Below are 576,716 nucleotides of genomic sequence, written 5' to 3'. Positions count from 1 at the left end.
AGAAGCAGGAAAGAGAAGACTGCTCCCCCCCAAAAAAAGAAAAAGGAAGACCTATCATGCTTGAGGAGAAGGCAAATATCTGAAAAAAAGACAAAACCAATTTCCAATCATTGCACATCACAGCCACAGTGACACACTCAGGAGCCCAGGTTGCTCTTCTACGTCTTCCTCCTCAGGTTCTCCAAACTGTTCTGCCTTCACTCCACAGACAGTGCTAGCGGGAGGTGACAGCCCCCAGTATATTTGTTCAGATTTAACGTGACCTCCAAGCCATTCTTGCTGTGATATTGTTGGTAATAGGAAGTGTAGTGTAGCTGGATATTCTCAAATAAGTGATAGCACTGGAGAGTGGGACATAGCCACATTGGTGAGCTGAGGGAGGCATAAAAGCCAATGTTGCACCATTTCCAAGAAACAGCCTCTAGGCAAAAATCACTGGAAATGGATATATGCCAGTCAAGGTTTATTTCTCCAGGTTAAGGAGGAGGTTATCTTTTTCCTGGAACAATTTCAGGGAATACACAGGAAAAAGAACTGACCTACAACTGCCACAGGTTAAAGAAGAGGTTAAAAATCCAAGGAGAGATACCATCTCAAAAGGACAGATACCATCTCCTTTGCTGCCTCTCTCTATTCAGCCTCAGGACTCTTGTCTCATTTATGGAGGTTGACTGTAACTACATTAGTCCTGAACACATTCTCTATCCACCCTGAAATTCAAAATCTGTCTCTCCTTATGTCTGAAAGACATCATTTCTTGCATATTTCCAAGTCTGTGAGGCAAGCAAAGTAAGCTAGATCCTTTCCTGGGCCACTATCTCTCCCTGGCTCATCGGTTATAACTGAGAGTTGTGATCCTATGGCTCAGCTCTTCTCTGAGCCTCATTTATCCACTTCTTTGCCTTCTCCTACTTCAAATTCCTTCTGTGAGTCCCTCTCAACCACCAACGACGACAGAGCAGTACTTCAACAGGTGTACTTCAACAGGGCACCAGAACAGATTTTTTTTAAAGAAAGAAACAGGGGGATTTCAAAACCTTCTTCCATTTGGTTCACAGCTCCTTCTGAAATGACACAATGTTATTTCCTGTTGTTCCCCTCCTAATTTTTTCTTTATTTGCCCCTATCATAAATTAAACTGGAAACTCATTTCTTCCTCAGAAAGTAATGGAGAAACAAGCAACAGAAGGAGGAGTTGTAGCTCCATTTCTTTAAGCCTTCACGTGCTTCAAAGGAACAAAAGCCAGCCTCTCCCCAGCTCTGCATTACTGGGAGGAACAACTGCCAGAAGCACAACAGGCTCCTCTAAGGCTTTGCAAACACCACTAGAAACAAGAAATCAAATGTGAGTCTTTCCTCAGGTCAGACTGAGTCCTCTAGAGTTACTGTAGGTCTTCTCTTCTTAAATCATTTCCTTCTTTTTCGTCTCAGCTGTCTGGTTAGACAGTCTCCAAAACTAAGGCCGAGGGGCAACTGCGGTGTGGGGGAAGGTTCTGCTGTCCTTTCTGCAAGGCGAGTTATTTCCTCTGATGGAGGAGGAGTGTATTTGCCAGCTCACAAAATTCTTCAGTGTGGTCCGTTTTACTGAGTGTTAGTGTAATACTCAGTATTTTACTATTAACGCCTTTCAGAAGCCTTCAGCAATGTATAGGATTCAATGCTGCCAACCCTCATGAGTTTATCACATTATTTGTGAGTTTGGTTTCTGAGAAAAAATGATAGACCATGGTTTTGTTACGCTTTCTCCTTTAGAAAGCACAAGTCTTAGACCCCTCCAGGTGCATATATAAACTCATTTAAAGTCAGTCAGGGATACTAAGACTGATGAGAAGCTGAGGTCTGAAGCCCAGCCAGGGCTGGGAGGAGGGTCTGGGGCAGAGAAGGCCAACGGCCCAGAGCAGGAGATGAGATGTCTCAGGGTGAGGAGGTGGGAAGAGGGATGGGGGGCTCACAGAAATGGAGACCGATTCAGAGATCTGGTTGCTGAATGGACTGTGGCTGCTGTAGGGATGGGGAAGAGGAGGTAGGGATGAAGAGGTCAATGAGCAGAGAGCAGGCTTGAGGTAAAAACATGTTGATAGTTTCAGGCTTGGGGCTGACATATGGAAGGACATGGAGAATTATATCCCCAAACTGAGTGTTGGTCTTCTCCAGCTGTCAACATAGGGCTGTGAAATGCACCAACAGAGTGCGTGCCTTACTGGGTCTGGTGGGGGTCCCTGCAGGTGGGGACACAGCACCCTTGCTGTTGTGGGGGCCTCCGCCAGCCCCAGGCAAAACAACTAAAAGTGTCAATCCTGTGTATTGCCGAAACCCGTGTCAACAGGATGGTACTTAAAGGAGCCTTGGATTTCTCTTCTATTTGTTTTTTTTAAAAAGCTATGAAGATTTTACGCAAAACTACTGTAAAAAAATATTGAAAGAATGCTGTTTTCAGACTTAATGATCTCAAAGATAAGCAGTGTCAGAAGCAGGTGCAAAGCAGTCTTTGATGACATATATACTAAATGTTGCCAGTGTCATATGGAAAAGTAGTGTCTGAACATGTAAAGACTCTCTCATAAGGCATACACAGTAGAGGAGAGGTGTTACATTCAAATTACACAAGCAAATTTTGAGTTTTCCCAGCTCATGAGTGCTTTTTTTTTCAATGATAGTAGTGTTATTTTAGCTTCATGAGTTCCGTGTAAGCCAGTGCTGAAGTTAATGAGAGGCAGTATACACTGAGCTGCATAATGACATCTATTTTTACTGTAAGAGTTTGGAGCATTAATGCCCTTTAAACAGTTTATAGATTTTGCTTTAACTAGGTGTTTATTGCTCAGTCTTTCATATGTTTGAATTTAACCTCTGCTAAGTCTATGTACACAGTTTGTTTGTGTATGTATGTAAGCTTATGTAGATAGGTACAATGAAACATTGTTCCATCAGCTTCCTCGAATGACAAATGGAACCCTACTTACTGGTTTGTATAGGGTATATGTGAATGGCATATGTGTACCTATGCTAAAAACATGCATATGCAGAGAGAGGGCATAGAAGGTTTTCTCAAAAAATAGCATTCTGCTGTTTGTGTTGCTCTATACCAGGAATGCATGAATGTGGTAATGTTTTTTTTGTAGCTAGGTAACTCATTTATCTGTTTCCACAGCATTTTGACTTCTAGGAACCCTAATTGGTGTTCCATTAGGCACAGTGCTAGCTTCCCTTCAAACAAATATACCTAACTCTTCCAGTATGCATCATTACTGACTGCATAGCACACAAAATCATTCTCCATGAAGAAAAGACAGATGGTTTCTTTACGTTTTTAATATTGCACACACTCAAATCTTGCAATTGCTTTTATTGAATAAAATCTTTTTGTCTCCTCTGCAGTAAGATGTATTCTAGCCTTTATGGCCTTGCAACTTATTAGATAAATAATTACAGAATTTCCATCTATCACTGAAGGCACAGATATGCTATAGATACAGATGGGACTGGAGTGTGTTTATGAAACTGATAGATCATCTTTAATCAGTGGGTTCCTGAAGTGACCTTCAGAGATATAAATAACTACCATCAAGTATCTGAGTCTGAAGAAAGGTAGGTAAGGCATGTCCGGAGGGCAAATAAGAATAGGAGAGTCACTAAGGTACTCTAAATTGTTCTTTGAGAGGAAGCCTAACTCTGCAGATTAGGTACAGTGTCTAGTAAACCGGTGTGAGCACCTAAATAAAGTTAGAGTTCCAACAAATACTGATTGAACCCTGCCCTCTTCTCTCCTCTGCTCCAAGGAGAGTAGGAAGTATCAGAGGAGAGATTATCTTGGCAAGTACTTTGGTTATAAAAAGTCTTCAGCCCCAAGGGGATCCTGGGCATCTCCTGCCAGCCGTGGTAGCTCAGGATCACCCAACCACACACTCAGCCTCTGTCTTGATCTCAAAAACCTGCTGATTCTGTGATATAACTGGAAATCCATTTTTTAAAGGACTGTTGGAAATGTATTTACAGAAAGCTTCTTATGCCTGAAGATGAGGCTGAGCTGGGTTGTTTTCTGGCCATTTTCCCACCCTGTGCCAAGCACTGGGATGACGTGAGGAAGGTGAGGTGGTCACCTCTCCAGCTAGAAGTCAGTGATCTGCTGTAAGACATTTACCTAAGCTCCTCTGTGAGTCAATGAAGGCAAAGAAGTGATTCCCTCCCCCCACCTCCGACACTGAGACACTTTGGTGAGAGACAGCACATGTGAACTGAAACTGAGGGGCACGTTATACTTTTTAAATCTTGGGTGACCTGTTGCAGTCGTTCTCCAGACTGTTGAAGGGCAAAACAAAAAATAAATAAATCACCTTCCCTCCTGTCAATAACAGCAAAAGCAAGAAAATAAAGGATGACAATCATTGGTACCCTAAATGAGAAAGGAGAAATTGAAGCAAATCAGTGCCACGCTCCACGGAGAGCAGAAGACCCTCATTAGGGAAGTCTCATGCAGCCTCTTTTTTGGGCACTGGCTTTGCTGTAGAACAAAGTTATTTATTCCAGAGGGACAAATGCACAAGTGTTCTGCATTGATACTTGCACCACAGATGGCCCAACTTCAGGCCTAACCAGTGTCGTTGGATGTCACTGAGAATGAGGGCATCAAATGCTCGTCTGACTGCTCTGATCCCAAATCAGAATCATTGCTTTCTTTTGCAGCAGTATAACATAGGTGTAACACAGTTGGGAAATTTTTAAAATGTTGGAAAAGGGCACAAGGAATTGACACTGCTATTTTTGCAGTGGATTCATTTTTTTCTGTAATTTTTTTGCATCCAGAAGAAGAGGAAGCTCAGGCCATCTGTACTTTAAGGGCAGCGTGGACAACAGTTGTTTCTCTTACATCAGTGATGAACATTTTGTTCTCCTCTGTGATTTGTCACCTGTTTTTTGTTTGCTGTTTTTATTTTTTGCTGCTATATTCTTGCCCTACTATGTCTAATTTTTCTCTGAGTTTCAGGGGTAGAAATCAACAGCGAGTCTAATGAGGTCAGTGGTACTGTGCTGACATGCAGACAGCATTTGCTGAGTGGAGGGCTTTGGGCATTGCTTCCTAATGTTGTCACGCACTCTTCTGTAACCGTGCATGAGCTGTGGAAGCTAGTAATTTTCTGAACCAGCAATTTTAATATCTAGTTAGAAAATGTAGCCATATGGTCATTTGTCTCTTGATCCTAACGGTCCATACGTATATCTTTGCATGCTTCCTCCACAGGGCCACCACAGATGAAGAGCACTTTGGGGACAGAAAACAACAATAGCAACAGCAACGCTCACTTCAACTGGGTGGGAACAGATTCATACCATTCCCATGGTATTGCTGAGATCTTTCACTCATTGGGAGGTTTATAATTTTCACATTATGTAAGAAAAGCATGTGTGTGAAAGGGAAAGAGACACACACAGAGGGAAAATTCAATGCCTTTGTAAAAAAATGCATTAACTGGAAATGTCAAAAAATGCTATTTTGCCTCAATGGTATAAAATGTCTTCTCCATCTTCCCCTTGATCTACAAGGAGGCATTTAGGAGTCCAAAGTTTATCTGAATGTGGAGCGGTGACCGCCATTTTAGAAACATTTATCTCTTTCTGTAAAAAAACCTGTTATCCATTGTCTATTCAATCACCCTGCTACTGGCTTTTTTTCATTAGCACAACCTGTACTTAGGATGGAAGCCCACTGCAAAACCATTCTCCAGGTCAGTACAGCCAGGCAGTGTCTCCTGACACAGTGTGGATAGGCATGATGACTGCCTGTGACCAAGAGGACTACCTCTATCCACCTTTCTCTTTACGGCACATCCCATCTTCCTCCTTTTCCTCTTTCAGATTTGATTCCTCTCTAATTACAGGTTGGAGTACCTCTGAATGCCAACAGGTAAAGGCAGGAGATTTGTGACCCTCCTGCTTAAATTCAAACAGTTTGGGCTGTCCATCAAATTGAAGATGAATGTGCCTAAAGAACTTAAAATTCAGGAAGGGAGATTAACAGTAGGTGGCTTTTTGTATCACGCTTCTCAAGTAGTGCTGTGTGTACCTATGATCTTTATTTACCTTTCAATCACAAACAAAATTGCTGTTCCTATTCCTCACATCTGCTTACAAAAAATCGCTCTGGGCGATGCCTGATGGCTCTTCTCAGATACATAATTGAAGAAAGGGAACCTCTGAGGGAAAAAAGAACTTAATCATGTTTAACTTCTTGAATTAGATGCACAGGAGTCTTTGACCCTAAGGATGATCTCAGATATATCCCAAACAAGATAAATATTCAGGAAGGCTCTTGAAAGTGGTGTTTGTCTATTCTCTAGCCTTCTTGAATTTCCCTCCTAGCTCAAACTAGTCTGTGTCACATTTCATGCAACTCGTAATCTCTAAGGGAAAAAACCCACTTAACCATGCTGTCAGGCTCTTACTTCAGGCTCTCAACAATTTTCTGCTTCCTCTGAACACTAGTATATATGTATGAGACTTATAGATATTGTCTGACTAAACAAATCAAACCACCAGCTATCTCATGGGAACTCCTGAGGTAGCTTTACTCCCCTACTCTTCAAAATGTCAGGATGTCTTTTAAATATGATTGAAAGTCTGCTAGAAATGCCATCCAAGGTGTAGCAGCTTGAAAACAATCAAATGAATGTAGGTAAACAAGTTTGATAACTTTGCCCTAATTAGATAGATTTTAGTAATAAGATGTTAGAAAGGTATATATACACATTTGTGAAATAACACATATAAAATACATTTTTATATTGTGTATATAGCAAGTATGTACATATATTGCATAGCAATGTAACTCAATAGCATGCATATTGTTTTCCTATTGCTATGTAAGTCTAATTTCTAGAGACCCTGAGAAGTCTGGGGACTCTAAAGGAAGGATGTTTGTGTGACCAAGAATATATTAAATCTTCCTGAATCGCACATGGAAAAAAAAAAAGGAAGTTATTATGTCTTAAAATATTGTTAATCCGCACCTGAAGTAAAACATTATTTGATGGATGTTCCACAGAGAAGCAGATTATCTGGGAAAATGATCCACAGAAGAATAGGCTGTCTGAAAAAGTATACATTGATGAATGGTCCACAGAATTGATGGGTTATCAAATTAACAAAAACAGGAACCATAACTGGGAAAAACAATTAACCTTTTATATGGATCACATAAGTAATGACATGAAGAATCATCAAAGTTGACCACAACTAATGTCTTAGGTTGTGTGTATCAGACTCCATCACACACAGCTGAGTTGTGCAGACACTGCTTTTCTTCAGACTTGGGTGTGCAGAATTGTTGCCTCTCATATCCCCTATTGTAACACCAGGTATGGCAGTATTAGTTTAGTAATATTAAAGGGAAACAAGTTTCTGTTGCTGGTGTTTGGTCTGGTACCCCACCCTTGAGATGTGTCGTAATTTGGATGCCACAGAGGGATTCCTTGTGCATTATATTCACAGTTCTTGCAGAGTCTATGGAACCACACACAGCCCTAGAGAAATATAAAGGTGTCTGGACTTATTTTTCTTCCTTTCTTTTTTCACTTTCTTTTCTTCCGCGCTCAGTTTTCTAGCCATCACTGAGACGCAGCTCACAGTTCATGAAGAAGTCTCAAACAGCCTAACAAATGGCACGAGAACAAGCTCTTGATGTGGTACTCTTGTACTCGACATCTCTGCACTGGCAAGCGCTTGCAATTCCCCTTGGGTGTCTCTAATTATAATGTATGGTTCATTAAAAATGACAACAGAGTTCATCGAGCCTGCATTCTTGTGATTAATTGCAATGTTCTCCTAATCAGTTGTTGTTATTTATACCTCCGCCTTTATGCAACTGATTATACTGTACATTTGCACCATTCAGAGAGTAACAGAAGGGACATGAAGGGCATGTTTACATGATGCAATGGAGCATGGTGTAGATATGCCTGAACTAGCGGTGACCTAAGCTGTGTGCTGGCACAGCACAGAGCTGTACAGTGCTAGAGATACTAGCCTGGGTCTCCGTCTCAGAGGCACAAGGAAGCTACGCCAAGCTCATAAGCTCTGCCTCTCAGAAGGATTTGTTAGACTCTGTGAAAAGCTGTGGAGTCATGGTTTTTCTGGTCTCAGTTTCAGAGCTCATGCTGTCTCCAGTTGGTGAAAAATCACAGGCAGCTCAGTGCAGGTGTTTCTCAGGAACTCCCTTTGAGTGTTCCTGCCTGTATGTGTGTGTATATATCAGATTTCAGCAACCAGAAGAAATCGTTCTTTAAGCCTCCTAAAAATATCTTTAAAATATCCTAGATCCACTGACTAAGCACTGCTGTGTATTAAAGAACCCACTGAACAAAATCTTAAAAAATATCTCTGAAAATCGGCTCCTGTCCATCAGGAGGAACAGAAAATTTGAGGATACAAAACTCCATGTTAAGTTGCTAATAACAAGGCTATAGTTTGATTCACCTTGAGTTTATATTTGTGTGCAAATGATTTCTGGTTGTTCTTTTATGACCTCAGCTAAGGTAGTAAGCAATTTTGGGGGCCTGTTATTGGATATCCCAACCCGAGACAGACACCAGTAATTTGATTTTTTGAGAAACTGCAGAGCAGCTATCTCTGAAGACAAGTTAGTCCCTCTTGGGTACACTGGATGCACATACAAAAATGCGATGTGCTAGCTCGTTTTTCAGAGTATTTTTGCAGGGAAGCTGCAAACTTCCTGTGTTGTAACAGATCTTTCTTACGTCCTCCTCTTCCTTTCGTTTGCTGCTTGCTACACATCTGCTCTGAAATTCTCCTGTTCCTCAGTTTCAGGCTTTTAGTTGCAATCTAATGCTAGTTGCACAGCGTTATCGCCTGGAGGCCTAAGTCAACTTTGGCAAGCCTCCTACTGGCATGTTATGTTAATAACTGATTGGTTTTGTTCTCAGTGAGAGCAATTTGTTCCAACAACTGGGATTCATCCCACTTCTTTAGCGAGCACACAGCTACACTTTAGCACAAACATTAAAGGCCAAGATCTTTAAAAATAGAAAGGGAGGGACGACCAGCCTCATTGCATCCAATCCAACAGCTTGCAGGCAACCATGGAGTAGCTGCCTACTCCAAACTGCACACCCACCACACCTGACCCCACCGTCACAGAGCCTTTCCCAGCTCCTGAGGGCAAATTTACATTTTTAGATTTCTGACTGAAGTTTTTGAGCATCCAGGCATCCCCACCAACTTCAAATATTTAGACTTTTTAGCCAGACAGTTGTTAAATCTTTGGCCCACGCTGGTATGTTGATGCTGCAGGAAAAATCACGCGGATGAGGACCTGCAACTTACTGCATTAATTCATATACAGTAATGGGAATAAAGGTTGCAGAGACCATGCTTATCTGTAATGTATTTGCTCTTCAGTATGCGTGAAGTATGTCCCTAATATTACAAGCATTTGTATTTGTCAATAGGAGGATGTATCTCCATAGTTTAAGCTATGCATTTTAACTGCCTAGGAAGTTTCAAAAACAAAATCCCCAGACAAGCAGAAAATGCTACTCATGAGCAACAAAAAATAGTTCATGAAAATTACTTTGTCATCACATGCAATTTGCATTTTTAAAATGTGTCTGTGAAATTTTGCAGTCATTTGCATTTCAAGTCAGCAATTAGATTAAAAAAGCCCACAACTGCAGCTGTGACAAGTACTCTGTTAAGTGAAAAAACATAAACAATCCTCTTGTCCTCCAGTAACAGCTCTGATGAGAATGAATTTTAGCGTAGCACTCAACTTTTGCCTCTTCAAGGTTGCTCTCATCCTTGATACAGTATAACTGGAAAACCTAAAAGAATTGGAGTCCAAACAAGATATGTATTTCATAATACAAATTGCTCTTGGTATTGCACTTGACCCTTTACAGAGCATCTTTTCAGATGCTGTTAGGATCAGCTCCCTTCTCACCAACTCCCTGCCCCATGCTCAGCATCCTCCTTGGAGGGAGACGAAGAGGAGATGAAGGTCTCTGGGGATGGACATCCATCAGCTTCCCTGGAGCTCAGAGCACATTGTCCTGCAGGAAGGGGAGCCATGGCCAGACAATTTCTTCCCCGCCTTCCCCACCTGCCTTGTTGACAAAGACAGAAACTTTGAGGCTTTGTTTAGCAAAAAGATACAAAAGAGTGGGACTGCAAATATATATCACCTCTTTTCCCCAGCTTCCTTAGCCCTCAGTACCAAAACTGGTACCTTCCTTACAGAGGTGCCTCCGGCTCGTCCTGAGCATTGGTGCACCCAAACCCAGGCATAGTAGTCAGTCCATGACACCTTTGGGGAGTAACAGATATTCAGTGTAGAGAGGACTGACCCTGACAATTTTCTTATTCAACAGCTGCTCACCGATCAGGTCTCTATATTAAATGACCTTTGTCCTTAGCTTTGTCTTCGGCTTCTTTCTGTCCCATCAAGCAAAGCATCTCCCCGTTTCGCGCAAGAACCAGCAGGTCACGACCGGCTGCGGGATCACAGCTTCTCTTAGGGCTTAAATAAGATCTGATTTTCGGCAGGGACATTTTGGAAATCAGGTCTCCATGCAGCCCTGCAAGTGGAGTACCAAAGAAAGAAAAGGAAAGGGCAGGCAGTTTTAGTCATTTTAGAAAATGTCAGCTAGTATTCAGTGGTGGGTTTTAAGACACATTTCTGCATCAGTGGGAAAGGTCCTTTGGCTTTCTGAAACACCCCTGCTCCAGCCGGCTGCCGGCTGTGCCCACAGGGCGCGACCCACGCCAGGCATGCAGAGACACAAGCAGTTTGTTATAAGCGCAGTGCACCGCTCTGCTCCATGCTTGGTTGTTGCCGTTGCTGCCTTTTTTCCCTGGGTGGTTATCGAGAACAACAATTATGACCAGTTTTTATGGTCAGATGAGCTGGTGGGAGTAGGTGCTGTGGTCCACCACAGCCCTGTCCCAAGCACCTTTCTTCACGTGTGGACGGTGGCTTCAGTTTCAAACCCTGAGATAATTCAGTGTTTAAAGTCTTTTCTCGCCAGCATTGGTGTTCATGCCATAACAGGGGTGTGTTAGGTCTGACCTTGAGGATGAAATGTGGCACCTTGGAAAATACCCATCAGCTGTCGACGTCTGGATTTCTCTGCACTTCAAAACCTGTTCTTGCCTTATTTGTCAGTGGAACTGGGTGAAAGATACAGAAAACTTGAGTGCTATTATTCATCAGTGAGATGGAATGCAAGCTTTCCCTTCAGCTTTAATTCAGGGCTTCTCCTTCCCTGTAATACATGTTAACACGAATTCCCTTCCTTAGATCAGAAGGCAAGTGGGTAGCACAGGGAGAAGAGAATTAGAGACACGGAAGACGACTGAAAATAAATGATGAACTAAGGGCTGGGCAGGGAAAGAGACTGACAATGGTTATGAGGAGAGTGTGTCCAAACAACACAAGGGAGGACGTGATCCAGAGGAATAAAGACACTAGGAACATTATATTATATTTTGGTCATTTATGATCCAGAAAGAGGATTTTTTTTTTTCCTGCAACGGGTGAGAGAAAGACTAAGATGGTGGTCAGGGGACAGAAGAGCATGATGTGACTAAAAGTAGCTGAACTTGTTTTAGCTCAGCAAAGTGAAGTTTGAGAAAGATGTGATTTCTCTCTAGAAATATATCAAAAGAGTAAATGCCAGATGGAGAAAGTCTATTTGAGCTAAAGGGCAATTTTGGCAAAAGAACAAAAGGGAGAGAAAAATCAGCCATAAATACATTCAGCCCAGAGAGCTTTCTAACCACCTGAGCGGTGGGAGACTGCAGCCTCTGCTCAGCTGGAGCCACTGGGGCAATCTCTGGGTCTTAAAGGTAGAGCCTGATCACTGCATGAAAAGGAGTGAGTGACAGGGCTGCCTGGCTTTGACAAGGCGCGATGCTCCTAATGTTCAGGTCTTGCTCTCAAAAAAGCCAACAAAAATGGAAATGAGTGCAGGACTTGCTGGCAGCCTTTTTGTTAGCTAGCAGATATCAGTAGGACCGAGTGCACTGAAAATTTCCACAGCTAGCTATCAGACCCTCACCCAGTCTGTCCCCTGAAGCTCTTACCTTCATGTTTCACAATCACTTTACAATGGAAAAAGGTGTGTATCTGTGAAGACAGTGCTTCAGCAGTTATCAACAGGTTTTTCTTATTACAGCTGAAGCTATTAAATATGCCTCTCAAGGTCATTTGACATGCCAGTCAGCATTGAACTCTAAATGGGCCACCTAAATTTTAAACAGAAATTCCTCCAAAATTGCTACATTATCAGCAGCATGACAGTAGCCTCCCTTGCCTCCCCGCATTTGAGGTTCTCATCCTTTGCAGCTGTCATGATTTCTCTGTCCTCATTTAAACCTGTAGTAACTCACCCTCAGACTGCTGGGCTGGTGTCAGAGGGCAGGAAGCAGCACAAGAATCAGGCTCCCTTTTTACTTTTGTACATCTGAAAGCAGTTTCTGGCCAAAAATTTTTCACTTCCTAAGTGAGAGTTGTCTCATAGCCTTGGCTACAGTAACCTGGTTCAACACGGTCAGCTCTTAGATAAGGTTTCCTTTTCAATGAAGCATGTAATATGTCTATATTATTATTAAATAACAATAATACTATTAATATTATATCAGTGTTTGTAGTAATAAAAAATAATGAGAATACCTATCTGTTGCAGTAGGATGTCAGCCTTCCTCTGGAGGTGGGGAGAGCCATCTGACCTGCCAGAAGTGATTTGCTTCCATTTTTTTGGGGCGGTTTGGAGGTTTTTTATTTGGTTTGGCATTTTGCTGCCAAGGGGCACTTCTGGGTTTTGTGAACACCCATGGACAAATGAAAATGCAATCCGGCTATTTGTCACCTTACCAGTCACAATGTACTCGATTAAACTAAAATCGCACAAATTTCTATCCCCTGCGGCTATTGCAATTTCAGGTTTCAGACCTCTACTGTATTTTGATCTTTCCCATAGATGCCTTAAGTTCTGGAATTTTTTTATGTCTTGAATTTTATGTAATCAATTAAGATGTAAATTTTCCATCAGTCTGGCTAGTATTAACTTCAGGTGGTATGCAAAGCCTGTCGAAACCTCTGAGATCTTTTCATTTGAGTATAATGGGCTTTGGATCAGGACTCTTAATAGCAGTCATTTGTTTGAATCTATTCTAGTTTAATGAGTGATTAGCAGATGTTTTTTCTACTCTTTACCTAACAGTTGATAAACCAGAATCTGTGAGGAGCTGTGTACTAAATAATGGTATGATTTTACAACCCTTAAATTGCTTTAGCAAATAGATTTATAAATCATGCACATAAAAGTAAAGGATATTGACAAATTCTCTGCTATAAAAGAGGAGGCTTGCTGTGCTTTATGTGAGTATCTCAACAATAAAGTGTTACCTACCATGGGACACTGGGAAAAACTATCAGATCTTTATATGTCTTGGTGTCTTGGGTACCTCTCCTTTCTGTTCTCTTTTATTTGAGGTAATTTACATGTCTTTGGTACTCCAGCTTAAATTCGCACATCTTTTAGGACAAGATTGTTGTTTAAACAATGTTTAAACTACTCTTCGTGCAGGAAGAGAGTTGTGCAAAGAAAAAAGCCCTTGATTTTCCAATTACTTGTTATTATTTTTTAAGTCACCTTCCAATCCAAGCAACATTTCTAACACTGAAAGATACCAACTATCAGGATTTGTTCTACTCGACCTTTCATGATATTTAGGCATCTGGCTTTCCAGCTCAAGTAATCAAGATGATAATTAAACCTACATCTTTGTGAATGTCAAAACTGTCATCTGCATTCAGAATGTAACAACAGGTCTACAAGAAATGATGATCAAGAGAAATTTAACAGCAGTGAGGTCATTAGGAAATTGTTCCAGCATTGGCTTCACCAAAAACTGCCTTGTCAAAGCAAGTGAGTTACATGGAAGTATGTTATATGAACTGCCCATAGAGAATACCTAATCAGTGTCATTGTAAACTAAGCATACTTTGCAAATGTAATTGTTGACAGTATTTTAGATAATGCCCAAGCAGTAATAGCAGGTTATGGGTACCCTTTAGATTGTTTCACTATTAATAACTTGCACTATGTGCGGTTGTATACGTTTCCAGCTTAGAACAAGGCAAAGTCAGGAGTGTTAAGGTCACAGGAAAATGTGTCTTGAAACTGTTCCTGTTTGCAAATGAAGTCATGTCATAGTTTTCCAATCCCAATAAGCAATAATAAGTTATTTCCCAACAGCCAACATGATCCTGAGTTTCCAGCCAAAGTTGTAAGCCCACACTTTGCTCTCATCGATACCAAAGGGGAGATGCGTGGGACAAAGTTCCCCACAAAGTTTCTCACAGCATTCTCCTGGAGAAGCTGGCTGCTCACAGCTTGGATAAGTGCACTCCATGCTGGGTTAAAAACTGGCTGGACGGCCGAGCCCAGAGAATGGTGGTGAAGGGAGTTAAATCCAGTTGGCAGCTGGTCACAAGTGGTGTTCCCCAGGGCTCAGTATTGGGGCCAGTCCCGTTTAACATCTTTATCGATGATCTGGATGAGGAATCAAGTGCACCCTCAGTAAGTTTGCAGATGACACCAAGTTGGGTGGCAGTGTCGATCTGCTGGAGGGTAGGAACGCCCTACAGAGGGACCTGGACAGGCTGGATCGATGGGCCAAGGCCAACTGTATGAGATGATTGAACAAGGCTCAGTGCCGGGTCCTGCACTTGGGTGACAACAACCCCATGCAATGCTACAGGCTGGGGGAGGAGTGGCTGGAGAGATGCCTAGCGGAAAAGGACTTGGGGATGTTGGTTAACAGCCACCTGAACATGGTGCAGCTGTGTGCTCATGTGGCCAAGAGGGCAAATGGCATCTTGGCTTGTATCAGGAATAGTGTGGCCAGCAGGACCAGGGAGGTGATAGTGCCCCTGTACTCGGCACTGCTGAGGCCGTGCCTCAAATACTGTATTCAGTTTTGGGCCCCTCGCTACAAGGACATGGAGGTGCTGGAGCGTGTCCAGAGAAGGGCAACGAAGTTGGTGAAGGGTCTAGAGCACAAGTCTTATGAGGAGTGGCTGAGGGAGCTGGGGTTGTTTAGCCTGGAGAAGAGGAGACTGAGGGGAGACCTTAGTGCTCTCTACAACTACCTGAAAGGAGGTACTTCTCCCAAGTAACAAGCAACAGGACAAGAGGAAATGGCCTCAAGCTGCACCAGGGGAGGTTTAGGTTGGATATTAGGAAAAAACTTCTTCACCGAAAGGGTAGTCAGGCACTGGAACAGGCTGCCCAGGGAAGTGGTTGAGTCTCCATCCCTGGAGGTATTTAAAAGACAGGTAGACATGGTGCTTGAGGACATTGTTTAGTGGTGGACCTCGCAGTGCTAGGCTAACGGTTGGACTCGATGATCTTAAGGGTCTTTTCCAACCTTAACGATTCTATGATTCTGTGATTCTGTGTTGACTGTGATATGGGATCACTTGCATTGCAGGATGTCTTTTGTCATCTGCAACTGAAAGAGTTTAGTCCAAAACATTATAAATCTAGGCAAGCGTAGGAATTACTTGCATTTGTCTGGCCTCATTTCTCTCTTGTGCTCCCTGCCACATGCAAACTTCATGCACTGCAACTCCAGCCGCAGAGCACCATGCAGCAGCACTGTTGCGCACGCAGTTCCCTCTGTCGTCGCTCACAGGTTTCTCTGGAGACTGCTTTTGCAGCTAGTCAAAGAATTAAAACTAAAAATGTTGGCTGGGAACCCCAGATGTGGGCTATAAATAGCTCTTGAGATTATAGTATGTATTTCTGTTGGTTATAAATACGGTCTACAACGACTGAGGCACTAACTGGGTGCCTCAGATAAATGTGCCATGTGAGATGGAACGAATTAAGCCCATGTTTAGACAGCTCTGAAGGGCAAAACAGCACATCCAGTGGGCAATTGTGCAGGAGCAGCAGCAGGAAACACAGAGCTTAGGGAGAATCTATGCCTTGAAGGCACTCACACGTATCTGCTTGCACCCAAAGCCTTTTCATGATAGGAGGCTCCCCTCCGTCTAAGATGTAGCTGGATGCAGTGCTTTTGTCAGCTCTTTACATCAGAGGCAGATGCCTAGAGCACTTGCCCAAAGGGTGCTCTGGGTCATGTCCTGGGACCGTTCTCAGCTGAGCTGGGAATTTCCATCAAAACTCCCCAGCTGCTCAGCCAAGAAGGAAGACCTCTCAAAACAAGAGGAGCACAAGCTCCTGACTCCAGCCTAGCTCTCAGGCTGCCTGCACTGGGAGATTTACTGCGTGCCGATTCCTGCTCCCACAATTGTTTGTGCCTTTCACGTTAAATATCCCCAGAAGAAAAAAGACAGAAAGGCTTCATTGCTAGCAATTTTAAATACTTTTACATCTACCTACATTACTGGTGTTTTGGACTGCAAACTCTTAAGAGTAGCCCTAGGCAGGAAGAGTTTTGTACCAAATTACTTCTGTCCCTGTGGATTAAATGTATAACCTGAAGCAAAATTTGAGCCTGGGTGTACAGAGAGAGGTTCTTAATTGCCTGACAGCCTGAAAATTCCCCTTTTTCTAGTAATTTTCAAAGGACGGGAAAATGGGGTCTCTAGTGGCAGTGCTGGCATTTTAGATGGAGCAAGTGTGAAGCAGCAGTTAGTTGTTAGACTAATATAGCATCTGATCTGCGAGACACTTTCTAACAAGCAGGAGAGCTAACGGTACAGCTGAGCAAGTCGTCACTTGGCAGCACACGTCTGCAGGCTTCAGCTCTCCGTAACCTGTAGACGGCTGGTTAGCCTAGTGCAGGGGTAATGTAAACTCTGGCCTGTGATATGGATGAAGGACGGAGGAAATGCCCAGGGGAGTACTGCTGAACAGACTTAAAATCTTTAGAAAACTCCCCACACTCTCTCCCAGGCTCCCAAGTACATTCATATAAAAAGCATCAGCACCTGGAGACAAGTGTGCTAACTCTTGAAGGCTAGAGCATAAACTGAAATATATTTAAATAAAATATTAGAATGAATAACCTAAAGATTACTATGATGTATCATAGCCCCGAGTACACATGCTGTTTGCCAGTGTGCCTTCTGCCAGCTAGGATAATAGCTACTTTATCTCCAGGTTTTTGCAGCAGGAGCAATAACATCTGAAAGAAGCCAACCACTGGTGGTAAGCTGAGGGATAATTCAGAGTTTAGCCTAAGGCTCCCTCTGGAGTCAAAGGAGAGAGATCGGTGTCGCCAAGGAGGGATTCAGAACAGGGACCTGAGTGGCTTTGGGGAGCTTGGCCTAGGGAAAATCCAGGGAGGTGCTCTCCCTGCGCCTCGCTGGAGGTATGCCAGTGCAGGGGCAAACTTGGCCTGAGCAGCCACTTTCTGGGTTTTCCCTTGTTTCCAGGGGAGAACAAAGCCTGCTAATCTAAATTAGGCTGCAATGCTGGGACAAAGGCATACTGCATAGCACATTGCAAACGTAAGGGACATCAAACAAATATTGTGCTTGCTTAAGCATTACCTAAAGTTCAGTTAATTAGGCAATAATTTAAGCTCTGGCTGATTTTAAGGGCAGTAGTTTTTCTTTTTGTACTATTACATATCCCATCCACATGGCTTTAGTTTTCAAGTATGAGAAGTGATGCTGTATGTTGGATAAGCTGCCAGAGGGTTTGATTTTCAGAAGGTATACATCTAAGTCCACAAGTCAGGCCCTCACAAGCTATAAGAACCACATAAATTAAACACCCAAAATCTGAAATAATTTTAGAAAAGCTTAGTCCCTGCATTTGGAGGAGTTTCAAGGCACTTATGAGAGATTCTTTGTTCAAAAGCAGTTCAGAGAAACCTTGGGATTCCCACTGCTTTTAGTTTAGTTTTCAGCTGTCTGCCATACTTCTTCTATCAGCAGGTAGCATTTGCTCTTTTGACAGTCGTGACTATAAAACCAACATCTGTGGAAATAGTCTTGATACTAATAGGACTGTATTTATTTGGGGAAAACAGCCAATCATTTCTACTAGAACCTGAACTCCTTTAGTATAATGAGTAGCACTTAATCCATTAATTGATAATGTTTATCCACACATCAGCCCCAAAATACACAAAGAAATACATCTCTTACCAGATATTCCCAATCACAAAACTAAGCTTGGTACATCATTAATTTTTCCTACTCACAATACGGGCTGGACTGGAATAAATAGATCATAGCTGTTATGATCGGGGAAGCGTTGGTAAAAGTGAGCAGAAACATGCTGAAATCAGGAGGAGCCTTTCTGTTGACTTCAAAGGTCTTGCAATCACATCTATGGTGCTGAATATTTTATCTACTCCTAAAAGTTGTGTCATGTATCATTAGCTACTATGAGATTCAAGCAAGTGTGTGACAGCTTGCTCCAATGCAAAGCATGGCAATTGGGTTTCAGGACAGTCTGCTTTCCAAATCATCAGGGTATTTTTTGGTTTTGGCGGAAGGGGTTGGTGAATTACTGTCAAGATGACTTTAAAAACCCTTCTTGGAATCTGTCTGTATCCTGACTCCTCTAAAATAACTTACTAATACTTTGCAATAAAAAGTGTAATGAACACAATTAGCATTCCTGATACAATTAGCATAGCTGGAGAAAGTTTTTTTGGTTTGGTTTTGAAATATTTATGACTTGATTAATGAAACAAATAAACAGGACACCACTGTCTTGTTTTGATATCAAAAGCTCTTTTGCCTGCTGGGTGGGTACAGCTTTCATATAAAGCAGAGGACAAACTTTCTGCTCTTAACAGGCAATGCCCCAACTTGAAGAGAGGTTGGTTTGCCATTAAGAATCTCGTTAAGTCAATGGATGTAGTTTTTCCCTCTTCCTTAATCTACAATAGAAAACACAAGGAAATATAATAGTTTAATGCTTAAGAATCCCTTTTGCTACTTGTGTGTTGGTAAGAAAATGCTTTCATGTTGTTTTTTTCTTTAAAATTGTGTAAGACTAAACATTACCTGATATTTAACACGTAATTAAACATTAAAATTTAGCCAAACACACAGTCGTCATACTCCCTCCATCCCCAGAAAAAAAGTAAGCAATTAATCTTTAAATCCTTTTTAATAAATGAATATTCATTCATCAATATTTTCATAAAGCATCTCTTCATCATTCCATTTTACTATTCTTTTTTTTTCACTGCTGAAGAATACCAAAAATACATAGATGCGCCTTAAGCAAAAAAGACTGGGTTTTAGTTTATCTTTACAATGGGATGAAATCAACTTAGAGTTAAACCACCATAATATTTCTACTATTTATTGACTCTTTGGGCTATAACACAAGATAGTTTCAGTTTTCTTTTTTTTAATGCCTTTTACAAACAAATGATGTGTAAATGTTATTTATAGTAGTGTTGAGTTAGAAAGGAGTTAATTAGCTACGAAATACATTACTCTGGTGCAATTTGGTTGAAATTACCATTTTTAGTCTTAAAGCCATCTATGGTTAAAATCATACACTACAGCTAGCATAAAGGGACAAGAGCCAGAAAATGGGAGGTCAAGGCAAACACTGTTCTTAACACATGGCTATGTGTGTGTGTGTCTGTGTGTAAGAAGTGGTGCTGGGACTGGAAGAAGGGAATTGGCAAAAAAAGGCACAAAAATGCGTGTTAAAGATGAAGTGTTAACCTTAAGTGAGAATTTCCTGGCTTTTTTCAAGTCAAACCAAGACCTGGATTTGTTCAAGGTTCAAGCTGCTTGTGCCCCATGGAACTCAATTAGACTGATGAATATGAAATCTCATGAAAAAGCTGAAACATGCAACTGCCCACTTTTTGTGATGAGAGGCAAGGTGGGGAGTACGGTTTCATGGAAGGGGCTGCAGTAACACACTGCCCTCTGGTTGTGTAAAGGGTAAGAGAGGGAGAGTACTCAGAGACTCTGTTCTCTTGCCCATGCAGGGTCCCAAAAATGCACATTGCCTCTTTGCTCTGGCCAGACAGCAATTTTCCACCTGCTTGAAAATCCTGGCTGAAGCCACTGCAGACCTGATTTTAGTGGGGTTTGGAGTACGCATTTCTATCACAACTAAAAAGTCTCATCTTCTTATTGAAGATCCCTGCCTGACCACACAATTTCTAGGAGCTCGGGCTAGAAGAAAAAGAGAGAATGGTGATTAAATCCTGAGGGTCAGATCACTCTCTTCTTGAATCCCATTTTTCAGGGTAATTCTTTAGGGCACTTACTGAAAGACTTGCTCGAAGATAATTTTATTAGGGTAATTTTTCTAAAGCAAAGCCTACCATTTTTAATTTTATCAAAAACTTTTTTTTATTTAATTATATTTTGTTATTAGGATAAAACCTTGGGAGGGCTTTTCAACAATTCTACCAAATATGTACTTTGGGAGGGTGTTAATTGTTTAGTTACTTTGATTATAATGATGACAATGTGCTCTGTAATCCCTTCACAGTTTGAAGAGATGTTAGAGAGCTCATAATACATTGTGGCTTACCAATGGGAGCTAATACTGAGGAGCTTTTAAAACCCAAGTTTTCCTGCTCCAGCTATACGGGTTCCTTTGAGGCTCTTCATACCGTAGAGTTGTCTGCAGATACAGTGCTTAAAAACTGCAGTTACAGCCACTTCGCACCACTGCCAAGGATGCAGCAGGACTGCGGTGCTGATCCTGCACACGCCGGCAGCCAGGGTTATGGTGAACGCTACCAGCTGGGGATCGCACTGCAGCTTTGCTGCAAGGCAACTGTGCGGAGCCCATTCCTGTTCAAGGAGCAGCCCCGAGGATGGGATTACAACACAGACCTTGTCACCCAGACTCCTCTATGCTGAATTTCAGCCCAGAGCAAAGTTTCACAGTTCAGCTGCAAATAGCCAGGGGTGGGAACAGTAACGGACCGTACATGGCTGTGCTGGTTTTGGCTGGGGTAGAATTAATTTGAGGGGTTAAACCACAACAATGGCAGCAACACAAGTATCATTGCTCTACTCACAGATAAATCAAGTACTAGTGAGAACATGGGTCATTACAGAGCCAAGGCAGCCTTTTCAGTTTCTTCCCTTTTTGGTGTTTTTGACAGATGCATATCCACACATTTTTCTCCCATAGATGTCTCTAACTAGCATCCAAAGCTCTCTATCTGCCAAAAATTCCCATTGATGTCCAGGGGAATTCTACATGCAGAGAACTGGCGGGGCCTTGCCTGAATATTTTTTGTTTTAGGTCTATTTATGCTACTGTATCTGTTGTTATTTGTGAATGTACATGATAGAAACACTGCTTACAAAAAATATATCTTCTTTTCTTTAGAAAGGTTTAGTTCTGATAAATAACAAATTAAGTTTACAGATCTGAAATTGGCATACCTTGACGACTACAATCTACTAGACTGAAAAAAGTTGGAATCCCGGTGAGGGAATGAATTGGGATGAAAACCAAAGTGGTCACATTTGCACGAAGGATATGTTTGAACATATGAAACAAGTGCTGAAAAAAACCATACTGTTTGCTATCTCTTGTGATCTGTGACTGCAGCACACTAGCTTGATAAGTGTACGTGTATGTACTTTCAGTATATAAATAAAATATGAAAATGCTCCATTACTGAGTCAAAGTATCGGAAGTGCTCTATTTGCTCAGTTCTAGAGAATAAAAATTTGTAACATCACAGAAACAAAAATATGACATAGCATGCGGTCACGATAGCAAGCACAGGGGAGAAAAATATTGAGAAAATATACTTATATGCATATTATGCAAATATATTTTACATTAACATACAATGTTATAAGAATGTTAAATAATGTGAATGCGTGTTTAAAAAAGGCTACAGCTAGGTGGTTTCATGTCGAAGTAGCAAATAACCTGAGACATCCTCTATGCTTTCACTGGAATAACAATCTTTAAATCTACAGCAGATGTAGAACACATTGACAGTAGTTGAGTTCTCAGCTAAATTATACTAAAAATGTGCTGTTATCTTTCAAAATGACATGGCAGCTGGAACCAGTCCAAGGGAAGGAAAACGTGTTGTACATTTACAGTACTTACAAAAGATTCGTTTCACTGTTGATGGACACTTAAAATGCTTGTTTGAAATATTATGAACATGTATATGTCTCCAAAGACCTAGAGCAACACTCCCATGATCAGCTTGCTTACTGCAGAAGAGAAAGCAAGAGATCGTTAAAAACGATGCCCATTCAAGACTGGGAAAAAACATATTATGACATATATATGACATATAGAAAACCTAGAAATTATAGCAAAGAAAAATAAATTTGGCTTGATGGATCTGCAATATAAATGACTTATTTTAAACTTACCAGTGTAACTCTACCACTTTATGATTAGTGTGTATGGCAGCATTTACAAACAATGTTACTAAATACTGACTTTATATACGATTACAGCTGTTTGAAAATTTCTATGACAATCAAAGTTTTGTAGTGATAATATACAACACTTACTTTCTCAAGGCTTGTTGTTTTGATGACACCTGCCTTTCGATTTAAAAAGTTCCTCTGAAGTGCATTCTATGTTAAAGTGTCCATAACCTCAGAACGAATGTGTACATGTGTGTGTGCATACATATACTTCTGCTTTGCAGCGTGTGCTTTTATATACACACAATTCTTTGCTATATGTATTCACACATACATGAGTATGGTCTACATAGTAAAAGTTCATATATATATGTATTTTTATATATAAATATATATATAAACTCTGCAGGCAAGCAGTACTTCACTTGTTGTAATTGAAGTCCTTTAAAAAAGTTCAGTCACTCAGTTAACATAGTATAGCCAGTAAATTAAGTTGAAAAGAGAAAATGTGAATGGGAACACCATTCTTGACCATCTGTCGATGGCATTCACATCTGTTAGATCAGGAATTTTTATTTTCAATTGCGAAGACCTTCTTCGTAAATGGCCCCTCTTGCTGTGGGAGCCTGTTCTTTCTGATGAACGCCTTCCAAGGCTTTCGCGATGTGAGCTTTGTTTTCTGTACTGGATTCCTGAGTTGTCAAAGGATATCGTTGAATTTCTGGCTTCTGTAACGCTGGTGGTGACCTCGTTGCTTGCCACCTCGTTATGAATTTCAAGCGATGTTAGCAGAATGTTTCCATGGGTGTCCACCTAGGGTGCAAAAATAGAAATATAAATTGTTTCAAAAGACTTGACATCTATCAGCAGAATGTGGGTGTATTTAAATCTCCAAACCCATACATATTTTAAGAAAGCATGTATTCATTTTAAGCATGTGATAATCTTAGAAAAACATGGCAAAATTCAGATGCTTAAAATTAGACAAGTACTTAAATACTTTTACAAACAGGGTTATCATCATACTACCAACATCCAGTACAAAACCGTATTTGGCAAAACCAATCATTTTCCTCTCCCTCTAAACCAGCTGCGTTTTAAAGGATGGCGTAGTTCAGTGAAATCTCTACGTTGCTGGCAGTGGGGGGAGAGGGTAAGGGAGGGATTCTTTTTCTGCTACCTACATGTGAAATTTGCTAAAATCACAAGAATAGTTCTGACCTGCTGAACTCTTTGCATTTTGGAATCACAGAACTTATTTACAACTTCTCTCTTAAACTTTTCCTTCCAAAGTCATTTGCACAGTTTTGCAATCATGGCGCTGCTTAACTGTGGGGCTCCTCCACTTGGATAAGCGATCTGAAAAAGCAATGACCTTAGACAAGGAAGAAAGCTGCTGAACTGAGGAAAGAGGTGGCACTCTTCCCTTCCACCTCCATGTCCAAGAGCCAGTGAGCACAGTGTTGAGCACAGGTGAGCAATGTGATGCCATTTCCAGTAAATAAGTGGAAGGTTATGATCATGTAGAGTCCTTAAATTCTGGTCCAGACTCTCTAGTCCCCCTGAGTACCGACAGAGGAGGAGCAGCACAGAGTTGGGTACGGCTCCTTCAATGCAGAAAAACTTCCAGTTCCCACGAGTGGCAGTGACGGGCAGTCCCAAACGATGCTGTCTTAGTCAGTATTTGGTAGTTTCAGTGGGGGGGCACCACATCCCCTTGTGCCCCATGCCCTGCATGCTGGAGGACAGGCAGAGAAGACAGCTGATGCAGGGATCAGCTCCAATTTTCCTGTCTGCTTTTGGGAAAGGAAAATAATGTCTGCATGTAAAATAAATGCTCTGTCCTGGGTATTTTCAGCCAGTTAACGCATGTGTGATTCTGTTCATGTGAACTCGGTTCCCCATGTCAGAAATAGATAGTGAATCATGGCATACAGGATAATTTCCAGTTTTATGTATACAATTTATTCATCCACAGTTCATCCTACAATTAATACATTTTTCTAACCTGCCACATGATCTAGCTGTGTTAACTGTGCAACAGTTGAACATCTCATCCTAAAAGCATCTGTTTAAAAGCGGTTGAGAAAACAAACTATTGTCATGGCCTTTTGAAGTTTGTACAGTCATCCGATACCACATCCTTTGCAAGCTTTGTGCAATGCATTAAAAGTACGCGTAGCTATGTGTCTGTCCATATGCATTTAGCTTTTTTCAATCTTGTTACAGTTCTGTAAAATGGATATTTCTTCCATCAATTATTGATGCTACAGTTTATCTTTTCTCAGTGAAAACAATTATGATAGTATATCAGTAATGCTTTGCCCAGCTTCTTGCAAATGGAAAAAGAATATAAAATGCTATGAATGACATACAGGCAAGTAGAAAAAAAATCCGAAGGTATCCAACAAATTCTGCTGTTGTAGGCAACAGTACATTATGCTGATGAGGGCCTATAAATAAAAATAAACAACGTGAACCAAAATAATGGGGTGGAGAAGCCTCAGTGGTGATTAAGAAGAATTTATTTTCCCCATGGCAGAAACCCATTGGGTACAAAAGTACGAGCTTGAGGTTTGTAGAAACGAGTTCATGCTGTTGAACAGTATCTGTAACCAGGGAATACACACAGCTGTAAAATACAGCCATGGATATCATCACTACTTATGGTGGTCTCTGAAAAAAAAAGATTCATTTTTCTATGTTTTTTTTTTCACAGAGAGTACAAATTATGATCAGGATTTGTAACAGCATTGTGTAAAATATCTCCACAATCCGCATTTTCCTTATGAAGCTTAAAACTAAATCTCTCATCCAGGCCCCCACAGCGTCACATGTCATCTCCTTTCCCATCTCCTCTCAGGCTTTGAGAAATGTCCTTCAGCTTACTAAAAATGCCCCAGCAGAGACCATTTTGCTGGGCTCCACCCTGGTAGCACTGCCTTCCCCTTGCAGATCTCTACTCCCTTTCCATCCACCACCACAGATGTCAGCTGCTCTTTCCCTCAGGGCTTCCTGATCTCTCCCGATTCTGTCTGTCACCTACATGTATACAGACATTCGCCTGTCCACGGGTACTTGGTCCTTCTACACCAAGCCCTGGAATTTTGTAAGTGAGGTGTCTGCTGAAACCTTGTATTCTGGAGGGTACATCTGTGTGTTCAGGCTTCTCCTGCCCAAGGAAAGTATTAATTTGATTCCACTTCTTTCATCACACTGCATAGCCTGCTTCACCTTATCTGCCAACCTGACATGCCACCCTAACGTAGCTTCTGCCTCTGATCCGCCAATGATGCTGCCACTTTTCACTGCTCGTCACTGCATCTATATATCAAATCAGAAAGGTGGTCAAGAAAGTTGCGACATCTGTGTAAATGCTTTGCCTGAACATACCATTATGTCCTATGAGGTTGTATGACAGCATATATTTTCTCAAAATATCAAATGAGACATATTTGGAAACATTTGAAATGCATCTCTTTCTTTATTAATAGAGCAAGAGACTTGCATGTCAACTACCAGGAAGGAGCAAATGGAGAGAAGAAGAGGTCTTGCAGAGACTGAAATCAAGCTTCTGGTCTGCAGATATTCTTGAGACCTATTCCTGCAAATTGTATTGATTCCTTCAGAGTTTTTGGATAAACCACCTAAGCTCTCAACAAAGTTAAAGCAATATATGCTAATGCTTTGTGGCAATCTTAAGGTGATGTTGTGAAGTATGAATACTTAATGTAGGCAACATGTTAAAAAGTATTTACACATAAGCATGACTTCTGAATGATTTAAGCAATGATTTAAATGACTTTGACAAATGTACACAAGCTCTTTCAATGAATAAAGCAGCAAACCAATTATGGCAGGGTATCCTGTGCAAGTCGACTCATGTTTGCCTGAATATACAGGTAAGGCAAAATCCTCCATGAGTCAACATGTGTGACAGGGATTTGGACTCGATGATCCTTATGAGTTCCTTCCAACTTGAGATATTCTATGATTCTATGAGTGCAGATCGGTGGCTCCAGGGAAATTGTTACTCCAGGTACAGGTACAGATTAAGAAAAGCAGCTGAACTGATTATAGTCATGACTACACATGACAAACAAGGCCAATGTCTTTGATAAAACTTTAGTTTTACTCCTTAGAATACAATTTTATCACCTGGCTCAGAAATGTCACTGTCTGTACACTGGAAATTCTCCCCAAAGTGTTAACGCCAGGCTTTGCTCTCGAACCTTGTTATAAATCAGAGATACGACATTGTGTATTCGGCCAATTTCCCCTCACTTCTTACTGCTTTAACCTAAAGATTTTCCTTTTCTCCCTGGGCCTCCATGCTTCTTGTAGTCTTCTTTCTGCCTGACCGTGGCTCCACCTGAAGCCATTCATTCCTGTTTCCCCACTGTGGTCTCCACTGCCGGTGCTCCCATCTCCTCCCTGACACAAGCCAGGGCTGGTTGTTTCCATGGAGTGTTTCCCAGTGAGCTCATCAAAGCATATGGAAACAGCTGAGTACTAAATCATTAATTAAGTCCCTGCTGAATCAGCATGGATCCAAATATGCAAAACTGATGCTCTTAATCAATTTTAATCAAACCCCATCCCTCCCACCTCTGAACAACTACAGCTCCTGCACCAAAGTGAAGTGATTGAATCTCACATAGCTCTGTGTGGAGGCTGAGAAGCATGAAATGATGTGAGATGTTTTATACATGGAAAAAGAGATTCACTTTTGAAGGTTCACCATTTCTAAACCATACATGTTACAGTACAAAGAAAAAATCCAAAGACTCTAGCAGCCTAATGTCATCACACAAAAATGACCATAACTTACCTAACTGAATCCAGAAAGAGGAGGGTTAAGATAAGGCTCACAAAGAACCTCTGGTCCTTGCTGTTGGAGGAACACCACGTCTCCAATAGGCTCAACTTGGATTGTACCTTGTAGATATGAAACTTCAACACCCTTTTTACACCTGGAAAGTCCTGAATCTACTGCTTAATTCTAGACAAGATACTGGCTCGTTTAGATGTTAAGTAGTATATTTTTAAAGAAATGCAAGCCAAGAGCTGCTATTGAATACCTTTCTCCAATCAAGATTCTTGGAAAACTTCAGCTTTAATGCCAGTTTGGAAACACTTTACTAGGGTCGGGAAACTACCATAAAGTTTGATTTACTATTAGGTAGTGTCTGAATTATTTCAGGTTCATTTAGTGCTCTGTTTAATATTCCATAAATTTTAAGGAGTACTTTACAATGAAATCTCTTTTTCCTCATAAGTCTTTCGCTCTGCTACACGAAAAGAAAGAGAGGAAGCGTTTTGCTCAAACCCCATAGGTATGTTTAGTTCATCAATCCCAAATTTTTAAATACCATGTAAACACTTTCCATCATATGAAGCAATATAAATGCAAATAGCGTGTTTAAATAACAGCATGAAAAGCTGTCTCTGTAGTTAGTCTTGCATTATTTTACATCAAAATTACTATTCAAGTACATTATCCCACAAAATACATCTCCCTTTAAAATTATAATAAAATGGAAATTATTTTTGGTAGAGATTGTAATCTAGACTCCAGCTACCCGATTCTCACCTGATCTGCCCTGGTGCAAGCATCTATGGTGATGCAAGGGGAAAACTACCTGGTAGCAGTTTTCATCTTCTTTACTTATGTATAAATGGCTTTCCAACATGTAGAACAGTACGTGATCAGGCCCTAAGTGTCATCTGTGCTTAAAGCAAAATTCATTGACCACATTATGCCTCTGATATTTTTACAATAATTTAAAAATGCAAGCACAACAAAAATGATAGTGTCAAGTGTTCTCCCTGAGTCTAAAAGTTGATACTTCTCTCACTACCATTTTTACATATTTATATTAATTAATAATCCCCCAAAAATGAAAGAGAGAATTATGTTATAGCAGCCCAGTAGATCAACCTAGGGTAGCCAGCAGAACTGGGAAGATGGAAAGATCTTGAAAAACAAGGAAAGTATGAAGAAGAAAAATAATTAGGAACTTTCATGTTAATATCACTGTCCACCAAGTAAGAATGGAGTCTGACAATTAACCTTGATGTATTTGAACAGAGGAAGAAAAGGAAATTAAATATATGGTCCTCCCTTGCCCTGTATTTCCCTTTGTCTAGATTCTTACAATCTCTGGGCTGTACTATGGACTGCAAGTACAATCCCTCTTACTGTCTCTGGATTTGCACCATTCATACTTGTGCAAAGTGGCTGTAGAACAAAATTAGCACACGCATGGGTCTCCCAGTGTACAATGAATGTCCTCGTCCTAAGCACTACAGGACTACAGTTCTTCCCACACGAACTGTGCTCGTCACCCGTGACAGAGATTTTTCAAAACTTGGCACCTACTCATCACACTCATGTTTCAGAAATATCCCACTGTTCAAAACAGCACCGAAAAAAGTATCCAGGAAAGATGAAGATGCACAGGAGAATACTGCCAGCTTTGCTATTCTCATATTTCCCAATTTAAACTGAGTGATAATTCTGCCACAGCAGGCAAGATATTCATTCTCAGAATAAAATCCCACTTGTGAGAAGCCTTGCTACAATTAACAATTCTTTAAAGGTGCTAAGTAGATGTAAGTGGCCTGAGCCTCTATTCTCAGCAATGCCTGGTGGGAAGCTGCTGCCTTGGCCGACAGCGGGGGTTTGAGCCAGGAATCTCTGGTGCTAAAAAAACATGCAGGAACTGCCTGACAAGAAGGGCCTTTTTATAAAGGGTTATGCATTATTTTTGTTCAAAGGAAGCTCTGCCCACATGTCTGACAGCCACGGGGGGTTGAAGCTTGAATGAGCTTGTGTGATAGTTACCCTCCTGATTGATACCCTGGGGCTCAACTTCTGGTCCTACCAAACTGAAAACGTAAATTGCCACAGCTTGAACTAAGAAGCAATATTTTTAGCAGGGGACTGTAACAAATCATAACCTCTGTGGATTGGCCCAGAAGGAGCAATGTCCAAAACACATGCTCACCAGCTGATTATGCCAGTAGCCTTTATCACAAGAGTGAACAACAAGTGAGAACAGGATTGCCTTAGAGCTCACTCATGCTGATTTAGTTGTAAATTAGGCTGTATCTGAGCCTTATTTAAAATAAACAATTTATGTAGCAAAACTGAAAGTGCACGAAGAGCTACAAATGCAGCCCGAATCTGCCAATGCAAACAGGAGAAACAGAACTGATCCGTAACAATGGTGATCAGTTTTCAAGGGAAAATATTTTTACCGGCCACCTATTCTTTTCTGACAGTTTTTCCACAGAGGACTTTAATTTAGGCACCGATACCATGGGCAGAATAAATACTTTATGAAAAATCAAGATTCAGTTCTTCCTTTATCCTAGAGCTTGTCCATACACATGAACCAGTGTATCAAGGTTTTCAAGAAAGAGCTTTCAATCCGAAACGTACATGTACGAAAATTGGCTTACACAAAAAAAGGTGCATCCTATGGTCGTCTCCAGTAACTGTCTTTTACTGGGAAAAGGCTGGAAAAGTTTAGCAAGGAATACTATTTACAGTGCATTATCTGAAATAAAATGTGATGCAAAAGCAGTCAAAAGAAGAGATGGTTATGTGTGAAATTTTCTTTGTAGTCAGCTGCTGATACACAGATGAGTCATTTGTAAAGGCTTTCTCAGGTTTCATCTCATCACCAGCTCTGAATCTTCTGAAACCATTTCCACAGATTCAGTTTAGTCAGACATGCCTCAGTCATCATCCCACCTTCAGCAGTGCTACGCGGGAGAATACAGGGCAGAGCTTTCCTCTCCCCACTGCTTTGCTTTGTCACCTCTGCAATGTGAGGACACTGGCTGTGCTGTTTGCATGCTATGAGGGCTCTTCTTTCCCTAACGCCTGGAGCTATTGGGCTCGTTGGCTTTAACACATGGGTAGAGCTGGACAGAAAGCCAAAACGGGAGCAGTGAAGCCAACAGGCAGCTCAGCGGCAGCAGCTGGTGGAGCCCTCCTCAACACAGCAAGCCTCAGTGGCAGCGTATCAGGAACAACTCAGAGAGAAGTGCCTAAAAGCTTGGCGTTGGAGAGACACGTCCATAGCAGCAGCAGCAACATGGAGATGGCTGTGCCAGTTTCAGCTTTTCAAACCCGTAACCTCCGACGCAGGACAATGCAAATGCATGCATCAGGAAGCAGAGTTACTGAGCATGAACAGCGGCTGCTTTGCAAAGCAATTATCAAATAAAACACAAACATACCCACATCTGTGGATTTTGTGGCCTAGAACTTTTTTGTTATTAAAACTCTCCTCTAGAATCAAATAAGACTAGGAAAGCATGACAAGCCCTTTTGCTGCTATAAGAGGAGTGTTTATAACCAAGCCTGCCAGCTTGCATGCCAGACATCAGTTCTCTGACGTGTAAAAAATGAACTACAATACCAATGGCCACACTGGTTCTACTGCTTTCCATGGGCTAAAACGCTCCTGAGTGAAAATAACATGGCATTTTCCCTCATACTCCTCTTGTTCCCTTTGCCTGAGAGACAGACTGCACTCCCAGTCTTGGGTACCATAAGAGCAATGCTCGAACTCAGGGCCTGAAAGCCAGGCAATATGTTGTGCTGCCTCTGCTCTGCTAGTGCTGCCTCCCAACACAAACAAGCCATTTCCACAGTGCCGCAGCCCCTCCTGCCTGAGCACTGACTCAGGCTGGACCTGATACAGCACAGAGCTGTTCTGTCACTACACCCACAAGTTACAGCATCTGATGTGGACGATAAATGGACTAATGTTTATTTATTTATTTGGTTTGGTTTGTTTTTTGGTTGTTTTTTTTTTCTAGTGCCCTCAGCTAGCACTCTAAATCAATGACAGGGAGCTCATATACACACGGTTGGTATACAAGCAAATTCAATTACTAAAACAAAACAGCAACACAAATCACCTCAAAATGGTAGTCTTAGAGACAAACTAAAAATAATGCCTTCTTGCAGTTTTATATCTGAATCCTTTTCGATCTTCTTTCCAGCACAGTGTACATTTTGACAGTCATCAAATAGTGGCAATAGCTGCAAAGGGGGCTGCCTGTTTTTAGGTACTCTCCCATTCTTTAAAAATGTTGTTCAGTCCCAGGATTAGAAACCTTCCCTTTCTGAATGGAAATACACTCCATGGAAGCCTGAAGCCTCACCAAAATGAAAAAAACCACATTAATTTCATTGAACTCACACAAGGTAGTCCCCATCTGTGGCTCTGAGCCTCCCTTACTGTGCAGTATGCCCTCCAGTTTGTGAGCCTCTCCCAGGACATACAGCCCCTGAGTACCAACTCTAAAGCAAGAAGCAAGCAAATGCCAAGCAGCTGCTATTTCCATCAGATTCAATGATCTTCAAGGGCCACCAAAAAACTGGTTGGAAATCAATGCCTCTTCATTGCTCCTGAAGAGATCAGGGCCACGGTTGAAGAGCTTTCAGGTACTGTCTTCCACGGCAAGTATGTTAAAAAAGTCTGGCATGACCACCTGTCCTGCTACATCCATGGATGCCTGTACAGCATGGCACACTGTGGGCATGATCCAGAACCATGGAAACCATTTTTCTGCTTCAGGGCTATGGTGTCTGGAAGCCCTGGTAAACTTTGTCCAAAGTAGATCTGCTAGATGGTTTTTCCCTGAGCTGCTCATCCTGAAAGCAATGGGACCTCCTACCTGCTCTGAGTAATTCCCTCTGCTTTGCATCTGCCAGTGTTTTTCAAATCAGAAATTCAGATTTGACATCCTACATCCACTGAATCTGCATTTTCTGTCTATGCTTTGTTTCAAAGGAAGATTTCTGGTCAGCTCTACCGAATGTCCCTGTCTTTTCCTGTTGTACGCTGGCACTGCTTCTCTGAAGGCACTGAATCCAGTGATTGCAACGAAACTCTGTTGGCTTCACCAGCTGAGGCCTGGAGACAAAATGTTTTCCACAGAGAATGGGACCATACCTCATTATTTATCCTAGATCATCTGAACAGCAAATATTCACAGTTGGTATGAGTATATGTGTTTCTATAAAGCATACAGAGTTCCCCTTCACAGCTGGGACTACAAGGGACAAAGAAACACACTCTCTTTCAGCTCTGGTGTGCTGAATTTGTATCCTAATTTCATTTATGCCTGGTTGATATTAAACCAGCACAAAAGTCAGAAAAGTCCATGATATTTTCCTAGGATGGTCCAGAAAGAAAAGGTTGTAAGTGAAAAGTGAGAAAAAACAGGGTTGATATATGGGATATAAGAATCGGGGATATAAGGTCTGGGATATAAGAATGACATGATCGGGGTATGAAAACCCTTCATTTTCATTAGTTAAGGTTCATATGCTTCTTTTGACAGTAGAGACCAACTGATCTCAAGATAGAACAGTCAGGCATGGGGTGCTATTGGGCCCACTAACAAGAATTGTACTGAATTATGTAAATCATTTAAATGGATGAGATTCACCAGATGGTTTCCATTGGGGGAACTGAACCTTGGCACATACATCTGCATTACCTGCTTGCAGCTAAAATCTTCTCCATTGCTTTCAATTCTGATATTCTTTTTTCTTCTCATCTGCATTTTTATTATTATAACTATTTATTTTTCCAGGAAAGGGAATTCATTCTTCCTGCTAGCTTAGTCCTAAACAGTGCTGCCAACTGTGATGAGAATTTAGTTTCATAATACAGTGGACAAAAATGAGTTTATTAGTTCAAAAATTATTTCACAGATATGAATGTCAATAATTAGGTGTAGTTCTGCATTACATTTACTATAGCAGACAGAATCATTAGGATCAAAAAATACAGCTTGAAATTACTTTTATGATACTGGTATTTAATAGGTAGTAGTTTTGTCACTGTGAACTCCTCTAATTTATAGCTGATAGAAAAAGCAGTCTTACTCAACAGAACTGAATGAAAAAGCCTCACTGGGAGCATTTTAGCAAAAAAACCCCATGTTCTATTCAAACTGACATGGCTTGCTAACATCATACAGTGTTGAATGCCTTGAATTTTTCTTCCAAAGTGAAAAAAAAAAAGGGTGTTCATTGGATGTAATACTCCAGGCAAGGAAATAGGCTGGAGCGTAATCAGCACAGACCATGCCAATACTGTGCTTCAGAAATCAATCTGAAAGTTTCTCTAGGAATCATAATTTTCTGCTGGTCTTAAACAGCAGCAGATGACAATGCCACACACAGCAAGCAGTTCAGCTATGCTGGCCAATTAATTAGCATAGCAGAACCAATCCCTTATCTGTTCTCTCCCATTCTAAATATGTCTGCTCTAAGTGAAGTGAGAAAAGGTATGCTCAGATCCTGGATTCCCTTACGTAGGTACTAAAACAAAATCACAATTAAATTATATTTGATTTAAACAAATAAATGCCTTTGTAGATCTGAGCCTTTATTTTCAAGACAGCTGCACTTCCATTGTTATCTTCTTGTTACAGTTACTTGTTATACAGATCATGCTCACTTCAATTTCTGCATGCCTAAATATATTCTTCTATGTAGGTTCTTGAATATAAAAACGCCAAAGTTTGCCCACAAAAAGGAGATGTTGTGGGTGATGTTTTTACACATGTTTTTTTTTTGTTTATTTCATACAGTTAGTTTTTGTAATAAAAGAAAAGAGACGCTATATATAGATTAAAGAATCCTACCCGGTTGGCTTCAAACTTTGAGCGATCGTTGTTTGCCTTTGCTGATTTTTCTGCAAGTTTCTTCTGCCTTTGAGGGCCTTTTCCGAAGAAAATGTAGTTGACAAAGGCGTATTCAAGTAAGGCCAAGAAGACAAATACAAAGCAGCCCATAAGATACATGTCAATGGCTTTAACATACGGAATTTTAGGCAAAGTCTCTCGCAGATGAGTGTTGATTGTTGTCATAGTCAGCACAGTTGTAATTCCTACACGAAGGAAAAAAAGAGCACATATCTTACAACTCTAAGCAGATCATGCTTCAGTTTTATTTTCCTTTTTGGCAAATTTGTCTTGTCAGTGTGAAGAAGCTTAAAAATTTGAGAAAGATGTCTCGCAGGTGACCTCACTGCAAATGACAGCAAAATTAAAGCTTGATGCATTATTATTCTGTTACAATATTTCCTTCATACGATCAGGGGAACAGCTAACAAGGGGGCCCGGCACCGCTGCTGTGAGTTACCATAGCTTCATGGAAGCCAGCGTAGCTGTACTGAGGGTCTCTTCCATGAAGACCAAACTGATCTGCGACAGGAAGGCAAATAGTCTGCCAAGCATTAAATGGTGTGCTCTTACAGCACTGTGCTGCTCAACACAAGGGAGAGAAGTTTTTAAAAAGTAACAAAACTAATTAGAGGTCTGGATAGATAAAACCATGGGCACATATTAAGGCAGAGTGTTCGTACAGATGGTGAAAAACTCCTTTCATGCAGTTTTAAATTTCTAAGAGTTAAGCAGTAGGTTGAAATTAGTCCTGTAAAGCCCCTCTGTAGTAGATGGAGAGAGACAGGCACCTTTCTAGAGCAGTTCATCCCACCTAATTTAGACACCTGTTTCAGGAAATGACAATATAGAAGAGGGATTTGAGATGACTAGTTTAGAGCAGTAGTCTAATTTTTACATGGGAAGAAGTGAGATGAGCAGTGAGAGGCAGACAGGTATGTGCATTTGTGGAAAGAAAAAGCGAAGGAGGGAGAGCAGCATTTTTATGGTGATTGACTGGACACTAATAAAGTACCTAGAAAATCTATAAGGTATGTCAAACCCTCATTTATTTACCTAAGGATGGACATAGCACCTGAAAATATATTCCAGAGCACTGTTTTGAAAAGCTAGTAAGAAAAGCAAATTTATTGTCAGTCTGCTTGAATTCACAATAAACCGCAGGGTTTGTATCTCTGCTGGAAATTTTATGGGAATTGCAAATCACAGGTGGCTGAAAACACTGATTTGTGCAATAAGTCTACATCGGTAAAAGAGGCAAGCCATTCCAATAAGTCCCCTCCATTACTATTTTCTCTGATTCCATAATTATACCATCAGTTTGTAAGTAGTCACTAAAATGTAGGCAGAACAAAAATAAAGAACAAAAGAAAATTGCTGCCATATTAGAAAGCACAGCTTCTTTTACCTGAAGAGACAGAAACAGAGACAATATAACTCAAAATCAAGCTGTTGGTGTAAACAGTGTCACTCCAGGGAACTGTAGTAGTAGCCTATGAGGTTCTGTAACAGATATTTTGTGTATTTAGTAGGTCAGCATCACGCGGTTTTCAGTGTTTTTCCTCTAAACTATGAAACAAGTGTGTGTTGATGTCAGATGTTTCACGGCTTGAAATACAGCAGAGACACACACAGCACAAGCTTATTTAAAAATTATATTGGGTATAACTCACCCAGCTCTGCAGTAGAATGAGGAATACAGCTGACACATTACTTTTACCTAAAGAAACTTTGACAAAGTCCCTAGAAAACCTCCATGCCAGCACAAGGAACAGGGGTGAGAAGGGTGGAGGACTGCAGCAAACACTATCATACGTTTGCAGCCCAAGGGATTTCTCTAGCCTGAATTAGCTTCTTTCCTTGTAGGATCATCTGCTGCTGCTTCCCATAAGGGATTCAAAGAATTACCTAAGATCCAATTGATTCCTGCATCAGAAATCCCACAGATTCCTTTTAACACACCCTTGGCATCTCACTGTCATCCCACAGATGCTTACCAAAGCCTAGGTCAACAAGGCACATAGAAGCCTGCCCAGCGGGGGTTATAATGCCCACATTTTTGGTGCCTGTTCCCAGGCTGCAACCTAGATTCCAGAGATAAGTCCTTAAACACCACACAGGGAGAGTTTGGTGGCTCTCTCAGTGATCCAGAAGATTAAGCACACTGAAAAGAAAGGTGGCTATCACTAACCAAAAGGAAATACATCCCCTGGGAGATCCTGACACCCTGCAGGCAACTGCCCTTCTGAAGATCAACAATTTATTTTAAAGCACAGCTGGAGGAGAAGCAGCTGACACTCACCTATCATATAAAAATAGGGTAATCTTGTGATTACAGCCCTTCCCAAGAGTGAGAAATTTTGAGATTACTTTTCTCCTCACTCAAAGGACTGAATTTAGGAACTTCTAGGGCTAACTAGCAAAAACTCAGTTTTAAACAGAATTAATGGTTTTGAATATTTCTCTTGAGATCAGCCCTATATCAGCCTCTTATCTGCAGCGTCTACAGCACATAGTCTCTAGAATGAGCTGGCTTTTGCTCCCTGCCAGGGTTTCTCTGCTGAGGGAATTACTTGCTTCAGTGCAGGCTGGAGCACAGACAGCATGTGCAGCGAGGGACCAGCGACAGGAGCAAAACATGGAAGTGAATGAACTAGAATCAGGCTCTTTCAGAGAACACAGGCTTCTTCCAGGGGCAGAGTAAAAGCTTGTCTCCACGTCTCTAAGGACTGCACAGGGAATTCTTCCTCTAACAAATACCTAAGCCAGCAGGCTTTATCCTCCTCTGAACTGAGCCTTTCAGAGCCAGTTACATATGTCCAAAGGTGCTATATTGCCTTTAAACTTTGATACCATTTCATATCAGCTTTAGATTCATGAGTGGCTATACAAAGGAACACAGGATTAGACCCATGGTACTGAACTTTATTATACAAACATCACAGACATAATCACCAAGGCACTAGTTGTTTTCTCAGAAGAACCTATTAGATGGGTTTTCGTCCTCTCAAAAGGACTTTCTAGCAATCGGAAATAGAACATCTGGGCTCCTGAGCTTGCCTTGAATGTACTGACTTTTGTTCTAATATTTGTGTTATCACAGTACGGTACTTGATGAACTTGTGCTACACAGAAATAGGCCACATGAGATGGTCCTGTTCCTTAAATAAGGAAAAACTGTGTGAACTCATTATAGAAGGGTGTGGAATGTCACTGGGTTTGGTAACTTCTGTCTGACCATCTGTTCTCTGCAGTCCTGGCCGGCATGTAAAATCTAGTTGCTGTCTGATGTGTTCAAAGTGCTCCCCTCACTTGGTCATAATGTCTTCAGGGTGGATCTTCGGTATCCAGTAGTCCATTTATGAATACATCAGAGCTGTTTGGACTCGATGTCCCACCTCCCATTAAGCTACTATTTAGCTGCAACTTGCTGAACATGCACTAGCTGTTGCGTGGTAATGCCAGATTGTGTCATGCCCATATGCACCAGCTAATCCACAGTATCTCTAGAATTACTGTACAGTAACTGCAGTTAATCTACAATATCTTCAGTTATCCAAGTTCAGATGCTAGGATGTAATATTATATTGCACAAAAAGGTATAGGTGTAGCTGCCCAGCCTGCTTTGGTATGGGGATCTTGGGAGGTACATGGTTCAGAGATGGGGAATCTCATGGGCATGGATTGGAGTCATGGTTTGCTGTGGTACATATCAGAAAAATAAGGGAACTAGGGAATATGTTCCTGTTTTAAAAAGAGAAGACAGCATAGCAGGAAGTTACGCAGCATAGGCTTAATGTCAAGTTTTGGGAAGGAAGGTATGTGCTATTGCGAAGCACAGGGTTGAAGACAGGATTTGGGATGAGATGAGAGGCAGCAGTAGTCATAAGGATTATTTATGGATCCATTTAATATTCCTTGTCTCTAGCTATCCCTGAGTATGCTTCTGTAATAGATGAAATATTTCCTCTGAGATATTTTGAAGTCGCCATCCCTTATCTAAAGGATACTTTGATCTGAAAAGGTCTTGGACTGGGATCACCAATCTATGCCAAATCCATGTTTTTCTGCCATGAGGTAAATGGCACTTTAAGCTGTCATAAAAATGCACTTAGCATACTGTGCATTTTGAGGGTGAGCCGTGATGTCATGGTCCGTAGCTGACGTGCCCCTGCGCTCTGAACGAGCACATGGTTCTTGAGGTCTGTTCCTGCCACTGTCAGCTAAAGCACCCAGGACCTCAGGAGGAGGCTTGGAGCCACACTTCTCTTCCCACGCTGAACTGGACTAAAAGCCCACGCTCAAGCCCTTGGAGGATGATTCTGGAGCTGGTCCCCTCACTGAAGCTACTGACAACAACATTAACTTTGATGAGAACAAGGCGGGGACCCATATGAGCAGCTCATGTCAGAGGTCTAGTGGTAGCTACGTTCTTGCATGCAGGGGAAAACTTACCACTTTCGAGGCAATACTGAATGACATTATTTTGATGTAAATGATTTTGGAATATCAAAACACTGACATTGCGTTGCAGTCTTTAACAACCTCTGAAGGCTACATTCAGTCTGACATTTTAATGTCCCACTCATTCTTAGCACATACCAAGGGCAACTCTTGCTGCTGATGCATCATAATTGATCCAGAATGACACCCATGATAAAATGGTAATCAGTATGGAGGGCATGTAGGTTTGAAGAATAAAGTATCCAATATTTCTCTTCAACCTGAAGCTCAGTGAGAGTCTTGGATAGGCACCTGAGGAAAGGGAGAGAAAAACAGTGTTATTTATACCGAAGAAAAAACACTTGCAGATAGTTGTCTTCAGTTTCCGTAGAAAGCATGCACATTTTATGGGGTACTATGACATCTGCAGAACAGTAGGGAAAACGCCTTCACTGTATTACTGGTTGGTATTAAAAGAAACCTTGCAGTGAATATAGTGATAACCAAGCAATTTGTATTTGGGAAGAAAAGAGAGAGTAAATTACTCTAGATTATTGAACAGATGGGTGAGCACCGGTTAGTTCTTAAAAACAGATGCTTAGGTCTCCAAGTAAAATGCCTATCCGAATACACAGTTTTATGTATAGCATTTATATTGAGAGGATTAGTAATGTGCAAAGTTTTGTATTTACATGGAAGAGTTGTTCATGGGATAGAACTTCTTAATTACATCTGAACTATGCGAAACATGCTACCTGTGGTGTCAAAAATAAATTGTAATGACTCCCAGTGAGGAAAAGCCTTCAGACCAGATCCAAAGGCCTCTAACATCAATTAGAGCCAGACAGAATTTTTCTTCCAAAAATATTTTAAGCAAAAAAACCTGATTATTTTATATGTGCGTGTGTATATATATACAGTATACATATAGGATTCATGAATTGTTACAATTGGAGCAAATAAATAATGAAAAAAATTAATAACCTCAATGTCAATGTTTCAAACGACATTTTATTATTTAACTTCAAATTGGTGTATTTCAAAATTGGTGTTAATATTACTGAATATATTTTATATATTTAGAAATCTCAAACAGTTAAAAAAATTGTGACTGCTTTCACCAAATGCAAAGAGGATAAAATCTTAGTATATCTGTACAAGAAAAAGGTAGTCATTCACACAACATTAGCTCCATGATTTCAGTGTTTTCATTACTAGTCTTAGATATGATACTTCTAATAGCTCATCTAAAAGCTCTAGTTACAGTCAACATCCTGAACATTTCTGAACATACCAAGGGCCCAACTAGATATCAGATCACATCCCACCCATTCTAATGCAAATATATGTGCAAGATATGAAAGACCACATCTAGAAACAAATAAAAAATTACAAACTTCCCTTTAAATTATGTTCATATGTTTGCATATGAGCATAAGAAATTACATTTGCCCATATACACAAGAATGATGGATTTCCTGAGAGAGAAAGCAAAAGAAGGAATAGAAAACTGCAGATTTCTTTTCATCACAGTCCTGATAGTTAGGTATACTTTGAGTCATATGGCAGAAAAAATGCTACACTGTTTCCAGGCAGCAGAAGCATCCAGGGAGTATCAAACTTTATGCAACTATCCTTAACTGTTTTATCAAACAATCTCAGAAGAACTATCACTGGAAAAAGACGTATCTGGTAGATTAATTTGGTTGCTGAGATTACTTCAATCAGTAGTAATTTTTTCCAGGATGAAATGCCTTCTAGTTTCACCAATAGAAGAATATTGGTAGAGTCAGAAGAATTTATTTCATCATGAAAATCAGACCAAGGTTTTCTGCAGTCTAAAGCAGTCAACATAATTTTCAGCAAAGAACCATTTAGACTTTAGCTTGCTTAACATCTTCATTTTCCAATGAACAATGTTTCATTTCAAAAGACATATTCTCTCTTTGAAACCATGCCTGCTTTTTTTGCTAATAAAGCTTAACTTTTTCATTGAGCTACTTATGAAATGGTTTCCATGGCCTTGTGTCTGCTGACTATGTAAATAAAACAGGAGCATACCCTGCCATCATGAAATACATTAAAAATGTAGCAGACCTGATCACCTTTCTGCAATAAGAGTAGTGCATCAGACAGAAATCTTTATAAAGCTATAAGTTAAGGAAAATTATTTCATATTTCACACCACCCACGTAAAGGATTCTCTATAAATCTCTTCCTTTCCAAAAGTCCTGTCCAGGTCTGTGTGTCTGTGGAATACCATTGATAGAGGTGATGACTGGAAAATCTCCCATAAAATACTGATTCTTTGATAAATAGGCTGAAGGATTCATTCAAGAAGGTTCAGTGAAACTGAATCACTGAATCAAAGCCTCTTCTTGGGCTGCTCCAGTGCCAAGGACCCTGGATGCATTGGGGAACCTCAGAGAAAGAAGAAAGAGAGCACTTTGCTGTTGATAAAGCAGGGAAAATGGTGTGGATGGAGGAGGCGTGCGTCAACAGTGGAGAGAAGTAATGTGTCACGTATGTCAGTAATGTTCAGTAATGAAATCCTGAACTGAGAAACAGTATAACAGATCAAACTTCAGACATTTATCTTGAATGCTTTGCCCATGACCATTATCCATTACCTCATCATCATCTCCATCTAATGAGATAAGGTAATTACTGAAACTAGTGGGACCTGGCCTTAGAGGTGGACTCTCCAGACAAGCTGTCTCAAGGCCAGAGACATCAACATGAAGTTGTTTCAAGCACCAGGCTCTTTGTCCTGAAGCTAGAAGACAGAACCCTAAGAACCATGCCTAGGGCCAGGGCTGTCAGTGCTGTCTGTCTTCCTGCTCTAGAGTTGGAGCTGGACTGGAACAGAGAGATTCAGTTCCGAATCTGAAGGTGCACTGTTCATTTTGAGATGCCCTATGACATGTCAGACACCAGGCTGCAGCTGGTGGATATGACATAGTCCCTATATCTTTTTGATCAGCAGCTGGAGACTAAGACGGCTGCCCTATGCCATCTCAAATAGCAATTGATAAAGCAACTCACTTGAACTGCATACACATGAGCTAGGTGTCTAAGCTCCAATTATATTTACAGGACAGTCAGTTCATCTAGTCAATCTAGTAAATGAAACCTAGAATTATCCGTTTCCTCCTCAAATAGACTCCTACTGGTGGACTGAATTTGTCTGCAGACTCCGCAGACTGTATTGAGTACATTCCCATCAACTAACACACCTAGTTCATATGTAGACACTGAAATTATATTCACCTCAAATCACAGCAAGATGAATCTCAAGTCTCAGGGTAGGTTTTGAAGGTCTGTGGCTCCTGGGCAATTTAACCAAAAGTCTTGCTGGCATCATGGCTACTTGCTGGAGTTGACACATTGCTCAGTTTCATAGAGGTAAATAGAATGTCATCTTGTTTTGTGGCGATTTTCCAAGGTCAAATTTTATTGGGAGGTCTGGATCTCAGGAAATTTCAGAATAATTTTGTCTTTGTATAGTTCAGGTTGAATTTGAAACATGAACTGGTAGCTTTGTTTTTTCATATCATGCAGCCAGAGTTCTCCTTTAGGTAGCTCTCCCTGAGACTACAAAAGTTTGCATTACTTTCACCTGTATTGCTTTTATGCTTTCACAGGTGATCTATTGGCCCTGCCTCCAGCCTGCCACCTCTGCTATAATATCTCACCTCCAGCAAACAGACCACAGGAATCTGTGGAAAAAAAGAATTAAAAGAAGGAACATTCCTTATTTCCCCTGCTTATTTCCCCCTCTTTGTCTGGATGGCTAAAGCTCAGTGAAAAGGATGGATCCTAACCTGCATGGAACAAAGATTGTAAGCCCACATCTTCATTTATCTAAGAAGAAACCATCTTTTGTAATTTATTTAATAAAAATGGATTTCTTGGTGAGCTCAACAATTACACTGTTACTTGCCTGATTATGCTTGGATAATGATTTGTCAATTAAGGCTCAGTACATTTAGAGATTAATTACCAGGAAATTCTAGTTGTTAACATACCATCAAAATTTTTTTTTTGCCTAAAGAACAGTGTTGCTGTTCAGGGACCGGATTTGTTACCCTTCCTCCCATCTCACATAACATGTTGATGTCGATGGGCTAATTTAAATAGTACAGGAATAACAGAATTTGGCCTGAAGTATTTAAATCTAACAACAGTATTGGGAATGCAGGCATGAAAACAAATACTTAATCAATAACTGAGCTCAAAATATTCCTCTTTCATATATTTGGGCACTTGGTAAAAAAGTAATTACTTGTTTCTGTTTCAATTTCATTAAAAGCTAGCAAGCTGAAATATCTAGCTCCAAGGCTAAATTAGTCTCTTGCTGTTTTATCCAATATGAACGAAGATAACAGAGTTGGTCAATTACAGAATTCTTATTTTAATCTGTTCTTCTGGGAAGGTTCTTTGGCTAATTGGAAATGTACTTTACAGATTGATCTTTCAGAATACAGCAAATAATTAATTTTCAAATGTTTTAAGACTACCCTCCTCTTACCAACAGGTTGCTAATCTGGCTCTGACTGCTATGCATCCTGAAGCTTTTAGGTGTTGTTTTACATATCCCCGTTCCTGTTCAGTTTCTTAGCATTTCTGGATAACAAACATTTAGGAGGCGGATGCAGGTCACAGGTCTAGGCACTTAATTTCAGGTGTTTGCATGCAGATATTTACACATGGATGGTGCATAAGCTCTCAGTGTAAACCATGGAGACCTAGACTTACAGCCAGCTGATTCTAAGAGTGTGATTTAATTGCCTATACAGAGGTGTCTAATGCCATTTGAGATGCCTTAGGCTACTGAAGAGTAGAACTTAATACTAGTTAAGTAACTAATACTGAAGCACTAGATTGGCATATAGGACATAGGACTGTAAGACTCCGGAACAACAGCCTAACTGCTAAGCAGGATGCTCTACAGCATCTCAAGAGGCACCAGATACCTATGTTTAGGCAACTGAATAGTGTCCTAAGAGCTATTCACTTGACAGAATAGAGGTGTTCAAGAGCTGAATAGCTCTTTAGGCTCCATTGACAGCACTGATTTGATACCATTTGACTATGGGCTTAATTCAGTTACTGACACGTAGGCATCCAGTGCCATTTTACATGTCTTATGGCAGCCTGTATGGCCTTCAGCTGGTGTTAGAAGGATAGTCAAACCAGATTTTTCTTCTTCACAGCAATTTAAATACTCCTTTCTCTTCTTTCCATCATGCATAAAGAGAAGAGGCTATTTCCCGTGATTTGCAGATGCCTGCTAGACACTTGAAGACTTTATTTCTCACCAAGTGTTCTCTTTTTTTAAACTACACGATCATACCTGGCTCTCTGGCAATCTCATGTGTTCCATTTTATAGACTTCATACTTGCTAATTTTCCCTAGACCCTCTTCTGTTGCTCCACAACTGTCTTGAAGAATGCTACCCATGACCACAAATATGCAGCTCAGGCCTTACCAATGCAAGTCAGACTCCTTGTAGGATGTGGGGTTTTTTTTGGGTTTGTTTTTTTTTTCCCCAAAAGATGTTATTGGCTCATGTTCAGTCTGAGAACAATAGTAACCCCTAGATTTCAACACACAGAACTCTGGCCTAACCTGGTATTCCTTGTCCTGAATTTGGATAGGAATAATTAGTTGTATAAATGTTGTATTTTGCACTTGTCCATACTGACTTTTATACTTTTTTTCAGACCCATTTTGCTAATTTGGCAAGATCATTTTTAACTCCAATGCTATACTTCAACATGCATGCAGTTCTTCCAGTATTCTTGCAGCCCCGCACAGCTTTATGTCATTATCTATGGGGTTTTTCTCATGCTTACTGTTGCTTCTCTGTAGTAACTATGGGAACAGATTTTTCCATTTGCATAAGTTACACAAGATTATACAGCACTGTTCCTCATGGAAGATAGGAGAAATAACTACTCCAAAAGCTGTTTATGGCATGACTCTGAAGTCTTCTTTTAGTTTTATACAATCAAAGCACACTAATACTGAAATCTCTGAAATGTTCACTGAGATACTGAGCTCAAAGAACTAATATCTCCCCTTGAGACTTCAGTAACCTCAAAGCAAAAAAAAAGAAAAAGGCATGCCTGACTTATTTCCCACAAAAATGTAGGAACTGGCCCTAATTACTAGGACTATAAAAAAGTAGAGTCTTGAGAAGAAATTTGAAAAGAGTGTGCTGACTTTATCCATCAGATTCACTAGCATGCTTCAGACTTACAGTTAAATATGTGGTTTTGAGAAACAAATGTGATGTTTCCCCTGCATGGAAATACTTGTCACAAAATTCCATAATTAATCAAGTGTTTTCATAATGTCCTGTACCAAAATAATAGTAAATGCAGTATCATGTCTTCATCAGTGACATAAATTATATGCTTCAGAAAATGGTACAAGAAACATGGAGTAATCTGTTCTCTGTGACCATCTCATCCTACTCCCTAATGTCAAGCTGTCTTAAACCCTGAAGTACGAGACTTTTTTACTCCTTCCACAAGTTTTTTTGGAACTGTTATGATTCTGAATATTTGGTCAGTCACATAAATGTCTGCCTCTAGTTTTCATTCTCTCTCATATTTGCCTCACAGCTCTTTGGATTTCTCTTTTTCCTGAATTTAACAAATCTCTCTCATCTCTAAATTACTAAATCATGTCTTTACTGAAATATTTCATACTGAACTAAAAGGTAGCTTTGGACTGTCATAAAAACTTCCCGAATAAGTTCTCTGTATTCTCACTGTTGTCCAAAGAGCCATTCCACAAAAGTATATCCAGTCTTGTGGAGGGGCAGGTAAGCCCTGGCTGCCAAAGGTAACACCGGCTGCAGAACGGAGGGATATAGGATTAGAGTATTGATTTCTCTTTAAAAAAACCCCACCCTTCCATTCACAATGATAAACAAGAACAGCAGCAGTTGGCAAACCCCCTCATATTAATTTCAATCTCAGCAATATTTACATTTTGTTCTGAAATACAACTTGTGTTTCTGTGTACTTTGAAACAGATGCTGTGTCCAAAGAGTGGGTGAAGTGATGCTTACAAACATAATAGAGCTGTGCTTCATTTGTTCTAGTGCGCTGGGACAGACGGAACAGCACACTCCCGCGGTCTGAAGAGTACTGAAAATCTGGAGGTCCCCAATAGTGGCCCCACACTTGCTGATGGCTTTCTGTGTTGCTTTGGTCTTGTCACACATAACATTTTGCTATGTTGGTGTCTAACACTAAACAGGTACATCAACATTGTGCTTTGTCACCTGAAGACATCCAATGCTGTGAGTTACCAGTAACTTTTATTATGTCTTCAAGGAAACAAGGAGGAAACCCAGGGATTTAATTTTAGCATCTTAACAATGATGACAAAAGCCCTGGCTATGTATACAGTACTATATACCCATCGGTGCAAATCAAGGTATTAAAGACATTACATTCACTATACAACAACCAAACAGACATGCACTGAAAAGTTGCAGGGAGGTGTTCATAAAAATGGTGGGGTTTTTGACCTAGTATGCCAAAACATACTTGTGTATGACCAGTAACCCTGTAGGCTACATTTAAACTGATGATTCAGAGGTGAATGACTTCATATTTATTTAGACCATAGATATTTAGGTGTCTGGTTAAGTATATCTGACACACACACACACACAAGAAAAAGAAAGATAAACAAGAAATGCTACTTCATGGACTCCTACCTCCAGGCTTTATCAAGTAAGTAATTTCCTTAGCCAAACACACAACACAGACTATATATAGTTATGATTAATAATGATTAATTATGATTAATAAAACAGTAATTGTCATACATAAGGAAATCAAACACTAAATGGGCAAATGACAATACTTGCCTGTGGCAAAGACAACATTCTTTGACACCAGTCTATATTCCACGATGGAGAACTGAGGAAGCTCAATCCTCTCCACCCCAGTGACCGCGTTATCTCCACCTCTCCAGTAGAACTCTATGTCATCAGTTGTGTAGCCATCTGCAGGCAAAACAGGAGAATAAGTCAGAAATAACAGCAGACTCAAATGTAGCTTCAAACACAGTACATGCGGTTTGTCATTTGAGACAATGAAAAGAATCAGAACATCTGGAGTGGTGTACAGTATTTTGTTCTGTATGCCTGTGGGAAGGTCTCCCGAAGAGCTGTGCCATTACAGTTTGCACAGGAATTTGAGGCAATATACTCTGTTTTCTTTTTTTATTTTTGGTATCACTCTCATAAAATTCATGTAAGGATTAATGGCCCCAACGAGACAGAAAATGCTATCCAATAATCTGCAAAATTGCAGATTAGCATGATTTAAGACATCATACGCATTCAGCACTGAAACCAAGTGTATATTTATGCTGATAAGCACCAGAAGAAGGTGGATTATTCAATGAATACAGACAAACATAATTGGGGCAGATCTTTTCCACTCACACTAAAGAGTGTGAGTCGTACCATTTCCATTAGCTGCGGTAGTGGAGGACTACAGTTGAATACAGAATATATACTAGTATTTTCTGTATATGGCCCACACTCTCCAGCCAATAGCAGAAATGGAGCAGGAACTATTGAAGTGCAAATATATATCTGAATATTGCAATCCTAGGACATGACTAGGTGGAAGAGAGAATCTGGTTCTGTTTGGAACACAATTGCAAATCATAAATGGGGCTGATCTGAAAGCCCAGGGCAGCTCCTGTGGCAAGACCATCCATGCATAATAAAGCATACTGAAAGAAAATGATATCACAGTGTTTGCTCTCTTGAAAATGAATCTGATTAAAATATGAACATTTGTTCCTTTGTGCTGAAGATAAGCATCCAGTCACTGCCTCTGCCAAGTCAGGCTGGAGCAACAAATGACTTAATTCTGTCCTAAACCCATTTTTCTAGGATGTATCCATCCATCTAGAAATGGATGACCCCTTATATTTTTTAAAAAAGTCAAATAAACAAACAAACAAAAAATCCAAAGGGTGATAATTACATGATTCACATAGTGTTTATAGACACCAGTGTAAATATTACACGGTTCTATAAAAGGAAAACTGCCCTGCATCTGAACTAGGTTTTACATGCATTTTCTTATGTACGTACAGCTTTCTATTTCCAGAGTACAGTTTTGTTCATCTAATGGGTATCTTCTCAAGTCCATCATACAGGCTGCAGTGGTTGTGATTCTGAAATGCAAACATCAAATAGAATTACTGCACAGCCAGTAATCCAGGTTTTGTTATTGTTGTTGTTTACTTTTCAAAGTGAGGACTCTCTGAAGAATAGCTTATGAGAATTGAGAATCTGGTCCACAGTTTTACATGGAGCAGTAGCTGAACACAACAGCAGTTGCACTGACTGCAATGGAACAACTCACTGTGACTTACCCTTATGCAACCAGTCCCTTTGGGGTCCAATGGACCTATCTGCATATGCAAATATTACACAAACATTTGCTGAGATTAAAAAATATGACTTTATATCAGAAAATGTGAAGCGAAAAAAGTCTGCCACAAATGTCAAAATGATTAGAGCTGTGTGAATAACTGATTCCTTGGTTTTGTGGCAGCTCTAGAAAAAAAATGAAATGTTGAAACAATGTCCTACATTCAGCAAAACACTTAATTTCAAAGTTGACTATATTTCTCTAGTTTTCAAAAGTAAATTATGGAGGAGTTTTGTAATGAAGCGCCATATTAAATTTTAAATTTTCTCCCCAAATAACAATATATTTTTGCTTCTCCGTTTCCAATGCAGGCAATTTAGCACAGTAAGAATTAATTTGCAAAACGTTTCACTATTGATGAATCTGCATTTTTCATCAACCTTTTGCATATCAGGAGTGTCAACAACACATATGCACAACCAAAACAATTGTATTAACAGCTTCACACAGCATTGGCACTTTATTTTTAAATGAACGGATTTATATATTTGTACTAACTTTTAGACAGATATAACCATATGCTCACAATTAATCTTCAGCATATTTCAGTGTTTTGCTGAATCACAGCCTTCATCAAGAGTATGTACATTATTATGCATCATTTTCTTTATAATGGCTTCATATAAATTTCACATTTAAATTATCTTCTGGGCCTGACTAGGTTCATTCCTTACTGATCCTTTTCTGATACAAAGAAGAGATGGACCTTGTACACAGTTAGTTCCTAAACAAATAATATTCTGGTGATAATTTATGTTAATAATACAAGAGGGGAAATGCCTTAAATGTACCTCTAAAAACTGGAACCCTCAATGCTAAGGTTTTGTCCATGTGTTTTTTCCATTTTGAAGCTTTCTCTTTAATCCTTTAACCTTCTGAAATTACAGTCTTCTAATATAATAAACTACTTTAAAATTCAGGGGCAACATTTCAAGAGGAGAAAAGCAGTTAGTTAGATGCTTTTCTTCAACTCTTTCACACTAAAAAACCCTTGCTGCTGTTATTATGAATGCCCTGTCCAATCTTCCAGAACAAAAGAATGCTTATTCTTAGCATATAGGTTATTTCAGATGGATAACGACATAATATCCAAAGGAAGGGATTAAGACCATTACAACTATCTCATAGGACAGCAGAGGCCACCCTTCTCTGACTAAGAAGGTGCTTTTGCAAGAAAATATTATAATTTCTTTGCACAGAGAGAGACAGTTGTATGAGCACGAAGGCAATGGATGAGCAAGGAGAGGAAAAAGCTCAAGGATCTGTTACTCAGCATATCTTCTCGCTTGTGTTCCTACCAGTAGCCAGTAAGAAAGGCACACAGCTGATCTTTGTCCTTCCCAGCCTTATCTATGGCATGATCATGTCTCTGCCACTGTTGTTCACTCTGGGTGTCCTCTGAATACCCTTATGTTGGTCCCACAGGCTTTCAGGTACCAAGTATTCTGTCACTGAAGGATACTTAGGTCAACCTTCCTCCAGATGCCTGCTAGGAGATGCTTTGGTTCCTCTGTTAACACATGTCCCAGTGGCCAGGAATACCTTACAAACAGCAATTCCTCAGCAGTTCAGAGGGATGTCTTCTCTGCAGTCAACATTTGCATGTGCCCTTCTGGACGCTCAAGCAAGGTGCTAGACACAGGGTTATTAATTATGGAGATGAATGTCTCCTCAATATGACAACTGCCAGCAGCTCTAGCTAAGCATATAAAACTAGGACTAGCCTAGAGTCTTAGAGGAGAAAACTTAGTCCTAAATCTGTGATCACTGACGAACATTTTAAATGACAAGGTCTTAGCAGTGATCAGCTTTACAAAGCCCTACTGATTGTGCAGTCAAATGATCTTGCTCCTGAGTCAACCGGTAACTGTAATCAAAGTAAAACAAGCAGGCACTCTTGGGCATTGCTACTATGAGGTTTCTATCCCATGTTTCAGTACATTCACCTACACTAATCTAGGGCTCATCTAAGATCCTGCAGCAGAATCCACATGAGCTAAGCTGATACAACAGAGAGCGTGGTGCCAGGATCTTAACTATTATGTTGTATAACTAGCTTTAAATGCCAGCCATACAGAAAACATGCACTTAAACATGATTAATTTGACAGAATTATTAAAAATTACACAGCTGGCAAACTTTCATTCAACTTACTAATTGCCGTATGACTTTTTAAGGAACGTATTTTTATTTTGGCCTGTTCACATACAGTAATGGTTCTGTGTCACAAGTTCCAGTATGAGAAACTGCACATTCTTGCTCAAGTAACTTTTTCAACTACAGCAAAACATGTTTTTAGTTTCATAAATATCTCCTAGAAAAGAAGATACAGCTAGATATAGATAGAAACAGATTTTCCCCATTTACTCAAAGTAAGTTGAGTGCTCAGAGGTCCCTCCTGAATGAACATTCAAGCAACCAAATTTAACTTGCACAAATGCTCACCAAAAGCAAATGTTAATTGCTCAGGCTTATGCATGCTCCCAAGAAGAGCAGGTTTATTTTTTATGGGATGGGATGCTGCGTGACACAGCAGGACAACAAGGTTTCAAGAACTCATCATCACAGCAGTGACAGAGAAACAATTACGAGCCAGACAAAGATAAAGTGGTACACAGACACACATACATTTTGGGTGAAAGCAATACCCAAAGGGAATATTTTTAATTGTTTAAAATTCCCTACTCCTGTTATCTGTCCTCTGGATATAGCTTCTCTTACCCTTCTCCACTACTTTATTACCGAGCTGATTGCCTTTGATTATATTGCTATATTGTATTGTATAGACTATTTTTGATCCCCAGTCTACAATGTCATATTTCTTTTTCAGTGTACTATGAAAAAAAGCTGTTGTACCATCATATGTCTTGTATATTGTTCTGAACAAGGTGGAACAATGTCAGTATCTTGCCCAAAGAAAAAAAATTTCCCCAGAAATGGGCTGAACTTCAAAAAGCTACTGTCCCATTCCCCCACTCTCATAGGCTTTTGCTGCAGTAGCAAACTCTGAAGTAGAGAGAAACCTTGGATAACTGAAGTTCAAGTCTTTCGAAAAGTATGATAAATTCTACATTGTTCAGCAGAGAACACAGAGCCAGTGTGGCCTCGGGATCACTTTCGTTATATATTTTTTGAGAAACTGCTTTACTCTGTGGATATTCTATAATCGGTTGCAACCCTCCAATATTTCCCCTATTATTCTTAGTGACCCTGTGTTTTGTGGCACATAAAACTCCAGGTTCTGGTCTCAGCCCACAGGATGAATCATTGTCTCCAGACTGCGGCTTGAGGCCAATGCCGTCTGGATACTCTGAAGCCACAACACAAGAAGATAGGCTAGTGGTAGAGCAACACAAAGCTCAAGTCTTTAAATCAATGGAGCTAAGGCTCAGATATTTTCTTCCTTCTGATCACAATGTCCTGTATTTTTCCAATATTTAATTTCAGACAGTTATCCTTCATTAAGTAACTCAGCTGCTTCACCCCATGGATATCTGACTCTGGATATTGCGTGCTTTCAGAGTAAAGGGAATGGAAAGAAGTGTAAGAAGTGTGCCACACATGAGCCACTGGTGAAATCTCTGCTCAGCAAATACGATCAAGTGAAATGCAGTCTGCTTGTGGACATTTACATTTTGCAGAAGAGGAACCTAACTTATTCAAATACACTATTTTATGACAGATAATCCTCACTTGAAGCCAGTCAATGTAATCTTTCTGGATTTCAGGAAAGCTTTCGATACTGTCTCTCACAGTGTCCTCCTGGACAAAATATCCAGCATACAGCTGGATAAACACATAATGCAAAGGGTGAGCAATTGGCTGATGGGTCGGGCTCAAAGGGTTATAGCAAATGGGGTTACATCAGGCTGGGCACCAGTCACTAGTGGGGTTCCGCAGGGATCCATCTTGGGGACAGTGCTCTTTAACGTCTTCATAAATGACTTGGATGCAGGACTTGAAGGACTGCTATCTAAGTTTGACTATGACACAAAACTGGGAGGAGCTTTTGGCACTCTCGAGGGCAGAGAAGCCCTGCAGAGAGATCTGGACAAATTAGAGAGCTGGGCAATCACCAGCCGTATGAAGTTTAACAAGGACAAGTGCTGGATTTTGCACCTGGGACATGGCAACCCTGGATGTACATACAGACTGGGGAACGAGAGGCTGGAGAGCAGCCCTGCAGAGAGGGATCTGAGGGTTCTGGTCGACAGCAAGTTGAACATGAGCCAACAGTGTGCCCTGGCAGCCAAGAGGGCCAACCCTGTCCTGGGGTGCATCAAGTACTGTATTGCTAGCCAGTCAAGGCAGGTGATTGTCCTGCTTTACTCTGCAATGGTGCGGCCTCATCTTGAGTACCGTGTGCAGTTTTGGTGCCACAGTACAAAAAGGATACAAAGCTACTAGAGAGTGTCCAGAGGAGAGCCACGAAGATGGTGAAGGGTTTAGAGGGGAAGCCATATGAGGAGTGGCTGAAGTCACTTGGTCTGTTCAGCCTGGAGAAGAGGAGACTGAGGGGAGACCTCATCATGGTCTACAGCTTCCTCACAAGGGGAAGAGGAGGGGCAGACGCTGATCTCTTCTTCCTGGCGACCAATGATAGAACCTGAGGGAACGGCAGGAAGGTATGCCAGGGGAGGTTTAGGTTGGATATCAGGAAAAGGTTCTTCACCCAGAGGGTGGTGGAGCACTGGAACAGGCTCCCCAGGGAGATAGTCATGGTGCCAAGCCTGACGACATTCAAGAAGCATTTAGACAACGCCCTCAGACACATGGTGTGAATCTTGGGGTTGTCCTATGGAGGGACAGGAGTTGGACTCGATGATCCTTGTGGGTCCCTTCCAACTCAGGACGTTCTACGATTCTATGAATGACTCCAAGTGTTTTTAGAGTGTGGCAGAAAGACTTCTATACTTTATTACGATCACAAGAGCTCTAATCTCCATCACTGTTTTATTACATTGCTTCTGTGGATGGTTCTTCAGATAAAGGAAACAAAAACATCTTGCATCATTATTTGACATTTAACTACTTGTGGAAAGAATCCTAAACCTGCAGTGTTCCATATTGGGTCAATAGCATGCGAGACGAAAGCCTACTTTTGCTGAAAACAGTTAATTATAGAGACAACATTTCCTGAATATCTTAAACTTCTTTCAAGTTTCATAATAGGCTGAGTCTGTTTTTATTTTGTCTAGAAAGATTCATCCAATTACAGTCCATACATGATATGTAATAGGAGCTAAAGAGGTGAGAGACCAAGACCCAAGTCAGGTAAAAAGTTCAACTGTTGATAAAAACAAAAGCAGGTAAACTCGTTATATAATCCATCTGCTCCACTTTTCAGATCTCATTCATTTTTATACTAGTGACTCTTTATCTTGCACTATGTATGTGCAGCAGTCTTGAGTTTTATCTATGCTCTAAAAATACAAGAAAATTTTGATGACGGAAATGGAGCTTTCACTGGCAAAGACTTATTTTGCTGGTACAGTTTAAACCACTGAAGCAAATGGAGTAACCTGTCCCAAGAAAGCAACTTTTTGATACTACTGAGTCTTCCATTAAGATTTTTGCTAGTGTAATTATGTTTATTAAGGGAAGGATTTTTCAGCATTCCTAACCATAAAACCTATGACATAAAACAAAGAAAACACAGGTCCAGCCTAAAATATGTAGAAAGTAGGATAATGTAAGGTCACTTTATACCTCTGGTTTGAAATATAACACATTGCAGTGTTGATCCCTGTTTGAAGAAGTCACTGAAGGTACCCATAGTCATGATCTTGACTGTGGCTGACTCCATTCAACCAGGGCTGCTTGTGGCTTTTTCCTTATAGACTACAGACACATCAAGCGACAACATAAGCACCCACGTTCAATCTTACTGCCTGTATTTTGGACAAAATTTTCAGGTTTACAATAATGCTTTTCTGCTTCCTATAGCCACCGGGCTTTCCAGATATGGTGACTCTACAGAAACAGATAAAACCTGACTGAAGATGCTTCTGGCAAAATTAAGAAACATCGAGTGTGTCATTTGTTTTCTACAGGCATCTTTCGGAGTTACAGGGAAGGTTACATAATACACTACCCAATAACCTTGTACCAGGAAGCAAATATCAACAATACATAACGACAGTGATTAAATCTTCATCACGGAAGTACAGACCTGAGGCCGTAAAGCACTGTTCCATCCGGGTGAAGGCGAATCATTCGATTCTTCACAGTAACACCATGCACAAATGATTTCTTGTCATTTAAGAAGTAAGTGTCAGGCACCCAGAGTTGGTCTGCCACTCGGTTATCAAGTGTGAGGTTGAGAGGTATGCCAGCGTAAGCCAGCCTCTTATCTCTCCAGTACTGTTGAAAATACATAGTCAAAGTGTAATCCTGGTGAGGAAAAAGAGAGAAGCACAACAGTCAATCATACTTGGCATAACTAGAAAATTTTTTTTTTCCTGTCACTACCTTATTTTGCTGTTGGTTAATTTAATTTTAAATATTTTTTGGAAAAAAATGCTTAATAAAAACATCAAATATTCCTATCACTTATTAAATAATTCTAATAATTCAAGTATCACTCTAAGGAAGCATTTCAAATCTTAAGAAATTCAGCTATTATTGGTATGTTTTGTCCTGCTCCTCCATTTCTTTCATTTAGTCCCCCTGGCAACTACCCAAAATTATGATGTTTGTGGAATGATAAAGCGGTAATAGGTAAATACTGCCATCTTCCTTGTTTTTAAAACTGATAGACTAACGGGAAAACATTCACAGTATTTTGAAGTAGTATGCAAAATTGTATCTGAAAAATAAGCTGCAAAGGTATTGTCTATACATGTGCCTTTGTGTGAGACTGCATCTTGTAGTGACATAAAGATTTTCTCATCAACAGGCTACATAGGTACTTAGAAGAACAGTAAATTGCAGTAAAATCCTACTAATGCCAATGTTTGGTTTTCATAACTTTGTCAGCTAAGCTTCATGGTGTCTGCTAAGCGCTGTGATCACTAACATAAGAGCCATAACATGGATACAGAAGCCTAAACCATCCATTTTAAAATTCTTTATTTCATTTCAGAATTTGCTAACTTGACTTGTTCACATCATAATAACGCTATATTGAAATACTTTGAAAGTCCTATACAATAGGTCTCATTCATTAGCTTCATGGTATTATTAAAAAAAAAATTGGGAACCTTTTAAAGTTAAGTGACAACAAAATTGAAAAAAAAAAATCACACGAAATAGCAAAATTTCCTATTAGGAAAGAAAAGACAAAGGTTTTTCTTTCCTCATAACTTTCAAAATGTGGAAGGACATTTTCATTTTTAGAAAACCTATTTTTATGCATGAAATAAAAAAGGTGAACAGACTTTCTCATTATATGGAAATAAATGTTTACAATTAAAGAAAACACTGGTTTTAGGTCTGATAATATTGCTGTATTTAACAATGAAAAAAATGAGACGGTAAGTACAGGCCATTAAAACTCTGTTTTTCAAATTACAGAAGTGCTCTAAATGATAAAACTCTTCATGAAACTCTTCACAAAACACTGAGATATTTATGTGATCTCCAAACACATTTAAATATTTAGCAGCAGGTGTGCAAGCCACAGGATACCTGCATTTGCATCTGGTTCTACAAGCTGGTGCTGCAAAACCCCTCAGGCTTACCGCTTGTTTGGGAAAAGGATGCTCAGGCTTTCTAAGTACGGCTGTTGGGAACAGTGCATTCTTGTAATGGGCTTCGTGTGGAGACAACCCAATTTCAGGCACTGATCCTGCCCCGCTTCCCTCAAGCCCTACAGCCTTTCCCTGAAAGCAAATGAAACTTGAGCATGACTTTCATGCTCAGAGCCTTTGCATTTTTTATTCAGTGATTCATTCTCTTTAATGGGGGAGCTGCTATAGCTTTAAGAAATCAATTTTAATTGCTTAGAAAAATAAATCATTATAGATATCAAGGACAAGCTGTTGCCATTTTAGGAAACTAATAGGTGACTTTTGGAAAACAAAAGGGCCCGGTGATGGGAGAAAGGAGCCCGTGTGGACCTGCCTGGAAGGAAGTTCATTCTTCAAAACTCAAATTGAACATGACTACTCAGGAGAACATGCTCCGACCTTTTGGTCGGAAGCTTTCTTCGGTGGGACTAATCGTCCCTGCTCATCACTGAACGAGGTACATGCTACACTGGGCGCACTTGCCTCGCTCCCATTAGCATGTCAGGAAGACCACATCCCTCCTCATGTTCTCTGCAACCAGTTTTCTGACACTGATGCATTAGAATGAATATCCTCTATCAGCTCCGTTTTGCCTTAATTAAAGCTTGTTTCTATTAACATTCAAAATTTGCTGTGTGCTTGACTTCTGCAACAGCTTGCACATCAGTGTCAAGGAATCGGGGATTATAAAAGCTGTGGACACATGAGAGGTACACCAAAAGCTCACTATGTATAAATGCACACTATGTGCGCAAAATAATGCAAAACAGAAATAAAGAGATGGCATGGCACTGCACAGCATTGAAAGGAGTGAACCAGCTAGCCTTAAAATATAAGAGAAGCAGTACATCTGAGCAGAAGAGAGCTTTAGGCTAGGCTCCTTTTTCCTTTGGCTTGAGATTAAATACATGCTAACAGCTATTGAATGGAGTAATTAACTAGCTAAGTGAAACATATGTAACAACACAAGCAGTAACAGTCTGTCATTTTATTTGTTTATTTAACTAAAATTTACTGTGGCAGGGAACAAGGGAGAAAAAAGTTTACAAATTGCACACAGAAACAGCAACATCCAACAAACATGAAGAACTTTCAGTGTCTTGACTGAAAGACAAACTTCCAAAATACATCCTTTAAGGTACAAATTTCATTAGTGCTTTCTCAATTAACCTTCACTTCTTATTTCATCTTAACTTAAATAAAAAAACCTCTTATCTATACACCTGCTAATGCATATGACTGTATTTGCATGTATTGAAAGCAATGATACCCTGAGAAGTTATTTTTTTAAAAAAAAGCACATTATTGCGTGCAAAATTATCAGCTCATTCCCAGTTCTTCACTTGGTATCTACTAAGGAAAATGCTCATGCAGCATCTTGTGCAATGGCAATATACTATCCAGATGCACCGACACGTCTGCCTAATCCCACTCTCTGCACTGAACAACAGACATAGCAGAAATAGGGTGCCCAAAAAAGCATGTGTGCTACCACACACCTCGAAGGATCACTGTACATTTGTGCTCTGTCAGCCTGACCTGCTCTGAAGATGACGAGACAGAAAGGATGAATATGAACCATGTTTGTTCATTATCACACTTTTTATGATAAGCTCAAAGCAAAAAGCAGCAGCAAACTCGTATTAGAACTGCACTGAAACTGCTCGGCTGTGCAAGGAGCGATAAAATGAGCAGGAAAGGCCAGTTCTTTAGGGCGGCTCTACCAAAGTCACCACCAGCAGAAACTAAGCTTATTAAAACCCATGAGGATGTCAGCTCTCATTCTTTGATTAGCTAATTTGCTAGGCTTTGTACCCATAAAAGAAGTTTTCCCCTTTTCTGTACTCCAGAGGAAAATGGTTTGAGTGTGGACTGGAAAAAATGTACTATGTATTAGTCAGGTAAAATGAGAAAATTGACTTCTACCCCCAGGTAAGTAGCCTGCAAAGTTTATTAAGGGCCACCTTCCTCCAGGGGAGCTCATGATGACTAGCTCTGATATAGAGGTCAAGAGGGTAGACATCTAAAGCTAGAAGAGATTAATCCCACTACAGCTACTGTATTAGGGTGCTATTTTATGTCAAAGATGACACAGAGCTGCCAGCTTAAGAAATTCTAACTACCGCACAGAGCAGCGGACAATTTCCTCAGCAGCAAATGCCTCCATAAATCATATTTTTTTCCCATACAATACCATGCCACATCCAAGGTCCCCCTTTCCCCTCTCCAGTTCCTCACAGTAATAGACGCTTCAGGTCAAGAATGGTGACAAAATCACTCAAAGCCCTGACAGAAAGACAAACATGGGGCTTCTGAAGTACGGGAGAAATGTCCTCAAAATGGGAGAAGCTGGAGTGCACAGGCAACATGAGCTTTCTTTTGTGTATTCAAAGACCATGGAACATCCTACAAGGATAAAGAACAATGATGAGCATCCTTGCCTTTCTAGCACTGCTACGACACCACTAATGTAAAGAAAGGCACACATAAAGGTGTGACGGTGTTTTTTCAACATATTTTTCCCTGGGGAAAAAAAATAAAAGAAAAAACTCAAATAGTAGATAATACTTGGGAAGGAATTTAGATACAATAGTAAAGAGGCCTATATCACAACTTAAATAGAGCATAATATGCCTGTATTCTTCATGTGTATTATCTGTGATTTCAAAACATCTTAAGCAAGAATTACAGAGACTCACAAATATTATATGGTGCTAACCACGTACAAAGAAATTTTTAAGCGTTTTCTACGTGATATTTGTCTCTCCACAGACTGAACATACCATGTGGGAAACACAACTATGATTTAACTAGAAAGCCGCTTCAGACAGGCAGAAAGTACTATAGTATGCTACTGTACAGTACCTAAAGCACTGACTATAGGACTAATGAACAATAAATACTAATATGCTGTAATCTTAAAAGCAAATAATAATTTGTTTTCTACTACAGGATTTGTTATCTTTAGCTTTTCTCTCCTGCACTCAATAAAAAGGAAAGAATTTTTTAAAATATGGTTTGTTCATCAAAATAAAATTAACAGCCTTATAGCAGCAATAATGCTCTAAAATTGACTATCACTGTTTACAGTCTTAGTGTGTTATGTATCGAGGATGTTAAAGTTTTCCATTAGCTGTAAAAATGTTGTGTTTCTTCAAAATGACGGCTAGATAGAGCACTATAATTAATAATTATGATGGAATACTGTTAATATGGCAATTAATAAAAAGAAATTATTTGTGCAAAATAAAGAAATATATTGAAAATTACTGGAAATATTGGGAAAAGTTATGCAAAAAAGAACTATTCTGCTGCTTGGGAGGACAGCCTTGTATCTACCTGATATGCAGATTTCTGTCTTAGATTTGCATTTGGATGTAAATTCACATCCTGGTTTTCTTGACCACAGACAAATGTGATAATTACCATCGGCTTTTGGATTTTTTTTTTTTTTGTGAGTTAATAAAGTAATACTCATTCAGTGGATAAACAGATGTGTTGAAAATCCATGCCTTAGTCTCCGTATAACTTTAAGATCCCTTCCCTTACCTTCCACATAATTCCAAAAATTAGATATGGCTGCTATAGTATAAGGAGCTATTTCTGAAGCATTGATGATTGAGTTACATTCTTCCCAATAAGCCCAAAGCGAGTTGCAAAGCCAAACTCATTAATCCTATGCTTTGACAACATAGCTGTAAATCTGTCCCCCTACTATACACAGAAGAGACCTGAGAAGTGGATTCATGCACACATTAATTCACATAGTTAAATATGAATATAATAAAGACATATCCAAAAAGGCTGACCTTAGGAAGTTAGAATTTACCAGCAATACTAGTCAGTTGTGTGAGATGATCACTTAAACATTTTTCTCAGCATTCAAAATTTTCTAAAAGCTTCAGTAACTTTCATATTAAAAAAAAGGTTTTATTACAGATTTATTACAGAAACTTTTATATTACATTTTACCTGTTGGCATTTTGATTTGCTCAATGCCTAAACTGTACATTACTTATTTAATTGTTAGTGAATGGAGAAAATCACCAAAGTCCACTCTTCTGCAAAGTCTTTTACAAGAAAACTGCCTGATTAGAACCTCTCTGGTGGTAGAGGTAGTTCATGAGCAGCCTGAGTGAAGGAGATTTGTGCACACACACAGACACACACATATCCACCCTACCCCACCAAAGCACCTTCCTCTAACGTTTCTTGGTCTACCTGCTGTTATACTCAAGATTCATTTCACCCATAAGATCCTGATCCAGGCTTCTCTCTGGCATCACTCAAAAACCCTATAACAATGAACGGCTGAAAACATGGCACATATTTTCCCAAGCATGTGGCTAAAATACTCTTCTGTTAAGAAAACGCAATGCTAAAGCAGCTCAGTTACACTGGTTTCACTGTGACCCTCCATATATCCATGTTGTCTTGGTATCCTTTGTACTAAATTACCATGATTGTTTTCCTCTTCTACTGAAACACACAAGGATGGTGTTATAAATAGATAGAAGGAAATATTTAGCCTCCAAGAAACCATTTGATGCTACAAAATAAAATTTTCCAAATACATGTATGATTGCATGGGTCTTTCCTGCCCTCTCATACCCTTTGGCACAAGAGTTTCCGTCTCCACCGCAACCCCAGTGCCTTCTCCAAAGAGCCTGTCCCCCACCGAGCATCTCTGGGTGCTCCGAGGAGGGTTGCCATACCAACCAGCGCTCCGCTTTCTGCAGGCAAAGGGAGCATGGTTGACATAGCAACCGGCCAAAGCAGCTTCTCCCCAGCTTTTTGGGGACAGGTGGTGGTCACTGCAACAGAAGAGAAGCTTCTCAACAGGAATGAAGGGAGTAGCCGGGCACCCTTGGTGGGTACTGCCCCATGGCACCTTCCTGCCATGGCCATGGGAGCTTACTTTTCAAAAGCTGCATATTGGCTTTTCTCTTTATGTGCTCCTCTGCCCACAACAAGCTGATGGGGATGCCTTCCCGCTCTTTGGGTGTTCTCTCATCTGAACATCAGAGGACACCAGCTGACAAGGAAGCAAATGCTCGGGCTGAGCTTTGGTACACAAATAGGGAGAGAGACAGAAAAAAGTTCCTGCAAATATTTCAGTTCAGGGACATAAGTCAGGACAATAAGAAATCAGTCTGTGCTATCTAATCCCTGACAGATGTGGGTCGGGGGAGAATACTTAAATATTCCTTCTCTGATTCAGAATATCACAGGTATTACAACAGTAATCAGGAGTTTCTATTCCCAAAGGACTGATCAAAGAAAAACTAACATGCACCTTTACACATCAAGGGTATCATACTCCCTGATCTGATGGCAGAAAGATAGCTAAAGGAATTATAGTCTTTCACTACACCCCTGAAGATCTGTCCAAAGATTATGTGGCAAATTGCAATCAAAATCCACTTGATGATGGACAGATACAACATAAAATCCAACACCTGATGGAGCCCTCCTAAAAAAGAGGAACAGACATGTCAAATGTTTAGCTGCTATACTTGAAAACTCTAAAAGAGATCAAGTCAGAAAAAACCCCACCAAATATTCTTTTAAAAAAAAAATAAAGACTTATAAGAAAGAAAAATAATGCTAGGCTCAGTGAGGCACTGAACTTGCTTCACAAAGCACAAATTTATTTACTTTAGAGCTGACAGGACCTCAACAAAACAGGTACATTTAATTGCACTAATTGAAATCCTGCTAACAACCTACAGGGAAGAAAAAAATCAACCTTTATCAGCTGTCAGCTGGTTCCTACGATTGAGGCAGCTGACCTTAGAGAGATGGGAGCTGACAACTAATGGATTGTGCCTCCTACACAGTAGCGGGATGTGCCACCAGTGAATTGGAGAAACAAACTAGTGCCCTAAAATCTTAAAGCTATTGGATTTTTTTTTTTTTCAGTTATGAGATATGAACAGAGGCTAAAAATTTGGGATCTACCAGGTACCCATTTTAGACAATGAAGGACTTCTCGTACTTCTACTTTGGTCTTTCCACAAATATATCAACTTATATCTCTCTTTGGTATTACTTGAATTATCAATAAAAATCTGGAAGGAAAAACAAAACTCAAAGAAAGCCCTATAAGTTGATATTATTTGTCATATTTGTTCAGGTCTTCCTATTTCTTAGACTATTGCATGCATAATTCTTTTAGTGTCTGCAAGGTGTTCGAGGACAGCAGTAATGGAGGTAGTTAAGAGCCTCCAGAGTTGGGTACACACAGATGTGTTTTAAATACTGTGACCATACACATATAGCTCCATGCCTCTCTTATTTGCTATGCTTGAACATGAAAACCATCCAAAACAATTTTCAGTAAACCTGTATTTCAGATTGAAAAGACTACAGTCTTTTTGTCACCATAGAATTGTAAAAAGACCTTTCTAAAGGCACTCCAGAACTTGTATGATATTTTTTTAATCACTCCAGAGGTAACAAATAAAACAAACCTATATTTAGGAACAGAAAACTAAGGGAAACATGCCCTTGAATGAAAACTGAAATACATGTCTGTTCCCATCCACACTTTTTGGTTGAAAAAAGGAATATTTACTCCACTGTGGGAAGAACTTTTAAAATTTTCTCACCTCCAAACCTATTCATTTGCTGACTCTGGGAGCCAGCCAATCACACTGGCAGTAGAGCCAAATTTCTACTTGCTGTCTGTGATTATCTGAACCACCAGATATTCTTACAGGAAATTCCATTCCAGACAGACACCATGAACCAAAAGCCCTTTGAGAAAGATAGTGAGAACACATTGGCCATCAAATGCTTTTAAAATACATAACTTGAAACATGACCTGTGTATTTTTCAACATCGTGGCACATGCCATTTGGGTGTACCGGGCCTGGAGGGCACCCCCAGACCTCGCTGGCCCTGCCAGACCCTGGGGCTCCCCCCACCCTGCCCAGGGCCCAGGACCCCATGTCAGGGCTGTCAGCCCCTGCCCCAGTGATGCCACAGCAGGGCTGGTCTCCAGATCCCCACAGCCCTGCCCTGCCCGGCCATGGGCCCCACCGAGCCAAGCCCCCTCTCAGGCCCGTGTTCTGGCCCAGCCTCAGCCTGTCCTCATCCCCAGGCAGGTGCCCGATGCCCAGGGCTGGGACTGCCCCAGTGCCCCCCAGCTGCCCTGCTCCTGGCTGGGGCTGGGACAGGCCCTGGCTGCCAGGCCCCGCCCTGCTGCCCTCCATGGGGAGCCTCTGCCACTACGGACACCTTGACAAGGTGTCCACAAGAACTGTGGCTCTTTATATGTAAATGGGCAGATCATTGGGACCAGGATATTATGTGTTCATTTTTGAGTAATGAAATAAATTAGAAGGGATTTCCCTGCAATGGCAGAGAGTTGGAAAGGTGATCAGTGAACTGCTCTGCGCAGGCTATTCCCTTCCCTCCAGATACGTTACTTACGCTGCCAGCTTCCTTCACTTTGCCCTTTCACTCTATCAGTAACGCTAAATCCAACTTACATTTTGCAGTAACAAAACTGGGATGCATGCTAAGTCAAAAGGAAAACAGCGCATTTGCTAAAAACTCATTACTGCGGGTAGGATAAACTCATCACGTGCCATAGCTATGCTCATAAAACTTGGTAAAGTGCACAATAAATAAATGGGTAAAAAAAGCCAAACGCTGAATCCAAGAGGAAATATTACAAGCATACGTGATATTCAACCCCCACACATTCCTGTTGCTGTACAGAACTTACGAAAGAAGAGGAAAAGAGCATGTTCCCTGCCAGTGCCACTTAAAAAATTAGTCTGTGAGTGATTTTAAAGGGAAATGTCTTGCTGAGGGAACGTCTCCCCTCCTGCATGTGATCTGCTAATAGCTTTTGGAATCAAAATGTCTTGCAAAGAGCTGCTAATAGCTTTTGGAATCAGAGAATCAAAACGTGTCACTGCATAAAGAAAGATGAGGAGGGTTTCAAACTGCAACGCTGTCCGACTCCTGAAGCCGCAAACAGGACGGTCTAAACAACCAATATGAAACACGTATTTAGCCACAAATCTTCAAAACTTCCAGTTTCGGTAGCCAGATTTTTTAAAGTGCAGTTCTCTGATGACAGCGGGCACTCCCAGGGGTTTGTATCTACTTAGGATACATAGAGCAAAACTGATCCTGTGGTGGATAATGTGTTGGCTACTTTCCCCTTCGTGCAAACCTCATGAAGTTCAACAAGGCCAAGTGCGAGGTCCTGCACCTGTGTCAGGGCAAGCCCAAACATGGATACAGGCTGGGCGATGAGTGGATTGAGAGTAGCCCTGCGGAGAAGAACTTGGGGGTACTGGTGGATGAAAAACCAGACATGAGCCGGCAATGTGCACTCGCAGCCCAGAAAGCCTATCGCATCTGGGCTGCACCAAAAGGAGTGTGGCCAGCAGGTCGAGGGAGGTGATTCTGCCCCTCTGCTCTGCTCCAGTGAGACCCCACCTGGAGTACTGCATCCAGCTCTGTGGAGTCCTCAGCACAGGAAAGACATGGACCTGTTGGAGAGGGTCCAGACAACGGCCACGAAGATGATCAGAGGGATGGAACACCTCTCCTATGAGGAAAGGATGAGAGAGCTGGGGTTGTTCAGCCTGGAGGAGGGAAGGCTCCAGGGAGACCTTATAGCAGCCTTCCAGTACTTAAAGGGGGCCTACAGGAAAGATGGGGAGGGACCCTTTATCAGGGAGTGTAGTGATAGGATGAGGGTAGATTTAGGTTAGATATTAGGAAGAAATTCTTTACTGTGAGGGTGGCGAGAAACTGGAACAGGTTGCCCAGAGAAGCTGTGGGTGCCCCATCCCTGGAAGTGTTCAAGGCCAGGCTGGATGGGGCTTTGAGCAACCTGGTCTTGTGGAAGGTGTCCCTGCCCACGGCAGAGGAGTTGGAACCAGATGATCTTTAAGATCCCTTCCAACCCAAACCATTCTGTGATTCTGTGATCTATGATCTACATATAGTAACAATACTTTCCTCAAGGCTATTGTAGGCTATTTTCTGACATCAACACGTATGTGCAATACAAGATACCTGCAAAGATGAAAAACTGTGAATGTATTTTGCCGTCTGTTCGCTTCAAGTAACTGAATGTAGAAGGGGTTACTTGTGTATTGCAACATTCCTCCTAATGTGGTACCAACTAGAAGGACAGAAGGCAAATATTTTTATTTCCTTGGAAATTTGGTGAAAACATTGAGAACTTAAAACTTGGTTTATATACTTCCCTCACACAAAGTGTTTTTCTCTCACTAGACAGTTACTCTGATGTATGTAATGCTTCTCCTGCAGCAAAATTACTTGTATAAATCTGTGCTAGGTGGACACGCTGATTTCAAAGGTGCTCCTCGAAAACAGAATTAAAGACATAGACCAGTTATTTAAAGAACTGGAGTCTTCTCTACCACAGGTACAGGCTATAACCACTGCTCAATTACTTACCTAATTCATCTGCTATTGTCAAATATCTCAGAAGCAGCAAAGTGCATTTAAAAGACAAGAAATCATTTTCCCCACGAGGCCTTTGGGTGAACAAAATGTGGCTGAGTAAAGGAGCATGAGCAAGTTACATTATATACCATTGCTTTCAGCCAGAGATTAGTATTCTGCAGAGCACATCAGTTATGATAAACAGATGGCTTCCTCAAATACAAAAATTATATCCTTGATCATCTACTTCTGCTCTTGCTCTGGCAGTGCTTTTTCATGATGGCTGGAGAATCAGTCCTTCAGACAATGGCATAGGAATGAAGGGTTTAGATTCATCAGGAACTGGACAAACTTTGTACAAAGTCTGTACAGCAAAAATAGGATTCAGGTAAAGCTGCTGGAACTAGAAACCAAGACCATTATCAGAGAAGGAGACTGAATTAAAGACTATAGGAAAGCCAACAGGTGCAGAAGAAAATCTGGCTTGGGGGATAAATCATGGAGGGGTGAAATTAAAAAAGCTTTATATCCTTGAGAAAAAAGTAAGACAGAAGCTGGTAAAACTCATTTAGGACACAAGTTAAGCTCATTCTGCACCCAAATGTAAATGTCTGCACCCATTTAAAGATAGCATAGAAAAATAAGTAACCAGATCAAATGCATACATGCTACTATTGAAATGCTAGAAGTTTTTAAATAAGATGAAGGAACTAGGATACCTTGTTTTAAGTGAGAATATTGACCTAATAGGAGCATCAGAGACTCGATGGAAGGAAAGCAGATGTTGGAAACCTATAACATAAGACAAACTACATAGGCAAGAAAAAGAAGGATGTAGTGCATGTTAAAGAAAGCTTTGCATCAGATAGTTAACTGTACTGAATGTTACACATTATCTCTGTGGATTAAGATGCCAGGCCTACATAAGTATTAGAGATAAGTTGTCACTGCCTAATCAGGATGACAATGGTGTCAGTGAGGTGCCAAGAGAGATTTAAGAGACAGCAAAAAAACAAATTAGTAATCAGAAACTTCAATCACCCCCACATAGACTGGGTAAATGTCAGGTTGGGGTGTGATGCGGAGACTAAATGACACCACAAATGACTGATTCATGGAGGAGCTATTGGTGAAAGCTGAAACAAGGCAAGACACTCTTGACTTGGTTCTGAGCAGTGTGCAAGTCATGGGTCAAAATGCTGTGACAGAACAACTGCTCCATAACCCTGATGGAATTGGGAAATCATCTTTTAAAACTGAGAAAAGTCTAAAATTACATACAAATAGTATTTAATTTCAAAAAGTACATTGTATAAAAATGAGGCAGCTCATTTCCAAGTTGGAGAAAAGATTGCTTATAGTCATCATAATATGAACTTCTATATATCAAAAATAACTGTTGAGTAGCAAACAAACAAAACCCAGAATGCTTAAAATTTCGGGTAAACAATTTTATCAAAGGTAAAAAGATGCACTTCAAAAACAGGAAGTTACATCCAAAGGCGAAAAAAATAGAGAAGATAACCATAGAAAAGCAAGCCAAAAATACACAAGCAATAATTTGGTAAAGGCATAAACACTTATTATAAATCATCAAATGGTCTTAAAGAAAGCCTTGTAGAACAAGAAAGTAGTTCCTGCCAAGGATTAATGACCAGGTAAAAGACAAGAAACAAACAACAGAGCCTAGCAGTCAGTTTTCACAACAGCAGAGGTCACTTACAGACCTGAACGGGGATCCCGTTGTGGCCTGGAACACTTACACAATTCATTTTTTATTCAACTGCATATGAAGACAATTTTGCTCATGAGATTTTTGCAAATAGCATAAATATGCCAATGTAGAATATTTAACTGCCTGTCAAAGTTCAGAAATTATCATAGAGTCGCTTCTTTAATGATGTTGAGTGATAGTTATGTTCACTTTAATTTGTCTAACATCTGCTCCTGGCAAATGTAAGCAGATGCGTCTAATTATTACCTTCTGATACTTGTATATGCATAGCATGAATAAGAACATAAAAAAATCAGATTTTTGTGAAGTAGAGGTAAAATGCCGCTGAAGCAAATGACATGGCAATGAATCAGATAGCTAAAATATCTATTTTATAGTTGGGAAGTTAGCAAATAAACACAAGAGATACATTATTCCAAGCGAAAATATTGTTTGAAGATGATACATACATTTAGTCTATGTGATATTTAAATTAGTTTGGAGCTCGAAGTCAGAACTGTGTTCTTTCCAATTTGTGTTGATTGATAGGACTAATACTCTTGACCTTATTTTCCAACTGCAACACCATTCACATTTTATTTGTGGTTTTTACATGTTGAAAGGTTTTTAAATCAGTTAAAACCCCAATTGAAGTGGTGCATTTACCCTTTTCAACACAACACAACAATTACATAGGTTTCTGGTCTATGTCAGGACACAGAAGTTTAACTATAAATCCCCTGCAGAGCTATTCTCCACTAAGTTATGTCTGTCTCCTCAAATTGAGACCTCCAATCCCATAGACCCTTGTTCAGCCTCTCCACCACTCTCATCTACGTTTGTAGCCCTGGATTTTGGGTCAGTTGTCGACAGCGCAGCTCTTGGGGTTGCTGGCTGGGCCGAGGGACAAATTGCTGCCACCCAGCTGGCTGCCACTACCACGCAACTGCCGTGCAAGCCTCCAGGCAGCCAACGTCGCTTGCCTGATGTGCAGGGTCTTGCTGCGGTGCAAGGAAGTAGCTGCTGACTTTATATTTGTAATTCTGACAGATTGCTGTCTGCCCTGACCCTGGCGAGGCTTCTGCTCCGCATGGCAGCACGCTGGAGAGTCTCTGGACTCTCTGGGGTTATAAAATGTATTGCAGAAAGAGGGCGCGATGGGTTTCTAGGGTGATTTGATCAGGAAAAGCTGAACTCCGACAACTGTTGCATGAGCAACAGAATCTCAGACAAATCAAGAAGTCGCACTATTCACACCATCTGCAAAGTTGGTTAGGTTATCACCTCTCACACACAGAGCACAGGTCGTGCCAGTAAAGAAGGAAATATTTGACTTTAAAATATCTATTCATTCCACAGATAAATTCTTTTAGCAGTTTAAATTTTAAGAATGTTTGTTTCACTATTAAATTATCTGATTTTATTCACAGTATGTAGACAAAATGGCTCTGCTCATAACCAAATATCAAATTTTCTACATGGTACAAAACCTGTAAATAGTTCAAATTCTGCTAGATGAGAAAGACGTACCTAAAACCATATTGCATGCCAATATAGATCAGTGGACAAGCTAAAAATAATTATTCATCCACCTCAGTGTGCTATAGTGAATTTTGATTCTGTTCCTATTTATGCAAACAGATACTTTTTCTACACAATTAACTGGTTTCTGTGATGACTATAATAAGTTTGTATTTTTTTCTAATTAGAATTGCAATTATCAGCTATTTGCGGAAACAGAATTACCAAATCATTAATTACATAAAACAACAACAAAAAGTAGACTGTATCTCAAACTCAGAAATGAAATGTTTGTGCGATTTGTACTTCAGGATATAACCTAGTTTTACATTATCTCTTTCACGTTTGTCCAGGTTCATCTCACAAAGAATTCATTCCTATATGGCCAGCTTTTCCACATGGACCCAATTCCAGCAGCTCACCTTCAGACTAGAAGCTGCTGGACGCTGAGCACATTAAAACATCTGATGCTATACTGGGAAAAAAGCTCTTAGAATGCGGTCGTAATGATGGAAATGGATGCATTTGAAAAACATGGTTGATTGGTTATCTTTTACAACTAACCGTAACAAATGCGTTTACACTAATAAAAAAATTGACTTTTTTTGAATTCAGACCCTGTTCCCCAGTGGAGTGATTTATTTTATGCTTAGAAAAAGCCCTCGCTAGAATTATTGATGTACGTCTTATTATCAGAATAACATGACATGGTAGAAATATTCCAAATGGATTCATAAAATGGGTCCCTGATAATATAATAACTAAATACAAATATAAAGGATTGATTTTTCCTACCAGATACACAGATTATACATGCATTTGTATGTGCAGGCATGCAGGCTTTAAATCCTGGTTCCATGCTAGTGTACATGAGAGAAACATCCAGTGTCTTCATGTCACACTAACTCATATTTTCAGTAACACAGCTCCCCTACCTAGGCTTTAAAAAGCTAGTGGTTTATGGTTAACGTTACCATTTCAAAAAAGTCATTTCCTGATCATTCGCAAGCCATCTGAAATATATGAAGAGTCACTGCTTGGAGCTACTGTTTCAAAACCTTTACCTGAGGCCATGAATTCTAGAAGGCTAATTTAATTAAAATTGATTTTAAAAATATCAGTAGGTAATATTGCTTTTTTGGAGTACAAGAATTTATTTTCCACACTTTGTGTTTTCAGAATTGGTTGACCTTCCTTTGTGGGAATATTCTTCAAATGACTACAAAATGTAATATCAGTTAGGTGTTTCCAGAAGTGACAAATACAAATTATATTGAAAAATGTAGGAAATTACCCCCTGCCCTTCATAAAGGTAGAAATTCTTTGACTGTCATATGCTCAGGACACTCTCCAGTTACTCCTACTTTGTTAAGTCTCCTTTCAGTCCAAGGGGATGAAGCGGTTTGAAATTGGGGAACACAGAAGTGGAAAGTCACGCGCTTAGGGACTAAGAACAACAACAACAACGTTAGCTGATCAGTTGGTAGGAAGCATGGAAGATGAAGCTGGGTATTTTGGGTGGTTGCAGGAGTACTATGAGTTGCTAGTGAAGCACATATGTGAAAGATACTATTGTAATCCTAGCACGCAGCAGGTGATGGAAGTAGCAGTGCCACTGCACAAGATATCAGTTATAATTTCACCTAAAATAATCTGTGAAGTTCCGGACACCTTTCCTCAAAAATTTAAACTGGAAAAGATGTAGAGAAGGGCTAATAAAAGCGCAAGGGAAGAGAGACCCTGTCTCATGAATAAAACACTGCCTTGTTTAGCTCAGTGACATGAAAAATGGAGTATATTATGACTCTCTCCCTGCACCACATACACCAATTTCTTTCAAACTGAGTAGCAGAAGATGAAGGGAACGTATGCACCTACGTCTTAGCACAACACGCAGTCAGGATGTATCTGCATTGTCTATCTTGATCCTAGGGAAGGAAATACTCCACGTTCAGATGTAATCTAGGACAGTTTACGACTGATTGCCTCGAGAACCACCCAGCCACACTCCTTCATCATTTAATATTAACCTTTCACAGAAAGTCCTAAAATAAACTCCAACTTATATAATAATATAGGCAACAGGCCTTTTTTTTAAAGGTGCCTAGGTGCGGTTAGGATGTAGGCTCCTAAATTACTTACGATCTTAAACTCCTTACCAAAGCTCTCATCAAATAAATTGCTCAAATTTTATTGGTAACTAATCAGAATAAATTAATCAGAATTTTTCTAATTTATTAGAAAAATGTATTAATTATATTTCAAAGCATCAGTTGCCTACTTAATGTTGATCTGATTCATTGGTCGCTGTCATTGATTGTCACTAATGTAAGATTCAAAGTGTTTCTTTTAATGATTTACAGTGTTAAAAGCAGAAAATCTTAACTAAACCTGAAGCTGTGGGACTTGTCGAAGTACACTTAGGGCTAAAGCCACAAAGCTATTTACATATCTTAATCCTATTCAAGTGCGTACTTCACACTACACACACACATCAGTGTGCATTTGGAAACAGAAACACGGACCTCAAGAGCATGTGAAACCATATGCATGGGGTCTTGGAGGGGTGACAGTGACAAGCTGCACCTCTGCAGCGTGTGGAGATGCCTGATGCCACCCGCTGATGGGCTGCCTCGTCAAAAAGAGATGTAAAGGCCCAGGAGTATAGGAAAGGGAGACAAGAGCCCGCTTTGAGGGTGTAGTTTGAGTGACATGACAGGTCAGTAAATAGGAGCTGGCGACCTCGGTGCTTTTGTGATCTGGGCTTTGGAGTTTCCCAGGAGTGGACTGATGCCCCTGTATCAGGATCCAAGCGTGCCTGATGCACAGGGAAGACCTCATGAGACAGGCTGATGAAGAAAGAAGAGACAAAGCAGAGGTAAAGCTCTGCTTTGGCACCCTGACACTTGGCAAAACCAGTGTGTAAGTTACAGCCCAGGTATAAGCAGTTGCTGCTTTCAGACTGTTTCCACATCGTCATGTTAGCACTATCACAGATTTATTTTAAATACACTTATTCTTGCATTCAAGGATTATGTTCAATTTTGACTGCAAGGAAGCATTAAAAGGAGAAGATATTTATGAAAACCTCCAACAACAGTGACAGTGTGCAGTTTACATGTAACTACAGTTACTATTGTACTTAGACAGGAGAGCATATTCATAGCTTTAATGCACCAGACCTATGGCACGTCCATGCCCGGATAAGCATTCTCTAGAACAGAGTCATAGCAGAAGAGCTGCACATCTCAAAATACTTCTGTTGTGTGATTCAGATTCTGGACTGAGCCCAGACGGACAACTTACAAATAATGGGCCAGATGCAGCTAATGTGTTGCTATTAGAACTCTACAGGTTCTGATGGGGTTGTACTCCTGTAAAGCAGATGTACGTTTCTCCCAGTAAACAATAAAATAATGATTCGTGTAGAATGCTATGATGCAAGACTAAATACAACCCAGAATTAAACAGGTATGCTTCCCTCCTTTCATGGCAAACACTGGCTTTTTCTGTTGGTTTCTGCCTCCTAGATATTTCTTTCTCCTTCTATAAACTGAGCTTGTGCCCTGGCAAATTCTTAATTTATTGATTTTTTTTTTTTAGTATTCCACCTACAGTCATCCATTATACGGTCTATGCCACTGGAGCTTTATCCTCTTTGCCATATTTTTGTTTCTGAGCATATATGATTTGGTCTGTGCTTTTAAATGCATTCCTCCTTCCATGGAAATCGTATTTCTTCCTCTAAATATATTTCCCCCAAACTTCTTTCTGCCACTATGCGCTTCTTCGATTACACTTGTTGTTACAATATTATCAGACCAGAGCAATAGATTCCTCATTATTTCTCTGCTGTGGGTTTAGTCTGAATTCACACAGATGTAACAGTGCAGAAACTGAAATAGAACTTTTTAAGATGTTGGAATCAGTCTTTTTAAACAAGCCAGCACTTGTATTAATGTGAATGTGTTTTAATAAGTATTTCTCTTCCTTATAAATGTGCTGTGAATAACAGTCATGCAATTCTGCAGGGCTGGTCTTGCGAACTTTGCCAGTTGCTGTGTGTTGGCTCTTGCCATACTTCTGTGCATCAGCTGTGTTTATTCACTGTTAGATGCAATCAGTTTAAACCTCACTAATCTAAACCTCTCCAAACCCAACAGGTAGTAAATATAACTCCTTGCCTTGGAAAGAATACAGATCATTGAAGCCACCTAAAAACTAACAATTTTATCAACATGCTCACGTTTTTACATATGATCTGAGTCAGCCGGGCTCAAATTTACCAGGCCCACAAATTCAACAGACAGAAGGAAGAGGAAAACCGAAAGACTTGCAAAGTTCAGCCAAAAGCATTCTGCATTTCATTCTAAGATTCACATGCAGGTAAAAAAAAGGTAACTTCGGCTACTGATCCCTCTTTTTCTGGCAGCTTCCACAGGCTGATATTGCTGTGTGTTTTAATGTTGCGTTACAGAATGAAAGGCATTCACAGGAGGGACAGTTCATTCAGGTCTAACTACCTGTATAGTTATATATACGGCATTAAGGAAATGGCACTTAGTGATCAGGAGACTTTTCTTTTTGTTACATAGATTTCAAATCAGTTCCTCAAAAGGACCTCAGGATAACCATTGAGAGTAATTAAAATAGTCATTAGCAAAGAGTGAATCACAATAGATTGCAACCAAACTCATCTGATGCAGTCATTGTATTTCCTTATTTGTTTCCCTCGGAAACAATACATATCACAACTTTCCCAGGATGCTCAAACTTCCTTCAGATGGATTAGCCAAACTATTTCTAAGCACATTTTAAAACTCCCTTCTAAAAATAATTTTTAGAAATTTCTATTCTGAATATTGCATCCTTACTGAACATTTTATTTTTTTACTCTTCATATGCAGAGAAAAAAGCTCATACCTTTTACTCAAAACATACTCCTTAAACACAATTTAAAAAAATATTCTGGGGTGTAGACACTTTCCCTTCACTGATCACTTTAACTGTGAAGTTGTTACCAGAAAATTTTAATCAGAAAATCCTCAGCAATGTTGTTCTTTAAGTTTTTAAACTACTAAGTAACTTCCAAAGTTCTTTGCTGTTTTCTGTGTCAGAAACAAACTGGAAGAATCATTAAACCATACAACTTCAGCCCTAATGTTTGTTTAAATATGCAGTGCAGTTGTTAGTAGGGTCTCCAACCATAATGACAAATCCCATTCATTTTGTGTAGCTATCACTCCACGAGAAGAAACAGCTTTGCAGAAAACGCTACAACTGAGTTTTACCCTTTTGTACGTGTACGATTTATTTACAGCGTAGAAATAATCCATGCAACAGAGACGGAAACGATTTGGAAATACAAATGCTCTGTTGCAATGAAGTCGGACAGACTGGCTTGAGGGGTAGTGCTCTCCCTCGTTTGGTAAGAAAAGAAGTAAATATTTTGATTTTCTATTACCATCACATGATACAGTATCACTAGCTGATACATTTTAAACCAGTATAAATAAAAGGAACACAGAATGACACATATGCAGCAGAGATTGACATTAAAAACATTTATCTGTCATATGCCTCTACTGAAGCCAAAGGAAAAAAAGACCAAACTCTAATGCACCATCCTTAAGAAGCCTGGCAAGTACTTCAGTTCAAAGGAGACACAACATTTGCACAGCTATGCTTTTACCAGAGAACCCAGAGTTCCAATGAAGGAGCAGAAATAACCAAAATACTAGGAGGACAGCACCTTCCACATGATTCAGCTCAGCAAGAAAAGGTACGTATCATACCAGTGGCCAAGGGCAGTTTGAAAATGCAGATGCTGGAGATTTAGTTTCATTATAAAGATACGTATGAAAGGAAGAAAGGACCATAGTAAAAATTGCGCCATCCATGAGCAGAATGCTGTGTGTGCAGCCCTGGGAGAAAGCCAAGACCTGCAGGGGTGTTTTTTGGGGGTAGAGTGCTTCTGGCAATGACCAACTTATTTCTGAACACAAGGGAGATTTCTCTTGTGTATGCACAGTGTGACCAGGAAAACAGGACTTCGCAAATATTCTTGCCTTTGTGTGTTTCCTTTGCAAATAAACACCACCACTGGATGAAATAACACCAAACTCATTCATTTCCCTTTCTCACCAAAAAGGTAACAAGACCCTGTATGTTATCAAACTGTGGGAACCTCAGCACAGTAATATCCACGTGCTGTTACAGTTTTAATGATTAATTAATTAATATTCACAAAAAGAATTCCATTATTTAGTATTTACAAAATTAATTCTGTCTGGAATACACATTATGAAGCACCAGATGAATGGAAAAGATGAAAGGAAACGTGCTCAAAGTCTGATTATATATTGATGTATTTTAATATGCCTGAAATATTTTTTAGTAAAACCTTTATTTTTCACTTCAACTTTTGAGATTTAAACCACTGTTGAAGTAAAAGTAATTGACACCCTGTGGATGCAGAACAAAGAAAGGCATTGTTACTTTATACTTACGATATTAAAAAAAGGGTAAACAAATGAGTTCCCAATTGCCTGTGTATTGAACTCAAGGCTGAATCAGCTCATTTCTAGAGCTGCTCTACCTTTCAGTGTTTCCAATTCAGGAAGACACTAGCCCATAATGAACTAGACTGTGCGGTTAAAATCCAAGATTTGCTCATTTCTTGCTCCTACAAGATGTTATTATTATTATCTTTAGAAATGAAATTAATTTTAAAAAGAAGTTGTCTACTTAGAAATAGCAGGCCTCTTCAGCTTAATGCATTTGCTGGGGGTAGCAGGTGAAAACACCTCTTTCAGAATCAGTGACTGCCATTTCAGGCTGCAAAAAATAGAAAGCACTAAAATGTCAGCTGACACAATGAATATCTGTATAAAAGCAATGATAGAACTCGGCTAACGCTAGGGAGATGTATGTGATAGCTGAGGACAGTAGAGCTGTCAGCCTGCTATGCAGATTTTATTGCATTTCTTGTAAAAAAAACCAGTAACGCAGTTTATGTTGTGCACTACAGATACAATATTTTTGCATTTGTTAGTGCTCACCTTCCTATCAGCACTTTTACTTTGTCACCGACATAAATCTGCAGTATTAGCAGGCACAGAATAAAGGTTTGCAACAGGATGTAATGACTTTGTTAACTGGTATCTGTTTGTCCACTTGTTCAGTTACATCAACTCAATGAAAATATTAAAGCAAACTTGATTAAAAAGTAACCTTATTTAGAAAAACAAAATAATTACATTAATCAAACTAGAGCATCTGCCAAATTTCCATGATGTCAGTTTTAGTGAAGAAGTAGCCCCAAACTCCACAGGCAGCCACTCCGATGCTTCTGAGGATATTTGACGTACACAAGTGGACATCATTTGCATCCTCATAAACATGAGATAAACACATTTCTTTCTTGCATCTGTCCTCTTCTGGTAGCTTTGGACTATTATGTGATCTCTGTCTACCAATATAATCTGGCTGGCACTAATTCAAAGAGTGTGTTCCTGCCAAATAGTTTTTCCTACGACAAAAATGCTTCATATTTTTCCCTTCTGTACTCCCACACTTTTGCATCCATCTTTGATTGCCTGTGGACTGCTGGGCCTTAGAAAATGCTCAGAAAGTTTGCAGAAAAGAAACTATTTTAGCTGCAGAAAACCTATTACAGAACATTTTTATTGTCTTAGAAAACATTTTAATATTCACACTGTCCTCAGCAGTTGGTTTGCTGATGTTGCTCTCATTGGCAGTACATAAAGCCCGAGTGCTCACCAAAAAGATGACGAGGATAAAGAGAGTACCCAAATGTCAAATAACTTTGGTAAAGTGGGGTCACCAATAAACACCATGGTGAAACCAGGATATATTTCGCCAGTACGCAATGCTGATCGGCCAACAGGTACGAACAGTGAGACTGCTAGTAAATTATGTAAATCACTTACTACATCACAATCGCGTACTGCCAGTACAAGCTCTCCCTTTGTCTTTCATAAAACAAATGACAACGTATATAAACAGGATAGAAAACCAGTGGCAATGATTAGTAGAACACTTTATTTCCTTTTTGACTCTTAATGAAGAGACAGGACAACAAATTACAAATGAAAACAAAAAGAAAATTCTATTCAACAGACACTGTTTACTTATAGTCTGTAAAAAATTAATTTCAGCTAGATCTATAATCCTTGCATTGTTGCTTTGATGTTTGTGTGTACACATCACTGGAAAGAATATGTACATAAAACCAAAATTGTTTTTTTCCTGAAATCTATAGAGTAGTCATGGAAGCACATTTGTTCTGAAATACAAATATTACAAATATGAGAAAGCTTATTCAAATCGAGGAATGTAAATATTGATTATGAGATAAATTAACTTAGAAAGTGGGTAAGTATTTCTTTTTCCTTGTATGAACAAAATAAACAGTACTTATTTTACAAAGGATTTCTTAAGAGTTTTTTCAGTGGCTCTTTACAAATTCTAGTCCACAATATAGTGTCTTTCAGTGTGTTACTTATAGCTCATTTAGTGCTCAAGGTTTTGTTTTTTCAGAGCTCTCAGAATCTGGCACCCAAACACCAGCTTGTGACCTTGCAGTACGGTAACCCATCTCATATCTTACAAGAAAAAGAACATTTTCACTCTACTGGATACTTGACTCAAGATGACTCGTGAACTGAACGCTTGGAAACTTTAAGCAACCAGATTAAAACACCATTTTCTGAACCTTCTAGTAGCTTGCTGACTACTTAATAATAATTCAAATTTTCCCACTCCAAACCATTGCTTCTTTTTCCTTTACACTTGCCTTTTTCCTCTCCCCGATCCCTCCCCTCCCTTTCTGTAACCCCCTCTTCTCCTTACTCCACCTCTCCCCTTCCCTCTTTTTTCTTTTTTTATCAAAAATAACAAAGTTCATCATTTGAGCCATTGTGCAGTGAAGGCAATGAAAAGAAACTCAAGTGGATGTTGGATGACAACATGAATGGTACCCCATGAGAAACTCACTCAGTATCCTCTTGCTGTATTTTAGTGCTAGTGTATCGCATTCTTAATTCTCCAGCCCTGGACCCCTCGCGAGCACAGACACGTGATCATTTCTCAGCAGGAAGATATGATTGCATATTTCAGTTACAGCTTCCATATTCTGAACACTTGTGATCATCGAAAAATTTCTTCACAGCCAATAATACCAAATATGGCTGGATATTCAAGAGGCAAAAGCTTCCAAGGAAAGAAATACTACACGTTATAATAAACATCTGAAACGAAGCAGACTGTTTCTATATACAGGCTATATGACGACCACATTTTCTTTTTCATGAATGACACGAAAAAAGAAAAAGAAAACATCTATTACTTCTTCAGAGAGCATAAGTCCTTAGGCCCAGGCTCAATCCATTGAATTTTAGGCACTTACATGAGTGAGATACATAATGGCTCCAGGCCAGTGGAGAAAGACAAGCTACTCTAGAGGGTCATTTAGATCTTAGGCAAGGTAAAGCCTCTAGAGGTGCACTTTTTCTTTCCATTGACTGCATATTCAACTTAGGACAAATGCACTCATAATTTAGGCACGTCATGTGAACCCCAATTCAGTTTTCACAGGCAAGCTACTCAACTTGGACTAATTAGGGCTGAAACAAAGCCGCCTCTGAACTAACTACCTTAGAATCTGAATCAAATGTCTATTGCAAATGCAGTTTTAGCCTTGCTATTCCAATTTTCACCACATAATTGCAAGCAACTCTTGTCCATTTCAGCCCCTCATTATATTTCTAGAGCTGAGGAGCTGATATTTTTTTATAATAGGTTTAGAAAAAGCTTTATATTTCACTTTCCTGCTGCCTCCAAATGTTCTGTAAATAGGAGGGATCATCCATTGTCTACTCACTACTCAAGACAGTAAACAGATAACTAACCTCTTCTAGTACATAATAGGCCTCTATAAAAAATTCACATTTGCTTGTGGAAATAAAGCAAGAAATAACACACCTACATCAGCTAGAATTGGTTCTGGCAGTTACACTTGCCAGACAGACTCACAGACTACTGGACAAGCATTGGTGTGTTGCTGTCATCTTACAAAGACGCTCTAAATTTTCATCCCAAGGTGGTAAATAAATTGTTTGTACACACAACCATTAGCTTAATTTTGTTAGACTATCATCTAAAGCTGTAATTTCACATTTATTAGAAACCCTTTTTTATTTACTGCAGGGAAAAAGAGGGTAAGTGAACAAACAATAATAAAATAATTAACATTATAAAACAAATTTTGACCCACAGTCAGACCCTAAGCCCAACCTAGGTTTCTTTTTATTTCCAGAGAGAAATTAACTCTCAGTCTGGAGGATTTATTAATCACAAGGCCAAGCAAGTATTTCCATATTAGAGGCACAACGTGGGGAAAAAACCTGTCTGTCAAGCAATTCACTACAATAGATGTAAATATATAGAGGTGTATGGATCTCTGACACTAAAATTCATTCTCCTGGAGCCCAGTGCATTTTTGCGCTCTGGTGGCTTTGGCAGATCTTGGTGTTATTTAGTCCTGTGCTTCACAACACCTCGTAGTAATGCCTTTGGCTGGCTTGGAAGCTGATTCACATGTCCCTTTGGTACCTGTGGGCAGGGTTCAGTTACCAAGACAACAAACCTACTCCTCTTGGATATCTAAGATTTCTGCACAAGACTGCAGATAGGACACATGACATCTGACGACACACGCCCTTCCTGGGACTGTACCTGGAGCCCAGATGGAATAACTGCAACAGCCAAAGGGACACTAGATTCCTGTAATTGAGCAAAGGACTCCAACCCTCTCTACTGCAAAATTAATACAGATTTAAAACAAAATAAAGAAAGAAAAGAGATGAGCAAAAGTTGCATAGACGTTAGACTGAAATAGCTAACCGAGTCACAAGTAGCAGGCAAAAGCATGGGCCACGAATTCTGAGGTCAAACAAATTTCATGCCTCCTGTGTAACTTCTCCCACTTTCTGTTCTATTTTGCTAACTTAGTCATAGAAGAAGCCCCTGCTGTTTCTCTATCAGGGTTTCAATTTTTCTTTATAAATTAGTCAAAAGAGAAATGAGATAAAAGATGACAAGAAATACTTAACTGATTCAACTCCTTTTCAGCCCATGTCTGTGATGTTCTTTTCCAACTTTTTCACCCAGACATCCTCAGAATAAGTTACCAGAATGGGAATTTCAACTCCCAAAGCTGTGAACACCTCCAGACAAACAATGCTTGACAATATATTCACTGACAGGGTAAATACTCACTTTCCTGAATGGCTCATTGCTAAAGTCTTCAAAGAGGGCAGGATTTTACCTTGAATAGGTAGACATATCAGTTCCTAATATCTCTATACATACAGCAAATGACCAGCTAGAAATAGTATCTTCAAGAAGAATTAATCTTGCTGGTGTAGAATTTGTCTTTTAGAATTACATGCCTGGCATCTCTGCTTGTGCAACCGTAGTCTTCTGGTTCAAGCACTCCAGCTTTTTCCAAGTACAAAAAGGAATCAAAATATAAATTAATCATACTGATATTACAGCTGCTACCTATTTTATGACCTAAACCAGATAAAAGTTATATGCTTAATTATTCAAGCATATGTATATCTGGAGAATACAGAAGCATTTATATCCTATTCGTCTCTTGTGTACAGAAGTAATCTTTGAAAACTCACAAAGCAAAGCCAACAAGAACAGCAGGAAAAGATTCACTCATTCTCATTAATTCTACATCTAATTAATTAAGGAAGTTAATAGCAGAAATGTATCTGTCAGACATCACTCATTCTACAGTGTCATTAAAACTTGATGTAAGAAATATTGGATGGATAGCAGAAGAGCTGTATGATACAAGCTTTTAAACAGAAAGGCAAAATCATACTCTATGGAAATTGTTGTCCAACTGAGGCAATTTTATATATTATTAATTTTTCGACAATAATTATTGAAGAGCTGTTGAATAAACTTCTGGGATTTGAAAAAGGCAATATGAATTAGTTCTGGGACAAAGTATGACCCATACTATACCAACTCCGTGCATCCTCATGAAGAAATCTAGTGAGGGGAAATAAAAAGAAGCCCATCCTATGGCAGTGACCTTTAGAAACTGGGAAAAGACATTCCAGACATTCCTGATGGATTCCATACATTAGCTAGGGGCATTTGCTCAGGATAAATGTACTGGAAGGATATGTCTGTATTACAGAAGACAAGCATGAAAGAAACCCTCTATAGGCAAAGCTGCAGTACAGATTTTGCAAAAGATTCCGGCTTGCAACAGGTTCAGCACTGAGTTGACTTCTGCTGGTGGCTGCCAAGAGATTGAGAGAGAGAGAGGGGGAAGGAGGGAAGGAACTTCAGTAAGATTCAGGCCATTGTAGCCAAGGAAATCAGAAGCTCCACGGAGTATTCCAGTGCCAGAGCTTAAAAGACTGTTAGTAATTCATCTCCTGTGGATGTAGGCTGATTTGGGTGACAAGCTGAAAATAATGGTGCCTGGTTTGGTGCTGTCTCACACTACAGCCACAGTATAACTGCTGCTGTACAACACTAGATATGCTTGACACAGGTAAGGGGAGCTTTCACTGGTTCTCTGGAGAAAAGAAGGGCTTAAAGCAAGTTGTTCCACCTGAAAACAAACCTAATGAGTATGCACAGAATCTATACATCAGAGTACAAGGCAGTTCTGGAAGAGCCCCTAAGGATAAGTCATACATCCCCCTGACGTATGCTCCTGCCCCCTTGCACAGGGTTCCCAGGCTGTCTGCAGTGCACAGAGCGGGCTGGCAGACAGCTGCCAATCTGGAACATTACTGTAAAACATGCAGATGCATGGGTTGCATCAGAGCACCTATGGACAGGAACAGCAACTGGCAGGACTGAATCTGAATTGTACTGTTGTTTTCAAACACACAAGGAAAATCAAGACCAGCCTAAATACCAGCAGATGACTTTAGAACCTAGGATGCAATTTTACCTCCCCAGGAAAACAGGTTAACATCAGAAGGCTCGCTATACTGACGCCAGATGGGCTTTTTCAAGCATCTGTAGATCAAACTGAAGGCTTCAGGCAAACCAGAGACAAATACATGGCAGTGTTCATCACCCACTCATAAACAGTACCAGGGAAAACCAAACCAACCAAACAAGCAGATGCAAACAAACCTGGAGGCAGGATTCCTATGTTTTAGGCATTAACTGAGAAGTGTATTGCTGTGATTTCTTTGTGGACAGCTACCCCAGCAGGGACATAAGGCAAAATTAATATAGCTAAGCAGGACTTAGAACAATTTTGATAGAAGTGTGCAAAGTATATGATCAGAAACAACCTGCTTTTAAGTAAAAACATAAATTTGTTTACACAGGCATGATTTCTAGATACGACCAGAAAACCATTTGTAAAATTATAAATGAACATTTTTCTGCTCAGATTAGCCATGCTAAAGGGGTGATAGTTTTGCCCTTTTTCCCTACTTCTTCTTTCTTCAAAACTCGGAAGTTAACACAGTACCTCTTAATTCAGAAAAACATGTGAGAAAACGTAGGTCACTTGTGCTGAGGGACAAAAAAAAAAGACAACAATGGAATTAACCATTTTTATTAACAATTCAGCAAGAGAACCAAGAAATACAAACACTCTGGAAATGCCAAGACGGTACTTCAGAGCCTCACTTTGCCTTTTTCCATGGTCTACGTATAAGGTAGTTATTTCAGGCTCAGGAAACATCCCTACCTATCACCTCCAAGTGAGGAGACCAGCGATTCCCAGCAGCAGGTGCTCTGCTGCAGACAGCTGCTTCTTGCTGGTCCTCCTGTGCTCCGTCAGCCAGATGCCTAGGAAGGCTGGAACCAAACTTCCATCCACATCCTCCTCCCCACCCAAACTTGGGTGGGAGAGCGAGAGCCACACAGGTCTTGCTCTGCCTCTTTCTCTGTTCCAGTACCAAAATGTATGGGAGACTGCCATGCCAGCATATAGGCCAGCGAGTTACATCTCTTGAACCTCCAACGGGGATTAATCAAACCAACTATAAAGTGATGATAAGAAAGGATGCTAATGAGACAATAGTTAATATCACCAGCCATTTCAAGCATTTTCAATACAAAGTAACAGAAGCAGATAGCTAGACTTTTTAACTACTCTCAGTACAAGAAAGAAGGAAAGCAAAAAATGGAGGTGCTTTTTTATCCAGTAGGACATCTAACAGGGATGATAGCTGGCTTTAGCTGTAGATTTGAATTCAGATCTCTCAGACAAGTGTCCCTGCCAGGGGTATTCTGAAGGGTACTGTGAAATGTCTTTAAGCCACTCCTATCTTTAAGGCTTCTTGCTATTCCACTAGGTTTTAAATACTCAAATACTCAGGGAGCCATTAGGAAGAAAACGTAAAGTTAACTCTGCCACCAGACGGCTAGGGCATTCACCTATACAATGAGCTCCTCTTCCTGCTCCAGTGAACACCGAAGTGTTACACACCAAGTACAACATTATCAAACAGGAGAGACTTGAAGGACCCCACACGTGAGTAAGCTACGCTCATGGTTATGTCTTCCAAACATTAAATGAGTCAAATCCCACTTCAACAAAGAAAGGAATTGATCCTCAGATGTCCACACATAAGAGTGCCACTGAAGGCCTATAAAGTAAAATGAAACCTCTTCTATTTAATTATTCTGACTTAAATAGTCTTTTTTTTTTTCCTTTGGAAACTAATGAGTGCCTTCTGAATCAATCTCACTTCTTCCACACACACACACACAAAAAGATGAGTCTAATTTCAATATACCTAAAGAAGGAAAAAATCACCGCTCCAAAAGAAACCTATAGAGACCAAACCGAAAATTAGAAAGAAAACTAATCCAACTGGTTTACAAGTCAAAGGACATATTGGGAAAGACCATGATCCTCAATGGCCTTTCTTTCAAATCCCATAAAGAGCAATGTTCCACATCTGTTGGAAAACAAGGACTCTGACGAAAGGAAATGGCTGAAAAAGGCTCACTGTGGCATCTTCCTCTTTAACTGGAAGGTCCTCTGAGTTTGTCTATGTATTTACACATATCAGCTAGTACTAATTCATGGTCTGCATTTGTTTCTCCCTCGTGTTGGGGGAGGGAAGACAATTTCTGCCCAGCCAAACTGAGACCCTCTGTGGAAAGGAAAGTAACAACAGGCCAACTCTCTTACTTGGGGGCTGCTACATTATTTTCTGTAATTCCGAAAAGCTAAGTCCTCTCCATCTCTGAGTTGCTGCAGCAAAATATAGTACTTCTGGAATCTGAAATAGACTCTCCAAGGAAAAAGATGTACCAGTTTCATGCTAGCCATGGAAGCGCTACGTCACCGGTTGTTTTCCAATGACACAGTCATAGTAAATCCCAAGCATGAGTAAATCCCAAGCATAATCCTGCAGCTCATTCTCCCTTGTTTGTGGATTTAATTATAGCTGGATAAGCTATTGCCCAGATAACTTAAGATACAGTAGAAAAAAAAAACAATCTAATTTACACAATAATGTAATTAAATTTCACAGTGCAAATGTATGCTGTTTGTCGCATTTGTTTAAAATCATATGCCAAACACTAACCTTCTCTCTAATAACTATCAACTACCAACACGGAAAATCTGCGAAGGATGTGCAGTTATGCTGAGTGCTATCTGGTTGAAACTTTAATTTGTGTGGAGGCCCATGTGCACGTTATGCAAAACTGTTGTTGAAAGGATACACAGGGCACAATGAAAGGAGGTAAAATGAGGCTCCATGGTCTGGGTTAGCTGTTTGTGTTTGGTACTCTGATGATGCTACAAAGTTGTTATAGCAACAAGCCAGAAACCTCTTGGGGAGAAAAAAAAAAAAACCAAACAAACAACACAAAGAGTTTACATGGTATGTGGGTCACTGTGAATCTGTTTTGATTGACCAGGGATGGGGAACAGGCACTGTCCCACTCTCATAACTCTGTACAGGCTTCAATTTCTCCTTTTGTTTAGTTTGGGACTTTATTGCCCGTTAGACTCCACAATCAAATGTGTACATCCTCCTTTAACCTAAATAAAATCCTAGCTGGTCCAGTCAAGTAGAGGAAAACAGATAGGGATATTAACGTTTTCCTGACCGTTTCCCAACAGCTCTGAAATTCCTTAACTTTTCCTCTCCTGCCATTCATGCCCTCACCTTGCTTTCCTGCTTTTCTGACCAACAATAGCAGCAACCTGTAATGTAAGTGGTTTGAAAGGATTAGTGAGGTAAGGGAGTTGATCTGACTTACATTGAGCTTGGAAGCACGGAAACTATTGAACTGCAAACAAGAATGTCAGACTCTTCATCATTGTTTTCTGCTATTCTCGTCTGCCTCCTTCTGACTTACCTTTGCTGGATTCTGAAACACTCAGCAAAACCTGACCATTCGTAACAATTTTCTCTTTCCCAAGAATAATAATTAGTGTCTGGAAATTTCAAGCAAATGTTTTTCTTTTTATCACTTAGTATTAAACAGTGATAAGGGAGAATTCCTCATTATACACCTATTTTTAATATTAAAATGATCTACATTTGTTATCTTTACTCTTTTTTCTAATTTGGTAAGAAAATGGAAAAATAAAGTCATTTAGCAATGCATCACAGGAAAAAAAAGTCTGAATTTTAATAACTTCAGCATCTTGAAGATAATAAAGAGAGAGTTAAAAGGATTATTCAGAAATGCATCCATTCTAACCATTCATTGCAGCATTGGTAGGGGGAAAGTCACACATCACCTTGATGTAGTATAGAAGTCTGGCTTATAAAGAACCAAAGCAACCTGGACAAATGTTCATGTTTTGGTGCGTGGCATGTAACATATGGCAGTCTTTGGTTTATACTGTCAAATGTAGATACAGGAAGGGTAACATCAATTTATGACAACTACATTATTCAGATACAGCAAATCTAAGTTTCTAAAGCCTTCAGGGCTCTACAGTATGTCAAACATAGTTACATTCTCATGTTTAGTGGCCCTTAAATGTGTATCCTAATTATGTAAATACCTATATTTTACATAAAACTCCTCAAGGACTACTGGCAGGAAAGGGGACACACCTTTTGTATACACAAACATACACCAGAAAGTGGGGTCCCCAATCTTTCAGCTCTTTTTAACCCAGGACTAGCAAAAGCCTGAAGGAAGAGATGAAGTGCTTGAGCTGCCACGAGCAGAGCAATGACTTTCCACTGATGCTTTTCACACACTTACCAAATTCAAATAGGACATAAATGTAACTTCTTGCACTACCCAGGAAACTAAGATATTTTTGAAAACATATCCGGTTCAGCCCAGAAATAAATTAGCCGCTGTACATTCAGCTACATGGGAATGTGCCGAGGATGACTAGCCAGCTGAGGATTATTCATGGCTGTGAAACCTGCTCTCAGCATTCACAGCTGATAAGCATACAGTGCATGGCCTTTTGGCTGTCTATATTTGTACCATTCTGCTTAGAGGGCTTTCCATTCGCTTAGCATTGGTCAGGTCATTACATCAGCCATCAGCGCTCCCCTGTAAAACAGAACGATTGCCTGAAGCGGTTTTAATCAGTTTGTAACTGGAAATGTTCCATACAGGTCAATGGCTATCAGTTGTTGGAGTGTGCATAATGTAATTAGCATGGGCTACAATTGCTATTTTTTACTTCAATAAGGGCCTTTTTGCTTAAAGTCCACAGCTTTATCTGAAAAGATACTGAACTGGCTCTTTCTTGTAGTAGTGGCACAGTCCACAGAGGCTTCATTCTCCGAAGCATGAAATTTGGACTGTTAAAGAAAACCATTATGCATAAATACTACTGGAGGGGGAGGAGGAGGAGGGGGCTGTTTGGTTTTCTTTAAGTTGATACTCTGCTGCCCTTCCTCTGCAGAATTTAGGAGTTGCCTTTCTCTTACTAATCAATATAGAATTTGTATTGATTAATACATGTTGGAGGGCATGCAAGTTGTTACTGCTGTTAGCACATACCTTGTAAAGCCCTCCACAGACTGTTCCCGATTATGCCACGTGTTATTCACATGACAGCAATTTTGTCTTCTGAGTCTTTTGGACTCAGTTGTCTTCTTTCAGGAGAATCATGGAATAGTAGTTTCTGGGCTCCTAGGTGTCTACAGCCCTAAAAACATTTGGGAGCTAAAAGGACACTACCTTTCCTTCAAGCTCCCTCCAAGCTTCAAGAGTTCCTGCAGCTCCTCCTCAGCTGAACCACTGACTGGTTTCTGCAGCACTCTACTGTGTTTCTAGGTAGTTTGGTAATTAAACAGATCTGGCTTTGAGAGGCAGGTCACGCAATTACTCTGAGGCAAACAAGACAATTTCTCCAGGCTACTGATAGCGGCTGTTGCCCTCTCATTGCGTTTTACATATTTAAAGCCTAACTTCCATCACAAGGTAAAATTAGCACTGAAGCAGATAATTTTTTAAAGCATCAGTTCATAATGTTAAACAGAGCAAGTGACTTTCCCTTTGAATTTGCATGTTAACATCCATCCCCACAGTCTGTGTGTTCCTTGTTTTAAATGGCAATAGCGGGGGAAAAAAGCCAGGGAGGTAAAGCAGCAGCAAGCAGTAACGGTGAATTGAAATAGTATTTAGTGCTACAAAAAGTCTCCTTTTATTAAAAAGCAACATTAAAGCAGTGCCTGCATATACTGGTTTAGGCTGTGTTTGGTAGGTCCTGTACAGAATAGACATAACTACGGTCTTCAGCCTGTACAGTTTATGCTCTAAAAGACATACTGAGATGCAAAAGGATGTTTGGGAAGAAATACAAATACAACCAATTCTGCTGTTACACTAACCTCTTTGCATATTAAAATATTAGTCAATGATTCTTATGCTATCATCCTCTCAATGCACTTGAAAGCACTAAAACTTAGAGGTCTCTCATTGGCATTCCAGCAGAAATGGGTCATGAGCAGCCTGAAACCTTACCCATGATGGAGAATTGCATCAAAAAAGGTGTGGGCATTTTTGTTTGAGTAGCAGAAGGGTGAGGAAGATGAGGATAGCTCCTGTTCTGGAGGGGTAGAGAGCAATCAGATAAAATACAAAAATGAACCAGCCACGAAAGATACAGCTGTTTCCAGAAGATGAAACGCACAAAGTGAATGTGATAGAAGAGGAAGAAGGGGCAGTGGCGGGATTCCCAGTGCGAGAGTTCTGAATTCAAACTTACTGGCAGAAAAAAATCACTTGAGTGTCTGTACTTAAAAAAAGAAGAAGGAAAAATTAGAAAGATGTGAGGAAAAACAGAAAAGGAAAGGCAACGTCACTAAAGGACAGTGAAGTAAGCTTGGATCACACAAGGACGTGTTTTAGAAACTTACTGTAGAGATGTATTAGCAATTACAAGCAGAAAGAGAAGAAATAAAATGAGTTGCAACCTTAAACAAACACAGAATATGAATGGAAAGGCAAGCCTGGGGCTACGTATTTATCTAAGTATTGTTGAGTCTTGATCAAGGAAATCAAAACGTTTGCAATCTAAATGACACCAAAGATCAAATAAAAATATATTGACAATAGCTAGTGCTGGTTCAGACCTAGGCTAGAAAACTTATGAGAGGGTTTAACTTCCACATATGTACAAGGGGAATTCTTTGGTAATAATTATGGAAAGAAAGAAATTCAAGCATGGTAGCTTGTCTTAGTAAATGCTGAAGAAACATTTCCAATCAGCGCAATTAGAACTTCAGGGGGGACTTGCTTGTTTTTGTTTGTGGTTTGGCTTTTTTAACTGCTGTGTCTCTGACATAATTATTAATTATTCAGTGCAGGGCTCTGTTGGAGAGAAATGTCAGTCTGTTTCAGATGACCAACCGCTGGAATTACAGCCCATTGCTAATCATTTGTTCATCCTGCTTCTTTGCAGCCTCTATCTATTCCCGCTCTGTGATTTTTGCACACTCTTTTTGCTGTTCCCCTCTTCCCGTTCTTGGCAGAGAGGTGGACATTTTACGGCCAAGCATGAAAGGAAGCAAGAGGAGACTACTTTGAATTCCTTCTTTTTCCCCATGCTAAGCTCAGCACACAGTTTTAAGACTTCTAACGTGACTTCTCTACTTGCAACTTGGGGTATGCTCCCCTGTTTCTGGAAGGAAGAGGAGAGGGAAGGAGCCACTTGGACTGGTATCTCATGCCCATTCTCCTTATCTGTTTGTAGGCAAGGGTACCAGCGTGACAAACTTTAGAAATGTTTGCTGTTCACTGGCTCTAATGTCTGGGAGGGGAAAAAAAGGGATCTGAATAGCATTTCTACCCAAATATGTCTACAGATATTTTGTATTGGCTTAAATCTAATTGTAAACTTTAAAAAAAAAAATCTAAACAAACAAAACTTAACGCCCTCTTCACAGTAGGGAGGCTCCACAGGAGTAATGAGAGTACTCCCAGATATCCTTGTTTATAATCAAGACCAAAATACTAAGCTTCATAGGCAAGGTCTATTATATAAATTAACTTAAATAGTTCAAGCTGGCTTAATTTGTATTGAAAAGATCCCATTAGTATGTACATTCTTCAAGCAAAAAGAAATCTGTCTACAAGTGCAGGGTGTATTTATGTGTATAATTAGTGTAATTGTAATAGCTGCAAAATGAAAATCTGCAGAAACACTCTCGAAAACATGGAGTAACCAGTAACAATTACCATCCCTGTTGATATAATGTGCTAACTGGCTGAAGAGCTCCCTTCTAGAGACTTTTAAATGTCTTTAGTTTTAGGAAGAGCATGAAAAAACGGACAGCTAAGATCCTTTGCACTGCAGGTCATTTGTCTAAATCCAATGCAGGTTACAAAAGCTAGACAGTCAGTCCCGCATCAAGTGTGGTTCAGAGCTTATATGAAATATTTCATTCTCCTTAAAGAAGTCTTAAAGAGCACATCACAAACATGGTTAAGGCACCAACCCTGAGAGCTGATTAAGAACTTTTTTCTTAAGCTTGGCTAAATAAATTCATGCTGTCCAAAACATTTCAGTACATTCCTAACTTGGTGCTTGGGCAGAGGTCACACAGAAGCAAAGCGGACAACATACATGCTCCAGGTTGAAGACACACCTAAGTGAGCTGCTGAATAAGACCTAAATTATACCCTTGTGAGGAAGCTCAGCTGGGAGGCCAAAGTCATAGAGAACAAATTACCACTTTGCCCTCAGACATGCCTTCCTCCAGACACAAATAGAACTATATCAGCAGGGGCTGCAGAGAATTTTGCATTGGTGACAAGATAGGTGCGATTTTCTATCCAGCCTAGGGAGAGCGATAATACAGCAACCCCCTCCAATACGCCTGCTGGCACTCCAGGAGACCTGGGCTTCTGAAATGAGCTCCTGAGGAGATCTCAGCCTGGCCCTCCAGCTCCTGTGTAATTATGCTGCTTTTCAGGATGCTAACGTCATGGTCCTTGATCAAATTAAAACTTGAAAATCCACAGACAAAATGCTGAATGTGAATTTTATTCTGGATTTGAAGAATTGTTTGCTGGAATTGGAGTAATGTAGGAGGATAAAAACTCTCTCAGAAGAGCAGGATAACCTCTGCTAGTAAGACCTTTGGAAAGCACATACCATTCAGCCAAGTATCTAAGAGCTAAGGATAAAATTCTCAAGCAGAAATGACTGAATTGTACCTTGAGACGGGAGTGCCACCCGCTGACTACTATTTTCAGTGTAGCTGTTTCTTATGATGTGCTTACTCAAACAATATGGTGATCAATAAACTAATGGAGGTCTTCTTTAAATAAACTGGTTTTGGACATAAGGTCTTTTCAGCTAACAGTGTTCCATCACATCTGCAGCTGCAAAAGAATAAACCAAAAGTATTTCCTCAGACATGATTCTCGCTTCAGTTTGGCCCCCAGCTGAGAAGCTGCTGATTCCCAGGAGAGCACGGTCCACCAGCAGATGGGTGATGCAGAACTGCTCTTGTGCTACTGGGGCTGAGCTGGCACCAGCGGGTCATACCCTTCCCTGCCGCGGGGGTGGTGGGCTTGGCTTCCAGGAGGAGGATCTCGCTATGCCTAGGAATCGGGCCCCTTCGGCTGCCTCCCGTCCTGGCACAGGACTGATTGCTGGTACCTGTCCTGTGCAGCAACAGGAGACTGCAACCCCCAGGGCTACCAGTCTGGTTCTGCTCCCTTCACAAGCAGTGAAAATTGTTATTTTAAAACTATATAGATACATACTTATATATCCAAAGAAAATATGACTTTTTATGCTACTGATGAGTGGCCCATAGGTCACCCCCCATCTTTGATATCTAAGATGACAATATCAATATTTCTATTATCTTTGAGAACCAGGGTACAGAGCTACCCCGAGGAGTTTTACACATTATTTTCTACACATTGTATTACTGGGTTTATATTCTAGTAGAAAACAAAAGTCATTCTTTTTCTGGCATACTCCAGCTTGCAAGAGGAGATCAAGCACATCGTGTGAACAAGAATTCAGAGAAAAAAAAAAGTAGTCTATCTGTTTGACATGATAATTAATTTACCATAACAAATAGAAAGAAAAACATTTGGCAGGTGGCGATGGACTTAGTGTTGCTGCTAGCAAATTTTAGTTTACTTTCAGTAAGAGCACATTCACTGCATAGTAACCTTAAGTTCACTTTGCCAAAATCAATGGAGAAACAGCCTGTCAACTGCAATAGATGTAGGTGGTTATAGGTAGCTGGCCTAGAGTACTCACTTTGAAGTGCTGAGTTGGCAAGGCTTGTCTTCCATTTCGGGGCATGGGACAGGGCACCACTGTTCATATTTGTCTTTGCCTCTACTCTGTGGGTTGTCCTCTATTCTTTACACAGGGCATATAAAATGCTAAACAGTAATCATCTAATTTTATCTGAACATTTATGTTTAATGAGGTCCGCATTGTTCCTTCCTGTACTTCGAAATGTATCATTTGCCAAAAAAAAAAAAAAATTCTTAAATGAAAAAAAGAAACAGGAAATGAGGGCTGAAGAGGGGAAAGGCTACAGAGTAAATATTAAAAGAAAAAGCACACAAATATGGCTTGATCATCTAAAACAATTCCCCAGCTGAGAACTCTTAGCTTCCCTACAAATAGAGTTGCTCCCTTGTAAGTATTTAATAAATCACTATTCTGCCGGCAAACAGTATGTAACCCGTTAAGCTCCTAGAGATGTTATATCTACATCAGAAAAGAATAGCTCTATTTTTAGCCACAAACATGTTCTGGTTAGAGAAAAGCAAAGTAAAGCCATGGCAATTAAACCTAATAGCTGTGCACAGCAGTCCTGTCAGGCTGCCTCTCTATAGGTGAATGGAAAATGCAGGGGGACTAAAAGCTCTGTAGCTGAAGGAAATTGCACAATTAAGATGCTTTTCTGATTTGATATTTTTAACCTGTTTTTTTAGGGGAAGGAAGCTATGCATTTGAAATTTTCTTCTAATAAAGGGAAGACATTTCAGTGAGATTTATTCCTTCGATCCTATATCTTATTCCTTCCAAGAATTAGAAATACAGTGAGTTTCAATTTCTTAGAGCATGTTCTGCTATAGAAGAGAGGAATGAAAGGAAGATGTAATTATTCACCATTTAGCTCTTGCTTTCCTTCCAGGGTTCTCAACTCCACTGCTAGTCTTTAGATCCTCAAAAAAAACCCCAGGCAGACAAAAAACAACCCAAATCCAAAATACAAAAACAAAAGAAACCCCTAACATGACAAAATGCTCGTTTCTTTTTCAGATATTGCCAAGATTTCTCATTAGCAGACCTTTCTTTGGCCCAAATTTGAGAGTGCTTGGTAAAGCCACTTGTAAGATACGAGAATCAGGATAAATAGGTGTTAATTATGTTTTGAAGAGTCTCTTAGCACTTTTTGCCATGTTGCATCTCCAAAAATTGTCTGTTCTGGAAACTTCAAATAAACCTCATCTGAAGTGAGATGTAGCTGAAAAGGGCCATTAGAAGAAGCAGGAAGGCATTCTGGGATATTATTTCTTGGTAATTAGGAAAGTAAGAAGAATCTTACGAGCTTTGAAAGATTTTTAAAGGATGCAAAATGACTAAATAAGATTTGGAGTCCTAATCCTTATACTTAACCACAGGCAAACACAGCTTTGGAGGAAATAAGGGAGTAGCAAGATTGTTAAAACGGTGGAACTGAGCTCTCTTCCACCCTGTTGAGAGACATACATTTCTCAAGGCAACTGGCAAGGAAGTTTTACAGCCAGCAGTGCCTTAAGAGGACATTTTCAGGATGACACTAGTGCCTGAATCAGAGAAGCTTCCTTCAGGTTTGCAGTGGAAAAATGTAATCCCACTGAACTGGAAGAGATTTAGCATGTCGAGGCTTGCATCCTATGCTGCATGAGGTATAGTGCATCTGGCCCTTTGCGTCTTATATTTAAAGAGATGGACCAAAGAGCTCTTCCAGGTGATGCTACGAAGGCCAGAAAATCATCATGGCGCTTACCAGCTAGGTCCCTGAACAGGACGTTTGGGACCCGCGTTCAAGGCATGTCTTGGGAGTCTTTTCTCTGAGGATGAGCTATTGCAGTGCTTCTGCTCACAGACTCTGATAAGGGTAGGCTGTACATTGAAAAAAATGGCTGATAACTGGCACATCTAACCAAGCTTGCAGCACCTGTGCAGGTTTTTCCTTTTTGGATCAGCAGCAAAAAGCTTCTCAATGTATGTTTATAGGGATGCTGGAACTGGATATTTAAAAAGACGAGAAAAAAGGATTTCAAAACGCAGCTAACACAAACATATAATCCCAAGATTCGGATGTTAGAGTTTCCTCTTAAAATAAAGGGGTAGAACCCACTTATGATTTCTGAACAAACATAGGCTCTCTTTGAGAGTCTCCGTGCAGTCTTTTCTTTACACAACCACCTGTTCTTACATTCCAGCCAGGGTGAGCTTCATGGAGAGAAGCACCATTTCATATGACACTCTGTCTTAGTCAAAAGGTTCGCTTCTAAATCACTATCACAAAGATTTCATTTTTCTGCTCTTCAGAAGGCATATGCTCCTACTCAGTCAAACCCCGAGTCTGAAATATCTCTTCATCTATAATAAAGGCATATCACAGCAGTTACAGATACGGATGCTGTGTTAATGAACACCGAGGACCACAGCCTTATTTGTTACAGCTTTGTATCTCTGAAGGTCTGCAAGGAGGGAAAGCAGAAATCGATATATGCAGACGGCAGGAACACGGAGTAACTGCCAAGGTGGACATAAGCAGCTCTTCAAAGGCTGGGGGAGAGGCAGGGGAAATGGAAAATCATGAAGTAGTATACAGAACCCCTGGACCCATGAAAACTCCTCTTCAAATGTTTTGTCCCAGTGTCTTGCAGAGAAAATATACAGAAAAGAAGTTTCTAGAGGAAAAAGTCTTTATTAGGCTAAAATCATAGTTCAGGACATATTTCAATAACTGAAGGTAATATAAAAGTATTTCATTCGCAGTGAAATAATCATTAAAAGAGGAGGAAATTGAGTGTTAAATACAATCAAAACTCAAAGATTCAAGAGCACTGAAAGGTGTGTTATTCAAACAGTTCTGGGTCTGTCCAAAAGCTATTCATGTGGAACAACACCACAAAAACCAACAACAAAATAAAACCCAGTTCAGTAACTCCAAGATATCCTTTTTCACCAGAACAAAACGGGTTCATTTTCATCAGCAATACAGTAAAATAGAACTATTTAAATTCAACTTTTAAATTTTTATACTAATACCATCCTCTGGGATCCACAGAGACCTCACAACAGAAGCTGTAACTTACGTCAACTTGACTAAGGGCCGAAGATGGAAGTCAACCTTCCACAACGTTTTACTGTGAACCCTTCCATTATGTTACAGAAGCTCAGTATGCCACACAAAGGCACTGAGGTTACATGAAATAAGACTTGCACATATCTATAAAGCAGCAGAGGGAGAAAGAACCTGACCTTAAACTGTTAATTTAACAAAAATACAATTGTGCTTTTCAGCCTGAAGCCAGTGTTACATAAGTACAGTAATAGAGAAAAATGGTTTCCATGCAACATAGCTAGATAATCTATCTGAATAAGAAGCTATTTTTAGTTTTTAAGGAAAATTACTTCTTCAGATGAAAGCATCACTTTCACTATACTAAAAAATTACTTCTCGTAAAATAGTCGTAAGTATAATGTGTATCATTTATTTACATATTCTGCATAGATTTGATATTTTACCTGATACATTTCTTAAATGCTAAGTTCTATTAAAATACATATAATTTGTCCTTGATAGTAGAATTTTTATTAAAATGAATAAATACAAGGTTTTCCTTGAAGACAACTGCATTGTTATGTGCTGTGAATAGAAGTCAGTGATGTTTATGTGATACTAATTGTAATTTTTAGAGACACTGGTGTAATTTCCTTGTAAACCAATTTCTCACAACAGTACTGTACAATAGCATAATAAAGAATTTTTTTTTTTCAGCTTATCCTTTAAGGACCTCTCTTTGCACATTTAAAAATTCTTTTGCTGTGCTGAATGCATGGCACTTACACGCAATGCTCATCACAACAGAATTCAGAAGACGCTATTAATTATGTCAGTGATTTGTATTAAGGCTGCACTACAGGATTAATCTAAAACAGCTCCCCACACTAGAAGTCTGAGCCAGTCCCTAAACCAAAGTACTTACTACACCAAGAAAAGCTAAAGAAAAAACAAGCAGAGAGGAGAGCACAACAGTGAGAGAAGTCATATTAGTGTCACACAGAAAGAGTGTCATGCTTTCTATATATAGATACATAAGGCAGGATGACAAAAGAAGTGGGAAGGCAAAAATGGCAGAAGAGGGAGCACAACAGGAGAGGGAGTGGTAGAAAAGAATAACATATGAAAAGCAATTAGCAATTGGCTTAGGCAGACAGTTAGTGGATGGACAGATGATCACAGGTGACTAAAGTCCTGCGATTCCAGTTGTAACTCAGCAACTCAAGAGTGACTACTCCCAGCCCAATCCACTAGTGAAGTGAAACCATCTAGGACACCAGGCAAGTGGCTTTAACCAATAAAGTTTACTTCACGAACAGGAATGCAGGATTGTGAGTATGGTCACTTGATGCTGAGGTACCATCCAGCTTCTCATTTAGTGGAGCAGCTCCGTGTCCTCAGCAAGAGCAGCTGTTGGTTGGTTGAGCTAAGGACACAATCACCCCTGGTTTGTTCATGTATGCTTGTGTCTCGCCTTTACTAAGAGCTAGTGATGGCCACAGTGATTGTTCAGATTTATGTTTTTCCATGATGATCAGTTCTGTGTGTGTGTTAGGAAAATCATGGACTTAGTTGATATATATTCAGAGGCAATAATGCAATTCAGCACTACCAACTAATTCTCCCGGAAAAAGGAACAGTTAGTTAGTGTAGACACTTTGTTTACAGCCCAAACTGAAAAATAATGCTGGCTAGCCAGCCGACATATGCCCAAAACATCTTTATGTGACAAAGGAAAACTCCCTCAAATGAGGACAACAACACAGTAACAAATAAGCAAATGAGATCTATTGCCCTCATAACACCATAATTAGGATGGGATTTAAAAATGGAAATACCTTTAAGGGAAAAATTGAGGGAAAACTTAAACCCAAGCAGTGACTATTTCTAGAAGGCAAAGCCAAAAACCAGAACTAAAGATGGTGGATCCCAGTTCTGGGAAACTCTCAGAAGGTTTTGCAAAGTCAGCACGTTGTTCTCTCGTGCTAACTAAAACCCACCAAAAAATGAAAATTGAAATAATACTCCCATACACCTATAAAAGGTTGTTTCAACTTTCTGTATCCGTATTTCTCTGTCATTGCATGCCGTCCCTCGGCTGTGCCGATGCAATGGATATAGACCTGCTTTGTGAAGCACATTAGTTGAAAAAATAATCGACACAGCTGGACAATGCACTGCACTGCCATGACGATCAGCCTTGCACAGCTGTGGTGAAGGTGAGAGAAGTACTTGGGGCCACAAGGAGAAAGCAGCAAAGCCACCTTTGCCAATGGAGAAAATACTGACAATATAGCATCCTCAGTTCCCACAGCAGTGCGTTCACTTTTCCCTGAAACAAGATGTCAATGTGTTGTCCTTAATTTTTAAATCTTTTGTGAATTCTGGTATTGCTTCACTAACACTAAATTCAGAAGGGCAGTATATGTTAAGCAATCAGGCCTTGGCTTCTATTGAATAGATCACTAAGATAAATTATTATTTTCAATGGTTTTGATATCAAACACACAATGGAAGATTTTTTTATCTTGCTTTCTGTTGTTTCATGTGTGCTTCAGAATAAAAATTCCTACTGAAGAAAATATCATTGATGCACCAAAACATTATAACACTTATAATAGCAACATAATAAAATATCCAAGATAAATAAACCTTGAAGAAAAAGTAAGAAACAAAATGAACAAAAATACAAATCTATTCATGAACAAGTAGAGAAGAAAAGAATAAAGCCTAAGGCTTTGGGGGTTGGGGTTTTTCTTCATTTTACAAAATAGTATTTAGAAAAATATGTAAGAAACAGATTAAATATGTAGAACACATACATTATCTCATCTGAAGAGTATTGCCTCCAGAGCCTTATCTTTAAGCATCAGTCTGGGATGAAGGATGAGTTCGACAAAGGATACATAGCTCTGCAACACAGAGGAGTCTGACTGCCACCTGAGACAGCAAGAGCCAGAAAACGCTGAATAACCAATTTGTGCATGTATGGGGAAATCTTTTTTTATGAGTAATGGGGCATTCAGGCAAAACCTTTTAGTGCCCTAATACCCCTGAATGTGTAGTAGGGTAACTAGTAGATGGGTAATGTGCTGGTCGCTGGGGAACCTCAAAAAATATGATCCATCTTTGTGGATCTTTCCCTGCAAGTCTTTTGCAGAATTCATAGCAAGACACTCCATCAAGAAGCGTGTGTCCTTATGATACACACAAACAAAACTTCAGTTAGTAGCTGTAAATTCTTTTTTGATTGCTAATATTATTCACCAGGTCTTTATTTAAGGGCTTTCTGTTTGGTTTAATTCTATTTTTTAAAATTCAAACAGTACATCTTAGCTGTATTTCAGTTGGGGTCAGCCTGAATGCTGCTACAGCAATTGCTGGCACAGTTTTTGACCAAATGTGTTTGGACTGAAACAATGTGGTCATTTAATTTAATTAAATTTCTCTACTCTTCTTTCTTTTCAATCATGTATAATTTAAACCATGTGTAGAATCTTAGATTAATGCAGCAGTGAGAAAGCAAATCTTTCTACTGGCAATTTCTTCAAGCAAATCTTATAGTTAGCGTTAATAAAGCGAGTCAGGGACTGAATGAGAACAATCTTATGTTTAATAGTTTTTAAAACATTGTACATTTAGGGAATACTAAAAATTCTTTATGTTAGTATGTCAGTGGTGTTACTTTATACTATATACTCTTCAGCTGGCACAGTCCCCAAGCATATTGCTGATAAAGCACAATAGCTGAAATCATTATGCCACTAACACACTTAGGATGTTGGACTAAGCAAGCTGATTGCTATTATTAGCATTTGACTTTTGATGCAAAATAATAACTCAGAATATAATTCAGTGCTAGAGAAAAAAAAACCAGAACAAAACAATTTAATCTGTGGCACAATTCCAGTGAATATACACGAGGAAGACTTTGGACCAATTCATCGACTAAATCTGTTGTATTACATATGTTCACTTAAGTGACAATGACTTTATTTTGAAAAGTGCTGAAGCTGCACAAAATAAGCAAAGAATCTGTATGCCGCAGAAATTGCAATTACCTGGGGTGCTCCCTGAAGCTCCAAGTCAATCTTCTTTAACTGTCACACAGAGATTATCATGCAGGATTTTCTGATATTTTGGTCTTAGTAAACTACAAAGGCACACTGTGGGGTTTTGTGTTTGTCTGCCCCCCCCCCAGTTTTGAAGACTCCTATGTTCTAAAACACTATCATTCTGTTGTGATGTAAAAACCTTGCCTGTTGCTATTCTGCTATGTTTTGGGTTTCCTATTTCAGTCTTGGAGCAAATTAGTCTCCCTGCAACTACCCAGCTGGACTACACCTTTCTGATGAATAAAGAGAAAAGTTAGGGCACGCATACATGTGTAATCACAGTAATCATGACAGCAGCCATTTTTGCCCACAACAAATCTTCTAGGGTCAAAGTTGTTTCCTTGCCTCCCATTTTTAAGGGTGGGAGTAATCTGTAAGCAGTATTCTGCATTCTGGCACAACTTAATTGGAAACCTATTGACTTCCTCTGCAACCTACAATTCGGTAACAAGATAGGCAGGCAGCATAGCCAAGGCTGAAAGGCTGTTCTTACAGTCCACTTAATTCCCTTGTGCCAATCCCAATTTACCCTTTAGAACTAAAAAAGAAGAAAAGGATTAGTCAAATACACACACATGCTTGTATTAAGAAAATAAAGAATGAATGTTACAACCAGTAGAAACAAATTCCATGAATATCCCTGAATGTTTCTTAAAGTGTATAATATTTACTATTCTATGTGTTAAACAACCAAAAGGATGTTTAAAAAGAAAATGAAAATTAGGCACTGTGCGTTTATAGCATTAAACAGCATCAAATGCACTGAGGACATTCCAGCTCCGAAACAGGGGAAGAGCCCAAAACCAAAAAAGAAAAATCTGATCACCCATGATCTAACAGGCCCAGAAAATTTCATGGCAATATATGAAACTCTGTAGCTTTCAACACTGATTTAGAAGAACTTGTGTCTACCAGAATGAAAAGAACAATAATTAAACTTATTACTGTGTCAAAAGTTTTCTATTTTTTATGCTATTGATTAACTGCTGGCAAAAATTAGTTTACATGTCTCGCATTTTTAAGAGCCATCTATGTCTACCGCCCTCTGGACAGTCTGGGTCTCTTAAATTACATCTACTGACTAAGAATTTTAATAACTGTTTCAGTGATTGATACTTTCTGGATCATTAGGAGCTGAATACAAAGAAAGCAGCACTTCAGTGTTTACTATCAAACACTGGTTTTAAGTAAATATCCAAAAAGAGAAAGAAGGCTTCTTCAGCAGGAATTAAACTATCTGGGCAAAAATTATCTCACTTTTTTTTTTTTTTTTTAAACAAAACAGAAATTTCCTGATGGGATTTGGAAAAACTCTTCACAGAGAGCAACAGTCAGGACACTCTTTATATTCTGAACAGGAAAGCAAGCAAAGGTACACACCACAGCATAACAAAGTTTGAGAGAAGCAAAATCTGATACAACAGTTTTGCTACCTGACATATACATTAGAAGGTCTTACAGAACTTGAGCCACCATAAGTATCAAAATCACAAAGTGATAAAGCTGAGGTAACAGAAAGAGCAAAAAGATGGGTTAGAGCGATCTATCAACTGATCAGCAAAATACTCGACACCTATTCCAACACCTACAAAGGAACACAGCCTTGTCAAAACTCCACTCCAGCTGGAATGGGATGCCTGAATCGCAGAAGAGTATGATTTACAGATTTTACCTCTTTTCTGGGTAACCAGAGAAGTTCCCCAGCTACAAGCTTGTTCTTGAGCAGGAATGGTGTGCAAGGTGAAGGATGCAGCAGCACACATTGGCTCACGCACCATGAAATGTTCTGCAAAAACTGTTTATTACACATAAACCTGTACAGGTGTCTGTGCATCTCATCAGCTTGACTCATTTACTGCCACACGGGCACTCTCAACAGTGAGCAGTCATTAAACAAACATCATTCCTTACAGTTCACCCAGTGTTTTTCCATCTGTGGACTGGCTGAGAGCAACTACTGGAGGCATTTGCTACTGAAGATTCATTTCCCGAGTTGTACAGATCAGACTGATAAGCCAAACAAGCTTAGGAGAATTGTTTCTGGAATGGAAAACCATGATTTGTATCAGAAGAACGCTTTAAAAACCTTGGGGTTTCCCTATGTGGCACAATATAATGTGCGAGGATAAACAATACACAAACAATCTCTAAAGGAACCCTAGCCTGGTTATTTGAAGATTACTTCAAGGCTACAGCTGCAGTTATAGGACTGTCTGTCTAGGCTAATTTAGCCTGCTGACATTTTGCTATGAAGATATTTTCAGCGTTTTGGAGTTCTGAGTCTCATGGGGGAAGGAAACAGTTTTCACGAGACACAGCAATTAAGCAAGATTAGCAAATATTCAAATAATTTCAGCCTGAATGCTGTTCTGTGCAGCCCTAGCGCTGAAGGCTAAAACTATTATTTAACTCCTTACTGACCACATCCTCCTAACTTTAATCATGTTGCACACAAGGTATGGTGGAGTCCTTTACTCTGTAAACGGGTGAAATACTGGCTGTATTTAAATAAATTCACTGCAGATTTAGGAACGTAGGAACAGAGAATGGCAAAGTACCATCAAAGTTACTGAATGCCATCCCTTGCAATGGCAGAATTAGATGGAGTCACAATTCCATCCACTAAGACAACCAAGAGTAAGTTACTAACCACTGGCATTAGAAGGGCAGAAGCAGGCTCTTAAATTAAGGTTCATCAGCCAAAGACTAGTGGAGACATTGTTTTTCCTACTGTACTACTAATCATCATGTAAAAGGCATGACTTCCAGTTTGCAAGCTTGATGTTCTTATGCCCAGAGCATTTCTATCGGCAAAACTTAAATTGCTTCAGTGCTTGTAGAAGGCACACACAGCAGGAGTACAAATATAAGCAATGCCTGCTCAGGTAAACAGTGCATCGCAGTAAACAGTGCCTTCTCCATGAGCTCAGGAACCTCACTTCTGATTTTATTACCTTGGGATGGAACCATCAACCCTTGAGAAGTATTTTAGATACCAGTTAAACTGCATCTGATATGGGCATGAAAATAGACGAAAACCCACTGTCATAACCAGAATCAAAGGTCTCACATACAATGCAAACTGTTTGACATATTTTGGGCAGGCACCTCCTGACCAGCTTCAGGACCAAAATGATCCCAGATTCATCTCCTGATTGTGTGCCAGGGGTGTGTCTTTAACATCCCGGTAGACAGTGAATGAAAGCTGACAGATAAAATTTGGCAAATCAAAATCTGCTTGATTAGGTCATTTTAGTGTCTATAGGCAATGTACTGTATTCCTATGTATTCAAGTTATCAGCAACGTTTGAGTAGGTCTGTCTCCAAAAGTAATCTGATGGACTGCGAGAGAAATTGTTTAGACATGACAGGTTTTTCTGTGTGGTAAGTGACACACAGGAGGACTCAGTAAATCCAGCAAATACACCGTACAAATGAGAACAGAGTTAAAAGGTCCCGCAGACAGCTCTCGTGCCCATGGTACAGCAGTAGGGCTGCATCATGGCACAGCAGTACTAGCTGAGTCCTGAAAACACAACAGCTGTATCGGGACGGCGACACCATGACTCCAATAAGCTCAGGCACTGTGTGTTTTAATGTGCCCTTGGAAGCACCCGTCCCACTGAGATTAAACTTCACAGAGGAATACAGCCTGTTCCAAGCAGTTTTGGTTTGGATGACTTGAGTAAGTTCACCATATTGAAGTGGATGGCTGCAAACATAGCACAAGCTATTTGCCTCCCAGGTATGTTTTTGAATATGGGGTATTTGCAGGAAATGGACATTAATGCTCTATCATTGCCTTGTTCAGAACAGTGAAGTCTGAAAAATTCCAGTAGAAAAACACTCTGGCATTTTACCAATAGGGAGGAAACTGAAGAAACAAAAAGCAGAAAACTGCACTCCAGAAATGTCAGAGAAGTATTCTGGTGAAAGAAAGTGGATGATATGAGAAGGCGGAGGTGGCAAAGAAAATGAAGACAAAGATGAAGAAAAAGGGCAAGGGGCCCTAGGATCATTTTTTTAACCCAGTTTTTGTTCATTGCAGCAGAAATACAGGAGATTTCTCTTTAAACTTATCTTCTGCATCTATACTATTACTGCACCATTCATTTGGAGTGTCCTCTAAGCCAAAAGCTATTATTACAAGTACGAAAGAAGAAACTATATCCTATGGAGTTAGGTAGCTGTATTTCAGCTGTGGAGGAAATTACGGAACCTTTTTATAATTACATAAAGTTTAAAAAGGGTTTTGAGATGTCTAGTACTGTAGGATAGTGGCTTGCACATAGTATCTACAGCCAAGAACTTCCAGGTTTTACCACAATTTTTTCATCATTCACTCCATTTTAGCAAGCATGCCACTTCAGCCAACATCTTCCTAAACTGGACAGAGCTAGGCATTTAAATATATTTTTAAGAACATAGGTAAGTGGTTTGATGCCTCTCCCCTGCAGTACACAGCAAAGTAAATAAGACCTGTTAACTAAACATTGAAACATTACTAAACATTTCAGGAAGAAGCTCTTGTGGGGTGCGATGCAGCAGGAGAACTGAGTATGCTCCACGTCACGGTCCACTGCCAGACTTCTCAAAAGAAGGCAGCTCAGGCTGAATGTTTTTGAAGGCAAACATTTAATACCTAATTACATTTTATGAGGATACAAATGATGGCACCATATCCCAACATTACTAAAAGGAGTACAAAGATTATAGAATCATCTGTACAGCTCAAAGCACTCCATCCTTATTTTACACACTCTTTTGCAAAGGCAAAGTAGGCAAAGAAGACATTTTCATCTTAACTAATCGAAATTCCAGCCCGGCATAAGCAGGGTAAGTCAAAGCATTATTTCCATGCAGTCATTCAATAAAAGCCTACTATGCATCTCAGGAGGACTGAAAAAGGAGTTCTGTACTTAAAACCCAGGTGAAATATTTGCCACATTTAATCCAACTACAAAATTATTAAAATCATAAGTTGTGACAGGTATTATCATTATCATGAGTAATTCAGGTTGATGTTTACTAAAGTGGGTTTGTTCACCTCAGCATGTGAAAATCTGAAGTGGAATTTGTGATCCGTCCCTTGAAAGTGCACAGCAGCACTGACAGGATCAGTAAAAATAAAGGTGGTTCATTTTACTTTAAAACTGGAGCATCAGTAATTGAGGTCTATGTTCAAGTTCTCTTCCCTAAACTGCAAAAGCAGCCTTAGTCCTGTACTTGGATCACTGAGATAAACTTCCACAGTTTGATCAGCTTAATATGTAGAAACTCACAAAGTTTAAAATAGTTTTTTCTACATTCTCCAAATCAAAGAATTTGTCCCAAATACAATCAATTACCTTAATTAAATATGCTAGAATCTATCAGGCTGTGAAGTGGTTTGGCAGCAGCTTTCCATATAGACTGAAACCTCTGCAAATGCCAAGCACAATCTTTTCCAGCTTTCCAGCAGCTATCATCCCATCCCTTATTTTTCAAAGAAATGGGGACGGACATCAAATAAATGGCTTGAAGTAGTCCTGGTAAAATTACACTCAGGCTCAAAGTGGCAGACAACCCAGGTCACATTTGTGCTCCTTTCCCTTAAGCTTTTCATTAGACAGCCAAGTTTTCCTTAAACATGCCTTGCAACCCTGATTCAATTTAATTATGCTTTAGCTGTTATCCTAATAACTTAAAATGAGTAATTTTTGTGATCAACAAATATAGTAGGATTGCAACTTCCAACCCAGTTTCATTGCATATCATATAATTTCAAATCTGTTCAATACATACACAATTAGTTACATCACTAGCAGTTCACTGAGTGGACAAACACGGAAGAGTCCACTGAAGGGTAAACACTGACTCTAGATACGCATGACATAGGCATTTATTGGTTCTTAATCTGGTTTCATTGTCTGAAAAAAAGGGAGCCTATTGCACATATGCAAATAAAATTCTCAATTATATCAAAAGATGTCTTCAAACTCAAGTATGCCATGTTGTAGCCAGGTTTCAGGTAATAATGACACTAAACTACTCTGTCTATACTCTTCATAAACACCATGTAGACATTACAACTCCCTATAAAAATACTAAACAGTGGGAGAATTATTTAGTGTGTTTTCTCAACAATATATGGGTCAAGGGATTTCAGTGCAACCTGTCATGTTGCCATTCTCTATGAAGTGTCTGAAAATTTAAATGAAATGGGTGAGCTGTAGAGCTGTCTGGCCAGAGAGGACTCACTGGGGGAAGGAATAATGAATCATGGTATCTTTCAGTTAATTTGGACCCCTTCCTTCTCCAACGTTTTCAGATGTGCTTATTGTAGATACACAGCTGCAAATACCTCTGAGAGCTATGGGCACATAGCTGGTAAGTAAAACAGCTACAAAATTAAGGACTATCCACTTCTATAATCAAATCTTTCAACCCCCTACCAGAAGGAAAAAAAATGAACTTTGCATTATATACAAAGGCCTGGTGATAGACTGAAGAAACTTAGCTACTACTTATTTACAGAGCCTGTATAACGTGCTTCTTTCAGTCACTTACAACTTACTCACATTATTCCAAATTCACGTCAAGAAGGACTTTGTAGGGCCCTACATAAAGACTTTTTAAAGGACCAACCTCATGAGAGAAGAATCAAAAATAATGTTTGCTTCACTAAAAATGCAGGAAAAAATAAATCCTATCAAAATCCTGTGATTTTTAGAAAACGCATTTTTTTTCCTTTCCTTTTTTATGTATGCTGAACTGTTCCAAGTTCACCCCTGCAATTCTGCTTCTTAGTCCTGACTACCTCCCTCTGATTGCCTACTCCATCTATAGGCTTATGGGCATATAGTCTTCTGGACTAGAGAAGTTCTGTTCAGAGGTACGTACCTTTACAGGTAGGAGGAGTTCAGCATAAAAAGGAAAGGTACAGGAAACAAACTCTGGTTTTGGAGTTATATAAATTACAGAAGAACTCCAGATTTTTTAGAAGTTTCTAGCCCTTACAGTTGCAGGAAAAAAAAAATTGAAAAAAAAACATTAAAAAAGCGAATTCTCACTGCTCAAAACCCATGAAACAACAAAACGCCTTACGAATTGGTTTTATATCTGACAAGCACTAATACAATTCAGCTTTGTAATCAGTTTCAAGATGCAATAGCCATCATTAGACTTCACATACGGCATCTGGCCATAAAACAGAGCACTGCCACCCTCCTGCTCAGCACTGAGCCTTCTGCCAGATGATCCCTGCCCAGCCCAGCCCTCCGCTCCAGTGCTGGCTCTCTCATTTAGCAGTGAATATAGATTTCACATTGCCCCAGTTCCACACTCATTCTTGGAGGTTAAGATCATAGCACCAATATGATTTAGACCCTGATTCAAAAATCTATCAAAGACAGCAAGTGTTGGATCAATTCCTCAAAGGCAAATATTACAGGTCTAACACTTCTACATTCTCAGTCATTTGGCAGTGCTCAGGATCACAATGGTGTCGAAGAAATATGTTTTACTCAAATGAGGTATGTACACCCAAAATTATATCACTCAAACTTACAAGGTGAGCTTAGAAAACGAAAAGATCTGAATGCTATCCAGTTTCAGACACAGCCCTGAACTGACCACCCTAAAGCTTCAAATCACTCCTGAAGTTTTTTTTAAGGTGTCTGCTGCTGTTCATTTCATTTCACTCCCGATTTTAATAAATGGATGAAATTTACTGATGCCTCAACCTTGGAGCCAAAGCCAGCCAGAAGTGCAGACCACACTCTGTCTCACCTGCAACCTGCACACACAAACCAGTCGAAACCGAATGAAGGTGCATAGGAAAAAAGGATGAGGCAGACTATCTTGTAAGGGCTGAAAGAACAAAAAACAAATATGAAAAATCCTGTTGAATGAAGTGAGATTTTTTGTTTGTTTGTTTACATACATATCTTGGAGATGGCAAAAGATTCTGACTGATCCCGCTAATCATGATTTAAAATTGCTTCTTCCTAAGCATGTTGGTATGCAATTTACACATGGAGACTTCCACTAGTTAACTGTAAATATCCTCCACAGCCTAACATATCCCACTGACTGCCTCTCCCTCACATTTGTTCTAAACCACCACCATATAGATTATTTGTATGGTATGTGTGTACATTGTGTCTCCTCTAACAACTCCAAATTGCTCTTCATTTTTTTCAATATCTGTGCACTACAAGGAGAGATCGCAGGATTAGGACGTTAATTTAGAGTGTATCAGGTGGTCAGAGAAACTATTCTTGTGCTTGATCTGATGTCACCTAAACCTTAAGTCAATTTGCCATTCCTTCATTGAGAAGTAAACAACTTCTAATTATTAGCAATTATTTTGACTTTCTTTTCTGATCTTCCTACAGAATGTTCATTCTGGTTTTTAAATTTAAAATGTAAAAAATATTATGCAGCATAAAACAAAATGCCAGTTAATACTGTACACAAGAATGATGTTGCACTTGAACTAGCCAAGTATGAGAACAATGTAAAGCAAAAATAAGGCTTTACTCATAAAGTATGTTACTCTTTATCTTAAAGTATAAGGTCATTTATCAAATTGTATTTTTAAATGGACCATGAATCTTGAAACTGTATCTATTAAACTCTTCCACAAACAAATCATTTACAAAGCATTTCTTCCCCAATTACAACACCCAGTCAGAAAAGCACGTTTATCCACTTTTATTTAACAAATCATTTAACATCAGGAGCACCTTTAACTCTGCTGACCAGAGCGTGCCCCACAGCGATGCTGAACCTAGGCCTTAAAACATCATTGCCAGTTTGAAAAACCCTGGCAAGGCTCTCCCCTTGTTCTCCATCCTTTCTGCATTGCTCTGCCGTAATGCCACTGTAAACCAAGTAGAAAGGACTCCTGCGAAAGCATGACTGGAATAGCCAGGATGCTGTCATTTCCGAGGTGGTTTTCAGTAGACGAACCGAAAGGAAATTCCTGCAGCCAGATTACAAATTGCGGGCCTTCGGGCTGCACTCCTTCAGCGGCTAAGCATGTTTCGACAGAGCAGAGAATACTGACAACGCTGACCCAGAGCATTCACGATGTTTCTTTTATTTTTTCCTTCCCTTTGCAGCTGGCAAGCTCTCTTTGAAGTGGGTACACGGGTCAGTGCTGTCAGCAAGAGGGAAAAAGGGTTAAAAGACCACAGCTGCTGCAACATCCCATAGCCTGCAGTGAGTGGCACTGGTCCCCAACGGCGGAGTGACCAGCTCCTACTGCGATTTCTCAAATGCATTAACTGGGAGAGTTAAGTAGTCACAATTTGATTTAATCTAGTGGCTCTGGGGGGACAGTAAGTATTTCAAGCTCTATCTAATTTCTGGTGGAAGCAGTAGATTTAGGATTGAAGGAAGAATAATTTATTTTTTTTCCCTGACTTCATTTCTCTGCTTCTTCATGATATAGAAAATAATAAAAATAGCAAGACAACTTTATCTTTTAAAATAGCTTCTATTCCCAAAAGGTGAAGCTGCATTTGCTCATACTTCCACTCAAGAACACGATAAAAACATTTAAGCCAAAATGAAGAATTCTAGTCAGAAATCACCCACACTTCTAACAGATGACAACAAAGGGATTAGGAATTTATGACTATAATCAAGGTAGGTTCTCTACATTAAAGAAATCTGTTTTAATTAACAGAGCAGAAAACCTACCCAGAGCCTCCAGAGACTCTTTGGGTTGCTCTGGGAGTCTGAAAGTCACTCACAGCTTATTTAGAGGGTTTTTCCTCCAGTGGCCGCTCTGCTGCGTTACGATATACACTCCGTGTCACTGCAGTACAAGAACTTGTAACAAACTTCATTGACACAAGCATTAGAAATTTATGATGAGCTCTCCAAGTATAAAAGACCATTTAGAATAACTGACAGAAGGGAGAAGGTTAGATTTGCTACTACTTTTATCAGACTCTGCAGTAAAAACAGTGAAAAAGTATACCTTAGAGTTTTAACCGCAATATGTTAATAAGTAAAAGTCTACAGCTGGTTTAAAACTTTAAATATAAAAGTGAAATTGCATGAAAGAAAGGAAGAAACACTTTTTTTTTTCAGTGCTACTTCTCTACATTTGGCTTGCAGTCATCCAATTTATTATTAAAAAATACTTAGTAACTCTGGTATAAGGAAATACATATCAAAATTAACACATTTTTATCCTATAATCTTATCCAAGTAAGTACTTGGAAAAAAATGCTCACAGTGCGAATGGAAACAGGAGTTAGTTTTACTAGCACCAAAGGTCTGACAGAAGGATACCCTTTAAAACAGTATTATTTAATGCAGAGGAACATAAAACAGTGTTGAGTGAAACAATACAACATTTAGTGTTGGTTCATCTTACTTACTCCTCTTTGAGAAAACAGAGTTATCCATGATTTTACCTTTCTAAAATGCTAACTGGATTTGCAGAAGACTGAGTGCAACACAGGACTGTACCTTGAAGGCAAATGCCTACCTTACAAGGAGAAGCAATTCAGACACTACAAAAATGCATATGAACTGTTCAAGCAGAAACACAATCTGTACAAAAAGCAACATGTCATTTTGAAAAACTAAATGACAACAGGCCACGACACATTTAGGTTAAATGTTCAAAGTCTGTCTTTGTTTATTTCTGAAATTACAAGATATCTTAAAGGAAAACAAAATGAGAACTCAGATGACTAATGTTCTATTAAGCAATCAACAAGTTATAAGTAATTACGAGCTTGTCTATGCACTATTACATGAATAATTTTTACATTTATTTTTCTCCTAACATGCACACAGTACTGGAAGTCTAAAGCATCGGTTAAGACACAGTCAAAATTATATGAAATATTTTTTTATGTTAATGTATTTTTAGTAGCCACTACAGAGAGATTTTTGAAGTTAGGATTTTTGTCTGCGTATTTGACTGTATTCCACTGTGAAATGATTCAAAAATTGACATGTTTGTAAAATATTGATCCTAAGATGTGTTTTGTAATTGTCATTCCAGTCAACTTAAACAAATTATTTTCCCTATACATATCTCTAATAAAGATTAAGTGATGCCATCCTGACACTAAATTGTTTCACATGCAAAGGAAGAAAATGCAACGCTTGCCAAAAAGAATAACCTGAACAAAACCTGGGCGTTCCACAGCGGGTTCATTAATTAGATCCATAACTTTGTTCTACTGCATCGAATTTAAACTGAACTAGTGAAATGTAGCATAGTAAAATACTATTTTATTTTCATACAGATGATATACAGCATCTTAAAAAAAAACCCTAATTCCCAATTGATATAAAATGTCACAGTACTACTAACTTCAGAAGTGAGGTATTGTGGATAGAGGCATGCATGCTGGGTCATGGGGATGATTTCAGCAAAGAAACGAGTTTGCCACCTGTATCAGGTACATGACAGAGGAAGCAGGCAGCGTCTGAGACGCGTGTCATGTGTCAGCACCAAAAAAGAGGAAAAAAACTTTCTGCAGCAATTCAGGACGTTCCTGCAAGAAGGCAGCTCATTGCTTGCTACAAGCAGTCTCACTGGAAGACATCACTGAAAATGCTGCAACTTCCAGTTTCAACTGGAATATTTACTTTCCTCCTTACTATAATTTACTATTATATATAGCTACATATGTTACTGCGGATATAAAATATATACCTTCTGTGACAATTAAAATGTAAAAAAACTTATTAAATAAATCTATCACAAAAATAAATGGGCAAATTATGCATCAAACAGGAGATTCAGTCTCTATTTTAGAGTAATTTTGAAAGCTGATCTGCTGCTCCAGTAGCAATCACTCTAATGCAATGACATGGTCTTCACAAATGCCACATCACTGCATGCACCTGGAGTGACTTTCCTGAGCTTGGACTGTAAGCATGACAGCAGGATCTTGAGGAGTATGAAATTATCCCAGTATGGCCCCAGTAATAAGTCTATCCTGAGAATCTAGGGCTTTCTGTGATTTTTGTGATACCCATGGTCTTACCTAGGAATTAATAGCCCAATCTAAGCATGCATCAGCTAGTGACTTTTACAATCCCAGTGTAGAAAAACACTGAGTCAGACTCTGCTTCAGTTCAACCAGCTGACTGCGTGTTTGAGGATACGCTGTTATATCTGTACACACACCGCTGGCTGGTATAACCAGTCCTAATGCTACACCTCTCATCCTAGACTTCGTCAGGCCAGAGATATTAACATCCCTTCACATCTGCCCCTGTCCAGAGTGAGAAGGACCAAATACTGACCCGCACATTCTTCATATACTCATTCAGCTAACTTAATAGAGCAAATAATACTCTAAAATCAGTAGACCTTTGTTGAGCAGATGTAACTTTACACAGGATCATAAAGGTCTGCCTGATAGGGTATATTCATACCCTATCTTTTGAGATTAGTCGGTCAGAATTGATCGTAAATATAAATCCTCAGAGAAATATTTAGTAGGTATGTAATGTTTACTTCTCTGAAAGTATCTGATGCAACTGGATCCCACTGTGAAGGACTGAACTGTTTCACAGCAGCCTCTTTGGGAAAAGGTTAACAAAAAAATAAACGAATAAATAAATGATGACCAAACATATCTATGCAATAAATTGATTTCAAGCAGAGATTTGCTAGACCATGACATGGAATATAGTTACAAAGCAAAGGTGTGATCATCATGTGCTAAAACACTGGTGTTACCTGTGCTGTCTAAAATAACAGTGAAAATAAGAACTTGAAAACTCAGGCTTCAATGCACTTCTGCAGACCTGGAGTTAGCTCTGCCGTTGCTTCTACATGGTAGTAAGTAAATAAAGGATATTTTAAGTCTTTATTTTCCCACTTGTACTAAAGTGATGCGGCAGGCACACAGATGCCAGTTTTGTTACACATGTACTTTTACTTTGCTAGGAGCGCTTAGCACCATAATGAGTAGATTCCAATACCACTGTAGTTGTTTCCACATTGCTAAAAAGTACTACGGCATCAAAATTATACTTTGTCTGCCAGAATATACTGATTTTGACAAAATGTCAGTTAGAAAAAAAACTGTTTGAAGAAAATAAATGTTTTGTTGCGATATTTCAGTAAATATTTTAGTATAGCTTCATATTAAATTAGCACTACATTGAAAAAAAATCAGTGTTATGATAAAAAACATTTTGACTGCTCTAAGTTCTATTGAAAATATTTAAATATTACATTTTTATTGATTTTAAGCCAAAATAAATGTGTAAATAATAAAATTGCCATTAAGTGGATGTTCTGGTTCCCACACACCTCAATTAATGGCTGGCATCTGGAAGCGGCCTCAAGAGAAGAGTTCACATCACAGTAAGTCTACTACTTGGTGTCCTCCTCCCCTACACTCCAGACTTCTTTTGGAAGGCTTCTACAGGGATTCTTCATATGCTGCTAGAATAAGGGCTCCGATTCCTCGAGGGGCACCTTGAGTCTGTTGTCTGCCTATCTGATCATAGCAGGAATCCACATTGGAGTCTGACAGCTCACAGCTGTCGTTAAGAAGGGGTGGAAAATGTATACGCACTTGTGACTTCTCTTGCACCATCTAGTCCTTCTGCCAAAATAGTTTTGGAAGACCTTGAAATAACCCACTAGAGAAGAATTCAAGCAGTTTGCAGCACCACAATAGACTGAGAAAACTGTTGTGAGGATCAGCTTCTCCTTTTGCCCACTATCCATCCTCCTCTAGCTCGTCAGCATACCTGAGGCTACAATGATTGACTTATCTGGAAAACTTTATACCGGTTCCAGGGTCGATAACAGTGAAGAAGATGCTGAGGTGAAGAATGCGAGAAAGTACATACTGAGAAGTTAAGACTGTCTGTCAGTGAAAGGTCTGTGCGTGTAGTGGGAACCACAGGTTATGTCTAATCTGAGACACCTGGTAACTCATCACCAACTCCTGAATAAGGGTGTGTGTCTCCAGGCACCATACCTCAAGCATGCCCTGACCACCCTGGTTTCCACCTTTTTATGATGCAAATAAAAATTATATTGCCCATTTCAAGAGATGCAGTATTTAATCCTGATCTCTATTCGATTTTCTGTCCTAGATTTCACAACGACTTAGTTCTGAAGCTTTATCTTTTTGGAAAGGGAGAAGTCATGAGCTCTTGAAAGAACACTGCATCCGCTCTCAATTCCTATTCTGCATTAAAAAATACAGATTTTAACAGCTTTCAAAATGTATTACAATTTCTTTTTTCAAAGTTTATTGAAGTCATCAGAAACTCTCATCTCGGGGATTACACACTCCTATACCTTATACTGTAGAACTCAGTATTGTAGGCAAAAGGAGCTTGAGGAAAAGTAGTCTCAGACATAAATTAATCCATGACTGAATATCCAAAGACATTCATATTTTCTTCTTGAATTCCCAATAGCATAATTCAAACATTACTACAGAAAGATTTTTGAAGACTAGTGCAATTTAAAGCAAATGAACTGCTGTTTTGAGATTTCAGGACTGGAAAAGTCCAGGAATTTGGGGGAGAGTTTACAGTTTTTCCCCTTTACAGTCACAGACAGGCACACACTGCTTTATACTGTTTGGACATTGAAGTTTTCTGGCATTCAGAGGAAACCGTTGGTGAAAGCAAGCAACTTCCAGAAATCTGCATGAGTGCACGGAAGCAGAGTTCACTGCAATGTCAGTGGTTAACATTGGACAGCTTTGGAGATTTAACAAGCACAGCTAACAACGATGATGACACACGTTATAACAATATGTTGTAGAAAGTATGATCTACAAGGAAAAATGTCACCAAAAACTATATAGAGAGATATCCTTCATCTAGGTGCACATTAGCTAAATCAGCACAATCTTTTATTTTAATATCCCTTAGCTTAAGCATTAAGAAACCAACTGCAACCACAGATATTCCTGAACTGAAAATCACGGAGGATGGGACATTTTTCTGGGGAAGTATCACTTTTTTGTGCTATTCATTAAACATCTGATACTAGCCCCAGTCAGAGATATGATACTGGGCTAAGAGACATTTGCTATGAGCTGATACAGCAATTCTTACACCTGTTTACCACTGTTTCTCATGAACGGAAGAGAAATGAGAATAAAGATGAAGATATCACTTCACAACTAGTTGCTAATTAAGTGATGAATAAATAACACATCAGATGGGAATGTGCTTCAGTGTCCCAAAATGAAATGACAATTCATTCTAAAAATGGGTCAGTATGGCTTTGAGTTATCTATATTAGCACTGTCGTTCAAATTGGGAATGTGCTTTTGAAGTGAATCTGCCAACAGCTCTCCCTTACTATACCTTGGTTCACGCTGCAAAGCTGTTTGGGAGCATGCCAACTTTACTCCTTTTGGACAGACCTAAACCAGAGGTGCTCTGCATAAGCACACCTGAAGCTCCAACTGTAACTTGTTATGCAGCCCACTGAACCAAAACAGAACTATTTCCACAAAGCAAACTCCCAGCAGAAGCATTTAATGTAGACATCGGCCACCCAGCTGCATTCTGCAGATCTGCACCTACTGGGCTGCACGGTACCAGCCTTTGTCACCAAAAACCGGACCAGAACTCAGAAAAGCAGGGTCTGTCACTGGTCTGTTGAAGGATGTAGGACATGCTTCCTCTCTTGTCTGTGGCCCCACACCATAAGACTAACTCATTTAGACGGAACTTTGAGGCCTATCAATGAAAAGCAATTTCCACAGTTATTTCAAATGCATGGTTAACATGACATTCTGGTCATCAGTTCCCTTTTACAGACGTACGGTATTGTACCTTGGTTTTGTAAACCATCTGTCCCCGCCCACATCTCACTTGTCAGGCTCTTCACTGGAGAAGAGACGCATTTAGGCAGAATCAGACCCTCTGGACCCCATCAGCGGCTCGAAGGTCCGCCTGCAGAGCACGCAGGTAGGTCTGATCAGCTCAGTGCAGAGAAGGCATTTTTTAATGGAAATCTTACAGATTGCTGCTATAAATGGAGATGTCAGTCGGCTTCATTCTCCACTGATGTGTTTCCAAAATAGACAGTTTCACATTTTTGTTAACATAAAGCCTGCAAAATAATTCTACATAGCATTAAAAAAAAATTACCTGGTTTGATCATTTCGCATCAAACATATTTTCATCTGTGTTAACTTTATTGACATTTTCTCCCTCTTCTCTCACGCACACTGAACATCAAATATTTCTTTGGAGCACTACAAGGGAAAGTGGAAGGAAAAGTTTGCATCACAGAAAGGCTCTAATGGTGCCAAGGATGAAAAGCGTAGGGTGATGGCATCCACACAGCTGGCCATCACACCTAACAGGGACAACCTGCCAGTGCAGCATCAACTATAGGTCTGAGGCTTGTTGAGTCTGGAATCATGCATTTCCTTCAGGAAAAAATTCTTTGGGAAAAGCTGTACTGCAAACATCGCTGGAGCCTTCTGCCACAGAAAACTGTGGGGAATTTTCACTAGCTCTGAATTCCTGCTGAGAATTCACCTTCATTTAAAAGTTCAACAGGTATGGCTTACTGAGGATGTTTAATAAGGCTCAATGCAGTACAGCCAGTACATCTGGTACAGAAAAAAGCTGACTTTATTAGGCCTACAGGTCAGTATATAAATTTCTCAAAGAGACTCCATGGCTATGTCTCTACTAGTGAATTAAACGTGACTAGAATATTAAACATATACTCTGGCACTGAGGCCATCTGGCAAGAACATCTCGAGTCCTTACTCTCAGACTTCCTCACCCTCCAGAGAGGGGTGGCTGTAGGCTAGCTAGGTCTCAGAAGTGTCTCTGGCCCGTGCAGACTCCTGAGCAGCGCCTGGGAAGCGTCTGAGCGAGCACCAGCTGGCAGGGGCTAAAACCACCCCATGAAGCGCTCCAAGAATTTATTGGTAGAGTTGGTTGGACTTCCAGTACTCAGGTACATTTTCCAAAACTGTTGTGAAGTAGCCTATTGGCAGCAGTGTCTGTATGTGTGTTCCCCCTGCCTATTTTGCGTTAAGTCAAGAGAAGGAGCCAAGAGTCGTGGTGGGATGGCAGAAGAAACACAGACACACACACAGACGTATGCATGTCAGGGAAATTCAGTTCCTGGGGATATTTCTTCATGGTCCAACAGTAACTGTTGAACTGTAAAGTCTTTAATAATTTCTCTGGGATGTACACTAACTCTAAATGACACTGAGTCTCTGGAGATTATTGAATACTGAATAAAACATTTTTTCTCCCCTTTTATCAGTGTCTAATGTTCTAGTATGTTTCTTCCCATGAACAGAAACCAAGAAAAAAATGGTGTTGGACCTGCTGGTAGAAAAGAGACACTGAGTCAAACAAAACTTTTTATTCAGTTTCTGTATTTTTCACCAGGAGTTTCGCTTTAAAGGTATTAAGAAAACAATGTTTTGAAAAACCACTGATTGGATCTTCATCAGGTAGAGTTTAGAGTCAGAACAGCTGAAGGGAAAAATGGGAAAAGTTGTCTTAAATCAGCTTCTTGTTCCTCTGATCCCAAAGTGGTCAGACTGAGCCAGCTCCCAGCATGAACTGCAGCAGAGCAAGGACTACAGAAATACGATGCTGCCAAGTCATCTAAGTGTCAAATAGACCCCGTTGCACTCAAGTTCTGCCCTCTGCTCATCCTGACAAGCTTCTCTCCATATCCCACCTAGATGGAAAGGGGGCATTAGCTCCAGGAAGGTATTTCCAACAGCATTTTTCTTCCCTTCTGCCTGAAGAGAATCCTCAGCTTCTTATTTACTCTCTTCCACTGAGACAACAACCAACAGCTAGACTCTAGAAAAGGATTTGGCTACTTCCTAGACCTCTGGATTAAAAAGCCCCTTTTCATACATAAAACTTACAGTACAACACTAGACAACATATCAGCATGAATCATGACTCGCATTACAGTTGGTGGCCACTAAAGAGAACACTTGATTAACAACAACAAAGATAAGCCGGAGAGCGATTAAATCAAAAGGTCAAGTTTTAGAAACACATCAGCATTTGAGAACTCCAGTCAATATTCTTGCAAAGCTAAGGAGTAAGTAATACTGTTTCCATCTGTATGAAGATGTTGAACTGAATACCAGCTGCAGTTCTGCTACGTGTTTTGCTGCTTTTAGAAACAAGGAGAGGGCAGAATGAGACCTAAAATTTGTACAGATGATGGGATGATCAACAGAGGTAACTTTGAAAGAAGTTTCTTCAAAGAAATGAAGATCCAAAGTATTTTTGGAATTTAGTCTTGTAATTATATATAATTCTTCTGCTGCTTTTAACACACTCTCCAATATTCTCAATGCTGTAGTCCTAGTTTTTTCGGGAATATACACACGATGGAAGGTGTGGCCACTTCTCCCCCTTCGAAGCACCTAAAAATTCAGGTTATGATACCTAACTGCTTAAAAATTCTAGTCTTGGCATGAAGATCTGTGTGTCTGTAGCTTTTGTGCCATCCTACGAAGACAAAATGGGATAAGCTGATGGTCAGGATATTGGCATTAGCACTGGATTGCTTTGCTTCTGCCAGTCTGTGTGACAGCTGATGGAAAATGGGCCAAAACCCCTTCCCTTTGACACCACTGAAATTGCACCTCTGCATGTAATAGCCAAATCTGACACTGTATTTTCCCTAGAAAGGAAAGGAAAACATGTTGTTCGCAAGTCTGATATGACATAATATGCTAAAATAGCCTCCTCTGGAGTTTTTTCAGTCAATCAATGTGTCTTGGAGGAATATTGAATACATGGGTTTGATCACGTGGAGACTACAGCTCCTTCTGAATAACTGCCTATTTACCAACGGTTTTTGTGAAAAACAATAAACATACCCTGTCCCTGATGAGCAATGATAACCAAATAAAATCCAACTTGCTCTCCACTACAATCTTATAGTAATCTAAAAATTGAACAATTCCTCCCCGCCTTCCTTCCCTGTGTTCTCTAACTCCACTAGAAACAGTCACAGTTTATAGTATGGCTCACTGCAGCAAAAGCACAGGTAGAAGTAAACTGGAGGATTTTTTTGCAAAGGTCTGGTCTCTCAAGTCTTCTAAAGATTTAACCCTTCTTATATTTATTTATATGGCACAAATGTCTGCTATTCAAGTAAAAACAAACAAACAAATAAGACATAGCATAACAGTATCATTAAAAATAAACACTTTCTGTTTTCAAAGAAATTAACATGCCTGTACTGTCAGCCATGCCACACTAGTAGAAAAGGAGACACAGATTTGAAGCCGAGCATTGAGCGATGAGGCAGGGCAGCCAGCTGTAGGCAAGGGCGTCTTGAAGAATATGAAAATGCCTAAGTGGTAGTGGGTTGGTTTTGCAGCAAGAACTGATGAAAAAATATTGCACTTCTGACAAAAAGATGACCGGAGAGTAATAGACATGAAGATTCGGCAAGGGACAGCACGCAGAAAAAGATGGAAATATACTAGTAGTCTCAGTAGAAGCTAGGACAAAATCTGGTTGCGGTGATAGATGACCACAATTCAATGACAGATTGAAAAGTAACCCTGACACTTTCATCCTTCGATTGCCTTCACCAACATTACATCTAGTCAATTCTTCACACCCATTATTTCCATATATCTGAAGATTTATCACTCATCTTTGAAAGGTAGTATTTCATTTTGTGTCCTCTAGAAGCAATTAAATAAATCCATCTTCTGAATCTTCAGCATTGTTACTGCATTATTGCTGTGTTTTAATCAAATTCCTCCGAAGTGATCTGCCATTAAGTATAGATTCATCATAACATTTTATTTCAGGTTTGCTTTGATTTTATCATTGTGAAAGAGGTCACAATAACCTATCAATGTATAAAGAGGCATAGGGGATTCAACAGTGCCACACATAGTAGGGTGCAGGTAACATTCAATATTGCTCTGTAAGTGTTATAATCAAACAGCATATAGTGTTGCAAAGAATTTTAGAACTCATTTATTACCATGCTATGCAGTAGCAAGCATCAGCTACACTCAAGCTCAGAAGGACTAGCTTATTGTGTGCCAGAAAATAGCAAGCTACATTTGTATTTAGCTTAATTCAGCAGTGTTTTCAGGGAGAGGGAGGGCTCTGGTTTTCCCACAATAGATTTTTTTTTTGGTAGACTGCACACCTTACAAAAAGGACTAGAAAAATAACAATCAGAAAATGCAGCCTCCTGCTTCAAAGCACAATAGATGGGGATAATCAAGAGTCAAGAGGAAGGGAAAGAAAAATTGCAAAAGATTCATACAGGAGTCTCATGAGATTTGGTCACTTTCTTGAGCTATTTAAAAAAATCATTCAGGGACTTTTAGAGAAAAGTAGTAACAAATTACTAGGATTTCTTTCTTAATGACAGCTGTTCAGTGAGCACCAGCAGTCAAATTAACAGGTATACTTATCTGAGTGGAATAATTCTTTTTTCAGTCAAACCACTTTGCACATGTAGAAGCCTTTGTGCCAGCAGGTTACCAAATGTCATTATACATTTGTCTCTGTGGGCAAATTAGAGGAATATAAGGCAAGACTATAAATTAGATCCTTTTGGATGTGACTAATGAAGGAGAGGGATAACATCACAAGTGTTAGGGCTAGATTATTTCTTTAGGAAGACTAAGCAAAAGGGATCTTCTTCAGAGGTTGAATTTTTTTTTTTTTTAACGTAAAGATGAAGAAATACTTCACTAATGGATAACAAGATTACTTTATGCAAACTTCTGGCTTCCCTTTCCAAATTACAGCATCAGCATCTAATTCAAAAGGCACCTAATACCACATAAATGGGTATGCCGGGAAAGACGTACAGTATCAACCTTGATGCAGTACTTTACAATCAGGTTAATAATATATGAGCATGCGACTAAAGTGGGTCTACTGGAAAGATAAGCTGATCAACTATCTTAAATGCATTTTCTAATTCACTGCCCATTTTTTTCTTCCTCTTTTTTTTTCTGTCCATTTAAGGGGGAGAGTTTATAAAAAGAATTGTAGGCAGATAATCAACATTTTTAAAATAGCTAATCTATTTTGAAGTTAGCTCAACCATTTTTCTGGAAAAATGGAAGAAATGCCAAAGCAGACACCATTTTTTGATTAAAAGGAAATGAAATATTTCCTCCTTAAAACTGATTTCTCTTAATCACCTCTCGTTCATCACACAAACACACAGGTACTGCTAACTACTTCTCTTCACATTCCATAATCCCTTACTGCCCAAGGACAAGCTGCTTTCTCTGCCACAAGACGTAAAGGTGAAGTCCAGTCCACCTCCTCTACAAAATTAACTTGCATTTACATTCTAGGTGCCTAACAAAGGCTGCGTAGGGGACTCTGGTACTTTCTTTAGTTTGTTTTCATGAAGAGAGTTAAGTACTCTGGAAATCCTCCACAGAAAGACCATTATCTACCTAAACTGAGGTGAACAACATCTCCATCTGAATTTAAGTGCATGTTAACTGCCCAGTGTAGCTGGCTCAGATGCCACCTCAAGCACCTTCTTCTCTTCATCTGTAGTTGTCGCTTATCTACCAGAGCTTTCTGCTCTGTGATGCAGCTCAACACACACCTTTCAAACTGTGTGGGAAGTCACGGTCAACAGGTATGAAGCCACACAAGACCAAGAGCTCATCCATGAGAAACAAGTTTGCAACAGCAGTTACCCAACATGCAGAGAATATGTTTGTCCACCTATTTTCTCTAGAAAACACATTCTCAAAGAGAAACAAAGAGCTCTGACAGCAGGGCTGAGTCAAAAGGACATGCAGGTAGCATTCACTTCACCTACATCCAGAATTGTAACAGACGGGCATTTGGCCCAGGCCATGCTCCCTGTACAGAGAATGGAAAGAAACAAGCTCTTTACAATAAGTTGTATCTTCTAATATAGGCACTGCCAGTCAGATAGGATCTATCACCCTCTGGAGAGTCACAGCTCTCTCACTAGAAAGGGGGACTACATAACTTCACATGGATGCAATGAATTGCACTTTTTGGATATATCCAGCCTAGCAAATAAACTGAGTCAGGGAGTTTTCTGGTCTGAAGGACAAGTGGCATGGTGTGGCATGGAACACCTTGTTTCTATCTAGATTAACTTATTTCACAGCACAAGTAACTGCATCTGAGCTGCCTACTGGGCAATGGACCTGGCATGTGCTAACCTCCAGAGAGTACCCAAGCATCACCTGGGAAAATTTTGGGCCAAATCCATAGTAACGATTAACATATGATGGGTGCCTGCCTGAGCTCAGGTGCCGTGCTCAAGCACAGAAGTCTTGACATTCTACAGATTATCAGGAGCATCTAACTCTTAAATCTAGCAGATCCATAGCTTATGACGTCCTTTTGAAAACAAAATCAAGGGTCATACCTGTTCTGCAAGTCCTGCAAACATTTTCCTATGCAAAGTTCCAGTTTGTTTAGGAGATGTTTTTGTTATCCAAATAGAAAGCCTATTTTACATGATTGGAAAATGCTTAGAAAGGCCAAGTGTTGTTATCGGAATAGCCTAGGAGGTCAGAAGCTAAAGCAAATCACTGCTGGTGCAGAGAAACACAGACATGTCATTGTGTTACATTACAAAAAAAGGTCTAAGGTCATCTTTTGTGAAAATGAATAACAAGACTTACTGCATTACTCAGTACTCCCATCTTGAGTTGGTGTATTTTAAAATTCAGAATTTAAATGCATTTTTGTATTGTCTATTATTTTCAACTTCAAAATTTCAGTGCATTTTAAAAGACACAGCAGCATCACAAACCACCAAGAAAAATGGCTATCGGCTTACAAAATAACTTTTGGTTAAGTAGCAAAATGGTTTCCACTAGTTTACATCTTAGCATTCTAAGTCTGGCAGATTCGATTTCTTACTCTTCCAGACTTACTTCCCCACTGAAAAATGTGAGAGGGGCTCAGCTTCTCTGCATAGCCGAGCTCAGCTCCTGGAAGGGGAAGCCCTCAGCTCTTTGATTCTGCACTAGCCCAGTCCCAAAGAGTGGGGGACCCTGCCCAACCAAGCTCATGTGGCGTGTGAATTGGGTTACACCTCAACATTTGAAGTTATAACTAAGCAATGAGCTCATGTGCTAAGCCTATGATGGATAAGTAACCATCTGAATGGGAGATGTTAAAATATCCCTCATGGGATCAGAAGATAGCCATGTGTGACTCAAGGGAATGAAGCTCTTCCTTTCAAGTAACTTTAGGGTTAACAGACCTGCGGAGTATGATAGTGGGGCTATCTTACATCTCAATTAAAAGAGCAAGGGATGAGCTATTTTTAATCACATGGATTTGAGCTTGCTTGTAAAGGTTATCTTCTCTGTCCTACATCTATTTCAATTCAAGACTCACACAAAGTCTACCTGAAAAACCCTCCATAGTTCAAACTGCATACAGAATTTTACATGCATTAACCTGCTGGGTAATATTACTTAGTGCTGCTAACAATCAACCGTGTACCAGTTTAGCACAGTCTTCTACTTACCTTTGAAAAGGCAGGTTAAGGAGGAACAACACATGGAATTAATCCCAACATTAACTAAAACCAGCATCTATCCTAGGACAGTCAACTCCGCTCATTGTCTCTTCCATCCCATTACCCTGTTAGCACTTCTAGACAGGCATTCTGGAGGGCCAGACATCTGTACTGTCTTAAATACCTGTCTTGGAACAAAAAATATTGTCTTATGGAAGCACTTCTCTCTGTTAAAGGGAGCTCTGATGATCAGCTCTGGCTGGATGCTGGTCATACGCTGGATAACCTATTTAAAGCTTGTGAAACAAGCTGTATTCAAAGACCTAACTCCCACTGATACAACCATCCTGTACAGAGCTCTGTATTGACATAACTTCACAGGTTCCAGAAACTGTACTAGCTGCACCAGAGGTACCTCTGGCATCTCTGCAGAGTGCTGTATTGTGCCATGGAGACATACCCATGAACTAATGAAAATTCAACATTCATATTAGTATCAAGAAAAAAGTCATTAACTGCTATTGAACTGCCAATTATCCAGTGTAACTGCAGACCTCCCAGCACAGCTGTTTCACCTTCCCTCTCTGCTGTATGCAATATTACATTCATATTGCAGGTTACATTATCATAGCAACCTGTAACCAGTTCCTAACTGCTGAGAGAACAAATTATTTTGCCAAAATTATTGGTTCAAATCTGTAATGGTGAATAATGAATTAGACATGCCTAGACTTGGTGATTTTTTCCTTGCAATCTCTGTAGTTATAAGGAACTGTGAAATTCAATTACAAATATTAAATGAACTCTCCTTTTGAAATGGTTCTTCTTCCAGCTATTTTTTATGACTCTGGGGAGAAAAAAGAAAGAAAGTTTGTCCTGAATAACTAAAACCGCTAATGGTAACTAAATATTACTCAACCTTTTCCACTGAAAGTTTTTATTATCCTTCAGTATTGATGGATTGCACTTGATACTACCAGAGTTTAAATTCTTTATATAATCAAATCTTTATTAAAATGAAACTTGTGGGGAGAAGTGTATCATTACTAAATGATCCTAATGCTCTGGTGACACTTAAACAAAAAGCACTCAGAGTCTTCGACTCAGGAAGTCTCAAGTTACTAATCATGGGAGGCTGCAAGAGTAGACTAGAGAAGTATTAACGTGTTTATTTTATTCTTCCCTAAGCGTCCACTACCAGCCAGTATCAGAGTCAGGACACTTGGCTGGGTGGACCTTTAGTCAGATGTGTCATGGGTGTTCCTGCATTTGTATGTTGTCTTCTGCCAAGCATGAGATTGTCCGCCATGCCTTTATCAAATTGCTAATCTTTCTGTATGACTTACAGACATTAAATTACCTGAATAAGCACTCTGCATGAATAAAAATTGTCACATAAATAACACTCTTTCCTTTCTTCCTTTTCTTCTGTCTTCAAAGGAATGAGAAAAATTGCTAGACATAGAGTAGGTATAAATCCATAAAGTTTCTGTGAATTTTCCACTCCTGTATACCTTAAGCAAGTGCACTTCTTCATTATTTGGGCATGATGAAAGGCTGTCGACAGAAGTAAAAAATTACTCATGGTTACATGCATAGAAATCCTGACCTTGTACTTTACGACTCCTTTTTTTTATGACCACTGTATTTCAAAGGACATACATGTGATGCCTGTTGCAATCAATGCAAAGATACTGAGAACATGATGAAGATACATACACAATGTTGGTAACTAATGACATCTCAGATGGTGTGGCATATCCTTATGACGCTGGCATGTATTACTAACGACCTACAGGAGACTCCTGATCTTCTGCAGCATCAGCACAAGACCAGCAGGGGCATCTGAAACCACACCAAGACATGCTTGTGTGTACAACTCAGGGGAACACTGACAGAAATTATAATTAAATCAGAGCACAGATTCACAGAAATAGAGTACTTGAAAAGATCTCAAAGCACCAGCTAGCCCAGCCTCTCCAGAGGCAAGAACAACACCATTGGAAGAGCTATTTTTTTAGTCTCTTCTTGAAAACCTGCAACAAAGAAGATGCTACAACAAATGTAGTTAGCCGAAAACTAATCTGAAATCAATCAATTAATTTCTTCAGGTCTTACTTCAATTGATTCTAAAGAGCAGCTCATCCTCCTCCTCTCACCACCAGCTTCCTACATGTTGGGAAATTTATGTCCTCTCTCCATCCTATTTTTCAGTGCTAAACAAATCCATTTACTTCAATATTGCCGCATACACCCTGTTTTCTAATTATTTTAATTAGAAACATTTGTTTCCCTTCCTCACACCTCCTGTTCATTTCCATCTCCCTGCAAGCCAGTGCAAAAACACTGGACACAGCATTCTTGCTCAGGCTTCACTAATGGTGGACAGAGAAATGCGTGTGTCTCGTGAATTACACTTCTATTTATGTACCCGAGAGTAAGATGCATCTTTTTTCAATTGTATTGCACTTGTGACTTGGAATAACTTTTTCACTTGCTTTAGACTCTCATTCAGTAAAACCTCCACGTCCTTTCTTTCTGCACTGCTGCTTAGCCAATTCTTTCTCATTTTAAGTACTGGATTCTTCCTTCCTTACAAAATCTAGCACTTTGTGCTTGCCCCTTCTTTATTTAGGGCCATTCCTCTAATTTGTAAACATAATTTTGAATACCTTTTTGTCCCCTGAAACGTTTGCAATTGTTCCAGATTGATGTCATCACAGATTGTATCTATTTCATCATCCAAGTCAGGATGATTCAACATTGGCAGCTGGAGTTGGCTTTTAAAAAGCCTATTGCCACCTCCCAGCAACATCACCTCCTTGCCTCTGCATAAGCAGGTATTTCTTCCCCTTCACAGCAGCCGCTTTCCTCTGCAGATAAGCAGAAGCCTGTCATCAATTCCCTTGGCCAAACAGGAGTCATTCTCCTATCACGCCGTCTGCTACAAGCACTTCTCTCTCTGTCAACAGGAACTATGAAACATGACAAGAGTGGAGAGACAGAGTGAGACAGACTGGGGGAGTTCACGGGTACTGTCCTGGGGAAGAAAAACGGATGGGGCCAAGACAGAGGATTGGAAGGAAGGATGCTCTTCTTGCCAGCTGGCAACTGGAAGGCAGGTAACCTGCTAAGATAGACTGTCCTCCAGGAGCAGTACCCGTGCTGCCATCTCCTAGTGGATGGCTGCTGGCTCATCACCAGGACAGTGATACCACTCTTTGCAGGGCTATGCTGGCCTCAGGAGATGCTTCCCTGCTTGGGCAGTATTTAATTCTTCTTCTTTCTCCCCCCCCCCCCATTATCTGTCAAACACATACATACATACATATATATATACACAAAATTATTTATATGGTCTATCTGCCGTATCTATTTAGTATGATCTACTAGTCTCCCTACGTACATCAAATTATAAAATATATAAAAGCAAAAATCAGTATATAGTTATATACTCTATTTTATACTCATGTGATTTGTGATCAAGTTATAAGCACTGCACACATCAATCTTCTAGCTAGAAAACTTGTGTTTGCAATAAAAATGATTATGTAATCACTCTATTAGTACAACTCATTTAATTTCCCCGTCTCAATCTTCAAAGCAAAATATGTCACAACTCAAGTCATGCTTTCCTGCATCAGGTAACTTTGAGATGCTTTTTGCAAAGTATTTAGAAAGTAGCTGTTTATGGCAGGAAATATAAGCTACATTTATAATAGAAAACATAGGTTACATTTCACCACCCCTAGCTGCAGCCACCCAAAGACTAACCAAGTTGCCTTGGCTCTCTCCCTAGCCACTCAGGAAAGATGGACACCTCCCAGAAAGATTAATCCTTCCATCTTAAAAATAACCCCCCCACACACACACAGATGTCTAAGATAGCTCTTACAGGTTAGTGTCTATCTCCTGATTCCAGAGGGAGCCTGGAAGATGAGATTTGGCTGGACACCTAGGGAACAATTCATTTACTTAAGCAAAGGCGTCTGGTGCCGTTTTGGATGCCCTGGATTATGCAGGACGCCGGCACAGGGCTGGCAGGTACAGCACAGGATCTGTGGGAGTCCCCTACCCTTCTGGAGAGGCAGCTGGAGTCCAAACGGGATACTTTGAGGCAGCTAAAGTATCTAAGAAGCACTATTGAAGCATCTTCTTTATTTTAAGAGAAATAGCTCTCTGGACTCCATCACCTGTATTGACAAGGATAAGACTGAGTTGTTTAAACTTCAGGAGCTGGTGTCACGTCTAACACACGTACACAGAGCACACAGACATGGCAGAGGACTTGCAAGACATCTGCGCCAACCTGGACTGGAAATTGGAGGGCAAGTATGATACCTTGAAACCGAAATGACAGTAGACACCTTTGCTTAAGCAGCCACATTCTGTTCTAGACCCCCATTAACTACGGTTGTAGAGCTTAGCAATCCAACTCACATTTAGACATCTAATTGTATACATCTCAATTAACAAGAACTGAATCCCACCCCATTTTTTAGGCATCTAAAGCTAAGACGTAACAAATCTCATCAACGGAAGTATGAAGGTTCTGCACCTTCAGTACTTCAGGTGAAGTATGAATTAATTCACATAAAAATAATTATTTATGCATCACTATCTAAGGAAGGTAGACAATATTTGCCCTCGGTGAGTAAAAACTTTAGTTGACCTTAAAGCAGCAACTAAAATACAGTTTGTCAGAAAGTTGTCAAAATTGCTTTGAAAATCAGCAAGCACCCAGTGAAGTCCATATACATACCCGCAGTTTTATAATGGAACATATGTAAAAATAAAAAATTACAGTGTTAGCATAGAACAGATTACATCTTTTTCAAAAACAACAACTCGTAAGTTTTATGGTCTGACTTTACATCAAACTAATTTTCTGAGTACAGTATTCTCAAAACAGCAGGATGACTATACAGCCAACGATGCCTCCTGGGTTTTGCTAGTTTGAGTTTAATTTTACCGAAATGAGAGCCTTTGAAAAACCCTGGATGAACAGCTCTGCAGTCCCCTCTATACACAAAGAGAATGCAGACAGCACTTTAGAGAGCAGAAGCACAAGTTTTCTTTCTTACAGGAGATCATGCTATTCTCTGCAAAACATTACCTCTAAGGAGAAAGGTTCATTTTTGCACTGATCCCCTGGTTTTCTCTATCCACTTTATAGCTTTATACCTCCCATAAACGATAAAACGCATCCTAAAATAATGGGAAAATGAAAGCAGAGCACCTTAGTCTTCCAGCTATAATAATGAGTTTAAAGAGGGGGTTATTTGGAGACTCAATGCACTGATTATTTAACTTCCTAAGGATAAAAAGCTACGGGAGTATTTGGGTGCTTGAAAATTATATGCCTGGCACTAATGCATTTGATTCATAGACCAAACGTTGAACAAGAATCGGACTATACAAATTCACAAATTGTGGATACTGTCCGATCAGAAATAGGATGACAGACTAGTAAAAAGCATGACAACTATTTCTTTTTCAGTTCACATCATCTAAGCAAAACATACTCTAAAACACAGAAAGTACAGAACACAATCAACCTAAATCAAGTAAAATGATAAATTATAAACTATTGCAATCTGACAACAGTAATCTTCCATACTCTTTATTTGTAAAATGACTTACAGTATTTTCTCAGTATTACATCTGTTATTATTGATTAGTATTTTGTTTGGAGATGTACATTACTGTACATGGGAAAGCATGCACAGGTAAAGCAGGGAAATACAGCACATGCGGAGATATATGTATATATGCATATATAGAGAGACGTGCAGGTCATTAACAGACTGTAGCCCTTCCTTGAAAAATGCACTTCTTATGTTCAACTTCATTAATTCATTCTTGCTACCACATATATAACTCCAAGTATAAATATCAAAGCATATTATTTTTACTTCATAAATGTTTAGTATTTTCAGTATGATATAAACAGTATAGCAGAGTAACAATTTCAGTAATGCTACTCAATATTTTCAAGATGTTATGAGATCAGATAGAAACTGCTTATTTAAAACTTTTCAGTAAAACAAATTGATGCTATGCGGTCTTGATACTTGCATCAGTCCTCCTGATCCAGCTTAGCATTTGAGCCTCAAAAGTAAAGAAAAATGTTAACTGTTCCATGTAATCTGAGGAAGATGCACATTAATATTCAATAAGTCTATTCTCAGAAAAATAGCTACAGGTAGTCTGGATGTGCAGAGGGCAAAGGATTTTTAATAATTTTCAACAGAAAGACTAAAAATACACAAATAAATTTTTAAAATGCTGGGAAGCCAAATGAATAACTAGTAACTGAAGATTCATAGAGGAATATATATTATATAAGCCTACAGTTTGATTAAGAAAAAGAGTATGATACAAGCTGTAATTCTTGTTACAAAGAATTGTCATCATATCACTGAAAGCTACATTACAGGCTGCCTAGAAGGCAGTATAATAAAACGTGCTGTAATAACTTTTTATTTATATTCATAAAATTGAAGAATGTTAATTCTCTGGTTATTTTATTTTTAATATAGAGATGAATTTTAACAAGCTAATTTATAAAAGGTTACACCCATGTCTAGCTTTAAATCAAAGGAATTAATGTCCATACTACCACAGTTCATAACAGAGAAATTCTTATAAGACATTTCAATAGTTGATGAGGCTAAAGGTCAATGCTCACAATATCTGCTTGGAATTGAATGAAAGAATATGTCAAAGATTAAAAGTTTAGTTGGTAACTAACACGAAGTTCAACAGCCATGCCCCAGGTCTTCAAACTAACTGTGACTTTTTTTCCCCTCCAAATTACTATCTTAGAATGTATACTTCAGTAATCTTGAAGAGCTCCTTCAGTTCATCCTCATTCACCGTTTCTTGATATTTACTCAAGAATCTTTGCAGATCAGTATAAAGTCACCTAAAATAAGTGGAAGTAATCAACTCAGGCAGTACTTGAATATAGTTGTGCTTAGTCAAAGATGACTTCTTTCACAGGGAGCTCAGCTGAAACTCTGGTTCTACTAAGGTGTTCACCAACCAGAAGCCCTTTCTGCTCATTTTTCCTGAAGTAAATTCATACAGTTTTTGTAACAATTTTGTAACAACACTTTAGCATTTCCCTTCAGAAACATGTATTTGTTTTTGTTGCAACATCTGTATGGATATTTTTCAGACTTTGCATTGCCCCATGAGAGGGCACAGAAAAAACCTCTTCACTTCTTTAGAGCTCTGGCAACTAATGGGAAAACAGCGGGCACTGATTTGTGGGGCAGCTAGAAACTAAAGTAACTGTTAGGCTGGCTCGCTCTCTGGGAGAAACAGAGGGCACCCATCCTCTTGAGGAGCTCCTGTCTTATTCAAGATCTAATTACCCAGTCTAGCAGCACAACAAGCAGTGTAATTACTTACTTTTCCTTATACCCCTGCTACAGTGGGTTGGACAAGTTGTTATTTAAACCTAACAGGCTCTCCTGCAGCTGGGGAAAAAAAAAAAAAAGGCACAAAAAGCACCATACATACCCTCATTTTCTTCCCGATCTCAGTCTGCCTTTCACTGATATTTATTGCCTATGTGGCACTTCACACACACAAAGTGTTATATATTAATTTAATGCATAATGTAGTGCTTGCCTAAGTGTGGAGCATAGCCAAAGGTGGGGAAGGTGGCAGTGGGGACAGTGAAGTCAGACTTTTCAATGACTCTTCAAAGACTCAGCTTCCATTTTTGAGAAGCAATCCTACAGAATCCTACAGGACAGCCTGTGGAATATACAAGGTGTCTCTGCAGCTGCCTGAATTTACGGGAAGCCTAAAATAAATTCTTGTAAGAAAGAATTATCTCATTTGTCCCTCCTGAATTAGTAGAAAGGCAGATGTCGGGAGCACTTTTAACTGCAAACAGGTAACTGTACCTCTGTTAAAACCATTTTTTAAAAGATGGTGAGTAGAGCAAGAAGTTTCTATCTCAGAATTTTGGGTAGAGTGGGTGAAAGAAGGGGCAGGGTTAATGAAAACACAGAGATCATCTATAAAGCCAAGCTATGCCAGCTTCTAACACTGCAACGGTGCACTGAAGGAGGAGTAGTGCTGCCCTTAGTGCCATGTTTACTAAAAGAGAGCTCGGCTTCCAAACGTGCAGAATGATTTTTAATGCCATAAATGTAACTAACTACAGCATTGCAGAGTAAGCTGGTCTTTTACCTCAGGTTTGCAAAAGGAAGAATAGAAGGAAAAGATCCAAGATACAGGGGGAACGAGTAGTTTGCTCAGAAACATGAAAAATCCACCTCAGATTTAGGATTAGGACAAGAAACAGTGATTCCACCTTCCATCCCTAAACTACCAAACTGCACAGACCGGGGGACCGAACCGCAGAAACAGGCTGAACACCTCCCTTTTCCTCAGTGAACCTGACAGCTCCCGAACAGCACCACTTTGCGAAGCAAAATTACAATTCCTCCCAAGCCCATAGGCAATCGCGCCTGCTCCGAAGCCCAACGATAACTAACACGCTTGCACATGTCAGAGTTTACCCACCGACAAGCCGGGCTGGTTTGTTTTTCTTCTTTCCCCCCTGAACCGCGCAAGAAGCGGGGAGATGCCGCCAGCCGCGGCCCTCCGCCACCGGCCCCGGGGACCCCATCGACCGCCGCCAGCCCGCTCCGCTCCGCATCCCGCCGGCTGCGGGGCCGCGGCAGGTGCCGGTGGCCCGGCGGAGCCCCAGCGAGCCCCGGCCGGCGGCGCCCGGGGAGGGGAAGGGGAGGAAGAGGAGGGGGTCAGGCGGCCCGGCAGCCGCGGGCTCCGCCGGGCCACGCACGCCCGCGGAGGCGGCCGCCGGCAGCGAGCGGGGAAAGGGAGGGAAGGGGGAAAGGGCGTCCCCGGGGAAATAAAGTTTTCAGGCGGAGAGGGCAGCGCTCGGCGCAGCTCGGCCGCCGCTCGCCCAGGCAGCGGCGACTTCGTGCGAAGGGCGGGAGGGAGAGAGGGGGAACGGGCGGCTGTGACCCGCCGGGCGGCAGCCCCGGCCCCGGCGCCGGCCGGGCCCCCCCGCTACTCACCATGTTGACTTCGGAAACCATGTCGATGCTGGCGATGTCGATGTTCATCCCCACGCAGACGGGCGGACCTGCGGGCAGAGGAGACCGTTACCGGCCGCCGCTCCGCGACCTGGCGGCGAGAGGGGCCGCGGCAGCCGGCCCCGCCGTGAGGGAGCGGCAGCAGCCCCGGGGCGGGGCGGGGGAGAGCTCCGGGCGCCGAGCCCGGCCAGGGCGACTCACCTCCGAAATCCGGCCGGAGGCGGATGTCGTAGCCCTTCAACAATTTATCCACAGTTTCTTTCACGAAGGACATGTTGCCGGGATCGTTCACACTGTGGGGGCGAGAGACGGGGGGGGGGGGGGGGGGGTTGTGTCGGGGCGGGGGAGGCAGAAGACGGGGTGCGGGGAGCCGGGGGCGACGGCGGGAGAGGGGAGCAGGGGCGGGGGGGGGGGGACGCATCAGGTTGTTCCCCTGGCGAAACGGATCCCCCCCTGCCGCCACCGCCGCCGCCGGGGCACGCTGGCTCCTACCTCTGGGCGCAGCAGACCACGGCCACCAGGACGGGAGCGGAGAAGATCCCGAAGATCCTGCCTCCCCCAAAGCCCCACATCCCTCCGCTCCGCGCTCCCTCCGCGCAGCAGCAGCAGCAGCCGCCGCCGCCGCGATCCGGCTGCCCCGGCTGCCGCTGAGGAAGAGGCGGAGGCGACAGTCCCCCGCTCCCCTCCCGCCCCCCCCCCCCAAAACAATCCCCCACCCCCTGCCGCAACACCGCTGCCCGGCCCGCGGGAGCCGCCCGCGCAACCGGCTGCGCCCACCCCGCGGCCGGACGCCGCCGAGCCCCGGAGGAAGCCGCCCTCCGCCGGAGCCCGGCCGCCTGCCTCCCCTCCGCCCGCCGTCCCTGCACGCCGCCGCCCGCCCTGCCGCCTTCCCGCCAGGCGGGAGGGGAGGGGAGGGCGCCGCCGTCCCTCCCGGCGGGGAGCCCGAGGAGGGGCGCCGGGGGGAGCGGGGCTCGCCGGGGCCGGCAGCAGGGGGCGGTGGCTCCCCCGGCACCGCCTCGGGGCACGCCCGCCCCGCCGGCCCCGGCCCCGCGGCACCCGCCCTGAGGCGGGGGTGCCCCCTCGCAGCCCCCCGCGGGCGGCTCCCCGCAGTCGGCTCCTTCTCCTCGGGAGGGCGAGGGGATCCCCGGGGAGGGAGCGGGGCTGCGGGGCCTGGGGACCCCCCTGGAGCCGGGTGAGAGGGGGCTGCCCGGTGCTGGGCTGGGCTGAGGGGGCGCGGGCCCCGCCTCAGCCCTGGGGCAGGCCGCCCTCCCCTGCCCCTCAGCCTGCCCCAGGCGGGGCGACTGCGCCCACCTGCCCCTTGGCGTGTCCTGGGGGCGATGCCAGGTGGGAGGCCGCTGGGGCAGGAGAGGGAGCTGGGCTGCGAGCCCGGCCCTGAGCCGCACGGGGCCGGAGGGGGTCCCTGCCACAGCCAGGGGTGCGGTGTGCACGTACAGGTACTGGGCCCGAGGCTCCCTTCAGCCGTGCCTGTGAGGATGCCATCAGCACAGATCTAGACTGTCGTGTTTTGCCGGGCAAAACCTCTGCTGGCTTCAAAGCGTGTACAGCCGGGCTTGTTGTGCGGGACAGTAATGAAGGGAAACTGCACTGGTGCCAAAGGGACGCACAGTGAGAGCTGTCAGCTCTCTGCTGTGTTGCCTGCGAGCTTCTGGGTGCTCTTAACTGTATAAGACATTGGTTGGGGTGGAGACAGCACACTTGTTATTATTGTTAACCTCCTTCCAGGTTAATTAGTCCTTTCAGCAGGACTAATTGGCATGGAAACAGAAGCACGCAGACTTGGCTATATTGCTTTTGGTTCCAGAGCCAGCTCCTTAATGCCAGACCTCTTCACCATGCTCTACCAATGGTGTAAACATGCCCTTGGCCAGCTCCTGATTTCTGGTTACATTGCAATTGGTGGCCACTGCTCCAAGACAAAGCACAACATTTCACTAGTCAAGGGAGAAAAGCAATGTCTTTTTTCATACTTTTTCTTTTACCACCTGTTTTTCCTTCTATATATCCTCTTCCTTTAGAGAAACTGCTAGGAAAAGGATGGACACTTGAGGAATGCTGTGGTGTCATGTACAGGTGAGAAAGCATGGATGGCGCTTCGTCTCTCCTCAACAAATTCTTGAAAAGGCAGACAAGTGCAATCCATGGCGTACGTCGTGACCTTGTTGCTGTTGCAGTTAATAATAAAGCTCCAATAAAAGAAGGAGCAGGCTCAGTTTTAAAAACAATGTAAAACCCTATAGGCAATGAAGAAAAATAGAGAGAAACTGAGTGTTGCCAAATCTTGTGATTTCATTTTAAGTCTTGCAATATTTAGATTTTTTAATAGTGCCATAATTACTATGATTATAAAGTAAGTGAAAATCTTAGCTTTCATTTAAAAGCTAATAAGGCTTGTGATGAAAGCTTGAGAATTGTGACACAAAGCATACGTGACTCAAGGGCTCAAAAATGAAAAGTCAAATAATAAATACATATATATATATAAGTGATTTGAAGGCCCTGGATCCTGATTTTTTTTTTTAATGTTATGGATTATGATTTGATTTGAAATTATTTTCATCAGTTCTATGAAATTATTTCCATCATTTATCAGCAGTCCTGGTCAACTGGGGAGGTCCCAGATGACTGGAAGTTAGCAAATGTAACACCCCTCTACAAGAAGGGTCAGAAGGAGGATCCGGAGAACTACAGGCCTGCCAGCCTGACCTCGGTGCCGGGGAAGGTTATGGAGCAGATCATCCTGAGTGCCATCATGCAGCGTGTACGGGACAACCGGGGGATTGGGCTCAGCCAGCATGGGTTTATGAAAGGGAGGTCCTGCTTCACTAACCTGGCCTCCCTCTGTGGCAACGTGACCCGCTTAGTGGATGAGAGGAAGGCTGTGGATGTTGTCTGCTTGGACTTCAGTAAGGCCTTTGACACTGTCTCCCACAGCATTCTCCTGGAGAAGCTGGCTGCTCACAGCTTGGATGGGTGCACTCTGCGCTGGGTTAAAAACTGGCTGGACGGCTGAGCCCAGAGAATGGTGGTGAATGGAGCCAAATCCAGTTGGTGGCTAGTCACAAGTGGTGTTCCCCAGGGCTCAGTGTTGGGGCCAGTCCTGTTCAATATCTTTATCGATGATCTGGATGAGGGCATCAAGTGCACCCTCAGTAAGTTTGCAGATGACACCAAGCTGGGTGGAAATGTCTGCTGGAGGGTAGGAAAGCCCTACAGAGGGATCTAGACAGGCTGGATCGTTGGGCCAGGGCCAACTGTATGAGATTCAACAAGGCTCAGTGTTGGGTCCTGCACTTGGGTCACAACAACCCCATGCAACGCTACAGGCTGGGGGAGGAGTGGCTGGAGAGCTGCCTGGCAGAAAAGGACCTGGGGGTGTTGGTCAACAGCTGCCTGAACATGAGCCAGCAGTGTGCCCAGGTGGCCAAGGGGGCCAATGGCATCTTGGCTTGTATCAAGAATAGTGTGGCCAGCAGGACCAGGGAGGTGACAGTGCCCCTGTACTCGGCACTGGTGAGGCTGCACCTCGAGTCCTGTGTTCAGTTTTGGGCCCCTCACTACAAGAAGGACATCGAGGTGCTGGAGCGTGTCCAGAGAAGGGCAACGAAGCTGGTGAAGGGTCTAGAGCACAAGTCTTATGAGGAGCGGCTGAGGGAGCTGGGGTTGTTTAGCCTGGAGAAGAGGAGACTGAGGGGAGACCTTATTGCTCTCTACAACTACCTGAAAGGAGGCTGTAGCGAGGTGGGTGTCAGTCTCTTCTCCCTAGTAACAAGGGACAGGACGAGAGGAAACAGCCTCAAGCTGCGCCAAGGGAAGTTTAGGTTAGATATTAGAAAAAACTTCTTCACCGAAAGGGTAGTCAGGCACTGGACCAGGCTGCCCAGGGAAGTGGTTGAGTCCCCATCCCTGGAGGTATTTAAAAGAAGGGTAGACGTGGTGCTTGAGGACATGGTTTAGTGGTGGACCTGGCAGTGATAGGTTAACAGTTGGACTTGATGATCTTAAGGGTCTTTTCCAACCTTAACGATTCCATGATTCTGTGATTCTATGAGTCTATGATTCTATGATTCTAAGATGGGCAGTATTGAAGACTAGTTCTTCCAAGGACTTCAGAGAAAATGAATTTAGGGAAGGGTACCAACTCAGTTCTCTCCCCCGCAGTGCTGAAGGAAAATATTAACACTGAGGAAAATATTTCTTATGAAGAATTTAGCATGGTTTAAAAGCACATTTAATCACTAAAAACTTTTCTTAAATAGATTGTCATTTTTATAACAGAAATAAAATATTTTAGAGAACACCACTACTGATTAATGTGCTATCCTGGTACTTTGGAAACACATCTGAGGTAGGAAAGAATCAACAGTGCTGTAGAGTCTGTCCCATTTTATCACTTCATTTAAGTATTTGTCTTCTTGATCTTTCAAAGCAACCGTTTCCATTTACTTGTGGGTAGTTTAAAGATAATCCATGTTGGAGCTGATGGGACAAGGAAGTAGTTAGGGGGTTATGGAGCATTTGTTCCTTGGGATTTTGGATTCAATTATGCTTAGCAGTAACTGAAAGACATTAAAAATTATAAATGATCAATGAATTTCACGAAAGGTAAAATCATCTCAACTTCTCAGTGATACGACATTTACAGTGAAAATGGCACTTTGGGTTTTGTCTGCAGGAAAGACTTGGAACAAAGCTTCTGTGGCAACGGTCTGGAGGTAAGACCCAGCAAAGCTCTGCACAGTTCAGAGTCTTTAAGGAAATAATGGAAGCAAAGACTTTTGGGGAGCTATTTGTTGTGGCCAAGTCTATTTCAACTCCTTGTACTGCCCCAAAATTTGCCACCCCGACTTTTCTCCTGGAATTATGCTCCTAAACATCGCCTTTCAAAAAGCAAAGAGGTTATTTCAAGGCATGGCAGGAAGGAGTCTGGGCACTTTTGTTCACTGAAGCAAAGCACCCAGTCAGAACCTGCAGGTTCTCCATCCAAGAAAATCCCAAGGGTCTATCTCCTGAGATCAGCCCAGACTACAGGACCTCGGGGTAAGGTTTTCATCTCTGTTGTTTGAAATGTTCCACTTTTCAGCAAATAGTTAAGTAGAGGAAAGAGGGAAAGAGTTAACATGACTCTCTGGTCTAGTGGTTTGGCTCTTATCTATAAAGTACTGTTATTTAATAAATAATCCAGTAATTCATGAATTAATTACTGGATAAAATAAATCAACATTCAGTGGTGTAAGGAACAGAACCCAATTCTCTGCTCCCCTTAGGTGCCTTCATCATTGCTCATTCTCACTCTTGCTCTTTTTCCAACATACAGTCTTTCTGTCCCAGTAAAATTATCCCTGTAAAAGATGAGACTTCAAATGTTGTAGTTCAGGGACTAAAATTCATCACTGTTTCTACTACTTTGGTGAATGTGCCAGCCTCCAGGCCACTGGATGGTTACGATCTATGCTCCCGATCAAATTTTGTTCAATAAGGTAAGCACAGCAATATTCTTTTCTTCCTTAGCATTGCCAGTATTGGTAAAGGCCACTTCAAAAATGTATAAGTCTAAACCGCAAAGGCAAGCATTATGTACGAAGGAGCAAAAAGGACTGTCCTTGGGCCGATGTAAATACACGTGGAAGAATACCCCTGCCAAGTCTACACATGAAAGAAGTCCTTGAGGTGAGCGGAGTTACAATGGATTCATCGGCTATGTCTGGGTTAGCAAGCACTGAGGCTGGTCTGTAGAGCAAAACTGCTGTGCTGAGGACCTGATATCCACGCCGTACATATTTTGTTGTTTTGTTTTGTTTTTTTTTTCCCTTAGGAAAAGTTCTAGTCTGGTCCCATAGACTAGATGCTCATTAGTGGTTCGACCACATTCAGTGTGCTTCTGGGGTGCGTTTTCCACCTTAGTTTCGTATGAAAGGAGTCGAGTTCATGTACCTTAGTTTCGTATGAAAGGAATCGAGATGTGAACCAAAGCACAGTAAGTGGGAATGATCAAATCATTCACTTCACAAGCACAGTCCTGATCTGCACTAAAATGCTATGTAGATGCACCCATCATCTCCTTTCAGCAGGAGCTGGAACAGAGCACATGCAGCCTTTGTTAAAGGACAGAAATTGTTGAAGGCAGTGGGAGTGGAATGAGGAGCCACTCAAAATTTCAGAACAAATTCCAGTTTTCTTCATCATTGTCAGCACTAATGGAGATACAGAAGAAGAGGCAATGACAGGAAGGCTAGAGAAGAGGAGAGGTCTGCTCACAACTGATGCATTTGCAGTACTACCACTATCAGTCACCAGACTGTAGGAGAAAGACTGGCTGGAGAATCAGGGAAGAAGTATTTGATCACACCATGCAATACATCACTGAGCTCTTGCACTGGAAAGTGGTACTGAGGGTTGCCTGACAAAATGAACATAACCCAACTTACACGCTGAGGTCAGAATCACTTATCAGAACGTTTTCTTTTTCATTTTCCTCTCTGGATTGTCTGTCATTTAACTGATTTTGACAAAGATCCAGTCTTATCCTGAAGCAAACTGCAATCACAGAGGGCTCAGAGATACAAAAGAGAGAGAGAGACAGAAACTGAAAAAAAAAAAAAAGTGGGAAGAATTGCTACTCCAGCTGAAGTGGTATCTTCTGAGGAACACAGGACATTAATCTTACTAGGCTGAGATGCATGCTGCTGCTTACCTATTCTGCCTTGCAGCAATTTTAATAGCCTGCTGGTTTAACCTGCTGAGAAGGTGTAATTAATAAAACTGGCTGGGAAAAAATCCACAAGAAATTTTTCAACTCTTTTTTTTTTTCCCAAGCCTGACTTCTTTTTTTACTTTGTGAAATCCAAAGTTGAGGACCATTTTTGCCAAAATACCATTGAACAGAAACCTAATATTTCCTTCAGAAAGCTCAACTTTCTTACTTGCTGTCCTACAGTATCTCAGCAGAAGCAGAATTTTAGAGTGACAGGAGGATGCTGTAGAGAAGATCACGCGGCATCACGGCTTAGGGAATACTCTGCACTTTGACAGTTTCATACGCTGTGTTTTGCCTGTTCAGATAATGAGCAGTGGTTGCTGAACATACTACGTGAGGAAAACAATATTATATTTATCTACTATGTACGTTTATCAGGAGGCGTATGTAATATTTGCTAATGTTGAGTAATACTCAACAGTTTATGCTGAGCTTATAACTGACAATGAGTTTATACTCATTGTCCCCATGTCTGTCAGGCAGGCTGCAAAGAGTGTTACATGAATCCATTTGCTTCAGTTGCATAATTTGCTGGTTTTCATTTCATTATACAGAAATATTAATGTTGTTATGTCAACAGTTCTGATGTAGTGGAGATCTGAATGTTTCAGTGGGCCACATAAAGAATAAGGTATTAATATGAATAATGGGGACAAATTTGCCTTTAATAAGAGACTTGACCCAAATTGTTTTGAACTGTTGTTTAATTTTCAGATGGCTATTTTTCTTCATATTCAAGCAAATAGAACAAAAATTTGCATTATCTGAATGAATTTAAAAGAGTATTCCTGCAATATTCCATTCCTTATGCGGCAAAACCTCTGGATTATGCACCTAATGAGTCAGAGACATCAAAATAAAAATCCATTGACACTTTGTCAGAGGAAGAAATAATCAAGGCTCTTTATAACTCACATTTTTTCATTATAAAGATTAATGATTATGCACTGAAATAACACAAATACATTAAAGAAGCCTTTGGCGCTTTAGAAGTACTATTCTTTAAGTCTCTGTCCTGATGAAAAAATAGTCTGTGTTTAGAAAAACAGACAAGTAACTGAGTTATGATTTTTTTTTTTTTTTACTGTAACTGCAGTTGAGGAAGAGCTATTTTTCATAGGACTTCTTTGTTAAGAGTTTCTACTTGAGTGTTTTCATCTAAATCCCTTTGTCAGGAGCACATTATTCTTAACAAAACAGTATGCAGCAGTTAGTTACCTTTTTTCTTTAAGCTTAGATAAAAATAGAAGGATATAGCCCATTTCTTTGTATTTTCGTATTTATCAATAACTTTATGAATCTAATTTCTGATAATTATTGTTTATGCAATTTTTTACTACCGCAGCCAGAATTTCAAGTCAAGACCCAAGCCTCATTGCACAGGAGATTATACAGAGTGAAGAAGACAAGCATGAGTTGTTTGAATTGCTTATATTTAGTATTATGTATATTTAAAGGAAGTCCAAGTCAGGATCCTAACTGATGCGTCTGTATAAGGACTAGCTAAAACACCAAGAGATGTTGGTTCCTGACATTTTCATCCAAATGTCCCTTTGAATTTTAACAGTGGAAAAGTAGAAAGACAAAGAATAAACACTGGGGGGGGGAAAAGAAAGCCATTTATACATGCAAACATTCCCACATAAAACAGGATAAGCAATAAGAAGGAAGTGCAGTGAAATAGTTTGGCATCAATCCTCATTTGCTAAGATTAGGAAGAATTCTGGAAGCGATAATCCAGGGTAACAAAGAAAAAGCTATGGGTAGAATAAAGTGAAGGTCTGATGTACGTCTTAATCCTTTGAGTAGGTTTTTTACTTATGCTAAGGAGTGCCCTTAACAGGAAAGAGTCCATGAAGGATGAGGGGAAAGGAAACGCTTCAAAGTGTGGAGGTGTGTTTATATAGAGGCTATATCCACAGCCGTGCACTGCCAAGACACAGCGCTCTGCTGGTGGAAATGCCTCTTAGTCTTTTTAAATGCATCCTCTTTTCCCAGGGCTGTGCCAGCTAGCTCTTCACACTCATTCCCCAAACACTGGCATCAGAAGCAGCCACAGTTAAGCTCATCATACACAGATCAGGATCGTGGGCCATATTCCATCCGTGGAATAACATGTAAATTAAGCTGGCTGTGTAACTACATTTCTTTGTCATGTGCACTGTATACAAAGGGAAATCACTACATATAAAGGGGAATCATTATTAGCATTATTAGGTAGATACAGGATTTTGTGTACGATGATCTAATATATTTGTCATTGTCCCTTAATTTAAAGATTACTTTGTGGCTCAGGAAAAAAAATATTTTTAAATAGATGTTAATAATAATTTTTACCATTTTAAAGGGTTAACATTCCATTTACAGATAATAATCACGTTTTTAAAGTACTTCTTGTTACTCACCTTGTGTCATAAATTGCATACAGTTTTTTGTTTTCTTCAACTGCATTCCTAAAAAGAGAGAAAGAGAGAATATCATTTGCATGCCCTGTCTCCATTGCCAAACCAAAACATAGTTTAGGGCCTTGAACATTTTCAGACCATCATTGTAGAATCTAGGGATGGGAAAAAAAAATCTATAAATTGACTTGTTCAACCCCTGACATGACAAGATTGTAATAATCTTTTGGAAATTGTCTAAGTGGGTTTTTAATTATAGATCCATGACTCTGTTGCCAAGAAATGAGAAAGGAAAAAAATAGTCACTGCTTTTGTGAAAAACACAATGCAACAATATGGTTTCCATAGAGCTATGTGAATAATTTTCAGAAAAGGTTTCTAATTGGTCCAGATGAACCTTATCCAATTCAGTTATTTCATTATTTTTTTAGAAGCCAAACTAAAAAATACATTGACGTCTAATGCAGTGTATTAAATGTAAAATGAAATACTTTATCTCTGATGTTTTGAATACTTTTATGTGTCTTTAAAGATTGAGGTTCACATAAAAAAGGCCTATTGAAAATTTGAAGCTTAAGTCTATATTTCTGAGCTTTTTCAATTGAAATCCATGTGACTTTGCAGAATACATTTTGCATTTTTTAACTAGAAAAAAGAGATTTTTTCCTGAAAATTTTTGTCAGACTCTTTCAGAACATGTGGGAACAAAGGACTCTTCTGAAATAGTGCTACTGATTTAAAAGAGAGCAAGAGGAGCTGTTGTCTGAAATGTGTCGTCTTTGCTGGAATCAGCAATAAAATATAAGTTTTAGCTAAGTAGTTTCTGAGAAGGTGTGATGAATGTAAGGGGCACTCCATAATAAGTATTGATTTGTATCTTACAATCTGATTGATGTCTCTGTGCATTACTCTACCTGTCTGCTTAGAGAAGTTAAAGAGAAGCAACTAAAAGCATGGGGTAAATGATCGTGAGTTTGAATGCATTAAGCTCCACTTACATGGGAAAGGTAGATCCTCGGGTTTGGTTCCCGTTCCTGGAGTGGTTATGCATTTTACATTAAATATGCACTGGCTAAAGGATGTTAACAGCTGAGTATTGTGAATGTCCAACTCCCTTGTGCACTGGGTAGGGAGATGTGGGGCCTCTCTCATGTCTTGGATCCCCTTGAAATAGCCAGCCACCTAAAACAGAACTGGTGGGGCTGGGTAGGGCTCAGGTTAGATGCCACCATCTAGTCCATTTCAGATGCCCTGAGTTACTGGAGACACTGCACAGAGCTGTCAGTTACAACACAGGACCTATGTGATACCCACGCTCTGCTGGAGAGGTAACTGGAGTCCAAGGGGGATACCTTGGAGCACCCCAGTGGCTCAGGATGCTTGCGTATGGGAACTCGGCTGAGCCTCTCAGGTCAGATTCCACCCAAGAGAAGGATCCCCAGCTTTCTATACATCGGCTCCATTAACTGAGTTGACTAGATCTCTGTTGGCATAATGGGAGTACCCAGTTCTCATGTAGACACCGACATCTAATCTTCAGACGAATCCTACTCCAAACTTCACAATATCTTATGTTCTTTTGATAGTTCTAGGCATCAGGATTCACAAGCCACATTGCTCTGGATTTAAAGATGTTAGTATTGCATATCTGCAGCCATGCCTGAACATGCTATTTTGTGGTTTGATTGATATTCTCAAGTATAGTTTTGTCTAGTGTCCACACTTCTTAGTTTTTTGGTACACTGTGACTCAATAGAGGCTTGGGGTAATTTCTTGAGCTCAGCAAAGGAGAGAGGAGGGGAGGAAGAGCAGAGAAGGGGCATCTGAAGCCTCAACCCTGACCCAAATATATCCCCTGATTATAGTCATATATCTCACATTGGTAGAGTCACACAGTCAATATTGAGACGAGAAGATGGCTGGGCTCTTTTCTGAAGTGGGCATGGCCACTTGCTGCAAGGTATTGGACATCTGCAGAGGCTGGATATAGACAGTCAGGGAGCATGCTCAGCCTTCGTCTTCCTCTAAGACTGTGCTCCCAAACATAGACAATGATACCTGAGAGAGAGAGTCAGCTCACCCTGTAACCGTGACAACTGGCATGTGATTTATAGCAAATTAGCTATGGGTAGAAGAGGGTACCACTTCTAAATGAACATGTACAATATAGATGGAATAAGTGTCTGTCTTCAATCCCCTTACCTAAATATATCCATACCCATAAGATAAAAATAAACTTGCATATACTAACAGTTTCTGTTAATATATTTATTAAAAATTTTCAGAAGAGTGCAAAACATCTTGTATGGCCACCTTGTGTTTATAACTTTTGACATTCATCAGCAAAAATGCCAATGGCAGGATAGAATTAACTTAGCTTCTTTTTTGGTAGAGAGATGATAACAGTAAAGGGAGATCAGGAAAACAATTAGGCAAATGTAACAGGAAAGAATCAAATTTCATCTTTTGAATGTTGAAGTTTCACAATGGGCTTTTATTCAGACTGATAATACACTCATTTTTTTTCTTCTCTTACAAAAATGTAGACACATCTTGATGTTGAAATTCTCTTATTCAGCAGAGTCGTAAAATCCTTTGGTCTCTGCATTGAAAAATGCCTTCTTGTGAATGATGAGTAAATGGAGTTCATCTCTTACAGAAGTCTCCTACTGCTGCTGGCTGCCTGGCACCAACAGAAGACATGCTTCTGAAAGTATTACAAAAGTAATTCCCCCATCACAAAAGCACCACATTAAAAGTACTTATATTAAAAGCACTTTGTTGTATATGAATATCATTATATAATTGATTATTCCCATTAAAATGCTTTGCATCCTTATCACAACTTTAATAAAAGAACAAAACTGCTTTGAATATTATACATGCACTTGCCTAGAGCCACTATTAAGCAGAACGGCTTTGTGTGCAGCCAGGCAGTCGTTGATGGTAAATCACATGGAGGACATACGGTTTCAGTATTGCTGCTGGTGGAGTTTTTGTTGCTAGAAAGAGCTAATGTTTTGCATTTAGGACTATTAAAGTAACAAAAATAGTAACTCATCTTTTCCCCCTTTTTTTCTCCCTAGCTGTCTTGAAGGCTCACTCAATATAACACAGGATAACATACCATGAACAACCCATACTGGTATGTTAGGACTTTCCTGAACTGCAAAATAAGAACTTTGTGTGCTTTTCTAAAGCCTGCACAATTTCTGGATGATACCACGACTCAGAGTATCTCTGGTTGGGATTCCTCCTTGCTGATGTAAGCATCAGAAATTAAATGTGTAAGTCTGAATCAGTTACCACAGACTCCTTTAATAATCAGGGCGGGGTGGAGGGGAAGCAAGTCCAAAGACTAAAAGAAACTCCAAACACTGAAAAAGACTAAAATAACGTAGATGAATCACTCTCCAGAAGTACCTAATAACTATGAACATAGCCTATACCTAGCTAGATGTCTAACTTCCAGGTATGTAATATTGCGTAAGATAAATATCATCCATGGTGATTTAATGGGAAGGAAGGCTAAATCTGTTTCAGTACATTGAGCATATTGCCCTCCAAAAACTTATCAGACAAAGATGTCTTATATGTCTTTAGGTTGGAGCTCCATGAAGAATATCTCTGCTAATGGAAAGTGGACAGCAAAGAAACAGGAAAGCTGTTAAGCTAGTACTATATTTCTGGAATTGCTAGTCTTTTAACTAAATGTAAGTTAAATTTTAAACATTGATCATCACTTTTGTGTCACACATTTAAATCCTACAAGATCATGTAAAAGCAGAAATTAAGCTAAATACCGTATTCATTTGAAAATAATCTTTAGGAGAGTGAAATATAATAGCCCTTTCTGGATTAAGGCCAGGACACAAAGCAATGCTAGTGAATCACAGAATGCTTAGCAAGTACTCTTGATGTTAGGTATCTAACAAAATGATTCAGCATGAAAATATAGAAACAAAAGCTAATATTTATAGCTTGGAAGATAATGGTAACAATAAGAAAGTGAGATATTTCAGCTTCAGATTCTGAAAGCATCTGAACATGGAATGCCACTATTGAGAAAAAAATACCTTCTTTTTCCACTCTGGAAAGAACTCCGTACACCTCACACAAGCCATTTACAAACAGGAAGAAAAACAAATGTGATGCTAAACTCCTTCTCCACAGGCTTGGAGAATGCACAGCTTATTATATCTGAGCCTTTTTCATTTTGAAGTGAAGAAAATACCTTTGTTGGTTGTCCCAGCATACACAATAGAGACCAAATCAAGCCTGTACGACATGACTTTGGTGCAATAACTATTGGTCGTAACAGCTAGATGCAAAAGCTCAACGTAAATCTTCCTCTCTGGAACAGCTGCTGCTGGGCTTCTACCTCAAGGTCGCTCAGCCCACCTTGCAAACCCTCCCTCCAGAAACTTCAGAAGCAGTGAGGCACCAATGAGTCAATAAAAATTCACTTTCCCTTTTCCTAGGAGGTTCAGCCCATGCTAACCAGGTTAGGTATTCAAGGGCATCATTGTCACACAGCATGATAGGCACTAAGAAATTATTTTTAGTACCTAGAAGCCTATCAAGAAAAGTAAGAAAGTACAGACTGAAATGCCAAATGCAAAAATGGGAAACTGTGTTTAAAACTCCCAGGATATTATAGACACAGTTATTGAATTACCATTGTAGATCTGCTGAAACCTCAGTAAGCAGCAGACGATGGAGGTTTCTGCTATAAATATGATTCACATAGCTATCTCTTATTTTTTAAAGTATAAATTAAGTGGATGCAAGCCAAGTTTTCATAAATAATGCCAAAAATGTTTATGTATGAGAAGCTTAAACTACATGGCTCTAGCTGAAATAAATGTTTCAGTGAACATGATTTTAAACATGATTTATTCAAATGTTATGTTAAGTAAGCATTCAATATGCTTTTATGTAATGCTGATGCCCAAGTTACATGTAATTATGATGACATTATAGCATCCTTGATCTTTCATAACCTCTCCAGAAATTCATTTTTCCCAGCATCAAGCTCCACAAAGAGTATGGAAGTGACAATGTCACATAGTATAAACAGTTACCAGAACAATACTTTTCACGTCCAATTCTGTGAGGGCTAGCCAGTCTTGAATCCTTTTGACATCAGCCAGAGCTGGGAAGATTAGCATTGCTCAGAAACATGCCAATGAATTAGCAAGTCTACAAACCCGTTCGTTGGCATTTAAGAGCAAGGTAGGAAGGATGAAGTGAGAATATGTCAAGACATAGACACCTGTTTACCACATTTTAAATCACTGATATTCTTGAAGGTGTCTAGTTCTAGTTCAGATCCAATAGGTTCTATACCATTATTTTAGTCCATGGAATTTCTTTTCTTTTTCTTTTTAGTGCATTCTATTTCCAAATATAAACAATAATAGGCAGAAGGAAAGCTGTCAAAATACACACAACAGCAGTGCATAAATTTGCCATTATCCTTACAGTAAAGATCTCAGAGTCACTGCAGATAGATAGTTCAGTGAAGGTCCCAGCTCCAAGCTCAGCAGAGGTCAAACAGGTAAACAAGTGCTAAGAACAATCAGGGAACTAATAGAACATACAGGATTGGTACAGTATTGTAGAAATCTGTGGTCTACCCACATCCTGTAAACTTCATGCAGGTCTCTTCCATCTCAAAAAGCTTGAGAGCTAGATAAAGGTATAGGAAAGAGCTACAGGGATGGTTAGAAGTATGAAATGGCATTGGTAGGAAGAAAGAGACTTAGGCTGAGACTCTTAAGTCTGGAAAGCAGATGAGGGAGGAGAGAGATGATAGATGTATATGAAGCCATAGACTGCCTAAATGATTTTTTGTTATTGCTCATACTATAAAAAACAAAGAAGCACTCAGATGATCAGGCGGTTGGTTTAAAGCAAGCAATATGAAGTCCTTTTTCACACAATGTATAATTAAATTGTGGAGCTTCTTGCCAGAGGAAGCTGTGGAGGCCAAAGTTATAAAAGGGCTCAAAAATCCATTAGACAAATGCATGAAAAGGAGCTCCATCAACGGCTATTAAAATCAATGTTGTGAATGCACCCTCTGGCTGAGGAAGTCCATAAACCTCAGACTGCTTCAAACTGAAAGGTTATACCTGGGGAAGAATTACTTTCTATCTATCTCTCCTGTTTCTTATGCTCCTCCCAAATTATGTGCTACTGCCTGCTGTCAGAGGCAGGAGAGCAAACTAGATGCAACTTTGGCTTGACTCAGTATGGGAATTTTTATGTTCAATGTGATCAGAAATACATGTTTCTGGTTTACTGCGACCCAGCACTAAAACAATTTTCAGATCTTAAATTGTCCTGTTGTTTTTATTACTATCCTCTCCACAAATAAGCCACTGATTTTGCTTCTCTTCCTTCAGAGGAGGAAGCACTTGCATACATGCCAGGGTGACAAAAAGTTTGCCAGTGTCCCTTTTAACCCCCACAAGCAACTGGAGTGCTGTTGTAAAACACATGCTTTTTTTTTTCAGGAAGAAAAACTTTCAGATGCCGTTAGTGATCGTAAAATCCTGTAGAAGAAAACTCTTTACACTTTCACAGACCAGAATATATGTTTGACAAGTGTATCCATATTACAAAAGACATGAAATCTACCTCTTGGTCCCAGGACTGTGCACCTTTAATGTATATTGGAGTGCATTTCAATTTTGGTGGCAGGAGAAATTGTGACTTAGAGCGAAACTTACTCTCTCAGCCTCTTCAATTTTGTTTTATTCTTTTAAGTATTTTTTCATTTTCAGAATGAAAGTTAATAGTCTGGGTAAAATAAAAATTAATTCATGAAGAATAGTTGATGCCACTTCTGAAAGGCTCATGACTGAAAAGGCCAGCTCCTCACAGAGGGATTTAGGTTTCCATGCAAAGTTACACAGGAGGCAGGAGAGAGCGTTGAGTTCTCATCCTGGCATCCTAGTGGGCATTGTATATGTTATTCAATGACCTGTACTGCAAAACGCAGAGGTCACCTTGACCCAACATTATGACAGTTTTGAATGAAAGTAGGTGTCGCTAACATGCTCTGTGCTGAACTCAGTGCTGGGGTGTAATAGCCATTCCAATCAGCACATCTATTTGACAGGGCCCGTTAGATACCCCTCAGGTACTTTTACGGCAAAGATTTAAGGTGCCCTTGGTCTCCAAAGAAGTTAGGGTTTCTGTGGATCATTCCTTGGATTTTGTAGGCACCCACAGAAAACAAAAAGATACTTTCTTTTGTTTTGTTTAAAAGCTAATATTCTAAAAAAAAAAAAAAAATGGAGAGAAGGCATTTCCACAAAATACTCAAGTATTTCAGTTATTTGAAAAAATATCATGAGGAAGAATAATTTCTTGATCCATTCTAAATTGTATATATTATTATACACAAATACATAAAATAGGGTTAGGAATCCCCCTGACACACACACTCCCCAACTGCCTACTTGTACAGACAAAACTAGTCTCCAAATTGTGCATGGAAGAACAATTTTAAGATGATGAAAATATGTATGATCAGATGAAATAATCACCTCAATATGTACATGGTAATACTTTCTCATGGGTTGCTACTGCTTTGTAAGTACAGATCAAAATAATTATTCTAAGTGATCTTTAGCTCTTTTGGTTGTTTAGATAGGAAGTCTTTATAAATTCAAAGGCTGTCAGCCTGCAGTGTGTCAGGAAACTTGAATTTAAGAGCCCAGCCCTAACATTTACATTCCTAGGTTATGTTTCAGGGTTGGTTGTAGATGTTAAGAATATTGCCTTTGGGACCTTTAAGTGCATTATATCATAGCCTCAAGCTGTACTTTCTTTTATCCACAACTCTTCTTTAAACATCAGAAGTTTTGGTTTAAAAGAGAAACAAGCTGGTAGCAGAGCATATGCATCTCTGCATTTTCCCTACTTCACGTCAAGTCTGAGAGTGAGAGAACTGCAAAGTGTAGTTAAATAGTCATGGCAGTCTACGAAAAATTGGAAATGTTCTATGAGTTGGAAAACATGGAGATGTTCTTTGCTTTAAAAATGAATCAGGAGAACTAACACCATTTTTATTTTACAGGTTTTTGAGATGTGAATATGTACACTTAAACTGTCCTGAATATACTGGGACGTCCCACCGTCTGTTGCAGTAGTGCTTTATTCTAATTCAGTGTTTTTAATAGGGCTCGGTGGAACTTTGGCAGCTAAAACTTTTTTTTTAATGCAAAATGAACATCCAGTGACACTGGAATACTCTCAGCTCTCCTCTTGACTTTGCTAAAAAAGAAAACATTGAGTTTTTAAGACTGAAATGGTTTAGATATTTTTATTCAAGTGATGTTTCAAAATTCCTTCCACCTTTATTTTAAAACACTGTGAAGTACTTAAGTCTGAAAAAAGACTGCTGAAGTCCAAAGCACACGTTTCAACACCTCAGCTTATCAAGAATTTTATAAACAGTTTTGGATAAGCCTGAAATACTTTTCTATCACCAGTAAATAAAAAAAAAACAAACACAAAAAAAAAATCTTTTCATACCCCTTTATTTATTCATATTCATTCAATGTTCATTCATCCACTAGAATCTCCAAATTACCTGGCTTTGTTCGTCATCATCTTTATAAATTGTGCTATGCATGCAAACTGGCTAAAAGGCTCTAATATAATTTTTAACTATATTTTGTGTTTTTCTTTCAAAGTTCTCAAATGTTATGTATACATATATTATTAGACAATATAAAATTGAGGTATCTGAAACCTCAGAGAAGAGAGTAGTCATTCATCTCCATTTAAAAATCCCACTTGAGGAATATGGGGCAAACACCATGGAATTAAATCATTTATCAATGTCATGCCGTGAGTCCTGGTTATAAGGTTTCCCTGGCAGGTAGGGAAGAGAATGTTAGTCTCCTAATACCCAATGCTTTGTTGTAACTTCTAGGAAGCCTAAGTGCTATTTTCCCCTATTGAAAGCAGCTCTACATTCAATGATGCTTTAGAGAAAATAAATCAGTTAGACATCCATTTTACAGTATTTCAGACATCCTAATACCCTTCATTTTGGAATGCATAACTCTTATTTATAGATTTATTATATATGATTAAATATAGATTAACTTTTAACTCTAAACTGCAGATTGCTGGAACTTAGGAGTTACGGAGGAGGTGACTTCCCGCTGAACGTTGGGTGCCAGGAAATACAATTTTGGCCCTTGAGCAAACGAGATACCGAGTCCTCTACCACCAGGAAGTTTCTCATTACTCCCAAGCTACCTCCTTTTTTTTTTTTCTTTTCACCCTCCCCAGCCCCTTGAAATTTCGAAAAGTGGACCCCAGGCAGATTGGGAACTCTGACAGAGACCCAGAGCAGACTGGGACCATGGCGGCAGGGACTGTGAGGCTGGATCCTCTCGCAGCCTTCTCAGCCCTTCAATGCTGCTAAGCACAACGGAACTGCCATCTCTTTTGGTGGCTCTGTAAGTACTTGCCCTCTTCTTACTCAGTTTCTGTAAGTTTCTATGAGGAATCGCTGAACAGGATATTTTGGTCTGATCCAGTGTTCCCATTCTTATGTGCTTATAACTGTACAGGGATTTGCCATTTCCCTAGGTGTCTGTACATTTAGCAGCAGTTTTAAATCTTAACAGAATCTCTCAGCAGAAATGTCTATAACGAAAATAAGCTATAGTTCACTGAACTTTAGAACCCATTTCCTTTTTCCTTTAGAAATCAACATCATATTATGCTTTACACATTTTCTTGCTTTTCATTCAATGCATACAATCTAATAACTTTCAGAAAGTTTAAAACCTCATTCTTTGAAACAGTAGCAAATTGAACAAAACACATACTTTGTCAACCTTTATTCCCTACTTAATACGATCCCTTCAGTATGAAATGAAATTGCTACAAGTCCACTGTAATTGATGCTAGACTGAAAGAGGAACCGATGAAGCTGACAGCTTCTATGTTTCAATGTGGTATGTTCTGGTGTCTTTTCCAGTTTTCCTCCTGGAAAGGTTAATCTAGCTCTTGTAACATAAATCATTTTTTAAAATCATATTTCTTTCTATTCTGTTTTCATTGACACTGATGCATACAATCCACTTAGAACAATAATTAAAAAGCAATAATCCTTAGAAAAAGAACACATCGTTCTGAGTAAGAACTTACTCTTTCTTTTTCTGCTAAATTAAGGGGATTATATGAAACTATGGGCCAGATTGTGCCTCACACAAACATGCCTACTCTGGAGGTTATGGCAAGCTGCACAGCCCGCTGGGAGCTCTGGAGCTCCATCAGGCACAGCAGACATGTGCCAGATGCTGTACCTTCTCAGGCCTACCACGTGCCCTCTTCTGGGGCTTTGTCCAGGGTGGAAGACGGATAGCTTTTATTTTCCCATCTTCAAGGATGGTCGATCGATAGAATGGGAGTGCAATGCAGATGCAGCCCTCAGTAAAATGCACGACTGCCTTGGAAGAGCGCGGGAGCATATACACAGGTATGCGTGTGCCCCCACACACGTGCACACACCTCACATGTTGTAGTCACCTTCCTTGTGCCAAGGGCCGGCTAGCATTACGTCAACCTTTCCTTTAGGAAGTATCTCTTATGGATGCTTACGGATGAATAAAAGCGCTTGAGATTCCCATCAGCTTTAAACTGTGATAAAATCAGAGTGTTTAGGGCTTTATCCACATGAGGGTGGCACCATTTTTAAATCTGATGTGACTTCATCTGTTGCTAGTCAAAGAACATCCCAGATTAAACTGAGAAGTGTCCTTAATACTGTCTCCCTAAGCTCAGAAAGCTGTGAGCCTGCGTAATGCCATGGGGTGCGCTGTTGAATCTGGGGGCACACCAGGCCCCAAATCTTCTCTTCTTATTCTCTAAAAAGTATCAAATGCCAGGACATGACTTCTGTGCTGCATCCAGCCTCTGAGCTGCTGCTTAGCCCTGAACTGCTGCCTAACACTTCTGTGATTAGAAGGGTGCTTAGGTATGAAGATACAGAAAACTCAGGCAAGGAGGAAGGGAACTGCTTGAGCACTCTGGCCGTTCCTGCATAGGGAGCTGGGATGAGACAGGGTAGGGAGCTGGTGATATCCCAAGCGAAAGAGAATTTGGTGCAAGTCTCTATTTCATCTGTGCATCTCAGAGAGCTAAAAGGGGCCAAAAAAATCTGCGTAAGTCCAGACTTCAGGAGAGCCAACATGGAGGAGACTGCATGATGGCTTAGCATGGGTACAAGTGCCATTTTGCCAATGAATTCAATGGATGGACAAATTTACTTTGTTTCTCCTTTGGAAAGAACCCCACCATACTGTGGTACCGGATAGCAGCATCTACCAACTACTGTAAATAAGTAGGTTAACCTGAGCTGTGGGGAACCCCAGTGGTCTTTGAAGACTCTCGTGTACCATCTGATATGGAAGCTGGGTCATTTTTCTTACAATTAGATAACAGGAAAACTCTATAACATGGGCAGCATGAGATATTCTAGGGTTTTTATTTCATATATTCATTAGCAGAAGTCAGAAGATTTTACCAAGAACAGCGTTTATCTATCATGTAAGACAGACAATTTAAATTTTGTGCCCTATCAAACCACACAGCTATCCTTGTTAATATTTCCCTCCTGTCACTGAGAAAGACTTGACCACATCGCAGGGTGCTCTGAGGATTAATCCATTTGTTCTTCTAAGGTGCTTATCTATTTCCATGGGTAGATGTGCACAGTTTACACCTGAGTTTGCTTTTTTCCCTCTCCTACTAATCTGCTCTACTAGCTAGCTATGTACTGCTACTATTAAAGGACATTTAGTTCATTATAACTGACATTTTCATTAGAAGGTTCTTAAATAGGGAGTGGATAATTCAATTTTCAGCTAAGAAAAATAATAATAAATAAATAATGCTGAAGCCATCTTCTTGTTCCTTCCTAATGGAGGTTAATCGTTACTCTTTTAGCCACTGGGGAAACAGATGCAAGGAAAGATTGGGGTGAAAATAATAATAAAAAAGACTGAAATTAAATTACCCACATTAACAAAGTTACCAATATCATGCAGTGTCTATGTGCAATAGAGAGAATGGCAGGGAAGGCTTTAATTTTTTCTGTAGGCATCTGAAGGCCTAAGAGCCATGTAGTAGCAGCCATATCTATTAATTTTTTTAAAAGATAGGAAATCTTCTGAATGATTCAGGCCCTTTGTATAACATGGAGCATTGCTCAGGTTTCCATACTACCACCTGAGTCTGGCCTTGCAAACATGCTCAACTCTCTCCGTGCATCTCAACAAAAACACTTACATAGCAAAACATACAGCATGACCTCCTTTCCACATTAAATTCTTGTCTTTAAAACGTAAACCTGTGTGCCGTCATAGCTGGGTTAAATAGGCCACAAGAGCATAGTTGCTGCTTGCCGCCACAGATTTTGTTGAGTTTAGGCATCATTCTTATTGTAACCTCACTTGCGGTGCTGGCTCACAGCTCTACATTGCATACAACTGGTCCTGGCGTGGCGGTAGATGGTACCTTCTCCCTCCATTCGGGTTTTCCCCTGGTCTCACTCTGACCTTTTCAAAGTACATTCTGTGATATGAAAGATGACAGTGATCTCTCCTTCCCCTTAATCTCTTTCCCTGACACCAAGAAATAGACATCAGTGTTTCAAATTGGTTTTGATTACAAGCATCAGGGTGCTATTCGAGGAAGACGAGAGTTTTACGTTTAACTCCAAGTACAGCCAGGTTACAATCATTCCGATATATTCTAGCACTGAATTCTTTATATTTAGCATGGTCCCTGCTGAAATTCTGCTTGTTGCAATTATGTTCATCTCCTACCACTCAATAGTAGCGTTATTTCAGTGGCCACAGTTTTTGCGGGAGATCATAGTAGGAGACGTTTTCCAGTGAGCATTATCAGTGGTTAAAGAAAAAGGACATTTTCGACTGGCCTCTCTTTCATGGGGGAGCCTACATGAAAACTCACATTCAGATAACCACATTCTAGTTACTTGGCTATATTTTCTAATATCTGGGTGTCTCAAAGATGTAGACCTAGCCAATAGGAAAAACTAAGCAAAAGATAGTAAAAGAAATTTAGGCCATCAAATTCTGTCAGACAACAATGCAAAGGGTGACTTACTTCGGGCAAACTTTTACTGAGCAGCAAGGCTGCCGTGTTCACAACAAGCTAAAGATTTCTTCACTGAAATCTCTTTTACAGTCATTCTTTTCATATGCAAACTATTCTTAAAACGTTTTCAATGTGAGACAGCAGATGTTTAATTCATAAGTGACTAGAGGTAACAGCCATCCCTGACAAAAATTCTGTGCCTATTGTTTCTATCCTGCTCATAGCCGGTAGCACTGTTTGTAAAGTGAAAAGTAAAAACCTGAAGGACAGAGTGTTGCAAACATTTTTCTACTGAGTTAATCACTGCAATAACTTTGCATGTGGGTTCAGTTACGATGGATTCACATGCCCAGAGTGAATCATGTGTGTAGTTCCTAAGATCGGGGCCTAAAAAGAGACATTTGTGAAGTAATTTGCTCCAAAATATTTGCTTATGAAGGTTCTCAATATAAGTAGCAAGAAGAAGTACTTTTAAGATATATTTTTAAAATATCCCTTGAGGTCATATATTGCTTTCTTTTGTGCAGTATATTCTTTTTATCTCAAGTAGATCTCACATGTCACAGATAAGAATATCAAGTAAATGTCTAGAAATGTGTAGAGTTAGAATACAATAAAACATGCTCTTTTATTAGACACATTAAAAGGCTGTAAGTATTATGCAGTGGATGATTCCCTTTTATGGCAAGACTACTTCAAATATCACGATTCTAATTCAATGTATCCTAATTTTAAATCTAGCATCACCAAACTGGGTGGAGATTAGACCAACAAATCTGGCATATTCTGTCTTGGCAGAGTTTAGATCTCCTTACGTATAGAAAAGTAGCATGACTCCAACTCTACTCAAATGAGCCCCGCCAGGGGACTGCTTCACTGACACATTGTACACACAAATACAAAATTGGGAATGACAATACAGATCTCTGAACAACGTAATTGTAAAGGGACATTTGGCAGCTTGTTTTGTGGATTGCACATGCTTTTCACAGATGTGATTGCAATGGTCTAATAAGCAGTTAAATCGCAGGATAAACATGCTCAGATTACTCTAATAAAGTTTGAAGTGAAGTGTTAGCATAGACCACTGTGTACGGTGGGCTTCATTGTTTTCCTTGATATTTTCAATAGCAAAAATCTGTTTGTCAAAACAGGAGCCCTTTGGGGGGATTTTATTTGTATACAAAAGAGAAAGCCACTGTGTGAACAAATTGAACAGGTTGCCTACGCTGCAACTAATATGAGAAGCCAGAAAACTGCAATATAAGAATGGGAATGTGATGGTGTGATCAGAACAGACATTAAAAAAAAGAAAGCAGATTTGTTTTTCCTGGTTTTCTGACAGAAATAATTGCACATGAAGAATGAATACATGTGCACAGTGAAAATGCTATTTTTGAGTAAAGCTCTTATGGCAGGGTGCAAGTTACAGACCTAATCATGTGCCTGCGCAGAAGACAATTGCCTTAGAAGAACATCATGATGGTTGCCAAAATCAAGTGCTTTAAGGTTGGAGAACACTAAAGCCTAAATGGACAAAAAAATCCTAATTGTGCTTTCCTGTAAATCAGTATTAAGATTTTTCTTGAAATGTGTCTTTGCCTCCCTTTTTTTTCCCCTGAAGAACCCTTTATCATTCATTACACGGGATAAGTAGGTACTGATTACACAATACCTACTGAATAAGCGGCTACTTAGAAAAGTAATCTTCACCAGCCACTTAGCAGTGCCTTATTTACTGCATACCCAAAGCCTGCAGTAAATACAGAATTATTCATTTTTTCATGGTCTTTTCTGGGCCACTCATCACTGTAGTATTTGCATGCCTCAAGAACACAGATGAATTCATTGCTGCCGAAAGATAGAAGACCATTATTATTATTCCCATTTTACAGCTGAAGAGATAGGGACTGGCCTGGAGCTACACAGTGAATTAGTAGCAAAGCAAGGATTAAAATTCGTGGCTTGCAACCCTGTGCACTGGAGACTGCACTGCCTTGCAGGCAGGTGCTGAGAAACCTCACTGACTTCGTCTACCACTGCAAGTGCTCTATGGGCTGCCTTGGGCAGCCCATGTTGGTCATCCATAAAAGAAGACACACAGTTAATAGTCCACTGCCAGAATATTGGGTTTATCATCACATTCAGAGACTAATACTTGAGTCCGGTGTTTACAAAAGGGTCTTGAACCTGGTTCACCCACGCCTGGGTGAATGCCTGAGCTACTGGGATGCTGGTGGTTCCAGGGTGGGTAATGTACTTTTCTGTGGTGTAGGTGCTGGAACTCAAAAAGCGGTGATAAAAGCATTGTAATCTGATTTCAACAAAATGGTACTTTATGATGAAACACATTTAGAGTAGAAAACTAACTGACAGGCTTAAGGTCTCTTCTCTTGGATTATTCACCTGAAGCTCATTCCCTCCTGCTGTCTTGAGCATACCCAGGATTCTGCCCCAGTTGTCTCCACACAAAAAGCATCCGATTAACATTTGATGGCTCTTGTTTTGTTCTTTTTAGTAAACTGGAAAAACACCCGTAGATCAAACTGCAACCATTCCAGCAGTTATATTTTATTTAAGTCACTTCTTTGTCTTTGAAGCTATCCTTTTGATCATCTTCTGTGCACCTGAGATGCTATGCTCATTGACCGTTCCGACTCTTTGGCTGCTAAAATTAACATGGGTGTTAGCTCCCAGGATCCACAAGTGATACTGTTTAGACAAGCAGGTAAAATATAAATTTGAAACTAATCCACCAGTCTTCAGTAGCTGAAGGTGAAAGGCATGATGATAAATCCAGCTCATCTTACTTATGCAAGTAATCCTGTTTCTCCAAAATTTGCAGCCAATGGAGTTGATGTGGACTTTAAAGAAGCACCAAACACAAGGAGTGTGCAGCCTGGGGACCTGGACAGAGTGCACCGTGCTGTCCCTCCAGTCCATGTGCCTGTTTAGTTCCTTCAAAATCTACAGCACAGGTAGTCGAGGAAAACACTCTGCACCCAGGACTGAACTTGGATCTGCTACATCCTAAATATGCAGCTTGGAAGTAGGGTGCTTCCCTTCCCTCCAGGCAAAGGTTTCCTTGGCCAGGGCTGGTGCACAGGTATTCATCACCACTGATATCTGACCCACTCAATCACTTCTGTAAAACTGGAACAGTTTATGAGGAGAGAACAAGGAAAATCCATACAAGGTTCCCTATGTCCAAAAAGATAATGGCTGCCCATAGCAAAGAGTTAATCCGGGTTTCTCACAGCCAAAGGGAATATCCAAAGCATGGGCTGTATCATGACTCCTCACAGCTGTTCTTAACTCTTTCTGCAGCTATACCCTCCTCTTCCATCCTACTGACTTTTTTAGAAATATTAAAACCAAAATGCTCAATATCGCTAGTGTTTTACCCTACTTTTTTTTTCATTGACTAATACAAATTGCCAAATTTTAGCCTGCTCTGCAGTTGTTTTGTGAGTAAGCCACCTACATTTTTCATTGGATAAATTACTTACCAAAAGGAAAAAAAAAGCCCCTACTTAATAGTTGTGCCAAAACTCATTCTTCAGATTTAAACAAACTCTCATTGACTGAATCATAATTACTGGGTCACACTCGAGGCATAACCTCAGCTGATGTATGGGCATAGTTCTGCTGCCCTTCGCTTACCCAATTTATGCTACATGAAGATCTGACTTATTGACTGATATACATAATATATGTTATTATTTTTATCTTTCTGAATTCTACTGCACTGGGACTGACAAAATATTTTCACACAAAGCTGTAGGACTGACATCACCTGCATTGGTGTGGTATATTATAATGCTTGCTATAGTTCAATCATTAATATTTAATATCCCATAGTGTTATCTATAGATCATTGTGAAACCCCCATCAATATCTTTTCCAAAACAGGGCATTTTCAGGTTATTTCCTTTTTCTTTTTCTTTTTTTTTTTTTTTTAGCAGCTCTGTCCAATTTCTGTAAATGTTAATTCTAGATGGAACAATTTAAAAACTCATTTTTCTTGAAATTTTGTTAATTATAGCACTTGAATCTATATAACAGAAGTCCCATTTAATGGGATTTGGAACTGCCGAGAACATTTATTCCCACCTAACCCTTGCCAATAAATTCAGCCTGAAAAGCAGTATATTGCAAATCCTAAAATAAATGTAAGTTGTGTCTACAGCTTTCCAAATGGTATTTTTTGTAGCAGCAGCTGATTATTATAATGAATCATTACAGGGTGACTTGAAAGCATTTGTAAAATTTTACAAAAGTGGAAACAAATATTTGTTGGTATCTTTGACAGTTACCTGTGTTGATCAGAAACAGAAATAATGAGTTCTGTCAATATGCCCAGCGCACATGTAAACTACACAGAGAAAAGCAGTAAATATGGAAACTATAGCAGCCAAAAAAGACCTGAGTTCATTGCAACAACTTAAAATGTGCTAATCCAATCTTATCTTAGCATTTACATAGCCAAAACCCAGTTGACAGGTAGACTTGATATGTACATACATGTATCAATAGGCAAAAATATTTATAGCATATAACCTAAATATGAGAGAGAGATATACATACATATGTATGTATACTAAAATTAGGAGATGTACTGTCAAATAGATTTTGGTACCTCTTGTCTGTAACCAATTTCTAAACTTCAAATACTCTGTCCTTAGCATCATTAAGTACATTAGGTTACTGTAGTCCGATATTGTCTATGGGTACAGTCACCTTCCATCTATTATGAATATTTGAATGTATACTTAATGAAGAATTTATCAACATCAATTCTTCCATCTTAGTTCAATGAATTTCTGTGTTGTTCCTTCTGAGATTTGTTCTCTCCTTCCTGTTATGAAGGAATTACATATACAGTAGCAGATGCATAAAGCCTTGAATATTGATGCAGAACTTGTATGCTCTAGTTTAAGCCTGATTAATCTTTCTTTATGAATCATATGTATGAAACTGAATCATTGTGGTTATTCTCCACAAAGTGCTTTCTTACTTAGGTGCTTCAGAACACAGAGTAAGTTGTTTTTTTGCTCAGCTGTATCATTAAAGGTGTGCTCTGTCCTCACAAGGAACGCACCATGCAGTGTCGTACTTACTTATAGAGAAGATGCACCCAAATCACCAGACTAGAGGACTAAGGCCTTAAAGATCATATGACCCATTATTTTTCGAATATAGATATAACTGCTAATCTAGCTAGCTAAAATACTAACCAGTAAATGTAGCCTTTTTGAAGAAATTAACTAAAGGTATTGTATATATGATAGGATCATAAATTTCCAGTTCAGAGGTTTTCTGAGTTGGTGCTCACTTGTGTGCAATAAAAAGCCCCTAAGTTTACACAGAAAACTGTAACATTTTATATGTAAGCATGTATCATCAGTGTTTAACATAGAATAATCTACTTGAACACATTACTTAAAAGTATCGTATGTGTTTAGAGAACACATGCATCCTTTACATTATTATTTCTTTCTATGCAGAAGTATGCTTTATATATTTCATGTTGAAAAGTTAAATTCTGGAGAACTGGAAGATCCGCAGGCAATTGCCTGGGAATGTCAGGATACAATGACTGCCACCGCTGAGTAAACACACAGACTGAGAAGACAAAATGTGCTTCTGTTTGCTCCATATACATCTAACATTGGCTTTTGAATACGTCTGCTTCTCACTGGGCCTGCTAAGAAGCTTAAGTACATCTATTTGCATTGCTGTTCACATACTATTAGCACAATTTTTATGGTTGCAAAGCAGGGAACCTGTAATTGGTTCAGCTCAGAGGTGGGAAAAATGTGAACTTCACATCTGTATCCACTATGTCCATATAGGTACATTAAATCAATTTGTTAATTTGGCCCAGGACATCAAATCTAAGAGATCTTTGGGTTATAAACGTTGATTGGGTGACACCCGTATTTCAAATCTCCTTCCACTTGCAGTGCCAGTCTTACTAGTCCACACTCTGATTTCTGCTAAAAACACTGTGCCAACAAGAGAAGAAACCAGGGGCAGATCCAAGGTGAGATAACAGCAGGCACTTGTTTTTGAGATATAACACTCACGGAGGAGGTGACTTGCTGTGGAGTTCATGGAGTTCAGAAAAAACAGCCTGTATTTTCACAAAGCAAGAGGAAAGCAAAACAGAAAGTCACAGTTTATACTGCTATGGAAATTTGCGGACTGTGTGGTGGAGGAGGGACTGCTGCTAGGTAGCCCCTTCTGTCCCCCTGAGTCTAAGACCATGAACTAGCAGTTCAGGACGTGTTGCAAATCCCTTTGGCTTTCATAGTTTGTATCTCAAGGGCAGACTTTGGTATACTCTGCAGGAACAGGGAGAAGATTTCACACCTGAACCTGGCAAGAATGTGAATAAAACCTAAATTCTTCTATGGGAAAAACACCTGTGAGCAGGTTTGACCCCGTGCTCTGACTTTGCATTGCTATCCACTGGTGTAAAGGAAATTCTCTCTTTTCCGGGGCAGAGGGGAAAAGGGTTATCTCACTGGCAAGCTGAACTGATATGAGTGAACTATCAAAACCCACCTGTGCGCAATGTTTCCCTGCAAAACCACTGCAAGGGCAGTGCCAGGCCTGAACCCCAGCTGTTGGCCCTGGCCCCGTGCTCCTCCGTGGCCAGCTCCAGGCTTTCAACACTTACACTCACCTCAGCCACACAGGTGGAATTTAACTGTGCAAATCTGGACCAGCTGGGTTAGCCTGTGGGGAGGACAGGATCCATAAGGGCAAAGGGAATTTTAAGGAGCCAGACAACACAGTGGGTTTGGGGAAAAAGATGGAGTGCCTTTATGTGTCTTTACGCAGAAAGACAGGGACATTGTTGTAAGTAACAGACAATGTTTGCTTCAATGCTCTAATCCAAGGATTTGAAACCTTACACTAGACTGAAAAATGCTGAAAGTGTTCTCCACACCTTCGGGGGGATACTAGATGCCATTTCCCTGGTCTAATGGGGCAAAGTGTGTAATGCAGATCCAAACTCATTTAAATTTCCTGCCAGCCACTTTTGAGAAATAGGGCTGCCAGCACCCGAGGCTCTCATCTCAGAGTAGGGACCGCTGTAAGGTGCCTAGAGTGGTTTCTAGAAACACTGTGAAGCTTAGGGCATGCTATAAATCCATGACAGCAGTGTTCAGGCATACCCTCAATGTTCGCTCAGCTGTTAGTCCACTATGTGGAAATGAACTGAAGCATAGGTTGCCCATAACAGACAGGATAAACTGCCAAACAGAAAATGTAGCCTTTCATTCATTTCTAAACTGAATGGGTGCAGAAAGCAACCTGCTCAGGATTAGCTTTGGATGAAGTTTTTAGACCTTTGAACCTGCAGATTTGGGAATCGCAACAAATGGCACACAGAAGCATCAGTGTCGCTTGCTAAAGCCGTTGCTTTTCACAAGCAGCTGGAATTTTGCTGGGATGGGGAAGGCGGTCGCCTGCCTCTCTCTCCCAGTGGCACCACTGATGTATTCTGTGTCACGCAACAAGGGACCAGCTCTGTCTCTGAGCAATCCTTCCCAACGTTACTCTGCCCCCGGCCGCCTTTCACAAAGCTCCATTAAGTAGCTCTCTATTGCCGCTGGGCTGCACAAAAAACCCCACCAAAACACCAGGTCCTAAAAGCAGTTCTGTCTGCAGTGTGGCCTGTCAGACAAGTGAAATGCAGGTCACTGGTTGTGTTTTATGGGTGTCCACGACATTGTGGAGTGGGCATGCGTGAGGGAAAGAAAAGGCTTTTAATATCCCTCCTTATCATTCAGAAATACAGCAAATGCTTCAAAGTCTATCAGACTCTAATCCCTCTCACATCAGCAAAGTTATTTGCATCATTTCACTACCAGATACAGTTGAGAAACAGTTTGGGAAAAGTAATACAGTTTCACAGGATGACACTGTTTTCATAGCTTAGAGGATCACAGGATGGCTGAGGCTGGAAGGCACCTCTGGAGATCAGCCAGTCTCACCTCCTCCTCAGGCAGGGTCAGCTACGGCAGGTTTCCCAGGATCGCTCCCCTTCAGGTTTTGAGTATCTCCACAGATGGAGACTTCACAGCCCTTCTGGGCAACCTGTTCCTATGTTTGACCACCCTCAAAGTAAAAACCTGTTTTCTTGTGTTCATATGGGATGTCATGGTTTTTAATTTGTGCCCACTGTCCCTTGTCCTGTCAGTGGGTAGCAAGGAGCAGAGCCTGCCTCACTCTTCTTCATTCCCCCCCGCATCAGGTATTTATACAGATGGATTAGGTCCCCCTGAGCCTTCTCTTCTTCAGGCTGAACAGCCCCAGCACTCTCAGCATCTCCTCATAGGAGAGATGCTCCAGTTCCTTAATAATCCTCTTGTCCCTTTGCTGGACTCTCTCCAGTATGTCCATGTCTCATACTGGGGAGCCCAAAGCTGGACCCAGCACTCCAGGTGTGACTCACCAGGGCTGAGTATAAGCCTTTTCACTGTCATCTCTACAAATACTGAGAGAGAAGGGAGTGGAAATGAGACTTTCACCCTTTGTTCAGATCCAGTCTCTGTGTTGAGAGTGGTCAAGCTGGTGTTAGCTGGTGGTTAGGGATTCATGCAATGACTGATGAATTCAGACTGCTCTCTGTTGGAAAAGGATTTGTATCACCAAAATCACCGTCCCAAGCACTGCCTTTTGCAGAGTCTTAGCTAGGAGGCCAAAGGCAGAAGATTTCAAGAAAACAGTCAATCCTCTCCACCTAGATGCCAGAAATGAAATGTTTTGGCAGAAGAGAATGCCTCTGAAGAGCCACTGCTTGGGCCAACACCCACAGCACGTTGCACCTCCATGCAACCTCATGAGCTTTCTGTAGTTCTCTTGGGAGAAGAAGGAATGGCTTGATCAATGACAGAGATGCCTTTGGCTGTGGGAGAAACAGGCCATTTTCCAACACGGAGCGTCACAGTGTTAGGACTTGGTGAGCATTTCCCAGTGAGCTCCCGAGTCCGTAAGTACTCACGCGTGCCATGGTAAAAATCACAGCCCGATTTGCCTGTACTGTTGTTTCAGTCCCATGTAGAGGAGGGTCTAGCTCAAATGCACTTATCTCTGCAAATAAGCAACATAAATTAATGAAGCGGGGAGGAGAAATGTCAGAGAGGGACCATGCAAAACGTCCCAAATATGAAACGGCTTCTGGTAGGCTGTGTTGGCTTTTGACGAACACCAGCACAGAAAACAACCAACCACCCAAACCAAACATTTCTTTGACCACAATAAAAAGCAGTTGTTTGACACACTAAATTCAACACATCCTTTGCAACCGCACAAGGAGGCTAAGAATACAAATAGGGTAAGCGTGAATCACAAGGGAGCGCCTGAAAAAACGCACAGCAGAGGACACATGCACTGCAAAGATCTCTCTACTGCTTGTTGTAACTCTGCTATCACAGGTCGAAGCCACCATTCTACAGAATCATAGCATCATTTAGGTTGGAAAAGACATTTAAGATCATCAAGTCCAACCGTTAAGGTAGCGCTGCCAAGTCCGCCACGGAAACCCACGCAATTAATGTCTGACAAGCTCTCAAGAAAGCACCTTTGCCCGGGAGTTAACACCTTGCATTATAAACACCACGTTTCAGATCTATTGCGTCATTAGCTATAATTAGCTGGCAGACAGGACCGGATCTGTATTGCGCTGCTGCCACGCAGACGAGGCGACAGAAACCCCGGCCTCGGGTGCGCTTCCTCGCGGGCGCGGCCGCCACCAGCCGTCCCTCGGGCACCTTTTCCCCCCCGCCGCTTTATCGCCGCCAGCCAGCGGCCTGACCGGGCACCCCCCCTTCCCCAAATCACCCACCGGGACCTGCCCGCCCCCGCCACGACCCGGGGGCCGCCGCCCCCGCCCGCCGCCCGCCCGGCTTGCGTGGAGCGGCGCTGCCCTCTGGCGGCGGCGGCGCAAACTGCAGCCCCGGGCCGGGGTCGCCCACCCGGGGGACGGGAACACGGGAGGGGTGGGGATGTGTGGAACCAGGTGGGGCTCGGCGCGGCGTGGACGCAGAGCGGCGTTTTTCACGGCGAGCGCGGCTTTCTGCCTGCCACTGGTGTTTATCAGCTCGCCGCTTCGCCGAGTAAATGCGCTTTCTCCTTCATTTTTTTTCCTTTAGGTTTTCCTTTAACATTTTCTTGCTGTTTCGCTTCCCCGAGTCTTAAATGCTTTCTCCCTTTGGTTTTGTGAAGCGGCTCTGCAGCGAATGGCTTGGCGGGGAAGATGTAGCGAGTCGGGGGAATGGAGGGTGGGTTCTGCTCGCCGGAGCGAGCAGCCGGAGGGCGCGCAGCTCTCACCTGCTCGCACGGAAGGTCTAGGCCGAGAGAGCTACGGCTTTCTTTTGTGAAATTATTTAAAGATCACATATTTTTACAACATCACCTATGCAGAGATATAAATAGTTCATACTAGAAATCAAAGCGCTGTAAAAAATCTGATTTAAACACTCCTAGGCAAGAACGTTATCATGAGGAACTACCGGCGCTTCATACTACTTTACTCAGATATTTTTAAGCACCGGGAAAGCTATTCTGATAGCAACATTCATTCACAACTTCGTATTTATTGAAGTCACTAAGGAACAACGAGGAACAACGTATGTCATTGGCTCTGCATTTCAGATCATAAATCATTGCTGGAAAAGCTGAACGCAGCTAAAACACCACATATAACCAAAAACCTGAAAATTTAAATTCATAGGGACCAGGTTTCAGTTCAAACCGTGCAGACCGTGAACTAGGCACACGTATAGCAGCACCCTCTATGGCAATGAGCTGCAGAATCAATATCGATTTCAGTGGAGGGATAAATTTCATAGAGCTTTTTTATGGATATAGGAAAAAGACAAATGCTTCATCGATCCGTAATGTTGCCTGAAAGACAGGCATTACCTCGTTAGATCTGTTAATTTAATAACTGAGTTTGGAGTATTATTTCGAGGTATGGTCACAGCAGTATATATTGAAATCATATTTATGACATGTAACATGCCGGTGTTACAAAATGTTGGGTGCATCTCAAGGAATCCGTAGGAACTGGGACTGTGCGACACTCCTTTCGTCTTTTGGATAGTTCAAAATGCACCGATCCTTCCACGCCTGCAAGCAGTACATAATAGATGGGACCTGGCCATGTAGCAAGTGTAAGGCTCCCTACACTGAGGCTGGGAAGCAGTGCATCCATTTCTCTGGAATAACACTACATACAGTCACAAGGAAACCTCGAAGTTATCGCAGGTCTCCCGGAATTTTTAATACCGATAAAAGCCATGGGTGTGTAATAATAGGAACGTACGAAGAGTTAACGTTGCGGGTACAAATTCCCACTTCAGCATTTAAGAGTTTTAATGGCTTAGATCGGGTCCGTCGGCTGCAGAAGAGGAATATAGATGGGGATCTATGCGTGCATGGGTGTGTGCATACTTAGGCATGCTCACACGTGCGTGTGTAAGGGGTTCGCACACCGGGCAGCCTGGCCGCTCCTGGGGATGCCCCTGCCCCACGGCTACGCGGCAGCTGCGCGGCCGGGCTGGGGCCGGGGCTCTGCCCGCGGAGGGTCGCTGCCGGCCGGGCCGGCCCAGGCCCCCGCCCCGGGGGATCCCGGGGAGCCGCAGGACCCTCCCGGGGGGCTCCGCGCTGGGGTCCCCGAGGGGCGGGCGCGCCCCGCGCCCCCAGCCGCGCTCCCGGCCGCGGGGGCGGTGCGGGCGCGGGTGCGGGCGCGGGCGCGGCGCTGCGGCGGGGCCGCGCCTGCCAGCGGCGGGGAGGCAGCGCCGCCGCTCCCGCTCCGCTCCGCTCCCGCTGCCGCTCCGCAACTTTCGGGCAAACACCGCCCCCTCGCCCGCGTCCACCCCGCCGGCGGCTGGTAAGCGCCGGGCTCCCGCGCCCGGCCGGGGCCAGTGGAGGGCGGCGGGGAGCCCCGGCCCGCAGCCCCTCCGGGGCGGCCGCCGCTGCGCCCAGCGCCGCGCACATGGCCGCGGGAAACTTTGGCGGGCGGGCGGGGTGGGGGCGAGCCCGGGGCGCCGCGGGGACCCGAAGGGGAGAAGGGAAGGGGCGGCGGGGCGGGCAGGTGTCGCCCTCCGCGGAGCGGTGCGGGGCGGTGCGCGGTGCCCCGGTGCGCGGGCGGCGGCGGCCGGGCAGGTGCGGGCGAGCCGGGGCCGAGCGTGCGCGGGCGGGAGCGGCGGCCCCGCGGTGCCCGGTGCGGAGCGGTGCGGAGCGGAGCGAGCGGGACCGGCCGCGGGGCAGCGGGGCTCGGGCGGGGGCAGCCCCGGGGGGCGGCGTTTGGTTCGGGCTTTTCGCCTTGCTGCGCCGGCAGGGAGGGGAGAGTAAGTTGCTGAGCGGTGTAGCGCGGGGGGCAGAGGGTTCAGGTGGAAAATCCAGGCGGCTCACCTCTGGGTGTGTTTTTGGGGGTTGTTTTTGGTTTTTTTCTTGGTTTTGGGGTTTTAGGTTTTTTTTGTTTTGTTTTGTTTTGTTTTTGTTTTTTTACTAGGGCACAGAGGAAAACGTTAGTGCACAATGCTGAAATTGGTGATCTGGTCGCTGAGGCAGGTATCCGAAAAGCGGCAGTCGCTGGAGCAGCTACATTACTGTCATTCTCCGTGCTAGCATGAGGTTTAGGTGCCTTTGCGAGGAAGGTCACTTTTTACACCCCCCACCCCCCCCCATCCCACCCTCTTTTTGCTAAGCTGTGCATCAGCAGCGTGAATTCCAAGAAGCAGTAGGTGTTTCTTGGCATTTCAACTGGGATTTTGGAAAGGGAAGCCGGGTATTTAATGGGAAAAAATCGCGATGGAAGGAAAGGATGCGGAGGCTGCACACAGCCTTGGGTTTGCAGGCGTGTGGAAGTTGTTGAAATAGGTAAAGGGTCGAAATTGGCATTTGGAAAATGGTGATGATTTCTTTAGTTACTTACATGATGGACGAATGTAAGGGAAAACGGGACCACTAAGAATTTTTCCTGTGTTGCAGTTTGCTGTCAGCAGAAGGTAAAACATGTCCTTGAAGATATACAATTTTACATAAACAGCTGATGTTTACATAAGCCTAGATAAGTTTGTGAAAAACACAGATAGCAGAAGATGCAGTGTTAGCTGAACTCGGCTATCCTGCCGTTTGTCCCTGTAATAATTTATCTTTTTTTTTGTATTGTTGCAGCCTGAGAAGAAAGTGAGCAGCTGCACCTTTACCAAAGCAACCACCTGCATTCCTCCTCTCCTCTGGAATGGACAATGGGATGGCCTCTGGCTTTATCATGATCAAAAACTTCTTCCTCTTCTGCGTTTCCATGAGTTTAGCCAGCCACTTCGGGTGAGTTGCCAAACGCCTTTGAATTTTTGCTCTGGGTTTTTTAAGGAAATAGAAAACCTGGGCTCCGTGGGGTGCGGAGCAGCCGAACAAAACAAGCGGGCTTTGCATTTCATCTTAACGTGCTGGTGTCAGGGGGAAGGGAGCCATTCGCTTTCCTGCTCAAATTTACTGTCTCATATCGGTTCTTTACACCCGTAACGCTCTTGCGGGAAGGCCTGGGGGGCACGGGGAGCTCAGAGCAGGCCTACAGCTGCTGAGTGCTCCGACCTGGGCGCAGCGCAGCCGGGGGCTGCGGTGCTCCCTACCCCCGTGGCTGCGGTGAGGGGGGCTTGCACCTTCCCTCTCACCTGGCGGGTGCAGGCTATAGGCAGTAGTGCAAGACTGCAACAGCAGGGACTGGGTGCATGCTGCTAGCTGGTACAGGCTTTCCTAGTGAGTAAGCTGAGATCGTGACTGCTCAGAAGGATGGCCGGGTTTGAAACTTGCTAGAATATTTAGAAATTGTGTTTCCCTGAAGCATATAGCAAGGAATCATGTTTCCTTATTTTTGCTTTGGATGCTTTCCTGACGGTGATGTTCTGAAAACTGTATTGAAGAAATACTCCTACTATAGCTCTTAGAAAAAAAAAACCAACAAACAGAAAAACCCTATTTATATGTTTTTTTCCTAAACCCAGAGATCTTAAGAACTTTCCAAAATCGGGCTATGCAATGGAGTCTAGAAAAAGCAGTTTGCAAGTGCTCTGAAAACGTAGGTTGATTCTTCTTTGTGGAGGAGAACAATTATTTATGATTTCACCAGAAAAAAATGAATCCTCCCAACGTGCTGATTCACAAGCACACCCATCAATCCCTTGCTATAAGAAGATACAAAATGGAGATGCAAATCAGCTTCTGATTTCAAGCAAAGTGATTTTTTCCAGATTGGAACCAGGAGAAAGACCAAACTTTGAGTGATGACTGTCTCTGCTGTAAACAAAACTTAGCCCCGTCTCCAGCATGTGTTCTATGTAGGCAGGTGGAAGCCTGTGACCACAGTGGCGTATACGAACGGTTGTAGGACTGCACTCTACAAAGGATACAAATAGCTGCACACCGATTTATTCACCTTGGAACGGCTTGGTCCTGCTTTCACCGCGGTCTAAGGCAAAATTCTCCCTGGACTTTGTGATAGAAATGAAGAGGGCATGGATAGTGTGGGACTGGTTTTAAACTTGTCTTGAGATGGTTGTAATTTGACAAAGTATTGCCACGCTGAGAAAATCTTGAGGACCATAACCTTAAGTCCTTCCTGATTGTCCGTCAACCCTGCAGAAGGCAGCACATTGCAATAGTTGAGCATGACCTGTTTGGTGTGGGGTCTTTTAACTGTGTTACTCCCCTACCAGAAGAACAGATAGGCGAGGCTGCAAAAAAAGAGAGGGTTTAACTCTCCCTTTCAACTCTGAAGCAAATACTGAATCTAAGTCCCAGGTAGGAATTGGTGTGACCTGTAACCTGGCAGATAATCAGAACAGGACAGTTAGGGGAAACTAGGACACTTGTTTTCTGCGAGTTACTCAAAAAGCTTCTGTGCACTAAAATGAGATCGTCACGTAACCTGCCCCCCCCTCGCCCCCCATTTCTGATCTAGTAATTTTAGTCTGGGCCTGCAAAGATAAGCAGCTCCAATTCGCTGCACCATTCACACGCTGCCTTAGGGCAGAGTTTTGACCCTGCTCAAAAGACAGAGGATGCTCCAGCGCTTCTGTTTCAGAGGCAGAAGCGGTTTCAGAGTGTAATTTGCTAAGTGCTTTGGGACTGACTCTTCAGGACAGAACGGTACAATTTACATGTAGGCTGGTATATTAACTGAAAGAATCTAATACGGATAATACTTGCTGTTGCTACCATGTTCTTCTTTATTAGCTTCATCCGTGTTTGGACTGCGCTGTTACATTGCAGTGCATTTTGCAATGTGCTAGATAAAAGTGATTGGTCAAATGAGCACAAATTAAAAAGCAAGATACAGTAGGATATTACAGATGAAGGCAGAGATTTGTCTACGATTCTCCATAGTCATTCCATATTCATATTAAATCATAAATACAGTTTTTGCTGACATAGCCCAAGCCACCTTCAGGGATTTTGATGCCCGATGCCTGGTAAAATAAACAGGAATTATGTATCTCAGTCTCCTCGGCTACTTCAGAAATCTCAGCAAAAGTCTGTGATTAATGTTTAACATAAACGTGGAATGACTATTGAGAGTTATCCACATCAATAGGCAGTAGAGAAGGACTGTAGGCATAGTTGGTAGAAGTTATTTAAAGAAAAATCACTGAATTAAAATTCAAAGATACAGATGAAACGAGAAGAGGATGCGAAGGCCCCCACCGTTGTTGGTGTAACAGTTTTATGAGTCTACTTCTGCAGAAACAGTCCAGCACGAGTCAAGGCTTTTTCAAGCTTGCTTGAATTCAGCCTTGAGTGGTATAATGCTCTAACGAGTTACGGTATTTTACTGAAGCGTTTCAAGATCGTTCACAATAGTCTTGAAAGTAAACATTAATAATAGAGCTAGGGAATAATTAAAAGTCAAATATAACCATGAAGAGTATTTTCAGGTGAGACAAGAGGCTGATTCCTCCCATTTGTTCTACATGAAGGACTGTGCTGAATTCAGTCACGGTTTCATGCGTGCAAGGCCCCCAGGGTCAGGCTGACAAAACCCAGCAGAAGGTGGGTGCTCTCCTGGCAGGGGGTCTGTGGAGATGCAAAATAATTCAGACTCTACTCCCTTTGGACTTGTGCCCGCAAGAGCGATGCTGTGAGGCTGAGTGCATCAGTCGAGGAAGGAAACCAACGTACGCGGGGTCCTGTCCTGCCAGACTCCGCGGGTGCTGTGGCACTGCCCAGCATCTTGCCCTTTCTGGCCCTCGGGGAGCGCACGCAGTTGCAGCCCTGCGAGGGTCGGCGCAATGGGTGCCTGCCTGCACCGAGATCTCCCTGAGGTGAGGTAGCACGTGGTTGGCCCCATGCCGGCCGACCTTGCTGCATCCTGACTTTTTTGCAAGCCCCAGACTGTCCTCGGGGACATCTCTGGGGACATGCTGGTGACGCGCAGTCCCTGTGTGTTTGCATTTTAGACGTGCAATTTCAGAAATCTGTCTGAGAGCTGAAACCACCGCGAATGGATGTTGCTGGTGTGACCACAGTTTGGTTGCCATCTGCTAATAATACTTATAATAGTAGAAACATGGAAAACAGAAGATCCCAATTAAATGTAGCCAACGCAAGACTTCTCTGTACACTGTAAGAATTCAGTGCGTGGTGTGTCTGTAGTTTCACATACTTTTCCACTAGCTCACAGTCCTTATCACTAAGACCATAATCCTGCTATTTAGGCTAAACATACCTCTCCTTCAGGCTGTTATTTCAAGTTAGACTCTGCAGCCCTCAGCAGTTAGCTCTGCTGGGCTATCCCTTTCCACGTACTTGCAGATGCTAGGGAGTTCTTCCTCATGTTTTTAAGACTCACGTTGTAAGAATTATCATATGCTTATGCCGTCATGCTTATCCATTTTTTCTTTTATTCTGTTTTCCTTTCCTTCTCCATGTCTCCAGATAGCTTTTTGAACCCATGAGACAATTTTAATAATTGGAAAACTAAGTGAGTACCTAGAACTGCTTGGAGGAGGCAGACAGGCATCAGTCGATCCCTCTGCCGAACAGAAAGCTACGGCTTCAGCATCTCTGTTTCGCTTGGCCTGCCGGCTGGCCAAATGACAGGTGCGTTACCTGCAGGCCATCCAGCACGTGCTTGGTGCAGGATCAGCCCTGGCACACGTTGCCTTCTAGTGAAGCTGCAGGTCGGTGACTTGGGTAGCTAAGAGTACTGGGAGGTGTTTAATTACTGGGAGAAAGTCAGGATATTGAAAGGGGCGTTAAGGTGCAAGGGGGTGAGGACGATAAAGACGTCGCCCTATGAAAAACAGGCTTTCATTGCATTGCTCACAAATTTCTCGTTCCCAGAAGGCAGTAAAATACTGCTCTTGCTAAATGAAAGAATTAAAGTATTCTTTAAGGATCTGCCAAGACCATTAAAGTTTCATTATTTTCAGTCAGTCCTCTCCCCTCTCCTAATGATGTGGAAGAATTGAATCTTCATTGCACAAATTCACAAAATACCAGCATTTTCGTATCTCAAGAATCTGTAAGAAAGGGATGGTAAGAAGCTAACTTAGAAAAGTAAATCCTTTGGTGTCTGGCCAGCTGACAGTATCCAAAAGTGTGCAAGTGCATTCTCCATTGTCTTTTCCACAAACTGTTAATTTGTCTGAAGTTCTGGTATAATTCCAATCCTATTAAAGCAAGCTATTGGAAACTTCACTCTTAAGAGAGAGAGAAAAAAAATACAACTTTCAGTCGCAAAATACTCCTCAGTTATTTTTCCCATGTCTCTTACTTTTTTTTTTTTTTAACGTTTTGGGAAAATCATGAAATACCTACCATACGTTTTCCTCTTATTCCAACTAAGCTATGAATAGTATCTGTTATGATTTTGACTAGACGGCAAAAAAGACAGTGATGTTTAAAATGGTAAACGATGAACTCCTCGGAAGAGGTAGCTGTGAATCTTTAGAGAGTGATTACATTTTACACTGATCGGCCCCTTCTGTGGCTTCTGATTTTTTCAGTCACCCTGAAATTGCAATATTAAATAAATGCGATGAGAAGTATTCCTGGTTGGTTTAGTTTATGTTCAGTAATGAGCTTTAAATGTAATTATCTTTGAATTTTCTTAGCATTTTCCTAAGGTTCTTTTCTAGGTTTATTTTTATCCATAACTGAAAATGTCTGCCATAAAAATATTTTTGCTTGCAGAGAGGCAATAATGTGGTACCTACTAGTATGTTGATAAAACCTAATCTTTAGCTGTGCAGAAATAATTTAGGTTATCACCTGTTTTCTCACTACTCATAAAGCTATAGTATCTAATACATGCACGTAACATTGCAATTACAGTTTAAAGGTCTCATGTCATAAAAGACAACCTCAGCACTTAATCCAAAATGTGAATTGCTATTTCACCAGCAATCTCAAAAATATAAATTAAATGCTCACTTTTCTGTGAAAGAAAAAGTGTTGTTTGCATTAATGGCAAACAGTAATCCATCCACAAATGCAGCTTCACATGATGCTGACATTTCTCCAAAATTCGGCATCAGATGCCTTCTTTTTCGGGTGAAGCGATCTGCCAAATCTGAACTGGATTGCAGTTTTGCAGATGAAGTGCAGACTTTTTATAAGTCTTCACCCTAGTTGTTTCTCCATCTTTTTCATCTATTAATTAGATTTTCTTGTGGAGATATAAAAGTATTTCGGCATTCGAGGTGTGTATACTAGTCTTGTGAAAGCTGTACATAGCCGAGAGAGAAGGAAGCAGCATCAATTACTCTTGTTAGGTTCAGAGGAGCAGTTATGAGAACTAAGTATATTTTGTCCCATCCCCACAAAAATAGTTCAATGGAAATCTTCCCTCTGAGTTCAATTGGCTTTGAATTCAGCCATAAGCACTAAAAATAACAAGCTTTTTCAAGAGCAGAGAAACTAGTGAAGCTTTGTATCCTGTGCCCCCAGCACCGTACCTTTCTGGCTCCGCATTGGGCATCCCTTGTTCCCATCTCCCATTGCAACACCTACATTTTACCTCTGCGGTCCTTTACTCCCAGGATCTTTCCTAATCACCCTGCAACTCTCTTCTATATCTCTTAATTAGCAGAGAGGAGGTGGGCTGGTTTTGCTGAGGCTGTTTCTGAGCTCCATGCGTGCTGACTGGGCCAGTCAGTGAGCCAGAGGGAAGAGATGACTGCTGACCTCACATTTTTACTTAATGAGGCACTAATTTAGATCCCTCTCCCCTTGTCTAGTCACTGCTTCTCATGGAGCTTGTAGGAATGAAATGAGGTTTGATCTCTCTGCTTCTTTGTGAGATGCACTGGAAAATGAAAATGGGGTCCTACGTTGATACGGTGAAGGAGGCAGACAGCACGATGCATATCTCTTTCTCATGAAAGAAAGAAGCTAAAATAAATGAGAAAAGTTTAAAGTAGTATTCTAGGATTTTACCAAAGCGTTAATTATGGTTGCTGCGTATGAAGAACCTCTGTAACTTCTGTCTCCTCCTTGTATTCACTAGGCTGCCGCTTGTAAATATTTACCTTTACATGGTGAATCGCTTTGATGACGATTGACAAAAAAGTATACAGTCTTTTGTCTTGAATGGTGCGGCGTGCAAGGATGTCTAATGTTTCTGTAATCAGTTTGCATCTGCTGGATTAACTGTCTTTCATTACAGTCAAACATGTCTGCGATGTTTTTTCTGCCTCAGTTACTCACTAGAGGTTGTGGTCACAGCATAGAAAACAGAATTAATTTGGTCTTCTGACCATGGAGAGAGGGGATGGCCTGAAAAATGGTCAAGATTTGCAGCTATACCTCCACCTGCAGCAAAGGGGAGCTCCTTGGTGGCCTTGAGCTCTCCAGGTGTGAGCTTGTTGAGGGTCACAGCAGTGCTGATGGCACTTGGGCTGCGAGGAGCCTCCTCGGCCAGGTGTTTGCAAGTGCTTCAGCATTCCTGGGAATCGGACCCGTGCTCCCACCGCCCGGCCTTGCTCCCCTTTCCTGAGAGGCTTTGCAATCCTTTCCTTTTCCAGCAGAAGCACACAAGCTGTAAAGGGAACAGGCGCAGGACTGGGGGTCGCCATGTCTGTGAGGGGCTACGTGATCACCAGCAGCTCGTCCTGACCCAGGTCTCGCATCACTAAAACTTCCAAACCCATTACAGGGGTGTCAGCAAAGTCCCATTAGTGTAAACCTTGTGCAGGTAAAACCAGGTTGAGGTCCCTTGTCTTTGTATAAATCCTGTTCTGTTAGGTAAGCCTGACGCATATGTTACAAGCATTCTGCAAGGCAAGCTGTTCAGAGGGATGCTTTGAGGTTCTCTATTTATTTACTGATTTATTTCCCTGGGGACTGGTAGTAAATAAACATGGATTTTTAAATTTTTTTATCTCCGGGTGACTGGCTCTCGTCGAGTTCAGGTTGTTGGAGTGTAAGTGATTCCTGTCTGCTGGCAGGGTGCATGAGGCAGGGTATGGTTCCTAGTGGGGCGACGTGCCCTGTCGCAGCTGGAGCATTTGCTGGCGATTTTAGCAGAGACTGAAACTTGAATAAGCACTGAGTGTGAGCAAGCTTGCTGTCTTAAGAGATGCTCGTTGCTTGCTGCAGGTGAAGCATGCTTGTGGAAACTTATGTGTCTGTTCTTTAGGTAAGCAAAGGCATTAGTAGGCAGGGGATTCTCCTAAGCATCTTTAAATGAAAATCAAATGGACTTAAAAATGCAAGTTACAGTTATGCTGTGAGCATGGGTAAAATGATGAAATAACAAAGAGTTCAGAATAAAAACAAATCTGGCCCAAAAGATATGGAATGAGGCCCACTACACTTTGCTGTTATTTGCATACTACAAGGGAGGACTAATTTATGCAAAAGAGAGAGGAGGAATGAAGAACTGTGTTTTCTGTACCGCAGTATGTTTTTTCAGATACCCCAGTGATCTGGGGTGGGATTTTTGAATGCAATGGGAGTTCGTTATCCTCAAATAAGGTTAGAGTTCATCCTTTGTTCTGGCAATAAATTACATAAACTGTGGAAATTAGAAGCTGTTTGGCACGTAAGGATTAAAGAGTACCTTCAGGCAGACTTGAAGGAGTGTCCCCAGGCAAACCCGTGCTGCTCCTGCAGCTCCCCTGCCAGCTGATGCAGTTCCCAAAGACGGGAGAGCTAGCCTGGGGAAAAACCAGTAACAGCTTTTGCTGGCCCTATGAGGTGACCTGGCTCCCTTCAGGGGACGGAGACGTGCCAGCGATGGGGAAGTGGTGGCGCTGAGGTGGGGCAGGGCAGTGTGGGGGACTGGGATCTCCCTGTGCATTACGGCAAGAGGGTCAGTGGGCTTAGGTGTCCCCCGATCCAGTACCCCAGGGCTGTACCTCCATGGCATGGGCCCTTCCTTGGGTCCTCCTCCTCCAGGGAGAGCTATTTACGGTTGCTTATAGCAGTGATGAAATTGCCGTGGCTCCCCATGACACTCAGTGGGAGCCGCAGGAGAGGACAGAGGCTCGGAGGCTCCGTCGCAAAGTTCCCTTGGGACTGAAGCCCCTTGAGGCCGGCATGGCTTTTGACCTGTTTCTTTTCGTTTGCATAAAATAGCTTCTCGCAAACGCCAACAGCATCAGGAAAAGAGGACGCCAATGATAACATCACTATATTCACCAGGATCTTGGATGGTCTGCTGGATGGCTATGACAACCGACTGCGCCCGGGACTGGGAGGTAGGGTAACGCGTTCACTGTGGCTGGTCCCCTCTATGCAGAACCATCATCTACATGATGCCCTCCTGAATGGGTACCTGCTCTTGGCACGGGCCTCGATGAGGGAGTTGTGTTTCATTAGCTAAACGAAGCCCAGAAAGTAGATCTGTCTGCTGGCAAACAGGGCACAATATAAAAGTCACTGAAAATCGTCTTCTTTCAGTCATTGAGGTCGTCTGAGGTTGGGTTAGGAGAGCATGTGTGATGCATTTTTTCTGTAATTGAATACAGTTTGGGTTTCTTTTCTCTCTGGTACTCCCTAAGGTGAGTGAGACAGGGTGCTAGCAGGTTGCTGCAAGGTTCTCGCACTGGTCAGCATGTATAAAATTATGCCAGTGAAAAAAATCTCTGTTAAAAACAGATCTCCAAACCATCCATTTTTAGATAGCTACAGCAAATCTGTATTGATATGTCATTTTGATAACCTCTACAGCAGCTATTTTAAAACCATAACATGTGAATAGTTGCTTGCCATCCTAACCTTGTTGAGCCCTCCTTCAGCTTTCTATCCCCCAGATTTCTCTCATCTTCTACCCATGTGTAAACCATCTGTTATGTTTCTTCCTGGCCCTTTTTTAATCTGGCTACCCCCACCCCTTCCTCTTTTGAGACCAACACATTGCTTTCATCCCTTTCTCTCCTTCTCCTCTCACTTTACACAGAGATGCTTGAAAATAGGGCTCGATGCTATCTTATGTAACGAACTTCTGAAATTTCTGCCCTTAAATTAAATTAGTCCTGGATTTGAAAAGATGCCAGAAGGACTTAGAATCTTGAGGGCAGAATTAGTTTCACCTAACTTTGGACATCTATAATATAGATGCCTGAAATCAGGCAGGTCATCCAAGCCAGCAGAGGGGAATAGGTCCTTCCAAGATACATTTCATCTCATTCTATAGTAGGTATCAAATATGAGCCAGCAATGTGCGCTCGCAGCCCAGAACGCCAACCATATCCTAGGCTGCATAAAAAGGAGTGTGGCCAGCAGGTCAAGGGAGGTGATTCTTCCTCTCTACTCTGCTCTTGTGAGTATTGTGTTCAGCTCTGGGGCCTCCAGCATAAGAAAGACATGGACCTGGTCGAGCAGGTCCAGAGGAGAACCATGAAGATGATCAGGGGGCTGGAGCACCTCGCCTGTAAGGACAGGCTAAGAGAGCTGGAGTTGTTCAGCTTGGAAAAGGGAAGGCTCCAGGGAGACCTTATAGCAGCCTTCCAGTACTTACAGGGGGCCTACAGGAAAGATGGGGAGGGACCCTTTATCAGGGAGTGTAGTGATAGGATGAGGGGTAATGGTTTTAAATGGAAAGAGGGTAGATTTAGATTAGATATTAGGAAGAAATTCTTTACTGTGAGGGTGGTGAGAAATTGGAACAGGTTGCCCAGAGAAGCTGTGGGTGCCCCATCCCTGGAAGTGTTCAAGGCCAGGTTGGATGGGGCTTTGAGCAACCTGGTCTTGTGGAAGGTGTCCCTGCCCGTGGCAGTGGGGTTGGAACCAGATGATCTTTAAGGTCCCTTCCAACCCAAACCATTCTGTAATCCATGATCAAAACTTGTCAGTCAGAGGAATTGCACCCTTGAAGGGCCTGTTTCTTTCCACTGATTGTAAGAAGAGACCCTGGGCTGCTAAAGGTTGACAACTGCATTTGATCAGGGATGAAATTCTTCCTCAAACATATTCTTAATTTTAGGCTTTTGGGGATTTTTGAGTGATTCAGAAATTGTTAATAGAGAAATGCATCACAAGCACGTATTTGCCTCTTAAAGCGATTACTAACGCAGAGTCTATATTTATTACAGAGAGAATAACTCAGGTGAAAACAGACATCTATGTTACCAGTTTTGGTCCTGTGTCAGACACAGAAATGGTAAGTTCGAGCACATCGCTGCCAACTCCATTGTATTTACTTTGCTAAAGTCATTTTCGGAACCATCGCTTCTATTCAGATCCTGCAATACCTCGACTGTTTCTTTGTGCCAGGAATACACCATTGATGTTTTTTTCCGACAAAGCTGGAAAGACGAAAGGCTGCGATTCAAAGGACCTATGCAACGCCTCCCTCTTAACAACCTGCTTGCCAGCAAGATTTGGACCCCGGACACTTTTTTCCACAATGGCAAGAAGTCTATTGCTCACAACATGACAACCCCAAACAAACTTCTGCGCCTGGAGGATGATGGCACTCTGCTGTATACCATGAGGTAATAACAGGGATTGATTTCTTCTGATGCTGATTCCCAACCAGCTCTGCAAATACTTGTGGGGAGTGTTGCTTCCCCCACTCCTAGTAAAGCCAGGAAACCAATCTTTCACATATATTTACGTGAATATCAAGAAAAATGGAAAACATAATCGCTGCCTACAAGTACCAATTAATTTGTAGCTTCTGAATACCGCTAGTGCTTAAATATTTCCTTTGATTAAATGGAAGGCATATTCTCAACAGATTTGATGATTCAGTCCAGCTTTTTTATGAAGATCTGTTCTCTCTTACTGTTTGTATTTGTAGCTGCAGTGCTGATTGCAGGGGAACAGTCTCCAAGGCCAGAAACTGAGATCTTGTACTGGGGCAGTACATCTTGAACCCTTGGAGCTTTTGTTATTATTTTTTTCGATTTCACTAATAGTGCTAAAAGGCAAATCATCATAGGGATAAATGAAATAAGCTAGCAGCACTGTGAAGCTGTTTTAGCAAGTACTTTCTTGAAAACAAAGCTGGCACATTGTATTGGCAGAGAAGCAAATTGATGTCTCAGATCTTCAGGGTCGTGCTCCTCATCTGCTTAGAGGACACTGTCAAGCTTCATCATTGCATAACCTAGATATAATATCGGTGATGTTAGAGGATTGCCTGAAATTCTTCTCAGGCCAAATCCCACATCGATGTACGGCAATTTGCTCATTAAAGGTAATTAGCCTGTAGTAATTAAGACTGCCGTCTATCTTCAACAGGGTTTTCTCCAAGAGCGTAATCATACGGACAACACTTGAAAAAGAGATGAAAGGAAAAACCTACTGAGCAACAAAGTGTTATTCTGAGCTTTTCACATACGAGCGCAGAGTGGTGCCTGAGACCCAGCCAAGTGCTCGGGAGCCTGAAGTTTAGGTGCTGAGAAGCCCGAGTTTTCAGCAGGCAGCCGCCAACGAAGCGAGGAGGGAGCTGAGGTCCCACTGGTACCCGGTCCTGCTGCAGGGCCGGCTCTGCCCCACAGAGCTGACAGACGCCCGGTGTCACACGTTGGGAGGGCGAGCCCCAAGCTTGCTCCTGGGCCCGGTGGTTAAGACTTGTTGGGGCTCAAGGAGATTATGCTTTCATACACAGGCACCTGGAGCTTCCCAGATTTTATTTCAGGTGTTTTCAACCTGTTTTACTTATTTATTTATTTTGGCCCTAGCCTTAAATCCCTTCTTCTGAAAGGAAAAGAGATTTAGGAGAAGTAAGGTATCCTCATGTAAGTCCTCACAGCTTTAGACCATCACAGTTGTAACTGCACTAGTGCTAAAAAGACTTAGACATGACAGTCATGTTTAAAAGAAGGGGAAAAAACCCCTCATTTTCTCTTCTGCTATATGTATTGCTGTTCTTACTAGCCCCAAGTCAGTGATCTCCACAATAATAAACTGAAACAATGTGAGGATACACATACATGCTTAAATGAATAAAAGTCAGAATAACTATCAGAGAAACTGGTTTTCACAAAAATACTTGTAACGTTGGCCTTACAACCAGTCTCACTGCTGCTAGGACTGTGCTGGTACCACTCCATAGACTGCTGCAGAGGCGATTCCCGATTATCTGTGTGAATTACGTGTGTAGGTCCAGATCAGGCTCGCAGTCAGCCTGGAGCAAAACATTACATCGTGTGGCGGATTCATAGCTGGCATGCTATTTCTGTGCAAGTACTGGGTTTTGCAGTGTTTTAAAGAAATGCAGCAAAGTACCGATTCATGAGGCAATGAGCTGAGCCATCCGAGGTAGCGAAGTGAGACCTAGGTGAGCCCACCACTGAATCTGAATTACTCTGTCAAGTGCGTCTTCTGTGACCATGGCAGAGTATTGTCACATTACGTGCCACATAATATATTGAGGAAAAGACAGTGCCCTGCTCAGCATATGCAGCTGGAGAAAAAATTGGGTTTGACACAGACTTTCTCATCATCCCACTCAGTCCCTTTTCCTCTGGTTTTCACAGGGGAAAAGCTCTTTGGGGTTGATGTTTTTGTAGGCTACAGAAAGACACAGAAAGCTTTTGTAACCTAAAAAACCATGCAACATAACTTTTTTTTTTTTTGGTAGAGTATTGTGTGTGGGTGTGCATGTGTGTGGAAATAAATTCCCACGAACCATGGTGTATGTGATAAGAAATGGAGCGCAAAGCTTTTTAAATAGCTTGCCTTCCACTATTGCAAGTAATAACTTTAAAAATAAATGAGTGTCTATGCTATTCTGTTTAAACACAAGTCAGGAGACTGCTTTTGTAACGTGCATGGCACTGTGCTACTTTAGGGATAGCAGTTTTTCGTGATGGGCGTTTCAGCAGCATGAGTGATGCTCCGCCGCAAGGTGGCTTGAGGATCCCGTCCCAACCTGTGCAGAGGTGGCTGGGACATGGGGCCAGCCCCTTCAGCTGCCGCCCAGCCCTTGGCAACTCCCCACGAAGGTAACAGCTCATCAGTGCTACCTAGCATGGATTTCTGTGCGAAGATAGGCAGCACTGGACTTTTTGAGGGGAGAGATGGTTATCGGCGGTGGTGCACTGCTTGAAGGTACTGGGTCTTAGCCGAGGCTTGAGCCCCATCTCCTGTAGCTCCCATCAGACTCATTTGGTTCTCAGGATCTGGAGATGTGGAGACAACCCTCTGTTAGCTCTGCATTCCCCTCGTTTCCAAGGAGGAATTGCGAGCTTCCCAGACTGTACGTAGGAGTAATCCGTGTGGGGAGGATTGGACCCTCTGTCATTGACAGAGATGCCTGAATTGCTTTTGCAACCTCGCATCTGGCTGCCTGAATGAAGAGGAGGAAAGCAGCTGAGCCGACGCTGACCCTCCATCTTATTTGACTTCCAAATATACCAAGTATGATCAGCTGAGCAAACTTCCACTTAGCACTTGTCAGTACATACATTTTCATGATACATGTGTTTACTTACGAAGAAAAATGTATTCTTGGCATGTTTCATTTGATGATATGTTGTCTCGGTCAGAAGTTGAGGGGATATATGTTGCTAGGGAAATCTAATACATGGGCTTCTGTATATGTGTAGTATTAAAACCCTTCTTCATGCTTACAGGAACATAACATGCTCTTCAGACAAATCTCATAGGCAGCAGCGTTCTCTTCAGGGAACAACTTAATAATTCCGATTGTCTTTGATTTGGTAGGCCCTATTTGTTTTATTTTGCTAATGTGGTTTACAAATTATACACTGCTGAATTGAAAGTTGCAAATTCCGAATCGAAAGTTGCAAATTCTGTTTCTTCCCCTAGAGGGGAGTATTGTCCGCATCTCCACTTTGAAATGATTTTTTTTTTTTTTTCCAGTAAGAGCGCTGTGATAAAAAGCACTAGCAAATGTACTTCCTATTTCCCTAATCTGTATAGAAAATAGCTTTGTGAATGGAGGCAAAAAGTTGATTCTTTCCCTTTAAAGACTTAAAGATACTTAGTTTATCCTATCTGAGAAATAAATGTTATAAGAAGCATAAAACTTGTTTGTTCCATGAAACTATTCTGAAAAATGCGTTTAAGCAACCTTTTCAGGCTAAGAGAACCAAAATGTCTCGGTGAGCGGCATTTTTTCACTCAGTGGGAATTGGCTTTAAGGACAGAAGCTCTGATAAACTTTGCTGTAGGATGCCAGAAAAAAGCTGCGAGTCTGCCTTGGTTTTTTTCCCAGAACTTGTGTGAAGTAGAGTGTGCTCACTAGAGCTAAACCTTCGGACCATAACTGAACTTCTAGACAGCAGGTCATAGGGAGTTTTTGATGATTTTCTATCAGTTTGTAGATACTGAAAAATCTTCTTGTGTCAGCACAAGGGCTAGGCGTCTTGGAGGCCCACTCTCGCCATCATTTTGAAAGGACTCCAAGCCGCTTTTGCTACCACTAGGGCTGCCAGGCATCTGATATAATTTGGGATTTTAAATATGACATGGTCATACATCTGAAGAGCGTACAAACAGATTTTTCCCGTGTTATTACAGCGACTGAAAGTTGCCAGAGATCCTGAGAGTGTATACAGTTGAATTTGTGCCATTAATCTGCAAAAGCGTAATTTGTCAGCTGGAGACTGCAGACATTTGTTAGTAAAGTGTTTAAGAAACTCCAAAAATTTTAGTACAGCCCTGAAATACAGTTACCAATGAAGCATTTAAAATTCAGCAATGTGTAAGATGGCTATCCACTTGATGGCAGCATAGCCCCACTGCTTACTGTCGGTAGTGCATACACAGGCTTATCTAGGCTGAAAATACTGCTTCTTACATTAGCGCTGAGCATTAAAATTGTATCTGCAAGTGTACAGATGTCCTGGGTGCATGTTAGCCCAAAGTCTGCTCTTACATGAAGCGCTTCATGAGCAAGCTAACCATTTTATGCTGTAGAGCTATTGATTATAAAACCAGTTGACTGGAAGATACGGTGCTGTTTTCAAGATTTCCATTGGGAAAGCCAGGTTTTGTTTGCTTAGCTTTTTTTAAGGGAAAATTAATATATGAAAAATGTGTGGGTTCTCAAGTGCTGACTTTGCCAGAAGGCAGCCGTTCCCAGATGCAGGTTTGCTTGTGTGGCCCTGAGCAAGGAGTGACCGGCAAATCTACACTGCAAAATGAACCCTTAGTTTTCAATCAGCCAGCCGTCTAGATGGGAACATTTCTGTTCAGTTTGCATATGTTGTTCTTCTTTCAAAGGGAAGATTTCATTTATGCACCCATTTATATTTACAGAAAGGGATCTGGCAATGCTTTTGGGTATTGTATAAATATTGCAAAACTAATTAGCAGCTATCTAGCCATACAAATACGCATTTCCTTTCCCCATGTTAGTCTTGCTGCCTTTTCTTTCATATTCAAGCTTCAAATTGCCTGAAGCTGGAAGAAAAAAAAAATAATTTTTTCACATTGGGCTGAATCTTGCAGAGTGATGAAAAATTGCCGTGGTGGCAAGGACTCTCAGCTGCTTTTCATCAATTCAGATTTTGACAGAGTGAGAGAAAATAGGGATATATGAAATGAAGGGCCCTTCCCTGAGGATAGCAGCAGGATTCTTGTTTTAACACCAAGCCTAGCGGTTTCCGTCTCTCTCCTTTGATTGCACATTGCCCCATTTCGCAAAAGTTGTCCTTCAAGGAACCAAAATTTGTTGTTTTGAAAAATCCATGGCTGGAGTTACCCACAGAGAGAGAAAGGCATCAGAGGAGACTGTGGTGTAATACATTCAAAACGGGCAATTATGACCTGCTCAAATATAGTCCCTATGTAGAGTGCGTGACAATAGCCTATTCTGCTGGTAATAAAAGTGGGCAGAGCCCCGCAGAGATCTCCATCACAGAGACAGAAACTCGCACAGCAAGGGCAGAATTGATTAAAAGACAAAACCCAAACCAGAACCAGCCTGTCCTTGGATGAGGAGATGTTTGCCTGGACTTTGAGGGGTTACAAAAGGTCCAGCTTTAGTTCCAGGTCTGTGCTGAGCAGACCCATCTTTCCCTTGGGGTTAGCTGGTACAATTTCTGCCAGATTCCCTTGTGCTCCCCCCGCTTTATAACCACGAACTGCTCGAGGTATCATTCACTTCTGCAGATGGGCTGACCCGATGTCCCAGATGTGCACGGAGGGGATGGGGTGACCAAACAGAAACTGGAGGGAGGTGGTGCCCTGACAGGTACCCCCCAAGCACTCCCAGGAAAGCACAGCTGCATTGGTGACTCTGTCTTTGCCCAAATTTGCATATGGGTCGCTGGGGGCTTCGGAAGTACCTGGTAGATGCTGAAGATTTGTTATGGCTGTGCTATCTTTTTTTATTACCAGGGGAGGGTGACATTACAGTGAACTCCATAGTCATTTCACTTAAACTGAAATTAAAATCTTCATCTGCCTAATCAGAAATACCGTCCCCTGAACTACACTTACGTTTGTGCTGAAACATCAGACTGCCAAAGAGCAATCTAAAATACGCTGTGGCGGAGTGCATCAGGCAGGATGGGTGGGATTCACCTCAGCTAATTTTACTCATCTGTAACGTTGATGGCTGCAGCTGAGCCTCTTGGCTCAGAATTGCTCCCAGTGCAGGGGAGAGACTTTCTTAAGGAGTGAGTTGTCTGCATTATTTCAGTCTACTTTAGTATGAAAGATGCTTATTTCTCTCCACTCCCACTTTAGGAGGTTCCTGGTTTTTTCACAGTGGCAGAAAAAGGAGCACAGGGTAACTACTGTTACTATTGATGTCTGTGTTTAGTCACACAAGTCCCATCCTATTTACTTATTTCCATTGGTGTTTCCCACCCCCATACTCATATAGCCTGGAGATTGGTAGTGTGCAAGCTGCCTAAAGCTACGGGATGTCCTGGGCAGCAGCTGGTCCTGTAGCTGTGTTGTGGAGGACTTGCACAGTTTCTTCTCCATGCAACATAAAGCCCAAGGCTGTGCAAGAGCAGCACATGAGGGTGCACTGTAGTTGGGTTCAGTCCTCCACTTTTGTCTAGGGGGGCGTAAGAGGGAATATAATGCACCTTAGGAGGAGTCAGGAAACCCCAATAAATTGCAATCCTGCCTTTCTTGTTTAGATGAAGGGAAGAGCTTTTGCAGTGCATATAGCACAAGAATTCTGTTGGCGAGGAAAGGGCTATCTAGCGAGAGATGCCAAAGGCCAGCTAGCTGCTGGTGGGTGCCGGGTACCTGTGGCTGAGTCAAGAGCAGAGGATCATGAAGATGCATTTGAGGACTTAGGTGTGATAGGGTTTTGCAAGAAATGGGGGTGGAAGGGTTTTGGGGAGCAGGATACTTGGTACTGATGATGGTCACTCAGTAATAACTAGAAGGTACTGCAGGTTGGGATATAGATATCTGAAGTAGTCAGAAAGTAAAAGCATGTGTGTGAGGAATAAAGGGCTTAGGGAGGCTGGAGAGCGGCTCCAGGCTACTTCAGAAAAGAAGACAGGAAGGGCCTGGTCTAAGATGCTTCAGAAACGTCCGATCAGATGAACATATTACGGTGGGGGTCAGAAATTAATCCTGTATTGTGTTATACCACAGTTACCCTGTAGGAAATTCTTGGTAATTTGCCCTTCTCTGAAGGTTTCATCAAATCAAAATAGCAGTATAGCTGAGTAAAGTCGTGCAATGGGCATGGGTAAGAATAGTCTTCATTGACCCATCCCATTCCTTTCTACTTGGATTCTTCAGCCTTTCTACAGGAAAGTGTCTTGGTGTGGTGGTGCAGGTGAAAAAATGCACATGGCTTGTCATTTAATGAGTAGTCCACTGGCAGTGCCTGTTTCTAGTCTTTTGTCTACTCTGTTCTGTAGAAGTCTTAAGACATTGCCTTTGGAGACCTCAGTTACTTTCTAAGAGATCTTGTTATGTTAGCTTATCTTACATTGATGTTCAGCCTGACTTATTCCATTTTCTACTGTTAAATTAAAATTTCCTGAAACCACATACACAAATTTGTATCTTACAGTCACTTTTATATCACTGAAAAAATTCCAAACTGTTATTTGTATCTGGTTGCTCTAAATGATGAAGCAAGTCTTTTTCACCAGGCTCTAGCTAAAATGCTGAGGTTGTGTCCATTATATGCACTATATGCAGTATAAAAGCCTAGGAAGAATTTCTGCAAGCAAGGCTGGCCTTCCCTTTGCATACTCCTGTCAGGAATTTGGGCCAGGAAACTTTTGGACCAGAAGGGATGATAAAACCCTGGATTATTTTAATGGCTCAGTCAGACTTCATAAGGTAGTCTCATTGCTCCACAGTCATCTCTTCAGGGGCTAATGCATTCATGTGTCCTGTCCATGTAAAAAAAAATAGTGTGTTTTGACTTGGAGGTTCAGCTAAAAGATAAGGAAAATTAGCAAAACCTCCTTAGTCAAAATAATACATACCTACTATGTTTTTGCCATTAACTGTATATCTTAAAAACATCATTTACGCAAATTGATTTCAGCATCAAACTCAAACCACTATCTCTACGATTGCTCAGTCCAGTGGTAGAATATGTATCTCACCCATTCTACCTGCTTTTGCTTTTCTGTCTTTTCTGAAGGTGTCACTGAGGTGACATGTCGCTGAGGTATAGGCACAGCTCCATCATCCCCGTTTGCATGCAAGGGCACAGGGGTGCATGCCCTGGGGGGCACTGATCTTGATAGGAACAGGAAGCTCCCATCCAGCTTCATAACTGCGTCTTTGTCCTGGGGAAATCTGGGTGGAGAGAAGGAGCCAAGTACATTGCTGAACATGGTTTAGCATGGGGACAGTCAAATGTCACTAGGAGATTCGGCCCTTCCTTCTCTCAGGCTGCACTAGCAAACAGGTGCTTATGCTGTAGCAGATGCTAGTGCTGGTGTTGGCATAAATAGCAAACAGATGGTAAATTGAGGCTTGTTTAATGACTGTTTATGGTGTGAAACAGCTGAGGGATCAGAGGGTTCTTTCCCTGGAGCAGCGAGCACCCACAGCCTGCCGCTTTACCTGGTGCTTCACAGCTGTATTGATCAGGAGCATGTAGCATTTCAGAGGCAAGGCAAAAAAACCAGATAATAATATCCTGCTTGGATGGCTAAACAACCTCTTCTGTGTACCAACAGGGGTACATACAAATATGCATGTGCACATGTTTCCCTGTGAAAGAGCATATCATCAAATCACTTGATGCATGCCCCTTTCACACAGAGGTGTGGAGGAGCATTGAAGTTACACAAAAGGCAGGACATCTTGATGAGAGGCGGACATAGAAATGTGAGGTGAATAAGAAGAGGCTGCGGTTAAATGCGAGTTGCTGAAAGGAAACTGTGGTGAGATGTTTTGGAGCTCTAGATCGTTCATCTGAACTGTGGAAAATAACCAAGGATTTCAGCTCTGTATTTAGGGTTGCCAGATCATAATCCCTCCTACCTCTACCCTCCCATGTCTGCGCATCCCAGCCTAGATGTGAGAGAGCCCAAATGGGCTGCTGCTGCCCATCCAGTCCCCCCCGCCCCTTGTTACTTTCTAAATCCAGCTCATTTTTCTCTATAGAAAATACTGCATGCAGTTTTGTGCCTGTCTGTACAAATACAAAGGTTGTGTGAACTGGGAGGAAGGAATCGGATGGCTGTGCAGCCAGGTAACCCTCATCCAAGGGGAAACATGTGCCATACTGACAGGCAGAAATAGAGGAACAAAAGCCCCTTTTGGCCAGTCAGAAACCTGCACCGATCAGATCGTCTAACAGGTGGTAGCAAAATTGGAGGACGGGTGCACTGTGCCGTGTCCATCACAGTCTTAAGCCTCCATCACCAAGGGTGCCTGCGAGAGCTTTCTGTGCTCGCTTCTTCCTTGTGTACTTGGGTTTTATCCTGCTGAAAGTAAGGGTCGGATGACCCCCTGTGCAGTTGGGTGGCACCGGGCATTGCCTTCACTGGCTGATTCTGCCAGTAGCTGGGACTAGCCTCTCTTGAAAGCCAAAGAGAAGCCCATAGTTCAGTCTTACGCAGCACTGCAAGAACAATTGTATTTATTGCAGTTAGCACATAGTTGAACATGCCACCAAAAGGCCATGCTGGTGAGGAGGTCATAGTCAAAACATGTAGCATGTGCAGACTCGGGGAAATGAGTGGCATGGCATAATAAAGTGTGGGCTGGTTGAGATGTTTCCCATTTTACCTGCATGAACAACTGAATCAGCTTCTCAGCATTGCTTGTACTAGTTAGATTTTTGGGTTTTAATTCAAGAATTCAGTAAAAATAGAAGCTCCTGTGGAGGAGAGATTTGAAGGCCTTCCTCATGGGGTGTCAGGGAGGGTTCATCGTGTACAAGGGACCAGCAGGGAGAGAAAGCTTGGAGAGGTTTTTAAGTGAAACTGTCAAGTAGATGAGTGCAATATTGTGCTACAGCATTCATAGCTGCATAGCCATATTGGCCTAAAGTTTCTTTAGGAAAGTAAGGTTTGTAGGCAGAGAGCCTAATGAAGGAGTTGACTCCCAAAAAGCTTGGTTTTTTTTACTGCATAAAGCTTCTTCCAGCAAGTTTTACCGTGCTCATGGACTTCATTAGACACCTTGCATGGCAAGAATGGATAAGCATAAACTCAGTGCTCCATCCATTGCTTTCATCCATATTAAGGAAATACTGTAGAATGAAAGGTATTACCTCTACTATAAACTTCTACCAGGAGCTGGAAATGTGATTCTTCCTATAACCCCCCCAAATCCCTATCAAAGATCAGATAGTTTAAGTGTCCTCTTGGCTATGTCATTGCCTTTCTCAGTTCTTCCTGTATCTTGAGGCTGAACATCCCTCCTGCCCCCATCTAAGAGTGTGCTCTGGGTATGCCAAGGTACTCCACATGCAGGGAGGTCATTCCTATAGTGCTGCAGCTTTTGAGATCAATCCTGTCCACCTCAGATCATCTCAGGATAACCCACTCTTGAGCACCGTTAATCTAGGCAATTAAAGTCTTGTTTTCTCACTTCAACATAAGCTATGGTAAGGGTTTGGTTTGCTTAAAATGAGAGTTTTGCTGTCAAGTACACCATACATCTGAATTATGTATTCACAGCTCACAAAAACATCAGTAACAGGAGCTCTTAGTCTTCCATAGCCCCTTCCCTGTGGCATTTTCAAAGCACATTTCGGTGTCATATAAATGTAACACATCTCAGCATCACAGGAAAGTTGGGAAAGGGTAGTATTCTTTGGCAGAGTGATTATGAAGGAAAAATGGGCTAACAGAGAAATTTTTGCACACCACCTCACTCCAGCTCCTAGCTTTAATTTCTGTTCTGTGTTCACTTTGTATGGTGGATCCCAAGGAAACGAGCGTACAACCGGCATTATAAATAAGAAGCAGTGTACTGTCTCCACATCCCATGCGGAGGTGCAGAACAAGGCCTTGAGGCTGTATTTTGGCCTCTTATCCAACACAGTGATGGAGATTCTTGAGCAAGGCAGTGTTTGAGTTACCGAGAATAATCACTTCTCTCCCCTGAGCCAGGCTGCAGACGGTCACCCAGCCAGGGACGGGTTTCAGGGTGACACTTACAGCCATTGATACTGTGACTGAATGTGTATCCACATCCTAACACTTCTGTGCTGTGTTAGGTAACCCACTGTCACTGCCATCCACAGGGTTTGTTAGGACTGTATGGGAAGTGCTTCAGAACCAAGAAAGGTCTTTGCAGATATATATATACACACACGTATATATATATATTTATATATATGCTCATATACTTAAGGAACACAGGGAGACATCTGTTCCTTGGCCTACACACTTACTGTGCTGTGGTCTGAAGCAAGTCTTGCTTTAAAACCCTTTGAAAGGAATAACAGTTTGGTTTGGAGAACGGAGTAGTTGCGTCCTGAGTCAAGGCTAAATGAGTAATTTCACAAACCTAACAATGCGTTCACAGTTTGAAAAAAACCAACCCAAACCAACAACTCCCTGTTACTCTGTTATCCGCATAAGCGTGCGAAAGTGCGTACTGGAGATGCTGCAAGGGCTCAGATTGTTCCGCCGAGGTCTGTCGGAGCAGGTACCCAGGGAAGCTCCTCCTGGAGTCAGCTCCTGAGAAGGGTCTGACTGGACCCCGAAGTCTCCTTTTGCAGGGAGCCACCCTTTGGGTGGGACACAGCTTGGGTAAGGCTGGATCCACTTAACTCTTTTTTGGCATGTTGGGGAGATGTTGAGATAGATTTGAGATGAGTTTCAAGCAAACATTTTGCCTTTTTTTAAGGAAAATGGTGATGGCTGGCCTCATGCTGGGAAGGGCACTTTGGCTCTTCTGCACCCATTCTGGCTTGAGCCCCACAGCAGGTACTGGTTGCCAGCACAGGTAGGGCAGGGCATTGAAATGCTCCCTTTAATCAGGGGCAAGAGCAGTGCACAGAAATAAACAACTAAGAAGATGGAGCTGGTTTGAGGATTAGGGCAAACAGGCAGAAGAGCTTTGTATCTGGCCCCAATACCTCAGAGCCAACAAAACTTTCCTTGTGTCCCCTTCATCAGAAACTCTTGTTATTCAACACTTATCTTGAGTTAATTTCTCCCAAAAGCCACTGGTGACTCTGCCTTTCTGCTCCCCTCTCATTCTAAAGCTCTCTGTTTTAATTTGTTTGCATACTAAAGCTAGTAGCTGATAAGAAAAAACAAGTTTCTGCGTCTGTCTGTTGGCTCCCCGGGCAGGTGACTGCCCTCACCTCCTGCCTGGCAGCTGCGGATAATACTCCAGAACGTGTTTTCTGCACTTCCAGGGTAGCAGAGAGAGGATAGCTTTGCTGAGTCTCCCAGCTCTTTTCCCACGAGTAGGAGGAGATGCTCCTTGGATTGAGGGAAATCATGGGAACAGCAGGGAGGTCCCTGCAGCCCCCTAAAAGAGGCTTTGCCAGGACAGAGTGCCTTGTGCTCTCCTCGAACCACACTTGCTGTGGATGTCCGGCTCACAAACATCTGCATTTATTTCCTCACCACATCCGTGACTTTAACACCTCCTTCTCCCCCCGCCTGTTAAAAAGCAGCGGCCTCTTGAAAGCATTGTCTTACTTAATTCTGCAGTGGAAATGGTTGAAGGTGACTTTTCTGGAGTGAAGACAACTTGCTGCTTGCATTGTTGTGCTTCTCTTAGATAGCAGTTCGCTTATGTGTCTATATTCTGTTGAAACAGAACATCAGTAATCACTTTATGTGCTTAAAGTAAAGGCTATACATAATGAAGCTTTGATGAAACGGTCATGTACAATTATGGATGATAAGTGAAATAATTTGTAGACCTAACTTTTTTTCAGATAGTTAAGCTATGCTGTAGCATTTTGTTGGTTGATTAACATTTGGATAGCAGTGTATTTGGAGCATTATGAAAGTGAAATTTTGTCGTTAATAATAAATCAGCAGCTGTAACCAGGGTTTGTTACATATTTTGGGTGAATACCGGCCCCATTGAAGTCGGGGAGAATTTTACCATTAACTTCAATAAAATCAGAGTTTCGTCCTCCCATTGTAAAGGACCTTTAACAGCCACTTATAATCTTGTCAAAAACTCTGTTTGAGTGAAACTAATCCCATAGGGCTTTTGTTAAGACAGAATGATGGTGGAGGAGGGAAGCTTTTAAATGCTTCTGTTGGAAAGAACTGCAGTTTGAGCAGTGCTTCTTCTGTGACAGAAAAATCCTGGTTTGGAGACTGTCTATAGATCAGATAGCTGTGCTGCAATGAGCACAGCAAGATTGTTCTGGAGTGACCATACTAAAAGTATTAGGCAAAGACTGTTTCATATATGCATGCCAAAGCCTCCTTTCTCTTCTTTCAGTAAATGCAAACTGGGAGTCATTGTGTTATAATCAGTTGTGTAAACTAGGGTATGCAAAGGGTATCTAAGATTTAACACTGTGTTAAAAGCCAAAGTGTGCAAATATCATCCCAGGTGATATTTGAAGGAGCAGACCCAAATATCGATTTCTTTGTGACTCCTGGACCTATGATGTGAATATAGTTTGTACTGTGCACCTAGGAGCAAATCTGTATGCAGTGACCCATGCTTCCAGCCCCCAGAGTGTAAGAGATGACTTCTGTGATGCTTTTTTTTTCTGTATGCAGTAGAAAATCAGTCTCTTTGAACCAGGAGTCAATTTAGTGACTCTGTTTTTCAGGTCCTCACAAAGTAATGAAAAACAGCCATTCTTCGGCACAGAGTGCCCTGCAGAAATTCAGGGTGGTGGCATTGATGCGGTGTATCAGAACCCACAGTCAAGTTTTCTGTTGTGTTGCCCTTTACAAGGCGCTTCACAAGCTTCAGGTAATGCACACTAACTAAGAGGTAGCTAGGAGAGTGTTCACTGAGCATTTTAAATTTACGTAAGAGGCTCAGCAACATACTTTTTAAGAATAGCATGTAACAAATAGGTATAGCTAGTTCATTTGTTCAAGATGGCCAGACTAGGAGTGGCCCTAGGACGGAGGCATGGGAAAAGGAAAGAAGCATGCAGATAACATTGATAACAAGCAAAAGGAACTTCTTCAACCAAAGAATTCATGTTAATGAAATGAAAGGCTATACCCAAGCACATTTGCAGCTGCTAAACTCGGTTCTTCCTACCCCTGGCCTAGACCCAGAAGACTGCACCAGGTACCCTCCTTTTAAGGGATGTGCTGCCTTTTGCTGGATGAGGAATTCAGAGGGGACACAGGAGTGGCCCTGCCACCACCAGGGTCTTTGTGGCTTCTGAGACAGGTAGTGGCAGCCAGGTGCCCTCCAGCCTTATATGCTACTCTTTCATTTAAGACAGGCAGAAATAATTTCTGAAGGGACTGACTCTCGAGTTCCACTGGATCCCAGCCTCTGTGCACCTCATCTTCACTTCTCTTACACATTTATGGTTGAGGAATGTCTACAGCCTTCCTCATTGCACACAAGGGTTATTTCCAGAGATGCAGGAAGCAGGATACAATTCATAGGACAATCAGATGAAACAGAAGGTCTTATTCATAATTCTGCATTGAATCTTCCTTCACTTCCTGATTCCACAGCTGCTCTCTTGGTAAGATGGATATAGAGATCCCTTCCTCGGAGGTTTGCAGATGACAAGCATGCGTATTAAAATGTTGTCAAGCTGCAGCCTTTGAAACAACGTACTTTAACTTCTGGTAGACAGAAAGGAGATGGACTGCAGTAAAACACGTCAGCTTTCTTATGGCACTTGGAGCAAGGTTTTTGAATTTATCAAGAAAATTAAATTTGCAATACTTAGTACAGAAAATATAATGATGCACTGGAGGGATGGCAGCCTTGCTTTAAAGCACCCATTAGAGTGATTTTTATGAAAAGGATGCAAGTTCTGGACAGGATGCTACTAGAACCAGCTTGTTAAATTCATCCATGTAGCACTCTCAGTGACTGTGGCTTTGCTGGGTTTGATGTCCAAGGGCAGTTCTACTGCAGACAACTCCATATTTTAGTGATTTTAAAATGTCTTTTACAAAAATAAAGTCCAAGAACAGTTTTGCCTAAGGGCAGGTATCTCAGGCCTCAGTCATTTCTTTTCTATATTGTAGACTTCCCGTCTGTTCTTACCAAATGATACATTATCTCTGTTCTGAACTGAATTATTTTTTCTTTTGCTTTATATGTTGTATTATCTTTATATTTTCTATTACTGTTTGCAGTTTGCCTTTTTCCCTCCCTGTTTCCCAGCCCATTCTCATGATACAATCTCTAGCCAGCGATACTATTGCATTTCTCTGTGCTTATTTTGCCATTTCCAGCTATTGGTAAAGCTCCAGAATTTCTGTGCGTTGGCAGAGAGTGGAGCTGTTTCCCCCAATTTGTTGTCCATGTATCTGGAGTGCCCCGGCAAGGCATTATTGTGTTGTATTGAATTGGACTGGCTGAATGCTGTGCCATCTGTACACGGACAGATTGTTACCCTTTATGATCCCTTTGGATAGAAGTTCTTGTAGCAAGAATACTCACTTTGGTGTCCTAATATGAAACGGTGAGTATATATAGCTGAGGAGCATGGCTACGTGCGGCTGCTGTGATAGGAAGGGGTACTTTTGCATTCTGGTGGTAGGGTGTTGTGGATTTCTTTGCAGATTTTTGCCCCTCAGGCAGCAGTTTGGTGAGGAACCAGGCTGCCCTCCAGCAGAACCCTGCATCACCCCAGCACCGGACAGTCTGGGAGGCTTTGAGTGTCTCTGGTCTGTTGCCTCTGAGGCGGAATAGCAGCATAAAACGAGAAAGGCATAAGGGTACTCATAATGTAAAATGAGATTTGCATCCTCACTGTCCTGAGCGAACCATCTGTATTATGCAAATATCAAAACGGCCTAATCAAAACCAGGTTCTCATTGTGCTATGTGCTCCGTGCACCTAGAAAAGTAAGCTTTGGCTCTCTATATATTTGATATATTTGATGTCAATACAACTGATGTTGCACTGCTTCAGAAATTTACCTTAGATTTTTCTTTGTGTTCAGCTTGATCTGTCAGTCATACAGAACATCCACAGGGTATATCTATTTTTTTTAAGAGTTTTTCCTTCCCTACCCCTATGTTCACTATAGCTCAAGAATTTCCATATAGTGACAGTGTGGTCCAGGATAGAATTGTTTCCCCAGGCAATATGCTGGGGGAAATGACCCTGGTGTTTTTTCCTGACAAGGTGCCCAGGTAATTCACAATTGGACTGCCCCGATACCATGTGGTTTCCACAAAAACTAACTATAGTGTTACATAAAGTCATATGTAGATGTAGATATAGATAATGTAATTTACTTTGTATATGTTTTTTTAGATAGATATAAATATTAATTTGATATACTTTTATTTATTTAAATATATTTATTTTTATGTATTTAAATAGTTACATCTATACATAAAGTCAGTGCTTCTTTATGTCTGCAACTGTGCTATACTCAGAAGTCAAATTCCTAGTCTAGTTGCAATACCTACAGAAAGCAGATAAGAATAAGATGCATGGCAGAAGCTCCAGCACAGGAGTTCCTTCACGTACTAATATGAAAGAATGATCTTACTGAAGCAGCTTATATAAATAAAATCAGTTCATGTGTCTCAGTGTTACTAGATAAGGCCTGCAGCATGCACACACAGTGGTCCACCTGGCTTATCTCACACTCAGTTTAACAGGGGGTTGCTGTGATTTCAGCAGGAGCAAGGAGCCTTCAGAAAAAGCTCGCTTGTGTCAGCACTCATGTATTGCGGTGAAAGGCTTAAAGGGAAGGTGCCAAAAAAAAATGATGTGTTTTCTTTTTACTCCCCCACAGATTGACCATCTCTGCTGAATGTCCCATGCAGCTTGAAGATTTCCCCATGGATGCACATGCTTGCCCATTAAAATTTGGAAGTTGTAAGTTGTCTTCTGAAATAAGAACTGGAAAAATCTGTTGTTATCTGGCTTTTCATGTTCAGCCATGTCTTGTATGAACCGTTCACCCTTCACACACACACCCCCCCCCTTTTAACACGGCTCATTAGCACCCCCAGTCTGCCACCCTTCCTGCTACCCTGCTGCTCATTTTCCATGAGTGTGCTTTATCCGGCACTGCTGCTTTTCAGCTCATGCTTGCATGCTCCGTGATGAATGGTGAGCTGATGGGTGATATGTCTTATATATCCACATCAAGTGTAACAGCCACTGTTAGATGGAGTAGTAGATGCAGACAGCTAAGTTGATATCTTCGTTTTATATTTGAGGAAGAATGGAGCTTTCATTGGACAATATCAGATTGATGTGCTGTTGTGGTACTTAGGTGAATCAGGCTGCAGTGCAATATCTACATCGCATATATTAAAAGGGATCTAGAATATTAAAGGAGGACATATCTTTCCATTTGGCTTTAATAAATCCAGTCCTGTATCTTGTTACATCATGTGGAATACGCATGTATTTGTATATATGCACACATTATTCTAAAATGTATGCTGAACGATGATTTTTCCTCAATTCCAAGCCTCTAATCCACCACACTGCTGCCTTGCCAGAAGCTTACTTTAAAAATAACCTCAGAGGATCAGGTGGTTATATCTAACTACAAAGCTCTTAATTAAAGTACAGATGAGGCTACTACAGTAGACATTTTTTATTTTGGTAATCAAATCAGAGGTTCCAGGTGCAATCAGTGTCTCTAAAGACTTTTGAAAATTACCAGGCAAGGCATTTTGCTAGTCCCTGAAGCCACCTAACTTCAGCATTTTTCAAGGTTTTTTCAGTTGTATCAATTTAGAGTTGCTAATCCTAGCAAGATTAAGCTTTGCCTTTATCATCTGTATCTGCCCTGGTTTAATACTGGCTATGCATTGTCTTCTAGTGATCGTACTAAGAAGTAAAAACACTGTTTACAGTAATGATTACCAAATTACAAAATTTAAGATTAACTGATTTCCCTTCCCTCTTCCAATCCAGATAGACCCAGTTTCATCTGAATAGCCACCAGTATTTTACAAGGTCACTGCAGGTTCAAGTGTATCCATTTACTTCAGCAACATTAATTTACAGCAAAGCCAATATAAATCTGAAGGTCCATCCACCTTTACACTCAACTTAAAAAAATTATATGCAAACCATCCATTCCATTCCGAACTTTAAAATGCGAAAACGTCTCACAGGAAAGTGTCGTTATTTGTATATAAGGTTAAATAAAAGCTACTGGAAAGAATTAAGATGAAAAAGAAAAATAAGTTGTCCTTCCTGGTATTACATATATTACATATTCTTTGCTGTATTGATAGATAAAGTTGAAGTCACACCTATCGGTCTCTAGTGCAGACTGTAGAACTGGGATGTTGGGTAGTTTTATGAAATCTTGCAAAATATGCAATATAAAATGAAAAGATACATATTTAAACAAAGAGCCTGATGCAGCAGAGATCTGAAGCTCAACATTAAAGTTAGATGAACGCTTCAATGAATTAGTAGACTAGGTGCAGTAAGGTACAGGTTCTAACTCTCTATATAGTAAGACAAAAAAAAAATAACCCAAACGTGCAAGTGCAGAAGAGATAACATTACTAGTTAAGCTACAAATGCTTAGAAGGAGTACAGTCTTCAATAGCATTGAAGAACCACAACAATCTGTCTGAATGCAATTATATATTCTGCTTGTGCCAAATGTGTTACCTATTAATCACCTATTAGCACACAGGTAATTTTAACCCAGGGAAAAACCAACACTGAAAAGTCATATTTTAGGTATGTGAGGGCTGAATACGGTTTTAGTTCATGCTCCTTGCCTCGCTCAGCATACAATCCTAGAGTATATTTTATAAGCTACTACAAGTCACCTTTAAGTTCTTCCACAGTGTATAGACATGGAGCCATTTGTCCTGTGCTAGTCCACACTGGTAGCCTCTGCAGTAAATAAACATATAGGGCCAAGCTATAGAAAATCTTTCAGCCTTGGAATATCTGTATTACTGATCTGACAGCTCATTAGTAATTTATTGTAATTTAATATGTAGATATTTGCACAAGTAGCAGCCAGTAAGTCAGGGTTTATTGAATTAGCCCAGATGTATTTTAGGAGAATACAATATTTATTCCCTATTTACAGCAATACGGGTTTGCATTAAGTCATCTTCAGGCTTGCAGCAAGACAAAGCCTAAAAGGGTATATTTAACACAAGCACATGACCTTTCTGCTTTAGCTTTTCTCCCTGTGTTTCCCCAAAGGGTTTCTTTTTAATGGTCTTCTTTCCAAGAAGGATTTTGAAAAGCCTCAAGGAATACCATCAAAGTAAATGTTAAACACATTATCAATAGAGCTGGGAGGGTGGAGGAGGGACGAGTGCTAACTGGTCAGAGGGTGGAGAGAGCAGGGCAGTGAAACAAAGCAGCCAGTGCACGGGCGGATTGGCAGCAGAAAGGATGCCAAGAAGCGATCGGTGCCACATCAGTGGCAGGAGCAGGTTATTATTTTTCTGGATGCATGAGCGTTCACTGCACTTGCTATAATTCAGCAAGCAAAAGAGAAAAAGCCCTGACATTTCCTTCAGTATTAAAGAGAAGGAATGTTAATCTTGCTTACAGAAATGAAGGTAAATGCTGAATTCTTATGTCCCCTTTGACTGGTTTCTTGCTATATTAGAACTGTGGGAGATTTTATGGCCCTAGGCAGCATTATATGTAGCAACGGAATATTTTGTAGAAATAATTAAAAGCAAGGTCGAATATCGGAAAAGGGGTATTAAGAAGTTACGTGCGCACACCACCAGCCTAGGTACCTGCTGGGCAGTTCAAATGCCAACTACAGAAGTAGTACTTAATGCTCTATGGCATGTCATGAAAAGCTATGCTGGCTAGAGGCCAGAAGTTCAAGGACAGTTTCTAATGAATTAAACAGAGCAGGTTTTAGTTGTTCTTAAGTACAATGCCCCAGTGCTCAGAGATGGCAAGATCAGTTGGGTCTGCTCGAGGAGGTGCGTGTACATGGGTAGTGTCCATCCGAGCTTGCATCCTTGGTAGCGATAAGGCCACTTGTAGAAATCATCCCACAGAAATCTCATTTAGACATACAAGGGAACTAGGGATGGTGCATGAGCGCAGGCTCTCGGGTCTCTGCAACCAGGCTCCGCTCCCTTCGAATAAGGGGTGCTCAATGGGGATGGCCGTGGCAGTCTGTTCATTACCTCACGGTAGCATGGAAGGATGCTGGTTTCTTCCATGGCCAAGTTTAAAATAAACTTTCCATCACAATTCTAGGGCTGACCTGTACTCTAAATAAATTTGCTGGTCAAACAGGATCTGATGAAGTTTCCTGATGCCCGCCACAGTTTCGCTGGCAGTGTCTTAGCCTAAGAAATTCCTCCTTACCCCCAAGCTATTTCTGGTGCGTGGAGGAGGAATTAAATAAGACAGCAAGGACATTAAAGCTAGGAAGCTTTACTGTTTCACCTCGTCCACTGATAGGCCTTAAGAGTACATTAAAAGTATCGTTTAGTACAGTTTCCAAACACCCATGTGTCACCGGGTAGGTAAGCATCATTATCTCTAGGGCAGCTGAGGCAGAGAAGTTAATTGACTTTCCGTAAGGTCACACAGCAAATCAATGTCAGAAAAAGGATTAGACTCAACTTCTTTGGCTGGAGAGACAGATGTCTAATCCACTAGACCATGAAGGCCTTTGCCCAAGCAACTGACTGAACTCCTAAATCTCATTTTACTCATGCGTTAATTGTATCAGTTTTACCTAGCTCACAGGGTTGCCCTGAAGATGAATTAGTTAATTGCTCTTAGTGAACATTAACCAGTGCTTTGACAATGTCAAATACTGTAAGGTGGTCTATTTATGGCAACTGTCTCTTGAATGCACAGTGTCTGAGTACATGTAGTTATCAGATCTTGTATTGTGGAACAGATAAATGCATGAATCTGCTGCCCACTAGTCACTCAGCTGCAAAAAAAACCCTACTATTTTTAGAGTAAGTAGAGAGTCTAATGAATATTCTGAAAATAATGAGATCCCCTAGCTCATGAGCAGGGGAAAACCAGGCCTGGCATTTATTCCTGATTAATTTAATTCAGCCACGTAGATGGCAAAGGTCGATCACTGTAGATCAAAAAGGGAATTTCCTGACCGTTTGTGAGAAAACAGCACTAGGTAAAATTTGTAGCGTGTGAAGGAAGTAGTTAACATGGTTATGTACATCTTCCTTTTTAACAGCTCAGACTGAGTCATGGTGTCAGCTGTGGTCTTTGATAAAGGAAAGTGCACAGGCTATTTCTGTAGCAGGAGACGTGCCCAAATTATTTTCCTCTAAGACGACTGGTGAACTCAGAGTAATGAGGAGATAGTAACTTCACGAGTATCCCAGGATTTTATTGCAACACTTAACATTAAGTCACTTGCTGTTCACCAACTATCGATGCACGTACAGCTACTGAGAAATTTCTCAAAAAAAACGTGTTTTAAGAAAATTCCCCTCATGGTGAAGTTTCTCTATAAAGCTGAGAATTAGCTGAGAGAGCACTGAGGTGAAGGCACCTATAGGGCATTTCTTGATTTTGTGCTTCCCCCAATTAGCACCTGTGAAGCTGCAGGAGAACTGCAGGTGGGGAGGGAAGACTTGAAAACAGAGTCCCTCCAAACAGACTCTAATTCTGGTTTAGTAAAATGTGATAAAGAATGTATTCAGCCTCTCAAAACCTGTGGGTAAAAATCTTGTGTAAGAATATAACTAAATGGATAATAAATAAAGACAAATGTTAATTTTGGGACACTTTGAAAAGGGGAAATGGCTCTTTGGTAGGTGTTCTTGAGTTGCTCCCAGGGAGAGCTGGAACTGCAGTCTCACATGTAGAGGCAGAGCTTTTCTGTTACTCATCTCTATCAGCGGGCCAGAAGAGGCTTCTGAGTCCATTCCTTGAGAGCAGAGACAGGCAGCACAGCTTGTTGACTCTGCTGGTAAGTGTTAGTGCCTTCTTTATGAAAGGCCACATGGAGAGAGCCAGGGAGGTTCTCTGTGAAATGCTGTGTGGCCAAGTTCAAGAATAAGTTGTGATTTTGCAATTTAAGGCAAAAGCCAGTTAATATAGAAATGATAAGTTTGGCCTTTATGCAATGTGTAGAAGCTTTCCTTGAAGTCAAGGGAGGCATGCTGCTTGCTCATGTAACGTCTTCTCTTACATTTTCCTAAGGTTTATCACTGCTTACTTAGGCACTTCCGTTGCAATGAACATCTGAATGACTAAAATAAGGTGAAGCTAGGTGAATACTAAAATTCAATATTTCTAGGACGTTTCATATATTTCTCTGATCACTTCTCCTGCCCCATGTTACCACCAGTTACCAACCACCACTTTGGTTAGAATTTTTCTCCCCTAATTTTTAGCTGTTTAGAAGCTAGGTCTCCAGACATGCTGGAAGAGATGCTTGTGGCAGCATCAGACAGGCAGTCTAGACAACTAGCTTGGACCAGGGGTGTAATTTTACTTAAGTTTATCTAGTAAAGCATAGGCATCTAGCCTGAACTGATTTTCCATCCAATCCATAGAATAAGTGGAGGAGGTGGAGACCATCTAATGGTATTGCTGTTATTTGCCTCTAGTTTCCTTGAAATCATGAACACATGGCTAATCGTGGGGCTGCATTGTTTAAAAAATTAAGTCTTTTAGTTCAGAAGTCCTTAATACACAGACTCCTGACTGAAAACTCACTCACAAAACTATAGGGATTCACTAGAGCCACAAGGCTCCCCTAGACTCCCCCAGATCTGCTACGGCTCTTACCTGTTCTGGGATATGGAAATGCTCTGCTGCAGAATGAGCAGGGTGGTTTGGCCCATATCAAAAGCCTTGCATTGACAACAAAGACTTGGAAAATGGACAGGATGGATCTGTGACAATTTTAGATAAACAAATATGTCACAGTTAGTTATCTAGACTCCCTTTATGGCCACTGAAAGGAAATAAGTACTTCTGTAGTGTGGTTCATTAGAGCTATTTTTGATAACTGCCTAAAGATGAGATGAATAATATTTCAGAAGTTCCGATTTTTCTGCAATACTAGCTCAGATGTAGATAAGTATATTGTGCCCTGGTCAGAGTAACTTAGAAGTCTGTTTTTCTCTACATTGCTAGCTCAGAAATACGTACTTCTGTTGTACTTTGTTCAGAAGAAACAGTCACTGCTGTGGATGTCACTTATGTTGGTGGCGAGCTTTTGTATGATGTCTCCTAGGTACTATTTTAGCTATTTCTGCTGGAAGTCCCATTTTTCAAAGGATCTTAATAAAAGTCAGTAGGGCTCTTCAGTATAGAGACAACATTACCATTTCTGCAAGAATCTTGTATGAGCTGTGCTGTTCCTCCTGCATTGAGTGGAGTGGGTTATACCAAGAGATACTTAAGCCATCTCATAGGTGATGCAACAGAGCCTGTACTCATTTCAGATCTGCATCTATAGCAATATGGACACCTCCTTAGCCAGCATTTTGAGCAGTCAGTGCTGCCAGCAGCTTTATCCTTGCATTGAGTCCCCCAGTCAACACGAAGCAATGCAGCCTGGAGCTCCCAAAGGGCAGGAGATTCAGCAAGCATGGTGCATAAAAGAAAATACTATAATATTGAAGTATTTCAGAGATCTAAGATGCTTTCTTAACAGGAATCTACTTAGAAATTAAATCGTAGAATTCTGGGCCTGGACTGCGTGGTGCGAGTTTCTGCAGCAGCTATTGTTATGGGACCTGAGTCTGCATCAGAACTTGCAAATGAACAGGACCCTAACTTCTCACTCGTCTGGTAGGTTTCCCATAGAAGTGATACCTCTTAGTGTGACAAAAGGGAAAAGGGCCCTTTCTAAAAGCTCCCTAAAATTATCAGATCAGTCAGTTTTTCTTCAGCCATTACAATGACACATATTCAGGACTTTCCAGAAAAGGCTGGAGATATTGTGTTAGAATCCTCTTTAAGCGTTTGCAGTCACTGTCGTTAATTACCTTTTCAAAGACTTTGTCACGTATACATGGTTACTGTTTGCACTGAGATAATTTTAAAAATACATTAAAAATGCAGCATTTGCTACCATCCCGTCCTCTGGGTGCGTGATTGCTTCCCTGTGAAACACTGCCCAGCTCTGGGTCCATCGCTTCCTACTTCTGGTCACCCCCTCTTCAGAAGCCCGTGAGTTTTTCCCCCTTAGTTCATAACAGTACAAAAAAGGGAAGTCAGAAAGAACAATTGCTCGCACAGGATCGCCACATGATGCAAAAAAGCTGTCGTCTTGCAGCCAGCGCTAACCCCAGGCTGCAAACTCTGCCGACATGCAGCGGCAGAGGGCTTGGCTCCCTACCAGCCTGGAGCAGCCACCAAGCAGGCAGGATTGCCTTTAATGAAACCCTTTTTTGTATCAGTAAGGAGTGCTTCCTGGGGGCACTGGAGGTAGCTTTTGTAGCAGCTGCAGAGAGCCCCTTGAGCGGCCGTGGCTGCGCGCCGCCTGCCTGGGGAGCAGCCTCCTCGTTGGGAGGTGGTCCATGTGCGTCAGACTTTTCGGAGGGAAAAGCTTGACTAGTGGTGTTTTCAGGCTCAAGGAAAGAAAAGTTCAGGCAGGGGAAGGAGTTGGTGTGGAGATACTCAGCAGTGTTTTTTTTATCTCGCCTGAAAGAAGTCTAGACATGATTGTGGCGGAGCAGTGTGGGGATCCAGGTGCTTTGCTGATGGTACAAACATCAGCATGTTTCCCACTCTGGAGATTTCAGCCTAAATTTAAAGGCTGCGCAACTGCTTGATTACAGGAAAACGGTGATTCACTTTGAGTTGTCAGCAGTAGAAGACAAAATGGAGAGACTCTGTGCTTAATGTGCTTAAGCTTTCAAATGACCCTTGGGTGCAAACCTGCAAAGACATTGCCGGGCCTGTAATGCGCCAAAAGGCACAGCGAGGGCTTACGGTTGCCAGCCATGGATCACAGGTTTACGCCACTGGTAAATGGGATATTATTTGTAAATGGGTCAAATGGGTAAATACTGCTCCACTGCTTTACAAGCCAGGTTTTTAATGGGTGTTATTTTCTAAGGTGGCTGTTTCCATGGCTTGTAAGCATTTCATAAACGTTTCTAAAAACATTCTCGTGATGCTGGTGTGAGGTTGGTAGGTCTCTGCTGCCTGCATTTTGCAGGTGGGGATAAAGGAGGCAAAGAGCAATTACAGTCTCTTCTGAGCAAAGATAGAGTGGTTCATTACCTGCTTTTATTGCCTCTGTCATTATGGGTCCCTAGGTTCAATTAGAGCCTCCCAGTTCTACTGCAGTAGATTAATGACAAAATTACTTGCCTAGGTTTGTTTTTTTTTTTTGGGGGGGGGGAGGGAAAGCTGCAAGATGCTGCTGAAACTTGGATTTCAGTTTCCAGTGTGGCAGGTCTTTCATGACACCTCAGTCTCTGGTGGAGTCCTCCCTCTGCGTTGCTGGATCCCGCATTAGCCTCCTCCCCTACACAGAGAGCCAAGTTAGCCCCAGCTGTGATCTAGCCCTGCTGCAGTCCCAGCTCAGCAAGCTTCTTCAGAGGAAACAGTTGTTTCGTGTTGTCTTCCATGAAGAAACATGAGAGAAGGAGGAGTAGGGAAAAGGAAAGGCTGAAGGGCCTTCTGTTTTTTCCCCGTTCCCACATCGTATCCACTGAAAGTCTCCTCATGGCCAGCCTGTGCTAGCAGCTAGCCATTTTGCTGAAAGCATGCCAGCAGTAAATCTGTCAGCAAAGCTGGAATTCCTCCCTCCTAAATTTGTATCTCTGCAGAGTAAATATATACAGCTGAGCTGATCACTCTCACCCTCTTATAGTCAGGGGAGAGAAGCAGATATTTTTAGGCTCAGGTTAATCTCCTAAAGCAGACTGCTAAAATAGGTCAGCTGATGGCTGTAAATAAGGAGGTGTTTTTACTTGTGCTCAGGGAAGGTGAGAGTGTGCGCACCTTTGGGCCTGGGTCTCCGTGACTGGAAGGGGCTGGTTCCCAAAGACGAGACATGTGCCTGAGTGCTGGGACAGGCAGCAGGCGAAATGGCACTGCCTCTGGTAAGCAACAGATCACCTCAGAGAGGCTCCTTGTATCCATCACTGAGGTTGGGCAGTCTGAACCGATGGCCTCGGGAGGTTTTGTCCCCTTATCTTAAATACGGGGCTGTACTGCGACCCACGGCAGGAGTGTATAATCCCACTTCTGAGTTTTTAGATGACTGCACCTCTGGCGTAGGGAATAAGTTCTAGTAATTGCAATCTCTGAGCAGTATTAAAGTGTTTGAATAATAATATTTCAGCCAGCTATCTCTACATACCTATGGATTACAGATTCACACAGTGTTATTAATGTAGCAGTACTTCTGAGAGTTGTAAATGTCTTCATTAAGGGACCGGTTTCAGAAACAAAGGTATATATTAAGTTCTGCAAGTAGTCCCAATCACTCTTGGCTGGTTTCAGGTCATACTGATTTATAAGTAAGGATGCTTTGAATGGTAGCTCAGCAGACGGGCTAGCTATGATGGGTAAGTTCCTGGTGCCACTCAGGTGGGTGGGAAGAACGTCTGTCGATTACAATGAGGTCACAGTTTCATTCTGTGATGTTAGATGTGGCTGAAAATGCCATGTTAGTGAAGGCACCCTTCACAAAAAGACCAAATGGAGTATTTTCTAAAATTCGCTCTGCATTTCTCAAAAGAAACTCCAGTGATACTCCTGGAGAGCTGATCGCATTAGCTTTGCTGATATTAAGCAGCAGCTGGCAAAATGAGTGGACCACTGCAATCAAGATTGCTTAGAGAGTAAGATACTATGAAAAGTGAGCAATGGTGTCAGTCACACTTTAGAGGATACTTTTGTTTGCCTTGCAAAAAGTAAATTAAATCTCTAACATCTTCCTCATGACCATGCTGGTTTTTCTAATGAAGCAGTTAATATAGCTGCCTAATATTGTGATTGCAAATTCGAAGTTCATTAAATGTTAGTACAGCGCTCAAACTGGATGACTGATTTGGAATTACCCTATGCCTGGCCTACAAAGACCAACACAGGGTCAGGAAAGTCCCAGGATATTTCAAATTTTTAAATGTCATCCCAGCACATCCTACTGCTCTCTTGCTCTAGTCCTCTTGCAGCAGATATTTATACCGACCGTAACAGAAAAAAAAAGAAAGCATCAGAGGCTGGAATACCAGATTTTGACCTGTTTCACATGAAAAACAATTGTGTAGCCACCATTAAATGTGGTGTAAAATCAATTCTCAGATTAGTTCTAGATCGAGACAGCTACTGCTAAATCTGAAAATAAAGCAAGAAGCTGTGTTATAAATACTGACTGCAATGAGAGGAAGAAACGGGAAGAGGTGAAAGAAGGAAGGCATCACCTGCTCCCTAACGTCAGCTCTCAGATGAGAGCAGGGACTTTGGGAAGATGAGCTGGTGCTGCCTGGTACCTCAGAGCATCTGGATGTGCCCCGCAGCAAACCCTGTTTAGTCACCTCGTTCAGTCAGCCTGTGGCAGGCATCCCACAGTGATGGGTGGCACAGTTTAGTTGTCTACACCTGCGCATCTGTTGCCGTTTGAGGTGCTCCAGGCTGCCCAATGGGAAAACTTTTTTCTTTGCTGGTTTTTTTCTCTTCTTCTGAGTGGAGCCTGAGGACCTGCTATCCCAGGACACACAGCTCAGTTCAGTGTGCTGTGCCTCGTTTTTAATCCAGGTGCCTATATTGTCAGATTTCACAGCAAGGAGTCAGTCCTAGTCACGGCAGTCCCAGTGCTTGTGGAACAGATGCACCGCTCTGATTGCTCCCCTGTGGCCACTTGGGTGAGCAGGATGGGGCAGGGAAGAGCTGATGCTGTCACCGGTGATACTGTTTGCGTGGTGGCAAATATGCACAGCTCTTTAAGGGGCATTGCTCAAATTGCCGTGCTGTCTCCATAATCGTCCTTGAGAGACATTCTGTATTACTCTGCACAGCTCCTAGCTCAGGGCTCTTCTTAAACAGTGTAATAGCATCCTGTGAAGGTACTGTGTCTGAGTGAATTATCAGGACAACAGTTCGTTAGCATTCATGTTACGTTCATCATTGGTATGACTGTGATTTACTGTACCAGCTTGCAAATAGTCAATTTATTGTATTAAAGCACTCAGCAGTCTTGCCTGTGCTAATCATGAAATCACACCTCCAAAATCACAAAGTTACTTTCAGGCAAAATCATAAGGTTTTGGTTTTTTTTTTCCTTTGCTTTAGATTTTTGAGCTCTAAGTCAGGTCACATTTAGAGTTTTCCCCCATGAACTGGAACTTCTAAAATTAAGCAGGACCTTCCACCTGTCGCTTGCTTTGAAAAGCCGAAGAAAATGTCTTTTACAAAACTATGTGTCTCAAAATCAATTTCACAGGCATCCTCAGTTCTGTATGTCTCACTGCCTCATGGGTACAGCCTCTGCTTCCATTTCATTTCCAAGCCATAGACACTTCTATCACATTCCTATTCCCACCTTTTCCTGAGATGACTTATGCATTACATTCTGAAACAGAGTAATTTTGACCTAACTTAGGGCTTTATTTTTTTTAGTAATGATCAGTATAGTATATTAGTGTTGCTTAGTAATGAAGTCTCTTAAGACCCGTCTGGCACATTTTTCAGAACATCCTATTCTATTCTCTGTGGAATGTGACAACAAGATCAAATAAAACTGTGTTTCAGGAAAACATATAAAATACTGCCTATGTTATCAAATTATACTTTTATTTTAACTTCAGGAAGGACAGAAATGATCATTTTAGTAAGGCTGAACTTCCTACTGCCTGTTTCAGAGCCAATGGTGTCCTATTATCTTTTGTCATCAGTTTTCATACAAGAATTGTTTCAAGTCCATGAATAATTTCCTCCTTGGATGTCCTCCATTGTCCCATCTAGATGATAGTGCGCCATTCCAAAAACATTTCATTCTGAGCATTTAATTTCTACTCACATCTGGAGCACTGTGTCCCATTCTGAGCTCCCCAGTGCAAGAAAAATACAGACTTTGTGGAGCGAGTCCAGTGCAGGACCACGAAGATCATTTAAGGACTGGAGCATCTCTCCTATGAGCAGAGGCTGAGAGTGCTGGGGCTGTTCAGCCTGGAGAAGAGAAGGCTCAGGGGGACCTAATCCATCTGTATAAATAGCTGATGGGAGGGAATGAAGAGGAGGGAGCCAGGCTCTGCTCAGTGGTGCCCAGTGACAGGACAAAGGGCAGTGGGCACAAGTTAAAAACCATGACATTCCATATGAACACAAGAAAACAGGTTTTTACTGTGAGGGTGACCGAGCACTGGAACAGGTTGGTCTGAGAGGTTGTGAAGTCTCCATTGGTGGAGATATTCAAAACCTGACTGGACATGGTCCTGGAAAACCTGCTTTTGATGTCCCTGCTTGAGCAGAGGGTGGGACTGGCTGATCTCCAGAGGTGCCTTCCAGCCCCAACCACTCTGCGGTTCTGTGTGATACAAATTTGTAACCCCATGTATTTATACACGTTACTCTTCTTGTCCATGGCACACATGTAAAATCATGCACACTGTTTATCCATATGCTGTAAGCTCATGCCAGTTTAAATGATCAGTCTTAATTCTGATGATTTCAGGTCCCTAAAGTAATTTCCATGACCCTCAAATTCTCCCAAGAACAGCAGAATTCATCACACTATGGCGAAGTCTTCATTTTAGGCTCTTAATCATTGAATATATGAATACATTTCTCTTAGTATTTAAATTGCTATTTTACTTTAATAACTTACTGTTATAAAAAGCTATTTCCCCCTAGACCCAGCCCATGCATATTTAGAACCATGTCTTGTTATTTTTATATTTAAACTTACATTTTTACTAGATCTCTGTTCCACTAGTTCTTCCTATAGAGCGATCTCATTTGTACATCGATTCATTCTTATCAACTCAATTTAATGGGAAATTCCAATTACAGAGCTCAAATCTGGCCTCCGTTTCATAGGCGCAACCATTGACAGATGCTTGGGTTAAAAAGTATTTGTGCATAAACCAGAAGAAACCCAGCCTGACTCTTAGAATTCAAGCTGGTACACGATGGCTTAGTAGCAGCCCTGTTTTACTGCCTGCAGAAGTCTTTGGGGGTTGTAATCTGGATCTCTGCTGGGTTGTCTAACAGCCTCTAAGTGAGTCAAACACATTAATGGATAGATAAGATAGAAAGATAGATATTTGTATGCGCATTCAGATTGTAATTAGAGCTGCTAAAAAAGCTGACAAATTATGCACATCTTTCGCAATCAACAGGCTTTGATGGGGATTAGCAATGCTCCCAAGATTAGGCAGTCTGATGATCCTGTGGCATGTACTAAATATCATGATGATAAAGGCTAAGAATGTAACTGCACAATTGTAATGAATAAAACAGAAAACAAGCCAAAAGTCATCTTTCTACAGTATCTCTGTAAGTTAATTCAGCCTCTGCCCAGCATAATTCTGAAAGAAAAGTTCCAGCCATGGTTTGTGGATAAACGGTTTGTTTAATTGTGGAATGCAACTCATGCATGCCAGGTGGGCACCTGTACACGCAGATCCCATGTTTCACAGGTTGCCTTCACTTAATTATGCAGGTGCTTCTTTTATGGCTTTCTGTGAGGTCTGTCAAAGGGTTTGGGGGGTGTTTTGGAAGATTCTTTTTCCTAAATTATTTTATGCCATGCCTTGCAGATATGGAAACTTACTGGCAGACATCAGCGTTGATCTTTTTTCATTGGTTATAGCTTCAAAAAATCAGTTCTAGAAATACATCTGGGTCCCACAGACTCAAAGTTTGGACTCAGCCATCTACATTTGAGTTTATTTGACTTAAGGACCTAAGAAACACTTTTTTTTTACTTTTTTTTTTCCCCCTGGGGTTTATTCCAATGAGGAGGAGAAAGAAAGGCAGGAAGGGAGAGTGTCTGTCAGTAGCCACAGGCACCACCACTGCCCTGTAGTGGGGGCAGTGGCAGGAGAAGGCTCCCTGTTTGTGGGCTGCTTGTTGAATGTACAGGAGGATGCTGCACTGCTCAAACTGTTTCATTTGCAAATGAAAACAGGGAAAACAGGGCACCCCTCAATGCCAAGGCGAATGGCAGGGATCATCCAGGTCTTACCAACTGGATGCTCTGCTTTGTGGGATTTTGTCTTAATGTATTTTCTCCCTTTGGCTGCAGTCGCTCCCCTGCCCTCTGTTCACTGGTGTAAGAAAGACCATGTCATGCTTTCCTTGCCAGGCATACAAAAGCAGGAAGAAGGTGGGAGAAAACCAAGGGAGATCTTTACTGTTTTTATATTGTGTGGTGTGTGTTGGATGTTAGAATGTAGAAAAATGGATCTGCCCATCAATAAACAGATATGAGAAGAAATTACTTGTTTCATCATTCTGGCAGGTGATAAGCCTGCAGCCATTTATCAAATGTCCACTAGAAATAAATGTCTGTTGTCATTTTCTCACTTTTAATAATGTTATACCTCTCTGTAATTTTAGCTGTTCATCTCAACTGCTACCTTTTTTCTTTTTTTTTTTTTTTGCTTTTTGAAAGAGTGAGCTTAGAAGAGAAAGACTAATTTAATGAGGCTTCCCCCTTTCTTAGGCAAGCCAGCAAAATGATTGAAAGAACACCAAATTAATTATTTGGATTCATAAAAATAGAAGAAGCCCTCTTGCTTAAAGTAGAATAAACACCAAGCAGTCTCACTTGGATTTTCAGTGGCTTTGAATTTGAGTTTGCTTTTACAGCAATACCAGCAGTATTCTCCCAGCTTGCTAACCCAAAGCCTCTACTACATTTTTCTATCAATCACCCTTTGGGAGGCTCCTTGTCCCTCCTGTGTGTACCAGGTAGAGGAGGTGAGGACCTTATTCCCTTATCAGCAGTAAACCTTTCTTATAACTCTAGAAAGCATGAGCTGAAGTTTTTCAGTCCTTCAGCAAGCATGGCTGGTAGGCAACTTACTGGAAGCTTTACTTAAGTGGAGGAAGGTTTTTACACAATTTGGTATGACAGTGAATACTACCAACTCTTCATTAGCACCTGCTCTATCCCAATAGCAAAATAACATTATTCTAGACTACTCCCACACTTTCAGCTTTCAATATGACTGTGCCTAATTATACTGCATGGGTTATCAGCAGCAGAGCTGGAGCTTTCGGTAGTCAAGTTTGGGATTACTGGAGTTTGAGGTTTCTGGAAAGACATAGCAGAAGGTTTGAGGTAGGAAGACAGCTACCTGCTACAAGTACACAGGTTTATCTGCCTGGAGGTTTATCTAGATGACCAGAAAAGAGATGATAAGTGGTTCAGCTGCAACACCAAGGTGCATGGGGTGGCCTTTTCCTGACAGAGCTGTGAGATTCTCTCAAGGGTGCGTTTGGACTGAGGGGGTGGCTGTATCTTTTTACATTCACATTCATGTTTTGACATTTTCTCAATTCTTCTCTTTCTCCCAAGGAGGCTTAGACATTCAGAGCCTGGCCCATAGTGAGGAAAGGAGGCACTAAGCCAAAAATCTTACATTACAGCTTTTTAAAATACAGACCATGCTTTCTTACGTTTGCATGGAAGATAGATGAGAATCATACCATATATGTGATCCTGCATAACAGATTATCTCTAGACTGGGGTAAATTCATATTATTCCTAATGTGAGAGACTTCTTTGGAGGGAGGGAAATCACTGCAGGCTGCATTGGTTTGGGGTGGGCTCCACAGGGACACATCTGTCACCCTACTGTGTCTGAAAGCCCTGGCTGTAACCATCCTGCTCCTGCACAAGAGCCTCTTCTAGCTGGGCTGTTCTCCTTTCTCCCATAGATACTCTACTCCTGGCCAAGCAGTGGCACAGCTCTCTGTCTTGTAGCCTCGCAACAGATATTTTCCCATGAGAGAGGACCTGCAGGCTGGAAGTCCTCCTCCCAGGCAGGGACTGGCCTCAAGCTCTGCTCTTACCTGCCTGAGTGCTTTTTCTTCTCACCAGCTGGCCTGGGAAGGACAGCCTCCCTTCCCTGCCATGGTTTCAAAAGAAAGCAGCCTCATGAAGCATTGTTTGAGCATACCCGTGAGATCTGGGTGGAGTTTTGGCACCTTCTGGCCTCTGTCTGAATTACAGATTTTTTTTTTACAGGAGGAGATGCTGGGCTTCTCCAGTGAAGGAGCCTCCAACCCTGTACCAGTGCATGTGTTTAAGGACCCAGTAAAGGCTGCAATTCAAAGCAGAGGCACTGATTTATTTTAGGACCCCCAAGGCTAGGCAGAGCAGAGGACTAAAGCGTCTGACTACTTGTTAAGCCTTACAGGCCTATGTTCCCGTGTGGTCGCAATTTCAGTGGAATTTGGTTACAGTGCTCTCACCGGGAAGCATCTAGTCAGGCTGAATTATTGTATGTCACTGGCAGAAAACAGGACAAACCCAATTATCCTAGCGCCTGGGATCCTTGCAGTAACAAGGAACTGCTGAGGTGGGATGCATCTGGATCATCCCAGCAAGAAGTCAAATTTTTTTTTTTTTTTGCATAGGAAGTAACATGGGTAAAAATCAAATTCTCTGAATCCCAAGTCTGCCTATACAAATCCAACATTAACTGGGGATATCAGCACATGAACAACATAAGCATTTAAAAAGGAGGCCTTTCTGCAGCACCTTTTTAAGCGGACCCATCTCCTCCTACTTACCTTCTGATCTGGCTTCAGAATTATTTACAACATGCTGTGAACTTGTAATCATCTCTGAGGTGAGAAATTATCTCAACTCTAAAAGGAAGGTAAAATTCCATCACTTTTTGTGATGCAAATATTTTGAGCTAGGGAAGAAATTCCTTCTTAGCCTTTCAAAGCGGATCATGAGATGTAATTACAATAATTTTACTGCATAGATACAAATAAAAGGACATGGAAGGCGTGTGGGCAGTCCTGCATGGCTGCATGGCTAACAAGGGATGGAAGATTTGTAGATCCTCAACTTCCAAACCCTGGATCAGCTCCAGCCCTGAATACAGCAGCAACAACTGTCAGATATGTGACAAAAAAGATCGCATCCCATCATTATCTTTCTAGTGACAGTAGTCCATAATTTTTTTCTCAGAAGGTTATCCACTGTTTAATTACCTCCCCCCCCAGTTAGGAAATTGTGTCCTGTTCGTCATCTGAATCTGCCTGAAACCATCTTTCAGGCACTGAAGTTTTCTTTTCCTTTTGTCAGTAGTACAAGAAATTTAGATTTCTATATGCAAGTACCTATACTCAGCACTTGAGTCATGTCTCAGCTTCTTGTCAATAAGCTAAATAAGTTGAGCTCCTTAAGCTTCACATCATGACTTGTTTTCCAGTCCCTGGAGATACTTGTGACCCTCTTTTGAACTCTCTCCCCCTCCCTGTCCTCATTATTTCCATATCTTTTCTGAGGTGTGGACAACAATGTATGAATAGCCATAAACAGCCAGACCAAAGGTGTATCTAGCGTAGTGTCCTGCCTCTGGCAGCACTTCCCACAGATGCCATGGGAAGATTAACAACAGTGAAAACAAGGTGCTGCTTTCTTCCCTGACACCTGCTCCAGCATCCAAGTGATCTGCAGCTCATTGAGCCACACACATATGCTCTTAACCTGAACTGGGATCACTTCCCATTTTCTGCTTGATGTTCCTGGTTGTAGGGAGCCAGGGACCGCCTTAGCATATTTCTTGCCATTGCAGTGCCTCAGAAGCTCATGTTGACCTGCTGTTTGTGAAATTTTTTGAGTCCTCCATGGAGCTGCAGCTTTCCAAGACACCTTACTAGCTCTAGCAAACAAAACTTGCAGTCTGATGGATCCAGTACACACGATCCTCTTGCCCTTGACTCTCAAGTCCTTATCTGGAAAGCCACTGTGTATTGCCTCCTGCACAGATTGCATTGAACTAGGATGTGAGCTTTTCCAGAAGGAAATATTCTGCGCCCCCAACTTATAAGTTACAGAGTGCAGAATGTGAGATATTAGTATTTGACTTCAGACTGCTTCCAACTCTACATGCTTTTCACCTCCTATTTGGAGAGTAAGCCTTGCCTGCTTTCCAGAGATTTTAGAGCAATGGACTCCAGCCTACTGTAACACACCTGCAGTAATGTTACCTGAAAGCTTTCAATGATCGAGGTGTTCTAAAAAGTGAGAGCTACTTAAATAAAATATATTTAAATGTATAGTCGGCTCTTGGATTTTTTGAGACTACCTGCAGAGAAGGCTTAAAAAATAAAACCAGCATTGACTGTCTTTCTAAAAGAAAACTGAGATTCCCTCATAATAGCATAATTACTCCATGTGTTAGGGCATTAAAAATAACAGCAACATTATAGAGGAAGGAGTGAGTTGGCAGTACTGCCACCACCTTTATTTTCTACAACTTCCAAATGAATATGAGAGAAATCTTATCACATTCACATCTCGGCGTGTGCAGGTGTTTCCACACCACCACCCGCTGGCTCTGGTACGCACAACCCCCTCACTCCTGCACTCCTTTGTGCAGTCTCACCCTTGAATCCTGTCTCTGCTCCTCAGTGTCACAGGCACAGGCAGACACAGCCCAGCTTCCTTTATCTACAGCCATCGCCTGCATGCAAGACCTACCCCCTCATCCACGCGTACATATCCCAAAGTCAGCGCGCGCACACCAGACCCCTCACTTGCACACGGCATCACTTAGTATTTTGTCCGGGAGAAGGGACGAGACACAGAGGGTCCCTGTTGAGGGGGGATTTCAGCAAAATGCCTTTTGCAGCTTGCTGGGGTTTAGCAGCTTCCAGATAGGTGACTATGGGTTTGAGCTGCTCTTTCCCAAATTGAGTGGTTGTGGAGGATTATATTTATACCTCCACTGTTCCAGCCTTTGACAAACCATCCCACACATCTGTTATATTAGATGGCTTCAACCTAATATTTTTTGAGCCATGCATATGGGAACACGATTATGTCATCTTTATTTGTTTTTCTCTATTCAGTCTCACTCCTCCATTCTTCCCTCTCCCCACCATGTATCATTTAAGGATCCACTAAAATATTACACAGTGTTTTTTACTCATCACCGTCTTTTTCTTCCCCTTGTCAACAGATGCTTACCCCAATTCTGAAGTGATCTATGTGTGGACTAATAGCACCACAACGTCTGTGGTGGTGGCTGAAGACGGTTCACGACTTAACCAGTACCACCTGATGGGACAAACTGTAGGAACTGAAAACATCAGTACCAGTACAGGTAGGGAGAATATTTCCACCCTATGGTTGCTGATAGCAGGAGCAGGAGGGGAGATCCACCAGCTCCAGTTATTTTGCAAGGAGGCTAGGGAAGCATCTATGGGATGTGGGGTGTTGGGAGGATCCTGCGCAGGTTCCTGGCTACTTAGCAAAGGCACTGAAACACTGAGAGGGTTATATACTGGCTCTTCGGTACATCACAAGGCTGTTGCTGAAGATGCATCCAAGTCCCTGGTATTTAACGGGAGCATTGGAGAAGCTGCATGCAGCTTCTTGGCGACCGCCTTTGCTGAGGCTGCCAGCGCTACTGCTGGCTTATTTCCCTGTGGGAGGAACCACCCCGGGAGGCAAACACCACCCACGCATTTGATCCATTTCAATCATCGCTTTAAAATTATTTTCTTGATGAAACTGCACAGGGGGGAGGGAGTGGAGGGCAGGTGGGGGTTGTTGCTGTGGCTGTGGCATGGCTCTGCAGCGTGTCCGGGGAACCACGTGGCTGGAGAAGAGGTGCAAACCGTGAGGATTCCGATTTCCTCCTGGGCTGCAAGCGGAGGCGCCAGATGTGGCAGCATTAGGGAGGCAAAGAAGCTTTAATCCCAGGCCAGGCACCCACGTGAGCTGTGCCCCCCTGCTTCTTAAGGCTCCCATGCAAGGGCAGCCCTGGGCACGCATTGGCGGGGGGACTCCCGGGGGGGTCGAGGCGGGGACAGGGTTCACGTGGGCTCGGCAGGACGGGGGCTTAACCAGGTTACACAATGCACTCATCTGGAGAGCATTAGTGGCACCCAGCGTTGAGGCTCCTCAGCCTGGAAGCAAAATAGCCTGCCGTGAAGGGAAGGGTGATTTCCACCACCGCTGGTTGCATGGGGCTTGGGGAGGGGAAAGGGGGCAGCCTGCAGCAACATGGCTGGAAGCAATTCCTGCTGGCAAAGCACAACAGAGTCTTCTGGTGATGCACTGTGTCCTTGGTGAAAAAGGATGGGCTCTGAGCCGAAAGCAGGATTGTAGAGGTCAAGGTTTAGATTGAGTTAGGAACCTGTTGCTATCCGCAGGAAATTTAGGAGATGTGGAAACAGGTACACATACACTCACATACAAAGTTAGTTGGACTGAAACATGAAGATGCGTAAAGCTTTCTGCTCAAACTGTCCAAACACGGCAAATAAAGAGAGGGGCAGCTGAGCTTGCCACTTGACTCCAAACAGGAGACAAAGTGAGGGAAAGCTTGCCTCGGCCAGCACAGGGGAGCCACCAACCACAACCGCCATCTCCATCCTATAGAGCTTCACCCCCTCCCTTGCCCGTTTCAGGAGACACAAAGCTGTTGCTAAAGCAAAGATACCTAAAGTCAAGAGAAGCATATAGGCAGAGTCAGAGCAGCCATCACTGCAGAAAAAGAATGAGTATGCTATCTCCCATTAAAGAGCAAAGACACATTTTTCCTTACCAGTTTACCATCATAGCCGCGTTGTTTTCTGCAATGAATGGCAGCTCCCCTCTCGCCTTCATCATTGCCAAGAAAAAGATCCAGAGGATGTACCGGGGCATCTCCTACAAGCTCGTCCTCCTCCTCAGAGCAAGAAAACCATCCAGCCCAGGCACTGAGTGCTCCAGCGTGTCAGCTCTGGGTCACTTCCAGTTTGCAGCTTTGCCTATGAAAGCTCCTTGTATTCCTCAGCCCAAGGAAACGGGACTCTTCAGACAAATCCCAAAGTTTCTGCCCAGTAACAACCTCCCTCCTGTATCCTAAGATTTAGGCTAATAAATGCTTGTTTTCCAACGTCAAGATTTTATATTAATGTCCCGGGTTACATCTGGGCTGGCTGGATTCTGATTGCAGGGTGGATCACAAAGAGCAGGGCACAGATTGTAACCAGGGATTAGCAAAATACAAAAATCCGATTTTGCACAGGGAAAGCATCAGTCAGCGATGGATTTTCTGGACTTCATCAAGCTCATAGGAGGCCATTAATCAGGGTTACTTATGAACAGCCATCTAAGGCATTTCTTTCTTCTATTGAATTGTTGAACGTGAAAAAGAAAAAACAAATAGCTATCGCACAAATCCAAGTGCTTGGATCTTTTGTGGTTTTTTTGACACGCAAGTCAAACTACACAGCCCTTGCAGTTGCATAGGCAAAATGTTTGTGTATGTTATAGGACATTTAAGCTCTCCTTTCTAACAGATTTTTTTTTAAATGGAAATGCTGGACCTGCACCAATCCCTTGGGATTCTGCTGATTTTGTAGGCAAGCTGCTAAGTTTAGCTGTCTTCTCAGAAAAGATATCCTGGCACTCCCAATTCACTAACCAATCTTGAAATTGGGAATATTTTAGCCATGCCACAGAAAATAGCTCTGACATGTGCCACCTGTTTGTTTGTTTTTTGTGCTAACATCCCCAAATGTCATTCCCCCAAAAAAGAGGATATTTGACTACTCACACTGCTTCCAACAAGCCCAACATCTGTTATGTCCTGGTGGTGCAAGTGCTGAAAACAGTCAGATATGGGATTTGGGTCCAAGTGGATCTTGCTGCTTTCTGCAAATGGTTGCCCAGTTCTGTTTCCCATACCCAGAATCTCTCATCGCTAACTTAGGATCTGCAGTGCCACAAAACAAAACAAAAACCCACTCTTTTATCTTCTACCAGCTGGAGCCTGAGCTCTGAAATATCCAAAGCCTAAATAATAAAAGAAGCATTCAGCCCTTCATTTTGCACCAAATAATTGTGATTTTTCCTTGAGATGAATCTTTCCCATGCATCACTATGAAAAGGACACAAGCATTTCTCAGGGGCCAAAATATTCAGGGTGTCAGTGTGGTCAGGGACTGTGGTGTCACAGACCTAATGTCAGGATCTTGCCAGAACAGTTGTTGATACACCTGAGTCCAGGTATATCCAGTAAACAAACAAGCCTGGGAGCTGGCTCATCCTCATTAAAATACTCTGTTGAATCCCAGCATAATGGCAATGGATGAATGCATATAAGATCCTGGAGAATTTGTAAGCGTGATCTCCAGAACTCTGTCATCTAGATACCAGAAAAATACTGTAGCAGCTTTTAAAGCATAAAAAAAAACCCCAACCTTAAGACCAGCAGCAGCATAGTAGCATAGCTCTGTGAAAAAATGCAATCATTCCTGCTCTAGGGCTTTTCATTAGTGCTAAATTTGTTATTAAAACTGTTTTGTGCAGTAATGAGTGGACCCCATCAGGAACAGAATTGTCTTTTAAGTGCTACATAAACCTATAACAAAAATTAGCTGTTGCTCAAGAAAGCTTATGGTCTAAGGATAAACAGTGGCCTTACAGAAGCAAAAGGGAGCTTTGCCACTCCAATAGAGCCAGGATTTTGTTCTATATAAACAAAAGGCCAACTCAGGCAGCTTTTAGCTTTACTTTAAGCAGTGGTCTCAGGGCATTAAAAACCAAGCTGTGGGGTTTTCTTAAGCCCTAAGTCTGCTGGAGGAAGCATTCCTAGTGTAGGCATTTTTGAAAAGGACAGCATGGGAAATCAGAGAAAATATCGGTTGGAGGAAGAGCAAGTACAAAATCAAGGTGATATCATTATTTCAGTGGAGACAAGAGCTTTGATATGTTAAAGAAAATGATAAGGTAAAAATCAGCTGTGGAGGGCCATCAAAATGTAGGCATTCATTGTCTGCATTTACAAAAGGAAAAAAAAAAAAGGATCCTGTTGCTCTGCTGAAGCTGTGTAGATTTTTTTTATTCCAGCTCTGAAAGCATACTGTCAAAATCAATAATGCACATCGTCACTCGTTAGTGCGCAGGGAAACTGTGACTCAAACACATCCCATTGCAGCAGCAACTCAGAAACAGATTACAGGCACATAGACGCTGCTGCTCCTGGTATATTTTATGGGTAATCCACAAACCGAATGCTCCTAAAGAGCAAGTGGGGATCCTCCTGAGACCACAGCATGTTTAGCATCCCTGGTTCAAAATTACACTAAATGGAAGGGAATTAGATGTTGCTTCACAGGGATTTTCTCCCCAGTTTCACAGCATTGCCTGTCCATCTCCACATCCCTCTTCAGGGAACCGTTTCACCAGAAAATCAGACTCCAGAAGAAAGTCATAAAGATTGAGGCAGGCTGTCAGGTAAGGTATTTCTGTGCTATTCCAGTCTTTTTATCTAAAATCCTCAGCATGGACAAGGTCTGTAAACTTCATCCAGGATAATGGAGCTCCTCTAGCATAACGTATCAGTGCAGCTATACCTGCAAAAGCCCTTTCACTGTAGACCTGTTCTCCGCTAATTAGCCATATTGTCACTTAGAAATAATCTGCCAAATCTAACTGCTTAGCAATGCTGGCTGCAGCTCAACTCGGGCTATTCACTCAAGGCAGAATCAGTCTGTTATATATTTTCCTTTTGTGGCTGGTCTATAGAGACTAAGAGTCAAGTCTTGCAACAGAGATTATAGTTATATTTGTTTTCTTCTTGGAGGATATTATATATTTCAGAACAGGCATTACACTGATTCATCAGTGCCCAACTAAATGATACATGCTTTTAAAATAATTTGATATCAGTGTGAGTGGAGATCTGTTAGGGCTTGAAGGGGTTGGTTGTTTTTTATTTTTACATTTTGTTTTTACTCTTATTTCTCCTAGGCAGATAGTAGCCTGTTTTTAGCTAGCAAGATTTTGGCTTTGGGGAGCAGTTACCATCAATGAATAGCCTTCAGTAACAACTATGTGGTTTTACAGGAACAGTCTGAAAGAACCAGTTAAGTTTTAATTTTTTCTGAAACATTAGGGAAGGTGACAGCTGGTCTGTCGATTTTGGAGTGCATTTTTTTAGGCTTTTATTGAAATTCAGAGGACCTGACAAAAGCCAGATTAAGGCAATGCTGTGAATTTGGCATATGAAAAAGACATGGAATTTAGCACTGCTGTGGCAGCTTTCAGTGAATTCTCCATAGAGGCAGTACAATATTCATTGCACAAGTGAACAAGACATGGCACAATGTCTATCCAGAAACAAATTCCAAGGGCTAAGGTGATCCAAATTCTAGGAAAACTGCATGCACTAGGAGGATTCTTTTTTTTCTGGAGAAGCAATATCTGATGGTTTTGGGTACTCAGATCAACAAGACCTCCCAGCACTGACACTGGGACAGGCAGTCCCTAAAGTGTGGTGCAGAACCCATTCTCATTTTTGAAAACTGATGGCTTGGCAGTAACAGTTGCCCTAATGAGGTTAAGTCCTGCTGCTAAATCAGGTTTCTAAGAGTAGATGTCCTTAATCATTACTCTGATAAGACAGTTTGTAGAACTGAGTCAAAAACAGCAGGACTTGGGCAATGCCAGCAACCTGGATTTTTTTAAGCCTGTGAACATCAAGACATCCCAGGTGCATAAAAGGACCGCAGCTTTTCAGTGCAATAGGAGCAGTCAGTCATTGTCTTCTGCTTTTGGGGACTGAATGTGAAGACTAGCAGGATCTAGCAGCACCTCTGTCTCAAGTCCTGGTTTTCCACAGCACAGAAATCCAGACATTTTTCATGCAATTAAGAATGGCTGAATGGTATCCTCAAATGCGGGGGTGGAGCTGTCCTGCTTAAGTCCCTAAATCAGTAACCCTCCCTTATTTTACCCACATGCACATTTTTCTCCTTCTAGGCGAATATACTATTATGACAGCCCATTTTCATCTGAAAAGAAAAATTGGTTATTTTGTCATCCAGACGTACCTCCCTTGCATTATGACTGTGATCTTATCGCAAGTGTCGTTTTGGCTAAACAGAGAATCTGTCCCTGCTAGGACTGTCTTTGGTGAGTATCCCACTTTCTCCCAGCACACAGAAAGGAACGATCTAGCTTGTGGAAGTGATTTGCTGTAACAAAACCACAGTGCACTAATGCTTGTTTCTGCTTGAGATGTTCTAGACATTCCCTTGTTCTCTTCCAGTTTAAACTCAAAATCCTTTTAAAAGCACTGTCTGGGCTTTTTTGGTAAAGTTAAGACAAAAATTGCTCAAGAATCAATTATATGAAGGTTAAGGACAGAAGACAGAAGAATCAGATTGGTGTGCTTTGTGGTTTTTTTTTCCACTCGGGTAAAATACTGGATGGTTTAAAACAAAAAACCATACATATTATCATATTTAGTGTATACTCTAGCTAAGCATTTGAAACAGATTTCACTTCAAGACATTTTGTTTATTTCTGTTTTAAGTTGTTTATCTGGGGAAACCATGTAGAGGTTAATTAGTGACAATTATCTCTATTACCACCAAACAAATTAATATGATTTTGCATTTAGAAAACATATTTACTACAGAAGTTGTCATGGAAAAATCCTTTGGGGTTGCTTAAATTACTCGATTTATCACTAGAAGATTGCAGAAAATAAACACAGTCTTAAGTGAAGGTTGATGAAATACAAAATTTTCACTAGATGAAAAATGAGGCGAGCGGGAACGGTTTATTATGTAAAACTTTGTTCAGCTGTTCTTAAAAGAGTCATTCTTCTGTGCAAACCTACCGATATCAGTTGGCAGCTTCGATCAAAAATCAGTTCAGCAAGCTGTATGGGGAGAATACAGGTACCAGCATTGCTTTGCTGACCGGTGGCACCCATTCTAGGTTTACAAAGCTGTAACTGAGAGTTGAATTCTGTCCTATTGGGGGCATCCTTCCACAGATGAAAGTAGTGGCAGCTCTGTCATTTACTGACCTAGGTGAAAGGAGGAGCTGCAGTCAAGGAAATCAATAACAACCAACAATTTCATGCATAAAATCTCCATGTGAGAAAATAAAATCCATAACCCCACTTTTATTGTGCAAGTTAGTGCTAAACGGGTTGCTTACTGTTTTTATAATGTACCACTTAATGAGGGACACTCTATACATACTGTGCACCAGTGTACAGGGATAAAATACCAGTAAGGTTTTAGTTTATGTAACAGCTGGGTTTGTGTTACCCTGAAAAATACTTATTTAGATACACTATAACTAGAGATAACCAGAACACCACAGAAGTGAACACCTGAGGGCAGAGGCTTGTATTTTTTCTTAGTGAGCAAAGTATCTTACTCTTTTGGACTGTAATATGCAAACACTGGCTGACTTCAGGTGGCCTTCTTAGGTATCATGCTGAATTGGGGCCTGCTCATAACTCGTTAGGGATCTTGTAAGGGCTACCAAACTGATCTCTGCCTCTTTTGTTTTTTCCTCCTTTCCAGGAGTAACAACAGTCCTCACCATGACCACCTTAAGTATCAGTGCCCGTAACTCTTTGCCAAAAGTGGCCTACGCTACTGCAATGGACTGGTTTATAGCTGTCTGCTATGCCTTCGTATTTTCTGCATTGATTGAATTTGCAACAGTCAACTATTTCACCAAGAGGAGTTGGGCATGGGATGGCAAAAAAGCCCTGGAAGCTGCTAAAATCAAGGTGCTTATCTTACACTTTTTAAGTACCTAGAATAAAAAGCAGTTACTCAGCATAGCTCAAATAACTGAATGGACAATTTTCAGCTTCTTCATGAAAAAGGTATTTAATTACCTCATGACATACTTTCACCTTCCGATAGAGGAATATTTGCAAGGAAATATGCCGCCTTCTTTTCACGGAGATGATAGACTATCAGTCTCCACCATCTGTATGGAGTGGACTGTCTTCAGAGGGCTATAGGGCATTGAGTGCACGTGACGTGGGATTTCAGTGACGAGACTTCTGATAATAGCAGACAGATACTATGAAATATATCTCTGAAGAGCACTCCCTATGCGCTCTCCCAAATAAATGACAAAGCTCATGTTGAACTCTATGAATCAGGGTCCCACTGCAGTATCCCCAGTAAAAAAAGAGACAAAAGAGCAGTTCTGTGAAAACACAAACTTTTGAGTTTTGAGCTGAAATTAAAATTTTGGAATAGGACTGACTCTTAGCAAATGATCTCCTAGAGAGAGCTTGCAGGCATCCCAAAAGAGCAATACAAAGAGAGGAAGCTAGCAGGGGCAATGAGCCCTTCACCACACTCCTTGCTGCAGCCAGGAGGGTGAGGTTCATGTCTTGGCAGCTGCTCGTGGGGCAGCAACCTCTGCAGGTGCAGGACCGCGTCGCCCTGACAAAAGGAGCTGCTAATGCACACGCCAGGTGGGATCCGGGTCCAGCCAGCCGGTCTTAGCTTTCTCTGGTGTCAGGGAAAGTTTCACCTGAGTAAGGGCTATAAAATCAAAGCAGAAACAGCTGTTCAGGAGTCAAAGTTGGAATAGCCAACAGGCATTTATTAGCATGATTGATTACAGTACTTAGATTTTTGGGTTAATATCTTGAGAACGTGTTTCCACTTTCTGTTCCTGCGGTCTAACATTTTGTTTTTTACCCTGCAGAAAAAAGAGCGCCAATTGCTGGGAAATAAATCAACTAATACTTACAGCACTGGGAAGATGACCCCCGCACCAAACATGCCAAAGGACTCAGGCCCATCTGTCATCTCAAACACTGCACCTGCTCCAGTGAAGTCTGCAGAAGAAAAGCCTGCTGAAAGCAAAAAGACTTACAACAGCATCAGTAAGATTGACAAAATGTCCCGGATAATTTTTCCAGTGCTGTTTGGAACTTTTAACTTAGTTTACTGGGCCACATATTTGAATAGGGAGCCTGTTATTAAAGGTGCCAATTCTCCAAAATAAACTGAAGGACTCTAAAGCCACATGTGAGCCATACTTACAAAGCAGATGCTACCAAGGAAAATTTGAGATCCAGACGACTTTCTACATTTGGGCAATATTCTTCAGGAAGTTTTTTGCATGTTTAATAATATGTACAAATAATATTGCCTTGATTGTTTCTACATGTAACCTCAGATGTTTTGGAGACAATTCTATTACTTACAGCAACAGATCTTTATAAAAGATCAGAAGACATTGAACATGGCTTCTTTGCTGCTGAGTATCTTGTGTTGATAGTTTACAAATAAAATAAGTTATATTTTTTAACTGTTAAAGTGTACTACATATCGTGGTTTTTATACTTCAGATGTACAGTCATACAAATGTAGGCTTAACCTATATTTTACAGAAGAGCTCCACTATTGTCATCTGATAGGTTACTGAGTAACGCCAGTTGTAAATGTGCCAAATTACTAAGTGTAGGGCTATGTTTGAGCACCTTTACTGGTTATAGGTAGTGCATTACTCCACAGATAAAACTGCTCAGCCCAATTTTCATTAGAAGTTAATACAATGCAGTAAATCCTAATGGGGCAATGCTGATTTTCACTGCTTGAGCCTCTAGCTTGCAGTGAAGTAACATAGGGAGTAGGATGCTACTTGTGTAAATAAAGGTGGTGGAATTTTGCCCTTAAAAGAAAATATGAAGGTTTTTTTGATTTTGCATTCCAAGGAATTTTCTCGAATGATTCTCAGTATTTATTCCAAAAATTAGAGATATATTGCATGAAATTAACATAGATTAGGAACATACTTGTGCAAATAAAACTTTTAACTACAGCAGTAGACATTTTTGTTAGGGTAAAGTAAATGATGTTTGGACATTTTCCCAAGAAGATTGTGTTATATTACCAGAGATTAACAGTGAAGAATTACAGTAATTCTGAAAGAATTATTACTTGTTTCCCATAGTGAAAACCAATCAGCCAACACTAAGAAGTGTGATCAGAAAAAACGATGTGCTTCATGACAGCAAGGTGTTTCAGTGACAATATTGACAGAAAGGTCTTTGTACTGTCCATCTGAAACTTTTCTATCAAACGCCTTGCTGCTGCCAATGTGTTTTGCTTTCACAATGAATGAGAAAATGCAATCTGAGTTTTCAGCTCTTTCCTCCTTGGCATCTTTTCTTTGTTCCAGAAGCTTTTGTAATTTAATCTGAATGTTTAAATAAAAAATGCATTCAACATTTGATCGCAAAATGTCATTCTTTTACTGGTTATCCTTTTAGAGAGACCAAAAAATCACCACAAGAGCTGGAAGAATTAATTGGAAAGCACATATACAAGCACTCAATCACATCTGTGTGCATGACGCATCCTCACTGTTGCCCAGGAAGGTACATATTGAGTGAAGACAGTGAATCGGGGTGTTTCAGAATTAAGTGTTATCTTGCTATGGAGCATCAGACCCATGTTCTGTTTGGGACAGAGAGGAGAGTCCATGCTTCACTTTGAGGTGAGGGTCTGGTCCGGGACTGGGGAGCTGTCTGGGCTTCTTGTGTGTCTTCTCTTCATCCCCTTCATTCCTAAACATTGCCAAGAAAAAAATCTCACACAGCTATTCCTTTTTGCAGCTTTTCTTTTGGTGTTGTGGAATTAGAAATTTACAAGTTCTCAGTGGCCACGGAGAAGGCACAGGACTGAGCGGGTGACTGGAAGCTGATAAAGAGGAGCAAGGGAGGGGCATGCCTATCTATTAGTTACAGTGCTATCCTGAGCCAAGGTGAGGATTTGGATCTCTGTTTTCATGTGGGCTTCCCAGGTGGCTTTGAGCAGCCACACACCTCCTTGTTCGTCATTTCTTTGTTTTTAAAAGTGGGATAATGGTATCTGAATGCAATGAATCTGGCCCTTTGGGGATCGAAAATGGTGAAAAATTGCAGAGCCTATTGGGAGGCAAAGTCCCATGGCTATTTCTTTTCTTGCATGCAGGTTATTTCCACCAAAAGGTGGGAGCCAACAAGACCTCGTGTTTTCTTGGTCAAGAGCACATAGCTTTGCCAAGTCCAACAGGGATGAGGTGCAGTGAAGTGCACACGCATTGTACTGGGTGTCCCCAGTGATTCACTCACTGAGCACCTCTTAAACAGCTAAAAACACCTGGGGACTGGCAGAGGCGAGCAGATCTTTCTGCATATGCAAGACAGACCTTCTCAGTTGCAGCCTCTTCTACCTCTTCCTATGGCCATAGAGATGTACAATGAATGCAGTGCTAGGCTCCTGGAGGCTGAATATCCAGACAAGGGGAGGTGAGCCCAACACACTGTCAGGGCTAGCAAACATAACAGTTGCTCTTAGTCAGGATGTGCAGACCTGGGGAACTTTTCTAGTAACCATTCGATATAGGTGCTCATTCCTCCCATGGCCAGGCAAAGTGACCATGAAATGAGTGGCATGGTAGGGTCTTACTGTTAGTCACTGAGGGAGACTGCCTGCAGATGAGTGTTTGCTCTCTGTCCTCAAATCTTTTCCTGTGGTTGATGATGATAAGGCCTGCCATTGACGCTCATGGCAGATGGATGTGTGTTGGGTAACACATCTGGACATGGCTTCTTGCTAGGAATCAATTTACTAACAACTTGCGATTTCTACTCTCACCAGAATAACAGAAGAGATGTAACTCTTGCAACATCAGTGACATAGCATAATGCATCAAACTAATCTTGCTCAAGCAGGTGTCTGAAGATGATGGGTGGACTGATGAGGACCCATCAGGACATAGTCCACGTGATGACTTGCCTTTTTTTTGACCACATGATAGCATGCTGCCATGCTGTTGGCACATGCTACCACATTTTTGGCGGGTATGTGTCAGTACCTGTAAGCTCAATTCTCTTCCCAACCATTCTCGTGGCCTACAGATGGCACAGGCTCAAACTTCTTTATCACACATTTTTATTTATGATAATATTTGCAATTGGAAAAGGCACACTGGCTTCTGTTCAATAAGAATATTCCTTAACACTTCTTCCCCTCAGATACCAAACGTTCCGGTTACATGAAAACCATGCTGGTTTTGGTTTTTTCCCACAGAAAGATTAGGTAGTTACAGGGTTTTAAAATAAAAACAGTTATTGACCAATGATGTTCCAAACATTAAGGAACTAATGGGACAGTCACTGACCAAAGCCAGGTTCTGTGGGTTCAAGTTCAATTTGGAGCGTGGGACTTTGGCAAAAATCTCTAAATAGATTGAAAGTATATCAGGATCCTGAGACGCTGATTGCTAGAGGAGTACTTGGGAGAAATATCATATATACATGCCCTGCTCCTCTTCCCAAAAATCATCTGCTTCTGGTCACTTTCAGAGGAAGGATACTGTGCTGTCCAGACTTTTTTCCTGACCCCATACAGCTACTCAGCAAACGTTCTTCTGCAGGAGAAGGCTGGAGCGCAGGAATGCCTAGTCAGACCCTAGGCTACCGAGCATTTGTGAAAGTGGCACCAGAGTGCTTCTGGGACAATACGCAGGCTGTATTTACCACGCTGCTGAATACTATGAGCAACCTGTGAACCTCCAGAGCACACCATGCATGGTAAAAGGATGTCTGAATACACATGAATCTCAAAACAAGAAAGAGAAATAATCAATCACAAGAAGTTGCTTTACACTTCCCTCAAACTTCCACAAAAAGTCATCAGTGTGAGGCTTTTCCCTACATGAACAAGAAACTCAGAACCACTTTTACAGCATCATCTCCAGAGCTGTTCTGTCTGCCTCAGAGGGTTTTCTGTGCTTGTTTTATTTGCTTACACTCAAGTATGACTCTTACCCTGAATGGCTCAGCATCATTTTCTGGTCTCCATTGCAGGACTCAGTTCCAGGGCCTCTAAATCTGACCAATTTTACTTACATGGAGAGTCTCCTTGTCTTCACTGAGTATGGAACTACCTGCAAACAGTGGAGTCGCATGGTCACAGGATCAGGCCCTTTGCTTTATTTTGGTAAACAGTTTATTGGAGTTTATCTGATGTGTAGAAGACCTGATAATTACCTGCCAAAGGCATATGGCACCACAGACATGTTTTACATAAATCACTTCCAGTTATATTGACTGTTGCTTTGTCTTTGAAGGTAGAGGCAGAAACTAATGATTAGAGCTCATTCTGTTATCGTGGCTATGCTAAACCAGGTTGAAGTTTCCTGAAGAAACTGTCTATCTTTCTTATCTTTCTTGGAGAATCCCACGCACTCCTAATCCTTGCTGAGAACTGCAACGACAGAAGAAGAAGCAGCAGCCACCTCACAGCGTGTGCTCCTGCCTGAACAGTAGGTGTTGTCCTATAGTTTGGGAGATGCTTCAATAAGCCGATCGATTCCAGGCTAGAATACTTAAATGCCACTGCCTCGCACTACACAACACCTAACAATTTAAATCTCTCTGCAGTTAGTGGAACTGTTTGTGTGGGAGACCATTACTCATTGATGGCATCTGAACTGTGGGAGATGGGAGCATTTCCCAGATTCTGGCTCAAAGTAAACACCTTGGCTTTGTCCTGCTTGGCTGGGGCGGTGTCTGGATGTGCATCAACCTCCTCTGGTTTCCCCTGGAAGGAGCCTGGGCCTTCAGGAGTGGGGTGAGCTGGGTCGCTGTCCCCAGTATGGGTGAGATGGGACCCTGCGGGGCACATCTACTTCACAGCTTAGTCATGGCCAAAGAGAGTAATAAATAGGAATTGCTTCTCATTGTGTTTTTCCTGTATGCTTTCATGAAAAAAGAGTTGAAAAGTGAATTACAACAATTCAGCATGGAGAGTAAGTGTGTGCAGTTCTACTGCCAAATTTCCTCACTTGCGCCCATTAAGAATAAAAGAACAAGTCAAATACAATGGCAAAGGTTTTTATTTCTGATATTTGAGCTATGCCAGCTTACTCCAAGGATGAATTTAGGCAACGATGTATTTTCTACAGCTTAGCCCTCTTCTGTTATCTCGAATTGCGTTCTGCTTTTTTTTTTAAAATGGAATATGCCCTTTGTGGAATAACTAAATATATTTGTACAAAACTGAGAAAGAAATGATTTTATGAAATAATCTTGTCTTTCAAAAATTCTTGCTGAACGTATAAATTAAACTTTCAAGAAAACTGAATGAAACTGCTTTGCTATTCAGTTTATGCAGACAAGATGAATGTAGAACTTGCACAGCTATTTGTTTTTTAAATCTAGAGATAAAGTTCTTTGTAATAAGGATATATTTCCCCTAACACCCTTCCTCCTCAGATTGGAATTGACACTGAAATGTTCAGAGGAACCTAAATTATTCTAAAGGAGTGTTTGATCAAATGGCTTGAATTCTTATGTTGTTATGTCACTTCAGTATGGCCATCGCATAGTGACAGTCTCAGATGACACCCTTACCTTACCGATTTTGCATCTTCCACTGTTTTGTTATGGGCATTTGATTGATTTTGAGAAAGACAGAAAGAATGGAAGTCAGATTTTATGAAGCCTGAAGGACTTCTGAAGGATCTTCCTAGGATTACCACTAATTTAGACTCGAGCGTAAGTGTCCCATTCTGTGCTGCATTATTTGCCTTTTCATTGCTGTCCTCAAAAGCAATTACCACTTCTCACAGTCATCATGTCTTGAAAGTTGCTATTTAAATTGGCCCTGGTGAAAAACAAAGTGAAGAGGAAATTAAGAAGGTTGATTGAAGATACCAACTCATTTCAGTTAGAGGAATTTGAAGAGTTTTTGAGAAATACTGATAGATTGCAATGCACTGGACCGACAGTGAGAAGTTGCATATGTAGGTGGGAAAAACTGATGTACTAGACATAGGACAAAAAATACCGCTTAACTTTTCACCATATATAATAACAAACACTGGAATCAGCCACCCACAGCAGTCTTGGCCTCAGTGGATCTGGGCTCAGTTCTTCATTCACTGCAGGCTGGTGTTACTGACATCCTCAGAGCAACTGCTCAGGGGTCATCAGGCCCCAGAGGTCCAGGCCTGCCTGCCTGCGATGCCCGTGCTTCTGCAAGCAAGCGTACGCAAAGCTGCTGAAGAGCTGCGGCACGGCAGCATCGGGAGGGATTTTCCATATCCTGCCCATGGGCCAAAGAGAGTGGTGAGCCCCACGCTGAAGGACAGAGCTGAGGGCACACAGGAAGTGTCTCTGAGGTTCAACTTCCTACCTCAAGGCAGATTTAATTATTTGTACAAAGCAGAGTGCTCCCAGCGGGAGTGACAGAGACCTTCAGCCAGAATAAACTGGCTCTAGGCTCTAATAAATCTCTAATAAGCCTCCAGCTGCAGGACTCCAGGAGCTGTAGGAGACAGGTTTCGGGCCCTTCCCTGTTTGTTTCAGAGCAGCCCCAGTTCCCTCCTGTGCTGCTCGTGGTGTAGGTGTCAGCCTCAGTCACTGGGATGCCAGGAACGCCACCAGTGAGGACTTTCCTTGAACATTTAATCACAGGAAAGTTGAGGTACCCAATTTCAAGAACCTGTTCAGTGCTAGAAAGGGAGCACCCAGTTCTAGCAAGTGAGACACTTGATCTGTGAGCCCCATTCCCTCCCTCTGCATTTCCCCGTTAGGTATGGTAACTAGCTCCCCGCACAGCTGCTTTCGGAGGCTCTTACTTCCCGCCTGCACAAGAAATACCACAAACGTATCCCTTTGGTGTCCCTGAGGTTGAAATGATAGTTGTCCACTGTGAAAATGCAGTAAAAGGTAAGTTAAAATGTGGATCCATTTTATTGTGCTAGAGAATACAAACATTTTGGTATTATTACAGGGTGTGATAAAATGTTCTTTTGTTAAGACATGTGCCAGGTAATCATGATCCTTACCTGAATACACAATTTGAAAAGGCTCAGCAAAGGCAGAGAGTGTGCTTAAAAGTAAGAGAAAAGTATGCGAGTATGAAGAAAAGCACGTGAGTATGAGAAAAGAGGAAATGTAGGAATGACCGAGGGATGAGGTATAATAAAGGGTGGTGCTGAAGAATTCCTTTGGCATTAACACATAGCCCACCGAGGACAACAGAAAGAAAATCTTAAGCATTACGTTTTCTTTTTCTTTGCAGCCTGAGGAGAAGGAGGCAATAACTAGTGAACCATAAAGCTCCACTCGAGCCTTGGGGCTTGCTGTCCCGCTGCAAGGGCAGGGAGGAGCAGTCAGCCTAACGCTGTGAGGGTGTTCCCGGCGGGCTGGATGGCTCGATGACTACATACAGCACCGGTCACCGAAGGGAGTAACCGAGCGCTCTGCCGCTGGCCGGAGGCCGGGGCACACAACCCTGTCCCGCCCCGTCCCGTCCCGTCCCGTCCCGCCGCGCTTCCCGCAGCCGCCGCCAGAGGACCCCGCCGCCGCGGCAGGAGGCGAGGGCGGGACGCGGCTGGCGGGCGGGGGGAAGCGGCGGAGCGGCGCCGGGCGGAGCCGCCGCTGCGGGGAAGCCACCCACGGCGGGCAGCGGAGGGGGCCGGGGGTCCCCGCGGCGCAGGGCTGCCGAGCGCCCGGCTCCCCGGCCAGGGAGGCGGCGCTGGACCCGGGCTCGCCATCGCTCTTTGCAGATCGCCGCCGGTGTGTCTCTTCCCCGGGTGTTTTCCCCACGGTACCATCCGGCCTCCTTACGCCGCCCACCCGGGCGGTGGCAGGGGGGAAGGCGGCCCCTGCCCCGGCCCGGCCGCCCCAAGCCGCTGCCGATAGAGCTGCCCCGGCCGGGCGGCCGCAGCCCGCTCCGCCCGGGACCGCGGCAGCCGCCGCTGCAGCATCTCCCCGCCAGCTTGCTCTGCCGGGCTCCGCGGCAGAGGCGCCGCGGGCGGCTTAGGCTTTTATTTATTCGACTTGAGTGTGTGTGAATACACGCACTTTGATATATGTGGCCAGCGCGGGGGCAGCAGGCGATGGCGAAACCCCTCTTTCTTCGCAGGGCGCTTCCCGTCCTTGCTTTCCGAACGCGCGGGCACTGCGAGCCGGGACGCGGGTACCGCGACCCCGGAGCCCCGAGTGATGTTTCCGTAAGCACCAGCCTTCAGAAAAACCTTCGGGTGCCCGAAAACGCTCCCGGCCGCAGCGAGCAGCGGTGCCGGCGGCAGCGCGGAGCCCGGTGCCGCCGGGACTCCGGCACCGGCCCCGGCGGGAGCTTCTCCCGTAGCCGAGAGGCGGCGGCTCCCCCCGCTCGCCCCGTCCCGCCTCCCGCACGCCCCGCAGCGCCGGGGTTTCTGCAAACTTCCCACCGGCGGCCCGGCGTGCTGCTTAACCGGCCGGCGCCTGAAGAGTGGCGCGCCTTCACACAGCTATTTCTGGTGAAATCCAGGCAACCCCCGAGCTCCCGCCGTCCCTTCCCTTCCCTTCCCTTCCCTTCCCTTCCCTTCCCTTCCCTTCCCTTCCCTTCCCTTCCCTTCCCTTCCCTTCCCTTCCCTTCCCTTCCCTTCCCTTCCCTTCCCTTCCCTTCCCTTCCCTTCCCTTCCCTTCCCTTCCCTTCCCTTCCCTTCCCTTCCCTTCCCTTCCCTTCCCTTCCCTTCCCTTCCCTTCCCTTCCCTTCCCTTCCCTTCCCTTCCCTTCCCTTCCCTTCCCTTCCCTTCCCTTCCCTTCCCTTCCCTTCCCTTCCCTTCCCTTCCCTTCCCTTCCCTTCCCTTCCCTTCCCTTCCCTTCCCTTCCCTTCCCTTCCCTTCCCTTCCCTGTTCCGGCCCTTATTTTCCCAAGCCAGCAGGCGGTCTGGAGTCCACCTGCATTTCTCTGCTGGCGACGGAAAAGAGCGCGAGTCTTGTAGCAAGTGATTATTAGCAATTCACAGTAACTGCAATTAGCCAAAGTCAACAGGAAAGAACTGCTGTATAATCTAGTAAAGAGACGTTCAGGTTGAAAAAAACCGAAAGTGCATGACTGGGAATTAATTGCCTGGCTCACAGCGGATTTTCCCTGAGCTGCCTCATTCCTTCAATAAATAACTTCGGGAACAGAAGTGTCTCTAGCCAGCCCTTCTAGGCATCATGTAGGAGTTATTCTAAAAGCAAGACTGCATCTTCCAGCAGAACCTTTTTTTTTTTTTTTTATGTCATAATTAAAAACGACTCCCCCAGAACTTGGAAATTATGTCTAAGGGAGGAGGGAGCAAAGGTTTGTGCTTCCGAGATTTCTGATCACCCGTTGTACCTCTAGCAGAGTTTTTTGTTTCCAGATTACCGTCAGGTAAGTGAAATTTTGTCATTTCCGATTCTGAAAGCAAAGGGGAATATTCTCATTACCCTGACGCCTGGTGCAAAGCTCCACGCACCTGGAGAATTGAAGTCGATAAAAATCACACCTGTGCTGTTCTTAGTGGAGTAGAAAGACACACGATGTCCAGACCCAAACTGTTTTTGCCCTGAATACAGTTGACTGCCGTCACATTTCCGAGTTCTCACAGCAGAAAATCCTCATTTATTCTAAAGTTCCCAATATACACATAAATCCCTGTCGCCCGGTCTACTGCATCTCTCTCTCTCTTCTCTGTGTACACATTCTATAGGCGTACCTTATGCATATATATGCGTATCCATGCATTCGTACAGAGCACGCAAACTTCTACACACATACAGCCGGATACAGAGCCATATACACGCACGCTGCGCTGTGTATGTTTGCCTGCCTGTCTGTCTGTGGAAGACTGTACTGTAGGTCCCTCTCTGTAGCCGCACCGATTACATGCGTCCGCGTCTGTCTGTACATCGGGATGCCCGTGGCTCCGACCACCCCGAGACCAGACGCAGCGCCGACCCCTCTCCCTCCGTCTGAAGAGAGCACCTCCAGGGCCCCATTCGGCAAGTAAGCGCGGGGTTTGGGGCCGGGGGCGCCCCCCAAAACAGCGGAGCCGCCCCCTCGGGGGCATCGGGCTGGTGATGGAGGGAAGAAATCCCCGCTGCCGGCGAGTTTGCTGCTCCCCCTCTCCCGTGTGCGCGCCCGCCGGGGCGGGGGCAGCGTTCACTTCCCGGCTCTCCCTCCCGCGCCGGCGAGGCGGGTACCTGTTGGGCAGGGAGCGGGGACGAGCTGCTCCCCGATGCGGGGCGGCCGCCGGCAGCGCTCCGGGGCTGGCCGCCGGCCAGGCGCTCCGCGGGGCGGGGGCCGAGCTGCGCCCCTTCCCCCCCGCCCCAGGCCCAGCCCCAGCCCCAGCCCCTGCCCGCCCTCCGCCCGGCCCGGCCCGGCCCGGCCCGCCCCGCGGCGCGGCGGCCCGGCGGGGCCCGGGCTCCGCCGCGCTGTGCACAGCCCGGGGGGCACGGCCAGCGCCAGCCGGGGGAGCGGGAGGGGCCGCGCCGCGGCTGCCGGCAGCTGATTGCCGGGAAGCGGGAAGCGCCGCAGCTCGGTGCCCGCTGAACACCTGTCAGACCGCGGAGCCTGATTTATACCTGGCCCTGGCAGCCGCTCCGCTGAGGATTCCCCCTCGTCCCACTCCTTCTTCTTCTTTTTTTTTTTTCTTCTTTTCGCCTCCCCCCTCCCTTCCCGGAGCGGTGTGAAAGGGGGTATTTTCTTCAGGGTATAAAGCTGAGAGTACAGAGAAAGAGAGGCTGAGAGCTTCACCTCATTGCCTCACTCTCCCTTTGAAGATCCTGCAACGTAGCCTTCATCCTGCCGCACCCCTCACCTGGCCGGCGCTGCCCAGATCATGTCCGCTAAGCTCCTGCCGGTTTTCTTCCTCCTCTCGGTGTTTCACGCCTGGTAAGTCTGCGCTCCCCTCGCCTCCCCGCACCCCCTCTCCGCTCCCCTCGCACCGGGGCTTGCGGGCTGCGGTCCCGCTCGCCGGAGTTTGCAAAATACTCGGCGCCCGGCAAGGACAGCGGGCTCTTCCCCCGCCTCGTGCCGGGGCTTCATTCCCAAGCGCGGCGTCGCCCGCTCCCTCCCCGGGACCCGCCTGCCTCCCCGGCCGGCTGCAGCCCCGCTGCCGGAGCTGCCGGCGCGGCGGCCCCGCCGCTGTCCCTCCCGGCCGCGCCTGAGGCCGGAGGTCGCCCGCGAGGACTCTGTCCCGAGCCGGCCCGGCAGAAAGTTTTCCCGCTCCGGCGGCTGCCGGGGCCCGGCACCCGGCGGGACGGCGCCGGGCGCTGTCCGGGGTCCCCTCAGGGCGCGGGGCGGCGTGAGGAGGGAGAGGGCAGCCGCGGGAAGCGGGAGCCCTGCGGCCGGGACCAGCTGGGGGTGACGGCGGTGCCCTAGTGCCTGGGGGGCGCCGGCAGCGGCTACCGTAAACCGCCTCGGCCCGGCGGGCGTTAACCGCCGCGGAGGGGCCCGGGAGGGGCGCAGGTGGCGGGCCGGGCCGGGGACCCCCGGCACCCGCCTCAGGGGCGGGGAAGGGTCTCCCCGGCGGCGCTCCGGTAATGGCGGGCGGTGAGGGACCAGAGGGGGCCAGCCGGCAGCTGCAGCCGCCACCTTTTGGACCAGGCTCGCCTTCGGTCCCGGTGGCTGTCCAGGGTACTGGGAAGGGCCCCAGCCGCGTAACCCACCAAAGGTGTCACCTCAGCGTCCCCTGTAGGATCCGCCACAAACCGGGCTGCAGGTGTGCTCAAAGGCCCTTCCCTTCCCTTCCCTTCCCTTCCCTTCCCTTCCCTTCCCTTCCCTTCCCTTCCCTTCCCTTCCCTTCCCTTCCCTTCCCTTCCCTTCCCTTCCCTTCCCTTCCCTTCCCTTCCCTTCCCTTCCCTTCCCTTCCCTTCCCTTCCCTTCCCTTCCCTTCCCTTCCATTTATTAACCATGTTCTCCTTCTCGGTAGCCTGCCCCACACCCAAGTAGCATCTCTCTCCCAAATCCTCACAGGAACTAAAGGCTTCTTCAGGCCAGCCCCCAAGAGCAAGTCCTGGGCACACGTGTTGCAGGAAATAAATCCTTTCCCCACAACTTCTCAGGGTTTTCCAGCCTTCCTCCTTTGCAGTTTGTGCACTGCCTCCTCTCTCACAGGATCTAAACTAGGGGCCCCTGAGGAGGCTGGCAAAGGTGTGCAGCCCTTCTTCCTCCCCAGTTTGAGAAAGGCCTGCTATCATCTTGTGCTTGTTTCTGTGGGTAGCAGGAATATGCTGGGAATTTGGCAGTCATCAGTAAGGCTACAGGTGAAAATGCAACCTCAGGTGCCTTCAAGTTGCCTAATTGTGTAGAGGCAAGCAAGGGAAAGGAAATAACAAACTGTTAAGGAGGAAAACAAAACACCTTGCAAATATGTATCTAGTGTATTAATCTGGTTCACTGTGAAACCTCTTACACCCCCAGTCTTAATCTAGAAAGTAATTAGGAATTTACATTGCCTGGAGGTACTTTCTAGGAAACAAGCTGCTAGAGTGAGGGAATTTAAAAGGTCTATCAGAGCTTAGACTCTTACTAGTGACTGGTTTTAAAGAAGCAGCTCCTTGAAATGGGAATCTTGATCCTACCTGAACTCAGTTCTCACTTCCACGTGCAGTCTGAATGCCTCCAGTAAAGTTGTGGTGAGTGCAGCAGAAAAAGACCTATGATTTGTTCTCCTTTCCTATTGGCAATTCAGCACCACTGCAGCGTTTCAGCTGTGAAGTATCAACCATGTATGTTTGGAGACGGTGCCTCCTCTGAGAATGGTTCTGTAACTGCAGTATTAAAACACAGGGCTTGTCATGAATCTGAGGGAGGAAAAAAAACCCCAGAAAATCCTCTTGGGTTTTTTTAATGCTCATTAGACAAAAAAGATCAAGTTTTTAGAAAATACAGCTCACAGAGAAGGAATGCTCGTCTATTTGAAATTTCCCATAAGTTTTCTCTACTTTTTCAACTTGGTTATATGATCTCTCTCTGTAGAAAGTCCTCAAGGGCTAGGTTTCAAAATTATTTTTATATAGAAATTGTACCTAGAGCACTTGCAATTTGTGAGGCCATGTTAAGTGATTCATGGCTGATCCTTAGAGGCATATTGGCTGTAGAGCAGGTTCAATTAAAAGTTTCATTAAATGCTTGAATGGTGATCTACAAGTAATGTTGAGGGTTGATGATGCTCTGTGATTAATTTTTTATACTCTTGTTCAATTTTTTTTCTGTTACTGTAGAGTGTCTATCAAGTCTTCTGGACATCTGAGATATTTTAAAAGACACTAGTGTCATTATGGAGAGGAGAGGGAGAGAGAGAGAAAGAGAAAGGAGGTTGCTCTGATGCATGTAGCACATCCCATGAATAAGCAAGGCTTGTGCCTCTGATTCTCCGTTGCTTTGCACCTTGCATAATTATTGACATTTTTGTAAAAAGGTTGCGAAATGATATCGTATCACCAGGGCAATTGCAGGTCGAAGCAACACATGATTACTGCTGTAGGTTCCACCACTGAGGTTATCTTTTCTCCTGATAACTTCATCTCAGTTTAACTGTCATAGATTTTCTCCAGCGAGAGGCATCAAACAGATTTGGTTTCTAAGATACCAAAAGATACATCTTCAAATCAACATTTTAGTGTTCGTGCACAAAAAGCTGCACAAATGAAATTAGTCTTGTGTGAAAATAGCTCTAGCTGTGATTTCTGGGCAAACTGTAGTTTCCCACCTTTGTATTAACATGCTCTTAAAATAAAAATAATCCACCTGTGAGGGAAAGAAGTTGCAACTCTTGGTCCAGTACTGTGTTTTTAAAAAAATGTTATTAAAACTGCAGGGAAATTCAGATTAATTTATGAAATTTATTTGTGTGCTTGTGATAGTTCATCTTAAATTCAAGGAGCGAGCTCTTAATTCTAAGCCTTGTAATATATTAAACTGAAATTCAGGCACTGAGAATATAATAATTTATTAATAGGATAAAATGATCAGGAAGTATTAAAAGATCTGAATTTTTAATACTCTTATTAGCCTTTGTGCAAGAGATGAATCAGTTGTCTTGATGTATTAATAAAATAATACTGCAGATGTTCACTCTTCGTAAGAATGTGTTGTAAACTAACTGGTCAGGATAGGTTGGTTAAAATAGAGGATATAAAATACTACTCTGATAGCTGTATTAACTCCCAGAGTATATTTTTTTGAGAGACTGGCAGAAGACAATTTCTAAATTCTCAGTGATGACCTATCCACAGATACTCAACAACTGTTAATGGTAACATCCTGTTGCAAAAACAGCCTCAGGCTGGGTAGTTGCAAAGCCGAGGGAGATATTTAAAACTTGTTCCAATGAGTGTGGAGATTTACCCAGAATGTAAATTCAGATTTTAGTTATATAAAATAACATCTATTTGTTTGATTTGTTATTGCAGTTCTAGAAAGGTTGAAGAGGATGAATATGAAGATGGAACAACTAACCAAAAATGGGTTTTAGCTCCAAAAACACAAGACACAGATGTGACTCTCATACTAAACAAGCTGTTGAGAGAGTATGACAAAAAGCTACGCCCAGATATTGGAAGTAAGTATTCCTTTCTGCACAGGTGAGGAAAAGCATCTATGGGTGCAGAAAAGATGTCATATTATGTTTTGGTTAATGTGCACTAATGTCCGTGAAAGTGGACATTAAGTTTTTTAGGCTGAAGTTCATTTCCAAGTCAATATTTAAAAAATGCTGATTCTCACTAGAAGATGTGGTGGTAACTTAGCGTGCTGAACTCCGGTTTGATTGTACAGAGCTTGTGTAGAGATACAGAAGGGCTGGCTCTGAAGTATTCAGTAGGTCTTTGGCAGAGTTCGGAACATACTTCTCTCTTTTGTCATCCAATCCATGCATATGAAAAACTTATGCCCTGAGGAGCAATCAAAAACTCAGCATATTAAAAACAAAAAGTAGGACACGGCAAGAGAAGAATGTGCATCTACTCCTTTCAAAATGTGATCACGAAAGTTATGTTCCTTAATGCTGAGAAGAAGGCACTAGGATTTGCCTGTGTATAGGGCAACTCCAGAGATTTTCTTCCCTGAATGAGCAGATCTTATCTTCAAAAGAAATCTGATAGAATGGAAGTGTCTTGTGAGCAGTACTACTACATATAGGTATAAAATTTACATAAGAGCCAGTAGATACCTGCATATAACCATTTTGAGCTATTTTCTTTTCTTTTTTTTTTTTTTTAATTTGTATAATGAGGTTGTGTGTTTCAAACTGGTATTTTGTTTACCTTTTGTGGTTATGCCCTTTTTGCCTTGTTTGCATCCTTAGATCAGAATGGCTATAGCACAACTGCTGTTCAATTTCTTCACAGCAAGTTTGTATGACAGAAATCAGAGACAATTTGTCATTTACATTTACTGCACCTTGTATGTACTTCAGAATGAACCGGGAACAGGGAAAGCTCAAAACAACCACCTAATATAATTTGCTTTTCCTAAATTTTTGCAGAGTTTAGAGGGAGAATTCCTACCACTGATTATAAGTGAAAAGAAAGTGTTGGTTTTTTTTTTTCATAGCTATTACTTAGATTTTTCCATAGTATTTACAAAGATCATATTTGATAGATGTGTCTGTTTTTAACACAGAGTGACATTTATCTCTCTCTCTCTCTCTACTTAGTTTGTCATACTGGATTTAGCTGATCTTTAATATCTGACGGAGAAGTGCTTTAATGCAGTTCCCCATCCATATCAACAACTGGAAGACATTCTCAGACAAATTTTTTATTTTACTTTGTACACCGTTTCTTCAGATCACTGACTTCAGGCAGAGTAAATTATATTATGCCTATGTGGGGCAAAGTAATCATTCAAAGTCCCCACGTCAGTTGCCATAAAATCAGTAGAGGCCAGACATATCTTACAGCACTGGAAAATCATCGTTACCAAAATAATTCCTTTTGTCTCTCCACAAACTTTCATAAATCCTGTTTTAGAGAAAGGAGTTAAATTACACAGCTCCTCATATATTAGTACCAAACAGAGATTTTGCAGTTCTCAACTACATCTATCTGTTTCTATCAAGCATCTCAGTCCTAGGCCATTTTTCTCTTTGATAGGAATCTGGCTATTTCAGAACTTGAGCTGAGTGTTGTTCAGATGCTAGAGAAGTTAGTTCACCTCTGCTTCGTTCGCTGGTCCCTCTTCCCTCCTCCCTACCTTTGATGGAGATAAATAACATTGCCCTTTTGAAGCTGAGGAGCTGCTGCATTTGTCAAGGAGGACACGAGGGGAATGTTAGAGAATCAGGCATTATATCTAACTCCCCTGAATTGCTGGCTGCTTCCTCACACACAAGCACATCTTCCTTTCCGTCTGAGAGAAGGTTATCCTCCAAACTAGATGGTTGACTTGTCCTGGCAACTGAACTGTGTTCCTGCCCTGAATGTCCCAGCATTAATACAAATCAGTTAAAAGCATAATACACATCAGTTAAAGCACTAGGAAAAAAAAGCAGTGGACCATTTATAGAAAGCATAGAATAAATCAGTGGAGAAAGAGAGAAGTAATTCTCAGAATCAAGCAGAAGTGCGGTCAATAAAAAACCTTGAGGGTTAAATCCAGGAGTAACATGCAATCAGCTACTTATTAGGACCTTTACATTTGTGCAGTGCTGGCTGTAAGCAAATTGGCTGTCCCCCAGGACAGGGGACACTCACCGTTTCATGCCACTCAGGTTTCCAATCCTTTATTGCAAAGCCACTATTTCTAACAAAGGATAACTTTAGCATTGCTCCTGAAGAAACGATCTTCTCTCTCAATGCAGTCAGAAAAGCCTAGGAAAATACTAATTTCTTTGCACTTTCAAAGGTTAGGATTGCAATTTTTTGATCACTTGGGAACACACTTTTGCAAGCCAAAGGCCGCGGGGAGAAGATGACTGTGGCAAATAGAAGGTATTGAAGTGCATGCTGGCCCAGGCAGTGACTTTTCTGTGGTCTTTCATCCTTCCCAGTACAACCGATGTTTTGGCTAGCTCAGGTATGTCCAGGTGCTACCTGGCACTGTACAGGCATATTCTGAGTGCCCACTTGCCATACTATGGGCAAGGTGCATCAGTAATCATGTTACCTCCAGGCCAGGAGTATATCCATCAGTGAATGATACTCCAGTGAACAGACACTCAGCCACCCTCCTTCCTCCTCCCCCGCCCAGCCTCTCTAAACCACTGTAAAGAGCGTGTATGTCAATGCTAAGGTGCAAAGCAAGGACTTGCTCTTTCCTTTCTTTTTTTTCTTATGCGGGCCTTTACTTGGCCTAGGCTTTCATGTAAATGACTGTTGGTCAGATCACATGCTCAATCTACACTCAGCAGCACAGGCATTACCTGCAAGGTTCCAAGCCAGGATTTTGAAAGAGTAGATTGAACAACCTATGTATTAGGCAAAATCGTTACCCTGTGAAGGCTATCAGCAACCTGACACCTTAACAGGACCTGTCTAGCTAAAAGGGGCCTTTGGTCTTTGGAAACAAAACAGTGTTCTACCAGCAGGGGAATGTCTGACTGCATCCCCAGTGGCCACACACTTGGCAGAGTTCTTGTCTCATAAATATCACAGCTTGTGAAGGTTTTCATTTTAATGGTAGCATCTGGCAGTTTTCCATTATACCATAGAACATACACTCCTTTTGGAATTAAAAAAAAAAAAAAAAAAAAAAGCACCTCACACTGAACAGCTAATACCAGTGTACTGATTAGATGAAAAAGAAAAGTGTTTTATGGAGACAAAGCATCTTTTCCACTCACTTTTTACCAGATACAATTATAGGGCTGAGAATTGTGGGTCTGTTGTGTGGTATAAACAAGGTTTAACAAGGCTCAGGGCCGGGTCCTGCACTTCGGTCATAACAACCCCGTGCAACACTACAGGCTTGGAGAGGAGTGGCTGGAGAGCTGCCTGGCAGAAAAGGACCTGGGGGTGTTGGTTGACAGCCGCCTGAACATGAGCCAGCAGTGTGCCCAGGTGGCCAAGAGGGCCAATGGTATCCTGGCTTGTATCAGAAATAGTGTGGCCAGCAGGACCAGGGAGGTGATAGTGCCCCTGTGTTCGGCACTGGTGAGGCTGCACCTCGAGTCCTGTGTTCAGTTTTGGGCCCCTCACTACAAGAAGGACATGGAGGTGCTGGAGCGTGTCCAAAGAAGGGCAACAAAGCTGGTGAAGGGTCTGGAGAACAAGTCTTATGAGGAGCGGCTGAGGGAGCTGCGGTTGTTTAGTTTGGAGAAGAGGAGGCTGAGGGGAGACCTTAGTGCTCTCTACAACTACCTGAAAGGACGTTATAGTGAGGTGGGGGTCAGTCTCTTCTCCCAAGTAACAAGTGATAGGACAGGAGGAAATGGGCTCAAGTTGTGCCAGGGGAGGTATAGATTAGATACTAGGAAAAATTTCTTCACGGAGAGAGTGGTTAGGCATTGGAACAGGCTGCCCAGGGAAGTGGTACAATCACAGTCCCTGGAAGTATTCAAAAAACATGTGGATGTGGTTCTTAGGGACATGGTTTAGAGGTGGACCAGGCAGTTAGGTTAACAGGTTGGACTCGATGATCTTAAGGGTCTTTTCCAACCTTAACGATTCTATGATAAAAGGCACCAGTCCCAGATAACAAGTAAACCCATTCTGAAAGGTGAAGGTCTTAAAATCTCTTCCATAGGCAGTTACTCTGGAGTTTGTTTCAAAGTCCTTTGAAGTGAAGACCCATTCAATGGATATGCAGCATTTTCTAAGTGCAGTAAGGCGTACTACCGTGCAAGAGTGATTCCCTCCCCCCCCTCCCATCTCACACTGGCTTAAGTTCTGATATTTAGTAGGACTAAGTTCTGGCCCTGAAATTTTACTTCCTCTTTATTAATAAAATGAGAACAGAAATAATAGGCAAGCCAGCAGGCCACAGAGTAGAATGATGATAATTACAGCTAGAAAAATCTCAGTCTTACTTAGGTTCTATTAATAAACCAGGTTTTTGCCATTGCTCTATTTTTGATTAACTGGTTTAAAATGCAAGTTACATTAAAAAAAACTAAAACAATGAAGCAAACCACAAGTCAATTAAATAGCACATGACAAAACATATATCCTTCCAAGTCAGTTTACTTTAATGAAACCTTCCCTCTCACCTTCCTTAATGGATAGCTTAGCCCACAGTGGAGCCCTGGAAAATAAAAGCTACTTTTATTACCTTGTGTTGTGCTTATCTTCATATGGAATGTAGGTTGCCTTAAACAGACAGGAAGTTTGTCACAGTGTATTCTTCCAAAGTGAAAGTTTTGCCAATCACATTCCCTGAGTGAGCTTTACATGTGGAAGATAATATGCTATCTTTTTCTTTCATTGTTAAAGTCACCTTGCCCATCAAAAAAGTCAGTATGTGAGAGGTTTCTGAAATGTGACATTAGTAGTAGGGGGAAAAAAATCTCACCCTAGACCAGGCTCAGAGCTGCAGTACTCATATGGAGCATAAAGAGCATTAAGACTTAAGAGTTGCCTTTTGGTAGCTGGTTTGCTTACCTCAAAGAAAAGATCTTATAGAATCATAGAATGCTTTGGGATGGAAGGGACCTTTAAAGGTCATCTAGTCCATCCCCCCTGCAATTGGCAGGGACATCAACAGCTAAATCAGGTTGCTCAGAGCCCCATCCAGCCTGTCCTCAAATGTTTCCAAGGATGGGGCATCTACCACCTCCCTGGGCAACCTGTTCTAGTGTTTCGCTACCCTCATTGTAAAAAATTTCTTCCTTATATCCAGTCTGAATCTACCCTCTTTTAGTTTAAAACCATTACCCCTTGTCTTATCGCTACTGGCCCTGCTAAAAAGTCCCTCTCCATCTTTCTTATAAACCCCCTTTAAGTACTGAAAGGCTGCCATAACGTCACCCCGCAGCCTTCTGTTCTCTAGGCTGAACAACCCCAGCTCTTTCAGCCTTTCCTCATAAGAGAGGTGCTCCATCACTCTGATCATTTTTGTGGCCCTTCTCTGGACCCTCTCCAACAGGTCAACGTCCTTCTTGTACTGAGGACCCCAGAGCTGGATGCAGCACTCCAGGTGGGATCTCACCAGAGCAGAGTAGAGGGGTGGAATCACCTCCCTTGACCTGCTGGCCACGCTGCTTTTGATGTAGCCCAGGATACGGTTGGCCTTCTGGGTTCCGAGAGCACATTGCTGGCTCATGTCCAGCTTTTCGTCCATCAGTACCCCCAAGTCCTTCTAGGCGGGGCTGCACACAATCCCTTCATCCCCCAGCCTGTACTGATACCGGGGATTACCCCAACCCAAGTGCAGGACCCTGCACTTGTCCTTGTTGAACCTCATGAGGTTCACATCTTTTTGCCTCTTGTTCATTAAGAAGCAATAACTAATGTGGGCCAAAATTTCAGTGATGACAAGGCAATGGTAATGTTAAGATTAATTCATAAACTGAGCTAAACTCCAAGCTGCCCTCTTTATCTCAACCTGCTCATGTGAAAGAAAACATTTTATTTCACCAGTAATTTTTAGAGAAAAAAACTATTCCCTGAGCATCTCTAACAAGCAGTCAGTTACATCAGCACTCTAATTAAAGTGCAAAGGATATTCTAAAACATACATCCTGCAGTCTGACCAGATGCTCTCCAGCCTTCCTGTGATTACCTACCCTTTTCCCCAACTGCTGAAATACCTTCCCCAGAACACAACAGGACTAGAATAAGGAGTTACACACACTTGTTAGGTACAAACAGACAGAACTGCTGTCCACTACCTTTCCCCAGGATGTTCCTAATGTGAGAAAGTGGTGTTAGGAAAGTGATAAATTTCTGTTTTTGAAAAAATGCCTACAAAATCATAGAAAAAAACATAGAGATTATTTCCCCTACGTTTCAGGCTGTACCAATGATCTTTGCAGTTATTTATATTCTGCCAGGGAAAGTTTAATACTTTCAGTTAATTTCTATTTCAGAGGCTGGAGCAAAATAATGCTGGTAAGAGAAAAGTCAACTAGAAGGGATGACACTCTAGTGTACTCAGACTACCCAGGGAAATTGAAAGTAGGGTGTGATCATAAATATTAGAAATAAAGCTAAAATAAGATTAAAAACCCAAATGACGGAATAGAAAGTTACAAGACAGAAGTTCCTGTGCCTCAGAGATACTTAGCTACCAGCAAGTTTTTCAACTGATACTTCTTGTAATGGTCAGCCAGAACTGAAAAGGCCAAATTCCATATTTAATGCAACAGAAGTCTTGTATAAATGTGGTAGTTTATTGTAGTAATTTATTTTTCCTATATTTTCTAGCTGCCTGCCTTTTTACTTAAAAAGTCAAGCTGACATCAAATCAAACTTAAGGCAACAGCATTATGGGAGAGACAGAACAAGCGTGAATAATACTGATTTTACTGATATTATTCACTGAAAGGGTAGAAAAGAGTAGTAAGATAATTTGTATTGCATATTTGCATCTTCTGTTTCTCAAATGTATCATTATATTAGGGAAGGCTCTGAATTGCACATGTTGAAGAAAGCTTCATCAGGTTGTGTTCTGAGGTGCTTTCACCACTAATGCCTGCTTTTCCCTCCTTTTTTTGATTATCCTGCAGTAACTCTTGGATTCCTCTTGGATTTTCTAGATTTATTTGATCCCTACAGCCTCTAGTGGCCCCTTGTATTTACTGTGTATTTATAAGCCCAAATAAATTCACTGTGAAGTATTTAAGTGTATATGCGTATATGTATATATGTGTATATATATGTATATATACACATACGTACACCTACTAATTTAATGCCTATGTATCTTCTGGCTCCACCAGTTCTAGCTGTCTTGAGAGTCAAGCTGGTTTTCTTTGCTCCCCAAGTATCTTTATAACCATTAGCCAAATTTCTCAAGACCAGAGCAGTCTCACAAACAGCTGTGCAGCTCTCAGTACCTTGAGTAGGTTTGTACAAGTGTAGCTGCTAGAAATAGGTGGGCTTATTTGTATCGGCAAACCAGAAGACGAAGTTCTGTCTGATGTGCTTTCCTGTGCTGGTTTGGTAGCATTTAACAGCAGTTCTCTTTTTAAGCAGTTAAAAGTTCTCTCTGTAACTAATTTAAGCAGTTTCTCAGTGTATGCAAGGAACAGATCTGTTGGGTGAGTGGGCACAACTTTTACTCTGTTGCTTTTTAAAGGAGATGTGCATTTTCAAGCACAATCCTAATGAAAACCTTGAGTTCTGAAACAGCATCACAACCTTTCTTCTGTCTGACCTGCCTTCCTAGCAGACTACACAAAAATGAACCCTGAAGTGCACCACAGGCTATTACCACTGTGGCAGTCATGTTATTTTTGCTAGCTGCTGATTGCCACACCTGATACTCTTTAAATTAGCTCCAGCAAGGTTTCCCTATATGTGGTGAGAGAGGGTTGCTTATTGCCTCATAGATCAAAATATTTCCCAGATCATAGTGCGGAGAAAGCTGTAAACTGTCATGCAAGGTCAAATTACTACTTTCTGCTGTAAGTCTTTTTGTGCTAGCCTATGAGAGACAGTATCAGATGTAACAGGAAGCAGTGAGAGAGATAGTTGTCACTCAGGGATTGATTATAGACAGTTGTACCTGTAGAGCTAACCAGTGTGTAAAGGTAGTACAAGAATGGGGAGGAGAGATGGAGTGACTTCTGTTTGTATTATGGCAGCACTCAGGAGGGGAAAGCCATAGTCCTGGATCCAGCTTCTGTGGTATTGGATTGTGGAAGAATTGTGGAGGAAGAAACTCGAATAACCCATTGGTGAGGATGCAGAGTGCTGTGGCTAAGACTCAGCTAGGAAACACGGCTGAATATATTGAGAGCTCAGGAGCTGAAAAAGATCATAAGAAAAAAATCAGAAATATTTTAATTGTTCTTATTGATACTTCCCATTCTCTTTTTTGGGGGAAAGTGGATTGTCTTTATTTCAGAAAACTTTTGTTCTGATTCAGCCACCAAACTGGAAATCCATTAACTGTCCATTTCCATGAGTAAGAGAGTAAATATGAAGACTGTTTTAGTGCCAGTCATCTTCCATGCATTATATATAAGCACACCTATGCGAGGAGAGGAATATTCCTGAGGAAAGGGTTGCTATTCAATGCAAATGAGAACAATATCTGTTCTAGGTGGGAGGATAGAAGGCATTTCTTGATTGTCTGCAGGAGTTCTAATTCTCTAGCATCTGCAGTAATTGATGCTTTCTTTTCATAGAATCATAGAATCATTAAGGTTGGAAAAGACCCTTAAGATCATCGAGTCCAACCGTTAACCTATCACTGCCAAGTCCACCACTAAACCATGTACTCGAGCACCACGTCTACCCGTCTTTTAAATACCTCCAGGGATGGGGACTCAACCACTTCCCTGGGCAGCCTCTTCCAGTGCCTGACTGCCCTTTCAGTGAAGAAGTTTTTCCTAATATCCAACCTAAACTTCCCCTGGCACAGCTTCAGGCCGTTTCCTTTCGTCCTAGCACTTGTTACTTGGGAGAAGAGACCAACCCCCACCTCGCTACAACCTCCTTTCAGGTAGTTGTAGAGAGCGATAAGGTCTCCCCTCAGCCTCCTCTTCTCCAGGCTAAACAACCCCAGCTCCCTCAGCCGCTCCTCATAAGACTTGTGCTCTAGACCCTTCACCAGCTTCGTTGCCCTTCTTTGCAGACTTTGCCATGAAGATCTCTAGAATATTAATAGCAAGGCTAATAAGTGAGGGGTAAGCTACTCTATGGCCACTCCAAAGTCCCACTTTTAGATTTTGAAAACTGTGATCCATGTTTGAGTTTTAAAACATGACATAAATAAATAGATTGGTTGCACCTCATCCTCGTCTGGTGTGAGTATAGTGCATCAAACATAGGCTCTTTCAAAATCTAGCATGGGAACATTTCTGATTAGGATAGGCTGTGACAGCGAGTTTTTTTATGCCTACGTTCTGCTTTTCTAATTGCTTAACCATAGAGCTGAGTAAAGGGGAATTTCTGACTTTAGTTTCTGACCTGGTTTGGTTCACAGCTTCGCAACTGTCAGGGGAAACACCCTATTTTTTACTCATCCTTCTCTCAGGTAAAACTCTTAATGTGTCATACTAAAAGAATACGTAGAGAAATTTTATTCCAATGCAGTGACTCTGAAACCCTCCCATTTAATGTTTCTGCTTAAAAAAAAAAGCATGTGGTTTTATTGTTTCAATTATTTAATGGGTTTTTTTTTTATTTTTTGCTTTTTGTTTCATTTTTTTAGAACAGCAAATTTAAATCAAATGCTGAAAAGCAACACTTTAATTTGACGCTTACAGTACTTCAATATATAGAAATATTTCAGTATTCAAACACTTTGTTTTTCTGAAACTAATCTCATAATTTAAGCCAAGTAATACAGTTCTTTGCACATAAAAGTGCTCTTTTGTTTCATTTCTAATGAGCCGCTTGTGTCTTTGCAATACTTATGTCTTGCTTGTAGTCTGTTGGGTTGACAAAGATGTACTGGTTTTGTGTTGGAGAGAGAGGCCTTTTACCCGAGTGCTTAACAGCAAGGTCCCTTACAATACGACCTTCTCTTTGTGCATGTAAATAATTCATTTACACAGATAACTCTTATGTAGAGTTTTATTTCCTGACAGTGATTAGTTGCTGAAATGGCTTGATACAAACTCAGACTGAATATTTTTCTTGAGTGGCATCGTGGGAAGGAAAGTTTGGTTGACAGTTAATGTTTGCCAAACTCTTCATCTAAACTGTCAGACCCAAAACTGTATGTAGCAGCTGCTAGTTCTTATTTTCTCTTCTTTTCCATAACTTTACGTACGAAATCTGAGTTGGGAGTATAGCATACAGACTTTTGGGGTGCCATGGATTAAAATTTAGGTAACAGTCAGGAAAAGTCTGAGATATTAATTACATAATTAGTTAATTAAATTACCTTTCTTCTCTCTCCTTCCTTCTGCGATTACCTAGGCTATGCTGGCTCTTGCAAGTGTAGAAGTGTATTCAGAAGTCTCTTTTTTTAATAAAGAGGGTTCTGAGCAAGTATTTGTAAATTGGGCAGATGTACAGTGCTACAGTTGCCATTTTGAGGTTGTGGCACAAACTAATAAATTATTTTGTCATCTTTAAACAAGGAAAACTTATTGTTGCTTTTTTCTGTGATTGTATGGTTTTCTTATGACTGCTATTGTTCATCCAGACCTTGGTTGCTAGCTTGCTAGATTTTGCACGAACAAATTCTATTATTGTTCAGTCTTATGATATCACATAGGAACTCCCCCCTCCTATGAATATAAATAAAACAAAAATGGAAACTTTAGGGATTGATTGTAAAACCAGCCTAACCATTAAGATCTACAGTTTTCATTCCCAAACAACATAATACTGGGAAAATTACAGCTTGTGCATTAGGGAAAGGTAAATGAAAGATAGAAGTGCTGAAGGATGATTGATGTTGATGGTGGGATATGAAAAATAAAAGTGATTTGTAGTGAATTGAGGGAGCCTGTTTATGTGCATGCTGTCATTCACACTCCTGGACAGAATGGCTACAAAATCTAGTGTGTGAATAAAATACACTGTTCAGAGGACTGTGTTCTCATCCGGGTATTGCTGTTATCCAAACTTTCTTTCAAGTCTGCACCCAATTTTTGATTATCCTTTTGCTTTTCATTTGCAGTCCCGTTTTGATAGTTTGATCCTAAAAACATAGGGATGACAGTTCTGTGAGAGTTTCTCTGGCTGTAGCAAGTGGAGGGCTTTGACCTCTATCTGTTGTTCAAGCCCATTCTCTTCTATGCAGGAAGAATGAGTCTTTTTTATTTTACTCACTGATACGTTCATAAAATCATAGAATCAAATCATAGAATCATTTAGGTTGGAAAAGACCTTTAAGATCATTGAGTCCAACTGTTAACCTAACACTGCCAAGTCGACCACTAAACCAGGTCCCTAAGTGCCTCATCTACATGTCTTTTAAATACCTCCAGGGATGGGAACTCAATACTTCCTGCTACTATGTCTTTCTTCAAATATGGTAATTTGTCCTAAAATATAGAAGTTTTAGCTGACCACAGTTATCCCTGAGAAGTGACTTGTTAGCATAGCAGGTTTTTTTACAGGAACAAACAGGTAATTAGATGTCGCCTATAAGGTCATGTAGGAAAATATTAATAGTCATCATCACTAATGCAAAGTAAACATTAACACTATAATCACTACTACTATGGTTACCAATAACTGTGTAATGATTTATTACAGCTTTATCCCAATTTAAAAATAGCAATTTATGTGCTAATGAGATAACGTAAAATATCATTATAGAGTAATTTCAAAAAATATCTCATTACCGTAGAGCCAATCTTATTAGTCTTTTGCATTCAGAAGTCTTGTGGAACTTAGACAGAGTTTAAGTGGCTACGTATTTCTGGAATAGAGCTCATATTGTGTTTGTTATGGGGTTGCGTGCCTTCTAAAAATCTAGTGCTAATTGCTTTGCTTCTATAAATATGTGTATATTGATCTATAACATTTTTACCACTGCTGTTTGGAGTAAAACCAGAATAATTTAGACCTGTGAGTTGCTTGAACAATGTAAGAAATGTTAACTCTCAACAAAAATTAATTTTAATTTTATTTTAAAATTTATGAGAGCTCAGCTAGTTCTACTCATGTTTAAATTAGCTTCCAATAAAAATATTTCTAAACATTAAACTTTAAAAAATAATTCTAAATATTTATGATTTGTTCAGGAACATAAATGCTATTTGGACAGACTTCAAATGTGGAGGAAGCTTTCTGTAGGAAGCAAACAACGTGGTTTCATTCATGAAAGCATCAATTCTGAGTAGCAGAGATCTATCAAAAATTAAGAGCTATTTTAAAAGGACAGGATAATTTAAAGTACTAAATAAGCATAATAAAATGTCAGGAACTTATTGCAGATTTTTTCCCTACGTGACTTGTGAGATTATATAACAATCCCTTTGTTCATTTCCTCAGAAGTCTTTTAAAATTGTCCTGATTTATCTGCCAAGTTTTTTACACACATGATCAGCTTGCATATGTCCAAGAATAAAGTATTCACGGATTTTATTGGGATTAGAGCTCAGGTGCTGTTTATTTCACCAGTGTAAATCTATAAAGCAGGACTACACAAATCTTATAGGTGGCCTGCATAAGTATTTGTGATCAGGGCATTGCTCTAGCTGTTTCTGCGTTTTGTTGTTGTCCAGACGTACCTGACCTAGCTTTACACTGACTGTCTAAGTGTTCACCTGGCTTCTTAAGTGAACTTTGCAGGCAGCCTTGAACTCGAAACTCCTGTGGCTAGGCGTCTTTTGAACTGTCTAAAGTTTGTAGACAAATTTCACTCGAATGTGTCTTTGCAATGTGATAGTCACAAGGCTGACTGGAGTATAAACACTTCATCTGTCTCAAAGCCATGGCATTTGGATCAGATGGGGACTATTAGCTAAATATTGGCATGACCTTAGTTTTGTTTGCAGATATTTTGATTGGTTTGAAAAATTCCCTCCTCAGTTAAAACCAACATGTTTGAAGATGAAATGATTGTGATTGATAAGCAGTTAGCTAACCTTAGATAGCACCGTCTAGCAGCATAACACTGCAGTTACTTGGATGTGCTTACATTGTCTTTTAGGGAAAGTTAACTACTATATATTAAAGAATACTTCAAAGAACTTTGAGAAGGTTGGTACATTTGTTGACAACCTTTAATTGCTCTTCTGCATGTGATATATACATTGTTCTGCCAGTAATTTTTCTAAGTTTCTGACATATCTTTAGAACTATTTTGGGCTGATGCTAATATCAAAATGGTACTGGAGCTGAGTATCCATTTGTAATCTTATTGCCAACTTTTAGTGAGGTATTAACACTTACGTTGTTCAATCAACAAGGCTGTGAGGAGTGCAAGAAAAAAAAGCTCCATCTGCAGCTCAGCAACTCCATGCATGGCTTAAATCAGTCCATGAACTGGGTGTTCACAAATGCATCTAGTATACAGAAAAACTGAGCAGGCCTTGAAGTAATTGGTAAAGTAACTATTGATGTCTTACATGAAACTTAGTTTATTTTGAAGATTGGTAGAGGGTGAGTTCTTTCTAATAAGACACGATAACTTTAAGACTCAGTTATTTTCATTTTCATAATGCATTTTAGATGAAGTAACCTTAAAATCTTTGCCTCATTATGGTTGATATTTTAAAATAAAATCCCATGATAATTTATACCTGATGGTTCTCCCAATTTATACCTGTTTATACCCATGAGAGACCGTGTGCAACAAGAACTGTACTCTTCTGTCTTTTCTTTCAAAACCTGAACACATATTTACCATACAATCGTATTACAATTGTATTTTCTGCCTCTGCCTAGGAAAAAAAACCATCATTCAAAGGAACTTTCAGTCTTTTTTGTTGTTGTAGTGATATCATAGCTTACCTGTAATTTTTTTTTTTTTATTTTTAATTTGAATTTCACTGGGAATGTCTGAGGCTAGATGCTGATTTAATTTGACATAAGAAGTGGCTTCTGCTTAGTTTTCTTCTGTTTCAAGATTAGATCTTTACTGTGAGAAAGACCAAATTCTCTTCAGCACTACCAAGCAGTGCTTCATTTTTCACTGGAAAAGAGTTTGGCCCAGCTCATTCAGGAGAAATTATCATCTCAGAATCTATTTATATACTTAACTGCAATGATTAAACAAAAATGGATTCCAAGCACTGTGTTCCGGTTCTGAACTTTGTCCATGATCCTGCCAAGATTCAATTGCATGCCAATTTGCATCACTAAGTCTAGTTCCATTAATGTTCACCAGAACTCCTTAGTGTTGAACTTCCAGCTATGTATGTGCATAAGCCCTAAAAAGATCAGAGCCCTTTATTCCATGTATGCTGTCTTGGTAAAAGAGCAAGCTGTAGTTCCCCGCTATTACCAATTCCTATGTAATGACATTTATTACTGCATTTTCAGGCAAGTCTCATTACCAGAAGCTGCTAGACTCCTATTTAGTTATTAGCTGGGTACAATTACAGTTGCATTAATCAGTTGTGCTTTGTCAGCTGAGTTCAGATTTTCTTTTGCTGAAGGGAAGATTCAAGTTTATAAGACAGTACTTCAGACAATTTGAAACCATGACCTTAAATAACCCTGGATGTTCTGACCATATGCAGTCAAAGAAGTGTGTGGTACTTAATGAATTAGAGAGAATGGTTATCACCTTTAACCATTTGTACCCACTTTAATGTCTGTTTTTGCAACATTAGGTCTAGTCTTCCTAATGATATGTACACATCAAAGTCTTACATGACAGGCCAGCCTGCTTGTTTTTGCAGAACCATCTAACTTTTCAGGTACTTTAAAACTCCTCAGCATTCCATTATTAGTCTGAAATTTGGGGGATGCAGGCAAAAATTATTCATCTTTACATGTGAAGATTCCTGTCTATTTTCAGCTTTCTGCTGGATGGCTTCTTAAGCTTTAGACAAATTAACTGTTATCCACCTGAGATAAGCTTCACACAGAACTGTAGCATTTAAGTGTTCCTTACTTCTCTGCTCAGTAGCTTCCCTGAGGGAAGCTCTCTGAGTTTTGAGTGGCTGATGTACCTGCTTTTCCTCATTCTAGGGGGCTTGGGAGCTGGTGCAAAAAGTCCCAAGTTCAGCATAGTTCCCAAACTTCAGTGGTTTGAATTGCTCTCTGGAGATTTTTGAAGACCATGGAGAGGGGAAGGTGCCTCTATGGGAAAGGGAAATGTCTAACAGAAGCTGTTGGCCTACTAGGTCCAAGTTTGTGACAGTTCTGACTATGCAGGTTAGAACAGGATTTATACTTACTTAGTTTTGGGTTGGCTAACCCTGGAGAAAGTAAAACACCAATTCAGATCTCAATTTAGCGGTTAATGTATACCCTGTAGGGTCAGAAGGAGGGCATTATAAGTAAAAAAAACCAACATGTCTTTCAGTGTAAGAGTAGCATCATTTTAGAGTTAAGCTGTGTCACCAGTAAGAGCTATCTGAATAATGTTCAGCAGGTACACTGACACCAAAGATGCTAAAAGGAAGATAAATCCTGGTGGCCTCAGCTAAAGAAAGGAGTACAGAGCTTGTCCTGGCCTATTAAATCCTGGAAGTCTGAAAACATGATTTTGTGAGATCTTGTGAGAAACTTGCATTGACTAAACCAAATCAAATTCAAAAACTTTCGAATGAATGAGCGCCAAGGCAACATAGGATGAAGGGAATGAGTCTAAATTGAAAGGAGAAGAGTTGCTTAGGTTTAGTTAAATGGATTTCATAGTGATTTTACTCTAAGTTAGGATGATTTCAGGGCTGATGAGATGAGAAAATCTGGAAAGATTTTTTGGTGTGGAACAAGCATGCTAAAGGACCTGCTGTTGAGGCAATGGGAAAAAGTGATATGCTGCATTATTTCTAGTTTCATGTCAATCATCTTAGGTTTTGACTCTGAGCCACTGTGCTTAGCACTGAAAGTTACTTTAACAAATTGCTGCTGAGATAAATGGGGATCATGATGATAAAGTGGTACAGGCTGTAATTTACGGCAATTTTTGTTGGGTAGGAGGAAAAGAACCTTGTCTTCCTGAAAAATACATAATCCGTATTTCTCAGTAGTTCTACCTGAAGAGTAGACATTACAGGTATTGGGGAAGAAAATATTTGAAGTGATTACTTATGTTTTCTGCAAAATAATATTAATTTTTTTTTTTTCTCCACAGTAAAACCAACAGTTATTGATGTTGACATTTATGTCAACAGCATTGGTCCTGTATCATCAATAAATATGGTAAGTGACTTGCTGACAAAGATTTTTATCTGGACTGCTGGTCATGGCATCAATACTAGCTTTTGAAAAAGACAATAAATACCACTGGGATAGGTTATTTTGATTGCTGATTTAGTTCTGTTTTCAGCTATAGCTCTGTTTTTCGGATTGCTCTTTTGTGTCTCTTCAAGAGGAGAACAAACCTACAAGCAATATTATGCTCTGTGTTGTCTACCACAAAATGCTGGTAGATCTTGAATGGTAAAATACCCATCCTAGGAAAAAATAAGTATAAAGCAAAGCTATTTTCAAGAAAATTCTTGAATTAATGTTTCAAGGGTCAATTGAATATACAGAGCTTCATAATATGGAATTAATGAGAGTCATCACATACTATCAGTATATTTATTTGAAATTCATCATCTCTTCAGTGGTTACTTTTCTTTCACTGAGTTATCAACAATCTTTAGCCTTAAAGTATAATTTTGAAGAAGTTATACATAGCTGTACTGGATGTATAAAGGCAGCAGAAACTGAAAGAGTCTGTGTCATAGTGTGACGGTAGTGAACCTAGCAAAACATAACAGTTGGTCAGTTGTTGTGGTCTTCTTAACTCCAGGACATTCCTCAGTTCTGCCGCAATGCATTCAGATTTAGAAAGCAAGCTGGTTGTTTATGCAGCTATGGAGGTATGGGTTACTGTGGCTGCTTGTGCAACTTCAAGTTTGAATTCTGCACAGTATTCCTCTTTGTAAACTAGGCTGAATTTTTTTCTTAATACGACTTGGAAATGCAGAACCTGTTAGTATCGTAATTTACTTAAAGCTCTTATACAAACCTCTTCAAAGCAATGACTTTCTCTTGTTTGCAATGACTTTCTCGTGTTCACAATGATATTCAAAGGCTGCTGTGTACAATGGTCATATATGAATCTAATAAATGCACTGCACGTATGTTTTGTATTTTTGGAACAAAAGCTCCTGAATTTGGAAGGCGGTCATTCCGCCTGATTGTTTGGTTTTGCCTATGTATATGGGAGAAAGTAAATTATTGTAGCCTGTCAAATACTGGGTGGTCAGAGACTCCTATGCCCCCTGGCAATGGGAAATCTGGCAAGTGAAGACAGAACAAATTATGTTCTGGGAACAACTTGGTGACATATTCAAAGAGTGTGAAATGTATTGGTCATATTTCATGTGAAGCACTGAATGTCAAGCAATGGGAGTACCTGCTTCATTCTTGAACTAATAAATAGCTAATTATCTTGCCCTTCCCTGACTGCATACCAAAATGACTTGTCTAGGGAATGATTTATCAGAAGATCTATTCTGCTTACAGTCCTCTGGCTTGCATTTACGTATACTTTGGGAATGGATACTCTGTTCAAAAGCAATGGGGACAATGGTAAGGATGCTTACTTTTCAAAGTCTTTTTGCTCTTTGCCCCCCTGAATTAGCTTGTAAGTAGCATTTTAGGGTACTGGAAATGTATGTGGAATAATAATTAAGAAAGCATTTGATTGGAACTGCTTCAGGTAGGAAGAAGGAAAAAGTAATAATAGAAGGAACCAGTGATTCTTGGAAGATTGTTATGGCACAGTCAAAATGTGACTTGTTTACTTATCCCTTAACTTTGAGTTCAGGATATCTTATGGCACCAAGATGGAAAGATGCACCACAATATCAATTTAAAAAATGAATACCGTATCTCTTTGATAGTAGAGAGTCTTATTAGGATAGTTGATGAGTGTATGGCATAGAGATATTTCTCAGTTACAGATGAAAAAAGCAACTACGTATAATCTGTAAGGGCAGAATGATAAATAAAATGATGATGAAATATAAAATGTAAGTACTTGAAGTTTTTAGGACTGAAGTCTGCTTAAAGCTATATTTAAACTTTTGAATAGAAGTGGACCTTTTTTCAGATGTACTTGTGGACAGTATATCCCACTGAAACTGAATCTGAACTAGCTAAGCACTTTTGAGTTTTACTTCTGTTCTCAAACCTAGTTATCAATACAGGAGATTAACATTAGGCACTCAAATGCAGCAAACTTTTGTCCAAAAGCTTCATTTCTGCTCTGTTACTTTGGAGTTTGTCCAAACTTACATGAGAGAGCAGAAATGAGCTCACAGTCTCAAATTTACAATGAAGACGGGAAGTCCTCCTCACAAACCTACAAGCTATGGTGCTGTATGATAACTTGTCGCTCCAGTGGCAGAACTGATTGAGGAGCTACTTTTCACCTCATTTGTGTTATTTCAACTGTTTGGCTACAGTATGCAGTAGCTCTGTGATGCTCTGCTGGAAAACAAAATTAAACACTTTTTGGAATTAAAAATTATAATTAAAAACCATAATTTATTTATTTTTCAGTAAGCAGTTTTTCATGTAGCCTGTGAACTGCTGGAGCATGGGTACACAAACAGCTGAACAGAAACAGTAGCTGGAAATTACCTGTGGCAGAGGAAGGGGAAGGAAGGGACCATCTTCAGTCTGATCCCTGTCATATAGCTGAACTCTCAAAGGGAGAGGAATGTGTGTGAAAATCATGTACAGAATTTAGAATAGTATTCTGGGAGAAAAAAAAAAGAGTATTCTTGTGAGAATCTGCATGTGCTATGTTTCTTAGCAGGACAGGAACTTTTAGCTTTTCTCCCCTAATTTATTATTAAAAGTCGAGCTATTCTGTCAAGGCAACTTGGCAAGATGGTAGTTGATTGAACCAAAAGGAAGATGATTACATTGATTTCCATCTCTTCTGTTTCAAGAGTGAGATCATCAACATGTACAAGGAGGACTTCCCTGCTTTGTACTTCCAAACTTAGCCCTTAGCTCTCTTTTTTCTTAATCTGCAGCACTTCTGAGGGAAAATCATGTGGAGCTTCTCTAGAGGTCAAACTCTGCAGGTGTATTTTCTTATCAGTTTTTGTCAGCGTTTTTCATCCTGTGGGTGAGAACTAGGAAGTAAAATAATTTACTTTATCTATTCAATGGGTTTTCAGTTGAATGTTCAAGCCAATTTTGTAGAGCAAAGCTTTTCAGATGTCAATAACTTCGTTGTCATTTTGATTAGACTTGAGTATGAATATTAATATCTCATTGTTTCTTTAACAGTCAGGAAAAAGGCAGTTGCTACCAGACACCTACCTACAGCAAAGATAACCTCAGATGAATTGTATGTGAATACTTGTGGCCCTGAGGAAAAAGAAATCCTCTTAGACTCAGGCTGGAAGTGCCACAAGGGGAAGAAATGTTAGGGATCCCTTCAAAAAAGCTTGCGGTCAAGGGAAAAGTAACGTTCTCTGTGACAAAAATGGTGTAATCCACAGGAATATATGTCTGACCCTGCATTCCAGACTGTTTGCAGAGGGTTTATGCCACTTCCCCTAAAGGCCTTAGCAGTCATTCATTTCCTAGTTGCTTTCAAAAATACCTATTTAGAACCTCAAGTTTTCCAGAAAAAATAAGCGTGATTGTAAGAAGGTAATGTAGATGCTCTTCTATTAGGAACTCATCATTGTAACATCTTTATGATGACAACAGAAACTTGTTTTCTGGATAGACAGTGGTGACTCTTCCTTTGTCTGTGACATGGAAGATTTCTTTGCGACATGGTCTAAAAAAAGCTAATGTTAAGTAGCAAGAAATAGGAATTGTGTAAGAATAAAGAAGTTAAAGCAGGCTGAATAATGAACTGAGTGATATTAGGAGGTAGTCTCAAGTGGCAGTGGCTTTGAAGAAGGAAGTAATTTCAGCATTTTGAGCTATGGCATGGTGTTACGAAATGACAGAAATGGTTGATACTAGACGAGAGTATTTTGAAATTTAAAACTCTGAGATGTTTGAATGCCCATTCAAAAATTTTAGGGTGGCTTTTTAACAGATAAAAGACATCTATTGTATAAATATCTTGATGCCTGTCCTTTATCAAAAACATAATAGGATGTGAGCTTGGATTGATTTAAAAGAAACATAAACTGGTTGATTTAAAAGTGAAGGACACATGGACGTTCTGAACCAAATTAAATCTTCCTGTGTGCATATTATATCCCTTTGTCTTGATTTTCATCTCTTCATAAAGTAAGTTACAGAAATCTGAAACGTGCTGTTTCATGCTACAATGTCATTAGAGACACTGATTTGTAGGATGCAATATTCATATCTATCGCAAGATTTTATTTCAAACTTTTCTGTATTTAAAAACTTTGTTATATCTGTAATCATAATGAACATGCTTCCACTGCTGTTAGGGATATTCTAAGTGGGTTTTTTAAATTTGAAAATTCATCTTCAATCTTGTTTTTACTTTTTCCCCACACTTTCTATTGTCAAACAGGTTTATGAATTCCAGATAACTCAGTTTTCATATCTTAGTGTCTTTTTTTTTTTTAACACTTCCCATCCAAAATGGTGTCCAGGAACTATATGCTTTTGCATTAAAATCTATGCTCCAGTTTTTGTCAACAACCCAGTTCTTGTCAACAACAGCAAAGGTTTATAAGTTGCTTTATAAAACTTAGATCTTAACGTGGCTTACTGTAGCCTCGTTTTCTACAGATAAGCAGTACTGGCTTGTGTATAAAAGAACAGAAAAAGGAGAGAGACCATGTCGATATGCAAAGTGAGAATCAGATGTGACTGATGGGAAAAAAAAAATCCCCTAGAAGTAAGTAGTTTTGTGAGAAAGAAATGTAAACACACTGAGATTACATAGACTATTAAATCTCAATAGCATCAAAGCCTGTGTGTTTGTGTGTACACAGTCTTAACTGAGTAGCTACAGGAATCTGAGGCTGCAGCACAAGTTGCTGGTGAAGGAAGAATTTAACACCTATATGGTTTTAGCAACTGGAATCTCATTTTAATGCAGCTGTACAGAAAGTATGTTGAAGAGAGACCGTGTGAGAAACAACCTTATAAACTGTACTTACCTATTCATAAAACTATTAATTGGTTATCTGCTGGATATATGCTCATCTCTTTATTCTCAGGTAATCTGAAAAGGTAATTCATAGAGTGTTTCTTTTGTGTGTTTCATCACTTCATTCTTTTGGGTCCACTTTCTAGGCTATGTCATATATCCTTATGGATGCTGTATTTCCCTTCTGTTCAGTTAAGTGTTGTAGAATAAAAGAAATCTTTATTCTTTTTTGCTCCTTAATGTATTGATAGACTTCTTTGAACTTGTTTCAAAGTCCCCACATGCTCATTTTGCTTTTCCACTAGAGATGATAGGTATTTAAAAGAATAGTCTTGATGTGGAGACTTGTCTAAAATATTATTCAGAGCTTATAATTAAGTCTGAATTTCTTGCATATTTTACTCTATGTCCTTTTACTTGATAGTTAAAACTATTATTGGAGCATCTGCAATTATAGAAACGTAACCTGATGAATCTTTCCATGATAAGGCAAAGCTAATTTAAATCCAGATTTCATCTTTCACCCCACTGTGTAGCCCCAAATATTTCCTTTACAGGTTTCTTCTCAAAGATAATGCAAGACACTATTTGAGCACAAGCCTGATATCCTGTTGTTCATTGTTACCTTGCAGTGTTTTTTTTCTAACTGTATCTCACTGTGTTACCTAATCTATTTGTAAGGCTATTGTGTAGGGAGGTGGTTTCTGTTATTTTTGAGCGGTGAGTTTTCGAGTTGGTGAGTTCAGATCATCTCTAAAATAATAGATTGCCCTGGGATGTTTGTATTTTTCCCTACCAATTTTACAAGCTTCTTTTTTGCTCTGTGACCTAAGAGAACACTCAAAACCTGGATTAAATTTTAGTTTGAGTGGGTCTTGTTCATTTACGAGGACTAAGATACTAATCATACACTTAAACATTTTGCTAGATTATGATCAAGTTACGATTCTTGTTTCTAGAGCATATTTATATACTGTCATTAAGTTTGGATCACTGATGATAAAAAAGCTATGAATTATAGAAAACTTTTAAGCTGCATGGATTTTTGCTGAGAAATCAAATCACCGAACACAGATACTCATTCTTATTGCTTCAAGCTCTGGCAGTCAATGCCTTGCTATGAAAATGTTTCTGGGAGGTAGTAGTTAGTAGTAAGCTGAAACTTGAGTCCGTTTATGACTTCTGTTCCACCATTGAGCTTGTGAGAGGCTAATATAATCTCAAAGGCGAAACAGAGTGGAAAAGAGGAAGCTGGAAAGAAAAAATGAGCATGGACTGATTTTTTTCACATATCACCTTGGCAGCTTCTATTTTTGGTCTCCTCTAGAGCCCCACTTTGTGTAACTAAAATATGACCTAGCTAATAGACGCTTGGAGAAAGGCCTTAGGCTGCCGTTGTTTGAGGTGCAATGGAATGAACTAGCATAATGTTCATTTTTCTGCAGTGAAGCTTGTGTACTGTGATGCATAGCAGTAAAATACTTATTGCTATAATTTACTACATCAGCAAGAAATCCAGTTTGCTTCTTGGAGGAATGACTTTTTCTGTCACAAGTCTTTGGTAATGTATTGATCTTCCATCTGCTGGTCTGTCTTATCTGAGTTCAAGCAGGTTGTCAAATATGGATGACTTAGCCTTAGCATTGTCTCGAGAGGTGTACAAAAATGAGCAATTTACTTTCAGTAATATAGGAGAATGAAATGTCTCATCTGCTGAGTAATGGGTATTGCAAAAAGATTGGAAGAACAGCTGGACTGAATGGTTTTTCCATAGCTGAACTGTGCTACAGTATCTAACAGGTACCCCATCTTTGAGTGAATGAATTGGCCTTTGTACAAAGCATGGAAAGAAACTACTTTCCAGCCTGATGCCAGTTCTTATGCTTGATTTCTCCCACTTCAATAATCTATTTCTTGGGCCTGCAGATCCCAGGCTTTAGAGTAAGTGTACACACTGTTACAGTGCATTTAGAAAGTAACAGTTGCCTTTCTTGTCTATCTAGTGCTGCATAACTTCACTTTCTTTATTCCCAACATTCGGGAAAGTTAATTTAGAAAAGCTATCATTAAATTGCTGCAAAGGTTATTGAATTACTTTAGGGTAAATTGAGGGTCTCTTTACCCAGATCAGTTTAGTTTTTGAGTGGTCAAGCATTTATCAACTTTGTTTTAGAGCTTGAACTTTCCATGATTGCTCCATGAAAGAGTAATTACTTTTGTGTTGACCTGTTTATTGGATTCCTGCATGATATTGACATAATTTAAACCATGGTTTTGAGCGTCTGGTCTTCCTTAGTTCTTTCAGTGATGGATTTACCCAAGAAGCAAATGAATGTTGCTGATTGGTTCCATAAATAACAGAGAAATCCTAATGACAATTTTTTGTAAAATTTCATAGTATAAAGTTTTGGGAATGCAGACCCAGCAGACAGCATCCATAGAGTGATTCCAGTGGCATTATAAAAGTGCTTGTAGTTAGGAAGGAACATCTGCATACAATGTGACCCCGTATAATCCCTAATTGGCTCACAGGAGTCTTCATGTTTCTGTAAGGTTTTTTGGTTGGTAAAAAATGAATACTGTTCTTTAGTGTCATTTAAATATCAGAACAATGCCCTTCATTTTTCACACTGTTCTTACAATGAATAAAACCCAGAAGAACCCACGTACCTTAATTTTTTTTCCACATGAGAGCTTGTCATCAGTCTAATTGGACATAATTTCCTTTATTGTCTCATTGCTGAAAAATAAGGTTGAGGGAATTGTATTTCATTTCCCTTCAAGCTTTTTTAGTGAAAAAAAAAAAAAAGTGGTGTCCCTTGACTCTTAAGTACTCTCAGACATGTTTTTTCTGGTACAGACAAGGTATTTCTTCTGAGTCACTACACAGAACTGAAGAATAAACAAATGCTCGGTTTCTGCAATTAAAAAAGTCTACAGACTGCAGGGATGTATCTGTATCCTAACACCTCCATGCTTTTGTTAACATCATATACTTTTCCCCTTTTAAATCACTGTAGTCTTCATTTATTACTTTCTTGATCTGGAAAAGGGGCTTTTATGTGGTCAAAAATAGTGATATTCTAGGTTCTTTATATGTTTTTGTAGGTTTCTTCCTCAAAGCTCACTCCACCTTGGTCTTCTTGTGCATCTGCTTTTCATTAGACTTGTAAGATATGGGTGGTTCTGCTACATACTGTGTTGGACAAGCTGTTTTCTGCCCTTAAAACTGCTATCTCCTCCAGCAACTTGTGTCTCTTTTCCTGCTTCCACAAATGACATTTGCAGCCCTTGAATGCTGAATAAATTTGGTGAGAGGAAGATGTTTTTGTAACTGTTCTTAGCTTTTTGCATACCACACAGAAGTGGACAATTTTGACTGTAGAGTTTTGGATGTGTTTTAATTAAACATCTTAGGTATCACAGTGAAGTGGATTCACTCCATTAAAAATAGCAACAAACATTTTAATGTTAATATAATAATGTTACTAGGTGTTTTTTTAAGTTTTACATGGTACAGAAGGAAACTGTTCAGGGGTTGAAGAGATGAAATTCTCAAGGCTGTTGTGAGATTCTTAAACCAAAGAAACTGCTACCTTCCTTTCTGACAGTTTTCTGTGCTTACCCCAAAGCTAGCTGTGTATGCTTGGAGCTCATCTAGGAAACTGCATTCCTTGGAAGACTTGGGAGCAGGGATAACTGACTCTTGCTTTCTCTGATTTGCATTTGGCATATTTTGCAAGGAGAACAGAATTTTCAAAAGTGCTTAAGGAACTTAGTCATGGGAGGTATTAAATACCTAGCTACATTAACCTGTGGTAATTCTCATACATATGACTTGACAAATTGAGGGCCATGTTCACAAAGGTATGAAGGTGTCAAGCTGTTTATTACAGTGCCTAACTTACCATAAATTTCAATGATTGTGAAATACTTGTATCAGTCTGAGCTCCACTGATATTTTCATTGCATAGATAGTGAATACTTGATTTAGGTGGGATTAGAAATTTAGAAGAAATCTGTATAATTCTTGGCACTTTCTGTAAGTATTCTTCCACAGGAATTCTGGTCTTAAAAAAAAATGTTGTAATAAGAGGGTTGTTTTACCTGTTGTGATTTGAGATTTAAAAAAGCAAAGTTTGAAGGAAGGGAATTAGGCCAGCTGTTATAAAGAAGGTATATTTGGAAAAATGGAGAAAGCCTTGGTCATGCAGACACTTCATCATGTTTGACATAGACACAGTGATGATTACACTACCATGTAATCTGCTTGTGTATTAATATTTTTCTATGAAGCTAAAAGTTCCTGTGAAGACTGTATGGGAGAAATAGAACAAATATGATGCATCACAGTGAACTGTAACAGAGGACGAAAGACAAAAATTGTTGGCTACTATTTTGAAAACATTTCATAAGACAGCCATGCTATTTCAGACCTCCTTGTCCTTATCATCGAGAAGGATTACTAAAACCTTCAAAAGAAGAACCCTGGAAACCCAATTTCATAATTGTGTTGAATATGGAAAGGCACAAGCTCAATAGTGGCATTGGTTTTATGTCTCTGTACAACTTGTGCTCCTGATAAGCTCTGCAACTGGTAACTACTTGTCACCTTTCCTCTCTGTTGCACCTTTTCCTGATTCAGTTGTCCATACTAACCTTTATCTTGACTGTCCATTGATTAATGTAACTTATTTTTACCCAGGACATATTCATCTCTACAGGCTTGAAGTTTGTGATGTCTCTCTCAGATCAGAAAAAGGGCATGTGTGCCCAAGATTTTGTGAATTTTTCTGGCTGTATTGTTTACCCAATAAGAATAAATTACCTCTGTTTTCAGGCCTTGCATCTCAAAATCATTCTTGGAAACAGTAGCTAGTGGACTCAAGGGATGGTGAGGATAGTGAGCTTTGGCGGATAGTTCATGTTTGGTGAAGTGTGTCGGATAACTGAGACAAAGAAATAACTGCCATCTGCTTACACACGCTCCATATATCAGCCTCTGATAGTTCTGTGCTTTTAAATGGCTTTTCAGGTGGATATTTCCCCAAGGTATATTTACTGCAGTGTGCACGATATGTTTTTTTCATTACCTAGAAGGCCTATAGATTGAGGTTGAATTACAAGGCAATCAAAATTGTGAACTGTAGAAAGGTATGGCCTTATTCTTTCAATTTATAGAGATTATCATGTTGTAATAAAACATCTTTTTGTCTAATAATGTCTGTTAATTTTACTGCTTTTAGTAATTGAAGAATTGAGATCACCAAGGTGTTTGCTGGTCTTCCCCGCTGCAAATGGAAATGAAAATTTTCCTCCTCTGTTACTTATCTGCCTCAGTCTTGGTCTTCATTTCTCTGGGTGAAATTGTCACTTGATCACATGCTCACTAAACATCTGGCCATCTTTAAGGCAAAGCAGTTTCAATTTTCCTAAATTGGACTTCATGCATTATGCAAACGTTACTTCATTAGACACTGAGATGAGCTATCAAGCTATATTGTTTGGTCAGAATAATGTAGGCTTGCCTCTCCTCTCGATGCTGGTTTCAAATCAGACTAACAATTTTGGATAAATTCAGTTCGTGCAATCATTTTTGCTTGTGATTCAATTAGGGCATACATAGGGATCTAGGTAAATGCAGTCAATGATTTTGTCTCTGTTCCTGACTTATGCTGATACCTATGTGCAATGTGTGAAACAGCATAAACAATAAAAGAGCTAAATTAATCTCTCAGGAACTGAATGGAACTATGCCAAGCATAAATTTGAGCCACGTTCTCCTAAAATATTCCACATTGAGAGGCTAATAATAAGATCCAAAGTAACCCAAAGTTCATTTCGGTAGTAGAACATATTGGATCCTCACTGCCTTCTGTCTTTTGTTTTAATTTGCACTATTGTGGAGAGTGCAATGTGAAACACCAGTAAATTGGGGAATTTCTTCTGTGCTGGATGGGGCTGAATAAACAGGTGATATGTACAGCAGTGAAGGATCTGCCTTGTCCTTAATGTTGTGCTCTGAATTCCACAGGAGTCCCAGGTTCTCACCTGACATAAATGGCTGACTGCATCAACATAAATGGAAATGTGCTGACCTGTGCTAGTCCATAGGCTGCTGCTATCAGTTTTCTTTCTTCCTAAGTACTTTTCATTGTTTCCAGATTAAGAGGTTAGGTATTAGGAGGTTTTTTTTGCATAATACTATAATCTATTATATCATTCTTTTGTAGAGTGTATTAAAAAAAAGGAAAAAAAGACTGAAAGATTGTCTGATTGCACTCACCTGAAAGCTGCTAAGTTTATCTTCAATATTGTCCCTGCAATGTGTTCTCTAACTCTGGTGTCTGAAACTGTATTTATGTAAATATGGCTGAGCATTTCTTTGCCATCTGGATGTTACTGTAAGAATGGTATAAAGAAAAGGAAAGTGAAAACAAATGTAGGAAGCCTCGGAGAACGCCTTAAAAAGATAAAATTGGACCTATATTTTGGGAGCTGCCTAACTGGACCAGCACACAAAGCTTTTGACAGATTGTGGCACAGCTAGATTAGCCAACTGTAAAGAGGCAGATTAAAAGAATTATTTAGGAGTTTCTTTTGGGTTTCCAAAAAGTCTGGCTAAACTGGTATCATTTAAATGTTCTAGCTAATGGGAGCAATGATAGGTGATGCATTGAATGGTCAACTTGTTCTTGGGTTTAGCCCAGATCTATGCAAGAAACTTTTGCTGACATAGCAGCGTTTAGGACTGTGACTTCTTTCAAAATACCTCACCAGAAAAGACATCAGCTAGAGTATGGAGTAAAAGTGTTTTGCTCATAAAGCCCACTGTGCTTGGAGAATCAGCAACTGGGTACAGCTCTTGGGTACAGAATTACCTGTGCTGGCAGTTACATTTGCTGGCATTCTGCAAGTAAGACAGTATCAACAGATTGAGACAGTAAGCTTATTTAGTAGGAAAAATATAAACATCAATTTACGTCTCACACAGAAAAAACTCCATACTTTCCTTAGTCTCATGCACCTGGAAATGATTGGTTTTTGCTGTTGCTAATATATGTTAGCCTGTACTTATATATAAATGTTGTGATAACAGATTAGCATCCCTCAAATTTTAAATTTTCTGTAGATCTAGAGTTACAAGGGTCTTTGTAAAACTCTTTGAATAAAATGACAAAAAAAAAACAGCAATCAAAAACTTAATTAAATAAAAATGAGGGACATGCCAAAAATCTGTTAGCTCCTAAATAAGTGACCTGATTTATGCCAAGTATCACATGGAAGCCAAAGTCAGGAACTGGATTTGAAAGCGCTCTTTCATTACTTTTGTGTCTAATTGAACTTTACAAGGTTCAGCTTCCATTTTCATTCAGAATCTGAAGCCCTTCCATGGGCTAAATTTCCAGTTGTTTTAATTAAGTATTTTCCAGGATGAAATGCAGGAGAGGGTCAGTTTTACTTAGAAAACTGTAGATAATTTTAGCCTTACCTAGTAATTTGTTCCCATGGAACTATCCGGGATTACAAAATTATAAGAAAACTTGTGATATAAGGGAGTAAGTACTTGGGGTTGATGTTATAATCTAATTGAACATCTAAGTAATATTTTTCTTTATAAATACTGGTTTACAGCTGAGTATTGTAAAGATTTGGGGTAAACTTTTCAACAGCAGATATCCATCGCAAAACTTATTTGCCAAAAGCCGTTCAGACAGCAGTCTGACTATTTCTGAAACAAAACCAGGAAGAATCATTTTTTCCACATTCAGAAGTGAGTGACTCTCCGCCTCTCCCAAAACTTTACTACCTCATGCTAGTTAGAAAGGACATTAAGTTTTAAGGCTTTGGGGAGGAGGGAGAGAGAGAATGATGCATTTCCTATATGTCAGAGATACCTTCTGTTGTCACTGTGAAAATCTGCCTGGAAGTCTGTTTGCACATGCTCTACAGAGAAAAACAATTTTAGCAGCTTAAATCCCTTGATTCCACCTGTGTTCCATATGGTTCAGTGTGAGTATGGGCCAATTTCCTGGAGAGCTTACATTTGAGCTGCTGCAGCTGATGTGAAAGGACAGTATCTGTTCTCCTAGTGATCTTGCTGCACCACACCAGCATGCAGGAGGGCGTTGCCTGATTGCAATGGACAAAGGGCTAGGGGTAGTGTCAGGTGCTGGAATGCATGAAATAAATGTGAGAAGAAATGACTGAGACGTGGGTGTTTTGAAGAGGGTAAAAGACTGAGGACTGGCTGAGTGTAATGAATAGGAGTGGACTGAAGAGTTGGGATGTGGAGAAATCAGGGTTGGAGGTAAAAAGAAAGAGCAGAGTGAAAAGAAGAGGGGCATGCCAGTGAGAATCAATGGGAAAATCTATTAGTAGAGCCTTCATGCTCCTCTAAAGTCTAAGAGGGAATTCAAGGCCATGCTCATATTCCTTTTCATAGCTGTGTGCAAGTTTGGATATAAGCATCTTGATTGTTATATTCATATTGCCTATGGGGATGGCTATCGGCTATGAACTAGTGTCCGTCTATTTTGCCTTATCTGGGCAGCCAATTGAGTTGGCTCTGAAGGTGGAGTGTGCAGGGCCAGTGTATGGCTGGAAAGATGACCACACCAAGTAGGCTTAGGCTTGGATATGCTTAATCCAAAAGAACTGTACAGGTGTAGCCCCAAATTCCTTACCATTCTTAAGCTGACATTAAACCTTTGTGAAAGAACACTGGCAAACTCTCCTGGTCCTGAAAAGGAATGGCAAGCAATAGTTAATAGTTATTGGGAACTAAGATGGTCTTTTAGCTCAAACAGCGCTCACTATGATGGAGCTAATATTTTGAACTCTGTTTATTTACCTACAGAAATGATGATATGGTGGCAGGTAATAGATTGTTTTGTATGTAAAAAGCTAGGAAAGTATTAACAAAAGTTATATGTAAAGACTTTTTGGGATTGAAAAGTCAAAGTTACATTTGACTTTTTTGCTCATTTGCACTCAGGCATGATAATGCAGTCCTGCATTTCTTGATAATCCATGTTTATGCAAAAACAGTTTCTCCTCCAGCATGCACAAAACTTCTCTGCTCTGGGACTCTTTGTTCATGAAAGGACATTTCTCTTTATTGCTATTGCAATACCAGTGGGTGTTTGTAGGGAGACAACACGAAGGTCTTGAGGCTGAAGCAGCAGAATGATGCTCCAGTAGAACTAGATCCTGCTTCTGCTAAAGAAAATTTGGTAGGACGAGGGACAAGATTTTTATAGCAAACGTCTCAAAATAGCTATTAGTTGGATGTTCCTCACTTTAGGAACCTAATTTGACACTCTGTGACCTGATATAAAGCAGTGCATTGTCACTGAGTCAATGAGTGTTAAATATAAATCCTATGGCATTATATATTACCTAATAGAAAATACTCTGGAAAAAAAAACCAACAATAAAACCTTGTTTTGAGCACCTAAAAGTTCTGTGAACTTTTGATTTAATCTCTACCTCCAAGATTGAGAGTATGATGAGACTTTTCTGAAACTCCTTTTCTGAGCAAACATCTAGGAAGATGAGTGAGTAGTAGCCCACTTAACATACATTTCTTGGCAGATATCAAAACTAAGTGGATGGAAAGGACCTTAATGAAATTCTGGACTTTCCTTATATTTCTTACTGTAAATTGACATCAGCTACAAACTTCATGGGCTCTCCTAAGAGAACTAGAAAATAGGGGCTTCCAATTGGTCTTGCTTCCACGCACAACTGAGGAACACTCTGTCTTGTCCTCATTTTACCATCTTCTTCTGTCTGCAGCTGAGACGTATAAGTTCTTCTGCAACGAGGCATGATTTAGGTAAGGCTTAATATCCTGTTGCTGTTTAAAGAAAGTGTTTTGATTTCTTTAATAGCTCAGTCATGATTTTCTGGGATGGCCAGTGAAAGTAGCTTTGAGACTTAAAGGGCATCCTTCACCAGTGCTGTATCAGATGCAGGTGTAGTTCCATCTTTGGTGAAACGCTTTAATTAATATTAGTTTTACCACATAGCTTTTTCGTATCTGTGTAGAGGAGGTGTTAGAAAAGGCTAGGGACCTCACTTTCTGGTGGAAGTTCCATTTTTTTTAAGCAGAATCCACATACATGTTACCTGACAAAAAGTTTTTGAAAGATGGATTGCCTGCATGCTGTTTGACTACGTCTGTTTCAGGACTAGTTTAAAACAGACAAATAAACCGGACAAAACAAAGTTACCTGAAACTCACCCAGACACCGCTATGGTTAACAGGAGATATGCCTGCAAGAAGTGTGGCAGCCTGCTCTTGGGCAGCAGGGCAGCAGGGCAGCTGGGTGTGGGGAGCTGGTTGATGAGAATGGGCACGTTGCTTTTGTTGTTTTTTAAATAAACTGTAAACTGACATTTTTCTTGTAAAACCTGTGAGTTTCTAATAACCTTTCAAAGAGCAGTTTTCTACTCAGGAGTCAGGAGGTTTTCTTGAACTCGAAGTGGAAATACAGTGAGCAAAGAAATAATTTAGAGACCTTTCAGTTGGAATGGAGGAGAATGCAGATCAGTTTTTTTGTCCTGCCTGGAAAAGAGGCGGGACTTGAACTCAGGAGTTTACTACTGAATGCTTACTAAAAAGACATAGTATGACTAATTCACAGTGGTCAGAAAACTGGATGAGGAAGGTAACCCAGCTCATATTTTGAAGGGAGACACTCTGATACACTTGAAATAATACCCCATAATCTATTTCCATATAATTTATGAAATGCTGTTACTGGGGGTCGGGGGGAGGGGGAAAAGGTTAACAGAAATCTTTCTTTCCCCCTAAATATTCTGATACGGTTAAGCAAGGAGAACTTAAATAAAGACGATAAAGGCTTAGGTGGAGGTTCAATGTAATTTGCCTGAAGGCATATGACATATGGTGAATTGTACATCATGTTAGGAGAATGCATTTGTTGGAAGTAAGGCTTTACAGCTTTTTGGCAAGTAAATTAACTCCCTGCTCACTCGTTGATTTAAAACTAGTGCATTATGAAATCAGCCTGTAATTTTTAATGTCATTCCTGTGAATGGTCAAAATCTGTCAGTCTATAGATGCAATCTTCTATTTTCTATAGTATGCATCTTGCAGAAATTTATTTTAATCAATGAATTATTGATTATAATACTTGCCAATAATGCTTGCTCATGTAGCAGCAAAAGTTTGAAAGTAACAAACAAACTTTTATATCCAAGATAAGACTGTTTGGCTCTGTTTTCCTTCAGGTAACCAGAACTGACAGACCTATCCAATCCATAGCTTAAAGGCAGAACCTGAAATACAGTATGAAATGCTGCTTCTTTTCTGCTCATTCTCTCAACAGATTCTCAGCAGATCAGTGTTATTTTTCTCTTCACCTGAATTTTCCTCAACCCATTTTTTCCTCTCAAAAATTGTGTATATTTTTAGAAAGCCTCTGAAGTAAATACAACAATGTTGTTTTAGGGTTTTTGTTTTCTCCAGAGGACAATTGTGTGGTAAAATTGCTGTCTCCTTGGGTTGTTGTTCCCTTACCACGCCTCACCTCACCTCTCTCTTCATTTTCTTTCTTTTCTTTTACCTTCATGGCTAGTTTCTCCATGGCTAGTGTTAGTCATTACATTCCAAGCTGTTACATGTAAATAATTGTCTATTTCCTCCTCTGTGGAGGAAAAAGAGAATGCATTTCCAAGATGAGACCATTACTGTCTTGTCCCTCAAGAAAACAATGCCATTTGATCAGGTTCCCATATCTTTGCATGTCATGCTAAGCCTGCCAAACAAGTTAACTGCTAAAAGCAGGAAGAGGGATCTGATTCCTCATGAATACCCCACTTTTGCTCTTAATATAGAAAGCTGACATATTTTCTGGAGTTCTCAGGTGGTTTTGAATCTTGAGTGTGTTTGACTTCTTCTGATGTGATTCAACTGTGCAGGCCAGTGGCTTGATTCCAATTTTTAATGGATCAGGTGAATGGCAACATGGTCCTTTCTACCCCTATTATGCTATAATTCTGTTAAGCTAACAGACTCCAAGAGCCCCGCTGAGAAGATTTGTTGATTTGCCTGTGGATGTTGGAAGGAAATGACAGAATTGCTTTGTACCTGCAGTCTTCCATCTCTTGTGTTGTAATAAGCAATTTAGTGCTGCCAATTATTCCCTCTATAGGCTGTGGCCATAAAATTTTGTCAGATCTTTTCTTCAGCAAGGAAAAACTAGTGGGAACATTGAAGCTATTCTTATGTCAGGTACGCAAGACACAGTACAATCTTTTTAAATGATTCGGGTAGGGAGGTGTCACTGCTGACTGAGAGAAGTCATGAATGGAAGAAGTATTGGTTGTTGTCCTAGACGTAATACAGGTAATGCTTCATGATGGAGGGAATAAAAGATGTGCTATAAAGAAAAGAGAGTGTTGCCATTATTGTGGGATTGCTAGATATGTCTTCAAGCTAGGGGGTATTTGTGCACCTTGAATGCTCTGATAGTCTCAGTTGGCTTTGTGACCAGAAGGACCTTTCTATATCATGCTCTTATAAAGATTATAAAGTTGCAGTTACTTTAATTTATAATTCACAGTAGCTGTCCTGACACTTGCTTTACAGACCACAGAATCCTATGTTTGTTTGTAACAGCTGTATATGGATTGGCTAGGTCTTTGTTGTTAGTGAATACTGAGTGGAAAATGCCTGTGCTTTTTGCAGTGCGTGCTACACTGGGAATACAATCCCTGCCAGAGATTTCTTGCTCCAAAGAGAATAAAAAGACTCTGTTACGGGCAAAGAATAACTTGGTGCCTGAGAGGGAGCATTAGGTATGTAATAGCAGCAAGCAAAGCTAAATTAGTTAAAGGGGAGGAGAAATCTCTCAATAATTAGTAACTGTAAAAATTTTGTGGGAGAGCTGGTTTGTAGACCAGACAACGGACAGGTTTACATAAAACCTTAAAAAGCCATGCATGAAGGCACTATTTATTTATGCCAGACAATAAAAGCCAAAGTTGTCCCCTGTGTCACTGAACTGATTCCATGGTGTTGTAGGAAGCCATGTAAGCTAGTCCTTTTCATCTATCCTTCTTTAGGAACCTAAACACTTGTTTTCTAATTCTGTGGATTGGCTGACCAGATTTTTCAATTTAGATCATCCTGATGAATGCAGAGATTAGCATCTCCTTCTTTTGCTGGGCTAGTGAAGAAGCACGTCACACACAGTGTAGAATGGCTTTTCCTTATGTTTCTTGTATTACAGGAGAGCAGGAAATCTAGGCTGCCAGATACACTGTGCTGGATACAGTAAATGAACAGAGGAAGAAATGATCTGTACACAAAAATCCCAAAATGGTTGGGGGAGGCTAGAGGGAGAATTAGTCACTTTCGGAGTTTTAACTCATACAGTCTGTCATTGGTAGAGGTGGAAAGAAAGCCCAGACACTCTGGCTATCTGTCTTGTCTCTCTTAAGGGATACTGCTGCAAGCTGCTCGCATTGCATGGCTAAACATAAATATGGTTATCTTTAACATAAGAGAAGCACATAATCAGAATACCATGTGGAAAGAGTGAATGGAAGAGCTACTGAAATCCATTACTGATGTCATATTACAAAGGAAAGGTTCTGTGTTCCTCTGGTTTCATTCACTGTAATTAATCTTTACTCCAGTTCTTTCTTAATTTCTTACTCTCATTTCCCTTGAAAAGTCCTATTTCTGCCTTTTCTTTCCTTTCCCTGTAGCTTATCCTATCCTAACTTATGCCACTCCACATCTTCAAAACATTGATTTCTCCCTTCCAGCAGAACTGTTGCACAGTTGGCTACCCTTCTGTAACTCATTCTGTGCAAGATTTTGTCTCTTCTTTCTGCCCTTGTTCTGTCATGCCTACCAATTCTTTAGGACACAGGACATTTATAACAGTGTGTACAGCAGAATTGTAGTGTATAATTGCTCTCTAATAAGTATGATTAATATTAAATGCCTACTATTAGCCTAATATACAGTCTGTACTGAAATTAAAAATATGAGGGATACTTGTGTAAATGTCAACCCTTACAGTTGTAACATTTTAAGATTGCAAATGTCAGTGTATGCTATGTAATGGTGTTTGCCTGTGTGTGAAGTACATTATAATCACTGATGGATGAATCTTAAAATTTTCCAAAGTTCACACAAGTTAATCAATCTAAAATTCAGGTGCTTTTACAATCTACTGATTTTTTTTTCAATGTGCAAATGGAGTGGAAATCAAGGTGGGTCAGGATTAACTAAGAAATGGCCAAAGCATTCAAAATGAAAAATCAAACTCCAGGGGATTTGGGTGGTAAAGCATTGCTTAAGGTGTGTGATTGAAGATTCTCATCAGTTTAGACATCCTTATGTGGTCATGGAAAAAATATTAGCAGCAGAGGCCTCTCATTCATTATACAGCAATTACAAAAATGGCATGTGAAAGAGATCAAGGGGGGATGATTTTGACTAATCAGAGAGCTAGTTGAAAAAGACTGTAATGATATTCAGGTTTCCCATATTTATCTGCTCAATTTCTTTCTTCTTAAATGGAAATCTTTAAATCGTGATTGCAAGAGCAGGGAGCAGTCCTTTCCACAGGTAATGTTTTTTGTTTTTTAATCCTGGGCTTTTCAGGTGATAGACCAAATATAGGAAACATTAAAAATTCATAGTTAAAGCAGAGTGTATATCTAGTGATTCCTTTAGATTTGAGCAGAGAGAATTTTGACACTCAGTTGCTCTGTAGTCAGAAGTCAGACTTGAGTCAGCAGAGCTGGACACCTAAGTAGTATTCCAGTCTAGCATACAGGTTGTTTCACTTGCAGGGTCAGAATCAATATCTTGTTTGTTATTATTTGCCACTCTGTCCATTTTGGTGCACATTTGATTCAAACAATGCATGAATGCATTTTTCTGCATGTCCTTAGAATGAATGCAATTTGTGCTTTCAATCTTAAATTGAGTAGGAATGTGTGAATCAGCTGAACATGGGCTTACCTTGGATGAGAAAAAGTGGTAGTTAAGTTTAAATACTTGTTATTAAATAAATTGTTGGTGTTGTTTTGCTTTTTAATTCACCAGCAAAAACACATGATTATGTAGCTACTGATAGGAAAAAAGTAGGAAAAAGTCATTCTGCATTCATGCTCAGAATCATGGAATAATTTAGGTTGGAAGGGACTTCTGGAAATCTAGTCATCTGATCATCTGGAAATCCAGTCATCTAGTCGAACCCTCCACTCAAAGCAGGTTGAGTTAGATCAGGTTGCTCAGGGCTTCAGCCAGTGCAGTTTTGAGCATCTGCAAGGATGGAGTTTCCAGAGCCTCTCTGGGCAGCCTGTTCCAGTACATTTGACCACTGCCATGGTTTAAGAAAATGTAATTTATATCTAACTGGAAATTCCTGTGTTCTGTCTTGTGTCCATTGCCTCTTCTCCTGTCTCTGTGTGTCTCTGAGAAGAGTATGGCTCTGTCTTCTTTATATACCCTCCCTTTAGGTAGCTCAGGAGCTCCTCTTAGCCTTCACTTTAGGCTGAACAAATCCAGTTCTCTTTCTTCATATGTCATATTTTCCAGTCTCCTGACAATCTTGATGGTCCCCTGCTGGACTTGCTCCAGTATGTCAACGTCTTGTACTGAGGAGCCCCAAACTGGCACAGTGCTCCAGATGCAGTCTCACAAGTGCTAAACAGAGGGAACAATCATGTCCTTCAACTCACTGGCTATGCTCTTGTTAATGCAGCTCAGTGTGTGGTCAGCCCTTGTCTCCACAGCAGCATACTGCTGATTCGTGGCCATCTTGTCCACCAGAGTCCTCAAGTCCTTTCCTGCAAAGCTGTTTTCTAGCCCATCAGCAGCCAGCCTGTTGCATGGAGTTATTTCATCCCAGATGCAGAACTTTACATTTGTCTATGTTGAGTTTCATGAGTTTTCTGTCAGTTCACTTCTCCAGCTTGTCAAGGTATTTCTGAATAGCAAGCCAGTCCTTCAGCATGTTGACCACCCCCCTCGGTGACATGCACACTTTCTGAGAATGCTGCATGTCCCATCACTGAAATCATTAATAAAGATGTGAAAGAATATTGGATTGAGCTATTGAACCCTGAGGGATGACACTAGTAACTGGCTGCCACCTGAACTTTGTACCACTGATGACACCTATGTGAGCCCAGTGGTCCAGCCAGCTTTCCATCCATTATAGTCTGTTTATTGAATCTCTGTCTCACCAACTTGGCTATAAGCATATTATGGGAAACCCATTCACATAGCATTTGTATCTCCTGATACCTCTTAGAATTCTGTTTTTCCTTTTTAGGTTATTCACATTGCTATTAATCAGGGTTTAACTATTCCTTTAAACAAGACTGACATTCTTTAGAAAGTGCACAACAGATCAAGGACACTTCTTAATATTAAAATTGACCGTGCTTGGGTCAGACAAATGTGTGATGAATTCTGTGGCACAGTTTTAACCTAGCAATGTGTGGTTAGTTGTTACAGGCTAAGACTGGCCAAGACATGACGAACAGATACGGGGCCTCATGACTGGTTTGTCTTTTTTGGACTCTATGCAGAGGGGCAAAAAATGGATGGGTACCTCTTCCTTTCTTGATATTTATGACAGTGGCTGATTGCTGTCATGGAAGGATACGTGTTTTAAGTGATATCCTTTAAAAGTTAATTTGAGGTTTGGGAAGAGGAGTGGGAAAGGGCTGCACAACAGGCTGTCAAAATCTCTCTCACTAGAGATTATTCAGAATTTTCTTTTCAATGGCCTCCTAATGCAGTAACTGATCTTGCTTGATAAGTTGACTGTAGCAAAAGTGAAATGTTAACTGTGCAATACCTTTATTAGTTGAACTAATCTATAGATGAAAGGATACTTTCCCATTGGGGAAATACTGGTGTAGCTACCTGTAATTGCAATATTCTCTCAACCCCAATTGATTTAATTTAGCAATCAGACACAACTGCAAGGAAGCTTCTTCCCAGCCTTTCTGAGCTTTGATTTATCTTCATTTGGCTGGCTCAAAGAATGCTGACTATCTAATCCACATGTAGAGACTGCTCTATTTTTAAGTCTGTGTCTCTTTGTGTCCAAGGCAACTGTTTGAAGCCAAGGAAATCCTAATATCTGCAGAACTTATTCCACACATGTATGAGTCCAGCTACAGCAGGCTATCTCTCAGGGCCTGCCAGTTTATCACCGGAAACATATAGCAATGCAGATATCATCAATTTGTCTCCATGGGATTAAAGCTGGCAACAACTGTTGGGGGTTTAATAACACTGCCGATGTTTAAACAGAGAGCTGTTTTTTCTTTTTGCAATAATTTTTCACTTCCTTAAAAAATAAGTTATTTTTTATTTCCTGGGGTTTAGCTTTTATTAATAGATTGGCCATATTAATCACAGAGCTATTCCAGCTTTCACAAAGTGTTATTATAGTTGAGCAAAGTGCAAATGTACATGCATGTATTCAGTCTAATTAGGCAATTCAGTGCTTCATTCCTGATGTTAACCATGGCTTCGTGATCATCAAAAGAGTGTCAGCAATGTGTCCTAAAGGCATGTTTGATGTCAGGAAACTAGGGTAAGATACAGTCCACAAACTCCTGGACAAACTCATTAAAAGCATTGTGAAGTACCTGCTTTGGCAACCTAGGAGTGATTCATAGGCAAGACAGTGTGGCTGTGTGCTTCTCGTTTTTTTTCCACTTTTCATAAAAAAAAAAAAAGGAAGTGTAGTTATGCACATACGTTAAGGTTCACAGCAATTCTCCATGAGCTTATGACCTTATTTCTCATGTTTTAGAGGTGCGTACGCTAGGTCTCAGAAAAAGTTTCATGACAGCAGGCTGACTCAAGATCCTTCTCAAACCAAACTGGGGAGATCGAGGGAAAAGACCCCAGCATTCTTTGTGACTTAATATTACATACTTTGTAGGTAGTAGATATGTGACAATCTCCCATTTCTCATTTTCTTCCTCTTACCGGCTGCTCAGAAATGCTAAGTGTATTAAGATATTTCTAAACTAAATTCCCCAGGTACTTTCCAGTTGCACACCTTGATCACATTGTGACTTCAGGCTGGGAGGAAACCTCAGCCTGCATCATCCTCAGTGTGCTTTCATCTTCAAGGGAAGAAGGTGGGGTGCCTGGGCAGGAAGGGATTTGAGGAAAACTGCAGCTTCACCCCATTGTGGTGATGGAAGGGTGTTTCCAGATCAAGGGAGCTTCGACTCAGCAATATGCTTATATTGTGCTGAGGAGCTGAAAAAAGTGATCATCAAACTGTACCTTGCTTATAGCAAACAGCACATTACTCATCAATACAAATGTTCTTATTTGCAAAGGCTTGCTTTAGGTTAAAGCTATGACTATATGTTGTAATTAATATCATGAGATAGATGATGAGAGATCTCATGAAAGATTTCTTTCCAGAAATCACCATGTGATTTTTATCTTGAATTCAACAGAACAGTGCAAAGTAATTATATGGTAGGACAAAAGTAAAAAATAAACAAAACCTCTGTTTCCTTTTTGCATTGTTAAACTGCTTTTCAAACATGGATAGTTGCTTCCAAAGAGGTGATGGAGGTCTCCCCATTCCTATGGAGTCAAATCTATTCTGGAAACGTCTGAGACCTCTTTGGAGGAAACTGAGTTGTCCTAGTAGAAGTACTGGGAAATTAATTCAGTAAACAATTAGAGGAAGTAGAAAAGCAAGAGAGATGATTACTCAACCTGTTCTGAATTTTTGTTATTCACCTAGCAATTTATTGGAGTTGATTCTTATTTGACTTTCTCTTTTGGATAATTTTTTATTTGCACCTGTGCAAAAAGAAAGCATTCTGACTTGGAAGTGACTCTTGCATCCATCTAGCATTTACTTTTTTCACCATTAATGATAGTGTAGTCAAGAAAGTAGGAAATAAGTCCCATTAGTTACATTTCTCTTGTGTTGAATTCGTGACAAAACCAGCAGTGTGTGATATTAGTGTTCTTATACTTCCTCTAGTTTCTTGGAGCAGTTTGTCCACAAGTACTATGGGTTTAGTTTTATAAATAATTAATAAAAATAATGTTTAATAAATTGATGTCTTACACTCTTTCCTACTAACTCCTAGCATTTTTATTTATCTATATGCATTTGACAAAGTTAGTTGTCTTCTATCTGAAGTTTTGCCACTGCATTCTGTTAAACTGTGAAGGTCATAATTTTGTTAAAAGTAATCAGAAATAATAACCCAACATAAGCTCAAACCTACATGTTACTTGTTGGAAGCTGTTCATGATCCCTGTTCTTTCTGCTCCTCTATAAGCTGAGTTTTCAGCTGAATGTAACTAATTTTTTTATGGTACCTCAGGCTCAGAAAGGTTGTGGCAAGAAGGACCTAATTGAGAAAGTCCTTGGGGTTTACCTGCCAAATATTAATAGCTTTCGAAAGATCTTAGGATCAAGCTAGGAAAACGAATATGTTTTTATAACGTTAGCTGTGACATTCAAGCCAGTGCCATACCAGAGTGCCACTTTCTGTTAATAAGGAATGTTGAACAGAGTATTATTCAAATAAAAATGGTTGAATTTGGAAAACTTGTTTCCTATTTCCTTGTCCTGCACCTGGCTATCCTAAGTAACCCTTGATAATTCATGGAGATCTGACTCTCATTACCATGCAATGATGGAAGTAATTTTTAAAAAGACAGTAGATTAATTTAAGGGTAGGACATAATGACAGGGGTTTTGAGTGTAAAAGAGTAGCATAAAAGGCTGACAAAACCTTCCAGACTGTATCTAAAATTCTTGAAACTAGCTGAAAGAGAGGCTTTTAAAACTCACTGGAAATCTACTGGTATTATTTTAAAGATATGTTCAGATAATTGATGTAGATTTTTCTCGGCTATATTTCATTTTTGTAGTTTCCATTGCTTGAGTCTGTTCTTGCTTAATATTATTTTGCTTTTCTTAAAGCAACTTATTTTACAGTTGCCTTATACATCTTCATGTGGAAAAATTGGTCTTGCTTCTTGTGTGGCTGTAGAAAATTCTGCAAGTCTAATAAATATTGCTATGAATTATACAAGAGCAATTTCATTGAATTATCAGGATAGAAACAAGTTGGGTAGATAACAGGCTACAAGATACTAAAAGCTGAAATATTTCTATTTTTTGGAATGGATTTCTGAGACTTGGCTCTCATCTAAACAGATTCTAAAGTTTGCAGGTTAGCTTGCAAGTATAGCCCTAATGGTTTAGCAACTTAATTAGGCATCTTTAATACAGTAATATTGGCTCACATTCATCAGAATTCAAAAAAATTAGACGCTTTATAAAACATGAAACTGTCATGAAATAGCTAACATAAATTGGCTAAAGCTGTAGTATTTTTACTTTGACTGACAATTTGCAAACGCAAGTATTAATTTCCAAAAGCTTTTCACTGTAATCTTGACCTGAGTGCAGAGGAAGTGTGAGAATGTTCAGTTTAGTTTGAAATTTGTCACACCAAATTGATGTGGAGTTGAGAAGAGAGCACTGGGAAGGGGCTTGGACCATTTTGATTGTATTCCAGGCTCATTACACAATTTTGATCAATGCATTGCTCTTCTTTCTACTTTACTTTTTCTTACCTTTCCTTATAGGTGAGTAGAAACAACAGAGTGCAGTTGTGACAAACTTGTTTCCTGTATATTTACCCGTATATCCAATCTAGCACATCCTTAAAAAGTCATGGAATCCTAAAGCACTAAAGCCTGGTACTGTGCAAGCAACAGGGCTGTCCCAAGGACATTATAGTCTACATGCTAATTGCTTCTTCCCGTATTGCTGTCTGAAAGATCCAGAGAAAATGTCGCAGAAATGCTTTTCTGTAGAAAAGTAGAATATTTATCGGTATTTTAATACACTGCCTGCTAACAGATTAGGATATTGTGTAGTTTGGCAGTTAAACAGATTGATCCATTGGCTGCCAAACCTTTATTGTCCCTAAATTGATCTGATCAGCAGTATGCATTTTCAATGTCTAGTCCTAACAAATAGGGTCCTAATGGGATCCTGTATAACTTAACCTGAAATAAACAGGGCATTTTGATCCTTAGCATGCTAGCAGGAATCTGTATAAGATTCCTTGGAATGTTATGGTGCTAAGTTACTTTTGTTAGTAGGAAAAAAATTGGCTTAAACTGAGAAGCCAAGATGAGAGAAGTCAGCAGATGAAGGAATTTATTTTGGATGCTTTGTTTGAAGAAGGTTGTCTTAAATTTTTGGATGTCAAACCTGTGGGGCATCCTTGTACTTGTACCTGGTGAAATCTTTTTGTTCTCCACAAAGCTTTTTCTCCCCCTCCCCCCACCTCCAAAAGAGAGGATGAAGGCCTAAAATGCAGCTGAAATGTTGCTGTGGTTTATAGGGTAGGATGAAAATGGAGTGAAAGTTTTGGGTACCACTCAAATATTTGCAGCTGTCTACAAAAGAAGAGAACATAAGAGACAGATTTTGGACTGGGACTGTAATGTGTGGAAATATATGACCATGGTAACAAAGTTGAAGACGAAACCAAGAATGGAGGAAGAGATGGATATATTGGAAACAGAGGAGGAGGAGCTGTCAAAACAGAAGCCGAGGCAAGCAATAAAGGCAAAAGAAAATATATGGGGGATTTTTCCTTCTGCAACAACAGATAGAACTGTCATAGACCTGGGACAGTTTACTGAGAAAACTGTTTGTTAAAATGGAGACTTGAGTGATATGGGGAAGCTTCCAGTCCTAAAGCTGAAAATGGGCTGCATGATTCAAAGATGCTCGTTCCACTAGTTATTTCAGGATTTTTATGACAAAGCCTCCCTACCTTTCAGTGGTAGACATGCTGACTGGCATCAGTCTCTTCAGAACAGCTTCCACCAGCTCCAGAGCTTGTGAAAACAGACATTTTACAAAATGTCTGAGAGATTATAATTGTGTAGAACACAAATGCTGGTTGTTATGTTCTATTAAGGGAAGATCGATCATGTTTTAGTAGCTTTGTTGGTTGGCTATGGGGTAGCTCCATAACGAATTCATGTTAGGGATGGAATAGACTTGGTTTGAATGCCCTTTTGCTTTTGTGTAGAGTTGTTTTTTGAGGTTTTGATTTTTTTCTTTTGTTTTGTTTTTAAAGGAACTCCCCATATAGGATATATAGAATATCCTATATATTCCTAGGACTGGGTTTTATTATGAACAGAGATTTTTGGAATAATGCTGTGAGAAATTTTTCTAGGAATAGTATCAATGTGTGAAGTTAAGGTTTCCCATAACTATAATGGAAAACTTATGGAGAACTTTTTAATAGGTTTAAATATAGTATTTGGTATAAAATAATATAAGCAATTGCTTGAAGAAACAACTTGAGTGCCAAATTATTGTTTAATATTATTTTTACTTTATATAAAGAGAAGATGGTACAATCAGATATGATTGCTTTCTTGAAACTCAGTTACCAATTTAGATAAATTGCCTATATAAGTAATTGTACTATTAATGTTCTTTGAAATAATCATTACTTTTGGTTTTAAAGATTTACTTTCTTTTTTAGACTCTTATTTTCATTCTGTCTTTAGTTAACCATCTTTTGCACCACCTTCTTATCAGTGTAGCACGTCAGATCTGATATGGCTCTTTACCCTTGCTGTCTGTACTGCATAATTAAGTTGTTAACTTAAAAGAATTTTACTTTTTGCTGAAAAAGTCTGGTCACTTTGGGGCCTGTAATTTTCTCTGCTAATGTGTGAAGGTCAGCATAAAGCTCAGTTGTTCCTGGATGTGATAGCAGTCTGACTTTTTTACTAAATAATTACTGGGCCAAAAAACTGTAATCTTTGGTTTTGTAAGTACTGAAAAAAATAATAAAAAAAAAATAACCCTGTTAGATTAAGGAGTTGCACATCAGTTCAACTTAACTTTCACTTCAAACCTGTTTTGATTTTCCTTCCAGTTGATTTATTTTAAAAATCAAATTTTGAGAAATTTAAGGGAATTCTTTAATGAAGTCAGGTTGATTGCACAGGACAAGAAAATTAACGTTAAAGAGGCTTGTACTTACTTCAGAGTTTAAAACTGACTTTCATCCCAAGCAAAAGGAAGAGTGGGATGGAGGTGAAAGGGATAATGAAGGAGAGGTCTACAGAACTAAGTAAAATGGAATTAGGAGTCAGCAAAGAGCCTGTTAAGAACGAAAAGTGGATTAATCACTGAAAAGTCAGCCCATTTGTCGAAAGTGTCTGAGGATAAAGTAATTCAAAAGGTAAAACACTTTCCGAAGAACATTAAAACTCCTAGTACTTTAGCTGCCAAGTGCAAACAGAATATGGACAACTGGGGCTGTTGTTCACTGGCAATGTGGTATGATCTCAATACTAAATGGATACCTGCTCAATTGAATGAGAAGGTTGTGCAAAGGAAGAATAGCTGAGAGAAATGAAGGAATACAGGTAATAACTGTGAAGTACAAACATGCAGTCCGGTCAAGGGATTAGCCACTCTCTACCTGGTGCATAAAATTGCAAATTTACCACCAGCAGGTAGGGCTAGTGATACTGTACAAGGTGGGATGAGACTTCAGCTGAAACTCTTTAAGATAACTTCAAGATGGAAGAGATGCAGATGCTACTAAAATCATAAGAAGGGTGGAGATTTTACTTTCTAGGAAAAAAAAAAAAAAACACAAAAGCTGTTAGACAAGCCGTTTTGGCTGCAGTTGAGCTGGGTTCAGATCTGTATGTATGGTGCTTATGTGTTATCTACCCGGTTTCTCTCAAAAACCCTCCAGAAGAAGAATGCTTTAATATAACTTTGACAGAACTAGGAGAGGAAATGAGCTGACATATAGTTATGCCACCTTGTTTGAAGAGGCAGGGAAGATGATCTGGAGATTTATATTCTGAAGGTTTAACCTAGTGCAACTCCACCAGAACAGTACAGCTGAAGAATGTAAGCAAGTTTGACTTGTTTAGTAAAATGATGTTTGATTGCTGGTTGTGTATGCTCTTATGAGGCTAAACACCAGGGGTGAAGAAGTTCGAAGGACAAGGTTAATACAAATATGTGGTTATAGAAATGCAGTGATTAATTGTGGGCTGAAAATAATATTTCTAACTGTCAGAACAGCGAAACCAAAATGGTCTTCTCTAAGGAGAGGTAAGTGAGTTTCAAGAGGGAGCTTGTTAAGGGATTGTATGTTGTTGTCACAAGCCACAACATAGGACTAAATTTGATTACCCGATTCCATCATTCCAGGTGACAAAACCAATCACAGAATCACCAAATTACTTATGATAATGCATTCAGTCAATTTTCTGTTCCCCAGTGCTTGCTTGTACAGCTCCATTATTTATTTCTACATTTACAATGTAATAACGTTCACTATGATTTAAAAAGGGTCTTTTAACTTCAGGTTGTTTCCGGTTGAAAAATATGGCATTTGTTTTTAATCCCTCAGCCTATCCGGTTTATTAAAGTAGGTCTACAGTCATCTCATAGAAGTACTTTGAACAGAATCTTTAATCTGCTTCCAGGAAAACCTACATTTTATTAGAGACTTGACAGACCCTTAAGAATGTTCATATGCCTTCAGTAAGGTTTTAGATAATGTGATTTTCTTTAGTACTTCTTTTGGGACTTTGCAATATAGATATATCTAAACCACAGTGATAGATAATGAATTAAGTTTTCAATTTAATGCTGATTTGTAAGTATTTTTAATGTAAAAAGTTTCAATGTAGTAAAAAAATGCCATTTTGTTTCCCCGACATCTGAGGCCAGTAGTGGTCCTTTGACACAAATAAATAAGGCTTAAAAAAAATGTGCATTACATCTTACCATTACGTGTGAGCCATGGAGTTTAACTGACAGATTCTGTATAAGCAGAACTTTCAATTTTCTGTTGCTGTTTTAGGTTGAAATTGTGGAGAGTTTACATCAAAATGTGACATTTTACAAAGTTTTTGATTTTTTTTTTTTTTTAGTGTGTGGAGCTAGATACCAATAAGCCAGAGCTGCCTGAGATTTTGCTGCAAACAGGAGTGGTGGACACGTTTCTTGTGTCCTATACCTTGGTAACAGGACAGATATTTTAATTTATATCTACTTTCTCACATTTGATCTGAACTAATTGAAATAGCCAAAGTACAGGAGAGGTCAGCATAGCAAACTAGTGAATATATGGAAGTGCTGCTGTGTCTATGCAAATCAATGTTGCTCCAACGTGCAATTCTAGATCAAAATATTTACCTGCTTCTTCATGCAGTTGTTGCAAAGAGAGTTATGGACGGTGTTTTTTAGAAAGACAAACTAATTTATTGGGATCTTAATACAGAGTAATGGTCTCATGGGGAGTCAAATTTATTGAACAGGACAGTTAATCACTGTCCAGATGGTGAAGGGAAGCTCCATTGCAGGGTCCTTGCAGCAGCATTTTCATCTGGATGAGATGAGACTTCGCGAGCCACTGCTCTGCTCAGCTCTGGCTGTGGCCCCTCGCTGATGACGCAGCACATGCATAATTCATTGCTATTGATTATCTTAACTATATACAAAACACACTTTCTAATGACTATTTTCAAATGTCTTACCTATGTACAATGTAATCTGTCTTGCAGCACGAACTACTTAAAGGAGTCTTTGGAGGAAAATGCCAGATTCTCCACCTAGGATGTTAATCAACATATTTAAGTATCCAAATTGCTCAGACCAAGCACAGCAGGAGCTATCTGAGGGAAATCTCTAGAACTGTACAAAGGTCCCACCCAGAGAGGTCCTGTAACAATCTATCAAATCATTCCTGTAAGCATCAGCCATTAACTACCTGGGTCATCTGTATGATTGACGTAGCTGGACTGGCCTAGGGTAACAGACAAACTTGAAACTAGGTGATCATCTGAAACTTCAGTGGTGATGGGGCTGCAGCCAGGGCAGGTTGGGATTTCAGCCTGCAGGTCAGGGTCAGCATCAATGAGATCCGTGGCCAGGCAGAGGCATCACTGCATTACAGCTGGAGACCTGCACTCTTATGAGATTGCTGAGGCAGGGACTGATGGCCCTGGCGTGGGCTGAAATCAGACCCCGGGGCTCGTGGGCAGAGGGTGTGGGTGGGGGTCCCAGGTGAGGCTGATCAGGGCAAGTAAGGTTTATTAGTGCACTCATAGCCCTGACACAGAGGTACCACAGACCCCTTAGACTGGACATCTATCATATGGCTGCCTGGGCTTGATGAGCGCTGGAGCAACACTGAGAACTAAGGCACAATAATCCGTATGGGAATCCTGTGCTATAGTTAATGATGACATTTCTAGTACCTGTGATTTATCGTCTCATTTTATATGGTGCTGCCTTTGCCATGGATCTATTCTTAGTCTCCTTGCAATGGAAGCAATAATACAATGTATAGAAGTTTCATTCAGGACCTCAGACTGACAATGATGGCTTCTTTGGTTTGTTACATGCTACTCAGTTGTGCTTATGCCCTTACCATTTTTTAGAGATGTTGCTAATTGTTGCTCTGATTATGCAACTGTCTTCATGCTGCATTGTGGATTTCATAATGTCCTATTAGAGCTCTGGTTAGCCAGCAGATCTATCTTGCCACCAGCTGTAGGAAAACACTTTCAGAAAAGTGCACTCCCAGTGGAAGTTATTCAGATTTTAATGAGCAGCATGTTTTATGATCTTTGCTAATAAAAATGAAACTGGAAGAGAGCACTCTTTTGCCAGAATGTGTTCTTCTCCGTTTTGCCAAAAATTGCAGGCTACGCATAAACTGTTGTAATTCAAGGCGTATTCTGTCAGAATATGAATATGTATTATTCAGTTAAGTGTTACAGTATGACCGTATAAATAGTAATAATACTGTGTGCTGAGATGGGAAATCCCATCGTGTATAATAATACCACCAACAGAATAGAATACTAATGTGTCTTCTTAAACATTCAGTGAAAAGTAGTTAGTGACCTCCCCACTCAGCAGCTCTCTTCAGGCAAAAGACCTAAACTATTTCAGATTCTCTACCTCTTCTTCTCAGCCCCTGAATTCCCAGAGGAACAGCATATATTAAGAGCTAACTGCCTACAGCTTGTGGGCTTACAAAATATCACTTCAGTTTTTTTCTTCATGACAAAAGCTATTTGAAAGCATTCTTTCACTTATAAATAGAAATAGCCTGAACAGTTAATACTTATTTTAAGATGTATTCCTGAATTGACAACCTAAAACAAATGCTAATGTAAAATTTAGTCTGGCTGTTGAAAACTATATCCAGCTAATAAATTAGAAAAATAATGTTTGAGATAGGAATAGATTTCCTTTCTGCCTTGCCTTTCCCAACCCTGAGGAAAACATATTTAAAACAATTCTAATGTACGTGCTAGGGTCATACCCCTAAATTCTTTCTGAACAGAGTTTGATTGATCTTGCTGTTGGAGCTGAGCCATGAGTCTATCTTGCTACTTTGCCACACTGTCTTGGAAAACAGCAGACCTGGGATATGGGAGAACAGAGGTCTCTAATAGGCACTGCAATTAGCCTAGTAGGATGCTTTGCTATCTTCTTAAATCTTTCTTTACTCTCATTCTATAAAACATAGTATATTATCTATCCTGGAAAGAAGTTTGAGCACCTGCCATCAGTATTTTTCAGTAATATCTATTTATCATTCTTATTTGGATGAATGATGACCTGTTATTATCTGGAAGAGTTTTTATGATGTTTTGTCTGCACCAAAATATTAATCCTAAAATACCTTACAGCATCTTGTATGGTATAAGTTTAGGCTAGGACAGTTATGTTTCAGTTCCTTATGTTGTTGTCTAGTAGGTACCAGGGGTTACCTAGTAAGTAAGAAGGCATTTGACATAGTGGATGTAGGATGAGTACAGTTATGGTGAGGCTATTCAGAACAAGTCAGGTTAAGGCGAACATCATCATAATCTGTCAATAGTGGAGAAACAAGAGCAACAGTATTTGTAGGTAATGAGGTATATATGCTTTCACAGAGGAACTACTTGAGCGTTCTATATCCATAAGTACTCTAGTGTTAGCCTAATGCTTCTTTCTTCCTTTTTTTTTTTCCCCCTCCATCCGTTAGCTCAACAGTGATAAAGAAAACCAAGTTAAATCTAAAATATATCTAAAAACTAGCATTTGGCCATAATTCATTGATCAATGTCTATAGTACAACAATACACAAAGATTGTGTATTTAGCTGAAGGACTGGTCTGGTAACACTTGTGTTTGTTGACTGGATGTATTCGTTAGGGTTTGCTTAGGTTTGGATTAATTTTTCAGTGTATCCTTTTTCTTAGTGATAGATTTTATTTCAATAATCTATATACTTTGTTGTGGTACAGTAATCTATATTGTGTTTTCTGGTCGTGTGTGAAGGCTGAACCATTTTGTATGACACAGGAGGAGCTGCATACTGAGCAGCAGGATGTAAGGCCTTCATCCTGAGGACACCAATGGTGTGGATTAAAAGAGGTAGTAAACAGATTCATTTCCTTATTACTATGCTTGAACATGAGAGTGAGAGCTGAAGGAGTCTTAACTATTTAGAGAACCATGATGGTGTTAGGGTTTACCTCCAACAATGGAGCTGACCTAATGCTAGAATTTATTTCTGGTTTTGCCATAGGTGTTCAGCTGCAGAAATCCCCAGTATTTAGGTTTTGGGTTTTGGTTGTTTTTTTTTTTTTTTTTTTTTTTGTTTAATTGCAGATATATACCATGTTGTTTCAGGGTTATATGAAAAGAAACTTGTATTCCCACCCACAATTTGCTTCCAAGAAACCAGACTTAAGGAAATATAACAGGTTGGAGAACCTAATGTTAGATTAAGTTGATATGCACTGTCAAACATTTGTCAGAATCACATCTAATTTAATATGCTTCAGCATAGTGGCTCTGGGAACTTCATTTCTTTCAGATGATTTATTACATCTTTGTGTAGCATTCAATGTTGAACAAAACTTGTAATCAAAATTGGGCTAGTAGTTTGCCCCACATTAATTTTTTTCTAGGGACTCTTCTGAGTTGAAGAGAGTGAGATAGAACTGTAGAAAGAGTGTTTTATTGTTTCAGCTCTTGCTTTGATCCTGTGCAGCAGAACATGCTGCTCTGTGGGTGGAAGTGTTGTAGTCAGGAACTTGGTTCTTTTGTTTAGAAATCTTCTCCAGGTCATGTAAAGATAATTCCAATTGATCACAAGTCTGTTGCTGTCTGTACTTCTGAAATGGTATTGATCAAATTATCCCTTTCCAGGGAAGAAACCAACTTCAGCTCTTTCACTCAAAATGTTCAGTCTGCAGGAATGTGTATGTCTGAAAATCATTTTCTTTTACTATCGTGATCATATCTGAGTATAATTCTAAAGAATAAGGGGTTCAGACAGGTGGTTGTAGCCTTGACTCCTTTGATGGCAATCTTCATGTAAAACATCTGTTAACACTTGGGGAGAAAAAATGTGCAATATACCCCACAGTGGTCAGTGGATTACATGGGAGTTAATCTGTGCTATGTATTTAATAGCATCAGTCAGGACTCATCTGTTTACATTATTGAACAACTGAAGGTAGAGGCATATTCACCACTTGCTTTAAATTGAAACTTATTCCTAATGGAAGTCTTTTAACAAAGGGAGCTCCTGTTCACATGAGAACAGAGTAGAGACATGGGAAGGGAGAAGAGGGAAGGAGCACTGGAGTTTTTCTTCTCTGCATAAGGCTGAAGCTGAGAATAATGGAATTTCCCAGAAATAGACGAGAGAAGACAGTGTTCTAGATGGAAGAGTCACAAAATGATGAAGGAACTGCTGATCATGAGATTACAACAGGAGAAAGGAGCATGTCACGTAAAAGAAAAATCCAACTTCTCAGGCTGACTAGGTAAGGAGGAAGAAAATTTACTGAACAAGAAATGGCCTAATTTATAGAAATAACAGCTAGATGCCTCTCTGGCGAGAAAAAGAATATAAACAGCAGACATCTTGGAGGCTATCTGAAGACCCTGTGCTCAAGAATTATTTGGGAAATTATGTGTGTTGTTTTCACTTTGCCTAGAGTTCCCTTTTAGCTACAGCAATAAAACTGGGGAGGAATTTGTATGGAAAGCTTCAGTTAGACTTTGTCTGATTTAACTTTTGACAGGTACCTCTGAATTAGTAGCAATATTAAACAGTAGAGAAATAAGTATTCCTGGGATTAGGCATCATTTGATCAAACATAGACATCTAGTATAGGATAAGACCAGTTGCACCCTACAAGCGTGTATTTTTCTCTGCTGGTTTTCAAAGGAGACAGTCTTTTAGTTCTGTGAGTCTGTCTCCTTTTAGCACTTGTACATCCTGGAAGATTGAATTGTAAACCTAGAGTGAGGATGGAGGGGAAAAACTATAATTAAACTACTGACCAATATGGAGGGAGAGAGAGTACTGAGGAAGGTGGGGAACTAGCTGTTGCCCTGGTGGCCTAAAGGCCTCATGGTTGCACAGGCTCATTTCCATCAAGGGACCACAGAAGGTGTTTGCGCCCTGAAAATATATCAGAGAAGCCTATCAAAGAGACTGTGCTTCAACTTAGCTGGGTATAACCAAAGGAAATGTAAGACTAGATGCATTTCTGTTCTCAGCTTCACATTTGAAGGCTGCTTGTGTGTCTGTGTGTATATGTGAGTGCATGTGTCCCTAGTAGAGGAGGAATCTGCCAGGCATATGATAGTTCAGAACAGATTATTTTATACCCTCCTCTGGAGACCTAGTGCCCTCCACAGCTGAATATTGGCTATACCTAGAAGAAGTGGCAGAAATACCTTGATTGTCCAAATTGAGGGTTACTTCAGATTATTTTGTGGATCCTCTCCAGTTCAACTACCTTGGCCCCTTCCTGCAGAAGCCAAGACCAAGGGGCTGAGAATTGGTTTGCACTTGAGTCCTGCCTCAATATGGAGTCAAAAGAAAAGCACCTGTATGTGCACCTGGATGTGGGAGTTCAGCAGTGCTTGGCCTACCAGTGTTGACTTAGTCATAGCAACTTGAATGGTTAACTGGGTGGGTCAGGAATGACATAACAGACATGAAACGCTCTTACGTGACTTAATAGAGGTTAAGGTAAAGTCCACATGTTCTTTATTGTTTTTATTTCTTGGGCCTAAATATCAAACCCACTGTAAGATTTTAGCAAAACTATATACTTACTGTAACTTAAGTTGGATAAAAAGGTATTGATTCAAATTTTTTTTTCTCTTACAAGTCTCAGCCTTCTAATACCCCTTTGAAACATTGCAGACTTTGCGAACACAGTGTGGTATAAATGGTTTCCCAAAGTGATTACAACAGGTTCTTCACCCTGCACAAGCAAGCTTGATATTCCATAGAGAATGCACTGAGGTCAGGTCCATTACTTAACAAGTCCGACCGAGCCAGATGTGTCTCATCAAAGTGAAAACTGAATCGATGATTCAGGATCTAGCTGAATAGGAAAAGGTCTGAGTCTTTAGCTGAAGACAGGAACATAAATACAACAAAGGGATGTTGAAGAGGAATAACCTTAGATTTTTTTTTAATTTAAATACTTATCATTATATTTGTGCTCTGCAGGTGTTGCCAGGTCATAAGCAGGCTATATAAATGCACCAGAGGCTCAAAATGAGCTTTAATAAACTTTTACAAATAAGTGAAAGAGATTTTGCTCTGTTTGAGTAGCATATAAATAAAAGTGCACAGGGTAGCTCTATCTTTCAGAGGATGAAGATATTCAAAGTATCCTCTGTTTTTAAACCCTCAAAGTTGATTCACTTGTGGATGTCATTGAGGTCAGGAGGTAATACTGCCAATGAGGATGGCATATTGGCCTTATCCTTGGTGTATTAATCTTTTTTAAGATCTTGGTCAAATAATTTGATTCATATCAATTAAGCAGTAACAGGAGTGCTTTTTCTTTGCAGAGCACTTTTTAGGATTTTGAGGGTCTCAAACAGATCAGAGGACATTTTGAGGAGTGCAAGCTGTGACAATTTACTGACCTCTTGGGTTCTTCATAGTAACTCAGTGGTCAGCAAGCAGTAAAATCCAGCAATATTGCTGTTACAGTTAACAGCCCACAAACAAACGGGAGCCTGAGATGGCAGAGAAAGGGTGTTAAGTCTGAACTAGTTCCAAGTCAGCAGTAATTGCTTCTGGATTCATGATGATAACTGCATTTTTTTTTAAATAGAGATGATGCTGTGCAACTGTTTCTCTGGTAAAAATAAGCAGGGTAAAGACACAATTGTATCCTTCCCCCAAAACTTCAACTCTTCACCCTTCTCCCCCAAACACAATGTTCCTAACATTTTTTCTCCATTTTCTTCCCTCTCCTGCTTTCCCCTCTTGACTCTTTTCTTTACCTTAACTACCTTTCAGCCTGTTCTTGTCACCTCTTGAGTAATCTGAAGCCCAGCTTGCCAGTCCCAGAACTAACGTGCTCACATAGCTTCAGCACTGCAGTTAAAGCTGGCACGTTTTTAGTGAAGGTTCCTGAAGTGTTGCTTACCTGGGTGTGTGTAGCCAGAGGAGCCATAGATCATGCTAGACCTCCACTTAGAATCATAGAATCGTTAAGGTTGGAAAAGACCCTTAAGATCATCGAGTCCAACCGTTAACCTATCACTGCCAAATCCACCAGTAAACTTTTAGATCTGTTGCTCTCATTGCTGGCAGAATCCCCTCACAGGTACTGGTGGGATTCTTCTCCTGGCTGGCAGCTTCATAGCATTTTTTTTGCCTAGAGGGTATTATAACAGGCAATCAAAAACAGTCAGAAAACCTCATACTGTGCTGAATGCTGTTGTTACCTGTAGAAGACCATATTTGTACCAATGGCTCTGGATTTTCTTCCCACAGTAGGAAGTCTGTTTTGTAGTAGAATATATAATGGATCAAGTAAAACTCTGATAAACCTTAAAACTATAATTAGACTTCCATTATATATGGTTACATGAATTTAAAGAAATTGTGTGCAGCCACTGCTCCTTCCGCTGGCTCTCTTATTGGGCATCTCACTCACATAGTGAACTGTCACTGCTTGAGTCATGTTGAACTAGCAGACATAGAAATGCTTGTGAGCTTGCCAAGTCTGGGTACAGGCCTAGCCAGATCCCAATACTATAGTGAGGTAAAACCCCAGTGCATGGTACTCCCGCAGCCCACCCTTCCCTTCCCTTTCAGTTCATTGGAAAGATCGTAATGGAGTAGTAGTGTGCTGTGGTAAGGTGTGAGGTCTGGATGACAAATGGCTGGGGCCATGGAGGATATTGTGATGTGTGCTGCTTGGTCTAGCAGAGAAACCTCATGGGGTTTGTAACATGTACTAGGTCAGCTAATTTCCAGAAAGGAAGGTATCAGAGCATGAAGCATTCATTGCACATGTGCTATAGTTAGCTAATTCTTATTGCATCACAGGAGGCAGGAGAAGACATGGTAACTTTATTTAGCAATAGAAAAAGACATTTTGTACGCTGCTGTGTTTAGTATTCCAAGACCTGAACTACAGATGCACAAAAAATTTTATTTCTGTCTAATAGCTTAATGTTCTTAGTTTTATAGATTGTGAGGTACTTTTCAGACTAATGAAGCTATGATTTAGGGGGAGAATTCTTTCTTCCCCGTGCCCCTTCCCACTGGGGATATTGCTGGTTGCACTAATTCTGCCAAAGAAATAGAACTTACTAGTTGGAGACAAAGAAGCTAGGAAAAGTAGGTATATGTATGTAATTCTAGCTTTTTGAAAGAAAAATCTTTGAAAAAAGCTAATCTGCTTTCTGCATATTCACAATACTTTTGACTGATCATTTGAGGTGATGCTCAAAATAAATACAACAAACGTGGATTTCCAAAAGTCATCTAAGAGTTTGAGTTCAGTGCAATTAAAAGACCATCAACATTAAGCTCCTTTAGATCAACTTCTTGAGGGTCCTCTGTAAGTTGAGAGTCCTGGAAGAATAAATCCATCAATGCAAAATTGAGTAGCTTTCAGTGCAGGTGTATGCATGAATATTTAAAGGCAAAATGGGTCAAATAAATAACAGAGAGTTTCTAGAATGCATACATGTGCCTAAAGCAGGAAAGTCATAACAGAACAGGTTATTACATACCTTTTTGAAAAGCCTGTTAACAAGCTACCTAAATAATTTCTTTAAGGAATTGAGGTAAAGGGCAAAAACAAGAGCTACAAGAATAGCTCAGCCTGCACTGTTGTGACATGAAGGACCCAGGAAAAATGAGCCCAGGATAGGGCTGTGCTGGTGCTGTGACTTCTGACTTATAGCCACTATGTTTCCCGAATCAGAGGCATGATGAAAGTACACAGGTCTGACATTGCTGTAGTAACTGGCCATTTAACCTAGGGAAGTGAAAAGAGTGAAGAGGCCATGGGAAAACAGGTATTCCAGCACTACAAATCTGAGGTGAATATTAGTTATCAGAAATTCAAACTTTACAGTCCACATGAGAGTGTCTTACATCCAAAGGGCATTGGTCAACTGGCCATAATTATGCTGGTAGGTCCCGGATGTTGCTTGTTATAATCTAAGACTCTTTTCATACATTTTAATTCTAACTTTTGCCATTGTTTGAGTGGCTCTGGATAACTGCTAGTGATGTTAATTTACATTAACATCTCTCCACAGTTTAATTACCTTGGAGACCTGCAGGCTTTGCTGTTATCATAGAAGAGGAAGCTGCTTGGGTGGCATGCCTCTCATTGGATCCAAGCCATTTATAAACCCTCTAGAAGACTGATCTGAGCTAATCATCTAGATTCTTTGTAGAGCCAATTGAGAGAGAAGATGAATGTCTCTCAAGGTATCCGTTATAGACACCTGTCTCAAGTATTTGCAAGGAACAGTTTATGCTAACCTATCTCTTTTTTCATTGACTAAGAGGCATATAGGTGCTAAAATTCTCAGGCAGCTGAAAGAAATTCACCCTTGGCTACTACTGTTTCTGCAGAATGCTGTGGAAGTAAGGGAGGATTATTTTTGTAAGTAGAACTTGCAGCTACAAGCAATCACTTAATATTCTCAGTCATCTCTTTGAAAAGAGCTTCTTTCATTCTGAAAAGATAGCCTAAATGTTTTAAGGCATAAAATATGAAAAGCTTTGGATGCTTTTCAAGGTTAAAAGATACTTCAGATGAGCATGATACTAAATATGTTGCCGTCTCTAAATCTTGGCTAGTAAGCATTTTAACTCATGCAGACTTGTTTGTGTAAGCCAGAAGCAATGATGAACAATATATATGATTGAGATGAACAATAATACCTTTGTGTTTGAATTAATGTTTAATTATAATATAACAGATTAGAATTTGCTTAACTTTAAACATTTAGAAGTACTACAAGAGACCATGCATGCAAACATCAGTAAATAAAGAAGTTATGTAGTTGAAATCAAGAGCACACTCTATGGCCATATAGGTCATTGGAAAACTATAAATCTAAAGAGCTAGATTGAAAACATGATGAGAAATTAAAGCTGAATTCCTGAAACTCCAAGGGAGACTGTGTAAAATGAGAGTAGCGTTTCTTTCTTAAAATAGATTGTTCTATTAATAGAAACCTAAAGTGATGCTTCCATACTGAAATGCTTTGGCTTGACATCAAATGTAATTTGCTCTCTGACATTTGGAAATATCTCTCAAAGTGTTGGTAATGTTTAGACTTATGATGCATTAGAAATTCTTTTCACTAGGATGCTTCTGATGTATTTTTGCACTCGTTACCTAGGAATCCACAGAAGAGAGTATTATGAATAATAAGCAAGGTTTTATAATAATGTCTGCATTGTTTTCTTTCCACCAAGGATATAAAAATGTATCATGAGACAGCAGACTCCTACAGAACACATTTAATTAATTAATTTGTAAAATTACCTACTACTGTTATATTCAGATGAATATAAGTATGTATCTGAAAGAATAAACACAGCTGTTTCTGGGTCTTTCTAAAAGGATTACCTAAGAATTTTGCAGTGCAGACGATGGATGGTTTCCTCCACAAACAGAAGTGTGCTTTTCACTTTTTTCCTTTTTCATTGACCTCTCCTAAAATGCTCTTGAAGATATTAGGTTCAGCTCTGACAGCTCTGTTTCTGTTACATTGCTGCCAACTACAGAAGCATTTTACTACATAACTTTGAACTCTTGAGCTTTGAGTGACATACACTGCTTCTACATTCTTTCCCATTGCTGTCTGTAATGAGGATATTTGTGCATCTGTAATGTTCTTCTTTTACAACAAAGAGAAATACTCACTTTTTTCAGGGATATTGCAAACCAGTGTTCCAGCCGTGTGTTTTTTTTGCCTTGGTAACTTTTGATGTGTCCAACCCAGCCTTTTACGTGGTAAGTGTACCGCTATCCATTGAAGGCATGGATTGGTGAGGACAGCCTTCTGGATGTTATGCCGTGATTGCTGTCTTGCAGGTCAAATATTTAGATAATATAACTTTTTCACCACGGAGGGCTTGATTAAATAGAATAAACAGTTTTTGTTTTTTTCTTTTTTGCGGGCTTAACAGTTAACAGTGAGATAAGACACACAGAACACTTCAAGTGCAGTGCTGAGACTGAACATTAATTGAAGAATACAAATGGCGCGGCTTGTTTCATTTTGCTTTCTGCTTATTATTATTATGACAGTCATTGTCTGGGGCTACCAAGTGAGAGAGGTAGCCTTCTGCCTCTGCTTCTTTCTTGTGCATGTGATATCACCATGAAGGGAGAATTTGGGCTCTGGCAATACTCACTATATGTTTTTATCACAATCTCAATAAAATGCCTGGAAAATGCCCATTAACAGATGCTAATTGCTCTTAGTGCCGTGAGAACTAGCATGCCACAGAAGACTTGTCTTGCTGAAGTTTGATACAAATCTAGAGCCGTTTTAGGACACATACTGAAAACTGTAGGCTATGCTGTCTTTTGGTCCCACCAAGAAAATACTGTAGATCAAAGTTTGAGTGAAGGCACAGGTTCTTTGCCATGATGCCCACAGTCTCTTATGTTGTCACTTTTTTGTCCGTAAGGCTAGAAATGCTCCCTCCACTTTCTCCACTTTTTTTCCCTCTAGGAACATGTAGCATCAGAGAATTAGGATGATGAGAGGAAATCTTGGCAAATGAGGGCCTTGCAGAGACTTACTACTACGGTGCTAAGGACAGCAGGAGACAGTCCGATACCTGTTTCTTTCAGGAGTAGTATTGTTCTGTGCTTGCCAGGAACATTCCTTCTTTGGTAACAGGTGCTTCTGCATGTCTACTAGGCAATCCAGGTCATTCTACCTCAATGCTATATGAGAGAAAATGTTTACTGCTAACATAAAGAAAAAAAAAAAGCATTAAAAGCAACTTCTAGACCTTTTGCTACAGAATTAGTACTAATTATGAAAAGTAAAGAGAACATAATCCAGGATCATACTTCATACTGCCTTGTTTGTGCCTTTTCCAGAAATCTTCACACTGTCAAAAATCTCTAACAGAGAGAATTAGGATTAAATCAAGGCTGTTTTCCATTAGCACCAGTGGACTTTGAATGTGACTGTATTTAATGCTGTGTGTGTATCTAAACACACTTATTTACATAGCGTGTAAAGGCAGTGTTATGTTCCGTTCTCTAAGCACTATAATGGGAAATACCAACTGTACCAACTGTACATATTAGTTAAACCCAGTTTAAGTTTGATTGAGCTGTTAATTTCCATGTTAGCAAGAGTCTGTTTTTCTGTTATGTGCTTTGATTACCAAGACTTCTAGCCTTGCAAGACACTGACTGTTACTAAATTGCTTCCTATTTTTCTTCTCAGAGAGGCTAAATCTTGTTAAACCTGAGACTATTATGCCTTGACTCCCTGTACTTTCTCTACTTTCTGGCTGAAGTGCCACCTGCGAAAAAGACTGTCTAAAAATATAGCCTGTAGCCTTTTCTATTGACTGCAAGGGTAAAACTGGATTATCTCACTCTTGTTTTGTCGGCTCAGTTTTTCACTTTCGTCTTTCATCTTTAATCTTCACATTCTGTTTTCTCTGGTTTGAATTTCCTCAATTTGAAATCATCTCATTAGGAGGCAGGTCATAGACTAATAAGACATTCTCTCATGCTTATTTCCATCTATTAAGCATTCATTTGGAGTTAAATGATGAAGTATAGATCCCTTGGAAAAAGCCCATCTATGCAGCCAGTTGTCAATGACTTATCATCCCATGTAACTCTCCCCAAAGACCCCTGTGGTAATCACAAAACCTTAGAGAAATTGACAGTAGGAAAGTGATTGACACAAATCTCATTTTGGAAAGCTCTTTATGCTGAATAATAATACCTGTTAGGTGTTTGTGGGATTTCTATTCACTTTATTTGTAGGATTGCTAGCAAGCATCCTCAGTGTCCAGGAAAGTCAAAGTGGTTCTGAGAGATTAAATTCCTGAGAAGACTGGAGAAAGACTTTTTTTTTTTTTTTTTTTAATAAAGTTTTTCCTTTCCTGTTACTGTTAGAGGTAAATACATGTAAATGATGTCTGATCAAAATGGTAGTCTATGCCATAGGCTGGTAGTCTGCCAGCAGATTAATGACTCATATTTGATTTTGAGGGTTGAGTACTGCTAATTATTGGAATTCTCTTGCAAAAATGACCAATACCCATGGTTTGGCTCTGAAGTGTCAAGCTTATGGCTGTGACATCAAAAGCCTGAAAACTTCATTGATTAAAGCTACTGGTGCTTTAAAAGACTGAGACAAATAGCTCTGGTTTCTTTCCCTTAAAAGAAAAAATGTGCAAGCACACAAGATTTTAATTAAATATCGATGTACTACTTAAACTGTTTTCTTGTTTGAATTTGAAATCAAGACATTGAAAAGGTTTGCACCTCCAAAATGAAATTCTGTATATTAGAACCTGAAAGTATGTCAGAAATGTAAATGTGTAATATAATACGTAGAGGTGTTTCCAAAGTATTGTTTTCCCAGACACTTACTATTCTTTAACTTATAACGTTTCTTGGAAATCCATTTATTAGATTAGGATTGGACTGATATTTATTTTTAATTCCTAGAGGAATATCAGCTTTTCTTTCAGATATTGTTCTTTCACATTGCATTTTGTGGGCATAACTCTTGATTTGGGCTACAAGATGCATATGTCAGTGAGAACAGGAGTCTGACCATGCACTCTTTGAAGTCTGGAAGGACTCAAGGCTCTCACTTTTCTGACTCTAGCCCCACAGGGCTTAATAGCAGTTTACTGATGGAGTATTAGCAGAGAGTCAATATCTTCCTAGGGGCAAAAGAGGGAAAGGATGAGGAATAACTGCATACAAGTTAAACTACTGTAGGATTATATTTCTTGCTGGTGCATGAAGGATACTGCTTATCGATCAATTTCAGACTTTAAACTGTCTGAGACCAGTTAAAATCTCAGCCAATGGGCTACAGCTAGATGAAGCAATGTTGTTAGGGACAATTCCCATGAAGTATTTACAATTTTATCAAACACTTGCTATATTCTTCCTTTTTTTCTAATGGAAAAATTTCTGATAGGAATGTGATGTAAAAAATATTGGTACTGGAAAAGATTGTTTGAGCATTTTAAAGAAGGGAAAACATCAGACTTTATTGGGTTTTTTTATATTGTTGCCTTCACTGAATGAAACTCAGTTTTTATACTTGATAGAGTGGTACTGCAGTTTCAGATTAGCTCTTCAAATACAAATTCTTAGTGACTGTGTATTAGGCATCTATTAAACAGGTTCCTGCTTTAACCACAAATTTCAGAATAGCTTTTTTTTTTTACATTCTGTGTAAATAATGAGGAATAACAAGCAGGAACAGTTCCCAGCCCAGCATCTGACCAACTATTTAGCATGATTTATAGGCCACATTTATTAATATTTTTGTGTAATGAGTAGTATAGTGGGATTTTTTCCATGTCTTACTTAAACAATGCTTCTAGCAATCCATGACTCATGACTTTCTAGGACAGTGATGACACGTATCGGTAAAGTCTAAGGAACAACAGAATCCATCTGGTCAGCCTAGTCCTCATCAGCAAGCAAAATAATCCTGTCAAAATAGAGCAATGAATATTAAAATGGAGAAAAGATAAACTAAGGACAATAAATTATTGTAAAAAAAAAGAAAAAAGGAGCTTTATTCAGGGAAATTTAGGAAAGTTTGAATGTGGAATGTCACAGAGAAACCACTGGGGAATCAGTAATTCACCTATAGTTAATGGTTTGTCTGCTATAAATAACATTTTGTAGAGGGTTAATCCTCATCTTTTCATGGTCTGGCGGCTATTTCTGATGACTTACAGTTACACGTGAGTACAGACTTGGAAGAAGAAAATTTGCCAGCTAACAGCGTATTTTCTTTGTAGAAGCTGGGGATTCTGGTGAAAAGAGATCATCCAACCCTGTGATGGCTTGGGGGAGAGGGTTCTGCCCAATTTATTCAGTGCAGTTAAGGATGCAAAACTGTTGAATTTTTTTAATGTTCTGTTATTCAGCCACCAGCCAACACAGAATTTGCCACATACTATCTACTCTGTCGGGAGGAAGATAGAGAACTTGTCAGAGAAGTTAATTCTCAACGACTTCGCTCTCTAAAAGCAATATGGGTGTCTGAACCAGGACACCATCTGTTCAGCTGAGGCGGTTTCTAAGCCAAGCTGTGACTATGCGCTGTAAAGACCTGGTCAATGCAAGTTATGACTCCTACTCATCTTGTGTGGATGGGTTTCCTGTTGAAAGACACCAGGATTTAGGCAAAAGACTATTATTTGCTTGAGTGCTGCTGTACTGTGGGTGCAGGTTAGGATATGTGCCCAGACCCAGAAGCTTGGAAGCATTCCCAAGCTCCCAAATTTACATCCTGCTGGAATTTATTATTGAACAACCAATAGTTTCCCTCTACCAATACCCAAGCCAAAGAAGAACAGAGTGGTGAAGAGGTTGCACAGGCCATTTGGGGGAGTTTTAACTATGATAATAGTCACTGTTAAAGGAAATTGAATGACAGTTTGGCTGAAGTGGAGGATAAGGAAGAGACGAGAGAGACTCCTTGTTCCAGAAAAGCCATTAGCAGGAAAGAGACCAAAGAAGGAGACCTTGACCAATGGAAACGTGTCAACTATATCTTAACATGTTCCAAAAGCACATGAGAGAAACTGAGACAAGGAATGACACACATGTTCTGTTCCTTTGCCTAAATTGAAGCCATTCTTGTGCTGCTTGTAGTACAGAATGATTACTTTCACACTTCTGGCAAAGATTTTTAACTGTGCATATGCCAAGTGTGTGAAAGGCTGTGTTTCATTGTGTTTGCCTGCAAATTTAAAGAGGCAAATGTGGTGGCACCTCAAAATTTTCACATTCATTTTGCAGGATTTCCCATTCATTTTACAGAAAATTCAGTGAAGTTCACAAAAATGCCTCTCACTTTCTCCCCTTCCTCCTTCCGTTTCAGTCTTTATCCTAAACTTCTTGACAGGTTTGGAAGCCTATGGTGGCAAGACAGTCACCGAACGCTCTAGTGCTTTGGTGAAAAATCACATCTTCAAATGTCAGTGGTGCCCCACTATGCTCATCAGTACGTCTCCACGTGAAATATGGTAGAGTTTTTTGCAGAAAACGGGCTTTTTTCAAGGCTAGTTGCTAGGTATTTGCCATATTCAGTGTGAACTTGGTATAGGCTAAGTGTATTAGCTCAAAATTTCATTGTGTGAAGGAGATGTTACTTTCAATCTTTAGGCTTAAGTGGTATTTTCTGTTCCATTTCTGCTAGGGTATATTGTAAGATTTGCTGTGCTTTAAGAGTGTGGAAAATAGCATGTAACAGACTGTTATTCGAACACAACAGTAAAATCTGAAAAACTGAGATGTAGGAATTTGTCAGTACAATCCTGTATTCATAGTGGGAAATATAATCAGTGTATTGGATTTTTTCAGTGGCATGTCCAAGGGGATTAGCAAGATAAATTTGTGTGACATTAAACTGGAGATTAATAGCCTTCCTTGCACAGTGATACTGCCAAATACTGTGTGTCATTGAGGGAAACCTCCTGAACTTACGGAGTTTGAAGACATGCACTTATTTAAATACTTGTGCACCTTTTCACAGTAGTGACATTTCTAAAGGTAGTCAATAGAAATATGTTGAGAAACTTTTTTGTATTTTTTTTTCTCTGTGTAAATCTTAGGCTCTGTCTCTTCCTGTGTGAAAGTATAAGCTCTTCTTTCTGTAGATAACAGAAATTGAGATGGTAGGATATAGTAACTAAACTAATTCAAATAATTTCTGAAATACCATTTTCAGTTTAAAAAGTTTTTTCATTAAATTGGAGATATTAATTACTTTTGGCTTTCCAGCTGACAACAATCTGCAATACAAAATCTGAGGAAATTGCTAGTATTTGTAGCAATGAATTCTTTCCAAGTTTGGGATATGAGCTTCAAATTTTTATAACCTTCAGATTCTAAATAGCTGAAAAGAAGCTCAAAGAAATAATTGAAAATTATTTATAAAAACATCCATTAAGCTCTACAAGTGGTTTACCTAACCTCTGACATAAATAAAGAACCCATTTTTTTCTACAGAGAAAAAATATTGACCACTTTGTTGATCTGGTAAAACAAACCAAACCAAACCAAACCTGACCTCTCCTACCTGAGCCCATTTCTGATTGAGTATTTAAGTAATACTCTTAGTAAGAATTTTGTCCTATCATTTCAGTTTCAGTGCCTCCTCTTTTTTCTGATTGATGCGTCTATCTAAAAGAAGAATTCTTTGGACTTCTTTTTCTTGCCACAGGTTCACATGAAATAAAAAGAAACAATGTGTTTTGAACGAGGTGGAGAGGGGTAGTGCTTCTTTTTCACTCCCAGTATGAGAAGATGTGCTAGTGTCACTCAAACATGTTTAATGGTGGTCAACTTTCCAGCAATTTTTGCCAACTGCCATTCTTCATTGCTGTAGTTTTAAGTCCTGTTTGGTTCATCAGGAGACTAAACTGAGTATCTGTGACAAATGTCAGGAGCAAGAAAAATTGCATTGCCAGATACAAACATAAAATAAGCAAGAAGAAATCAGATTTGAAATAGAGTTGGGTTTGAAGCTCAAAATGCAGACCTAGGATTGAAAACTACAGAAGCTTTGAAAACTGTTCAGCCTGTTTATCAAGAAAACTAAGAAAGTCCTGCTTTATTTTGGAAATGTTCCTGCATAATACATTTAATTGTATTTTGATCAATGCTGACTTTTCACGCTTGCTAGTTAAAAAGATTTCCTCCAAACTTCAGCTTCTTGCTGGGTGTAATTGTAGCTTTGGAACATTTGCATTTAATATTAGTAGGCGATATATCCAGCAGCAGCAATGATAGCTAAAACTGAAGGAAAACATTTTAAGAAATAAATATCGTTTTAGGAGCTTTGGTAGTTGAAGCTCTTGAAATAGCCTGACTTGAAATTTTTTGAGCTCCAGAGACTGTGCTGTGTTTATTTGTTTTTCCTCTCCCCCTAAATGCAAGAAGACAATGTGCCAGAACTACAGCTTTGGCCATTAAACAGACATTCAATATCTGTGCCCTTATGATCCAGAATAAAACTTTTAGATGCTTTCTTTTATCACTGAGAGTCAATACTGAATGTACCAATTGTAACAGGATTACACTGCTTTTGGTTTTTGGTTTGCTTAGGGCTTTTTTTGATCCTCTGACAGTCTTCTGGCATACTGGAATGTAATATGGGAGAGGTTTCTTACCTCTCTTAACTAAGTTCCAGATTCACCTTTCCTAATCTTTAACTACATGTCTCTCCTCCATTATAGTCCTCATATATCCTCCATTATAGTCCTCATATAGTTTGTCCTTTATCTCTGTGTGTTAGACTTACATACTTGGACACTTGCTGCAATGCAGTCATGCCATGGCAAAAGTATGCTTATTTCTCCATGTATCATTATTTCAGGTTTACTGGTCGTAGGACACTATGGAGTTAAAAAAAACCTGTCTGATTTTTAGCAGAATCCTCCTGAATTTTGTCCTTTTAGCAGCAGAAAAAATGCGAGAATGTAGCAGCTGAACAGTGCTTAAGAGTCAAACACACAACTTCTAAGGCATCATTACATCTGAAGTCACAGATCCCTGCTCTGCTGGTAGAAAAGAGGGACTGTCACTGAGGAATGGTTTTGCTCTTCAAGTCAGGAATGGTGCCTGTCATTGCTGATGAAAACTGTCTGGGCAGCTGACATGACCCAGCAGTAGGTCCTTTACTGCACGAAGAAAGAGCTTGTGAAATCCCATACGATGCTTGACCTGTGGGTCCTGTGTGTGTCTGTGGAGAGATCCTATTTCTGATGCATTAGAAATGTTATAGGGATGCTATTCCCTTTATTCCTGTGAAATATGAAATGGGATCAAAATGCCCATAGCAAATTAATATCTCTATCAGTTGCTATGATCTTCAGAAAGACTCTCAAGCTGCACTTGAACACACAAAAAAATTTATGTTGGAGGGAAGCTGGGTTCTTTCAGACTCTCCTGCTCCACCAGCTTGCCTGCAGCTGAGTATGATGACTTGCAATGTGGTGCTACTGGCTTTCAGCAAGGAGAAGCAAATAAAGGCTTGTTCCTCCCTCAAAGTGTCCTTACTGTGAGCTAGTGCTACTAGTAATCAGCTCTGCACAGTAGGTGTTTATTCATTAACTTTTATCACAGTCCTCTGCATAGGACAGCGTGATTAGTTCAGCCATAACAGGGGCATACAGAGAAAATAATAAAACATGGCACAAAAATCGGAGCAGTATTGAGGTTATTAAAAATTAAAAATGGGCTTTAATTGCGTTATGAAAATAAAAGTGCATCTTATAACACTAGTTAGTTAAAAACTGGTCATGGAAAGGCATTAAGAATCTTTTTGTGCTTTTTGTTTTTTAATTTGGAATGATTTTAAAACTAATTTTTTTTTTTTTCTGATTAAAATACCCTCTCTCTGCACCTGTGTGTATGATGCTGTTAAGAAAAATCCTTCATAGGTTCCTAGTAGGAGTTCTGATATTGTGGTAGATTGACAAATGTGTAGACATACCATTCTTTAATTATGAAACTTCAAGAGCTTCTAATCCTCCCAGGATTGTAATCAAGAGATGTTGCAATCAATTTCTGTTGTTCTTGTAATGATACATGGGATTTTAATTTAAATCGGTAACTTGTCCCTCCAATCACTTGAAAGGAAAGCTGGCAGCATGGTCAATTAAATTCAGACTTCTGTAAATTATTTTTATTGCTCATCATTCATGCAATAGCACCTTGATGTACACAGGCAATATCCTGCTAGGCTTTGGGGATGTGGATTTTAATCACTGCGAGTAGCCAAGGAATTTAATGACTTAATGACAAGTCCACCCATTTTAATGGGAACTGTGCGCTAATTAATTGGTAGAGGTAGTTTGTCAGCTTTTTAAGAAACATTGATAATTAGGCTGCATTTGCCCTTTGGGAATGTGAATAACTGACTAAGTTTAGCTTCCAAATCAGTTGAATTGGAAAATCAGTTGAAGTGGAAAGATTGCTGCAAATTAACAAAATTCTATGATTTTTCTTTTAATAAAACGAAACCCCAGAGTTTTATGTTCTGTTAAACAAAGAAGAGCTTCATTTAGTCAAATCCAAAATATTTCATTTCAGGTATTAACTTAGAAATAGGAGTGAACTAACGGAAAATAAAAGTCTAATTTTACTGTACTGTTGGAAAGGAGGAAGCCACCTTCTTTTTCCCTTTGTCTAGTAACTGACGAGGTTAGAAGTAAGGCTTGTGGGAAGACCCTCCCAGGGTCTGATGGCTTTTGCAGGAAGGGTATGGGAAGATTAATCAACTGAAAAGTTACAGGAAAACTCTGGTCTCTGAACCTCTCTACCAGGACTTAGAACAGTAATTTGCCGTAGGCACAAACCAAAGTTGAGTTGTAGCTCTTCCATGAAAATAAAATTGATTCACATTTGCAGTTGTCACTTCTATGTACAGATGAGTTGGTACCTGTAGTTTTATTACCAGAATACAGTAGATACTGGAAAAGTTCCTTTGATCTGCTTATTTTTTATAAAATAATTTGCTTTGAATGTTTTTCTTCTTTAGTCATGTGCTTGATTCCAGCAGATCCCAGACTAACACTCTTCATCTTGGATAAGATGTTATTTTCTTTCTGGAGTTTTTCTTTCTTTTATATAACCATGGAATGGTTTGGGTGGGAAGGGACTTTCAAAGATCATGTAGTCCAACCCCCCTGCCATAGGCAGGGACACGTTTCACTAGATAGGTTGCTCAAAGGCCCATCCAAATGGGGCTCAAGTCTCTTCACTCTTGAGACTTGAATGGGGCTTCAAGTCTCCTCACCTTCTTTGGCTTTGTCCATGAATCTATAAAAATTATTTTCCATAAGGATTCCATTCCATTTATCTACTGAAAGTGAGGTGAGGGTGAATACACCAGTGTCCCAGGGGAAGAAAAGGACCCCAGCACTTCTGCATGTGGTAGGATTCTTGAGTGAGAGATGCTTTGTGTTCAAAGTTTTCAGTCCTGACAGATTTATCCAAGAGAGACATATTTTTAAAATTGTTGCTATGTTGCTCTAATACTGACTTGACTCTACTTGAAATCAGTAGAAAAACTCTTACAATTTAGGAAGACATTATAAGAGCAATAATTGGTTTCAGTGTAAAGTTTGGCAAGAGTCTGAAAAGCTGTAACCCGAAGTCATTTGTGCTGCTAGCTGATCCTCAGATTTTTCTGTTCGTAGCTTATCTTGCTGCTAAGAAGTTTGTTTGTGCTGCTTGTAAGATGTGTTTGTTCTTCATGCAAATCACATGCAAGCATAAATATTCAGTGCTTTAGGCTTGCTTTTATAATAGTTTGTCATTCAGCGTTGCAACCAATGAAGATATCTATGGTGTAGCAAAATATAATCTAAAGTAATTATTCTTGGAACCTTCTCCTACAGTATTTATTAAATATTTACAAATGGCAGCTAGCTTGTGGGTTTTCTGCTTGTTTTTAGATCAGAATGGGAAAGCAGAGGGGAAAAAAGTCTGAAGGTTTTGCCAATACCGAGTATGCGTACCATTTTTGATGGGCAGATAAAGCATATGTTGTCGAGAGAAATCTCCCTATATTACCTAACATTTAAAAACATGAAAAATGATTTGAAGGTGGTGCTCTTATAAGAATGTATATGGAATGAACTAAAATAGGCGTTTAATTTTTTTGTCCAAGCACCCAAGACAGAGATCATGTGTTACCTGAATGAAACCAGGAAAGAGCTTCCATTGATCACGAAGCAGTCCCACTTGCTGAGCTTGGAAGTGTAAAGATTCTGCTAGTGTGGAGTGAATTAGTCAGGAAAAAAACAGTCAGCAAGAGGGTCCAAGACGATAAAGATCTGTTGAGTATAAATGGCTGCTATGTTGCAGGTCTGTTCTTGAATGCTCTATTTTTACATATGTTGTATCACTTTCTCACTTTTGTGAAATGCTGTTGCCATTCATGATCATTGGTTCTTAGAGACTGTTGCTGTCAATGTTTTGTTTTATTTTTTAAGATGCCATCGCTTTTTTGTAATAGCAAGGTGGGTAAGTTGTTATGAAGTCAAAACATAAAAAAGGGGAATATTATTTTAGCTGAAGAACAAGCAGTAGACAAATGTACTCCTGAGTGACACATCAGCTGCTTTTTATGAAGCCCTTTAAAAATAAAATAATCCCAGTCACTTTGGAGGAAAAATACAGGTCTTAACTCTTTTTGAAAAATGTGCTTGGGAATACTATCTATAAAATAATAACAACAAAAAGCAAAATCAGAAAACAACCAGCAACTGTGAGAAGATAGCTGTTATTTCTCTCCTTTATGTTTCTGCCTTTTTATGCAGTATTGGAGCAATGCAGCTACTTCAGACCAAGAGGGATAGTGAATCTGGTTTGACAAGTAATGAAGGTTAAATTATTTAAGTACAATCTGAATGCTTTGAATTCTTTAGCATGCAAGTGAAAGCAGACCTGAGTGCAGATAGAAATGGAAAATTTCAGTAAAGAAACTGGCTTTAATGGGAGATAATGGTCAGTAATTTTGAAGTGATGTTAATCCCATCTCTTAAACTGTCTCCCTGTATGAGGACAAGCTACTTTCCTCTGTTTTTCCAGTTTGTTGAAATTGTTCCAGTCTGATCATGCTTCCTCATCCATCTTACTGGACTGCAAGACACTGTTATCATTACCTGGAAGCATCATAGCAAGGATGAGTTAAGAAACTAAATGCTACCATGCCTGCCTTAGAAATTGTATTCAGCCTACTCTCTTGCCACCTCCATTTGACGATCTGTTTTTGAACTGTGGAATGGACAGCAAAGCAATTGTAAGGTTCAGAAAATGGAGATGGGAAGAGTTGCCTCTGTGTGGGAGAATATTGCCTCAAGGACACCTTGGTTGTAGATCTTGCCTTTTGCCTCAAAAAATCAAATGCATTTAGAAAATATGGTGCATTTGTGTGTAGTCTAAGCAGTGAATGCTGGTCAGGAAGATTTTGGGAGATGTTGTTTAGTGGTTGCAAGGGCAGAACCGCATGCAGGAAGACAGTGTTGGTGTTGCTGAAGGCCATAAATGTAGCTATGTGGAGTAGGAGGCTCTTTGTGAGAATCATTCATTTCCCTATAGATTTCCTTTGTCTTTATGCTTGTCTCCTAAGCTCAACAGGCTGGTAAACCTCCCCTTCAATGCTAGCCCATGCAATCAGAGATCCAGTAACGCTGGAAATCAGAGATCTAGTCCATCTTTCTGCTCACCACATCAATACTTGTTTTATCAGTTATTAAACATGCAAGGATAGAGATTCTCCAGCCTCTCCACATTCCAGTGCTTCATACCCCTTACTCTTAGGAACTCAAATATCCCTTGCTGCCTTGGGCACTGTAAATGTGGAGAGCAGATTGCAACAGCCTTTTATATACTTGAAGACTATAAGGTTTTTTGAGTTCTTCAAATTAACATCTCTTCTCTCATTCCACAGCTCATTCAGTCTGTCCTAGTAAATTTTAGATCTTCAGCTTCTGTGATCCTACTCTGTGTTCCCTTTGAACTTTCTGACAGCCCATGCCTATCTTGGTTTCATGCTTGCAAGTAGGTCTTAAAATAATTTTCTAGGTGAGGCCTTACCACTGTCACATAGAGCAGAAGGATTTTTTCATGTACCCTTCTTGTTTGTGTAGCTGATGACAGTGACCTACATCTGGAAATTTACATATGTTCTATCAAATTTCATCTAGTTTTCTTCCAGCACATTCTCCAATTTTCAAGTTCATTCTGAATTCTCGTTCTGTCCTTTAGCTGCTTAAAGTCACTCCCAGCTTGATGTTACCTGATATTTATTTTTTTTTGGGTGGTGGTGGTGTGTCTATTTTTTGTATAGTTAATAAAACTATTAGATAATTCTTGATCAAGATTAGACCCCAGTGGAACCTTGCCTGATTCAGCCTTCCAGTTTTTGTGGTCATAATCTACTAAGAGGAAAATATAATGAAGTAGTTTTCCATTACAACTTAGAATCCTAGAATCATTTAGGTTGGAAAAGACCTTTAAGATCAAGTCCAACCGTTAACCTAGCACTGCCAAGTCCACCATTAACTTCTTGTTACTATGTTCATATACATCATAATCCACCTTAGCAGTGGAAGTCTAAGTGTTTGAGGGAAGAGGGAATGAGGTTCTCTGATATCCAGTCTATTTCCTTCTCAATTAAAACCTCCTTATCTCTCTTTTCTCCAGCCTCCTATAGCTAACAGAGGATGCTTAACAGCAAAGCACACTTGTACAATCTTTTAAAAGCATGGAAATGCGAACGAAGGGAAAGCATTTTTTCTCTTTTCAACGTGCTAAATCTATCTGGGAAATTTTTTCCTATCATTTTTTTTTTTTTCAGAATTAAAAAAAAAATGTGTATTTGTTTTGAGACTTACTGAAAGGAAGCTATTTAGCAACAACATTTCAATACGAAAGGATTTTCATTTGGCTAACACTTCCACTTAAGTGGAAAAGTCAATACAGTTTGGGCAAAGAGACTTCAACACCTACTCAACCCATTAACTGTTGCTAACAAACATGCCTGTAAGAGTTCTCTCTATGGGTAAATACATAACATGCTACTTGCATAATTCTCTAGACTGTGTATAGTTAAGTTCTGTTCATATCATTGTAGTGTGCCTCTTGCCAAAAAATCTGAGATGCTTCCAGGAAACTGACAGCAATATGATCTACCATCTGACACTTTTTTTTTTTGCTTTCTTTTTTTTCTTCACAAGGAGAAACTTGCATGTGAGATTTTTTTAAAGGAAAAAAAAAATGCATGGTATGCTAAGTAAAAGCACTTTGTGTCCTCAACAAAGACTCCTAATGTAGTCTAACACAGTTACTGCCTAACTCACCTTGGTATAAGTCTGTAGAAGGTGTCAAGGCAGTGTTGAACTTTCATTTATCAACAGTATAGTGTTTGGCTCGGACGATTGGAGTGGAACCTTCAAATTTAATAAAATAAGTTTCCTTTTTTACTTAATCTGAATTTCATATGTGCTTCTCAGGCTCAGTAACCAAAATCAGTCTTGTAGAAGATTCTCAGCAAGGATACATGTTTCCAAGCTAGCCCCTAGACATTTCCAACGCTCAAATTCTTTTACTTATAATACATCTGTCTCCTGCAGCCATACAGTCTGTTTAGTTGATCTGTCAACTTGCTTCTTCAGTTGGTCTAACTACTTATTTTTATGCAAAGTTTCCAATTCTAGCTGTTCTCTACTGATAGAGGGAAGTAATACATGAGATTTGTGTTCCATTAACAGGTTACAAAAGACAATCAGCCTTCTAATAGCACCATGTGATAAACCAATTAAGCTAAACCTGGCAAATACAGATGTAACAAATGCTTTTTCCTGATGCTTCTGTGGACAGATTTTTACCCAGCCTCATTCTTCTCTCTCCCCATTTGCTAGGATACAGACTGAACTGCAAGCTCACCATAATCTTTTTTTTTTAAATCCTCATTTAGTGCCTCAGTCAAAGTAGATTAGATCCTGCGTATAAGCCATTGGTCTGGGCACTGTAATCTTGGTTGTGTCCAGGTTTATGGGACAGAGTGAGGTTTTAAAAAACCCCATAACCCTCCTGCCACCAGCACCCTACCAAACTATGACTTTGTTTTTAAAAATGGAAATATAATCGTGACATCTCTGTTGATGTTGCATCTGTTAGAAAGAAATATTGAGTGGTTTATCAAACTCTTTCAGCACCACTGGTGCCGGGGAGGAACTTCTCAACATCCTCTCAGCTTGAAGATTGTTTCTCAACATTGGAGAGAATTTTTGCTATTTTTCCTTTTGGTTTGGGGTAATCGGATTAGTAGAGGACAACGGTAGTCTTCTACTGGCTTGGCCTGTAAATGGAACATTACTGAGACTTGCATGAAACTATTGCCCCATGCAACTCAAATTTGAGTGTGTTTATTTCAAGCTGTTTTAGTTAAAGTAGGATCACTGCCTGTATGAATGCGTTTTGATTTAGGGCTGCTACAAACTGGTATGAGATAGTGAAAGTCAGCTTAAACATGCTCCTGTGTTTTATCAATGTAAATGGTTCTTGAACTGAAGCAGGCCTGTTCTTTTTTGTTACTTATCCATCATTTCCAGATGGCTTACTTGAACTGCCTGTGAGGTTGCTATGTTCTGCAGTACTGAGGAGACTTCTTTGCTGGAGATTTTTCCACATTTTAGTGACAGTGAGAAGACAACATAAGACAAGGCCGGCTGTTCCCATGCCACTTTAGTAACAAGGGAATTCTGCCTGGAGGAGGTTTGCTATTCGTAAAAACAGTCATGTTTAGTGAATGGGGTCAGAATCTGTAGATAGCTAAGGAGTTTGTATCTGCAGGAAAGACGAGGGTGGATTGGAGAATAACTTGCACTACATTTATGAAGTAAAGCCTCCACAGTGAGTCTGAACCAGTGAAGTGTGCATACAGCATGTTCCTGGTTCTTGCTGCTGTTTGTTCACACTTGTTGCATTCTTGCCTGTAGACAGTCCACAAGCTGTCTGTGACAGCAGTCATCTCCCTCTCTGCTTGCTCAGTAAGGCAAGAGTGCTCACTCTTTGGACAGGTCCCCCTCACAGTGATGATGAGGGTGATGGCGATTTATGTATTAGTTCCCAGTAGCTTGACTTAGAATCAGATCAGAAATACAAAGCTCCTTTCTTAAAATCCAGGAGTCATTGTAATCCTTCCCGTCAGAAACGGGGCATGGCTGTGAGTGGCTGCTGCATTCCGAGGCAAAGGATGAAAAATACTTTCAAAACCCTCCCTGCAACTGATTATTCTTGCTCTCCCTGTTACCATTCTCATCATAATGTGCTGCCTTTGCCCTTGCTTCCAACTAATAATCCATGCTTACTGATGGAGGTTAAATGTGATTGTTGAAAGAAGCAGGTTAAAAAGAGCGGCAGCCAGTTGGGTCCATACTGATACAATAAAAGCAATTACACTTAAGAGATTAGAAACATTGAAATGGCAGCTAAAGCAGCTCCAGACTCTGGGGCTCAGTAGGAAGTTCAAATGCCCTGTTTTTGTTGTAGTTTTGGATGGAGTTTTTCAGAGGAGTGGATTATAAATGGCTTCTACTGGGAGAGCAATTAGAATTAACTGGTCAAATAAGTTGGAAGTAATGACATAAGTACAAAGCTGACAAATTTTGTTACTGAATGGTCAGGTGGGAGATGAACAGTGGTTACCATATTGAAGGAAATAAAAGCTACTGCAAATTAAAAGCTGAATTGGCGTAACAAATTCTAGTTAGGCTTGTAGATTCAAATGGGCTGTGCTTCCAGACTGTGAATGTAAATCAGTGAGAAAGTGCAAATGGTTTTAGGTCTTATGCATATTGTTTCAGGGTAAATAGTCTGTGATTTGGGGCCAAATTTTAAAGGTCCATGAGTTCAGAAAGTAGAGAAGCACCAAAGTGAACAAAAATGTCAGTAGATTTCTAATTCCCAGTGTTTCATTGACAGTTAGGAACTACATAGCTTCTGGAAATATTAGTGGGAATCTGCATCCCTTTTTCAAGATCTAGGCGATAGCAATAGATCAGGATACAGAATAGATCAGGATACAGAATACATCAGATGACAATAGATCAGGATACAGAATACATCAGGTCAAGACTACTCTTATGATCACACTTAAGTCAGCATGTGCAGTACCAAAATCATCCTGCCTTTACATAATGGCAAATCTCAAGGCTTTAGAAAAAGCTATAAATATGATAATGGCACCTCTGAATTTCCATATTAGTTGTATCTTCGACGATATTCACAGTGCCTAGAATAGAAGAAGAGAGAAGTTGAGACAACATGTCTTGACTCGGCTGCTTGTCAGAGTGCTATGTGTAAGTAAAAAACCTATGTAACTCTGTGCTGTACTGAAGACAATTCCCAACTCAGTTTGTAAGTCTGGCATTGCCCCAACATGAGTTCTTTCCATTTGCACACTTGTACTTTTGCAGACAGAAGAGTCTTTCCACGCTGAAATTATGAAGTGGTGAAAAAGATCATTGTAAAGTGAATCCAGCAGAAATGAAAACCTAGCATCTTCACGTGCCTTCTGCTGCTGCGTTTGGCAAACTCCATCCCCAGTGTTTTACAGTTCTGGTTGTGGTATGCCCAGTTTCAACCACTGCAGGTTCACACAGGAACATCAGCTGTGCATATGCAAGGGAGAAGAGCGTACTGTCAGAATTTGCTTCTCTTGTAGTTTCTACCTAAATGCTTCTAATGGCAACTTTATCTCTCTAATCTTGCTCAAGTAAGTTTTATTTTTCCATCTTATTACTGTCTTTAATTATTTTTTTTCATGTCTACACCTAATCTTGGCCCAGTCTTAAATGCAAATTTTTTTTGTTTGCTTCTTTTACTGGCACTTTTAGTCCCTGTAGCATTTTCTAACCAATTAGTCATTCAGAATATAGCTGTTAGGTAGAACAAGAGAAGATTCTCCAATGTGCCTCCCAGTGTCAAGAGAAGCAGAGGCATCCTTGCAGGGGCAGTTCCTCACCAAGAGCAGCACTGCTGTCACAGATGATAAGTAAAAGTGAATTCATAGTTACTCCTCAAGGATCACTACTAGATGCAATTTACTGTAAAAATGCCAAATATAACTCCAATGTTCTTTGCAAAATTCAATTTTGTTTTACTCCCAGTAGAAATATTAATGTGAAATCTTCTGTAAAGTAGCTTTTTTACCGCTTAGTACTAGGATGTGCAATTAGTTGATTGCGTATGTACCTTTTTTTTTTCACAATCAGGAAATTAGTATCATCCAAAGCAAAGAGAAGTTTTTTTTGTCAAGTTGATCTATAGGTCAATATCTACAGCAGACCAGAGCGCAGAGCTTATTGGCATAGGTTGGTTTTTTGGGGGCGATTTTTTTCTGTTTGTTTGTTGTTTTTTCTGATGCACACTGTTAGAACATCTCATAGACCAGGTTTATACAGGAAAAATGAAAGCATTAAAACCTGGGCAATATTGTTCTTGGTGATGTTCTTGTGTGATGCCTAACCCGCCAGAGATGCAATAATGTTGTGAAAAGCAAGCTTTTGCTGAAATAGTACTACAGTTTGTAGGGAGCTGGGGCAAACTTTTTTCCTACTGATAGGTGGATCAACCAGTCATTTAAATGTCTCTTAGGACTGCTAAGAATGCTTTTGTTAGGGTTATTTAACCCAGACAATTTTTTCCCAGTGTACACCAGACTTTACACATGAAAGCTCAGGGTACTCCTATGGAACAGCGGCCCGTGCAAAGGCACTTGGAGCTGTGTCAGTGTGCGTTTGTACTTCGGGGTGGCACGGCGAAACATTCAGTCCTTTCCAGAGCTATTTTCTGTGAATCTATGACTTCAAGAGGAGCAGCCACATTGAACTAAAATTAGGCCTGTGCTTAAACATGTACTGAATTGAAACGTAAAGCTAATGTTCTATACAAGTAGCTGTATCCCAGTAAAATAATGACTCTTTCTTTTCAAATGCATTCACTCAGCTCAGTAGGAATATCTACACCTTTATCTTAGGCAGTCCATTTTTAGAATGACTTTAGCAGAAGATTTTCAGAATATGCTCATTGCTGGAGAATATGTGCTGATTAGAAATCTGTGACACTGCTTCTGGAATCTGTTCTAATACAAGCTGTAAATGTCACTGAGCCAAATGCATCTGGAGCTTTTAAGTGGCAGTCAGGTAGTTCTGGCAATCTCACTTGTTCATAAGAGACAGGGCCAAGACATCGAATTCAAATGGTGATATTGAAGTCCATAAACTGAGTATGTTAATACTGGGGGGAGAAGAAGTTGTGACAGGATTACCTCTAAGTTCCTACATGTATCCAGTGCAATACCAGTGGTTCTGATTATATGATTTACTGGGTTTTTTTGTCATCCAAATTCCTGTTTAGTTCTGATTTCTGATTTCTCAAAAACACTTTCATACTCTGGAAAGATGCTGCTGCTGCCCTTCTCCCGGTTTTCCACTGAAGTAAAGTTAACTTTCAGTCTAATTTTTAAGGCCTTTCTTCACTGCATGAGTATGTACTAATATTTGTTGTCTCTAGAGATTATTTTTCCAACAAACATTTAGAAAGCTTTTGTATAGAGGTAGTATTATTAGTAGCTGAAGTGACCTGGTGTTTCTGCAGTACCATATTTGTTCTTCCAGGTTCTGTTGAACTCCTTGCATGAGGATTGGCAAGTCACGCTCACCCCAGGGCAATGACAATGTCCTGTCATCCTCTCCCTTACCTTTGTAACACAAGCTTTTGGGAGCAGGTTCTCTTCTCCCTGTATATATTTAAGAAGACATGAATGTCTTAATCTAACATGTTCCCAAACTTTGTGGTGGGATTACTGCAGCTTTAGCATCCAGAATAGCAAACAGTTTTATATAAAAAAATTCAAATAATACATTTCAGCCATGTGTATTTGTACCAATATGTTTTTCTATGAGACCCTCAGTATTATATTCTTCATTTTAAGCAAGTGTATGTACTGTCTGAGCCCACTGCCAGTATTTTCAATTGCAAAACTATAGTAATCTGTTATGTTCAAGTTTCACTGACTTTCTCATTTTTTACCTGTATCAAAATACACATAAGCTCAAATGAGCAAATGTATCATGTTAAAATTTTTGAATCTAACTCATAACTTTCCAAGGCTCTATTAAAACGAAAGAAATTTGTATTATTTCATGATACTGTGTTTTCCTTTTCTTGTTTTCTGGGAGCACCTCCTCACAGTGCAAGTGCTTTGGCCCCCTGACAGTCTTGACAGCCTACTGCTAAACTTGCTTTAGTAGATCATGGTCTTGTATTTGAGAACCCAAAACTGAATGTCATAATCTAGATGCAGTCTAGCAAATGCCAAGGCAAGGAGGATGATTACTTTTCTCAGTTTACTGTCTGTGCTCCTGTTAATACCGCCCAGGATGTTGTTGGCCTTTTCTGCCAGGACACGCTGTTGGCTCATGTTTAGCTTACTGCCTACCAAGACTCCTAAGTCCTTTTGCACAGAGTTGCTCCTCAGCCAGCTAGTCCCCAGCCTGCATCATTACCAGGGGCTCTTCCTTATCAGGTGTAGGACTTGGCATTTGTCCTTGCTGAATTTCATGATATATCTGTTGGCTTATTCTTCCAGTCTGTCCAGGTCCCTTTGGATTGCAGCCCTTCCCTTGAACATATCAACTACTCCTCTCAGTTTGGTGTCATCTGCAAATTTGACAAGAATGAGCTTTGTCACCTCCCCCAGATCCTTGATAAAGATGTTAAACAGGTCCCAGGATAAACCTCTGTGACACTTCAGTTGATACTCATCTCCAGATAGAGTATGACCCATTGACTGTTACCCTCTGAGCCCAGTCATCCAATCGGGTTTTTTACTTACCTAGTTGTCTGCTCACTCAGATCATAGAATTGTAATTTGGATACAAGAATACTGTGGGAGACAATGCTGAAATTCTTGATAAAGTTGAAGTGAATGGCATCCACCGCTCTTCCCTCACCCACAAGTCATTTCATCATAAAAGGCGATCATATTTGTTAGGCATGATCTATCCTTGGTAAACCGATGCTCACTCTTCCTAGTCACCTCTTTCTTGTACCCAGAAATGTACTTCAAGAGGACTTGCTCCATGATTTTCCCAAGAACCAAAGTGAGGACGACTGGCCTGCAGTTCCCTGAATTGACCTTCCAGCCTTGTTTGAAAATGGGTGACAATATTTACCTTCATCTAGTTGTCATGGATCTCCCCTCTCCATTTCCTATAAGTTGAAGTTACAGTTTGCAGTTTTCAAACAACTAAAAGAAGCAATCTTTCTGTTTCCAGCAATTTGCCCACAAGTGTCCACCCAGCCTTTTTGTGGATTTAGGGTACTGATGTTAACATGGGACGTTGCCAGAACAACAAGGATTTACTTTTGTTTTAAGCAGATAGTAATCTGAGGAGAGGGATATGTAGCCTCTGATCTCCTTTTTTTTTCCCCCACAGTCAAAATCATTTGTAGTTTTTCCTTAAAACAACTCAATACTGTGCTTTGAAGTGCTCCATTTTGATATAGACCTCAGATGGAACCAAGTTTTTCCTCTAATTATGCAAACACAATGTCTTTGACTGAAATGCAGCAGGAAAAAAGAATTTGGGCCCAAAGAAATGAGAAACTTACATTAAGCAAACAATGTATTTCTGGTGTAATACTCCATCAGAGCCTCTTGGGTCCCAAGCAGATGCTAGGACTTAAGACCTCTAATGGCTGCCCAGTGCTATGGATATCCAGTGCCTTATTACCTAAAGGCTGGGGAGGAAGTAAATGTAATTGCAGATTGCACCTTGGCCAACTGTCTTTGTTGCTTCCTTAAGAATAACATTGTACTTCAGATTAAAAATGCTTCAGAGTAAACCTGTGTTTTATAAAATGTATTCTGCTGCAGAGCTGAGAGGAAGCTATAGTTCTCATGCAGGTTTCTTGAGGAAGCAATGTCTCTGCTTATCTAGTATTCAGTCTATCACAGAATAACTTTCAAATCTACTTGCTGATACTGAATTAATACAACAGTGTAAAAATCTCAAAGATTTAGTCACTCTTACAAATTCCATTAAAATATGGAAATACAGGGTGTAGAGAAGAGAGAGACACTATACAAGTAGCACATGTAAAACAGTAGGTACAGGTTGTTCTGCAATTATTACGTTCATTGGTAATTCTGAAAGTTAGTCTCTCTGTCCTGGTGGCTCAAAACTCTTGGTGTTACCACTTATTTGTGTACACAGATGCAGGCTTGGTGAAATACAAAAGACCTATCTGAATTCCATAAGGACGTTTGGTTAGCCTAAGGATTGGACTAGGAAATGAGAAGCTTGGAAAACATTCTTTTCCCTCTTTTTAGCATCAAAGATGAATGACTAAGATTAGAGGGCAAAGTTATAAAATTGTGTTTTATTCTCTTTTAAATTAGTTCCTGTCAGTTTTAAAAGCTTCATAGAGTCATTATGTCACTATGTCATCATGAAACTCACCTGAAATATCACAGTTTTCACTTCAGTCAGAAAACTAAAAAGTTACATCATTTAGGAATTGGTTTTCAAACTGGTCTAGAAACTCTAGTTTCATTTCCAGAAAGGGAGACTTGGTTACTAGAAGGAGTTTTTTCCTTTAAAGTGCAATGAATTTCTGAAAGAAACTCTCTGGGGGGTGGTGGGATGCTTATGAGCAGAGGTTTTGAAGACTAGACTAGAATCTGACTGCGTCAAAATGGGTGTGCTTTGCTGCTGTCCAAACTACCTATGCTAGAAGAGGAACTGATTAGTGTCTTGAGGTCCTCTTCTAAGATTATGCATTTCACATTCCTCACCTGTCCCATATATGTTTCAGTGCCATACATATTATGTAATGATAAAACAACAATGTTTATCCTGTGAAGCACTGGTACAGCATGTTCTCCGAATCAGTGACAGTCTAATCAGTATTAAGCTCCTTCTCCTGCCCTTCCAGAGTTTTGGGCTGGAGTGGGTAACTGGAGGCTCCCCAACCTCTTGCTTCTGTGGATTGACACAAAACCAGAGAAACAGGAGGACAGAAGGAAGGGTTTTGTCTTCACTCAATCTTCTCTGCTGCTCCAGAGCAGAATTTTTCATTCTTAGGTAAAGCTGGTCAGAAGAAGGACCCAGAATGAGACATCCCTCTGAAAATACTGCGGTGAAAGCATTCTAGACTAATTTTAAGATGTTCACTAAATTGGGAGGTCTGTGAGAATCAATGATTAACATGATGTGTGACATGGTACTATTTCTGTTCTGTCTGTGTGTCTGATTTTCTGTTGGGGGCAAGGGAGATGTTGATAGGAGTAAGTGAAGAAAAGAGCCTGTAAGACGGCCAAAATTTCCTTAGTTTCTAGCGAATCACCTACCAACTGCTGCTCTTCTTTTTGCACCAACAATGCCAATGCTGTCAGCACAGATGTGCTTCTAGGAGGTTATAATGATATTTCTTGGCTATCCAGCGCTCCTGAAACAGGAAGGAATATCAACAGAAAAAGCTTGAAGGGTGAACTGTACAAGGAAAAAGAGTTAAACTAGTTTCCTCTTTGTCCTTTCTATCTTACTATTAATTTGTTGGATATGTTATAGATCACTCTAGTTTTAACGGACAATTCTCTTCTATAGAGAATTGATAATGTAAAGCCCTTTAGGGCTAAGCCTTGACTGCAGGTCTCACTGTTAAAGTACAGTCAGGGCTAATAGAAGGTTCCTAGAATTGAGAGAGGATGAGAAATAAATAATGTAATGACTAAGCCTTCTGAATTTCTGGGACTTTATAGTAATCTAGGTCCATATTCTGCTAGTACCTTTGTGCTTGCTGAGGTCATTTACACTATTTTGGAAACCAGTTAGCTTCAAGAAGAGAGTAAGACCTGAAGTGCAATCACAAAGAAGTCTAGCCATGGAAGACTTACCTAATGCTTGGCACCATGGACTGAGAAATTTTACAAGAAACACTATCTTGTGTTTCTGTAGATAGTATTAAAGGATTTTAAGTATTTCCGATGTTCTGGTAAAGATGACCAATTAAAACATTTTGGTGCCTTCCACAGTTTCAAAAATGCAGGTTATACCCAAAGGTATTCCATAACATCTTTCTCGTCATGCTTTGAAGACTGGTCTGAAATACAGGCTGCAGCCCTTCCTTTTGATCCCAAAAGGTGAGGAATTCATCCGCCAGTTATGAATATTATCAAAATACTTACCTCATAGTAAATGAACTCTTAATTATAAAGTCTCTGGGGTTATCAAAAACTATCAAATCTTTTAACTATTCATATAAAAAGTTGCCTTCAAAGATGGATGTATGAAAACTATTGGTGCTTCTTGTGTTGAAGATTTTATCACCTTATTTCTGATGAACTACAGGCGTGCTCTATCTCATGCTCTGCTAGTGAAGCAGAAATACACTATGTGCATGAAACTAGATGAAGCTACAAAAGTAAACCGAATGGCAATGCTGGAAAAACTTTTGCCAGGCAAAGAATCATGCAAGTGAGAGGAAGAGGGTGACTTCTGTTATAACAAGTGGTGCCACACTTTCCAAAATGCTCTCCAAATCCCTTGCATATCTAAACATTTCTTATGCAGATTTCAGATTTGGAAAAAGCTAAAATTTGCCATGTGCAGTATGGTAATTCATCATTCCAGCTGAGGTAAAAATTCAGGCTCTTTTTGGAATTTTTTCCCTTGAAACTTGTAAACATAGTTTGGGACTTTTAAAACACTTTTGGTCTCTGAACTGTGAGCTCACTAATGCTTTTATGGAGTCCATTAAACCTAGGAAAGATTATTCAATTGTTATGGGAGACTGGAAATGCAAATAAAAGTCATGGAAATAGTCTGCATTATGAAAGAAGTGTTTGAAAATTAGTTTGAAGAGAGGACATATTTTTGTCTGTCTCTTCTAAAGTGAGCAGTAGGAAAATGCCTCAACCTCTTGTAGACAATATAAAACCCATTGATGTGGAAAGCAGCAAAGGCAGAAAATTGAATATGTCATAGATTGTAACAGAATGAAGTTCAAACAGCCTGTTTGGATAATAGACTGCCATAAATATATCTATGACATGGAAAGCATGCCAGATGAAATTATAGAGGATTTTCTTAGTCTGAGAAATGCATATTCCAAAGATTGTTTCTGGTCTAGTGCTTTCTATTCCAGGAAGACTTAAATGGTGAATTCAAAATATATTTGTAGTTCCATCACTACTTTGATGCAGAATATTTAGCATGGGATATTCAGGTGGATGCTTTCTCTTGTTACACCTTACTCCTGTCCTTTCTGTCTTTCTGTCCTTTTTTCTGTCCTTATTTTTAAACATTTTTCTGCCCTTTATTTTTAATCTGTCCCCTTTCTTTCCTGTATTTTTTTTTTTTTAATGCTTTGAAACGATGGATTGGAGAAGGTCCTTGTATGGATGAACTAGAGCTTTACCTGTTAATCTAAATGTCATAACATTCAGAACTGGGACTTTAAGTTGATTTTAGTTTAAATTATTCATGTCTTCTGTGTATATGAACAATTATTCTCTTACAAAATCAACTGAATACTGCCACTGACTTCATCAGCAATCTCTGCTTTTACAAGTGAGCTTGTCTGTAACAATGGGAATGAAAATAGGAACAGTGCTACATATATCAGTATAGTCTCTAACATCTTTCTCCTCGAATTTTGTGCATGTCTTTGCATTAGCTCTGACTTTTCCATATCATATCTAAAATGTGGGAACCAGAAGCCTCTGCAAAGTGATGAATAATGTCCCATTTTCCTTTGTGAATATAAGCAGTGGTTGTGTCAACCTTTTTACGCATCCTGGAAGTCTGTTGCTTATCCACCATGACCCAACCAACGTTTTTTGCAGTCACTGCTTCCTGGGTTAAAGTACAACCTCTGCATATGGTGTCTTATCACATGTATATAAATGTATGACTTTGCATCATTTGACGGTGTGGAAATGTGTTTTATGTTTGAATTATCATAGCTTTTGGTATGCCAGTCTCGTAATCATTGCTTACAAGTTTCACCTATAATCTCTAAAAGTAAAGGACAGACCATTGTAAATATAAAGGTTAGACTACTGTCATTCACATGGTTTGATGGGAGACTATAGCAGGCTGCTGTAAATTTTAATAAGCCAACTCATGTGACTGGTTTTATTACATTAGAGTAATAAATATGAGATGGCAAATAGTGCACTCTTTTAATTGTCTGTATTTTGTATTTTCAGCCACAGTTAATTTCATACTTGGTGTTCTCCAGAGACTCAGATGGGGTAACAACAATTCAACATGTCACATGCAGCCTCCCAAAAGATATATTTGTGTTTTCTAATGGTAAAGTTTGTTGGAAGTAAATAACACAGCAATCATTGGTGTTTTATTTTCATCCTCTATGTCTAAAGTGACAGCTATTAAATTTGTTGCTGGGTCTTTTAAGCAATGCTCTTTTATAATTTAAACTTAATTTGCCTCTTTACTACAAAACTTGATTTAATGTAACACAGATTTCTATGCTAAGATTCATTAAATTCCTAGCTTAATTGTGTCTGGGCAAAGAGCAGGACCTGACTGCAGATTGCCACACTTGCAGATGCAGTGATACATCATAAACTTTTTGCACTAGCTTGTCCCTCTTTCACTGACACAGTCCTTGGAGAATTCCCATACAAGGGCAAGTTAAAGCACAGCACTGACCATTTGAAATACACATTTTTTTTTCCCCCAAGGTAGTTTTGAATTTCTCTTTGCATTTCTATAAAACACAGTGTTTGAATTTAGGGTTTTTTTGTTTGTTTGTTGATTTATTAGATGCAAGATCCATTTATTGCCTAGTTTATTAACATACAATACCATGTATATAATATAATGTGGTGGTAAGAAAAACTGAATTCGGATCTCTAAATACTGCTAGAAGACATAAATATAATAACTTGATTGCTTTTTAAAGAATAATTGCTGGATTGCTGTTTTTGTTGTTAGGTAGATATACTTACCACCACCCCCAAAAACTCACGTGCATGCGTGCACGCACACACACATACCCAAGGTGACTTTCCTCTGATAGAGGAAGATGATTTTTAACCCATGTAGATGATGAAATCTTCAGGATGACTAATGAAAATCACCAGAAACTCTGGGAATGAGATTCAGTGAGTTAAAAACAAGTCAAGAAACAAAACTTGTGATGAATTTAACTGAATTTAACTGAGAGTGTGCAAATGGTTTGCTAGGGTTTGAAACTACTTTTTCAGATAAAATACTGGGAAGAAGGCCTGGGGAGGGTCTCCCTAGAGGGTAGCTCTAGGTAGCCTGTCCACTACCAAAAGGTGTTGCCCCTTGGATCATGCAAGGCTCTGTGGAGGACCTCCCCTGCATGGGAAGGCCACCATGCACTTGAAAGGATGCCCTTTGACCGATGCTGCATTGCAGGGGGTCTGCATGCCTGCCCTAAGTCATGAGGAACCACCAAGTTACAGCTGTGGCTAACGGTACCTTTTTCACATAAGGTAGCAGAACAGGCTCTTTGGTTTAGACTGTGACAAATTAAAGGGGTTACTGAAGTGAATAGCAATTCATTTTACTTTGACTTCCAGCCCGCCATCAGCTAATAATGACTTTGTCACTAATGATTTGGTGGGAATGATTTCTTTTTACATAACACCTGTCATCCAGAAGCATCCCAAAGTGCTCTGTAGCCTAATTTACTGATTACTCAGAAATTGCTTCCTTCACTAGTAAAATCCAGCTTTGGATGAAAGGTGGCAACTGTGTGCTACAGTGCAAAATCTACTTGCCAGAGATAGATGGGAAATGAAAGCGGTACTTAGTAGGGTACAGGGAGAACTATCTAGTCCTGGTAAATGAGAATTTAGCTACAGCTAATAAGCTTGTAATCTGTGCTGTACAAACTTCTAGATGAGGAGGGAGACCTTAGGAGGGGTTTGTGGAGAGACAGGGCAAAGCTAAGGGAAGGTAAGATTCTGCATGCAGGGGTATCTGGGTTGTGGAATGGGAAGCTAGGCCAGAAAGTCTGCTTTCTAAGAGAGACCATACCCTAGCAATTAAAGTTATGGGGTTTTCTCATAGAGGAAGTCTCATACTGCAGTGCCATATAGATTACTCCTCATTTAACTTACAATTACTTTTAACTTACAAGTTTGCTAACTGGAAGATTCAAAGGTGAGAATTATAAAATATATGTTGAAGAAAAACACAATGTAAATACATAAAATTACAGTTTTATTCTTAACAAAAGAGGAGGGGGAATTTAAATTCATCAGACTATGAGATTCTGATGTCAGTGGCGAATGATGGAAATAAGAAAACCCTCTACACAGTTGTGAAATGTTTATAGTTTCTTTATGGGCTGGGTTTGAAAGAGGAAGAGACTATACACTGCAAGTTTCCTCTTGACCAATTTCTTGTAAGGGCCTTCTGCACTGAGAGAAGTATGATTTCATGTAGAATATAGGAAGCTCCATGTATGATAATATTGATTAAGAGATGATTTGACACTGTAAAATACTGTACAGATAAAGACAGGACATTAAACTGGAGGATACTGGGGACATTGTTTAAGGTCCTGTGATTGCATCTCAGATATTTTAAGCCTGAAATTTTATTGTTTGTTGTGTTGATATGCCTTTCAACAAATAGTTGTCCAGCGTACTAGATGTTAGTGTAATACACTAACATACACTAAATACACTGCTTGTTTGTTTGATTGATTTTTAATTTAAACGCTTATTTTTATTTCTGGGTTTGTTTTGAGACAAATATTCCAAGGCTTTTTATACATTGTCGTGATGGATGAAGAACCTTGATGTTTCTGTTTCACATGTAATTGCAGAATTACAGGATGGCTGAGGCTGTAAGGCACCTCTTGAGATCATCTAGTCCCACCCCCTGCACAGGGCATGGTCAGCTGGAGCAGGTTGCCCAGGACCGTGTCCAGTTGGGTTTTTAATAGATCCACAGATGGAAACTCCACAAGTTTTCTGGGCAGCCTGTTCCGGTGTTTGACAACTACTGCAGTAAAAATGTATTTTCTTGTGTTCAGATGGAATTTCAACAATAATCTCCATCACAAGGTGAACAAAGGTATTCCTTAAGTACAAATTGCTTTGAAAAATGGAAATGATTACTCCTCTCCTAGGAAAGGTCAGGTGAATTCAAAGGATTTTTTTTTCCTTTTTATGCAAACCTGAATGGCTTTTTCCCTATGAAATTGAAAAAGTTGTTTTAGAAAATAAGAAAAAAAACTCCACAGGAAGTATTTTAGACAGGATTTCATTTCTTCAAGAATTGAACTCAAATAAGAGTAACTTAAAACACTATAGAATAAAAATGAATTCTAGTGTTCTTGGGAAATAATTCACTCAGCAGGAGGATAACAAAAGAGTTTTTTCAATAGTGTTCAGATATGGAGTCTTCTCTGAGAAACGAACAGCACCATTGATAAAATCATAATTGTTAGGATACTGACTATGCCTATCGTGTAAGAAGGGTATTTGGAAGCCTGCTGAACTGTTTCGAAAAGTTGTAGGAACCAGATAAGATTTTTTTTTCGATGATGTGATGTCCCAGAAATGCGAAGTTTTGCAAATGAATCCACTTATTTAGTTGCCTGAAAATACATTATGGATGCTAACTGCAGCTATCAAGTTTGTAAATACTGGTTTGTGTGAATTGTATTTTTTGGCTTGTACAGTGGTAGAAGACTGTTTGAATTATTGTGTCTCATTGGAGCACCAGTCTTGGCACCCGTGAAGATAACAGTGAAAGTAATCTTCAATGAGATCTTGATTTCACCTTGTGACCAAACAAAGGAATGCGTGAAAAGGTATATGGTAGGAAATCATGTGTAAAATTGGGTGATGGACAAGAGAGCGTGAGAGACAATTTCATCATAAATCTATTCAATATCAGTGTCAAGGGAAAGACCACGTCTGACAATCCCACATCTGAATGAATTCAGAGTATCAGAGTGATTCTACTTCTTTTCTGTGTCCTTGGACAGCACTCCTTCAAACTTAATTACCTGCAGTTAGGCCTATTTAGAAAGCTGCAGAAAATAAGTAGCATGATTGTTTGGACTATTTGAGCCTTGTAACTATTATGCCTGAATGCTTTTTTATTATATTTTTCCTGTTCACCCTCATCACTCCCGTAAACAGTTGCTAGAACTCCCCGGATGAGACATTTACACAAGCCCCCCAAATAGTTCATTTATTTATTTATTTACTGTTTACCTAGGTTTTCAAATTATGAAATGGAAGATAGATTTACTTAACGAAAAACCCAAACCCCCACACCATCTGGACTGAATCAGGAATTTGTCAGTTTTACTCTTCTAGAAAATTGTTTTATATTTTCCTCTTAAAACTTGTTCAAAGAGAGACTGACCTTTCTAGAGAAACCAATTATGTTTAGAAACCAGAGCCAATGTTTGGATGCTCTAATAGTTCCTATTGTTAAAAAATATTTTGGAAATATTGACCCTTCTGTAATGCACCGTCAACTGTGGGAGCTGGAAGGCTTCATACTGACTTTAACAGCTGAAGTCGCACAAGATTATGCATTATGCTGATTTTCATTATCATATTTTATGTGGGTGTTTTTTCCCTATCAAGAAGCTTAAGTAAATAAAACCCAAAATAAGATAGTTTTGCACACAAAGTATGCAGAGCTTTGGAGTGGACATTTTATGTTTATAAGTAAAAGTTCCCTCTGAATTGTTATGTAATATAAAAGCCTCCTGACTTAGAAAGCAAATTGGATTACACTTTTCTAATGTATTTTTCAGTAACATTTGAAAACTGGTTCCTTTTCCAAATGATGCAATAAAGAATATCAAGCGACATCTTCTAGAACATGAATTTTAATAGCTCTGCAAAGTTTTGATGTTAGAGATTCAGATCATGCTTTTCTTTGAATTCAAATTGTTTTTACCTCGTCTTGAAGGATGTTGTTACTCTTATGGGGACTTTTAACAGAAGTAACAGAGAGAAACAATGTATGTCCAAGAGGAGAAAAATGATTTTTCAGAACAACAGTTTAGAAAAATCCTTTGTGATCTCACCAGTGATGGTACTTAAAGGCTAGTATTATTTATTCTTCCTGTTAAAATTTATTTCATTACGCTCCAAGTGAGCATGATATATGTGAGTGAAATCTGGAAAAAAAAAATAGGAGTTCCCCAAATAAACCTGTAGCTTTAAAAAAATAAGTACAAGCCCCCCTCACTCTGTCTTCACTGAGGCTCTGTGATCCATGTAAGACAATTCTAGAGAGAAATATTTCCAGTATTCATTATCAGGGTGTTTTTTACACTAAAATTTCCAAAGACAGTGAGAGGGGGCGGTGGGAGGAGGGACAGTAACTGCTGTTGGAAGCTCCTGGAGAAGGTACCCTGCTAGCTTTGTCTTTGAAGAAGTACTTTACTTCCCCCACTTCCCCCACTTTCCACCCTTAGCACAAGAGATGGGACCTAAATGAAGAAGCCAGCTTTGGAAATAGAACTTGTTTAAAATGAGCTATGAATGGCAATGGAGACATATGCTGCATAGCTATCGTGTAGAAGATGTGGTGTGTATTGGTTCTCAGACTGTTGCCTTCGCTATGCCATTGCCATGCCTTTAGTAATGACTAACATCTGTCACATGTTTATTCTTTTCCCTATACCCCAAGGGAAGACGTGTGTGCAGTGAAATATTTTGTTTGTTTTATTTTATTAAATTTGTGCTGCATACATTTACTGTAAGTTTGTTATATGAAGCAGGGTCAAAGAAATGTTCTTTGAAATTGAAAGCTCAAATTGTTATTGCCTTTAGTCCTTTGAAAGATCTCTCCATGGCCATCAGCTGTCCCTGGAGAAAGCTCATCTTTATCAAGGACAAACCTTTACCCTCAGGGTAGACAGTTCAATTGAATGTTTAAACTAAGAAATACCTGTTTGTATCAAATATTGTAATACTCAGTGAAATGACTGATAATAGCACAAGTGAATTAAAAAGAAAAGACAGCATTGCATGGTAACTCAAATAAGGTTTACATAAATACAACTCCTAATATAACTAGACTCCAAATTACTCTAAAATAAGCAGGGGAAGGAGGACAAAAAATCTTGGAAAAGCAGTCCTAAAAACATATTGAGCAAAACATTCCATTCAATACTATATAAACCCCATGTTTTTTCTAAAGTTGCATTTTTGAACGGTATTTGGTATTTAAAAGAAACATTTGTGTATCTCATTGGAAAAATTTCAGTACACAAATAACTAAGTAAATTTTTAAACACCACTTTTAAATACCTGGTTTCAAAGAGTAAAATAGATAAAAACAAATAAATCATTGTAATGAGATTAAAAGACAAAACCCCCAGGAAGGCTGTTTATAATGCATGCTAGAACAAAGAGTAGGATTTTCCTTAAAAGATTAGTATATGCTCTGATTTCCATGAAACTGAAAAATATTGCTGCTGAAAAACTAATGGGTAAAATTCTGTAAGACATATTATAACTCCTAATAAAGCAGCTAAGTGGACAGAAGCAGGATAACATCTCTGTTTCTCCAGGCTTCACTAAACAAGCATTAAATCCGTCTTAACACAGACTGGCAGGAATAAAAAATGGTTGCTGTTCAAATAAGTGAAGTCATATCGTCATAAACCCTTAAGGTGATACAGGGTATGAAACAAAATGGAGGTTTTCTGGTTCTTTTCATGACAACTCATGATTTGTACAGCAGTGATGGTGATTTGGAAGGTATGGAGTAGAGACAGATTTTCCTTTTAAATGAATATGAAATAGGACCTACGCCTAGGAGAAGTAAGAAAGCTGGTCAGTGAACCACAGTAAGTGTGTTGCTGAGTCTTTCACTGAAGCTTCAGCTGAGCCTGAATCAACAAGATATTAAAAGCTATGTAACCCAAATAGGTTCATACCCAGACTCTGGTCTTGTGAAAACCTCAGTCTCAGTTGGTGGTTTCTGGAAATTTCTTGGTGTATATAGTCTAGCTTTCAATAGCTTTTAAATAAAAGAAGGCTAGCTGGGGAGAGGAAAGAAATGATTCAGAAAGATCGAAAGTCCCCTCCAAACATTTCCTTTTGCTATTCACACTGAAAACCTTCATTGCTATTATACTGGTGGAAAAAAATGACAGACGAGAGAGACTTCTGAACCAAAGTAATTTGCTCCGCCCCAGAAACACCTCTTGCTCTGGTAAGTACTTACCCCAAACTCAACAGAAGCTTTTCCACTGACTCTAATGTTCTTTGCATGGGGCATAATAAACACAGGTGCTGGGCTAAGAGACTTCTTGCACCTTGTTTGTCAACTGGAAACAACTGTATTCTATTTTTAATGCTGTTCAAAAACTACATTGTCATATGTAAGCATCTAAGTCATGCAGTCATGAGCATGATTTTTTGAATACAGCTTTGATTTTACTTTGTGACCTCAAGCTTTCAGTCATCCTCAGGCAATGAGCCTGAAGATGTGTCTGGAACACAGACTGCATTAAGTGGGTGCTCCCGTGCCATTGGGGTCTGAATGCTCAGCACCACGCTACTTGCGGACGTCATTAATAGACATGTTAGCTAAGAGCAAGCATGATGTGGACTGAAATGGGGCAAAGGACAAGGTGATACCTTTGGTAAATATTTGATGAGGATGTGGGAGTATTTCTGTGAGATTATTGGCTGCTTGATGCTTTATCTGTGTAATAACATCACCATAATATTATTAGTTTTGCTGGCGATGGATTGGCATAGTTTGGCCTTGCTTTACCAGAATCTCCCATTTCAGTTGGATGCAGCCAACGTTGCATGCTATTTGCATGTGAGGCAATCCCCTTGCAGCCAATGGAGGAAAACAGGCACTTCTAGATCATAAAGAACTTTGTAGCCTCCAGTTTTTCTGTCAATCCACAGACTCAGTCACGGTCTTATGCTTTTTAAGTACATGAGTTCATCCCTTGTTGCTAACGTCAGTGCGCTACTACAATCATATTTGAGGCTTGCCACCTATTGGGTTACGTTAATTAGTCCTTTTCCTGCCAGCACCCAATCTCTTTAATTTCTTGCTTCTATTTTGCTGGGTGCATTAAGAAGCACTTCAAAGAAGCTCTTTCTTTGCTTTCAAAGGATTCTTTTGAACCTGTATAAAGGGTAAGCTTTTAAGTTGTAGTCTTTGCACATAAAAACACATTTATAGAGTGCCTAATCTTTATCTTTGCACCCTTCAAACTCCTTATCTATCATTGTTGTGACATGCACAAATAGGCTGCCTTGGATATGATGTTGTCTCAGGTTATTAACCTCTTCCATTGGATCTCTCTCAGTTGTTTCTCAGTTGATTGTTGCATAGCATAAGAGATAGAAAACTGTGTGTAAAATATATTGATTGCCATAGGAAAACAGCTGCACTTATCCTTCAAAACTTACTTGGCTTATGTTTGGAAAGGAAAGGCCTAAAGATTATTTTTGTTCAAAAGTTTTCATCAGAGCTCTCTTTACAGATCTTATTCTTTTATTAGAAACACTAGAAATTTGTACTAATAAAATGTAACATCGGTTCCTATAGTGTTCTCATCAATGAGGAATCTGTACATAGGATTTTCATACAGATGGACCCATACCAATGTGATTTTTGATATATTATTGAAATGGAGCAGCATTTCAAAGCAGCAGTGGTCAAAGCAATGAGAGAATTTAATAAATAGTGAAGAATTGGTTATTTCCAGCTGCCCCACTCCAACCCCTTTCAGCTATGGAAGGGCTTAAGAAACGTACCTCAACATTTCTTAATTTTCCTTTTCTAAGATGGGAAAGAAACACAAAGAAACAAAACCAACTTCTTTGCTGCCAGGATGGTGTGGACTGGACATACTGTATTTCACTTTAATGTTACATTCAGTTCCAGATTAAAGAAAAGCCTAGAGTAACAGATTCTTGACGCAGTAGTGCTCTCCCCTGTTTCCATTACATGGAATAAAAGAAGTGGCCAGTTATTGGAAGAGCTGTTAATCTTCGTCTCTCCCTCTCTCCTTATGCTGTCAAGGAGAGCACAGGGTCCTGCTGGGTGACTTTACTGCCCAAAGAGCCCTTCTTTCTACATCCCGCCCAACAGAAAGGACTTCTTAACTGGACTGTCCCATAGTACTTAGCACAACGATGATAATGCTTTTAAAATAATCCCAGATACCAAATAATACCAACCTTCATAGGTCCCGTGGCTATTTCACTAATACTGCACTAACCTTGTGCTTCTCCCTGCTATGCTTCTACCTGGGGTTAGGCTGCCTGCCTTGCCTTGGCTCTCCAGCCAAGAAGTAGAAAGCAGGACAGGCTTCTTCTCTCCCCACTGCTCGGGGATGCTCCTTTATCAGAAAGATAAAATTTGCTCCAGAAAGAGCAAATACTCTTGAAAAGCAGTTTAGTGAGGGTGGAGGCTCTCACTTCACCCAGAACTGACCTTCTCTTCAGCCTAGAGGTTGATTAGTTTTGTGGTATTTGGATGTGGTGTTCTGCTTTTGACGTTATAAAAAAGACTATTTATCATCTAGACTGTCCTATTTGAGGAGGGGACTAGGCTCACTTATTGAGTCTTTCCTGTGTTAAAGTGAGTGCTGCTGCTATGTGAAGTTTCAGCCTAATGTATAGCAAAGCAAGAGAAAGTAGGGGGCTGCCTTTTCAAAGTACATTGAGCCACTTGGTAAAGGTATATCCAGCAAATATAACTCTGAAGAGCATTTGTAGGCAGTATGGCCAGATCATAAAGCTCATCACTCTGGTTCCTTTCGAGGTGAATGTAGGGAGCCATAACCAGAGCTGCCGGAGAAATGCAGTGCCGTGTTCTGTAACAGCTGCAGATTTGGGAGAATACAGGGGCTTAATGTTGGTCAATATTAAGGTGATAAAAACCTCTGTAACTGAGGATGGGTCACGGGCCAGTAAGGTAATTTCCTGGGCAGCTGAAGAAGGTAGGAAGTGCTGCCCATCTGCATAACTCTGTGGGAGCTTAGGGTCAACTGGGAAGCCAGAAGCACTCCCAGTTGCTGGCTTGACTGTCTGATACACTAATTTCGGTCCTGTTATTCTCCAGTTCAACAGTCTATTGCATCTGAAATAATGGCAGTACTGTGGAAGAAGGTATTGCTAGCTGATGTAGGGACAGTTACAGCAATATTACTTATACTACTTCCATGAGTGCTTGCTAGTTGCTCTGCTCTTTTAAACTATACATATTCCAATTAAAGGTGCGATTCAGTTGGAAGCACTGCATAGCTTCTTTATTATCTGAGTTACGTTTGTATTGTAGATATTTATAACAGTAAAAAACCCCTCAAACCTAATGGAAGATAGTATGTGCCGATATCATGGTAGAATTCACATTCATTTAAATAATTGATAAACCATTACTTTATCACTTTAGTTAGTGGAAATCCAGTCTGTGATTTTATTCTTACTTTTTTTTCTTTATTTATAACTCAGTTACAAGAGTTGTCGGGGGTTGTGGTAGAACTGAGAGAGACAGCTTACAAAATCACAGAAACCTATTATTTTATAAACAGTTTCTACCAAATCTAAAAGACATTGAAGAGGAAAGAAGTGAAGTTAACTACTTATCCTTCAAAACTACTGTAGTGGAATAAAAAATTAATGATAGATGAATACCATTTGCACATAAAGGTCTTCATAAATAGATCGGAGATACAGGAAGGAAAGGAAGGAAATTATGATAACTCAATAGAAAAAGCAATGTTTTTTTGCTATTTTGCTTATCAAGTGAAAACACAGTTCTGGCAAATTTATTTGTGACTCTGCACACACTTTGAAAGATATTTTAGCTCCCAACTAAGGCATTCAATTATTTTTGAATGAAGTAGCAAGATGTAGACTAAGCAGAGTGAAACAATGAAAAGCAGGGAAGATGTGCCATGAACAAGGCTTGTGGCAAGCAAAACAGGTGTAAATTCTACTGTGAACTCTAGGTACCAATTTATAACCCATCTAGCACCCAAGAGCTTGGTTGTCTCTATGCTTTGATCTCCGCAACAGCGCAGACTCCAAGTGAAAGGTTTTCAGACAAACTAAGGAGATGTTCTGCACAGAGCTCATTACAAGTTTGGAGTCTTATTATTACTGTTATTTACAAAGAAAGAATTTTAAAGTTGTTCCAAGTACAGTTTCTTTTAAAAGAGCTAGAGGAAAAAAAAATCAACTTCTTAGGAAGATATAGAATAAAATAATAAACCTTCATTACGTTTATACTCATGCACACGTTGCTTAGGAATCAGGAAGAGGATGCATGTGCAACTAGGACAAAATGCACCCCATGCTGTGCAACACAATTTTTCAAAGTGTGTTTTGTTTTCTTGTTTTTCTCAATTAAATGCTGCCTTGCTGCATAATGCCAGAAACTGTATGGGAGGTATGCGCAGAACTTGGCAGGATTTGACCCGGAGGAGGAGAGATTGTAGAACTGCTTTCATGGCAAACCTCTGTATACAGAATGAGAGGAAAACCCAGTGATGCTGAAAGTTCCTAGCCACAGAAGTGGAAACTATTTCATGACAGTTAAGACACTTGCTTTACAAACACTGCATAAAAGGCAGGTGGTCTCATAGTAGCTGTAGTGAGAAATAAAAAGATTCATTCTTGAAAGAGCTTTTCATTATTTTTTTTTTAAATTCTAGCCACCCATGAGAGTTGGGACGAGATCTCCTGTGCTAGATGTTTTGAAATTGTTTTTAGAAGCAGGTTGTAATTTAAAGACAATAAAGCTGCTGAAATGTTCTGATGCTTTGTCTGCTGAATATAACCTGTTTCAGAGTCCCCTGAAGTCTCTGGGCAGTCGTAAGAATTTCTGATGCTGTTCCTCCATACTCTTTTAGAAGTAATGATCTTGCCAAGCTATGAACCACACAGAAACCCATAGTTCATGCCACATAAAGCCGCTGACGGGACTGGAGATGAGTGAGTGACTTACAGCCTGAGACTGTAAAGATTTGTGCATGCTCTTAAACCTTGAACCACAGTGAGAGTGCTGCCAGTGACTGAGCTGTCTTTTATTTGAAGTTGTGCATTATGTCATATTGGACCTAGATAAGAGACGAGCCTGTTGCTTCTCTTGCAGTGTTGAATTACTCTTGAGGTCAAAGAAGGTGTGAGGAAGTGGGCTGAATTTTTCAGTTCATTTTGCTGAAAATAGGTAATCCAGCAGGTTGGGCTGGTAGCTGAGTGTTAAGGTCTACAATCAGTGCCTTCCCAGTAAATTTTGACCTGGCACTTTTGAATTACCTTGTGGCTATTTGAAAGGAGAATGTTGGGTTTACTTTTCATGACTTTTTGTTTAGTTATTTTTTTATTTTCCGAAGGCTGTTTAGTGCAGCTCATGTCTGCACATTTGCAAGGAAAGCACTAATGTATTTAGGAAATTGTAAAAAGCAAAAGGAAGAGAACAGGTTGCACTGTAACATTAACAAACTGTGTGGCTTTCAACAGGCACTCAGGGAGGGATCATTTGCTAATGTCAGGATAATTTTTAAGATAGCATGTAGTTTTGCGATTGACAATTTGAGGTAAAACAGTGAACACAAATACACGTAGTTCAGAAAACAAAACTACAATGACCTAATGGCGTTTCAGAGCCTCTTGACAAAAACAGCTGTGGCAGGACTTGTCAGCTCTGAAGAAACAGATTCAAAAATGACTGCTTGAGCATTTTGACAAAGAGCAGAAACCGTTGGAAACAAGTCTATATTCTAAAAATGTTAAAAGGCTTTCCAGTTGCCAGGAATGATAATTAAATTAAGCTGCGAAGGAGTAACTTCTGCCTTTAATGACCCCATTCAGAGTTAATTGTGACTGGACTGTCTGGTTTTGTGGTATGATTCTGACAACAGTGTTGAGTAAGGACAGCTTGAAAAAAGCCTGCTTTTCATCTTGACATCAGTTTTTCTAGCTAATATTTCCTTCCCTGTTTTTTATAGAAATGGGATGTATGTTTCAATTTGGCTATCTATTTTGCTAGCGGCAGCTTTTTATGAATATGTCAGACATTTCACACTGAATGTGCTTTGCATATGCTATGCCCTTGAATTTAGGCTCCCATCCTTCCCCTGAGAAGTAGGAGAAAAACTCCACACAACCCACCTCTTGTTCTGAAAAACTCTTTTCAGGAAACTTGAAAGGCTTTTAATTCTGCATGGGCTCTTTCTCCACTCCACTTCCCCCCGCCCCCCCCCCCCTTCTTTTATTTCTTCTTTCATAGCCATCAATGCCATAGTGCTCCAATAAGTATTTCTAAAAATAAAATCTGCAAATTACAGGCCTTGGTTTACCACAGTGTTACAAACTGTCATTAACAAACAGTTTTCAAAAGCCACTGGCTCTGCAAGCCATGAGGTAGCTTGAGTCCGTAGAACTGTATTGTTCTCTTCCAGCACTCCCAGTCACTGTATATTTTAACCTTTTTTTAAAAAAAAAACCAACAACTTATTGTTGCTTGAAGATGCTGGGTTTTTGTCAGCAATGAATTGATGTCCTGTCTATCACTCCAATCATTTTCCAGAGGATATATGACTTAGAGGATGAATAATCCCCAGGGTGTGCTCTTATTACAACTTCAGTGAAGTTTTGGCACCTTGTGCCTGCTGAAATTTAGTGCTCAGCTTCACACACAGAGTAACACAGCAGTGGTGTGTTCTTCCCCTTGCCCCACACCATGAAATCCAGGATGGGGTGATGCATAGCTGGCAAAGAGGTAGAAATATCCTTTTCTATGTGCCCTCCTTTTCCCCACCCTTTATGTGATTCATATGCAAATTATGTGTAGGCTACTTTTCAAAGCTTTTCTCTAAAGTTGGCTGACTTAACTAATTTTGCTTATCTAAGTAAAGGTCTGGGTAGACTTGAAAAGGTGATGTCAGTTACTTCCAGCTAAAAATGACTTTGCCAAATTGTTGTTTAGCTTGGCGTTAAGGTCACCCGGTCCTCTTCGGCAGGCAACGTGGTGAACTAGTCAAGTGCTGGGACTATGACTGGTTGCATTGACATTGAATGGTTTCAGAGTAGCCATAGGAGCCATCCATAGGAGCCATCCATAGGAGCCTTTTGAATTCAAGAACATTCCCAAGATGTAAACACCTGCATCTATACTCTGTTTTATGATAGCTTGCAAAGACCCAGAGATCTTGCTGCTTTCACATGCCATCTACCACCACCTGCCAAGGACTATCAGAGCCTTTTTAAGAGGGACCTGAGGGCAGATGGTTAAACACTGCTGACATTGATTGTACTGACGAGCAAAATTGGGCGTGATATTGAAACTCCTGCTTTGAGGACTGTTATTCCCTACTCACAAGAAGTCTTGTGGCTTGCTTGCCTAACCTCTTGGTATACAATTTGTATGTTGTCTTTTAAAACTAAAATTTCATTTTCTTCTGTGTCAAATTTTACACTTCTGCAGCTGTAGTCATTCTCCAGGAGTTGTTTCTGACCTGAATTGAGGAAAACACAAAGAGAGGACAAGATAGCATTTAATATTAACTAAATGATGAAGAAATGAATCAAATATATGGGACTTAGATACCTAACTTGAAAACCTGGATGCACCAAGCTGCTATTCAGTTGCTGCAAATTCCATGTGCCAGCATGGGAGGATGAGGGGGTGTGTGCATGTTGTTTTTTTTTTTTTCCTAATAACCATCTGTTTTATGAAAAATATATGGCCTTCCAAGGTTTGGCAGCCAGTCCCCTTTGCAAGTGATTGCCTTAACCGCTAAGCTAGAGCACTGTCCTTCCCTGGAAGAGTGCAATATATATATAGTGCATACAAGACCTAATAACTTCACTAACATCAATTACTGACGTATCTCGTTGTCGAGTCTGGTACTTGTTTGTCCTCCTGAGACTGGGTTCAAGCTCTCCAATGAAAAGGAGGGAATTAAGCTCAAGTCTCTTGTATAAAGCTATAGCTTTAACTATTAACCTATAGAATAAATTTTATGGGTGATTTCCATTTCCTTTTCTACCATATTTGGAAAGACAGGCTGTGACCCTTATAACTGCCTCAGTAACTTTTTTGTTAGTTTGTTTTCTAAATGAAGGGCTTTTTAAATGTTTACTTGCAGGAGGAACTTTGGAGCTGTGAGTCCTGAATAGATGCACATGTCATTATGATATGAAGTATTTTTTGTTTTGATAAGAGCGGGGTTTAAAAACAAGTCCTTCTTCTAACCTTCTCTGTAGTCAATGCTCAGTCAGCTGATGAGACTCTTAGTGTATTATAGGAAATGTGAGTGTCTAATGCAAAGCAATTCAATCCACTATCTGGCCAGGTTGCTTCAACATTTGGAATTTTGGTGCTGAAGTCCCTTTGTAGATCTAGGCCTTATTCTTAATTGTTCAGAGACTGTGGAAAATAAAATGCAAATAGGGATCGATTTGAAAAAGCAAACTAAAATTTAGTCTTTTTCTAAACTAACTTTTGTTAAATCACAAATTTATTATTTAATGAGTAGCTACTATTTATTGAATTCTCATGAATCCTTACTATTAAGAAAAATGAGGAGTGGGTGATGAAATATAATATACCAAACACTAGACAAACTATTTCCCTTGAGAGCTTTTCAAGTAGCCTTATTCCAAGAGGACACTGTGAAATATGCCATTGTACTTTATCAATGTGTTGTTCTATAATCCCTAGAATATATTTCTTTAAAACCAGCACCTAATGATGAAAACTGGAGAGAAGAAGCATTCACTAATATAGCTTCAACTGTGTAAGCATTTTTTGTTGTAATCCAGAAAAAAATACTTGACTTTTCTTTGGAGTGCGCACAGTAGTAGTCAGTGGGAGTACTAGCTATGTAACGGTTAATGAAGTTTCATAATTTGACTTAAGAACACATTGGGTTTTTTTAATTTGACTTTTTATTAACACTATATTCTGATTGCAATGTTTTTTCTTGTTTGTGTAGAGGTAGATTCATATCTACCTGCACATATCCATACACTTCTGTATAGGTAATAAATAGCCACATAGGGTTGTACTGAAATAATAAAATTGATACAGATAGAACAATCGTGCTCTCTGAAGGTAATGATTATGTGATTCAATTAGCTATGTTTCAATTGGTGAACATCTAAAGAAAATAGATACTTTCTAATTTGGTGATTTGAACACCAAAATGTTTACATTATAATGGGTATTATAGTACAGGATGCAATTTAGTTTGAATTAGCATCTCTTAACATAATATTTTTATTCCAGTGTATCAATAAATTGAATACTTACTTCTCTTTAACATGAATGATTCTTGGCAGATTGTAGGAAAATTGACAGTATGAAATAATTAGCAAACTTCAAAGGCTACACTGCAACAGGAAAAATGACTTGAGCACATTTCTGATTAGACTAAAAAGATACCTGAATGTTGATGACTGGTTTTACATAAATTTGAGAATGCAAACAAAATAATTTGATCCATCTTATATATTAAAAGCCACTTGGCCTTAAAAATTAAAATTTAAAATTAGATCTATGAAGACAATCGATACCTATCTCAGTCAATCACTATAATAAGTTCAATATGGTAGGTGGAAAAACGAACACTTATGAAGCTTCAAGTATTTGTTTGAGTGTTTTAGAGTAGAAAATGCAATTTACTGAGCTGAAAAATTGTGCTCAACATATTTTGCAGATAGGAAGGCATCACCAAATTCACAAAGGTATTCTTTAAATTCTATCTGAATTATAAGTAGACATTCTCTTTTTCAACTCTAGGTATTAATCACGTATATAAAGACAAGAAAGAATTGCCTGAAACTCAGGTAGGGAGACCTTGTAGCACAATATACGAAATTGTTTCTGGGTTAATAAAAAATCAATGCAGTATATTTGACTTCAGAATTTTTTGTTTCCAGAACGTTTCCCTTTTTGATTTTTGCATGAAATTCATGAAGACTTGGAATCATGTCTTAAGATTTTCCTTGGGTGAGAGAACAGACTTGTAACCGAGCACAGAATGTTTTTCTGCTCTCCCATGTGTGTAGCTTTTGAAGCACAGCTGGAGCTGCAATGGTGTAGATAGCTAGCCCAGAGAAGTTGTGTAAACACAGAAGAGGAAGAAAACCCAAGTGCTTAGTGTTTTGCTGGACGTGAGGTAGTAAAGCACCTTCTTTTCACCATCTACTTGAGTACAGATGTAGACTCCCCATTAGCAGCTTAAAAATAAATAAATTTTTAAAAAATCATCATGAGGCCTCTGTAAGACTCCACACCTCCGTCCAGGTCTACTTTCTGAGAGTTAGAAAGACATTTATTTCACTCCAGCACAAAAGGACTCTTTTCAGCAGGGTACTTAGAAACATGCAGAAATCGTTTTCTGGCTGCTTAGCCATTCCTGGTCCTGCCAAGCATAGCATCCAAAGGAGCATGGAATTCAGCAGGGCTTCCTGACAAGGTTAGACACCTACTAGCCAAAACTAGAAATTAGCAGGCTTCTGGAGGCTGGGCCCCTGACACTGAAATTAAGGACGAGGTTTCTTTTTCTTCACATAGTGAGGCATCCATCTATGTGTGAGGAGGCTTCTTTGCCATCCCTGAAGTTTTCACAGAATCATAGAATAACTTAGGTTGGAAAAGACCTTTAAGATCATCGAGTCCAACCATTAACCTAGCACTACCAAGTCCACCACTAAACCATATCCCTAAGCACCACATCCACACATCTTTTAAATACCTCCAGGGATGGGGACTCAACCACTTCCCTGGGCAGCCTGGTCCAGTGCTTGACTACCCTTTCGGTGAAGAAGTTTTTCCTAATATCCGATCTAAACCTCCTCTGGTGCAACTTGAGGCCATTTCCTATTGTCCTATAACTTGTTACTTGGGAGAAGAGACCAACCCCCACCTCGCTACAACCTCGTTTCAGGTAGTTGTAGAGAGCAATAAAGTCTCCCCTCAGCCTCCTCTTCTCCAGGCTAAACAACTCCAGTTCCCTCAGCTGCTTCTCGTACGACTTGACCCTTCACCAACTTTTTTGCCCTTCTTTGGACACGCTCCAGCACCTCCATGTCCTTCTTGTAGTGAGGGGCCCAAAACTGAACACAGGACTCGAGGTGCAGCCCCACCAGTGGCGAGCACAGGGTGCAATCACTTCCATGGTCCTGCTGGCCACACTCTTCCTGATACAAGCCAGGATGCTATTGGCCCTCTTGGCCACCTGGGCACACTGCTGGCTTATGTTCAGGCAGCTGTCAGCCAACACCCCCAGGTCCTTTTCTGCCAGGCAGCTCTCCAGCCACTCCTCCCCCAGCCTGTAGCATTGCATGGGGTTGTTGTGACTCAAGTGCAGGACCCGGCACCGAGCCTTGTTGAACCTCATTTCCATCTAAACAGGTCCAGAATAGATGCATGATCTCTGCTTTTTTTTTTTATTTTTATTTTTCATTTTTGGTTTTATTTATACACTCTAACTCTTACTACTATATCTGTAAACACTTGGGTTTTCGCATTTGAAGCATCAGTTTACAGTTATCGTGATGCATATTGGAATTATAGAGGTACAGATTAATGTTCGCTATATTTCTACACTGTAAAGTTTGAAAAAGAAGTGACATTTTCAGAGTGGGGAGGGGAGAGCTTGGGAAAGTCCTATGTTCTTGTAGATTACTGACTACTCATTTATTATTTGCAATACCACCAAAGAAGCAATAATATTTCTTTTTATTTTATTTTGTTAGATTATCATCAGTTTTGTTGTCCTTTATATGTTCTGATCTCCCTTGTGTTCTCTTCCATTCTGTTGCCTGTTTTTTCCATTGATAAAGAAATTAATGGGTATTTTCATGTTGTGTGAGTTTTTTTCTCACATGCCTGGTCTTCTAAAAGAATTGTGACAGCACTGGGTATGAAACCAGAGATCTGACACATTCCTCACAAAATGTATTGGCTATCAGATGTGGTATGCTAGACCTGGTGATGATTTCAAAGCTTTTTAGTCTTGCCCATGCAGTATCTGCTCACCTTAAGTATACACTTATGTAAATAGAGATAAAAAAGCACACCCAAAAGCTTCAGAGTTTACATGTGTAATTGTGTGATCACTAATGAGTCAAAATTTTAATGAAGATTTTCCAGCAAATGTATATTCTTCAGTTCATCTGGAATACTGTGCAGTCATGGTCATCAAAATATGGTAGATCTCAATTTTCGTTATGGTTATACTTGTACTTTTCTAGCAACATAAGCAGCAGGATAGCTTGTCTCAATAATTTGCAAAGGTGGGAATGGCTCACTGGTCCATGTGTTCATTTTTCACAAATCCCTAAAATCCCTTTGAAAGCAATGGGAATTTTTTGCATGGGCTTAGGGTACGTCGTAAAAGTGTAACTGGATGTACTCATATATATGAATATATGATTTACTGTATTTGAATTATATGCATGTTTGCCCAATGATTTATGTAGTGATGTGCAAAAAGTTTCAGTGATGTGAATTTCTGAAAATATAGACAAATTCCTTTCTTGATCACTGACGTTCATTTTCTTGACTGCCATTTTTTGCTGGAAAAGTGTTTCAAACCAGTAAGTACCTAGAAAAAAAAATCATGCTAGGTTGAAATAAAAACTCTTGATAGTCTTTTCACAGTATTTCCCACTACTGATGTACCAGAGAATGTAAAATTATAAGCAGTTTTCAAAGCTTATAAATTTAATTTTCTAGAACTGATAGCTTTAAAAGTATAGTTTATATCAGTCCAATTTTAATAAAGGCTGCTTACTGTAGTTAGAGAAATAAATTTATCAGTGACGCTGTGTTAGCCCTCTCAAGGAGAACAATGTTGTAGTGATAATTCTGTCTTTTTTTTTTTCTCCAATTAATGTATGTCTGACCTTTAAAATTTCCCTTTATGAGAGAGGGAACTGTTCAAGGTGAATAACATTTACAATGCAATGCATTCTTATGCATTTTATTGCTCACCTGACAGGAGAGAAATATCCAGCATTTGTATTTTAGTCTTATACTTAATTTTAAAACAATCTTACTTAGATACCATTGGTGATACCTTCAGATGGTCTATACCCTCTACTGTCTGTCAGTTCTTACTTTTTTCGGCAGAGTGGCAGAAACCCCCACTTTTTTAGTGAAAGGCAGTTATAGCAAGGCAAGGGGATAGCTCATTTCCCTTTCCTTCTCTTTGCAGTTGCTTCAAGTTTTTAGATCACATTTGCTGGGATCACATCATGGGACAGGTGGATCTTCACGGTCCTGATCCCCAGGTTATCTATAACAAGAGACATGGGCCCACTGATACAATTATGCTTGTTTTTACAGACTTCCTGGAGGTGTCATGTTTTTCGTCTCATCTGATGTCTAGTCAGGACATGGCTGCAGATTACATTTGGAGGCCAGGTCCATGTAGTGCATCTTAAGTCATCCCTAAGCTGTCCAAGCATATCAAAAAGATCATATAGCTTTTTCCCAACACCTCAGATCTGTGTACATCAGAAGAGCTTCTAAAATCTTGGAAATTATTTAAACTTTTTGTAGTAGTTTTTCCCTGCTTATTTCTCCTTTGTGTTAAGAATGGGTAGTGTACTGACATAGTGGAAGTGGCACTGCTGGTGAGGAATTCTTAAACTAGAAACTGGTCGTGGTGAAAATCTCACAAGAATTGCAAATTGTCACGTGTTTTCTGGTATAATATTTCAGATCCCAGATAAGTTTAGAAGAAGTTCCGGGCAAGCAATGTTTCTATAGTATTATATTCCTATGGAAGCATATTTACTTATGGTTATCTGGATAAAAGACGAAAATAAAAAATATAGTAACATAGCACTTAAATGAGGAGGCTGTTGAGGTACTGTGTCATGACAGCTCTCAGAGTGGCTGTGCTTGCTTCATGGTTATTCAGATCTTTAGAAATTTTTTAGCAGAAGTTAGAAGGTATTGATGTTAGTACAAAGATCCCAATCCCACAAATGCTGTCTGTACACTGCCGAAGTTGAATATTTGAATATCTCCATTTAAATCCACTGAATTACTTATGGCAGTGAAGTTACCCACAGGTATGTATTAGTGGAAGCAGGCTAAAGTCTGAATTGCCAGAAGAAAAAGCTGCTGATAAAATATTTTGACTGAGTAGAGACCAAAGAGAAGTTCATCTGAGAGGCAGAGGCTGTCATTAACATATCAGTGTGGGAAAAGCCTCATCCACAGCGATCTATAATACAGCTTTTACGAGCTAAGCAAATGCTGCATGCTTGTGAATAAAGAAGACACGATCTTGGTACTGCTTCTAATAGTAGTTTTAGTTTTGAGATGAATGGTTAACACAAAATGCTCCTCCGCTAATGAAGACTTAGATCACTGGGGACCCCTTTCCAAGGTCGGGACCTTGTGCACAGCGAGAACGATGGGTATTCATGAGCAAATGAATGGCCACTGCAGATACTTCCTGTGACTGCAGTCTAAACTTTCATGCGCCAACTCGGTTTCACAGAGGTTATATATAAATATATAGGTCTGAATATGCTCACATATGTGCATATATGAGCATCATAGGTGCCCCTTCCCCTTTCCTTTTTTCTTTTTTCCCTCTGTATAGATGTGGTGCTTTCAAGATCTGCAAAGGGCTTTGGAAATACTAATGGCAATTATTGTTTCTGCTATGATATAATTTAGCCTTTTTGTCCACTACAGCTGCTGAGGGAGTTATGCTCGGATTTTATTTAAGGAATCCAAATACTTCATAGTCTTTAGTAAATATTGCTTCATTCAATGCTCTGTAATAAATATTTGTAGGATCTCTTAAAAATTAATTACAAAAACAGGTAAACTTGAACTTCCTTAGTCTCTCTTCATTATAAACAAAGGAAAAACAGGTAACTTCTGCTGCCTTTATAATTAGAAGTGGTCAAATTTTCTTTACAATTTTGCACTTTTTGGTTTTTTTTTTATTACTTGTTAAATGTGCGCTGAGGTTTCAACCAGTTCAGTTACTATTTAGAACAATAAAGATAACCACACCATTTATACCTACAACAATTCTAGTGTTATTTGTTTGCCGAGTGGCAGCAAAAATTTAAGGCTTCCTTCTGATGCAGCAGAGCTCTTCTGCCTTTGTGTTTGTGCTAGAACAAAAGTTTTCTTAAAGTCTTGCAATATTTTAGATACTCAAGGGGTCTTTTTTTTTCTGTTGTTTACTTTTTCTTTACTTCCAGCCTGCAAAGTTGTTCTTTTAATATTTTTGGCAATCAACACAAATGAAAGTCATATAAGTATCTCAAGGAGATCTCTGTTCAGCCTTGGGTTTTTTAAGACTCAAGCATCTTAAATAATTCAGATCTGTGGAGCTTTTATGTAGCTTGGTATGAGTCTGACAATCCTGTTGAGACTGAAGTGTTTAGAGACCTTGACAATTACTTTTTAAAAATTCCCTAGTGCAGGGGGGCTCCTGTTTTTTCCCTCTGAAAACACCAGTTATGTCCAATGCCTGAAGAGTGGTTACATGCATGCTTCCCAACTTCTTTTTTTGCCAGCCACTCTGACCACTCTGGCATGTTGTAATCTTTTATCCGATAGTTAGGTTTTCCTTTAATTTTTTTAAGCTATAAAAGTTCAGAGCATGAGACTCTCTTGCCAGGCTTTCGACATCTGCTGTGCTGTGCAGCCTGGAAAAGGCAAATCGGAGGCTGTGGAAGGGGTAACTCCAACTTTTCCTTGTTTGTCGTCTCTCACATACTGTTACTGGGAGAATGGAGATAATCTGGCTTTTTTATAAACTTATAGCAAATATTTCCCAGGCTGATTTGGGCTGGGGGTTGTATAGCACTGCACATTTCCTTGTAGGTTGCTTGGTATGAATAGATTAGTGTCTACAAGCCTTCCGCCAAGTGGCTGCTATCCTCATGTTTCTTAACTGTGGGAATATTTTTGGTGCTGCAATCTGATAGCAATTTCCAGCCAAAATAGAACTGATTTATATTGCCTTCTGGATGCTCTTTTGTCTTGTATATGTTGTTCATTCTTACAGAACTGGTCCAACAGCTGTCAAGTAAGCACCAACTTCATTTCTCACTTGCAACATTGACTAAAGTATTATGATCTGTTGAATATAGATGTCTGCTACCTGCTTTTACTTAAAAAAAAAAATTAGCCTGTAGCTAATTTCTGGTCATTTAACTCTGATCAGTTTCGGTTTCTTTTTTCTGTAGAAACTGTTCCTGTTGCACGATTGAGTGGTGTTGTCATTTAACCCCAGCCAGCAACTAAACACTACACAGCCACTCGCTCTGTCCGCCCCGGTGGGATGGGGGAGAGAATCAGAAGAGTAAACGTGAGAAAACTCATGGGCTGAGATAAAGACAGTTTAATAGGTAAAGCAAAAGCTGTGCACACAAGCAAAGCAAAGCAAGGAATTCATTCACTACTTCCCATCGGCAGGCAGGTGTTCAGCCATCCTCAGGAAAGCAGGACTTCATCACGTGTAGCGATTACTTGGGAAGACAAACGCCATCACTCCAAACGTCCCCCCCCTTCCTTCTTCTTCCCCCAGCTTTACATGCTGAGCATGATGTCCTATGGTATGGATTATCCCTTTGGTCAGTTGGGGTCAGCTGTCCCAGCTGTGTCCCCTTCCAACGTCTTGTGCACCCCCAGCCTCCTTGCTGGTGGGGAGGTGTGAGAAGCAGAAAAGGCCTTGACTCTGTGTAAGCACTGCTCAGCAATAAAAAAAAACATCCCTGTGTTATTAACACTGTTTTCAGTACAAATCCAAAACATAGCCCCATACTAGCTGCTATGAAGAAAATTAACTCTATCCTAGCCAAAACCAGCACAAGTGGTTCTGTATTTTTAGTAGTCACATGGGAGTCTTGGGCGTTAATTGAGTTTGTTCTTTTTGCTTGCTTCTGCACACACCCACATTACTTCTGAGAATGCCCTCAAACACTGGTTGGAAGTGCAAACCCATCTCAATCTAATTATCCGTGGCAAAGGCATGCTGGCTTTCTCAGCATTATGCTGATCTCTCTAGTGCAATGGTAGATGAGTTTACAAATCTTACTCTTTATGTTATGGATGTTGGCTCTATCCTGCCTAAAACTTGTTTTTCTACATAGGTCAGCAGTCCTATAACAATTTCATCTCTTTCATGCCGGAACAACTTTCTTTGGTAGTAAAATGCTCTTTTTCCCTGTTGCTTTAGCTTCTGATCAAGAACAAAACATAAAACCCCCCCAAACTGTGCTGTGTTATAGCAATTCATATATTGTGTTACAGGTGTCGGAAAGGGAAATTTGTCCCAAACACTTCATTAATATAAAAGTGTACTCTGGTTTCAATTTTATACACTTCCATTATATTTGCTACAGTAGTCATTTCATATAAGCTTTGTTCCAACAAATGTCAGTCGCACACAGATTTTTGGGGGCCAATTTGTTCAAATCATTTCAAGTAAAGCAACAGCAACAAAGTGTATTTCTGTCTGAGTGGTTAGTCAGACAGCAAAGTAAAGCCACTTACCTTAGCTTTCACACTTTTACACAAATTCCATGTCAAAAATAGGTGAATTGTACACCTCTGTGGTTATTTTCCCCTTTGGGTGGGGATGGAACAGCATACTCCAGTCCTCTGGCATGCCTTGTATAAACTCTTCCTAACCGCTCTTATAAATGTAAATTTTATGCTATTATTCTCTGCTTCTGCCAGAATGCTTCTGTTTGGAATATGAATTAAGTTCCTACTGACTGTACTTTTAGCTAACTCTAGGTGGAAAATAGCTGGGCACAAAGTCCCATGAAGTGTATGAATAAATATGAAAGAATAGAAGACTTTTCCTTCTCTGAGTTTATGTTTTAGTAATGTTCAAGTGTTACAAATAGAACTAGTCAGCACACAGTTTTAATCTAACTATGATTGCTAGTATATAGTGCTCTTTTAAACATTGCAGTCTTTTTTTAAAGAAAAGTGAAAAAATCTCAGAATGTTGGAAAATCTAACAGTGCTTGGAGGGAGCAGAAAAGATATGCGCTTTTTCTCAAAGACACATGAACTCATAGTAAGAGACTGCAAAGCTGTACTTGAAATGTAAATATATAACTTTTCTCAGAAATGCTGCAAATAGTGTGAAACAATGTGTCATTAATTAAAGAGCATGAGTAGTCAAAAGCAATTAGAACTTATCTTTAGAGGAAATAAAGTGGATCTGCTCTGTAAATTAAAATTGAGTTGAGAACTATATCGGCATTATGGGCACTTCTGTCCAACTTAAGGTGAATTTATGGAGCATATTCAGAGTGTGAGTTATAGAATAAAAATCATTTGGAAAAACAGAGCACTTGCCTACTGTATGAGATATATAACATTAAGAACTGTTAGTTACAGTTGTGAGACTGGAAAAAAAAAGTAAATGTATTTCAGTACTTATTGCCTAGAAACACTACAAAGTAATGGCTGTATCTTACAGAAACAGAGCAACCTGATGCAAACATTGTGTGAACCATGGGGATGGTTCATTCTCACTTTCAGCCATATTTCTGGATCCTTCATAAAGCAAAAACTTCAGTGCTGGTTTTTGCCAGAAACAGTATTTTCAACAAACTAGATAGATGAATATTTTCCCCTCTTTTTTCCTTACTGATACAAATTTACTTCCATTCTGATTCCTTTGTCCATTTTTCCCCTCAGATTTTTTAGGAGGAAGGGGGGGAAGATGTCTCATGATATCCATAGTATCTTGAAGTTTTCCAGCTGATACTTACCTGTTTCACATGGAAGATGCCTGGGGGATGGCCTACTTTTTCATTTCACTTAAGGATAAAACTCTTTTTGCTGAGATAAAACTCTGACCTCACCATACCAATAAAAATATGACCCTAAAGGTCATATTTATCACTGTTAAATGTTGCAAGGGTAGACCATCTTATTAGACAAAAGTTCTTCCACTTTCCTTTAGTTAAATTGGCAGAAGGTTAAATCTCTGCAAGTTTAGAATGACCTTGAAAAAAACACGTCTGTATATCAAGTGCTTGACAATCAATTGGCTACTGCAGTGAGTATGTAGGTTACCTTGAATATAGCAGAAAATGCTACCCTGAAGTATTCTACCCTATTCCCTGAAGGATAAAATAGTAAAATAGATGAAAAGGCTCAAAATACAGTCAAGGAAAATGGCTTGTTTGGAATGTGGAGATGACCAAACCAATTACCAAAGTCTGAAAGCCAGATGCAGCAAAGCTTAAAGGTTATTCTAATTGGTTATTAACCAAGCAATACGAATGCCTGCATAGCTCCAGTATCCAGAGCTGTTAAGAGGTATTTTTATGTTGAGACATATTTTGGTGTCTCAAAATTATGCAGCATATTTGTGCCTCTCCCAGAATATACCTATAGGGAAAATGAAATCCCAACAAAAAGAAAAAAACAAAAGCAACTTACCTTGATAAATTTAAAAGTGTAAAAATATTTGGCTAAATCTATGCACAAATTCAAAGTGGTCCTCTGTATAATCCTGTATTTTTCCTCTCATTAACATCACTGTATACATTCTAGTCAGTTATGGGTCTGATTCCTCCCTAAAGGTCACAACTGTAGATGTCAAATTCTGAAAAAGGCATCTATACTCCCTGGGTATTCAAGGGAGAAAAACCCCCAGACGTTTCTAGAGTGTTGTCGTGGTTTAACCCCAGCCAGCAACTAAGCACCACACAGCCACTCGCTCACTCCCCCACTCCCCCCCCGGTGGGATGGGAGAGAGAATCAGAAGAGTAAACGTGAGAAAACTCATGGGTTGAGACAAGAACAGTTTAATAGGTAAAGCAAAAGCCGCGTGCACAAGCAAAGCAAAGCAAGGAATTCATTCACTATTTCCCATCGGCAGGCAGGTGTTCAGCCATCCTCAGGAAAGCAGGGCTCCATCACGCGTAATGGTTACTTGGGAAGACAAATGCCATCACGCCCAATATCCCCCCCTTCCTTCTTCTTCCCCCAGCTTTACACGCTGAGCATGATGTCATATGGAATAGCCCTTTGGCCAGTCTGGGTCAGCTGTCCTAGCTCCCTCCCAGCTTCTTATGCACCTGGCAGAGCACAAGAAGCTGAAAAGTCCTTGACTAGTGCAAACTCTACTCAGCAAGAACCAAAACATGAGTGTGTTATCAACATTATTCTTATCCTAAATCCAAAACACAGCACTATGCCAGCTACTAAGAAGAAAATTAACTCTATCCCAGCTGAAACCAGGACAAGTGTAAATGGTTTAAAGAACCTGTTTTTCTCCAGGGTAGCCTAGGGTGAGTAGTTGACATGTGGACAGCTACTTTGTAAACAGCTAATGTTGAATAAGATGAATCCTACCTGAGATATTTACCTTCAGAGGGGCTTCTCTCTTCTTCCTCTTACTTCTGCGCTAGATTTCCCACTTACTGTATCTTGACAGTATTTCAATACCTTCGTTCTTTTGTAACATTCATCAACCTTGATTTCTTCACCCTTTCCCACTCACCCCCTCCTTCTCTGTTATCTCTGGTTAGTTGGCAGTCCTCTGGGAGCGGAAGTGACCTCTTCTGCATGTTCTCCTTCCGTAGTTGGAAGGTACCCACTGACCTAAATTGCTGTTTCTGTGGGCATCTTGTGTAAGAAAGTATATTGCTAAAACAGATGCCAAGTCAGACACTCTGGTGCAGTATTTTCAAGGGGTGTCACCTCAGAGTAGAGTCTGATGCATGGAACATCTTTCAAATGACTGGATGTACATGGATGCTTGGCAATGTGTTATGCCTTGATGAGACATTAATTTGCCTGGGTAATTTTCTGTCCCATTTGTGCCAAGGGGTTATTTGGAGGGAATTTTAAACCTTTCTCAGTGTGGTTACATATCGATTGTGGCTTTTTGCTGTCATCTGTGATTAATTGCTAACTTGACTGCAAGTCATAAATACTGCAGTATATAAGCTGGGGGGAGTTGGCCAGGGGGGCAGTGACCGCTGCTCTGGGACTGGCCAGGCATCGGTCAGCAGGTGGTGAGCAATTGCATTGTGCATCAAATGCTTTGTATATTCTATTATTATTATTATTATTATTATTATTATTATTATTATTATTATTATTATTATTAACAACTTTATTTGATTTCAATTATTAAACTGTTCTTATCTCAGCCCATGAGTTTTCTCACTTTTACTCTTCCAATTCTCTCTCTCATCCCACTGGGGTGGAGGGGGAGTGAGCGAGCAGCTGTGTGGTGCTGAGTTGCTGCCTAGGGTTAAACCACAACAGGAGAATTTCTAGATTGTCTTTTACAGGCACATCTCTCCCTTGGAGGTTTTCAGGTGTACAAGCTTTTTCACTCCGAATCTAAATCAGCCAGCTACTTACCTTTGTCAGAGATTGACAAGACCTTCTGAGTTCAGTCTAAAAATATTCCTGCATTGCAAAGGAATTTTGATCAGGGCCTGTCCTATTGTTTGGTTTACCTTTATACCTAACAGTTCTAAGGATTTTATATTTTGTCACTGTTATACGGAAATGATGAAATTACTTACTTTGTACTACAATGTCATAAATTACATCTTGCTTTCATAAATAGTTTTGGGAGGGAAGGGGATGTCTGCTCTGGAGATTATTAGTCATTCTTCTGGAAGTGGATGATTGTATTCTAAGAGACTTTTTTTCAAAAATTGGCTAGCCATGATTTGAGTGGCTTCAGCTATTCAAGATGATTGGTGGACAGATATGGAAGACGCAGTAGAAACTGCCATTCAGCGTCATTCTGTACTAACTCTTCAATTAGAAACTTTCCTTCCTTTTTGCTAGCAAGTCTTTGATACAGCAACAACATCTATGTCAGCAATCACTTTCCCTGGATTACTTCACCAACTTCTTTCTGTTTCTTTTATCAAATACCTAGATATGAACTGCATGTCCCTATGTAGCGCTATAATACCATCAATGCTTCACTTCTCATTTGGTACTCATTATGAGTTGTAATGGGGTGTATTTATGTATGTAGGACTTCTTTGCAAATTAACAAAATGGGTTGTATCTCATCAGCTTCCTAATGTATATGGCTGAATGAGCATGCCAACCATTTCTACAGCGAATTTTAAGCCACAAGCAAATACTGTTACATTAGGTATACTTTTAAATTTTTTTCTTTTTCTAAAATTCTAAGCACTATCACCTCTGGGTCTACTCTTCAATTTGCCTTAGTACAGTATCCCCGCTCACATTTGAGATGTTCAAATTGGCATTTACTGTGTAGGTATTGACACCAATGAAAACATTTGCATATGAAAATTGATGCTTGGGTAAAGCAAGACCTTCTGCTTCAACATCAACTGACACACTATAGCAGGATAACTAATGTGTATATATTTGTACTTCATTATATATTCCTCATTTTCCTTTCCAGTTGTAACAATATGGAATGGAATACAGTATAATGAAAAACACTACAGATGATGACTGCATTTGTTAGAAGTACTAGACATTGTATTAAAATGAGTACTGCAAACTGTTATTCTCATTTAGTCTGACTTGTGATCCTCGCATGCTTGGATGTGATATTGTGTAAGAGACTGAGATGTTGGATTAGGCTCCTCATGGGCATGTCTTTTATCTGCTGTCTTCCTAGAAAAGAGTTAAGGAGTCAGCAGACATTACCTGTGAATTTTTCTTTTAAGAGAATTTACATTGCTTTAATAAATAAAATAAAACAAAATCTCAGTAGGAGCTTGAGTTTTCCTAGTGTCTTGAAGTGGGACTAATTTATATTGCCAGTCTTTTCAGCTAATTGTGTTGTGATAAATTGCCACACCTTTAATATAATAGTAGCGATTCGGTTGTACAGTAAATGTTAAATGCAAATCACCCACTGCTAATGTTTTGAAACTGTGTTCCATCAGAAGCTTTACTGAATTACAGCTATCAACCAATTTATAATTGCTAATGAAGGTTAAATTAAGGTTTGGGGAAGCATGTTCAAAAATAATTCTGCCTATGCTATCACCTCTGCATTTTGTAGCTACACAGCATAATGGCTTAGAAGGTATTCTGTGAAGATGGAGGAAGTAGTGATGATACTAACAGGGAACTGGGGTATACCTCAAAGCTAGCAGTTTCACAGCACTCTTCTGTCCTCAGTTTTCCCATTTCTAAGATACCAGTAAACCACTGCTGTAAGTTCTGTACATTACAAATTCTGTGTAAATGGCTGAGTAATCAAATTTTGGAAAGTCTTCATAAATAAGGAAAGGCTTAATGGCAAATACAAGACTTACATGAGGGAGAATACTTACGGGAGTTTTTATCTTATGCTATTAGTGTGTCTTTATTCTATTTCCACTCTTTTTAACTAATGTTTGGAAGCTGCTTTTGGCTCACTGAGCAGCTTTTGTTTTCTGGTTATAAAACATATATTTTATTTGTTGCCTTGGTTGGACACTCTCTATCAAATAGTCATGCTTACATTAATAGATTAAAAGGAGAGAAGGATCTTTAGATCATCCAGCTGACCTCAGGTATCACAGTGACCACAGAAGCAATGCTTCTTCCAGTGCTTAATTTAAGGAATTAATGTAGAATCTACTACTTCCAGCTTACATGAGATATGCCCACTATTGGGATTCTGAAAACAGGCTTCTTCCCTTCATTGCGAGATTCTCAAACCAACTCACCTGGAATACTTGTGGTATATAAAACCACACTTTAACCCCCAGGAACAGAGATGGACTTGGTTAGCAGATGCTTATAAATTTTTAAACATAACATTAAAAAGTGCATAAAATATTAGTGCCTGGGGTACTATAACTCTGCATCATCTTGCCGTACTTCCATCTCTATATACTTATTTTTATAGCAACTGGCTGTAAGGAAACATTCAGAGACATCTGCAGTGCTAAAAGCACAGTGATAGCCCAGGAGACTGCTCCCTCAAAATACAAAATATTTTCCTATAAATATTAATCCATTGATAGTAAAAATTGCCAAAATATTTCCAGTCCAACAGCAGCTGTTTGGGGAATTTATTTTGTCTTGTAGCAGGCAAAATGAAAGAAATGCAGGATAATATTGTTTATCTGCATATTTTTATATCGATTTTAATTATGCTTTAATACTATGACATTTGGAATAACCTTTACTAAATGTAATTTTTGACTTTTCTGAACAGCGGGTAGTGGCTTTATTGTTGCTAATAACAAAACTATAATTTAGTCATTTCCTTTCCTTAGTATGTTATTTGAATGTTTACACTTCCTTCACATTACAAAAGATGTAGGCAGATACTATTTTCCTGGATGGAAGAATGGGGACTTATGATTTATTTTCAGTCACTAAGGCAGTCAATATTAATCTCAAATGGATAGTTTTAGCTATCTGGTTTTGCATATTAATGCAATCACTTCCTTGTCCTATCCAGGTAGTTTTAAGAGTAAAATGACTGAAATTATGTACATATTGTGAACTTGAGAGTTTTGTCATATTTTTTCATGTTGTGAATAAAGAATACATTTCTACCCACCTAAATTTCTGGCTAGCTGGTATAAGTCAGAACACGATGTTAGCTATCCTCAAACCTGCTAGTGTGATTTTAAGTGGCTTTGGCTTCCTCCATTTGGGTCCAGTACCTGGGTCAAGCTGAGATGAACTAGACATTTAGAATACAGATTTCCCAAATCCCGTCTTTGTGGGATTTTTGTGCTCCAAAAGCAATAAGCCATTTAAAATACCTATACTTAGAAAGCCTGTGCTCTTTTCCTTTGAACGGTCTTGTTAATTCTTACTTGTTTTCATGATTTTTAGTGTATTTCTGAAAATTTTAATTGTCACCTGGCTGTATGCATGGCACAGTGTATAACTTCAAATAATGATGCCCAATCTCTTCCTCCCCAAACACCAGATTCAATATATGATCTTTTGAGTAACTTGTGTATGCTCATGTTTAGCTTTTTGTTTTACATATCCGTATATCTATCCATTTAAAATCATAGAATCATAGAATAATTTAGGTTGGAAGGGAACTTCAGAGTTCCATCTAGTCTAACCCCATGTTCAGAGCAGGTAAGTCAGATCAGGTTGCTCAGGGCCATGTCCAATCAGGTCTTTAACACCTCCACAGATGATGATTCCACAGCCTCTCTGGGACCCTTTTCCAATATTTGACCACCCTCAAGGTTAAAAATCGTTTCTTTCTCTATAATCATAATTCTCCATGTTCCAGCTTCAGTCCTTTGCCTCTTATCCTATTGCTGTGCACCACCAAGATGAATCTGGTTCTGTCTTCTGATCAGGTAGTTGTAGACAGTGTAAAGGTCTCCCTGAGCCTTCTCTTCTTAAGGGTGAACAGACTCAGCTGTCTCAACCTCTCCCTGTATCTCTCGTGCTCCGGCCTCTGACCATCTCGGAGGCCTCTGCTGGATTTGCTCCAGTGTGCCAATATCTTTCTTGCACTGGGGGGCCCCAAACTGGACACAGTTCTCCAGATGTGGTCCCACAAGCGCCGAATAGAGGTGAAGCAATGCATCCCTGCACCTGCTGGCTGTAGTCATACAAATAGTGTTACACATTATTAGCATCTAGCTGACTAGCTACATCTATTTCTGTGAAATGACTACAGTTCAGTGGAAGAAATGATAGAGTGGGGCATTTTCAGGGCCACCTCGATGGCTAACATCTGTCTCAACTATTCATCGTATGTGCACTCAAAAACATTCCACACTAAATTAGGTATATTTAAAATAATTTGTTCTCACATTCACAAGGTTGTGTCAGGAAATGAAAAATTGTAGAGAACATGTTCACATCCAGTATGTTGTGGTCAAGTGGTTTTGTTCCATGAAAGTACAGTGACTGACTTTAAATATTTTTATCAGATTTTCAAAAGCATACCCATACACTGTGTCATGTTCTTTGTTATCATTGTGTGTTTAGAGTGATTTAAGAATGTATTTCTTTTGTGTATTGAGCAAAAACTTTGTTTCAGTGGGTTCTTTCAACTGCACTGAATTAAGTTCTGTCTGGAAAAAAAATTTCTATAGATTGTGAATATCAAAAAGCACTGATCAAGCTACTTCTGTCCCCAGGGAGCATGCCGGAGTTCCAGTTGCCGTAGCAGCTTTTGGCACTGCTGCAGTTCTACCTCACAGTAGCAGAACGGCAAAAGACCCACTATTCACAGCAAACACAATACTGAAGCTAGTTTTCTTTTCTATGTCAGACATTTCTTTTTTCATGGAGTATAGACTATTATATGAGCCTTTTCACCCTACAGATTACTCAAAAATTATTTTCTGTGACTGTTCTTGATTTGTTATTCATGCTGGGATTGCTCAGCTAAGTCATATAGTTTTAGTTTGTTTTGTAACTGGAAGACTCCTAAATCCATCAAGTGCTTCTAAGTTAGCAATATGAAAAATTTTGCCTGAATACTAGTGTGAAGTTTTGTATAAGCCTTCACAGCCACTTAATGCTTTCCCTGATCTCCTGTACATATATGAGCACTCCTAGGAGACAGACTGCTGGCTGCAAATGGCACAGAAGCATATCTGTGCTTTACCAAGGACTGGATGCAGCCATGACGTGACTTGAGTTGCAACGGTACGGTGGTACAGTGGCTGGCTTGTCATCTGACCTGGAAGATGTGGCATACCAGGCAGTGTGGATGGTGAGGAGACAGCCGTGGCTTCTTGTTAAATCTCTTCTCAGTTATCCTGAAGAGATTTGAGGATGATCCTTTTGTTATTGCATTATTGCCTTACTTCAAAGAGGGAGTGCTGCTTTCCTTCAGCCTTCAGATCATTAAGGCTCCCATCAGTCTTGATACGTATAGTTTGGGATACAGTGTACTTAATGATTATGCTGTTCTCTTCATAATTCTATTAATTTTCCTGTGCAGCTTCAGTGAACTTACACTATTTAAACCAGAGGATTTTTTTTTTTATACTTTGAAGACTGAAAAATCCCATCTGTAGAGTGTGGTTGACAATTCATATGCATCATGTGGATTTTCTCATACATTTGCATAGTCTACTTTTAAAGATATCTTGTAAATTATAATACCATATAAAATAGTATGTATCTATTATGATGGGCTCTTAGTTGTCATTTTAGCTTATTCTTAAGCTATAACTGTGGAAAAAAAGAATGGAAAGCTGCATAGAAATGTCAAATCTAAATGTATCTACTTTTGAACTACATGAATCAATTTACAAATATGGGTGGGTGCATCCTATAAAGGAAAAAAACCTCATTCTTCACAGCTGTAGAGTATTTGCCCATAACAGGTGAAATCTTTATACTAAGTTACAATGTGTGCTGACTTAAAAGATGACTTGACCAAGCTAACTGGCAAGTCTCTTTCCAAGATATTTTTCTTAAAATTAATTTAAGTAAGTTGAATTCTTGGCATCTTTTAGAATCAGGGCTGATTCTGCCTGAAAAACTAATATGGTACAAAGTTAGCATTAATAGTAGTGTTGGTGAACTTTGCTTATTTAAAATGAAATTTAGACTTTGCATATGACTTTCATTAATGTAGACACTGTGCTTCCTGCAAGCGTTTCCATTTAAAAATTATTTTGTTGTGTTAAAGTGGGCAGAGAAAGTAGATAAAAGGTGATCCTTTTCAGGGGCTGTGTGCTTTACCCAGTGCCTGTTTGTCTCTACAGAGCTAACAGCAAATACTAGCAATGCTTCTAAACTATCCCATGAATAAATTCAGGATGTTTAATATTTCGCATGATTCATATCTCAAGGAAATGACAAGAAATTCCATATCCCCAATGGACTAATAAATTTGCTTTAATTCACTCTACACTAAATTCCCATCTTTAATTGTTTCCCGAAAAAAGTCATCATTATTTTCTAGGAAGCCATTTTCCATCTTCTCAGTGATTCCACTAGAAAATCAATATCATTAGAGGATATCTGTAAGATCCTCTAATTTCTGAGATATTGTCACCCCATTCAAACTTTCTGAGAAGTTTTGATGTTACTTTTGTATTAAGTTGTAAGGAGGGTTAGCCCATACTAAATTTGTAATGGGCTTGTATATGGAAATGACCTTCACACACAGGAATGAAGTTAAGGGTGTATTAAATGCTGAAATTAGCAGAGGTAATGGATACCTTTTGTAAAATATTTTAGGTCAACAGGGTGTTATGTTAGCAAGCTTCCTAGATTGGGGATTACCTAGCTGCTGTTCTAGACTGCTTTTCACGCTTTCAGCATAAAAGTCCATTGATGTTCTTTGGATTCATATTGACTGGGTGTCCTCCAGCACCCCATTTTAAAGGCTGGTAGACTGCTACGGTTGAGTGTGTTTCCAGTTCTTGGTTCCTGGGGTTAAAAACATCGTGTTGCAGTTTGCATTAATGCACTCACAGGTGTGTAGAGTGCCCTGTGCACCTGCCTGGGGCTGGGGAACTGATCATTGCTGGTGTCTCCTGCACTCTGAAGCAAAGGGTCAGGAAGCCTTTGAGCATAATCATCACAAGAAGGATGTATTCGAAATCAGTGCTAAAAAGATGCTATTCCAAATGAAGGTAAGGGAGTCTATACTGGTTTATAAGAAAATTAGAGATGGCACTTTACTTTCTTTTATTACAGAGAATGGAGTATGACCTTGCTCAGAAGTAACATCAATTTGCATTTTATTGTTCATAACACCAGATGAATGGAGCCACTAAGGACTTCAGTAGTAGCCAGGACATCAGTGAGGAATAACACTCTTCAACAAAAGAAACCCAAGACCTCTTGACAGGAAACATCTACACCTAGTCCAAAACCTTTAGATACCCTAAATTAAATTTTATCACACAGAACTCGTATCGAATGTTTTCATAAGTGTCTATTAAATACCACCACAGTGTTTGAACATTGCCTAATGGCTATTTTGCTGACTGCATCCATGATCAAATGGCTTGGTAAGACCAGTCTTCCCTCTTTCCCACCTGACATCTGCCACAATTCCCTTTCTTCCTTCACATGCTTCTAATCATGGTGTTTTGCTGCTATTCTTGAAATATTCACATATTTCCTCCCTCCTTTTCACTCCCAGATGTCGTTTCAACTGCCTGATGCAGGAAAATTTCCTTGTGCCTCACATCTGAGGGGCAGCCTTGCATTACGTGTCATCTCTCTTTTGACATGTCAGATTTAAAAAATAAAACCACATATTAAATCCTGTGATGAGCAAATAGAGCTTAAAACTAATTTGTCCAATGCACTGCTAGGACATAGAGCTTTTGCATTATCAGATACAGTTTATAATACAGTCTGAAATGTATTCTGAAGGATTTTCATCATTCCTTATGAAGAGAGAGGTTTTACTGTGTTCTACCCAGACATTTCTTCCTGGAATCAAAAATAGCATTCAAACAGTAAATAAACTGATTAGGATACACATGAAAATGCATTCAGGTAGTAAGGCAGCAGTAATGTGAACCAGAGGATGCTCTGAACCCCTAAGGCTCCAAATAATTATTATAAAACTCCATTTCTTTCACAGCAGACTTTCTGCAGGAGACACAAAATAGATTTTAAGGTACAGTGAGTGCTCTCTTTTGGATCAATGGGACAAGACAAAGCTACTTTGTTATTTTGTTTACATTTGTCCTTTAATCCTTCAGCTGCTCATGGGGGGGGGGGCCATTCTGGTGAATAATATTAATTCACCTCCTGTTGAGCTTTTCTTTTGTTTCCTAGTGACCTAACTTCCTCTGTTGTTTGGTCACAGGAATCAGTGACACATCATCCAAAGGAAAGGCAGCCATTAAGTGTATGTGGAATTCTTAACATTTTTCCTCTCAACCATCCTGTTTCTAACTGCCTTTGTTTTTTCAAAAAACTACAACATGAGATGCAAAGTAAAACCCTATCGCTAACACCCTGGACAATTCACTTACTTTCCTTACTCTGCCACCCTCTTAGCCTGGTTAAGATGTGGCACACCATGACCCCCTGCAGCAGCACTCTGTGGAGAAGAAAGCCATTCATGCAGATTATCAGTTCTGGGAGAAGACTTACAGTTATGCCAACTCAGATTTCATCTGAACTATTTTTTTCTGCCCTAAAAATAGGCAAACCAGCTATTACTTGTTAATTTTCTCTTCTTTACCTGAGCCTCAAGGACAGAAATTTGATCAGCTCCCTGATGCCTGGAAAATCTGAGGGTAGACAAAAGGCAAAAGCTGTATATTTGGAGAATATCTCTTCCTGTGGTCAAATGAGTGAAGACAGGTTGACAATAGAGGAAATTTCCCAGTTCCAAAAAGGATTAAAGTCTGAGCAGAGACAACCTTACCTTAGCAAATATCCTCCTCTGGAACGACACAGCACCTGAGAAATTCCCGTGTTTCACTTCCCAAAAAGTCTGCAACCAAAAAGCAGCAGCTCATACCAAGAAGTCTTAGCCACACCTCCCCTCCCCTGCTGACTGTTATATTAAAAGAGGATATATCATTAGCTGTGTCATAACATTCAGAAGACACCTTCTGCCTAGTCCGCAGCAGCTGAACTTATATTGTGGGGGAGGTATACTCTGCATCAGACCCCTTCTCCCATCAAGTCAAATGGGAGACCTACAGCAACTTACCAACACTGTCATCCTGGCACGCACCTGGGTTTTCTTCCAAAGAAATTGGGAGCCATGAAGGTATGATGTGTAACCAGATCTCATCTTGTTGTGCAATTATAATATGGCCCGTGTGAACTGCTAGGGACCAGACGGTGGAGGGCACCATGGATCATAATAATCTTCAGTGCACTCACATTACGTGAGGTTTTCTTACTTATTTTGATTTCATGCTGTGTTTAGCACAGCATCCATCATAACACAAGACAGAGATTGCTCAGAAGCCTCTCGTTCCAGACATGAATGGAACGCTGAATAAATATATGCTCCTGAATACATGCTCTGCCATGATATTTAGGCAGTTCTTTAATACAGTCTAGTTGGATAGCAGATAGCCTCATCAGCCAGCACAGAAGAGCTCTGGAGGTTTCCAGAATGTAAGCTCCATTAGTATTCACCATCGTCCTGGAGTTAACTCACCCTGGATATTATTTCATCTGGTATGTAATAATTTGCTCTGACATAATTTGTGTGATCAGCCCAGGTTCAATTAAAAAAAAAAAATGCCCCTTTCCATTTTTGATATCCCAGACTGGCACAGGGAATATGGTTCCATAAATGGTCTGAGTCAGATCAGGAACTGCTTTTAGCCTATACCAAGTATACCTTTACATGTCATGAGGAACGTTGCAGTAATCGCTCTGCCAAGAACAAACTTGTTATCTTTTTGTCAGCAGCAAAGGAGGTGTGTCCATTGCCAACTAAAAGCCATTTTCCCAGATGGTTAGGAAAGCTTTCATACCAAATACTGATAACACAGCAGATGGGTGATATCCATGGATAACTCCAGACTTAGACCTGCTATCATGCTAAAATGCAGCTAGCTCTCATGGTTAGCCAAGACTGCATAACTTCCTTCACTCAAGGCTTCTTTTACGTACCTAGAAATGATGTTATATCAAGAGCAGCTGAAGTTCCTCTGCAGGTAGCTAATACTTTTCCTCCTCCTTCTGCTGCAGTGAACAAATGCTGCAAGGTCTAGTCCTGGTCTGGGGCTGGACTTCCACGCTGAAGAGGTGTTATGTACTTCTCCCCAAACCATCTCTCACTCATAATGATCAGGAATACAGTGCATTGTATTTCTGTTGGTTAAGAAGCATCATTTTCAGACCTCTACCAATCACTGCGGACTAAAAAGATGCTTCGATAAGACTGCGTGCAAAGCACTAGCAGTTAGACCCCTGAGCTTACTGGTTTTGTCGATTGTGAGAGGCTTCTGATATTCATGTTGCAAAACGCTGTAGTGTAAAAATGCATATCCTGCAAAATGCAGTTCCTGAGAGAACAGGACGGGGATACCCATTCGCAGTGCTGATAGCTGACCACTATGAAAGCAATGATTTGGACTGAAGTCTGGTCATTTGGGCAAGTTTGTTCCAGAACATTTGGTATGTTAGTCTTTGAATCACAGGTTGCTGTGGGGCCACCTGAGCCTAAGGCTTGTAGCTCAACTGGTTTGGGAATGAGTCTTGTTTTTTTTCACATGATGTTTCTCCAACCTCTCAACAGGTGATATGAAGCAGGTAGAAGAAACTGTGTGCATACGTTCATGCATGTGTGTGAGTGCACAAAAATGCCTTTTGAATGCTTTCTGTATAAAGAACTCATAAAAAGAACCATGAGGATTTACTTATTAGAATATGAAAAGCTCTTTCTCCTAATAAACTGATTTAGGAATAATAATGTTGTTTTAGATAATTTTGTGTAGAATAAACTTGATTCATTCCCTGTTTCAGCAAAACATACAGTGTATTGCTGTCACTGATTTCCTTTGTCATAGCATGTTAACCAGTATTCTACAGTATGCAAAATAATCCCATACTCAAAAAGCTTTTTCAGTTTCCAGATTCACTGTGAAATGCTAAAATTCAGCTGCTTAGGAAGCGCGTCTTAGAAATCTCCACCAATTTCCACAGTTCGTGTGGTATGCTAAATTTTGGCTCTCTATTGCTTTTTATTTCCCTTTGCTGTCTTCTCTGTGGTAACAGAAGCAACTGCTCTTTACGTTTCATTGCTACTCATTTTTATCACTAGACAAAAGCACACGATTGTACTTAAAAAAAAAACCCAAAGAGCACTACAAATATGATCATGTGTCCAAGAATAAAACCAAGGAGTCTTTGAGAAATTTAAAAATGCAGCAGCTTTAAAGAGAGCCAATATCTCAAGAGCATACAAAAAGCTGATCGCGGTTCCAGAGAGCCTGGACAATCCAGTGGCTCCAGCAAGTTGTTCTGAGTCAATGCAAGGTATTAGTATTGACACTACTAAAAATAAGTAAAGAATGAAAAGCATGACTGTGAATCACTGTTTTGAGTGAAGCAATCTAGGTTTCGCAAGTCTAGCTAGCAAGCCTGTAAACCCAGCTGATTTTGTAACGGCTGGGATAACACTATCATCTACACTGTGATTTGACAAATCATATTCATGTAATGCATAGCATTTTTGAGTCTGTGGGGTTTTTTATTTGTTGGCTTAACATTTATTACTTTGTTTAACCTTTCAAGTAACATGTTCCACCATCCTGATGTAGCTTACCTTGGAAGCGTTATCTGATCTTTTATCTTGTGTTTCCCTAGCTGTTGGTCTGTTTCCTAGAACTCTGACATCTGTTAAAAGTAAGCTGGGAGAACAAGGTGCCTGTGGGCTCAAAGGAGAGCATGCTGAAAGAATGAATTTCTTTTCTCCATAGGTAGGCTTCACTCAAACTAAAAAAAACCAAACAACCAACTCTAAAGCTGCCATTATCAATTTTAATGATGCAGATAAAGAGATGGTCTATCAAAGAGAAGGCATTCATTTGTTGAGAGAAACCTTGAGCTGCAAAATGTGAAAAGCCCTGGAAATAAAAACCTAACAAAATAAAGACAGAGCACTTGTCTAACATTCTGACAGAATAGGAAAGGTCGGGCTTAAATTCAAAGATAAGGAAAAGGACAAGCCTCAGAGGTAAAGGAGAGAGGCAAAAAGAGAAGCTTAAAGTCAGGGAAAAAGCCCACAAAGAGAAAGCAACTAGAAAGCTCAACAAACACTGGACAGAATAATCCCCTTGTAGGCTCGAGATGTGGATAATTGCTCCTTTCATCAAAATGATGGGCTTGTTAGTTGGTGGATACTGTGACAAAAACCGCCAACCACCAAAATAAGCGAGTAATCAGGATCTAAAATTCTTCTTGAAACTCTGGTGCTTGCCTGCATTTAAAGTTAGTGAGGAAGAGGTGTGTCTGAATCTGGAAGAGATGAGATATCGCTCTTTTCAGGACTAATAATAATAGCTGCTGGACCAAATGCTTCTCTGGGGCCATGTCGGTTTCCGTGCGCCACATTCCTGCTTGTTCTGCAGTATGGCTACCTCTGTTTAAAATGTCTGATGTGCCTGTATTAGTTAACAGAGATGTGTGTAAATTGCTGTGATTGCCTTCTGCTGTAGCTTCTGCTGCTCTATTTACTACTGTGTCAGCAGTATCATAGTACCTCTGAGTGTAAATTTATTCAAATTATTATTAAATTTATTCAGTAATCCAAATCCCTGATAATAAATTAGGTATGGCTATTTGGAAATTGGGAGAAAAAGAAATAAGGATGTCAAGTCTTTGTAAGCAGCAAATATCCAGATCTCTATTTTTTTCCTCAGAAATAGCAATAATCCCAAGTGAGTCCCATATGCTGCAGTGGGATTGGTTTTGCTTATTTGTTTGCATCCTTTTTCTAATGCAGTGGTAATATTTCTGTCAATCCCAATGATAATTAGAAAGAAATGGTTACTGATACTATGCTGAAGCAAGATGTGCCTGTTTATCAGGACAAATGGCAAAGGCAACGGACGTCCCCCTTCGTGTGCACTGAGGTAAAGCCATGACTTCTGCTCTTCAGTTTGTATCTGAGGAGATCAAATGGAGTCAGGCTTTAGAAACAAAGCTCGTTGCACAATTATCTATCCTCATGCTTAATTATAACACTTGCAGTTGGACTTGTTTTACACTTCATCTGCATAAGTAACTACCCAAATCACTTGCTATAGGTTTTCCTCTTCTCTGGTCATTTTCTTTTCAATAGCAATAGTTGGTGCAGGTCTGACGTGTCTGTAAATCAGAGTTGTCTACTAACAGAGCAGAGGGAAATTACCTGAGAGATTTTCAAATCTGTTTTAGAGATATCTGACTACAGAATAGTATTTCAGCCTGTGCCCCTGACCTGCTATACACAGCTTAATCTACTAACAGGAGGGATTAATTCATTTGCACAAGCTAAAATGTCTTCCCACACGCTACTTCAGCTAGTATAGTTTAAGCCAGAGAATGTTCTGTAATTTGCCTGAACACAAAGCTGGATATAGGCATATTTTTGAAACTCTTGCTCAGATAAGAGAGCAGTCTGGAAGCTAGCTAGACATTTTACTTACCTTGTTCTTTGGTATATTTAATGAAAATAAATCTATTTGCTAAGCAAATGGCAAGTGTTTGCTTTTCCATTTAATAGGATTTTCTTTTCTTACCATATCTGATTGGAGGGGTGGCAAAGGTGAAGGAGGGTTTTGTGGTGTTTTGTTTTTTTTTTAATATGACTTTTTCCCTCACTAGTGTAAAAATGAAATCATCAGGTCACCATGTGTTATACTACAGCCCTTGGCAGCTGCTCCCCAGCAGCAAAGCTCCTGTCCCGTGTAGCAGTGAAAGCCCTCACACCTTGTCATCTGCCACAATCCTAAACTCTGAGCTGTGTGGCTGGGCACCTTACACAATGCATGGGAAGAGGTGGCTCAATCTGAGGGGGCGCTGCCTAAATTGCTCAGGGAAGAAATACAAAGGAAAGGGGTTAAAAGAACCAAGAACTGATCTTTGCACAAAGGCCAACTAATGTTATAGGCATTTTAGAGTTTTACAGCCACATAGCTTGTCATGCTGCATTTTGGTTAATAATCTTGGCATTGAGTTCAGACAGAGTGTGCTGTCATTGCCTCCAAAAGTCTGTGTAGATGTACTGAAAATATGAGAAAAAGCTGCAATAGGACTGTATATGAGTTTATATCTTTGCAAGAAGGATTTAATTCTGCTTCTATTCAAAGTAGGAATCTTCAAGAGAAGGGGAGGAAGGGAGAGACACCATAGTATATGAATGTCCTAATGACAAGAGTACTTTGTGAGTAGGTTTTTGAATCTAGTTTTCCCATATTCCAGTTTGGTACTTTACCTAGGGAAATATATGCGTGTGCTGTTCTTTTCATTGTCTTTTACACGGGACCTTAGGCAAACTCTGAAACTGTTCATGGGTCTGCAGGTCTAGAAATAGGAAAATAAGATTATTCTCTTCCTTGGTTTCTGTTGAAATACATGAAGTTTATTCTCAATATGGGAGTAACATAAGACAAAGAACTTTATAATCAGAATTCAAAGGCTGGTTTTGATTATTTAAGATTTTTTTGGGGTCTTCCTTCTTAGAGTCTGTGTTAACTTAGGGCTCAGACTGACTCTTGAACCCAGACTCCATATCCTGATCATCTGCCTTGCCTCTATCTTGGCTTTTGAACTTCTGCTCGTATCTGAATTAAGTCTGTTGGCAGCCCCCTGTCCCACACAGGCAAGGAGACTGGCTCCAATTCTAGTGATGCTCTGAAGGCATTTGAGATGCACCTGTGTTCTTGGAGGGAGAGAGGAGGTAGCATAGGATTCACTATAATAAATAAATGTCCTCTCTTCCCCTTCTCTACTGTTCATTACTGAGGAGGTTAAACTCTTCTATCTTTAACCTTGCATCTTATAACTCAATTATACTCTTATTGTGTTGTCTAGAGGCCTCCAGAAAGCCCTATGGATTCTGTGATCCATAATAATTACAAAGGCAGTGGTAAAGAAATAGACCAACAGGTTCAACAGGCCAAACTACTTTGTAGCACTCCTTTCACAGGTTATAGTTTTTATTTGTCAAGTGTCAGTCTGTCAAATTCCTGCTGGTGTGAAAGATTGAAAGGTGCAGGGCAGAAGTTGCAGGGGACTCATTATTTGTGTGCTCAGAGAGCCTTGTAAGAGAGCAACACATTAACAGAAAAAAAAAAAAAAAGATAGGAAATTTGCCATCTTATAGAAAAGAGACAAGCAATGAAAAGAACAGCTCACCACCAGAAACAAAGGAGCAGGAGGACACAACAAAGAAAAAATCATATTTGCTTTTCTCATTTAAAGTTGAGAGAAACATCAAAAGAACAGCTGACTGGAAAGATATCCACAATCATCCTCAGGAAGCTTACCAGAGCACTTGAAAAAGAGGTATTTTAAAAATCCTCCTCTGTCACCTCTTTTTCATTTTTTTATTGACTAAACAAGTGAACCATAATCATCTTCAGCCACTTTCCTTATTTGTTATGACTTCTGTAAGTGTTTTAATACAGAAGAGATAAACAAATAATAGATTTTATGTAAATACTGGTTGCTAATGATGCTATCAAGAGACTGGAAAGCAGGAAATGGGAGGAGTTGATGAACAGGAGAGGCTAATTGAAAGTGCTATGCAAAGCTGGTTTCAGACATGGCTCTTGGGTGAGGAGACTGTTGTGTTCCTGCAGTTCATCCAGGCAATGAATATATCTGATTATTTGATTAAAGGCTAGTGTACTGCCATAAGACGAGAGGAATAATGCGCCTAAGAGGTGATGAAGAAACACACCAAAGACTTCTATCAACTATCAGAGACCTAAGCAGCTCTCTTTATGTCAACCAGGTGATGTCAAGACTTTCTTCACTGTCAGATACAGGTCTGTGGTGTACCTTGTCTTATTTATCCCACTCTATTTGGCGCTTGTCAGGCCACACCTGGAATACTGTGTACAGTTCTGGTCCCCATTATACAAAAAAGATGTGGACAGGCTGGAGGGGGTCCAGAGAAGGGCCACCAAGATGATCAAGGGTCTGGGAAGCCTGCCGTATGAGGACAGGCTGAGAGAACTGGGTTTGTTCAGCCTTGAGGAAAGGAGGCTTAGAGGTGATCTCATCACCATGTACCAGTACTTAAAGGGGAGCTACAAAGAAGATGGAGACTCTCTTTTTACAAGGAGTCACATGGTGAGGACAAGGGGTAATGGGTACATGTTACTCCCAGGGAGATTCCGATTGGACACGAGAGGAAAATTTTTCACAATGAGAACAGTCAATCATTGGAATAATCTCCCCAGGGAAGTGGTTGACTCCGCTACGCTGAACACATTTTAAGACTCAGGTGGACGTGGTGCTGGGCCATCTCGTCTAGATTGTGCTAGAAAGGTTGGACCACGTGATCCTTGAGGTCCCTTCCAACCTGGTATTCTATGATTCTATAATTATTCTTCCTCCATAGGAGCTCCTTTAAGCCCTACCCTCCTACCACATTTTATCATTTTCGGTATATTTTTTTTCCTTCGCATGAATGTGGCTCATCAACTGTGCTGATATTCTCTGAGGCCCAAAATTAGAATAGGCCTGGAGCAGAACAGAATCTGACTAGAGCATAAGATACTGGGAAATCTGACCAAGGCATGCTTATTTAGACACACAAACTATGTCTAAACAGAGCAATGGAACTATGGAGTTAGTTAGAGATTAGGGATGTGGTGTATAAAAGCTGAAGTAGTATTTGGGAACTGTTATAAGTGTTGTACTTCACTGGCAATAAATGCACAAAATGACCCAGAAGTACTTAGTTTCATACTATGAAATAGGACTTTACTATCTACCAAAAATAAGGCTTTCATAAATATTAATATAGAGGCCAAAATGTGAGAGGTGAGGAAGCTGAAAGAGATTGAAAGGGTTCTTGTTCCCAGACAGATATTTCTGTATTGGTATAGAGATGCTGACTGAAATATAACTTCTGCAGAGCAAATGGATTATCTGGCAGTTGAAATGGTAAGATATTTTTTCTCCTTTATTAAATTACTAATGTGTAAAGAAGACAAGACATTAAGACAGCTCAAATTGAAACTACTCCAATGTTATTGGTTACCCCAGTGGGACTGGTTATTTTCATATATCACTTGTCAGTAACACATGTTGTCCTGGCATAAATCATGAACGGACAGAAAGAAAGGTCAGCTCTGAAGAGTATGGAGTTAAAGTAAAAGGTATTAAGAGAGAGAGAAATTCCAGTGCAAATCCTAAGTGAATAAGATAGGTGAGGTAGATTACATATTTATATATACTTTGAATAAAGTATTATCTAAATAACTACCATGACTGAACTAATTAGAAATAACTCAACTGAGTCTGAGTACCTTCATAACAGAATTAGATAAGTAGAAAAATGCTAATGCCATCAAAACCCAGCCCATGTTGAAGAAAGTTGCAGCTGAATTTCTAGAAGAAATTGTGCTGTTATCAGACAGAGAAAGGTGATAAAAACAATGGCTGTGCCTGGGGGTGATTTTTTTTTTTCACTTGCTCTTGGCTGTCAGGTCTTTGTAAGTAGAGCCAGTACTGATCAGCAGGTTCTGTTAGTCCAAAATGTCTTGAAAAATGGTCTAAACAAAGTCTCTGTACCATTGTGTGTATCAGAGGTAGTATTATTTTCTCCACCATTACTATTGGTCATACGGACACCCGTGCTGTGTTTCTAAGTGAGGAAAGATGAATAGAGTGACTCTGTAATAGAGAAGTTGGTGGTATCTGGTTTTGGTGCATTGTAAATGTGATTGTGTTTACACATATACCAGTTCTGAAATTAGATGGTCAAACAGCATTAATGTCGTTTTTTCTAGTTGATATCTGGTTTCTAGGAATTAATTGAACTCCCAGAACAGATTCTGCTAGTGCACATGAACCCTGTTCCCAAGAAAAGCTTAGCCTATTTGCCTCAGCAAGCTGCTGGGGTTTTTATCCAAATTAGTGCACAGCTGGGTCCTGCCATTTAGCAGGATGATGATGACTGGTGTTTTCAGCTAACTTGTTTGACTTTCCTCTGAAACAGGCTAGAAATATTCTCACAGTTGGTTACAACAGAGAGGTGGTGTTAGACGCTGTTCCTTACTGAACCTCAAGTATCTCACCTCAGGTTTCTTGTGTTGCATGTTAGCATTCTTGCTCACCACTTGGTAGCCAGTGTTTGTACTTTCTTCCAATAACTATGATCCTTTCTCACCATTGTGTCCCAGCAGATCCCAGTCTGTGACCTGGGCTGGGAAGCAGCCCCGGGTTGGAGCGTTGTCAGTAGCTGACTATGGTGACATGAGAATGTCACCCAAGAGCCTTCAACACCTAAAGCCACCCAACAGTAGCGGGTCCTCCCCAAGCCCGGCTTTTATTTGCATGCTAATATGGCGTTCGAGACTATGTGAACAGTGACACTTAGTGGCAACTGCCAGAACTATACCTTCCGGATGGAGGCTTGTGTTTGATACAAGAAGTAAATTATGAAGTTGTAACATACCTAATTGGCTAACATATCTGGTTAATCAGAAAGGTCGACAGAAGCCATTCAGCTTGGCTTCCCAGTGCATTCCCAGTGCATTTAACGGTTGGACTTGATGATCTTAAAGGTCCTTTCCAACCTAAATGATTCTATGATTCATTTATGTACCAGTTAAACTCACAAATGGGAAAAAATGAAGGAAAAGAGAACACTAACTTCTGAGTCTGAGTAACATTAATTAAAATAGGTGGTGGTGTTTGCATGTGTAAATGCTGTTCTCTCTATACTGCACATTAAAACGATTTGGTCTTAGTACCTGAAAAAATCAGGAAGTCCTGGTATGGAGACCAAGTTCAATTACTTCTAAATCCTTTTCAGTTCTGTCTGCCCTTTTCAGTTCACCTGCCCTTTTTCACCCTTTATAGGTAGTGCTTTTGTTGGCTACTTTATCTCTAGATAAGATAATAGTTGAAGAAGTATATTTGACTAACTTGCACTTATGGAAATCAAAGGATGGACTTTCTACATGCCATCTTCCATTATTCTTCTGAGACTTGTATTTTTGTTTTCTCCCTTTCTTCTTTATTTTTCCCATTGACTCTTGCTTAGTGTTGCTGGTTTTCTGCATGTCTTAAAGCAGTGCCACTGCTGAACAATTGCTTTCCTTTTGTAAGAAGACTATTAATTTGAATTGATGCCAGCAAAGTATCTCAAAAAAGAGGTGCAGCCAATTACCTGTGGTTGTGATTTCTCCTTGCATAACTGGAAATACCCTCATTGTTGAGTGCAGATCAGCTACAGAAAGTGGGGAATTGCCTTGGACATTACATTGCACACAAGACAATGTGATCTGTGCTGTCATGTGCACTATAGAGTATTGTGTCTCGCTACATTGCTGCATAGCTACATAGCCTGAGGGGTATCATGATGTGAAGAACAAGATGACTGAGGATAAGATAGAGACCTTCAACTTGGCAGGCAGTGTTGCTAGCTGCCTGTATCAGTTATTATTTTTGGTTTCTGCCATGGGTGAGACAGGGTGAAAAACAACCCATAGAGGATCTGGATACTGGGAATTATTTAAAAAACAACAAGATTATATTTGTTTGTCTCATGCAATCATTTTCACCCTCCTCAGTGCTGTATTTGACAAGTCTCAGCTTCCCTCCCCAGCAGGGAGATGGCTGCTGGTCTGGGCAAGTGGGGCAGAAAGTTGTGTCAGTTTGTGCTGTGCAGCTCCTCAGCTGTTAGTGACCTGTCTCAGCTGACAGTGGCCAGGTCTCTGGGGGTCCCTGGCATTTGTTTCCACGCACCTCCCTGATCTCCAGGATCTTCATCCACCTCCAGGGTCTTTCCTCCACTGAGGATCTTCACCTTTTAGCCCTTCTTTTAGCTGTTGGCCCACAGCTTTCCCAGAATTACAAGGCATGGTCAGCCTCCTACTTGGCAGTACTGTCTCATGTCTCTTTATTAATAGGAGGGTTCAGGATACAGCACTTCTGTTTAGGCTTGGTGTTATCAAAATTTACAAACAGCCCATACAGGTTGCACACAGCAAGTTGCATATATGTACTTGAGAGTTCAAAAGTTCAATTTTGCACATTTCCTCCCGCAAATACATCCAATTATCTATTGTCTATAAGCATTCACTTTTTTTCCCCCCCCCTACAACAGTCTCAAAGCACAATTTTAATTTTATTTAGAGATACACTATCCACTTGCCTTTTAGCTGCAGGTAACTCAGTTCTTGGCAGATCTTTTTGACTTCCCAGCTCTGGAGTTTGTTCGGTTCACAAGAACTTTTTTTTTGTACACAAGAATTTTTAATTTGTAACTCTCTGGAGATTTCTGGAATTGCTCTGAGAACATTCTGGTTTGGCTGAGGTGAGAACAGTTAGATTCAAAATCTTACTAGTTTCCTTCTGGGGCAGGTGAATGTCCCTATAATATTTAATACAGACACTTCTCTGTGCAGAAGTGACATAAATGTACATTTTGTGTAACTTGTGTTCTTTTGGGAAACAGTGAGAAGAAAACCATGTGGAAAGCAGATGTCTAACTCTCAGCAAAAGAGACATTTAATTTCTTACTAACAAAACATATATTTTGCTCTTGGGATTTTACTGGAGATGGAAGAAAAAATATCTGAATCCCAAAATCATGATTACTCATTCACATTGCATTATCCTGAATCTTCAGACATGCTTGGAGAAAATGTTCATCTAGTGCCTGAAGAAGGCCAGTCAAATCTTATAGTGGCTGCTTGAATTTTATGACTTAGAGTGATCCTAACAAGAAATAGTGAATTTATACAAATCGTTCATACCAGAGTAGGTATTTCTCCAACTAGAATTCCAGATAACACATTTAATAGCAGAGGAAAGGAATACTGCAAAGTAGGAGGAAGGATAATCATGTTGTTTCATAGTTTGCTTGGCCAGGATTGTAAAAAAAAGACCTCTGAATCCAAAACAGAAGCACTATAAATGGAGCTAATCTTCTGGTGGTTATTTTCTTCATCTTTTTTGAAAATCAAAGCCTCTTAGGGTATCTCTCATCAGAACCACAACATGGAGGTGTCACAAATCACTGGTTACTTTGAAAAAACTGTAGCTTTTAAATAGAATTAATTATTGTTTCAAGGGAATAACAATCAAAACAGTAGAGCTGATTAAATGAATTTTGAAGGAACAGTATTGCATGGAATTACATGTTTTTGTCGTAATCACAAATGGTAAACTTATTCAGAATTTGGTATCAAAGGAAACTAGAAAACAGGTTCCGAGCTATGTAGAAATGTCACTTTTTTTTCCTGCTGTTTGCTTTAAAGAAAACGTTTTTAATTCCTTTGTTCTGAAGCCAGCTTCAGTTATAGTTGTGTCTAGCTTGTATCTGATAACCTCATAATGTAGAATTATTACATGGACTGGAAGGGGCCTCTGGAGGTCCTCTGGTCCAACTCACCATTCAAAGCAGGGACAACTTACACCAGGTTGCTCAAGCTGTTGTCCACTCAAACTTTTAATATCTCCAATAACATCTCTTTGCAGACTATTCCAGTGCTTGATACTCTCATAGTTGTTCTAACATCTAAAACCAGAAACTTCATTGCTGCAACTTGTACCTGTTTCTTCTTGTCCTGCCACTGTACTCCTCTGAGAAGAATCTGGCTCCATTTTCTCCAAACCCTGCCATTCGTTGAAGACATTAAAACGCTTCACTTTGCCTAAAGAAAATCTTTCCATCAATAAAAACAAAAATGGAAAGATTTCTGCTGGCTTTCTATGAGACTGTTTCCTTTCAGCATGCCTCTGGATAAAAAGAAGCATTCCTGATGTTTTTTGTGTGTTTTGTAACCCCAATGACTGAGGAAGGAACAAAATTAACACAAATCTTGAAACAAAAATAAGCTTTCGAATCTGTAGACTTTGTTAAAGAGTAGTAAATTGGTAGTACAAAGCCATATTTGAAAGAAGAACTTTAAATGTAAACTTTTGCATCCTTAATAGACATTTTCTATTTCAGAATATTTCTAAAAATACTAAATCTCGGAAGGTGTAAAAGTGTACTAATATGAAATTCTTCCTTATATGTTTTTTTGTCCTGATGCTGTATATATTTTAACAGAAGAATGGTGCAGTTAAATGAGTCGTCACCCCCCATGCTTTTGATGCTGAGCTGTTTCACAAGTGTAGGCTCTTAACAAATTTTACAAGGCAAAATCTGAGAACCAGTATATGTTTTAGGTTCCTGATCCTAGAAGGATCAGCATTAGATTCTTGCTGTTCAACAAAATAGCACTACTTTTCAGCTCTGAACTCGGTATCTGTGTTTTCTCTGTGTAGTCTTTCGCTGAACACCACATTGCTTTCACTTCCAGGTATTCCTGTAATTGTGCCTTCCAAGTGCAGCATCACAGCTTGATGTGATTGCCTGTTACGATCTTTGATTATGATGGAAGTGTGTTTCCAGCTACATCACCCTATTACTCCTCAGTCAAATTCAATTTCAGTTGGAGGGAGCTCTGCCATCCCCTGCCCGTCATTTGCTATTGTCCTCTTTCATTGAGTTCAACCTGTTGATGTTCTGATTGCCAAAGGCATATCATTTAATTTTGAAAAGCCTCCTCCTCGGTGAACGCCTCGGGGTATTTTCAGCTCTATTTAGATTTGTGCATTACAGTTTTAAATTGCTACTTTGGGCTCTATTAAAACAATTTTCAAAAAGAAAATGTCAGTGTGCACAAACAGGTAGTTGAAAATAGCACTGCCTAGGAACGAATACGGTTTTCCTGCAGATTTCCTTAGCTTTTGTTTAAAATCACAGCATTAGTATTATGTTAGTGGGTTTTTTTATTTGGTACAAGTGCTAATCATGATAAAATGTCATTTGCTTGGATAGCTGTATAATGCTTGTTAACATATCTATTTGTGTAAGAACAAATGATCTGTAGGAGTTGTGGTGCACACAAGTAAGAAATCCCAGGTAGTAGTCCATTAACCTCAGGAGTGCAGTTCCCATTAGTCTACGAATGTTCATTATTATTTTACAGCATAAAATACTTTATTCATTCCATGCACATTCAGCTTATAGTAGTCTAGTGTTGTCTGTGAGTGGTAAAATACTCAATATTCAGCATTCTATAATCATAAAATATTTTTATTTTGGAGTCACAACAATAAATCTTTCAACTCTGGCAAACTGTATAGACTGCATAGCTAGTATCTTGATGTCTTGTGCCTTCTGAAGTCATTTAGACCAGTGCAAATATGCATCATTTTATCAACTTAGCCTCACTTTGCCTTCCTTTTCCACCTGTGTAAATTCTATACAAAGACCAAGACATTCATTTAGCTTCAGTGCGAGCAGTATAGGTGAAGGTCATAGAGGAAGCTTGGAGAATTGTCTGTGACATTGTAGATTAAACTTTCTTTAACAAAATTTTTAAAGAAGCATTGCTACTTTCAGCTCCAAAACATTATTAAAAAATTATTCCAAAACATTGTTAAAAAAATCTATTAGGACCAAATTGGTGTGCTTCATCACTAATTCTCTCCTGGAGCTAAGAAGGCTCTGTAATTCTCAGGCTAGCATTTTCCTATTCTACATGTGTTATTGACAGGATATTAGTACTGAATAAAGCATAGATTTCTATTGAATTTCAGTAGGCCATTTAATTTCTTGTACAGATGGGTTCAGGTCTATCGTAAAGCACTGCAGACGTTTAAAGCACTCTTCTATATATCAGCCAGTGCAATGCAGTTTTCTGTATTACATAAAATAGTATAAATGCATGATTCCACAATCTAATCCCCTCTTTTCTCCTGGTCAAGTCAACTCTGAGTCCTTCACTCAGTGCAGATGTAACTGGAATAGCAACCTTCTTTGGTAGCAAGTTGTCCTCACTATTTCCTTGTGTTGTCTCAGCCCTCTATGAACATGAAAATTCTATGTAAAGGAAAGGAAACCTGTAAAATAACAGAAAGCAAAAAGCATAATTAAGTTGCAAATGCTGCAGATGCTCCCAGGAAGACTTAAGGAAGAGTGAGGGACTTTTATTGACCTAAGCATTTTGGAAACCAAAGTCAAACTGATTACTTCAGTCTATGGCATTAAACAGATCAGCTCTGAACGATCTTGATAATATCACCCAGGACTGGCTGTTGGAAGGAGGCAAGCACATTCTCTGCTGCTCATCAGCTCCTTCTTATTGCCTTAGACATCATTTGATGTTTGTGTAGTGCTAGAGCGGCTCTATGTTTGTTGAACTTCTTGGTCTTAAAAGATTTACTGTTGATATAAAAAACAGGGAGGTTGATCTTTGGAGGTCTGAATTATTGAAATTGTGTTCACTTCCAGTCAGTCTTCGTTCATTTACAGATGTCTCCCAAAGAAGGTAAACATGCCTTCTGAATCAGTGTCTCTTTGACAATTGCTTTTGGAATAAAATCCTTGCTGATCAATGTTGCCCACATGTCCACATGGGATCCATATGCTCTGTTATGCAGCGGGTTGGGAAGGGATCTGCGCATGGAGTGACAACTACATTTTGGGTGTGTTTCACCCAGGGATTTGCCCCACGGTTGTTCCTGTGCCCAAGCTAATGCCTAGGTAAGCATTTTGCCTCAGCTGGGCTCTGATCATGCGGTTTACGGTGCTCGGATGCTGCATGCAGAGCACCCATGGGTTAAGGTCTGTTTGGCTTTGCTGGAGAGCGAGTCAGGAGCACTTGCTTTGTCAGCTGCAGCTGAGAGGCAGTTGAAGAAGCTGCGACGTGTGGCCTTTCGGCTGTGGCTGTCAGCCTTGCCGTGGGGCTGACCACCCGGGTGGTATGCCTACCATAGTGCAGGCTCTCCTGCCACCCCTGCCTGCTCTCACACCTTCCTCCTGACCGTCCTCCACATTGGGTCCAAAAGACCTGCAGCACCAGAAACAGCCAACAAGGTGCTCAGGTCTGCATGGAATCGGGTCAGAGCACCTTCTTCACAAAACAGGCAGGCTTACCTCACAAGAGGAAAGCAAGGAGCAACGGTGGCTGTGCTCACATTTTAGGTAGCATGAGGTACCTGAATGGCAGAATCGTTCCAAAGTCCTTGTATACTGAAATAAAAAATTTTTAGAAGCCAGAAATATATTTACAATGTATAGGTATAGACTCTAGCGCAATTGGGGGGCACAATGGGGTGGGGGGGAAGGGGCTGGAACATCTAGATATTACTATACTATGCATAGTAATATTAGAAATTAAATGTGATTTCCTCAGCTTTATTCTGCTCCTAAGCCATTACTCATCTTGACTGCATTGTGTATTATGCATGAAGACAAACTTAAGCTTTGTGGAAAGAACATTATCTTGGGATTTCCCATGTCCAAAAGTGCATGTTGTTTAACAATATGTTTAGACAACTTCACCTTCAATCTAAAAGGATTTTGTGTTGATTTTTGTTTGTAGTCTCTGTTACCCTGTTACCTGCACAAGCACGGTCACACACACGCATACGAACATAACAACCTGCAGGGGGAAAAGGGAAAACCCCAGTCTTCAATGAAGATAATGAAAGCTTTTTTGAAGGCAATATTGTCAAATACAAAAGTGGATAAAGAGGAGCAGGAGGCAAATATTTAAATGTAACTACATCCATTTCTACCAGCTAATAAAGAGAGCATTTTCTTTGCTTTCTCTAGTGGGAAAATAGAGCAAAAGAACTTCCTTTAGCACTAGTTTCTATAGTGACAGTATCCTCAAAATCATCTTTATGCAATAAAAAATAACTTGATAGTACAGTGTAGAAATGGAGCTTGATCAGTTTTCTATCCTGCAGAAAACTCTTAATGATCTTGAGGAATGAGAATTTAAATTGCACAGAACATTAAATTCTTCTAGTTCAGTAACTGAATGTTTGTTTGCTCCTGTTAATGAGGTGAGAGATGGCAAAGGCCATCCTCCCCAGCCTCGGAACCCCAGTTGAGGTCCCTGATGTCCACCATGCTTTTGTGTTTGAGTCCACAGGTGCTACATCTACCCATTCCTTAATTTTTCCTTGGTCTAGGTGCAACTGAGCTCTCTGATTTTCCTCGGGGTCTGTCAGCACAGACACTAGGGAGCTGAACATGACTTCAGGGTGGATGAGGAGCGGCACAGCTCCCTTCTGATGGCACAGATCCACCTTCACGGCTGGAGGTACAAACCCACAGCCCTCTGCCCTCTCCTGCCCTGGCAGCATCCCCTTCTGCAACTGGCATCTCCTGCCAGTCGTCAGCCGTTTCTTCCTCCTCTCTGCAGTCGGTTTCTCCTTCCTCAGCTGCTCCCACAGCCAAATCAGCAATGAAAGCATGTCCCTTTTCCTACTCACTTGCCCCAAAATTCCTTTTGTTTCTGTCAGCCCCACTCTGTAATATACACCCTGTTTTCCTCTTTGAGAATTTTTCAAGTGTCTCCCACTTCTGTTTCCAGATAAGGACCAAAGTGGTCGTCTTTCTTTGTTTCTTTTTTTTGGTCTGGCTGTAGAGTTCATCCAAGCCCTAAATATTTCAGTTAACTTCTGTCTTTCATTATCTTTGGGCTCATCCTCCAGACAGAGTGGGCAGTAATTTACAAAGGACTTAGCTAGTTCATGGCTGATTCATTACACGCTGAGGCATTAAATATTGAGCAATTTTACATAATTAACCAGAATTCCTAAATTGCATGCAGGCAGGTTCCTCAGCCAGTCACAGCTGATTATGCTTCAGTTACTGATGAATTGTAGCACTAAAACAAATGATCAGCTTCTTCCCAGGACTGTTTTCACAAGCGAGTCTGTCTGTCATGATGCAGCCATTCCAGCAGCGTGCTTATTTAGCTACTTAACTGATTTTATACTCGGAGCTGCAAGATATTGTTAGAGGAATAGTTTGCTCATTTCCCACAAAGTTTAATTAAAAAGCATGATACCATTATATTTTATGCGTATCTATTATGTGTATCTATTTTAATGTCCTCTTGCATATCAGGTTTCATTACTCTTCATGGTTTCTGTTATTTGTTTTGCAAACACACAAGTCAAGAAATAATTATGAATAATGTAGGTCACTTACGAGAGCTGAGGGGGACAAATCATCGAGTTGTTCTGTTCCTGGAAAATCAGAGAGAAATGTTTGAGCAGTGAAAGCCTCTAAGGTAAAATATGCCTTCTGCTCAGAATTTTGGACATGCCACTGGTTACACAACCTTTGAGATGTAACTAGTTCTGGGAGGTCTGTCATCCAGGCGTGCCCGTTGCCCTCTGCGGCCGGAGCCTGTAGGTGCTTGTGCAGCCCTGGTGAGGGGCCAGGAGCGATGTTTCTCCCTGTGCCCTCCCTGCTCCATGTTCAGCCCCTGCACCCAGGGACCACGGTCTCTCTCTTGAGGAGCAGTTGCTGGCAGCTGTGCCTGGGGAAAGCCAGGGCCTTACTGAATCTGTACACCCTTTCTCTCTGACAGTGCTGCAGACGGGCTTGCAGGACTGTATTGAGGAATATTCCTGGCTGAAAGCTTTAAAAAAACAGCACTTGCTCTGAATAAATACCTTGCCTCTGCGCTGCGGTTTTGAAAGCATTATTTTACTTCCAGTGAAGCTGCTGCAGGAGGCTTCCCTGCATTTTGTTAAAGGTGAGCAGTGTCTCCAGCTCTGACTTTCCATCTGCTAGCCAAGTGCCAGTCCCCTGGGTTGCCCTTCCTGCCTGCTGTCATTCAGCAGTGCCGGCTGGGTGCCATTCCCAATGGCTGAATGTACTCCATTGCCATTTGACTCAATATTTGCTGAGGGAGCCACTTGGAGATATGGAAAGCAACCTAAGAAATTCTGATATTGAAGAAAATACCCATAAAATCAATCCTCTTAATCCTGCAAATTAGCATAAAATGTAACCACTTGCATTCAGACCTAAATCTTGGATAAATATTTATTAATTTAATAACTAATATGTATTAATTCAACATTTAGTCTGAAGACATTGAAGACAATTTGAGTTTGACTGCTCAGGTTGCTTCTTTCAAGCTTTGCCAATTTACTTATGCTTGTCTTTTTTTTTAGAAGTGTTGAACTTTAAAGCCTACACTGGTGCCTAGCATGATACTGGCGTATCTTCAAATCAGAGATAAGTTGGTAGGATAAAAATAAACCAGATTGTTTTCTTGTCTTGTATATTGTAATCCATGGTATAATATTCTTCCCTTTTCTCTGCTAGAGATCTGAATTATCAATGACCCCAAGGCTTTTTTATTCATTAAAATAATTGGTTTTACCTTTCTGTTCTTCTAAGGCCAGTGAATTTGAAATTCTTATAATTTTGCCTAAATGAAAACATATATTATGCAGTAGGGAAAAAGATGCATATGTGATTAGGCTATGATTATCTTGCTGTTAAAATAAATCTAAACAAATGGGATTTTTATTGTTCCAGTGCAGACTATCTGGATGGTAAATTATTCTAAATTGGTCATAAGCCACAGCCCATTCAAGTTTGTTCAGAGAGCGTAGGCAAATGTGTAGCTTTTATTGTTTTTAAATATAGTTAGTTTTTTTCATTCTTGGTGACTTTTTGTGGTTATAGGTAATAAATGCAGCTATATATTACTGCTTTGTGTACCTGATATGTCAGCATGATATTCTTTAAAGCATCAATGATACAATTTGATTTGAATTTTTAATAACTGGGCACCTTGCAGAAGCCACAGTAAGTAAATGATGGTTAATATTAGATACACACATAGAGTAAACTCAGTGTCAATTTGTCTTTGAACTCCAGATGCTTACTGTGAGAGGCAGAAGTGCATGACCATGCGATGAATAAACAGTGTATGCCGCTTTAATGATGGAGAAAGGGCAGTGCATATATATATAAATGCACACATATACATACATACATATATACATATATGTATACATATATATACACACAGAGAGATTCAGAGAAGGTGTGAGTACAGACCTTCCCAAGTTGACTTCAGGACATCTTCTTTGGGGAAGGTGAAGCAATGAAGATGCAGAGGCATCAACTTTAGCCACCTGATCTGGATCTGGCACTGCTGCTGTGCCTTCCCACTAGCTGCTGTGTTCACACTTAACCCAATTCATGCATCACCTCTGAGACTCAGTCAATGTGCCGTGGCCTAGAGTGAATGAGATCTGCATTGCTCCTTTTTGCAGGTACATTACCTTGCAGAAGCAGCAACTGCTTCTCTCTCAAACAATCTGAACTAACTGGATCCCCTTTATTCAGTTGCCAGTATGGCAGAAAATAGTATTCTGCCTTGTTAAAAAGTTGATTTGGCTTGCTCTGCAGTTACACAAATATCTGAGCTGGCGTGAGAAGCAGCAGACCTGAGGAGGTAAGGTGAGATAGAGTGACTAAAGGGGACCAAGCCCAGATCTTTTCAGGAGTTTAATAACTTAACAGTGTTGTTTAATCTAGTAGAAATGATAACTAACTGCTATGTAACTAACTAACTGCAATTAGTAACTAATTGGTTACTACTATTTACATTCTGTGGCATGTTATGATGCTTCTATAACCTAAAAAACAATGTTATGTGTTTGGTTCTCTTATGTAAATTAAATAAGTTTTTTTCAGGGAGACATGAAAACTTAGCACATAGCACTCCTATAGTGTTCAACTGGAAGGAACACTCTTGTGCATGCTTAGAAGCTGGTTAATTTAGTGCCTCAGAATGTCCCTCTGCTGTTAGAGGCGTTAGAATAAAGGAAAATAATTTCCCCAGTGTGGACCAGTTAGCAAAATGTAATAACTCACATTTTGCTATAGAAGTACAAAACTGGTTATTCAACCCTAAAATACAAAGCATTGGGATCACAGCTTCCTCTGCCAGACTGTAGCTGGATGGGGTGGAGGCGTTGTCTGCTATCAAGTCCTGGTGTCACCTGTACAGCCAAGCCTGTAAGGTTTGGCACAGTGATTGCAGGAGGCCATGTGGATAAATGGGTGATATTTTGTTCTATTGTATGGAAGATGTCAATCTCATTCAGTTCCCAGTTTTGCTACAGGTGACCTTGTAAGTTTTCATTTACTGAACAAGTAAGTTAATGATGTTGCTTCCTATGGCCAGGGAGAAAATTTTCTCATAAAACCTTTTTCTACTGGAAAATGTTGATTCAACTAAATCAAGGCCTTATGAGGGAATATAACTTTTATTTAAAAGGAGTTTTGGCAAAGTATTATCGAGGTTTTCAATGTTCTTGAAAGATTTTTAATGTATTTTTATGGATAAACTATTTCTAGAAGCTTGAAAAAAATTTTGGAATATTTTACTTTGTGAACAATTCTGATATTTTGATTTTTTCTTACTGATTCATGATGAATACAGTGTTTAATACCTTAGAGCTTTGAAATACATGGACAGTATCATTTTTGGCCAACCCTGGCTAACTATACAATGGCATTTGATAGCAGAGGCACTGACATACACACATACTAAATATAATTCTGAATTAAACAGCTGAAGCTACTGCTGACCTAATTTCCTAATTCAATGTGCTTCCTTCATGGAAATAAACAGTTCCAAGATGGAAGTCTCCATGAAACTAACCCATGGAGATGAGTCCTATTCTGTTAACAAACTCCATGAAGTGATGACTTGTACATAAAAATATATTTTTTCCATCATAACTCAGAATCAGATAAATCCTTGCCTTAAGCTAATCAGAGGTCAATAATGAGAAGGAAATGTAATACGGAATTTCAGAGGGAGCACTTGTATTGCCAGGATAATGGACTCAGGAGATGTTGGTGCTCTTCAAAATGTGGCACAAAGCCTGACCAACTCAGACCTGTATTGCTGCCTATTGCTGCAGCTCCAGCAAGTACAGTGAAACTTGGTATTACACTCCAGTGAAAGACTTAATGTAAGATGTTTCCTCCTTTGCCTTGGGAACCACTGCATGCCTGGAAAACTGTTGGATTAGGCTCTAATATACAACTGACCTCTCTGGGTGTTGCTTTTTTTGCTTAAAAGGACTTACAGCAGGGACATGTCACAGGTTTGCAGACAGATTTCTTCATGAGGGCCATTCTGTTCTGTAACTGACAGTTCAAGTAACATCAGTATGATCTTCTTCAGATGTTTTTCTCCCTGCTGTTGTCGTGCAGCCAAGGAAGCTTGCATGGGCTTCCTCCTGCAGTCTCCTACTGTGAATTCAGCTGTTCCCAGTCATGAGTGAGAGTCACGGACCTCCACCCCAGCGAGCAGGACTTCTCCTGCCTCTGGGCTGTCGCAGTGCTCCAGCGATTCCCCCACTGTCCCCACAGTGCTGCTGTTTATCAGAGAGCATGGGAGCTGCTGGTTTATGATTGAGTTTTATTTTCCTCAGTGGGGTTCTCCCTATCAATGTTCAGTGTTTTATTATCTGGCCAATTTCATGTAATACACTTGCCACCTCTAAAATGGATAGAGTTCTGCGCTATTTGTTAGTCCAGCTGAGAGCTATCACCGAAATAGTAAAATGTCTGGATGATTTCTAGACTTCTCTTCATGCCTGTATTCCAAATGGAGTAAAGACACTAAAGAAACACCCTGAAATACATGCTTCATATATAAAGTGAAATGACTCCCCATGTTAATTCAGTGTTAAATACACCAAAAGCTATAAAGTTGGATGCCCAAATTTTGGCACATGACATCATATTTATGCAGCCAGATGAATAGTCCAGTCTTCAAAAGTATGTACTACTTTTCTATGAGTTATCAGCAATTGCTTCACATGTGATGTGTCGATGCCTCACAACTCTGAAAAGCAAGACTCTTACATGGTGCATTACTATTGCTATAGGACCTACACACAGGCAACAAAGCCTGAAAACACTGATTGCAGATTTACACTTAAATATTTTCCAGGAAGCTTATGGGGAAAATTATGTTTGCATCAAACAGCAGTGTATTATCTAGAAATATATTACAAGAATATAAACATGGACTTAGTTAAGCACTTGTGTAAGGATATGGCAGCATTCAAATTGCAGCCTCAGTAATCATTGTCTCCTATAGTTTCAACGTGATAGTACATGGTTCAACATCTCTTGCTGCAACTTTCGTGCTATTTCCAGCCAATGTAAAATATCAATTAGCTCTATGGTATAAGCAGTTTTAGTAATTTTTCAATTCCTGTCATATCAGCAGAATTTCTCCATCTTTATGGATATAGCTATCTATAAATCTGTGAGAATTTTAACACTCTGCTCAGGAGATGTGTATTAAGAATTTTCACACAAACAGTGCATCTTTATTAAGGAAAAATCTGTTAGGTTTTTTTTTTTTAAAAAAAAACATCTTCTGGTAGAATTTTGGAGAAGAGACAAGTTTGTATAACTTGATTGCATCCTAAGTATACAGTTGGGTAGCCAGTACACTGGAAATTTTTAACTCATGATTCTTTGATACTATTAATCTGTGTCATATCTGAATAAGCAGAATTCGTGTCTTGCAGATACAGTGGGGGAAACAAGAACAGGGAGATCTTTGTTCTTGAACAGATGAGAAGAGCTTGTGAACCTATAAGCAAAGATATTGTTGTATTTGAAAAAAAGACGAATATTGGCGTTTTGGTCACAAAAATATTTTTACATTAATGCCTCTGAATGATATTTTTGTTCATTTGTTAGAGAAAAAAAAGTAATGATATAATGCTGTTAGTCATCTTGTAATGTATATCTCTGCTCTCAGCTTTCACCTGCTGTGCACGGTTGGCATCTGTTGCTCAGGCACTCTAAGCAGGGAGGTGCTCTTCATCCACAGACTTTACAAGCGTAGCACTGCTGTTGGAAAGGTAATCATGTGATGGGTAATATTTCAAGGGCTCATAATTGAAAAAGGAAAACTAATTTCCACTGGGTCACTCATACCCATTGTGCGAATTATGGTTTGAAGGGAGTTTGTTATAATGTTTTCCCAAATCATTTTAGAGAGGTCTTTTATAAAAACTCTGCCCTTGTTTTAATCCACAGAGGACCCAAAACTGATTGTTTGGAAGGGCATTCTGGAGACTGCCTTTTGCAGGATAAGCAGGCCTTTTGTATAATTAATTGATCAGTCTGATAACAAAATTTTTGTCTGAGCTGGCACTTCTGCAACAGAGCAGTTCTAATTTGTGGCACTGAAGTGAATGCTTGGAGTAAACCTAACAAGTGACATCAAGAAAATATGTCAGGAGACTGCTTCAGAGGTAACACTGCCTTTGCAAATGCAGATGTAGGCACTGCTTTAAGAATGTGGCAAATTTTTCACAAGGTGATTCAATTTGAAATTGAGTCTTTGGTAACAGAAAAAAAGTCGAGTTTTATTCTGAGCTATGTATTTTGTACTTTACATAGTTATTTAATGCATACCATAGCGATTCATTTTTTCCAAATGTACTGATTGATATGAAGATCTTAATGTCAGAAATCATTATGTAGTACTTCGAAATTATTTTACTTGTTGCATCAAAAATACATATGGTACATGTAGAAAACCAAGACAGTTAGGCTGTCTCTCTCATTTTGTACCAAGCTGCCATCTCAGTAGAACTGACATTTTAAATCCTTTTTAGCAACTTATAGAGGATAAATAAAAATATTCTGTCACATGAAACATTTCACTGAGTTGATATAGCTGTATCACCTATCTGTCCCAAAGCAAAGGGTCACACTGAGTATACACAAGGTGGTGTTACACCTGAGATGTATTGTTTGGGTTTTTTGTTGGGTTTGTTTTTCATTGTACTACAAATAAGCTGTTTTAAATAGATATTGCTGATTAGGTAGCTGATCTTAAGGAAATTAAATAGTTTAAGACTGACAGATCCCTTTTCTATGATAGCATTTGAGAGAGAGAGAATAAATTAGCATGACGCGCAGGCAGTGTTGTTCAGAGAGTGGTCACTGTTTAACAAAACGAAGCGCGATCCTGCCTTTACTCCCTACAGACACAGAGAAATACAATACTCTAGTATGCTCTTTAACCTTTAGGGGTCTAAGACAATAACAAATAAAAGAATAGCTCGATAGTGAAAGATACACTGTTGTTGCAAATACATAAAGATACAAATCTTACCTGACAATCAAGAAATGACAGAAAAGGCAGGATAAAAAGGCAAAGGAAGGCATCGATACATTATTGTAAATTCTTGGTTCTTATCAAAAGGCAACTTCGTGCCACTGATCACCACCCTTTGGACCCAACCATTCAGCCAGTTTTCAACCCACCTCACTGTCTGCTCATCCAGCCCAAACATCAACAGCCCATCTATGAGGATCTTAGGGGAGACAGCCTCAAAGGCCTCACTGAAGTCCAGGTAGACTCTGCTCTCCCCTCATCTACCAGGCCAGTCATGTCATCGCAGAAGTTTATGAAGTTGGTCAAGCATGAATCCCCCTTGAAGAATCCAGGCTGACTACTCCTGATGATTTTCCAGTCATTCATATGTCTGGAAGTGGTTCCCAGGACTAGCTGCTCCATCACCTTCCTAGGTATTGAGGCAAGGCTGACTGGCTTGTAGTTCCCTGGTTCTTCCTTCTTGCTTGTCTTGGAGATAGGAGTGACGTTTGCTTTCCTCCAGTCTTCAGGCACTTCTCCCAATCACCATGATTGATCAATGATTGTCCAGAGTGGCCTTGCGGTCAGATCTGCCAGCTCCCTCAGCACTTGTGGGTCCTGCTGTTCTGCCAGTGTCTTACTCTTGGCCTGGCAATCTCTGCTGTTTTACACTCCCCGCAGCAGGTGTTGAACACCAGTCTGTACTGTTTCATAATCAATTCAAGAGCTGAGTTTTTGCAGACTTTGAGGGCATCTAAGAGCATTGTACTCCTGCAGAATTCAGTGGGATTTGAAGGCACGCAGACTTCATGGACAGACCTCTAAAACAACACTCTTGCTTTTGCTTGAGCCAGAGCTTGATTCTAGCACAGAGGTACAACCATCAAACATACAAATTCAGATTCAGTGCTAGTGTAAAATGACACACTGACTGTTTTATTTTCAACTGATAAATTAAAAGGGAAAATCTCTAGTGATAGCCAAGCCTGGAGTGCAATCTTGAGATAAATTTTGCAATTTACTAGTTCCTGTTTAGGTTACGGTGATCTACAAAATGTTTAAAAGCAGATAGAAGAAAAAAGAATTGCTCAGTATGTAAAAGACAAAAAAGAATAGCACCACTATTTGAGAACCTGAGGATTACAAATTTTAAACAGCTTTAGAAATTATATAGCATATTTCTGCAGTAGTCCAGAGACAGAATATTGATATATCCAGTGAATTTATAGAATGGAGAAATACCCTGATAAAAATAGGAACTGAACACAAGAGGTTCAGAATGGAACTTGGATTTCTATTTTGAACATGTAATGAAAATTCTAAATAGGTATCTTAAATTCTGTTCATTGTGCTTTATGAATATCAGTTAGCAAAAGAAAAATAATGTTTAGCTTATGCTGAGAGAAAAAAAGGAAGAAAATCTGAGTGAATGTGAGGGTTTTATGCATAATGGGACGGTCAATTCAACTTACTTTGATCAAACGTGAAATCTCCATAGGTTTTGCAGAAGCAAGAATGCTTTATAAATGTCTTCAGTTATTGTTGCTGTTCTGGTAAAGCCCAAAGAATTTACTTGTACATTTTCTGATAGACATTTGGGTTTCTCTAAATCCAAAATTGCTACCATTTTTCTCAGAAACCTCTTCATGTCCTACCTTTATCCTTCCATTTCTAGCATTTGTCAAAACCATGTGCTTATCGGTCAATATTTTACTCAGTTTGATTTATAGGTTTTATCAGGTTATTGCTATAAAAGTCAATATTTACCTGCAACAACATGGCAGTATACATGATTTTGGAATATCTGCATACATAGACACAGTGATTTCTCCATGTCATATTCCACTGTAAATAACAAAGAGTGAATATGCTCTGAAATACCTGGTGTGATGCAATGATCTCAGTGAAATTGTGTAACTCAAAAGTTAATGGAAATTCTTTCAGTCAAGTTCTTTTCTCCATTTTCTCTTTCACCTGGCTGAGAGTGCTGCAATGAAGTTTTGCTGAGTTCTGCTAAGGTGTAATCTGAAAATACTATCCTCCACCCACAGTGCATGGAAATAAAAGAATGTGCAGGTCGGAAAAGACAGGATATTTGCTTTTTGTTCTGTAGCTAAGACCTCAGTGCTTCAGAGCAACGATTACAAAGAAAGTCCTGTTTACTGCCAACAGAGAAAATTGTCTATTTTGGACAGATTCTCTGGGAAATTTAGCTGCAAGGATCTAGAAAATTTCTACCAAGAACATACAGACTGTGATTTGGGTTTGTTGTTTATTTGTTTGTTTTGTTTTCTTTTGGTCACAGTTTGGGCAGATTTTCAGCATAAAGACATGTTTTCTAATGCAAAGCTACCCTTCTTGCAACTTTTGCGTTCTTAATCTAAGTCACAGGAACTTCTCTCAAGAGTTTGCAAGAACTTTTTTTATAATGTTAAATAAGATGATGTTGCTATTATAACTTCATACTCAGAAATGGCTGTACTTTTTTGACTGAAATAAAAACAATAATTATGAAGTCGGTCTGAGTCATTTACTTGACATTGATATTGCTTTTGGTATATGTACTGAAAATAGATTTCTATAATGGGACAATTCATATCCAATAATGTCTGGTGACATTAAGAACCTCACCTGCAATATACTAAAACCATTTCAATGTAGAAACTCTTAATCACATAATAGAACTGTATTTCCTAATAAATTTATCTAAATTGAACCTTGTTTCACTCCCAGATTTGGGGCTTTTAGTCTGGGGGTATAATTTAGATCAACCTTATGCTGAGTTGGCCATGTGGTTCCTAATGTTCATTATAAGCCGTCCTTATCCATCAGTGTGTGGAGTGCAAGTCACTTGGATGCACATATGAAAATATTTCTGGCAGGAGTGGGGGCTTGCTTGTGATTAATAGGTTTAAAATTTGGGTCCCTGATAGGAACAAAGATGATGCTTCAGGTTATTAATATACTTGTAACATAGATGTCATCTGTGGCAGCAGGTGTTACACTTTGATCATTTACTTCCATTTGCTTGCTATTCATCTTGATCAGTTTAGGCTATTTGCCATTTGATTACATTATCTTTCGATCTACTTCAGAATTCTCGCCCACGTAAATGTATTTTAATGTCACATCAGCTTTGTGCCCTTATTTCTAATTTCTTTAGTTTTCTCTGTAAAAACATGACTGAACTGTGTCAAATATCAAGTTTTACTCAACTGGCTTGAATGGCTTTTTTTATTTCAGGATTTGTTATGAGAAAAAATTGATTTCTGAAATAGTATGGAAACTTTCAAGTTGTGGTGTAAATGTCCCCTTTTTCTGCTATGTGTCCTGATCTATTGCAATGACTGTCAAATTGAAATGGGAGGACTTAAGAGCTGTGACATACATTCCAGGCTTGGGCATTCATCACCTGTCTCTGGGAACATAATCCATGCGCTTGACTGCCTCCCAGCCGACCCAAACACAGGGAAAGTTCTGAGATTTGTTCCTATTTCAATATTTATAATGGGCACTATTCTGAGTTCTGGGCTACCTAAATGAACAAAAAGTACACTTGATAGAAGAGAGCATGCTTTGAAACATTAACTTTTGCATAGACCTAAATACCTCTGTGAAACTGGAAGTCAGGGCCAGAAAGTGCTTTCTTAGGGTTGGAGAACTAAGATAGAAGGACAAAACTTCAGCACATTATTTTTCTTTTTTATCCAGTAATTGTCTAACATGAAGTGTGTAAACTCTTGTTCATCTTCCACTCTTCAGCTAACTTTGCAAGTAGCAGTAGATTGCAGTCAAAGCAACTTTTTTTCTTGTTCTGGCTCTGTGAAACTTAACTTATCTTTCTGGTGACACAATGATACATCTTCAATGGAAGCGGTTAAATGTGCTGCCAGAACATTCTTCTCCCTCAGCCTGTACCCAACAATATTCTGTTCTGGGATGTGGGAGCTCAGGGTTCAAACCCCTTTGGCTATCACCTGTCACCTCAGCTATCACCTCAGGCCCCTCAGGCTATCATCTCCTAAGGTAACTCACCTGTCACCTCAGCTAACAAGGACTCCGCTGAGTTTGCTCCATAGCATATCTTTAGACATTTAAGACGTCTGAAGCACTTGCTCCATAGCATATCTTTAGGCATTTAAGACGTCTGAAGCACTTCAGCAAATTTGGTCAGAGCTTTCCTGAGTTGTTCTCCTGAACTTAAGCTTCTTAGAGCTGTTAAAAGTATGATGTGGGTACATAAATGCTTTGACGAATGTCCACCTGCCTTTGCTGACCCTCATCTAGACAAAGATTGTCATGCTTTGGAAAAATCCATCAGTTGTACATTTAGTCTTCATTCTTTAAAAGACAGTCACAGGCAGTTTTCTTCAATTTTAGTTGCATTCACCAGTATAACACTGGCAACTGTCCAGAGTTTGTCCCCTAGGAGCCTTTTTTTTTTTAATTTGTAGAACTTCAAGTTTTTTTCTCAGTTGCAGAGTAATTAGTGTTGGCTTACTATCAAAGAACATAAAATCAGGTAGAACAGTTCCCATGTTTGCTGTTGTGATTGCTCAGTCTCATTCATCTCTGAAGCACTCCTAAATCTGTGTATTGTAATAAGAACAAGATGAAAAGAACGTCAAATGAAGGTTCAGATGAGAAAATTCTTTGGTTTAGTATTTGATCATTCATTTCTCCCAGACTGGTAATGCCACTTTTATTATGAAGGTCACTAAATTCAAATGAGCAAAGTTGCAGGTGGCCATTTTGCAACTCTGATGAGTGTTCTTCTTTATGGTTTTAGAGAAAGAGAGAAACTGCATTAGGATTGCTCTGCAAGCTTTGTTCACTCTAACGACAACTGACTTATATGTATGTATTTATCAACTAGGACCGATGGTTGTTTTTTAAAAAATGCATAATTAAAAATTCAGTTGTTCAATAGCTGCTTTCAAGAATTCTCACATTCCTTAGTTAATTTTTCATGCAATTATTGCCTCCAGAACAATTTCAACCATCTTTCTTATGGCTTTCATTCCACATTTTAAGAATGAGAAGAATCTATCTCAAACAATTTGTACTTTGGGTCCTTTGTTTTCATTCTTACTGTTATGCTAGGAAATTAAAAAGTAAGGATTCACACAGGGTTCCATTAGCAAAATGCATGTCCACTTCTTTCATGTTATTCACAATGGACTAGTTTTTGGTATTGAAACTGCTATAATAACTTTTCCCTTTCATAGGCAATTGAAATGTATATTATGAATTGTTTCATGAAACACTTTTAAAGTGAAACTTCACAGCTGGGCATTATGAAATATGTTTTAGAGAATAACAGTGAAATAGAAAATTGCCATAGAAAAGACATCTCTTTTTTTCCTGTATTGGCATAAGTTGTTGTCGAATTAGAGCTGAGTTTTTGCCTCCTGCTACAACAGCACCAAGTTTGGAGGTGCTCAAGTGAAGAAAACAGCATGAATATGTATTAACATGAGGTAAAAATGGAAACCAGTGTTAGCCCTTGGACTTCCAGTTATCTTCTTGGTGGACTTCCAATTGTCTGCTACTTACAGTTCAGCAGTGGGATAGACCATGAAAGATTTGTCCTATTCCTCTGGTGAAAGGATCTGTAATAATCTGGGAAAGTTTAAAGCGGTTAAGAAAAGTTCAGAAAACTTGTGCCAGAAAGCTTATGAAATTTATGTTCTTTGCGGCGGAAAATGTTCAAGGCTGGAGAACTTTTAGCAGGATTCAGAGAGAAATACTGTAAGATCCTGAGCAAAACCTTTATTTTCATCTTCCTTCTACTGAAATTGGGAAAAAGAAAAACAAAATAGAAATAAAAATAAAACCTCTACCAATTTAAGAACAGTATTCAGAAATGAAAGAAATGCAGACTGAATAAGCCAAAATACACTGAGTTAGAGAAATGTGGCTGGGTCAATATTATTGTTTCTCTTCGGTCAGTAAATAATACAAGGGAAAAAATACTGGCAAAAAGACTGCTCTAGAGTTAATTACCAGTGATGTTCACTGCTGGGCAAAGGATCAGCCTGAGTCTGTGTACCACAGAAAGTGATGTACAAGCATTATACTGACCCCATGACTTTCCTCTATAGCATAACCCTGCATGAGTGCATCCAAACAAAACAAACAGCACCTCCACAGCCTCTTCTGTCTGAGAGAAACTGGTGCTTTCCCTAACATCTCCCTGCATTAAATTTCCAGCTGCACCGTGCTGACAGCAGTGCGTGCCCTGAGCCAGTGGCCAAAGGATGGGTGGGTGTCCAAGTGGGGCTGCGGGCTGTGGGAGGATGCAGGGGTGGGAGAAGGGGGACCGATGTCAAGTGGTTACCGCAGCAACGGGGAGGGGACCAGCAGTGGGGGGGAGCAGAGGTCGCAGTGTTACCATGGCAACGGATGGAGTGCCTTCCTCACTTGGGTTGGAGATGTGGCTGTCCTTGCTTCTAATTACCTGCCTGGTGCTGGGGGATTTAGGCACAACATATCAGGAGTGCCTATGTTGTCATCTACATATATTACCTATTTCATTTCTAGTTAGAAAGTAAAACTGCACTGGAGATAAAGTATTTTTCCCATGCAAGCTATACCTATTTTAATCTCTTTTGATTGACGACAGTATAACCAGTTCACAAGTAGTAGCAGAATTACATTTTATTCTTTCTAATATAGTGTAAAGAATTATATTCCAGTATCAGTTATTAATCCTGCAGTGCTAGAAGAGATGCTGAGTTAGGGAGTGAGTTTAAATTGTGTTAGGGAGTGAGTTTGTCATACACATCATTACATGACTATATTTCCTTTTCTCTAATGAGCTTTGCAAGATAGTTCTTACCATTTCTTGTTTAGGGTCATTCATTATTTTTTTGTTCTAATGACATCAGGTATTGAAAATTTCTGGTAGGCTCTTTTTGAATTTCCCCAACTGGGGAGTGATGGAGTTTGTCAGTATAAGAGGAATGTGCTCATATAAAACTGATAGGAACAGCCTGGACTCCTGAAATTGCTATCATTGAATGGCCCAGTGAATGGCAATCAGCCATCTGCCATTTCATCTGGTGTCACTCTTCCCCCAGATTAGGGACAGTGAAGAATTACCAATGTCAATAGGTGATTTAATATGAGTCTCATATCAAAAAAGAATGGACTGAAATCTAGGGGAAACTGGAATTCAGTCAACTGTGGCTTGAAAAGTAGGGTCTTAAAGGGAGACAGAGCTATTTTGAGTGTCAAACCACCTAACACAAGAAGGCTTGGTAGGAAGTATGACCTGGATGCATGGAGCCCAGGGATTACCTTGGAACCACCCACAAAACCAGATCAAAATAAATAAAAAATATGCCCAAGAGGTGAAGAAACTAAGGCAAGGATAAGCCTCCAGATACCTACCCTTTTGAAAGGTCTCTGTGCTTGTGTTGTGCAGCCTAGATGAAGCCTGAAGACATTTGCCTGCTGTATTTTCCTCTGAAGAGGTATGCTGTGAACCAGAGTGTCCTCAGCTTAGAAATGTGGGAAGGCTAGGCTCGGCCTGCTGAAGGCAACCAGCACCATCTTAGGGACTATATATTTCGAATATGGAGTCTCAGCCTCCACTCAAAGCGTGCTTACAGTAGTGCAGAAGCAGAGAGGGGGTCTGGTTTTGCCTGAGCCAGCAGTGCAGAGGGGTGCAGGGCTGCCCCGGCTCCTCTGGAGGCCAAGAGCAAGAAAGGCTTGAGCACAGCTGAGACTCTCATTGAAGAGTGTTTTTCTGTGCCTATGTGGCAAAACAGTCTTGTTCTCATTTTTGGAGCAGTTAAACATTTGCATTTCCCTCAAATGCAAATGAACGCTTCTACAAATGAGCTTTTTCTATTACTTTGTGCACAGTTGGCTTTTTTGTGTATCGTTTTGTTTAATGACAGTAACACCTATTCACATCCTGTGGATACAGGATATAACTCCCTCACTCACTGTTGCTTCATTTATTTACTTGATTTCTGTCATCCAGCACTTTAAGATTTCCTGTTGGATCCTGTTTATGTTGTAATGAATTTAGACTTTGTGACCTAGGTATGTCTATTCTGCTAAATCAAAGATGTCCAGGGACCAATACTTGTCCCCAAGACTGAGTGGCACCAACTGGTGTATGTCTACATTTCTTAGTTTTAGCTCCCTCTGTGGCAGATTTACATTGGAAGGAACAGGCTAAGGAAATCAGCTGGCAATGAAACAAGGTGAATGACTGGGTGTGTGGTGCTTGAGCTATGTTCATAGTCTCCCTTTATTCAGCTGTGGGGATGCAATCATTGAGTTAGTGCTTCTTTTGAGGAAAAGCACATCAAATGCAGAATTGTATTTATTTCTTTATTTTGACCCTTGAAAATGTTCACTGATGGGTGATGCACAACCCTGCAGAAGACACCAATGCCCTCAGTATCTCAGCTTCTGAGAAAGAAAAAGAAGGTTATAACTTTTTTTTTTTTTCCCCAACCACAGTTTGTAAGGGTAAGGGAGCAACTTTCTGGGATGCTTATATACTGTAGTAGAGTGCAATGTGGGTTCTTAAGATATAACATAGCCTCAGGAGATACCCTAAAAATGACACTGGAGGGGAACAGTGGGAACAGGACTTTTGCCCATCTGATTTTGCCACCTGCCTCCTTGCAAAGTGCTCCATGCCATCTTTCCTCTCGCTCATGATTCTGTGTGAGACCCTCACTGTACCTGATCATTCAGCCTGAGATGAGTGTCTTGTTTTTACACAACTGCCCTGTCTCCCATTCCTTTACAGCTGTTCTTGTGCTAAGAGTGACAGTGGACATAAAAACATCGTGGTAACCTCTGCTTTTCTAGCTTGCCAATGGCATAAAAGATGTTTCAAAATGTTCTTCCACTTCTTTGGCCAAAAGGCCCTCTCTCCATCATTAAAACAAACTCTTTAATATGGAGATTATGCACATAAAGACTGATTGTGTGCAGTCTCTGAGAGTGAATTTATTTCCATGAACAGGGAAGTTTAGATTCTGTTTCGAATAAGCTAACGCCTCAAGAACTATGCTTGTAAAGTTGATACATCTTTTGTTGTAATATGTGAATACTACAGAGGATCTTTATAATTTGTTTTATATTTTTTTCAGATACCAAGTATTCTTAGGAGACCTTAATAGTGTACTTTATTATATTAAGTACAGCGATTAACATATATTCACAAACTTAATTTTCTCTTTCTTTATTTCTTCTGTTCAGTGATTATTCATTTTTATTTCTTTAGTATTTCCACAGGAGTTAAGCTTGTCCTTGTGTGTTTGTCTTACTAAATTCACAAGTTAACAACCTTGGTTTCTTACCACATCAAATTATGCATTTAGAATCTTTCTCTCTCTCTCTCTCTCTCTGTGTCTCTCTCAAATAAACCCCACCTGTTTGCTGTTTTAGTAAAGCCTTAAATTACAGGTCAGAGTGGGCACTGTACTTTCTCTGTCAATCCCAACAGCATTGTTTCTTCCAGCAACAGTCTCCTTAGGAGTGACTATTCTGATTAGCATTTTGAGTCACATTGCCCACCAGATAACAGTGAGCACAGTCTGCCCACCGTATCGCCCACCTCTACTTCCTTGAGACTTCCTTGCATGCTTTGCACATCGCTTTTTCTAAAATGGCTCAGTTAAGATCGTATAGTTATGGCTCATCACAGAGCTTCTCATCATGCCTTGTCTGTAGCAGGACATGAACCCCAGCCCTCTTGACAGACCAATAGAAGAGGCTGTGAAAGTGCAGCTGTGGCATGATCATAGCAATCGGGATGTCTTTGGGAATGCTCTAAGAGAAACAGAAGCCAACAGAAGAGTCCCAAAAGAAATGAGAAGCAGTGATATTCAGCAAGAATGAAGAGTCTTCCACCAAAAGGGATGGGAAGAGAATAGATCTACAGCTGTTTTTCTAAACCGAGCTGCATTCTTTCTAATTTCATGCTGTGTTTCTGATTGTGGAATGGTTGATTGAACCAGAAGAGATAATCCATCAGTGCAGAGCGAGGAGGAGGTGTGAAGGGATCTCTGGGGATGTGCCAAGACAAACATCTCCAGCCCTTCCTTTAACTGAGTGCAAGAGGTTATTTGGAATACAGCAGTACTGGAGCTAGCCTCCAAGGAGCCAAAATACACGCAGTGAGACAGATAAATGTTTTCTCAGGGAAAGGAAATGCTACATGATAATTGCATGTTTTGTTTTTAGTGTGAGGTTAGCTGTATTTCACTCTTTATAAAAGAAAGAAATCAGTGAAATAATCTCCTAAAGCAGCCAGAGGGCAATGCTATAGTGAAGAAGGCGAGATTCCATCCTCTTTCTCCAAGACTCCTGCTGAGGCAGTGATGAGAAGAGCTTTTTTTTTTTTTTGACTCTAAGTGTTCAGCTGTGGAGACAATTGTGACTGCTTGCTGAAATATTTTAGCAGTGTTAACCTGAATAACTATTTTATCCGTGGTGACAATCTCAATGTTGACTTTGCTTCTTTCATTGTATTTTCTCCATGTAACCATCATGATTGTAACTTTATGAAAGTATCAAAGCAAATTCTCACAAAAGAGCAAGTTATTCAAAGTATTTCTAGACATAAAACAGTTTGGAAAGTTTTCAAAGATATGTATTTTGCTACCACTGTAAACTTAATCATTCTGTGTTTTTGTTTGTATATTTGTTTGGGAGGTCTTTTGAAGGTACAGCCTCAATGCTACTGGGAAAGATAAACTCAGATTAAGAAAAGAAAAAAGTGCAAAAGTGGGGAAGTGTTTCCTGAGCTCTTCCACCTCTCAGAGACTAATAAGAAAAAAGGTAGGAGCTGGAGGGGGAGCAAGAGCATGGAGAGTGGAAACAAAGAAGGTTGGCAGAGAATGGGAAGGTGAGCCACGATATGCCATCCCTTAGGCCCCAAAACCCAGTGTTGTATGTAGTGTGAAGTAAATCCCCCACATTTGGCTGCTGAGCAGTCTCTGAAAACATGAAGCTCCAAGCCGGCAGAGATACTTCAGGGAAAGTTACAGACAGCCCTAATGGTGCTACTCCACTCATTCCAAGCCTGAAAGCAACGCAAACTTTCAAGACACACGTGTGAGAATTATTGTCCTCACAGAAGACTTGTGTTGGTCTTGATGATACCGCAAGGGTTTTGAATATACACTACATACGAAATACACTGTTTATTTTACAAAGTTTTCTCCAGGAGACTTCATTTATTTCTTTCTGCATTATTGCCACAAAATGAGAGTGCGTAGGATGCAAAATAGCTTTGCTGGAAAACGATAGACTGTTCCGCTACTTTCAGTTCCTTCCCACAGTATAGCTGAGAGATTTTTGCCAATTTTTGAAACTAGAATGCAAGTTGCATACATGGTGCAAAACCAAGCAGTATTTGTCAAGGAGTAATGATAAGGTAACATTTTAAGCCTTCCAGAGCTCTCCTGGAATCACCATAATTCCTGGCTTTTTAGAATCTGTACACTGTGCAATTTGGGGAACAAACAGCACACATTATGCAGCAATTGCTGTGGGAGTATTTATTTCCATCAAGATCAAAACTAGCCATGAGCATGGCCCATACGTGTTCAAATGATCAAAAGCCTGTTCGGAAGATGTTCCACCTAGACAAAGGACAATTCGCTCCTCCTTCTAGCCCACTTATCCAGGGTAAAATATGACAAATCAGGGAAACTAAAGGTGGCCTGTGCTCCCCAGAGTTACTCTTCATATTTTGATATCAGATGTCTGAATGTTCTGGTTCAGGAAAAAGGAACCACTCATCCTGTATTTCAGGAAGTATTTCTTCTTTCACTCATTTGTCACACAACTAAAGGGGCGGCTGAATCAATTGCACAGCCCTTTGCAAGGTAATCTTTGGCAATTCAAGTGTTGATTAAACTTTCCTTTCAGCAGTGAGCTGGGCTAGAAAAAATATTCTTTTATTGAAAATGAACTTCAAACGCTGGAAAGGTTACCCTCTCTTAATGTTCTTCAAGTGCACCAAATTGCAGACTAAATAAACAGACAGCATGGGTGTCGCTTTAATGTTTGGGGCATTTCATATTAAAACACAGTATCTCAAAGCCTTCTCTTTGTACTTTTGATCTGAACATGGCAAGGGCATGAAGAAAGAACATTTCTGGCTATGTTCACCTATGGTCTGTGGCTGAGCACAGAAAGAGGGACACTCCCACCCTTCAGAGGTTTTGCTCCCATTTCTCTCGTTTCCCTGAACAGCTCTGTCCCATGTCCCAATCTTAAACCATAATGCTTAACATTTCTGTGATGCCATTTGCATGTAAAGAGTTCTACTCTTATTAATTTTTTTTTAAGCATACTTCATACTGAATGGTTTGGACTGAAATATAAAAAGGAAGTTTAATAGTTATTTCCAGAACAGTTTAAGAATTAGAAATAGTATTGCCCACTTTGTTGAAGTCAAGCCTTTTGGTAACTGAAGGAGATTTTATCCCTTACACAGTTTATTAGACTAGTTTCAAGCTTATGGGAACGGCGTTTGTGGTGTGTTGGCGTGATATACAAGAGGTGCCGATGGCACAGAATGATCGTAATCTCAACTGGACTCTAATTATTTAGACCTTTTTAGTTGATCGAGTACCAGCCTCATACAAATCCCAGTAATAGATTTAAACAAAAACAGTCTCACTCCATCAACAATCAAGATATAGGGTCTACAATGAAAAAAAATTAACATTTTGGAAGACTTAGAGAAATAGCTCTGAATCAATCAGAAAAGATAGCAATAGTTGCCCAAAGGCTTCCTACAGTATAGAAAAATGGAGTCTTGAGGTGATGGTGCATTATCTGGTAGGCAGTAGTAAGAACCTGGAAAGTATCATGCAAGAAATTCTTGCATTTTTTCCAAGGACAAGACTCTTGAAGTTGTTGTTGTTGTTACTATTGTTGTGAGGAATTGTGAAAATGCAGAAAATGAGAAGGCTGCAGCAGAAGCAACAAAGGCATACCATACTATTATCCATAGTCATTCAAATAGATCACCCGACTGTGACAGCCAATTAAATTGTATTTTCCAGGATTAACCCACAGCTAAAATGATACATCATGGTAGGAGAAAAGCTTCATGTATTGCCAACAACATGTTAGCTCCTCTTTTGACTGAGAAAACAATGAAAGACTTGGTTGAAAAGCATGTATTTTTCTCTGTGACTACAGATGCCTCAAACCATTCAAGGTGTTTCCAATCATTAATCATTCCTACACAGCTGAAGGACAAATAATTCACTGCTGGCTTGATTATTTTCAAGGCACTAATGAAGCCACATTAGGAATATTTGAAAATGCGAAAAATATGCTAAAATCAAGTAGTTGGAACCTTTACTATGTACAGTTATTTGCAGCTAATACTGTTAATTCTGGGTTATGTCCCCCTGTCCACAAATCAGTAGAAAGTAAGAAAGAAAAATCATCTCTAGCTTATTGCTCTGTACATAACCAAAAAACAGAAAAATACCATCTAATTAAATCATCATTTGATTTAGAAAAAGAATAAGTCACTTTTCCTCATCTCATTCAGTCATTTTTCTCAGCAAAAGTTTCAGATTTAAAGGAGAGCTCATAAAATTTGTATGGGAAGAAATGTTCTCCATGAGACAATTACTTGCATACTGTACAGGAAAAAGGACCATAATCTGTTTTCTTGGGTTTAGAATTTACTTTGGAAGTTAAGTGAGCATTGTCAAGCACCAATTTTAAAATCTCATTTTCAAAGATAACCTTGTTGGAGGTGATAGAGAGGTTTTCAGTGACAGACTGTTACTTATTATTTTCAGATTTTACTGAATGTTTCTTAATAAGTCTTGCAAGTAGAACAAACTGTCTTTTTACATGATGAAATGTGTAAGATATCACATTCATTTAAGGGTAAGTTGCAAAAAAGGATTGTTGACAAATTCTTTGGTCATAAGCTAGTCATCATGTGGGAAAATAAAGAAAACAAAGACATTTCACTGAGAGGTACACATCAGCTGCCAGAACCGAGGTTTTCTATTTTCATATGATCAAACAAAATGCAAATAAATTGATTTAATTTTACTGAAAAGCATTAGTCTTTCCAGAAACAGTAAAAATTTTTGATAATTTAAAATTTCCTAAAAGGCCTGATGTTAGGTAGTTAGAGATTCAGCTGCATATTTGTGTATGTCAGGAGTCTTTGATTTGGAAACATTCTCATATTCTAGTTTGACATTTTTGCTCCTTCAGTTTCTTAAAATTGTTTCGTTTATTTAAAAACCCATAAGAAAAAATGTCCAGCTTTGGACAGATTGTGGAGCACTCAAACAGTTTCCATTTCGATGAAGTTTCAAAGTGTGGGGAATTTAGGTTATAGATGTAACATGCTTTGTGAATTTACTTTTAAAGACAAACATAATGAAATCTATTAAAATTGATAATAAATTATTCTTCTATCAATCCCTTCAAGTTTATAACTGAATTTTGCATCAGAGAAATTTAATACTATTTCAGAAATACGTGATGTACGAAAGGAAATAAGATTTCCCTAGGATTTCCCTTCATGTTAACATGTTGATCTATTTTTCCCCTTAGGGTTGGCCCTTACTTCTTCCCAAGGAGAATGTCTTTTCAGAAGCGTGGCTGCTCCGGTGTGTAGTTTCAGTTAACACATCCAGGCACAGTGTGAATATGTGGTATAAGTAGGAAAAATCTTGAGCCTGTTTTGGTAGCATGGCAAATTAGGTGCCTGTAAGACAAGAAAACTTAGTGACAGAACAGTTTACTGTACATGATCTTGGCATTATTTCATAGAGAACATAGTTTCACCTTTCTGCTGCTGGGAAGAAGTCTTACTGAGAATTTTGCTGGTTTTTATTTCTTCCTGTGTTCATTATAGTAGTCAATGCTTACTGCCAAAAAACAAAAAGGGAAAGAAAGAATCAGAAGGACATTAACAACATTTCTGGTGCAGTCGTAGAACAGAACATAAAGAATATAATGAGAGTTGTGGGATGTTACTTCATCTGAGGCCTCACTTCACTGAAACCTGATGTCCTGCCTGAACTCTCTAAGTGCAACCATTACATTTCATAAAGAAAGATCTAAAATGACAGGTATTAGCTAGCAAATTAAAAGTATTCCTATATTATGTTATGTTATGTTATGTTATGTTATGTTATGTTATGTTATGTTATGTTATATTATTTATATTATATTGACCTGTATATGAGACCAACATAGAAACCTTTCTTCTGGTAGTTTCTTGTTGGATACTGTGTGCTGGAGATCACTGTACCAGCTTTGTGCAAAGCTGTTGACTTCACTGGGAACTGAGTATCTGTTGTCAGTGAAGATAAAGTTAATTTTCCTGAAGTATGCACAGGCTTAGCTCCATTAGAAGTGAAGAACTGAGTGCCAGTTTCGAAAGTGACCTCTGTCCCTTCCTAGTAGAGTGAATGCATGAATATCATACCCCATTATCTGCTTGGTTGAAGACTGAAGCAATTACAAAGATTAATGTAAAGGATGTACTGATCTAACATCCTCTTCTAAAAAGAATTAATGGAGAGAATATAAAGGATGAAATTGCAATTCAGGTATTAAACAGAAATGTGCATTTATTTTTACTTGGAAAAATTTGTTTTGTAGTTTGTACATTCTGACTGAACATTGTACGCACTTTAAATAAAAAAATAGGGGTAAAGTGTTGAAAAAGTGCAACTAATTTCAAACATCTTTGATTGACTTTTCTTTTAAAAATGTTGCTTTACTTTTTATGACCTCAGTTTACAAAAAGAAAAATGTGTTTTATAAAGAACAAAATAATTTAGGAGATCTGTGAACCATTTAATTTGAGTTGAAAAGTTTTTATTAAAGTGAATGGAGTTACGGTGATCCATTGCAGAGATATTTTGAATAATGATCATTGCTGGCATGTTCTAGTTGCAGTAATAAGTAAAGGAAATGAAAAATGGGTGTTGGACAGTGGCGTTAGCATGGCCCTTCTTCTAGGCTAATATACCTGTGTCCCAGCCAGAGTGGTTTAACTGGATGGAAACCACAATGATACATCTATACTGCTCCTGATGCCCGCTTTGCTCAGATCTAGCTGCAGTAGCTTCTCAGCACACTGTATTATGGAGCTCAAGGTCTTTCTTTCCTTTGGTGGGGTAGAAATCCTAAAATCCTAAATATCATTAAATATGTACAATATGCTAGAAGGAAATTATGGCTGCTCCTAAATTTAGTCAAAATAAAGCATTCATATAAAGTAACTTCAAATATGAATACCATGCAAAAACTTGTCCTGTAAAAAGACAGCACTGTCATTAGCCAGCTGTATACAAATGGTCTTTGATTCTATAAATACTGATGCTCACATGTGAGCAAAAAAAAGCAACTCTACTCACTCAGCATTTGGAGAAACCCATAGACATGTCTGGCGTATTCCTCTCTATAGAAGCTGAATGTGCCAAACTCTTGCCACTGGACTTTCAAGGACTAAAATGATACAAAGTTGAGTGTAAAGAAACAAGATCAGCACTCTACCGTCTTAAACATGGTGAATTAAGGGTGTCCTTTTTGAATAATAAGGGTACTCTGTGTACATTACACTGCATCCTTTAAGCGTGCAGAGATTTGCAACTTTGAGCTTATCAAGATGAAAGACAAGCCTCTTCAGATTCAAATCTGTCAGCTTCCCTGAGAAAATAGAGCTAATAATACAATGAAAACCGGTAGTGAGATAGGCTATGAAGAAAAATGGTCCTTAATGCCTTTGGTGGCTAGGCTTTAATTCCTAAGGTGATCTATTACCTGGTATTTGAATACATGCTAGCACCACTTATGCACCTGTTGATCATTTGCCATCTAGAGATGAGAGGCCCAGAGTGCGTTTTGGACTAGGATTACAGTGTCAGTGAATTAGGTTTCCTGGTGTTGTAACATCAGCTGTGGAAGGATGATCTGCCAAAAATTTAATAGTGCAGGAGAACTAGATGCCTCTCAGCAAAAACACTGTCCTCAGTTCAGACTACAAGCTGTTCTAACTACCTATAAATAAAGCAAAATACAATACTGGTTGTATAATAGCATTTCTTTTTACACCTTCCCTTTTAAAACTTAGGAATAGACAAACAGAAATGCAACGAAAGCAAGTTCAGACTGGTCAAAGGCCACATACCAGACTTTCCACACAGCCTTAATTCTCCTTTGCTCACCAAGAGTGCACTACCAGGGGACCTAAGGAGATGGTTTCCTCCGGATTATCCCCAGCCTCTCTATTAGCCTGTGTTGTAGAGCATACACTTTGTGTGACATCAGCAAACGTCATCCCTGTCATGGCTGCAGCCAGCCCTGCGATACTGAGAGAGTGTTTCATGACACAGTCAGATGGCCGTTTCCACAGGGTTCATAGGTAGAGCAGCCTGGGAAGTGGGAAAGAAACGTAAGCAAATGCAAATGTGACCTTTCCTAGACTCCACTGGCTGAAATTCACAATTCAAATATTGTTTTTTGCAGTTTCTTCCATGGGGTATTAAATGCATAAATCAGTGTGTTTGTATGTTCACCTATATAATTTTGTCTGTTTGTCCATGCTTACCTACAGAAACACAGCAGTAAACATGCAGTGAAAGAAAGGATGAGGTTCATGTAAATTATGATATTAGCCTATCCAGGGCAGTAAGCTAGTGACCGCTTAGCTCTTAGCATTTGGGGCACATGAGGTGTCTGTAAAGAAGCACAAACATGCTTTGTCAGTTCTGCTGTAGTGTGACCTGAAAATGAGTGGCTGAACAATTGGTAAAAAACAGAGCAATTAATGTATTTATTGAATTTACACACAGCCCCCCAAAAGGCATTGCTATAAGCAGGGGAATTTATCATTCTTCACCATATGTGTGTTGCTCCTGCTCATTTTTTTTTATCAGTCTGCCCTATGACAAAGAAGTATCTGTAAATTGTATCTTGTAGCTGTGACTGTTCAGAGACAATGGAAAAGCATGTGCTAGTGCAAAAATTGTTATGGCACAGGACCAAGGCAAGTAAGGTGTTTGGCCTGCTTTCTAGAGTAGCTAGAGGGAAAAAAGGAAAATAAAAAGAAAAAAAAAGGAAAAAAAATATTTCCTCAGGCAGTAAAAAAAAGGAAACATTCTCCATTGTCCTGAACGTATCCTGCTGCACTACACCCAGATAGACCTTATCAAAGACCAAATAGTAGTGGGAAGTGTGGAACTGATTTCAATTTGCATATCATGCTTTCATTGCAGGAATATCAAATTGATATATTTTTTGCCCAGACGTGGACAGATAGCCGTCTTCGCTTCAACAGCACCATGAAGATACTGACTCTGAACAGCAACATGGTTGGCTTGATCTGGATCCCGGACACAATATTTCGTAACTCGAAGACGGCAGAAGCTCACTGGATCACCACCCCCAACCAGCTCCTCCGCATATGGAACGATGGCAAGATCTTGTACACCCTCAGGTGAGCACTCAGTGGCATGCAGAGCCGAAAGCTTCTCCCTGCTCTGGCACAGTAGTAGTAATTTTCAGTGATATCTTTGTTCTCCTCTGCTGTTTTGTTCCTGATGCTTACCTGACCATGCTTGACAAATACTGAAATATTCAGGCATAGGTACTGCAGAGTTTAAAAACCAGTCTTGTCTTTCTAAAAAAGAAACCATGAGAATCAGAAATAGGTCTGTCTAAATTGTAGAATTTGGGCTTTTTAGTGCTTGTAATAAAATCAGGGACATGTAGTCCCATAAAACCTGTCAGAAACCTTTCTGATCAGAGTTAGATGCAGGGCTGGATAAAGTATTTCTAGATTCATGCTAATGCCAATACTTGATTCTTCAAATAATTCACTCTGAAAGATAGTCTGTCACATCTCATCACACCGGTAAATTGCTGGAGGAAAGGCTTTTAGAGTTTTTCTAATCTTTGTGATACCATCAACGGTATGGTATTAGAAATACTGTATATATTTGCATAAAAAAAGCCCGTGGAAATCAAAATATGTGTTTACTTATGGAAGAGATGAATTGCTCAGAAGGGAGCTTTGCCATAAGCCATATTCCACACGGCAAACTTTTTCAGAAACATCCCTTTCATACTACATTTTCTTCAGCAATTGTGTTCAGCATATTGTAATCATACTTGCAATTGCAGTTGGGCTCCAGTAGCAACTCTTTGGCAAACAATAAGAAAGGAATTTAACAGCTGGAAATGCTACTGACATTTCTGGTGCCCTTCCCTTCTTAGACTTGCTCCACTGTGACAGAGCTCTTGCTTATTTCAGTAGCCTTTAGCTAAAGACTTTGGTGATTAGGATGTCAACTCCAATACCCTCTTGGTTTGGTTGCTGGTGTTTGTTCTGTTGTTTTTTCTCTTAAGTCCTGTGTCAGTATTTCAGGGTAAGTTAAGTATCTACCTAATAGTAGTTAGACTTTCATACCTATCACTAAAGAAGCTATTTGTTGAATTGACTGCAAAATTTGTCTGAAACAGCTAAAAAAGGGGTAATACTTGACCCAGTGGATTGTTTGAATAAGCATTTTTAGTTTGTGAAAGATGTTTTGAGTCCTTTTTGCCCACTCACATCAGTCTCCTTTTTACATAGGAGAAGCTGTTAGAATGATCATTGTTCATTGATAACACCGTGTGAGTCAAAAACAATTTATCTGACTTAAGCGAGCACACAGAATTGATATGGCATGGAAGCGGTAACTACTGTATATCCTGGTACTGTCAGGTGTTGATGAGTGTTCTGTATTCAGGAGAAAGTATACGAGGTTCAGTCATGCTCCATGCCTTTCCATCCTCTTCCCTTCCCACTTTTGGGTGTGAATGACTCCTGCTGTAACACTGCAAACCCTCTTCTAGTGTCAGTGCAAAAATGCTGTTAAGTTCCTCACAGGTGACCTTCTCCAAGACAGGGGTTTTCTCTGTGCCATCCTAAATCCAAGACACAAACCTTTCCCCATCCAATTTGTTAGCTTTTGAATTAGTTTAAAAAAAAAAAGAAAAAAAAAGAGGCCAACAAGAAAACCTCATGCTCCACACTTGCTGCATAAATTCAGGCATGCAATTAATGTGTTTGTTTCCTGAAAAAGACTGTATAATAAACTAGCACTTAATGCAATCTACCTGGTAAATAGATTTACTTTGCAAGCTATCAGACTGAAGATTATCTGTTTTTAATAGTCATTTTAAAATCAGCTCCATTCATAGTGTCCTTTGTGTCAGCAATATCACATAAAACAAGCTTTCAAGTGGAGCTGAAGACATTTCGACTAATCTGCTTATTACCCCTGTGCAACTGAAAATGGCATACAGAGATTTATTAAGTTTTTGAGAAACAGCCCAAAAATGACTGAAGGAATTTTAAGTTCATGCTGTAAGTAAATGCAGATACTATTCCTTATAAGATTCTTTATGAGGTTTTAATTTTGTGGAATTACATACTGCCACATCAGCCATATTTCCTATTATTTTTGTAAAGAATAGTTGTTTCCATCCCATGTCCTTCAATGATGAATTGCTAGAGAAAGACATATGTACAGATTTCTTGGGATCAAGAGACTCTTAATGATGTGTCTGAAATTATTTGTGGTTTTAGACAACTATTATTGTTTTGGATCAGGCCTAAATAGCCAATGAACAATCTGCAAATATAGTGCTTTCCTTTCAGGCCTTACTTATGGATGTCAAAGCGCTCTTACATGATACCTAACCCCTGCCTCCTCCTCTGACTGTTCATTGTGCTGCTGTGTAGTAACAAGACGCTTGGTTTCTCCGTAGGCTTACCATCAACGCTGAGTGCCAGCTGCAGCTGCACAATTTCCCAATGGATGAACACTCGTGTCCACTGATATTCTCTAGCTGTAAGTACTGCTTTGATGCCTTGGTGTTGTATACGACTAGTATGCAGAGGCACGAGTTTAATTCTGATTTCTGTCAGGTTGTTCAACCATTCCACAACAGGTATAGGAGGTTTGTGAAAACAAAAGTCAGGTGAGTTAAACTTGATGTCCAGTATTTCTGTGAGGAAAAGTTATTTTTGTGCTGATTCACTTGAAGGAGCTTGAGAGCTGTCTCCTCATGGGTACACCTGCACAGTTTTGTAATCCAAAGTCACACAATGCAAATGTTTTACAAACATTTTTAAAAGGGTGTCCACTAAAGATTTTTCTTTTGATAAACTCCAGGACTCAGGATCTGTGTTCTCCAAAAGCCAATGGAAGATGTATTGATTTGTCTTTCTATTTAGAAAATAGCATTTTCTCCATCACCTCTTAAAAAGAGATAGAAGAATAACACTATTTAATATCTTCATAATAGATATACTGTTGTGATAGTAGGGTATTGATTTCCATTTATGAATAGTATACAAACAGTGATCCTCAATCAGAAACCAGATTTGAATTTCAGCTGATGCAGGGTGTATTCTTCTTTTTCCCCAGGAAAATGTTTTAAAAAAATCTGCCAGTGTAAACATCTCCCTTTCTCCCAGAACATTATCACTACGTTGCCATTTTTTATGATCTGTGTACATAAGTGAGCCTGGGCCAAAACACACAGTGGTGTGTTTAATTCAGATATGTGGAATATATGCATACTCAACTGAACAGGAGGCAGATACCTCCTGAATGAGCTTTACTGCTAATGAATACTTGTCACTGAACTATATGCACCTCAGAAATCTTTAGTTACTGCATAAAGCTACTTTTACCTTGTGGCAATCTGCTGTTGATTTGTTGATGTACTGGGAAAGGAGTGTGTGATCTTAAAAATTAAATCCCAGTCCAGAGATACTAATTAAACCTACCACATAAATTTGATAGGTCCTGTGCTAGCAGTATCCAAAGAAGGTGAACTCTAATAGACAGGGAAGTCGCTTCAAACCTTACATTGCCTAATAGCTAGACAGTTGCTGAATGTAAATAAGTGATGGTCTGGGTTTTTTTATTTAATGAGAGAAGATATCAGTGTGAACTTCAGAAGGCTCCACTCCATCGCAAAGTTTCAAATACATCTTGATTTGCAGAGGTTCCTCCTAATTTAGATCTATTAGCTTGGAGCCCTTCTGCCCTTGAAAATGTACATGTATTAACATCATACATGTACTACCCTCTAGGGAGATGGAGATTACATAGGATCAAGCAGAAGCTAAATGTGTCACAGTTTCTATGGGTGTTCTTTACAGTTTCTTGCCAGATGAAAAACCCATGGAGGAATATTAAAATAATGTTTTATAGTTTTGTCAACATTTTTGGTCATGTTGATAGCAAGAGTTTATTTCTTTAGGTTCATACTCAATTGCGTTCTTTTCCTTGAACACTTTTAGCACGGCTATTATCATAATAGTAGGACATCTCCTGTGTGATTTGTTTGTTTCATAACTCAGTTGTATTTTTAGTGTTGCGTACATTCGTAGCAGTCTCAAGATACATGGCACTCAGTGGGACTTATGAAGTGAATGACTGAGTGAATGCCTGAATGATTTATTACTGCCTGCTATGACAAGTTTCTGAGGGGACACTCTGATTACGGATTCCAAGATGTATGTCTTTGAATAAAATAAAAATGGTTATAGAATTCACAGCACAGCACTGCTTCCCTCTGCATCCCTTTCGTTTGTTCCCTGGCACACAGACAAATCTTCGCAGTTTCCACTGTAGGCAAGCACAAAAAAGCAAAAATTTCAGACAATATTTCTTGCATCTCTACACATACATGAACAAGGTTAATATTTGAAATGTCTTACTTTTTATATTAATTTCCCTTGATATTTCAGAAATGTGAAACTAATCTCATTGTTTCTAGAGTATTTTCCTCTAGTGCCAACTAATTCACACCCTAACCCTGCTGTTGCTCTGGGGACAGCTGTTATTCCTTAGGTGGGAATACTGAGCTCTACTTGGTCTGGTTGCCAGGATGAATAAGGAGAAAACAGCAGCTTATAAACAAAAGACACATCTCAGTGTGCTGACAGTGGTTAGTAAAACCTACCTACCCCTTCCTGTTCTTGTTCCAGAATGGTTCCTGGAGCTCTCTAGTCTCTTTGCTTATAGGAAATAGAAAGTATTGAAATAATTTGAAACCTCTTTACTCTCTGTGCAAGTTTTGTCTGTGCTTCAGGTGACATGATGAGATGAATCATCTGGCATATTAGGGCACGTGGTAGGTGTGTGTCTGTTGTTGCAGTCCTTACGTAGATGGGCACTTATCACACTGCTTATGTGAAAAGTTAAGCCCGATGGCATAATGCAGAGCTGCTATGCAATGCGACAGCTCTTTCCCACTCTGTGTACCAGATTGGTTTGATCAACCACATTTGGCAAGCAGGATTCTTAATACAGAGATGCTACAACATTGACATCAATGGAGGAGGCTGCTGTGCTACTTTTGGTACTCAAGTAGCATATTAAACTGTCTTGGTTATCTCTATTCAGCACTGATCTGAGCATTGTGGAAATAACTTAATTTCAGGACTCTGCCATAAAATTTAGTTTATTGAGGTAGTTAAGATTCACATAAACACCAGTAAGGAAGAAGAGGTATTCTGTCTGAAAGACAGCACTAGAGTAAACAAATAAGACACAGGCAGCCAAATGCAGGCTGGAAATGAGAAGTTAAGCACAATTAACTGTGGAACTCCTACCATAGGATACTGAGGGTGCTAAAAGTTTGTAAGGATTCAAAAGTGTTTGGACAAATTATTGGAAGAAAAATGCATTGGTAGCTATTAAGCATAACGAGATCATTCTGTACTAATGGCCACTATTTTTTTTTATTCTGAGGGAGTGAGAGTATTTCAGATTAAATAGTAAGCAAAAGTGACTGTATGGCTAAGCACTTGAAGGAACTCTTTTCCATTAGAGTTGCCACGTGGCTGGTTTCCAGCTTGCCTACATGGTTTTGGTTTTAATTTTTCAGCCACTGGTGGGACAAATGTTTTTGAATTTCTTAATTTGGAAGGACTAGGCACACTGAAGAATAACGTGAGCATGTTTGCACCCATGCCTGCACAACAGTTAATTGTTCAAGGTGTTCATTTTTCAGCCCAGAAACAAACCTTCACCTCCTCTCCCCATACATGTGCTCAAGATTAACTAAAATTCCTGACACTCCTTCTGGTGATAGCATATGACAGCCATACCAAAATGAAGCTGACAAACCCATTACACCTTGTTTAGAGCATCTGGTCAACTAACTTATTCATTATGTACAAGGAGCCTTATGGTGGGAATCTGTGCTAGCTGCATACCTGAGGTCTGAAACAATCTATAAGGCCATGCTTCAGGCTGCACCAGATGCAGTAATATCGAGCTGCAGTGCAAAATGCCAGAATAAAAATAATAAGACTGAATTGATTAATGGGTTTTCATTGCTTTATTTCTCTTGCTGCTGTTCTGATCAAAGTGCAGATATTGTTGTTCATTTTAAAAAGCACCTTAGATTTAGGCAATAGAAATGATGATATTTTTGTAGCCAATTACTTATCTTTTCCCTTATTTTCCTGATTTTCCCAATTTCCCTTATTTTCCCAATTTTCCCAATTACTTATCTTTTCAACAGTGTCCCGAGTTGCCCATTACTGGAGGATTGCTGCAAGGCAGGAAAAGGTGGACATGCCCAGAATGCCATTCCTACTGCAAACACTAAAATATACACACGAAGGTTCATGAACAATTCAAGTGTTTTCAGTTCAGTTGAAAACAGAGGAAAGCAAAATTTCCAGCTATTGATATTCAGTTTTCTCAGTCAGGTCTTAAAACATGTACTTCTAGCCTTCTGAAAGTTCAAATTTTTTTTTTAAGTGATGTACAAAATCATGCAAAGTATTGCAGAAAAAAAGTAAGGAAATGTGAAATGCATTTAAAAGAAATTCTCCAAATCTAACATAGTGCTTGAAAGAAACAGATTCTGTCTTTCTAAATATAAACTCAGTTCAATCAAGTGTTACCCCTTTGAACATGAAACCTCTTATGGATATGCAATCAGTACTTTGAGCCTCATATCATTAATTTTCCAACAGAACTAGCTGTCATCACCAATTTTAATATGTTTCTCCTAGCCTAGAAAAGTAAATGCTGGTTCTGTGGAATGAACTGTGCTTTGTTTCATCTCATGTATCATCAGCAGAATCATTAATAAAGTCTGAGAACAGAATTTTACTCCTGATGAAGAACAAGCTAGAAGCAACACAGCTTAATGTTCACATCTCAAGAGGAGTTCATTAAAGATGCTGGGAAGGCATTGCAATGTGCAGAAAAAGCTTTAATCCACATCTGAACTTCCCATCTGTGCTCTCTGTAATAGGCTGAGCCAGATCGTGGGCCATCCATGGAATTCTTGATTCAGGTTTTGTGACAAGCATATTTTAGGCATTGTAGCTTTTTCCTCTTCTAGGAAGGTAGACATTAAGGTACCGGGATGCATCCATCCTTCTCTTCAGAAGGCTGTCTTTTTCAGAGAATAGTCCACATATAGAGTTCTTATAGAGAGGAAAAAAGAAATATATTTATGGAAAATTTAGCCTTTGAAAGTTTCCTCCCAAACCCTGTATTTAGCATATGACTTGTGTCATATGACAATTCATGAATACAATGCGTGAAGCATATCTGTGATAAATCCCTCCTCCTGTTCATCTGCTAATCCCTCTCATACACAGACATTTCCATATCTTCTTATTTCTGTTGCCCTCTTTTAGACTTGACTGTTTTCATTCCACATTTTTTCAAATACCTTGGCTGGTGTGCAAGGCAGTATTCAAAGACAAGTTGACCATTCTAAAGATTTATGAGTGCATGATCCTGTAGGGATCTTCTTTGCTTTTGTTAACCTGTAAGCATTAATGTTTCTAAGCATTTTTTTCCTGAGGTACCCACAATGACACCTGGATACAGTGAATTTGAAATATGTTATAATCTTATGTGAGTAATTTAAGTTCTTCATTCCAATAGATATTCTGAGTGTAATCTGCTACTGCATTGGTCAGTTGTTAACTCTCCTTAGGTTTCCCTAAAATTCCCTGCAGGTGTTTCTTTTTTTATCTAACATAAATAATGTATTGTTTCTTAGAGAGTCAAATATTTATCTAATTCCTTGACTACTCACTACTGGCTAATTCACTACTACTTTTCTGTGTGTGACTCAATACATTTCTTAATACGTAAGAGACACTGCGTTAAGTGTCTTGTAGATTTTTATGACTATTTTATAGCCAAGCCAAGACTCATAAAAATTTTACAAGTTAGTTTGCATTGGAAGTTCTGCTAATTTTTATCTAATTGCTCCAAAAGGATGTACTATATATCTATGGAATTGGTCAAATTCATCCATCGTACAGGTACCTTCACTGTAAAGTTACACTTTCTAAACCTGATTTATGGTAGATTCATGCCAAAGTAGTGCATATTGTAAGTATCGGTGTGGCACTACTCTTTGTCTTACTCTTCTGTCTCATTGCATGAGGTATATCAGAGTATCAGAGACACCTTTCCAAACATTTACAGCTATATGATTCAGTGCTGATTCCAATTTTATACAATATGTTGCAACACAAGAGTAATAGACTTAAAACAATCTGATATTAGATCTGATAGCGACCAATACACAGATGATCTCTGTTTTGTAGAAAAAGCAGTGAAACTACCCTGAGGTTGAGGGTTATCCATTGCCTCCCTGATGATCAAGGAGAGCTGATGGCAGTGGTTAATTCATGTATTATCCCTTGCTCTTCTATTCCTCACAAAGAACTGAGGTTTTGGCCTCATAGCAGACCAAATGTCTCACTCCTTTTACAGCGACTTTTCAGATTTTTCTCCACGAGATTGAAGGCTCCTCTGGAGAGGCAGCAGCTGCTGTTACTTTCAGCAAAAATGAGACCCTAGAGTAAAATTACAGCAAGTGCTTATTAGTGAAGCCTAAAATGCTTAACTCATGATATCTTGGGTCCAGCAAACTCTTCCTGAGACTGTCTGGATTGATGGTAGGCTATTCCAGGAACCTGGCATCTACCCCAGTTTTGCAGTGGTCTTCCAAGGATCCTTGGTGTCTCCGTTTACCATGCACGGTTGCCTGAGGAAGATGGGAGGCCTGTGTCACGGTGCAAACTCTCTAGGCAACCTACTGCTGAGCCAGAAAAATGCTCTTATTCCAGGATCTGAAGATCAGGATAGGTGACAGTATTTCAGGGATAGGACCCCCCAGGTCTGACTTACGTTTAAACAAGAAGACTGGAAGTCCCCAAAATCCCAAGTGCAGTCTAGTGTCTCAAAGCAACCAGTCTTATTTCTCTGAATTTTCTATTAGCAAGATTTAAACAAACAAACAAACAAACAAACAAACAAACAAACAGTACCAAAACCAATTTTAGAAAAGACAAAACCTGCCTGCAAGCCATTTTTTTTTTTTTGGCAAGAATATATGTAGCTGACTAAGTTATGCTTATGGTGTCAGAAGAAATTAAGAGAAAATGCTGAAGCAAGGCAGGTGGCTGGTTGCCTGTCTGACAGCTGAATGTATCAGCAAAAGGCCCTGCAGTCTCTGCCATGTGACAATCATTTTTAGTTCCCATGATTTCATCACAGATCTCGTGATATTTGGTGTTTACTTGAAGCCAAAACCCCTTTAAGCATGTTATCATGTGCCAATGTGGGCTTTCTTTTTTTTTTTTAACAAACATTCCACAGTGTGACACAAATGCACCAAGGCAAGAAGAAAATAACTTTCTCCCTCAAATGTAATATAACACCTATGATATACTATGTACTTATATTATTGTTATTTGCTTATTTAGGTATGTGATAACTGATTTGCAAATGAATCTGATCTTTATGGAGAGGCTGGTCCATAACTTGTCAACTCCTGGCAGCCCTGTGTTTGTAAGTTCGACCATATAGAGATCGTCTTTGTGTTATACAGAACATCAAAAGACAGTCACGCTCCTTTGCATCGTATTTTTTAATACAAGAAGGAATGACTGGTTTTAGCACTCTGTAACAATTGCATCACAGGACAATGTGGGGATGCTCTGGAATAGAAATCGTTGCACTCTCTTGCTTAGGGAGTCATAGAAATCCATTCTATAAATAAAGAATTGTCTGTAAGTAAGATAAAAGTGCCCCTTTATGGGTCTTTTATTTCAACATAAGAAAGCAGACTGAATGGCTTGCATGGTGCTGCCCTTACAGGCAACACTCAGAGGTGGATCAATAGTCAGCAGTGGCCAAACTCTTTACAGTGCTGTGCATAGCTCACTCGGGCAGATTTTGATCTTGGGCTGTTATCTTGTTCCTAAGAATAAACTTCCTAAGGCACCTTCCAAGATGCATGCTCCATTTGTGTGCACAGGTGTTACATCATATGCTTATTTGGCGTTCCTTTCTTTTGGAGTGTTAGATTTTTACAAATGCAGATATAACTACACATGTTTATTCCTTGTAGCCTCCCTTGATGTAACTGAAATGTACATCACAAAATATAACATAAAACGTGAAAGTGCAAGTCAAGGTAACCCACCGCCAGGCAACTTAAAAGCTGCAACAGTTCCCTTCTCCCACACTTATTTGCACATTTCCAAAGGCAGGAGACAAGCTTGCTTGAACCCAGGAGGTTCAAGCTATTTTAGGTCCCTAGTAGGATATGTGACATATTTTTTAAGAAACAAAGAGCATATAGTTTTCTAATTACTTTAGTTGTTGTAATGAGTAGATTAAAAAAAGATTGTATTATTGTCTTCCATGGTCACCTCAGTTGCCACACTGAAAGTTACATTAATGCATCTCCCAACTGTGAGAACTATGTGCCTGAACTCACTGGTGTCCTAAGAGAAATGAAGAATTGCTGCAAAATTGCTTACAAGTGTAGAGAAACCATTTGGCACTTTGAGAACCAAGAAGAATTGAACAGGTGTCAGAATCAGAACAAATACCAAGTAAAATCGCTGAGGAGGAGAGAAAAGGAGAACGAGGAGAGACCAGAATCGCCAAGGTCAGCCAGGTAACCTGCAGTATGCCACTGAAGTTTAACAAAAGCAGTGACTATTGATTCCCAGATTAAACACATCTTGGGTAGAGCCCAGTTGATGCTTGTTACTTTTGCAAGGTTTGGCTGACCAATGATAATGAGGTTAGTAGAAGCCATCAAAGGTTTACTTGTAAGAGACTCAAAAACCAGAATGAAAACATCAAGTCCTCAACCTGTTAGCCTTGTCTTGTCAATTTTGTTTACTTTTAACACAGCCTGGAAAAACAAGGTAGCCTGGAAACATGAAATGTTACCAATAGACGATTCACTTCTGCTTCTGCAAAATTAACAGAAAACCAAAGACATACCGCTAGTGCCCACAGACCTAAGAAAGGGAAGAAAGTAAGGCAGTCATTCAGCTTTGAACATTGTTTTGCTAACAGTGCTAGAGGACAATCACGGAAATGTGCTGTGTATCTGCTCCTGTTAGAGGGATGTTGCTGTGGTCTGCCTGGCTGGATCCCTTGCTATGAAGGGCAGGTCTATCTCCTTAAAAGGTGATTAACTTTGTGTAACAGGCATGCTATATGACAGATGATAAAACTTTAATCCTTTTTCATAGTTGGGTAGCATATATGTCTGTCAAAACAAAATACGCTAGGATTATGTGTCTTACTATCAGATAACTCCTCAGACAGACAAATAAATGAGTGATAAGATTTAGACGGGAGAAAGCAGAAACACAAATTGAGACATAAAATTTAATTTTGACTTTTAAGTAAGTATTTTTGTATTCTCCTATATGATGTAGATTTTCAATTGATTCTTCTTTAAGGAACACGGCAATTTTGTGTATCTAAATATGGAGATTATTTCTGTGGAATGGAAATTAAGTTATGATTTAATGTTTGGGTTAGCCATGGATATTATAAAGTAATTTATATTTTCCCTATTTTTTTTTCATAATGTGATTTCTGGCAGTTTTACCACTAATCTGTTAAAGCTCAGGAATAGCTGACTTTTCCACAAAACCTTTCTATCAGTCATAAGAAAGAAAACGTAGGGAGGCATGTAGATTGAACAAAAGGTGCATACTATTCTGGGGCAATTGGCTGAATCAGAGAGCTTGTGCAGAAGACACTGAAGCTCCTTTCTAGCTCCTTCTACCTGAGTTTCCCAGGGAAACCAAGGCAGTATGGGGAGGGCTGGTGTGTGACTTTATTATGTCCTGATGGAGGGTAGGAGCATCTAGGAGCTCAGAAGTTCTCCTGGCTCCACCAGTTGTGATGTAACTTTAATCCCAGTTGTGATGTAACTTTAATCGGACTTGTTTCATCTTGTCTTGCTTTTGCTGCCACTTGCATTGATGTCTTTTGGTGAGCACTGGTAAGCAAGGTTAGCTGCACCTGTCTCCTCTGCTTGGTCAGCCCTGAGTGCATCAGTTCAGGAGAAATCCCAGTTAGTGTCTCTTTTTTCACTCTGGCAGCCTGATTTGACATCTATGTTTCTTCCCTTTGGAAAACCACCACCAGTGAAGAACCAAGAGCCTCATTAAAACAAATCTGATTATCAGGAAGTGGAATGAATTGCAGTTCACAGTATTTAGATCCTTCATTAATATCTTTCTATTTTCATCCTTAGCAATACAGGTTACTAGAAAACCACATCGGAACTGTTCCATGCTTGACATAGGCCTCTTATGCAATGAAAAGATGAACAAAGTTCATGGTCTGGGTCCCTAAGATCAGTGTATTCCATACCATGCCCCAGGATATATTAAAGCCATATAAATTCCTAATTGAAACTGTTGCTTGACTAGAACAGAAGAAAATAATATGTGTGAAAGGCTGATATGAAGTTAGTCCTTGATTTGTAGACAAACATCTTAGAATCATAGAATCATAGAATCGTCAAGGTTGGAAAAGACCCTTAAGATCATCGAGGCCAACCGTCAACCTATCACTGCCAAGTCCATCTATACCATGTCTTCAAGCACCGTATCTATCCATTCTTTAAATACCTCCAGGGATGGAGACTCAACCACTTCCCTGGGCAGCCTCTTCCAATGCTTGACCACACTCTCGGTGAAGAAGTTTTTCCTAATGTCTAACCTAAACCTCCCCTGGTGCAGCTTGAGGCTGTTTCCTCTTGTTCTATCACTCGTTATTAGGGAGAAGAGGCCGACCCCCACCTCGCTACAACCTCCTTTCAGGTAGTTGCAGACAGCAATAAGGTCTCCCCTCAGCCTCCTCTTCTCCAGGCTAAACAACCCCAGCTCCCTCAGCCACTCCTCATAAGACTTGTGCTCTAGACCCTTCACCAGCTTCGTTGCCCTCCTCTGGACACGCTCCAGCACCTCCATGTCGTTCTTGTAGTGAGGGGCCCAAAACTGAACACAGGACTCGAGGTGTGGCCTCACCAGTGCCAAGTACAGGGGCACTATCACCTCCCTGGTCCTGCTGGCCACACTATTCTTGATACAGGCCAGGTTGCCATTGGCCCTCTTGGCCACCTGAGCACACTGCTGGCCCTCTTGGCCACACTGGGCACACATCTTAGAAAAGAAGATGCATCCTGATCTCACCATCTTCTGCTCCAGTTTTTTCCTCAGTAAAAACACAAGCAACATGAGCATAACAACAACAAACCTCCCAAAAGAATCTCTGTTCTTTTCTCTCTCTCTCACAGGCATGCATCCTTCTGCACGCACCCACTCACATACAGACACACCTAGAAGAATAAGGATGAGAAAACAGATATGCGATAGCTTTCAATCTTTTCATTACTGGCAGGTGCTCAGCTACTAAGGCAACAAGCAATATGCAAGAAGCTGCATAGAATTAAACAGGATGAAGCAAAAAGGAGAAAAAATACTACTGTAAATCCTCTGAAACAAACAAACTGACTGTCCTTTAACTTTTCTTAATGGAATATATGTTAAATATTTAGTTATGTCCTTGAGGCACTCTGGTGCTGGTAAGCTTATAAATCTTCTCTTTATCTGCTTTAACTGATTTGACATTTGAATGCACTTTTCCTATAATTGTGCTTTAAAAAAAATCTATTAATATTATAGTCTTCATAGGTTGCAATGGTATACTCTGCATATCTCATGCTGTTTGAACTGATGAAGGCTGAATGTCAGAGCTGACAAAGAATTTTTAAGGAATTTTTTTTTTCCTTTGGAAAGAGGTTATTCCTGTGAAATATAAACTTTTCTTTTTGAGGAATATACATTTTAACTTTGTTAAAGATTTTAGGAATTTTTGGTCCTCAACAGAAAGAAGTATCCACCCTACAACATCCTGAGGCACCCGAAATCTGAATATGTGATACTTAATTTCAAATCTCATCTTAAAAGGACAATGGAGAGGTTCTCAATATACTTTTTTCATTTTGCCTGTAAGTGGCCTGATCACACACTGGCTATTTTACAGTTTTTGAATCGTTTCTGATTCTCAGAAGGTGAAGACAATATGCTTGTTGTATTTCAAAATATAGCACCTAAGGGAAAAATAGTAGCTATTTTGTACTTACAGTACTTCCTATGCATTTATGTGAAAGGGAGCAAAAATACCACCTCATTTAAGAAAAAAAATGGTAACCATTTAGAGCAAACAGTCAATGTTGTCCACGTTTTAATTCTGGAAGGTCAGTTGTTCTTCTCAATTTAAAAAGAAGAAAAAGTAGCAAGAATTGTGTGAAAATACCTTACGGGTATTTTCTTCCTGTATTGATTGACTTCAAATGAAGCTACTAGACCAAATGAGAATGGAAAAGTTTGTCTGCAAGTGACGACTTTTAACAGAAGGGAACTTTGAGATCTGAATGGTGTATTTGTTCACAGCAGTTGTCTGAAAATCAACATTTCAATAAGACAACATTGCTTGCCTCTGGCAGCCAGAGAAGGCAACCACAAACTCTTGGATAAACGTCTCTTATGATTAAAAGGAAACTGAGATATCCAAGTGTTTCATAACATGGTATTTCCTTTCTTTCTTTTTGTCCCCAACACCTTTTCCCAAAGTCCATATTGAAATCTTTAAAGCTTTTCTTGTCTAACCAACACAAGACTACAGAGAGGAAGATAAAAGGCTGTTCCCAGCAACGTGCAAACTTCAAAGTTGTTTGGAGGATTTGTACTGTAGGTTTCTATTGATTTATGTGCAAAATATAGCAGTATTTCTTATGTCAAGGCTTAGCAGAATTGGCAGCCAAAAATCCTGGTCTGTGGTACTATCAGATTTCAAAAGTTAAGCAAGCTGAGACTAGTCACTACTGGTATGGGAGTTTCAGCAGGAAAACTGAAGTGTTTCTCTGATTCCAGAATTACAATCACACTTTTATTTATAATTGTGTTCACCGTGATTTGTTACAGCCACCAAAGGGTACCTTCCTGCTAGTATCTTACATAACTGTATGTACCAAAGTAAAACACATTAATGACCAGTGCATGATAGTAATCTTTAATGTTTAGATACTATACTGAAATGCATGGTGGAGTAATGTGACAACGGTCATTACCTGAAGCAGGGGAGGTTCTGACTTGATAGAAGGAAAAAATCACCAAGGACAGTCAAGCATCAGAGCAGGTTGTCCAAGGACATTGTAAAGTCCTTGGAGGTTTTCAAGACACAACTGGATAAAGCCCTAAGACACCTGGCCTGAATTCAGTATCAACACTGCTTTGAGCAAGCATTCAAACCAGAAACATCCTGTAATCCCTTCCAACCTGACTGACTCTACCATAACACATTTTTCACATTCAAAACAAGATTTATGTTAAAATATTCAATTTTCCTTATAGAGAAATTTGTTCATATTCAGAGATAAAAATCTGTGTTTGTGAAAACCATCTTTCCTTGACAACTTTTTTAAAAGAGTCAGTTTTCAGTGTTGGCTTTCTTAATGAACTCCCAAAAAGGGGCGGGGGGGGGGGGGAGGGGAAGAATTGAAAATTGTTGCAGCTTTCCCTTCGCAGTTTATTTTTCTGAATGACTGATTATAGGTCCTATTAGAAATGGTGATGTTTTTCTGTATATTTTCATTGCACAATGATTGTTGCCACCAGGAATCACTGGTATATTAGTTGCAAATAAGGTAAACTTTTGTTGATCAAGACCTGGGGATTCTTCCAAAGACTAATATAATCAGGCAATAAGTTCAAAAGTCGAGCAAGATATAGAATTTGTCCTCTTATTTCCCTAGAGCTCTCCCCACTCTGTGTAGATTCCAGGAATTGATTTTCAGGTCCCTGGCATACTACTGTGAGAGCTCATTTTTCCACCCGTTGGCTATCAGCATTTGCACCACAACAGTACACAAGGACTCTGACACTAACTCCAGCAGCTCCTTACACTCTGCTCAAATTAGACACTAATTCTGGTTCTTGACACAGGTCAGACACATGAGATCTGTTTCCCCTCCTCTCCACTACCTGGTTGTCCCCACTGAATCACCTCCTACCTTTCACAACTGTCTTTAGAAACCTCCTAGCTGTCTCTATCTCGTATAACCCTTTCCTTTTCTGCCTCCCCCCACCCCCCATTTTTTCCCTTTTTCCTTCTTTCCTTTCTCCTCTATTTCCTTTCTTCTCATTTTCCCTTTTTCCTGTCCCTCTCCCCTTTTTCCCCTTCATCCTATTGTCTTCGACCCATGACTATTTCCTTCCTCCACCTACTTGGTCTTTCTTTGCATTCCTGCATGGACTGGCTGTGGCCAGAATTCCCTTCCTCAGGTCTGTCAAGGGAAAATGTTCCTTCCAGCTTCTTCATTCTTTGATAAGAAACAGAAAAGAGTTGAGAGGCTGAGCTCCACCTGTGAAGCCATAAGGGTAACACCTAGACAGTATCATTTGGTGCTTGGAAGTTCAGGGTGGCCTCTGCATAGGAGTGACAAGTCTCAAGTGACATTCATATGGACAATTACATACAATAAGGGAGGGAGAATTAAACAGCTGAGAGAAGGAGCCTGGGAACAAGAAGAAGAAGATTTAAGGACTAGAGAATCTTCTTGTGATGCAGATGTTGACAGAGGGAAATGGATAGTCATGCCCATGTTTGAAAAGACAGATCCAAAAAATTGATGATATAAAGTAAAACTCACAGAGGAATAGAAAACCCAAGAACTCTGACTGAATTTCAGGATAAGATATTCACAGTGACAGGAAGCTTGGAATTAGGAAGTAGAAATAACATAGAGAGCTAGTATAGAAACTGGACCAAAACTAAAAAAAAAACAGAGCAAGAAAATATGTAATTATTTTACTGTTCAGAACTCAAGCATAAAAAGATATTAAAAAGTGCCATATACATACCTAGCACAAAATTCATACAGTTTCTGTGAATTTGTTTTTCTAAATTCTGTTTCATAAGCGTCAGTTCAAATAATTAACTGATCTGAAATTTTTGTCATTTACTCAAACAAACTGACCAGCTTTTGCAGTTCACTAAAAAACCTCAGTACTTACCTTTCCAGTAATTTTCTTATCACATACTGTTGAATTTTTTTCATTTTAATCAGAACTTGGAGCAGAAGTGCTGAAATACTGTAAAAATACTCTCATAGCATTCTTCTGATAAAGCAAGGCAGGGCATAGCAGAAATTTCTCACTGGAGGTTTTACCTCTGTAGAATTTCTGGACAACTGTAATAACTGAATGTGAGACTGAAATATTGTTCAGACAGACGTACATACTTCTCAGTGACAGACAGAACAAAACCTTTTGAAGTTCTGGAAAGAACTCATCATACAAATACTATTGTGAATGACTGACTGCAGTTCCAAATCTGCTTCATCATTTTCATCTTGACTTCACTTTAAAATGATTATCCATCACAGGCTTAAAACACTTCTGAAACCATAGGAAAAGCTAATACCTGCAGTAGTCAGAAAGTTCATAACAACTGTTAAAGTTAGAGAAACAAGGTTTTAGAAATCTCTCAAGGAGATTTTTGAATATTCTTTGAAACAGTATTTAGTTTCTTCTCACCTCTCAACTCAGGTGTATAAATTACTACTTTTCCAACTCTATAAGCCCTTGAGAAACTGAAGAGGCCTTCATTAACTGAACTAAAGTACTTATGTACTCCATTAAAGTGTCAGTATTTTCAAGGTCTTTTTATTAAGCTATTCCGTCTATAGAATATGACTTTCCTTTCCCACCTTGGAGGGTTTTAAGATGCTCAATATCAAACTTATAGAAACTTTATACCTAGCAAGATTATTAGAATTGCAAGAATTAACTTATACTATACTGGTATTAGCGTGTGGATAGGATATACTACAATCACATTTATAGAATAGTAACATATGAAATGAATATTCTGATCTATCTCAATCAAGAGGGAAACAATGATGGAAGTTGTTTTTCACAATTCCTTATCTTTAATTTTTAATGAATAAGTCCATTTAAAGAAAGTTTTCTTTTGTTTTGTTTTTAATGTAAAGCCAGAAATTGAACAGTTGGAGTGATGTTCCTTATATAACTGATAAGCTTTTCAGGTGATGACTGACATACAGTAGATTTTAGACCTAGACGAGAGTTTCATGTAACTTTTGGGGTCTTTTTTCCTACTTTCTTAAACGTTGCCTGTTCTTTTGTTCTTATACCATTGTTAATAGCATGTAATCTTATAATTTTAAAGTACAACAAACCTACTAAAAAAGTCTGAGCAGAGATCTAACAAAATGCATATGAACACATTGAGGTTTTGTAGGTGATATTACCTGCATATTTCTTTTTAGTAAAGATAACTTGGATTTCCTACGTCTTATTTTTAAATGTTGTTCTCATGAAAACAATACTTGAGCATTAACATCAGATACGTTTAGCCTTACCTCAGGTTTAATACGATCAGGCTTTGTACAAAAGTAAATAAATCTCTAATGTCTTTGCTGTGTTTATAAGATGTCAGTGTGTTAGTTTGGACAGCTGTGTTACACTCCAACAGTGCAAGACATCTGCAAGTCTCTGTAATGCTAATAGTTCAATACCAGAGACTTCAGGTTATTAGGTCGGAGGAGGTGTCATGGTATGTTGCAAACCAACCCAAAACTCGTGTTGTGATGACATAGAGACACTAAATTCACATGCTGTGATGGCATAGAGTTGAACCTTAAGAAGTTTAGTGCTGTGGATATCTTCTTGGCTGTATGGCAAAGGATATCTGCTAAAAATCTTTGAATGCCAAACTAGCTGGTCTATGAATCCATGCAGGGTTGTCACTAAAACCTCAGTGCCTTTCCTCTTGATGTCGTAGGCATTGATTAATTAATTTAGTGTGCACTGCCAACACCAAATGTAAGAAAGTTGTGCCAGGCACCTAAGCTATCAGATGAGAGGAGACAGTCCAAAGGATTTCTGTAATCACTGAGTAATAGTTTCAGTTGTCTTCCTGCAACTGTGAGACTTAGAAACTTAATTTTAAAATGGCCACCTGGGAATGTGCATGTTCTTTTTGTTTCCAGGAGCTGGGTTTTTAAGTGAAATAACAACTCTGCCAAGAGGGTTTTTATACAGCATGCAGTTGGAGTTGCCAGATAGTAAATAAAAAGCATGGGACTTGTTCCATCACTGGCTTTGGTATTTTTATTTCCTTAGTGTATTGAGTTTTCCAGTTATTAGGAAAGGGAATCTGGTTTTTAGTTGGAAGAAAAACATCTCACCGAATTACTATTTCTCTTCTATGTTGTCCCAGCCTAGGATTCCTCTCAGTTTCGCCTCTGTGCACATGACGTAAAATATAAAGTGATTCCTAAGTGTAACAGTGTATAACTTCACATGGACTACTGGCCTATAAATTAAGGAATAACATTTTTAAACTCATCATTAAATATTTAAAGGCTGTTTGTGGCCTGAGATAAATCTGGGGCTCTTGCTGTGGGTCAAACCATTTGTGAACTGTTATAAATAGGTACCACAATCACCCTGTGAGAACAATCATAGAATCATAGAATTGTCAAGGTTGGAAAAGACCCTTAAGATCATCGAGGCCAACCGTCAACCTATCACTGCCAAGTCCATCTATACCATGTCTTCAAGCACCGTATCTATCCATTCTTTAAATACCTCCAGGGATGGAGACTCAACCACTTCCCTGGGCAGCCTCTTCCAATGCTTGACCACACTCTCGGTGAAGAAGTTTTTCCTAATGTCTAACCTAAACCTCCCCTGGTGCAGCTTGAGGCTGTTTCCTCTTGTTCTATCACTCGTTATTAGGGAGAAGAGGCCGACCCCCACCTCGCTACAACCTCCTTTCAGGTAGTTGCAGACAGCAATAAGGTCTCCCCTCAGCCTCCTCTTCTCCAGGCTAAACAACCCCAGCTCCCTCAGCCACTCCTCATAAGACTTGTGCTCTAGACCCTTCACCAGCTTCGTTGCCCTCCTCTGGACACGCTCCAGCACCTCCATGTCGTTCTTGTAGTGAGGGGCCCAAAACTGAACACAGGACTCGAGGTGTGGCCTCACCAGTGCCAAGTACAGGGGCACTATCACCTCCCTGGTCCTGCTGGCCACACTATTCTTGATACAGGCCAGGATGCCATTGGCCCTCTTGGCCACCTGGGCACACTGCTGGCTCATGTTCAGGCGGCTATCAACCATCACCCCCAGGTCCTTTTCTGCCAGGCAGCTCTCCAGCCACTCCTCCCCCAGCCTGTAGCGTTGCATGGGGTTGTTGTGACCCAAGTGCAGGACCTGGGACTGAGCCTTGTTGAATCTCATGCAGTTGGCCCCGGCCCATCAATCCAGCCTGTCCAGGTCCCTCTGTAGGGCCTTCCTGCCCTCCAGCAGATTGACACTTCCACCCAACTTGGTGTCATCTGCAAACTTACTGAGGGTGCACTCGATCATCCAAATCATCAATGAAGATATTGAACAGGACCGGCCCCAACACTGAGCCCTGGGGAACACCACTCGTGACCGGCCGCCAACTGGATTTCGCTCCATTCACCACCATTCTCTGGGCTCGGCCATCCAGTCAATTTTTAACCCAGCGTAGAGTGCACCCATCCAAGCCGTGAGCAGCCAGCTTCTCCAGGAGAATGCTGTGGGAGACAGTGTCAAAGGCCTTACTGAAGTCCAAGCAGACAACATCCACATCCTTCCCCATGTGTGTGAAAACACATGTTCATCCAAAACATTGAGGCTGTGTCTCTACCAGTAAACTAAACAAAACCAGAGTATATTCTTAGATGCTGGAACCATATGGCATGACTGGATTGTTGGAGCAGCCCCTTGGCAGGGTCCTGTTCTTTGCTTATTGACCTTCTCCCATTTTCTAGTCACGGATTTGGGAAGGTGAGAGTTTGCACTTTATGTAAAGGAATAGCTTAAATGCATGGAACTCGGCTAGGGAATGAGTGACAAGCACCATGAGAGCTTACAGCTAAAGATCAGACCAATATGGATGACATCACATCAGGCATCTGATGCAGATCACCTGATCAAGAAGATGAAAACTTCTTTAGGTAGCTGGAAGAGGCTGCCTGATCACAAGCCCAGGCAGTCATGGACGACTTGAAGCACTCTGATATCTGTTGTAAGGGCAGTATGGTTAAACATTAGCAATCCAAGAGATTTCTACAGTGTGTTGATGACAGTCTCTTAACACAGGTAACTGACACGCAGATTAGGACATCAGTTTCTGGTGTATTTATTACTCACAAGTAAGGAAGAACTGTCTGAGTATGTGGGAGTCAAAGACAGCCTTAGCTGAAGCTACTATGAGGTGACACAGTTAAAATCCTACGAGAAGCAAGACAAATAGTGGAATCACGACTCTGGAGTTTAGGAAAGCAGACTTCAACTTGTTCAGAGACCTGCCTGGCACAGTCCCATGAGAGACTGCCCTGGAGGGCAAAGGGGCTGAGGAGAGCTCGTTGACCTTCAAGGACAGCCTCTTCAGGTGTGATCAACAAAACTCTACAGTGGAAGAAGACTTAGAGGAGATGGGCAAGAGTGATGAGATCAGGGAAGGTTGTGAGGAACGAACACCAATTATCATCAAGATATCTGAATTTATCTCAACACAAAGGAGACTGGAGGGTGACCTTTGTTTCAGATATACAGCTGTACCAGCAGGTTGTGGTTGTGTAAACAGCCTTCCCTGAGATAATTAGTAGAGAGTAATGTTTTCCTGAGCTAGCCAGACCAGCATGGAGGGCAGAGAACTGCATATGTGACTCAGCCCAACGTAAAGTGTAAAAACTGAACAATTAACAAAATGTACTTTGAAGAGAATAACAGGCTTGAGCTGGCTTTAACACACATATTCCTTCCCAGTGACTGGGGAAGTTCAGCATCATGATGGTGGAGTATATGGAGACTGGTAATGGGAATCATGTTTTAATTGTGATTCAACTGCATATTACAATTGCTATATTGTGCTTGTGTTGTCATTTCAGTACATTGCCGTAGCACTCTAATAATTCAAAATCCTGTGTAACTTCAAATACCTACAAATAAGTAAGTCTGATATTAAGCATTAAGCCCTCCTCATGTGAAGCATATAGAAGAACCTAGTCAGAGACTAATGGGCTCTAGCATCAGGGCAAAAGAAGAGTCTGCTCCAGAGTGCAGGAAGTCAGACAAACGTGACGGTAGGCCAGTGTGGATGAATGGAGAACCTCTGACGGAGCTCAAATGCAAAAAGAAAGTACACAGAAGGTGGAAGTAGGAGGAAGCTGCCTGGCAGGAGTATAGAGACATTGCTGAAGCATGCAGAAATAGTTAGGAAAGCTGAAGAGCATCTAGAGTTGAAACTAGCAAGTGATGCAATAGTAACAAGAGTTATTATAAGTACCTTGGCAGCAAAAGGAAGGCTAAGGCAAATGTGGGCCTGCTACTCAATAAGGCAGCATACCTAGTGACAAAGGACATTGAAAAAGTTGAGGTACTCACTGCTTTTCTTTCTCACTTTTTTACTGGTGAGGACTGTTCACACGTCCCCAGGCCTATTGGCAGAGTCTGTGAAGTAAACTGTGAAAGACAGAACTAGGAAGCACTTAGACCAGTTGAATATACATAAATCCATGGGACCAGGTGGAGTGCATCCAATGGCCAACATCATTGTGAAGACACTTTCTATCACCTTTGAGAGATCACTGTGTTTGAGGCAGATTACCGATGGCTGTAAAAATGCAACATCACACCTGTCTTCAAGAAGGAGGATCCAGGTAACTACAGGCCATTTAGCATGACCTCAGTCCCTTGGAAGATTATGAAGCAAATCCTCCTTGAAGACATCTACAAGCAGAGGAGGGACAAAAAGTTGATTGGCAGCATCCAGCATGGATTTATCATGGGCACGTTATGCCTGACCAAACTGATTGCCTTCTGTGATGAGACGGTTGGCTTTGTGGATAAGGGGACAATAGTGGATGTTTTATGGACCTTTGACATAGTCTCCCATAGTATCCTTGTAGCCAAATTAATGACATATGGATTGGATAAATGGATTGTAAATTGTGCGGAAAATTATCTGTGCTGTTAACTCAAAGGATTTGTGGTACAAAATCTACCTATGGCCACTTACTAGTGGTGTCCCTCAGGGATCAATACTGTTTAATACCATTATTAATGATCTGGATGATGAGACAGCATGACGTCTCAGCAAGCTTGAGGATGATATACCAAATTTAAGGAGAGAGGAGGTAGTACACTGGAGGCCAAGGCTGCCACACAAAGGGACCTTATACAGGCTAGAGAAATGGCATGACAGGAACCTTAAATGAAGTTTAATACAGGGAAGTGCAAAGTTCTCTATCTGGGATGGAATAATCCTATATAAGAGGGGGTGACTGGCTGGGAGTTGACTGGCTAGAAAGCAGCTTTGCAGAAAAGGACCTGGGTGTCCTGGTTACTTTCTACAGTTGATGAACCCTCAGTAAAAGACATCATGTGTCAATGGAGATGAAATAATTTGAAAAAATATTGCAGAGTGGGAAAAAAGCCATAAATCTCAGAATTTTTTTAAGAAAGCATTTATTGGCAAACTAAAATCAAGCAAAGTTATTTCAAGTGCCAGTATATGAATGAAATATTTGACAGTGAAACAGAAAGGGGTGGGCAATGTAATAATTTTTTGGGGGAAGTGGCAAAAGTAAGTGCAATCTTGGTATCTAGATTTAAGTTCATTTGCAAATCAAATACTCCCCATGAAGGCACACAGTATTCAAAAGAGGATTTGAAAAGTAGAAATTGCTTTTTTATTTCTTTTTGGCTAGCTTCAATAATGTACATCAAAAGCTTGCATCAACTATTATTTTTATGGTCTGTATTGAAATTAGATTCCGTACATCTATTCAACAAATTCATTCAGCTATTGAGTCTTCATCAGTTGTGTTATCCTCCACCTCATTAACAAAACAAGAGTAAAGGAGGGAATCAGGAAAGAAAATCTTCAAAATTTATTCTGATATTTCTATAGCAAAAAATATTCTTCAGTTTTCCACAATTTCAGTAATGATAGTATTGAAAGAGAAATTGAGAAAAATACCTGGTTAGCAAATACAATAGAGAACGTCAAGATTCACAGAAGTCTTTGCTTCAAGTTTAAAGGGGATTCTGCATAATACCTTTTTTCCTCTTTACTGAGAAGAACATTCTATAACGGTGTACAACCTAGATAATTGTCGACAATGTAAAAATGACAGGAGTTTCGGGAAAAAAAAACCAAGACAAACTTGCAAAAAAATTGATGCCCCTGAAAAAGTCTGGTGGAAATTTTTCCCTAGTTCTGTCCCCAGAGAATGTTTACTCTCCCTCAAGATCCCATTACTGTACTCTCATTAGGACAACAGCAACACCTATTTTTCCCTCTTTCTCATTTTCCATGGGTCCTATGTCATGCATTTACTGCCATCTCTCCCTCTTTGTTTATTTGCCTTCTTTGCATCTGCTTCCTCTTTGTTTTCTCCATTACCCTGTGGTCAGTTTGATATTCCCAGCTATTACCTTCAGGCTGCTGCCTGGATGTTTCTGGCTATGCCACCTCTGCTCTGTTTCTGTATGGACTCAATTGTCACAGGTGAAACATTCTGCCTCCAAAATCAGCATAGCAAGCAAATGTGGGAGCATGGGACTGTCGGTCTCCATAGTAATTGCCACCTGTTACCATGGAGGAAACACCGGCTGCCTTCCCATTCTGAATATGGTGCTTTTCTGTGAGGAGGTGGGCATCAGAGAATTGGTGCTGTCTATATGTACATTAAATATAGGCTTACAGTGCTCTACAGCTGCTACTTGTCTTCCCTATAATGAAATTCTTGGCTATCTTGCATAGGTTTTGCTCTAGGGTGTAGTGGTTTTTCACTCTGTTTTTTTTTTGTTGTTGTTGTTTTCTGAAGCATTTTTCACAGCAGTCTGTGTGCCTGAGTTAATTTTAGAAAGAGAACTCACAGACTCCTGAGGTAGTGTTCATGGTTCTTCAGTGCTTCTGATTTTCCAGATGTCAAATACCATTGAAGGTTATTTCATCTTCTCTAAGCCAAAAGTCAACATATCAAGAAGCATCTGGCCAAGTAGTACTAGTTACTCAAACATCGTATGGCCAGATGTAATCCTTGTACTTCTGCCATATGTCAATGCTCAATAGCACCCTCTGTCTGTTGTCTCCTGTATTGAGTGGCAGAAAAAATATTCTTATCTCATCAATATATTTTCTGTATCTCAAATTCAACCAAGAACCACGAGTAAGAACTGATAAGATAAGCAATAGTTCTTCTTGGCAGATATGTACTTCCATTTGTATAGTATTCTTCTAAAAAGCAAGTAGAGGCAAATCTCTTTTCAAAACACAGACCAGAGGACAAAAACCAGAAAAACTGTGTATGCATACATGTTCAGGGAGAAAAGAGTCTCTCCTGTCCCCAAGTCAGAGGAAGTACTGTCTGTCATCTATTACTTCACCTAACTTTTAGCCAACATTTTTATCGTTGTGTTTCATCTTTAGGAGACCTTCAGCCATGGGATCCATGTAGTCAGAGATTCTTCAACCATGTTTCTCCTTCAAGTCACTGTTGCCTGGCTAGTGCACTCTTTCTGCCTTAAAGAAGCCTTAAATACTTAAGTCAGAAGTTGTGTAGGGGCGAGATATTAACTTACCACACGCACATCTGGAATTCCACTTGTGTTGTACTTATCCTAAAAGAATTGCTCACTTCATTTCCATTTCTCCATGAGTGTCTTCTATGCATTCCATTATTTAAAACTAAATACAAAATGAATGCATAGCAAGATAAAAATAAATCTATGTCAATTCCTTTGACTGTTACAAGGAAGCATAATCTGGACAAATGCCATTGACCTAATCTTGAATATCAGTGTTTCAACTGTCCTTCAACTCTTAGAATTGACACAGCCCATGATAAAATGGATGGCTGCTCCGAAGGGTGCTTACTATAAGTCCTTGGGCTCAATCAGCCAGTTGATGAGCTGAACACATTGGCCTAATCTTTATAAGGACCCAGTGTGGCTACACCATTCTTAATACAGAAACTAGTTTTTTGCGATGTTTTCAACCCTTAGGTATCTATGGATTCTGAACTAGTATATACTCACAGGCCAATCACAATTCATTGCATTCAGTGGGGGTGTAGAAGAAAAAACTTACTTTGACCACAGAGTCACAGAATCACAGGACCACAGAATGGTTGAGGTTGGAAGGGACGTATGGAGGTCATCTGGTCCAACCCCTTGCCTCAAGCAGGGCCACCTAGAGCTTACTCTATCCGATGTATCAGTTTGTGATTTTCACATTCATTGTCTACGCAAAATGTCAAAGTACTATTCTATATCCAATGCTTTTTAGTATCAGTTGCATGATTTTCCAGAAGTTAACCTTATCCCTAACTAATAAGCATACGTGAGATGACCCTGACCACTTCCTTCCTGTGCGGAGAGAAAAAACCTATATGCAAAACCCTCCATTTTCTCCTGACAGGCACAGCTGGTCAGCCACATAGGTGATTAGTAACATAGAAATCTGTGCTTTCCATTCTTCTTCATAGATATGGAACTTAATTGCTTAAAATATATATATTGTTGCTAAATATTATATATTTGCTTAAAATATGGACTGGTTTTCTAATCTGGGCTCTTTTTGTGAGTCTTAAAGTCCCTAAGGTTGTTAAGACTAGGAAAGAATCCACATCTGTTCTTCACCAATAATGTTTTTCCTTTCTTTGCATTTCTCCCAGTTTCGACAATGAAAATAGCCTGCTCAGTTTTCAATTCTGTTTACATTCGCTTCTCTCCAGCTGTCATGAACTATGGCAATGGTACTAAGCTTTCCAAATAGATGAGTCTAAAGAAATTCTCTCCTAAAATGCTTGACCATGGGAGCTTCTACAGAAATTTTCAAGGTTTTGGAAACATTGTGATTTTCTTGTTTGTTTGGTTGGTTTTTTTTCTTTTTTGACAGATTTTATTTTAGTAAACTCAACTCTTTGATCTCTTATTTTTTTAAATTTTTTTTAGGTGTCTCATAGCTGGCATTTTATTTAGTTTAATGGGATGCACTAATTGAAACACTTAAGTAGTAGTGCTTTGTTCACATTGTTTTGTGTAAACCATATGCTGTGGCTTAATCTAGCCTTCAAGAACACTATGTCCTGATCTGACGTAGAGATGTTGCTTTTAGAAGAGCACCTTCCCCCCCCCCCCCCCCCCCCACATACCAGCAAGCCTAAAAGAGGTAGCAGTAGTTCTTCAGAGAGCTGTAAGAAGGAGTGAAAAATAATGCCTGTTTGTCTACATGTAGTGGTGATCTGGTGGTAATCACCTATGACTAACAGGGACAACTCAGCCCAAGTCTCATAAAGCCTACTCTGTGGTAGTTTGTGGATGAAGAAACTAAAGTAAGGCAGCCTTTGATCAGGCTATATGAACGTCAGGAAACTGGCAGTGCATTTAGGCTACTAATAGAAAATACTTTCCCTGTAAATCGTTTTTTTTTAAATAAAAAAAGCTTTGCGTGGATTCCATTAGAGATGTCTGAACAGTATTCAACTGTGTATTAATTAAACTGTCTCAAAAGACTTCTGGCTTTTCTCTGTTAAAATTAGACAAGGATTCCTATTACGTCTTTCTTAGGCATTAGCTGGCTAATCACAGCCTTAAATTCCACTGTCCAGAAGGACAGTGAGGATGGGGTAACTGTCTAAAACTAGGTGAAATCTAATCTAAACTAGTCAGTTTAGACTAGCTGTTTCCAGAGGGCAGCTCATCCGAAAAATAGGATAAAATGCTTTAGGGCTGAAGTGAAGAATTTTGTATTAATTTTAAAAAATCTGTATATGGAAAATGTATTTTTTAAATATTCTGGTGGGCAGAGCATGTTCTCAAAATATATAATGTCATCTTACTCAGTACTAATCTATTCAGATTTCAAGATGGGGGCAATTGGCAAACCTTTTGTTTTACTGTGTTCTAATTCAGAGAGAATTCATCAGGTAGTGAATGTGATTGTACTTAATGTAAAGAAAATTATATACTGGTACGAAAAATAATTCACAGAGCCATCAGGGTTCTTTGCTCATTCTTTGAACTCTGCCTTTTACAGATTTAGTAACTTAAATAGTAGGGGTTTTTTTTAGATTATTTTTAACCTTCTCTTGGTCTCTCACTGCAATATCCTCCCTTGCGATCAGCGAGACATCAGATTTTCTATATTCTGCATTCATAGAGGGACTGGAGAAATCCTGACCTTCATCAGCAACAGGAAGAAACCTCAGGAGCGAGCATGGCTGTTAAACCTTTGCTCTGCTTACTTTGACAGTTGAATTTCCTGGAGTGGAGTGAACTGAGATTTTTTTTTTCCTCTTCCACATCTAACCTGTACCTACATGCTTCAGACTGGGAACTTCACTTTTTGCCTGAGCAAGCTGCATACTTTTTCATGTGCGACAGTTTGCTGAATGACCCTGGCTGTGTTTGATACAGAGACCAGGCAGATTTGCAGAATGGAAAAAGAATGGAAAGGGATTTGAAGCTCTGTTCTATGCCCACTCCTGTGTCACTGGACATTATGTGTCACGCTGTTGAAACAGTCTGAGTAAGGTCAAACTTTGCCAGACACAAGGTCACCTTCTCCTTTAAAAGGTTATTTCAATACATCAGCATGCAGATTTTAATAACTCAGTATATAAGGGAAAAGTAGTCCTGCTACAAATCAAAACACTGTCAGCCTGTTCCCATTTAGCCATTTATCAAAGCTTTTTTTTGCCTGTGGCTCTCTGTTTGATATCTTGTCTGGATAGCACAGTGTTAAAAGGCTTTGTTGTTAATAAAGCCCATAAATCGGAGGGCTGAAATCTGTCTGATTTAGGATTTTACAGTAAAAATCAAAAATTAGAGGCAAACGAACGTGGTATTGGCTACACCTTGAGCAAATTTTTATCATCTGAATCTTGTGATTATTTTTTCCTTTTGTTGGTGTTTCATTTTCATATTATCCTGATTAGACTATTGTAATTTCAGATTCGGAGTATAAAAATCTCATTTAAGTATTTGTGATTAGATTTTACAATTTGAAAAGAAAAAAAAAAGGGGTGTGTGTGAAAGAAACCTTTTGTTAGGTCTCTTTGGGACAACATCATCTGTTTTCCAAACTCTGTGAGATAGTAACATTTTAACACTTTTCTCCAATATATACCTGTCCATATCTTCTAAAACCTCTTCTAGGATTGCTTCCTACTTTCAGTTTCATTTTAAAAAATGCTTCAAGATTGTTGCTAGTGATGTTATTGTTATTTGCAAAGCTTGTGTTTTCTAATGACGCTGTCCCCCTCACTCTATTTTGCTCACTTTATGCCCTGTATATGAGAACAGTGATGTCTTCTTGTTCTCAAGTCAGGCACAGTCTATGGCAGGTATCACAGTGACAGTGATTCCTCACATGACTCACATAGTTCAAAAAGTTTCCCAACAACATACAAACAAAATAATGAGATCATCTCTTCTTATGTTATTCTGAGCACGGGTACCCACGGTATCGTGTTGTGCCTTAACAATATCTAAGTGCATGCATCACTTTTGATGATTTCACTATTGATGGCAATATCTCTATGTTTTGAACAGAGAGAGATTTTTTCCAAACCCAACTCACATCTAGAATGTCTAGAAGAAAAGCAAGCAATTAGTTAAGATGGGTTATCAGGATATTCCCAGGTTGGTCTATGGAAAGATTTTTTTTTTGACAGAGAGAGAGGAAACCAAAGGCATGATCTCTGTAAAGTTGAAGAGTGTGGGCAGACAATGCTGAAAAAAGAACAGGTCTTCTTCAGGATTTGCTCAACAGAACAGCTTAACACCTGAATCTACCAGCATTAACGCTGGTATTTATTGTAACTCTCAGAGGTGCTTGGGATTGAATGAGTTTGTGGAAGTGCCACTGCTATGTAAGGAGAATTTGCGGGAAGTTGCTTACCTGATTGCTTGTGTTGGAGGTACTCCACAAACTGGAGGATGAACTCCAGAGCAGCTTCAGCTAGCCTGGCACATAGGCAAGATAAGATATCTGAGCTAGGAAAATGACCTGTAGTTTCATGCTCATGAAAACTGAGAGGTCAGGAATCCCTTTGCACTTTTTCCTAACTCCTGGCTTAGGACAGTAGTCTACTGATTGTTCCTTTCTGCTTTGGCTCTACATCTCTACACTATGGATGCACCTTCCTAACTCCTCTTTACTTCCCAGCACAAAGCTTACTTACACAGATGGTGTGCAGTACCTATTGTACTAGTTGCATAAATGAAGACTTCAGCTGGAAACAAAGAGCAAAGGTTAATATTGTTTCCGTTTAGCATGGATGGAAAGAGCCATTAAAGGTTATTTTTTAACCTAATTTTAATTCTGAAACTTTCAAATAACAATGTTTAAGTTCTTCACATGATCACTTTCCTTTCCTTTTACAATGGCCTCTATACTTATTATTGAACTAGTTGCAATAATATAAGTACCCCCTAACTATTTCTCTTTTTTAAGCCCAGCCACAGAGAGATAGATGGTGGAGAGACTGATTGTTTCAAATCACAAGTGTGAGGGAACCATTATACATCTGTTAAAATGCTGTAGCGATCCTTTAATTAAATTATAGTTTTCTCTCCTCTTCTTCAGTGCTGCATTGAGTGTTTAATATTGTATCTAACCATCTGGAGAGAAAGGAGAGAGTGAAAGTAGATATGCTCCTTGGCTTCCTGAATTAAAGGCGGTTTGATTAGTTTAAAGCACAATGACATTTTCACTATAAACTGAATGTATCACAAGTCAGAAATAGTTTATTTCTAAGTTAAAAAATAAATGAGTAGAGAATACTTTTCACTGCTTTGGAGGAATGAATTGGAGAATGTAATTTGAGGTAGAATGAAGAAAATCCTGCTGCACACTAAATCACAGTGTGTGTGGTGCAATGAAAACACAGGCTGTATGTACCTGAGAAACACAAAACACACTCAGCAGTACCTCAAGCATCATGTCATGAGTATTGCCACTAGTAATAGAAGATCATCTACTCTGAATGTAAACAAATCCTTCCTCTTTTCATATCTCTGATAGGACTACATTTCTGATTTATTTACTTTCATCCCAGCATCCACTAACATGTTAATTGTTACTAGGGCATTTTATGACTCTGGCTAGGCTGCACAGTGATAATGGGCAGGAAGAATCACAGCATGGTTGACTCTGGAAGGCACCTCTGGGGATCATCCAGTCTCACCCCCTGCTCAGAGCAGGGTCAGATACAGCAGGTTGCTCAGGGCTGTGTCCAGTCGTGTCTTGAATATCTCCAGAGATGTAGACTCCACAGTGTCTCTGCACAACCTGTTCCACTGTTTGACTATGGCCATGGTAAAAAAAAAAGTTTTCTTATGTCGAAGTGGAATTTCCTGTATTGCAGTTTGTACCTGTTGCCTCTCATCCATTCATTGACCACCACTAAGAAAAGTCTATCTCCAGTTTTTTTACTGCCCCCATCAGGTATTTATACACACAGGCAAGATCCCCCCAAGCCTTCTCTTCTGCAGTCCGAACAGTCCCAGCTCTTTTGGCCTCTCCTTGTACGTTAGAAAGCTGGTGGCTTGTCTGGATGGAGCTGAATCAAACAGGCTGGAACCTGTGTGTCACAGTGGCTTGCAGGTAACTGCATCACAGTGCAGAGATAGCCACTCATACACTGAGTGTGAGACTCCTGAAATTGAATTTGTCCTCACACTTCCCCTCTGCTGGGACTGGCCTTTTTTATGTTTTCAGGGCAAAACTATGACAGATTCCACCTGTCTGATGCATTTGGTAAATAATTTCTTTCACCTAATCAGCATCTGTTTCTTGAGCATAACATCACAGAGCAAAAGATGGGCTATGCTCCTGTAAAACAGTCAAAGTCCTCTAGCAGGATCATGTATGAGATACACACAAGAAGGTGGAATTTCCACCTTTTACAGGTGCTGTAGCCCCCATCCATTTCATTGTCTGTTATACTGATGTCTCAATGACTGAAGCAGAGGAAATAGAGGCATTTCTGTATTGCCTTTGGGCCAACCGATGTTGCCAATGATGCTAGAATGACCCCTCTGTACTTTCAGATAGCTGCCATTACAATGGCATCCATTGCGTGGATGCAGGAGGGTCCAGGAGGACATCTCTGAACACCCATTGTACCCCCAGAGTGCCTCTGTTATAAAGAAGCCCTCTATTCATGCTTGAAACTAACACACTTTTGTAGCTACACAAGTAATGTAAAAGTAATTACTGCCATTCAGCATCTCACCAATACATTAAGAAAGTGAGGAGAAGGAAGGGGCCATGTTGCAGCAAATCCTTCTCCCAGATCATGTACTGGCCATCATTTTATGGTATGCAGGTGATTCTGACCACAACTCTTCCCTGTCACACATTCTTAGCTCATCGTTCCTACTTCGATTCACTTGGAACAAAGACAGAGCTTGACAAAACAGGAAAGTAGAATAAGTTAACTGTTCAGTCAAATTATTTGCTTCCCTCATTAACCGTCTCCTCTGAGTTGTAGGTTAACAAGAGTAGATGTTTAAAAATATTGCTTTTTCATTTCTCAAAGTAGAGAAGGGTGTACCACCTGCTTAGAACAAGTCTGCAGGAATTACATCAGTATCTATGAAGGTATGCCTTGTGCAGTAGAGACCAACTAATTCTGTTAAGGAGTACTAGAGGCCTTAACAGAGGAAGCAAGGTGGTTTCTCTTACTCATCAAGTATCTGGAAAAAAAAGCAAAACAAACCAACCCTCTTCTGAAGACAATGGGAAACGCTCTTTGGCATCACTAAAGTAAAAAAAAACGTTCTCTCTCCCGAAGTCCTCTGACATTCATTGAGTTTGGAGGGAAAAAAAGAATTGTAGCTCTGGCTTTGTTCGTTATTGGAGTGGCATAAAATCTCAATCATATGCAAGTTGCATTCATATTTGCAGGCTATAGTCTAATGGTCAAAAAACATTATACATTGTAACATTACATGATGAAAATGTGTTTTGCAGTTTCAGTCTGAATTCAAATATATATATTACAGGTCAATTGCAGCCTTTGGCAGAGCTGTGCAAGAGCCAACATTTTTCCTTTGAAGGAAATTCATGGTTGACTGTTTAGTTTGTGTTGCTGTGGAAATCAGTGTGTTCCTGCAGGGAAGTTTGGTTCACTGACACTGTTTTTTTTTGACAGAAAAATGTTCAGGTAGAAAATTTTCAGTTAGTTCAAGTATTACCACTTACAGAGAACATCTTTACGAGCAAGCCCCAAATCTTATTTTAGCCTGAATCAGTATTTTAGCTGTGTCTAGATTTTAAGGTAGGTGCTTTCTGTAATTTGGCCCCTAACGGCACCTCACCTGAACATACTTATTGGCCTCATTCTCTGTGCACCCAGGCACATTGCTTCCTTCTGATGGGCACAGGCAGAGGTAGATGTCATCACTGTGGCTAGGCCGTACAGCAGGGTGAGGGAAGGGAGAAGTGTAGGTGGCTCCCCAGTTTACCTTTTATACCTACAAGTATTTGAATTATCTTACTGCATTTCAACCTCTCCAGGGATAACCATGCAGTTTGACAGGTGTGCCCCCATCTTTTCTACCTCTACTTACTAAGGGAAGAAAGTGGTGTTCACCAGAACTAGAAGCATCACTTGATAAAGTATGAATTATGTTTTACATTTGAAATGATTTAAAGTATAACAGAGGTCTAACAAACAAACCTTTTCCAGCTGGATATTTTCAATATCATTTACTGATGTACTTGAAATGCTGATGTTTCCTGTGGAAACTGATACTTAAAAGCAGTGGCATTGAGTATGTGAAGACATCAGCGGCTTGAATTCTTTGGTAAATCAGCAAGAAGGTTAGGTCACTGCAGATTTACAAAGTGAGTTCTTTACAAAGATTGATTATAAAGATGAGAATTATTAGAAGGGATTATTTGACAGTTACAAGAGCTGTCATCTTTTGCAATGTTTTAAAGGCCAGGTTCTGATTTGTAGGACTCTGAAGAAAAGAGCTTTTTAAAATGTTAGGCACTGAAATGGGACAATAAAAACAACATAAAAGTGCATGCTCTCAAATTAATTTGAGATTAATGCTTTGTTTTGTAGGAGTCTTTGGAAAAGGTAATTTTCTAATTCTACAAAATTGCTCACCTAATTTATGTATACGTCTTTCTCTAAGAAAGTGCCTTTAAGACTGTTCTGCATACCCCAGTATTATATCTCTCACCCTTATGGTGTTCAGTTCTGTGCCCTAGTCCTTCAGGCATAGAAGTAAAAAGGCACAAGTGGAGCATGCATTTGTTCCCTTAAGTATTCTGCTTAAAATACTGTCCTTACTCATTCCATGTCTCTCAGAGTTCTGGGTGAAAGAGTCGATTATTTTACTTAGCTTCCCTTCAGTTATTAAACTGTATTGTGTCTGTTATTAGTAATGACAACATAGATGAAGCAGTAAACGTTGAAAATGTCCTGTGGGCTCTACACAGCATTAGTCTGCTGTTCTTCCATTACTGCATCCTCTCTAAAAGTTCTTAGGTATGAGCTGTATGTATATATGTGTGTGTTGGAGAGATGGAGGAGAATGGGGAGATTTGCATAATCTGATTGTACCACCAAACATTTGAGCCAAGATTCCCAAGGCAATCAATGGAGAGAGCTTGGCTCTTCAACAGGGTGATTCAGAGCACCTGAGCTATACAGGCTGCTTAGAGAGACTACAAATCAGACATTTTAAGTCAGATGGTATAAATAATCATTCCTCCACCCCCAAGTGTTACATTTGCCATATGGCCAAATGTAGATTCATGTCTGGATAGTTGTAAGCTAAACTTCTGTCATAATCTTAATGTATTTCAACCAACTAAGTATTGTTGAGATAGCAACTCAAGTAGTTATTAGTCATCTGTTAACCTTCACCCATATATATTTATTTATCCCTTTGTTTCACAGAATGTAATCAGGCAGAGGTATTGCTAAAAAGAAAATAAATTTTAATAGAATTTGTATCAATGTATCAACACCTGGGGGTGTTGGTCAACAGCCAGCTGAATACGAGCCAGCAGCGTGCCCAGGTGGCCAAGAAGGCCACTAGCATCCTGGCTTGTATCAGAAATAGTGTGGCCAGCAGACCCAGGGAAATGATTGTCTCCCTGTACTCAGCACTGGTGAGGCCGCACCTCCAATACTGTGTTCAGTTTGGGGCCCCTCACTACAAGAAGGACATGGAGGTGCTGGAGCGTGTCCAGTGAAGGGCAATGAAGCTGGTGAAGGGTCTAGAGAACAAGTCTTACGAAGAGTGGCTGAGGGAGCTGGGGTTGTTTAGTCTGGAGAAAAGTGGACTTGGGGGAGACCTTATCGCGCTCTGCAACTACCTGAAAGGAGGTTGTAGTGAGGTGGGGGCTGGGCTCTTTTCCCAAGTAACAAGCGATAGGACAATAGGAAATGGCCTCAAGTTGCACCAGGGGAGGTTTAGATTGGATATTAAGAAAAATTTCATCACTGAAAGGGTTGTCAAGCATTGGAAGAGGCTGCCCAGGGAAGTGGTTGAGTCTCCATCCCTGGAGGTATTTAAAAGACATGTAGATGTGGTTCTTAGGGCCATAGTTTAGTGGTGGACTTGGTAATGCTAGGTTAATGGTTGGACTCAATGATATTAAGGGTCTTTTCGAACTTAAATGATTCTATGATTCTATAATTTACCTAAAAAGTGGCATATTCCCTTGGGATACTATGGAACTGAACTGAACCCTGTGGAATACTGTGGAAAGTACTGTTCTACCAAATCCTATGATCACATCATGCCCTTAGTTGAACTTGTTCAGTGTTTTCCATATGTAATTCTCAACAGAATTCGGTCTTGATAATTTCAGTGGTAGTCGTTTCTATCTCCTTTTTACTGCAATTATGCACATACTTAACTGGACAGAAATCTGCTGGAAAAGAAGAAACTGCATTTCTCTGCTAGGGTTCTTTTCCTGGGAGTGATGGAGTATGCAGTCTCTCACTGAAGAAGCAAAAAGAACTACCACTACATTCATCAGGACCTTGACTTTATTTTCAAAAGGAATTGTATGGGCCATTATAACACTCCAAGTCAAATATATGAAGTTTGTTGCCTTACAGCTTCACCCTAAGTATTTGGTTTGGTTGGCTCGGGCTTCATGTTGCTCCTATTAATACAATATACTCATGGATCTAGACAGCAGTCTCAGGTAACTGAAGGCTAACTAAGAATTAAGCACATGTTGCTGTAGAGATAGATGACTGTGCTATGAAATTCTCTCTATTCAAAGCATTAAATAACCTGTCTAGCAAGAAACATGGACTACTTGTTAAACTATTTTCAGTAGAAAGCCATGTTAAATGAATTAAAAGCCTGTCACTGTTAAAGCATAATTCCATACAGACTAATGCAATGAAGCATAATAAATACAATAATATTGCGTTCAATGGACATAATTCTACTACAGGTGTATGGAAGGCTTTAGCAAAGGACAGATTATACTTTGAGCAACATAATTATAGAGATTCAAATACTGTTCAGATGACCTTACAAGCTTGGCTAACTTGAACGCCTAATAACAGTGAGAGGTCAGAAAATTGCTGCTAATTTTCAGGGTATATTGGTAGTCTGAATTTTCTATTTTTTCTGCTTGTTTGAACATCAGAATACATAGTTTATAGGAATATTTGTGCAATGCTTCCATTTTCTAATGTAAACATGTGACATAACATTACATTGTTTCAAAAAAGGTAGTAAAATAATTGTATTTAAATTTTGGACATGCTGCAGTTCTTCCATAAAAAATTCTCAATAGAGTGTACCAGCTGTGATCTAAAAAACGATAACTTTGTTATGTTGCATTCCAAGTTTCTTTCAAGCTGTTGTATAAATATAGATATATATAGTGTCCAACATTTGAATGATATTTACTCTTCATATGCTAGAATATTTTGGAAAAAAACTCCAAATTCAAGGAAACCACTTGATCACTTAAATCCCAAGATACTACTTTCAAAATGACAAAACAAAGTATTCCTTACAGTTCAGTACGACATAGTAATTCAGTTTTATGTTTTTTACACTGTTGTTATATACATGTTACATCCAAGGGAACTTAGCTTATGTGCTGAAAAGTTTACGATGAAATTTCAGGTATAACGCATGATGGTCCTGGCATCGGTTGAAAGACAGACAGGTGCAAGAGCAACCAGTTACGTGGCAATTTAGAGAGGGATATTTCCCTATATGTTCTAGAGAAGAATAAGTATGTATGTAAACATCATAAACTAAGCAGTTATCAAAAGAAAAAGATAAAAATTATTTTGGCAAGCTAAATATTTAAAGAATATTTAAATAATAATTTATTTGCCACTGGGTTATTACTATAGAATACAACCACCAAGGAAAATTTGTTCAAGTATTTGCAAACAAAACAAAACAAATAAATGTAAAACTTTGTTAATAGGGGTGTCTTAGAGAAATTAACCACAATGGTGTATTTAGTGATAGAAATACCTCCTCTTTTGGATTAACTTTGCTGTATTGAGTGAGGATTATTACAAGAATGCATTCTTAGCAAGAATGACTGGATGAACTAAAATGAATCAGTCACAGACTTCTAGTCTTGATTTCTGGCTTGGGAGTTTGGGAGTTCAATTATGCCTATCTTAGCTGTACCACTATCCCATCATATATGGACCTTCAACTCTTATTAACAATGGGGCACAAGTAAAACCAGATTGCTTGTAGTATAAAATAATTTGTAGCTCTCTATTAAAAAAAAACATATTTACAAATGTTTATGGAACAAAATATCATTGCTGTATTTTATCTGCAGGCATTTTTTTGCCAGGAGTTAGAGATAATCTATTTTGATTTAGCAAATTTTCAGCATCTTTAAAGCAGAATATTTTCTCACAGTAAGGCTGCTGGTAAATGCTGTGGAAATCGGATTTTAAGTGGTTCTTTTGTGAACAAAGCAGAATATTTCATAAGAAAAATTTCTGAACATCATCCACCCATTTGGCCACAGATTACACACTGTTAAGCAAATTAGGCGACAATTAAAGCACGTATATTTGCAGAAAGCTAAAACAAAGATTTTCCCTAAATTGTTGTAAAATTTTATTGAAACTGTGCCAACTCATAAATTAATATTTTGAAGATTAGGAAAAGCACAATAAGCATAAGTACATAAAATAAACAAGGATAAATCTAACTGGATTTCTGTGTAACTGAAGATTTTGTAGACTGAGATGATGTAACTTGGAGCGTATTTGTTATCTAAGTGTAATTGTAATAGCCATATTAGGTTTATTTAAAACCTATTGTCTTTCATTCCTGCATGATCTTAAAAAAATTGACAAACATAGAGGATTGCTCCAAGCATGATTTTAAGATGGCTATGAAATGCAATCAAAATGCTTGGATAAGGGTTTGTGCAATATTGAAACAAATATAAAATGAAACCCTAACTTCTCCAGTGCAGGAGTTTGAAAGTTTCAAGGAAAGGAGACAATATATTATTTGTTCATCTTTGCAAGCAGGTGTTTCAAAAACATATGCTTCAGTCAAATTATTTGTAGGTAACCCTTAAAGTCTTGTATCTTTTGTGAATTCAGTACCTTTATCATGTCCCTGGAACTGTAGTAGTAACTAATGCTGTCAGTAGGTTTCTCAGGCTACAGAATTGTAGTTCCACTGAGCTCATGATCCAGTCATATTGTGGAACTATTCTGAGCATATCTAGTCTTGGGACAAAATAGAAGTAATTTGTGATCTTTGCATGTAGAGTGGAATCTTATATTTAGCCATGTGCTTCCTGCGCTAGTGTTCTTCTAACCTCACTGCAACTCCTTCCATTCTCAATGAGCTAAGAAGGTGGGAAGAGCAAATAAGAATAGACCAGTCTGACCGTAACTTTTATCTTCCCATAGACTTCCATCTTTGCAGCCAAAAAATATGTGGTTATGATGGTTGAGTAGTGCTTATTCGAATTCTATACTTCTGATCTAAAGAATAAAGCATTTAAGATCCCCATCATATGGAATGTGTCCCTAGATTTATCCTTATTTCTTTTTTGTGTACTGTGAGTGGTATCTGATAGGAGTTTAATAACCACTTTACTGGATCTTCCTACTGAATGTAATACTTGTGCAAGGCAAACATTCTTTGATATTTTATCAGCTGCCTCAGAGAAAGATCTTTCATAGAACTGGAATGTCAATTCTAATGTGTGTTTTTAAAAGAAGCTTTTTGAGTTTTACATCTATTGCTAGACAAATTGTAAGTTCCCCAAGCATACAGATTGGTACAGCAAAATGCATTAATCACAGCTTTTTGAGTGTTCTAATCATCAATCCATGCTTCATATACAAATTTGCAAAAAGACAATTAGATAACTAATTTCAGTTCCTGTGCCAAAGGATGAACTATAATAAGCTTTAAGTAAATATTAAGTGGAAAAGATTAACATTTCGTGAAGCTGAGCCTTAAGCAATTAAAACTCAGTGAAAGATTGTTGAATTTATACCAGTAGTCTAATCACTTACTCAAAAGTATGTCATCACTGTGACAAGAGGGTAGAACAAGGATAGGGGTCAGGTTTTTTTCTGCTGCCTTGGTTTATCTCATGTCATGAAGTGGCAGTGTGTCCCCTGTTGTACATGGGCTGGAAATTCACTAATGCAAGCCATGGTGTCAGGGCACTCGTGTACTAGTACATCACTGTGGCACAACACAATACAGTGTTTTGAGCTCCTAGAAGCATAGCTTCTTGGTGTATAAATGTTACAAAAAGAACAGTATCAGAAAAGAACGTCAGGAAGGTTATAAGTGCATTTACTAAAATAATTTTGCAGTGTTCAGGAACAATACTCATAATAATATTATGCTATTTTCATAACTGTAACCAAGAACTCCCTTGCATTTTTCTGTTTGTTTCACGACCTAAATGTTAATTTGCTAGTGGAAGGGGAGTATATTCCTTAATCTATGCAAAGGTGTTCTGTAAATGCAAAATGAACCTTCTCACAACAACTGACATGTGAAAAAGTTATACTTCAGAGGGTGGGAAACAAAGAACTAAAAAACCAAACAATTTTTTTATATATGTAAACAAAATCTGACAATTAGAAGAGTGACTGTTTCTGAATAACTTCTAAGTGTGTGTCAAGTTTTCATGAACTGTAACTCAACCATAGCTTATGACAGGAGATGAGAGAAGTTTAGATCCTAACACAGGATTGCTTATACTGAACTTTGGAGATTATATAAAAGAAAAGTTTCTGGATTCAGCTGTCACAGTGCTGTCAGAATGGCTACCTGCTGGTTAAGGAAGAGTGAAAGGTGGCATCTCATCAGAAGGGCCTTTATTCACTGCAAATAATGAAAAACATGCACACGACTTCACCATAACCTTCCAGCTGACAAATGTGACTTGTGCTTTATTCATGCATCTCTATGGGAAGGTGTTCTGAAAGGGCAGTGTCCTTCCCACCCTGGTTTTCAGGGACCTTCTCTCTCAGAGAACTCTGTCAAATGAAAAGCTACAGAAAGACTGAAGGAGCACCAAATAAAAAGCTGAAATATTAAAAAAATACAGTTCTGTGAATATAACTCTTTCTTCTACAGTGATGACATGTCTGTTGTCGCTGTCTCCCAAGAAAATAAAGAATTGAATGGGTCAAATTCTGCCCTGTGTTCATATGGCTCCTCGACCTCAGTAAGAGACATGTTATCACACAGATGCATTATCTGAGGTTAATAACTCAGTGAACAATTCCCCATCTCTCACGCCAGGCGAAATGGAAAGCCTTCTGAAGTGGGTGTCGGGCATGGGCAAAATACGTGAGTGTGCACATGTGTGCCAGAGGTAGTTCTGCTGATGGAGCAAAACATCTTGCTGCTTTATGTAACGGTGTGTGAAGATATTTTGTGAAATACTATTAATGAAATAATAAGCTTTTTACCAGTGTATCAGTAGAGTGATGGAATTTAAATGTTAAGGTTCCCGAGGGGGCATGCCTCCAGCCTGATATAAATCTAATACAGCCTCACTGACTTCATCTGAGCGCTGACTTTTGGCAGTACCTGAGGGCCTGCTGCTTTCAGCTTATTTTCTCCCACATTTCTAATTAGAACTGAGATTTAAAAAAATAAATAAATGGAGATAGTCGCTTCACCAAGAGCATCTTGGCAGCTCATTGAGAGGGCAGAAGCAGACACATCACGGTTGCACTTTGTGCTATGTGATGCAGAGAGTGTGAACAGCCAGTCTTTTGGAAAAGGGTATAATAATTAACCCCGAAAGTCAGGGCAGTTTTCCTGTAATGCCACGGTGCCTGCAGTGATGTATGTCAACACCACCTGGCTCACGTGCCTGCGCATGTATCCTGTAGGTGAGATAGGTGACACTTTCACGTGGTGAGACCTTGAGCAGACCAAACCAGGGTAAGAATTTCCACCCTCTCCCACTCCTAAGCTGCCTGTCACTTCTCCCGTTCTCTGTCACAGCTTATAGACCTCTCTGCTGGCGCACAGGTACGGGTTCACCTCACTGATCAGGTTCAGAGTGAGGATGCGCTCGGCCAGGGAGGTGTAAACCATGAAGAGGGTGTGAGACCAGAGGGAAGAAATAGGCTTTGTCTGTGTGGGAGAAATCAAAGCACACCTGTAGTCATAGACGTTTTCTACAACTGTATCTCTGGTACTCCACTGCAGATTAGTCTGTGGAAGCAGCCTAAATAAATAGCATATGCTTGATTTAAATGTTGCTTTTTATTTGAAGTAACATTCCATTTATTACTGGGTTTGAAGATATTTAAATCATGTTTGCGCCAGTCAATGTTGTGTTATGAGTACTGGAAGGCAACAAAATGCTTTGGCAGTTAAACAGAGAGGAGGAGTTTTGAAGATCAAATCATTCTGACATTAGTTTCACTAACAGGGAACTTTTAGTTTTGTTGAAGTTTTGCAGAAAGTCAAAGCTTAATCCTTGTCATGTATAACTGCTCCCATAACTTCAGAAACAAGTTTCTCTCCTCTCCAGGTTATCCATCGTGTTCAGTTCAACACATGCTTCATTGCTAGTCAAACTGAATAGAAGCTGAAAAAAAGTGGAATGTTTATTTTTGTCTAGTAATGCAGTATTTTAATTTGAGATACAAGGAGATGTGAATTAGTTGCCCTAAAATCTTGGCTAGGATGGTCTGATATAAATTGTTCAATTAACTAAGTGCAAATAATATTTCATTTCTTCAACAAAAGGCTTATGTTCAGATTTAGAACATGTTTTAATAAAGCTTTTTTTCTATGTACAACATATTTGAGGCATTTTTATTTAAACTGTAAATGCTGGCTTTGTTTACTTAAAATTGAATCACATTTCCCTTTAAATACAGCTTGATGCAAATCACAAGTAAAATATGAAGTGTGCCCAGTAAACTATTTACACAATCTTTATGTTTAGTACATGATATTACAGCATACAGCAAAAGAGAGTCCCTGCCAGTGTATCCAGACCCTTAAAGTCAGCGGCCTGGAGTCAGATTTGGTCTGACCTGTGCAAACAGTGAAGAGGGAGCAGTGTAAGGAAGGACTTTTCTTCCTTTGTCCCACGTCTGGTGAACAAAAACCACACACAGATCTGGACATCATACATGCCAGAGAGTGACTGCTACCCGGTCTCTGCTGAAGTGCTCTGTCTTCAGTCCAGTTGTGTTGCAGCAGGGATGCCTTCCCTTGGTGTGGATACAAGTACAACAAAGAAATAATTATAATGGGATTGCTTGATGACTTTTGGTTTTACTAACCTCTGGAAATTCCAGAAGAGTTCTCATCTCTGAACCGTGGTGTCGTTTCATTCACAGTGTATTAGAGCACTTTACAAATTACATTTCCATGGCAACAATGTTCACAGTTATCCTAAACTGAAATACTGTCACCAAACATAAAATACGCAAAGCTGAAATATTGAATACTGAGGTTTCCTTTTTTAAAGTCCTTAGCTTTAACGTTTATTTGAAAAGCCGTTCCCAAGTATTGATCTAAAAGTGATGTCAGCACTAAATTATGAGTGGTGTGTGAGCTCTTATGCCTTAACGTTTTCAGTATGTGGAAAAGTGTCATGTCTCCACTTCAGGTGTGCTTCTCATGTCTCTAGAAGGGTTTCAGTCTCCCTGGTGTGCAGGAAAGATGAGGCTAACAACACGTTAGTGTTTGTAATTTAAATGCTGGTGTGTTGCTCCCTGCTGAGTCCAGGTTTACAAGTACATCGGTGATAGGGGAAAGGCTGGCTATGGTCCTCACTGTCACCCTGTTCCTTCTGGGGGCAGAAGGGAAGAACAAATGAGCTTTTTTTAGTCCTTGTTTTGAAGGGAGGAAAGCCAGGCATTGGGACCGGAGAGGAGCCATGTCATGGCTCAGTAGGTCTACACATCCAGAGGATGGGCAATGCCTGTGCACCTCACACACACCCAGCCCTCAGATATGGCTGTCTTTATCAGCACTTTCTCAGGACTCAGCCCACATGTAGGCCTCAGAAAGGGGGTGTTCGTCTCTCCGATGTTTAAGAACTCAGTGGTAACATCTGAAAAATAATAAGAATAGCACTCTGGAGGCTTCACAGTATTTTGGAGTGTGAAGTGCCAATTCATTTTCTGTTACTGTAGCTGTCTTAAACTTATGCCTTTCAGCAAAGACCTGACAAGAACAATCCATCAGTTTGTTCCCCCCCCCCCCTTTATATTATAACGAGTCTGGCTTTTTTGTTTGTTTGTTTTATTCAAAATTGCTTTGCTTTGTTTTTCAAGCACTTATTTCTTAAACTTGTGAAACAGGCAAACAAGCAGTCAGGCAGCGCAGCACTGAGCAGGGAACTGGCATATGAACTAAAGGCATCACTCAAGAGCCTCCATGGGGAGGATGCATTTCCTTCTTCTAGGCAAGAAACAAAATGAGAGGTGCAAACTTACCACAGCTCCCAGTTATGGAAGAAAATGGAGGTGGAGGAAGCCTAGGAGGTCCAACGTCAAGCCCAACCAGGTGTGTGCTGTCCCCACGAGCACACCCCACGCCTGTTGTTTAGAGCTTCCGTTGCTGAAGGCTGAAACCAGCCTGCCGGCACGCCGTACCCGTGGCTCACTGTCCTTACTGTTAGGGCTTGTTAGGTATTTTCTTGCTACCTGACTGAACTCTTCTAGTGCAATTTAGAGCCATTACTCTTTGTTCTGCCCATATAAGAGATGGATTTATTTGTTTTATACCTGTCTTTTTACAAAGTTGAAAGAACTACCTAGCTTTCTTATGCCCTCCATAATCTTCTCTAAACAGCCTTTTCTAGTTCACATGCTTTAGACTGCTCTTGTTATTCCCTTGTCTCTAATTACTTTACAAATTTTTAAGTTCAAGTAAAAACACAGTTTTCCAACCAGCTCAGAGTGGAATATCACAGGTTCAGCATCTGTGTTGTTTCCTATTGAACTATGTCCTGTTTTCCTCAAACCATTTCCCCAGTCTGTTCAGTTTTCTTTTAATTTGATGCCATCTGAAAGTTTAATTTAGGTTTATTTCTTTTCTGCTAGCAAAAATACTGAGTAACACTGGATCCAGGACAGATTCCTGTGGAACCCTACCTCCTGTTTTGGCAGCAAACCACTGATAACACCATTGAAAGACGGAGTGTGTACTGCCCTTGCACTCACTTTTCCATTGGAGAACCAGCACATTAGCACATTGTCAGCCTAAAACTATTTCAATTCCAGAGCTTTGCACAGGCAGGCATCTTGCTGTATTGCAGTGCCTGCTATGTGATTGTACCAGCTCAAACTGCTGCTACTTTAAGGTGCTGAAACATAGGATTTTGTAAAGGAAAGCAGATCAGAAAGAAATAATATTATTTTGCAAAGTTCTTTGAACAAAAATTCTGTGCTAGGACTCAAACATTTTTTTCATGACTGCTACAATAGATGAGAACATGCATGAGCTAAGACTAGAATTAATGTAGTTGTAATCAAGCTGCTCTCAAAGTCATTAGATATTTTAAGTTGTTGAGCCATTTTTCCAGCCCATTAACTTTATTTAGACATAATTATATTTTTTAACATGTTAGTCCAGATAATGCCTTGATAGTGGTTTTACATAAGCTACAGTGCAGTAGATGTACTGCACAACAATGTATCTTGGTTTTGGGTTTCTTATATGGCCCCGGATATCTGATGATGAGTTTTGAGTTTTGTGTTTGGTTTTTGTTTGGTTTTTTTTTTTTCAGGGGGCAGGATGCTTTGAGGTGGTGGTAGGTTTTTGTTTTGTTTGCTATTTGCATTTTCCTCTGGAGTTTTTACATTCTTTGTCAAGGCTGTGATTGCTTCTCAGATTGTTGCTCCTTTTCCTTTCATGACTACTGTAATTACACCCCAGCTCTTGTTTCACAGTTGGCATCTTGTTTGCCAAAGATGATGGTATTACATGGAACCATTCCAGAATTAAGAGAATCCCTATTTTACTAAGTTTGTGGAATTGTTGTGGGATTTAAAGCTTCATTTACTACTTGGCTTCTGGTGAAAATTATTAAACAAGAAGTAAGAAATTGGCCAAGTATTTTTCCCTGCACAGAGGTAACGCTCAAACTTTCAACCAGGAGCACCCTTGTTTGATGGATGGAGATTGATTTGTGACTTTGAAATACATGTGTCACATTTTAAGGAAAAGCAACACATTTTGCCTGTTAGGAGGATGTTAGGAAATCTCTGCCTGTGGACAGGAGCCGCTAAGGAAGGTTGAGGTGCTATATTTGGAGAGTTTCAGGGAGATAAAGATTCAGGGACGGTTTCATTAATTCCCTTTTGCTTCGTGAATGCTTTTGATTAGAATAGAGGAGCGTTCCCAGTCCTTACTGATACTATGCTCTGTTACATAGGCATCTCCGCATTAGTTAACAAGGCATCTTAAATCAAGCAGAGAGTCTGCATTAGATCCAGCAACGTGCTTCTGAGTTTAAAATGAGGCAGCTTATCCCTGTAACACAGTCCAGAGTACATCCAGGCTGTCTGGTCCCCCATGCCAGCGGTGGGGGTAGTTCAGTACAGGCTGACAGGATCCCCACAGGCTGGTCCTCAGAGCTGGAAGCTGCTAGACAAAATAAGGATAGGGATGTTTAAAGACTGTTTCTCTTTCCAGTCCTTAGGCGTCTTAGCCAGGGCTTCAGAAAACATCTGCTACTGATGCCCTGGAGTCTCTTTTGAATTAGGTCTAAAGAACTTAATATAGGGTTTGTGCAAGTGGTACGGAACAAAAATATTTTTATCCTTAGCATGTAAGAGCTTTTGCCCTAGAGATAAGAAAACTGGGTTCAGCTCCTTCTTCAGCTTCAAGGGCTTTAAATCCCCCCACACAACATAACGCTGACAGTGGAAAAATACAAAAATGGATGTGGGAACAAAGACCAAGACGGTCCTAACCACAGGCCGTGCTCTTGATTTATCCAATGAAACTTGCGTTATATTTGGCCTGTCCTTATTGGAAGACATGGAAGTCCTAGTCCATCAAACCCTGTCTACAACACAGAGCAATCCTGCAGTTAGTGGATTGTGTGGATTTGGATACCCAGAAACTGAGTGAGGAATTTTCTCACAATTTTTCTTGTCTTCTAGACTAATAGTAAGTGAATATCACCTCCTTCTAGTCTCACCTAAATGCGGTGTGAATCTAACAGTTTCAGCTGTTGTCGTTTAGGTGTGATCTGAAAATGTCCACCAAAATGAGCTCTGAGAGGCAAGGTGTTCCACTGCAGAGGTTTTGGGCTCTAATCAGGTTTAGGTGTTCTTAGTCCAAGTCACCTTTTGGTCACAGGCAGTCTCGTAATGTGGATTAAAGTCATGCAGAGAAGCACCTCATGAATTCAGGCACTTCTCACATTACACAGGGATAAGAGAAGGCTTTGGGGAGTTAGGAGAGGAGCTGATGCACTTCCATTCCTCTTAGCACTTCGGTGGATTTCGCCATTTATTACTAAAGTGAAACAAATCTTCTCAATTATAAGGATTGTATGAAGAGATGAAACTCACTGATGAAAAGTGGGTAAGCTACAGTATTTCATTAATGGGTTTAATTACTGCATCTAATCATTGTGTTTAATTAATTACTGTGTCTAATTAAGATAACATTAGCTATGAATAAGCTATGTTGATCTGGATGGAAAACCATCTCTCCGCTACCAGTCTCCCAGGGAGAATCTGCCGTTACACATTGAACTGATTCTTTGGATATTGCGCTCTTCCTCCCATGTGAAGCAATGAGGCATGCTTGGAGGGTGAGCTGGGCTTTAGCTGCAGTTATATAAGGCTTGTGCTGCTTTACGCCTTTGTTCCTCTCTCGTTTGTGGATTATAACTTCACTCGGCTATGACAATTTCACTGCTGGACTTCAAAGGTAGCCACATAACACTCCCAAGAGTAGAGAGTCTAGATTAAGTACCTGGGAGCCAGGTATTGTACACATTAAAAGTACTGTACAATCTTCAGTCACTTCGGTGATGCATAGTATTTTGCATTTCTTTCTGATCTTTCTAATTTCCTCTGTTGTGCTGCTGTGCCTGTAATTACAAGTAATATTTTCTGAAGGGTCTTTTGCATATCAGCATTGGAAATAGTACGTGCGTGTGTTGCAGACCACCAAAATGATATTTATATAGACTGCAACAAAGGGTTTGTATTGTATGACCAGGGTTTGACATGGGAATATATAGCGAGTATCCAAGGATACAGTTTGCTGGGATGGAGCTGGAAGACTGTGTAATGTGGAAAGGGACAACCCTGGCCTACATTTATCCATACTGACTGTTAGGAGTGGTCCCTGGAGAGAATCAAATCCGTAAGAGTCCTGGATCTTCGTCTCAGAGGATATTAGTGGTTTTACTTCAAAGGGGAGTTTTGAAGTAAACACACATGATATGGACAAACAGGGGCCCAGGCAGTGGGCCCTAACCAGAGAGCTTAGTCAACTGCCAGTAGAAGTATCCTGAGATTGCCTGAGGCTACTGCTAGCGGTGGTGGTTTTTTACTAGATGCTGGTTGAATTCCCCATTTCCACAGCCATGGCTCCCCCAGCAGCCACCCTGCTAACGGTCCAGCTGTGTGACAGTAAAGATAGCAGCTCGTTGTGAACGTGAGCGTTTGCATACTCTGTTTAGGGAACTTTGATTTCTTAGGACTTGTTTCTTTTGTTTGTCTCCCAGAGCATTTCTTTTGAGGGCGGGGCTGGATCTGTCCTAATAATTTGTGTTCTCTCTTGAGAATATGTAGTTTGTTCTTGGGGGTGGCTGTTGTAAGTGTTTGCATTATAAGAACCACCTATCCAAATGAAGTATTTACTGCGGGCATAAACTGAACTACCCATATAGCACCTCTGCTCAGTAAAATATACAAATATATATGCAATTTTAATAACTCCATCATCTATGGAAGTACACTGCCTTTACAGTTAGAACACTCATCTCCCCTTTTGAATCCCCAGGAAGACCATGAGAGTTACGATAGTCATCTGTATATGGAGCTCAGGCAAAGACAGAAACATACATTTCTGTGGTTTTTGTAATGAATGAATAAATTGTATTTGGAATCATTTTTCTGTAAGACTGAATTATGCATCCTTCAGCTAACAGGCTTCAGAAGGCAAGGGTATTATTTTCTCCTTTTGTTCCTGAAAAACAAAGATTATGTCCAGTGGCAAGAGGTCATTAGTTTTCAGAGGAAATTCTGTTTCTTTTGGTATTTCACAAAGGCTTACAAGACTGCCATATATTCTCAGAAGTTTCTCAGGTGAAGAACAGCTGTCTGAAGGAAGTTTGCAGCTATTATTTGGTGAAATTCTTTAGTGTTTCTTCAGTAGATTCTCTTACTCAGTTATTTGTTGTAAAGTCGAGGGTACAGCTGAACAAATAATTTGAAGAAATAGAATGTGTAGAATCTGAATTTCTCTCAAAAGTTCCCAGAGGAATCACAAGCTTTGAATAGAACAGGTATAAAGAATGCTGAAAAGGCTATGGTTCATCACTCCTGACTTGTCTTTGAACAAAGCAAAAAAGAAAAAAAAAATTGCAATGATTTAATCTAATAACTGGAACTAGCAAAATTGGTCTGTTACTTTTTTCTATAATGACTTGCAGTTTTCACTTACAGCCCTGCAAGTATAAAGTCAATGTCTCAGTTCATAATATTGTTTTATTTCTTTCTTAAATATCTAAAGGATTTCCTATATTGAATTCTTAGGGAAATAAATGAACAGTTCCGGTGGTATTATACCTCTCAGCTTTTCTTGGAAGATTTGCATTCCAAACAAATCCAAAACTTCTTCCTGAAAGCAATTTGCAGAAACACCATGCACAAAACATTCATTAAGAACCACAGTAGTGACAGGAACCAAATTAGAACAAGAACATTGCCATTACTATGCATGTCCAAACTTGACGGGCAATGAGAATAAACACAAACACAAATACAATTTCAGTGAGTGCCTTTACTTGCAGAGAAATAGCTAAGACATAGAAATCACATTTCATTCCCTTGTACTTACAGCTGGGAGAGAATAGTCACTGTCTCTCAGCCTTTATAGTCAACTGTGCTTTTAGGTGAACCACTACTGATATCGATTGTAACATAAGGTCAGAGATATAGCTGAGGCTATTTCTCTTTTAAGTGGACAGGAAGGATAAGAAATGGCTTCAGCAGCACAATCATATGCTGGCTGTTGGAGGTGAGGGAGGCAGAGGGCAGGCAAAGAACATAACAATCCAGTTGGTACCAGCACAGAGATATCAAATTCTTACAGCTGTGTATTTGGTGCTTGCATCTTGCATTCCTGTGCTGCTTCTCAAAATAACTTTGAATTTCCAGCTGAAGGCTTAGTTCTCCACCGCTGCCATATAGAAGCATAGATATGTAAGGATCTGGTCAATCAGCTTTCAGGAGGGTGAGGCAGAAATTTTGTTGATGCAGAAATTATGTATGGACTCCTTGAAAATTTCCTTTTATGTTATTTGCATGCTTTTGCTCCTAGGCACTTGCATCAAGTCTTCCTCACTGGGGAAAGCTGCAGTGCCTCCAGGACTTTGGTTGCTCACTGATCCAGGAGACTTGCTCACAGCATGTCAGAGTCCTCTCTATACCCATGGGTTTTCTTTCTCTGAAAACCTGAGTGCAAGTGGGGCTGATGAGCACCCAGATCTTGGCCTAATATGAAGATGTCACACAGTGGGAGCACAAATGTACATCTGGAAATCTGAAAGTGTCCCAGAGTCAGGCATACACATAACTCCATGGGTGTGAGGAACTCAGCTGTTACCCCTGGAGTAACAGCTCACAGACAGGACACCATAAAGCCTCCAGGTGTGGGGAGTTAGGCTCTTTTCCCACAGGACCTTGTGAGAGAACCATTGCTCCTTACTGTAAAAAGACACAGGCCACCTTGACACCATCCTGCTCCTTGCAGTGCTGTGCACCTGCCTTCTTGCTGGTGGAGTCCAGCTCCTTTTAGACAGGCAGCTACTGCTGGAAATCATCTCCAGCCTGGTTTGAGAGTCCCCCACCAGCATCTTTCTGTGATCTGTCTCATAGATGAACAACTATATACTTTTTATTTGAAAGACAGAATAAATGAGTACAGTTATAATTTCTCTTATGTGCTGTTATTAAATAAGACTGATAGGTTTTTGTTGTTTGAATTTCTCACCCTCCCCCAGATTCAGCCACTTGCACTCAGCTAAGAATTACGGTTTAATTTATTTTAAGTAGAGATGTTCTGTTTTCAATTATTTTCTGTTACCTCCCAAAGGACTGTTCTATCTGGGTATTTATTTTTCAGCTGGAGATTACTGTTACCATCCTTGGATCGTTTATTAGCTGATGACGGTTCTTGCTGACTTGGTGGAGAGGTTGCCGAGGAAAACTAATATACTAGCCTTCCTACTATATTCAGGACTTCAAGCTGGTTTTACCAAAAGTAAGGGAAAGAGTTTTTTTCCCTTCACATTTTAGCAGACATTAAAACTGAATTATTTGTTTCATCCTGAAGTTGAAAGCAACGTCTCTTAAAGAAAGTTTAGTTGGAAAAAAAATGCTGTACTGTGTTTCCTGTTCTTGCTCTAAAAACCAGCACACTAAATCCAGTATTCATTTCCATATCAGTTACCTTAGGAATGTTATCTGAATGTATCTGGCTGACATTTTGTCTGTCACATTTCATTATTGGAGATACTGCTTACATTTTGTAAAGCCAGTGTAACAACTCAGTGATAATTTAATTGTTGCATCAGCCTGGTTGCTTATTTGTTAAAGTATCTAGTGAGGGAAGCGTAATAAAGTACTTGAGCCACTTTGAGCTGAAAATAAATTGAGAAGATAATTCCCATCATTTTAATAAGTTTACTTGTTTTTGTTGTTGTTGACCTTAAGTACTTCATGATTACAGCAGAGTAAAACATATACCAAATTGTTGTGTCCAGGAATGGTAGCCTTTAGTCCGTTTATCAGCACAGCATATATGTGTGTTAGCATATCCCCTTATCTTTTGGCAGCCCTATTTATATTGTTCTTAAATGACATTTCAGCTGAAAGCTTTAGAGCAAGCTGTGCCTCACAGAATCAAAGAAAGAGACCCTTCACTTCTCATTCAGTCCCACCCTCTTCCATTTTTCCCATTTTCCTCTGTATTCAAAACAAGAAAAAAACCCAAACAAACAAACAACAAACTACCAAGAAAGAGGCCATTGTTTTTTAAAAGAGACCATTTTCTTTCCCTGCTTTTGACCATACCTTCTCTGTATTTCTTCTAATAACTTTTATTTAATTAGAACTATGGACTCTGATGGAGTCTTGTGTTCTGTCCTTTTCATTGCCAGAATTTCAGTGTCAGGAGGACTCTCACGACTGGCTAGCACAGATTTTGCAATACAGCCCTGACAACCTGACTGGTCTTGAATTCAGAGTCACAAGAGGAGCTGCCTAACAGATACTGTGTGTTGTAAACGGGCTGTCAAAGGAATTCCTCATTTTCTCCACCCCCCAGCATTGTGCAAGCATAAATAATAACCATAAAGCTTTCTCTGTAGGGCTTTCTTTGGTTAGAGGTCCTCAGCAATCACACAATCTGACATCACAGAGTGCAGGAGTAGAATTTGTGGATTAGACTGATTTTTTAATATTAAAGCCATTTGTGAATACAAATATAAAAGCATATGTGCATACATATGTCTACTTTGGGGTTACCATCTGCCCATGCCATATACATGCTAGCTGGCATTTTGGAAAAAGCTGAATAATCTTTTTTTTTGAATTAAAATAACATCTATCATTATGCACACATCCAAGCTCAACAGGCATCCACTGGCTGATTCTGAAAATAGTGAATGCACGTAGCTTCTGTCTCCTTCGTAATACATTAATCTTTCAGGTATAATTTAATGACAGACCACTGCTTGATTGCTGTTTCTCTCTCTAGATCCCTCAAGGATGTTAATCTGCAGTGTGATAATGAGCAAATATTTTTTAATGTCTGGTATTAGTGTTCCACAGGGTAATACCACAAGAGGTAATTTCCAAGTAAGATATTCCTGCTGAATAACCAGAGTAGCCAGAATAGTAGAATTCACTAAATAGCTACATTAAATAGGGGTTTTTGTTTGGTTTTTTGTTGTTTTTTTTTTTTCTGAGCTAGAACTACGAAGTCTTGGACTTGCTTTAAAAGAGCAAATACTGTTAGTATGTGTACTTGTGATACCGAATAGCTGTGAATGACTGCACTGGAAGCAGAGAACACTTACTAGTAGATTAGATAAAGCATTAGAAAGGACTGATTCACTGCCAACATAGACTAGACCATATAATGGTACTGCCCAATCTGCCACCACAAAGAATCACAGGGAACCAGGAGAGTCACAGGATCTTATGACATCAAATAAACATGTCTTCTGTAAGTCACTCTTCCAGTGTGACTAACTCACTGCCAAAGTGACTGAATGCCAGGTTTATGCCAGGTTTATGCAGATTTCTTTTAGCTGGGATACAAAAATATGTATCTAAAACCCCAAAGTAGCTTCTACTCAGAGAAATCGTATGGCTGTCTCTGAAGTCCTGTGATGAATTAGGGAAAATAATAATTAAAAAGCAAGTGTTTTAAATAGCAATCTATCACTCCCTGTAACAAATGTACAGTACTTGGGTTGCTAGTTATATTTTAGCAACTGCCCATGCTCTTTAAACTCAGCCTGTTCTGACAGCTACGATAACAAATTCATAGAATCATAGAATCGTTAAGGTTGGAAAAGACCCTTAAGATCATCGAGACCAACCGTCAACCTATCACTGCCAAGTCCACCACTAAACCATGTCCTCAAGCACCGCGTCTACCCATCTTTTAAATACCTCCAGGGATGGAGACTCAACCACTTCCCTGGGCAGCCTCTTCCAGTGCCTGACTACCCTTTCGGGGAAGAAGTTTTTCCTAATATCCAACCTAAACCTCCCCTGGCGCAGCTTGAGGCCGTTTCCTCCTGTCCTATCGCTTGTTACTCAGGAGAAGAGACCAACCCCCACCTCGCTACAACCTCCTTTCAGGTAGTTGCAGAGAGCAATAAAGTCTCCCTGCAGCCTCCTCTTCTCCAGGCTAAACAACCCCAGCTCCCTCAGCCGCTCCTCATAAGACTTGTGCTCCAGACCCTTCACCAGCTTCGTTGCCCTCCTCTGGACATGCTCCAGCATCTCAATGTCCTTCTTGTAGTGAGGGGCCCAAAACTGAACACAGGACTCGAGGTGCGGCCTCACCAGTGCCAAGTACAGGGGCACTATCACCTCCCTGGTCCTGCTAGCCACACTATTCCTGATACAAGCCAGGATGCCATTGGCCCCCTTGGCCACCTGGGCACACTGCTGGCTCATGTTCAGGCAGCTGTCAACCAACACCCCCAGGTCCTTTTCAGCCAGGCAGCTCTCCAGCCACTCCTCCCCCAGCCTGTAGCGTTGCATGGGGTTGTTGTGACCCAAGTGCAGGACCTGGGACTTAGCCTTGTTGAATCTCATGCAGTTGGCCCCGGCCCATCGATCCAGCCTGTCCAGGTCCCTCTGTAGGGCCTTCCTGCCCTCCAGCAGATCAACACTTCCACCCAACTTGGTGTCATCTGCAAACTTACTGAGGGTGCACTCAATCCCCTCGTGCAGATCATCAATGAAGATATTGAACAGGACCGGCCCCAACACTGAGCCCTGGGGAACACCACTCGTGACCGGCCACCAACTAGAGTTGACTCCATTCACCACCACTCTCTGGGCTCGGCCATCCAGCCAGTTTTTAACCCAGCGCAGAGTGCACCCATCCAAGCCGTGTGCAGCCAGCTTCTCCAGGAGAATGCTGTGGGAGACAGTGTCAAAGGTCTTACTGAAGTCCAAGCAGACAACATCCACAGCCTTCCCCTCATCCACTAAGCGGGTCACCTTGTCATAGAATGAGACCAGGTTAGTGAAGCAGGACCTCCCTTTCATAAACCCATGCTGACTGAGCCTGATCCCCTGGTTGTCCCGCATGTGCCGCGTAATGGCACTCAAGATGATTTGTTCCATGACCTTCCCCAGCACCAAGGTCAAGCTGGTAGGCCTGTAGTTCCCTGGATCATCCTTCCGACCCTTCTTGTAGATGGGTCTTACATTTGCTAACTTCTAGTCATCTGGGACCTCCTCGGTTGACCAGGACTGCTGATAAATGATAGAAAGCGGAAATTGTTCCAATGAGCCATGGAGCTAATGAAACCCCATTTCCAACACACTTTGTCCTTTGTCCCCCATACCTACAGCTTGTGCCCCAAATCCTAGGGCACACTTACAATGGGAGACACAATCTTACTTTGTCTGGGTGCACAGGGCTCAGCCAGCCACAGACCTGTAGTTGCTACTGGCTCGTGAAACGTGTGAGAATTTCATATGTTTGAGCTTCTTTCTTGCTTTTTTACATTTGATTGAAAATGGCCTGTGGGTCCATAAATCAGTGGGGAAGGAGATCACAGAATAGCTGATTTCCTTGGAAAAGTTCTCACTCTCACCTATTTTATGTCTCAGTAATGCCATCTTCCTTATCCATAGTTTTAAGGTAAAAAGACTGAGTTCTCAAATGCTTTCTCCTGCATTTGTATGTCTTTACAACACAGACATGAACTCTGTTCTGTTTAATCTGGTTCCAGCTTAATCAAAGATCTGACCTTATATAGGTTGTTTATCCACAAATTCAGAGAATTCATCAAGGTGCTTAAGTATGTACTTGTATTAAGCAGCAGAGTAGCCCTGCTGACTCCAGTTGTACATACTTAAGGACCTTGATGAGGAAGTTTCTGAATATGTGGATAAAGATCTGGTGCTTTTCCAAAGTAAATGAAGCAATGACCTGAGAAATATAAAAAATAAAAACAAAGAGGGGAAAAAAAAAAGCTGGATGTACTAAAAAGAGGAATTTTGCAGTGAGGGTAGCTGGGAATAATTAGCCGCTTGTTAGTTCATTAGCTGAGCTCAGATGGACTCTGATGGCTTTGGCAAAAATGTGGTGTCAAGTTAAAATCAGATGGCTGAAATTGCTAGTGCCTCCATCAACTACCCTGCACCTTTGATGCCCTGAGTTAAGGCAATGTGATCCACCTGTGAATCAGCTCCAGCACCAATTAATGTTTCATCCAAGAATATTAAGATTAAGCAGTAATAGAAACATCAGAATGATTCAAAACTGGGAGTGGGCTTTATTTTCTATTTTATAACAAATGATTACCACTCATAGCCTAGGATAGATTGTTCTTTGACTGCTAAACATATAATCCCATTGCCTTTTGATCAGTGCCTTGCAAACCTCACTGTCTTCAGTGGGGCTTCATTTTTGAAAATAACAGCAACATTAATCTCAGAGGGATGATTCGCAGAGCAAGATACTACTCAGCATGAACAAGGCTGTGCATTAAGGGAAAGCTGGTCCTACAGGGGGGTTAGGCTTAGCTCCCTCTGTGATTAATCATCTGCCTCCTAGCTGCTGCTCTGATTTTTATTAGTACACTCCAAATGCAAACAAAGGCACAAATATACCTGGAGCCAAAACCAGCTCACAGCTTTCAAAGTTGTTTTTCAAACACAAAACCAGACACAATTTTTAAACAGAGATATTCGTACTGTTATTTGCCTCAGTATCTCTCAGTCCTTGCCCTGCTAGTTATATACCCAGGCCAAATTTATTCCTTTATGATATAGGTAATAGGCTGTTTCACTCACCTCAGTGGACCTTGTCAGTGAAGCACTTATACATCTGCAATTAGAGAAAAAAAAGAGACTTAGGTAAATGAAACATAAAATACTACTCCGTTGCATGTTCCCACACCCATTTTCTCTTACAGTCACAAGACATATTAGCAGAAAACCTTATGGATATTTTTAGGTAAAAGACTCTAGAAGTGTTTACTGGAAATTATACTGGGACTAAACTGAAGTATGGAGGGAAAGCCAGATATAGCCAGAATGTAGCCATTCCTTGAGGCTAAGAAGTAGGAAACAATAAAAAACGTATTGCAAGGTCTCACAACACGAGAGGTTAGCAGTGAGATCTCAGTGGGAGACCTACTGTTGAACATATTCATAAATGACCTGGAAAGGGAGATGAATAATGAGGTTAGAGAATTTGTGGATGCTACCAAATTATTCAGATTTATTAAAAAAAAAAAGATCGCAAAGTGTTGTGGAAAGATGTCATGACAGTTTTGGATGGATAATGTACAGCATATTAAATTATCAGTGACCCAGGGAAAAGAAAAGATTACCCTGTGTTTCTTCTAATGTAAGAACTCAGGAGCATCAAGTGAAGAAACTGGGAGGCAGGTTTTCAACAAATAGATAGATTTACTTTCCTTTATATGCCATGCAATTTGATTTTTAAACTTTCTGTCACAGATGTTCTGGAAACCAAAAAGTATAAATAGTTCAAAAAGCACTTAGCCATGTGGCTAGACATTGAGAAAAACCTATCAAGAGTTATTCAACATCAAAATAAGGATATTAAATTAGCTAGTTCTAGGGAATTGCTCCCACAGCAGAAGACACTCCCCCAAAATCCAGAAGAGTTGAAGTCTAAAAGAGAGAAGAAATAATTTGTTTAGGAAGAAGAAAGGAGCTTGCTATTCTTTTTCACAAATTATTCTTCTGTCTCTATGGTATCTCTTGCCAGTTCCAGGTCCAAGTTGAACCTCCATTACTGAAAAAGCCCCAGTGCTTTACATTTCCTTTCCTCATGGTAGGTCCACTGGTCTAAACAGGGAGATGTTAGTCTGCCATTGGGACCTGGCTGCATCCCTTTATGAGTTGTTGTGGGCCAAATTTCTTGGCATCCTCACAACTGAAATAGCCATAGCAAATGTCATTAGGTGGTGAGAGGAGAATCTTCTTACCATTAGCCTCAATGTGATTATAGTCCAACGGACAGCCAAGCCAGAGGAGCCACAGCAAAGAGGTGTCTTACACCTGCACGCGGAGAACCATTAGCCCTGTCTCTGCACTGACACCTGCATGAACACCTTTTGAATACAGAATTTGCCATGCTGAATGAAGCTGTCCAAACTCCATGGTGGGGGGGTACGGTTAATTAATATTCATGTGTTTCAAGGACAAAAGCTTTTCTTTAATCCGCAAAACACTAAAACTTCTGATAAATTTTCCAGCCCAGGCTTCAGGGGTTTTGTATCAGAGGTGCCAACAAGTATGAAATGAGCCTGCCCTTCATTATGCTCTGCAAAGCAAGCACTGTTCAAGTCAGCGTTCATAGCAACTTCCTTAATTTAGCTAGACGAGGGCCTCTTAGTTGTGCAAGGATGTGTTTTATGCCTGTCTTTCTAGACAAGATGGTAATCCCTTTTGTACGGAGCATCACACACTGTTTGTTAAATACTCTAGCAAAGAGTTTTGGAAAAGGTCACTGTCATAAGCTTTCTAAGTCTAGAGAAACTTCTTTGCTCACAAAGTTTCTTCTTCCAGTTGTGATAAGACGGTGATCCTCAGACCCAGTGGCATCCCTAGTACTGTGGTTGCCAAGTTCTGTACCTTTCACACTTTCGACACTTGTCAGGGAACACTGATTTGATACTCCTCTCCTCATCTGCTGGGTAGGCTTCTCCCAATTCCACCAGCAAGAAGCAATGCAGCATCCTTAGTCACTACCTCACTTGTCAAAGTGATCTGGAGAATAGGAGGGCCCTAAAATAAAGTCCCTTTTCTGTTTAGGAGTTCCCTAGACCCTGCCTATGAAGAGGGGGAAGTTGAGTAAACTATTCCAGGGAATTCCAGTATCTTGACTGGCATTCTTCAATTTTCTCCCTCTTAGTCCAACATTATTGTGAGTAAGGAAAGAAAAATATAATACCGTAGATGTAAACTTCCACTTCCAAAAGTTCCTTTAGGAAAGTTAAAGAGTCAGGTCAATTCCTTCATTCAGTCAGGCTTTGTTACTTGGTGAATATGGTGTTGGTCCAGAGAACAACAAATGAATTCATCAGCATACCACAGGAGGATGTTAACTGGGATCTGTCTGTTCAGCCAGGCAGATGAACTCAGGTTTCCCACATCTTTATGGAATAATAGCCCCGCAGTAGCCAGTGAGTAGAAGCTTCCTTCCAGAAAGCTTTTGTAAAAACAATTGTTTATCTTAGTTTTTAAGGAAAAAATGGTGTGGGGGACTCGTAGTCCTTCAGAGAACACTAAGGGAAAGGAGATGTTTTTTCTTATACCAGAGAAAACTGCCTAAATCCAGAAAGGCAAGGCTGAAAATGCAAGTCTTATCTGCAGGGTTTCTCATTGTGACTCTCCACTCACTATTACCTGATTTTCCTGTCATCCTGTGACAGGATCCCTAGCTCGATCCCTAGAGGTCATCTTGGACTGTGGTTCCTATTGCATTGGCAAAAAGATTTCTTTGTGAACTCAGGCCTGTTCGTTCTCTCAACTGAAAGACTTTGACATGTTGAGGATAAACATCTTCTCCTACCCAGTGTACTGCTCCAAAAGGAAATGGACCAAAATGAAATGTAGCCATTAGAGACCTATGGAACAGAATTATTACAAAATCCAGGAGCCTTTGAAACTCACCAGATAATTGTTATTTTAAATTCTTCCATATTAATGTACTTGTAAGGTCATAGTGTCAGAAAGATTAAATTATAGATTTTATTACTCATGTACAGCAGAAATGTTTGTTTTATATATATTACTTGCATACAGGACAGAAAAAAAAAAGAAACAAAACCCAAACCCAAACAAGACGGGCTCTTGGAGACTTACCTTTAGCTAAAATAGGCAGGTTTAGATATGATTGTTCAGGCTTATTAGCATTCAGTGGAGAAACCAAAGAATTTCCAAAGTATGTCTATATCTTTTCTTGGATATGCTTCAAAGACAAAGGATAGCCTATAGAAGAAAAGCTGAAAATGCAAGGTAGAAAGCTGCACTTGCGGTCTTTTGTGAAATATTTTATGTGATAGGGAAGACAATAATACCATATGTTCTTTATTGAGATGCTAACTCTTATCAGAAATGTTCCGTTTATTTTTGGTAATCACTGAATTCAGTTCATTTTGGTACTCTGTAGTGAAAGTGTTTAAAAAAACCCAAAAGTGTGATATAACACTAAAATTGGTCACTGAGTTTGGTGTTATAGGAAGAAATCCAGTTAAATAATACACAAATTTTGAAGTGTGCAACCAAGAAAATCTACGCTCTGCTTATGTTGCAATGATGTCACTCAGACTCTGTTAGAAGTTCCTGCTGACTTATTGCAGGTGGCTAGAGACTGACTGCTCCTCCTTTCCTTCTCAGTAAGCTCTTTTTTATGTGTATATGGTTATCCAGTTTATCATAAGTCTTCTGTAACCTCTGCTGAAGCCTGGAGTAGTTGATTTTGATAGGCTGCTGCTCTTAAGATGCTGCATGCTCTTGGTTTAATCACTGTGGTAAGCAGTTTTATCATTCAGCTGAATTGCTCTTTTAGCTTTAAAAAAATTGATTACAGGGTATGCAGTGACACAGCATTCTTTTTTAGACTTCAAAGCTGCACACAAGCCCCCTCAAATATCTGGCTTCTTCTTCAAACTTTTCCTGCAAAAATATGTAATGAACGATTGTATCGCATCCTGAGGCCCAGTGCATTTAACATGGATCCTGAACTGCAAAACTTCCAAAAACTTCCTGTGAATTCTTAGCCCTTTTTTTGGTTAATTCTCCTCCTTCAGGTATGTTTGATGAGCTGTGACACTCTACCATTGGTACAGTATGTGTACTCTTGCTGGCTTGCATTTCCAGTGCAAGGAGAGATGAGGGAATGCAACTTGGAGAGATGAGGGAGCGTGGCAGACACCAAATGCTGCAGGGTCTAGCAACATGATGCCAAGGGATGGACCAGCTCAAACGCTGCATGAGTAAAAAGCATGAGAAGCAACAAAGACAATGATTTCAGAACATCCTTGAGAGTATGGTGACTTGCTGAAAGAGCTTGTAACTACAATGGGAAGATGAAATTCATTCAATCATTTGCTATTAATTATTCACTGAGCTCTCATCTCCACTTAATGGGAAATTGAACTAAACATAGTGACCTTTGGAACAATTTCATTAATGCCTAACTGCTTTGCAAAACGGTTTCAAAGCTGATTTACTGAAGTAATATTCTCTGTTCTTGTTTAAAGAGCATCTCTGAGGTCTGTTTTTAATAAAGGGTTACGGAGCTCTTGAAGATAAAACTAGAACATGCAGTATGTGAAGAACTTTCACAGGGAATATTTAGAGTAATTGTGTCGTGTAGTTGTGTTTATAGAAAGTTGTCAGTCAATGGCAGTAGTTTTCCCTAGGCTTTCACTTGCGATCTTTCTCAGAAAAGATGAAAACCTGTCACCCTTAAGTAGGGATATTCAACACAATTCAAATCTCCTTTTCAAGGAGTATATGCAGTCATAGTGGGTGCATTCCCCTGGTTTGCTTCCCAGTATTATGTACTAGATGTGTTTTGAAATAAATGTGCCCCACAAATTCAAACACAGGAGATCACATATTAATCTGGTACCTAACAAAACAACAAAAAGTAAAGGTATATTCTGTCATTTCCATGGTCAAACAGTAAAGTTAAAGACAGTGCAAATTAAGACTGTTTGCAGGAACCAGCAAAATCGTAGATTGGGGGATTATGCCTAGTTTAGGCCTGTCTGCTCTATATTATTCCAGTTTTATGTTGCTGTAAAGTGATTAAAATTAGCAGGGTTAAACTGGTTTCAAAATCAAAGTATCACAATAAATGTATGCATGAGGCTCCAAACTGATTTTCAGGAATAAATTTTCTGTACTGATACATATTTTTTTCTGAAAGTGTACCAGTTAAACCTGCTTAACAATGACACTAAAGCTCAGCTAGAGACCTTGCAGGCTGAATAATACCGACATGTTTATGAGACACAAAATACTTAACAAATGAGCCCGCAGTACCACTGGATACTGGAGATAAAAAGGTAAATAGTTCCCAAAGTATTATTAGAGCTTTTGTTTATGTGGCTGATGTTTCACCACCATGTTTTCCAGTTACCATGGCAACTCTGCCCGACTGCCAGAGCCCTATAAGGCATTTTTATTCCAGCAAACACAAAACCTGGTCAGCTGGCTACAGGGATGCTGGCATACCGGGGCATGCTGGTGAATAGCACAGCCTGAATATCCCTCTAGGATTAAGAACCAGAGTGGCACTAAACCGTCATCCTTGCCTTGACTGCAATTATGTCACATCTCTTATGAAAAGGGAGTTATATCCTTAAGATATTTTGTTCAGGAAAGAAAGGTTTCACTGCAGAGACAGAGAGGGAAAAATAATTTCCTTATCGAAGTCGTAACTTTCCTGAGCTTTTCCCCATTGCAAATTCTTACTGTTTTAATACTCAAACAGTGAATGGCTAGGTATGAATAAAAAAGATATTAAGAAAAAAATAGAAGAAAAATATTTTTCTTTGGCTAATTATGAAGGAGAGAATTATTTACCTGTAACTTCAGTAATGAAGTTGATTCAAATGCCAAAGATCTGCTAGCAGACCTCTGATAGCAACCCTCCAAACAAATATTCTCCTCTGACTTGGTATCTTATGAATTGTGCTGTTAATTAGAAACTTTTTATTCTCCCTGGAAAAGGCTGTATCAGCTTGATTATACTCAAATGCGCATCTGAAAAGAAAGATTTTTCTCTCACCATTGCTGTGAGTGAACTTACTTCTGAGGAGGAGTAAAAAACTGGCACCTATAAAAAACTGGCATCTATTAAGTGGCTGCTTCTACAGGGACTTTAGCAGCTCCAGATGTCTGTGTCCCAGGAATGTCACCTTTTCATAGCTGGAGAGGAGTGCTTCTGATGCCATGGAGACTTTGAGAGTGCATTCTCTTTATAAAAGGCAGTAGTGCTTCACATCACTAAAGCATAGAAATGTAAAGCTGGAGAAAATTTCAAGAGGCCATCTAGTATCCTTTGCATTGAAATAGGGTCAAGGACACTTACATCAACCTTAACAGAAGTTCATTAGGTCAGCTGTAAAAAAAACTGTCAAGAGGAAATTCTACAGTCTACGTAACTTTCTCTAAAACTTTACTGTCTTTTTTTTTTTTCCCCAAACTAAACAAATCAAATTCTTCCATCCTTTCCCCATCCTTCTTGAACCTGTTTTCAGTCTACTTTTCTGAAGGACTCTCTGCAGCTTGTCTGCATTTCAAAGAAAGGGTGGTACACTGAATAAATACACATAGGCCTTGAATGATGTTCATGTCTTTTTCTGCAAAGCTGCTGAACAGCCATTGCACAGCTACCCAATTAATATATTTATTTTTAACAAGTTGCATCTTGTTTATTTTGGACTCTACTGACCCTACCTCCAGTTTATCCATATAATTTGAACTCTGATGCAATCCAGAGTGTTTGCAGCTCTTTTGAAAGCTGTTGTCATTTACAGAGTTTGAGAGTAGTTTTTATTCAATGATTCAAGTCATTACTGAAAATATTAAATGGAAACAGATTTAGAAAACAGTTGTAGCAGATCTTGTTTGAGATTTCTCCCAGTGGTACTTACAGGCATGGAGTAGACTAAATCCTTTTTTTAGCAATACATTACAATGGCCTGTGCTGGGACAACTAGTCACAAGATATCACTGGCAAATCAGGGCATTTCAAGGTCCCAAGGACATACGTGTGTATGGATCTTGCTCCCTGAAATTTGTGTTAAAAGTACATTCAGAGTGGGCCACCAGAAGAGAGCAAATGCTCCTTTGCTGCGCACAGAGCACATGTATGTAGCGGGAGCAGAAGGAGCCAAGCTCCCCTGCCCAGGTTTCCAAGGTGGCCACCTCTGGTATGCAAACTGGATGCCTGAGCAACGCAACATGCATCTGCTAACATGGCCTGCTTTCCTGCTTAGGTACTGTGCTACGGTAAGCATTTATGGCTGTATCTACATTAATGTTTCGTTTCAGATCAGCTGAGTTTTCCCTTTTGAAGTGGATCTCCCAATTGCTTCCCCTTACTGTGATTTGGTGACACCATGGAGTGATCTCAGAGCTCACAAACCAGATTGCTTTAAGATGAAGATGAACTGGAAGCTGTGCTCCAGCAGTATAACAGAGCAAGACACTCCAACTGCAAAAGGGCACTTAGTCCTTGGGCCGCACTAACATCAGCCTAAAGGAAAATTGTGGAAATGTTCAGACAACGTCAAGAGCTGTTTACTGTAATCCTCAGCACTGCTGTAGCTCCTCGACCTGTTTCTTGTAGTCAAGAGGAAATCCTACTGTATTTCATGGCTTTCTGCAGCAAACTGAATTGTCAGAGGGCAGACTGTTTGTCTGGTACAGCAAAAATAGAGTAGGGCATTCTAGCAGGTTATGAAAAAGTCTTTTTTTTTAATTGCTTGTCATAAGAAGGATCAGCTTATATAAGAAATCCCTAAATTGCATTTAGTCAAGTCATCCTCTTGTCACGGAATGGGAGCAAAGAGCAGCTAAAACCCAGAGTGAATGAAAAACTCAGAAGCACTTTGGCAGGCTAGTGTTGAATCCACTGGATTGAGATTCTTGATCCTGCATAATCTGGGCACTCAAATCACTGAATTTTAGGATTTTTCTTTTTAGCAAGTAAGCTTTTATTTTTCATAAAATACAAAATTACAGAAGAAATGCCAATGCTTTGTGAAGTACTTACACATGCCCACAAAGATGAGATGTCAATGCTAGCATGTAATAAGGATTTACATAATAAATAATGCATTAGTGGCTCGTCTATCAGCAGTTAGGTATTCAACAGAGATTTCTAAAACCAGTAGGAGGCTTTCTGAAAGCAAAGTTTTGAAAGAAATGTAGGGAAAAGCAAAAGAAAATTGACCTGAAACAAGGTTACCTGCACAGATTTCAAAGATATAATCCCCAGGAGCACAGCAAAAACTTTGTTGTTCTTGTAAAATAAGACTGATGTAAAGTGAAAGATTGACCAAGACGCAAGGAATTTGTGATTGCTTAGCACACATATAATACTAGGAAGGATTGCCAAGTCGTCCTGTAAACACTTGGAAGCATAAATCAACTTAAGTTTTTTTCATGAAAGCTTTGCTATTTCCAGCCCACACTCCCCATAACCAAAGAAATTCATTTTCATAAACTGAGTATGGCTTTTTTTTATAACTCTGTAATAGTGGATACTAATTTTTTTTGTCGGAATCATTCCTTAAGAATCTTCTCTTCATAGACCTTCATGACTGAAATATGTTTATACTAAAATAAGCACACGGTGATTGCACCATGTGCCAACACACCCTGCTCAACAGTGAGAGTTACTGTAGGGCTCTTATTTGATACCTATCTTAGCCAATGGGATGCATGGCCATTTGACGTAGGTGATCAACTCTATAAAGGTGGAAGAAGATTAGAACAAAAGATTCCGTGCAGGCTCTTAAATTTCACAGATTTACTGTTCGTGACGTATAGATGATGCGTACAGGATTGGACATAAAATATGACATGCACAGGGGTTGGAATATCTTTCAAAATAGTTTGAGCTCTAGAAATACAGCTTTGTTGTTCCTGTTTTTGGTGCCGTATTGTAGTTAGCAACTGGCATGAGAACATAAAGAAAGGCCACACAAGGCCAGTCTGGAGTTCTAGCTCTGTATCCTGTTTCTAACTGTAACCAAGAGCGGATGCTCAGAGAAGAGTATAAAAACGGAAACTTTATAATTTTCCTCTTCTGTGCATTCTCCTGTCCTCTATATATCTTCAGCTCAAGGACATCTTGAGCTAAAGATGATATCTTTGTGTTTAATAGCTTTTATGAATTTTTCTTCCATAATTTTTCTTGTGGCTTTTTTAACTTTATGTAACCTTTTAGCATCTACAGCATCCTGTACCAATGAATTCCCTAGTTTAACCATGTTTTGGGGAAGAAATACCACCTTCAGTTTGTTTTGGAACTGTCACCTGGTAGTTTAGTTTAAAACCTCCCTATATATATGTGTAAGATCTATATGTGGAATGGAAATCAGATAAACATTCAGCAAACAGTCACTCCAGCTGCTCTTAGAAAATACTTTGAAACCTTGCTGATTCTCATTGACAGCTGAGTGCTTGAAGATGCTATTGAAAAAGTGCATCTTGATTCTGTCAGCATACATATAATGGAGGCTTTACCTACCACTTAGGGAAAAATGAGTCATGACGCAAAAGCAACATAGGTCTCGTTCTTCCTGAAACAGAGCTAAGACAAGCTTAAGGCAGCACAGACTACTAAAGGTACTACGATTTAGGCAACCCAAAATTACAATGGCTTAGATAAATGTCTTCTTGTGAATACTGGTGAAATGGTTTTTATCTCAATGTCTGCCCCTCTAATAGCAGTTTAAGTGAATATATTACTTATTTAAGCTAGATGGCTGAGAAATTCAGCTTCTTTCTACTACTTTGTTTCATATGTGGCAATATCCAGGAGAGAGATGATGCAGGCAGGTATGGGGAGAAATGTCTTCAGCTCCCTCACTTTGATTCCCCAGTAGATATCTCTGAGTATCTTTGGAGACTGGAGTTACGGACTGGCAATAAATCTTGCACTGACAGGAAGTTTTTAAGAGATTTTGGGAAGAACACTGTTGCTCAACCTGTGTCCCCATTCCTGTGGTCTTGGTTATCTCTGGCTTTGCAGGCTTCAGGCCCAACAACACTTCTTATAGGGTCTGCTTGCAGTTTAACTCCAGAAATGCCTTGTACTGGTAGGTGCAGATGGCAGTTTCCCCAGACAGTGGCTTGGTTGGTCTTCCCCACAGCTTAAGGAGCATCTGGTCTTATACACAATATGGGGGGAACACATTGATTAAACCTATTCTGACAGCAATGGTATGGGGGAAGATTAAGGGACATCCAGGAACATCCAGGCTGGGCACAGACTGATTAAGTTGCAGCTCTGCAGAGAAAATCTTGGGTATCTTGGTGGATGGCAAGTTGAACATGAGTTGTCAGTGCACTCTCACAATACCTGCACATGGAGCCATATTGAGAAAGCAGAGCCAGCAGATAAAAAGAAGTGATTGTTCCTCTCTGTTCCTCACTGGTGAGACCAGTTCTGGGCACCTCAATACAAGGCAGATGTCAGCAAACTGGGCAGAGTCCAGTAGAAGGCTACTAAGGTGGTTGGGGGGAAGCTGAGGGAGCTGGGTTCATTCAGCCAGGAAAAGGGAAGGCTAACGGGGAATGTTGTTGCTGAGGCCAACCACTTCTCAGAAATACACAGCAAAAAGACCAAAGCAATGATTATAAGTTGCAGCAAAGGAAATCCTGGCTAGGCGTAAGGAAAAAAATCCCTGTCAGAGTAGCTAAATACAGGAACAAGTGCTGTGGGAGAGGCTGTGGGATCTCAGTTGGAGATTTTCAAAACTCAGCTGGACCTAGCCTGATGTAACTTTGAAGCTAGCAATGCTTTGAACAGGGAGCTTGAACTGAAGGACCTCCAGAGGTCCCTTCCAATATTAATATTTCTCTCACTTTATGAATATGACTTCTTTGAAGTCACAATTTCTTCTCTTCATTGTATGGCCTGCAGTCAGGTTGCTCTATTAATATTTAAAAAAATGAAATAAAAAGGCAATAGTCTTAATTCTTAACACCCAAGAATCCCACTGCAGTTAATGTGAGCTGAGGGAAAATTTCAGAATACTCTAAGTAAGGAATCCCAGCCACCAATATGGAAGACTTTCCAGATAAAAATGAAACTGTTTTTCTTTCAGCAAAAGGTTTTATTTTTCTTTTGTCTTTCAATATGATATAGCATATACCATATATGTCAATATATATGACAAAGGAGAAAAGTAGTTGCATGTATAGGTCATGAACCAAAAACCAAATGGCATACACATTTGGTCTGAAACTCCAACCCAGTTTCATAACCAGATAAAGCCCTACCATCTAAAGAAGTTGTCCTTTTTTTTTTCTTGTCAACCATTTTGAAGCATTTTTTTTAATACAAAGATAAGAGAAAATAAGGTCTCCTCACAAGCAGTGCCCCTTCACTACTGCCTTCCATTATCTGAAGCAACACAGTAGTCTATTGTAAATTGACTTCTGTGTTGTCAAAGAGATGTTAGGAGTGTGACATAACTCCTCAAATGTAGAAAGCTCAAAGAAAACCCTTGTCTTCTTGTTCCCAGTGCAAGTTAAAAGTGTTATTAACTGTACAAGTATGAATGCCTCCAAAAGTATTGAGCAGACTGACAGGCCTCCTAGCTTGTCAATGTACTGAGTTCCTCATGCCATTAACAGAAAGAATTTAAAACAGGATTTTGGTTGGAGAAATGTCCAGACAAAAATATTGTAAGAGGCTGTCAAGTGTATTACAATGGTGGTAATAGTACACAACTTTCAAATTAAGATATATTTTTTTTCCATTTCAAAGCCTGCAATTTCATCTTGGCATCAGATCCAAAATATTTCTCTCCTGCCTTTCTTATTCTCTCCAGAAATGGATCCTGCAAAAATTCTGGTTTTCAATATGATTGAGGAATGGCGTTGGAAACTACTAAATTATTCTGTTGCTCACAGTAGAAAACCCAGCTTTATCTTTCCTTTCTGTGTGAGCTTTACTGTGCTACCGGGAACATTCATTACTAAAAAGTTATTTGTCAGTGAAGCCAATGGAAATGAGTTTGAATTCCCACGAGGACTGTACCTGTTAAGCAATAAAGGCCTTTTCTTCTCTGGTCTTTTTGCACAGTAGCATCACACACTGAAACCAGTGAAAAGTGCTACTCGCTCTTTTTTAACATAGGAGAGTGCTGTCTGTCAGAGGTAACTGTGTACTTCATGCAAGGAAAGGCTCAGATCTACTCTTAGATGAAGTTCATTTATGAGCAAGGCACTCTGGAGCTTCTTATACAATGAGTCTGGGTGCTTCAAAGAGTATTACTTCTAAACACCGGTGCACTGACCCACATCCAAACCTCCGCAGTCTTTGGAGTGGCTACTCAAGCTCCCGTTTTCACTTTGAATTCACATTTTCGCTGAAGAAGCTCAGTTTATATGAAAGAGCAAACTTTTCTTTCAACTCACATATTGCCTTCTCAGACTACAGCTGAAGGAGCATGTTTTCTATCTGATGGCTACAAAAAACACTGCCATGACACCATTTGTGCACTTGACCTTCCCTTTTCCCGCCAAGCACGCACAGTTCAATGAATATCTGAGTGTTCTTTAAAAATGGTGTAATTCTCCTGAAACACCCCTTAGCTGGTGTTCAAGTCATTAATGGAGGTAACTTGTTGCCTTAAACAGTTACCAATTGATGGCAGACAATAACTGAAAAATACTGTAACTTTATTGGGTGGACTGACCAAAAAAGTCCCCAGAAGAAGAAAAGTCCAAGACAAATTTCTGTATAAATTTTGTGAAGAAAGCTTGAGCTGTAGTTAAAGATTAGTTGTAGGAAATTTTAACTGAGGCTTTTTTTTCCCCTTGGTATAAGAGTCTAAAACAGTTAACAAAGAAATAAATGCAGTCATAGATCTTACAGGATACTTTGTGTAGCATATCAGTAGATTTAATTTATCTATTTTTTACTTTACACTGTAAAAAACATGTATGTATTAAAACACTGACCGTGATGGTACTCTTCATATTCTCTATATATTTGTAGTATTTGGTATATTAAAAGATAATTTATTGGAGACATACATTTAGGCATGTAACAAACTTTGACATCTTCACTGAATGAAAATATGAAAACTGTAACAGATTTTACAAAGTCAAATTTCATAAAGCTCAGAGTTCAGGTTTAGTTTCGAGTTTGATGTCTTTAAGTTGATAATTTAGCATTATCACATTTAACGTTGCATATCTTTGTATTTTGTAAGTGTGTTTGCATTTTTCCATCCTTTCGGCTTATAAGAAAAGGGAAAATGATTGTACACGATCTAGAAGCACTTTGATATTTCATCAACCCTGATCATGTTCACCAAGAAATGCAATGCAAGCAGGAAATTACTACTTTTAATTTTTCTTTGACAGCTTGTATATCAAAACACCGACACTTAGGATTGTGACTGATCAGTAGCTTAGCATAAGCTCAGTTAATTCCAGTGCTAAATTTGGCTGAATATTTATACTGATCAAAGGGCAATTATTCTGATCAGTTTAACTTACCTAGATGTCAGTTCCTCTCTATGTCCCAATAAAATGTGACCTGTGGAGTCATGTTCATCAGAAACATATTGTAGATTGGCTTTTTTTTACATCTGACATTTTTAAGCTCCAGCTGCCTGATAGTGCTCAGTAATATGAACTGTCAAAAACTATGTCAGACATATATGTCGGTTAATAGATTTCATAGCATTCACTTATCAGTGGTTCTTCAGTTACCTTCTTTGAATACAATATATCTACAGTGCGACTGAAAGCCAGATTGGCTTCTTGATCTGATACAGAGCAGAGAAAAATTAAGGTTTTAACTTGGTGAACAATATTTCTTGGTGCTGTGCATAGTTTAAATTTAACTTAAAAACAAATTGTCTTTCACCAGTGTGAACCTCTTCCAACATTCTTCCTTTTCCAACCTTTCTTCCTCTATCTTCTCCTCTGCAGACTGAAATCTCACATCCTGCTTTCTGACAATAAAGGTATTGAATGTCTTTCTCTAGCATGGCATTCCAGTTCTGCATACTGTAGCAGATCATTTAATCATAACAGATTAGATATTGTGCAAATGCCGGCTAATCAGCAATGGGAGAAATTACAGATATTTCTAACCAAAAGGTAGACTAATTGGCTTAAAGAAAGAAGTACAATGCAGTACTGATGCAGATATCTATATCTACGTAACAGTAGATAGGCAGATGAATGGTTGGATGGATGGCAGAATGGATGGATGGACATGTGTCACCCAAATGAAGTAAAGCCATCCACACTGCAAATGCCATTTCATCCTACCTATTATACAGTAACACTACTACTCCCTCTACAATGCACATGATACATGAAGGCAAATGATTGTAAGCACAATTACTGAAACAGAGCATTAAATGATGTATTGCAGAGCTGAGTATAAAAGGGATTTATTCTACATACAGATTGTTCTTCTTTGGCTTTTCTACTAAAATCAGACAGCACTAATTAAAAAAAAGTAGTTGCAGGGAGATTGTTTGTTAACAAAACAAATAGCCAGGGAATAAGGACAGCAGGAACAAAGAGATAACAGAAAACCCACTGCAAAAGGTGACACAGAACATGCACCTTCTGTCCCTTCTGTTCTCCTTCTAATTAAAAACAGAAACAGGAAACAAATTAAGTATACCAAGCCTCTGCTATGTGCAATTCTCAGACCAGACAAGGCATGCATGCCTCCTGCAAAAAAGTACACATGATGGGTGGCATCTGATGGGACTTTAGGTCCGTTTTCATCCCATTTCTATAGAACTGCAGGGCAATGCAATACTGAACAAGTAGGCGCGCTTATACCGTCAGCTTGGTTTGCTCCCTCTTTTGCTCCTGGCCCTGATTTCCACCAGCCTATATTTACATACATCAAACTTTGCCTGTAGGCTTCAGTCTGGAGTACACCAAGTTGGTATAGAGGTGGGAAAAATCTGACAAAAACCAGGTGATTATTTGCTCCAGGGTTTCTTCTCCCTACCTGCAGTATTCAACATGAGACAGTCCACACCAGTTAATCCGTAGAGCAGGCCACACTCCTTGGCACCAAAACCAGGTCCCCTTACCAGTACAGATGTACAGAAATGCATCCAAATCTCTTTGCTTACAGCACAGGTAGACCTAGCATGAGAATAAAATGACTAATGTATTTTAAACATACAATTTTTTACTGTCTTTGAATTTTTGGACTCTGAGGATGGGGTCCATCTCACCTACTCATAAATGGAGGAAAATATGCTCCTCCAGAATATGCTTCATGTAATGCGTGTTAGAAAACTCTTAGGACATGCTGAAATATTGTCTGGATAGTCTGAGATGACTAGCTGAGAATTTGCTCTCTAAGTTTTGGATACCTAAATTGAGGCAGATGAATCAGAATAATATTATATTGGGAGATCCTAGAATTTACACTTTCATATATTTTCGTTCCTTTTTTTTAAAAGTAGAAGTTGCTAATTCAATATATGTTAGTGCTAATTCCTTTCTGAAGATCATATTCTGAAAGCAGACACATGGACCCATGTCAAAGTTATTTTCTGTCCTTTCAATGTATATGGGAACTAAACATGTCCTAACTGATCTACATTTGCATTTATTTCTGAAAAGATCAGCTGACAAGGAAGGGACAACAGCAGCAAGGTTAAGGTGCCTCCAGATTTGGTAAAATTATATAAACACACAAAAAAGTAGAAAAGTCATTTGGCGATATTTTATTTTTTCCTACAATATAGTGAAATAATGCCAAAAATGGGATCTTGGGGCAGAAAAAATATTTTAAATCTGAAGTCTGATTTGAAGTTATCTTTTAAGAAAGCTGAAAAAAAGTTCTGTTTGTAACAAATGACTGTCATAATTCCCATCTTGTCCAACATGTCACCGGATGAACAGGAGACCTGCAGTTGGAAACATGAGCTCCTGCACCTCAGACTACACCTTGCTTTGGGCTGGAAGAAGGTGTTGTTGCCCCTTTGGCTGTTGACACTTTGGTAAACTCTGCACCAATGAGGACCTTTAATGTACACGTATTCCAGGTTACATGAACAGTCATCATTAGTGTTATTAAAAGTTAATTTTCCATCATATAGATGAACATTAAAATCTATGTTACTTGCACATAGTTAGAGATTCTATATATCTTCCTAGGGTTTCCCAGACAGAAGTGCATCCACATGCCCTGAACCATCTGTGCCCTTCTTCAGCACACTGTGATACACAGAAACAAACACACACAATTTTCTCCTGCTCTCTAGTGAGATCTGTTGTGGTTTAATCCCAGCCAGCAACCGAACACCACCCAGCCACTTGCTTACTCCCCCCTGCTGGGATGGGGGAGAGAATCAGAAGAGTGAAAGTGAGAAAACTTGTGGGTTGAGATAAAGACAGTTTAATAGGGAAAGCAAAAGCTGCGCATGCAAGCAAAGCAAAACAAGGAATTCATTCACTACTTCCCATTGGCAGGCAGGTGTTCAGCCATCTCCAGGAAAGCAGTGCTGCACCATGCATAACAGTTACTTGGGAAGACAAATGCCATCACTCTAAACGTCCCCCCCTTCCTTCTTCCCCCAGCTTTACATGCTGAGCATGATGTTATACAGTGTGGAATATCCCTTTGGTCAGCTGTGGTCAGCTGTCCCAGCTGTGTCCCCTCCCAACCTCTTGTGCATCCCCAGCCTCTTCGCTGGTGGGGTGGGGTGGGAAGCAGAAAAGGCCTTGACCCTGTGTAAGCACTGCTCAGCAGTAACTGAAACATCCCTGTGTTATCAACACTGTTTCCAGCACAAATCCAAAACATAACCCCATACTAGCTGCTATGAAGAAAATTATCCCAGCCAAAACCAGCACATTCTGGTGGTGTGCATATATCTTTCTCGGTCAACTGAAGTCACAAACAATTCATGGGTTGGCCACTGTCATTATCACTGTGCCACTGAGGTAGTCTTTGCAGATTACAGGGTTCTGGAAAGGAGAAGCTGTTGCTCTCTAATAACAGCAAAGAAAAGGAACCTCATCTGCAGGAGAGTGTTAATGTCCAGAATGCACACAGAAGCCCTGGGGCCAATCCAAAGAACCAGAGAAACTAACAGTTGTAGAAAACTCAGTGTGCCTGGCATGCGTATTGAGGAAGTACCTCTGTCCTTGGTTAAATACTGAATAAAATATGAAGCTAGAGGCATTCACAGTTTGAAAGAATCTGTTTCATAGCCTTACAATGTGTGGCAGCTTCCATTTTTCACTGTGCTGTTTTCAGGCTTTTCTCAGGGATGTTGTTGCACATCAGAAAAGTATTAAAGTCCTCAGGTATTTCATTCTGTTGTGGTACGGGTTATTATCAGTCTTCAGAGTATTTAGCCCAGGAAATTATTTGAAGCGGTTGCACAGCAAGTAATATGCTAGATATGTTACTGTCTGGGAGCACTCAGTTTTAGGTAAGAAATGGAAAGATACAGAAACTTCTAGTGTATGCTGGAACGTAACCCTCAATAGATTATTTTTGCATTAAAAAAAAAAAAGAAGAAACCTTACAGCTGCAAAAATAATCTTGTAGGAATATTTGGGGATCAGGACTGGGAGGATTTGCAGAACAGCGGACTGGAAGTTTATAAAAGTCCTCAATCCCCTTTCAAGTGCGCTGTTCACTGCACTGCATAAATGACTTTTGTGATTTGGTGAGACCAAATTATATATAAATTTAAATTAAAAGAGGTTATATATGTCTCCTTATGGCACAGGGATGTAGTCCTGTCACTGAATACCTCCCGGGATGAGGAGTGTGCACCCAAGTCCATACAGTTGCTGAGCTCTTCCATCCAGACTATAGTTACGTCTGCCCCAAATATTGCCTTCTGGGATTGTTTTTTTTGGACTTCAGCTCTGGGGATTCAGAGGATCCCCTTTTCGGTGCTAAGCTGGAACTTTGAAAAAGAGATTCCATAAAGTACAAATAATCATTTTTGTATTGCTGTTTTTCTCTTTGTATTAAGTCCTCTGTATCTCAGTTTCTCAAGCCACCTAAAAGCAACCCGGTACAGATTCTGGAGTGTCAGTTTAAAAGTACACTTTCCTAATTACTTTTTCTGCACTAACAATTGATTCCCCACATTATTTTCTTTTTCTCCTGCAGCAGGTGTCAACTTACAAAAGTCTCTGCAGCAGTTAATGAAAAAGTGGAATATTCTGGGAGTTGTAGTCTTTCAAACAGAGCTTCGCAAGGACATACCTGTATTGGAACACTACAGCTCCCTGAACTTCCTCGCATCACTGCCTATGAAACGTCCTGCAACGTGACTAGTTTGGGGGGGGTGGTACTCTTGGACTTCCAGCACTGCAAATCACACAGCACCTTGCATCTGTGTATGGGGCAATTGGGAGCCGGAATGGACACCTGTGAACCAGTGCACCCTTAGGGTGGGGAACAAATAAAGAAGTCTGGTATGAGGCAACATTGTCATTTGAAATATTGCACATTAGAAAAATATTCAACCCACTTTGTGCCTTTACCACAGAGCTCTGTAGGAGCCCCGCCACTTGGACACTCTCCAGACACCTACATTTTGGTCGAATCATGTTGCACTTAGCTGCTTTTAGACTTTTCTTTGATCTAAATGGCTTCCAGTGCTGGCTGTTTCCTTCACCTCCTCTGGCCCATGCCCTGGGAACAGGTTGTCTGCAGTCCCTGAATAGAAGAAAGGCTCCGGGGCCACTGCTGCACTCCCATCCCCAATTCCTCCATTGCTTAAAAACTTTCTAACCCTCTGAGAACTATTTTTCATTTTCTTTTTTTTACAGCTTAACTCTCCACACTAGTTCATTCAAATAGACACAGGCTTTGGAGGAATTAGAAAAGCAATCACTCTGCCTAGATGGAGATACATAAAGATCTAAATAAAAATATTAAAAACTTGGACATATTTCTTACCTCTCTTTCTTCTGGCAATTCCTTGGCCTTGGCCTTATCTCCAACTTGCCTAATGAGCCCAGATTTAATCAGACCCATATTATTCCTGATTTAAGAACGTAGGTACAAGTTACATATTTCCTGACAGCATATGGTCGGCTCCAGATGTAGACTGTATTCATTGACAGAGCAACTGGAGAGCTTTACTAGAATTTTTCAAGTTATTATAAGATGAGAGTCCCCCAAACTGCTCATCAGTTAGTAAACCTGTGCTGAAACTCCTACAGCAGCAGCTGTGCTTGTGCTGTGAGCATTGTTGGTTTCTGCTGCTGAGCAGGTGGTGTTAGAATAGCCTCTTTCACTGACTTTTTGCATTCATGATCCTAGCTGGAGACCAGAAGGTGGGAAAAAGCGTAACACTGTAAAATAAAGAGATAGAGATAATGATACTTTCTTTCTCCCCAGGGGTTCAATTTCAGTTTAACTTTTGAGCAATTGTTTTGGGAAATCTTATTTTAGCTAACCAGCCTGATCCTCCATCTAAGTCATAGTTTTGGTTTATCTGTACTAACACAAACTTTCAGTGGCTCTGCTGTAGAAAACCTCATTTTCAAGTCACAATGTTCATTCAGACTATTTATATCATTTAAATTCCATGGAATAACTATATGCATGCATTTATATAAGTATATAAATATTTGGAAGAAATATTTGGAAGAAAATTTCTAAATATTTTGAACAAAAATGGGATTTTCATTTGCAAAAGAAGTATACAAGCCCTGAGGAGAGAGGGAATAGAAATGGATGCTGAAAGAATCAGCTTCCACAAAGGTCATTCACTTCACAAGAAGAAACTTCAATTAATTGAAAAATGTTAGGAAATACGTGAGAAAAGTACATATTATTCAAGTTAATGACTAATTTTATGCTTTACAGTCTTTGCCTTACATGCACAAATAAATTCCGTAACCATCCAATACTTAGATCTGGCAGAAGATGTATTTATAATTAATGTCTTGTTGGACTGAGTGATGTTTATTTGCAGATTTCACTAATAAATAGCATGTTTAACACATTCCTAAAGCATGACAAGAAATTCATGTGAGGTAAAAATTTAACTGTATCTGGGCTGCTTTAGGGAAACTCCAAATGCAAAGTGTTCATGGATGCTCTCTTTTACCAGAGGAAATATACTTTCTGATTTTGAATATATGCTACCACCTGGTCCCTAACTGTGAAAAAAGACAAATGGATTTTTCTGAGATGCAGTCATACAAAGAAAAACAAACAAACAAACAAAACAGGGAAAAGGTAGTCGTTGAATAATTTTTTTAAATAATATATTGCTGCAGAGGACAAAGATGTTTTATTATCTTTATAGTAAAATAACTTTCTAATGTTACGTGACTTGCTATTCTTCAAAAAGCAACAGTCTTTGTTATTATAATCCCCACCAACAAATAAAAAAGAACAGATGTATTTTGTCTTCAATCAAAATGTAATTCTTTTAGTCTTCTGCAATAAGGAACACTTGCATGAGACCAGATGCTTTTGAAGATGTACATACATGTTAAATTCAAGATTATTCATTCAATTAATTAATTCAATATATTCAATTATTTATTCTATCAGTTTATTCAATGAATCATTAATTAGTTGTTGCTTATTTTAAAAGGTTCAAGACGTCCTTGAGCAATTCATGGACCAATACATCAGTGTAATTAACCACAGGCTGCACTAGAAATACAGTGAATATTTTTCATCTACGGCTTCCAGTGGATGGAGGTGCTTGTCCTTAATGGGCTGTAACAGACCTCTTTTGAGAGCGCTGCTGTCAGTCTGTACTACTTGCTGTCAAAACACACAGAGAACAAGGAAATGCATAACCATAATAACAGCCCCTCTTTCCATTGTAGGGCAATACTGAACAATGAAAAATGAATGCCACAATTCAAACAGTTGACACTACAGGCTAGATCTTCTCAATCTGTCCTTGGTCCTAACCAAAGGAGCTACCTCCAAGGTCAAACATTGCTTATCAGGAACAGTGTCAGGTAATGGTCAGCGTTTCAGGAGCACTAGGTTCCAAATTTGTCCTGATCCATACCTATGTGGCGTGGAGTTCAGGACCAAATTTAACTATTACAGTGAAGGAAGGCATATATTTACCCAGTAAAATACAGTGTTAACCCAGAGACATTAATTAGACTGCATTAATATTACCACACATCACACAACTGGTATCAGTTACATCCTCCGAGTCTGCTGCTGTCCTTTGAGGTACCCTGGATTTATACAGCAAATTTGCCCCAGTGTTTGTGTCAATAATACAGCATTTATTTACATTCATTATATTTTTGGATAGTACAGCAAGAAAAACATCAGTAAGTGCTATTAGCTGTTTGGGCAGCAGACCAGGAAAATGGCTATCCCTCAACAAAATTAGCTTAAACCATTTGTTAGGAGATCTAGAATCATGAACTAAGGGTAAACCAAGATATTAGCTGTTGAACTAAAGACTCACATTGGCCTTTTGAATTTATAGAGTGGGGATCTTTTTGATTGGTTTTGACTACATCACTGAAGAACTGGTGATTATTACTGTAAAAGACATTCCCTACATTTCAACATGGCTTCGACTTTTAAAAATAATTCGATAATATATTTTCATTTTTATCAGTATGCTACTTGTAATAGTTGATTAATCCTTTGTGCTAATGTATTTAAAAGAAAACTTTTACTTGGGAAAAGCTAACTGCATACCTTTTTTTTGTACATAGCCATCTCAGCATTGATTTTTCTTTCCAACTGGATGCCTGAAAATCAAATAATAAGTGAGAAATCTAACGTCTCAGCTGCAACCCTTCCCATTTGCATGTGCATCAACATTAAGCTTTTATTGTTATATAAACAGTATTTGAATATAAAGAGGTTACTCATGTTGGTGTTTCTGGGAAGCAAACAGATTTTGTGAGAAAAATCATGGAAGAAAATCTTTTGAAATAAATCTCCAAACCTCTTTTGTGCTTTATTTTGAAATGCCGATTAAATGTACTGGTTCATGTCATTAGGCTGAAAGTTTGCTGATAATCAAGAATAATTTATTAATCATAACACATTAAAATATGTTAAGATGTTTTTCAAGTATTTATATAAATTTGCATAATTATTATTTATTCATATAAGTGAATTTGCAACTGATTATATGTAGGAAGCATTGTGAGCATGATCAGTTCAGTGATACCTCTGATCAGTGATTCCATTTAGCTGTGCATGGTGGGAAAAGACCACATCCTGCTGAAGCCAGTCTTTCCTTTTCCAAGAGAAAGTTCTAGCTTTAATTATTCCTGAGCTGAACCTTTACAAATCTCTTCCACCTGAATTTGGCTTTGTGACCCAGGCAAATGTGTTTCAAAGTCTTTTGGACTTCTTATTAACCTTGAGGTATTCCAGGGACCTCATCTGCTGAAAATTAGGTATATGCTGAAGTTTGTCTTTCCTGGGAACTACACACATGCATATACTTTAGCATGTGAGCGTTTTGTTTTTATCTTTGTTTTTAATTAAATTTAGAGGAAGTAGTGATCAAAATTATTTGATTGAAAAGCAATCATGTTTACATGATTTTTTTCTAAAAAGCTTTCAATAAATTCAAATTTTTAAAAAAATCATTTTCCCAAATATTTTAAGGGGCATTTTTAATGTTTGCTTTGCATTAAAGCTAAGAAACACCCTAAACCTAAAGGTAGTTGCTGTGGAAAGAATTTTCGATTAATATTTCCTGAAAAATAAGCAGCCATTTTCTAGAGACTGCAGTAAGTATTCTTAATTTATTAGAGCCTTGTAATACCTGTGACATCAGTTACAACTGTTCTTATTAAATATTTTGGTATATTTTTCTATGTAAAATTAAGCTTATCCAGAGAGATACTAAATGCCCTTTAATTTTTCTCTTCTAAACAGAGTAGGTGTTTTGTATCTGTAGACAGTAGGAGATCTAGAAAACTATAGCATTGCTGTGTTTCAGGCAATTCCACTTGCCAAAACTACACTTTTAATGTTGTTGTTGTAGTTGATGTATCGTGCTGATAAGATAACAAAAGCAGACCAAAACGCTGGTACAGTCCAAAAGAAGCAGAAAGCCAGTCATTGATATAGGCAGCATTACTGTAAACTGTAAATTTAGGCCACAGCAATGTGATTTTGACTTCATGTTGATGTATGCAAAGTTATAGTACCACAGAGAGCTATGGTTTGGTGATCTTGTAGGTAGGCTGTGAAAAATATAGAAGGTAGTAAAAACCTCCCACACCAAGGTGTTGTGCATACACTCAGTGAGATAGTAACTGTGGGCAGCAGGCTCTGCGGAATGGCAGATTCAGCTCAAGGCGGGGGTGTGAAGGGAGGTAAGGGTATACGTCATCCTTCCTCTCTTTCTGCCTTTTCTTTTAGAGGCAAATCTCCTTTTGCTTCCTTCAGAAGATACACAGCAAACATTCAAAGACTTAAATTGCATTTTATTTTCCCTTCATGAATATCCTGTACAGACTTTCTCACTCTTCACTTCTCATGCCTTTAATATGATGCTGTTCTACAGCATAGAAGTATAAACCTATAGCATTTACAAAGGTCAGGTTTTTTTCAAACTGCTAGCAGCACAGTTGAGAAAATTCTTCTTAACATCATATCCTCCTTCTGATTTTCAAAGAATAGACTTATTTTCCCTCTCCCACATCAGGTCAGTGGTAAATAATGTACAATTCACTGAAGTGACTGATAGTCTTTTGAAGACCAGCTCATATACAGGGAGGTGGAGGTATCTTTAGTCATGGTTTGGGTTGGGGATTTTTTGTATATGTGAAAATATACTGTGTATGGGGAGGAGGAAAGGGCATTGGTTTTAAATTGATTTTTAGTCTTACTGAAAGCTGTTTGGCTGACAGCAGTAGAGAATTGAATTCTCTGCCAGACATAGAAATAGTATAATATAAGCAGTGGAGCTTCATTATGCTGCCAAGTATATAACTTCCACCTTGGTCAGAAGGAAGAAGGCCAAAAATCCAGCAATGACAAAAAGGTCATTGGCCTCCCCACTGCCACCATGGCCCCATAGCCCTGCAGTACCTGGCAGATAAAATAGCTGGGACTGTGCCAGTTGTAAGGATGCAGAAAGCAACTGAGGAGGACTGATTCATGTTACGGACCACAGAATCATAGAATCATCACAGAATCACAGAATGGTTTGGGTTGGAAGGGACCTTAAAGATCATCTGGTTCCAACCCCCCTGCCATGGGTAGGGACACCTTCCACTAGACCAGGTTGCTCAAAGCCCCATCCAACCTGGCCTTGAACACTTCCAGGGAGGGGGCATCCGCAACTTCTCTGGGCAACCTGTTCCAGTGCCTCCCCACCCTCATAGTAAAGAACTTCCATATATCTAATCTAAATCTACCCTCTTTCAGTTTAAAGCCATTAACCCTTGTCCTATCACTACATAACCTTGTAAAAAGTCCCTCGCCAGCTTTTCTGTAGGCCCCCTTTAAGTACTGGAAGGCCACAATAAGGTGACCCCAGAGCCTTCTCTTCTCCAGGCTGAACAACCCCAGCTCTCTTAGCCTGTCCTCATAGGAGAGGTGCTCCAGCCCACTGATCATCTTCGTGGCCCTCCTCTGGACTTGCTCCAACAGGTCCATATCCTTCTTATGTTGGGGGCCCCAGAGCTGGATGCAGCACTCCAGGTGGGGCCTCACGAGAGTGGAGTAGAGGAGCAGAATCACCTCCCTCAACCTGCTGGTCACGCTTCTTTTGATGCAGCCCAGGATACAGTTGGCTTTCTGGGCTGCAAGTGCACATTGCCGGGTCATGTTGAGTTTCTCATTAACCAACACCCCTAAGTCCTTCTCCTCAGGGCTGCTCTCAATCCATTCTCTGCCCAGCCTGTATTTGTGCTTGGGATTGCCATGTGCAGGACCTTGCACTTGGCCTTGTTGAACTTCATGAGGTTCGCACAGGTCCACCTCTCAAGCCTGTCAAGGTCCCTCTGGATGGCATCCCTTTCCTCCAGTGTGTCAACAGCACCACACAGCTTGGTGTCATCAGCAAACTTGCTGAGGGTGCACTCAATCCCACTGTTCATGTTGCTGACAAAGATGTTAAACAGCACCAGTCCCAATACTGACCCCTGAGGAACGCCAGTCATCACTGGTCTCCACTTGGACATCGACCCATTGACCACAACTCTTTGAGTGCAACCATCCAGCCAATTCCTTATCCATCGAGTGGTCCATCCGTCAAATCCATGTCTCTCCAATTTAGAGACAAGGAAGTTGTGCCAGACAGTGCCAAATGCTTTGCACAAGTTAGTTGCTCTTCCCTTATCCACCAATGCTGTAACCCCATCGTAGAAGGCCACCAAATTTGTCAGGCACTATTTGCCTTAGTAAAGCCATGTTGGCTGTCAGCAATCACCTCCTTATTTTCCATGTGCCTTAGCATAGTTTCCAGGAAGATCTGCTCCATGATCTTGCTGGGCACAGCGGTGAGACTGACTGGCCTGTAGTTCCCCAGGTATTCCTTTTTTCCCTTTTTAAAAATGGGGGCTATGTTTCCCCTTTTCCAGTCAGTGGGAACTTCACCGGACTGCCATGACTTCTCAAGCAACTTCATCCGCCAGTTCCCACAGGTCTCTAGGATGCATCTCATCAGGTCGCATGGACTTGTGCACCTTCAGGTTCCTTAGATGATCTCAAACCTGATCTTCTCCTACAGTGGGCGTTTCTTCATTCTTCCAGTCCCTGCCTTCTGCAACTTGGGCGGTGTGGCTTGAGCACTTGCTGGCGAAGACTGAGGCAAAAAAGTCATTGAGTACCTCAGCCTTCTCCATATCCCAGGTAACCAGGTCTCCTGTTTCCTTCCAGAGAGGGCCCACATTTTCCCTAGTCTTCCTTTTAGCACTAACATACCTATAGAAGCTTTTCTTGTTGTCCTTGATGTCCCTGGCCAGATTTAATTCTATCAAGGCTTTAGCTTTCTTAACCTGATCCCTGGCTGCTCGGACAATTTCTCTGTATTCCTCCCAGGCTACCTGTCCTTGCTTCCACCCTCTCTAGGATTCCTTTTTGTGTTTGAGTTTGTCCAGGAGCTTGTTCATCCATGCAGGCCTCCTGGTGTTTTTGCCTGACTTCCTCTTTGTTGGGGTGCATCGCTCCTGAGCTTGGAGGAGGTGATCAGTGAATATTAACCAGTTTTCCTGGGCCCCTCTTCCCTCCAGGGCTTTATCCCATGGTACTCTACCAAGTAGATCCCTGAAGAGGCCAAAGTCTGCTCTCCTGAAGTCCAGGGTAGTGAGCTTGCTGTGCACCCTCCTCGGTGCCCTAAGGATCTTGAACTCCACCATTTCATGGTCACTGCAGCTGAGGCTGCCCTTGAGCTTCACATTCCCCACCAGCCCCTCCTTGTTGGTGAGAACAAGGTCCAGCATAACACCTCTCCTTGTCAGCTCCTCTGTCACTTGGAGAAGGAAGTTATCATCAACACATTCCAAGAACCTCCTGGATTGTTTATGTCCTGCTGTGTTGTCCCTCCAACAGATACGGGGGTGGTTGAAGTCCCTCATGAGGAGAAGGGCTTGTGAACGTGAGGCTGCTCCTATCTGCCTATAGAGGGCCTATAGAGGGCCTCATCCACTTGGTCTTCCCCACTATACTGTCACTTGTTCCTGCCCTCCCTTTAATCCTGACCCATAAGCTCTCGGTCGGCTCCTCATCCACCCCCAGGCGGAGCTCCCTGCACTCCAGCTGATCATTGATATAGAGAGTGACACCCCCTCCTCGTCTCCCCTGCCTGTCCTTCCTAAAGAGCCTGTATCCTTCCATTCCAACACTCCAGTCATAGGAGCCATCCCACCACGTCTTCATGATGTCAGTAAGATCATAGCCCTGCATGTCTCTAGCTCCTCTTGTTTATTCCCCATGCTACGTGCATTTGCATAGAGGTATTTAAGTTGGGCCCCTGATGAAGCTGACTTACTGGCTGGAGTGGCTGGAATTCCTTTATGCTGCTCTTCAGGTGGTCTCCTACTGACCTGTGATCCTTCTCCAGGCTCTGGGCATCTATTGCTGGCACTGATATCAAACTGGTAGGAGTGGGATGGATTAAGGTTCCCTTCCCCTGGCAACTTTAGTTTAAAGCCCTCTTCACCAGCTTGGCAAGCCTAGGCTGAAGATGCTCTTCCTCTTCTCTGGCAGATGGACCCCATCAGCCGCAGTAGACCAGGTTTCTCACAGTGAGTCCCATGGTTAAGTAGCCAAAGCCCTGGCTGTGGCACCAGTCCTGTAACCATTTGTTGATTCACCAGCTATGAATGGCCCTTCCAAAACCCTTCCCTTTGGCTGGAAGGATTGATGAAAAAGCTGCCTGTGCTCCAGAGTCCCTTCCCACCACTCCCAGGGCTCTGTAATCCTTTTTGATACTCCTCAGACTTCTCCTGGCTGTGTCACTGGTGCCCACGTGAAACAACAGCAGCGGACTGTATGAGGCTTAGTAGTCTCTCGGTGACATCCCTGATACGACCACCCTAGCACACCTCTCTAGAGTGTGCATCAGGTCAGCAAATGGGTGCCTCCATACCTCTCAGAAGAGAGTTGCCTGCTACTATCACCCGCTGGCTTTTCTTAGTTGCGCTGGTTGTTACATGGGGAGCAGGTAGGGCTGCCTTACTCAGCTCTAGCGTTTCTCCTGATGGGTGAAAAAGCAGGTGTTTGCTTTTCAGTCTGCAGAGTGGTGAAGTGGTTCTGCAAGGACACCTCAGGCTTCAGGGGGAAGTCTCTTCCTTCTGCTGGTCCTTGCCATTGCAACTGTCCATTCTTCTGCAGTATTGCTCCTCCTCCCTTCTGTGCATGCTGGTGGGGGAGTTTTTGTCTGTTTGGCTGTGGGCTGTAGGTCCACTGCAGACTGCACTTGGAGCCAGCTATCTAACTCCTTCTCAGCCTCCCTGATGTTATGCGGCCTTCTCACCGCCTCCTGCGGCTCAGCCACCTGCTGCAGGAGGTCCTCCACCTGGGCACAGCTTTTGCAGGCAGGTCTGCCACCTGTCCCTGCCCCAGGAGAAAGGTCTAGGCACATCCTGCAGCCTGAGGTCTGCACTGCAGCCTCTCCATTCAGCAGCTCCATCTGGGTAGAGGCATCGGCCATGGCTGGGGTAGATGGTGCAGACCCCACAGCCAGACCTGCAGCCTATGCTCTCAGACAAGTGCCCACCATTCTGCCTTGAGGGTCAGGTAGGATGAGAGCCCTTGACCTTTGCAGATGGTCACAGAATGGTGCCTGGTTGCTGGGTTCTGTGTACTTCAAGTCTCCCACTCGGCCGGTGGAATGCCCCTCCTTTGGAGGTGCGTCCTCTCTGTGCGCCCTCCCGCGCAAACCGCCGCGCCATGCCCTCTTTGCCCACCCTGTTGGTAATGCTTCTGGTCGCCAGCGCCGCCTGGGGCTGCCTTTTGTGGGAGCGGGGGGTGGCCACTGTTAGTCCTGTCCCCACCCAGGCTTCGTCAGCCGCTGTCGTGAGAGCTGATGGCTGCTGGCAGGTCTCTGCACTCCCCTGGGGTTTCCCCGGCTCAGGAAACCCCCTGTGCTCCGCGATCCCCCACTCCGCTGCGGAATGTGCCTGCACCAGAGTTGATCGCCTCTGCCAACAGCCATCAGAGGGGAGCAAAGGTTGGTCACAGTTTGACCTCTATTTAAACCAGCAACTTACAAAGGCAAAAGGCTTTACGTGCCATTATCAGTTCCCAGAGTCATCCAGCCCTCTCATGGAAATTAAATTTTATCTTCAATATGGCATTCCTGAGCCCTAGTCGAGAGGACAGCAGAAATCAAGGCTGCATGCAAGCCTGTCTTTAAATTTAACTATCTCCTGGAATCTGAAGGAAGCCATTTATCACTGGGGTTTAAAGACAGAATTAGAATTTGATTTTTCTTTCCAGCTGCTTTATGTGTTTATGTGTATGAAATATTTTATTGAAAAATAATTTAATACTTTTGTAATAACCATGTTTCTCAAGGAATGCGACGTTGCTATGCCAGAGTCCCTGCTGTGTTCTGCAAACTTTGAATTCATTACTGAGGAAAGACTATCCATATTTTTTCATTGTTACAGTATCCTTTTGCTCTGAAATTATCACAAAGAAGTAGGCCAGATGCCATTTGTTTTCATTGACATCCCACACATTCAAACGTCTCTCATGAAATTCCCAGAGCGGCTCTTGCTCCTTGACTGGTTTTGGTTCCTTCTGAACCAAAGCGTAGATTTTGCTTCGTCTTCAAAGGAAACATGCAAGGCGAAGGAGCTCTGAGAGGATATCTTACAGTTCACCCTGCAAAAAAAGTAGGAGCAGTAACTGAGCTCTTCCCTTAAACTACTGTAGTTGGAAACATGCTGTAAACTGCCAGCCCCTGACTGGTAAGCAGCACCAGTGCTAGCAGTAGTTACTAACCTTTTGGTGATGTCTCAAGGCCTTTTCACATTAATGTGATTAGAATTGGGCTCTGTCCTAAAGTATTTAGCCGTTCTGGAGTAAATGGAGTCCTTTAGCTAGGTGTCTGGGAAATGGTATTACCCAGAGACAACATCCTAAGTGGAGTCTGGAGGTGCTTGGGTCTGCTCTAGTACCATAGTCCACTTAAGCTTCTGGCACCAGCTAGGAGGAGGCTGTGAAATGCGTGTTCTTCCATGCATGGTCCCACCTCAAGGACTAGTGGAACATGGCATCCAGTTCTGGCTGTCTTGTTTCTTAATAACTTGGGTGGATTGTTAATGAAACAGCTGGAAAAAATCTGTTGAGGAAAAATTAGCCCTCATTTTTTTAATGCTTAATCAGAAAAAAAAAGTCAGCAAGAAATGCCAAACTGTAGAGGAAACTACTCTACATGTTCAGTTTAGCCAGATACATGTGCTGTGTTATGTGAGGAAAGATGACTGGTAACATAATTTATTTTTTATTTTTATCTCTTATGAGAGAAATTTAATTAATGATGTGTTACCATTATGTAAATCCCTCAGATTTAATAATTGCAATGGATGGCAAAAGCCTAAGCTTTCCTTACTGAGACATCCATTGTATTTTAAGATATTCTGAGCACAAAAAACCTGCTGTTCTACTAACAAAAAAGGATAATAATATCACCAAGGAGTGAGGATGATGCTGTTGGCCTTGGCCCATTAAGCTGGTTTCCAGGTCACATACAGAAAGAACTGTTAGCAAGTTTAACAGTAGCCAAACAAACCAATGTATTCAAGGCTATGAGCTTGAATGTCAAGAGACCAGGATAGTGTATGAACCTTAAAACAAGCTTACCCTAACAACAGGAACATTTTGAAGGATCATCTCAAGCATGCAGCAGTACATTCAGAAACCCATCAGGATAAGCAGTGCAATGTAGCAGATGTGGCTGGAGACACTGGAGCCCTCAGTAATTCTTCTACCTCTGTTGTTGGTCAGTACTTCTTCTGACTTTGTTGTTGGTCTTGTGGGACAATCTGCAGCCAGTCGCTTCTCCTCTACGTTGCTTCCCCTACTAGTCTGTGTCCAAAACAGGGAGGAGGTCCCAGGCTGGCCTCCCATGCCACCAGGGACCGGTGCTTGTCTGCTCTGCCCCTCTGCTCACCTGAGAGCAAAGATGTGGTGGACATTACCAAAACAGGAGACAGTCCAGAAATGCAGTTACCTTGAAAAATTTTGAAGTCTTATTCCTCTATATTGTGCAGCTTTATATTTGTAAAGTAAAAATTAGACTCCATTCTTCCATAGCAGGTAAGGAAGTCAGTCTTGGGTTCCAGCTGCAAATATGAAAATGTTCAGTAAGGAGACATTTATTTGAATTATTTAAGAAGAAGTAAATTTGTAATACAGGATCAATAGTATGTCTGTGAAAGCTTTAATTTTAAAGATTTTTTCTGGGTACATTTTTGTTTAATATTAATACCAGAGATTAAATCACAGGACAGCTGTTCAGTTTTTTCCTCTCTGGGACCATACTGTAGAGTGAACAGTACACTAGTTAACTATAGTTTTGTCTGGTGCAGAAAATGGGATGGTAGCCACATCCTACAGTCAATGTTCAAGGGCACTGTGATTGCCAGCCTCTTAATACATAGCAGCTTTATAGTAATCATCATTTCAGCAGCAATTGACCTTGCAAATATAAGGTCCTGAGGCAAAGAAATGATTTACAACATAGCTGCTGGAATGGTGTCCAGTGTAGAGAGCTCAGCAGAAGTGCAGCAGCATCTAAGACTGATGACAAAAGGGGGTATATTTGTTTCCCAGACATAAACAAGAAATGCATTATCAGCAAAGTGTGAAGAACACTAAACGAATGAATGTGTCTCCAAGCTATTTTGAAAAAGGACTCACCCTTTTAGCTCTACTTAACATTACAAGGAAGAAAATTATTTTGGCTCACACCTCATGAGTGTACAAAGACAGCAGAAATGGAGCATTTTATTAACATAAGTACTCTGTTGTTAAAAACACAAAAACTGCTAGATCAAACTGGACCCTACATCTAGTCCAGCATCATGTTCTAGCAACAGGTCATACCTGAAGTTTCTGAGAAACTCTGCAAGAGAAAATTAAATTATTATTTTGTTAATTTGGGAAGCTGTCTGTGTGAAGTGTGTGGATTTTACATAGGTCTGAATCAGACCCAAACTCCAGTCAGATCACAAGGTGATCTGTGCTGGCTCTTTGTCTTGCTTTTGCCTTAAATTACAGTTCCTGAAGGGTCCTGGAAGATGGCAAACATCTGTTGGTTGTTGCTGCCACAGATACACAACAGAAATATCAATAGCAATCTTCTCTCCCTTGGAAAGTTTGGGCTGCCAGGTGAAGCTGCTGTGGCAACGCTACATATGCCGCCTCCCTTCACGGGGTTAAATGCTGGGATCCCCCCTGCGGCGGCATCCCACTGCCCAGGGCTTCCCATGGACTCCCTGTGCCCCTTTGCTGTGGGATGCCAGGATGGGGCACCTCCAAACGAGGCAGTCCCCAGAGCCTGGGTGGCTCTTTGGCAGCTGGCTCAAGTCTCTCTGCATCATTTCCAGGGCCAGAGAGCATTGCTAGGTTGAGCATCTGTACCTTCCACAGATTAATCACCCAGCAGCCAGAGACATATCAGAGGCTAAACCAGAACAAGACCATCGATTTCTGCTATTTCATGCACCTCAAGCTGAAACTCACTGCCCAAACTGGCAATCTGGTGAGGAGGGGAAGACTCTGCGTCCATCAACACTGGTAGATTTCCTGGCAGCAGCTATGGTAGCCCTTCTGCCTTCCTCTCCCTGTGGGTGACCCCATCACTCCTCCCAAGATGGAAACTTTCTTTCTGATGCTCTTGGGTACAGGTCGAGATGCCCTGAAAGGGAATGAGGGTTTCTCTCTTTCCCAATCCCTATTTCATTTTTTGAATTCCTAATGTATACATCCTGGTGTCTTAACTGTAGGCTTGTTTAGTATTTTTGGAGGTTTTTTAATGATAGCTTTGATAATAACCATCAATGGGCAATAAACTTTATTGCCTGATTGCATACTTCATTGCAAAATAATTCTACCTTTTTTTTTAATTTTCTGCCCTCTGAATTTAATAGCAAGCTCTCTCCTTTTTGTATTCTGTAGGAACACATCTAGAAGCACTTGATGTCATGCATTATTTTGAAAGCCGTTGTCAACACCTCTTTGTCTTTTTTCCTAAAATAAACTGTCCCAAACTTTTCAACCCCTCTTCACACAAAGGTGGTTTCTGAATCCAGCAATTCCCATCATTCATCTGTCAGCTCCCTCTATTCTCAGTTTTTTAAAATAGGACAGCTGGAGATGAGCACTGTGTTTCAGGTGACAGTGTACATTGTAATGGAATTGTTACATTTTCAGGATGATTTTCCCATTCTTGTTAGTTCTAATATTTAATTTGGTTTGCGTTTATTTTTTCACTACTGCAGCCCTTTGGACAGCAAGGTTTTCACTGAACTTACCTGGTCTTATCCTAGAGTTGTTACAGCTTTAATTTAGACGCTGGGGTGCTGTTTGAATAACTCGAGTCTTCCACCCAGTGTGCATTTTGCTGGTCAGAACCAAAGAAGTGACAGGGATCTACCAGACAATTATTAGAGTTGTTGCAAGGAATCACAGATGCCAAATAAGCTTGTGGTAAGTGAGATGTTTTAGATTATCACCACTGAGTAGTAGGGTAGGTGTGAGATGGATAAAAGAATTAAGACACTTGGCAACACGGATTTCAAACACCTTCCATTCCTGCTGCACACCTGAATCTCCTAGAGGAAAAGGTCTGGAATAGTTGCGTAATTCCCTGTGGCTGAATGGCAACACTCACATCGGTGAGATCTGTTCTTTGTGGACGGGGCATAAGAATGTGAAAACTTGGAGGGACTCAGTGGAGCTGAATGGGATTGGCATTGTCTTGGAGAAAAGCCATTCTGTTCCAAGGACGATCATCTTTAGCCGTGCTGTAACAGGCATGGCATTCTGCCGTGTGACTCCCAGGCTCAGTTATATCTCATCAGTGACTAGATATGAGACATCTAGTCTCATGAGACATCATGTCCCACTAGACATGAGAAAACTTGGGCAATATCAGATATTGACCCATATAGATTATATACCCCAAAAAAATATCTGCTTCTCCATTACACAAGTGTGCTTTTTTCTTAAAAAGTGGTTAATCCAATGGCACATTGCAAGGGGAAAACAAGAAATCTCTCTCAGATCACCTAGAAACTTTAATATCTTGAATCACACCTAACCATAATGCCAGGCTATTCATTTCAAACAATATCTGACATCTCATCGAAACAAGCTGTTATGCAAGCAATGATAATCTCTTCAAATTTAATGGAGTTTCTGAGTTTAGTATCATGTGTCTGCATTGCCACCTCATCTTTTTTTCAAAAGCAAAGATTGACAAAAAAATACAGAAAGGAGCACCTTTTTGACTCAATACTAATCTAGGTGTCAATCTGTTTGAGCAAAGCAATACATTTTGAAGATTTACAAAAGGGCTATATTTTATTATTACTTAAAACACAGTAGGCCAGATTGATATCTAGTGTGATGCAAATTAAAGTAAAATATTAAAGAACTATGTACAGTGGAAGGACATAAGTATATAGAAAAATTATTAAAGAAGTCTGTCATGTAGTCTATGGACTTTCTTGTTGCTATACTAATTTGGTATTATGCGTATCTTCAGTACTGCTGTTCTACTAACTCCCTTTTCTTGGCAACGTTCATCTTACAAACCCATGGAAGGGAATTCAGAAGCCTTTGCTCATGCTGTGAGCATTATAAATATCAGCTACCATAGTGTTTAACTTCAGCTGCATTTTTTTTATATTTCAGCAATCATAAGGACCATGATGGTGTAGTTTTGATGGGTGTGTGGGCTTCCTCTGCATCCAGCATCTGTATCTACATAGGGGACCTATTGCAGCCCCTGTAAATGGAAGCTGAGTGTATGATTTGCATGGTAATTCAAATTGAGATTGATGTCAGGCTCCCTGGGCGAGTTGCCTGCACAAGTAGGGAAGAAGGGAGAGGGAGAGCAAATCCAGCATAGCCACGTTTCTGTATTCCACCCCAGGGACAGGGAGCGGGTGAGGACTTGACTTTGCCTTCTCACCCACCAACAGAGCTGGAGTGTCAGAAACAGCAGATTTAATCAGAAGTATGTGTGGCTGCCTCCTCAGCCAAAGAGACCAGGGAACTGGATCATGGTGGCTTCCCAGCCCTGGCTGTGGTACAGCACGATTATCCGCTTCCTTCCCTGCATCTCATGACAAAGTCATAACTAAGTCTTAAAAATCTCCTGAGGATGAGCTGCATCATCACTGCCAGAGCCCTAACTCTGCCATTAAATATCATGCGCTCCAGCCACAGGACAGTTTTAGTTTTGCAGCTGCACTCTCCTGACAGTGTTCTGATTATATATTGGATGTAGAAAGAATGCAAGGAGTACACAAGAGACACATTTCCTCTGATACTTAAAAACAGGCAGTCAAGTCAGTCACTGCCTTTAAAGTCACCAGGGTTTTTTTGTTGTTGGTTTTGTTTTTTTTAAATAGAGCTTTATTTGAAAATCTAGCAGTATTTGGCTGACTGGAAAGAATTTCTCCCTTCAGCCCTTATCTCCTTATGTTTTATACTCTGCTATAAGCAGTCTACATTAAGGGTTAGACTTTGAGGTCCCCTTTGTAGTTAAAATGTACTTCATATTACACTTACACATAGCAACTACCTGAAGCAATCTGCTAGGCAACCTATGCAGGAGCATCAACATCTACCTCTCCATATGTCATAACTCAGTTTCAAAATGTAGCCAGTTTTGAAGGGCGTTGCTTGGCTTCATTATAACACAGATGAGCAGCAGGTGCGAGCTCATTATGAGATGCTGAGTCTGAAAAAGTGAATTTTCACTCTTAAAATTCTCTTGACTTCTGCGCAGTTATAAAGGAAACGTGCCTTATAAAATGATCTCTTCAAAGCATCTGTAGCCATTATAACCTCCTATAAATAACTCTCACCAATATCTTAATCTCATAAAAAAGTGAGGAGAAATATAGACCCAAAGTAATTTCCCAGAGACTGGATGACATTTTTTAGAGAGAAGCAGATTAAGGGGTCTCCAAGCACCAGCAGCATCTACGCCACCAGAAAAAAAAGCTATGACTGCCTTTTCACATAGAGGGAGGACAGTTGCACAGTGTCCTCTCACATGTGCCATCCTGTTCTGAAGTGAGGAGCACTGCAGCTAATTAGCATCTCTGACATGCTAATTACCATCTCTGGAAACATGAGAAATCTATACTTTTCTTTTAATAATACAATGGCTTAGAGGCTCAAAATAGTTAAGTATCACAACAGGAAGCACTGCGGCGCAAATGGCAGTGTATATAGAGTGATCAGGAAGAGAGGAGGATACTGAAGTTTTATAAAGGTGCCAATAAACACTTAAAATACCGGGCACTACTCTCATGTTCTCGCCAAGGTAAATGAAGCATAGTGAGCATCCCACCTTCTCTCTACCACTGCACAGCAGAAGGCAGAGGCAATTTCTTTCTCTCATTTAATTCCTCAGTATGCCATTTCTCTGATTCTTTGCACCCAGATATGGGGGTGGTGAACTGAAGGGTGAGTCAAAATAAGTTATATATGTCTGTTGATTTAAAAAAAAAAGAAAAGAAAGGGAAATATAAGGTGGAAGTAGTGCTTTCAGGAGACGATACTCTTTCATCCCAGCCTACTGTGGAAAAGCTCTGTGTTTTCTGGTTTCATTCGTCAAATTTGCCTAACTGTGTTGCTGATAGCAAGCGTGGACTTCAGCCCCATTTTCACGCCTTACCTAACAAACCACCTCATTCATGGAAGTCTGCTGACCCTTTTTCAGATGAGAGGAAGGTTACTCCAATGCTGGGAGGGCTGCTGCATTGTTTGCTTTGCTGTGTGATAGCATTACAGTTACGGCTGTTGCTTTCCTTTGAAAATTTCTTTTGCCAAACCAGCTGAAAAGCCAGGACAGTTATTATTCCATGCATGTGTTTATTTAGGCTGCCAAGTTAGCAGACATGGGAGACTTTTTGCAGAAAGGAGCAGGATTTGTCACATACAGACAGATGGTTTCATTACAGATGGTGTAATTTCTGTGCAAGGTGTGGGTACCTTTCTGTGAAAGGTGTGGTGACCCTGTGCAAGCAGCCCTGGGCTTTGGTAACCCCTTTCAAAGGAAACAGGAAACTGTTGACAATTAGGAGAGGGAGTCTTGTACAACTAGATACGCTGCTGTAATGAGTGGGTGGTGGAGCTGCATCTCCTTTCTTTAGCTGAGAAACATGATTTTTATTATTACTAGAGTTGAGCCTGCATAACAGCTCCTGGCCTATCATTCAAGAAAGGGAGCTCATACTTCCACAGTATTTAATCCTTTCTTGATCTGGAAATCTTGTAATAGATGCTCACAGGTTTTCAACGTATTCAGATTCCAGCTTGAACTTTATCCTGTTCCTTTCTCAGTGGGGTTCACTTCCAAAGAGAAAAGAAATGCTCTCCCCTGCGCGAATCTCACCTTATATTCTTCTGGTTGATCTGGCATGCAAAGTATAAGTCAAGGAGCATATTTTGGGCTGTAGGGCTCTCCTTGCTCTCGTCTTTCACTTGTGCATTAATTCTTGTCGTCTTGATTTCCCTGCTTTAAAAGCCTGCTCTTGGCAAGCACGCAGAGGCAGCACCAAGACAGGCAAAGTCAGCAGTAGTCTGCAGTTTGGGGCAGCAGTGTGCATGTTTCTGCTGAGCCTTTTGCCCATGCCAGAGCCTTGGAAAGCTTGTACAAGACTTAAAGACTTAGACCAGCCATCTGAGCCCCTTGCATTTGAATAGCTTTACCCCGTGCTTCTGTGAGGGCTCTCTCCCCTGGGACATGGGCCGTGTGTTTTGGAGCTGGGTTTCCCATCCTGGCGACGTTTTGAATGATAGCTGCCTCTAGCATCTTCAGCAATCTGTCCTCAGTGAACAGGCAAACAGAATGAAGATCGCTTGCAGTGGAGTTTTAAATACCCAGAAAAAGTAGGGAACAGATGGGGGAAAAGGAGGTAGTTAAAACATATACCTCTTCCAAAATACTTTCAAGGAAAGGCAATGCTATAGGCCGGAAAGAAAATTCAGGACTTAAATTTAAGATAAAAATAGAGGCCCATAAGGGTTTAGATAATGTGAATGGAGAAGACTTGGTGTCAGCGGTGATCTGGTTGGGGCACATTTTGAATTGTCTTCAAATGAATGTAACTGGCATGAAACAATAGCATGTCACGGCAAAGTCAGCCATTACAGTTGAAAAACCTATGGTTGCTGAGAAACAGAAAGCAGTGTCCAGGAAGCCTCCTTGATGGGAGGTTTTTGCCTGCTGGTAAGCTGAAGGGTGAGATCCCCTACTTGTCAGTGTCCTTGGGCAAAGCCATTTGAGCAGTCTAAGACCCAATTAAATATAGCATCTGCCAAATCACTGGGTGGTAGCAGGGAAAGATCTTCTGGGGGGGGATGCTAAAATAAGTAGTGCTGCTGGAGAAATATGTGATGAAGGCAACACAAAGGATATAATACAGAAAATGTCAGGAGGCATGTTGAGACTTTGAGCTCTGCAACGCATGTGGTGTTAGGACTAGATGAGCCCACATATCTATTTTTAAGAGCAGGTGCTCTGTTCCTCTCTACTTTTCTGTGGGACCAGTCCTCTCAGCCCATCGGAGTAGTGCAGTGTTCCCGGCATGAGCAGCATTTTTGATTGCAGGAGCAGTGAAACTAATGAAGGCCGCTATCCCAAGGGCATATGACTTGAGGATGAGTGCTTGTGGCCTTTCTCTGATCCTTAATAAGGTTGCAGCATTTTCCTCCTTGGAGGGCATTATTAAGAAATGTCTTCCCTGTTTGGGAGCTTCTTTTTACAGAATATATAATATCTGAGTCTTACCTTCTTCCATCAGATTTCAATGAAATTGGTGAATGGGTGCAAAAGTTATTGAAGCAAGGACAGATAACATGCACATAAACATAGACAATGAATATAATTACATAAGCCTCATTTCCTAAGAAACCAAGCTAAAAAAGATTTAATTACTGTAACTTGGCCCAGAGACACATGAAGCAAAAACTGCTGAGCGTCTGATTTTCTGACTGGGAATTTGTTGTTGTTGCTGTCAGTATGATTTATACAGGGCCTGGAATAGCCGTGCAATGGCAGCCATGCACTTTTCAGGAGAAGAGTGTTCAGACTGGTGCTGGGATATGAGGAGTAATAAGAGTGCAGAACAATGGGGAACTTGGGAAGAAACTAAAATTTGACACCTAAAAATTCCAAAAAAGGAATTTTCACAGATAGGATCATGCACAAAGAGTCTCACTGTTTTATAATTTTTTTTTTCTAAATATAAACACACAAAAAACGCCTTTTAAAAAGGGTTTTCCATGAGCTGGATATATAGATAATATTTTCTTTCAGAAACATTAGCACACATTTTGCAGGAACAAATGATTCTGACAGAACCTGGCAACTGCTTTGTGAAACTGGCATCATTGCCATTTTAACTGCCACAGGAAAGGCAATTTCACTGTGAATCAGACAAGGGCCGGAAAGCATGGCCGGAAAGCACCTTTGTCTGAGACAGGGCTGCCAGGCTCCCAGGGCTGCAGCTTGGAGCACCCTGGCATTTGGGGTTTTTTGAGTGGTAGCAGCTGCCTGGTTCCCTGAAAGGACTTGGGGGAGCCATAGCCTCTGGAGGATTCAGAGCTATTGGAGGCAGTTGTGTTGTGTGCTGATGCACAGTACTGCTGCTTTAAAGCTTTAGCAGAAAATGAAGCATCACAAAACTATGTACAGTTGGTACGTAGACTTATTTTGGGTAGTACTTTGTTCTGAAACAAGGCACTGAAGAACTTGTTCTTAATACTTCTCAGTTAACTACAGGCAAAGCTATCTATGAATCTAAGAGCTGAGGAATACTGCACCACAAAGAAAATTCAAATGCATGAGAGAAGTACAGCTGATATCTTTGTTTTATCAGGCAAAAATACTAGTGAGTTGGTTTCTTCAGCCTTACCTCCACCACAACTCTTCAATTTTAGAGCAGTAACTGATCATCCGAGGAGATTTAGATCACGATTAGTGTCTGGGACTAGAAATTGAGAAAGAAACTACCAGGAGACTCAGAATTTACCCTACTGTGTACTGTAAGATGCTGAGATTTACAGTCGCTGTGGATATCTGGGGAGAACAGTAAAAGAGCGTGACTCCTCAGAAGCTTTAGAAAGAATGTTTTAGCTGAGCTAAAGTAAAGCTAACCAAAATAACAGTTTCACGTGCTTGAAATAACATACCTGGACAAAAGATTAAGGCATTGAGATACACAGACGCATCACAGAAAGATCACTGTGATCAATACATGTACCTCAAAAGGTTAGAAAAGGACATGAGGAATACTTGGACTGGTGTACTACGCAAGAGCATCAGCTAATTTCCATCAGCAGTATCCTGAGAGCAAATTAGATACAAATACTATAGTTTTGCGGAAAAAAAAAAGGCATTAACTGGAGAAGCAACAGCCCTGAGATGCTTGGAAAGTAAATGACAAACCAAGGCATTGATAAATGCTTCCAGGGAAGAGGAAGGCCAAATTTAGTGAATGCAAAATTAATGTATTTACCAATTCATCATAACACTGTTGCTGATGTTCAAATGAAAACAGTGCAGTGCTCTCACTAATTTAATTGAGTGTGACTATAAATATGTCAGACTCAACAAAGTGTCCTGTTCATCTGAAACTTCGTTTTTTCAGATAATTTCTGATGAGCTGTTATTAAGAACAAGGAGATTACATCTTAGCCATGACCTTTTCAGGAATTACTCTTTTTGTAAGCATGAGACATAAAAAAGTATGTTAACATTTATTTTTGGTTCCCTAGTCTTGCATGCTATGCCAATAAGGTGCAGACAAGTCCTAGGGAGCTAAAATTGAAAACTAGCAAAATATTTCAAAAAATAGAAATCTTTTTGTTCCTTCACTTTACAGAGCTATAAAAACTTTTTTTTAAATGAATTTTAGTGTGTGTGTGAATAACTATAAGTATGTGTAAATGACAATAAATCTACGTACAAAATGATAATAACTACATGAATAGGCAGATAGCACTCCTTTCTTTGTAAATAGCTGATAGACTGAAAAAACCTGACTAGAAGAACCTGGTCATAACTAACTAATTTTGATTTTCCAATGTCAGTTTACATGTTAAGTTACACTGTGATGCAAAACAAAGAAATGAGTCTTTCAACAAAAGAAATGTTTGTATGGGCTTTTTTTTTTCAACAGCAGCAACACTATTTCACAAGTCTTTTAAAAGCTAACCCTGCTTAATCTCAGGCCTAATGAAATTTCCTGTTTGGTTTCAAGTTTATGCTGCAAATTGTTGTTTTATTCAATGAAATAGCAGTACTTAAAAAAGATGCTGTCCCTTCAAGTTTTGAGTGTTCTGGCGTTTTACCTTTTATCATCCATTCATGGTGCATTCTGAGAAGACCTATACAAAAGTCATAATAATCTTGTATGGAAATCTTTAATTCGTAACCTGCCTCCATTAATACTATGTTGACTCAGCATAGCACATTTCTGATGGCTTCTGTAAACCCACAGGCTTTGCTGGTGTGGTTCCTGTTAACCCTGAAATGGGTTTCATGGCAATTCAGAAAAAGCATTTTTGATACCTAAATTTTCATTTTCTTGGGTCTGAAAATGTACAGTTCAGGCTAGTCACAAACCCTGTGGACTATGTAAGATGAATATATAACTACAATGACTTTTGTAGTTGAAATTGGATAGAAAATTTCTGCATGTGGGACAATGTGGATAGGCTGTAGTGTATTTCTAGCCTAAGAAGTTGGGCACTGATAAATAGGTGGATGCTAATACTTCTGTGGATGTTATTACTATTTCATTGTAACAGCTGCCTTCAAGTTATGAATGTATTTTTTAACCTATGCTTACTGTATTATTATTATTATTATTATTATTATTATTATTATTATTATTTATTATTATTATTATTATTATTATTATTATTATTATTATTATTATTATTATTATTATGTATGAGAATACAAAGTCTTCTTGCCTGTCTTTAGAAATGCAGGCTATTCCTTGCCAGTTCTTTTTTATATACTTTGTATAACAAATAGCTTATTTACTTATATTTACATGTTGATAATAGTATACTTCTAATCATAATATTGTATTATTTTACTGCTAATGGATATTCCTCTTCTAGTTGCACTCATACTTAACATATACATACTAATTATTAAGTATCAGTTGGAAGATAAGGTTTAAGCATGTTTAGCATAATCTTTAAATACTGTCATGTCCGTGTGAGAAACACAAAATGAGTTCTCAGTGTTAAAAATCTTCATGTCAACTGTTGAACTAAAAAACTTACATAGATTACTTGTCAATGAAAGGAAGAAACCTGTAAGTAAATTACTTTTTCTCCATTCCTTCCCACTTGCATGGACTAAAAAACTTTCCAGATGTATTTTCTTTCATTTCCTGGGCTACTTATGGTTGTGTTGTTTACTTTACTAGAGCTCTGAGTCTCCATCGAAATCTCTGCTTGTTCATTATATGTTTTCAGATGAGCCAAAACACATTTTCTCAGCACTTCGTCTAACAAAGCAATAGAAGTAAACAATGTTATCTTTCTCATCAAGATAGTCTTAAGGAAATCTTAATCTTAGAAATCCTACATGGAGGATACAACTAATTATTGCCATGAAATGGGTAAAGGCAAGATTATGTTATCTTGTAATATCCAGTACAGTTGAAGTTGATACTGAGCATTTATGGGCTATTTTTAATTCAATTCACATATATTTTTGTTAAAGATCTTTGATGGAATTTACTCTGTTTAATTTACACAGCTATTCTGTCCCTAGTTTTGAGGTACCCTATAGAGTCAGTAGAAAAAAAAAAAAGGGTATTTTCAAAGTCCTCTAGAGAATGATATTCCACTCTTGCTGGGGTGTTTGAACTCAGTTGTCCAGCGTCTTTTGGTGGCACTGCTGTCCATCCTAGTCATAAGGAATTTAAGCAATTGCTTTAGAAGGGCTATGTCACTAAGCATCTTCAATATAAGTGCAGTTTAAATGAATGGGAGAGGAAGGCTGCATCCTGGCTATAGGGAATGTCAGCAGACTGAAGAATTACAGATTTGACAGATATTCCTTTAATAAACTGAGAGGTTTATGTTCTGCTTTAGCTATTTTATAGCTTTGTTTTCTAATTTGCCCAAAGCAACCGCAACTAAGTTTGGTTTTAAATTGTGATGCCAGGAGCTTTGACTTGCTCTAGTTCATCCAAATATTTTTCATCTGCTTTATTGTTATGATGCTGGCTACCTCTTTTTCATAAGGCTGGATTAACACTCAACTTCTATACAGAAAATTGTGAGTGATTGCCATCGCCTACATCCGCCTGAGATACTGCTTAGTATGCAGCCACTCAGACTTCACACATCTCAGCAAAAATCCTGGAAAGCACCTCAAAATTTGCCCTCAGCACATCCAGCACAAAATTCAGGTTTAAATAGACGTGAGAAAATCTTGCATGCAGCTTCATATTCTTTGATAGTCGGTTACCAACTGTAAAGAGAAGTGATTTTTCTCTTCTCACTTGAGTTCATGCAGGCAGCCAAACACAAAATTTTAACTGCTAAAATATTCATTCTGCACTGTTTGTTTTCTATTACAGAACTCAATGTACATATTTAGCAGTACAATAATGAGGCCGATCTCTCGGCAGTAGTACGTAGGTCTTGAATTCTCAGCATCATTCAGTCACTATTGTAGGCCACATGAAGTCCATGTAAAAGAAGAGAGAAGAGACTGCTGGCTGATTGAATCTCACCCCAAATCCTCCAAAGAACAGCAAGTGCTCAGGTGAAGCCTCCCATCTCTGTGCAGAGCTGGCCATGGTATATAAGATCTAGAGCAGGGCAAAGCAGCAGCACAGGATCCCAGCAGACTCCAAAGGGCCATCTCTTTGCCATACATTTCTGAAAATTTCCTCTTACCTAGAATCACCATCTGCAGTCTCACAGCCAGTAGAAACGTGAGACTTGGTGTACATTATCAAAAATTATCTAAACCACATTATGAATAAAGTCTCGGACTATTCTTTGTCTGTAATGACACACAAATACGAAGCATCACAAGGTCATTATGAAATAGCTATGTTAGCAATGAAAAATCAGTACAGGGAGCTAGAAAATTAAATTCTGTCTCTCTCTGGCATCTTTGTTTATAAGCAGAAAACATCTAAATATGTAGAGAATAGAATGAGTACATATTCCAGAATCATTCAGATCAGGAGAGAACCTGAACTAGAAAAAACTATTTCAGAACTTTCATTTTTCTCTGCAAGGCATTGGTATTGCAGAAAACTGAGGGTAAAATCTTCACGTTGTTCCATACAAAACAGAACAGGACATTGGGGTGAAGTATCCATTCTGTAAAACACATGAACAAGACTGCATAAGGCTAGGCAAGGTTTCAGTATATGTCCTGAGTGCACCAATCTATGCAAGAACGCTCCTCAGAGAAAATACAATTTATATCCAGTAAGCTAGGAGCAAGGTGAGCCCATTTACCATTAATGATGTTAGGAATGGGGATGCAATATAGCTAAATCAGAGGAATTTGAACATTTATGAGGTGTTCTAATTACCAGTGGGATAATTTGTGAGATCATCTGCTGGCCAGAGCAATGCAAACAGATAGGCAAAAGCAATTGCTGTATGCGAGGCTTCTGAAAATGGTCTTCAAAACAAAACTGTTAGCAAGCAGTAAAAATAAATATATAAATAAAAACACATAGCAAAACATTAAGACAGGCTATAATATGAGACTGTTTTGGGGGGCTTTTTTGTTGTTGTGTTTTTGTTTTTTTTTTTTCCAGAAAAGATGAAGGCATTTGCAAGACAATAGAAAAGTGTAATTATAGGGACCATATATGATAAAACTAACCATTTTCAAAAAAAACAATCACTCTTGATACCAATTGCAAATGAATCAAAAGGAAAATTGTCTGGTGAGTGTAAAGACAGAGTACAAAGCTATGATGATGCAACAGAATTGCCTTAATTTCTTAATGTAATTTCAAGCTATTCCACCTATCCTTTAGAATCTGATACTTGGAACAGGGATTTTTCACTACTGGGGCTGTTTGTGACAAAATTATAGCACCCCTATATGAGAAGTATCTGTTAGATTTTAAAAGAAAACTATGACTTTTTTCAGAAAGTGAGCACAGAGAAATGCCACATTGCAAAACTTCTTCAAGGAAAACTTCTGTCTCTCATTTCAGTCCAAGCCTGTTCATTCTGCTCTGCCTTCCTTCTTTCCCTTCTCATTTTCACCTTTCTATTCTTGTCTCTGTTTTCTCTGAGCCAATATTACAATTTGCCTATGAGCAGCAAAAAATGAGGAAAATGTTTACCTCCTACAAGAGCTGCTTAACAGAAAATCCTTCTTTTGGGACTCACTTCTTTCACAGCAACACTTCTATTTTCCTCCTTTCTGTTTTGAAGGCCCAAAAGATGCATTGATGCTGCAAGTTCCTCCCAAAAGCTATGCTACCATATAATGTATCAGTAAATTGTATCAGCGTTCTAGTGCTTCTCTCAAAAAACATAATTAGTCCCAGGTAAAAGGATAATTATGCATTACTGTTGATGATGGTGACTGGATCCTCTAGTTCTTAGCCAAAGTGATATAACAGTCATATTAAAGCACATTTTTAGGTAGAAAAACTTTGTTCTCTTCAATGGGAGATGAATCCTTTAACTTCAGGGCAGTATTAGATCCATTATTCTGCAGTTATGGTTATGTTGGTTGACTTTTTTTCATCAGCTAATGTACTGTTAATAAGGTGTCAATTACCGATGCAAGCAAACAGGGCAAAGAATAATGTGTATAATTGCTGTAGTTATCACCTAAGTGCAATTATCTACAACTGCTGAAATAAATCACTTCAGGTTTTAAAGCTATCTTTACAGCATTCATGTTTATCTTTTTTTATTATAGTTGTATTATAGTTGCCTTTTAAAATACCTCATCGGGGTTTTTTTTCTTTTTTTTTTTTTTAAATCAGTGAGTGAGAAAAAAGCTAGTCACCTTAATTTGTGGACAGAGAGAACTCAGTATGCATTCAATTACGAGTATTGTTTTCCATAGGTCTTAAGTAAACAATTAAATGTCTCCATGCTCTTTCCCTATTTCTGTTTCAGTCTACCCTGATGGGTTCCTCCTGAAAAGACATAATGAATTTTCTATATCCCCTAATTTTTATTTTGTTTTATTTTAAACTAGTTGAACTGAAACGTTGCTCTTTCCGCCATCTAATTGTGCTTAATAACTGCATACAATCATGAAATCTAAGGTAGTATCAGATTTAATACGGGAACTTCCAGGATTCTCCTAGTTAAAAGTGCACACACCTTCTGAGAACAAACACTGGACAGATACAGGAACAGATCACAGAGAAACTTCTTCCTCCAAAATGTGGAGAAGTTTGGATTAAAAATGCAGTTTGCTTGCCAACAAAGAAGCATTTATAAAGACTGCAAACAAGAAAAAGAGCCCAGGCAGCTTCTGTAGAAGCATATGATTTGTCATCCACAACATGGTACCAGTGAGAGGTGCATTTCTGGACTTCACTGTAGTCGTCTGGCTGGGGCTGTGTTGACAAGGGTCTCCCTCTTCCTCTGACTGAGGCTGTGTTGACAGAGATCTCCCAATTAGCCTGAAGAACAGTTTACTAGGCAGCATCTGAGGAAGCAAAGCATGTCTGGAAGCAGCTGGCTGTAAGGTGTAAAGGGCTGCTCATCTCCTGCCTCTAATTGTGTCAGGACATCCTTCCTCTCCTGACCACCTTCATCAGCAGCAGTTGAATCTACCACACTCCCTTCATGCCTGTGGTGTAAACTCTGACCACTAGCTGATGGTGACAGCTTGTCCTTCAGATCATGCTTTCTTCTGACTTTGAGTGTATATCTAACACCACTGGAAAAGCAGAACCTTCCCAGAATCCAGCTACGTCTTTCAAATATATACTCCTGTCACAAGCGTCAGCCCCCTGGCAGATACCCAACTGAACGGATCCTTTCTTGCCTGCTTCCCCCACACTTTCAGCTTTGCTGCTGCTTTCATTAACTCCTCATTGCACGCTCTGAGCATACAAATATTTCCAAGGCTAGGAAGTAGAGTTGAGCTTCCTTGTTGCATTATTTCTTCTGCTACAAGCTGGGTCTGCCTGTGTTACATGTGAATACAAAGTGTGGGGAACCAGCAGTAAAACAAACTGATTTCACAGAGGGGGAAAAATATGAAGAGATGAAAGAGGTTGGGTTTTTACCATGCCTCTCTGTCTTTCCATGTCTTGGATAAATTTATAAGGAAAGTTTTTTAGACAGAAACTAGTTCTTCAAGTGGTCTGTGTCTTTTTTGACACGATCCCCTTCGTGCTATCTTCTTCCCATCTCTACTCACTTCCTAAAATAGACCAATTACCACAGAAAAGAAGGTGAAACAAAGAAATCAAACATTGCTCTAAGGTGCCCAGACCAACAACAGCATTGAGGAAATCAGTGTTAGAGGCAGTATGCACTAACAGGCATGGATACATCAATGGTTGTATTATGGAAGTTGCTGATTTTCCATCAGTGTTGACTCCTGTAGCAGACGTGTTTCAGGGCTAGTTGACACCATTCTCATGCCTATCTTGTGATTGCATATGCCTCTCATCCAGCCTGGAGATGTTTCTGACCTTAATCATTTTTGCAGCAGTTTGGTGAAGGCTTCTGCACAAATCACTCAGTCTCCCTAGAAAGTGAAGTAGTGTGAACATGAAGAATGAAGTTTAAATATTTTTTAACCTGATAGTTATAAATTATGTGGTGGTGACGTGAGAAGATGTGGTAACATGAGTTCAATTATTCTAGTAACAAAATCCACAGAATCTCACAGGTTGTCATGACAATTTGGCTTTCTGTTATAATAGGTTCACCTCCAAAATATCAAAAAGTGCATTTATTGTTTATCTATGTTTGCATTATTGGAGTTAAAGTCAGTGGTACACTTTGAAAATGTGTATGTTTAAGCCTATGAGTAAAGCAACAAAGGTACCAATCATTTGTGTTAACTGGAAAAAACATTAAGTATGTTTGGTGAAAGTAAACAGGAGATATTACATGGATACTTTCTGCTGGGCTCTTAAAGAAATAACTTCAACCAAATTTGTTCTTGACTTGATTTTACAAAGGCACGTAGTACCGGTCTTACAAAAAGCCAAATGGTCAAGGTGATCTCTGAAAGTCTTTGACATAGTAGTATATAAATCTAAAACCTGCAGAAGATGTGAATAGCTACAGCACAGCCTACAAAATAACCACCAGGCCAAAAAACAGGAGAATTTAAAGGCAATCAAGTAAATTCATGGGAGGGAAAATGAAGGTGTTGACACGGACTTTGGTTGAGAAGCTCCTGAGTTGCAGGTTGCCAGAACTTGGATGGCTGTAACAGAGAACACACACTTGGTTGTCGTGGTTGTCTTCTTCCCATGCTGTCCCCCTCTCCGTCCTACTGGCACCGGCTGGAAAGCCTCCAGGACCTCCTGGAGCTTTGCCCTGCTGCAGTATGGATATTCTTACATAACCTAAAGCAACCTGACAGGGTAAATACACTTGATAGCAATTTGTTCAGCATGGATGGCTTGAAGCCACAAGGTCAAGAATTTAAGGTAATTTACTGCCATTTGTCATGCTGGAGAAGTGAAGGAAAACAGACATTTCTGTAGATAATACACTCTTAGTTGTGTTGTGGGCTGAACAGCAGAGGTTGCATTTTTTTGTAGAAGTACTGGAGTCTCCAGTTCTGATATTTTCTAAAATGAAGCATCTAGAGAGCTAAAAGCAATTAAGCTGTATACAAGACATATTAGATATCACTGAAAGAAGAAGCATCGTGAATAGTCCATTCTGCAAGTTAAATGAATCCTAGGAGTGATATACTGTCCAAGTAGAAGTGTCATTATTCCATAACAAATATCATATCTTTTAAATGAATTGAAAAGTGAAGTCACCTGGCGCTGGAGCAGAGCATAATAGCAGTTATTTAACAGGTTGAAACAACTCCCATTGAATCTTTAGTACTTATCTCCTTTGATGTAAGTAACCCAGCCATTGTAAGAGCAGATGTCAGTGACTGTGGATTAAGGGGATTACTATTGAAAGGGCATGATGGTCTCCTGAAGTCAGTTGCTTACTATTTAATGATGATGAATAATACTGAAAGCAGTTATTCTGAAATTGCATGTCTCTCTTCTTAGTCAAAAATATAGGAAAAATCCTGAAGAATGAGTGTCTCATGAACTTGTTCCTGACTACATGCTGCTTATGCCAGGATAAACAGCTATGCCTTGGGTAATCTGATAGCAAGCTTTCAAGCCTACTGACAGTGTAATGGAGCCAGGGGATGAAAAAAAAGCAAAAAAATCAGGAAGAAATTGAATTCAAGACTAATTGACACAACTTTTTCAGCAAAATTTGGAAAAAAAAATTCATTTTGGATCAATTTAAAATAATACATTTAAAAAAATAAAAACTTTGTTGCTTCCAGGATATTTGAAACATTTTTACTTGCAATGATTATGGTGAAATTTACCTGAAAAAAGGGGTCCCATCTACTGCCTGCTACAAAATCTGCAAATTAGCACTTGGGGCCACAAGTTCTGCAGCAGCAGCTAGTGTAGGGAGTGCCACAGGGCAAGGGTTTCCTTTCTTCTGTTATCAGGATGTGGTTCTTAGGGACATGGTTTAGTGGTGAACTTGGCAACTAGGTTAACGGTTGGACTCAATGATCTTGAAGGTCTTTTCCAACCTAAATGATTCTATGATTAAACGTAGGACTTTCTGTAAGAGGGAGACATTATTCAGTCAGAAATATGATCAGAGGGCTCAGTCAAATAGGAGCAAGGCTTGAGAAGATTTCAGAAGATACAGGGTAAGGCTTGGATGCCCTGCAAAGCCTGACTTCTTTCACTGTACCTCTGCATCCTCTGACATAATCTGCCAGCCAAAACAAATTAACCTTTAGATCAATCTCACAGACTGGCACAGCAGAATTGGCAGTGAAATCTGCTTGGCAGCAAGAGTTCTCGTGGAGAACGGCAGGGCTTGTGTTTGTTACTCAGTTGGGTCCTTCATGTGTTATTTCTTTATTTACATTGATGGGAAATATATGAACATGGCATTTTGAATTAACACATAGTCATTTTCTACAGATTAGAACTGAGGGACTGGTGGGTACTTTTCATGCTGTGTTAGTGAGAGGGATAAGTGAGGCCAGGCGCACCTTATAGCAGTGCCCCAGCAGGGTGGAATGTTAAACAAGATGAAGAAGACACTTATAGGAGGAAAACATCAAGAAAATAGCACCATGACCAGAGAAGTTGTTTTGCAATGCAAATATCAAAATTTATCTGTATCCAATTACAGCTGAGACAGTTATATTAACTGGCTATTGTTGTTAGGCTTTTAATTTGCCTTGTAATCTACATCTACTGTATTAGTTAATAGACGAATAGGCATTTATTGTATTACGCATTAGAGAACAATCTAGTTTTAACTAGCATGGGCATGCTGTTGTTTTCTAGATGGCCTGTTATTATGGTTTGGGCTAGTTGAAGATTTGTTGTTGGACTTCTGTTGGAAAATACAATTCTCTAACAAAAAGGAAATTAAATATTGGCATGAGGATTAATTATGACTACTAAGTGCTAAATTGATAAAGGAAGACTTTCAGAAGCTATTTCAGCTGTAGAGATCAGGTGATGCCTCATTAAATACCACAGCATTTAGAAGTAATGTGATGGCATAATCACTTTTAAAATTCCATACTAATTAAAAATTTGCTTTTTTTGCACTGTATTGAGCTCATTTCAGAGTACAGTAGCACACACTACATTAGAACTATTGTCACTTTTAAAACAATCTGTTCTTTTCCATTGTTTACATCCTGCACTGACAACTCTCCCCCCACACACACTTTTTTTACATTCTATCGGTCTGCACAGCTTTTTCAGAGCATATGTAAAGCAGTACACTTCTGTGTCTGGACCTCAGATTAGTACAATCAACTGTATCTTTGAAGAGATCTAATTCTGATAGAACCAATCAGAATTTTTCTCCATTGGAAAAAAAAAACAAACACATGATTGTGAAAAAATCATAGTTTTGCCAGTATTATGACTCTATTTTTGTGTGCCATACAACTCTTTAGCTGAATTATACCACCAAACGCACGGAGAAAGCATGAGATCAGAAATTTAGGTGTTCCCAAATAGCTCTAAATCAGTGAACAGATACTGATTTGCAGTACCTTTTTTTATGAAATGCAATATATTTTTATATGTATATATATATATATATTTAATTTCTAGATGGCTACCCTAAAGAGGAAATGATTTACAGATGGAGGAAAAATTCAGTGGAGGCTGCTGACCAGAAGTCTTGGAGACTCTATCAGTTTGACTTTATGGGTCTCAGAAATACTTCAGAAATTGTGAAAACCTCTGCAGGTAAGAATGATACAAATGGTAGTGCTTGTTTTGTAAAACAAATTATTTCAAAATATTTGTTCCAAGTTTGCTTTCATTCGACTACAGTTTGATTTCAATGTGTACCAATGTTCATATTAAAACCTCTGAAGTGCAGACTTCAAAACTGTTGACTTTTTCTAGATTTTTTATAACTTCTTCTCTTTTTATAATTTTACACATTGACAAATAAATGCTAATTTGACACGGCTGTTTGTTATATACTTGAAGTTACTACAAGATTCTCATTTCTCAGATAAAATTGTTAAGTTATTCCTGCAATGAGACATACGTTTTCACCGTAAATTAAAGAGAAAATTTTTCAGCACAATGGCAGAGTTAGTGAAATTAAACAATTTCAATAGTAGTTAATCATTCAGCCAGAGGTTTAGTATTTTTCTTAATATTTCAAAGGCACTTTTTATTTCTCAGCTGATAAGTGCCTTTGCTAGTGACCTTACCAATTGATTGTAATTAAAATCTAATGATGCCTATTTTATTTCTTCAGAAATCTTGCTGTTTCTTATAATAACAGCAACATAGGGAAAAAAGATGTATAAATAGAACACATTATTTGAACTGGATAAATTCTCATAAAATTCAGACAATGTCTAAACTTTATACATGACTCTGCAGTAAGCTCCATGATTACCATTTGGTAAGCATTCTCCCAACTGTAGAAGGAACATGCTAGAAGCAATCTTCTGCTTCACTGGTGGTGAATTTTTGAAAAATCCAATTAATTCTTTTAAAAATGTGTGCAGAACTATGTTATTCTTTTGGAAACACTGAATAATAGTAATAATAAAAAATTATTAATCTGTGAAACTACTGCTGCTGGGTCATGATCCACCCACTAACATCAGTAATGTATTCTCAGGACTGGATAGCAATTTTTGTAATGAAGAGTCACTAAAGCTTTAGTGAATATTTTGGGCTGGTAGTTTAGCAGAGCAAAATTTTGCAAACAGCACATATGTAAAAGCTACAAATCCTTGTAGTTTGTAAGTTTCTCAGGAATGCAAATTTCCCAGGTGAGTCAGCCATAAGTTGAACCAGGAGTTGGTGGATAACAATCAAGTACCTAACACCAAATGATTAAAGTATCTGTGTATGTAGGCATGGAGATCATTGGAAGGGGTGGTACCCATAGGAGAGAAAGCCCTGCTTTTTCTGCTTTGTTCGCATCTGGAGTGATGCCATCTTGAGTTTGCATCAAGAACTGCTAAATACACATGCAAAAATTACCAAGTCAGCCATATTAAGATGTTGACAGTATCTTGATAAACAGATCTATTAAACTCTTCCTTTGCACAGGACAAAGCCATTTTTATAGAGGTCTCATTCAAGTGAGTAAATGGTTAATGTGGAGCAAGGAAAAATATATTTTCTATGCTCTTTTTAGTATGTGTCCAGTTCTTAATGAGTGAGCTGACAGTATGTTTTTCCTATTATTGCTATTGCTGCTTCTGCCCACCCATGTTTATGAGTGCAAAACCCAATAGCAGTGTTGAACTGAACCTACTGAAGCCATCATGACATTTCTATTCTCCCAAAGACATCACAGTACCAGGAAGTTGCTGGCAAACTGAAGTTTATTCAAACACTAAAACAAACAAACAAACAAACAAAAAAAACCTAAAACAACCCTCTCAGGAGGTTGTAGAAACTAACTGGGAAGAAACAATGTAAAACGTATGGGTCAGATTGTCAGCTGTGTTTTCAGGTAGAAAAACAAGTTGTGTATATGGCCCATATATTCTGTCCAGCAGATGGCTGAGAAGGGGCTCTCATTCAACAAATATATGAAAAATAAAACCCTGAGTTTGCGTGTGGACCTGAATTTGCATAGAATAGACTCTCTGGCTGTATTTGCACTATAGTTGAAGGTACTTTCAAGGTCAGATTTACTGAACATCAACTGTATTTACAGTCAGGAGCAAACCCTGGGACAGGACTTGGGAAAACTAACTGGTACATTGGAAAACCTTGAGTATGCCCTATGCTATAGAGCAAGGATTCCCAAAATGAAGGGAGGGAGACATGACACAACCCACCTGGGACTGTGCAGTATGTCTCAGAGACAAAATTTAAGATAATTTTGCAACTACCTGCTGTGAGCATATAAGCATATGTGAACAAGTAGGATAAAGAGACAGCCGTGCTGTTGTACATGCCTATTTACTGAAGAAAAGTATCCCTATCCAAAGAGTTTGAGAATTAGGGAACCCCCAAAGCTGCTGTTTCCTACTGCATGGACAGTCTCTGGTGAAGGGAGATGGCAGCTGCTGCCTACAGGTATCCCATCTCCTTTACAGCCATGCCATGGAGGCTACAGGTGGTCAAAGAAGACATGCCAGGTTCTGTCAGGGAAGATCTGGGGCATATTTACACTAAAGCTGCCCGAAGCGGGAGACTGCACTGGGGCTGCCCCTAGGATGCTATAGGACCACCCTTGACTTCAGGCTGCTCCCCAGAGAGACCAGTTCCCACCGACTAGCCTCCGGGACTGTGTGTGGTCGCTCTGAGCCATGCAGGGGCCTATAAAGTTCCCACCAGCCTCCATCCCTTTGCAGGCTCAGGACAGAAAGGAAGAGCAGCGTTGGTCAGAGTGCTGCCCAGGGAATCATTCAGAGTAACGAGATGGAGTTAGGCAAAGGGAAGCAGGCAGGATACCAACAGCAGCTTCCTGACAAAGAGAGGTACCAAACATCATCTCTTCCTCCCAAGGGAAATTGTGGAACCCACTGTTACACAAGGCATTTAAAAGCAGACTAGGCAAAGTATGAGAAAACGTACTGCAGGGAGCAGTCCTCCACTAGCAGGACATGGATTCAAAACCCTAACCTCTTTTTCTGCTTCTGACTTACACCTTTCCGCTGGTTTATGACACTATTACTTCCCACTAAACTGTGTGTTCATCATATATATTATGAGACCTGCTGCAGCATTACCTACCCGTGTACAGTTCAGGGATGCCTTTTTTAGCTCCTTTTCAGCAGTGTTCTAGTTAAAATGAAGAGAGGTCACACTGACCACACGACAACACACTGCTGTTCTTCCAGCATTTGTGTAAGGCCTTTCTTGGTAGTCATTTTCACCACAAAATGACTAGACTTAGTATTCAGCAGAGTTCTGCTATTTGTATTCTTTCAGTCTTTCCAAACCTTTTTCAGACATCTAAATAACCTTTATGTTAATCTAGGGCAATTTCAGAGGTACACAAGTAGGAAGCCAGCTGTCACAAAGGCTATATTTCTGAAATCTAAGCAAGATGAGAAATGTTGTCATCTCTTGCCTTGAACGGCTGAAAGCATTGCCACAGTGGTATGCTTTAGTCTTGCAAGAAGACTATCCTCTTTTACAATAATCTGGCAGCCAGAGAAAGCTTTCGTTGCCATCTGGAAGAGGTGTCCAGCTTTTTCTTGAGGATTTTTTTTTTAATTTCATGCTAAGATACAAACACAACCAGACAAATATCTACTGCATATGGTGATTACATGGCATACACAGCAGAAATCACTGTGCCGGTGCTGTGGTCATGAACCTTATCTTACACTGTAAGTAAGCTCTCACTGTCAGGTGATACCAAACCAATTTACAAGTACTGCAGAACTCCCTTGTTGCCATCTGGCAAGATACTCAGATACTACAGCAAAAGCACTTCTGTTGCTACAATGTCAAATAAGGCTGACAAAGATAATTAAAGTAGAGGGAATACTAAGCCACCTGGCACTGAGCTGTGAAAAAAGGAGGAACTGCATATAAGGAGAAAATTCTCAAATTTTAAAACTGCAAATCAGCCAATGGAAGGGTGGTCAGGAAAACAGGAGAGAGAAAGGAGGAGAACATCAACCTTAAAAGCACTCTGTGTATGTTTGCAGTAAACTTCAGGTTTCTGAGTCCCAGCCTTTCCAAGTACACTTAGGGGGGAAAAAAAAGAAAAAAAATAAAAGAAAAAAAAAGAAAAGCAAAACCCAAAAGAAAACCATGAACGAATCTATGAGTAAAGCTCATGGAGTGAGCTGTAGTGTTGCTTGCACTTTTCTGCTGACATCTCCCCCAGGGAAAGTCTATTCATTCTTTTTAAACCACTCAGTTTTTTACACTGCTAGATAAACACAAAGACCTTGTAGCTACTGAATCTAATGTTCAGTTACTTGAAAACTTCTTTGCATCATACAAGTCCTTTTTGTGTTCTTCCTCAGATGCTTTTAGCCTGAGAGATTTTTGCAGTCCAAAGGAGCCTTTGCATAAATAAGTTCAAATAATTCATCAGAAATAGAAAACACCATAAAAGTGCCCTATTTAAAAACTTGAATAGCTGATCATTACAAATGAAATATACAGAACCACACAGAAAGTATTGTTTCATATGTTCTGAATAACCCTAAGCATCAATACCCAAACCCAGTAAATAGTCATATCTACCACCATAAAAAAGTACACCTTTGCATACATACAACGGATGGGTGATGGTTAGTGGAGGCTGCCTGTCATTCAACTTCTAAATTGTGCTTTATATTTTGAAATTGCTGTCTCATCAAGTACCTCAGCTTACATGGTGCTCTCAGCCCTGTAATCACAGGGCTGCAAAGCAAGGTTAATATCTGATGTCACAGATTCAGATAAATCTCTTTGGGACAATCGTAATAACAACACTATTTAAAGCACCTACTCTGTTGCAGGGGACTCAGTAAATGGCAAGTAAAAAACTACCTTAGAACAAAAGTAAGAAAGCTTATTTTTTAAGAAGATGAAAAAACCTACATAAATGGCTATTAGCCGAAGAAGAGAGCAATAGACATGTTTTTATAGGGAGGCCAAATTTCACTGAGGGACACCTCATCAGGTTAAGGGATGGGTCAGGTGGAGACAGGCATTAGCTGATGTTCCTTAACTTTGTCAGAAGACCAACACACTCCCAGAGATTTATCCAGAGGAAAAGATGCTCATGTGCCTAGTTCTTCTACTAGGTGAGCAAAGAACACCTGGCTTTACAAGCCATTTCAAAATCAGCACTTCTCTTACTTTTCACTGTTAAATGCTCCTGGATTGCTTAGCTGCCGGCACAGAGGGCCCATGACGAGTACCTACACAAGATGAGCCAAGCATCCCAGTGGCAATACAGGGTTCAGCCAGCAGTCCAGCCATCACCCCATAGGTACGTGTTGATGGGCAAGACTACCACCCAGCCCAGACATCAGGTGGGCAAGGCAAGGCCAGGGTCGGCAGCAGGCAGCTAAGCCTCTCAGCTTGGGGAAAGGGATGCAAGGGGGTGGTGGTGGAGAAGGATGGTCACAGGCTGATCAGGGCAACTGGAGCCTGTTGGTGCACTCATGGCCCTGACAATGAGGGGAAAAAAAATGCACAAGATGCCATAGTTGCTGAATGTGGTTCTGTCTGTGCGTGTTTGCTTTTAATGATCTGGTTCAGTCACACAGTCTCCTGTACCAGCTAACTGATCTGAAGACATTTATTTAATGATATTCATGAAGCTCTTTTCATTTTTAGTGTCATTGACATTTTTTAATGTCCCACTGAGTCCTGATGGCACATCAGAGAGTGCTTGTCATCTGTGTGTTCTTCCCAGGAAAAATACGAATTTTTGGGGTTTTTTTTCCCTCAAATACCAAATTCAGTGGGATCCAGCACACACTACCTCAGCTGGCTGTGCTGTACAGACTGTCTTTAATCAGATGGCATCCTGAAGCAGAGAAGTGGAGACTCAGATAAATGCACGCATCGTTGGAAAACAGTGCCTATTTTTACCTACCTGGCATTGCAGGAGCTTTGCCTCTTTCAGCCAGGGTATCACATAATCTCAATTGCTTTAATGGTTAGGCTTTGGTTTACAGCCTTCAGTAGACATCTACTCTGAGTTCCCATCATTCCAGACAGTGTCCACTCCTCTTCCAAATACTGCCCCCTCCTCCCCTTATCCTGTCCTGCCTGACTCCTAACGTGAGTGCAGAAGGGGAGAAAGAGAATTTGCCTTTTTTTTTTTTTTTAACCTGGCACGAGTAGAGTGGCAGCTGGCTTCCAGCATCTCAGAACCTGCTTTCTCCTGATGCCAGACAATATCTTCTGTGTATCCAGCATTTGTGTGTGGAAAAAGTCTAACACTCCCCAAAGAGGTAGAACAGAAAATGGTTTTGGTGGGAGAACTCTCCGTTGCTCTGCTTTCTGGCTCTTCAGTTCCCACACACCTCCCCTGGCCTTTAGACACTTCCAGATACAACCCATACTCAAGGTCGTTGGGTCTTCCTTTGTATCAGGTAGATGTAATTATCCTTGTAGCTGTCCTTGGGTTTTTGAAATTTGTGGTCTGAATTTTAGACCTTGCAAACCTACAAACTGTGCTTACATTTTTTCCCAAGGTTCATTAAAACAGGTTTGGGCTTTCAAAAATCTGTTTCTGTCATTTAGGAGGAAATCCTAAGAGGTTAGGAATCAAGCTAAAATTCTGTGTTGCTAAAATCCTGTGTTGAGTCTTGAAGCTGAATATGTTTATTTTTATAGGTGGTAGACAGAACCATACAGGGGCAGCTGATGCTAGAGGTGCTACCCTTTACCAGAACCTGCTGCCCCCATCACACTCCTTTCTGCTTTCTCACCTTACCTACACAAACACACACATACAACTTCTCAGAGTCCTTGTGCATCTTCTACCCCCATGGGCCCTCATGTCCAGCAGCTCTAGCACTGCCAAACTAGGAGGAATGCACCCTTCAAAGCCCTTCTTGCTCAGCTGTACAGCTCCAGTGCTGAAGGTACCTCTGCTTGCTGTCTTCACACAGGCAGACATGCACACCGTACTAGCACTTGCAACCTAGTTTTCACTCTTCTTTCTTATCTGCAGCTTTTTCCACAACTTTGTCCTTAATGAAATCCATCAGACCTGGTGCAAGAACATAAAATCCCATTTAGGACTTGAAATAGATTGAAAACACTACTTAGTACTTGAAAATAATGCCTAGTACTGACCCACTGAACTGACTTATGGGATTGTCGTGGTTTAGTTCCAGTCGGCAACTTAGCACCACACAGCTGCTCGCTCACCCTTCCCCCACCCCCCTGGTGGGATGAGGGAGAGAATTGGGAAAAAAAGTAAAGCCCATGGGTTGAGATAAAGACCATTTGATAGGACAGCAGAGGAAGAGAAAATAATAATAATAATAATAATGATAAAAGAATATACAAAACAAGTGATGCACAATGCAATTGCTCACCACCTGCTGACCGATGCCCAGCCCAGCCCCGAGTAGCGGTCGCTACCCCCCAGCCAGCTCCCCCCAGTTTATATACTGGGCATGACGCCATACGGTATGGAACAGCCCTGTGGCCAGTTTGGGTCAGCCCCCCTGGCTGTGCCCCCTCCCAGCTTCTTGTGCACCTGGCAGGGCACGGGAAGCTGAAAAGACCTTGACTAGTGTAAGCACTACTTAGCAACAACTAAACCATCAGTGTGTTATTATCAACATTATTCTCATCCTAAATCCAAAACACAGCACTATACCAGCTATTAGGAAGAAAATTAACTCTATCCCAGCCGAAACCAGGGTAGGCATATATAATGAATTCACTCTCTTACTTTTTCCCTGTTCATTTTTCATAGTTCATTGTGAAATATGACTCCAGTAACACCTTTAAATCCAGAATGTTTATACAGCTTAAAATTACTTTGTGTGCAGCACCAAATACACAGCCTGGATTTGAATTGGCTATCATTCTTTGGCTCCTTTCAGAGAAACAGAATAACACTGAATGTCCTTGCCACTGCAATCATCTCTGGAATGAGAGAATATCATAGGACTTTTTTTCTGACAGTAAACACCAATTTATGTGAAGATAGAAAACTAGCCTGATTATAAGAAGATTTCGCAATAATCTTTTTGTTGACAGAGTTTTTATCTCTGATAGAGTATTTGCAATAAACCAAATCCCAGTTTAGCAGAGATAATCAACAGTGGCTGTATTGACTTTTAAAGGATATTCACATGTCACATGATAATCGATTAGTATGAATATTTTTAATAAGCCATAGTTTTTCTAAGAGAAATTTCAATTTTTACTTTTAACAGCAATTCATCTTGCACTGATATTGTAAACTTCATATAATAGTCTGATAATTTTGTCATTAGCCACTCAGGTTAGAAATGTAATAATTAAATAGACAATTACTAATAATACTTCTGTTCAAATGTTTTCCTATGTTGGTTACAAGTTTGACTGACACTTATAGGACTCAAAACTTTTATATTGCCCTGCAAATCCAGCACTTGCCTGTCTTGTTACAAAAATATCTCACAAAGCTCATAGTAAGACAGCTTCTGAAGAGAGTGCTTTATAACTTGATCAATAGCCTACTGCAGTTAATGGAGCTTTTCCCTGATGCTGGCCTGGGATCAGATCCTGAAATGTGGAAGCCTGAAACTGGCTATTTAATGTGAGTAACTAGAGAAAGCTCAGTTTATCGATATACCAGTGGGCTAAGTATAACATGCTCTAAAACCACCTTTCTTCTTCTGTTTACGACTAGTACAAAAGATGATTAGAACAAGAGGAGTGGTGAGGATATTATTCCTCTCCATATTTTTTAAGTTTTGTAGAACTGCATATATAATTGGTTTCATTCTTATGCTTTGCCTTGCAGAGACATAAATAAAGTGACTTTACTTTGTGGTAAAAGCAAAAGTAAAAAAAATAGACAGTGGAAGACTTGGAGGCAGGTCTTCACCTGCATTTTTTTCTTAAGGGAAAATTTCAGTAGTAAGCAATTTTTCCCTAAAAAAAATATGTAATCCCCATTAAAAGACCTCAAGTTGTCCTTTTTAAAGATTTTCATATTGTAATGAAAAAACCACACAGTCTTTTTCCGTTAGGTTTTTCTTCAGCTGAGGTTTTTACCTGATAGTTCTGTATTTTGGAAGTTTTGTATCTGTCTGACTTTAAGAGGTTCTTGAATTAACGTCCTCATTCACTCATCCAGTGGCAATGTTGTATTTGTCACTCCTCTTTGTACACGGAGTCCTGATCTCCTGCTTCCTTCTACTGGTGCTCCATCACTTTTCATTCCAGGATAATTCACCGGAACAGGAGGACAACAGAGTTGACTCTGTTCTCCAGAAGCCATAACCTGGAGCTTGGGGTTATTGACCTGAGCTCTCTTCTGAGCTTAAAAGAGTGATTGGATATTTAATAGCAATACCAAGAACTAAGTGAACCCACCTCAGAATTTAGCATGAAGGCTAGCCAAATCACTCACTTGAGAGGTAGGGACTTTGGTTTCACATGTCCTGGTGCTTTAACCAGTAGGCCACAACATAAAAAGCAGAAGGCTGCTGTTGCTTCCATGTTTTGCTAGGAAAAAGATTTTGGTTCCTTACTTCAAAAGAACAGAGTTGTGAATTCTTCATAGCAACAGAGGCCTTCCTAGCAGCCACTTCTCCTCATCTGCACTTTTTCCTGCCCAGCTTAGATGACACCATGGTGAGCTGCTGGCTTTCATGGATTCATTCTGAGATGCTCAGCTCCCTAGCTCGCTGCAGAAAGCCATGGCAAAATTGGGTCTGTGGGGATGATTGTGTGGCCAGGGACTGCCAAGTGACAAGTTGCACTGCCATGTGCATGATACCCAGGCCCTTAGAGGTACAACCTGTGGTGTACTGGACTACATTTATAAAGGCAGTAAGTAGCATGCTGTCTGTGGTAACAAAAGCAGTAAGGAGAGAGGGAAGTATTTCCATAGAAGAGACACCGTGACTGCAGTCAGAATGGCTTTACAAGTGTCTTTAATACACAAGATACAAAGCAGAATTGGATTCACAAATTGTATTTACTTCTAAAAAGGTACACAATGCAGACAGAGTATTTTGACTCAAATTGCAAAACATATCTTGAGATTTTCTGACCTACAATGCAGATTGATGGTCAATTTCTGGTATTAGTATCACCGTAATGGGGATGGAAAGATGTATTATATAAGAACTGTGAGCCTCTTTGCATTTATACAGCTGAGAACAACTTTCAAGACTCTTGCTATTCCAGCACCTCTGGCTTTTGTTCCTACTTCTGTGCCATTACACCACTGTATTGGTGATTTATGGTTGGCTCAATCAAAAGATTTGTATTAATGCAAACTGTGAAGGTTTGGCCTTTGCTCAGGGTTGCTACAATGTTATCTAAAAGTCTTTCACAAGTAGAAATTGTACTTAATTTAAAACTCGCAGTATTGCACAGGATATTTTATATTTTATTCACTGCTGAATTTACAATCTTAATGAGAATTTTAAGATACAGAATGGGATGACTATTCACGTGTCACAGAAAGGTGCTAAGTGTCTTTTTAGATTTTAATTTGCCATACCTTAGAAAAAGTGCAGCACAGAGTAGTTACGTGCTAGCAAGATCTCTAAATTTAGCCTTTACTCTTTCACACTGGGGTCATGTTTCCAGATTTCTTCCATGCGGTCATAGAGGCTCTGTGCCTCTAGGACCCTTTTCTGCAGATAATATTCACAACATTCAGGTCTTGTTCATAATAATAACAACAATTCCATTTCAGTCAACACCTTCTGCTTCCTAGTTACACAGGCAAGAACCAAAATCTCTTCTATGATTAGTTGCCTGATGCTAGATTTATCCACCGCCTACTGAAGCCAGTATGTGTCTTACTATTACCTGCCAGAGAGTCTGTCAAGTATGAGCTATGCTGTCAGATAGCTAAGGAAATAGTACAGTACAAGTGTTTAACAAGTTTCCAAACCTTACAGCAAATGCAACAAAAGTAATGATATGGGATAACATGACAGAGCATTCCTGAAGTCTAAGGAAGCCTGCCATGACCAGGGCTACCACAGCATCGCACAGAGAACCAGAGGTGAACCCTTGCCAGTTGGGTGTGGCAGTTTGGCAGTGACAGAAATCTGGGCTGGCATCAGTTATGATGCATTGTGGTGTTTACAAAATAATTTTGGCAGAAGACACCAAATAGACTATCACTCATTACATCAGAGAAAGTTAATCATAGTCAACTTGAGACAAACTGAAGGTGTTGACCAGAGTTTCATTGCTTCATAGAAGTAAAATATATAATCCCAAGAGTACAGGAAGGTGGTATTAGGACAAGGATCTCAAAACACTCAAGTGACTTTTACTGAGTTCTGCCAATGTCCTTGTGCTTCTGAACAGATGAATCCTCTTGAATACATCACCTTCTTGTATGAGCCTTGTAAGTCTGTTTAGCCTTTTAGACCATTATATAAAGCAGTGGTAGAACTGTAATAGTAGACAATACCCTTATATAGGATAATTCTGTATGATAGTGGGGCATGTTAGCCTCTCTTTCAAAACCTTTCACTGTTTCTCAGAATTTACTGTGTTGTGTTTATCCTCAGTGGAGAGGAAAATTAAAAGTGTCATTCTGACATGACCCCTATAGACTGGCATTTGGAAGACTACATTTAGCTATGCTGAAGATCTAGGTTGCTCCCCAATGCAAGGGTTTCACAATACAATCTACATTATCTTTCTTTAACAGAAACAATCTGCAGCTACTCCTGTTTTAGTTGTTTTAAGTGTCTGCAACTGCAGTAAGTGCCCTTTAGCTTGTACAAATCTTTCAAATTTGTCTTGGACCTGGAGACACCCCCCCTCCAGCACCCCTTCCTCTGCATCCCCCCCAAACAAAACAATGTATGGTGTTGTATCAAAGGAGAACAGCTTATTTTTAGATAAGTATAAAATACGGATTTTCATCTGAGAAGTACAGAACCACCACCCACATTCTAATTCAAGTCAGTATCAAAGTTAATTGCAGACCTCCTACAAGTAGGAGCAGGTAGAGTGAAAAAAACATCTGAAGAGTTTTCTGCTCTTCATGTTCACAACTTCAGGCATGTCTTCTGCATACTATAAACAGTGTGCCAAATTATTCCTTCTGTGCTATTGGTTCAAAACAGAAATTTTCTTGGAATAACAAAGTAGGAGAATCATAGAAGAATTATAAAGCAGCTTGAAGAGAAAAAATAATATGCATCTTACACATTGTTCACTAGATGCAGGTTGCTATGAAGCACATAAAGATGTTAAAAGTGTATTGAAATTCCCATCCATCTTCCTATTGTAGTTAGACATTTGTCAAGATAATGCAAATCTTTAGGCAAAGCTGAAGCCAAACTTGCAGATCATAGTTTTAATCTGTGTCTTGGTCCACTTTGGTTTGAATTTCTCTCTGTCTAGTCAATTTTTTTATAAGGCTACCTCCCAGAAAAAAAATACTGTTAAACATATGTCTATTAATATAAAACATTGATGAAAATGTCTGTTGTAGTAATACCAGTTTACACACTCCCATTCCAAACTCTCTATTTTATCCTTATTCTTCCATTCCTCCACTGAGAGAGAGTATGTCTGTCTATTTTTCTAAATGCTTCCTTCAAAAGGAGGAAAACTTGGTAAATGTTGCCTGTGTTAACACAACAGATAAAGACAGAAGCACATTCAAATGTGAAGAAAACCTTGTTGGAGCTTATTCTTATTTATATGAATAGAGAAATTAATTTCTAAGGACACATCCTGAGCAGCATGTCTGAAAAAACTGTGTCCTTGAACAGGTTTCCACAGTGCCTGCAAGGATCATCTCGGCAAACTCTGAACTTCAGGTCACCCCTGGCTTACACACCTGGAATTATTATTTTTTTTTTTTAATTCTAGCTGCCTCCAGGCTGTGTCTGCTTTTGAGACAGGCATCACCAGAAAACCTCAAGGAGCAATCCTGGGCTATATTTTCTGCTTGAAGTCACCAGAAACATTGAAACAGGAAAGCTGCATGGTGTGGTGGGACCATCACCTTTGCAATGAAGTGCATCCTTTAAGGGTACTCTCAATACTGAGCTGATGAAAGCTCCCTCCATCACCTTCAGGGAACACTAGCAAGGGTGCAGAGCCTACGTTTAGCTTCCTCTAGCAGCAAATAAAGTAGCTAGAAGCTGTTTTGGTCTAGACATTCTGCACTGTGACTTACAGGTGTAGAAAGTTTGGTTTTAGCTGTGTCATCTGAGATAACAGAAGCCTTTTTAGCTCAGTGGTAATCTCCTAACTCATTTCAGGCCAAGGCCCATTGCAAATGGTGCTTCATCCCATCCTCTAACATCATGTGTTTAAAAGTCAGATTCATGGTGAGTCGTGCAGAGAACAGGATTACAGGATGCTAATGAATACCCTATCATCTAAGAATGGAGGATTTCTTAAAACATAATACGTAGTTTTCCCATTGTCACAAACTTAAAATAAAACTGCACCTTAAAAGGATTTAATTTCTTTGTGCAAAACCTGACAATTTTATGGCATAAAAACTTCTTATGACAGGGGAACTCCAGAGTAGCTCAGAAATTACAGCAAACAATGTTTTTCATTGCTCCTGTTCTCAGTAACTTCTGATTGTCTTTGATATTGAACTGCCAATATACCCCTTTCTTGCCCTATACTCAAAACCATTTCTAAAATAAGAGCACTGCTGGCAGTTATTCTACATCCAGGCTCAGTCGTCCTAAGGAAAGAAGAATTTACTTTTGTAGTTTTGTCTGGGGTTGAACCAACAATAACATCCTGAAACTGTTTCAGTCCTCCTAATACCATATTAAGCACTGCATTATAAGGTAACTTGTGAACATTTTTTTGTAGTTCCCAAATTCATACATAAATGCCCATTTTCCTCCACTGCTTCTCGAAGTGTTTAACAAATTGACAGGAAAAAAATCAGATCTCAAGTGCTGCAACTTCTGGAAGTAATAATGTCTTGAAGAATATTGTAAACTTTGCATACTTAAGGACAATCGGTGTTTCTACTGCTGAAAAAAAAAGGAATTTTGAAAACTGCAGTCCACCATTTTCTTGAGGTAATCTCTCTTTGACTGTAAGATTTTTGTGCAACCCTATAATTAGTATTTGGAAGTGGTTTTTAGTACTGATACTGGCTCAGAAAAAAAGACAGAAAATGAATTTATTGTATGCTTATTGTAAGTTTCAAGCTGATCCCATAAAGTTGATGTAAGATGCTGTTATCATTTTCAGCTTTTCTTCAGAAAGCTACTCTGAAAGGCAGTGACAATGAAGTAACTTTAGCATTATGTATTTCAGAAACACCTTCATCTCATATTATCTCATCTGAATTTCTTTAAGTAAAGAAGGCCATAAGTCATTCCAGAGTAGAATTGAGTAAGAAAATGAAAAGAATAATGTTGAAGATTTTTTCATTGCATTCATGTTTTTGATTCATGTAATTCATAAATCTTGGAGTACATTAACACCTAGGTTTGTCATTTTTGTTACCTTGGTTTTACTTTGTTCTTAAAGTCATTTGTTATTCTCCCATTTAGGAAAGCTGTCATCCAGTTAAAGCACAGAGAATGCAGTTTTGGTTGATAGATCATAAAGGGCTTTTTAATAATTGTATTGTTAAATTATTTATTGAAGCCATTCAACAAATACTAAACAAATAACAACAAATCCATTTGGCAATACTCAACGTCAGTTTGAGAATGATACGTTAATCAAAAAGGGGATGAAGTCTTCTTTAGTCCATCACATTTGTTAATTACAACCTTAACATTTTAATCATGGGATGGGGTTCAACAAAAGTACAGTTTATGGCTCCTGATATTGGATCAAAACCACCACAGACACACTGTAAATAGTAACAATCACTTATAATCTCACTATGATGGTTTAGATGTGGTCAAAAATGTTGGGTTATCTCTGCTTTGACCAGTTTTATGCCATTTCCACTCCAACATGTCAAAGCCAGCTCGCCTTTCCATACCTGGCCTTCAGGCCTGTTTGCTTGTTTCTTTTTTTCCCTTCCCACTTCTTTGTCCCAAAGACCATTTTCTCTTGGTACTACTATCTTTCCATTTATGCAGGGTTGGGGCTTTGCTTTTACTTTCATTTGAACACATGCTGGAATAAGACCTTTATTCTTCTTTGACCATTTGTCACAGACCTCTTGCCTTGTTCTTGGCTATTTTTTTTTTTTTAGTTCAGACCTTGCCATTCTTTCCCTACCCAGAGGCATGACACCATCACCTAACGAGGGTCATGCCACGTGAGAGCCACGCACATTCTCCCGGTTCTATCTGCCACCCTCCAAATTCGATGTGGACACAGGCAGTGGATTTAATAGGGCTCTGGAGTGTTCAGTATCCCTCACTGGCAACACATCAATATGGCTTATTGCAACTTTTCTACACAAATAATCCAATATGGAGATCCAGGGAGCTGGAGCAATGCAGGACCAGGGCTCTGAGAAAAGTCTCAAAGAAAGCTCATTAATGAACTATTGATGAAAGATTCCCAACATTAATATTTGGAATGAGGAGTCATATGAGGATGAGAAAGTAGTTCTGGAATGCAGCAGAAATACATTGACAAAGTATCTAGGATTCCCTTTTGTAAAAACCTAATTCTACTATTCTAAGGAGGAAGAGGGATTCACAGATCATTAGCAGATCTTTGTGAGAGCAGGAACAATTGCAGAGTTTAAGTTCCCAGGAATCAGGTCGCTGTAAAGATCAACTCAATTTCAGGAATAACAGGATCAACAGACTGCCCTCTCCTTTATGTCCCCTATCCACACGGTAATGCCAACCAAGAACCTCAGGAATAACAGATGTCACCTTCTGAATCACATAAGAGGCTGTTGTCTTTCCAGATACAGTCTGCTTGCACTCTGCAGTCAGCAGAGTGATGGTAGTCAAGCGTTGTCAGTTTCAAACTCAGCAATGCAGATCTCTTTTTATACTTAGCAGTATATTCCCCTTGGCCATCTGCTGCATCAAATAAGGGTTAAGGTCAGCACGGATCTTCATGAATGTTGTCTTCTCCTGCCTGAATTTCCTCCTGCTCTGATAGTTGTTCTTTCCACTTATTGCAGGAGAGCAGTTCACTTCCTTTCCCTTTAGACTCTCATCTCCGCTGGATTCCCTGCCCTGTGCAGCTTCCATGGTGCATTGGACCATCATGCACTCACTCTTTTGTGCCATATATGAGCCATACAGAAACTTGAAACATTTTTGTCACCACTTCAACTGCAAGCATGAATAGTGTTGCCGAATGGTTGCATGACATGTACATGCAGTCCAGGAAATAAAGGGTGTTACTCCTGCAGTGGCAGCTTCACGGGGTAGAGGCATGGCATACAGCAGTCTATGAGACTGTTTCTGTTTTGAAGTCCCAGCCTCGAGGCTGTCTCTCTTCTGCTTTTCTTCCTCCACCTTCGGTTGATTCCAGAGTGCACAAAGCTATTATTGTAATGATTTAGCAAACCACAGCACATAGAATGTCTTAGACCCATTTTTGACTCAGAGTGAATTTTTATCTTAAGAAAAACAGCTCAGTTGCTTTTGCACTAGAGGTAATGCAAAATTACAGGATTGTGTTAACTTTGGAAGGATTTATGGACATCGACAAAGAGATTCCCTCTACCTTAGAGAGAGTTTCTGCTGTAGAAGGAAAAGATAGACAAAAGCAGAGCAAAGTAAATTTTGCACAAGATCATGAAATGTTCATCAAACTGAGAAGCAAAATTGAAATGAGGAGTTGCCCATAAATGCAAGTAGTCAACAAAGCCAGAAATTGACTCTAGCTTTAGTGATCCCTATTTTTGTACCAGGTTTCTTCTGAAAGCAATCAAAAGACATCCTGGTGAGAAGTTAAGATTCAGTTTGGTATTATGCATCATGAAAGGCTTTCCCTCTTCCGATGCAGAAATTCTCTTTTTCTTATTTACCTTTCCTGTCCCCAGTCCTCTTCTGCTGGGGGACTGTGATCATGGGGTTACTGCTATTCTGAATAACTGACTCAAACTACTCACAGTTAAAACCAGCAATATTTCAACCCAATTCGCTTTCTTCACGGTGCTTTTTTTTTTTTTCCCTTGCCTGCCCTCTTCCTCACCAGTTCATATTATGAGACATCCAGTTATCAACACTGGATATTTAAATCACTTTCTATCATAAAGAGAAAAGCAAATGTATTTTTAAAAGGTTGCATTAGAAAGTGGACTTTTAAAGGTTTTTTTCCCTCCTTTTTTTTTTTTTTTTTAATTTTTGTCTTCTGACATCTGCAGCTTTTCATGCTATAAAATCAACTTGGCAAACAGCTTAAGAGGTAGATTGTCTTGTATGCTCATACTACTTCTGGAGATATTCGTGGAATGTGATCTATGGATAGATATATGTTCTAGGAAGACCACTAAAATCAGGCAAAGAAGAAGAAACAGAAGAGACTGGGTACATGTTCTCTCTTCCCTTGAATCTAGTGTGGTAACTTACATCAGTTTAAGCGGAATGTAGAGATAACAGCCAATCAGTATGTACTATTTACAATTATTTTACCAAAGTTTACATGAATTCATAAAAAGGCAAGAAAACATTCTAACTACATATGATTAAATGCACAAATTTCCTACTATAGGCCTATTTATGCCATTTTTTTACTGCAAAAACCAAACATGAAATGATCTACATAATTGGAGACTGAAGGAAGAAACGGGGAGAGGAAAGATTTACTTGTTCATCTGCAATATATAAACTTTGAGATTTGCATCTAGTGCCAGTTAAATATGCTTAAAGAAAAGAGAAAAAAAAAACAACAAACAAAACAACAAACCCAGGAAAACCTCTTTATAACAGTGTCTGTGGAATTAAACATGTACTGTTTTTATTGATGATAAAACACAGTTTTCTCCCTTTGCAATTCCATGTAAATGCAGCCTCAAGCATTAGTATTACAGGATCTCTGATGATCTCCAGCTTTGATTTTCCATTTCAGAGTTTTTACTAAGTTGACAACCTTAGCATTAATAACAAAAAGCAGCAGTTTTATTAATCAAACATGTTCAGCCACCCAAATGTCATTAAAACTTGATACAATCTTATAGTGAAATTGCTTAAGCACCTGGAAATATTCTCAAGAAATATTGACTTAATGGTAAGTAAGTGAAATGTTGAGAAGATATCTAGCTCTTTTCATCCTTTTTCTTTAAATATGTAATCCAACAATGTAAATCATAAACAGGCCTGCCCTGGCATTTGTAAGACTATAGTCCAGTCTTTTGTCTGTCCATTTAAGTAGCTAAATTCTAAGCAGTTTTAGTCAGTTAAATATTCTGTTTAATGCTTTGCTTTATTCATCCAAAAGATTTCACTCCATAAGTAAAACAAGAAAGAGCTCAAATAATACAAAATTGTGGAAATAAATTTATATTGAAATAAATCATTTTGAGGAAGAGGGCTAGTTTAGTTTAAAATGTCCTCACTCCACCTGCATGAGGTCACCCTGTGAGTTAAGGCATGCAAGGAAGAGCTTGTACCTTAGAGTTAATAAATCCAGCATGACACTTTTCCAGGGAAAATACCTTGCCTTGTTCTGTGTTTGAAGAGTTTGTGGGCCCAGTCCAGGCTCCCTCTGGTCAGGAGATCATGCTGAAAGAGAAACATAAAAATGTCCTGTAGGTCTAGGAGGAAAGAAATCCTCTCTTCCAGGTCATGTTTTTCTCCAAACTTAATTAACCTAAAAGCATGCCTCATTTGGTGATTTTTGCCTCATTACTGTTCACAGTTCACTAATAAATTCATTAAACAATCTTAAAAGTTTCCAAAAGAAGAAAGAGTCTGGAAGTGATGAGAAACTGGAAGCTCAGATCAGGGTCCAGGACTGGTTGGACAAGAGCAGTAATACCCAGGGAGAGGCGAAGTGGGAAAGACGGGACTAGAAGCCTGTGAGAGGAGGAAAATAAAAAAATAATAATAATAATAAAAAAAACCCAAACACCAACAGAGAAAGAGCTTGGGGAAGGCTGGACAAGAAAACTTCTGAAGTAGGAAATGGAGCTATGCAGCATAGGAAAGTCTGGGGCACGGGTGAGAAAGGAGATGGCAGGTGTGAGGAGTCTGGGACTGGGATGAGAAGCTGGTGAACTCGTGCTGGAACTGATTGCATAAAACAGCTAGAAAGTCAGAGCTGTGAATGAGAAAGGGCTTTGGACAGAAGCAGAATATATTAAGCCTTGTGGAAAGACTACATTGCTGTTCAGAGCCTGGAAGGGAGTCCAAGACCCTCAGATCTCACCAGTTCTCTGCTGTCAACAAAATGCTTATGAATCCAGGGCAAAATGTCTGTGTTTTGTCCTTTTCTGGAATTGGGTGCTACAGTATCAGTCACTGAGCCCAGGTATCCATAGGGCTGCAGGGTGGCCTACAAATAAATTAAGGAAAGAAAATGTTCAGGGAAACCTTTTCTCAATCGGGAAGTGGATCGATTCAATAGAGGCCATTGAATCTAGCAAAACTTTGGATGAAAATCAAGAAATAAGGCTGCTTATTTTATAACAAACAAACAAACAAACAAACAAACAACCTCCTAAATGCAAGAACCACAAAGCTTTGACCATTTTGGCTTTTGTCATTCATTGCTATCTGGAAGAAACTGCTAAAAATGTAATATTCCCTGTTGGCAGGGTTTCGGGCTTTGTGAGACTTGATAGGCTCCTGCGGGGAAAATCAAGGCAATCTACATTAACAATGCACTGCTCTGTACTGAAAGACCCTTGCAGAACACAGGGAACAAAAAGGAAGGTTTCAGCTCTTAACATTGTAGTCTGCTGGTTTTGATGTGAACCTGTTTAAAGAATTACCCTATACAATCACTGCGAGAGAACCTGCAGAGCCCCATTTAGCAGGACAGGATAACATAAGCGAACGGCACTTTTCTTCAAGAAAAGTCTTACAAGGGAAAAGATGTGCAGCCAACAACTGAAAAGAGAACATGCCGGATTTAGAGCTTTAGATTTAGTTTTAGATTTAGATTTAGTTTTAGTTTTAGATTTAGATTTAGAGTGTTCTTGCTTATATCCATCCAAGTTTCTTATTGTATTAGAAATATCACAGGTACATTAGAAGCTCCAGATCCTGGACTGCCTGTCTCTAGTAAGGAATAATAGACTGTCTTGACCTCATCTTTTTTCTTTTTAAATCTGAATGATTATGGGGTTGTATAGAAATCCATTCAAGTATGGAGTAGATGTAAGAATATCAATTATTGCTGAAGTCCATTACTGCAAGACTGAGAGCGTGGGATGGCAAGGAACAATATATATACACCAAGTTTAATCAAATAATAATCTTACAGTCTTGAGCTGCTAAATTCATATATTGCTTCAGTCCTAAGAGTTATCTTTAATGTTTATGTATTTTCACATCTATGGTACTGTATCAGAAATGTTTTTATAATATTGTCTACTACATTAAATCATGCAGGCCTTGATTAAAACCACTTAAAATTAATAATTCATGGATAGTATCATAAAAGATATCATGAGAATAGGAAGATATTTCTAAGTGCTCATGGGAACTAATTATGTTTGCCATTTCTGATGGAGACATGTGTGTTATCTTGCAAGAGTATAGGTCACTCTGGCTGGTATTTAGACAACAGCATTACTCATCGGTCCCATTGGCTTCATCAAGAAGCTGTGTTTAATGATTATTTTAGAGAACAAATTGCATTTTCTGACATTAAAATTCAACTTATAGAAAACTCTTGAAGTGATAAATTCCAAAGTAATTCGTAGACTAAGAAGGAGTATGCTAGAGAAAAAAAAAAAAGTGTGTGATATGTTGAGATGGAGCTCAATTGCGTATATCTCTTTGCTTAAAGTAGGAAAAGAATCATAATAAGGAAATAATGAAACAGAAATGAAGACTGCCTGAGGAGAGGTAGCTCCAGCCGAAATAAACCAGGTAGAAGAAGGTTGATTCAAGGAGAAAAGCATGGAGAAAGTGTTTAGAGGTTTCATATTTGAATTGATTTGAAGATATTCTCAGAATAAGAAGGGATTTGATTTGGGTTTTCTTTTCAGTATTGTGGTTATTTAAATGTGCTGTTTCCAAAATAGCCAAAGCAATTAGTTTGTGTCAATCATCAATTACAGTACTTGCCAAAAATAACAGTTTAAATCAATGCAGGTTACGAATTGTACTAAGAAATCTTTAACCAATGGAACAACTTTCTTCTTTTTTTAGGGTAATCTTTCTGAAAGTTCTGAAAGTAAAAAGCTCCAAGGCTGCAGTATTGTTTGCTAAAATTCATTTCTGAATACATTTTCACAGATGACCCATGCATCCCTAAAAATTCTGGGAAATGCTGACCAAATGCAGCTACACATAAAAAAATATAATCTCAAGGCAGTGCTCATAGGTGATCTGTCATGTTCAGTTTCTTATGTATCAGTATTGTTGTCCTTGTCCTAAAAATACACTTAAATATTAATGAAAAAGCAACCTACTTGCATCCCAAGTGATTCTTCAGGCTCTTACAAGCACTTCATTTTTAACAGTCCCTCTTATTCATTTTCTGACAGTTTAAGGAGGTTACACCTGCCATTAGCATCTCATTAACATTTTATTTATGTACACAAAGTTTACCATAAGTCATTGGCAGTGCCATAGAAACCTAATTCCAGGGTCTAAACCATGTAGGGACTTAGCATAATAGCCTTTTACCCTAGCAGGGCACAAGTCTACTGCACAGTGTGGTATGAATTGGAGATAATGGCCAGCAGAGGTCTAGATGTAGAATAAAATTACTGGTAGTCAAGGCTCAAATTATGTAGTCAAAGAAGGAACACACTGAAGGAAAACTAATCTTAATATCCAAATACTCAAGCTGTTTGCCTAAAGTATTAAGTTTCACGTGGAGCATCTTGTCATAGTCGGGCTCATCAATAAATGAACAGTAATTGATCAGTGGTAACTCAGTTCCAGAAGGCACTTCTTATTCTATAAGGTATAATCCGCACACAGGAATTGGCTCTCCTTGTAAAGAGCAGTAACAGGAAAAAAAAAAAAAAAAAAAAAGGGAAAGGAGAAAAGGGAATAGGCACAATGTTTGGGCCTTCCCCAGGCTTTTCTTGAAAGCACGTCTTATTGGAACAAATGTACACAACAAACTTTACTCCTTGTTGACAGAAACACCTTGAGCACCTATTTACACAGTGCCAACCTCTACCCTGGTCTAATTTAATGTCCTTCTTAAATATTGAATATGTTGCAAATCATTGAACTTTCAAAAGCTAGTGTTCAATAAGGCAGTGCTGTCAGCACAGATCCAGCCATAGCATTCGGTTATCGCACCCTTCACGGAGTGAAACTTAAGACTAGTCTTCTCCCTTGAGCTGACTCTTCCCCTCAGGTTGATGCCTACTAAGCATTGTGAATATTAATTGTCTTGCTGAGACCTGTGACCAACCCGTGTAAATAAGGTACTTCATTCTCCAGTCTGGTGGTTTCTAAAATCAGTATGTTATTGGGGAAAAATATGAAAAACTTGTTTATCTTTCTTTCCCGAAGAAGACTGTTGCTCAGGTAGCTCTTAGGCAAAGCAGGCCTCAGATGTGATGCCTGTTCTGTATGTGGTCAGGTTGCAAAGGTGTGTATGCTATTTAATGGGACCCTAACTATTTATGAATTTCCTGAGTTTCCTTCTCACAGGGCTGAATCATATCTCCCCAGCTGGTTATTTCTAACCTGTTACCATTTTGTGCATGTGGTATTTTCTCTCTATGTTGCATTCAGATTCATCTGTGGAAGCAAAACACAGGGCAAAGAGACTGCTGGCTGTGAAAAAAACAAATCAGAGGCTTAAATTATGACTACCACTGAAATTTTTTGGCTGCCCCTCAGGTACCTCATTAAACACTTCATTTTTGCAGTCCTAAACCCTTCAGAAATGGAAATGTTCCTACACTGTCTTCTTCAAAAGACTTAATTTGAGTGAAATGTAGAGAATGTAGGTCCCATACTCTTTTCATTAGATGACCAGTACTGACAGATTCTGTTTGCAAATGTAAAACCAATGTACTTATGAGAGAACTCTCAAAAGTCCCTGTTGGTCAATCTGTGGAGTGCATACAGTCATGAGGGACCTTTCATGCAGCAAATGCCCAGTCGCAGTAGTCCCAAGTGATCCCACTAAGACTGGCAATCCATCAGTATTAGCAAGGCATTCATATAGCTGCAACATGGGCTGGTGCCAGAGCATGCTGTGCTTAAAGCCTCCCTCATGTTCATCCAATTACCTTGTAAAAATGTGGCATAACTGACTTAGAAACCTCTACCTCATTGATTTCCAATAGAGTGAAATGCTTTTGAAATTGCTACCACTAATATTTAGGCTGCAGTCAGCAGAAGACATCCACTGGGCTAGAGTTCACACCTAGTTGTTTAATGAAAGCAGGGCATGGTTACAAATCCCAAGCCTGAGAGGCCCAGCAACAAATGCTGTTCATGCTGAAAACAAGCAGTGCAACCAGAGGTATGCAAGAATGATGAACTGCCAGCCTCCAGTCTTTCCGTAGTTATTCTGTTCCACCAGTGTAGCTCTTCAAATTTTTAACTGAGTCCTTTCACATGAATGAAACAGACTTGGCCCTTTCAACTAAACATGCATGAAAACTTAATATTTTACAGACGTGGGAAAAATGAAACTGAAATTGCACACTCTGCTCTTTGCTTCTATGTGCAGACTGGAGATTCAGCCACAAGAGCAGTACAGTCATTAAATAGTTAAAAAAATTAATAGATTCTCCCATATTTAGCCATTCCCAAATTGTTCTCCTCTTGTAAATAGTTGGTTGAAGTTGCTGAATTTTCAAAGACTTTGTAGTGTTACAGTCAGTTAGGAATCATCTCATGTTCCCTTTTAATTTGCACATATCTGACATACAGTCCTCTTCACAAAGACCCATGTGAATAGGTGATTAATAGTGGTTCATGGGTTAAAGTATAGCAGGACACTCCACTCCCTCCCCAAACTCATACATTTTTAGATAATTGCAGCGGTGTTTGTAGTTGAGGAAAACTGGAACCTATAAAATAATAATCAAAGATATTACCATATGCTCTTCAAAAAGTTAGCATAGTTGAAAAATAAATCCATAGTTTGGTCTGGCTTCATTACACAGAACTAGTTTTTTGTTTGCCAAAAACTACTTAACTTCTGGCATCAGTGGATGTCGATATCTTCCTGCACTTTAGTTGCTCCATTCTACAATTAACTATGAATTGTGAATGAAACATCACCTTCTTGTCACTGAACCACTTATCTTGCTCATCCCTTTCTTCAGAATTTTACAGGAGTCCTTTCTTCTCTCTGCAGTTCTTTATGGCCACTCTTCCTTTTCTGGATCATGCAGGGAAGATGTAGAAAGACACGTAGGCTCTTGCCCAGGACTGAAAAGAATGATTAAAACGTGTTACTGAAAGGTACTCGGGCAAAACAGCTCTATTCCTTCATTTGCAACAGGGATAGCACTGATAGTTTTTCTGACAGTGTGTAATTTAACAGGATCCCCTTAAAAAATCAGTGCATGTTATTCTCCTGTAATTTAAATATTTCACACTGCAGAATATCAGATAAAGATAATTCAGATCAGATAAAGCAATTCACTAGAGACGGTGAGGAGAGCAATATCAAGAGACTTGGGCTAAATCTCTCATTTTATGTCTTTAACAATTTTAAGCTAACGCTATTGGCAGGATAAAGCAAAGTTTATTACCCGTTGAACTAAAAGAAGAAAATACTTCTGATAAAAACAAGTGAAAGTTTGAGCATGGAGATCTGAAATGAAAAATAGTACTCATAAATACAGATGAACAGATGAGAAGTAGTTGGATTTGGATGAGATTTAGGCTGGCTTTTTCATTCACCACAAAGGAACTGGGCAGTACCAAACAGACCGACTAGACAATCCAGGAGGGCAGTACACTAAAGAAAAAAGTCTAGTAGGAACAGGAAAAAAGGGAGCATTTATTTGGAACAAAATTTATTTATTAACAGCACATTGCAACAAAGGCAGTAGGGGATGTGAAGGAAAAAACATCACATGAATACCAGAGGTACAAGCTAGGGAAATTAATAAAGGCAATAGTCATGGCTAGTTTATGAATATATATTTGAAAAGCTGATACCAATGAAATCTGAAGAGACAAAATAGTCATTGTTGGGAATGTAAGAAAGACTGATAATAATCAAGTTGGAAATGCTTGAGTAGGCAAAGAAGGAGCTAAAATAACACTCAATCAGAAGTGGCATTACCTTTTTCCAGCTGTCAAATGTCTTGGAAGTAAATAAGTGTGAATGCACATGGATCAATATTTTTCTTTATTCTACCAGATAAAACAGCAAACAGAATGGAGACTTGCATCTTTTAAAGACTACCAAATACCGCTGTAGAAAAACAAAACACATCTACCTATAATGTGAAGTGAGAAATAGCTGTGCCAGATGGCTTTAATCTGAGACTACATAAGAAAACTCTTTCTGCAAATACTAGTATTTCTTGGAATTTCTTGACCTTACCCTTTACAATTGCTTAACTAAAAAAGCATTGTATCCAGCACACAGGAGTTTGGTGCGAGATAGAAAGTTAGAGTGTAAAAGGTAAACTAACTCTTGCAGGTTTTTTGAATGCAGGTAATCACTTACTGGTTTTATGTGTGGAAAACAGAGAACACAACTTAACAAGGATGTGAAGGTACTTGAATGCATCCAGAGGAGGACAACAAAGCTGGTGAAAGGGCTGGAAGGCATGTCCTGTGAGGAGCGGCTGAGGACTTTGGGTTTGTCTAGTTTGGAGAAAGGGAGTCTGAGGGGCAACCTCATGGCTCTCTACAGCTTCCTGAGGAGGGGACATGCAGAGGGAGGTGCTGATCTTTTCCCCCTGGGATCCAGTGACAGGACGCGTGGGAATGGCTCAAAGCTGCGTCAGGGGAGGCTTAGACTGGACATTAGGAAGCATTTCTTTACCAAGGGGGTGGTCAAACGCTGGAACAGGCTTCCTAGAGAGGTGGTCGATGCCCCAAGTCTGTCTGTGCTTAAGAGGCATTTGGACAATGCCCTTAACAACATGCTTTAACTTTTAGTCAGCCCTGAAATGGTCAGGCAGTTGGACTAGATGATTGTTGTAGGTCCCTTCCAACTGAAATAGTCTAGTCTAGTCTATCCTATCCTATCCTATCCTATCCTATCCTATCCTATCCTATCCTATCCTATCCTATCCTATCCTATCCTATCTTATCCTACCCTACCCTACCCTACCCTACCCTACCCTACCCTATCCTATCCTATCCTATCCTATCCTATCCTATCCTATCCTATCCTATCCTATCCTATCCTATCCTATCCTATCCTATCCTAATTTTACCAGCCACTTCCCCAGCACAACCTCTTCATTAATTCCTTCTTTACTTAACACGCCCTTTGATAATTTGATAACAATAGTCTAAAGAGCTGACCAAGGATCACTAGTGCCCATTTGTAACAAGTCCTCAAGGAAGGCTTGAGGGGAAATAAAACACTTTTTTTTTTTCCTTTTTTTTTCTTCCTCCCAGTTTCAAAAAACTGTAAATAAAATGACCAAAGTAATTGCAGGCTTTTCATCCTGGCATTGATCTCGAGCAATGTTATGGAACAGCTGATCCTGGAATAGATTAATACAAATGTAGAGGATAATATAATTAACACAAATAAACATTCATTCATAGAAACTAACTCCTGTCAAACTAGCTCAATATCATCTTCCGAGCTTATACATATCCGGTGATATAATGTACATTTGTAAGACATCTCACTTGATGCAGTATGACATTTTGATTAAGAAGCTACAGTGGTAAGAAAATCATTGTGTCACACATCAAATTATTAAATTTTGACTACCTAGTAAGATTCACAATGTAGCTAGAAAAACCATTATTCAGCAGGACCTTCTGTCTTCTGGCTTGATGCTATTTAATAATTTTTGTTAATGATGGAGAAGCAATCATAACATTAAGACTCATTAAGTTTATAGGTGACACAAAGGTTGAAGGAGTGATCAATAATAGATACAAGTCAGGGTAGAAAGCAGTTCAGATAGCTTTGTAGCCTGGATTCAAGTGCCAATAGGCATTTCTGTATTTCAGAACATGTATTCAGGATTGAAGCATGCATTCAGGATTGAAGCCTTTGGATTTTGCTCCCCCAGAACTGGAGACCTGCCTTTCTGGGTGCTTCAGGTCTAAAGGCTCTGGGGTATTTCTTGTCAATGAATGGTTATTTTAAAATATACTCCTTGTTTGAAGGTATGGCCAAAATACCAAGCACAGATTTTTGATATGTATTCAGAGAAAGATTATTCCCTAGAAGGGCATTTATATTATCTCTATATGTTATGCTTATGCAGCTGCTATTAAAATAAATCTAATTCTGATGGCTGTACTTCAAGAGTTATCTTGAAAAGCTGTGGAGTGCACAAAAGAGCCAGAAGATTTATTAGAGACTGGAAATAATTCCTTGTGTTAGAAGACCATAAGCGTTTATCTTGAAGGATAAAGGCTAGTTGATTACCGTCTCTAAATACCTACATGAGAAAAAGAAAACTGGTTAAAAAGAGTTCTTCAGTCTAGCAAAGATGTATTAAGACTCAAGGTCTGAGTTGGTGCTAGATGACTGCAGACTAAGAAAAACCCACCTGTTTTTCACAGTGAGAATAACTAAGCATTGAAAGAACTTCAAGGGTTACAGTGCAACTCTATTGCTGGAAATTTTTAAATGAAGAGAAGGTGCCTTTCTAAAAGATGTTCTAATTTATCCATAACTTTTGGGTTTGCAGCAGTGATTACTTCAGAAAAATCTCATACCATGCAGAAAGTGCAACCAGATAATCACTGTAGTCTCTTCCAGAATGCAACAGGATCAACGGGGATGGGCTTCCAACAGTGAGATACTATTTAAAGCTTTCAAAAGATTATAAGGGAAATCGGGCCACAAGAGCATATGTTAGGGACAGTTGAGGTGGACTAGACATCAGTACGGATAGGAAGAAACAGGTTACCCCATTCCACAACTATATAAATGATGTCACAGTACAGTCACAATGGTGAGGCCAAACTCATGAACATTTTATTTGAACAAAAAGAATATCAGGTCAAGCAAAATGTTGCATTTTTATTATTATTTTTTTAAATGTGTAAAATTAAATTCTGAGGAAGAAACAGAGAGCAGTCTATTTGAAAATGTTGAAATAGGATTTTTTGATAGTTAATTGAAAATTATTACAATTGCTTTTGGAATTACAAGCTCACCAAATCCAGTCCTGTGGGACTTCATAACAAACTTCAGTACAAAGGGGCCTCCTCTCACAAACAACAGGTCTTGTGAGTAAGAAATTCTGTCCTAGAAATAAATGAGAAGTGATCAGCATTGACAGATGACATTAACCTGGGCGTTCCTAGGCATGATTTGGTGCTTATTAAAAGCAAAAGGAACGCAAGAGTCATTAACATTGTACATTCTCAAACCTCCTACAGTATTTGGTGCTCTGCAGAGCATCAGGAATGTTCTGTTCAAAAAGCATTGCACAGCTACCTGTCAATATACCCTCTCAAAAAAAGTTTCCTACATGAATGACACTCATTTTCACTCTGATCTTGCATCTACTTTCACTGACACAGGAAACTATGGTAATTTATTACTGTTTTTACTTCATCTGTTATTGTTCGCTTTTATTCTTCAAGCACAAAAGAAAACCTATATATGGTAAATAGCAACACTTAGTTGCTATAAAGAAATAGTGAGCAATGGATCATGCATGCTATACCATATTTGTGTATTGATTTTCTCTCAGATTGATGCATGAATGCAAATGGAGATTATGTGGGTAACTTTTCTACTGTTAAGGCAAAAATCGAACTGTACTGGTAATCATGGATCAAAGTCTTGCTTATGGTATTATACATTTTTATTCCCATTATGTAGCTTGATGAAACTGCATTTTTTGGAGGATTTTCCAATGTTACTTGTACCTTACAACAGTCAAATTAAAAATCCATCGTTTTCATTAGTACCTCATTTGAAAAAGCATATGAAATGATACTTCATGTTGTAGAATGAAAACGTCGTTATGCCTAAAGATAATAGGCCTGAACAGCCTGAGAGCAATTCTGATGCTCGTAATACCGTATAGATGAATAAGATGCTATAATTTCACATAGGTTTTGTTGGAGGACAGTAGTATATACAGTAGTAGGACTGGGAAAAAAGAATAGATGTATTTGGCAGGACAGCTTGTATAAGTGTATAAACATATAAGTATACAACACATAAAGTATATAAACACAGAAGTATACAAATAAGCAAAACATTCTTGATCATGGCACCAAACATTATAATAATTTTTTTTTTTTGCAAAGCTTGTATTTTTAGAATTAATTTTGGAGGTCAATTGTGTTCATGGATGTTGATCCATCTCCTGAGCACATTCAAAGCACTCCAGACACTTAACAGAAGACATAGGCTACAGCTATAGACAGTGAAATGATTACAATTGAATCAAAAGTAACCGTTTTTGAAAGTGCCAGTATGGCATATAATGAATTGGTTAGGGCACAAGAAATATTGACTAGTAGTTCTCAAATGACTATGGGACACAATGAATTTAAATGTTGAAAAATTGGGTCTTTTATTTATTTAATTTCAGTTCTTCATGAAAAGTTCCAGTATATGACCTGTGTATGCCGATAATTCTGAAAACAAAAAAAAATCAATACAAAGAAATTAGATCTTTGAACAAATTCATTGGTTTTCCAGATTTAATACTAAATGCCAAAATCAGAGGATGAAATAACTTTATGTGCTGGAAACATAGTCATTAACTTCTAAAAGCAGGCAAACATTTAACAAAACGGTCATTTTGAAAAAATCTTTTGAAAATGCTGCTTCCATCAAAGAAAATGAAAGTTCACTGTCTAAGGAAAAGCAAACAGAATAAATGCAAATTTTTTGATTGTGATGAAAAAAATTGATAGCTTCAAGTACAAATATGTTCCTCAGTATTATATTCTTCTTGTTATTACACAAGAAAAAAACCCTAACTTAATGTCTTTCGGTTCTGATAAGTTAGGGCAAAGTCTTGGTCTTACTTGACTTTAAAAAATCTGTTGCCTTCAGATAGCCTGGGATCTGGTCTTTGCTTTTCACGCTCTAATCTGTCAATATTTTATTTTTATTATGGATGCTTATGAATATGTATATACTTATAATTGAACATGATTTCTACAAGCACGAACAATGCTGTTGGCATTTCTTTTTTTTTCACTGTATACTGGTATAGTAATTTATTTGTGATAATGGTAAACTTAAGCAATGAGTTGGCACTCATGGTGTGCATGCATTTCTGGAAAATTTGCTTTTCAAGTGTAAGTAAGTGCTGAAAGCCAAATCTGGGCTACACTGTACTTGTACGTGCATGCGCACACACACAGAGATACACCCTGATAATACCAAAGGCAATTATGAATTCAAAACCAGAGATCTTTGGGACACAGAAAGCTTTTTTGTTCTCGTTGTTCAATATCTGTTATATAAGACCCTTGCCTGTGACTGGGCGTCTCATAGCTACTACAGCAATACATATAAAAATGACACCTCTGAAGACCTGTATGCATTTCTTGTGTGGTTAAACATTCAGCTTATGCAGAAGTTATGTATGTAATGAGTGCCTGTTACCACTCCAAGAATGCTCAATTTATTTGGGATGAGGTACAAATGTTTCTCTGCTGTACGCATGCTTCCATCCAAGCATGGTATCTTGATTATCTAGGTATCACCATGAAGATACCTAAATGCCAGATCACCATAGGGGAATCTAAGACAAGCCCTTAAGTGACAGCATGACCTTGACCATTTTGTTCTTCGTTTTGGCTTGGAAGCATTGGTCCTAGAGTGCTATGGAGCAAAGATTGGTCCTGGAAGTGAAAATTGTTGATGTACGGTGATTGACACATTTTGGAGGAGTCAGAATAAGCCTGCAATAAGCCCGCAATAAGCCCGCAATTTTGTATCAAGAATAGTGTGGCTAGCAGGACCAAGGAGGTGATAATGCCCCTGTACTCGGCACTGGTGAGGCCACACCTCGAATACTGTGTTCAGTTTTGGACTCCTCACTAGAACAAGGACACTGAGGTGCTAGACCGCATCCAAAGAAGGGCAACAAAGCCGGTGAAATGTGGGTGATGTGACAGCTGGAGGCCGTCTTGGGCATAGCAATCACGAAATGATAGAATTTTCAGTTCTTGGAGAATTAAGAAGGGGGGTCAGCAGAACTGCTACCTTGGACTTCCGGAGGGCAGACTTTGACCTCTTCAGGAGCCTGGTTGTCAGAGTCCCTTGGGAGGCAGTCCTGAAGGGCAAAGGAGTCCAGGAAGGCTGGACGTTCTTCAAGAAGGAAATCTTACAGGTGCAGGAGAAGATGGTCCCCATGTGCCAAAAGATGAGTCGGTGGGGGAGAAGACCGGCCTGGCTGAACAGAGAGCTTTGGCTGGAACTCAGGAAAAAAAGGAGAGTTTATGAACTTTGGAAGAAGGGGCAGGCAGCTCAGGAGTACTACAAAGATGTCGTGAGGTTATGCAGGGAGAGGGTTAGAAGGGCCAAAGCCCAGCTGGAACTGAATCTGGCTACTGCTGTAAAAGACAACACAAAATGTTTCTACAAATACATTAGCAACAAAAGGAGGGCGAAGGAGAGTCTCCATCCTTTATTGGATGTGGGGGGAAACACAGCGACAGAGGACAAGGGAAAGGCTGAGGTACTTAATGCCTTCTTTGCCTGTCTTTAATAGTCAGACCAGTTGCTCTCAGGGTACCCAGCCCCCTGAGCTGGAAGACAGGGATGGGGAGCAGAATGAAGCCCCATAATCCAAGGGGAAATGGTCAGTGACCTGCTACACCACTTAGACATGCACAAGTTTATGGGGCCAGATGGCATCCACCCAAGGGTACTGAGGGAGCTAGCGGAGGTGCTCACCAGGCCGCTTTCCATAATCTATCAGCAGTCCTGGCTAACGGGGGAGGTCCCAGTGGACTGGAAATCAGCAAATGTGATGCCCATCTACAAGAAGGGTCGGAAGGAGGATCCGGGGAACTACAGGCCTGTCAGCCTGACCTCGGTGCTGGGGAAGGTTATGGAGCAGATCATCCTGAGTGCCATCATGCAGCATGTACGGGACAACCAGGGGATCAGGCCCAGTCAGCATGGGTTTATGAAAGGCAGGTCCTGCTTGACTAACCTGATCTCCTTCTATGACAAGGTGACCTGCTTAATGGATGAGGGAAAAGCTGTAGATGTTGTCTACCTGGACTTTAGTAATGCCTTTGACATGGTTTCCCACAGCATTCTCCTGGAGAAACCGGCTGCTCATGGCTTGGATGAGTACACTCTTCACTGGGTAAAAAACTGGCTGGATGGCCGGGCCCAAAGAGTTGCGGTGAATGGAGTTAAACCCAGTTGGCGGCTGGTCACGAGTGGTGTTCCCCAGGGCTCAGTACTGGGGCCGGTCCTGTTCAATATCTTCATTGATGATCTGCATGAGGGGATTGAGTACACCCTCAGTAAGTTTGCAGATGACACCAAGTTGGGTGGGAGTGTCGATCTGCTGGAGGGTAGGAAGGCTACCTACAAAGGGATCTGGACAGGCTGGATCGATGGGTCAAGGCCAACTGCATGAGATTCAACAAGGCTAAGTGCCAGGTCCTGCACTTGGGTCACAACAACCCCATGCAGCGCTACAGGCTGGGGGAGGAGTGGCTGGAGAGCTGCCTGGCAGAAAAGGACCTGGGGGTGTTGGTCAACAGCCAGCTGAATATGAGCCAGCAGTATGCCCAGGTGGCCAAGAAGGCCACTAGCATCCTGGCTTGTATCAGAAATAGTGTGGCCAGCAGGACTAGGGAAATGATTGTCTCCCTGTACTCGGCACTGGTGAGGCCGCACCTCGAGTCCTGTGTTCAGTTTTGGGCCCCTCACTACAAGAAGGACATTGAGATGCTGGAGCATGTCCAGAGAAGGGCAACGAAGCTGGTGAAGGGTCTAGAGTACGTCTTATGAGGAGTGGCTGAGGCAACTGGGGTTGTTTAGCCTGGAGAAAAGGAGGCTGAGAGGAGACCTTATTGGTCTCTGCAACTACCTGAAAGGAGGTTGTAGTGAGGTGGAGGTTGGTCTCCCAAGTAGCAAGCAGCAGGACAAGAGGAAATGGCCTCAAGCTGAGCCAGGGGAGGTTTAGATTGGATATTAGGAAAAATTTTGTCACTGAATGGGTTATCAAGCATTGGAAGAGGCTGCCCAGGGAAGTGATTGAGTCCCCATCCCTGGAGGTATTTAAAAGACAGATAGCTGTGGTTCTTAGGGACATGGTTTAGTGGTGAACTTGGCAGTGCTAGGTTAACGGTTGGACTCAATGATCTTGAAGGTCTTTTCCAACCTAAATGATTCTATGATTCTGTATCATTTTCTATTTTTAAAAGATTTTCTTAAAATAACCAAATGCATTCTGCTCAAACATTTCACCTTTAAGGGACTTGTTCTTGGTGCAGTGTAAGCAAAATTCTGGCAATTCAATCAACCATGCCCTTAGTCTTCAATAGACAAAGGAAACAGGCTATAGTTTAGCATTGTTCATTAAAATCCATAGCAGCTATTCCTTTAAAAATCATTACTGTTCTAAACAGTGTTCTACTTTCAAACTGAAAAGTTAAACTAATATAAATCCTATGGGTCACAGACAGCAGTCGTCTTGGTTTCATGGGAAGCATTGCTACACTATTCATATTACTCCAGATTTGCTCCCACAAGATGCATCTCTTGTTCTCATTTATAGAAAACTGGACAGGCACCATTTTGCCTCAAGGTAATTTTCATTATTTCAGTGAACTGATGGTCTGATGGTTCAGTTAAAAGTTAGTTTGCCTTCCCAGGAAATTATTTAAGCTGTTAAAAAATAGAATACCTCTCTGAGTTTCAAAGTGAAGTTTTTTGGTATTAGACATTCCAGTGCTCCCTAGCTAGGCAATCATCCTGTGATTACTTTTAAACCAAGTACACTGATTTAACGATATGCAGTTTGGAAAGAGGTTTTTCCCATCTTGTCTGCACTGCGGGACTTTGTCACACAATCAGCCCCAGCTCCTCTTCTACCAGTGGCAGTAATGTTAGGTGGAGCTCTGAAGGCTGTCGAAGGAGCAAGAAGGCACTGTGCAGAGTGCTTGAAAGCTTTTTTTCTCCTTCAAGTTGCTCATGCCTGCAGGACATACAGAATGAATTGTAGGTCAGGTTTTTTAGAAGAGAGGAGAGTTTCTTTGTACAAATTATTTGTGCGTATAGAGCAAGTCAGAAATGTATGTACCATGGTTGCTTTCTTTTAGGCTGCAGACAATTGCTTTTAGATACATAGAGAATAATTACTTCTGGAAGGAGTAATTTAGACTGTAATAATAATAATGCAGTTTGGAGTAGTGCATCAAGGAAAGCAGCTATGGTACATAGATGCTGGCTCTTCTGAATGCAAAGAGACAATTCAGGAGTCTCAACAAAAGTTGACTTGGCTGAGTATAGAAGAACCGAAGTAGTAATTTAGTTGAAAATTGTAATTTACTGTAGCTATTAAAAAAAATGCATCCAGTATGCTCTGTACGGAAACATACTTGCTTTTGACAGCAGTCACAACATTGGTGCTTCCAGCCGAGGCTCTGTATTTCAGCAGTGTTGATTCACTAAGCATTGTCATCAGCAATCATCGTCTCTAAGCTGTGTCCTTTCTAAGCATGGTTAGAGTATTGTAGGAGAACCAGCAAATTCTCCTCTTACTTCCATTTTGCATCACTAATTCCAGTGAACAAAATTGTTCTCCCAATCTCTTGGTATATTATCTGTCAGCACGTTCCTGTAAGTTACAGTACAGAAGGTACAGTATGTGAGTCCATATGCACAGCTGCTGCCTGTATGACTAGGTCTGCCTTCTTCGTTGTGAGAATTTTTGTATGGATTTCAGAAGAGAAAACAGGTTAACGGATAAATGAATGCAGCCAATCATTATTCTAGGATTTCATTTTCATTGGATGCTTGTTAGACATCTATGGGTCTTTGTTGGATACTTGGGAATTTGCAGCTCCTTGTAAAATTCAACTGAGTCACGGTTCCTTTATTTAGCTTGCTGGAAGGATGTTCTGCAGAGAAGGGGTATCTAGACAGGTTTTAAATTGGGATAAAGAGAAGTTGAATAGTTCTGTTGTAATAAAGAGCAGGGGAGTGAAGGAAGGAAGGAAGCAAGCCAGTCAGCCAGCCAGCCAGCCAGCAGAGGAGCAAGCAGAGAAGGAGTTGTGAATGTCCCCAAGGATGAAGGCATCAAGTTTAACCATGAAACAAAGGAGGAAAATAACAAAAGTACTCTTTAAAAGGTTAAGAATGTTGTTATATTTAGGTAAAATAACTTTAGCACCCTCACAGAAGTAACCCAATTTAGCTTTCACCATGGAATCAAGGGGTGTGATTGACTCCTTGGATCATCTGCAAGTGTCTACAATGTCTTGTCCACATCTGAGCCAATTGCTCTCCTTTTTTAATCACTGGAGAGAAATGGAAATGTTTTGGGCACATTCACCTCCTTCTAAAGTGAACCTCTAAAACAAATTAGACAAACCATATACTAAAAATACCAATTTGTCTTCATTAAGCATACAAAGGAGGCCATGGTGTGCAAGTCATCTGTAGAATCTACCTTCTAGGTATCTAAAATCAGGCAAAATGTATACTGCCTGAAAGATACTGAATCAGTTTGTGACTAAATGGGATCATGGACTCTATATTATTTAATCTCTGCCTCAGTTCCTGTCTGCAAAGCAGCTGAAATGCTCCATAATTTTCTCCTACTCTCAGTTTATCAGGTTTATTTCAATAGAAGACCTTGGAAGCAGGGACTCTGCCTTACTAGCCAGTATCTTTCTTTCCAGTACATAGCCCCACTCTCCTTTGCTGTGCTGGGTATCACGGTGATACTATTCAGAGGAGCAGTGACCTGTGTGTGTACTTGAATTGTGTGTATCATATATCGTTGTACACAACGAGAAGTCTGCAGGTTGCTTTGCTTTATACCACTCTCAAGCAGCTTATCCTTAGACGTGTAGTTCTAGATACAATAACTCAGTAAGGGAAATGTAAAGGCTTGACACGTTTCTTACAGAGGCTTTGATTTCCTTTTTTTGCTCATCCTTCTGTCTTGACAGACAATGTTTGAAACATTATCAGCTTTTTTCCATGGTTGTTGGGTTGGTTCCTGGCAGTAGAAGCACTGGTTTGCAAAGCCTCTGATGCCTTACTCCCATTTCTGTGAAATTATCTCAGTTGCTGTGGTGTAAATCTTTCTTCAGTGAGGCAAATCAGATTAGGGAGCTGATGTAGTCTCAAAATAAGCCAGCAGAAACAGTGGTTACTAATCCACATCAGTTCCTTGGTGCCATTCCCTGCAAGGAGAAAAGTGCTGGATATTAGTGGAATGAAAATAACCCTTAGACTGTGAACAACCCACAAGGCTCACTGTATCATGATGTACTGCAATACTTCCTACTTGTAACAGCAGCGAGCTCTCATTAAAGCTCTGTCCCATTATGCCAAATACACAAGGCTTCTGAAATGACTGTCCAGCTTCTTGGGGTCACATGCTTTTTACTGCCACAGGACTCATGAAAATGTACGAATTCATCTAACAGAAGCAGGATGAAAGCACCCACAGGCTTATCAACCTCTTCCAAATATATCTATCTCAAAATGATGTACTTAACACATAGAAACTTTTCCTTTTGACTCATTGTTCTAAGTTTCTCTACCCAAATCCCACCCTCAGATTTTTACTTACCTTTGACTTTGTAGTTTATGGTAGTTCACTCATTTTACAGTGGTCTTCAGGGATTCTTTGGGTGGAAGTTATTTTTACTGAATTAATTTCTTTTCTATGTAATATTTACCTATAGTCAAAATATCCACTGTATTAAATGCTTTTGTTCATATGCTCTCTGTTACTAGAAGATTAAGCTTTAATTTGTCTCAACTCCTAATGAACCCATTGTGCCTCTGCTTGGGTGAGTTGCATGTACATTCCTTTGGGGATTAATGCCTCTGTGCTACCAATTTCTTCAGTCTTCTGATGGCTTGCTGTAACAGGCCAGACTTATCTACCTATTGCAAATGATGCCTTCTGCAAATATCATATTCTAGAAAGTCAAGGTTTGTAATAAGAAGCAATATAATTTATTAGGTCAAGTGTGACATAGTCAGACAATATGCCGTAAAAGTTCTCAGGCATATAAACTCTTCACACCTGAAACGGAAGAAACATACTTCAAGCCAAGTACAAAAATTGGTCTCAGTTCAGTTTCATTATTGTTAATCACCATGACCGTCTGAGAGAAAAGGGTAGTTAACATCTACGAAGCTGAGGGAGCTGTTGGTAAGGAGAGAGGTGATAAGGTCAGTAGCCTCTACTGGAGAGAGAGGAACAGATTATTATCCCCTGTGCAGTCACGAGGGTTAGGAAAAGAGATACTGTGAAGAAAACTATATAATATGTGAGATAAAGTAGCCTTCTTACTAAGCTCTTGATTTTATGAATCAGAGCAGAATGATAAACTTTATATCCAGGCTCACCTTCTGAAGGTTTATGGATACTACAAGTGACCACAACTGCTTTGAAATGGAGGAATGCTGACAAAAAGAGACTCTTGATTTTCAATTATGAGTCCTTTAAAAGTATGCAGTCTGACATGTCTTGCCAGCATTGAAACTCTAGTGTCTATAAATGACTTCTTATGTAAAGGCATACTCATGTGCATGCTACGCTTGCCATAAAGACCCCTACTGCCTGATTCATATCTCAAAAGAAGATAACAGAAGTCACTCAAACCTGAAATTAGGGCAGGGAAAACACAGCTTGCAGGAGTGATTTTGTGTGGCTTGGTTACAGAATCTGGTGAATGATAGTAGCTTCACGTTTGTGGTCATAGAGCCAGCCAGAAATGTCAAGTCTGGAAAGCCAGGATGCCTTTGAAAAATTTACTCATCCAGAATGATTATTGAGAGCCTCTCCCTTTCCAAATAGGTCAACATTTCCACAGAGACCTAAAACTAAACGCAATTAGAATTGAAAGGTTTATTTGAATTCTATTTCATGTGAGTATTGCTGCACAGATGCTCTCAAAACACTAAGAAATATTTCATACGCAGTGTTTTTATGAAGCTTAAAAAATTAGCAGCTCAGTGAACAACCGTCTGTATCTCACCACAATGTCAATTTATTTTCTATGCTATTATTGCAGGTGATTATGTAGTCATGACTATATACTTCGACTTAAGTAGAAGAATGGGATACTTTACTATTCAAACATACATTCCCTGTATATTAACAGTTGTTCTTTCCTGGGTATCCTTTTGGATTAAAAAAGATGCCACACCAGCAAGAACAGCATTAGGTAAGTTGTTAATAATTCCCTTTTCTGCTCTCTGTGTAGTTTCTACACTATCATTTGAAAATGTCTGTTTCCTTTCAAAGAGACCACTAGCTATATGCTTTGGATTATCGCTACCGCATCTTGCAGACCCAGATCTACTTATCACTGAAGCCTCGGGTTTTCTGCCTTTAACAGGGTAATTAAAAGTAAACTACCCTGACCCTTTGGAATGACACTGCCACCTATTTTGCATAATATCCTAGAATTAATGTCTGTCTCCTTGTTCTCAGTATATTTTAGTGACATTTTTAAAGAATAAATTAATTGCACTGCTGGCTTCCCTCCCTTCTGAAACTCTCCCCCACAGGGCATTATGTATCATATATACAGAAAACTGTGGGATATAATAATATTAACTCATGCAAAGTGTTTTAGCTTGCATGCTTGAAGTTAAGCTCCACACTAAGCGTATAGATATTTTTCATAGTTTGTGGAGATTTATGCTGGTATAGGTTTTCCAGCAGCTCATTTATGTCAGGACCAGCATGTGCATTTTGGCATTGTGCTTTAGGATACACTTAGAAATGCTGACCATGTATTCTTATGTCTGTAAGAAAACCTGCAGGTTTTGCTATCATCAAGGGCATAGGGCTATATACTAGCCAATTATAGGTGTACATCAGAACCAAAGGAAAAACAACATTTTAGTCCAGACTGTGGTTGCCAGGGCTGACAATACTAATTGGTTCAGAAATCTACCAGTCTAGTAAAAAAGGGGAGGCTATGTCAAGGTTTACATGTCTGTTTTCAAGCGTGGAGATTACCGTTCCCACCGATTCATTGCTTTCTCCTGCTGCAGTTTGTTACCATCTCCAGTTAACCAGATGGACTCTCTAAATCATTTCAGTTTGAAAGAACAAATTATTAAAAACTGACCCACCTGACTTTTTGGACTGAAATCAGATGGGAAGCATTCACAGGAGCAACTGAGTCCCCAGGTTTGAGAGTGTGATGCTGCTGCAAGGAAAGACTGGAGGACAAGGGCTGTGAACAGGTGCACCTCCTTGGAGGACACATGAAGGCAGCCTGCAGCAGGCAGGGTGTTCTCGAGTGCTGCTGTGTGCTGACAAGCCTTCGTTCAACCACAGTATAGGAGAGGCCATCTGTACAAACCACCTCTGTCTTCCACTCCGCTAAACAGCTGACAAAGGGGACTCAGTACTCCTCATCCTTTTTTATCCAAGCAACTCATTGTTTACGAGAAATGGCGGTTACTTATATGTGAATCCATTTCTGTTAGCTCTCTTTCAAACACCATGTAGAGGTGCTGTACTTGATCTCAGGAGGAAGACGCCTTGTTTGACAACACAACCTTTATACAGTTGTTCAAAATTACTTGTCCTGTTTCAGCCTGTCTCTCTCCTGCACTAATAAATCTGAGCAACTACCAATTTTGAGGGTGCTGTGGTTTCTAGCCTAAAGGCCCTGAAGTGAAAAGTAAAAATGAAGTGCTAAAGAAACTTTGAAGTCCATTCACTCTGAATGATATTTTAGCTGCTAAGTCTCTTGAACTTGTCCAGGAGTCTGATCCCACTTTCTAAATTCTTACAAACATTTTTTCTCCCAAAACTTCTAATGCTTCAATAACTTAGTAACTTTCAGCTGAATGCTAGAAGAAATACATTACCAAAAATATCCTCTAACTCCCTCACTAGCTACAGCTTTATTTTAGCAATGAAACTATATGCCAGCCATGCCTGATACTAATCCTTAGGCATCTTCCTCGGGGGAGGTTGTATCAGCTTTAATTCTTAGTGAGTGGTGAGGGGCATCCTTTCAAACCAAGAGCAGCTCAGTAACAAGGAGCTACGCAACAGGATCAGTAGAAAGAAAAGTCCCAAACAACCTGTAATAAGAAAACTGCGAGCAGCTAACACTGGTTCACACTTTACAGATAATTCTGTATTAAAACCCATTTTGCGTGAGGTCAGCACAAAACCATAACCTGCTGGATTTGCTCCAGGAGTTTGTAAAATTAACAAATGTAGCAATTCTGACCATTATAAATAAAAAATGAACATTACTCTCCTTTGTCATTCCATCTTAAGCTCATTCACTAGAAAAACAAGCAAATGATCAAAACAGGTGCCAGATCAACAGGTGGAGAAATAAAGTTTATAAACAAGTGAGAGCATGGTTAAAAGCAGTACACCTTTCCTCCAGTGTCCCATCAACATATCCTTAGGAAAATAAGAAAAAATTAGCCTTGCTGACTAAAGAGTTTCATAGAATCATAGAATACCAGGTTGGAAGGGACCTCGAGGATCATCTGGTCCAACCTTTCTAGCACAACCTAGATGAGATGGCCCAGCACCACGTCCACCTGAGTCTTAAAACGTGTTCAGCGTAGCGGAGTCAACCACTTCCCTGGGGAGATTATTCCAATGATTGACTGTTCTCATTGTGAAAAATTTACCTCTCGTGTCCAATCGGAATCTCCCTGGGAGTAACATGTACCCGTTACCCCTTGTCCTCACCATGTGACTCCTTGTAAAAAGAGAGTCTCCATCTTCTTTGTAGCTCCCCTTTAAGTACTGGTACATGGTGATGAGATCACCTCTAAGCCTCCTTTTCTCAAGGCTGAAAAAAAACCAGTTCTCTCAGCCTATCCTCATACGGCAGGCTTCTCAGACCCTTGATCATCTTGATGGCCCTTCTCTGGACCCCCTCCAGCCTGTCCACATCTTTTTTGTATAACAGGGACCAGAAGTGTATACAGTATTCCAGGTGTGGCCTGACAAGTGCTGAGTAGAGAGGGATAATGACTTCTTTATCTCTGCTTGTGATGCCCTTTTTGATGCAACCCAGCATCCTATTGGCCTTCTTGACCGCAGCAACACACTATTCACTCATGTGAGCTTCCTGTCCACCAGGACCCCCAGGTCCCTTTCCCCGGAGCTGCTCTCTAGCCAGGTGGTTCCCAGTCTGTGCTGCACTCCTGGATTCTGTTTTCCCAGGTGCAAGACCTTACACTTGTCCTTGTTATACTTCATAAGGTTCTTGTTAGCCTGCTCTTCCAGCCTATCCAGATCTTCCTGCAGGGTGGCTCTCCCTTCCAGAGTGTCTACTTCCCCACTCAATTTGGCGTCATCTGCGAACTTCATCAGGCTACACTTGATCCCATTATCCAGATCACTTATGAAGATATTGAATGGCGTTGGGCCCAATATCAATCCCTGGGGGACCCCACTTGTGACGGGTTGCCAGTTTGAAAAAGAGCCATTTGCCACCACCCTTTGGGTGCAGCCCGTCAGCCAATTCCTCACCTACTGAACAGACCACTTGTCCAGGCCATAATGCATCAGATTCTCCAGGAGGAGGCTGTGGGGCACTGTATCGAAGGCCTTGGAGAAGTCCAAGTAGACAATGTCAACTGTTTCTAACAACTGAAGATCCTGCTCCTGACAACGTTTCTAATACTGAAGCTCCTGCTACCTCACTTTGCATACTGTTGTCCAGTAAGGAGCTTTCAAACAGTAATAATTTTAAATAACTGTTTAGACCAATGATCTAAAGGTTAAAGTGTTCTCATGCATTATGTATCCCTGCATCATTTGATCTCCCAGACAGTCCTTTTTGATTTATCACACAGCATCTTTGGTATGGAATTTGCTCAAAGAATATAAATGTCACAAAACGGTATTTATACACAAACTTCTAAGGTCCTGCTTACACCTATCTACCTGGAAATTTTGAAGCCAGGTTAATTCAAAGCTGTCCTTGGCTGATATTAAAATTCTGTTGAAACAGACAGTTCGAGAGCACTGTGAATTTCAATAACAGATGCAAAGCTCACTTTACCATACGAGCCTCCCCAAAGTGAGAGACTTTTAACAATTTCATCTGGCAAAGTTTATTGCGTTTGAAACCACACAACAAACTGAATTTTCTTAGCATGAGATAAAATGAGCTAAGGGTATGGAATCTAGATATTCTCTTTGTAAATAATGGGTGCTGCGTTTTATTCATATATATGCATATCTGTATATTCTGACTTGTAAATGTATAGGAATACAAAACTGTATTGTCTGGTGCGCCTTCTTTCTCTTTGCTCTCTGTATGTATCCCCATAAAACTCATTTTAATATTCTAAAACTTGTGCCTATGTGTCAAATGTAAAATTGATACAGTGGGTAGAATTTTTATTATTTCAAAAACTCCTTGCTTGTTTTTGGTGTGAGCTGGGATCCAAGTTCAAGACTCAGCTTAAATGAAGAATGATGCTTTTCTATTGGATTTCATATTATAAAAATATTTTGCATAAATAATAGAAGTAAAAACATGTTTGTTTGACCTTTGGATGTTTCTATCTATGTGCTCAGCAATCTTATCTCATGCCCTTGCCATAATTTGAAATGTGACATATAATCCAGAAACTATGATGGCTTGTGATAATGCTAAACTTTCCATTCCCCAAGGTTTTATATTCTGGTAGCAAAATGTGATTTGTTGTCAAAGAAACTGAGGATAGACACTATTAATATCTTAAAACCAAAATAAATCTTACACCATTGCTGTGTCTATAAATTTAGTAGAACCTACTTTGTTTCAATCAGCTAAAATTAGTCCAGAGCTACCCAAAACTCACAGATTCTTTATCAGTGAGGCATTTACAACATGATTTACTGGGCTGATTTTGCTTAGTTCTCACCTAGGTTTTCACAGTCTCAAGCATGATTCGGGTAGGCATTTCACATTCAGGCTTAAGGCACAGATATAGGACTCAGGCTGAGCTGGGGACTTCTGTGCTTAAGTACAGAGGCTAATGGTAATTTTTCTTTCACTTCTCTGCCTTCTGGTCCATAGTCACTTTGGCAGCTGGTTGTCATTACAGATACCTGCACAGTATTTCTTGTCACAATTTATACATCCATTTCAGTAAAAATAGAGGAAAAATAGTACATTGTCAATACAGCATTCAGTAGAAAAATTGCAGAGCTTTGCAAAAAATGTTTTTGAGCATTGCAAGCTTTTTTTTCCTTTTACTTGTTTTTTGCCTTTTAATAAAAAAATTGCACTAAAGTAATCTGAGATCCTATCACAGGATGAGTGGGAAACAAAAATTTGTCCTTGAGTCCAGGTAAAAAGGACACTGTATATTGTGCTGGAAGAAGACTACGGGTTTTGAGGAATTTTTTAAAGGTAGTAAAATACCTGAGAACAGGTGCATGTACATGTGGCTCTGAAAAGGACAGATTTGTGTTAGAAATCTAAATGCGGGTTAGAAACTCTTAAAGAACTAATTCCATATTGTAGACTATGTCATAGTCTGGATGCAGTTCTTCTGAAGTTAGTGACTCCCAAGGCCTCAGTCATGGTCATACAGAAAGACTAATTAACCTATAGTTAGTAAGGGCTAAACCAAGGTTAGTGAGTCAACACCTTTTGCAGTTGGACATCTTTGCAGCTGACTACTGTGATGAATGGCTAAGCATGGGGTTTGTCTCTGGAGCTTTTTCAAAGCATCTGCTAGCTACAGAACTGCTGTTGAAGAGTCTGGAGAGGTTACTGGATCATGCCAGACACATGCTTCTATTGGGATGTGGCAGAGCTGACAGGAAACAGAAGTATTTTCCCCATAGCTGTTAGATGTCCAAGGTACACACAAAGTCCACATTTCCCACTTCCTATCAGCATTACTTTAATCTTCATTATTGGGTTGTGTTTTTTCAGCAACTTTTTTTTCTTTTTTTTTTTTTTTTTGTTTCTGGCTAGTGGATATTTAAGAAATACAATTAGTATTAGTATTCATTGCAGAAGAAGGTCGAGGCCCAGGCTATAATCTGCCTTCTGGGTCTTCCACGGACTTTCTGACAGTTTGAATGGGGAGGGTTATTCCTGTGACTCACTGCAGTTTCTATCAAACGCTACAAATCAGAGGTGGGCATTCCTTCATAAACAGAAAGTAGTCAAAAGTAATCCACAGATACTTCTTTCTCTCCAGAGTGCCATTTGTGGGAAGTAATTTTACTATAAGGCGTAATTTTACTATAAGGCATAATTTCAGTCATCCCCTGCCATTTCAAACACTGTGTACCATTGCAAAATATCACTGTAACTATAAAAAGAAAGATTACCTTATGGTTATCTTGTTTTTAGAGCAGGTTCTCTCTTGAGGCTTATTTGAGTGAGAGCTTTATTTTTCTTCCCAAGCCATTGAGGAGTTTTATTTTTTCTTTCAGAAGGCTTGCAGTTCATAACAAATGATTAAAAGCATCAGTCCAAAGTGGGAATGAAAAGACTTCTGTTCCTCAGGAATAAAAAGAAATTATATGAATTACTAGCAGCCAAATAACTGACACCCCACAGATTTTGTTCTAGGACTGGTTTTATTGTTTCAGGATATTTCACACTAAGTAACTCCCATTATATTCATTATTACTAAATCAATCTAAGATATGATGCTTTGTATGAATTAAAAAGGCTGCTTCCATTAAGGTTACATCTGAAGTTTGTATGAGAGTCTGTTTTCCCTTACTCAGAAGGAAAATAGCAGTGGAGGACGCCCAAGGGAGCAGTGGTGTGAAAACATATTTTCAAAATTCATGGTCAGAACTTTGCAGCAAAATTTCTTTTCTTCCCCCGCCCCCCGCCTTTTTGTCTTTTTTGAGCACAAGATTTTTCATGAGAGCAGTACTGCTGTGTAAAAGACCATGTTTCCTTCACTGTTTTCTAGGTTTCTTATTATTTATTTTTCTAGGTTTAGTATCTTTTCTGCTTCATACTTTTCTTCAAAAATTTCTTCATTGTCTCCTCCCTCACTCCGATCTCCAACCTAACTGGGACCAGAAAAAGGAAGAGATGAGGAAAAGCATATTGAGAGGCATGGGAATGTCACTTTTGCAAAGCTGAATATGAAGAGCTGAGGAAATCTTTGTTACAAAATACTACTGGCTCTGCTGATGTTATTTTTCACTATTTTTTATACTACCAAATGAAATTAATGAATTATTTGGGTACACTTTGACTTTCTGTTTTGTATGTTTGTTTCCAAAGATTCTTCTGCGACATGGAGAAATGATGTTGCATACAATTAAATCAAGTTTCTCTCTGCAGGCATCACCACAGTATTAACCATGACAACTTTGAGTACCATCGCGAGAAAGTCATTACCCCGTGTCTCCTATGTTACCGCTATGGATTTGTTTGTGACTGTATGCTTTCTATTTGTCTTTGCTGCTCTGATGGAGTATGCAACTCTCAACTACTACTCAAGTTGCAGGAAACCAAACTGTACTAAGAAGAAAAAGTCGGTAAGATGGGAGTATTTAATTTCTTTTCTAGCATGTGCCTGGCTCAGAGAGCAGAGAATCATTCACTAACAGCCTGTAATCCCATGATACTCTGCTCCTCTGAGCTCTTCCCAGTTTGTGGTGTGATCTGCCCTGAAAGCTGATGCAAAATAGTTATCCCTCAGTAACAGCAGAAGCAGTTATGTGCCTGTTGAGTGAGGTGTGCTCCTAACAGAAGCAGCCTGCTGACCATGAAGCAGCAAGCCTTTCTATGTCTTTCATCCTCCAGTTACTGTGCTGGTAGTCATAAAGGACTCCCACTGAAACAGATTGCATAGATTGTTATACAAATGTATGGACATCGATGTTTATTCAAAGGCATCTGCTATTTTATGGCTTAACAGGTCTAGAAATATTTATGAACTTTACAAACAGGGTTTCAATGTCTCCACTGGGAACCAGCACTTGGTTTTAGCTCTATGCACAAAGGGGCTTTTTCCTAAGTACAAAAACAGAGGAGGTCACTTAGAAAGGTTTTATACATGGCTGCATTTTTGGCCAAAAAGACAATTCCAGAAGTAACACTCAGACACACACAAAAGCTGTTTACTTAGAATCAATTAAAACAGTCATGCAGGAAGAATTGCCTGGTGTACTTTATAATTGTCTATAAGAATGAGAGGGGACAGTATAATGGAGAAAAAAATCTCAGTGTAAACAAAGGGAAGGAGAAGTGGGTTGTTCACTCAAGAGCAGTGGAAAATTTTATGTGTTTAAGATCGATAGTTGGAGATGTTGGATGCCATTTTGTGCAATGGAGGAAGTAAGGACATTTGAAATCAGAAATACAAAGCCAAATAAGAAAAATGTGAAGGAGAAAATTGAAGAGAGAGAAGGCTAAATTCAGGGAATAATAGGTCACAAGGTAAAAAGGGATTGAATGAAGAACTGTAGAAAATGATTGAATGAAGAAATAATCAAGGAAAAGCTGAAACGAGTATGGAATTAGAGAAAACCTAGAAAGCCATAGACTTAGTCAATGAAAACTCCATTAAACCTCTAATAGCTTTTTGTAAAAATGCATTGCACACAAAAGGCAAAAGAGTGTTACCAAAAGAAATGTATGAGACAATCAAAATGAACTTGCTAATGATCAAACTAAAATTGCCATCCTATAGAAAGACTGAATGAAGAAGTCATGAGTATCTTTGTGAGTAGGATATATTTCCAGACATGTGTATGAATATAAGGGAAGGCATGCAACATTGATGAGATTTAAGTTAACACAAGAACAAATGCTCGCTTAGCTATTATTTGCTAAAAAAATAAATGTAATGGGTTGAATAAAGATTTACAGTGGATGGAAACTAGGTGTGCATTCTGCTGAGGTTTAATGCAGTTTTAAAGTGTACAGAACATTATGCTGAATATCTAGAATACTCAGCATAAAGTGTTTTACAGAAAAATGCATTTAAAGGTTGGTTTAAGAAATGCTATTGAACATTAGATGCATATGAAGCAATAAGTATGTTTTCTTCTGGATAATTCTTTTGTTATCTTTATTTAAGCTACCTGATGTCAGTTTTGGTCATGTGATGGTAAGTAAACTATTTTATTCAGTGAGAGCAATGGAGGCGTGAATGTATGGTTGACATTTACTTGCAATAATTCTCAAGAAAGCTGTAATGCTATGTTATGCTTTACCCTGACTTCACTATAAATATTGTTTTGCTTTTTTGTTAAAAGGTCAGTTTGGTTTTGGCTGTGGCAGAGGAACATAGATGCCTCTTTCTATAAGGACTTATCAAATGATTTGGGAGGGAGAAGGGTCAAGTGTAGAATATTGTGTGTTATTTTTACCTCAGAAATTTTGTGTGTCTTCTTTCTATAATACTGCCGTTTCTCATTACATTTTATAAAAAAGTAATAATCACAAGTTATGTCATAAACTTATACGGAGTTTTAACTGAGTTTCATAGAAAATAATTCATTTATGCATATCTGTAAAATCTTTAGCAAGCTTTCAGGTGGATTTTCAAACAATTCAGGCACACAAGTTTAACACAACTCGTTGTACTATATCTACAAATGGAATAAATTATATTCCCCAAACCTCTAGATAACTATTTATATATGTACAGTGGTAATAAAGTTGAAACTGAGCACAAAATTGTATCTCTAAATTGTATGAAATCTGAAACTGGAATGCGTACTATAATATATATAAATATAAAGCATGCAGAGGGCCAGCTAATCAGCTGGTTGGATGGCCTGCTTCCCAGCTACCAGATCCAAATAAGAACAGGGACAGAACTAAACCATTGCTTTTACATTTCTTGGTTTGGATATGCTGAAGTTTATAATTTACAACTGCTAGCTCCATGTTACTAGCTTACCTTTTACAAATAATGTTATACACTTCCTTTTTTTTTTTTTTAACATGAGTTTTCTGAGCTCATATGGCATTGAAAGTCTGCTCATTTTTTAACATGAGTTTTCTGAGCTCATATGGCATTGAAAGTCTGCTCATTGACAATGAATGGTTTACAGCAAGCATTGCATTTATGCACTCGCTACTGCTGTCACTCCTCGGACAGACTTTTCTGAAAGATGAAGTTAACAAGGCACAATGAATGGGTAACGGCACTTTCCTTTTTCCAATTAAAAAAAAAAAGGAAAAAGGTACACAATTAAAATGACAATAGGGTTTAACACTCATAGTCTTTGTCTAGATCTAGTCAGTCTGATCATCTGCTTAGAAAGTATCTGCAGCCTTTTCAAGTTTTTACTCAGTCTTTTCTTTTTTAATTATAAGACAGATATGGAGCAGGGCCTTGTTCTATACATAAACAACTCCCATGTTCAAATTGTAGCATAAACTCAACAAAATAAGCAGTGTCTCTGACTCTCAAGATATCATTTTGTCTTTTCCAGCCTTGTAGTGATGCCACCTAAAAGGTGAATTTTATTAATCTTAGTAAATCCATGTTGAGGTGATCCCACCCTTTGTTTTTCCTCCTAGAGAACACACTTATACCTTGTCTGAAATAATTTTATTAAACGTGTTTAACACTGCATCTGAACTGCCTTGTCCAAGGCACCTGTGAAGTGCCTTGCCTTGCCAGAGCTCTCAGGTGGTACTGGGCTGGCGCCCACTGTGTGTGCACCCCTCTCCTCCCAACACCAGCTCAGCAGGACGCACAGGACACAGTGGGTACCATCCACCTTTATATGGTATCTAGTCACTTCAGGACCCCTCCTAGCTAACAGAGACTAAAGCAACCAGATTAATCTCTCTGTATTATCAGGGCATTTCTTTTATCTTCTGTCCTGAGCAGATAGTTGATACAACAAAACAACAAGAAAAAAAATTCAGGCTATTGATGCATGAGAAAGTTTCCTTTGCAGAACCAGGGCACTTATTTCTGTTCACGTACCAAAATCATCTGGAGAGATCTAAATCAGCTTTTTTTCTTCTTAACATAAATATTGTAGCCAGGCATAGGAATTTTTCATAAAAGTCTGCAAGAAATGAACAATATGTGATACGGTGGTATAGCAGAATTCCATGTATACTTTAGTCATAGCTTTTTTTCTCTCCAAAGTGCTACAGTCAAGAAATGATTGTTTGTACAATAATCTTAGACCTTTTCCATGTGGCAGCACATTGTAAAGCTCTGATGCCAGCCACCTGAAACTTTACAAATGAGAGAGAAGACCATGCAAGCATAACTTGTGTCATCTAATCTCAGAGATAAAGTCATTCACAACAAATAGACTTGCAATAATCTGCTTCTAAACTGCAATCTGTTTACAGTCCACAGCACAATGCACCTGAGAGACTTTAGCCATCTACTTATGATGAGATGAATTGTGTCCTAGAAGTAATTGGCTGGATACCATAGGGCACTTGTTCAGATGTAGTTACCTATGTTGGAGATGCCAACATCTGAGCAGAGGGATGCCACATAAAGATCTTAGCTCAGGGACCAGCAATTTAATGAGATGTGTAATATTATGTGCCAAATCAAAGGATTTGTAGAAAGAAAACAAAGTCAATATAAAAAGGAAAATTTCCCATAAGGCACAGCAGTAATATCACTGATCTGTTTCACATACAGAGTGAAAATTTTCAGATACGCCCCAACACCTTCAGCAGGAAATGTCGCATATTTTGTATAGCAAGTGTGGAAGCAGGGGCCCAGAGCACCCACCAGAATACAAGCAGGCATGATGCAGAGGCATGGCTAGCTTGGAAGTACATACCTGGCATCTTCCTGCAGGCAAAGGCAATGCTAAGTGCAATCACAGGGAGAAGAAGGGTCCCTGAGGTGTAGAAACCCGTGCTGACAGGGCTGGAGTCTGCTTTGTTGGGGCAGTGCAGACAGGCAGTGAAGATGATGGGACCTTTCCTAGTGATGCCAGTGGAAGAGGTGACATTTGTGAGGATGGAACGTGTAGCTTAATAAGAGAGGAGACTATCATGAGAAAGAACCTTTCATGAAAATGAAATGGTGTGACGGAAAAGTGTAAATAGGGAGTACATTGAAGGAGAGGTCTGTAGGCGTGAGTGGTACAGTCAGGATATGTGATATCAAAGTGCCCTTTTTCTGAGCATGGTTAGTGTGATAAGCACTAAGGGGACATGCCTAGGGATGGCGTTTTGAAATCCTGTACTGAAATCATCACTATCTGTTGCTGACCATATCTGCTTTTATAAATCATGGTAAAGTTATGAGGCAGTGAATGCAGTTATACGAAGTGGAGATCGTTGTGTAATTAAATGGGGAGGGGGGACGTCTTCTTTATTTTTCAGAGTCCATTCTTAAATGTAGTAGCTGCAAGGGTTTAAAGCAACTTGCAAATAATATTCTGACAGGCAAGTGAACTCCTAAGTGTGAAAAAATTATTACTAGGCAATATATGCTTGAGTTACCCAAGTAGAAAATACACCTAGAATTATTTAACTTGCCACACCACAATCTCTCTATGGAAATTCATCTGAAAAGGCATCTTTTGAGGGAAAGAAAGATGATCCCCAAATCTAGAATTCCTATAGTATTGACCTCTTATTCCTAGCTTCTGTGATTTTTTCCTGTGATTATTAATTGTGATCTGCATCATCCATGGAAGTTTATCAAACTGTTGGTTTCTTTTTCTCTCCTCAGAATTATTCTGTACTTGATATGAGACCACCAACCACAGTCATCACATTGAACAATGCCATGTATTGGCAAGAATTTGAAGATGCGTGCGTCTATGAATGTCTGGATGGGAAGGACTGTCAGAGCTTTTTCTGTTGTTATGAAGAGTGTAAATCAGGCTCATGGAGGAGAGGACGAATTCACATAGACATCTTAGAACTGGACTCTTACTCTAGGGTCTTTTTTCCTACATCCTTCCTGCTGTTTAACCTGGTCTACTGGGTTGGATACCTCTATCTTTAAATGTTGCCTGTAGTGGTGAAGACTGCTGTGTTTTCACAGTGCGGAGGGATGGTGAAAGTGCAGAAAAAGTGAAGGACACGGTCAGTTTCATCTCAAATTATAAAGGCCACATTAATCTTCACCATCACAGAGCCTGATGAAGAATTTTAATATGTAATTGCCTCAAAAAGAAAAACATGGAAGAATTCTCTCCTTACTGCTATTCATTTTAAGGAAAAGATTCTTACAAAATTCAGCTGAATTTGTAGTGTAAGCGATGTTTATGAATAATTATTGTATATTAGAATCTTTACTATTCTCCCTTGGCTTAGAAGCTATACACAATTCAGGCAAAAGTTAAATATATCATTTTTGTTCTTCATTCCTATACTTTTTTCAAAATGCTGCCACATCCCTGAGGCTCCGAGCAACATACACTGGCATTGGCAAATAAGCCAAAGCCAACGAAACCACTCATTTGTATTTGAACTTTTTGAGCGATATCCCATAGGTTTTGGGAAATATGTCATTGGTGATCTGCTTGCTATAGAGAAACCACCAAAAGACAGTAAGAAATGTCTCTGGTGGGATCAAAACATGGACATTATTTTCTGGAAAGGTCTGGGATTCATGGAATTAGCAACTTACCTACACATATTGGTTTTAACTTAAGTTGAAAAGGCAGAGTTATAAGAAAGCTATTATTTTGATATAAATAAAAGACTAGCCTATCTCTGAGGCAGCTGTAGGCATAACTTCTACAGTTTTTCAAGCTTTTAACTATCTATCTTTTTTATGACTGGTTAAACACAGGATGGTCATTGATTTCTAAAGTACTCTACTTGAAGCAGAACAAGATTCCTGCTTGTTTGTGTCATTGTAGCAGATCATAGTTGATAGGCCATGAGTAAAAATCACTATATAATAGCACTAGGAATATGTTACTTTGTTCAGATTGCAATTTACTAAAAAGTGCTCTCATGTATTCTTATTTTTTCTCTCAAAGTTATTTTACAAAATTGAAAAACATGTGTGCCAAAGGACATTTTTTTTTCCTTCCATAAAGTTAAATATTGCAGTCCTTATTCACAGCAGTTGTTCCCTGGGTCTGAGCTGAAGACTAAACACTTTTGACTTGAATAGTGCATTATGGGAACTCAATTGCCACACTTGGATTAAACATGGAATACTTGCCACATGTAGATTCATTTTTTTCCTAAACTACCAAAAATATTTTACCCTAAAAATCTATTTTGTATTTTACAAGCTTTTAACCATTAAATTCTTAAACTACCCATTTTTTCAAAACCTAGTTTTACAGTGTTAAACTAGTTGACGTCTTTTACAGACTGTCTCAATAATTGTTATTAAGCAAACAAAACAGAATCAACACTAAATAGCAATGGCTTTTCACTACCCTTTGGATGACAAATGGTTACAAATGATTAAAGTTAAAACATACCTAAAAACAAAATTCTACTTTTTTTTTTTCTCTTCTGGAGGACCTAATAATTTTTTTATCATCTCAAAAAATGTGTGTCTCTTGCACACAGTATTTGATAAGAAATGAGTAGTAGATGTGACTGAAGAGCAGTTCCTTTTTTCCTCAGACAGAAAATCCTGCAAACAAGCAAGTACTAATGCAATGGTAATTCTAAAGGAAAAGAAATGCTGTCATGTTCTTTGAATCATCACTGTCTGTCATTGCTGTTTCTCTGTGCTTCCAGTGAGTATTTAATTGAAAAAAATTACTAACACAAAAGTTAACTGTAGTTATTCAAAGTACTTTCTCCTGTTTTTCACTTGTCTAAAATATCAGAGACAGAGGTGGGTGTAGGTGGGGGATGGGAATCAGTTCTCTAAGGACTGAAAAAATTCAAATTAGAAGCACAGAGAAGAAATATTTTGGGGCAGGATCAAAACCTTATTTTTAGCAACATCTGCCCAATCTGATGTCTTCTAAACCAATGATAACCTTCTGATTTCAAAATACATGTTGAAGCTTTTGCTAACTCTCAGTAGCAAATTACTGTGTAAAATCTATTACTCTGTAAAACTCGGTGTGTTGCACTTCGAAGAATGGATTTTATTCAAGGATGAGAGTTATATTTTCAGCAGTACAAGAAGGTGATTGAATTGAAGTTGAATATCCTGGTCACTAATTATGAATTAGTCTACTCTAACAGCCACCTTCAGCCATATTTTGCAAAAATACTAGAAATATTACAAGCCTAAATAAAAGGATGGAAACAGTTATCCTTTAGGGGCCTGATCCTGAAAACTCTCTGCACAATCAATTGATTTTGGTGGGAGTATTGAGACAGATGAGGCACAAGAAGGTGTCTTCCACCATTATATCTTGAACAGGTAAAGTGAGGTTTATTTAGCAATTGCACACTTGAGTGAATGTCCTAGGAGTAAGTGTGGAAGTGGAATGTTCCCATTTTAGATGATGAGCATATACTTTTCTTACACTTCTGCTCATGACTGCCCATTGCTGCTAAAAGCATACAACCCCTTCAGATACTTCCTTGGAAGACTGGTTCTGCTAAGTCCATTCATATTGCCTCCGTTTTCTGAGTGCTTTCATAAAGAGAAGTTGGAAGAATATAATTTCCACAATACTAACCAAGAAAGAATCTTCAGACACTACTGGCTTCTGCTCTAATACTGACAGCAGAGGATATATTCTACTGTGTAATATATTCTACTTTGGGGTTATGTGCAAAAAATTCATTTGTATGTAAGGTGAGTGGCCGCAGGCTGCCAGGTTCCAGAATGCATTCCTTTGCTTATTCCTGGTTGTTTAGTTTACTCTCTCTGCTTCACTGCTCTGCGCTTTGGCAGCCACTGAAAAACCATAGAGATCAGGGAAGATAAGCTTCCTAGGCTCTGCATCATTCAAAATGCAATCATTCTAGATACCTAGATGACGTGGTCTGCATATACCTATGTGCCATATCCTTCTGTAGTAGTAAGAATATCCTCATTAACCTCCAGATATTCTTTTACTTCTTTTGCAAATTGAAAAAAATTAACACTTCTCTGTACTGTCCCATGAGAAATGTAAGACTCACCTTTTAATATTTTCAAACATTTTCTTATCAGATAATTTCATATTCAAGACTTACATTTATTCAACTACTTCTTTTTGTTATTTAGTACTTCTTTTTACCCTTCCAAGGAAAGGAAGAGAACGGAGGAAGGCAAAGACAAATGACTAGATAAATGAATGCATTTGGATATGTATGTAAAACTACAAAATCAAGTATCTTCACATTACATTCTTTCCTTTTTGAAGTTACAGAAAAGATTGTGAGGGTTTGTGTAGATACCCAACTTTTCCCAGGAAGATCTAAAGTCAAACCTCTTATTCTCTCCCTTCAATTAAAGCTTGATGGACAGTGTTTTCCTGCATCGAGGGCAACATTTTCAAGGCAATTAAGAATGTATAAGAATACTGTTCTGCTTAACTCAGTCTTCTCAGTTCTTCTGGCCCTGATGCCTAACATACTGACAACTCCTTCTTTTACAGCCATTCTTCCAAGGATAAGTGTATACAAACTTGTAGCCAGTTTATGTTGTCTCCATGTCCAGCAGTAATGTGGAACTGAAGTACACCACATGCCACACAATTTTAATGTAACTTTCTCATCAAGAAGTACGGCTGTAGATTAAAACACCTCAGGCACTTTGATACCATTTCTTCTCTTTCAGATGCTCATTTTCTCCTTCATCAGCTGTCAACTGTATATTGGTATATTGTACATATCAATAACAATGATAAAAATTACAACAGGAAGTATCAAAAAAGCCAGAACTGTCTTCACAGAGACAGCGATGAGTAGTGAAGATAAAAGAGGAGGAAGAAATTATTTTTTTATTGCTGTGCAGTTCTTATCTATCCCCTCCTCTTATTCAATTCTTCCCACCAGCTACCCACAGCTAATTCCAAATCATCCACCTGGCGGTTTGCACATTCGTCAGCTGGAACAGCAGTGACACATGAGCCTTTAGCTGATAGGAAATTATATTTCTGGAACTGGAGGCATCCTGCCAAATAACTCAGATAGATAGCTATCTCAAACACTTTGGCAGCCCTAATGTGTCTCAGAGTCTAGCACCTTATGTTGCTGCATGAATTTGTCACAACTCACCTTACTTGGTTGTTTCATGAAGGGAAGGATGCTTACCTCCTTTTTACACCAAATTTCACCATACATCTAGAAAAATGACTCTACCCTGCCCATGCTCCATGTGACCTAGTGCAAGACAGCTCTGGAAAGACCATAGCTGCTGTACTGCTGACTTTGTGGGAAGGGATACTCAATATTTTACGACAGATTTCATTAGCCTCACAATCTGGAGGGTTGGTGTTACCTTCTAAGCTGTAAAACAAAGTGCCTACTGCAACTTGTAAAGGCTGTCCATAACAGACTGTACTTTTCCCATTGGCTGCTCTTTCTGGGTTTCCATAAAGCACTAAGAAAAGGCAAACCATATCCCATAATCTTAGCTGCCTACACAATTAGATGATTTTTTTCAAGGTATATTCTATTTCTTGCTTACAGTGAAATCTTTGTGCCTCTTACATTAGTGCCTTTAGCATTTCTTGATATTGAAGGATATACTATTCCTGGCCTGAGAATTAGAAAGAGGGACGATGAGCTTGCTGGAGTTCTTCCTGAGCACTGCAGTGTTCTGTATCTCTTGAACCTACACATTGAGCATTTGTCTGATTTTTCTTTATTTTTTAAGCAGTCTGTAGGTTTCTTAAATCCTAAGTAGCAAGAAAACTGCAGTGGGATTTCAGCAGTTTAGCAGGACCCTTCCTTCTTCACTCAGCAACTTCATTCCACCAAGAGATGCAGAGCATAAACACAAGGCTGATGATTACTTCATCCAGGTCACTTCCCAGAAGACTGTTTAAAATAGGCAAAAACCAAACTATGCACTGGGGATGCATTTCCACAGCTGAAAGGTGAGGTTCTTTTTCCTTGAGAGCTTTTTTTTTTTCCCTGAGTTCATTTTAGATCCTCCCTTCCTCTCTCTTTTCACCTATACAATTGGCAAGCACAAAATCAGTTCAACTTACACACTGAAAACTTATGTTGAAGCTTACACTTCCATACTGAAAAAGAAGCATAATGTCATTAGTCTTATACTATATTTACATGCCTACAAGTTCCTTATGGTTCACCACATTCTCTTCTTGAAGGGTTCCAGTATATGTGCAAAAAATGAAGGCCTTCTTTCAAGACTCAGTGGCCTTAATAGTTTTACGCTTGGGATTCATGGTTTGTCTGGAAAACAACAACAACAAAAAAAAAACAGAGAATCTACTTTCCTCATCATTTAGGCCACTGTTTTAGATACTAAAACCAAAACTATGTTCTATATCTAAAGTGAGATGATGTTTTAACAAAAAAAAAAAAAATCATCTCCACTTGAACTGCATTTCTTTGACAAGTTAAACAGTAAATTTTTGTACACTGTAACTGTGGTGGATAACTCAAAGAGATATGCTACCCTATAACCCTGTCTAGGACTAAGTCTGGAATTAAGTATAAATATTGTTCTAATAATCCAATTTACCTAGCAGCTGTTTCTTTGGAAATCCAAATTACTTTGGATTGTGACTGACTTTAAGCACTTGGTTAGTGACCGCTGACATTCCTCAAGGAGATATCCAAGATCTGTGATGATTTATTCCTTTCTACAAACTTCACTTTCTTTTATTTTTTCTTTTTTGTTGTGGATCCTCAAGCCAGTGTCTCTATGCATCTGGAGTCCTCAAGGGTTTTCCTAGAATATATATGAAATTAAACAATAAAATTCATCATGAAGTTCAGTGCCTCAGAGTTGGACACCTGAGAATTCCCTGCTTTCTATCAAAACATGCATTTTGATCTTCTAATCATTTGCTATTTATGAAGGAAAAAGAAAGACAGCAGAAGACATGTGGTTATGTTTATTCATATGTCTGGGGGTAGACTTTCTCAAGGACTGAACCAGGCAAACCAGGTACTCATAGTTATTTGCCTTCTATTCTTTTATCTAGGTAATGAATGGCACTAGCCAGAGGAGTCATAACAGCCTGTTTGGTGTCACGGAAGCACTCACGTAACTCAGCTTTACTTGGAGGCCTAAACCAGCCTGTAGAGCTTCTTATAGGGGAACCCAGGTGCTCCCTTTAGTGTTTAATACCACACTTAATACTCTCCTAATGTCTCTGTACCTTCTTGCAGCCTCTGACAGTGCCTGGGAGAGATGAAGATGTACTGACAAAATATATTATAAAATACAAAGAATGAAATATCCATAATGAAGCTGGTGATGGGTTGTTATTGAGACTGTGTTATGATAACAAGTTTTAAAGAAAAGGCCTCTACGTCTGAGTCAAATACTTCCTCATCAATCAAGACCATTGACCAAAAGAGGGGTTTAAGTTAAAATATTCTTACAAACAAACAGGAAGAGCTTTGGATCATATTCTGGTGGGGTTGACTATCCATTGACTGGCTTCAAAGCTTGTGGAGAGCAGATTTGTAACTTAAGTACCTAAAGTGAGAATTGTGATTTATGTACTTAAAGTGAGGCCTAAAACAGATAAATGCCAAATTTTCTAAATTGCACGTTAATACAAAAATTGATGAAGAGAGCAATATTGACAACATATTTTAAAAAAACTGCTGACGAATATGGAACAGAGCATGCTACAGTCCATTCCATACTTACAGACCACATGGAATCCTTAAAATGTGAGCTGCTGTTGAACTCATGGAAAGCTGTAAAATAATTGCATCTGACAGTATTACACAGGCAAACCAGGGAAGTATGCCACTGCCAGAGTGCTCCAAGGGAAACAAAATTTCAGAATAAGCTTCCACAAAACAGTGCTCCTCTGAACAACAGTGGGAAACCTTGTGCAGAGAGATTACAGTATCAGTCCCCCATATTCACTTTTGTAGTTATTAAGGAGTCCTGTGACTTTACTGTCATCTATGCTCACATGCAATACCAACCATAAATCATGGGCCAACAGGTGGCTGCCACAAGTAGGAACACTAGGCTGGAGGGAATCTGAGCCCAGTCTGTGGCTATCACAGGCAGTCATCAAACACCTCATGTAATCCTGTTTTAAACTCTCAGTACTCTGCTCTCAAAACATTTTTTCCCAACATGACAACATATGGAATTTTTTTAATTTTAAGTGAGTGCAATTTTAGGAATCACGTAAAAACTGCCAACTATGTGCCAAATTGAACTTTCTTATAGAACACAAATAAAATTTTAGATTTCTAATTATCCTTCCTTCCTAAGTTTTTCTTAGGGGTGTGTGATTTCTTTGCTAGCAGTGCAGCTTGTGATGTCATAGTGAAATGAAAGTACAATTATGTGCCCAATGTGCCTTGAATAATACAGGTAGCACTAGTACCAGTATGTCATTCTAAGTTAGATAGCCATCCTAGTGATCCCACAGACTGACCTAATTGGAAAAGTCAAACACCCGTGTGCTTCATCTCCTCAAGTTCTCAAGACAACGACTTTCCCTTATCAACCACATCCATTCCACTTTACTTTGTGTTAAGGAGTAAGGCTGTGCGTCTAGAATATTATTTATATTCGTATTTTGATCCCAACATTTGTATTTCTGGATACAAATAAATACACATTATCAGAAAATGCAAGTATTGTGTGCATATATTGGTAATTGTATTTTCTTATGGAAGTTGAGAGCTTAAAAAAACAGAAAAGACATCTGAAAATCTGCCTAAGAGGCAGAGTGTATTACCTTTCTGATAGGGTGTTCTTGAAAGGAGTTTCAGAAGAGTATTTAAAAATATTTTCAATAGAGAGCATGAGCAGACAGTAAAGCAAAAGATTTAATAGTGAAGTTTATCCATGGGGCTAACATAAAGTGGGAAGAATATCATACAAAATTCAAAGAGAAACCAGAAATAAGCTGTGTCTTTAGCACAAACTACTTGAATGTAAAGACTTCATAATTTAAAAATTGCAATCAAATTTCATTTCAAAACTTTCCCAATCCCAACTTTTTCAGTAAACTGAAAGCTAGTTCTTTGGATCTGCTTACACAATGAAATTTACTTGTGAAACTATACTCTGTATTTTTACGAGTATAATTTCTTTGGCTGTTAAGAGTGTCCTCTTGGTTTATCCTCTTTGAATGCAATTTAATTCCCACTTCTGTACCTTCATGACCACAGAATTGCCAGTCTCGACCCACTCCAACTGTGAAATCCCTACTCCTTTTCAGGATTTCAGATCATAGTAACACTGGAGCTGACAGCTGGGCCACAGATAATGCAGAAACTTCCCAGATTTCTCATGATCCCATGGTTCAATAGGGATTTCCCTATCTGACCTTGTTATATTTATGCTTTCTTTATGTTCCTACCACTAATGCATTTTTTTCCAAAAGATGTTTTATTTCACAAACAACAATTATTCCTAATTCTTCCATAGTCTTTCATTAGGTTTTCACTAAGAAATCTCTTTTCCCTTCAGGAACTCCACAGTTTTCACTTATTAGTTTGATATGCAATTTATGTTTTACCCCCATTTGTGTTTCAATAAAACTACTTGCTAGTACTGACCTTTCTACTCAAAAATAAACATAGATTCTGGACTTCCCTAACAGTGGCTGACACTTGTTATACCAGTGTTTGACACACAGTAACCAAGGAGATGTGGTTATGCCCCACTAAGCAGAATAACAGGTAAGCATAATTGTTGGCATGACTATTTGCCTTCTGCACTTTAGTCCTTAATGCATACCATTGCCACCGTGTGAACACAATGCCAGCTGTACTCCCTTGCAGAGCTTAACCCAGACCGCCACCTATATTCTTGGAACCATTCAGGGGGACCGAACGTGAGTTGAGCACCTCAGCCCTTCCAGAGATTTAAAGTGCTCATCCTGCCAAATTCAGAAGGCTCTGGTACATCTTCCAATTTAATAACTTCCTGGCCAGTGGGCTCAAGTGTGCAATAAAGTATGATGATGAATCATGCCAATAAGTTCTGCCTTTTTATGTTACCCTCTGTCTCACCACCACAAATCTAGTTAAGAACTGAATTACTGCTTGACAGTTTTAGTTAAAGTAAACTCAGTCTGTGAAATGGAAAATGAGCAAAGCTGAACATCAGGGAGCTATCCAGAAAGTAAGGAATAAACAGAATAGACATTTTCCTACTGACTGATGTTAGAAGACCACTGTCAGATAATAGCCATAGAAAATAACCCTCACGTTTTTAAAGTTGGTTTAGAAATGGAAGGCATCTGCATTAGCAGTGCAAAATAATTGATATATGCTAAAGTTTAATATACAGCAATATGTTCCAGTGGAGTTTTTTATTTATTAATTTGCATGTTTGCTTACTTTTATTTTCATTTATTATATGTTCCTCCAGACTGCCACTGTACTGGTCTTAAAAGAATTTTTCATGCAAGTAAAATCTGGCCCAATGGGACTTTCATTAGCCCAACCTTTAGTTTTGTGCAACCAGTGCACATCACAGACACACATTTTTACATACTATAGCAGCTTCAGCACCTAGGTTGTCAGAAGTTGGATTATTTTTTATAGAGCCAATCTTAGTCTAACAGCATCATGGATCATAGTAGAGCTGGAAAAGTACCCTTTGCTAAGGTTCAGCTAGGTTTTCTGGGGTCTTGTAGTTGTCAGACAGGAGCCAAAGCTCCACCAGACCACAAAAATAAGGCAAATCAAGAAAAAAGCAAACTCTCGCCCTTCCTAGGTAAAGGAGAGTGTCCTTGCTATCCTGTATGTTTTTTCACCGCTAACATCCATTTTTTTTCCCTCCATGACTAAATAGCACTGTTTGAGTCAGATAGGGCAGAGCATTGCTGCTAAGTATCTTCACAGCATTGAGGGCACTGCAACCTGTGCCAGCCCAGGTGCCACTATCCTGCGTGCATAACAGCATTGGATCCTATAGAGCTTAGTGTGATGGTCACCTAATATACATGAAGGAGCAGACCCTAAGACACACAGGCGTGGAGGCTGTGACAGTTCATAGATCAGGCATCCTCAGTGAAAACAACCATTAATACATTAATGAAAGATTAGATTTTATCAGAAAATATTAGATTTGAATACATGTAGCTGTTGGTCAGGGCACTACAGAACCCAGTAGAAACTGAACTGACGAAGTTCATACTCAGCCAAAACCTTACGTCCCCCAAACCCTGAGACATTCTGTTTCCAATATTTCTGACTATGAAATACTGTTGTTTTAAAGATACTCATGCATTTTCTACCAGAAAAACTTGGTAAATGTCAAGTCAAATGCTTTGACCAACATTTTTTGATAGAACTCTCCACTCAAAACAATGACAACTATAAAAGTTAAATGCAAAATTCCCATCAACTCCCCTACTTTCTAGTGTCCATGCTAGATGAAATGTAAATGAAAGCTGTAATGCTTCTTAATTGACTATACAGAGGATCTAACTCAGAATCCCTCGAAGACTCGTAGGATTCATACTACATGTATGCTGTCATTATTACACATTGAAAATGCAATTGACAACATATTTCTGAATAAGTCCAGTGAACTATAAACCATTCAATGGTCCATTCCTGGTCCTTAAGCTGAGGATTAAACAGACAGAAACCTCATAGATTTCAGTAAGAAAAAGTGTAACACTGTACCAGAGCAGACAAACCCCATGCATCAATACAGGCTGGTAACCAGCTAGCAGAGCAGCATGAGAAGCCAGTGAAGATTGCTGCAATTGTCAGGCCGAATGCAAGGTAACAATATGCTCTTGCCACAGCTCATGCAGCTCTATAACATGCTATGCTATGGCTGTGTCCCGCAGATCAAAGAAATTTATCACTGCCCTGTACTCAGCACTGGTGAGGCCATGCATGACATATTGTGCCTGGTTTTGGCCTGTCCTCCCCACCCACACAGTCAAGGGGGATACTGAGAAACTAGAGGGGACCTTAGGCAGCTGCTAAGATGGTCAGAAGCCTAGAGTAGACGAACTGTGAGAAGTTGAGGGAACTGAGCTCATTTGGACTGATAAAAAGCAAGCTAAGGGATGTTCTAGTTGCAGACTACAACTACTTGAAGGACAGTTACAAAGACAGCAGAGCCAAACTCTCAATCTCTTCTCAGTACTGCTACAATATAGCCAGGGGCACAGGTTTCACCTTGGGAGCCTCAGGCTGGAGATGGGAAATAGCTTTTCCACAATGCAGTGCTGCAAGGAAGGGGCTGCCTGGCAGGGCTCTGGGAGCTCCCTGCACAGAAGCTTTCAAGACCTGGCTGGACAGAGCCTCACCTGGTATCAGTGGCAGCCCCCTTCAAGCACAAGGTTGAACTACATGACCTCCAAAAAAAACCCCACATTCTAATCAACATTTCTATGATTCTGTAAAAGGAATTTTTTCATCAGTTACCTCTTCCATAAATATTTAACTAGATACAGAGTGAACAATGACATCACTAAAAGCAACATGCAAGCTATCTGCTTTGGCATTGCCACTGTTGTTCATGCTCTGAACAATTTCTCTTTTTATATAGCACATAAGCCATGTCAGGAATCACATTATGCTTTCCTAGTGCAACCTCTCAATGCCATCTGGAGAAATGGATTTTTTTATGACTATGCAAAATCCCAGTTTGAACATGTCATTTATGTCAATGAATTTTTTTAATGTATATTGCTGCCCCAGTTCTGTCAAATAAAATAAATTTGTTTATTATCCAACTTTTTAAAAGAAGCATCTGATACCATCCTAATCTTATTTTTTCCTTGCAAATTGGTAAATCATACTATTTACATATTATGTTGCATGACGGAAAAATACCTAGCTGCTTTTAGTGGGTAACCAACATGCTATGTTTTTACGCAAATCCAGGCTGCAATAGGCAAAAGTATTCACTTTGAACATTGAAATGTATGACTGAGTAATAGGTTGACTTTTATAGAGGACCTACGGTGTGGTTCAGCTGTGTCTGTAAATGTAGGAAAATACTTCAATGTATGAAAAAACCAAATAAACAAACAAACAACAAACAACCCCCCCTAACAAATTAATGACATTTCTAGCCCTTATTGTAATGTAATGTGTAACAGATCTTCCAAAGGCATAACTGCAGTCATTTCAGCAACTGATGGACAACAGATATATATTTTTAACCTCTTTTTATGTGTTACATATACCAATAAAATAACCTCTGTCTGCTTGTGTTTTGCAACTAACATGCAGTTAATATCCAAAAGGGTGAAAAAATTGGTTCTCTACAAGGTTCTTCTTGTTAGTTTCCTCCCCTTTGGCCATGTACAGTGCCAACAATTCACAAGTGGAGACTGTATAGATAGGTGAATATGGAAAGCTTAGAGGAAGGTTAAGGGGTTAAGCTAGTGAGCACATTTCTAGCTAGTATCTTTGGTCCAAAGGTTACTACTCTATCTGTGTTATATGCCTACACTCGTTTGCTTAATAGAGGCATTGAACTCATTAGTTCTGCATGTGTGGAACAAAGCTAGATTGAAACTGATGATCGTATGAAGATCTCTCCAGTACAGGTATTAATTTCATGCAACTATAGAGAAACCTACCGAAACAGACAATCTCAGCTTTGTGCAAATAAAATCACAGTAGCATCTGCTATGCGGCTGATTCTAGGAAGCGGATGGTTTACACAGTTCATTCCAGGGAAGAGGTATTGGAAATACCAGGGTGAATGGTTCTTGGCAGTAGGACCATTCAATGTCCTCATCACATGGCACTGAGCCTCAGATGAAGCAGTGAAGGGCAGCATCTGCACAACCAACGTGGTGCAGAATATATCCTAAGGAGAGTTGAATTCACAGCATTAGCTCATCTACAGTGCACCTATGTAAGCTACCGAAATGCAGCTTAGAGTCGCAGAGTGGATTCCCACACACAGGCAGTACTCCCAGAAATGCAAAAGCCAGGAAGAGCTTAAACTGTAGGCAGTAGGCACTTGGGTGATCCATGAAGTGCTATCAGCCTTTTCATGTCAGCATGCAGAACAGGACAGAGCTGCCTGCTACAGCTCTATGTAGGCAACTGGGACTGCAGTTCTCCCACCACCCCCAGTGCCAGGTGACAGAGAGCAATGCACCCCAGACAGAAAGGGGGGCCTTCAGTTTTAGAAATGTTGAATATCCAAGACATTGATAACCCTGGGAGGTAATCTGCATAGTCACAGGCTTTGCTCCTTATTCTATAGGCCCACAGGTATCACCACCACTTCAGCCCTCCCCCATCAAAAATTGAAACCCCACAACTCTTTCCATGGTGTGTGAGTAGAACTCTAAGAACAGGAAAAGAAAAGACCCCTCCAAGCATCCTGTTGCTTGAGTTACTGTTACTGAAGGTGGCTATCAGGCAAAAATAAATCCCTATTTCTATATTGCAAGAGTCCAGTCAAATCAAATCTCAATGGAAAAAAAAAAAAAAAAAAAACACATACCACAGCAATATACACAAAGTAAAGTTCATCTGACCAAATATAAATATTGTAGACACTGTCACTGGAGTTAGTAATCTAAATTCCCTTTACAGCTGATGGAGAGGCACAGACACTTCTGGAACACAATGCATCTTACCTTAGACATCTGAAATTGGAGTCATATAAACCATACTCTACAGGAGTTAATTTATTTTTCAGCATTTATAAAGGAAGTTTAAAGGGAGTCTAGCCTAGCCATAAACATTTACAATTATGGAAGACGAATCCCACCCACATTATCTCTTAAACAGCAGAAACAAGGATGCTGCACTGAGGAACGCAGAACAATAATAGCGTATGAACAGTGTGTAAGCAATAGTAGTTACGAGGAACAGAGCTGGATGTGGGGATTTCCCTGTTCTTTCTAGGACTAAAGGAAATTACCAACACAACTACAGTACCTACTACATTATATTGTGTACATTGTGTGCCTGCGGTATCACAGTGTGGGCTGCTTGCATTAGCACAAGTACGAGGAGCCTTTTCGGTCTGGTAGCACAGAGCTGTGTGTGAGATCACCCACTCTACTGCGCAGGGAGCTTTGGGCTAAAGGGTTTGGACTATTTCTCCAGTTCAAGCCAGCTGAAGAAAATTAGCTCAAATATTTCTAGATTTCACCACAATGTGCAGCAGTTTCATACCCAAAGGTACCTATATAAAGAAGTATATAGCACAGTGGTCTTGAAATGACATGGTCAGTTCTCTGTAACACAGCAACCAAGTGTCCCAACTCACTTTCATTAAGGTTCTAAATGATCTCAAGCCTTTCTAAACAGGGTGAGCATCAAAAGACAAAACAAGTAGGAAAAAAAGATGACATGGAACAGGAAATAATTGTATTCTGGAGAAAACGCACAGCCTTGTGCTTTTAATGTTAATGCTACTGAACTTGCAACGAGCTCTTCTACATGACGAACACTCGAGTAGGGTGAGGTGCTGTACGTTATACAGCACACCTAAGTACATATCAGACCTCAGGGGAAAAACTCCACAGTTTATGTCATTTTTCTACTTTCATTTTGGAGGTCCGTCATCAATCATTTCATATTGTGCCCTGCTAAATGCTGTCATAACTGTTCTTCCTTCCATCAAGACTACCCTGAGCCATCCAGTCATACTGAAGTGTTCCTGCCAAATACCTGCTTGTGTTAAAATAACTGCTGAGAACATAGATACAGTAGGCTGCAATGCAGTATTTCACTAATATACTGTTTGCGTATCACACGAACACTAGCAGAATTATGCTGAGAACGTTGTGTGTGGCAGCAGCATCCCTCTTGTCTTTGGTCTGCACTCGTGCCATGGAGATCTTGCATTTTTGAGTAGTGTTACTGGAATGAGGGGAAAGACCTTATTGCCACAACATACTGACATACTGTCCCTGTGTGTTACTGTCCCTGTGTGGTTGAATTGTGTGTACTTCTTAAATCCCTGCATACAGTCTCCCCTTCTATTGAATAACTAACCATCACGCTTTCCAGGAACACATTCTCAGCGGATACAGGGTATGCCTGTGTGTTGTGAACATACTGTCACATATGAAAAACACCTGCCAGTGAAGTATGGAGGCAAAGTGATCAGCATGCACATCCACAGAGCACGCAGATTCTAACATCCATATGGTCCGTAGCGAGAGGTAAGCTATCTTCCCTTTTTGACTTGCATTTCATCCTGTACTTGGCACAATGTGAAGAATAACTTGGAGCTGGCAGAGCCATGTGAATGTGAATCCTAGCCAGAATGGTTTTTTAGACTTCTCTCACACACCATCCAACAGTCTTTTGACAGAGACTGGCCTCCGTTCACAAACAGGGATGTGGCCATTGTTATCGGCATAACAGGGAGTAGGGCTGCACTTCTGTCTGGCCATAATTGCTACAGAAGTTGTATGAGACAGACAATGGCCATTGCTGCTTAAATGCTGGTTCAGTGTGACTCACCAGAGGCAAGCGGCTGCTTTAATTTATCCCACGAAAGCTCGTCTGCCAAAAGGGTGGCCCTGCCATGCCTGTTCTCCAGCTCCAGTGTAACTGTTCCCCCTCACTCTATCGGCGTCCAGCTGCAGTAGGGCCGTTTTCCACTTTTGGTCCCCCCCCTTTCATAATGTGAGGAGACCATGGAACTTGGTTTGACAGTCCTCTGGAGTAAACGGAAGCTACATCCCTCTGTTTTGGAAAACAGTTACACTGCTTGTTTAAGTAGTGCTCCTCAAGGATTAATAAAAATAGTTTTCATGAATTTCCCTGGAGGAAGGGAATTCCTTTTCATTACTATTTGCCCACTCTCTACCTGTAATCAACCTGACAAACAAAGGTGAGGGAGTGTAAGTACTTGTTTCTGCCAGTTGATAGGTAGGTAGCAGCATCTTATCATATGCCTCTTGGCTGAGTCAACAGAGATACCCAGGGCTCCTACCCTTCGGCTTAGGTTCTTCAAGTCAAACTTGAGGCACATGGTTAGAGTCATATGGAGTATTTTCACTGTTGTTCTTCAGCTCATAGCCTGTTAACAGTTAAGTAAATATAAATTCAACAATTCTAGTAATATCAAAATTCATTTGAAAAGAATATACTCAAACACACAGTGGGTACTTTATACACAAACCCTAGAAAAATTCTAAGTACTTCAGCCCTTTGGAACCTTTTTCAAAACAACACGTGCATTTCAGTGAGAATGTTCCTGAAAGTCAAGTGTTGTAACCATGTTGAGAGTGCTTCTCCATTCTCTTTGATAATTTCAGATTTGTCAGTCAATAGTGCAATTTCCTTATTCTGTAAAGTATTGGACCAATTTTTCAGATGAAGTTCTATAGTGAAAGGTGTTTTTCCTTCCTATTGTAATATCTTTGTTCTGAGAATACGGGGTTTTTAAATGATGCATTAAGACTAGAGAAATTTATTCTAGCCCTGTAATTAATCTCACAGAACATTTAAATTATCCAAGTATTTTGCATATTAATAAGTATTAACTTTATTTTAGTGCTACATACATCATTACAGATTTAGTCATGTACTTTCTAATGTTGTTTTAGTATATACACAAAGAACAATATGTAATAAAGATGCATATTACATCTAATGGCACATCACAGCTAATGATATAGCAATATTACATATGTTGCTTATTGGTAAGCCTCAACAGGTTTTTGTTCATTTTAAACATTTGGTTTTTTCATAGTGCTAAATAATGAGCTTGACTTTTAAAACATTTATGTGCTTCAGTATTCCCAGAACAGGAAGGATTTGCAGAAGGAGTTATCTGATATTTTTAAAAAATTGTTACTGTTAACCTAAGTCTACAACAAAAACTCTCATACCCAGGGTGGGATTGATCTCAGTTTCAGGTGGCTAAATCTAATCTAGACATCTAACACCCTTTGTAAATAATGAAAACAAGTAGGAATAAACCTCTTTTAGGGGTTTTACTCTTTTGCTCAGGCATAGCATACAAATCCTTTGCTCACACGTAAGCACCCTGTGCCAATGTAGGCACAGTGAGATGCCCAACCTTGCCTCCAGCTGCCTCCAGATGTGCACAGGTCTCCAGAAGGACCTGTGTTATATCTGGCAGACCCAAGAAAACCCTAGATAACCCAGGGAGTCTCAAATGACATTAGATATGTATGTATGAGGCACTGAATCAAGCCCTAGATGTTCACCTTGGAATGAGGTGACCTAGAAATACGGTCTCTCACCTCATATAAAAGGAATCAAGACAACCAGAGCTAGATTGAGTACCCAGAGAACTCACGTCGGTGACAGACATGACACAGGACGTAAGGGATGCCTGTGTCCATGGAAGTGAAAGC

The 576,716-nt window shown here is 40.1% G+C and overlaps 3 protein-coding genes across 7 annotated transcripts; 2 read left to right on the top strand and 1 right to left on the bottom strand.

The window, feature by feature from the left end:
* Positions 1-19,099: 19,099 nt before the first annotated feature.
* On the bottom strand, positions 19,100-131,560 carry GABRB3 (gamma-aminobutyric acid type A receptor subunit beta3). Its single transcript, XM_087758327.1, has 9 exons — positions 131,383-131,560; positions 131,092-131,183; positions 130,873-130,940; positions 54,168-54,388; positions 47,653-47,735; positions 46,408-46,545; positions 38,672-38,824; positions 34,031-34,275; positions 19,100-23,158 (listed from the first exon to the last, which is right to left on the bottom strand). Exons 1-9 carry the CDS (start codon positions 131,460-131,462, stop codon positions 22,808-22,810), a joined length of 1,431 nt encoding a protein of 476 aa, XP_087614453.1. The 5' UTR covers positions 131,463-131,560; the 3' UTR covers positions 19,100-22,807.
* A 33,108-nt stretch (positions 131,561-164,668) lies between these two features.
* On the top strand, positions 164,669-223,280 carry GABRA5 (gamma-aminobutyric acid type A receptor subunit alpha5). 5 transcript variants are annotated; one of them, XM_087757961.1, is made up of 11 exons: positions 165,018-165,139; positions 165,764-165,822; positions 166,429-166,581; positions 174,835-174,956; positions 176,793-176,860; positions 176,974-177,194; positions 193,970-194,052; positions 213,264-213,407; positions 219,062-219,214; positions 220,627-220,838; positions 221,780-223,280. In XM_087757961.1, the coding sequence occupies exons 3-11, from the start codon at positions 166,496-166,498 to the stop codon at positions 222,080-222,082; spliced, it is 1,392 nt and encodes a 463-aa protein (XP_087614087.1). In that variant the 5' UTR covers positions 165,018-165,139; positions 165,764-165,822; positions 166,429-166,495; the 3' UTR covers positions 222,083-223,280. The 5 variants fall into 5 exon arrangements, with proteins under 5 accessions (XP_087614090.1, XP_087614086.1, XP_087614087.1 ...); XM_087757964.1 differs by lacking the exons at positions 165,018-165,139; positions 165,764-165,822 and adding an exon at positions 164,669-164,688; XM_087757960.1 differs by lacking the exon at positions 165,764-165,822 and having other exon boundaries at positions 165,004-165,139.
* A 9,248-nt stretch (positions 223,281-232,528) lies between these two features.
* Positions 232,529-567,001, top strand: GABRG3 (gamma-aminobutyric acid type A receptor subunit gamma3). The gene is made up of 10 exons (XM_087758171.1): positions 232,529-232,769; positions 236,294-236,442; positions 252,645-252,712; positions 400,675-400,895; positions 403,214-403,296; positions 508,127-508,264; positions 546,514-546,666; positions 553,762-553,958; positions 555,506-555,535; positions 559,106-567,001. The coding sequence occupies exons 1-10, from the start codon at positions 232,717-232,719 to the stop codon at positions 559,382-559,384; spliced, it is 1,371 nt and encodes a 456-aa protein (XP_087614297.1). The 5' UTR covers positions 232,529-232,716; the 3' UTR covers positions 559,385-567,001.
* The last annotated feature ends 9,715 nt before the right edge of the window (positions 567,002-576,716 follow it).

The sequence above is a fragment of the Nipponia nippon genome, unplaced genomic scaffold (assembly GCF_047370975.1).
Source record: "Nipponia nippon isolate SJK-2023a ecotype South Korea unplaced genomic scaffold, ASM4737097v1 scaffold_2, whole genome shotgun sequence".
Taxonomy (NCBI): domain Eukaryota; kingdom Metazoa; phylum Chordata; class Aves; order Pelecaniformes; family Threskiornithidae; genus Nipponia; species Nipponia nippon.
Note: the sequence above shows the minus strand (reverse complement) of the source record. Positions and strands in the feature narration are given on the sequence as shown.

Coding starts and splice junctions, on each gene's coding strand:
- GABRA5 (XM_087757964.1), top strand. CDS start 166,496: ATGGACAATGGGATGGCCTCTGGCTTTATCATGATCAAAAACTTCTTC. Junction 174,957..176,792: donor ACTGCGCCCGGGACTGGGAG/GTAGGGTAACGC, acceptor TATTTATTACAG/AGAGAATAACTCAGGTGAAA. Junction 177,195..193,969: donor ACTCTGCTGTATACCATGAG/GTAATAACAGGG, acceptor ACTCCCCCACAG/ATTGACCATCTCTGCTGAAT.
- GABRG3 (XM_087758171.1), top strand. CDS start 232,717: ATGTCCGCTAAGCTCCTGCCGGTTTTCTTCCTCCTCTCGGTGTTTCAC. Junction 236,443..252,644: donor GCTACGCCCAGATATTGGAA/GTAAGTATTCCT, acceptor TTTTCTCCACAG/TAAAACCAACAGTTATTGAT. Junction 400,896..403,213: donor AAGATCTTGTACACCCTCAG/GTGAGCACTCAG, acceptor GTTTCTCCGTAG/GCTTACCATCAACGCTGAGT.
- GABRB3 (XM_087758327.1), bottom strand. CDS start 131,462: ATGTGGGGCTTTGGGGGAGGCAGGATCTTCGGGATCTTCTCCGCTCCC. Junction 46,546..47,652: donor TACTCTGGAAATAGAAAGCT/GTACGTACATAA, acceptor TTTTGCCTGCAG/ATGGCTACACAACTGATGAC. Junction 38,825..46,407: donor GAATGTTGTCTTTGCCACAG/GCAAGTATTGTC, acceptor CCCTTTCCTCAG/GTGCCTATCCAAGACTCTCA.